The 569,475-nt window shown below is 49.1% G+C and overlaps 9 protein-coding genes and 3 long non-coding RNA genes across 23 annotated transcripts; 5 read left to right on the plus strand and 7 right to left on the minus strand.

The window, feature by feature from the left end:
• Positions 1-11,371: 11,371 nt before the first annotated feature.
• Elf3 (E74 like ETS transcription factor 3) lies at positions 11,372-16,342 on the minus strand. Its single transcript, XM_006982447.4, has 9 exons — positions 16,180-16,342; positions 15,509-15,679; positions 14,867-15,088; positions 14,609-14,704; positions 14,299-14,418; positions 14,068-14,157; positions 13,802-13,918; positions 12,687-12,882; positions 11,372-12,157 (listed from the first exon to the last, which is right to left on the minus strand). The coding sequence occupies exons 2-9, from the start codon at positions 15,669-15,671 to the stop codon at positions 12,043-12,045; spliced, it is 1,119 nt and encodes a 372-aa protein (XP_006982509.1). The 5' UTR covers positions 15,672-15,679; positions 16,180-16,342; the 3' UTR covers positions 11,372-12,042.
• Positions 16,343-21,297: 4,955 nt separating this feature from the next.
• On the minus strand, positions 21,298-46,216 carry Rnpep (arginyl aminopeptidase). The gene is made up of 11 exons (XM_006982445.4): positions 45,666-46,216; positions 41,731-41,871; positions 38,657-38,805; positions 33,655-33,771; positions 32,845-33,080; positions 26,963-27,076; positions 26,038-26,150; positions 25,757-25,865; positions 24,123-24,347; positions 22,759-22,901; positions 21,298-21,755 (listed from the first exon to the last, which is right to left on the minus strand). Exons 1-11 carry the CDS (start codon positions 46,113-46,115, stop codon positions 21,597-21,599), a joined length of 1,956 nt encoding a protein of 651 aa, XP_006982507.1. The 5' UTR covers positions 46,116-46,216; the 3' UTR covers positions 21,298-21,596.
• Positions 46,217-61,187: 14,971 nt separating this feature from the next.
• Positions 61,188-75,609, minus strand: Timm17a (translocase of inner mitochondrial membrane 17A). 2 transcript variants are annotated; one of them, XM_006982443.4, is made up of 6 exons: positions 75,497-75,609; positions 72,497-72,596; positions 71,855-71,918; positions 68,730-68,858; positions 66,292-66,402; positions 61,188-61,637 (listed from the first exon to the last, which is right to left on the minus strand). In XM_006982443.4, the coding sequence occupies exons 1-6, from the start codon at positions 75,520-75,522 to the stop codon at positions 61,552-61,554; spliced, it is 516 nt and encodes a 171-aa protein (XP_006982505.1). In that variant the 5' UTR covers positions 75,523-75,609; the 3' UTR covers positions 61,188-61,551. The 2 variants fall into 2 exon arrangements, with proteins under 2 accessions (XP_006982505.1, XP_076403611.1); XM_076547496.1 differs by lacking the exon at positions 75,497-75,609 and adding an exon at positions 74,291-75,434.
• A 7,591-nt stretch (positions 75,610-83,200) lies between these two features.
• Lmod1 (leiomodin 1) lies at positions 83,201-125,126 on the plus strand. Its single transcript, XM_006982442.4, has 3 exons — positions 83,201-83,671; positions 121,846-123,354; positions 124,358-125,126. The coding sequence occupies exons 1-3, from the start codon at positions 83,402-83,404 to the stop codon at positions 124,382-124,384; spliced, it is 1,806 nt and encodes a 601-aa protein (XP_006982504.1). The 5' UTR covers positions 83,201-83,401; the 3' UTR covers positions 124,385-125,126.
• A 5,093-nt stretch (positions 125,127-130,219) lies between these two features.
• Positions 130,220-134,122, minus strand: Shisa4 (shisa family member 4). 2 transcript variants are annotated; one of them, XM_006982440.4, is made up of 5 exons: positions 133,554-134,122; positions 133,014-133,185; positions 131,898-132,031; positions 130,954-131,121; positions 130,220-130,738 (listed from the first exon to the last, which is right to left on the minus strand). In XM_006982440.4, the coding sequence occupies exons 1-5, from the start codon at positions 133,624-133,626 to the stop codon at positions 130,692-130,694; spliced, it is 594 nt and encodes a 197-aa protein (XP_006982502.1). In that variant the 5' UTR covers positions 133,627-134,122; the 3' UTR covers positions 130,220-130,691. The 2 variants fall into 2 exon arrangements, with proteins under 2 accessions (XP_006982502.1, XP_076403619.1); XM_076547504.1 differs by lacking the exon at positions 133,014-133,185 and having other exon boundaries at positions 133,554-133,882.
• A 7,472-nt stretch (positions 134,123-141,594) lies between these two features.
• On the minus strand, positions 141,595-186,152 carry Ipo9 (importin 9). Of its 6 annotated transcripts, none has more exons than XM_076547500.1 (25): positions 185,761-186,125; positions 181,904-182,014; positions 175,626-175,687; positions 175,137-175,223; positions 174,029-174,230; positions 169,174-169,262; positions 167,880-167,966; positions 166,929-167,048; positions 166,735-166,835; positions 166,508-166,566; positions 165,798-165,949; positions 163,640-163,738; positions 162,665-162,771; positions 161,734-161,873; positions 159,248-159,407; positions 152,719-152,945; positions 150,268-150,416; positions 149,374-149,502; positions 148,483-148,758; positions 147,590-147,756; positions 146,890-147,023; positions 146,343-146,465; positions 145,850-145,954; positions 145,555-145,631; positions 141,595-145,092 (listed from the first exon to the last, which is right to left on the minus strand). In XM_076547500.1, the coding sequence occupies exons 5-25, from the start codon at positions 174,087-174,089 to the stop codon at positions 144,982-144,984; spliced, it is 2,673 nt and encodes an 890-aa protein (XP_076403615.1). In that variant the 5' UTR covers positions 174,090-174,230; positions 175,137-175,223; positions 175,626-175,687; positions 181,904-182,014; positions 185,761-186,125; the 3' UTR covers positions 141,595-144,981. The 6 variants fall into 6 exon arrangements, with proteins under 6 accessions (XP_076403615.1, XP_076403618.1, XP_006982503.1 ...); XM_076547503.1 differs by having other exon boundaries at positions 169,104-169,262; positions 185,761-185,952; XM_006982441.4 differs by lacking the exon at positions 181,904-182,014 and having other exon boundaries at positions 185,761-186,152.
• An 8,104-nt stretch (positions 186,153-194,256) lies between these two features.
• Positions 194,257-453,127, minus strand: Nav1 (neuron navigator 1). 4 transcript variants are annotated; one of them, XM_016000991.3, is made up of 32 exons: positions 452,998-453,127; positions 369,325-370,052; positions 364,637-364,740; positions 346,896-347,699; positions 296,952-297,054; positions 292,493-292,858; positions 229,554-229,692; positions 228,941-229,238; positions 227,104-227,797; positions 226,235-226,678; positions 225,661-225,702; positions 224,876-225,024; positions 222,921-223,091; positions 221,771-221,823; positions 220,983-221,006; positions 220,789-220,866; positions 217,495-217,578; positions 217,164-217,275; positions 211,364-211,488; positions 206,704-206,900; positions 206,261-206,453; positions 206,001-206,169; positions 205,620-205,717; positions 204,938-205,033; positions 204,519-204,678; positions 203,890-204,125; positions 202,445-202,599; positions 202,190-202,261; positions 201,524-201,720; positions 200,606-200,724; positions 197,586-197,783; positions 194,827-195,177 (listed from the first exon to the last, which is right to left on the minus strand). In XM_016000991.3, the coding sequence occupies exons 2-32, from the start codon at positions 370,017-370,019 to the stop codon at positions 195,082-195,084; spliced, it is 6,471 nt and encodes a 2,156-aa protein (XP_015856477.1). In that variant the 5' UTR covers positions 370,020-370,052; positions 452,998-453,127; the 3' UTR covers positions 194,827-195,081. The 4 variants fall into 4 exon arrangements, with proteins under 4 accessions (XP_042114136.1, XP_076403613.1, XP_015856477.1 ...); XM_042258202.2 differs by lacking the exon at positions 220,983-221,006 and having other exon boundaries at positions 194,257-195,177; XM_076547497.1 differs by lacking the exon at positions 346,896-347,699.
• LOC121821268 (uncharacterized) lies at positions 354,412-359,173 on the plus strand. Its single transcript, XR_013043289.1, has 5 exons — positions 354,412-357,105; positions 357,629-357,787; positions 357,929-358,037; positions 358,250-358,444; positions 358,870-359,173. It is a non-coding gene; the product is annotated as an uncharacterized LOC121821268 (long non-coding RNA).
• A 39,356-nt stretch (positions 453,128-492,483) lies between the features above and the next one.
• Positions 492,484-514,065, plus strand: Csrp1 (cysteine and glycine rich protein 1). Of its 2 annotated transcripts, none has more exons than XM_006982437.4 (6): positions 492,484-492,638; positions 502,686-502,798; positions 507,529-507,697; positions 509,025-509,154; positions 512,283-512,376; positions 512,837-514,065. In XM_006982437.4, exons 2-6 carry the CDS (start codon positions 502,687-502,689, stop codon positions 512,911-512,913), a joined length of 582 nt encoding a protein of 193 aa, XP_006982499.1. In that variant the 5' UTR covers positions 492,484-492,638; position 502,686; the 3' UTR covers positions 512,914-514,065. The 2 variants fall into 2 exon arrangements, with proteins under 2 accessions (XP_006982499.1, XP_042114141.2); XM_042258207.2 differs by lacking the exon at positions 492,484-492,638 and adding an exon at positions 493,486-493,587.
• Positions 493,552-499,906, minus strand: LOC143267787 (uncharacterized). Its single transcript, XR_013043279.1, has 3 exons — positions 498,798-499,906; positions 497,987-498,123; positions 493,552-497,196 (listed from the first exon to the last, which is right to left on the minus strand). It is a non-coding gene; the product is annotated as an uncharacterized LOC143267787 (long non-coding RNA).
• Positions 514,066-529,046: 14,981 nt separating the features above from the next.
• Positions 529,047-532,251, plus strand: Phlda3 (pleckstrin homology like domain family A member 3). The gene is made up of 2 exons (XM_006982435.3): positions 529,047-529,864; positions 531,584-532,251. Exon 1 carries the CDS (start codon positions 529,415-529,417, stop codon positions 529,793-529,795), a length of 381 nt encoding a protein of 126 aa, XP_006982497.1. The 5' UTR covers positions 529,047-529,414; the 3' UTR covers positions 529,796-529,864; positions 531,584-532,251.
• Positions 532,252-565,175: 32,924 nt separating this feature from the next.
• LOC143267788 (uncharacterized) lies at positions 565,176-568,487 on the plus strand. Its single transcript, XR_013043280.1, has 3 exons — positions 565,176-565,306; positions 565,827-565,874; positions 568,398-568,487. It is a non-coding gene; the product is annotated as an uncharacterized LOC143267788 (long non-coding RNA).
• The last annotated feature ends 988 nt before the right edge of the window (positions 568,488-569,475 follow it).

A 569,475-nucleotide genomic window follows, 5' to 3' on the forward strand; every position in this document is an offset into this window, starting at 1 on the left:
ATCTAGACGAGCCTTAACTCCTACTCTTCCCAGCTCTGCCGCCCAGCACTGGGATGATGAGCGTGAGCCCGCACAGCCAATGACCCAGTCTGTGTTGTTAGCAAGTGGATGGAACGAGGCAGGATAAGGTGAGAGAATCTGAACGGGAGAGAAGGTGAGTATGGCTCAGTGACCCAGAGGGGAGAGAGAGAGAACCTTCCATCTCTCCTCTGATCCACAGACCCCTTAGGACCCGAGGAAACATCTCCTGATCTGCGGACCATTCATGCATCTCCCTCTTGGTATCTGCCGTTCTTTCTGCCTGGGCGCCCTGCACCTCTGTGCCCTGGCAAGCGTCTGCCTGTTTTCCCAGCACCTGCCCACACGTGGCTCCAGAATCTGGCCCTCTTCTGTAGTATCAATATCACTTCTTAGGGTTTCTGTTGCTTGTTACAACAACTGGGTTTTGGTTTTATTTATTATTTATTTATTTATTTTTAAGACTTTCTGAGACACGAATTTGGTATACAGCCCAGGCTGGATTCAAACTTTCAGTCCTCCTGAGTAGCTGGGATCACGGGCAGGTATCAATATACCCAAGTAGACACTTACAGCATACTAGCAACCCCAGGATCTGTTTACTAGTGTGGCTTTGTGAGGGGAGAGATCTTGGCTTCCTTTGTATTATCAATTCCTGGTACAAATAGATTTTTCAATGAATCAGTGTTTGAATTATTTTAGTTTTCAGGGTTTTTGTTTGTTTGGTCTTTTGAGACAGGGTTTCTCTGTGTAGTCCTGGCTGTCCTGGAACTCACTCTGTAGACGACACTGGCCTTGAACTCACAAAGATTGGTCTGCCTCTGCCTTCTGAGATCCGGGATTAAAGGCATGGGCCACCACTGCCCAGCAGTTTTCAGGTTTGGTTTTTTTGTATGTTTTTTTGGTTGCTGATGTTTTTGTTTTTGGCTTTTCAAGACAGGGTTTCCCTGTGTAACAACAGCTCTGGCTGTCCTGGAACTCACTCTGTAGAGCAGGCTAGCCTCAAAATCACACAGATCCACCTGACTCTGCCTCCTGAGTGCTGGGATCAAAGGCGTGCGCCACCACTGATGGGCTTTCTTTTTTTTTTTTTTTTTTTATGATTTACTTACTTTAATTTTATGTGCATTAGTGCTGTACCTACACACATGTCTGTTCCAGGGCGTCAGATCCCCTGGAACTGTTAAAGACAGTTGTGAGCAACCATGTGGGTGCTGGAAATTGAACCCGGATCTTCTGGAGGAGCAGCCGGTGCTCTTAACCACTGAGCCATCTCTCCAGCCTCTCATTCTCTCCTTTCACCATGTGGATCTCTGTGATCTCTGTGAGTTTAAGGTCAGCCTATAGACTGTGAGAGCAGTTATATCAGCTGGATTGGTCCACATCAGCTTTCAGCAAGTCCAGGGCTCACAGTCATTTGGAGCAGGTTGTAGTCAGCAGCTGATGCTTGGATGTGTGAATTTAAAGGAAAATATGTTATATTTGGAACTTTCAGGCCCATAGTCCTAGTAACTGGGAAGGAGAGGGATTCCAAGACCAGGAGAGAGAGGAATATCACCCTCAGGAAGAGACAGGTGGGGAAACTTAGGCTGTATTTATTTATCTGGAGTCCTTTTGACCTGTGAGAAGTGGATCTAAGTTTTATGACTCTCTCAATTTTCTGAAGCTTATATGAATTTTTAGTTTATAAAAAAATATAAAAATTTTGGATATATTGGCATTATCAATCTGTATTGAAATCCATATTGTAGAAAAAGCAGATAACAGGTGTCTATAAAACAGCTGGAGTAGACTCATCTCTATAGAAGTTAAAAAGTATGAACATGTCCAGAGATCTTTAAAACCTATAAATTTTCATATCCTCAGCTCTTCATATATCTTTAAACATTCTTAGACCCTCAAAACTTAACTTTATCCCCTTTTCTTTTCTTCTAATCATTCACAGGAGACTTAAGTAGTTATGAGAACAATCATTTCAAATCATGTTTCTTTAGTGGAAAGTTCCATCTGAAACCTGTCTATTTTTTAATATGAAGCCTGTTAGCAATGCAAACCTGTCTATCTTTTCTCTACAGGAGACCTAGTAGCTTTAGAAAAAGCAAGGCTCGATTTTTACATATGAAATAAGCTAACAAGGTGGCTTATGATACTGAGGGACAAAGTGATACAGCTCTATTTCCAGGCTGGCTGAAAGTGGTATGCAACTTTGGCTTTATTTTTTTATTTTTTTTTTTGTTTGTTTGTTTTTTATATAAGGCCTTAGACAGGTCAGGCTGGCCTTGAACTCACTGTGTAGTGAAGGGTGATCTTGGGCTCCTGATCTGCCCTCCTCTACCATGACCAGCTTGCTTTGTTTTTTGAAAGGGGATTTTATTCACGTAGTTCAGGCTAGCCTCAGACTTTAACTTGCGATATTCCTGCCTCTGCCTCCAGAGTTCTGGATAACAAGTATTCACTACCATATGGAGTTCAACTACTTTCATATTGAGACAGTCTTACTCTGTAGCTGAGGCTGGCCTGAAACTGTCTTACCCAGGGTGGCTATGAACTCCCAGGAGTCCTTCTGCCTTTGCTACCGTGTACTAGCATTACAAGGTTGTTTGGTTTTTTTGTATTTATTTATTTATTTATTTATTTATTTATTTATTTATTTATTTATTTATTTATTTTGGTTTTCCGAGACAGGGTTTCTCTGTGTAATAGTCTTGGCTGTCCTGGAACTCACTCTGTAACCCAGGCTGGGCTCGAACTCACTGAGATCCACCAGCCTCTGCCTCCCAAGTGTTGGGATTAAAAGGCGTGCACCACCACTGCCCGGCTACAAGATTGGTTTTGTTTGTTTGTTTCAAGACAGGGTCTCACTATGTAACTGTGGCTGTCCTGGAATTCACTATATGGACCAGGCTGGTCTTGAACTCACAGAGATCTGTCGGAAATCTCCAGCTCAGGGCCTCATTCCAAACCCCGCCCAAAGAAAGCCCACCTCCCCTGTAGCTGCTCAAAGTCCAAGTCTACAGGGTATTTAAGGCCCCCCCTCCTTGGGAGCAGCCTCATGGACTCTCCTCTTCCCCATGAGATCACCTGGGGATGCTTTACTCATTAAATCTGGACTTTTAATTTGGTTTGTTTTCAAAATACTTATCAAGATCCACATGCCTTTGCCTCCGAGTGCCGGGATCAAAGACGTGCACCACCACCCATGGTTCTACAAGACTGTAAACCATGATAATCCTGCTAATTTTTATTTCCTTACAATTTCATCAGAGCAGTGATAGGAAACACATCTCCTGGAGAAGTATGGAGAATTCTGTGGGTCGAGTGCTTGCTTCAGAGGCATAGGTAGAGAGCCCTGGAGTCAATGCCTGGCACCACAGAAAAACTGAACATGGTAGTGTATACCTATAGTCAAGACCACCCTTTGGGAGGCAGAGGCCGGAGGACTGGTTTAGGCCAGCTTGGGTTACCTGGTGAGAACTAGGCCAGTCAGGACAACCGTAGCAACCTTGTCTCAAAACAAGAGTGAACCCAGGCTGTGTTTCTCCTCAGAACGCAGAAAGCTGAAAAGAGCATTGCTCATAACAAAGAAGATAAACTGCAAAATTACAGCTCTTCTTGAACCGGTCAGCGAGGTCAGAGCTGGGGTCAGAGTGCAGCAGGGTAACCTAGAACTCAAGGCGAGACAGGCGCCTGCAAGGAGAGACAGGGCGAACAGGCTCTCCAAGCGGAGCAAGGGGAGAACTCAGCCTCGGGCAGGAGGAATTTTGCTAGTATCTTTGACAAAGCGCTAAAGGCTTGAGCCGGGGCCATTGTGCCAGAAGACAGTCTCTGGAACTCCCAGCCTCTTCCCCACAGGCCTCTCTTGGGGCTCAAGAGGAAGACAGGAGGCTGTAGGGAGCCTTCCTGGATGAGTCAGTCCTGAGGAGAAGTGGATGCTAAGGAAGGCTGGAAGCCCCACCTGGACCCTCTCCCTGGAGAAGAGGAAGAGAATGGGGGAGAAGAGGGAAGGGAGGGAAGGAGGAGTTGGGTGTCATAGGGAGAGGCAGTGACTCTGAGCTGCTGGGAGAAGGGCGGTTGTCTTTCCGTGAGACAATGAAAAACAGAATCTTCGGCCTCTGAGAGGGTCAGCAAGTCCCCGTATTCTTCGGGGATCCTGTTGAGACCAGTGGTTCTAGGAGCAGTCTCTTGCCCACAGGATGCTATTTGACAATGGCTGGAGACATTTTGTTTGATGTATCTGGGCTGGGGGTTGCTACGTAGAGGACCTCTGACCATAGAGGCCTGGGAGGTTGCTGTCCGTACTCCATGCCCAGGACAGCACACGCCCCCTTCCTTTATAGATAAAGACTCTTCTAGTCAGAAATGTCAATAGCTCCCTGGTTGATCGAAAAGGCCTGCCTTCTAGGACTCCAGTGCTGGGGGAGAGGCAGAAAACTGAGCCCATGACATGAGAAATTGCCACTTTGCCTAGTCTAGGCAAATCACCAAGCTCCTACTTCAGTGAGAAACACTGTTTCAGAAGATGAGGTGGGTTGCACAGTGTGGTAGTGCCAGCTTCTAATCATATCACACCGGAGGCAGAGGCAGGTGGATCTCTGTGAGTTTGAGGCCAGTCTGGTCTACGTAGTGAATTCTAGGACAGCCAATAGTAAATAAAGAGACTTTGTCTCAAAAAGCAAAAATAAATAAGTAAACAAAGTGAAGCTCCATAGAGGAAGACATCCAAAGTCTGTATCTACACATAGACACAGACACGGGCATGCACCTGAACACACACACACACACACACACACACACACACACACACACACACACCACAGGAACAAGTATACGTGCATATAACAAATGTGCATAAAATAAAATACCAAGTGTTACCGGGCGGTGGTGGCGGTGGCGGTGGCGGTGGCAGTGCCTTTATGCCAGCACTTGAGAGGCAGAGGCAGGAGGATTTTTGTGAGGTGGAGGCCAGCCTGGTCTCTAGAATGAGTTTCAGGACAAACAGGACTGCTACATAGAAAAACCCTGTTTCTTCTTCTTCCTCCACCCCCCCCAAAAAAAAACAACCAACCAAACAATAACAACAAAACCCACAAAGTGCTGAGAAATATAAATAATAACCTCAGGAGGTCTTACAAAACCTATAGATATCTATTCTTCTCTCCCTCCTTCCCTCCTCCCTTCTCTCCTCCTCCTCTTCTCCCTCTCCCCTCCCTCTCTCTCCCCATCCCCAAGGTCTAGCTGAATAACCCTGGCCGGTCTAGAACTCTATGTAGATCTGGCAGCTAATTTACAATTTGAAGTGATTCTCTTGCCTCTATTCCAAGTGTAGTATTATTATTGGTGTGTGCTATCATACCTATTTTTTTTTTTTTTAAGTTTCTAAGCCCACGTTGGCCTGAAACTTGTTAGGTATCCAAAGACGACCCTGAGCAGAATGCTGGGATTACAAGTATGTGTCACCATACCCGGCAGCATTTTGTCTTGTTTGTTTTTTCATTTGTTTGTTTTTTATTTTTTGAGACTGGGTCTCACTAGGTAGCTCTGGATGGCTTGCCATGTAGACCAGGCTGGCCTTGAATTTATTGCTACCTCCTGAGTGCTGTAATTACAGATGTGAGCCACCACACCCACTTCAACATTCTTTTTATTCTTTGCCAATTTGATATATGAAAAGTAATATGACTGGGTGTGGTAACTCACACCTGTAATCCTAGAACTTGGAAAGTGGAGGCAGAAGTATCAGGAGGTGTTCAGGTCATTCAGGGCAACATACTGAGTTCAAGGCCGGCCTCAGCTACATGAGATTGTGAGGTGTTGCTGCCTGGAGGCACCCTTTGAGAGGAGGTTGATTTTCTGGAGTCTTTATCCACTGCCATGTTTCCCCTATTAAAGGGGAGACATTAGATGGCGGTCTGCAGTCTCCATGGTAATGGTAGTTTTCCACTCTACCCGCCACTCCCCATTGGCCCTTCCTTGCAGGGGCTCTTGGAACCTGGCTTGAGATGCAAGGACTCTAAATCCCAGCATGCCTTGCACGTTCAGACTTTCCCGTCAGCCCTGTAGAGTGGGTCACAGAGGCCGGCAGGTGTGGAGATGGGCAGGTGAGACTGAGTCACGCGGGACACTGGGCGTGGCTTCTTGGATCAGCTCCATAGTTCATGCGCTGGTTCCAGTAACGGGCAGCTCTGAGCTGCCCTACCTGCTGCTGCTGCTGCTGCCCCAGCCTAGCTCTGCACGTAGCAGCCGCAGCAGCAGCAGCAGCAGCAGCGGGGCTGTAGGGTGAAGCAGCATTCCCCAGGAGCGGCCGCCTTGGGGAGCTCCCTTCATATCCTTCCCATGGGACCTTGGGTCCTTCTATAGTAGCCTTGATTGACCCTTCTGTGTTCTTGGTCTCCATCTCAAACACGCAGAATAGAAAGAGCTGAACCTAACTCCCTCTGGCCCTCAGCACCATCATCCATGTATTTACTGACAGCCTCAACAAGCCCATCACTTTGTCAGGTAGAGGGGCATCAAAAACAATCCCAGAATGCAGAACTAAGTGGAAAGCAGACATGCTCCCAGGCAATGGAAGTGCTGTGTACAAGGGATGCTGACAACTTGGGGGACCAGCATGATTGTGTGTGTGTGTGTGTGTGTGTGTGTGTGTGTGTGTGTGTGTGTGAAGGCCTCTCTGCTCTATTGCCCCACCTAGGCCTGAAGATCACTTGAGTGATCTTTCTATCCTCTGGTCCTCCAGCTTCTGCCTGGCCCACCATGATTCACTCTACTTGGTCAGACTGAGGCCAGCGGCTGTAGAGGCTCAGCTTGCTGGATCTTCTGAGCTTTGAAAGGGAAGGCATGGATTCATTTGGTTCCTGTAGTTCTGATCTCCCCCTCCCCCAATTAAAAACAGTTCACAACTTGCTCAATGTTCGCTGACTGTTGAAAACTTACCTGCAGCAGAAGGCATGATGGGTGGTATAGCAGTCAACAGGCCATGGGCAGGGAGACCTGTGCAGGATGGTAGCATGTCTGAGGTCACGCTCTCAATGTTGCCTTTTAGAATTTTTAAAAATAACGTGTTGTTTGTTTTGAGCCTGGAACTCAACAGCAGTCCATCTGCCTTACCCTCCCATGAGTTGGGAATACAGGCTGGAGACACTTTGCCCAGCTTTAGAGAGTTTCTAAAAAATGGCCTACGTTTTCACTTTGCTCTGGGCTCTGGAAATTCAAAATTCCATTTTGGGGCCAGGCAGTGGTGGTGCACAGTTTTGATCCCAGCACGTGGGAAGCAGAGGCAAGAGGATCTCTGTGAGTTCAAGGCCAGCCTGGTCTACACAGCGAGTTCCAGGAAAGGTGCAAAGCTACACAGAGAAACCCTGTCTCGAAAAACCAAAAAACAAACAAACAAAAACTAAAACAAAAACAAAAACAAAAAAATCCCATTGTCAATGGAGGAAAGGGTAATCCACTTAGAGGGAGAGCAGAAAATGCTCCAAAGAAGGGAGCCCTTGACCCAGGGAAGGGAGGAACTGTGTAGACAAACCGCTGAAGTAGACCGTCTGGGAGGCTGATGTCCCAGCAGGGGTCTGAGTCTGATTGTGAGTGCATGTGGCTGTGTAAGTGAGGTGTGAGGTGTGAGTGTGTGTATGTGTTCCTCAATATATGGTCTTGGTGAGTGTGACTATGTAGTGCCTGCAGTGTACAAAAGTGCATGTGATGAAAGATTGTTTTGAGTGTGCGACTGTGTGTAAGTGGTATACGTAATTATGTGATGTGTGTGCGGTGAGTGTGTGCTGGTGGTGTAAGTGGTGGATGGGATTATGTGATGTGTGTGTGTGTGTGTGTGTGCACAGTGACTGTATGCTGGTGTAAGTGGTGTATAGAATTATGTGATGTGTGTGTGTGGTGAGTGTGTGCTTGTGTAAGGAGTTATGTGATGTGTGTGTGTGTATGTGTGTTCGCGGTGAGTGTGTTGTGTTTGTGGCATGAGTCCCGTGTGTTTGTGCACCTGTACACAGGGAACTACCAGGGCAGGGGCCCTTGAAAGGCAGTTTGGCGGTTACTTAGGAAGCACCTCTCTGCGCTAGGAGCTGACATTGTAAGCTTCTTTAGCGGAGCTGGGACCGAAGACAGACGGAATAAAAACAAAAACAAAAACCATTCAGAAAAGTTCCTACTTTGAGAGAACTGAGATGCACAAGGTGTTGACTAACTCCAAAAGGCCCAGCACACCAGTCAACAAATTCATCTTTTCCCAGTGGTGAAGACTCAGTGAAATAGCCATCCTATCATTAATTAATGTCACAACAACAACACCCCCAAATCCTCTCACTTCACCTCCCTCCAGGAGTAGCTGCAAAGCCAGAATGGGAGGGTGGGGCTGTGGGATTCTGGGAACCATTCAGAGTAGGTATGGCAGCCTGCCCAGCCCTCCCCCCCCCAGGCCTGGGCCCACTGGGCACACCCAAGCCCTGGAGTGTTGACCTCTCCGTGACCCACCCAGTAACACACATGATCCCACAGAAAGTTGATAAGAGGTGACCAGCTCAGGGCAGAATATAAACAGCCCCACCCAAGACACACCTAGAGGACCCAGGGCAGGTGGCAAAGGACAGGATGGCCCCTGGACTGGTGAGACTTGGGATAAGTGTTCTGGCTTCCACAGAGAGCTGAGAAATGCCAGCCTCGGGGTTTGCAGGACACCACATGTCCTGTTGGGTAGAGGGAAGAGAGAAATCCTGAGGGAAGAGATTCGGGTAAGAGGTACTTCCCAGAGGCTGGGCATGGCAACCTTTAGAGGCTGGAGCAAGAGGATCAAACAGTTTGCGGCCAGCCTGAGCTTCGTAATGAACTCTGGGTTGTTAGATTGTGGGTCTACAGAGTGAGAGCCTATCTCAAAAACAAAACAAAACAAAACAAAACCCTGGAAGAACCCCACCACTTGGGAAGCTGAGGCAGGAGGATCAATGCTTGTTCAAGGCAGGCCTGGCTACAACATGGAATTCTGGACAGGGTTGGTGATAGAGTGAAACTCTATCATAAAAGGCTGTCTGTCCCTGAGGACTCTGCCCCAGGCCCAGGCCGGAATGCCGGGTCCTGACACTCTCACCTGACCAGTGACAGTGAGCCAGCCTTTGCTCCCATCAGTGAAATGGGACACCTGGTCTTCTTGGGGGGCTGTGGGGTAGACCCCTTGTGATAGTGAGATGAGGGCAGCACCTTCCAAACTGAGGAGAGCAGGACAAAGGACAGGTCCGGCCTCGGCCTCCGGAGCAGCTGCCTCAGCAGGGGTAGAGGTTCGGCAAGCTTCTCCACCCTCATGGCCCACACAGACCTAACAGGTGAGGTCTCCTCTTTGGAGCTGAGAAGACTGATGCCCTAGAGAAACATGGCAAGGACAGCCTCCCCCCACCCCCCCAACCACTCTGCTGTTCATTAGGGGAGCTTCGTCAACAAGAGATTGTGTTGTCTCTTTAAGGGAGGAAGGACTCCACAGATAGCTCCGAGGAGACCAGCAGTGTGCCTGCCGCACATACAAATGAGGTCATTGTTTGCCCAAGTGGAGCCCAAGCTTCCCCAGCTAGGTGGCCGCCACAGCGTGAAGCCTACCTCTCTGCTCTTGCCAAAATGGAAGGACGTGTCCCAAAATGGCTCCAGAAGGTTCTAGAGGCTTTCACCAGTCCACTAGAGTCTTCATCCCACCTCCCCCACTGCTTCCCTAGAGCAAGCCCCATTCCCAGACATAACACAAGCCAGCAGACGCTCCTCTTTTCAAGATTCCTTCTTTATCTGCCCTCCTCGGGGAGTAGAATAGTCTGGTATTTCCAAGGCAACTAGGCATTAATTAGCTCTCTTACGGAATGGCTTGGTGGGTTTTTATGTGTGGGCGTGTGTTGGGGGAGGGGCACAGGAGTATTAAGAATCTCTCTGCATAACCCTGGCTGGCCTGGAACTTTGGGGTCACCAGGCTGACACCAGTGGCAGGGCAGTGGTGGCGCACACCTTTGACCCCAGCACTCAGGCAGTTGGATCTCTATGAGTTCGAGGCCAGCCTGTTTTACGAAGTTCCAGGACAGCCAGGACTGTTAGACAGAGAAACTCTGTCTCAAAAAACAAAAACAAAACAACAACAACAAAAAAACAAAAACAAAAAACCAAACCAAACAAACAAAAACAACCTCACAGCAATTCTCCTGCGTTGTTCCCCAAGTGAACTGCCATGCCCAACTCTGCAGCGTTTCACGTTGTCTGTGTGGCGGTAGTTTAGTAGGAGGGTTATTAATGCCCTGGACAGACAGACAACAGCATGCCAGGGTTCTGAGGACAGTTCAGACGCAAGCACCAGAGAAGAGCAGCATGGCAGAGGCTCTGAACAAATAGGGCCTCACATCATTTCTTTTTTTTTTTTTTGAGAGGGAGCTGTCCTGGGACTCCCTCTGTAGACCAGACTGGCCTCAAATTCAGAGATCCACCTGCCTCTGCCTCCTCAGTACTGGGATTAAAGGCCTGTTTTAGATCTAGGTGGTACAGTGCATGCCTTTCATCCTAGCACTGGGGTGGAGGGTTGGGTTAGGGGGCCAGACTGCAGACAGATCTCTCAGTTGGAGGCCAGTCTGGTCTGTACCATGAAATCCTGTCTTCTTGTCTCTAAAGAACAAAACAACCAAAAACCAAATTAGAGATGCTCCCAAACCCAAGATAAAGGGTGGAGCCTAGAAACACCTATGGAATCCAACTCTCTGCGTCTACTCTGGGATAATCTCTTTCTGAGAGAGACTGAAATGAGACTAAGTAGAGGGGGGCGGTGGCCTTAGCCCAGAGTCTGGCTAAAGGCTTGGCCGTCAGCAATGATCAGCTCCCATTCTTTCTCATCAAGCACGCGTCTCCATTTTGTTTTGCTTTTCCACGTTTACAAGATCCTATCTGTGATTTCATGTCAGTCACAAAAGCTAGGATTCAGATTACAGATCTTTAACGGGCCGCCAATTTGGCTTAGAACGCAAAGGCATCTGCTCACAAGGCTGGACTTGCAATTCTAGACTTCTTGGAGGACATCAGATCCAAACTCTCGTTGTACAAGAGGAAGCAGCCCCGAAGAAGGCAGATTTGGCCAAGGTCACCAAGCACGTGGTGGTGACAGCAGGGTCTCTAAACCCATGTCCTTGCTAGTGTGAAGCCTTGGGTGCTCTCTCAGCAGTGAGAAGCCTCACCCATTTTCTTTGCTCGCTCAGCCTCCAACCAACCCTCCAGCTACAGAAGTCCATGCCCGGCCTCCAAGTCCATCTTTCTGCATGCTGACCTCTTCTTCCTCCCATCTCCATGCCGTAGCCAATCCACAGCCCCAAATTTCAATACACAGTTCAGACCAAGGTTAGAAAAAGCCTAGAAGGCACTTTATTGGAGGCCTAAGCCTCCATTCACAGGAAAAGGGATCCAGGAACCCCATCTTGAGGGGTCTGGCGTCACCCCACTTCTCGCTGGTCCAGTTATAGGAGCCCTAGAACAATCGACCTGGCCACCAGCATTCCGTGGGAGAAGAGCAGGGAGGGGATGCTTTAGAAAAAATAGCTCTCTATGTACACCTGAAATATTTATAGCACATAAATTAGGGACACTCCAGCCCCCGCCTGTGGAGCCCGAGTGCTGAGAGGTGGAAGTCGGTCCAGGAAGAAGTGCCGGAGAACACAGCCCTGTCCCTTCCGTTGTTCTCCCTCCCACAGTAGTCTCCCCAGCCTCCTGGGCCGAGTCCGGGCATCCGCAGGTGGTTCTCTCCTGCAGTCGGCGCCGGGACTGGAGGGAGGTGGCCTCACAGCTGTAGAGTCAGCGACCAAGTCGCTTCAAACCCTGGGGCTTGTCATTCCAAAAGGAGGATGAGGAGAGGCCACAGGCTGCACTTCAGGATCCAACACCCCCGGCGGGCTCCTCCTCTCCACAGGGAGCACATCCACATTGAGGGGCCTTCCAGCCTTGCCTGTCCCTCCAGGCAAGTGTCAGTTCTGAGTTCGTGTCCGAGTCAGGTCCTGGGTCCAGTCCTGACCCCCCTTAATTCCGACTCTCTGTCACCTCTTCCTCTTTCCAGCCACTGGAGTTCTTGCCGAACTTGTAGACGAGGCGGCGGCCATCCACCCGTTCCAGGATCTCCCGTTTGTAGTAGTACCTGAGTGGGAGGCAAGTGGTCAGAGAGGGCAGGCGAGGGACGTGCCACGCACCGAGGTCTCCCCGGGCTTCGCCGCCCTGAGCCTTCCTTCCTGTGTCCCACCTGCTGTGGCCACACTGCTCTGTAATTACGGCCCAGCACCTGTTTCTGCATTAACGTCTCTGAGCCTTCTAGCTATGTCCTGGGGCTTTTCATGAAGGCCCATGAACACAGGGATGGGGGGGACGTTGGTGATGCTGAACTAGTCCACCCTCTCTCTGGCAGGCAGGGCAAGGGAGCCTAGGTGCAAATACACTGCCCTTTCTATCACACTCCAAGTGTGTCCTTCTTAGAACAAATCTGCAGAGGACACGGGAATGTTAGCTGAAGCCAAGGGGCTCCGATGTCCGACTAACGCTTTCTTCATGCTTCAACTGACCAAAAAGCCAACAAGGCCAACCCTGCCCTGTGGGCCTCACACCTGTCACGGGTAACCTAGAAGACGACAGTGGGGTCCAACTAGAGGTCCTGGCGTCTCTCCCCAGCTCACCTCATGGCCCGGCTCAGCTTCTCATAGGTCATGTTGCTGTTCTTTTTCTTCTGACCCCACAGCTGGGCCACCGCCTCTGAGCGGAGGAACTTGAACACACCCTCATGCCGGTTCTCCCACTTCATGAGGCCTTCGTTGAGCTCAGGGTGGATGAGGATGTCCCGAATGAACTCCCACAGATGAGTGCCCCTGGGGGCTACAAGGGAAAGGGTTCCTCAGTTATTAGTCTGGGGTGCGCCCCCCTCCTCCAGGCCCTCTGGCCTCATCCATCTCAACCACGCTAAGAGCCAAAGCTATGACAGCCCCTTTGAGAAGCCCTGGGCAATGTCTGCGTAGTGATTGCTATAGTGACTACTTCCTTCTCTGCCCCAAAATGCAGTGCACTAGGCAGACTGCACAAAGCACACACACGATGCTCTCCCCAGATAAGACTCAAACATCTGGTTGAGATGGACAGAGAGACACTACTTTCTGAGGGGCTCATGGATCAACGGGACCAACGTTGGTGAGGACTTGGCGCACATGGGGACAGAGAGTTAGTTGGCTAGAGCCTGGAGGACCAAGGAACAGCTTCCTGGGGGAAAAAACAAAACCAAAAAACCAAAAAACCAACCAGATCCCCTCAGGACAAGAATGAAAGCAGGCCATGGGTGCATACGTGCAGGCCTGGATGTATGAAAGAGGAGGCAAGCAAGACCTTTGGGGTGACCTCCAGGTGGTTCAGTGCAGCTGGAACACACAAAGCCTGAGGCGAGGCCCCTTCAGCAGGCTGTGGCAGCCAGCCCGGCCCACTGGACTCTGAGCACCCACCAGCTGCCTCCCCACCACCAGTAAGTTCCATCAGGCAAGACGGGGGCCAAGGACAAAAAGTTAGAGAGGGTGTGTGCAGGAAGCCCGGGCTCTCTCTTTGAGCACCCCCCCAGCCTCAGTTTCCCCTCTTCTCTGAGTCCAAGCAGGCCTCTGTAATGGGGTGATTGCTAGTGCCATGGAGGCTCCCCCAACGGTTCACAGAGGTAAGAAAGGGAACCAAGGAAGCTCCAGAGGCCCCGAGAGGCCTGAAGGGGCAGAAGGAACGGTGGCCTCCGCCCACAGGCCCGCCAGCCCTGAGAACTCACCATGCTTGCTCTTCTTGCCCTCTAGGCAGTCCCAGTACTCCTTGCTCAGCTTTCGGGGACGCCCCCGTTTCCTCTTCCCATGCTTGGGTTCCCCCTTCTTACAGTCAGGAAAGCCATCTATAGGAAGGGGTCGGAAGGTCAGCAGAAGGTGAGGGCAGGGCGTCCCTGGGAAGCCTTGCTGTGGGAACCACAGCAGAGCAGAGGAGGATGGAAGGGAGGGCTTGGGCGCTGTGGAACAGGACCCCCAAGACCAGCCCTCAACTCACCTCTAGGGAAGACCTTGCTGTCAGTGAGATCCAGGTCCAGGTCGCTTCCACCGGAGTCAGAGGAGTGAGAGCTCTGAGGTGTAGCGGTCCCTGGGGGTGGAGAAGTCAGCTTGAGTACTGGGGCCAGCCTAACCAGGTACGGTCTGCAGATTCGGGTACTCGGTTCCCGGGTACCTGATGCATTCTGGGGCGTTTGGAGAAGGGAGACTAAGGCAAGAACAGGACTCTTACCTGCAGTAGAGACATCAGAGCTACCAGGGGAGGGCGCTCCAGGGCCATAGCTACCGCCATAGTAGGGACTGGCCTGGCGGCCATCCTCCAACACCTCCTGGGCAAAAGGGCTTCCTTGATCTGGGAAAAAGAAGTTGGAGCTTAGAGAGGCCCAGGGGACCAGCAAGGGACAGGTGAGACCACCCAGGGGCCCGGAGAACTGGCTATGGAGTGTTTTCCTTTCTAGTTGGGAGAGTGTCTTTGGAAGGGTCGCAGACGGGATAGAGAAGCTGGAGACAGAGGGGGAAAAGAAAAAAAAATGGATCCTCACCAAAGGGGCCCGAGTCTCCTACGCCCTCCTGGAAGGCCATGCCATCTTTCTCCAGCAGCTCGATGATCCAGCTGAGTTCATCAGAAGAGCTGGAGGCTGGCGGAGGCAGGGAGGGGGGTCACTCAGCACCTCCGGCCAGCGGCGGTGGCGGCGGGGCTCGCTGACTGTGCCCTCTAGCCAGGAGCTCCAAGTCCTTCCCAAGGCCCATCCTCCCTGGTCACTCTCTGGGTTCCCGTGGCTCCCCTGGCCTGGACTTACTGAGGTCCCGAAGCTGGGCGTGGAGCTGGTCTCCCAGAGGCCCAAAGACCAGCCGTAGCTCCTCAAGGGCACAGTTGCAGAGGGTGGCCCCGTCCATGTCGCATCGCGAGAAGTCGATGGAACTGGCGTCGTATTTGTTCTTCTCCACCTGGTAGCTGATCCAGTCCAAAACCTGCGTCTTCGACCAGAACTGGGGCTGCTCCCCTGACCAGCTCGCCTTCTCTGAAAGGCGGAGTACAGCCAGAGGGTCAACATGGGACCCGGTTCTGATGTCCCTTTGGGATCTTGTCTGAGGTCCTACCCCACCCCTGGGGTGTGTGTGTGTGTGGAGGGGGGTAATAGTCAACAATCACGATACCCATGGTTTCAGAGTGTTCCTCGGTCTATCACAGTCCCTTACCCTCTGTTCCCCACCACCCCAGCCGCTACAGGCTTCTCAGGGGCTGGGAGCACAGTCTGGCGTGCATAGGCTTTTGCTTGGTTGGATTCTTTGCCCAGCACTGCTCAAATAAGTAAATGAATAAATTCTCCGCGGCCCCTAGTCCTGGGGGGTTCCCTTGGAGACCTCCCTCCCTCTCCATTTATCAAAGAACCTCTCAGACAAGCGTTCTGTCTCTCAGATACCCACGGCCCGGCACTCACCTGGGCTGTCCAGCGACATCTGGGGGTTGTTGAGGGTGAACACTAAGTCATCAGTGCCAAAGGTAGTCGATGGAGGAGCGGGAGCCAGGGTGGGGTCTTCTGAACTGTACATGGCGTTGAAGTAGTTACTAAAGACGTTGCTGATCTCGCAGGTGGCAGCCATGAGGCCCCCTGGGAAGAGGACACAGGTTGGTGAGGGTGCAGGTCAAGGAGCATTTCCATTACTCTGTTCTGGCCAGGCCTGGGCAGCAACAGCCGAGAGGCAGGAAGGAGGTCGGCGTTGCTGTAGACATATTCTCCCTTCAAAAAGCCCCCCCTGAAGAACCAGCTATTTGGGAAGCTGAGGCCGGATGATCTCTTGAGCCTAGAAGCGCCAGGGCCAGCCGGCGCCAAACTGGGAAATTCCGCTCCAAAAAAACTAAAAAATAATCTCAAGCAGGGTGGAACCCACGAGACAAACTCTGCTCGGGCTCCCTCCACAAATCACCTGGGCCCTTGAACCAAACAAGCCACCCTGTCCCTCCAAGACACCGATCTGGTCTCCGACCGGTCCCGGAACACCTCCCCGCAGTCCTAACACTCCCGGCTAGGGAGCTCCAAGCTAAAGTAACTTCAGAATTGTAAATCCACTGGGCGGTTCCCGGGGCCGGAGCTAGGGAAGGTGACCCTACCGAGTGTCAGGGTTCGATGTGGCGGGCGGATAAGCAGGCTTCTGGGGCCGCAGGAAGGGAAGAAATCTAGGTAGCTGAAGGCTCCAGCCAGGTATCAGTGATGAGTGTGGCTCGAGCGCTCCCCCACCCGCACCTAAATAGAGCAGTGCGCGAGCTCCTCCCCGCCAGGTCTTAGTGTGCGTCCCCAGTTGTAACCTGAGCTGGTGGCTCATTGGATGCAGGGGATTTCCTTCAGACCAGGCTCCCGGTCCCAGGTGATTTGCATATTCCATGCCACTTGGCCCAGATCCTAGCAGGCGGTGCTGGGAAATCAGGCCTGGCTTGTTTAATGATTGTCAGAGTGTCATTCCGCACCCTCTGGGGTTGGGCCCTGGGTACTGGACTGGGCAGGTGGCGGGAACATTGCTGGGGTGGGCACATGTGCTTTAGGCGGCTCTCTGGCCCGGGAAATTCTTCCTGGGGGGGCCAGGCCAGGGCTGGATTAGGGAGAGGAGAGCAAGGTGAGGAATCTGAACCGGTGTCTGCATCTGTCTAGGTCTGGGGACAAAAAGGCCTATAGAAGTTACAGAGGGTAAGGGATTTTTCTCCACAACATCCAGAAACTGGGGAGCTGGAAGCCTCTAGGCAAACTGGGGAGCTGGAAGCCTCTAGGCGTTACACTGGGCCATAGTCACGGTCCAGGGGTGGTTTGAATCTGCCAGTCTAGCCAGCCACAGGGCGTTCGGTGGCACTTTGCCTGTCGGGAGCCCACCCAAGCACCAATGATTGTTCCGCAGCGGGAAAGATCAGGCGCTACTTCAAAGGTCTAACCTGTTGCCTGTGGCGCTCTAGCTACCTAGGGTCGGCGGGAGGTGCTGGAGATCACATGGGAAAGGTTTGACCTCCTTCGTCTAGTCTCCAGTGATTACCCTTTTCTCGACCCAGTCCATCAGTATCTGCCTGCTGCCCTCTAGTGGTCAAAAGCCCAACACGGGTCATTACAGACAAAAAAAAAAAAAAAAAAAAAAAGGAACTGTGTATGCTAATAGACTGTTTGTTTACCAGGTACTTAAAAAACAAAAACCCGGAAAGCGGTGGTACAAGCCTCTAATCTCAGCATTCCGGAGGCAGAGGCTGTCAGAGTTTGAGGTCAGCCTGGGCTACAGAGCAAGTTCCAGAGCAGCAAGGGCGACATAGAGAAACCCTGTCTCAAAAACAAACAAACAGAAAAGAGGTGTTGGAAGTTGAGTCCGGAGCATCCTAGGCAAGCACTCTACAAATGGGCTCTGTATCCAGAACAGTTTGCTTTTTGAGACAGTGTCTCACTATGTATATTTAGGAGGCTGGCCTCAAACTCGAGAGATAGGCTGGAATGAAAGGTGTAAGCTGCCCTAACCGGCACAGAACATTTTAAACACAACAACCCTCATATAAAAGACATTCAACAAGCAATGTAGGGCTGGAGAGACGGCTCAGTGGGTAAGGGTGCTTGCTGCCAAGCCTGATGACCTGTGTCCCATCCATGATAAAGGGAGAGAACTGATTCCTGCAATGTGGCCCTCTGACCTTCATGGGCACATGTGCAAGTGTACACACACACATTGACACACACACAATATATATATATATATATATATATATATATTTGGAGACAAGGTCTCACTACATATTCCTGGCTATCTGGAACTATGTAGACCAGGCTAGCTCCCAACTCACAGAGATCCACCTGCCTCTGCCTCCTCAGTGCTGGGACTAAAAGGCATGTGCCACTACACCTGGCTATAAATATAATTTTTAAAATGCTGAAAAGCAGTGTTGGACATGTGTGATGGTGGTGCATGCCTTTAATCCCAGCCCTCCCAGGGTAGGTGAATCTCGTGAGTTCGAGGTCAAGCCTGGTCTACATTAAAAAAGAAAAAGAAAAAGAAAAGAAAGAGAAAATAAAAGGAAAAGGAAAAAATGATGTGTAGTTGTCTTCATAAGTGGTTTGTTCAGGCTACAAAATTAGGAAAATGACGAGATGTTGCTAGGGCCTTTTCCCTACATGCGGCACCTCTGGCCGCAAACATCCCACTCAATGAATCCCATGTTATCAATGGCTCTTGGTTTCCTCCACCCAAATACAAGGGACCAGCTTCGCAGATCCCTCTAACAATCCCTGAGCAGATGCACCAGGTCGGCAAGGAGGCGGTAGGAGGTTCATACTTCGGCGTCCGCATTCGGATGGTCAAAGGCAGTGGTTTCTGCACGTCAGTAAGAAGGAGGCGCCCCAGTCAGACGCATGTGCCTAGCTAGAATCCTAGCTACTGAGGATGCTGAGGCAGGCACACTGAGTTTGAGGGTAGCCTGGGCAACTTAGTAAGACTAAAGAAACACTGTCTCAAAAACAAAGAGCTGGCAAGATGGTTCACTGGATGAAAGTATTTGCAGCACAAACCTGGCGGCCTAAATTCAATCTCTAGAATCCATGGAAAGACAGGGAAGAAAGGATTCCACAAAGTTATTCTGACCTCCACCTGCGTGGCTGGTAGAGTGCTTGGCTAGCGTGGTGCACAAAGCCCTGGGTTTAATCTCCAGTACCACATGAAGACATGCGTGGTGGCCTCTGAAGTTCCTGGGCTGAGGGTCAGCCTCAGCTACACATAGAGTGTGAGGCTATCTTAGGCTACAGTAGACTCTGTCTCCAAAGCAAACACAAACTAGCAGAGAATGAGGGGGTGCGACTCTGTAGTCCCTTAGACCTCTTCCAGGCCCAGCTGTCACTTGGTTTTTGTTGCTTGAGGAGCCAGCCTAGGACACTGGATGAATTCAGCAAGTTCTCCACATTAAATCATCACATTTTTTCTGCATCTAAGGTACAGGATCTGGCTGGGCGGTGGCGGTGGCGGCGGCAGCAGCAGCAGCAGCAGCAGCAGCAGCAGCAGCAGCAGCTGCTCACACCTTTAATCCCAGCACGTGGGAGGCAGAGGCAGGCAGATCTCTGAGTTCGAGGCCAGCCTGGTCTACAGAGTGAGTTCCAGGATAGCCAATGCTACACAGAAGGACCCTGTCTGGAAACACACACACACACACACACACACACACACACACACACACACACACACACACACACACACACACGCTATAGGATCTGTGTCTTCTCCCCTCTCTACCCCATTTATGGACACACAAGCCCAGATGGTCTTCAGACGAAAACAGAAGGTGATTCCTTTTGCTTCTAGGTATCCCGCTGTTGGAGGACCACAATCCACCCTCAGCCCCACAGGATCCACTCCCTGTCTTCAAAACTACAGGCTCCTTTCCACTAGGTCAGGGCTGCTGGAAAGCCAGGGGCTCTGGGTAGGATTTTCACTGGCCCTTCAGGGGACCTCCCCCAAGCAGCCTGAGGCAGACACACCCTCTACCCAGTCACTCACCCTGGAATGTGGGAGAACCAGCTCTTAGCCTCGGGGCTGCTCATGGGCTCCTTTCCCCTAAGAACACCTGGTTGGGTCTCCAGAGCAAAATGAGGAGGAAGATGCCGAGAATGAGGCCATCAGCTAGCAGCACCCTTGCCTTCACGGAGCTCCTTCCCAGAGAAACAGAGCTAGGGAAATCTTAGAGCTGGCCCATCCCTCTGGGTGTTCATTCCTTCACCAGCCAAACGGAGAAGTGAGAAAGAATTGAATTTGAGGTCAGTGCTTCGGAAGGTTCCAAGACTAGAGTGAGAGCAGCCGCAGGGCAGGGGAGGCAAGGGGTTTTGCAATAGCCTGCCTATATGCTGAACAGGGCAGGAGAGCCTGACGCCTTTCCCCAGAGATCCCCAATAGCCTAGCTTCATCTCCAGGATGGGAGGGTAACAAGAACATTGTCTCCCAGTCCCGTAAGAGCACAAGCAGACCCAAGAGGACTCCACAGAGCCCAGACGGTGAGTGAGACAGGACACACAGCTCCTGATGCCCATGCTGTGAAATGTGAGTGGACACTGGGCAGTGGTGGCCCACATGCTTAGCCCCAGCACTTGGGAGGCAGAGGCAGGCGGATCTCAGTGAGTTCGAGGCCAGCCTGGTCTTCAAGTGAGTTTCAGGACAGCCAGGGCTACATAGAGAAACCCTGTCTCGAAAACAGACAAAACAAACAAACAAGATACTGGTAGGTCTCAGGATGGACAGCATAGATGTAAAGGTGGGGGGTCGGGGAGGCAACGGGACAGTCCTGAGAGAGATCAGCAGCAGCTTACTAGGGATTGCCAGTACCCCCTCATTCGATCTCCTGGGTCCTCAAATCCCTGTCCTGGAGCTCACAGTTGCCTCTGTTGGGGAGGCTGGTCACACTGTGAGTCAGGAGCACTGTCCTGGTTTTTTTGGTTGTTTTTGTTTTTGTGTTTTTGAGACAGGGTCTCTCTGTGTAGCCCTGGCTGTTCTGGAACTCACTCAGTAGACCAGGCTGGCCTCGAACTCACATAGATCCTCCTGCTTCTGCCTCCCAAGGGCTGGGATTAAGGGCGTGTGCCACCACCGCCCAGCACATGGTCCCGTTTACCGCCACTGGGCTTTGCGAAAGATAGAGCCTCAGCTATTTTCTCCACCTTTGTGTAGGGAGGGCAAAGACAAAGGCGCGGAGCCATGGATGGAGACCGGGTCACGGGTCCCTGTACTTAGGGAAGACAACTTCAATTCATCTTAGCATTCGCTCAGACCCTCTCGTCGGTCATCACGCTACTCTCGAGCTCTGACGCTAACTGCATCAGTCTCCATGTTGAAGCCAGGAAATCAGCAGACTCCGCCCATCGCAACCATTAAAATAGTGACTGAAGCTGGGGTAGAGGAGGCCTGCAACGCCCCAGGGACTTGATGGAGGACACAGAAAGCACGAGGACACCCTTGTGCGTGTGGGCAACCGAGCACACACGACACAGAGGGGACCCCAGCAGGAGAAGTTTAACAGTGACTTTGCCTCCTGCCTATAATCCCAGTACTCTGTAGGCAGGAGGATCTCCGCAAGTTTGAGCCTGGTGTATACAGTGAAATCCAGGCCAGAAAGGGCTACATAGTGATTATCTCAAACACACACACACACACACACACACACACACACACACACACACACACACACCATACAACAGAAATAAAAACAAATGATCCAGTCTATAACTGCCACTTATCTACTTCTTGCTTAAAAACATTTATTTGAAAAGACAAAGAATGAAATTTTACTCTCTGCAGCCCGGGCTGTAGGGAGCATGGGGAGGCCTTCTAGCCTCAGGACTCCCCGGACCAGAAAGAAGTTCCCCACCGGGGCAGAGACCCAAGTGTCGTAACACCTAAGCCCAGAGAACAGCCAGGTGATCCAAGAGAACAGAAACTGCAGGACACTGACTTGAGAACTCAAGTTTGGTTAGGAACAACTCTTCAGAAAGCCTGTGAGGCCCACGAGGCAGAGACCACCCACGTGAGCCTCTAACTGCCCTTGGGCGTCAGGATCTGCTTGATGTAGTTGACCACGTTGCTGTGGAGCTGGGAAGCGGTGGCCTCAAAGGTGTCCTTGGCGAGGGTCCGGGCCGTCTCGCTGCCGCCCATCATGGCGTGGTACAGTGGGAGCGTGTACTTCTGCTTCCCCTGTAAGAAGCACAGACGCCTCTCCTCAGCAGCTTGCTTAGTGGTCTGCCCAGCCCTCCTCCCCCGACAGCAGCCATGGTCTGAGGACAATGGGGATGTGGGGGTCAGAGCGGGAATGAAGTGCCTCTCTGTCAGATTTTGGAAGGACGGGTTCTGGCATCTTCTAGGGGATGGAGAATGATCAGCATGAACCCCAAATCATGGCAACAAGGGACCATTTACAAGTACCAAACGAATGAGCTGGGTGGACACAACGGGACTGCAAACTTTTGGAAAGCTGGAGGCAGTTAGTCATCGAGGTAATGACGGCCAAAAACCAGGGTCATGTAAGGCCCAGCTACAATGAAGCCAGATCCCCGCGAGTCAAATTCACATAACTGTACGGCAGCTGAGTGGCAAGCTCCCGAGCCCCAGAGGCTTGGCAAGCGGTCAGAGGGCTCAGAGAACCTCCCACAGACTTCTGGCTCGCCCTTCACACAGACTGCACGACAGAGGAAGTCACCTGGGCATTGCTTTGGATCCGATCGGTCCCTCACTGCTCTGGAGTCGGAGGATGTTCAGTTTATCACGAGAGCCTTGTGCCCTAAAGGGCGCTCTCATGGGGATCCACTGGTGTCTGAACTGCTACCAAGTCCCAGAACTCCTCCGGAGAGCAGGGACCTAGCGCCTCACTCACCTAATTTGTCCTTTTGTATGACCAGCCCTCACATTACCCAGTTCCCTTTTCCCAGTTTCGGGTTAGCTCTAACTGCCTTCATCCCCTTCGGCTTCACCAGCTCATCTCCAAAGAGGCTCCTCAAGCCTGGAAACTTCTCTTCCCCCAGGACACAGCCTCGGGGAATCACACCAACACTGGTGTGATCAGGAGGTCCTTCAGAGGCCAGGCCCCACTTCCTCTGAAGGGCAGACCCACAGGCCTCTCGCAGGCCTGCAGGAAGACCTCAGGTATGATAACGGAGGTCCACAGCCTGTCCACGAGGGGACCAGAGATGAAATTACCCACCTGGCTCTGCAAGAACTCCTTCACTTTCCAGAACTCTTCTTGGTGGTCATTCTTAAGGATGATCTGGCCCCATCGGAGCCGTAACTCAGCATTCCGGGCATTGGAGATCTTTGGGTATGTCTCTCCAAGCGTCTTCACATTCCCTAGAAAAGAGAAAGCAATGGGTTCTTACCGGCCAACTGAGGAGCCCAGAAGGCTCATTGTCAGCGCCACTGAGTGTCTGTCCTCCTGCTCTCCGGAAGCACTGGAGGAAACAGTGAGGTTCCCTTACCAGCGACCTTTACCATCCATCCTGCCCCTGTATCTGGCTCGGGGATACTCTAGTACCACATGCACCTCAATTTCTAAGGCTCTCCTCTAAGACACCCCTTAATTTCACTCTGAACTTCCTGCTCTTTCCCTCACGTTCTCTCCTACCATTGTGCTAATACATTTGGATCCAACTTTGAAATCTGAGTATGTTCAGTAAATTTTTTTTTTTTTGGTTTTTCGAGACAGGGTTTCTCTGCATAGCTTTGCGCCTTTCCTGGAGCTCACTTGGTAGCCCAGGCTGGCCTTGAACTCACAGAGATCCGCCTGGCTCTGCCTCCCGAGTGCTGGGATTAAAGGTGTGCGCCACCAACACCCGGCCAGTTAATTTTTCTGAGGATGAAAACCCCTATGTACTAAAAGGCGCCAATCACGGGGATTTGATGACTATTATTTCTGACCAAACAACAACAAAGCATCCAGTGGAGGAGGTGAGGGGCTGGAGAGACGGCTCAGAGGTTAAGAGTGCTTGCTGCTCTTCCAGAGGAGCTGCGTTCAGTACCAACCTTCACACCAGATGGCTCACAACCACCTGTAACCACAGCTCGAGGGGATCCAACACCTTTTCTGGCCTCTGCAGGTACCCACAGACATGGGACAGATAGACACACATACTCTTAAGTAAAAATACATCTTTAATTTTTAAGTGAAAAAGGGTTTGGATGACTAGGCTCCAATCCTAGGCCAATCATTTACTGTTGTGCGGGTTATTGGTGCCTTTCTGATGTCATCTCTATCACCTGGGTTTAAGATCACAGCATCCCAATCACAGAGTAATCCTGAGATTAAATGGTCCAATAGAGACAGTTTATGCAGTACCCTGCAGGACCTGGAGCCTGATGAATGCCAGGCTTTGTTAATCTGTTCCCGGTGGCACTGGTATGTTGTCCTGTGCTGTTCTGATGAGGTATTCTTGTGAGGTATCAGCCTCCCTTCTACACTGGAGCCACTTCGAGGCACTATCCCTTCTGACTCTCGCTCTGGCCTCTGACATGAAGCTCTGCACCCAAGAAGCCTGGCTTCAGCATGGTAAGGAGGTAAGCCACTGTCCTTACCGGGTGGGAGAGGGGACTTCTGCAGGATCTTGTCTAGGAAGTAGACAAGCTGGTAGGTCTTCCAGGTAGAGATGGATACAGCTTCAATGGCTTGCATGTCCAGCTCTGAGGTCACCCACAGCTCAGCCAGCTCTTCAGCTGGCTTCATGAGTGAGTCCCCAGGGGAGAGGTCAGGGAGGTAGGGGGGCCAGCCAGGGGTGTTCAGCCATCGATCAAACTCAAAGCCTCGTGGGTAAAAGAAAAGAAGACACTGTCACAACTCTCCTACCAGTCAACACGCCCAAAGCAGTTCCCTGGGCTTGCAAGCCCATCTCCCATCCTAAATCACCCCATACTTGGTGTCACTTGCCCCAGCCGGATGGACAGCATCTGGAGGCTGCCACAGTAAGACTAGACCATGCCTGCTTCTACTGTGAAATGCTGCTTGCTTGAAAAGCAACGTTCTGTCACCAGGTGATAGACGAGCTCCTGATTGTAGTCCAGGTCCCGCTTTCCTCCCCATCACAGTGGCGCAGTGCATTCGCACCAGGGCCCCAAGCCTGAGCTGCCTGGCTTCCCATCCCAGCGCTGCTTTAACTATCTGGCGCCTCAGTTGTTTGTAAAATGGGGGGTGCTCGGCCCTACCTTAGTTGACAGTCGTAGATTAAATGAGCAAATACACATTAAAAGCTTAGTGCACGGCCTGGCGCATAGTAAGCACTCAGTAATTATTAACTATTGTTCGTCAGAGTCTCATGACCTTGAAATTTGGGCCTCCAACCAACAACCCAGTGCTACCGAGACAGAAACCGATTTACCAAACCAACCAGAGTGATTCAGAGTTCACATCCCGACAAGGGGTGTGTCTCACGGCCTGTCTGGGTCACAGCGAGGCCATCCTCTCTGTTCATGGAGGAAGCAGTCAGTGCCTTCCTGGCTGACATCAGAGAGGCTGCCAGGATTCCCCTTGCTCACAGGGCCTAAGGAGCCCTCACCGAGAGCTCAGGGCAGAGGTGACGGCCCCTGGTGCTCTCCTGCTTCTGATTTGGGCAGCAGAGGTCACAACAGCCCTCTGGCAAGAACCAAGAAGTCAGCCTGTCTCTGTTTCTCTTTCTTCCTGAGACAGGGTCTCACGTAGCCCATACTGGCTGTGGACTCACTGTAGCCAAGGGTGGCTTCTCAATCCTGGTCCTCTTGTCCCTACCTCCCAAGTGATGGGGTCACACCCACGCCCCAATTTTTTTGACTTTCTGTTTTGACTTAACTCATCATGTAACCCAAACTGCCCTTAAAGTTATGGCCGTCGGCTGCCTCAGGCTCTGAAGTGCTTAACTTCAGCTTAAAAACATTTGCTTTTGTGTTTCAGTGCTGGGGGTCAAACCCAGGTCCTCATACATGACCTGCAAGTGCCCTACCAACTGAGCTACATTGCCAACTCCCTCTTTCTGGGGGTTGAGCCCAGGGCCTGTCTGTGCACGACCCTGGAACTCTACGCCAGCCCCACCGCGAGTCATTCTGTGGACCGGAGCCTGGGGTCCCGGGCTGGCTCTCCAAATGCTGCTTGAACGTGGAACCCATGACTTGATGGTTTCCCACCTCACCTTGCTCATTCTCTGCTGCGTCTTGGAAGTCAGCAGTCCAGTTCCCCTGCTTACCTGGAATGGAATCTACTCCCTTCTCCTTCAGCTCAGGGAAATACTCGAGGTAGAATTCCAGAAAATCTTCAGCCATGATACTTTGGAATTTAAACTCATCTACATAGGCCTGTGAGGAGGAAGGTGGTTTAGCCTCTGTGGCCACCCTGGGGAGCAGACCCCCCCCATCTCTCAGGCCCTCTCTGACCCTTACCTCTGGTGCCCCTGCCTCCACCCCTGCACTCTGTCCCAGCGCTTTATCTGCTCCTTGTCTCTCTCCCCTCGTGGAGAGTTGACTGTACCTTGAGAAACTTGTCAAACCGATCCTGATCGCCCACCAGGTGGGCCAGGTACGAGACAAAGCAGTACCCTTTCTCGTAGGGGGTCTCATTGTAGGTGTCATCGGGGTCAACACCTGGCAGAGGAGAGAGGAGACAGGGCTGAGTGTTCGTAAGCACCTCTTGTATAAGCACCTCCGGCCTCCGATTACAGGCTAACTGTTGGAATTGCTCAGACTACACCTCTCCCAGGTACAGCCAAGGTTTCCAGGTCGCCAAGGGTCTCCCACAGCACTTCAAAGGTAAAAGCAGAGGGCCAGTAACTATGGATCTAAGAAAAGGCCAGGGAGACCCGTGGTTCAAAGGGGCTGGCGCATTTCCTTGGACAGGGCCTTCAACTAACTCTTAGGGCTGAACAGGCTCAGGCTTTTCAAGTCCTGTTGGTCACCATCTACACAGCCAACCTCTCGGGCGTAGTTTTAACAACTGTCCTAGACGAGAGCTAATTACCAGGGTACAAGAAGTTTGTTTTACAGTCAGGTGGCACCAAAGAACACAAGCTTCAGTTGCACAAAAGGATTTTAGGTTAGTCATACATGAAACTGAAGAAAAAAATGGTAGAAAGCAGGAAGTTCTGAGCTGACAGGTGCATGACCTTGGGCAAATCACTGGACTTGCCTGCTTCTGGGCCTGTCATCTGTAAAATGAGGCTAACGCTCTTCAGAAGCCTCACTTAGGAGAGAACAATAAAAAGGAACGGGAGAGCAACGGGCTTGTCATGCAGAACTCAGTGGCTGAAATGTTGGGCCCAGCCAGCCTGCGGATCGGGGATGGCCAGAGCACCCCAGTGGCCCACTCCTCCAAGAAAGCATTCCAGCAGGTGGCTCGGACTAACTTGGGGCTCCGAGCGTAATTTATTGGAGGGGGGAGACAGAGGAGCCTTCTGGACCTGGTTCAATCTTCACCCGCAGCTTGTTGAGCGGGTTTTCCTCTCCGGAGACGTCCATGTGCTGCCGAAGCAGAGCTCGTCCTGTTGCGGCCTCCAAGCAGGTGTAAGCAGCTCCTGGCCAAAGACAAACCACAGACCCCACGTTCACCAGGCCCACGTTCTCCTGACGGAGGCGCTGTGCTGTCTGTCTCCTCGGGGTCTGAGGCTCAAAGGCATTACCTCCCAGGGTGTCACGGAACAAGGAGACTCAGCCTCTAGCTCTTGGGCGTTCTGAGCTACAGAGGTTTGGTTAACCTGACCTGTGGGTCTTTCCCACAAACACTAGGGGAGCTTTTCTTTGTCTACAGGAATTTTTTTGTTTGTTTGTTTGTTTGGTTTTGGTTTTTCGAGACAGGGTTTCTCTGTGTAGCTTTGGTGCCTGTTCTGGAGCTCGCTCTGTAGACCAGGCTGGTCTTGAACTCACAGAGATCTGCCTGGCTCTGCTTCCTAAGTGTTGGGATTAAAGGCGTGCGCCACCACCGCCCGGCAGGAATGTATTTTTATTTTCAGGTAACAATTTGGTTTCTGTGAAACTTAAAATATTTTTCCTCTGATGATCCTGTCGCAGAAAAGAAACTGTCACCTTCAAAAACCTTAAGCGTCTAGGCTGGGTGGGTATGGTGGCACAGGCCTTTTCTCATCCTGCTCCAGGGAGACAGAGGCAGGTAGCTCTCTGTGAGTTTGAGGCCAGCCTGGTCTACATAGTAGTAAGTTCCAGGCCATCCAGGGTTATATAGTGAGACCCTGTCCAAAAAAAGAAAAGAAGCTGGGCGGTGGTGGCGCACACCTTTAATCCCAGCACTTGAAAGGTAGAGCCAGGTGGATCTCTGTGAATTCGAGGCCAGCCTGGTCTACAGAGTGAGTTCCAAGACAGCCAGGGCTACACAGAGAAACCCTGTCTCAGAGGGGTTGGGGGAGGGGATAGGAAAGCAAAGAAAAAGAATTAAGCATCTTTTAAGTTTTCTCCTGGCTTTAAAGACAGTAACTCGAGCTGGGCGGTGGTGGTGGTGGTGGTGGTGGTGGTGGTGGTGGTGGTGGTGGTGGTGCACGCCTTTAATCCTAGCACTTGAGAGGTAGAGCCAGGCGGATCTCTGTGAGTTCGAGGCCAGCCTGGGCTACCAAGTGAGTTCCAGGAAAAGGCGCAAAGCTACACAGAGAAACCCTGTCTCAAAAAAAAAAAAAAAAAAAAAAAAAAAAAAAAAAAAAAAAAAAAACCAGAAACAAACAAACAAAAAAGGACAGTAACTCGGGAGCCAGGGGCGTGGTTCAAGGGGTAAGGGTGCCTGTCACCAAACCCTATCACCTGCAATCGGTCACCAAGATTCATGACAGAGAGAACTAACTCCAGAAAGCTGTCCTTTGGCTTCCACACAAACACTGGGCACGTGCACATGAGTGCACACACACTTCAACTCTGCCACTTACCACAGGTTCTGACTCTGAGCCTCAGTTTTTTCTTCTGCATAATGGGAAAATCAAAGTTGTACCATTGGATTCTAGTACTTTAGCTCTGGTGAGCTAAACTCACTGTGTGACCCATGCTGGCCTTGAAGTCAGAGGTCTGACACCCTGTCCAGATTGTTCTTTCTTTCTCTCTCTCTCTCTCTCTCTCTCTCTCTCTCTCTCTCTCTCTCTCTCTCTCTCTCTCTCCTTTAAGTATATATGGATACTTCATTTGCATGTACCTCTGCACACCAGAAGAGGGCATCAGACAGTTGTGAGCCGCCATGTGGGTCCTGAGAATTGAACTCAGGACCTCTGGAAGAGCAGTCAGTGCTCTTAACCACTGAGGTATCTCTCCAACCCCCTCCCCCCACTTTAAAGACAGGGTCTTGCTAGACAACCCAGGCTGGCCTCAAACTTGTGACCTTCCTGCTTTAATTCCCAGTGCTGAGGGTGCAAAAGTGTGAGTCACCATGTCTGGTTTGCCACAGGATTCTTAGTGGCTGACGAAGACATTCACAAACAAAATCTTGCTCTGTATACTTTGAATAAGAATACAACTCTGTTCAAACATTTTGGCAAGTAAAAGATAAAGCACACTAAAAGTCTTTATGCCTTTAGTCCCAGCACTCAGGAGGCAGAGTTAGGTGAATCTCTGTGAGTTCAAGGCCAGCCTGGACTACAGAATGAGATCCAGGACAGGCACCGAAACTACACGGAGAACCCCTGTCTCAAAAAACAAAAAATAAAACAATAACAATAACAGCAAAATACTTCTTTATTCTCTTCTTTTTGAAACAGGGTCTTGTGTAGCCCAGGCTGGCCTCACTCACTAACCTTAGCCTTCTGCCCTACCTTTTGAGTGTGGAGATTGCAGGCATGCACCATAGTGCCTAGTTTTATACCTGGGACAGAACCCAGAGACATGTACATATTAGGCAAGGACTCAGCCACTGAGCTACTGAACTCTATTACCTGCCCCTGCGTGGTTCCCCCCCCCCCACACACACACACTGAGTGCTGAGGATCAAACCCAAGGCCTTGTGCATGTTAGGCAATCACTCCACCAAATTTATTATTAGCCCAAACTCAATTAAATTTAATGAATGTATTAAATTCTTTTTTTCTTTAATGCTTTTATTTAATTTTTGTGAATAAAAAGAATTTTTTTTTCTTCCAAGACAGGGTTTCTCCGTATAACAGCTCGGGCTGTCCTAGAACTTGCTTTGTAGACTGGGCTGGCCTCAGACTCAGAGATCTGCCTGCCTCTGCCTCCCAAGTGCTGAGATTAAAGGCGTGCTCCACTACACCTGGTGCAAATTAAAATTTTTAAAAACATTATTATGGGAGCTGGAGAGATGGCTCGATGGTTAAGATCCCTGGCTGCTCTTCCAGGGGTCCTGAGTTCAATTCCCAGCAACCACATGGTGGCTCACAACCATCTGTAATGAGATCGGGCGCCCTCTTCTGGCCTGCAGGGACACATGCAGGCAGAACACTGCATACATAATAAATAATAAATCTTAAAAAAAAATCTTCCTATATAAAAAATATATTATTATGGTTTAAAACCATAGATGTGACTCAGGAATGATACAGCATATGTCTTTAATTCCAGCCCTCAGGAGGCAGAGGCAGGTAAATCGCTGGTCTATATAGTGAGTTCCCAGGCCAGCAAAGGATGCAGAGTGAGACACTGTCCTAAAATAATAACAAACCAACAAAACCCATAGACGTTTGATCTTTCATATTTATATATAGGAAGTGAGCTGGGCACAATGGCACACATCTCTTATCCCAGCATTTAGGGGGTAGAGGCAGGAGGATTGCTGTGATCTGACCTGTTCTACATAGTGAGTTCCAGACCAGAAGAGCCTCACACAGCAAGATCTTGCCTGATCCCAACCCCCATCACCACAGTTCTGGAGGCTGAACACAGGGCTTTGTGCATGCCAGGCAAGCACTTCCCCAACCGAACTAATGAACCATGTCCTCAGCCCAAGACCTGGCTCAAAAAAGCCCCAAAGTGCTGGGCATCATGGTTCACACCTTACAGGCTGAGCAAGCCAGTAAGCAGCAGCCCTCCATGACCTCTGCAGCAGCCTCCAGGTTCCTGCCCTGCTTGAGTTCCTGTCCTGACCTCCTTCAGTGATGGACTATGATATGGAAGTGCATTAAATTTCCTCATATTATGTGAAAACAAATAAACAAATAAATAAATAGAAGAGAAAAAAAGAAAGTAGACTAGTAGTTGCTAGGGGCTTGAGGGAGTGGCAAATGAGAATTGACAGCTCATGGACATCAAAGTTGTCTGGGGATGACTGACGTATTCTGGAATTAGGGTCAGCAAGATGGCTGAGCAGGTAGGGGAGGCTTAACACTACACTTGACAACCTGAGTTTGAGCCCAGGGCCCTCCATGGTGGAAAGAGAGAACCCACTCTGTAGCTGGAAGTTTTCCCGTGTCCTGGCTGGCCACACCACTCCCACAAGTTGTCACCTGACTCACCCTGGTGCGTGAACACACGTACACGCAAACGCAGAGAGAGGCAGAGCAAGACAGATCGAGAGGAATTACGTTTTTTAAACCAAGGGACCAGAAAGATGGCTAGTGCATAAAGTACATGAGCCTGATGGCCTAAGTTCAATCCCTGTGACCCACAAAAAGGTGGAAGGAGAGAAGCGACTCCTCAAAACTGTCCTCTAACGCCCCCCCCACACACACCATGGCATGTATGCGCCCCCACATACACACCATACGAACAATAATTAAATAACTAAAATCAAACTATCCTAGATTTAGGTAACACTGAGTTTAAGGCCAGCCTATGTTATAAGAGATACTAACATAAAAAATTAAAAAAAAAAAAAAGCCCCAAAGTGCTGGGTATCATGGTTCACAGATGCCTTTCATCTTTCATCCCAGAACTCAGGAGGCAAAGGCAGGCAGATAGGTGGTCTATGTGAACTCAAGACCAGCCCCCTGTGAGGTCTGTCTCAAATAACAACAACAACCAATAAAAACAAAACAAAAATGAAAAGGGGCGGAGAGACGGCTCAGCAGTACTTTCTGGTCTTCTAGAGGACTCGGGTTTGGTTCCCAGCACCCACCTCAGGCAGCTCACAGCTGACTAACTCCAGATGCCTCTGATCCCCAAGGGCACTTGTTCTTGAGTGCAGGGACCCACAGGCAGACACACATCCCTACATACAATTTTTAAAGCATACGTGAAGAAAAAAGAAAAAGAAAATAGAGAAAAGGAAATAGAATCCTCTTTGATGGTCCTGAACACTGAAATTACAGATGGAATTTCTTTTCCTTCCTGTGCTTGTCCACACACGCCACACAGATCTTGTTTAAACATAATAATAAATGTTCTACCACTTGGAGCATATGATAGACAGAAGCCTCTTACCAATTCACTAATGAGACAGCAGAAAAGCTTTGGTCTCTTTTCTTTCAGCACATGTATGGCCGGGCACATGACTCAGCAGAGGCTCAGGAAGCCTTGGGTTCGAGGCTTGTCTATGACTACAGAGGGAGTTTGAGGTCAGCCTGGAATATGTGAGACCCTGTCACTAAGACAAAGAGAGGGAGCCCGGGTCACACGTAGCATGGCAACCAGTGATGATCACGACTTTATGTTTCACTCATCAATCAACCAGCCATCTGGGGTAAATGACGCTGGGTACTCTCACCTAGGAGCTGTGTCTCCTGGGGACACTTTGGCATCCAGTGTGACCCCAGTGTAGAGAGTATTTTCATTGCCAACTCACCCATTAATCCAGTCAGTCAGTTTAAACCACAATGCTTGCAGTGGGACACAAAGTGGAACAGGAATTTCTAATTTAAAAACAGTTTCCAGGCTGGAGAGATGGCTCAGCGGTTAAGAGCACTGGCTGCCCTTCCAGAGGTGCTGAGTTCAATTTCCAGCAACCACAGGGTGGCTCACAACCATCTATAGTGGGATCTGATGCCCTCTTCTGGCGTAAAGGTGTACATGCAGATAGAGCACTCATAAAATAAAAGATAAATAAAAATAAAAAGTCTCCAAGTAGGTTTAACCCTTGATGGTCTATCCCCTGAGATTTGTGCCTAAGTCCCTCCTCCTTCAATGCCCACCTACACGGTGAAACCACACGAGCAGATGGCACTAAGAAGGGGGCCCGGATGGGGCTGGAGAGATGGCTCAGCAGTTAAGAGCACTGGTTGTTCTTTCAGAAGACCTGGGTTCAATTCCCAGCACCCACATGGCAGCTCACCACTGTCTGTAACTACACTTCCAGGGGATCTGACACCCTTACACAGACATTCATGCAGGCAAAACACCAGTGCACATCAAATTAAAAGAAAAAAGAATAAAAGAATGGGGCCAGGTACTTGGAAGGATGGCGCCTTACCAAACAGGATGGTGGAGATCCTCCTCTGGGCATACATGGTGAAGCCTTCGTTGAGCCAGAACTCCCCCCAGTTGGCATTGGTGACCAGGTTCCCAAACCAACTGTGAGAGATCTCATGGATGATGACATCCGCTAAGGAGCGGTCCCCTGCCAGCAGGCAGGGGGTGACAAAGGTCAGACAAGGGTTCTCCATTCCTCCAAACGGAAAGGACGGTGGCATGAAGAGCAAGTCATACCTGCCAAGAAACTGGAGGTCACAGGAGGCCCTGACTCCAGAGCAGACCTCACCTCCCCGGCCTCAGAGATCCAGGGCTGCGGCCACTAAAGCGACAGAATCAACCTCAGGCCCAGCACTGAAAACGAAGCCTGGGCCTCGGGGTCCTTCCCGGGAAGCTTCCCTGCCTCGGTGTCCGCCTCCATGAGCATGCTGCCTTTAAAAGTGTGAGCATGCGCTCAGCTCCCTCATACTCACCTCACTGGAGGGGTCACAAAGCCCGGCCTGTATCTTCAAGCCCGCAGCTTGAAGATGTTAAAGTAACCTCCCGCACAGGGGAAGGGCATGGTCACAGAGGCCCTGGCCTTCTCCACTCTCCCACCTCTCTCCCACTTCAAAGACCATCCCTCCCAGGTCCTTTCTAACAAAGCCCCCACTTGGAGCCTGGCTCGTCCCTCCCTCTTGGCTTCCTCCCGCCCAGTGTTTCTGGGGTTGGAAAGCCTTGCTCTGGGAGACGGAAGGAAGGGAAGCAGCCCCAGAAATGTGGGAAACAGCTACTCAGTTTCACAAAACCCATCTGTTCACCGATACCACACCTTCCCCAAACATAGGGTCCGAAAAGCTTCTCTCCCGTTGCCAGAAATTCTTCTATCACCCCATTGTACTCCTTCTTGGCATCTTCAAGGAGGCAGGGCTCTGCCCACACCCGGCTCCTAAGCACAGAGAGGCAGAAGAATGCTTAGAGAACGCCGTGGCAGCCACATGAACCACCTGTAGGACACCGTCCTGGCTCCCATATCTGAGCCAATGCAATGTGGCCACGTGGCCGGCCACGCAGACAGGAGAGGCCAGATCACCCTTTGCTTAACCCCAAAAGCCTGCTCATCATGCCTGGGTATGAGACTCGAAGATCGCCTTGGGGAGGTGCCAGTCAGCCCCGCTAGGCAACAGGACATGAAGTCCATGGCTTCCACACCGAATGCAATGCTGCAAAAGTGAAGACGAAATAACAGAATATATATGAATCGGGTCCATAATTTCAGCACTGAAGAAGCTGAAGCAGGAGGATTGCTGAGAGTTCCAAGGCAGCTAGGGCTATAGAGTGAGAACCTATTCCAAACAAAACAAAACAAAACAATAGCAGCTAAAAAGGGTGGAATATATACGAGGCCTTTATAACATGATGCAATTACTTTCCTTCTTCTTACAGGATAGATGAAAGAATTCTGATAATAGTTGGGGGTGGGGGTGGTACACCCTTTCAATTCCAGCACTTGGGAGGCAGAGGAAGGTACACCTCTGTGAGTTCCAGGCCAGCCTGGGCTACATGGAGAGTTCCAGGGAAGCCAGACAGGGCTACACAATGAGACCCCCCCCCCTTCTCTCTCTCACACACAAACCTGATAACAGAATCTCTGGAATTAAAATTTGTCTTCTGAGGGGCTGGAGAGATGACTCAGTGGTTAAGAGCACTGGCTGCTCTTCCAGAGGACCCAGGTTCAGTTCTCAGCACCCACATGGCAGCTCACCACTGTCTGTAACTCCAGTTTGAGGGTATCCAACACCCTCACACAGAGTATATACACACAAAACACCAGTGCACATTAAATAAATAAATAGATCTTTAAAAAAAAAAACAGTCTTCTGAGAGAAACCTATCAATATTAATGGGAAAGTTGCCAGTTCTTTTAGGTGCCAAATGGTTTTGTGATTTTACTTCATAGCTAGAATGGGCTTTATTCCTCAGAGGGCACTATGATGTCCTCACCTTTAAAAGGTTTAGAACAGGGCCAGAGAGATGGCTCACACATGCACACATAAACATACACAAATAAATGTAAATGTAGCAGGGCAGTGGTAGTGCATGTCTTTAATTCCAGCACTCAGGAGGCAGAGCCAGGCGGATCTCTGTGAGTTCGAGGCCAGCCTGGTTTACAGAGCGAGATCCAGGACAGGCACCAAAAAAACTACATGGAGAAACCCAGTCTCAAAAAACAAACAAACAAAAACCAAAACCAAAACAACAAAAGTAAATGTAATTATGTAATTTTAAAAATTAAAAATGACCCAGGATAAACAAAAACAAGCCCATGTATAAATAAAATTAGTATGACAAAACAGGTGTGTTTACAATGTTCAACATATGGTCCCTTCAAGTTTTTATAATTTGAATTTTTCATAAAAAATGAGAAACAGTGAGAAAGGTGGTATACATTTATAATACTAGCATTTACATTTTTATTATGTTTATTTATGTGAATGTATGATATGTATGTGCCATGCACACATGTGCTCTGCACAATGTGCGTGGGGGAGTCCTCAAGTTCTACCGTGGAGGTCCCAAGGATTGAGCTCAGATTATCAGGCTTGGTGCCAAGCACCATTACCCAATGAGCTATCTTGCTGGCCCTTTAATCCCAGCATTGGGGAGGCTGAGGCAGGAGGATTGAGAGCTGGAGAACAGGCTGGGGTACACAGGAAGATCCTGTCTCAATCAACCAACCAAAGTGTAAAGACAGGAAAACAGGTGAGGAGGGAGAAGCACCATCACCATCAAGAAGACACAGTCGAGCAAAAAGTCAGGGCTGAGAGAGCCAGTTACGGCTCCAAGGATGGGCTGACACCAGGATTCAGGACCCCTGAAGCCAAGGCCTGCGCCTCAACCTTGCGTAAGTCTGTAGTCATAGCCTCAGTTTGACTATCCTCACATGGATACAAATATTATCAACCTCGCTGAGTCTGGGAAAAGATTAGGAGGGAGCATCCACAAAAGGGCCATTGGGATCCACCCTCCACTTTCTACCCAGTATCCTCTTGTGGTGCCTGGGCCCACCTGGGATAGGAGGGATCCTGTGACAAAAGACCCTATATAATATATATATAATATATTATCTATATAGAGCACGAGATCCCTGGGATGTGAACAATGGCTGTCCACCAGACAGGGGAAGGAGATGTCACCAACATTAGCTTACTTCTTTTTGTTTTGTTTTCTGAGACAGGGTTTCATGGAGCCCAGGCTGTTCTCCAAATCACTATGTGGCTGAGGAGGACCTTGAACTTTGGATTCTCCTGCCTCCATTTTGAAAGTGCTGGGATTACAGGACTGTGCCACCATACCTGGTTTATGCAGGGTTGGGGATCAAACCCAGGGCTTCATGCATGCAAGGCAAGCATTTTATTAGCTGAGCTACATTCCCAAACCATCATCATCACCAGTGAAATGGATCGTACTACCTTGTTTGACATGCTTTTGAGTCAGTTATATGATTAGAACCTGTCATATTCCCATTATGATTCGTTCATATACCTGAGTCTCATTGTGTAGCACTGGATGGCCTCAAACTCACAGAGATCCTATTGCCTCTGCCTACTTCATACTTCGGTAAACAGAACATTTGTTAGGGCAAACACATCTTCAAACCACATAGCTTTTTTTTTTTTTCTTTTTCTTTTTTTTTTTTTTGGTTTTTCGAGACAGGGTTTCTCTGTGTAGCTTTGTGCCTTTCCTGGAACTCACTTGGTAGCCCAGGCTGGCCTCGAACTCACAGAAATCCGCCTGGCTCTGCCTCCCGAGTGCTGGGATTAAAGGCGTGCGTCACCACCGCCTGGCCACATAGCTTTTCTTATCTTTTTCCCATCATTCAAAGATGACCTCCCTGTCTATTAGGAAGAGGGTAACGCCTTCTCTTTCAAGATTGGCATTGTAGTGCTGGGGTTAGCTCAGGGTTAGAGTGCTGGTCTATCTAGCACGCTCAAGGTCCTGGGTTTGACCCTCAGCACATCAAAACAACTATGAGGAATAGCACTTTTCTGAATGTGTGTGTTGTCAGCAGGGACCAACAGAATCCTGCTTATTATCCTACCTGACACCTAGGAACTAATGTAATTCATGATACCACTAGCCATGCAGAGCTTTGCTGTAAAAAAACTTGAGGCTTGGGCTGGAGAGATGGCTCAGAGGTTAAGAGCACTGGCTGTTCTTCCAGAGGTCCTGAGTTCAATCCCCAGCAACCACATGGTGGCTCACAACCATCTGTAATGAGATCTGGCGCCCTCTTCTGGCATGTAGATAGAACACTATATGTGTAATAAATAAATAAATCTTAAAAAAAAAAAAAACAAAAAACCTTGAGGCTTGTAATGAATCTTATAGAAGACACCACTGCCTTCAGAGCTAAGGAACAGGAGAGCCGAGAAAGGGGCCTGTGCTTTGCAATCCAACCTTTGACCCCTTTCACAGCAGGACTAAGCTGCAGAGGTAGATGATAGATGATATGAAAATCGAGAAAACTTATTCTCTTTGTTTTAGACAGGCTGCATTATTCTATATGGCCCAGGCTGGCTTTGAACTTGAGACTTTCTGTCTCAGCATCACTAGTAGCTAGGATCACAGGTGTGTGTGCTACTATGCCCAGCTCATGGCCAAAGCTTTTAATCTCAAGAAACAGTATAAAAGCTGGGTGGTGGCGGCGGCGGCGGCGGCAGCGGCGGCGGCGGCGGCGGCACAAGCTTTTAATCCCAGCACTCAGGAAGCAGAGGCAGGCGGATCTCTGTGAGTTCGAGGCCAGCCTGGTCTACAGAGCCAGTTCCAGGACAGCCAGGACTACACAGAGAAACCCTGTCTCAAAAAAGAAAGAAACTGTACAAAATACTTTCTTGTCTCCATTAAATCTACCTAGTATCAGGACAACAAAACATACATCTAGACTGAGGCCTCAGCAGCAGGCAGAAAGGACAGTCCTTTCTTTCTTTAAAAGAATGCAAGGAGGGAGCTGGAGAGATGGCTCAGCAGATAAGAGCACTGATTGCTCTTCCAGAAGACCTGGGTTCAGTTCCCAGCACTCACATGGCCCCACATGGCTGCTCCCAACTGTCTTGTAACTCCGGTTCCAGGGGACCTGAAACCCATGGCAAAACACCAATGCACATAAAATAAAAATAAAATTTTTTTAAAAAGATACAGTACAAAAAAAAAAAAAGAAAGAAAGAAAAGAAAAGAAAGAAAGATGCAATGAGGCTGGGCGGTGTTGGTGCACGCCTTTAATCCCAGCACTCGGGAGGCAGAGGCAGGCGGATCTCTGAGAGTTGGAGTCTAGCCTGGTCTACGGAGCAAGTTCCAGGACAGCCAGGGCTACACAGAGAAACTCTGTGTCGAAAAACAAAACAAAAAGGCAAGGAAATCAAAGCTGGAGAAAAATGAGCTTCGGCACAGGGATATAATACCGTGGCTAGAAGGGCACTCAATACTAAAAGCTGCTAGTCGAGATCAGTCTTCTGGAACTACAGCGAGCAGCTGCGTTTACCCATGAGCCTCTGCTCCAGCTCCAGCAGCTGCCGCTACGCCAGCAGGGCAGGTGGTCTCCTTGCAGACAACAGGTTTGCACATGGAGGGAGGGGAAACGGAGGGGCGGAGAGGAAGGAGAGAAAAACAAGACCATCCGCCAGCCTCCTCAGGACCCCAGCCTCCTCAGGACCCGAAGGCAGCAGACACAGGATTCACACTGTCCCAAGAGCCACTTCAGCAGGACCACTGGGCCTGAGTCACCCCTGCCTCTGGGGTCAAACCCCACCTTGCCCGCTGGCTGTGTTTCTTACCTGGGTCCAACCTCAGCGGAAGCCAGATCTCCAATGGCCAAAGCTATCAGATAGGATGGGATGGGCTGGTCCATCTGGAAGAAGAACTTATTTGGACCTCTCTTCTCCCAAGTGCTCGCGCTCATCACAGCTGTGAAGCCATCTGGGACCTGGCAACAGAGAAAGCGTAGGAGGCCTCACCTTTGGAAAGTCTCCTCTGTTCGTTTGTCTATTGCCTTGTTCTTTATGAGGCCAAATTTTGCTACACAGCCCTGGCTAGCCTGGAACTTGCTGTGCATACCAGGCTGACCTGGAACTCCTGACGGTTCTGTGTAGCTGACACCACCCACCCACCCCCACCACCCACCATCCCTACCGTCTGCGTTCTGAGTGCTTGATATGTACTATCATGCCTGGCAAAAAGTCCTTTCGACGGACTTGAAGAATAGTAGGATCAGAAACCTGCACAGTGATGGTAACAACTCTGAGTTCATCCCGGAGAACAGGAAGGCTTCAAAAACCTTACACTGGTGGAGCTTGAACTGTGTAGAATTTCTGTCCATGGGCCAGGCATGGCAGCACCTGTCTTTAATACCAGCACTCAGGAGCCAGGGGTTCTCTAAGAGTCTGAGCCAGCCTGGTCTACACAGTGAGCTCCAGGCCAGCCAGGGCTACGTGGTGAGATGCTGTCTCAAACAACAAAATCTGCAGATGGAAAGCTTTACAAGGGAAGAATTTTTCAGATTCTGGATTTCGGATACACTGGATCAATGTAATAATTTATCAACCAAAACAGGACCTGATGGGCCTGAAATTATATTCTCTGTCTCTATATTTCTCTGAGACAGGGTCTGACTGGGTAGCCTAGGCTGGCATTGAACTCATGATTTTTTTTTTTTTTTTTTTTTTTTGAGACAGGTTTCTCTGTTTAGTCCTGGCTGTCCTGGAACTCACTCTGTATACCGGGATGGCCTTGAACTCAGAGATTCACCTGCCTCTGCCCCCTGAATGCTGGGATCAAAGGAATGCGCCACCACCACCTGGCATGAACTCATGATTCTTTTTTTGTTTGTTTTTTTATAAGCTGTTTATTTGTTATCTGTCACAGTAACAAAAAGATAATACAAAAGACTATCTTAGAAAATAAATGTTGCTTCTTTTAATTTCCAGTGCCTTAGCCAGGTGGTGGCACACACCTTTAAATCCCAGCACATGGGAGGCAGAGGGAGGTGCATCTCTGAGTTTGAGGCCAGCCTGGTCTACAGAGTGAGTTCCAGGACACAGCCAGGGTTACTCCAGAAACTCCACTCCCTCAAATTCCAGTGCCTTAAAAAGCAAACTGAGCACCACTACTAAGAGAATTCAGCCATATCAGAAACAGACCAGAGTAATTTAATATTGTTCAATCCCAACATTAACCTTTTACTTCCAGACAATTGAGCACTAGATTCCTTTTATTGAGTTCTTAAGTATTTCTTTTTAACAGAACCACTTTATAAGTCTTCTTTTCCTTAAAAAAAAAATTTATTCTATTGTTGTTGTCATTTTTTTGAGACAGGGTTTCTCTGTGTAGTTTTGGTGCCTGTCCTGGAACTCACTCTGTAGCTCAGGCTGGCCTCGAATTCACAGTGATCCGCCTGCCTCTGCCTCCCAAGTGCTGGGATTAAAGGCATGCGCCACCACCGCCCGGCTTATTCTATTTTTTTTAAAGCTACTTTTATTTTAAAAAAAAAAACATTGCTGGGCCAGCCATATGACTCGGCCTGTAAAAACAGTTCCTAGCGAGGCTGAAAACCTTTCAGTCTCTGGGAATCACACGGTGGAAAGAAAAGAATCAACTCCTGCAAGTTCTTGATTGCCACGTATATCATACCCTTCCCATAATGAATAAATACAAAGAAATCAACAAAAATAGAAAGAAAAAATTCATTGTTCAAAGAATCATAGATTAAGTGTCATGCGTCCTTTAGTATCGTAATTTGTAGGTCTGCACACTACTTAAGACCAGAAATCCCTTAGGATACTCACCACCCACTTCCCACGTCTGCAGCTAGTTAGACCCAAATGATATTTGTACTATGCATCGCCTACAGAGTACTTACTTACAAAAACTTTTGTGTGTATTATAGAATTCCCACAATAGGAATGAATCTTTGAGTGATTACAGATCTAAACAATGGACTTGCTCTTTAGAAATATGAATACATATACACTTTCTGTCTAGGACTCTTGAGGGGTGTCCTTTTTAAACAGATGTGAGCTCTATCTGTAAGCTTACTATACATTTGTTGTTTTTTTTTTTTAAATGCCGAATGCTGTTTATTGAAGGAGGGAAGAGGTCTTAAATACAGGCTTACAGCACAGTGGGAGAAACCTGGAGGGCAGAAGTTCACTACCGACGTTTTACAATCTTGCATCTAAGCTGTTAACGCCCAATATGCAGGATACACAGAACTCATGATTCTTATGCCTTTGCCTCACAAGGCTAGGATTACAGGCATGCACTTCCATGCCTGGCTTCTTCTTTTTTTTTTTTTTTAACATTAAAAAGCAAAACAAAACATTTATTTTATTATGTTGTTTGGGTTTTTTTTTTTTAAGATTTTTTTTTAATGTGTATGGGTATTTTACCTACATGGGAATTGAACCTGGGTCCTCTGAAGGGGCACCCAGTGCTCCTAACCACTGAACCATTTCTCTAGCTCCTATTTTATTATGTTTTAATTATATGTAGGTGCGTGTGTGTGTGTGTGTGTGTGTGTGTGTGTGTGTGTGTGTATACGTGTGTGTATGTGTGTGTGTGTACACGTGTGTGTGTGTGTGTGTGTGTGTGTGTGTGTGTGTGTGTGTGTACGTGTGTGTACGTGTGTGTATGTGTGTATGTGTGTGTGTGTGTGTAGATACGTGCATATAAATGAAGGTGCCAGTGGAGGCAGAGGTGCTGGGTCCCCTGGAAACAGTCATCGACAGCTGTAAGCCACCAGATATGGGTGCTAAGAACCAAACTCGAGTCCTCTGGAGGAGCAGAAGGTGCTCTTGACTGCTGAGCCCCCCTCGTTCATGACCCCAAGAGCAAGCACACTAAGTCACCTTACCTCAACAAGAGCCGAGTACGCGCACTTCACTGCAGGCGTGTCGAAGCAAGGGAAAAAGGCGCGGTTTAACACCGCCTGGCCCTGGGTGTAGACAAAGGGTCTCTTCTTTCCCGCGGTCTGCTCAGGAGCCAGCCAGCAAACCTAAGAGAACAGAGGGGCGCTTCAGGACAGACAGCTCACGAACAGAGACAGGAGTGGGCTGACTTGGGACATTTTCAGGTAATCCTTAAGACCTTCCTGCCAGCCAGTCTGTCCCTGGCCAGAATGTCCTCTCCTATTGTGTGTTTAATCTGCCCTGGTCTCATGCCCACATTACAGGGCAGACACTGCATTTCCCTGCCATACCCATGGCATCTCAGGAATCCCGTCCTCCTCACTGTTTCCAATCTAACCAGGATTTTGCGCTGCTGACAGAAGAGCAGAACCAGCTAAGAGTTGTCCGTTTGTTTTTGTTTTTTACAGTCTTCATGTCGCACATGCAAGCCCACTATTCTTTTTATGAATACTTAGGAGGCAGTCAGTTCATCCGTGGAGTAAGGTAACTCCTATTCTCTCCCATATCTGGGTAGACTGGCTTTCCCCTTTAAGGTATCTTTTCCAGTGGTCCTTTAGAAAAGCCCAGAAGGGGCCTTAGTACAGGTGTGGTGAGGCATCCTGGTTGGTACCTTAGTGTCTGGTCCAGCAGAACAACCCATCGGCAGTGTAAGCATATTCAATCACAAATTGGCATTCTGACCATCAGGAGATACAGTTTCCAAGGCACAACTGTAGTTTTCTTGGTTACTCCAGATCTCCTTTTTGAGTACCCAAGGTTATGATTGCTGTGGCTATCTCTTAGTTAAGAAAGCTAAGGCTTTACCATGAAAAGAGACAAACCTTACATTCGCCCTTAGCAAAAGGAAATCATATACAACATAGGTAAAACTGTGTGTGTGTGTGTGTGTGTGTGTGTGTGTGTGTGTGTGTCCATTTAAGATTGAAGAATGGATTACACTGTTCCAGGAAGGTATCACAGGTGAAGTATAATTGTCTGCTTAGGCCTTTAAGGACAAGCAAGAGTCAGATGTCGGAAGGGAAGAGAGAAGCCTCTCTCCAGCAGGTGAGTGGGGAAAGGCAGGCCTGGATGTAGGCTCTGGGAACTGCGTAGGCTCCGAATAGGCTGGTAGGAGGGAGGCCTGAGCAGGAGGGAGGCCTGAGCAGGAGGGAGGCCTGAGCAGGGGGGAGGCCTGAGAAGGAGGGAGGCCTGAGCAGGAGGGAGGCCTGAGCAGGAGGGAGGCCTGAGCAGGCAGAAGGAAGGGCTTCGAAAACAAGGATCTGAGACGTTTTAAAGATGCAGAGGAAAGCCACATTGGATGTTGGGTTTTTCTCTGCTTGCTTTTGTCCAAGTGCAATAAATTTAACCAATCTTCCTGTAAATACGATGCAGTGTGGAAGGCAGGAGGAGACATGGCAGAAAAAGCTGATGTAGGTAACAGAGGCCAACACAGTCAGTCCGGTGGCACATTAATGCAGACCCAATACAATGTGATCAAAGTGGCACTTTGCCTCTGAATTTCCCCTCTACAGTGCACAATTCCTGCCTAGCCACAGGGAAAACGTCTGAAAAATTCCAGTAGAAGGGCATTCTATGACTTATCTGAACAGCACTTCCAAATCGTTAACGTCATAGAAAAACAAGGGAAAGTCTGAGAAACCGTCACAGTGCTAAGACAAACCCAAAGATGCACAGCTAGCCCAGCACAGTGGCGCACGCCTGTAATCCCAGCACTGGGGAGGCAGAGACAGGTGGATCTGAGTTTGAGGCCAGCCTGGTCTACAGAGCGAGTTCCAGGATTCCAGCGAGTTCAAGGCTACACAGAATATACAGAAACACTGTCTCAAAACAGGTCAAACCCTACCCCTGCCCCCCAACAACAACAAGAACAAAGACGCACAGCTAGCTACAATGTGCTACTTTGGCCGAGATCAGGAAGCAGAAAAGAAGTAACTGAGAAAAAGAAGTAACAAAAAACAAGAAACTGAGATGCGGGTCAAGCCGGTGGAGCCTGCCTGGTTAGTACTGTCAGCTAGTGTCTATCAGTACTGACTGAACTGAGCTAACGGGAACGGAAACTGTGGAGGGCATGCCTAAGAGCTGGGTACTATCTGCTCAGTTACGCTCTTAATCTGCCTTTTATTATTTTGAACTCGCAGTCCTCCTGCCTCAGCTTCCCGAGTACTGGGCCTCCTGGCATGTGCCATCATGCCTGGCTGGTGTCAGGCACTTACATGAAGAAAATTGACCCAGTTTTGTTGAGAAGTGCCACTTTGATCACAAGTGCCTAGCACATCTTTATTATACATATTATAAGCAAAGGTGGTGGAGGGATAATGTATGTGTGTGTGTGTGTAGATATAGATATCTTAACACACACATACATGAATGTGTGTGTGTATATATATAAACATATGTATATACATATACATATATATATGTATTGCTTTGTTTGTTCTTAAATGATGAAAAGAAAACAATGATGTAATGAAGAAACCTGACGGTGTACGCACTACAGACCAGGTGAATTCTGGAGAAGATGCTGCAGTGCTTGGTGACAACTCTCATCAGAATGGCTGCAAAGGACAGGAATGCCTGCTAACGCCTTAGGTGAAGACCCTCACAGTGCGAAGGACAATCCTTTGTAGAGAGCAGCCTCAGCTGTGATGTCTGTTTAACCTTGGATGCCACCTTTAGAATGGGCAGATTTAGGGAGGGTTTAACTTTCCCATCCTGTGTAATTTCTAGCTCCCCGTGAAAATTAGGAATCAAGATGTAGCAGAGGAACTGAGGATGTGCCCTCCAGGCACCGAAGGAGACTTTCCTTTGCCTTTGGGGCTAGGTTGCACCAAGTGATTTTGACTTTCGGTTTCCCTAACAAGTTCTAGCATGAGGCTCTTTTATTCCTCCAGCCTTAGAAGGAGGAAGTGGAACTTCTCCTTGAGTCAGTTCTAAGAGGAAGGGGGAAATTGCTAGTTGGATAAGCAAGTTCCAATAGTCTGCAGAAAGCTTTGGTGAACTTTGTAACCCAGTCAGAGGCTGTCACTCTTACAAATGTACGCTGGGTACTCTTAACCTTACCTTCCAATATCTGTCTTACTCGAAAACCTTAAGACTTAAGAACCACGCTGGGCGGTGGTGGCACACGCCTTTAATCCCAGCACTTGGGAGGCAGAGGCAGGAGGATCTTTGTGAGTTCGAGGCCAGCCTGCTCTACAGAGCAAGATCCAGGAAAGGCTCAAAGCTACACAGAGAAACCCTGTCTTGAAAAAAAAAAAAAAGACTTAAGAACCGATCAACAGAGAAGATTAAATTATAATAAAGCCTAGACTACTCTAATTACACATTCTCATTCTTGCTCAGATTCTTTGAAGTCCAACTCAGGATTTCAAAGGAGGAAGCAAAAATAATTCTCTACGCTTCAGGGCAGTTTGAAAGTTTGAACTTGTGCAACCAGAACGGCAGGACAATAAAGGACGGTGTCAGCATCTAGCTAGCTAACCAACATCGCCCAGACTCCATCAAGGATAATTATATATAAAAAACAAACAAAGTTTGTGTGTGAAGTTTCTCATCCGGGAAAGACACACAGGATAGCGGATGAGTTGGTTTAACTCGTGTATGACAGAGGCAAATCCACAGACAGAGGCCAGGAAGGCAGAAAGCGCGGCAGGAGGAACACAGCACCGGCTGGAGAGGTCCGAGCCCAGGGTGGGGACCCGGGGGCCATGATCCAGAGCCGGCCACCGGGGGAGGAGAGTCGGCGCCTGGGGATCTCCTGCGGAAGCTGCAGAACAGGGCCAGGTTTCCTGCTGTGGGACTCTGGGAGACTCAAGAGGGCCACAGGCTGGCCAGGAGGGCTGGGAAAGGCCTGTGGCCCCCGCGCACCGCGCGCACTCACCCCGGGTCCCTCCCCGACGCGGTAGGTGAGCTCCAGCTGGAAGCGCTCGGCGGCGCGGCAGGGCTGCGGGAAGGCCACGCACAGGGCCTGGCCATAGTGCGAGAAGGGCTGCGTGTGGAATGGCACGGGCTCCGCGATCGGCTGTTGGTCTCCGGGCTGCCCCCGCCGCAGCGTCGCCGCCGTCACCTCCAGGCAGCTGTGTGAGTCGAGCCGTAGTTCCGAGGCGCCCTCGGGCAGCAAGCAGCGCAGCTCCAGCACCACCGTGCCGCTCAACCCGCGGCTGCCCGGGCCCGGGCCCGGAGGCCCGAACTCGGCCCGCAGGTCCAGGTGCAGGTGCAGGATCTCGAAGGCGCGGAAGCTGGAGGCCGAGGCCACGTCCACCGCCTGTGCCGAGTGCAGCGGCCGCCGCACCGCGCCGCCGCCGCGGCTGCCGGGTCCGCAGCTCTCCATGGCTCCGGAGCGGTTGCTCACCCGCCGGGAAGACAAGCAGCTCCGCGGGCCCCCGCAGGCTCCGCCTCGAGGCGACGCGCCACCGTGGGCCCCGCCCCCCCGGACTGCGGGCGGCCACCGCCCCTAGCAAATCTGAGCCACACCGACTGTCCCCTCCCTTGCAGCGCACAAGCCCTCTTTCACATGAGTTCCTAAGCCGCCTGGCCGAGGACGGTGGCGTGGTGGGTCGTCCTTTGCCCAGGACCCCCTTGCGGATCCCCCCCATCCTCTGAGTAATCAGTAGGATGCGGGGGACGGAACCTGGATTGGAAGGGTCTGTGTTTGAAATCTCACTCACTCTCTCCACTGGGCCAGTTATTAGGACGATGTGTGACATCTTGGACAAATTGCCTGTAAAACAAGAGTTGCAATGCTATTTCCCTGTCGGCTCGTAAACAATCATCTGTGACCCGAGGCATGATGATCTTTACAATTTTGTGCCAGCACACACACACAAAAACTGTTCTATTTTACAGATAGACAGATATATCTATATCTATTATATCTATCTATACCTACTTTACATTGTACTTCTTTCTTTTTTTAAAGATTTATTACGTATAGTGTTCTGCTTGCATGTATGCCTTCCTACCAGAAGAGGGCGCCAGATCTCATTATAGATGGTTGTGAGTCACCATGTGGTTGCTGGGAATGGAACTCAGGACCCCTGGAAGAGCAGTCAGTGCTCTGAACTTCTGAGTCATCTCTCCAGTCCCTCTTTTTTTAAGTTTGTATGTGTATCGGTGTTTTGCCAGTGTGTATGTGTGTGCCTAGTACCCACAGAGGCCAGAAGAGGGAGTTGGGTCCCCTGGAACTGGAGTTATAGGCCTTGTAAACTACCATTTGGGTGCTGGGAACCAAACCAGGTCCTCGCCAAGTGCTCTTAGCGGCCTTATTTTATGTGCACTGGCATCAGAGCCCCTGGAACTGGAGTTACAGACAGTTGTGAGCTGCCATGTGGGTGCTGGGAATTGAACCCGGGTCCTCTGGAAGAGCAGCCAGTGCTCTTAACCACTGAGCTCATAAAAGTTTATATTTTTAAATGAGTTCATTAAGGCGGGGCTAGTTAGTCCTCACTAGCTATTGAAATAATATGTAACTTTTTTTAAAAAAAATTATGTTACTATGCAGCCCAGGGTGGTTTCAAACTGGCAATCCTGACTCAGGCTGAGGAGTTCTGAGATTACACCACTCTTTGATAACATTTGTTTATCCATGTTAGATCAAATCTTATGTATCCTAGGCTGCCATCGACCTATACCCTCATCCCTGCACTGAAAGCTTAGGGCTCATTACACGTCACTTGTATTCTCCTTGTGTGTCTCAGTTTATTGACCTAGCCGCATCGCCATATTTTCTCTTCTGTGCCGGTGCCCTGTGGTAGCCACATATGAAGAAATGATGCACAGCCATTTCCTAGAGATGGAAACCTTCCGTCACAGAGGAAGAGAAAAGGTCATACATTTAGGTAGCTCAGAAAGTGACAAGGTTCACAATGTTATAAAAACAGGAGTCCAGTGGTGGCGCACACCTTTAATCCCAGCACTCGTGAGGCAGAGCCAGGCAGATCTCTGTGAGTTCCAGGTCAGTCTGCTCTACAAATTGAGTTCCAAGACAGTTAGAGAAGTTACACAGAAAAACCCTGTCTTGAAAAACCAAAAAGAAGGGGGCTGGGGATTTAGTTCAGCGGTAGAGCAAGCACAAGTCCTGGGTTCGTCCTCAGCTCGGGGAGGGGTGAGGTGGGCGGGGGTGGGGTGGGTGTTTGGCCTGGTGGTGGTGGTGGTGGTGGTGGTGGTGGTGGTGGTGGTGGTGGTGCACGCCTGTAATCCCAGCACTTGGGTACGAGGCCAGCTTGGTCTACAGAGCGAGTTCCAGGACAGGCACCAAAACTACACAGAGAAACCCTGTCTTGAAAAACCAATAAATAAATAAATAAATAAATAAATAAATAAATAAATAAATAAATAAATAAATAAATAAATAAATAAATAAAAAAGAAAGAAAGAAATATTCCATGTTAGGGAGAGGATACTCTGTCTTGTGGAGCTATGGGTAAGTTTCTTTGGCCAGGCCACAGTGTACTAGCCATACTGAAAAGATTCTTGCTTATGTCTCTCCAGGAAAACGAAAACAATGGTTAGGAAGTTGTCTATCTCCATTATCTACCTAAAGATAAAACTCCCCCCAGTACTTGGGATGAAGTCTAGAGCTCACACACGCTGGGCAAATGATTTACACTGAACGATACTCCCACGCCCCCTCCCTTCTCCTTTGAGACAAGGCCTCATTAATGCAGCCCTGGCTGACCTAGACCTCTCCATGTAGACCAGCAGGCCTCGATCTCAGAGTCCACCTGCCTCTTGATTGCTGTGACTCGGGTCTTACATGCTTGGATCTTTTTTCCTAACTTAAGGCAGTGAAAGGTCTGAGTAGCAGTGACACCCCAGTTACAACAGAGCACCTGTGTAGTATTATAGTGGTAAAGTGTTATGCGCTGGTTAAGCTTACCGAGAAGTTGGCTCAAGAAACTTGGCCCCTCCACTTCAAATCCAAATGTGTTAAAATGTCCTCCAGTCTTCCCGTCTCCCGCCCCACCCCATCCCCAACTCCATAAAGGGGAGAAGGAAAAACATCAACGGCCAAGAGTACTAGACATCTAGTCCTTTACTATTGTTTATCCCATCTGATAAGAATTCCTGTGATAGAGCAGGGAAACCTACCCAGGAAAAGCAGCCAGATCAGGACTTCCAGCTGACTCCTGACCTCCCCAGCCACTTCTGGCCGGGTGTAAGTCTTCATTTGAGGTCATCATTGCTTTCTGACCCCACCACGGTCTGGTCACCACGGTGATCTGCTGTCTATCCATTACTTGCTGTTGGTTCTTTTATTTTGCTGTCGACATGCCTAATCAGCTCACTCACCCGAAACACAGCATGGCCATCATGATTCTCCAGACTGTACAGAACAACCTGTCACCTAGACTTTGCATTCTCTATTTAGTCTCCAATAAAAGGCACTAGTGCTTTTCAAAGTAGAGACAGATTTCAGGGTTTGGGTCAGGGAATATACAAAATGATCCTAGAGCAGTGCTTCTCAACCTGTGGGTCGGGACTCCTCTAGGGGTTGAATGACCTTTTCATAGGGGTCATCTAAGAGCATCGGGAAAACACAGATGTTTACATTATGATTCATAACAGTGAATAATTTTATGGTTGGGGGTCACCACAACATGAGGAACTGTATTAAAGGGCCATAGCATTAGTATGGTCCAGAACCACGGTTCTAGAGCATCCTATGGTCAAGAAAGTAAGAAAGCTAAAAACCAGAATAATAGTAGGAAAAATTGAGGGTTGTGTGGTGGTTTGAATAAAAATGGCTCATATATTCGGATGCTTAGTCATCAGGGAATAGAACTCTTTGAAAGGATTAGAAGGATTAGGAGGTGTATTGTAGAGTCTTTCTCTGTCCCGCCAGCCAGCTCTCAAATAATGACACAGAGACTTATTAATTTTGAAAGCTTGGCTATAGCTTAGGCTTGTCCCACTAGCTCTTATAACTTAAATTAACCCATTTATTTTAATGTACATTCTGTCACATAGCTTGTTACCTCATCTCTCCATGTTGCTTCCCGAGTCTGATTGGCATCTCTGCCTTCTTCTTCCCAGAGTTCTCTCTCTCTGCCCAGGAGTCCCGCCCATCCCTCTTGCCTAGCTATTGGCCATGTAGCTTTTTATTTCACCAATCACAGCACTTATTTTCACACAGTGTACAAATATCCCACAAGTGTGTCCCGTGTCACTGGGGTGTGCTTTGAGTTATCAACATCTCATGCCAGGCTCAGTGTCTCTCTTCCTGCTGCCTGTGGATCAGGATGTAGAACTCTCAGCTCCTTCTCCATGACTGCCATCTGTGCCACCATGGCCCCACCATGATGATAACGGAAGCCCTGAAACCACGAGCAAGTCTCCAGTTACATGTTTTTTCTTCAAAGAATTGCCTCCTGGTGTCATGGTGTCTCTTCACAGAAGTAGACCAGTGAATGAGACAGCTGGGAATACAGCTAAGTGGTAAAGTGCTTATTTAGTTATGTGTCAAGTCCTAAATTCAAGTCCCATCAATAAAAAAGAAAAAGATTATGTTAAGTTAGGCATGGTGGGGCATTGTCTTTAACCCCAGCACTCAGGATGCAGAGACAGGTAGATCCTTGAGTTTGAAATCAGCCTGGTCTATAGAGTGAGTCTCGGGACAGCTAGGGCTACACAGAGATATTTGCAGGATATTTGATCACATTGTGAACCCCGAGATTGCATTATTTACCAGGAAAACCTGTTTCTAGCTGTGGTGTGGCTCAGCCCTGGCACACACCTTTAATCTAAGAGCTTTCTGCTGGAATACTGCAAGCAACCAGTTGACAGGAAGTGAACAAAGGATTATTAAGAAAACATCCACAGAGAGTAAGAGGGAGTCAGGAGGATGGATAGAGAGACACAGAGGAAGTGGGAGGGAGGGACACTGAGTTTGAAGAAGACAACTGGTTTGGGACAGGAGAGGATGCAGGGACAATGGTGACAGGAGTGGAGGAAGGTCAGCTGGGTGCTCTCTCTGCCTTTCTCAGCTAGCAGGCTTTCTTCCCAGCATCTGGCTCCCAAGCCTTTATTGGTAAAACCAAATGACTGAGATTTTCTTTTTCTTTTTTCTTTTTTTGTTTTTAGAGACAGGGTTTCTCTGTGTAGTTTTGGTGCCTCTCCTGGATCTCGTTCTGTAGACCAGGCTGGCCTCGAACTCACAGAGATCCGCCTGGCTCTGCCTCCCGAGTGCTGGGTTTAAAAGCGTGCGCTGCCGCCACCACCACCTGGCTGAGATTTTCTTAAAAACACACTCTCACTCTCTCTCTCTCTCTCTCTCTCTCTCTCTCTCTCTCTCTCTCTCTCTCTCTGCTAAAAAACACTTTCTCAAAAAACAAAACAAACAAACAGAAAGTCATGTTGAGAGGGTGTAAGAGCCAACCAGGGAGCCGGGCAGTGGTGGCACAAGCCTTTAATCCCAGCACTTGGGAGGCAGAGCCAGGTGGATCTCTGTGAGTTCAAGGCCAGCCTGGACTACAGAGTGAGTTTCAGGAAAGGCGCAAAGCTACACAGAGAAACCCTGTCTTGGAAAAAAAAAAAAAAAGAGCCAACCAGGGGCAGGTATCCCAGGGGCAGGTATCGCTGCCAAGCTGCACAACCTGACTTTGGTCCCAGGAACCTGCCTGGAAACAGAAGAGAACTGACTCCCAGGTTATTCTCTGACCTCCACGCTCACCTCCCCATGCCCATAACCCACACAGAAATAATCTAATCATGTTTTTAAAAGAGTCAACCAGAAGGAGTTCCTAACAGCCAAAGTCAGAACAACCTGCACAAATAAGTGATGGTATTGGATCACAGCCCCCAGTGAAATAAATGTCTATTAGCTTATACAGGTAAAAATGGGCAAGTAAATGGGAACCAATGCTTCCTTAAGAGAGAATTCCAATTAGTACATCAGAAGAAATGAAATAAACGGAACACTGTATTTATAATAGCACATATCAAAATTAATAGACAAAAGTTAAAAACAATATATTCACACCTCAAATAAGCTCCCTCTCATTAGTTACTAGGGAAAACCAGTTTTTGTTTGTTTGTTTGTTTGTTTTTTCAAGACAGGGTTTCTCTGTGTAGCTTTGCGCCTTTCCTGGGACTCACTTGGTAGCCCAGGCTGGCCTCGAACTCACAGAGATACACGTGGCTCTGCCTCCCGAGTGCTGGGATTAAAGGCGTGCGCCACCACCGCCCGGCTGGAAAGCCAGTTCTTATGCCACTATAGGGGCTGGAAGAGGCCTGTATAAGCAAACAACTTCCACAGGTACCACTGCCCCCAGTGTGCCCCGAGAAAAGGGGTGTCATTTCTACACCGTCCTTCCCAGTGACCTGAGAACACACCATCCAAGCAGAGTTGCCTTCTAACGACCGTTCTTCAAAAGCATAAAGGTCAGGCCTGGAGAGATGGCTCAGTGGTTAAGAGTACTTGCTGTACCTGCGGAGGATGTGGTGCGGTTCCCGGCACAGATATGGTGACTTCACAACCATCTGCCACTACAGTTTCGAGGGATCTAATGCCTGCTTCTTACCCCTGATTGGCACTAGACAGTAGTGCACACACATGCACCTAGGCAAAACACTCATACACATAAAATAAATCTAAGAAAAAGAAACATTTCAAACATAAAGCAGCTGGGCATGGTGCCACATGCCTTTAGCCCCAGCACTTGGGAGGCAGAGGCGGGAGTTCCTGGTCTATATCGTGAGTTCTAGAAGAGCCAGGGTTACATAGATCCTGTCCCAAACAAGCAAACAAATAAATCAAAATAAATAAATCAAGCATAAGGGCTGGAGAGATGGCTCAGAGGTAAAGAACACTGGCTGTTCTTCCAGAGGTCCTGAGTTCAATTCCCAGTACCCACATGGTGGCTCACAACCATCTGTAATGAGATCTAGCTCCCTCTTCTGGCCTGCAGGGATACATGCAGACAGAACACTGTATACATAATAAATAAATCTTTACAATAAACAAATAAATAAATAAATCAAGCATAAAGGTCAGTGTAGTTTTCTTACTCTTTGGCTCTGCTCTTTTGGGGGCCTGCCACTCAGCTCCCCAATAAATACTCACGGAGGCCTATTCTTTCTTATATATATGGCTGGCCTTAGCTCGGCTAATTTCTAGCCAGCTTCTCTTAACTTATCCCGTCTACCCTTTGTCTCTTGGCTTCTATCTTTCTCTATTTCTGTCTATTATTTCTTTCCTTCTTATTCCGTGTCTGGCTGTGTAGCTGGGTGGCTGGCCCCTTCTTGTCTCCCTCCTTGATCTTTCTCTCCCCAGATTTCTCTTCATATATATTCTCTCTGCCTGCCACCCCTGCCTATCCTTTCTCCTGCCTTACTATTGGCCTTTCAGCTCTTTATTAGACCAATCAGGTGTTTTAGACAGGCACAGTAACATAGCTTCACAGAGTTAAACAAACGCAACATAAAAGAATGCAACACATCTTTGCATCATTGAAGAAATGTTCCACAGCATAAACAAATGTAACACTTCTTAAATTAATATCCCACAACAGGCCAGGGATGGAGAAATGTTTCATTGGCTAAGAGCACTTGCTCTTCTTACAGAGGATCTAGGTTTGGTTACCAGCACCCATATGGTGAATCATAACTGTTGCTATTTCCAGTTCCAGGGGATCCAATGTCCTTTTCTGGCCTCTGCAGACATCAGGCACACACATGGTACATATACATACATGCAAACAAATACACACATACATTATTCAAAAATTTTTAAAGCATTGGAGCTGGAGAGATGACTCAGAGGACTGGGGTTCAGTTTCCAGGACCCACAGGGCAGCTCACCACCATCTCTAACCCCAGTTCTAAGGGGTCACAAATGGCGCCCTCTTCTGGCCTCCTAGGACACTAGGTGCGCACATGGTGCACAGACATGTGCAGGGCAAACACTCACACATGTGAAATAAAACAAGTAAGTCTTTAAAAACATTTTTTCCAAGGCATCAAGGTCACAAAAGACAAAGGAAGACTAAGAAGCAGACTCCAGACTAAGGAACCATGACATGAATTAATTGCATTTGAGGTCCTGTATTCGATCTTGATACAGGAAAAGACATTACAGAAAAAAAAAAATCCAAAAAAGTCCATAGTTGAATAACTATAATGTGAATTTTGTTTTTGATCATTGCTTTATGGTTACATAAGATATTAACATAACTGAATCTGAATGAAAGATATACCAGAAGCTTTTAGCTTTACAACCTTTTAAGTTTATAATTATCTAAAGTAAAACTATTTTCTTAGTTACTGACCTCTTGTCAACTTGACACACAAATTTATCACTCTTCAATTAGAATCTTTCTTGTGTCTGAGATGGCACATTTATTTTAATATCACAATATAAGACATAAGTAACTTTAAAAGTCCCACAGTCCTCACAAATTCAAACACTCTAAAACTTCCGCCTCTTTAAAATATCCAATCTCCCCCCCAAAAAAAATCCAAAATCTCTTTTAAAAGTTCAGTCTTTCAGCTGTGGGCTCCTACAAAAATCAAAATTAGGGCCTGGTGGTGGTGGCGCATGTCTTTAATCCCAGCACTCGGGAGGCAGAGCCAGGCGGATCTCCATGAGTTTGAAGCCAGCCTGGTCTACAAGCAAGATCCAGGACAGGCACCAAAACTACACAGAGAAATGCTGTCTCGGAAAAAAAAAAAAAACTGAAAAAGAAACAAACAAACAAATCAAAATTAGATTAAATACCTTCTCATTCAAGAGGGAAGAACCAAGGCACAATCACAATCTGAACAAAGCAAAACCAATTCCAAATGTACAAATAACTCAGCATTCACTTAGGATCTTCTGGGCTCCTCCAAAGTGCATGGGTCAATCCTTCAGCTCTGCCCTCTGCAGCACACACAGCTTTTCTTCCAAACTCCAGCAGGCTCCATCCACACATGCGGCTGTTCTTGGTGGTCATCCCATGGTACTAATGTCTCCAAAATGCCGGGGTCTTCCGCTCCAACTGGGCTGCACTTTCACCAATAGCCTCTCCTAGGCTCTCTTCATGGTGCCAAGCCTCAGTTCTCTGCATGACCCCTTCAGTCCTGGGCCTTCAACTGCCCCTGAGGCGGCCTCTCCTGGCCTCACAGTGCCAAGCCTCAGCCACGTTCCATGACCCTTCCATGCCTTCAAAACCAGTACCGCCTGGGTGACTCTTACACTACCAAGTTCAGTTGTCACCATGAGGTACAACCTTAGCCACCTCTGGAACACAGCTTCTGTGTTCTTTTAGGAAACACTTCCTCTGTACACCAGGCTGGGCTCAAACTGAGAGGTCTACCTGCCTTTGCCTCCCAAGTGCTGCATTAAAGGTGTATGCTGTTGTGGAATAATGTTTTTGTACACTGTGAAGATATGTCTTTGCCAAGGCACCTTCTGATTGGATTAATAAAGAGCTGAATGGTCAATAGCTGGGAGAGGGGGAGAAAGAGAGAGAGAGAGAGACAGAGAGAGAGAGAGAGAGAGAGAGAGAGAGAGACAGAGACAGAGACAGAGACAGAGAAAGGAGGAGGAGGAGGAGATGAATCTAGGCGCGGAAGGGATGCCAGAGGCCACGGAGAGGAAACAGGAGGTACAAGATGGAAGAGAGGTTAAAAAGCCATGAAGCAAAACAAAACATAGATTAATATAAGTGGGTTAATTTGTTATAAGAGCTAGTGGGCGGGCGGTGGTGGCACGCGTTTAATCCCAGCACTCGGGAGGCAGAGCCAGGCGGATCTCTGTGAGTTCGAGGCCAGCCTGGGCTACAGAGCGAGATCCAGGAAAGGTGCAAAGCTACACAGAGAAACCCTGTCTCAAAAAACGGAAGAAAAAAAAAAAGAGCTAGTGGGGGCTGGAGAGATGTCTCAGCAGTCAAGAGCACCAACTGCTCTCCCAGAGGTCCTGAGTTCAATTCCTAGCCTTCCACATGGTGGCTCACAACCATCTGTAATGGGATCAGAATCCTTCTGGTGTGCACAAAGACAGAGCAGTCATATACATGAAATCTATGAATAAATAATTCTTAAAAAAACCCAAAATCTAGTGGGACAAGTCTAAGCTATTGGTCAAGCTTTCATAATTAATAAGTCTCTATTTTGTCTTTTGTGAGCTGGTGGCCCAGAAGAAAAATCCGTCCAGTGTGCCAGCACACCCAAATTGCTGGTCTCTTCTTACTCAGCACTAACTTCTCAGCTCCAGCCAACCAGCATTGAGTATCCCAGCAAAGCAAAGGTTTCACTTTAGTAGTCTGGTATCTTGTTGATCACAGCTGATTCTCCAGCTCCAGCTACCCAGAACCACAGAAGCTTTTTTTTTTTTTTTTTTTTTTTTTTTGTGGAGACAGGGTTTCTGTGTAGCCCTGGCTGTCCTGGTACTCACTCTGTAGACCAAGTTGGCCTCAAACTCACAGAGATCTGCCTGCCTCCCAAGTCTAGGATTAAGGTATGCCCCTTCCGCCCCTACCCTGGAACCACAGAATTCTAATTCAAATTAACAAATGGCCCTGATAAGAATCTTTGAACTTCCCTCTGAAACTTCACACACCAGGCCTCTATTGTCTGCATTGCCCTCAACATCCTTATCTCCCAAGCTCCCACAGAACAGCTCACCAAGCATTGAATACTTACTGTCTTTTCTTGCACAAAGTTCCAAAGTCCTTCCACAATCCTCCCCAAAACAACATGGTCAAGTCTGTCACAGCAATACCTCACAATCCTGGTACCAACTTGTCTTAGTTAGGGTTACATTGCTGTGATGAAACACCATGACCATGACCAAAGCAACTTGGGGAGGAAAGGGTTTGTTTGGCTTACACTTCCATTACTGCTGTTCATCACTGAAGGAAGTCAGGACAGGAACTCTAGCAGGGCAGGGACCTGGAGGCAGGGGCTGATGCAAAGGCCAGGTGGGTGTTGCTTACTGGCTTGTTCTCATGGCTTGCTCAGCCTGCCCCGCCCCCACACAGGGTTTCTCTGTGTCACAGCTCTGGCTGTCCTAGAACTTGCTTTGTAGACCAGGCTGGCCTCGAACTCACAGAGATCCGACTGCCTCTGCACAGAGATCCGACTGCCTCTGGCTCAGTCTGCTTTTTTATAGAACATAGGACCACCAGCCTAGGATGGCACCACACACAGTGGGCTGGGCCTTCCTCCATCAATCACTAATTAAAGTGTCCTCTAGGCCTGCCAAAACCCAAATCTTATAGTAGAGGCATTCTCTCAGTTGAGGCTTCCTCCTATCTGATGACTCTTGCTCATGTCAAGTTAACAAAAAACCAGCCAGTTACAACTATTAACAGAAGTACATGTGAATGATAAACATCAAATTCAGAATAGTTAACCCTTAAGGAAAGATAAACTCAAAAGTTCAAGAAGCCACAGATAAGAAATTCAACTGTATGATGGACTTACATTTTTTTGTTTTTAAATTCATTTGTTGTGTGTGTGTGGAAGACAAAAGACAACCCACAGGAGTTGGTTCTTTTACCACGTGTGTTCCAGGAGTCAAACACTGGTCAAGCTTGGAGGCAGAGTGCTCTCACTTGCTGAGCCGTCTTGCCAGTCCAGAATATTTAATTTTTTATGTTTATATGGATATTTATTATTACATTGTTGACCCAAATATATTATCTTCTAAAACCTTCAGACTTTTTCATTCTGTAGTGACCTATCTACCTGTATTTTGTTTACTTAATATTTATCAAATATCAATATTTAGGCAGGGTGGTGGTGGTGCACACCTTTAATCCCAGCACTTGGGAGGCAGAGGCAGAGGCAGGCGGATCTCTGAGTTTGAGGCCAGCCTGATCTACAGAGCGAGTTCCAGGACAGGCTACACAGAGTAACCCTGTCTCAAAAAAGTCAAAAAAAAAGAAAAAAAGAAAGAAACTTATTTAGTGCAGGTTTACACATGTATGAGTATGGGTACAAGTATCAAGGCCCAAGGCGACTTTGGGGAGTTGGTTCTGCCTTCCACCTTGTTGAGGCACAGGCACTTTGTCTATTATACTGCACATTTCAGGCAAGCTGGTCTGAGGGCGTCTGGATGATTCTCTCGTTATATCTGTCCTAGGAGTGCTGAGGTTACAGATGTGCACACCTGGCTTTTTATGTGTCCCGGAGAGCAGACTACGACTGTTAAATCTGTATGGCCAGCACTTTGCCCTGCTGAGGTTCCTTTTTTTTTTTTTGAGGCAGGATCTCTCACCAGCTGACTAGACTGGCTGGCGGAGCTCTGGGCATCCTGTCTCTGTCCTACCAGGAGCATGTCACCATAATGGAGGTCTGAACGCCGGCCTCACACCTCCTTGGCACACTTGACCAATTAAGCCATCTCTCCAGCCCTTCAATGAGTTAATTACAACCACCACACTTGCAGGCTCCATTTGCAATAGCAGGGGCAGCTGTACTTACAGCTTCCAAACTGACTCACAATCCAGTTAAAGGCAATTCTAGTCAAGACAGGTAGTAGGAAATGGGAAAACAGATGGGCATTTTGACTATGAATCTAATTCCACGACTCCAGCGAAGACCTAGAGAGACTTCCTGATCATGTGTTTATTTCTCTGATTTATTAAAATGATTTTATGTCTTAGCTTTTATCTTGGGCTCTACCAACTTCAGCTTTAGAATAGCTACCAAAAATGTCCTAGTAGTATTTTGTTTTTGAAAAAGGGCCTCATGTATTCTAGGCTGGACTTGAACTCACTATGTAGTAAAGACCCTCCTGCTTCTTACAGATGTTGGGACTGCAGGCATATGCCCCCATGCCTAGCTTTATGCAGTGCTCAGAAGGAAACTTGAACTTAGCACGCTAGGCAAGTATGCTGCCAGTCTTTATAAAGGTTGGTGGTAAATCTGTTACCTGTTCCCCTGTCCATGGGGCACTGGGATGGAAAGCCTCTGCTGACTACAGGATGGGAGAAGGAGGCCATTTTCTAAGCAGAGACAGGAAGCCTTGGAAACACCACTGGTTTCACTCAGTTTTCCATCTCATGCTCAGCATGTGGTAGAAAGAAATATAATTTCAAAGAAACCAAAACAAACCGGTTATCTTTCTTTTACCTCTCAAATACCCATAATTATTTCCAGAAAATTTATTGTAGTCAAGAATTGTCTCAGGGGCTATGGATGGCTCAGTGACAGAGTGCTGGCTCAGGATGAGCAAGGCCCTAGCTAGGCTGGCTCTCCAGTACCAAAGAAAAGAAAAACATGGCTTAGTGGGCTAGGCCTCCAATCTCAGGACTCAGAAAGTTGAGGCAGAAGGCTCACAAGTTTGAGGATAGCCCAGATTACATAGCAAAACTATTTCAAAACACACAAAAAGAATCAAGTATGCTAGATTGAAGAGCCCAGAGTTACCCGATAAAATGGCAAAACCGTATCAGCATTACATATGAATCGACATCAAAGAGCTGGAATTCACATGAAAGGAACTTCCTGACATGTCATTTAAAGATGTGCTACCTGAATGCTCTGATACACATTTCCTCATCTTAAGATGGAAAGCTTGAAGGCTGTACATCTAACAGTTTGCCCCAAATCCATTTCATTACATTTTTAGGGAAATGCAAATCAAAGCCACAGTGAACTAGACTCTCAAAAAACCAACCAAACAAAAAGCAAACCTAACTTCAAATACAATGGCATACTGCTTCACATGTGATGGGGGACTAGAAAGTCCCTTTAAAGGGAGAGGGGCGGGGGGTACGGCTCAGTGGCTGGACACATGCTTGGCAGCCAAGAGGGCCTGGGTTTAACCCTAGCACGGGGTGGGGAGGGTAACAGCACTGTTTGGCAAGGAAGCGGAGACAGAGAATCCTCTTGCATTGCTCCTGGGAATAGTAAAATGGTGCAGTCCTGTGGAAAACTGTTTGGCAGCTCCTCAGAGTTAAAGATAGAACGATCACATGACCAGCAAGCTTAGCCTTAGGTAAACAGCCAAGAGAACTTCAAGTAGGGACTCAAACAGATGCTTGCACTCCAGGGTATAATTCACCATAGCTGGGGTTGGAACCAGCCTGTTACCATCAAGAGCTGAATGAGTAAAATCAGTTGGCATATGCACACAAGGAAATATTCAGACACAAAATTAAAGAATTAGAATTCCCAGGATGAATGGACCTGCAAACATTACGCTAAGTGAATTAAGACAGGTACAAAATGAATCTGTATGATTCCATGCATATGAGGTACCAGATAGGCAAATTCAGACAGTGGATTACCAGGGGTCAGGGGTAGGGGTGAAGGGAAGGAGTTACTGTTTAATAGTACAGAGTTTCTACCAGTGAGGCTGGCTTTCACTGTTTTGAGACAGGCTGGCATTGCACTCACCATCCTCCTGCCTCTGCCTTCCAAGTGCTGAGATTATAACCACCAGGCCGGTAACACTTTGAGCACAGAGAATGCTAGCGGTTAAACACTGTGCTTGTGTTCCCAAGCCACTGAAACACACGTACAAATGTCTACAATGATAAATACTATTTTATACACACACACACACACACACACACACACACACACACACACACACACACACACACACACACACAAAAGAACCCCCCCCCCCCCAAAAAAAACCCCAAAATAATCAAAGTACAAGGAGTAGTTCAGCACTCACTATGTGTATACCCTACCCTTGAGCTGGAAGGCAGATGTGCTGGTTCACAACATGCCTGCTGAAGGCCACGGCACCCCTAACGCAAGCAGGAAACTGCCCTGCTTTGTAAGGCTGAGTGAGTTCTAGCCCCACCAGACCCCAGAGCATGGCTTGAAAATCAGCTGCAGGGGACTTGAAACAATCCAAACAAGCATTTTCTTCTTGCTCTTTGATTTTTTGAGACTGCTGTCAAGTTTGGCCTTAAATTTGGATCCTCCTGTCTCAGCCTCAGCCTCTCAAGTGATGGGATTATATAGGTGTGAGCCATCATATCTGTCCTCTTTATTTTCAAGCACACACTATACCCTATCCCGCCCTTCTAAGAGCTATTCTCATACAGAGTTGGGTATATTGGAAGCAAGTTGTTCTGATGACTAGGAATCCCGAGATGGCAGTCCTAGAAGAGTTTTATATCTAGTATCTTCTTTTCTTGAGACAGGGTCTCTCCATGTAGCCCAGGGTGGCCTGGAACTCTCAGAGATCCACTTGCCTCTGCCTCTGGGATTAAAGGTGTGCACTATGCCCAGCTACCCAGCATCTGCTACACCAAGACATCATTTTGTTTTCAAAGCAAAGGATGAACACGTAGGCATATCTTTCAATTCTTTCCCTGTGAAATGATTCTTGCTGATTACAAAATCCTTCTCATATATAATTCATTTCAAGTAAGATGAGGAGTTGGCATAAACATGCATTATCTGAAGTATGCTCAGTATGAAAGGCAGACCTCTATAACTTTAAAAGGAAATGTTAAGTCTCAGGAACCTTTTATTGTCTGAATAACTGCACACAAAACACCAGGCAGAGAAGTCCTGAAGGAAACGATGGTCGACTTTCACTGTTATTTGCCCTTTGGTCCTCCATCTTCTAAGCATATGTATGCTCTTTAAATGGTATTAGACATTTGTTGTGATCACAAATGCAATCCGAGTGTGAATAAATAAACTCAGTATCTCTCTCCCCTCTGAGTCTCTTTTAAATAGAAAAATGTGCTAAATGTCTCTTCAGGGCCCGCTGGGCCACCGCTGCCCCACCCACGGCTTTAAAGACTGTAACTTCATCTTCTGAAGCCCCACTGAACTACAGTCCACCAGTGACAGGAGAGGGAAATGGCCTACTGATACTGTCGGTAGTCTCCGAAGGGTGAGGGTGGCAACTGGCTTGAAGGCAGCTGTGAGTGGTCTTCAGCAAACTGGGGGCCTGCAATGAAGACAGAAACGAGTTTAAAAGAACGGCATCCGATTAGAGAGCATGCCTCTGTAGAAAAGAAACGAATCAGCTTCCAAGTTACTGCCACACTGCAACTGTAGTTGGAATTTCTTTATAAGGATCTTGTGAGTTTCCACCAGAGGTCTGGAGACCCTTCAGATTTATCACAGACAGACTGGCTTCCCAGGTGTTCCAGAATGGATAGCCAGGAAATTCAGATGGATTTATAACAGAAAAATGAGTGTTTTGTTTTGTTTGAGATGTGGTCTCCCTCAGATTAGGCTGGCCATGAACTTGCTATATAGAGATGAGCTGGATCTCCTGATCCTCCTGCCTCCACTCCCAAGTGCCAGGATCACAAGTGTGCGTATCACCCTAGTTTATGTGTTGCTGAAGAGTGAACCCAGGGCTTTGTGTATGCTACTCAAACACTCTACCAACTGAGTTATATCCTCAGCCCCAGAGGCAGCAGTGTTTAAAGCAACTGCTATGTAAGTTTCCCTGGATCAAGACAGGAAGAAAACGACAACAAAACAAAACTCTGCTGTTTCTTAGTACAGTTACAAATATGTGTGCACATGTATGTGTGCGCACCAGTGTGCAGAAGCCTACAAAAGTCAGAAAGACTGGCGTTCCAGACAGCTATGAGCCACCATGTGTGTACTGAGAACTGAACCTTGATTCTCTGCAAAAGCAGTAATGGGCTCTTAACGACTGAGCGTCTCTCCAGCCCCTCTGGATATATTTCTAAAAAGCTTAAAAATGTTCAGTGTATCGGTACGTGTGTCAATGTGTGTGCATGCGAGTACCGTGGAGGCCAGAAGAGGGTGCTGGATCCCCTGGAGCTGGAATTAGAGAAGTTGTGAGCTCCCCAATGTGAAGGCTAGAAACTGAACTCGGGTCCTCTGGAACAGCAGCAAGTACTCTTAGCCACTGAGCCGTCTCTCCAGCCCCTCTTGACACATATTTTAGTATCCATTTAATATTTTTTTTGTTTGTTTGTTTTTTTTTTGTTTTTTTTTTTTTTTTGAGACAGGGTTTCTCTATGTAGCTTTGCGCCTTTCCTGGAGCTCACTTGGTAGCCCAGGCTGGCCTCGAACTCACAGAGATCCGCCTGGCTCTGCCTCCCGAGTGCTGGGATTAAAGGCGTGCGCCACCACCACCCGGCTTCCATTTAATATTATGTTGACAGAACTTAAATGACCTTAGGAATGTTTTTGTTCTTTGGCAGTAACAGGGTTAAATCCAGGGCCTCTGCGAAGCTATGAAAGCCTAAGTTTACCACTAAATTACAACCCCTTAGTTATATTTAAAAGAACTCACTAATCCAACTTAAATAACAACTGTGTGAGGACCATCCTGAAAACCAAACAAAGAAGTTTAAAAAAGACAAAGAACAAAACCAATAAAACAAAATCTGAAATGGGAAGCTGCCCCATAGCTTGTTATACAATAAAATTTACAGTTTTATTTCCAAAAGAGAGCCCAGGAACAACAATAACAACAAAAAACTTTTTTTTTTTTTTTTTTTTTTTGTGTGTGTGTGTGTGTGACTCTCACATAGCCCTGGCTAGCCTCAAAATTTGCTGTGTAGCTGTCCTGGCTGGTTTTATGTCCACTTGACACAAGCTAGAGTCATCTGAAAGGAAGTGTTCTGGTTGGGGGTTCTATTGTTATGAAACATCATGACCAAAAGTTACTTGGAGGAGGCAAGGGTTTATGTGACTTATACTTCCACATCACTGTCATCATCTAAAGATCATTTTCTCAACAGGTCGCTCCAGCTTTGCTTATGGTGTTCCATCACAGCAATGTAATCTTAACTAAGACAGCAGCCAAAGAAAGATGACCTTTAAAAAAAAAGATGACCTTGAACTTTAAATTATTTACTTATTTATTATTATGAGTGTTTTGCCTGTATGTATGTCTGTGTATTATATATATGCCTCACACCCTCCAAGGCTAGAAGAGGGCACTGGATCCCCTGGAACAGGAATTACAGATAGTTGTGCGCTGCCATGTGGTGCTGGGAATCGAACTCCGATCCTCTGGAAGAGCAGCCAATGCTCTTAAGAGCTAAACCAAGTCTCCAATGCCCCTTGTTCAATTCTTAAAAGCACACCTACCCCACATCTCTCTTAAAGTCTCATGTAGGCCTAGCTGATTTTGAATTTGTTATGTAGCAGAGGCTAGCCTTGAGCCTTTATCCCTCTACCTCCACCTAAGTGTGAGATTACTAGCTTGTGTCATGCCTGGCCAAAAGTCCATCTCTTGTCTAAAAATAACATGCATCACGTTTAGGGGACATCTTTATAAATGGTGAGATTTGATTATTAGAAAGGTGACTCTCAGTGGAATAAAACTAAGTTTTTGTTACATATAGTTATGAATGTCTAAAACTATGAAACTCTGTTTTATACTAAATCAAAAACTGAACAGCAAAATTAGAATGTGACCACCGTAAGAGTGCAAACTCAGAACAAAGTACTAAAAAACAGGATGTAAAATGAGTAGGGCATCTGGATCAACCACTAACATCTACTGAGTAGTGTGCTCAGAAATCGTGCCAAGATCATAGCTCTCCCTTGGTGCCTCAGGGAAATCAAATCGAGAACGGTCTGTTTGTAACTCTATGCTGAGTCTTACCAAGCTCCAAATAATTTTCAACATGTCTTATTCCTCCCATTCTCTTCCTCAAATGCCAGGTCAAGTTTTTTTTTTTTGTGTGTGTGTATGTGAATGTGTGTGTATGCATGTGTGACATTGCACACATGTAGAAACTACGGGGAAACCTCACCTGTGGCTTCTCAGGAGCCCTCTACTTCGTTTTATTTTAAGACTTGTTTTATTACTATCTATCTATCTATCTATCTATCTATCTATCTATCTATCTATCTATCTATCTATCTATCTATCTATCTATCTATCTGAGATGGGTCCTATTGTGTGGTCTTGTCTGTCCTGGAACTCACTAGATAGAGCAGGCTGACCTGGAACTCAAATTATCTGTTCACCTTCCAAGTGCTGATATTAAAGGCCATCATGCCCAGCTTTAAGATTTATTTTTAAGTGTGTGAGTGAGTGTGTGTGTGTGTGTGTGTGTGTGTGTGTGTGTGTGTGTGTGTGTGTGTGTGTGTAGGTGCTCTCAGAGTCCAGAAGAGGCTGCTGGAGCCCCTGGAGCTGGAGTTACAGGTAGTTGTGAGATGCCTGGTAGGAATGCTGGAAACGGAGTCAGGTCATCTACAAGAACAGGAGGAACTCCTAACAACTGAGTTGATCTCTTCAGCCCCTAACTTGTTTTTTGAGACAGGGTCTCTCAATGTCCTGGAACTTTTAACCTACCATGAGATCCAGAGTGCTGGGATTATAAGCATGTGTTACCATGCCTGACTTTTTTTTTTAAAACACGTATTATGGGGATTAAGTTCATGTGAATGGGAGTTAATAGCTAATATCCAAGGGATATTTCCATTTATACACTAAACACTTAGATAAGAAACTCTGAAAGTAATGAGCAGATAGCCACCCACACCCATCAAATGATTAGCGAGTCCACAAGTTAACTCTCACCTTTCCGGTAACTCTAATGTGATCTCCCACCCTAACTCCAGTCACTTTCCATCAGTCTATTTTATACTCTTTGCTTTTAATTTGGTGTTTCAGGACAGGGCTTCTCTGTGTAGCCCTGGAACCTAAGACATCTGCCTGCTTCTGCCTCCTGAGTGCTGGGATTTAAGGCCTTCACCACCATGCCCAGCCTATTTTATATTCTTGAAAGCAAGTAAAACTATTTGTGTAGGATAATCTCATGACTCTGCTGTCGGTCTTAGCTCCCTAGAATGTAAGTCCCTAAGGTCAGGAATGTCTTCCTCACTCCTCTCCTGTCAGGAACTGTAACAGTCCTGCTACACACATACACAGCAAGAAGTGGTCAACTACCATCATTATTACATATCTGAGCATCTTTCAATGACCAGAAACTTCTCAAAGTAAGTAAATGAACACTGATAAATCTTGACGTCTACAAAGAAAGATGAAGACCAAATTATGTCACCAAACAATCAAGTAGCCAAAACATTTGTCACCTATTGATTATAAACATGATTACAGGCCTATTACTTTAAAATTTAGTTTTTGTTTATTTATGTGCATTGTCTGTTTGTATGTGTCCCACACACGTGCAGTGCCTGTGGAGGCCAGGAGAGGTCAACAGATCTGCTTGGAACTAGAGAGGCATTACAGGTAGTTGTGAATGAAGGAAGTGGGCACAGGGCACAGAACCTGGACCCTCTGCAAATGCAGCAGGAGCTGGTAACTGCCGAGCCAGCTCTCTAGCCACACCTATTATTTTTTAAACTAGCATTTGAGCTTATCATAGGTTCAAATAATATGCATAACATGAAAGTAAAAATCACAAACCAATTCTTTCACGCCTTTAATCCCAACACTCTGGGAGGCAGAGCCAGACGGTTCTCTGTGAGTTCGAGGCCAGCCTGGTCTACAGAGCGAGATCCAGGACAGGCACCAAAACTATACAGAGAAACCCTGTCTCGAAAAAACAAACAAAAACACCTTCTTTTTCTTAATGTCAGGAAACCATTCCCATGTGTATGCACTTAGAGCATTAAGGAGAAAAAGGACTTACCATTGGGAAACTGTGCAGAGGCAAACCTTGTCAACAAGATGCCAGCTCCTTCAATCAAAGCTAGGAGAATGCCTCCCATCGCAGCTGACCCAACCATGGCTACCGGCCCATCTGAAGACATTAATAACAAAGATTACTTTAAAGGAAAGGGCTATCCATATAAATCTTATGTTTCTCTCATTCTCAAACTCTTCCACTGACCAATACCCACAGTCAGCAAACAATGGCTGAGAGGTCAACTCCAGCCCACAGCCTGCTTTTTTAAACAAAGCTGTGGTGGTTTGAACAAGATGGCCCCCCTTAGGCTCATGTGTTTAAATACTCGGTCCCCAGGTAGTAGAACCCCTTGGAAAGGATTAGGTGGTGTGGTCTTGTTGGAGGTGTGTCACTGAGGGTGGGCTTGTCCCCAGGTAGTAGAACCCCTTGGAGAGGATTAGGTGGTGTGGTCTTGTTGGAGGTGTGTCGCTGAGGGTGGGCTTGTTCCCAGGTAGTGGAACCCCTTGGAAAGGATTAGGTGGTGTGGTCTTGTTGGAGGTGTGTCACTGAAGGTGGGCTTGTCCCCAGGTAGTAGAACCCCTTGGAAAGGATTAGGTGGTGTGGTCTTGTTGGAGGTGTGTTGCTGAGGGTGGGCTTGTCCCCAGGTAGTGGAACCCCTTGGAAAGGACTAGATGGTGTGGTCTTGTCAGAGGTGTCTGTTTACTGAGGGTGAGCTTTGAGATTTCAGAAGACTTGTGCCATCCTCTGCCTCCTGCTTGTGGATGGAGATGTAAGTTCTTGGATGCTGCTCCAGCCACCTGCCACCTGTTACCCCTGCACCACCATCAAGTATTCTAACCCTCTGAAACTGGGAACCCTAAATAAACTTTCTTCTTTGTATTGCCTTGGTTATGGTGTCTTATCACAGCAATAGAAAAGTAATCAATATAAAAGCTATATTAGGCCGGGCGGTGGTGGCACATGCCTTTAATCCCAGCACTCGGGAGGCAGAGCCAGGCAGATCTCTGTGAGTTTGAGGCCAGCCTGGTCTAACAGAGCGAGATCCAGGACAGGCACCAAAGCTACACAGAGAAACCCTGTGCACTGGTGGGGTGGTTCACACCTTTGATTCCAGCCCTCAGAAGCAGAGGCAGGCTAGCCTACTAAGTTCCAGACAAGCCAAGGTTAAACAGTAAGACCCCGTCTCAAAACCAACAACAAACAAACAAACAAACAAAACAAAAAGCCAACCAAAACAACAATAAAAACCAAATCAAACAAAACAAAACAACAACAACAAAAAACAACCAACAAACCAGATCACATAGTCCATAAGTATAAAATATTTATTTCTGGCACAGCCAAATGGCTCATTAGGTAAAGGTGCTTGCTGCCAAGCCTAATGACCTGAGTTCAATACTGGGACCCACAAGACAGAAGAAGAACCAGTCCACAAGTTGTCTTCTGACTTCCACATGCAGCATGTGCAAACTCTCCCCCCCCACACACACACACGAAATTAAATTAATATAATAGAGGAAACTACTTTACTATTAATGCCTGACTTTTACAAGAAAAAATTTAAAACTTCTAGCCTAAGCCCAAAGGAATTCTGGTTTGTGCTCTGTCCTGAAGGTCCAGAGGACGATCTTTATGCCATCCTAACAGTTGGATGTGGCAGTACTGTTAATTCAAGAGATCTTATGAAACTACAGCATAGGGATTTTGGCATTCTACCAGTCACACCAGCAATAAATGGCCAGTGTTCTTAACCACTGTAATACACCAGCAAGAACTTATGCCCTCCAAGGGCCACACACCTGTAATCCCTGAACTGGAGGAGCACGGGCAAAAAGAGAAGGTATCCAAGGTCATTCTGAGCTATGGAGGAAGTTCAAGGCCATTCTGGATTACATGAGACCCTGTCACCAGACAAACAAGCAGTGGGCTGGTGAGATGGAATCAGTAGGTAGAGGCACTGAATTCAGTTCCTGGAAGCCAAGGTAGGAGAAGCAGCTCCTGCCATTGTCCTCATCTGGCACATGTGCCCCCACCCACAAATAAACAATGCACTACTAATAAATTTAACAACCCGTCCTTTCCTGCTTTACTCTTACTTTCGGATCACCATAAATTTTCACTGTGGACCAAACCAGGCAAGTCTCAGTTTCATACATTACAGATTTCATTAATTTTGGTTTGGTTTTTTGAGACAGGTTTCTCTGTGTAGTCTTGGCCATCCTGGAACTCCCTCTGTAGACCACCCCTGCCTCTGCCTCCGAGTGCTGGGATTAAAGACAGGTTTTACTAACTGAAGGCAGACGAGGTGGCTCTAAACCCTGACTCCCACTAGCACGTCCAGTGATGGTTTCCTTAGCGGCCTGAGGCTACAGGTCAGTGTAGACCCACCCACGTCCAATCCCAGTGCTGCCGAGACAAACGGCGCAGCAGCGCTCACTCACTTCTCGCGGCCAGGATGGCTCCTGTCAAGGCACCACTAGTGATGGAGTTCCAGGGATCTTCTTTGCCTCTTATCTGAACCATGCTGCAGTCGATCATGGAAAACAGCCCTCCCCAAACTGCAAAGCTACCTGTTTTATAAAACAAAACAAAACAAACAAAAGCAACTCGCTTAAATTTCTCTTTTGTCTTCTCTTATATTATTATTAATATCATAGTCAAGTAGGTGTGCTTTGAAGCCAGCCCTGGTTATCCAATGAGTACATCTAGGAGAGAGAAGAGAAGGCATTTGCCTCTTAGAGTCGACACCCAGGCTTAGTGTACCTCTTTCCACTAACTTGTGCTCCCAGCTAATAGTAAAGAGTCTCGGGGCTGGAGACAGGACTGACTCAGCGGTGGACAGCGCGCGCCGCTCCTGCACAAGACTTGGGCTCGGGTCCCAGCACCCATGTCAGATAGCTCACAATCACTGTAACCCCAGCTCCAGGGATCTGATACCCCCTTCTGGCCTCCATGGGACCTACATACATGGGGCAGACACACAGAAACGCACAAATACAACATAAACAAAAATAAATCTTAAGAAAAATTGTAATAAGATCTCCAACTCTTCTGAAAGGGGGTGGGGGCAAGGAGAGAAAAAACAAAATCCCGGGCCTGGATTAGGTCAGTGGTGGAGCTCTTGACCAGCATATACAGAGGCCTGGCTTCAATCCCTAGCACCATAAAACAAGCAAGAATGAACAGATAAGCCTAGCTTACATAAAGCTGCAAATGTCTAAAAACTTGTAAATCACTCTTTTAGAATACACCTTTGTTTAAACAAAAATACTCCAAACCAAAGGCTCCTGTTTCCTTCTGTTCATAATTTAGTTTTTCATCTTTCCTTTCTTTGTCAAGTGTCACGGAGCACCTGCTCTGACAATCACCAACAGGAACACAGAGGAAGCACGCTATTCTGGACCACATTACAGCACATGCTGAAGAGGCAAATGAGCAAGCTAGCTGGAGCCAGGGAATGCCAAGGAGTCAAGACACAGGAGGCCTAATCACGTTTTATTTACCCTCTAAATCAGTGGGTTCTCAACTGGTGGTCGAGACCCCTTTGGTGGTTATGTATCAGATATTTACAACACAATTCATATCAGCAGCAACATTACAGTTCTGAAGTAGCGAGGAAAATAGTTTTATGGCTGGGGGTCAGCACACCACGAGGAACTAACTGTATTCAAGGGTTGAAGCGTTAGAAGGTCGAGAAGCACTGCTTTAAAATCTCAGTATGGTGGGAAACAGGATGATGCTAAAGAACAAACTGGGCTTCAACAAACACCTGAACCACATCACCCAGGGGCTTTCTCCAGTTCTCACAGGTTCAGGACCAGCTGAGCACAGAACAAGTCCCTCATTTCTGGTCCAGCTTAGGGGTTGAGAGCACTGGCTGCTTTTCCAGGACTCAGGGTCTATTTCCAGCACCCGCACGGCAGCTCACAGCCATTTATATCTAGTTCTAGGGGATCTAGACCTGCTTCTGGCCTCTGTGGGCACCAGGCACACAGTTGGTGTATGTACACATGCCAGCAAACCAAACCACAACATCTGTTCCTGAGAAACAGGGCCAGGGAGATGGCTCAGGGGCTCAGAACACCAAGCAAGTAAAATGCCTGGTGCCAGAGGCCAGAAGCAGGCCTAGATCCCCTAGAGCTGGAAATAGAGCTGGTGTACAGACACCATGTGGATGTGGGAATCAAACTCGAGTCCTCTGAAAGAGTAGCCAATGCTCTTAATCCCTAAGCCATCTCTCTAGCCCAAGTGCTGAGTCTTTACCATGACTTATGAAAAATAGTCAGCTCTTGATCTGATGTTGTACCTTTGTATGTGAACATAATTTCCACACTTAGAAAAAGTGTGAAATTAAAAAAAGTCATCTCTTTTCTTCCAGCTGCTGAGTAACAAAGTTTTGTAAGTGCTGTGTTTTTATAGTCTTCTGATATTTTGCTCTGGTTTCTGCACAATTCTTTTTTTTTTCCCGGAGCTGAGGACCGAACCCAGAGCCTTGTACTTGCTAGGCAAGCGCTCTACCACTGAGCTAAATCCCCAACCCCTTCTGTACAATTCTTAATGTCAACCTTGGAGAACCCAGTTTAACTGGTCTCTCTGATCCTTTACATCACATTTCTCTTCAGCATTATGCTATCCTAGAAACTACCATTTCTGCTTCTCCAAGTCCGAGCTTTGAACACAGTCCTTCTGGAAAAGGGGGTTTATGCTGCCTAGTTTTATGTCAACTCGACACAAGCTAGTTATCTGAAAGGAGGGAATCTCAATTGACAAAAAGGCCTCCAGAAGACTCAGACATAATGTGTTTTCTTAATTAGTGATTGGTGGGGGAGAGCCCAGCCCACTAAGAAAACAGGATGAAAAAGCTATGGGAAGCAAGCCAGTAAGCAGCACCCTTCCATGGCCTTGGCATCAGCTCCTGCCTCCAGATTCCTGCCCTGATTGAGTTCTTGTCCTGACTTCCTTTGATGATGAATAGTGATATGGAAGTGTAAGCCAAATAAACTTGCTTTCTGGTCATGGTGTTTTGTTGCAGCAACAGAAATCCTAACAGCTGGGCGGTAGTGGTACACACCTTGAGTCCCAGCATTCAGGGGCCAGAGGCAGGTGGATCTCTGTGAGTTCGAGATCAGCCTGATCTACAGAGCCAGTTCCAGGATAGCCAGGGCTACACAGAGAAACCCTGTCTCCAAAAAAAAGAAAAGAAAAGAAACCCTAACTAAGACAAGTTAAAACAAAACAAACATTGAATACCTGAATGACAGAAACAAGATTTTTAAAATATAATAATCCAACTTAACTTTCCAAACAAAGCATCTATCAAAAAGAACTTACAGGGATACTAGACAAGCAGAGTAAATGAAAATCACTAATATAAAAAGAAAAAAGATAAAGAATTCGCTGGTTGAACTCCTGTAATCTTAGCACACAGGACGCTGGGGCAGGAAGTTTGAGTTCTGTATGGGGATGAATGAGGAGAGGCGAAGAGAGGGAAGGAGGGCAGACAGGCACAGGCAGCCTCGAGTTCAGGTAAGCAGGAAGTCTGTATCCACGGAAACATTCTCCTTACCTCCCAACTGCGGAGCCCTGGTTTTAATAGCTGTCAAACTCCCCCGGAGTCTGTGGTTTACTCCCTATAACAAAAACAAAAGGAAGTGGTTCTAACTGTAACAGATTGGGGGCTGCAGAGACGGCTCAGTGGCTGGGAGCACTTGCTGCTCTTCCAGGGGACCCAGGTTTGATTCCCAGCATCTACATGGTAATTCACTACAGTCTGTAACTCCAGTCCCAGAAGATCCCATGCCTTCTTCTGGCCTCTGTGGGCACCAGGCATGCATATGGTATGCAGACAGACATGCAGGTAAAACATCCACATACATAAAACAAATATGGCTGGAGAGATGGTTTAGTGGTTAAGAGCACTGACTGCTCTTCCAGAGGACCCGGGTTCAATTCCCAGCATCCACATGGCAGCTCACAACTCTGTGTAACTCCAGGTCCAGGGGATCGGATCCACAGGCACCAGGCACCAAGCAGTGCATAGACATACATGCAGACAAAACTCCCATATACACAAAAAATAATAATAAGATAAAAATATATGTAATAGATTATAAGTGTAATATATTTCTAACCCACTGATGGGACCATGGATATCATCAACCAGCCCTGGCTTCCAGTGAAGATAAAATAAAACCAATCACCCACTCACCACTGGAGAATTTCGAAAACCTTTGAAGGCTTGAAAGATACCGCCACCTATGGTACCCATGGTAAAGGCACCACCACAGTCGTCCACAATTCGCCAGGGGCTAAAAACAGGGGAAAGAGGGAGAAAGATGACCTTATTTCTCATAAACCATATAAACCAGAAAACTTTCTTTGCTTAATAAATGAAGGGATGCAACAGATTCCAGTGTGGGGTCCACTACAGCCAATAAACTTTTAGATTGTAAAATAGGGGCAAAGATACTAAACACATCCATAGTTATCCAGTCTCAAGTCCTTGAAGGCACAAGGATTTAACATCACATCTTCTTTTAAAGAATGGTAGTATGGTGTGGTCTATGCCTTGCTAAATTGCCTCAAGCTGGTACTTCATCCTCCTGAGTGTCGGTATTACAGGTCCGTAACATCACACTCAGGGTTTTACTCACTCACAATAATTTGTCAGAAGTCTGTTCCAAGCTAGGCACTATAAGTTTATAGAAATTAGGGTACTCGGCTGGGCAGTGGTGGCGCATGCCTTTAATCCCAGCACTCGAGAGGCAGAGCCAGGCGGAACTCTGTGAGTTCATGGCCAGCCTGGGCTACAGAGTGAGTTCCAGGAAAGGTGCAAAGCTACACAAAGAAACCCTGTCTCGAAAAAAAAACAAAAACAAAAAAACAAACAAAAAAGAAATTAGGGTATGCTCCCATTGGCATTAAGTTTTTTGTTGTTGTTGTTGTTGTTTTTTCAAGACAGGGTTTCTCTGTGTAACAGCCCTGCTGTCCTGGATCTCACTTTGTAGACCAGGCTGGCTTCGAACTTAGAGATCCGCCTGCCTCTGCCTCCCCAGTGCTGGGATTAAAGGCATTCAGCACCATGGTCCAGCATTAAGTTTTAAAGCATGAACCCAATGAAGATTCAGTAGCTGCAGACACATTTTTAAGTCTGAAGTCTTTTCAGGATAACTAAGTTCAAGACAGCATTTTAAACTTTAGTTTGCATCTAGTTAACACTAGAATAATATCTTCTAATTATAAGTTAAATTTGTAAACCCAACATCCAAATGTGGCACCCTAACTTATACAACACTGAAATCTGAGTAATTTGATCAACAGATCAGAACGACTACTCTAGGGACCTGGCTAGTCAAAGTCTGTCTCGAACCCAGGACCTGACATATAACATCTCCAGCCTTATTAACTATATTACTGTAAAGATTTATGTAAGTTTCTCTTTTGTGTATCATACAAAGCCTATTTGCACGCATGCACGCACGCACGCACGCACGCACGCACGCACGCGGCACAGGGTGAATTCTGTTTCAGCCGACTCTCAGTGGAGTTACCACTCTTCCTTCACCACCTCTTCCAGATAAAAAGTAGTTCACTGCTGGCCCACATCATCCACCATGCTTCCAATCTAAATGAATTCTGTGAGACAAACACCGAGACTACTGTCTCTACAGTGTTCGTATGCTATTTGGGCAGGCACAGAGAGGCTTACTCGGGCTTAGAAACAATTTCACAACGAAATCTAAAGGTAGCAAAGTAACAGAAATTTCTCAATCTATCAGACAGTCTCAAGAGATAAGCAGAGAGCTGGGAGTGGTGGCGCACACTAGTAATCCCAGCACTTGGAAGGAAGAGGCAGGCGGATCAAGAGTCAGAGGCTAGCCTGGGCTACATGGTAAACCCTGTCTTAACTCCCAACCTATGGTCCCTCCCTACAAAAAAGATAAGCATTATAGTGAGCAGCCCACGGACATCAGTATAAGAACAAGTATGCTTTTAAACTTACCATTATTGCCCACAAGAATCTGAATAATTTTCCTTTAGCGCTCATAATCTTTTAACCTGACAAAAAGATTATGACTATCTCCTCTGAAATGAACAGAGGCTCAGACAGAAATTAAGCAGCCTGCCCCAAACCGAATAAGGAACTAGTAGAGCCAACTAAAAGCACAAATTTTGGTACTCCAAACTCTTTCCACTGTATTTATATAGTATCAAGAATTCAGAGAGAACAAACGGTAAAGGAAGTATTAAGACGATGATCAAACCCACATACTGTTTTAGATAGTACTGGTAACCCTCTCCGAAGGAGGAGAGTGTGGAGACAGAAGACTGAAACATATCTTTGGGGGTGGGAGCACAGAGACTGCCACCAAATAATAAAGTCCCAGGAAGGCACACAATCTGAGGATACCGATTCTTTCTCATTATGAACAGAAACAAAACCAGATTAATCTAAATACCAAAGTTTAATTACTTGCTTGTGACCCCTGAGGCTTTACTCTGACAACTTGAGATCCAATAGCTATTACGACGCTCATTTATAGCTAGTTTGCCATGCCTGATTTACTCGTGTTTGCTCCTTGAGCCAAGCACGGAGCCCTCACTTAATAAACGCTTACTGAACGAATGTATTTCAGCTCATGGCTCTTCTGAGAACACATGCAGCCCATCTCTTCCTATTTCCCACATATGCATTTACGTCTCTTTTTCTCCAGGAACTGCACTCCGCAGGAAATGCCGCTCCACATCCAGACCCCTTGGACTTTGGGTGAAACCTATGATCTTCTGAAATGCTTCTTCGTGGGGGCCCTTGGTACCATACACATAAGGCCTCAAGCATGGCACTCAGAGATCTACACTCCCTTCGGTGACGGAGGACCTGAGCAAAGCGAGGCCTAGGGCCGTGTCCAAGGTCACCTCAGCGGGCAACATTACCCCCGCACCAGATCGACAGCAGCTGCCACAGGGAGGAGCTCCCAGGGCTCCACGAAGCCCAGCCCTGGACCTCCGCGCTGGGCACAAGGTCACGCACGGGGTGCTGGGTCCCGGCACACAGCGCCGAAAAGCCACCCGGCCACCCTCGTCCGCACCACCCAGAGCTGCCCACTCTCGGTGCCGAGCCGCGCAGAGCTCTGCCTGCACCTCGGACCCCGACCACGGCGGGCGGAGCGGGAAAGGGACAGGAAGGGCGGCGGCGGCGGCAGCTCACCACGGCTCTCGGGCGTACTCCTCCATCTTGGCTCCAGCCCGCGCGAGAGTGCCGGGCACGCTGGACTTCCGGAAACTGATCCCCGGGGCGGAAGTGATCCCAGGAGAGGGCGGGTTACTGGGCGGGGATTGGCTCGTCGTTTCCCGCCGCAGCCAATAGCAATCGAAGCTCCGTGTAGTCAACGAGCGCGCAGTTCCTGCTGCCCCACCAAGTCATGGGAGGTGGCGAGGATTGGGGTACTGAGCGGCAGAGTTCAGGTTGCCTAAGCTTCTTAAATGCTTTACTTTCTATCTATCTATCTATCTATCTATCTATCTATCTATCTATCTATCTATCTATCTATCTATCTATCTATCTAATCTATCATCCGTCTATTCTCTCCTCTCTCTCTCTCTCTCTCTCTCTCTCTCTCGTCTATCTCTCTGTCTATCTATCTATTTAAGACAATGTTTCTCTTTTTTTTCTTTTTTTTTCTTTTTTTTTTTTTTTTTTTGGATTTTCGAGACAGGGTTTCTCTGCGTAGCTTTGCGCCTTTCCTGGAGCTCACTTGGTAGCCCAGGCTGGCCTCGAACTCACAGAGATCCGCCTGGCTCTGCCTCCCGAGTGCTGGGATTAAAGGCGTGTGCTACCACCGCCCGGCCCCGACAATGTTTCTCAATGTAGCCCTGGATGTTCAGGAACCAACTATGTAGACCAGGCTGGCCTTGAACTCACAGAGAGCCGCTTGCCTCTGCCTCCTGAGTGTGATTAAAGGCGTGCGCTACCACTGCCCCGCGGCGTGGGTTTTTTTTGTTTTGTTTTGTTTTGTTGTTTTTTTAAAGTACTTTTGCTGTTAACTATTATTGATAGTACTACTTAATTTGCCGTGGAACGGTGAATTTTTAACAAATATATGTAGCTCTTGTAGGACAGAGCTTTATGGTCATAGTGCCTGGAATGTAATAGATAAGTGTTTCTTTTTTTAAATAAAAATTACTTTTATTACATTTACTTATATATTTGTGTATGGGAGCTAGTGGAAGCATGGAGGTCTGAGGACAAACTGCAGAAGTCATTTTCCACCCTGTGGGTCCTAAGGATCAAGCTGAAGTTGTCAGACTTGACTGCAAGCGCTTTAACTACTGAGCCATCGAGACAGCCCGAAATCAGTGTTCATGTAATTGAGCTACGTGGGGCCATACCAATTTGAGACCATTGATTTTGGGGGTCATTGATATACGATCCTCTTCTGGGCCTCCCTCACAAAGGAAACCAGAAATCATGAGATGTATTTAGCCCAGAGAAAAGAGACTAAAAACAAGACTAGACGGTAAAAGTTTTGCCTAGCATGCACAAAACCCTAAGTCAGATCCCCAGCATCACATAAACTGGTATGGTGGCAAATAGTGAAGAGAGCTGTTTACTGTTCCATCCTCAGCCAGTTTTATTTTATTTTATTTTATTTTAGAGACAGGGTTTCTCTGTGTAGTCTAGACCAGGCTGGCCTGGAACTCATAAAGATCCACCTGCCTCTGCCTCCTGAGTGCTGGGAGTAAAGGCGTGCGCCACCACTGCCCGGCCCACATCAGGCATTTTATCACTGACTGTAACTTCAGTTCCAAGAGGTCCAATGACTTCTGGCATCCTTAGGCACCCTCGTGCACATGATACGTGTAAACTCATGCAAGCACAAACATACACATAAACAAAAAAATAAATAAATAAATGAAATTTTAGAAAATCAAACAAACCAAAATAGGGTCAGCAAAGATGGTTTGGCAGACTGTCTGCCAAGTCTGACAACCTGAGTTTGACCCCCAGAACCCACATGGTGGAAGGAGAGGACTGAGTTCAAGTTCTGACCTCCACACATGTGTGAGCACCTGTGCACAGAACTCATACATACAAACAAAAGGAATGCATGTTTTTTAAACTAATAACGATGAAGATGATGGTGAAGAAGAAAGGGGGCTGGAGAAACATCTCAGTGGGGAAGCCCTTCCTACCATACACAAAGCCCTGAATTCAGTTGTTCTCAGTACCACACGAACAAAAAGGGAAATATAATTAACTCCATAACTGTCAGGTAGATCCTCGTTTTTCCCCTAAAGGAGAAAGGTACATACTTTGGCACCCACACTTTCCATTTCCAAAGGCTCAGAGAGGTTAAACAAGCCACACACGGTTACACGTCTCAGATTTGAGTCCAGTGTCACTTGACTCCAGAGCCTGCGGCTTTATCTGCCATACTATACTGCCACTCTGTACTCATGAGAAGGTGACTTTCTTGGGGTCATCCACCCTCTTCAAGGGCCACTTAAGGGCCGGTGTGGTAGTGTACATCTTTTATATCAGCACTAAAGAGGCAGAGGCAGGTGGATTTCTGAGTTTTTGCTTTTTTTAATGATTTGTTTATTTTTATTTCATGTGCATTGAAGTTTTGCCTGGGTAGGGGTGTTAGACCCCATGAAACTGGAGTTACAGACAATTTGTGAGCTGCCATGTGGGTACTGGGAATTTAACCTGGGTCCTCTGGAAGAGCAGCCAGTGTTGTTAACCACTGAGCCATCTCTACACCACCACCTCATTCTCTCTCTCTCTCTCTCTCTCTCTCTCTCTCTCTCTCTCTCTCTCTCTCTCTCTCTTTCTTCCCTTTTCAGGGTTTCTCTGTGTAGCCCTGGCTGTCCTGGAACTCACTATGTAGACTAGGCTGGCCTCGAATTGAGAGATCTGCCTGCCTCTGCTTCCTGAGTGTTGGCATTGAAGGTATGCCACTATACCCAGCTTCAGAAGATACTGTTTTAGAGTGTGAAGACTGACGAGAATGACCTGAGGGGATGTCAGGGAGAGCAGAGACTTAGAGGGAGGGCTGGGCACAGTGGCACACATCTTTAATCCCAGCACTTGGGAGGCAGGTAGATCTCTAGGAGTTCCAGGCTAGCAAGTTCCAGGCCAGCCAAGGATGTATAGTGAGACCTGGTCGCAAATAGGAAAAAAAAAAAAAAAAAAAAAAAAAAAGGAGGGAAGGAGGAAGAGAGGAGGAGCTTGGTAGGAGCAAGGAATAGCATGTTTACCAACATGTTTAGCTCATCTGAGTCTTTGTGTACCCTGGAATATACCCAGTGACTCCTTCCCACACACTTAATGTGTCTTCTGTTGACTCCAAATAATTCCTCTTGCCTCTTTTTATTTTTCCTATAGTAGAATTTTTGTTTTGTTTTTTCAAGACAGGGTTTCTCTGTGTACAAGTCCTTGGCTGTCCTGGAACTTGCTTTGTAGACCAGGTTGGCCTCAAACTCAGAGATTCACCTGCCTCTGCCTCCTGAGTGCTGGGATTAAAGGCATGCGGCACCACCACCCAGCTACACCAGAATTTTAAAAACATCATTAAATGATACATTTTCAAGAGAAGGATAATGTTATAATTATCTTTGTATCTCTCTTTACACAATACCCAACAAAGTACTCTATATGTATATGGTGGTACCTAGATAAATTATTGAATGAATGAATGAGAATCAGGCAAGAGGGAATATGTGTGTATTTACTGAAGGTCGTTATTGCTGAAGGAAAGAGAACTAAGGGAAAAAGTGGTAGGCTAGAGAGAGAAGAACCCAGAACAAGGATGAGTATAAGTAACACAGGCCTGGTGTGGTTTTCTTGAAGTTCCAACTTCTCAAGAGGCTAAGGCAGAAGGATCACAAACTCTAGGCCTGCCTGGGCCATGGAGTGAGTCGAGGCCAATCTGGGAAACTTAGTGAGATCAATTTTAAAATAAAAAGTCAAAAGAGGGCATGAGCGGTGACTCAGTGGTAAAGAGCTTGTGTGACTCTTGCCGAGGACCTGAGTTCTGTTCCCAGCACTGATGTTGGATGCCTCACAACTGCCTGTAACTTCAGATCCATTGGATCCAACACCTCGGACCACTATGGGCACTGCATTCATGTGTACATACACATGCACAGATGTATACACATAGTAAAAAATAAATCACTTAGAAAGAAAAACGTTTTAAAAACGTAGTTGGTTAGGGTAGCACTCTTTAATCCCAGCAGAGGCAGAGAGGCAGGAGGATCTCTGTGAGTTCAAGGCCAGATAGGTTTACATAGTTACTAGCAAGTAGAGCTTCATAGTGAGACCCTCTTATAAGAAGAAAAAAATAATAAATAATGTGCATCAAATGTGATAGTGCATGACCATAATCCTAGCACTCAGAAAGTAGAGACAGGTGGATCTCTGATTTTTGAGGCCAGCCTGGTCTACACAGTGAGTTCCAAGCCTGCCAAGGCTACATAGTGAGACCTTGTCTCAAAAACAAACAAGCAAACAAGAAACCCCAAGCACAAAAAAATTTGTTACAAATGAGCTGGGAGTATATCTCAGTGATAGAAAACTTACCTAGTAGATGCAAAGTCCTGGGCCGGGTCAGGTTCTAGTCCCACCATTACAAAAGAAAGAGTGCAAATTATAGAGCTGGAAAGATGCTTCAGAGGTTCAAAGCACTGGCTGTTCTTTGGAGGACCCTGGGTCAGCTCCTAGCACCCATACGGTGGTACACAACTCTGCAACTCCAGTTCCAGGGCAGCAGGCACAAGTGTGGTGCACATACATAATACAGGCAAAACACTCATACACATAAAATAAAAATAAATCTTTTTTAAAAAGAAGGCAATGCCAGGTATTGGTGGCGCATGCCTTTAATCCCAGCATTCGGGAGGCAGAGGCAGGCGGATCTTTGTGAGTTCGAGGCCAGCCTGGTCTACAGAGCAAGATCCAGGAAAGGCACAAAGCTACACAGAGAAACCCTGTCTCGAAAAACAAAACAAAACAAAACAAAACAAGAAAGAAAGAAAGAAAGAAAGAAAGAAAGAAAGAAAGAAAGAAAGAAAGAAAGAAAGAAAGAAAGAAAGAAAGAAAAAGAAGGCAAATCACTGCTAATGAATATTGTGTTTACCATGTTTCAGGTTACTATTTTCTCGTATCTTACAATTTCATGTTCACCTTACTTTGCCTTGTAATAGAATTTTTTTAAAACTCCATTAAATGATACAACATCTCAAACTTTCAAAATTGCATTTATTTATTCTGGTGGCGGCACACCCACCCACCACAGAGAGTGAGAGGGGAGGTCAGAGCAGAGCCTGCCACCGCCATGAACTCTACTGTACTTCCCCACCCTGCTGGGTTAAGACCCTCTGAAACTGAGTCAAAGCAAACCTCTTCTCCAACAGCTGTTCCTGTCAGGTATTTTTGCCACCGCGATGGGAGAGTAACTAATACAGGGCAGATGCTGCAACTGTTGCTCTTATTTTTACAGGTAGAAAAGCTTCTCTCAAGGAGATGGACATTTACTCAGTCCTGTGGTCAGGAGGTGACATTACAGGACCGAATGCAGGACTGTCAGCCTAAAGAGCATAGTTCCTGTCTAACTGTGTTGTTCAGGACCTCTTCCCACTCCTGCCCCACTTTTCAAGGCAGGGTTTCCCTGGCTGTCCTGGAACTCACCATATAGACCAGGCTGGCCTTGAACTCAGAGATCTGCCTGCCTCTGCCTCCTGCATGCTGGGACTAAAGGTGTGCGCCACCACGCCCTGCTTCTACACTTACATTTTGAGGCATTTTGCAAACTCTTAATTATGTGATGGTTTATTTGACGTCATTTGTTGACTAACAGCCATGTTATTCAGCTTGTACATCCACTGACAAAGGACCGGCATAAAGACTGCAAGGGAGGAGGCATTGATCTTGGCTCACAGTTTCAGTCCACAGTCTTGGCTTCTTGGCTTTGGAGCTTGTGGTGAGGCAGAAAATGGTGGCAGTGAGAGCGTGTGACAGTGAGAGGGTGACAGTGAGAGGGTGTGACAGTGAGGGTGTGACAGTGAGGGTGTGACAGTGAGGGTGTGGTAGGAGCTGTCACTTGATGCCCACCAGGAAGCAGAGAGAGAGATCAAGGAACCTGGAAGAGCCCGGGCACGACTTTTAAAAGCTTCACCTTGGTGATTCATTTCCTCCAGCTAGGTCTCACTTCCTAAAGTTTCCGGAACATTCCAAATAGAGCTGGAACCAGCATGAAATCCGTGTGGCTGTGAGGGAGTTCAGACTCAGACCACGGCAGTCATTGCTATGACTGTGGGCTCCACAGCGGCAGATTCCCACTGGTTGGTACCTTCAGTTACATCACCCGCTCTCTTTCACAGCAGAGCCTGACAAGTCCTAGTAACTGGTGCCCACGTGACTGAAGCACACAGCCAGGGTTCACCCAGCTCCTCTTCCACTCCCCTCTGTGGTTCGCCTGCCTCACCTCTACCAGCCCCAGCAGCCTGAAGCTGACGCTGAACGAGCAGGCATGAAAGGCCAAGTTCTAGATGATTCCTGGACTCAGCAAACGCTGATCAAGTGACTGCCTCTCTCTGGCTCAGGATGGAGAGGTGCCAGGAAAGATCGAAGCGTCTCCTCTGATGGGTTACACCAGGGCTGCTCGAAGGGATTCTGTGGCAGGAAGGAGGGGGGCAGGGGATTGAATGTCTCTGCGGCTTGCACAGGGCAGCGTGATGGATGAGCAGTGGAAAGCCTTTCTGTGGAACAAGCCAGACCTGTCGCAATAGTATCTCCCCGTGGCCCAGAACTGCATTTCCCTTAAGACATGCTAACTTATGCTCTGGATTTACATGTGGGTGGTGCCTGCCGGCTCCTCCTCAGTGTGCCCGGAGGTTGCCTACAGATGCCCCTGAAGAAGAGGGCATGAGGCAGGTTAGAGCCCTCTTCCCAAGAGTCTTGGGGCCTCGAAACGGATAGCCCTCTAAAAGTCCCCTTGTTCCTGCAGATCCCACCTCTTTCTCAAACAGCGTTCACGTTTTCAGTTTGGAGCAGGCTTGGTGGCGCACGCCTTTAATCCCAGCACTTGGGAGGCAGAGGCAGGCGGATCTCTGTGAGTTCGAGGCCAGCCTGGTCAACAGAGGGAGTTCCAGGTCAGCCAGGGATACACAGAGAAACCCTGTCTCCAAAAACCAAAAAAACCACCACCAGAACATCTTCAGTTTGTATGCACAGTGAGGATATCACCCCCCAACACACACACACACACACACACACACACACACACACACACACACACACACACACACTCCCCCATCCTCTACCATGTCTCCCATTCTCTTGTTCTCTTGAGAAGTGGGAAAAGGGTGTCAGGTGCTCAGCTTTCAGGTCCTTGGCCAAAAAAAAAAAAAAAAAAAAAAAAAAAAAGGTAGAGGTGGGTTGGTTATGAGAACTGCCCCTCATCTTGAATTAGTGTCTTTTCTGGGATCGTAAACGCCCGGGAGTTCCCCCCCAAACATTACCAAATACAGTAGAAAGGTAGCTGTGGCCACCCAGCGATAGAAAAGTAAAAGCGATTCTCGAACGGGGCTTGCTTCAGGCTGGTCAGTTAATGAACCTCGCGGCCCGGTCCCTGCTTTCCTGGCTTCCAGTGGCTTGGTGTGCTTCTGCCAGGCTTTGCATTTTTCTATCTTTTTCTCATTGCGTGGCCCCCTTGTCTTTAAAAGGCTAAACTGCTCTGTACTAAATTTGGTCACGCAGCGCTCCAAGATTCCCTGGAATGTCCTCAAGTTTCAAACAGCTCTGACAGTGAGGCAGGCCCGCCCCCTGGCTTGGGGATTGGCTTCTCCTCCCCGCCTGGGCAGCTGTCAGGTCTTATTGGTTGCTGGTTAGACCAAGCAGGGTCCACTAGCCTTGGGCTGCAGGGAGACTGCGTGTCCCCTGAGCACCTGTGGCACAGTGAGGGGCCCCCACGAGCTGCAATCCTCACCTAGCAGGGGCTTCACACCCAAGCCCACTCAGCTCGACCCAGGCCAGCGCCCCCTCCCCCTTCCCTGCATACCCACCAGCACGCCCACAGACTTGGAAAGAGCCGTTGCCCACTTTGCCAAGATGTCCAAGTCCAAGGTAGCCAAGTATCGGCGGCAGGTGAGTGAAGACCCTGACATCGATAGCCTGCTGTCCACCCTCTCCCCTGAGGAGATGGAAGAGCTGGAGAAGGAGCTGGATGTGGTGGACCCAGATGGGAGCATTCCTGTGGGGCTGCGGCAGAAGAACCAGACGGACAGACAGCCCTCGGGCGGCACATTCAACCGGGAAGCCATGCTCAACTTCTGTGAAAAGGAGACCAAGAAACTCATCCAGAGGGAGATGTCTATAGATGTGAGTGATACACCCTGGAGGAAAATAGGGTGGGGAGGGAGGGCTGGGGCCCCCCACTCCATGAGTAGAACCCTTCTTTTCTTAGAAGAATAAGTCTTACTGGCAGGGGACTAGAATGAGCTTCAGAATAGGTTATTATGCATCATTATGTCAGTGTGAACCTCTGCCCTTAATTTGCTTCGTAAGCAGAAGTTGGATTTGTTGGAGAGACACAACATCTCCAAAATCACATAGGGAAAGGGAGCTGAGAGGTGTCCTTGAAGAGTGCATTGCTGAGCTGATGCCATCCGGGTCTCTCGGCTTGTTTCCTCCATCACCTCCATCCTGTGCTGGTGAGGAGGGAGAAAGAATAGAGTGGTGTTTGGAGCCTCCGGCCACTCAAGACGAGAAAGCCGAGCTGCTCAAATGTCCTGGAGGACAGAGCCCACCCCTGAGAGCAGGGATGGGAAGGTAGGGGGACGCAGTGAAGAGCTGGAACATCGTCCCCACGCCTGCCATCCCCTGGGCCCGTGTTCAAGATGTAACCGGAAAGTGAGGAGTGTGTGGGAAGCCAGGGGACTCAGGAATTCTTGCCCTGTGGGGAAGGTGTTTATTTCTTTACAGCTTTGATCATAATGAATAAATATCAAAACAGATATGGGGGAAATGATAGGCTCTCCTTTGAGAGGCTGGTAATCCAGGGCAGGAAACAGAGAAAAGAAACTCAGTTAAGGCCTTGACACTTTTGTGGCCCCTCCAACTCCCCATTCCCTGGACCCTAAGACTCACTCTGGAGCTGGGCTCTGTTCTTCTCTTCCATCCCCTGGCCTCTGAGCCCAATGGCTGCCTTGCCGACAGTGGCTTCTGGAGATGAGCTCAAACAAACCCAGGGCCTCTCACATGCCTTGTAAGTGTGCTGTTCCCTTTGCACTATCCACCAACCCCGAAAACTAAAGCCCTAATTTAATTATAAAGCAAGAGGTTTAGGTCAAAGAACAGCCGAGGAACTCTGGTACTCATGGGACTTTGATTCTCCAACATTTCTGCTCTTAGCAAATACTGTGCTCCAGCTCTCTCTTCTGTCCCCCAGTTCCCTGGCCCCGTCCAGGGATGTACTTATTTCTTCAAATGAAGCCAAGTCAAGGAATAGAGGGCGAGACAGTATGCATCCTCGGAGGAGATGGTGCCCTTAGGACCACTTTTCCTTATGGAAATAGTCTGTTACAGTCCACTGCTCCTCATGCAGGTAAAGGGCATGTGTTAGCATAATGGCCCGCTGGAGTTTGAAATGGACACTGAGTAGTGTGGTCAGGAGTCTCTGCAAACTGGGGGGATGTGAATGAGCCCTAACATGTAGCCTCTTTAGCATTACCACCAGATTGAGTGTGAAGTCAAGGCCTAACATTTAAGTACCAGAAAAACTCTGTGTGAGTACCAGCAACTCTTACTGTCCTGTCTGTAAAACTCCCAAGACACTCCAGGTCACCTAGATCTTGAGAACAGTACCCGCTCCAGGGGCTGTTGAGGTGACTAAGTGGGGGGGGGGGGAGTGCTTGGCACAGAACCTGGCACATAAGCACTCGATAAACAGCAGCAGGGGATCACTGAGTGATCACCCCAACCATCTTCTTTTTTTCTTTTTTTAATTTTAGTTTGTGCTTTTTTGAGACAGGGTTTCTCTGTGTAGCCCTGGCTGTCTTTGAACTCACTCTGTAGACTAACTAGGCTGGCCTTGAACTCAGAGATCCGCCTGCCTCTCCCTCCCCAGTGCTGGGATTAAAGGCATACGCTAGCACTGCCCAGCTCCAACCTTCTCTTTCAAAACCTTACCAGTCTTAGGAGATGGTATTTTTATCCCCAGCATAAGAAAAAGTCTCAATGAGGTTAAATACCTGTCCCAAAGCGACACTGCTAATAAGTCAGGCAGCTGCCTTTGAAGTTTGTACTTCCTTCCTCTTTCCGATTACATTAGGGTATCAGAGTATGAAGGGGAGACAATGCAAACCCTTCTGTATTTTTTTGTCTTTTTTTTTTTTTTTCAGAGCTGAGGACCGAACCCAGGGCCTTGCACTTGCTAGGCAAGCGCTCTACCACTGAGCTAAGTCCCCGGCCCCAACCTCCCCCCTTCTTTATTTTTGAGACAGGTAGCTCAGGCTTGCATCAAACTCACAGCTAGTGAGGGTGACTCTGAACTCCCGACCCTGCTTCTCCCTCGGAAGCAGTGGGATCACAGACACATGCCACCATGCCCAGTTTACACAACTGAACTCGGAGTCCTTGGTGCCAGCTGCGTTCCATTGGGGCCATCCAGCAGCTGCTTATGAGAGCCCTCGAGAGATGCTCGAGGTCCGTGTGCTTGTGTGTTCTGCGAGGAGCAGTGGCCGTGACGGTCTGCCGGAAGGCTGGTCTCCCATTTTCTGAGGGGTACCTTTAACTATTAAACCAACTATCGATGAGGGAGAGATGCTGGGCGACATCAAGGAACTCTCCTTAAATCCTGTCAATAGGACGATGGCATTATGAACATTCTTTTAAAAGAATGTTTGTGTTTTAGACATATGTAATAAACTATTCTTAGGAAGATCGATCGATCGAATTGGGGGATTTGCTTTAAAATGACAGGGATGGGAGTGTGGACAGGACAGTGCTGGTCTGGAGTTGGCCTGTGGAAGCTGGATGTCGGGTCCACATGAGTGTTTATTGCATTGTTCTCCACTTCCATTTGAAACTTACCATACTGAGGAAAAGTTCAATAGGAGAGTGGTAAGTAGGGCCATTCAGCTTTTCCTGCGAGGGGAACCCTAAGACTCATACTGTGGCTGGAGTGCCAGGGTCTAGACCATGAAACAGACTGGGACTACATCTTCCTCACTGGGCTGGAACGTTCCAGGGATCCTTTGGACTGGTTAGCATGGTTTCCACAAATATTCCTCCCAGACCTCTTCCAGGTCACCACCTCTAAGTAGTCATCCCAGATTCTTAGGCAAAGCTGGGCACCTTGATCGAGCATCCTGGTATTATAAGGTTCAGGACATTTATCATTAGAGAAGGGGGTGCCCGTGTGTGTCGTGGTGTGCATGTGTAAATCACAGGACAGTTTTCGGGAGTCAGTTCTCGGCTTCCCCTGGAGCTTCCAAAGGATGTAACTCATGTTGTCAGGTCTGCACAGCAAGCGCTTTTCCTCTTGCTGACTCATTTTTTTCTCATGGTGATGGAGACCAAATCCAGGGGCTGGAGCATAGCAAGTGTCCGCCCTGCTGTGGAGGTGCGGACCCCTGCCCTTCTTTTTCATTTCATTTTATCTATCTATCTATCTATCTATCTATCTATCTATCTATCTATCTATCTATCTATCTATTTATTTATAATTTTCTGCTTTCTTGGCTGTTTCCCTCACCACCACATATGATTCAGGAGGCAAATACTTACATAAGGCCTCCACACCGAAGATCCCCAGCCGCTTATGAAATGAAGTTCAGTTAGCAGGGGATTCAGGGAAGGCTGGAGGCCCTTGTCCTGCCTGTAAATGGGGAGGCTCTGGCACCAATCTTCTCTCTGGTCCTCTGGGAGTTCTCCCTCAGCCCAGGTGGAAGACAGAGCCCGAAGCCAGTGCGTTAGCCAGCAGTGGAGTGAAATTGTCCTTGTCTCGTGTTTCAGGGACCAGATCCCAACAGGCCAATTCTTCTTCTCTCCCCTCCCCAAGTGTGTGTGGGGGGAGACCCTCAGCCTACCTCCCTTGTCCTTCTCTTTAGGGTGACAGGGACCCAGGATTAGCACCTGCATGAAACCGGGGTCAGGGGCCAGGGCAGCTGGGCTAAGGGGCGGAGGAAGCTCTTTTAGGTTTTCCCCAGAGGTTAACTCGAGACTCTGAGCAACCCACTGCTGGCCCTGAGCTTCTGACTGCGACTCCTCCTCCACAGACCCTTCCTCCAGCCTCGGTTCAACTCCATGCCCCTGGGCTCCCTGCATGAATGGGAAGGCCGGAGGCCGTGGCACCAACCCCCAGAATGCCCTTTGCAGATGGCTGGGCTCTTGGGAACACACCAGAAAGCACGGCTCAACGATTAAGGAGATTAACCCTCACTGGTACACACTCAAAATAGCCCTGGAGGCCTGAGGAGAGGGGGAGGAAGAGGTGAAGGGAGCCTGGAAACCCAGGTAGGCACAAGCACACACCTAGAAAAGGCTCGACAAGTTTAAAAACCACCGCCAGCTGTAGTTTGGAAAAGCGGCTGACTGTCTTCAGCTAGGAGGTGGGGACCTGCGGGTGTTTGTCTCAATGTGTTGTTTTTAAATCTTTCGTTCAGTTGCTGTGTATGTAATATTTAGAGAATTTTTTTTGCAAGCGAGGCAGGTACAAGAACTGGATCCCACCTGCAGCACGGCCTCTGATGCTTGTCCCTTCTTGGGACAGCAGGTCTGAGACCTTGAGACCTTGGCTAGATGGGAAACGGGGGAGGGGGAGCCAGCCGGATGAGCAGGAGTGAGGAGGACTTGCAGGTACGGAATGGCCCACCAGTGGGAGGGAGGTGGGGATGGCTTCACAGTCTGCTGGAGTGCTGCTGCCCAAGGGAGCCCCAGCAACACGGACAGTCGGAAGCATCAGGGTTTCAAGGACTTCGTGGTCCCCAGGGCTTTCATCTAGCCTATCTACCCTCCCCCGACTCTCTCCCTCCTCCAAGAGACTATGGAGTTAGGGTGTCAGCTCGTGCCAGCATGTCCACAGCTAGCCCAGAGTAGGCAAGCCTGGAGTGATAGGGGCTAAGAGAGATTTGCAGCCTCTCTCTCTCTCTCTCTCTCTCTCTCTCTCTCTCTCTCTCTCTCTCTCTCTCTCTCTGTGTGTGTGTGTGTGTGTGTGTACCCTCAAAGCAAAAATGGCCACAGCATAGGGGTGGAAGGAGGAAGAAGCTGAAATTCACGTGCCTGCCAAGTTGGATAAGCAGGAATATCCTGATCCACAGAGGCATTCACGCTAGGCATCACAAGAGAAAAAGGTGGCTGACGTCCAGGGCGTAAATCCTTGCTCAGGGCTTCTCAGCAGCAGGTCCAGGCATGGGATGGAAAAGCGTAGGTGCCTGGACTCAGCTAGACCCAGACTTGGGCTCTGCTTCTGCCCCTTCCAGCCCCAGTGAAGAAAGGGAGAACAGTAATTTATTTAGCGTGTTCTGGTGCCAAGGGCATTACCAATACCATCTCATTGGCTTAGCTTCTTCAGCTCCATTACTTGTCAGGTAGAAACGATAAGATCAGCCTCAAAGGGCTATTGGAGGATTAAACAGGATAAGGTATTGAGAGTTTAGTTCCTCAGGAAAGACACTTTCTCCAGTCTCAATTCATCAGGCTTTGTATCTGTGCAGATGCCAAAACGACATTACAAAAATTCTCACGAGGTTAAAAAAAAAGTCTGTCCTTAGGAGTGAGGTGGTGGCAAGCAGGGGTGAAGGGGGAGGAGAAGAGCAAGGAACTAGTTAAGGAGGGAGGCAAGCGTTCTTTGTTGCTTACCGCCTGGCTCCCGTCACCTCATTTCTCGGAGCCAACTTTATTTCGCTCTGCCACCCCCACCCCAGGCTTAGGGACCCATACTGATTCACTGGTTTTGACAAATGGCAGAGGAGAGAGAGCTGAGGGACCTTTCAGACAGGGAGAGCTCTCCTTGTCAGCCATGTTCCATCCCAGCACGATCTCGGAAAAGCCAGGGCTGCTTTGGGAGTTTGGGCCTCAGCTCTCTCTGGGGTCCACTACAGAGGCCAGGTCCAGGTCGTCAGGACACTGTTTACAAACAGCTAGGAATAGAAAGGCCTCCTGCTCCTCAGCTCCACCCTCTCCTCCCCTCACTTCTTCCCTGTTGGGGATCCCCAGGCTCCACAGCAGCCCTGACTCCCAGGTCAGGTGGCAGGACCAGCAGACCGCCTGCCTCCTGTGCCAAGAGGTGCTGTGTCCTCCGATCAGGGCTTCAGGCGGCACCGCGGGTGCTGACTGTGTGGAGTCCGGTGGCTGGAATCGTCCTCTTCAGAGGCCAAGCAGATCTGGATTCCCATCCTGCTCTGCTGAGTGCATGATCTGGACAAGTTACTGTACCTGCCGGAGCATCTGTCACGTGGGAGTGAGATGCCTGGTCCTGGGGTAATCTGCAAAGGGCCCCAAGAAATGTGCTGGGCTGGACATCTGGAACTGAAGGCCCATGAACATTTGTTTCTTCCCTGCCCTTCACTCCAACTCAGCCCGCTCACTCCCCTCCCCACACTTATGCCTCCTTCTCCCTCATCCCCTTCTCTTCTAGTGAAGGATGGATGGTACCCAGAGCCTCACACATTTGAAGCCTAGGCGCTGACCTACACCCCAGCCTCTTCATCCCTTTACACACAGTATTCATGAATCATGCGTTATGCTTATAAGGACAAGGAGGACTCTACTAAATCATTAATTCCTCAACTGTTCATTGAGCTTCAACTATATTGGGCATTTTTGAATTGCTAGGACAGAGTGGGTAATATAGGGACTGTCCTTGTTGCCACAAAGATTATATTTATTCTTTTTTAATTTTTCTTTTCTGTACACTAGTGTTTTGCCTACATGTATTTCTAGTTACAGACAGTTGTGAGCTACCATGTGGGTGCTGGGAATTGAACCCAGGTCCTCTGGAAGAGCAGCCAGTGCTCTTAACCGCTGAGCCATCTCTCCAGCCCCTTATACTTATGCCTATGGTCAAAATAGATATCATACTTTGCTTTGTGTTGCTATGATAAAGACCACGACCAAAAGCAGGTTGGGGAGGAGAGGGCTTATTTGGTTTGTGTGTCCGGATCACAGTCCATCATTGAGGGTCGCCAAGGTGAGAACTCAAACAGGACAGGAACCAGGAGGCAGGAACTAACGCCGAGCCTGTGGAGGAGTGCTGCTTACTGGCTTGCTCTCTGTGGCCTGCTCAGCCTGCTTATTTATTCAACCTGCCCAGGAGTGGCACTACCTACAGTGTGCTGGGCCCTTCCATATCAACCATTGATCAGGAAAATGACCCCATAGACTTGCCTACAGACCAATCTGATGAAGATGTTTTTTCAATTGAGGTTCCCCTTTCCAGATAACCCCAGCTTGTATGTCAAGCTGACAAAACAAACAAACAAACAAAAAACCCTAATCAGCACAATAGACACTATATCTGTGTGTACATATGCGTGTATATATGTCACATACAACATACACATATGTAACATGTATCTTGTATATGATTTTTAAAAAGTGTAAATCTGTTTAAGGAAAGAGTATATGATCAACTAAAGGAGGGGCCCATTTCCAACAGGGTCATCGGAGGCTTCAGCACCATAAAGATGGCAGTCGTTCAGTCTGGGGCAAAATCGGCCCTGGGAAGGCCTGGAGAGGCGGCTTCCAAGGGGAGAGCATACGAAGGCCTGGAGTGGGAGCAGCTGACTGTGTCAGAGGAAACTGGCTAGGGACACTGGAGCAGAGCTGGGGGAGATGAGGAAGGCCCGGAGGAGACAGGGTTCAGTTAGTGCAAGGCCTTTTAGGGACACAGAGGAGATTGGTTTGTCTCAGTTTATTTTTGTGGTGATGAGGATCAGACCCAGAGTTCTGCATGCGCGCTAACTAAGTTCTCTACCACTAACGTACACCACAGCCAGAAATTTTCATTTTTTTTTGTTTTGAGACAGGGTTTCTCTGTGTAACAGCTCTGGCTGTTCTGGAACTCACTCTGTAGACCAGGCAGGCCTTGAACTCACAGAGATCTGCCTCTGCCTTCCAAGTGCTGGGATTAAAGGCCTGTGCCAGCCAGCCAGACGAAATTTATTTATTTATTTATTTATTTATTTATTTATTTATTTATTTATTTTATTTTTATTATTATTATTTTTTTTTTTGAGATGAGGTCTCATGTGGCCCAGGCTACTCTGAAACTTGCTATATAATTAAGTGTGATCTTGAACTTCTGATCCTCCTGCATCCATCTCCCAAGTGCTGAGATTAAAAACATGTACTCCTCCACCCGCTTTTATGAGGTTCTGAGCATCCAACCCCGAGGCGTCCGCACACGTTAGGCAGACACTCTCAGAGCTGAGCCCCACCCCCCGCTGCTGAAGTTTGGATTTCCGGTCCACTTGCAGAGTCTGACCGGTGATCAGAGCTGCACCTGGAGAGGCTCGCCTGGCAGCTTTCAGATGAGCAGAGTGGAGGCGAGCAGGACAGGAAAGGGGAGAGCGGCAGAGCGCGAAGCAGTCACCTGGGGAAGGCTGCGGAAGGCCGAGGCAGAGTCCAGAATCCCCTCTCAAGGTAGCGCAGGACCGGCTGATGTGCGGAGGGAAAGAGGAGCTGTGGACTCAGATGATGTTTGTGTGTTTTGAGACAGGGTCTCAGTCTGTAACCCGGCTGTCTCGAAAGTCACTGTCCTCTGTCTCCCTAGTGCTGGGATTTGAGTGTGCACCACCACAGCTGGCCCGCTGGATTAATCTGATGACACTTACGGAGATGGCAAACGGCAGAGGAGTGGTTTGGGAAGTGCCAGAATTCCAATTTGAGCCCATTAGATAAGTTCACTTGCTAATAAGATCCCCAAGTGGAAATGCCTGGTTGCCAGGGGGTATGCAAGTCTTAGGCTGGAGGAGCCATTAGCATGTGAATGATAGTTAACTTATTAAAACAGTTTTTCTGATTTATGTATTTTATGTTTGTGAATGTTTTGCTTTTATGTATGTGTGTGCACCACCTGTGTGCCTGGTACCCTCAGAGGCCCCAAGAAGGCGCTGGATTCCCTGAAACAGAGGTCATAGGTGGTTGTGAGCTGGGCGGTGGGAACCACTTTCTGCAAGACAGCAAGTGCTCGTAACCACTGATACATCTGTCCACCCCTATGAATAATATTTAAAACCCTGAGCCTGGAAGGTGTCGCTTGGGAGTGGGTGTGGGTGGAGAAGAACAGAGGGCTAAGGGCAGAGTCCTTCATTATATCAACATTTAGACATCGGAAGAGGAGAGAGAGCTGATGGAAGGACTGAGAGGTAGGAGGGGAACCTGTCCTCTCATAGACTCCATGGGGAAAGAGGATTCAAGGAAGAGCTCGCCACTCCCCACATTGTCCTTGTTGCCTTGTTGCTGAGAGGTTTAACAAGATGAAGACAGAGGATCAGCCACAGTGCCTGCAAGATGGCAGCCACTGGGGGCTGGAGAGATGGCTCAGAGGTTAAGAGCACCGACTGTTCTTTCAGAGGTCCTGAGTTCAATTCCCAGCAACCACATGGTGGCTCACTACCATCTGCAATGCAATCTGGCGCCCTCTTCTGTATACATAATAAATAAATAAATTAGCAGCCACTGGAACCTAATGGAATTATTGCACTGAGGCAATCTCTCTCTCTCTCTCTCTCCCCCGCCCTTTGTTCTAATATAATCAAAAGAGCCAAAGTAAATGTGGCATCAGGGAGGACTTATGAGCCAGGGAACCTTGTTGCCCATCTGTATGCTGTTGGAAATGATTCAGCAGAAAGGAAAACTTTGATGATGAGGAAGGGGTGGAGCTCATGGCAGCTGGCAGCCAGGCAGTCTTTCTTCTGCACGGTGTGGGGCAGGGGCAGGGGCGGGGGGGGGGGGGGGGGGGGGGGGAGCTAGCGGTGATGCGTCCAGATTGACAGGTGTGCGGAGTGAGTGGTGAGGCTGATCTCTGATGCGTTGACATGTGCACAGCGTGATCTGGGAAGATGGCACTGGCAGCCATATATAGGCTGGACTGAAGCAGGGAGAATTTTAGGAGGCTGTGCAATAGTCAGAGGTCAAGGCCTAGGTCACCAGAAGAATGCTCAGCGCTTCCTGGGAGAGGGGGAGAAAACAGGGAAACACTTCTGGTCAAGAAACCTGGCATGCAAGCTGTCACCCGACAACAGCCAGCCCCAGAGATGCTTAAAGGCCCAGTAGCCTCTCTACCTTCATGTGCATCTGTCTGTCTTCAAGGCCACCCACGCCCAGGCCAGGGGAGCACACAGGTCCTATCCCGGTACCCAATTGACAGCCGAGTGGGGGGATTTGGCTAATTCCCTGCTGCCTGCTGACCAACTGTGTGGCCTCAGACAAGCGTTTAACATTTATAAGCCTTACCTTCTTTTGTTTTTATTCTTTAATGCCTTTTTAGTAGTGCATTTGCTCTTCACTGAGTGGGTTTTCCCCCCAATACATGTTTTCCTGCAACATAAAACACATGCAGGAGTGTGCATGAATTGTAAGTGTAGACAGAGTTGAGTGACCGGCCAGAGTGATCGAGAAATTGAACATCAGCAGGGCAGTACCACAGTACCCACCCAAACTCCCTCTCCAAGGGTAACTCCTCTCTTGACTTCCGACCATATAGGTTAGTTTTGTCTGTTTTTAGGGACTCATACAGGAAGAGTTCTCTGTCTGGAGTCTTTCACTTCCACGGTCTGTTGGTAAAGTTCAGTTGTGGTGGTGTCCACAGCATTTTTAAACCTCCATCCTGTTCAGTAGTCTACAACATGAATCTATCACAACTTAATTACTCCATCTCCCTGGTAATGGGAATGTGGGTTGTTTCCAGGCTTGGGTTATTCATTATAACTGATGATGCTAACGGAAGAACATGTTTCTTGCACTCAAGACTTCCTTTCTGTTTGGTATGTATTTAGGTGTAGAATTTATGGTTCATAGGAAACACATAGGACACTTGACTTACTTCAAGGGATGGTGTTACTGATTTGAAGAGTCTTTGTGGAGATGAGCTGCAGAAAGATTGAGATGTTAACACCATGCTTTGCAAATAGCAGGTGCTTGCTGGATAGCCACTGTGGTCCTTTCCAGTTGAACCCGTCTCTGAGAGCGGCTAGTGTGCAGGCACGTTCTTTGGACATACTTGGCCTCCATCTTCCTAACCCAACCTGCTAAGAGTCAGACACTCCCCTAAAGCTCAGGTTAGGTTCTTTTACTCCGAACTCTCTAGTTTTTTTTCCAGAAGGTGGTGACTCAGATGGTACCTTCTGACTGGGCATGGAGGCAGAAGCAGGTGGATCTCTCTGAGTTAGAGACCAGCCTGGATTATATAGCGAATTCTAGCACAGCCAGAGCTATGTGGCAGAGAAACCCTGTCTTGAAAACCCATAAGTAAACAAAAGAAAAATAAAAAGAAAGGCGTTTTCCACTTCATGCCTCCTCCGGAGCTCCTTGGTGTTGCTCGCTCCAGTGTGGTCTGCCGTCTCTTCAGCTAAGTTTTCAGGCCCTTCTTAGTTTACTTAGTTTCCTCCTTAGTTTATGTCTGAGTTTTGGGTCATTCTAAACATTGTTCTCAGTTCTCAGATTTAATCTTCTCCCGCCTGTCATCACCCAGTGTGGATAAGATTGTTTGTATTTCTACTCCACATCCAAACCTCCAGTCATACCTGGAGAAGATGTGATGTGATAGCCGTGTTCATCGGCACCTCTGAATTAAAACCCCAGAACCTCAGCTGAGCCCTCGAGGCTGCCCAGGGCGTCTTGCCGTGTGCCTCTCACTCCCCAAAGAGGTTATTTCAAAGGCCAGCCGTTCTCTACGAACACTGTTATGGAATAACAGTGGAACCATCTCTCTTTTCATTCTTAAACAGATGACCCAGCCCGTATTTCACAGAGAAACACGAGGCCAACAGGGGAGGTGCTTGAAAACCTACCAGCATTCCCAAATGCGAGCACTCTCTCATCCTATCTGGATGGCATCTGTTCTCCTGTCCCCATCCCTTTTGGGTTCCACTCACTCCTGCCCCCACAAAGACCTCTGCACGCCCCCTTCCATCTTCAGCATCCCTGACTACTGTCTCCAGGCCTCCTTTGCTTCCTAGCCAGGCCATAGAAGAGGCATCACCACTGAGCATCCCCTGTCAGCGTCTGCCTCACCACCACGATGCTACCAGCTTTGATGGGGCAGCCTGGGACCTCCCTGGTGCTGGGTCCATGGAATACGCTTTGGTCTTGATCCTACTTAATTTACTATGGCATTCAATCATTCTCTTGTTCTTAAAACGCCGACTTCTGTGACGACACCAAGACACCACATTCACCTGGTTCCCCCCTTTTCCTCCCTAACTACTCCTTCCTGGTTCCTGAAATGGCTGCGTATCACCGTGTCCTCTGCAGGCTTCCTCAGGAGCCTTCCAGCCCCACAGATGCTGCTACCACCCTGTGCTCAGTCTCTATCTATGGCCTAGATCTATAGTTTGGGTTCTAGATCACCCAGTTGCCTCTTGGATACCTCAGGTGTCTCAAATTCAACCAGTCTAAAAATAAATTAGTCATTGACACCCCACCTTACCCCAAAACCTGCCTTTCCTCGACTTTCTGCACTTTGGCAACTACAAGCACCATCTAACCTGGAACCAAGGTCATACCCCTGGAGGTTAGGCAGCCCTCGTCTCTCTCCCAGTTTCCAGACCTCACTAGTGATAGAATCCTGCCTGTCCTATCCCTGGGGTCTCTTCGCTCCTCCTCTCTACTCTACCAGCAACCGGCCATCGCCTCAGCCATATCACATATCAAAAAGATGCATGCCATGGCCCCTAACTGCCCTCCCTGCCTCTCTTCTCTTGACATTACCCTGCCCTCTTCTCCGCTGCCAGAGTCTCAGGAGAAGATGAAATCATGATCTTAACCACTCCCTGCAGAAAAGCCTTCAGTTGCTCAACAGAGCTTCCGTGATCAAATTTACCCTCCTGAGCGTGGCTTAAGAGGTCCTTGGTGAGCCAGCAACCCTGCCGAGCCTCTGAGGCTCTTCTCCTTCACCTCCACCCTTTGCTGGCTGCAGTGGGAGACCATTCACTGGCTCTTCCTAGCTGCCAAGCCTTGCATTGCTCCCTCGGTGCCTTTAAAGGTTCCATCGTCTAAGTGGGATGGATGCTAGGTCTCTGTAGCCTTACTCCACACTCACCTCCTTTAGAAAGATTTCCTGGCTGAGCAGTGGTGGCACACGCCTTTAATCCCAGCACTTGAGAAGCAGAGGCAGGCGGATCTCTGTGAGTTCGAGGCCAGACTAGTCTACAGAGTTGAGTTCCAGGACAGCAAAGACTACACAGAAAAATCCTGTCTGGGGGGGGGGGGGATAACAACAACAAAAATAAACAAAAAACAAAAACCACCACCAGCAGCAACAAACAACTCCAACCAACCAACCAAAACCCAAAGATTTCCTGAATTCCAGTCTGGAATTGCATTCCTATGTTCAGAAGTGCCCACTGCAGTGTCTGGCCCTACACACCCCAGGGTACACGCGGCTCTGGCCCTGCACACCCAGGTACATGTGGCTCTGGCACTACACACTCTAGGTACACACGGCTCTGGCACTGCACACCCAGGTACCCACGGCACATCATTTCAATGTTGTCTGTCTCCTTCTGTTCTTTCCCAAACTCCTCTTCCTCCTCCTTCCTCCTCTTTCTTCTCCTCTTCTTCCTCTTCCCCCATTACTACTTCTCCCTCTTTAATTTTTAGAACTTTATTATTGTGTGTGTATGACTCTGCATGTGTATGTTTGTGCACACGAGTGTGGGCTTGCATGTGTCACACAGCTGTGTGGAGGTCAGGGGACAGTTCTGAGGGGTCTCTTCTCTTCTTCCACCACAGATTCTGAGGGGTGACTGAGGTCACCAGGCTCCCGGGTCAAAATGATGACTGTTCAAGTCCAATGACTTGTGGGACAAGAGAAGTTTGTAAATGCTGTTTTTATTTTATTTTACTTATCTAGGGTGGGGTTCACATGCCACGGTACACTTGGGGAGGTCAGAGGACAGCTTGCAGAAGTTGGTTCTCTCCTTCCAGCCTCAGATCATCAGGCTTGGTAGCAGGCCCTCTCACCCACGGATCCGTCCTGACCACCCCAAATGCTAGTCTTATAGAAAGTCTTGTAAAACCCGATTGAATCTACAGAAGTTGTGAATTGAGCTACACTCCTCTGAGACTTTTTGAAAAGACCATTTTGAGCCCAAATTCTCAAACGAAGAGGCCTTTAGCAGTGACCCTCCACCCTACCCCAGTTTCTGTAAGCAGTCAACAAAATCAGTTCAGAATTCACACTCGGGGGTAGTTGGTTGTCGGGGAAGGTCTGTCATTCACTCCGATCTCTTCCTTCTCATGGTCCTCTCTTTCCCAGCTCTGTAGGGATGTGGAATCACAGACTGACATTTTCAGCCAAGCACAGTTGAGTCCATCCAGGATCCCCGTATCACTTAGAGCAGCTGAGGAGTTAGGAAGCTGAGGCCTCAGCTCCCGCCATCTGGGTTCCTCCTTAATTGTCCGGGTGTTTGGTCTGCAGAGCTAGAAAAAAGCAGGATTGCTTCCCTGGAGACCTTGTTAAGGAGCAGGGTGCATCCCTCTGGACCTCCCATCCCCCCACAAAGAATCAGAGAGGGAGCTGCTTTCCCCACAGCACTCACAGAACCTCCTCTCTGGAAGCCCAAGGCAGATGTGTAGAGGTGGTATCTGGAAAGGTCTGGGTAGGACCATTTCTGTAACTATGGAAACACGTGTATCAGAGTAGCAAAGGAGGGCAGAGCTAAGACTGGGTCCTCATAGGATCTGCAATGTATATACTATAGACAATTCTCTCTCTCTCTCTCTCTCTCTCTCTCTCTCTCTCTCCTTCCTTCCTTCCTTCCTTCCTTCCTTCCTTCCTTCCTTCCTTCTATATTTGTTGCCAAGCCTGACAACTTGATAATTTTTATTTTATGTGCCTTGATGTTTTGCCTGCACATGTGTCTGTGTGTGGGTGTCAGATCCCCTGGAACAGGAGTTCCAGACAGTTGTGAGCTGCCATGTGGGTGCTGGGAATTGACCCCAGGTCCTCTGGAAGAGCACCCAGCATGCACTCTTAACCACTGAGCCATCTCTCCAGTCCCTGGCGATCCTCTTTTCTATCCAGACTTCTACAAGAGAATTAAACCCACAAAAAAAAAAAAGAAACAGAATGACTATCCCTTCAGTTCCCTTGTGTTACTACAACAGGATACCAGACTGGAAGTTATTGCTTATCTTCCTTTTTTGAGACAGGGTTTCATGTAGGCTGGCTTTAAACTTGTTATTCGGTGAAGGATGACCTTGGGTACCACATTCTCCTGCCTTCTCCTAAGTGATGCGATCAGAAGCATGTTACCCGCATGTCTGGCTGGCTGTGCGATATTTAACGATCAGAAATATATTTGGTTCATAGTTCTGAAGGTGGTGAGATCTGTGATGGGAGAATTTCATGAAGGAGGGCCTTTTTGCCGTGGTCGTAGCATGGCAGAAAGAGGGAGGGGAGGCAGGAATGGAGAGAGGCAGTCAGCAGGCATGCAAGAGGGTACCAAAGGCACTGTCAAAGAGGGGGCAGCAGCATTAATCCACTCAGTGCCCCCAAGACCCGGGACCTCCCATGTGACCCCACCTTCCAACACCAGCAGACTGAGAAAGAAGTCCCTAACAAATGAATTTAGGAAGCCTGTTTCAACTATAGCTTTCACAAAGATGCAAAACAGCCAGCTCCATCCTCAATCCATAAGGAAGAAACTGATTCATTACATATAATGGATGCCTTGAGGAACTAATGGTTGGAATTTCCTGCTCAAATTCCACCTACCAAAGGCTGGCCTTAGGCCATTTTGCTTATACCAACTTTTCCAAAAAATGGGTCATCTCACCTATCCCAGTGGAAACGTCTCTTCCACTGAGTGATACCATACCTGCCCCGTGTCTTCTGCACTCAGCCTTAACCTAACCTCAGAATCACCAGGAGAGTGTTGGTAAGGACCACTGAGTACCAAAGATGCAACTGTCTCATTGCTCAAGGGACCTTTGGGTGAGAGTCTTCAGATCTGCTTCCAGGTCCAATAGCCCAGGCTTTAAAGAGCAGTGTGAGCCAGGCATGGTGGCACAAGTCTTGTTTGTTTGTTTGTTTGTTCACAACAGGGTTTCTGTGTGTAGCCCTGGCTGTCCTGGAACTTGCTCTGTAGACCAGGCTGGCCTTGAACTCAGAGATCCACTTGCCTCTGCCTCCTGGGAGCTGGGACTAAAGTTGTGCACCACCATGCCTGGCTTGCATCTTAAATCCCAGCAGAGGCAAGCTAATCTCTGTAAATTCAAGGCCGATTTGGTCTACATATATCCAAGCTAGCCAAGGCAGCAGAGTTGACACTGTCTCACCAAAATAAAAAACCACAAAAAAGCAGTGTGCTACTTCTGGCTTGGCTTTCTCTAAAATATAATTTATGGCAAGCGGTGGTGGCACATCCCTTTAATCCCAGCCCTCGGGAGGCAAAGACAGGCTGATCTCTGAATCTGGGGCCAGCCTGGGCTACAGAGTGAGTTCTAGGACAACCACAACTACACGGGTAAACTGTGTCCCCCCAAAAAAAACAATAAATAAATAAAATAAAATAAATACATAATTTACAATGTATTTAGAAAGTGCGAACCTCCCTCCATCTGTCTTCAAGTTAGCACACAATAAATACAATGTGTTTCCTTATGTCATTTTTTTGGACCTACTCATCCTTTCTCTTTGTTCTTATTCTTCTCCCCCGTACCCCCACCCCCACTTCCCTCAGTGCAGAGGAGGACCCTCCTCCCCACAAATAGTCCTCCTGCTCTCGTGCATGTCACATGCATCCCGTGCTCTCCACCCCCCACTCTACACCCCCCCCACCTCCTCTTAAGATCTCCCGCTCCTGTGATCACATGTTTCATTTTGTGCCTGAGATCATTCTATGCTCGTATACATTCCATAAGTTTTCTCTCCGGCCTTTTTTTTGGGGTGGGGTGGGGTGGGGGGAGCTTAGCATATTAGTCATTTTCTCATTTCATTAAAAATTCTTCCCGAACATCATTTCCAGTGGATGTCATCACAGTCCATTGTATGGCTGTATGAAACCATTTGCCTATATTTGGACATTCACTTGGTTCCCAATAAATACGCTTTCCGAGGCCCCAGACAGATCCCCAGAGGCTCAACACAAGCTCCTTCCCTTGGCCTCTGGCACCCATCCCCAGAGATGGAGCCGGCCAAACCAGATGATAAATAGAACCATTAACACACAGTTCTCCCAGCTGAGTCTCGAATGAAACAGAACTCCCGGAGGGGAGCGAAGACTCCCTGGGTGCTGGAGACGCTGGGCAGCTTGCAGGGCGGGCACTCCGTAGCCTGGGGAAACATGAGGCCATGAATGTTATTTTTCAGAGGATCAAGTTCCTGATGCTGGGTCATCTGCCAAGCAGAGCACTCTCCTCTTTCTTCAGGCCCCTGGCATGTGCCAGAGTGTGTGTGCCATGGATAGAGCGGGTGCACTGAGTTTCCCTCTGTCTTGGAAGGAAGACTTGTTACTACTTCAAAACAACCAGGGACTGGGGATGTGGTGCAGTTGCTATAATGCTTCCCTCTGGTACATGAAGCCCTGAGTTTGATCCCAAGGACTGCAAAACAAAACAAAACAAAACCCTACCGACAACAACACAAACACACAAAACCAAAAGGCAATCAAGGCTCTATCCTTGAAAAATTTCAAGTCTAGGGAGGATGTGAGGAAGGGGTAGTGACTAGTTCATCTTTCTGCTCCATAGGAGGCCCTGCCCTAAACACACACTGAAGCACTATACCAAATACACACAACACCAAGGAAAGCAAACTAATTTCTCTTCACACACCCACAAGCACATGTGGAGTGCCTGGTTGCTATCCTAGGAATTGTATTCATGGCCAAGTTCAATCAGCCACAGTGACAATGAGTCTCACACCTCCTGTCTGTGTCAAGCTTTGTGGGATCCACACATGTCATTCGTGTGAGTCTCCAGTGTGCCTGGTAAGGCAGATGACCTTTAATCTGCCTGACCGATAAGGAAACTGAGCCTTCCTCAGGTCACACAGCCAGCACCCAAGAAAGGTCTGAATTCTTTCTTTTGTTCTCAACTTGAAACAAATCATGTATAACTTAAAACCAAAAGCCTCACACTACTTTGTTATTTGCTTATATCTATGTGCTAATGATGTGTGTGCATATGATGTATGTGCATATGATGTGTGTGAATATGTGTGTGCATATGATGTGTGTGCTTATGATGTGTGTGCTTATGATGTGTGTGCATATGATGTGTGTGCATATGATGTGTGTGCATATGATGTGTGTGCATATGATGTGTGTGCACACGTGCTGAAGTCAGAAGACAATTTTGTGGAGTCATTCTTCTCCTTTCGCCTTTACGTGGGTTCCAATGGTCTAACCCAGGTCGTTAGGCTTGTACGAGGGGCGCCTTTGCCCACCGAGCCCCATTGCTGGCTCAGATTGTGTAGAACTCAACGGAAAGGCAGGAGCAATCAACTGGCCCTCCACTAGAATGCAGGCTGCGTTTGCTCTCTTGCATCTGTTAAGCACATACAGCATATCCCAGGCTAGGTGCTGCTCAGTCCTGGTGGCTGCCTCAGTTTCCTAGCCCTGTCCACACCCTGAAAACCCAGTGCACTCTGAGATGGCCCTGGCCTGGCCTGGCCTGCAGCCCTCTGACAGGTTGGGAAGGTGGCGGCTGAGAGGCACTCCTGGCCATTCTGTGGTGATTCTTTCTTCTGCTGCCCCGGGAGAGCCCGGTGTCCTGACTCCCTTTCCCACACTTCTCCCTCACCATAGACTTCAGACTTGTGAAACTTCTGTCCTTTCTTCAAGGCAGCTGCCTTGTCTCTCTTGAGGCTTTTCTCCGCAAACTTTGCTTTGGAGGATCTCCCCGGCTTCCATCTTGCTAAGGACATTGGAGTAGCCACACAAGCCTAGGGTTTTTATGATTAATCACAAACAGAAATAAACACAGAGGGGAAAACATAGGTCCCCATGGGAAGTGACAGCCATCCCTAGGCTCAGACTGTCCCATACAGCCACCATTGGCCACATGCTTTAGTCAGTAAGGATTGCTGTACAAGCATGGAAACTTGAGTTCAGTCCCCAGGACCCACATAAAAAAGCCAGGCATAGGGGTGTGTGCTTGTAATCCTAGGGTGGAGGAGGCAGAGCCAGATGTATTCCTGGAGCTTGTTTGTGGCCAGCCAGATGTTGGCTTATAGTTCCAGAGAGACAGGAGTCCATCATGGGGGGAAGAGGGGGAATAGCAGTAAGTGGCAGAAGCAGGAAGCTGAGAGATCACATCTTGAATGAAATCAGGAAGCAGAGAAATTGAACCAGAAGTGGGGTAAGGGTTTAAACTCTCCAAGCCAGCTCCCAGTGATGTGCTTCCTCTTGCATGGCTAACTGCTTCAAATAGTGAAACCAACAGAGGACTAAGTATTCAGACGCCTGGGCCTATAGGGGACATTCCTCATTCAAACCATCCCCCCACGTACAAAAAAATAATGTTATTATATAGCTACATACTTATTATACAATACATTGTTATTGTATAAGTTGTTATATAATTATATTACATATTAAAATGGTAATTTTGAGTGGATTCAAAGCATGTATTGTTAAAGTTAATTTTATCTTTTATGTTTTATTTTATTTATTTATTTATTTTTTTTGTGATGTGGATACCAGAACATTTCAAGTCACAGGTGTAACTCACATATTTCCTTTGGCCAGTACAATATAGGTGTTTTTGTTTTTTTTAAAATTGCTTTACAAGTTAATGATAATTAGAAACATGGAGTGTCTGTATTCTCAAATGGAATTAGAAATCAGAATTCATTCCTTTGCTTCAATTGGATTTGTTAAGGTAAAATTTCAAGCTAGGAGGAGTGATACACGCCTTTAGTCCCAGCACTCGGGAGGCAGAGGCAGGTAGAGCTCTGTGAGTTCGAGGCCAGCCTGGTATACAGAGTGAGTTCTAGGACAGCAAGGACTACAAAGAGAAACCCTGTTTTAGCAGAGGCGATGGTCTCTGGTGCCTGGGAGACCGAGCATTGCCTGAGCCAATCAATGTTCATAACCATCTTTGTTTTATTGCTTGGTTGGTTGGTTGGGCTTTATATTTGTCTTTTCAGTTCTTTATTTAGTCTTTAACCTTTAGAAGTTTATGCATTTATGAGAAATGAGTCAGTAGTTAAAAACGCTTGCTCTGCAGTCATGAAGACTGGGACCCGTGTAACAAGTTGAGTGACCCCGCAAAAGCCTGTAACCCCAGCTCCAAGTGGGACAGAGGCAGGATGGTGGCTGGAGCTAGCTGGCTTCCAGCCTAGCCAGGGAAATGTGAGCCCCAGGCTCAGGGAGAGATCCTGCCTCGAGGGAATGAATGGAGAGTGATAGGAAAGGACGCTTGATCCCCTCTTCTGGCCTCCGTGAATGCGCACAGGCGTACACACATGCACATACGCTCGTACTGGCAAGTACATGTATGCAAGTACATTCCTAAAAAAGTGAATGTGAGTAAATACGGTCATTTACACCAATGTAAGATAAGAAATGAGCCAAGTGTGCTGGAAGCCGAGGCAGGAATAGCATCAACAGTGCTAGGCCAGCCTGGCTCAAAAAACTAAATCAAAAGAAGCAAAGGGAAGATGAGAGAAGGGAGAAGAGAGGAAGAAAGGAAAGGAGAGAAGGAAGAGGAACAAGAAAGGCTTTGCTTTTGTTTGCTATTTTTCTATGATTTGTGTATATTTAAAGCCAAGATTGCTCTCAATTGAGATATAATTCATATACGCTAAGATTCACCCTTCTGAAGTGTGCAGTTCAGGGCTGTAGCTCAGTGGCACAGCACTTGCCTCGCCTGTCTGAAGTCCTAGGTTCGATCCCCAGTGCTGCCCCCAAGAGAGGGTTCACTGCTGTCAAGGTCTCCTTGCTTATTCTCCTGGTTTTCATTTCTACTTTCTCACCAGGGACTCCCAACTTTATAATTTAGGCCCACATCCCTCTCCTGAGCCTCAGATCCGATTTAATGCTGATGTGCAGGGCATTTAAACTCTTACGACCCAAACAGTTCCTCATCCCTGTTGCCATTGGAGTCATGTTCCACTCCTCATTGTCCCCCCACTTTACTGCATCTTATCAGCTGTACCTCAGAAGTGCCTGTGGGATGCATCTTCTCTCTAGGTACCCACTGCTCATCCTTGGTCCAGGATCGCCCTATCACATCTCCCTGGTCACAGTGAGGATACTGTGACTATTGCAGTAGCCTGCTAGTGGCCTGCTTCTTAGTTTTTCTTAGCTCAACTCCATTCTCTAAGCAGCTGCTATAGCTTAAAAACAACAACAACAACAACAACAACTAACCCATATATATGATTGTTGCTTCTTTGTTAGGAGAGTGCATGTCGGGTGGGCATGGTAGCCCATGACCATAAATCTAAGCACTTCTCTTGACTCTAATTCTAAATGGCTTCCCCTAAGGAGGCTACCTCCAACTCTTTTTTTTTTTTTTTTTTTTTTAGATTTATTTATTATGTATACAGTGTTCTGTGTGCATTCATGTCTGCAGGCCAGAAGAGGGCACCAGATCTCATTACAGATGGTTGTGAGCCACAATATGGGTGCTGGGAATTGAACTCATGACCTCTGGATGAACAGCCAGTGCTCTTAACCATCTCTCCAGCCTTACCTCTAACTCTTTACTCTGGTTCCCCCTCCCCCGAGCATTCATATTGTGCTGAGGCCACTTAGCATCCTTGATTATAATGCCCCTTGGCCTGCTTGATGCCCCCCTCCCTCACTCTTGACTTCATAGCTGGGGCACCTCTGCCAGGCTGGGGATAGAAGCCTATTTGGTTAAGGTTAGATAGAATAGCGAAGGGAATTACTATTATTAATTGTTTAGGTATGATAATGATTCCACACTTTTTTTTTTTTTAAGTTTCTGTCTTATGTTGTAGGTAAGATGGTACTTGTCTGTTATGGTGGTGCTCTGGAGGCAGAGGCAGGAGGATCACTACTAATTCAAGTACAGCCTGGTCTACATAATGAGTTCCCGGCTAGTCAGATCTTTGCTGTGAGGTCCTGTCTTCAAAAACAAACAAACAAACAAACAAACAACAAACAAACAAAAGACCCAAACCAAACTCAAAGAGACGGTAAGGCTGAAGAACTCCCAATGCTCTTGTTCTTCACTTTGACCCGAGTGAGTGCAGGGAGGTCGCAGGCCAGGCCACAAGGGCCCTGTGTGCCAGCAGGAAGTCTGGACTTCATCCTAAGCACATGGGTGCTGTGAAGCAGACTCGGCTTTGCAGCCATTGCTCTGGCTACTGTGTTTGGATGGCTCCCCAGGAGGCAGGGAGGCCAGATGGGAGGTGAGAAACACAATAGTCCTCCGTGGCCACGGGGACAGTGATGGGGTGAATGGGGTGTATAGGAAGGGGATATGGTGAGAAGGGAGAGTCGAGACTGCTTCCCGTGCTTGCCTGGGTCTGGGCACGCCATTCCCTAAAATGGCCACGATAGGAGGGTGGTGCTCTCTCTCCACATCCAGTCTTCTCGTTGTAATTCTTCCTCCCCTCTCCCTCTCTCAGGCCTAAGGCTGGTTACAGTATTTGCAGGACCCAATGATGCACATGAGACTTGTTCAGAATTAGGACTTTCAGGCGGAGGCAGGACAATCTCAAGTTTGAAGTTGGCTCGGGCTACGTAATGAGGCGCATGCGTGCCTTTAATCCCAGCACTCAGGAGGCAGAGGCAGGCGGACCTCTGAGTTTGAGGCTAGCCTGGTCTACAGAGCGAGTTCCAGGACAAGCCAGGGCTACCCAAAGAAACCCTGTCTCGAAAAATAACAACAACAAGAACAAAAAGACTTTCAAGCTAGTAAAAGGACTGTCTTAGAACAAGCGCAGTTCCTTCTGTGCCTTGCAGTGCTGCGGAGGCCGAATGTCTGCGGAGCTGGTCCCAATTAGGCCATTGTAGCGTCTTTGTTTAGAAAAGGCAGGAGGGGTGGCTGGGTGTGAGCCAGGGCTCTGCTCACAGCTCCAGGCAGCAAGAGGACAGCATGTTCCTCCCGCCACCCCTCCACCCCACCCCCAGGACTCAAGAGGGACCCAGCGCTCTGGGACAAATAGCTTACTTTTAAGTAAATCTTTACAATATTTTCCAAGCTTGCTCCCGTTTCCATCTTAGCTGGAGCAAAATGGAGGGGCACAAAGTAGCTGGCAAGCTTTCTGAGAGTAGAGCGCTAAAGTGGTTTGTTTGTCTCTCCGAAGAGATTTCCTGGTTTCTCCAAAAAACCGGGGCTCGCTACAAGCTTCCCAGCGTGAGTCACCAAACCAGTTGGCAAAACAATGGAGCTGCCCCTTCCAAGGGCATAGAAAACCTGCCACGCAGACTTCGGGGCCCAGGATGAATCCCAAAGGGAACCCAGAATGGCTGGCTTGAGAGGTGGCCAGTCCAGCCATAGGCAATGCTTCCCCTTGAACCCTCATTAGCCCTTTAGAATGCAGAGGATCTGTGGAAGGAGAAAGGCCGAGGAGAGCAATCTTCTGGTGCCTTTGGCAGAACTGTTCTTCCAAGCCAGATCACCTCCCCTCCTCAATACTCCCTGACAGGAAACCCCGGCTCTTCAAGACTCAAGCAGGCAAGGGTCCCCAGTCTCCTTGACAGAATGTGCCAACAGATCACGTGTTCTAAGAGCCTGGCCACCCAAGCTGGTACCGAGTCTCTCCTAAGCTGCCTCTACTCCCGTCACTCACAAAGGTAGAGTAGGCACATCTGCCTACATCTGGTCTCTCGTCCATGTGGCCAGTGAAGACCATTTTCTCCCCCAGGATCCCATAGCAACATGTACCAGGAGATTATCTGGGAGGTAAAAGCAAGCCAACTTTATGTTTTCACTAACTCTAATATTTGTTTTTTGAGACAGGGTCACCCTATGTAGTCCAGGCTAGCCTCAGAATTGTGATCCTCCTGCCTCTCAAGCATTAAGAACAAAGGCATGTGCTATCATACCTAGTAGGCTTTAGTTTTTAGATTTATGTTTGTTTATTTATTTTTGGATTTTTCATGACAGGGTTTCTCTGTGTAGCCTTGGATGTCCTGGAACTCGCTCTGTACACCAGGCTGGCTTTGAAATCAGAGATCCGCCTGCCTCTGCCTCCCAAGTGCTGGGATTAATGGCGTGCGCCACCGCTGCCACCACCACCACCACCACCTGGCTGCTTATTATTTTTAGTGTGTGTGTGTGTGTGTGTGTGTGTGTGTGCAAACTCATCTTGTGAGTTCAGATGCCTTTAAATGTAGATACCCTGGACCTGGAGTCACAGGCAGTTGTGAACTGGCTGCCTAATGTGAGTACTGGAATCTGAACTCTTTTTTTTTTTTTTTTTTTAAAGATTTATTTATTTATTATGCATACAGCGTTCTGCCTGCATGTATACCTGCAGGCCAGAAGAGGGCACCAGATCTCATTACAGATGGTTGTGAGCCACCATGTGGGTGCTGGCTCAGTGCTCTTAACCTCTGAGCCATCTCTCCAGCCCGGAATCTGAACTCTTAACTACTAAGCCATCTCTCCAACCTTGGAATTTTTTTTTTTCTATGAATTAAGTTATTCAAGCCACGTGGTGGTGGCGCACACCTTTAATCCCAGCACTCGGGAGGTAGAGGAAGGAGGATCTCTGTGAGTTGGAGGCCAGCCTGGTCAACGGAGCGAGATCCAGGACAGGCACCAAAACTACAGAAAGAAACCCTGCTTCGGAAAAAAAAAAAAAAAAAAAGTTATTCAATGATAATTTTCTGTTCTAGCAAATAACCCAACTTTTTGTTGTCTGTCCGGGATCACAAAAGTACTTCAGATACTAAACATCTGTTGGAAAAGCAGCAGTGAAGTTGTTACCTTGTATCATATGCCAGTGTACCCCCTTGAATGACAGCCTAAACGAAAACCCTCTCCTTGCCAGCCAGAGCTCACCAGGCAGAACAGGGAAGAAGTTCCGAAAGGGAGGGAACAGCCCCACCAAGATGGGGGGCCCACTACCTCCATGCAAGGGCAGAGCAGAGCTGGGGAATTGTAGGTTCAGGGGGGAAGGACCAGCAGGCGCCAGGGGAAGAGAAGCCTGGGCATCTCATCTGATCCTGAGGGCTCTGAGGAGCTCCTGACATGTTTAGGCAAAGAGGTGACCTCAGAGGGGTGTACCCCAGAAAGGCCTAGTGTCTGCAGTACCCTGAAAGAAGTTGTTTTTTGTATGTTTGTTTGTTTTGGTTTTTCAAGATAGGGTTTCTTTGTGTAGCTTTGGAGCCTGTCCTGGATCTCGCTCTGTAGACCAGGCTGGCCTCAAACTCACAGAGATCCTCCTTCCTCTACCTCCCGAGTGCTGGGACTAAAGGTATGCGCCACCACTGCCCAGCTTGAGGAGAGTTGTTAAAACCGGGGACAAGGTTGTCACCCTAACCCTTTGAGAGGAGGTATGGCCTGGACCAAGAGAGGTGTTAAGGGAACATATCATGGTGGGGGTTGGTGGTGGTGGTAAAGGGTTCTGGCGTGAAGTCGGATGACCACGGAACACTGATTAGTCTGTCCAGTGGAGGAAGAGGCACCTTGAGGGAGGCTGAAAGTGACCTGCTCATGCAGAAGAAAAGCACGTCGGAGACAAAGGGAAGCATGCCCCAGGGAGGGCCTGTCCCTGGCCGCATGCTCCCTAAGCAATTAAGCAAGACGAGGGATAACAGACAGAAATGTTGGGGCCAGTAAGATGGCGCCACAGGCCAAGGTGCTTGTCACATGACCCCAGCAGCTGAATTTCATCCCTGGAGCCCACGTAAAGGCGGAAGGAGAAAACTCACCCCTGAAAGCTGGGTCTCACCTCTACATGTGTGCCACGGCACATGCGCCCACACACATCATTCCAGTGTGTGCACACTGATAATAATATTTAAATCAATAAAATAAAATTTACAAAATGGGAACCTGCTTTGGCAGCCAGAGAGGGCGAACAATCTGGATAAAATGAACTCCTGTGGTGTGCTGAGGGTGAGGCAGGATTGTGTTGGTTGAGGAACGGTCTGAGGGGAAAACACGGGACTTTTTGGAGAAGCTAGAGGCCTCAGACCATGGTCTGAGCGGATCTTGGATAGTAACATGGGTTGGAAATAGAAATCTGACTTACAGGGGGAATGTGAGCATGTACAGAGAGCGAGTGAGCTTGCCAGGAAAGGAAGAATCCAGGGCTAAGGAGAGGTGAGGAGCTGAGCCTAGGCCCCAGGAGAGGGAGGAAGGGAAGGAGAGGGGCAAGGAGGGGAGTTCATAGGTGTGACACGGGACATTAGAAAATCCTAGCCAGGTGGTGATGGCGCAGGGCTGTAACCCCAGAGCTCTAGAGGCAGAGGCAGGCGGATCTTTGAGTTCCAGGACAGCCAGGACTGCACAGAGAAACCCTGTCTTGAAAAACAGAAAAAACTACTTTAAAAAGTCCTCTCCCCCTACCATTGGCTTTTTGATCCTTTCTAGAAAGTAGAGGAGATTCTCCACAGAGGGTGGAGGGGGCAGGACTGAAGAGACGGGGAGGGAGAGGATTCCCACACCTGGGGAGGGGGGGCTGCAGGAGACCCCAGATGGAAACTGGACCAGAAGTGGCGCCTGAGTGGCCCCTATAGGTGCCTCACTGAAGCCTTAGTGAATGAACTGGTCGACAAAACAGGTCAGGTATGTCCAATCGGATATTATTTTGTCTTGAAAGGGAAAGGAAATGGTGAGTCGACGGTTATGGGATGTCCCCGTTTCCTGGGTGGTGTCCTTTTCGTTTGGTTCTTAGAGACAGGGTCTTCCTGTGGAGCCCTGGCTGACTCGGAACTTGCTGTGTAGACCAAGCTGGCCTTGAACTTACGTTGACCCCCCTGCCCCCCCAGTGTTGGGGTTACAGCTGTGTGCCTGGCCTTTAAGTGTCACTCTAGTCCATGTATCTTCCTCAGCAGCTAGAGTGCTGGTGATGCTCTGGATGAGAATTGAGATTGAGAAAAATAAGCCTTCTTTGGAAAGATGAAGTTTATATAGTAGTGGCCCAGAGAAAGGCCACTAGAGAAAGCCACGAACGGAGGACAGAGCTGGGTCCAAGAGCTTAACCTGAAGCTGGAAAGACTCTGGTTTGGGAAACAAACTCGGTCTCTTTCCAGCTGCTCAGTCCTTGGGGATAAAGTAGTGGAAATGGAGAATAAAATGGCCGCCACTTCCTCCATTCTCCCACTTCCGGCCCCGTGGGACAGGCTTCCTTGTTTATTGCATTCCTTTAAGGAAGATCAGCAGTGGGCAGTCTCCGGGGACTGGCCTGCCTGGCCTGGCTGCCTCTTGGCTTCCACATCTTTCCCCTGCTTGAGATGTCTTCAAGGTTGCAGGAGATGGAAAAAAGAGAAGCCACAGGTCCAAGAGGGTTTCTCCCTGAGGACTCCAGAAAGCCTCACACATGGATGTGTTATACACTCCCTCCTGGCCTTGGGCTGGCCTGATCTGAACCGAGATCCAGTGGTCTAGAGCAGAGGGTACAGAATGATCAAGGCCTTTAGACCCTGGGCCCTGAAGGTCCCTCTCTTGGGCCTGGGCTTCTCTGGAGAGAGTGTGACTAGGTGGGCAGAGCCCTGAGTGTCTCTCTAAGGCGGAGTGGGGTTCCACGCATCCATTTCCCCCTGACCCCTGGGCCAGATGTCCTCCAGTCTTACCCCTGGCTCAGATCGCCCTGGGCAGATATCTGCCCTACCAGCAGGTCACCTCTACTGGGCCTAACCAGTACCAGAGAGGCATGGAGACTGTGGCTCTGAGCCAGGACTGGCAATGCACACTGTGTTCCCAGCGTTTGGAAGGCTAAAGAAGGAGGACTTTGCATTTGAGGTTAGTCGGGGCTACATTTCAAGGCTCTGGACCAAACTGAGAGAGCTAATGAGCACGTTTCTCACATCTGCAGCCTCTCTAGGCAGAGTCCAGCAGCATTCCATAGCTTTTGATATTCATTGACTCGAATTCAGGTTCTGGGTTTTAAAAACATTTACTTCTGTTTGTTTATTTATTTGTATTAGTTCTTTAAGAATCCCATTCAGTGAGTTTTAACCATATCCACTCCTTCCCTAACTCCTGTCCACTCCCCTTCCTTCCCAACTCTGCCCTCTTTTTTTTTTTTAACCCACCCTTCAAGTAGAGAAAATTTGTGCTGAAGATTTTGCTTGTTTTAGTTTATGTGTATGTATGTGTGCCACATGCAGGCCTGGTGTCCAAGGAGGCCAGAGAGGGTGTTGGATCCCTGGAACTGGGGTTACAGGTGGTTGTGAGCCTCCACGTGGGTGCTGGGAACTGAACCCCGGGTCCTTTGCAAAAGCAATCACTTAAGCACTTAACTGCTTAGCCATCTCTCCAGCCCCCAAACCTTTAAAAACTCTATGACTACATTTTGTGTCTTCTGTGTGAACAAGTGTGCTACACATGGTACACATGCGGAGACCCAGGGACAACTTGTAGGAGTTGGCTCTCTCTACCATGCGGGTCATGAAAATCAAACTCAGGTCACCAGGGGTGATGGTGGGTACCTTTACTTACTGAGCTGTCTTGCTGGCCTCAGTTTTTGTTTGCTTGCTTGCTTTCCAGACAGGATTTCTCCGTGGGCCACTGTCTGGCCTACGGGCTCTGTTGGCCTTCCTCATCCTACACTAATATTTGACTGCAGTTAGTGGACATCATTCTCCCAACAACCCATTCTCTTCACCGCTATTAGGCATCGCCTCTGTGCTGGGATAGATGCTCTGTGCTCCACGCTGTGTGCTAGGCAGCCAGTGACAAAAATACTTGGTGCCCCTGCTCCACTGGGGGAGACAGAGAGACTGTGAAAGCCGCTAAGACAAAGGAGAGGAGGAAGGGGTCTGTGGGGCAGCGGCCCAGGGTTAGCGTTTGGCTGGGGTGACTTGGTCAGGGCTCATACTGACTCTGGGTAGTGGAGAGACTGAGACTCAGCAAAGGCGAGCTGGGAAATGCCCGTGCCCAGGCACAAAGCTGCAGGAAGAGCTGGGAAGGAGCAAAGAGGTGAGGCCCACAGTGGGATGTGCCCTGGATCCATTGGCCAGGCTCCTTTCTCCTTCAGGAGTCAGCCTCCCATCCCTGCCAGCCCGGAGCCTCCCCAGTCATGTTCATCCCTTCTACAGCTCGGCTCTATGCATGTCACCACCTTGAACTAGGCCTGTCTCAGGCTTAGTTCTACCAGGCCATGCTGTCCCACCAGCCTCCTCTTCAGCTTACTGCTGAGCCATCCACATTTCCTTTGGGTCTCCTCTGGCAAGTCTGTTTTTCTCATTTGCATTCCATTTTTAGCACTAACATGAAGGATAGGCCTTTTAAATCTAAGTATCTCATGGAGAAACGGCAGGAAACAAACACTGTGTGTGACAAACCAAGGCAGCCTACGGTGTGGTCCTTGGGCTGTGGTTTCCTTCCTGATGGTGGGGAATTTGTAAGACATGTACCTCCGACCTTGGTCTCCATCTCTGATGATGTCTGCTCCCTCACCCTTTCCTCCTGCAGGCCCCTCCTCTCATCTTGAGATGAAATCCAAAGGAAGGCTGGGTATCTGTCCTAGGGTTTCTATTGCTGCGACGAAAACACCATGACCAGAAAGCAAGTTAGGGAGGAAAGGGTTGATTTGGCTCACACTTCAGCATTGCTGTTTATCACTGAAGGAAGTCAGGACAGGATCTCAAACAGGGCAGGATCCTGGAGGCAGGAGCTGATGCAGAGGCCATGGAGGGCTGCTGCTTACTAGCTTGTGTCCCATGGCTTGCTCAGCCTTCCATCTTATAGAACCCAGGACCAGCAGCCCTGGGATGGCAGCACCCACCATGGGCTGGGCCCTCCCCGATGGATCACTAAATGAGAAAATGCCTTACAGCTGGATCTCAAGGTGTTTCCTCAGCTGAGGCTCCTTCCTCTCTGATGACTCTATCTTGTGTCAAGTTGACACACAAAACCATCCAATACAGTGTCCCCGCTCCCCCCAGAGCATCTGAGGGTCACGTTCCTGCAGCATCCCAATGCTCCACAGAGATTTGTGCCTCATTTACCTCCATCCACAGAGCCGAGACCCTGTTGCTCAGGTGGGCTGACCACAGCCGTACACTGGGATTCCAGAAGGGTCACAGCTGTTCTTAGCTGTGATTGCCCTGGGCAGGTGGTGGTGTGATCTGGACTGGGGTAGTAACTCAGTGATAAAGCTTTTACCTTTTAAACCCCTGGGTTCCATTCCCAGAACCTTAAAAAAGATGGATAATACAGTCTCCTGACCACTCACTCATTCCATATATACCATGCCTGCCTGGCCTCTTAGCTCAAAGCTTACCATGTAGGCAGGCTTCCCTGGGTCCAACATGATCCTTCTGAAGCCCTGAGCATTTGAAAAGCTATGTTCAAAGGACTGATGCCTTTGGGGATGAGGGAGCCGACCTTCCCAGTGTTGGTGTCTCCCAACCAGGTGCCCAGGGTGGGAACAGGGCTGGCAAGGGTACCAGCTAATCTCTGGTGTGGAAGGGTCACGTGCGGAGGGTCTTTCTGAGCCTGACACCTCCATTTCTGACGGTCTCCTGAGGACCCTCTGAGGATGGTGCACTGGGTTGTCACCACCAAGAAGTACTCAAGGAGCTTTTAGGCTGTGCAAGGGCCTTGCTGGGTATCTCATACCCCTTCCTGTCTTGGCCAGGGGCTGAGAGCTCCAGAGGCACAGAGTCCTCTGTATGTTCAGAATGTACTGGAGGGGCTGGGGCTGTAGTTCAGTTGATAGAGTGCTTGCCCCGTATGCGCAAGACCCTGGATTTGATCCACACCACACCCTGAGCCAGATGCGGTAAAGCACTCCAGCAGTTCTAGCATTCCGGAGATAGAGGTGGGGGGGGAGATCAGAAGTTCAAGGTTATCCTCAGCTACACTGTGAGAAAAAGCCTGTGAGAAGAAAAAGACACTATGAGAAAATCCCACAGCAGAGGAAGACAAAGCCTTCAGGTCCATGTGAGGAATTCTGTTTTAGGCCCTAATTCTCACAGGGCTCGCTGTACAGTTGGGGGGCCAACTTCTCCTCCAGGTAGGCTCTGGTCATCTGAGATATAGTCGTTTCTTTTTCCATGGGAAAGTTCAAATTGTAATTCCCTGTCCATTGAGGAAGTGCTCAACTTTACCTACTCTGTACATCCTAAAACACTAAGTAAAGGGGACAAAAGGTCTCAAGTAGGACAAGGAACAGGACCTTAATGACACCATCATTCTTTCTTTTTTCTTCTTAATTTGAGACAGGGTTTCTTGACACTCACTCTGTAGACCAGGCTGACCTTAAACTCACAGAGACCCACCTGCCTCTGTCTCCTAAGTGCTGGGATTAAAGGCTGCACCACCACACTTGACTCCAGTAAGCACTTTTCCTAAGGGTCCCAGAGCTCACATTGTGTCTCCTATTCCAGCCCTTCTTAGCAGGGGAGCTTGGTCTGAGTCCTGGCCCCAGCAAACAGCTAGGTGAGGAACCCCAAGGGGTCAGCTCTGCTGTGCATGGGGCAGGGGGTCCAGAGGGCACACAAGTCTGTAGAAGCAGGGCTGGGGTTTGCACACAGGCCACCTGTGTGCAGAACCAATGGGCTTCCACACCTCTAAAGACAGAACATTTCTAGAACAATCTGGAGTTTTCCTGACAGTGCCGAAGGGAGCCAGAGGCTTTCTAGACAGTAGCAATACTTGACAGATCTGTGTCATGAGCTGCCTCAGAGCAGGGCCATTCCCCACAGACCACCAAGGCACAGAGGCGCTGCTATGTGCCCGGAATACTACAGTCCCTAGATGGCAGTCTCTCTTCAGGAGAATCTGGAATCTTTATTGTCACTCCAGGCAGAATGAGGCAGGAACCCGGAGGGAGTTCATTCCCTTCATCCCCACCAGCCCTGGCTGGGCTGTCTGTTCTGCCCCTCACCACAGCTGGACAAGGAGCTGTCCTCCCAAGGGACTGGTGGCCGGTTCCTCTCTGCCCTCCCTTCTGCAAACAGATGACACTGGCAGCTTTGAGGGCTTCTACTGGGAGGTCATGGGGCATCTCGGGGGAGTAGGGCAGGGTGGCTTCCTAGGAAAAGCAAGGGACCGAGATTTTGAGTTCTGAGAATTCAGCATGGATAGGTGGGGTTTGCAATCTGGAAGCAGGACCAGGAGACACCTGCTTCTCTTGCTTTCCTGGTAAAAACCAGCCTTGATCCTGGAGGAAGCCTGCCCAGCTCTAGATCCCCACACACTGAGGCTGCCTGGGCCGTGTATGAACTCCACAGACCACCAAGGTCAACACCAACATTGTGAAGGCCGGGAAAGAATCCAACAAAGACAAAATGGGGCACCCAGAGTCACCTCCCCAGTCTGGAGCTCAGGCTGAGGCAATCTGGTTGCCTCCAGTTGGAAAGACTTCCGGGGCCTTCCAGATTCTAGAAATGCAGTAAGAGTGGCATTGCACCTATGAAACAGGGTCACCTCAGACTTACTTTGGGGAAGAAACAAATGCACCTGACTTGGGGGCAGTGGGATCACAGCTGAGGAGGACCGTCATTACAGGCGTCCCATAAGCAAAGACAATTCATTCCCTTCCAGTCTTCCTATGGGCAGCTCTCCAGGGGCCGTCTACAAACTAGCTCTTCACTCCTCATAGCTGTCTGGGGCCCAGGAGACTCCAGGGGAGACTGCTCATCATCAGGTGAAGAAAGAGACGGTTAGGACAGGCTTAGCCTGACTAACGGGTCCACAGCACACAGAGCCCTTAGCTCTTGCCTTCAGTGAGCTCTTATGTCTATGGGACTTTGAACTAGACAAACCTCTTCTCCTCTCCCCTCTGTTCTCATTTGTTGGCACTGGAAATGAGTTGGAAGCAGTGGGATCACAGCTAAGGATCTCTCTTCCTCTCCCTCTCCCCTCCCGTCCCACCCTCTTCCCTTTTCTCTTTTCTCCTCTGTTGGCACAGGAACTGTTCACATGGCAGCTTCTTTGGGATCAGATATGACCCCACAGGAAGTAGCTTCAAGAGGGTCTGGTCTGGTGATGGAGACAATGCTGTGTTTTGGTCACTGAAGTCCCTAGGGCTTTTAGCAAGTAGGACACCATCACATGACCATAGGCCTGGGGGAAACAGGTGAGGAGTTGCTTCTCACCTCTAACCCCGGGAGGGGTCCTGTCATGTGTCACAGGCCACCGGAGGTTTCTCCACAGGTCACCCTTCCCATAGCCTAGTCTCTGTGCCTGACTCTAGACTCCAGACCCACCCCGCTGGGCTTCCTGTAACCTTTAAGCTTTTCCCAGAGGGAACAATCATATTAGCTAGATCCTCATCTGAAGGCTGATGGACCTTCGTCCTCTAGTTCTTTGTTACATTTAACCTAAACTCCTTTCGCTATAAATGATGAAAGGTCAGGTAAGGTCTAGAGACAGCCAGGGCTGGCAAAAATAACCCGGGGAGGCCATTAGGATACACACCACTAATCCTAAAAACAAAAGCAAGCAGGCAATCCAGACTCCCTCTAGATAAGCGTAGAGGAGGAGGCTTGGCTATGTGCAAGGAGCTGGATTCTACAAAATCCCAGGCCTGGGAGCAGTCTGTGCTCTGTCGCCTTTTAAGGCAAGGTCTGAGCTCCCAGGGCTGAGCTTGCTCCAACTCGCCACAGCCCCATTCATTCCTGGCTATTTGGAGGAAAGCAGTGATTAATCAACGTTGCCCCACCCCCACTCAGCCTCTTTTACATTTGGTTCTTTTTAAAGTGTTGGCACACCTCTAGGTAGATCTTAGTCAACCTAGACCCTCAGGGGGTATAACTGGAGGAGTGACAGCTGGTGCCTGAGGAGGTCAAAGGGGAGAGGTTGGAATGTGAGGTCTGGGAAGAGAGAAGGTTAAAATGTAGAGATCAATTTTTCGATTGGGGTTTCGGAGTAGGAGGAGCCTGGGTCTGTAGGGGTGGGAGGTGGGGGTGATGTGTGTGAGGGGCTCTGTGGGTGGTGTGGCACTCAGGCGAGGAGAGTATGGATGGAGCCGGCAGGGCAGGAAGCCTTGATCGCTAATGGGAAAGGCCAGATACTGTTGCAGGGACTTGATGGCTGCTGATGAGACCGTTGGGCCTGAGCCGGTTTTGCCTAAGCCTGCCCAGCCCAGTTGGTCTGTGGACCTCAGCCTCCTTTGAGCCAAGCCTGTGAGCCAAGCCATTTGGGCATTCTGGAGAGGTGGATGAGCAGTGCGCAATGGATGGGCACATCTGGGTACTAGAGGAAGAAAGGAAGGTAACCGGCCTGTCCCGGGCCTGACCTCCAGAGCTTTGCTCAAGACGAGGTCTCAGCCAGTGCTCTCTACCATGTTCCCACACTGAGAGGGAGGCATTGTGGGCCTGGTGAGACAGGGTGGGGGAAGTGATCCCCAGGCTGCTCTAAAGAGGTGTTTATCAAGGAAAGCTGTTCCAGGTAAACCGATGGAGCAAACCCAGCTTCCTAGGAACCGGGGGCTCTCTGCCTCAGTTCCAGCAACAGCTCCCGTGACACTCGGTACAGTGTACCCTCTGGGCTTAAGGTTGAAAGGGGCGCAGTCCAAGGCCTTGTCTTCCAGGCCTCAAGCCCTGGCCTGCCTATTGTGATTGTGGCAGAGAGAGAAGCCAAGGAACCCAGGGCTGGTCCCTAGTGTGGTGTCTGTAATGTAGGCACGAACTGTTTCTGTAGGATCAACTTCTTCTCTTTCCCCTCTGGGGAGGGTGGGGGTAAGGAAGGCCTGCATGCTAAAGGGTGCCATGGAGTGTTGCTCTTCCAAACCCTGCCCTCCCTTCTTCCTATACCCAGGTGGACTCACCTGAAAGAAAGCAGCTCTTCCTGGTCTCTTCATATTAAAAATGAAAAGAAAAACTGCAGGAGGCCGGGGGGTGGGGTGGGGGGGTGGGGGGGTGGCGCACGCCTTTAATCCCAGCACTCGGGAGGCAGAGGCAGGCGGATCTCTGTGAGTTCAAAGCCAGCCTGGGCTACAGAGTGAGTTCCAGGAAAGGTGCAAAGCTACATAGAGAAACCCCGTCTTGAAAAACAAAAACAAAACAAACAAACAAACAAACAAAACAAACTGCAGGAAAGGACCTTACAAGCATCCCTTAGCAGCCCAGGTGCTCCGGGCTCTCCACTCTAGGTGTTAGCCAAACGGCCTGTCTCCTCGGAGGCAAGCTGCTGCTTCTTCTCTTACTCCAGTAGGAGTGAAAAACAAGGACTGTGCAAATAGGAACAGACTTGCAGCTCTGCAGAGCAGCGGTTCTCAACCTGTGGGTCTTGAGCTCTGGGGGTCAAACATCCCTGTCACAAGGGTCAACAAAGATCATCAGAAAATGCAGATGTTTACATACAGTTCATAACAGTAGCAAAATTATAGTTATGAAGTAGCAGTGAAACTAACTTTAGGGTTGGGGGTCACACAACATGGGGAACTGTCTTAAAGGGTCGCAGCATCAGGAAGGGTGAGAATTACTGCTTTAGAGGGAGAAAGAAGGGCTCTGTAGAGGTGCTGGGTGGCCTGTGCTGCCTGGAACACTCAAGCCTCTACCATCTTCAGCTGATTCCATCTGGGGGCCTCTCCAAGCGACATCACAGCATCTGTAGTCACAGTGGAGTCACGAAATCCTAGAGTCCACTGCGGCAGGCTGCCCACAGTGGGCTGTCCCTGGCAAAGTTTTTTTTTTTTTTTTTTTTTTTTTTGTTTGTTTGTTTGTTTTAAATACAGGGTCTCACTATGTAGCCCTGGATAGCCTGGAATTCACTATGTAGACCAGGCTGGCCTCAAACTCAGATTTGCCTGCCTCTGCCTCCCTATTACTGAAACTAGAGGCATGTGCCACCACCATGCTTGGCCCTATCAAAGTTCTTACTAAACAATAAAGACAACAGAACTGTGAATTGTTAAAAAAGACACACATTTGATGGAAAGGTACAGCTATTATGTCTAATAAATTAGTTCCTCTTTATTTCAAGGATATATATATATATATATATATATATATGTATGTATATGTATACACACATACATATGTGCATATACATTCATTCAATGGTAGAGAGAATAAAATTTAGAAATATCCTTTGTTGGTAAAATAAAATGTTAGCGACACTATGTTGATCATTCCAACATTTCCCCCCTTTTGCAAATGTATTGGCTTTGGCTGAGGGTGTAGCTTGGTGGTAAGAGTACTTACCTAGCATGTGGAAGGCCCTAGGTTTGATCTTTAGCAACACACATACACACTCGTGCACACACTTACAAGATTCACTATCCAAAGCCCTTGACTCCCCTAGGGAGCAGGACTGGGTTTAGAATGAAGGACATGAAGCACTCATCATAAATGCAGAATAAATACAAGGCCTGCCAAACACTCGAGGAGTCAGATAACTGTAGTCGGACGGTTTCTCCGGTTTTGCCCGGCCCTGCGGTTCTGCAGCCACTTATGAAATAATCACTCAAAGGCTTAACATTACTTACCAATTATGTGGCCTATGGCAGGCTTCTCACTAGCCAGCTCTTATAACTTAACCCATTTCTATTAATCTTTGTTTTGCCACATGTTCCATGGCTTACCGGTCTGCTGGCATGTTATTCCTTGGGTGTTAGGCTGGCGTCTCTCCAGACTCTGCCTTTCTCTGTCCTTGGATTTTTTTTTTTTTTTTTTTTTTTTTTGCAGGACCAGAGAAACCTTCCATCTACAGATAATTGATATTTAAATGTATTTAATTTAATACTATTATTATTATTATTATTATTGTGTGTGTGTGTGTGCACATGGTCAGAGAACAACTTTTGGGAACTGGTTTTCTTCACCATGGGATCTGGGGATTAAAAGATTATCAGGGGGGCTGGAGAGATGGCTCAGAGGTTAAGAGCACTGACTGTTATTCCAGAGGTCCTGAGTTCAATTCCCAGCACCTACATGGTGGCTCACAACCATCTGTAATGAGATCTGGCTCCCTCTTCTGTGTACATAATAAATAAATAAATCTTAAAAAAAAGATTATCAGGCTTGCATGGCAAGTCCCTTTGCCTGCTGAGCCATCTTGCTGGCCTCCTTAATGTATATTATAAAATAAAATTGGGGCCAGGTGGTGGTGGCGCATGCCTTTAATCCCAGGACTCGGGAGGCAGAGCCAGGTGGATCATTGTGAGTTCGAGGCCAACCTGGACTACCGAGTGAGTTCCAGGAAAGGTGCAAAGCTACACAGAGAAACCCTGTCTCGATAAAAACAAACAAACAAACAAAAAAAAAAAAATTGGGACTGGAGAAATGGCTCAGTAGTTAAGGGCACTTGGTGTTCTTGGCCAGGCATAGTGGTGCATATTTTTACTCCTAGCACTTGGGAAGTAGTAGCAGATGGATCTCTATGAGTTCAAGGCCAGTCTGATCTACATAGCAAGTTACAGGCCAGCTAGAGCTACATTGTCAGACTCTGTCTCAAAATCCAACCACTGCTCCTGTCCAAAAAAAAAAAAAAGGGGGGGGGCACTTGCTGTTCTTGCAAAGGAGCAAGGTGGGGGCCCCAACACCCACATGTATACTCACAATCATCTTTGACTCCAGTTCCATGGGATCCCATGCCCTCTTCTGGCCGCTGTGAAAACTGCAGGCATGTGGTGTACATACAAACGTTCAGGCAAACACACATAGAAACTATAAAAATAAATCTCTGTCAAAAATATTTCATTGTAATTTATGTGATAGGCATTTTGCCTGCATGTATGTCTGGGTGCCACTCACATGCCTGGTACCCAAGGAAACCAGAGAAGAGCATCTGAAGTTATGGTTGTTAGCCTCCATGTGGGTGCTGAGAATTCAACCTAGGTCTTCTAGAAGAACAATCAGTGTTTTAAACCCCCAAGCCATCTCTCCAGCCCAACAAATAAGTCTTAAAAAAAAAAAAAAAAAGGAAACAAATCTATACTGATAAGCATTCAACACTGTAAAGAAAACAGTCCTAGAATGTGCTGTTCTTCTCCTTTGCCTCAGTTTACCATGTGTGTAGCAGGAAGCTCTGAATTATTCACCCATGACAGAAAAGGTCTAAGAATGTTCTGTGGAGGAGCTGGACTCTCTCTGCAGGTGTTCATTCACACACGGAGGCCAGGAGTCTGACATCAGTCCACTCTCTGAGGCCAGAACCCAGTCTTGCCACTGCAGAACTTAACAGAGGCAGGCTGTGGATCTCCCCGGGATCAAATGTCCTTCAGAGACTCAAGGGCACTTACACAAGCCCTCCTGGCTGGTCCCCACGGCCCCTCCCCTCCCCTCCCTCCGTAACCAGCTCGGCATGTTTATTTTTCTTTTCTGAATTCTTAGGACAGCAAGCAAGTAGAGAGGAGGGCAGATGCCAAGAACGGAGAGGAAAGGGGCAGCGATGCCAGCCGAAAGGCCCCAGGCCCCAGACAGGACTCAGACCTGGGCAAGGAGCCCAAGAAGGGTGTTTTGAAGAAAAGCCTCTCCAGGGACCGAGAGGAGGCTGATGGCAGAGCGGGTGAGAAGCCCAAAGAGGAGAAGATCATCAGGGGCATTGACAAGGGCCGGGTCAGGGCTGCGGTGGACAGGAAGGAGGCCGGGAAGGACGGCAGAGAAGAGAGGACCCCAGCGCCGAGGAAGGAAGAGGAGAAGAGCGGGAGTGTCAGGAACGCAGCCCTGAGCAGAGACAAAGACAAGAAGAGAGAGGAGGTGGAGGAGCCCAGTAAGAAAGAGGAGGAGAAGCTGACGACGGGGAGCAGGAGCCCAGGCTCCCGAAAGGAGGACGAGAGGCCGAAGAGGCCGAGCGAGAGCACAGACCAGAAACCAGAGGATGAGGGGGTGCAGAAAGGAAGTGGGGACAGAGACTCGAGAAAGGAAGATGAAAAGGTTAAGAAGGAAGAGAACCGACCTGGTAAGGAAGTCAGGGAAGAGAGCAAGGCCAAAGCCCCAGAGAAGCAGGCCCCTAGTGGCCCCAGCAAGCCCTCTGAAGGGCCAGCCCGGGCGGAGGAGGAAGCGACTCCCAGCATATTTGATGAACCTCTGGAGCGAGTGAAGAACAACGACCCAGAGATGACCGAGGTGAATGTCAACAACTCAGACTGCATCACCAATGAAATCCTGGTCCGCTTCACCGAGGCCTTGGAGTTCAACACTGTGGTCAAGGTGTTCGCCTTGGCCAATACGCGGGCCGACGACCACGTGGCCTTCGCCATTGCCATCATGCTCAAGGCCAATAAGACCATCACCAGCCTCAACCTGGACTCCAATCACATCACCGGCAAAGGCATCCTGGCCATCTTCCGGGCCCTCCTCCAGAACAACACGCTGACAGAGCTGCGTTTTCACAACCAGAGGCACATCTGCGGAGGGAAGACTGAGATGGAGATCGCCAAGCTGCTCAAGGAGAACACGACCCTGCTCAAGCTGGGCTACCATTTTGAGCTGGCCGGGCCCCGGATGACGGTCACCAATCTGCTTAGCCGCAACATGGACAAGCAGCGGCAGAAACGGCTGCAGGAGCAAAAACAGGCCCAGGGAGCCAGCGGAGAGAAGAAAGACCGGCTCGAGGTACCCAAGGTTGGGGCTCTGGCCAAGGGCTCCCCCAAACCTTCACCCCAGCCATCTCCAAAGCCGGCTCCAAAGAACTCGCCTAAGAAAGGGGGTGCTCCAGCAGCCCCGCCTCCCCCGCCCCCTCCCTTGGCCCCACCCCTTATCATGGAGAACCTAAAGAACTCACTCTCGCCAGCTACCCAGAGGAAGATGGGAGACAAAGGAATCCCCGCCCAGGAGAAGAACTCACGTGACCAGCTCCTGGCTGCCATCCGTTCCAGCAACCTTAAGCAGCTGAAGAAGGCGAGTGATGGTGGGCACGGTTGTGGGGCCAGGACAGTCCTAGGCTTGTGGGAGATGGGAGGGTACGGAGGGCACGGAGGGCGCCAAGGAGTCCATGTCCGGCTGCCGGGCCACTTCACCTCTCTTAGAGGCAAGGCCCTTGCTTCCTTTGAGATTCTTCCTCTGGCCTCCCACTTCACACTCCTGCCTCTTCCACCTGTGATCAAACCTGCAATCCCCTAGGAATAGAGGAGATGTGACCCCCATTTTTTTTTCTTCCCAATTTTGGTTCTATTCACTCTCAGGATCAACCCAAGTCCACAGGCTAGTCTATCCTAGAGATCACCCTTGGGAGAGTCTACTTTAAATGACCAGTGTCTTAGACACATGACTGCCTCTGGATCTCTCTCTCTCTCTCTCTCTCTCTCTCTCTCTCTCTCTCTCTCTCTCTCTCTCTCTCTCTCTCTCTCTCTCTCAGACTTACTTACTTATTATTTATACAGTGTTCTGTCTGCAGGCCAGAAGAGGGCACCAGATCTCATTATAGATGGTTGTGAGCCACCATGTGGTTGCTGGGAATTGAACTCAGGATCTTTGGAAGAATAGCCAGGGCTCTTAATCGCTGAGCCATCTCTTCGGTCCCCAGCCTCTGGATCTCTTGATTCTCACATCCCTGTCTCTTTGGAAGTCCCCCTTGAGTGACAGAGTCCAGAGTCATTTGTCTTCCTGACTGGATACCCTAATCAGGATACCCTGACTGAATATCCTAATCAGGATACCCTGATACCCCCATTATCATGTGTGACTAAAGGCTAAACATAAAAAGAACCCAGCTGTAATCCAGAGGCTACGTGCTGACACCTGGTTTTCACAGAAAGGGAAAACGTTCCCTCGCTGTCCCTGGCTCATACATTCACACCGAGAGGTTTGGGATGCACCCCTTTTGCAAGAAAGGAAAGCGAGTTAAACTCTAGGGAGCCCTGTTGGACTCTCCGAGCTAACTCATCTCTGCCTTGCCTTACAGGTGGAGGTGCCCAAGCTGCTTCAATAGGACCAGGCAGCCAGGCACTGGTGCCAACGCCATGTCCGCCCGGACTCTCGTACCAGGGCTACACCGACCCCCACCACCCCACCCTGGCTGAGCTGTTACAGTTGCCTCTGTCCACCATGGGAGAGCTCGAGACCTGGGCCGCGCTCGAGGGAAGACAGACACCTCGGTCTCTTCTCGCTTTCCTTTTCTCGTCTCTGGGGCTCTCCAAAAATTGCTTTTGAAACCCGGAGCTGAAGTTTCTGGACAAGAGGAGTCCTTTAAGGCACCGTCCCAGAGAAGGCGGGGCCGGCAGAGCCCCTGTAGCCGGCATGCCGCCAAAGGCTTATGATGCAGAAAAGATGTCTCCCAGGGACCGACCACACAGCCACCCCAGCCTTACCGCCTCCAGGGCCAGGATTCAGACCTCTGAGGAGCCCTTGGGGGAACGCTGCCGGGCCAGTGGCAGTGGAGCTCTCTGGGACAGTGGTCGAAGGATGGAGGGCATGGGGGTCCGAGGGCAGAGCAGGAGAGCTGAGGATGCCACAACCCCTTCACCTGCTGTGCCTAGGCAGTAGGCATGGTTGGAGGTGCCTGAGAGAGTAGGTTCCAGATGGGAGTGGAGGGTCAGACACCAGCTGGGCATGAAGGGTTGATGCCAAAGCAGACGTTTTCTTCACACCACCTGCTGCTGTATAAATAGCTCTATATCTGTTTTTTTTTTTTCCATAAGATTTTGATAATATATTCAAACCTTTAGCTGCGAGTGGCTAGGCCTCGCCTTTTTTTCATGTGTTAATGCTTCTGCTGTTTGCTCCAGGTTCCCCGGCCCTCCAAAAGCTCAGGGTCTCTGCCAAAGCGTTCAAGGTATTCCGTGGACATCAGCCTGGAGTCTGTGTACCTCTGCAGAAAGGGCAGTATGGGGGGGATGCCTGAACTCCTCAGGAGACAACCTCCTGACCTGGTGTCCCAGGTCTGTTCCTCCGCCAGTCTCTCTGCCTCGTATCTATGCCCAGAGCTGTTCTCGGGGGAGACGGGGCTGAGAGGCGCACAGGGCCCTGGGATGTCTATATTAGGCACGTTCAAGGATGATGATTCTGTGACTCTTCGTGGGCTCAGGGCCAGCTCTTCCCAGCAGTTATAGGCCAAGGAAGGCACAGTCAGAGAATCTGAGTGACTCAGTGAGGGGCAGCAGCACCAGCACCAGTGTGGCTGAGGGCCAGAGGTGCCTGTTCGTCGCCAGTGTGCTCCAGCTGGAGGCAGAGCCCCACAGCCACCGCTGTTCCAGTTGGGGTGAAGCTCAGTTGTTAGATGGGGCGTCGGGTTCTGTCCCCAACACTGCCCTCACAACAAAAGCTTCTTTCTGACCTTTACCTGCCTGAAGATAACTGGCACCAGGAAACTGCCACCTTGGTTCTTGGTCTCAGACAGCTTCTCTGCCTCCATTTTTTTTTTTTTTTTTTTTTTGTTGTTGTTGTTGTTTGTGTTTGGCCTCAGTAGTGGAGAGCAAAGTAGTTGGAATGAGTGGGATCCTACCTCCCCGTGGAAGCAGGACAGCTGTTCTAGGTCTGGCTTAAATGAAAGAGAGACAGCTCATATCCCAGGGTCCACTCGGACCCCGTTCTTCCCCAACCCATCTGCTGCTTAAGTAATAGGTTGTTCCAGGGGCGGAGAGAAATCAGCGCTGGCTTTCGGCTCCCAAAGGGTGTGATTTGGAGCCAAGCCCACGAGCTTGCACCTGATGGGTACAGGGCACTAGCTAGGTGCTTATGGGTGCCTTCTGCTGGCCTTTGAGCTGTGCTGTGGATGCCAATAGCCTCACTGTTTTGCACGCAGAATTAGTTATGGGAGCATGCGCACATGGCTAATAAGAGGCAGGACTGAGGTCTCCGCTCCTCTCTGCCGCTGAAAAATGGACTGGTGATAGTGTTTCACAATGGCACTGGAGGCCAAACAGAACCAGCTAACCTAGCTTTTGTGTGTGTGTGTGTGTGTGTGTGTGTGTGTGTGTGTGTGTATACATATATGTATATAACCTAGCATATATATATCCAGCCTTAAAGTGTCCTTCAGAACCTTTCACCTTTGCACCGTTATTTATTTTTTTTTTCACCTAAATGAAAACACGATTAAGCTGGCGGGTGGGAGTGTGTGTGGGGTGTAGCCGCTCCCTACCTCCTCCCAGAGCCCTCTCGGCCTGGGATGATGTAATCATTTCGGTGTGCGTTTACAGCCGATGGTGGGAGCGCAGCGCCACCTCGAGGCAAACTGCGTCCCAGGCTCTCCTGCTCTTCAGAGCAGCCTAAAGTTTGGACCTGGAGCTGGCGGCAGGGGAGGTCAGGGGAGAAGGCCAGAGGGTGAGAAGGGACGATGGCCCCACCCTACGCGACTTTCGGTGCGGCGCCCGGGCGTTGAGCGAGGTGCGGGGCGGAAGCTTGCGCTCAGGACCTGCGGGATGCGCAGAAGCGTTTCTGCCCGCTCCACGCGTCCCGCCGTCCGCCCGCCGCAGCCCAACCGCAGTCACGCGTCTGGCGGGTTTTTCCTTCCTAAAACCGAGGAGGGCCAGAACTAGTAACCAGCATCTACATTTTACAGGGGGGAAAAAGGTTCAAAGGAAGCAAATGATTCATTCAAGTTAGTGGATCCGGACTCAACTCCAGGTCTCCCTTGAGAGTAGGGAGGAGACACTTGACCTCCGCCTCTCCCAGCAGCCTCCTGGGCATCATCTCCCGTGTTCTTCCCGTGTTCTTTCCGGAGTTCTATTCCATGTCTGTTGTTCCCAAACCGAGAAATTCCTTCTCCTGCTCTCACTTCGCTCCACTTTCCCTTGCCAGGAGCCACCAAAGCTAGGACAAAGGTCTGTCTGGCGCTGGCCATGTGTAGGTCCTGGAGGAGGTTGCCAAGGTTCTCATCCCACTTGCTGTCACAGGAGACAACATGTGATGAGCTATGGCAATCAGAAGGCTCCAGGTCTCCAGGGTGGAGCAGGGCATCTCCACGCTCACTTGGTCACTGTTGAGAACTAAGATCTGGACACGGGCCACTCACTCGAGACCACGCTTTTCTGGAAAACTAAGTTCTCCTGTCACTACCTGGAGTACCGAGCACAGTCGCCACCCCTGCCATGCCATCAGATGCTATCCAGCTGAAATTAGCCTGGAAGTCAGGATTAGGACCCGTGTGTGCATGTGTGCGCGCGCGCGGCGTATCTTGCCCAAAAGCTTTCTCCGCTTCTGGAACTCCCTTCTCCAGGCCTCCATCCCTTCTCCCCTTTCTTCATTTCCCCTCCGGAAGTGTCTGCTTGCCTAGGTACCTCCCTTCTACCCAACTACCGCCCTTCCTCTTTCTTCCGTAGCCTTTCCATTGGCTCCACTGTATACCCATGTTATCTTTACCCTAGCCACCCAAACGCCTACGAATCCCGTGGAGCTCTGCCACCCTCACCCCAGATGAACATCCACACCTGAACAGGTCCATGTTTGTCTGGGTTTGCATGGGTTTCAGCTGAGGACCAAGCCCGGGGCCTCACCTATGCAGTTATAGGCCGGTGTTTTTGTATAAAAACTCCTCCTCTCCAACTAGATGTCCTAGACCAGCCCTCAGGCTGTTCCGTGTTTCCTCCTAGCCTGGCAAGACCCCACTTACATCACTGGGGTCCCTAGTTCTTTTTTTTTTTTTTTTCTTAATGCAGCGTTTCTCTGTGTAGCCCTGGCTGTCCTGGAACTCACTCTGTATACCAGGCTGGTCTTGAACTCACAGACCCACCTGCCTTTTTCTCTCCAGTGCTGGGATTAAAGGTGTGCATCACCATGCCCGGCAAGTCCCCTAGTTCTTAGGGGCCACTGTCACCTCCTCCAACAGCTCTCGTCTTACAGAGCTGTCTGTTGGTTTTTAAGGGTGCTAAGTGATGGAGAGGGGCAGGTACGGCCCTTCTCTAGGCTCCCTTGGGTCTTGCTGGGCTGTTTTTTTCTCCAACAACACACATACAGCAGACTGGAAATTAGTATTGGGGGGTGGGGGTGGGGTGGAATGCTATCCTCATTGAAAGAACTCCAGTATGTGATGGAACTCTGCTGACTCCTCCGTCTCCCTACACTGGAAGATTTTCTTTCTTTTTTTTTTTTTCTTTTCTTTTCTTTTTTTTTTTTTTTGAGACAGGGTTTCTCTGTGTAGTTTTGCACCTTTCCTGGAACTCACTCTGTAACCCAGGCTAGCCTGGAACTCACAGAGATCTGCCTGCCTCTGCCTCCCGAGTGCTGGGATTAAATCGTGCGCCACCACTGCCCGGCTCTTCTCAGAATTCTTAGGGCCAGTGCTTTGCTGTGTTAACTGGAGATAGCCTTTCTCCACCTGCAGCTCCGACTGCTGCAAACCCACCTCCCACCCTGTACTACAGAGCAACTTGTCGGTGGTCCCAGATTGTTGACGCAAGGACCATGAATTCTGTTAGGGCTCTACATACATTAACATCATTTCTCCCCAAATCTCGGACACCTTCTCCTTTACCTCTCACCTTCTCAGCTTCTGGGCAGAGATAGTCTTCTAAGTGTAATGGAGGAACCGCTGTGCCTACCAGCTCCACCTCTTTCCCTACCCTCAAAGAGAAAGTGAAGTTGTCGCTGTGGGCCTAGGATTGTCCCCAGTGGTGTCAGCTACCCCTCTGTGACAAGGTTCGTGTTCAGGGGGCAAATTCCTGTGCCCCTTGATTTCACTGAGAAGAGGGAAGCTGTGAATTCACTCAGAAGCAGACCTCTGCCCAGGGGAGTCTATGACCCAGGCCCCACAGCTCCCGCCTTCTAGGTTATGTAGGAGAGGTAATGCCCCCCTGGGCATGTGGCTGGAGGGCCCCGGGGACATGATGAGCACAGTGTCCCTACCTAGAACCTAGAGGGCTGCTGGAAGCCAGAAGCCAGAGGCTGCACTGGGCTAGCGTTCTTGAGGGTGGTTAAAAATAGGGCTGAACTTAGGGAACTGGGAGAAGGGGACAGTCTCCCTACTTGAGTCAAAACTATTAAAACTGTTTTGGGGGTGTATCTTAGGAGCAGAATGCTTAACTGTCCTGCCTGAGGCCCCACGTCCCATCCCCAGTATTGGCAAACTTCAAAACGATGGGATTTCCTTTCCTGCATCTGCCAGCAGATGTCTTGAGAGCAGAGCACGAAGACTATATCTTCATTATCAGAACAAGGGGAGATGGGCAGACAGCTCTGTACACCCACCGCCACTCCCAGGTCCCCTCTTCTAGGCAGCCTTCACAATCCTTATGCCTAGCTTCCCTGGGGCCCTGATATGGGCCCGAAGGACCTGACACCTTAGCAGCCATGAAGATCAAGCAGTTGACAGGAGCACTTCACACCAGTCTGTTGGGTGGCCACATCTCTCCCCTTGGCTCCTGGCCCTGGGCCTCCGATCAGGAAGGAAGAACAGATTCATAGTTTGGATTCCACTGTATATCATCTTTCTGACCGATGTCTCTCCCATTCTACGGACGGAGGCACTGGGCTTTGGAGACAGTCAGAGGCAATGCTCAAGGTAGGACAGTGGTGAGAGCCAAATTTGAATCTAAGTGTACTTGGATGGACGGGTGCCTTTGTATAGCTAGCTGGTAGTGCCTCAGCTGTCCCAGAGGCCTGGCCTGAAACGCTGATGAGTACCCTCTGTCTGGCTACCTCACTTGCTTTGGAAAACACCCCAAGCATCCTCGGGGGTTCTGCCGAGGATGGGGCTGAGGGTGGAACTCTGTTCCCTCTGGTGCTGCCCTCCCCTGCTGTGGAATGGGGAGCAGGCAACGGTCTGGGTTCAGTAGAAGGCAGGGTTAAGACAAGGGGTAAACGGGGCCAATGATTCCACTGACAGGAGTTACACCGTTACAGCTTTAATCCAGCTGGCCTGAGTTCTGGCCAGTGGGGCAGCCAGAGGGAAGGGCTGTGGCCAGCTGTTGATAGAGCCCCCCACTGTCTCCACCTCAGCCCAAAGAGGGCAAATAGGAGGGGCCCAACCTTTCTGATTGGGATCCTGGGAGCAGAGGAACCACTGACAACAGAGGCCGTGACCCGGGCTCTCCCCTTACTCCCTGTCTCCCAGTAAAATAGCTCACGAATCCCAAGCCATCCCTTCCCACCCATCCATCGTTGACGGCCTGGTTCCAGCTCAGCTCACGCTCCACTTCTCTGGGGCTCTGTCCCCAGGAGGGCCCAAGACTTGGCTTGATCTGGGGCCTGGTGACTAGAAGACCCATGCCCACCCCCAGGGCTGGATGCAGGTACAGAATGGGGACTCTCCCAAAAAAAAACGGCATCATGGAAGGGATAGCAGAGTCACAGCTGTTTCTTCAGGCTCCTGGATAAGAGGGCTGTGGTGGCATGTAGGGAGGAGGAGCTGAAAACCAAGGAGACAGGATGAGGGTCAGTGGGGCACAGGGGCACCCTCCCCCCTTCATGGTATGCAGGTTCCATGGGAAGAGATGCCTAGAAGTTTCCAAGGAGAAATGGAAGGTGCCTGGGAAAAGGAATCTACCAGCGAGAGAGGTAAGGGAGGCCCTGGAGCAAGGGGTGGGGACAAGCAGGAACAAGGATTCCAGGCTGTGCACTCACCTGCAGGGTTGTAGATTGGGGGCCCAGCTGGGTAGAGAGGATACTGAGGAGCAGGACCACTAGGTGGGTACATGAAACCAGGCTGTGGAGGTGCAGGACCAGCTTTGGGGTCCGGGGCATATTGGTATACTGGCTGCATTGGGATGCCTGTCATTGGAATCTCCTGGCCTAGAAGAGAGACAAGGATTAGCATTCTAAACACCCAGCTCCCATGGAAACCTCCTCCTGTCCAGGAAACCAAGGTAAGCACCCTGGCAACTGCCTGGCAGGCTCCTGGGTAGCCACTTGTGGCCTTTGCCTCCCAGAGCTTGCTTGCCCAGAGTTGAACAGAGAGCTATGTATGTGCCTATGTGGGTCGGTCTGTGTCGACCAAGCTTGTTCCCCTCAGCAGGTTTCAGAGCCCTCAGAAGGCAGAGTCTAGCCTGGGGAATATCCCACTTGGGTAAAAAATGGGCAGCTACAGAGGCTGGTATCTTGAAATCCAGCACAGCTGCCACTAAGAGGGTCCTCCTCCAGTCTCTCCCTCCCACACTGATCTCCCATATGGTGTCAGCGTTTCCATGTTTATCAGGCTTGGACAGTTAAACGCAACACTCAAATACACATCCAAAGTACTGGAACACATCCAGTGAATGTTCACTACTACAGACCTCACCCCACATACTCAGCCACAGGCATGCTCATACCTACGGCCCACTTACCATCAACAGACACACTCCCATGTACGACTGAGTGCTCATACAAGGGCACAATCACATGTTCCCATACAAGCCTGGACACAGTCCATTACTCAAGGGTTCACTTGCACACATTCCCGGGTGGTATGTGCAGGCACACAGAAACACTCTCTACTAGAGAATTCACCAGTCCTCAAGCCCTGTGGTACCCATCCCAGGAATGGGCCCAGCCCGTCTCAGGCTCATCTTGCCTGATACTGTGCATACCTTCAAATGGGCTCTGGAGCTGCTGGCGCCTTCGGTACAGGTAGCAACAGGAACAGAGGAAGCAGCAGATGGTCGTGGCAACCACAGCAACAAAGAGGATTACGGCAGAGGCGATGCCTGCGATGGTCTTGGGACTTTAGACAGAAAACAGGTCCTCTCACCTTCCAACCCTCAGAGGAAGTCCTCACTGTGCTGGTTCCAACTCCTGGCCAGCAGGGAGCCACAGCACACTAAGACTTGGGGTTCCTCGTGAGATTAATTCTGCCCATACTGTTTAGTAAGAGTTTAGAGACCTCTACTTCCCAGGAGGCTATGCTCTCTGGCTAGCTGGTATGAAGCATGCTGGGATTTGTAGTGCGCCCACCTACCCCTGCTTTTACATCTACAATTTAATTGGTTAGGTTTAAAATGTGTTAGCCCCAAAGGGGCTTTTGAAATAATGTAGGGCCAAATCTCACTTGACATTTCCCCTTATATCTGTTTTATGTGTTTGCAGCTCCCTTAAAAAAAAGTTTGAAACCCACTCATTTGGGGGCTAGGAGTGTAGCTTAATAGAAGCAGGTGTTGGGATGTATGAGGACCTAAATCCAACCTCAGCACCAGGCTGGGGTGGGGGAGGGTGGGGAGGAGTAACAAAACCTTTAATTTGGGCAACTGTTTCACTTTGTAGCCCAGACTGGTCTGGAACTCATGGTGATCCCCAGCCTCCTGAGTGCTGGGATTACAGGTGCAAACCACCAGGCCTGGCTAGCAACTTCCATATTCTTTAAAAAGGTAACGGTGATCCACAGAGCACAAGTGTCTCAGGAAGATCACATTGCTTGCAAGAAGCTGGCCGGGGAACCAAATCCCAGTCTTCGCACCCTCTTACCAGAGCTTCTACAAAGCCACTTTGCAGCTTGAGTGTTAACCGGGTGTGACCCCCTCCCAGGACCTGCCAGGATCCAGAAAGCCTCTGCAAACAACCCAGGCAAAGCCCATGGTAACTAACACCAACCAGTCAGCTCTGTCACCATTTGGAGTCCTGGTGACTCCTTCAGCTAAGAATGTGGAGGTGGGCACCGGAGGCAGCGGGACGCCTCTGGAGAGGGGGCGGAGTGGGAGTCCACAGCCCACCTGAAGGCCAGACAGTGTTTCTGCTGTCTCTCGGTGATGAGTAAGGTCAGATCCCTGCAGCAGTACCGCTGGTAGCAGGTCCCGCAGCAGAAGGTGAAGAACTCGCAGTCAAATCCCGGATGCCAGGAGCCATTCCGGTCCAGATACCACAAGCAGTCTTCGCTCGCTAGCGCTGCAGCGGGCAGGGGTTTGGGTGCCCGGTGGACACCGGTCCAGTTCAGTTCTGGCCAACCTCAGACCCACTGCCTTGAGAAGCTGAAAGCTCACTTTTGTTTCCACCCTGACGGGCTCGGCCTCGAAGCTCTAGAAATCCCCCTGTCCCTGAAGCTGAACCCCCACGCCTGGGGTCAGGTTCTCACTGCCTGACCTCCCAGCGCCCTTTCTTGCTGCTCCAGGAGCACCCGTGAAGTGTCTCGGGAGGGAGCATGGACAGCCAGAGGATAGCCCAAGGATAGTCTCCAGGGACACGGCCCCGGTCCCTTTAACCCCTCCCCGATCCCGCCCCACCCCACCCATCCCGTGTAGCTCCCCATCCCTTACCCAGAGGAGTCCCCAGCACCAGCAGGACCACAGCAGCCAGCGGCGCGGCCCCGCGGGGCCCCGCGGGCGGCATGACAGGAGGGGGCTGGGCGCGGCCAGGACCGCCTGGAAAAGGGGCCGCAGGACAAAGCTGGACGAAGCCGGCCGGCGGGAGCTGCAGCACCGCCCAGCCCGAGGCCAGGCTCTGGCTTCTCTCCCGCCTCCTCGGGGCGGGGCGGGACCATCGCCCCGCCCGCAGTAACCCTGCCCAGGCCCCGCCCAGGGGTCTGCCCACCAGCGACGCCCACCCAGCCTCAGCACCAGTTGGGAGGGCGCCCCTCACCCCAGGGAACAACCCTGCTCTCCCTGTCACCGACAGTGAGTGCAGTGACTCCTCCAGTCTGAGCCCTTAAGGGAACAGCCAACAGCTGGGCACTGCGGTCAGGGAGGCCCTGCTGTGTGCCCTACGCCCGCCCCTCTCCTGAGACCAATCATTATCCCAGCCCCCAGAAACTGAGCCTGGTGCCACCTCCTAATGTCCAGCTCATGGGCCAACCCTGGAGGGGCATGGGCTGCACCTTCCCTTGTGTGGGCCTTCCTCTGCTCTAGTGTCCAGTCTTGGACGTCCTGCAGGGGGAGGAGAGGGGCAGGGCCACCCTGCCCCCATTCCTAGAAACAGGCACCCATTGAGAGGAGGTTCAGAGCAGCTTTTGTCCCTGTCGGTGCCCACAGGCCTGGGCCCTGGCAGCTGCACCTTCCCCTTCTGAATGGACAGCTCTCCAACTATAGCCTCACTCCTCACCCGTCGGGGTGGCCCCGGCCACTTGGGACCCATCCTGTTAAACACTTAGCAGTGGAAAGCTTTTTCTTCATGGGGCAAGCCTGCAGAAATAGGGCATTAGCTGTCAGAGTCAACACAGGTTAATTACAGGTGGACAGTCTCGAGGTAGGGAAAGTCACTCTACCTTTTCAAACTCACGGAGAGTTGTGACAGTACTCAGAGGTCATGGCCTATGCTCCAACAAGCCAGGTTTAGCTGCACATGCTCAATAAGCCAATTAAAGAACCAAATTGATAATGAAAAACAAGGAGACTTATTCAATATGGTCACACTGGAAGAGGGACAAGGAGATCCAGTGGTACCTCTCCACACCCTTGTCCAGTGGTCCTCAACCTTCTTAATGCTGAGGCCCTTTAATATGTTCCTTATGTTGTGGTGACCCTTAGCCATGAAATTATTTTCGTTGCTACTTCCTAACTGTAATTTTACTGTTATTAGCCATAATGTAAATATCTGTGTTTTCTGATGGTCTTAAGTGACCCTTATGAAAGGATTGTCTTAACCCTAAAGGGGCCATGACCCACAGGATGAGAACCATTTCCCTAGTTCATCTTCAGGGTCCTCAAGTGAGGGTAAAGTTTAAATAGAGGGCAAGATATTTGCCTAACTAAGCAGTCCAGGGAAGGTGTGATCCCCCTGCCCATCTGGCTCAGCTCCCAGTTTCTCCTGCGAGGTAATCTGACAAACTGTAAACCTTTCACCAGGAGACCGGTCCTCTTCTGGATGCCCCCAGGTCCTCACTAGTTCCTCATCTAGTTGGAGATTCCTGGGGAAATTCTAATTTCTTGGGGCCCATTCTTTCAATAGTCTGGCAGCCAAAGAGGGGGCACAAGTATCTAAACATACGTCCATTGCTGCCAGACAAGTCATTACCGATGATAACACTCTGCTCTGCACGAGATACCTCGGCCACCAATCAAGTGAGGCAGGATAATGGCTCTCTTCGTCTCCTGCCGTGTGCACTTGAAGCATTTTCTTTTCATGTGCGCGAGTGTTTGCCTGCATGTGCGTATGTGCACCACGTGCATGCCTGGTGTCCTTAGAGGCCAGATGAGAGCATCTGATACCCTGGGGGCGGAGTTACAGACAGTTGTGAACCATCACGGGGGTGCTGGGAACCAAAGCCGGGTCCTCAGCAAGAACATCAAGTGCTCTCAAACCACTGGGTCACCTCTGCGGCCCATGTCACAGGGCACCCCGACACTGGGACATCTACCTCATCAGAATCCTTGTACAACTCCACTAGCTAAGCCAGGTTGGTGAACATTTTTATCAACATCATTTGACCAACAGAGACTCAAGCATGTTCAAGGCTTGTTTAAGGTAACGTAGTAAATGAAGAGACAGCAGTAGGACCCAGGATCTCTAGATAGGTGGATCTTGACTCAGCTGAAGGTGCTGACAGCAAACGTTTCTGGTGTTCTGGGTGAGGGAACTGGAGGGCATGGACAGCAAAGCGGAGTGTAAATGAGTTAGGAAAAGGAAATCCCAGAGGGAGGGGAGCCCTAAACTGCGCCTTTGTAGGTGGCAGCTCATCCTTCCAGGAGAGAGGGAGCAGGAGGAGCATGCTCCTGCTACAGGATGCCCCGTCAGCCACTGATAGGCTGGCCAGAATGTGCACTAAAATTGGACCAAAAGTCATCAATAGCACTGCCAAGGACATTTCTTGACTCACTGCCACTTATGTCTGCACATTGCTGTCCTTCTTCTTCCTATATCACGAGCTCCATGAAAGCCAGGGCCACTATCCCCACGCTCTGGCAGTAAGTGCTCAGCAAAGAGCTGTCCCTCCTGTGTGAAGTTGATTCTCTCGCTCTCTTCTGGATGTGTGTGCTTGTGATCCCATATTACCTGTCTGCATTATTTGATATCTTTAGTTTCTTTCTTTTGTAAAAAAACCAAAAAACCAAAAACAAACAAAAAACCCCATTACTTTTATTTATTAGTGTGTGGGGACAGACATGAGGTCAGAGGACAAATGATAAGAATTTGGTTCTCTCTTTCCAGGAATTGAACTCAGGTCTTCAGACTTGGCAACCAGAGACAGGGTCTCCTATGTAGCCCTGGCTGGCCTGGAGCTTGCTATGTAGACCAGGCTGGCCTCGAACTCACAGAGATGCAGCTGCTTCTGCCTCCCGAGTGCTGGAATTAAAGTCGTGTGCCAGCATGCCCAGCTACATCAATGGTTTTCTGTTTGCAAAATTCTAGGATGGAGGAATACGATGCAGGGGCTAGGGTGCCCATGCAGGTCAGAACACACATGCATAGACAGACAGACAGACAGACAGACAGACCCAGGCTGGTCTTGACTCAGACTTGCCTAGGTCTTGCCTAATCCTCGTGCCTCAGGCTTCCGAGTGCTGGAGTAAGCCCAATCCCCACCACTTCCCAACTGACACTTCTTAGCAGGAGATGCTGACACACAGAGACAAATAGGATGAGCTATATTACCACAATGGACCCGAGTCCTGAGAGGGCATGGAGCAAGAACTGCAGAATGGGTGTGAAGACTGGGGGCCCTGGAAGGGGCTGTCCAAATCCCGAGCCTTCCCTAATCTTCAAGTGAGGGGATGCAGGAACATCATCCTCTCACCAAGTCAGTCTCTTGGGCTCCTTCTGTGACTAGATGAGACAAAAATAAGGCTTTATCAGTTGGAGGCTCAAAGGGTAACTGTGATCAAGACATTAGGCACTAATACTGCAAATGAGCTCATTCCATTGTAGCTAAACTGAGCTGGAGGAAGCTAATTCTCTCAGCTCACACTGCTGAGATTTGAAGTTGGTCTTTTGTGACTTTGAAGTCACATACCCTTGAGATCCATCACCTGTTCCTCCTTAAATGTTTAAGACTGTGCCTGGCATAAGAACTGAATGCTGAGGGAAACATGGATGTCCAGCCTCATCTGTAGCAGCCACGTGCATGAAGTGAAAAGGTGGTCAGGCTATCAGGAGTGGAGAAAGTGGGGGACTAGACCATGCCTGTGATATGACCTCAATACTCTCCAGAGTCACTGTACTCTAGGCTGCATGACCAGTCCAGGCTTCTCCAAACCCTTCCATGCTCTGGTCATATCAGAGCCCAAGACCCAGCCTGGGCATTTCTGAGGCACTCCTTACCCTCTCACGCCCTGGCCCCAGGCTAAGCCTAATATCTCTCCATTAAACTCCTGTCTGGTTACATACTAGTTTGAGCTGAGACACTTGGAGATAAGAAATTCTTTTCCTAGCCTGGTGGTGGTGGCACATGCTGTAATCCCAGCACCTGAGAGGCAGAGCCAGGTGGATCTCTGTGAGTTTGATGCCAGCCTGGTCTACAGAGCAAGATCCAGGACAGGCATCAAATAAACACAAAGAAACCCTGTCTCAAAGAAAAAAAAAAATCTTTTCCTAATTCCTACTTCTGTTGGTACCCTTTTTAGAATACTTCCAGCTACCCACACATGTACCCAGCTGGCCTCTGGCAACCCAAACCATACAGACAGGTAATTACATAGTCCTTCCCTCTACAGGACCCTGTGCCCTTAACTGTGACTTAATGTCATAGCCTCTTAAGAGAGAATTGGATATAGTCTCCTTGAAGTTCATAGTGAGGAAGGGAAAGGCTCAGAAAAGCACCAGGAACATGGTCAAGGTCATGGCTGACCTGAAGGAACTCAGGTCCCTCCCAATGTCCATTACCCCAGTATAAGCAAGCATATTAATTATGTTTCTTGTTGTAAGATAGTGTCCTCTATATTTGTTCTTGTGATAATAGGCATCTCTGGGGTTGGGGGAGGTCTGGGAAGTCAAAGGTAGGTGGCCAGTGTAGGGTGTCACCTTGTCACCTAGCCACAGCTAGAAAGGGGGTACTCTTCCTCCTTCCAGAGGCTTTGTCTTTTAGGAGTGCCTCTTAGAATGCCACGCTCCTGCCTGTCTGCAGTGTGCTCAGCAACCAGAGCAGAGCCTAGGCAGTTTGGACTCCAGGCTGAAGACCGAAGGCGGTGGATGCACACACAGGCTTGGGCGGTATGAGCAGCCAGCCACCTTCTCACAGCCTCAGTCTGGTCTTCAGAGCTGGCCCTGGCAGTGGGGTGCATGGAGGGTGCCAGGTTATCTTTAAATGGCACTTTACTCAGCCGGCAGCTCTGCCAGCTGGGCAGGGTGGGAGCAGACAAGTGTTATTTTGAGATCAGCGAGTGAGTGGCGAAGGCTGTTTACAGCTTTCCTGTCTGTCCCTTCCCGGGAAGCAAGCAAGCGCTTGGGGCCACAGTCCTCAGCACTCCAGCTGGGGTTTGTTTTCAGCCGTCCCAGCACAGCGGGAACTGGTGAATTTGGATGCACACGGCCTTTCTTGACAGGTTTAGGTGATGATAATTCCATTAGATTCAAGATCACACTAACAAGCTAAATCTAATACTGTAAGCCTCACTTCAGAACGTTTTGTATTGTACTGACTTTATTTACTTCTTACAATCACTCTGTAGAACAGATACCAATATCTGTTCTGTGGATTTGAAAGCGCAGACAGAAAAATTAAGTAAAGCTTGCCCAAAATTACCGAAGCTGGTAAGTGACCCTGCTAGGACCCAAAAATCTAGCCTGGCTCCAGAGCCCATACTGTGAACCACAAACTATGTATAAGACTTGACCTGCGACTTCTGGACTACCAACTCGAAGCCACCTGAGGCCCCTGGACTTGGGTCCCTCATGTGGAAAGATGAGGTTCAGTCAGACCCACTAGAACCCCAAAGCCAGAGCTGAGCAGAGGCACCAGTGCACCCTGTCTTTCTCTGGTCTGGAGAGCTTAGGGTCACGGGAAGGGGTGCCCTCCTGGCCTGGCTTCTCTACAGTTGCTACTTAACCTTCCTGCAAACACAAGGAGCGAGCGGAGCTGCTGAGGGAAATGAGATCCAAGAGTCTGCAACAGCAAAGTCAGGTGTGAAAATGATTTGTCGGGGTCGGGGATTTAGCTCAGTGGGAGAGCGCTTGCCTAGCAAGTGCAAGGCCCTGGGTTTGGTCCTCAGCTCCGGAAAAAAGATTTGTTATTTTCGAGACAGGGTTTCTCTGTGTACCCCTGGCTGTCCTCGAACTCTGAAATCCATCTGCCTCTGCCTCTCAAGTTCTGGGATTACAGGCATGCCCACCACTGCTCAGCTGAAAATGATTTTTTTTTTTAATTGAAATGGATCAGACTGAGTCTATCCTACCATCTAGCGGGGGAATTGAGTATGCTATGGTTTACTTCCCTTCCAGGCTCATGAGAGGCCGTGGAACTCATATAGTACAAAACTCTGGGGTCGGCAGCACCCCAGGCCTATTTACACTGGTTTTAACATCTGCTCATACGTGCAGTCCCTAGGTTCTGGCCTGTGTAGACATCCTAGGTAGAGCGCTTCTCAGGTATCCCATGCAGCCTTCTCCCAGTGTTCTTCCACCCCCAGGCACTCAGCCAGGATCAGCAGGGTTCTGACCACTCAGGCTCCAGGGACTTCCTACTGTGGGAGTCTAGGCCCCTCCCTCCTCTTACACCTCCTCACTCCGGGACCCTGGCCTGACCTCAGCCAAACTTTCCGCTGTGGATTTGGAAGTGTGGCTGTCCTCAAGCAGGTGGTCTTCCACCCTGCAAAACCCCGTACGGTAATGCATTCCAAAGAACTCAAGTAAGTTATGAGAAGGAGAGGTGGGGAAAATATAGTGAAAGTAAACCAACACACCAACGATCTGTCACACAGATAACCACAGGACAACTGCACAGGGGTGACTGACGGGTGGGAGCTGGGGCCACCACCTATTTCCGTCCTGTTCCCCAGGAAAGTCTCCAGAGCTTCCTCCCAAAGGCTCACCAAGCCTTGATTTAGCAGCAGCAGTGAAGCCGAACTGAGTCATAGTCAGATCCAACCAGGCAAGATGAGCCAAATACAGCTAGCTCCTGCTCTGCGTGGAGGGGCGAGGGAGGGGCTCTTCTCACATTCGGGCAGGCTGGGCATCAGTTCCCCATTTTACACCAGGGAAACCCAGGTTCACAGGATAGCCTTCTGTCCCACGCCCTTTCCAACTCTATTGTTAGGCCCAGCCTCGAAGGGCTTCCGGGGCCTTCTCCTCAGGCCAGTGGCTCACTCACTGTTTTCCTGCTCATTGCACATTTGCCACACAGGCCTGAGAGACCTTTTGTAACCATCTAAAAACAAAACAAAAAACGAGACCATTAGCCAGCTGGTGTTGACCTGCTTCACCTTCACAGCAAGGCAAGTCACTCACCAATTTTGGAATTTTATTAACAACTACTTTGGCTGCTTGCTACTGGAACGCTACCACTCAGTGCTTTGTGAAGCACTGAGACCTAGTGTCAGTTTGTGTGAGAACGGGGCTTTGGCCATATGAGTACTAATACTAGCCAAACGCGTGGCCTCTTTGACGCAGAGGAGCTCTACTGTTGAGAAACTGCATTCGACAGTGGTCACTTTTGGGAATCTCTCCCTTAGCAGTCCTTCAGCCTTACTGAGTATCACCACTATTTCAGTGGTCCATCTCTTCCACCCTCGTTATAACTCAGCACACACGCAGCTCTTCCACGTAGATCTGCTGCTGCGTGGCATCCCTACCTTCTGGTCCCTCCTGCAGTCCCTCTTAGGTGGTCAGTCTTTCTCTAGAGGAAGCAGGCCTTATTGGAGCCTTCACCATTTGGCTTATTTTTAAAGCTTTATTTCTGGCCAAGACTGCACAGTACCTTAATTTTTCTTAGCTTGGTGCTGATGTGGGGAGTAGAAACCCGGTAGAGCACTTAATGCTAATCAAGTGTTCTACCAGTGAGCTGTACCCCAGGCTTCTTCTTCTTTTTTTTTTAAAGATGGGCTCACTCTGTAGCCCTGCTTGGCCTCCAAAGCACCAGTATTACAGGTGTGTTCTATCATGCCCAGCTCACTCTAACATTTTTTTACTGTGCTTATAAAAGCTCTTAAAATGCAGTTGTTTCATGACAATCTTATCTCGGTCACCCCTCCCCACCCCTCTGGAATATCCTACCCTACCTTTGTCTGACTGGCAAATGCACAGGAGAGGTGAGAGAAACTTTAACTAAACACAGGCTTCTTGGACGTAATCTCACGCTGGCAGGCAACATTCAGTATCTCGGCTTTACTCAGTCTGTAGAAGGGGTAAGGAAGAGGACCCACTTTGTGAGGTTGTTCACACAGACACATCCAGCAGGTCTAGCATTCAGTGCACATTTTAGCAAGAACTGCCGACCTTTCCAAGTGCTTTATTGAAACCTTCTCCATGCCACTTGACTCACTTCTGCTCCATCACCACTAGCCCAGTCTTTCTGGGGGTGACAATGCACACAGCACCTACTTTTCCCATAGCACTTGTCTTATTTGTGACTGGTTTCCGGTTTCCCTATCAGCTTCCCCGGCCCCACTCTAAAAGGAGGCCTCATTTTCGAAGCCTTTGCTACATAATGGAACTTGCTATGTAGGCCAGGCTGACCTTGAACTCAGAAAGTCACCTGTCTCTGCCCGATTGCTGGGATTAAAGGCAGACACCACCATGCCGAGCCCTAGCCTAGCTTCTTAAGAAAAGCCTAAGGCATTGATCTGCTGTGTCTAACAAGCTTGTCCCCGACACCGACAGGCAACAGAGGAGACAGAAAGCCGTCTTTTATTTACTCGGGCACAGCGGGTCTGCCTGGTGGGCTGAGACAGCGTAGCATTTCTCAACGGACCACCCTTAACGTGCTGAGCACTGCTGAGTTCAGCCTTCCCTCAACAGTTCAGTCCTTGGTTGTCCTTTTACAGAGGGCTGTCGTCAGTCAGGACCACTGAGGGACAGAGGCGGGAAATCTGCAGCACCCTCAACAATAACCTAGGCCCGCACTGGAGTCTTCTGGACTCTTAACACCCAGTACTTTTAGTGGGAGACACAGCACTCTAATAAAAGCACTGTTGCCAATGTCCTTTTCTTTCGACTTCATCTACTTGTATTCTAATATCACCTGCCCTGAAGCTTCCTGCCCCCTAAGATTTCATCGGCATTCTTTCCTTGTCTTGGTCAGTTTCTTTTGCAAATGCTTCAGCTTCTTGGAAAGAATAAGGCATAAATAAGCTGCCCATCGCTGTAGCAAAGACGACCCGTCTCACCCTTCTGAGGGCTGACATGAGGTCTGCTTAGCCGCTGGTGCCCTGACCTTGTCGGGCTACTTAGTATGGCTAAGGAAACCCAAGGTAGCTTTCATTAGTTGGGCACACGGGCACTCTAGCTCACGGTGAACACCCCAGCGATGTCTCATGAATTTGTTTTGAACCCTAGGGTCCAAATTCAAGCTTCCTAGCCAATGACTTGAGGTAACAGCTCCCTTTCTTGGAATTTCATCCACTTTTCAGCCTTCTAGTGTTTTACCCCTATCCTGGAAAGCGTTCACCTTCGGGGGCCCACGCTTCTCTTGTTAGCTCACCCGTCTTGTCTTAGTCTTTAAACAGTCAGCCCCGCCCTTTGTCCAGATGTAGTTGGCTCTCATAGGAGACAAAAGTTCAACTATGTCACACCAATAGTCACCAACAGAACCTTCCCCTGCTCTTAGGAACAGTCAACAGGATGAGAAAATTCACTGTGTGCCCGTTGCAGAAGTTAAATGCTCTAAAAACACATGCAAGTATCTGTCCATCAAGGGGCAGAAGACCCTCCATGTCCAACTAGTTGTACGTTGGCAAGGATGGCTTCCTAAGCGAACTAGGGCCTTTCCCAGTTTTCCTAAGGCAGGAGCTTGGCCCTCCCACCAAAAGTGAAGCCTGAGAACAGACGAGCCCTTTGGACTCATTTTGGCACTAGACACAGAGGAACTGTTCTAATTAGCAGGCTCAGAAGGGACCCAAGTCACTGCCAGCATATGCACTGGGGGTCTCCAAGCTTTCTCAAACTCAGCAGGTCAATGCTGCTAACCTGGCACCATTCTAACATGCCAAAACCATTGGACAACTTAATTGTGAGGAATGGTCTACTGTTTTAGCACCAAATCCAATCGGCTTTGAGGTCAACTATGGAGCAAGTTTCCCAAATTCCTACTGTGGCTTTCTGGGTACCACTTGGACAGATATGCTCTCATTTCTCTTTATCAGGGACTCCAACTTCAGGAGGAAAAACAGCAGGGGCAGAGGCAATACTGGTCTTCACACTGCCAGCCAGAAGACAACTATACACATCTTCTCAGGCTCTTAAAAAGAAGGTGGAAACTTTAGTGAAATGCCTCTGAACACAAGGTTCAGCACCCAGGACATCTGGTGGTATAGTCATTAATAAGCTGCCATATCCTTAGGGTCCCATGAAAGGCCTTTTAGATTAAATGTTACACTGTTATCCTTCTGCTTAAGGATGGAGCTCAAAAGCCACTTCTATATTCCCATTTCTTTTTGTTAGAGCATCACTCAGAGAAACTCTCTGGCTATTAAGAACAGAGGCCCAGATGTGGGTCCTATGAAACAAAGGGAACACTGGGCTACTCTCTGCTCTTCTGATCTCACTCTCTCAATCCCGACTCAAGGAAAACCCATTGAGGGCTGTCCCTTATTTCTGCTGCATACATTTGAATGAAATACCCGGTCTGTCTCTAAGATGTTTGAGCTCTTTGCCCAATCACAGCAGGACGCCAGAACAGGCTCCACTAAGGCTTTCTCTTGCCTTCCCTTTCCTTCTATAGGGAGTAAACAGAGGGTGAGGTGCTGAGACACCTTATCGTATGCAGACTAAATTCATTTGTAAAGATTGCTTTACTGTCCTAGAAAAATACATGTTGTAAATTCGAGGGCTACAACTCAACCACTTTAGAGGATTCCTGAGGGATAGGGATAACCTTTGAATTTCAGGCTCTGTGGTTATGCGTATAAGAGGCATATTAAATATAGATGGGTCAGGCAGATTTAGAAATAAAAATCTTTTTCCTGATTTTTTTTTTTTCCTAAAAAAGAAAGACAAGTTACCATCTGTCTGGCTTATTTCGTGTGTGCATGTATCTATAGGAACAGCCTGGGGGAGGGGCTGTGTCATGCAATGAGCAGAGATGGGAAGATGGCTCCTTTGACAGGGGAGCCTTAGTGTTGCATGAGGAAAGCAAGGAGGGGAGGTCACTGGAAAGGGCTTAGCATGGAGCTGTTCCAACTTGTTCCTACCAAGAACCTAGAGCATCAGGGGCAGAGGGTAGAAAGCATAATGATCTCTCAAGGGGACTCCTATCTGAACACATCAGATGTCCTATGGAAATGAACAGGTATGTTTCTGAATATAAATGGTAGTGACTTCCTGTGCTCCTGAGGTGGGGCAAATAATCAGGAACCCATAATCCTTCTGGGTATCAATGTTTCTGGCCAACAAAAGATGCTAGGAATCTGGAGGTAGGGGTAGAGCTGGGGAGAAAAACAGTTCCAGATTTGGGGTATCTTCACAGGACTTTGAGAAATGTCCTTTGTTTTAGCATTTTTAAATGGCAGCCTTGGTGAGCAAGGACTGAGCTGTCAGTGTCACTGTCGAGGCCATGGGCCAGAAAGCCACTCCAGGCTGAGGAAAGTGCATCTCAAGACCAGCGAGGGCTGTGGAACGCTCTGTGGCTGGGCCGGAGAGGAGACACAGGTCGAAGACCCCCCTTTAGATGCCGATGGCCTGTAGAACCCGCTTCTCATTGTCGTTGAGGTGGCACGAAAACATTATGTAACAGGGCTGCTGAGCAAACTGGCAAAGGAAGTCGGTGAGATAAGCCTGGAGGAGGAAGAACGAGAGTAGCATCACTAGAGGCTCCCAGGGCCATCAGTGTGCAGCAGGGTGGAGGACCACGGCAAGTGGTCAGGAATGCCGGCTTTCAGACAAGGGCCAGCTTCCTAAGGAGCAGGTCTTCACATTCTTGCATCTAATGTACATAGAACCCAATGACAGAATGCCATAGGGAACCAAAAATACTTCCCGGGCTCTATCTCCTATTTCACCCAGAGAATGTTCCCAAAGTAGCCTTAGAAGATGGGTCACAGCTGGTGCAGAATCCTGGATGAAAACCCCAGCACCCCTCTCCGCCCATGGCCTTGAACACTCAGACAGACAGCAACTCCACCCCTACTTTCTTGTAGTTCTCATGAAGAACTATGGATGGATTTGAACCCATAATCTTGCTTCCATGGCTTGAAATAGATATTGTCACTGTAAGACATCTTCTACAGACACCCTCACCTGTAGATCAATCTGATAGAGAGGATCCTTCAGGGCATCAGGGTCATCTTCCTCATCATCTTCATAGTAATCCTCCTCTGTTAGACATAGCCAACACAGGGCGAGTCAGGACAGAGGCCCAGAATCAGGCCTCTGGTGGTATTTACCACCCCATGGCTGAGGCAGAAGGGGCAAAAGCCCAAGGAATACCCCTTGTAAGCCCACATCTCCTCTTGCTTGGGTACCCCATTCTTGGCACCAGTGTGCACAGAAAAGGTGTTTACCATATTGTTCTGTCTTTTCTCAAATGGCTTACCATATTTACTTGTGGCAAGGATGTCAGATAAAAGCTGGCCAGCTAAACCATCCTCCTCCTCCTCTTCCTCTTCCTCCTGGTCCTCCCACATATCATTGGAATCATCTACTTGAAGATGAAAAGTAGATGAAACACTCATGCATTTTCCCTCTCAAATCTTACCAGGATAAAACAGAAGGTCCAAGGGTCTCTGCAGTGTGGACTACCGTCCTCTCAAATGGGAAAGAACCAAGGACGGCCAAACCTTCCCAATGAGTGAATGGAAGAACTAAAGCTTCTAAGAAGGGGCAGGGTAGGCAGCTTGCTTCCTAGCTGCCCCCACCGTCAACCTCTGTGAGAACTGACATAGATCTGACAGGACCAGACACAGAGCAGCTTTTCAATAACACTTCTGCCACACCCTTACATCTGTGCCTAATAAACCTAATCAATCATATGACAACATGTAACTTGATCCTCCAGGTTAAAGTCTGGGAGTAAGGGCCTGGTGCACCTTGACTCCACTCGGCAGTAGTGGCCTGGCGAGCCGCATTGGCCTCCATGACGTTGGAGAGTTCATTGATAATCAACTTTAGGATCTTGACCAACAAAGGAATGTTTGTCCAGCGCTCCGGGTCTAGGAAGGAAGTAAAAGAACCTCAAGTCAGATTGTCACTGGGTAGCAACTCCATCCTCCCGACAGTTCTACTCATATTTTCTCAGGTGCTTCCACCATGTCTGACTATACCCAACCAGAAAGAGTACTTTAAATTTAATTCTGCCTGGTGTAAATATAATAGCTAAGAAATAAGGAGAAGTAAGACAGTTCCGGGATTAGAGATCAGTTGGTACCAGTAACAAAGCTGAGCCCCAGAATGGAAGCTGGGAAGAATTGTGCCCGAGATTATTTGCCTCAATTTTCAACAAGAAGGATCCATACATTCTGATTCATTTTGCTTAGTTTTCTGCTGCTTCTTTAGGAAACCCACCAATAAAAATGGAGAACACAGTAGAGCCCTTTCCCTGTCCCCGACAGCTAGAGAAACGGAGGCATCGCTCACTTTTGGCTGACTTGGAGCGGGTCCGAATGCCTTCATCCATGCCATAGATCTCCTCTCCCTTCACACGAATGTCCTGCAACCGCTTGTCATCTGCATTGATGCCATGTTGGAGCAGCTTGCACAGTGCCACAGAGCTGGGGAGAGCCAGAGACTGTCAGTCAGCTCCTATCCAGAGCTTAGTCCAAGTAGATTAGCTCACTCTCAGAAGACGAAGACTCTCTCTGATGGTGAAACTTCTTTTCACAACTAATTAGGAGAGGTAGCAGAGTCCAGCTGAGAATGGGATTTGATGCCCAGGAGGTGGTCCACTGCTTTCTGCTCAGAAATACACATTCTACTCTGCTGATTGTTTTACTGGGAATTTCAACATGGAGGTATTCAAATAGAAGGGTTATTAAGAAAGCTAGAGCGGGGCGGTGGTGGCGCACGCCTTTAATCCCAGCACTCGGGAGGCAGAGCCAGGCGGATCTCTGTGAGTTCGAGGCCAGCCTGGGCTATCAAGTGAGCTCCAGGAAAGGCGCAAAGCTACGCAGAGAAACCCTGTCTCGAAAAACCAAAAAAAAAAAAAAAGAAAGCTAGAACAGAGAGAATACAGGGAACAGCTTGGTACGTCAAACAAAAATCAACAGTGCAAGTCAGGGAAGAAAGATTTAAATGTGAGTACAACTAGAAAGCTCAGAGCAAAAGGACAGAGCCCCACCTAACTTTGCCTTCATACTGTCCGTAAAACAGATGCTGCCGGCTCGTCCACTCAGCCATCACAAACTCCAGGGCGGGTTTGCCAGTCGGTCCCGGGAGGCTACACAGGAACTCCAACAGAGGTTCCAGCTGAGTGTGCACCAGATGAGCAAACACCATGATCAGAGACTAGAAGAGAACAAGAGGGTACCTGTTTCAGGAAAACAGATTTCATAGACACGGGAGAGGTGAGAGAATAGCCCAGTCAGTTAAGAAACAGAGTCTGGGCCTGGCATGGTGGGCAGGCCTCAGGACTCATGAAGCAGGGACAGGCAGATCACGGAGTTCAAGAGGCCAGCCTGGTCTACATAGAGAATTCCAGGCTAGCCAGAGCTACACAATGAGACCATTAAAACAGACAGACAGACAGACAAACAAACAGAAACAGAGTTTGGGCTGGAAAAATGGCTCAGCTGGGTTCTAGTATCCACAACCATTTATAACTCTAGTTCCAAGAGCTTGGACTCCATGTAAATGGTACACACACACACACAGACACAGACACACAGACACACAGACACACACACACACGCGCACACACACGCGCACACACAGACACACACACACACACATGTATATATATCTACACACACACACACACACACACACACACACACACACACACACACACACAAGGAAAACATTCACACATGTAAAATAAGTCTTTATACACAGCAGGTCCACTCATAGGACAAAACATAAGATTTCCTTGCTCATGTTTCTTGGGCCAGAGCAGATCCCACTTTACTTTCCTGCTCTCCAAGGATGGTGAGAGTAAAACAACTCAGGGCCCACATACTCATGTGATTCCCCATCACCCGTGCAGCAAAAAGCCTACTACCCCACTGTTCTCACCTGCATGACACTGAGTGTCTCTGCTTGCTGCATCTTACTGAGGATGGCACGAAGAATCTGGTCCAGATTCTCCCCAAGCTCCCGCCCTGCCTTGGAGATGAGCGTGGAGACCAGGCGGCCCACAAAGGCTGCAGTGAACTCGGAAGTTCGTGGGTCCAGGAGCTGGCTCACCACCTGCATCACGTACCATAGTCCATTGTGGCCTTGCTCATCATGCCACTGGGCTACCTGTTCCAGTGTCACTGACACATAGGCCCGCAAGCACTCTCCACCATTCTGTGGAGACGGAAGTGACAAGATTAGCCCTGAGAGGAAAAGATGCAAGGAGGCCTCAGACTGTTACTGACAGTCTACACCTCATGGGAGCAGTAAGCCCATAGGGTTCACGTGGCTCATAACACTAGATGTGGGATTTCTTGTTGCAGATAAGCACAGGCACTAACACAGTCCTTCCTTTACCCAATCGGCTGTCTCACACAAACCACTGTTTGCCTAGGGATTTCCAATCTGACCAGTATCTACTATCATTTTCCTATATCCTTTATAAACAACCACAATAAAGAACCGAAAAATAACCAGCACATCCTTCACCAGGTCTATCACTTGTTGACTCTATCAAAAGGATCTTCAGAGAAGTCCCAAGGCCCCAAGTCTGACACCTAAGCTCCTCTATAACATCAATAACCAAACACAGCCAGATATGTGGTATTCACACTTTTTAAGGCTGTAACAGACCTCAGAGCACAATCAAACCAGGCTTCTCTGGGGAAACTTGGAGTCGACAGACTTACATTTCAAAAGCATAATCACGTCACTGTTTTCCCCCAGCCTACCATTTGGCTATGGCTGGGAAATTGTTTTCTCTCTAGTTTCCAAGTATAAGATACCTACCTGCATGGTGGCGTTATCATCCGTGTGAAGGGTGCATTGTGCCACAGCAGGGAAAGCTTGACAGATGAGGAGCTGGGAAAGGGGAGGCTTTGTATTTCGAACTACCGTGGTCAGGATATCAATAGCTGTCTGGAAGAAGAAAGAAAAGTCAAATTACTTCTGGGGCGGGAAGTATCCAGCAGCCACGACGCCTGTTAGGTAGTCGGAGCTCTCAGTTTCATTATAGTGCTTATGATTTGATTAGCCATGGAGGTGGGTGGTATTTGACAGTGGCTAGGGAGATTTTCAGCTGGTCAAGCATTTCCCTTGTCGCATGAAGAACTGACCTCTACTCCCAGGACCCATGTAAAAAAGGCAGGTGTGGTGGCATGTGTGCTTATAATCCTAGTGTTAGGGAGGCAGAGAAAGGAGGTTCCCGGGGCTTCAGGCTAGTCAGCATACCTTACTTGGCAAGACTAAGCCACTGAGAGATCTTGATCCAAAGGAGGTAATTGTGTTCCTTATGATACCAGAGGTTGTCCTCTTGCCTCCACAAGCATACATAGACACACATGCACTGGGAGAAAATGCCACCAGGCATGGTGGTGCACGCCTGTAATCCCACCAATGGGGAGACAGAGGCAGGCAGATCTCTGTGAGTTCAAGGTCAGCGTGGTCTATAGAGCTGGTCTACAGTTAGACCATGCCTCTGAACACACCCATATTCTCTTTCTCTCTCTCTTTTGGTTTTTTGAGACAGGGTTTACCACTGTCCCCATGGACAGAGTAGCTCAGTATAAAATAACATCCCAAATCTCCAGTGTATCACTGTCTTTCTGTCTGTGGGTCGGATCTGTGGGTAACACTTGCAGAGTTCTTTCTCCCCTCTCACTCATGGATCTTGTAGTCACTTACCGCACAGAGCCCTGCAGGGATCTTGTCTGCTGGGGCCTGCATTATGCTGACCAGAGTGGGAATCAGCCTCATCTGCATGGGGCCTTGACAGGCTTCAATCTGTGACAGCTCCTTGAAGATATCCTGAGCCAGCGAGGCGACAACAGGATCTGAAGTACATAAGGCAACATGGAAGCCTGTCTACTACTGGTTTAATGATGTGTGTTTCTTGCTCTACATCTAACATAAGTTAACAACTGCACAGATTACACCTCACACTTGGGAAGTGGAGCAGCCAGCTATATGGGTCACCTAAAGACCAAGGAGATGCTAAGTCTTCAAAAGATACAATAGATAATTTCATCAGGGAATGGACTTTTTTATAGCTACTTCTAAAGTTAGAGTAGGCTTTTCTTCTGGGCCATCTGGAATGATAATGAAACCAAATGATAAAAGCCTCCAAACCAAAAGCCAAACAAAACCCCCACTGATATTTTACTAAGAAGAAAGCTGGGTGTGGTGGTACACAACTTTGGTCCTAGCACTTGGGAGGCAGAGGCTTGGGGATCTCTGTGAGTTTCAGGCCAGCCTGGTCTACAGAGTGAGTTTCAGGACAGCCAAGGCTACATAAAGAGACTGTCTTGGAATTAAAAAAAAAAAAAAAAAAAATCAAACACTGTTGCCTCCAGGCTCTCACACATTTTATTTTTTTTAAAAAATATTTACTGGATTTATTTATTTATACTTATTGTACAGGTGTTTTACCTGCATACATGTTTATGTCCCACTATTCGGACAGCACCCAACGAGACCAGAAGAGGATGTCTCCCTTAGAACTAGAGTTCCAGAAGGCAACGGGCCACCATGTGGGTGATGGAACTGGGGGTACCCTGGAAGAGCAGCCAGTGCTCTTAACTCCTGAGCCACCTCTCCTGCTCCTCTTACACCTTTTCAAGAAGTCACACATATTTCTTAAGGAGTAGCCATGACAGAAAGGAAGAACTCCTAGGGCCCTACCTGTAGCACAAGGTACAGCTCTCAAAAGGCAGAGCTGCATAAAGAAATGGAGCTTCTTTTTGGTGTCTATTTGAGAAGGGGTCTCATTATACACCCTTTAATCTGTAATCCTCCAGCCTCAGTCCCAAGGGCTAGGATCACAGGTATGCATTATCTGACTAAGAAACGGAACTTCATAGCAATCTGCTTTGCTTATGTAATAAAAGTGCCTTTTTCATGTAGCACATATGCAGTACGCATGCAGGTCTATGTTAAAAGTAACTACAGCATTGCTTGTAATAGAAACAAACAAACAAAAAAGACCTAGCTCTCCATTAACAGGATGGGTAAATGAAAGATACAGAAAACTAATGAAGCCTGAAAAGAATGAGAGATCCACAAGTGTGGATACATTTTTCAAGTAAAAAACCAAAACCAAACAAACTAAATAACATGTTTGGTAGAATATCATATTAATAACTACCATTCCTGTATGTTTTAGCTTCAATTTTGAAAACAAATATCCTTAATATTTTTTTTTGGTACTTTATTTTTCTGGTAACTATATTAGCTGGGCGGTGGTAACACATGCCTTTAATCCCAGCACTTGGGAGGCAGAGACAGATGGATCTCTGTGAGTTCAAGGCCAACCTGGCCTACAGAGAGAGATCTAGAACAGGCTCCAAAGCTACAGAGAAATCCTGTCTCGAAAAACCAAAAAATAAAATAAAATAAAATAAAATGTTGAAAAGTATTAAAGGAAAGAAAAGCCTGTAATCCCACCACCTAGAGATAAGCTTCTGATACATTTTCTCCTGGCATTTTTTTCCCCAGCTACACACATATCCTCTTTGAAAAGAAAAACTAAAACTTCAGATAATATTTTATGCATGTTCTGGGGGAAATCTCTTTTCGCTTCACTTTTACTATTATAAAAATATCCGTCCTGGGTGTGGAAGCCCGTGTGCATGAACAGCACTTGGGAAGAGGAGCAGGAGGACGCAGGATGGCAGGGTCAAGGCCAAACTCACAGGGTGGGCTGTGGCTTGGCAGCCCAGCACTTGCTTCACGTGTGCAAGGTTTCTTTGCATGTTTCTTTAGTCTTTTCTTTCTTCAGTGTCAGGGATCAAACCCAAGGTCTCGTAATCGCTAGGCAAGGGCTCTATCACGGAACCACACCCCCAGCCCCAGGATCTTTCCCAGACTGCTCAGGAAGTTGTTCTCTTTCCTCCTCCATCCATCATCAGGGTTTTGAGTTACGTCTTTTGTGTTAGTCTTTTACTCACTGTATTTCCTAGCCCTCAGGAGAAGACAATGACAGAATCAGTACTCTCCTTGGTAATGCTGCTGTACCTATGCGAACTATTTCTTTGCTTAGGCTAGTGAGATCACCAGATCCTAGAGATAGTTTCCTAAATCCACCAGCCACCACTACTTCTGGCACTTCTCCACGACACAGCTTTCCTGATAGCATACCATTACTGTACTTTAGGAAAATGGCGATGGTGAAGGGACAGATTTTGCTTTCCACGCTTGCTGTGAATTCTGGGTCAACAGTACAAACGATGCACAGGGTCTCCATCACCAGGTTGAGGACCTCTGAGCTGAACTGCGCTGCTAGGTGAATCAGGCCATCAAGGACACTGGGGAGGAAGGGCTGAAGCACATGTGTACTCTCTGAGATTTTCAGTTGATCACAATAACTAGAGAGAGAAAGCGAGATACATAATTAAAGAGTTACTCATAAGCACCCTTCAGTTCTTAGGCTTTCCAGTCTTATATGACCTATGCATATATAGCTTTATAAAGTCACTCCTAGAGTAGCTATGTCTTCACGTCTTTCTGTAGCATATTATATAAATATCAGTATCTCTAATTCTACTTTCTTCAAAATTTCTGCTTTGCTGGGTATTGAACCCAGAGTCTCTCACACATGCTTAAGCAGGCACTCTAAGCTACACTGCTAGTCTATTTGCTATTTTCTTTAAAAGTTCATCCCTCTCCTGTGATGAGGCAAATCTAGCCATATCGTTACACCCAAATTAAGCTACTAGGTTAAATGTAGTATGAGTCTTTAGACTACAGTGTAAAATCAGTGTTAGATCACCAATATTTCGACATATAAAGCTTGCAAGATGGCTAAGCCTGTAAGGATACTTGCCCCCAAGCCTGATGACCTGAGCTGGATCCCTAGAGACGACACGGTGGAAGGAGAGAATCATCTCTTGGAAGTTATTTTCTGACTTCCACCTGCATGCTTACTATGTAGCTCATGACCAGCCTGGTCTACTGAGCAAGTTCAGGCTGCCAGGGCTACATAGTAAGACCCTGTCTCAAAAACAAAACAACTCACAAAAAGAAAAAGCAAAAAATAAATATATTCTTAAAACAACTTTTCATTATAATTGCTTAATAGGAGACTTTTTCAATTTCCATGTTACAAATTTTGTGCTTTGAGTTTTTTGAGTGTCAAAATGAGTTTAATTTATATAAACAGTCTTATGTGTACTTACAAAATTAGTACTTGACCTTTGGGATCTAAACTTCTCTATGTAGTTCTATTTATCTCTTAATCAATAAGTATTTCCTGAATGTTGCTTACTGTCTCTCACAGATACAAATGCTACAAACACACCGTTTAAACCTTGCTTTCTTCTTCTTCTGATGGGGATGGAGTCCAGGGCTTTGCACACACTGGGCAAATGCTCTACCACTGACCCTCCAGTCCCAGGCCTCTGCCTTCGGATGGGCACAGGTGCTGAGATGGTGCTGAGACGGCTCAGTGGGTAGAGGTGCTTTGCTGACAAACCTGCTGACCTGAGCTGGATCCCCAGGACCCACACAGTGGAAAGAGAACCAACGGCCACAAGTTGTTGTTGGTGTGCATGGCATGCACATGCCCACATACCCAACCACCACATATATATCAACGTGATTAATTAAAAATTATTGTGAGTTGGCCGGGCAGTGGCGGCGCACGCCTTTAATCCCAGCACTGGGGAGGCAGGCGGATCTCTGTGAGTTCGAGGCCAGCCTGGTCTACAGAGTGAGATCCAGGAAAGGCGCAAAGCTACATAGAGAAACCCTGTCTCGAAAAACCAAAAAAAAAAAAAAAAAAAAAACCCCCAAAAATAAAAAACAATAGAATAGCAGTAGTAAATAGAACTAAAAACACTTCCTCTATATTGCACTGTTAGTAGGTAGTCAATAAGTTTTTTTTTAAAGACAGGGTTTCACTTTGTAGCCTGACTGGACTGGAACTTGATATGCAGACAAGGCTGGTCTTGAACTCACAGAGATCCACCTGCTTCTGCCTCCAGAGTGCTGGGATTAAAGATGTGTGTCACCACATCCCATCCTTGTTTTTTTGTTTTTTTTTGTTTTGTTTTTTTTTTTTGGTTTTTCGAGACAGGGTTTCTCTGTGTAGCTTTGCGCCTTCTCCTGGAACTCACTTGGTAGCCCAGGCTGGCCTTGAACTCACAGAGATCCGCCTGCCTCTGCCTCCCGAGTGCTGGGATTAAAGGCGTGCGCCACCACCGCCCGGCCCTTGTTTGTTTTATAGTCATATAAAGCTCTACAATGACCAGTGAAGACACAGCTTCATGGACTTGAATTTGCCATAGACTTGCTTTTTGCTCAGACCTTACTTCTTTCTTTTCATGTTTTAGTTGTTTTGGGATTTATTTAATTTTTTATGTGTGTGTTTTGCCTGCACATATGCGTGTAAACCACTCATGTGCCTTGTGCTCAAGGAGGCCAGAAGAGGGCGCTGTATCCTGGAACTGGAGTTAGGGATAGTGGTAAGCCACTATACAGTCACTGCTTATTGGCTCTACCAGAGTATTTCTTACAAATAACTGAAAAAATCAAAACACTGACTACTAGCTTATTGACACGTCTACACTACTTCTCTACTCTTTGCTTTAGTAACGGTATACACTTTGTACCCTAGTTTCAGAGCTTGGTTCCACCTTCTCACTGCTTCCTCCCCATCCTCTACCGGCTACTACACTGGACTGCAGCAGAGACTTCTGTCTGGACTACTACAGCAGCTTCCTAGTTGATGTTTCGACTTTTCGCTGTACGTTGCTATAATTATTTGAGTCAAGAAATGTCTCTTTTTAGAACAGAAAATCAGTATCATTGCCCTTGTAATTAAAACAAGGTAACAAAACAAGAAAAAAAGAGTTCAGAGCTGACTGAAGCTAGGTGCCACTTCAGCCTTCAGAAGTTAGGCCTGGGGTGGTGGTGGTGAGGGCTGGAGAGATGGCTCAAGGGTTTAGAGCAATTTTTCTTACAGAGGACTCAGGTTCGATTCCCAGCACCCACAACATGGAAGCTCACAGTTTCGGGGATCTGATGTTCTCTGCTGGATTCCCAGGTGCACAGACATACATGCAGGAAAAACACATAAAATAAATACGTACATAATTAATAAAACATAACTCAGTCCACAGCACTTGGAGGCAAAGGCAGGAGGATCGTGTGAGTTCAAAGCCAGCATGGTCTATAAAAGTGAGTTCCAGGACAGCCAGAGCTGTTACACAGAGAAACCCTGTCTGGAAAAAAACAATAACAACAAAACAACCCAAAACAAACAAACAAACAAAAAACCCAACCAAACGAAAAACCTAAAAAAAAAAAAAAAATGACTAGAGAAATCTGACACAAGTATAATTATGCATCAAAAATATCTTGTTTCAGAAATCATTTAAGGCAATTTACATGGATATATAAGCAACTGCATGGAGGGATAAATTAAAGCAGGCACAAAAGAAAAAGCAAGGATGCTATGATGAACTAAAATGTTACAGTATTAGAAATTCCAGGGGCTAGAGATGGCTCAGTGGTTCAGAGCACAGACTGCTCTTCCAGAGGACCTGTATTTGTTTCCTAGCACCCATACTGAGCAGCTCACAACAGCCTCCAGACACATCTGCACTCAAATGCACATGTCCACATACACAGTGTTAAAAATAAAATGAAACTTGAAAACAAAAATCCCCACAGTAAGTCGGGCAGTGGTGTGCATGCCTTTAATCCCAGCACTCAGGAGGCAGAGACAGGCAGATCTCTGAGTTTGAAGCCAACCTGTTCTACAGAGTGAGTTCCAGGACAGCCAGGGCTACACAGAGAAACCCTGTCTCAAAAAACCAGGAAAACAAACAAACAAACAAACCAAAAACCACCCCACAAAAACTAACAAACAAAGAAGTAGTGAGTACTCTTAGCCACTGAGCCATCTCTCCAACCCAAAGACTTATTTTTATTATTACTTTTATAATTTTGAGTGTGGGGGGTTTGTGTAAGAATACAGGAGCGTATGGAGACCAGAGGTTGTGGGATCCGCTAGAGCTGAACCTACAGGAGGTGGTTATGAGCTGCCCCATCTGGGTGCTGGGGACCCCAACTCAGGCCTTCTGCAAGAGAAGGAGGCACTCTTAATTCTGCTATCTCTCCAGCCCCAACAGGCTAGCTAGCTCTTGGAACTTAGAGACAGGATCCAGTGTCTGACATCATTTGTATAAAGGTGTGAGTGTCCATTTCTCTCTGGCATTCATATTTATAGTTTGTCATTTTTTAGTCTGCTATGATTCACTGTTTAGGGAAATCAGTAGGTTACTGCCTAAGTAGTCAATGAGAACTATACATTAGGTGTTTAGGTTTTCTTACATTACAGAGATTATTTCTGTTTCTTTGTGTGTATGTGTATGGCTGTATGTACATATATATAATATGTGTGTATACACAGGTGCAGTGTCTGTGTACACGCAGAGGCCAGAAGAAAGCACTGGCTGTCCTCTTCTTACTCTCAGCTGTTCTTGTTTGGGGCAGGCTCCCTCCCTGAACTTGGCCTTGTTTTCTTAGGTAGGGTGGAAGACTGCAAGCCCCAGTGATCCTCCTGTCTGTCTCTCCCTGACTCCCTTAGAGCTGGGATCACCGAAGTGTGCAGGACGGCCAGATGGTACACAGGTGCTAGGGTGGCTCTTTTTTTTTTTTTTTCTGAGACAGGGTTTCTCTGTGTAGCCCTGGCTGTCCTGGAACTCACTCTGTAGACCAGGCTGGCCTCGAACTCACAGAGATCTGCCTGCCTCTGTCTCTGCCTCCCGAGTGCTGGGATTAAAGGCGTGTGCCACCACCACCTGGCAGGTCTAGGATCTTAACTCTAGTACTCAGGAGTATATACCAAGCGCTCTTAACTGCTGAGCCATCTCTCCAGCCTCTCAATATTTTTTTTCTGACTATAAAATTTAAATTTAAACTTATAATCAAACATTTACATATATAACAATAAATAAAAAGTGTTTTTTTAAAAATTCTAATCTCTCCTGTGAGAATCAATGTAAATAAGTTATGCTTGACAGGTACTGCTGTCTGTAAAACACTCCAGGAAACAAGGGATATTTACCCTAAGTACTTACACACATCAAACTCCTCAGTTTGCAACTCTGAACATTTCTGTGAAATCACAACACAAAGTAGACACGTTTCTTTTATCGATTCATAGTCTGCTTTTAAATTTATTATCCTGGTTTTACTCCCGGCTCGTTTTTAAAGTTTTAAGTAAGATATACATAGGTTTTAATGGTTTTGTTCTTATTTAGTTGGTAAAGGCTTTTAATTTTTTTCTTAAAAATACTATTATTTACTTATGTGTATGAGGTCTGGGGTGTTTCAGATCTGGAGCTGGAGTTATAGGTAGTTGTGAACTGTCTGACGTGGGTACTGGGAATCAAACTTGGGTCCTCTCCAAGAACAGTCTCTGCTCTTAACTGCTGAGCTAGCTCTCTAGCACCTGCTTCTAAGCTTATCCTGACAACTGTCACAGGGGATGTCTAATGCTTCAGGGAATATTAATGCATGGAGATGAAATCAAGTCTTACAAATGTCAGAAGCAATATAGGCAGTGGCTAATCAGGTTAGGTCTCCCTCCTCAGTCACTTAAGAATGGCTCCAGAGCTTTCTGAAAAGCTACATGTGGTTTTTTCTTAGCACCAAACATTTTAAATTTATTTAGAGCCAAAGATAGGCTTTACCAAGACTGCACAGGGAAAGATGGGCTTTTGTTCATGGTTGTACCACTTACTGTTCAACACAGACAGACAGAACAGGTGACTCCTCAATGTTCCCTAACGATAGCCCTCCCTCTTTCTCTCAATGTATAGCTTCTCAGTCACCATTTCAAAAGTTAAGAAGATAGGATAGGAAGATAAACTTTGTAATTCTCATGCATAGAATTCAACTGAGATGCTTAAATTTGGACCTTAAAATATCCTTTAAAAACAATGTTCAGGCCTGGAGAGAAGGCTCAGCAGTTAAGAGCACTTGTCCCTGTGGAGAGCCTAGGCTCAATTTCCAGCACTCACAACTGTCTATAACTCCAGTTCCAGGGGATCCAATGCCCTCTTCTGACCTCTGTGGGCACCAAACATGCACCCGGTACACAGACATATGTGCAAGCAGAACACTCATACACATAAACTATAAATACAAAAGAAAAACATTTTAAAATAACAATGTTCCCTCTGGCCTGGGTAGGAACATAAGTAAATGACTATAAAACCTCAGTCTTTCCCTATGGAAAAGGGGATGAGACTGGAAGAAATGAGCCGTGTTTCTAGGCCATATTCTTCCAAATTTGGTTTCTAATACAGGGACTATCAACACAAGGATGTGATTGACAGTCAGACTCATGTCCCTCCTCAATTCTGCAACTCTGATGCAAATTCCTTATCACTCAGAACCTTGGGTCATGCACCTCCACTGAAGGAAGGAAGCGGCCGAGATGACTCACAGCTGGAGTGGATCTAACGAGAATACGGAGCAGAAGGGAACAGGACACCTTCTCAAGTCCCCTGCACTGTTTCTTCCCTCTTTCCAATACTCATTGTGAGGAGACCTTGAGGAGAAACTTCCAAACAGTGTAATGCACGGGGCAGCGTGATGACTGTCCGAGCCATTTTCTCTTTAAGCCATCCTTACCTCTCTAGAGCAGCACACTTACCCCCAGATGGCTCTCACAGCAGAAATCCGTACTGATGGGGGTTGTGTTTCATGAAGACCACTGACTGTCGCCTGTAGGAACTGCTGGATCAGCTCAGGGGACATGGCAACAGTAAAGCGACTGGCCGCCCAAAGGGCCCGTCCCAGGAGGAAGGGAGACGCTACGAGAAAGAGAGCAGTCGTAGGTCGGAGGATGAAAAGTTCCTCTCGCCCCTCCTCCCTCCCGACTCCATTTCTCAAATGTTAACTAACTGGATGCTACATAACGTATACGACTATTTGAAAGAAAAAGCACAGTTTCATATGGCAAAAGAATACGTGCCATGGATGGCACAGAATCAATCTGTCAAGTCTACCTCCGACTCCCGACTATTCTGAGCCTGCACGACCAGTTCGTCTAACTCCTTCCCCACTTCCTTCCTATTACCATCCCAACACTAGAACATAAAATCACAGCTTTGATCATGTCAGCCCTCTATTAATAACCTGCCAAATCACTTTAGAGTCCACCAAATATGCACGACACTAGTGATGGCATCAAGGCTCCCGTTATGGGCACTGCCCTCAGGCACATGCCAGTCCTGGAGACTCACACCTTGCTTTGTCCGTTCTGGGCTTGGTTTAATCACACGTCAACACACTCCTCTTTTCTATCACCTCAGTGATCTCTTAGGCTGAGGTGATCGTCACCTCTGAGGCGCCGCTGTCACTCTATACGCTCAGCTTTCTCATCATCTACCAGATTGTGTTTGACGGTCTAACCGCTAGTGTAAGAATTACTAGCCCTGCTTGAGGAGACAATCTTTTCAGCCTGTCAAAGAGCTCAGCTTAGTTATTTACACTACAATATGTAATTGACAGGAGCTATTGAATAGCTCCTAACAAACCAGTAGATCACTAACAATTGAAGTCTACAGAGGCAGTAACTGTCAACGTATGGTCTAGGCACTTCTGAACGTCCTTATAGCTAAAGTTATCACTTTTTAATTTAAACATTTCATAATCTCATGGGTATGGGTGTATGTCTGTGTACTACATGAGTGCCTGGTGCCCAGAAGAGGAAGTGGCATTTCCCTGGAACTGGAGTAACAGACAGTTGTGAGCCACCATGTGGGTGCTGGGAATCAAATGCAGGTTTTCTGGAAGAGCAGCCAGTGTTCTTAACTGCTGAGCCATCTCTCCAGCCCCCCAAAACTTTTTTGTGTATGTGGGGTGGGTTTCAAGACAGGGTAACTGTAGCCCTGGTTGTCCTGGAATTTACTCTGTAGACCAGGGTGGCCTCAAACTCAGAGATCTGCCTGCCTCTTCCTCCCAAGTGCTGGTATTAAAGGTGTGCACCACCACTGCCCAGTTCCCTAAAATCATTTTTTAAGGAATACTAAGCCATTAACTTTTTTGTTCTCATTATTTCAGAAGTGAATAACGCCACTTTCCAGAGGTTACAGGATACATATATGACAACATGGCTTTGATAACTAATGGAATGGATACAAGCCACAATTGTTGTGGGGTTTTTTTGTTGAAAGATTTTAATCTCAGCCAGGCGGTGGTGGCGCATGCCTTTAATCCCAGCGCTAGGGAGGCAGAGGCAGGCGGATCTCTGTGAGTTCGAGGCCAGCCTGGGCTACCAAGTGAGTTCCAGGAAAGGCGCAAAGCTACACAGAGAAACCCTGTCTCGAAAAACCAAAAAAAAAAAAAAAAAAAAAAAAAGATTTTAATCTCAATTATGTGTAAGGATGTGTACACATGAGTGCAATGCCAGTAGTTGCCAGAAGAGGGCATCAGATCCCTTGGAGCTTGAGTTACAAGTAGTGGTGAGCCCTTGGGGTGTTAAGAATTGAACTCAGGCCGGGCGGTGGTGGCGCACGCCTTTAATCCCAGCACTCGGGAGGCAGAGGCAGGCGGATCTTTGTGAGTTCGAGGCCAGCCTGGGCTACCAAGTGAGTTCCAGGAAAGGCGCAAAGCTACACAGAGAAACCCTGTCTCGAAAAACCAAAAAAAAAAAAAAAAAAAAAAAAAGAATTGAACTCAGATGACTGAACTCAGATCAATATACACAAACATATACACAAAACTAAGAAAGGGATGGAGAGTAAGAAGAAAGGGGGCTAAAGACATGGCCCAGGAGTTAAGAATGTTTGCTCTGTAATCATGAGACTGAGAGTTTCCATCAGCATCCATGCAACAAGCCATGAGGCCCAGCAAATGTCTGTAACTCCAGCTCTGACAGGGTAGGTAGGGCAGGAGGACTGGTGGGGCTTGCTGGATTTCAGTCTAGCCGAGATGTGAGCTTCAGGTTCAAGGAGAGACTTTCTCTCAAAGGAATAGGCAGAGAGTGATATAGGATACTTGACAACCTCTTCTGGCCTATGGTGTGCATACTGACGTATGTACTTACACAGACACACAAATATTTAAAAAAGTATGTAAGTGAGTTAACAGCAGATCCCAAGATCTTCTAGAATGCTGGCATATATTAAAACATACCTGACAGGTTGAGGTCTGCAAGGATGACGTTGGTCAGGAACCCATGCATGTCAAAATGGATCCTGCCATTTTTCACACTGTCAGTGATGATGGACTTTACTGAGCCTAGAGCAAGCATGCAGGCCTCATGGATTTTCCACCTGCAAAAAGGATACTGCAGCTGCTAAAACAAAGTACACTTCCAAAATAAAGGGATTCAAGGCAAGGCCATTTAGAAAAGGGTATTCCAGAACGATCTCATCCCAAAGTCATTGTCTGTATTTCTAATTCATTTATTTAAAACAATCTTACACCTACCTACCTACCGTGTGGGAGCATTTAGTAGCAATGGCATGCATACAGAGGTCAGTCCATTACTTCTACCCTGTGGGTTCTAGGGACTGAACTCAGTTTGTCAGGGTTGACAGTAAGTGTCCTTACCTGCTGAGCCATCTCATCAGCCCTCACTATATTATTATTAGTATTATTATTTTGATTTTTTGAGACCATGTTTTCCTGTGTAGTCCTGGAACTTGCTCTGTAGATCAGGCTGGCCTAGAACTCAGAAATTCATCTTCCTGTTTCCTGAGTGCTAGGACTAAAGGCAGGTACAAACCCCCCCCCCCCCCAGCAGCCCTTTTTTTTGAGACAGGGTCTTACATAGGCCAGGCATGCTTCAAATTCACTATGTACCACGATGGCCTTCGACTTACAAATCTCTTGCTCTAGCTCCCAAGTGCTAAGATACAAGTCATGTACCACATCCAGTCTCATCCTTCCGATTCAACACTATTTATTAAATTCCACTGAAACCAATGAAATATAGTCTTCTAATTAAAAACAAAAGTCTTCTCTTTCGAAGCTGTTTAAAAAGGGATTCAGTGAACGTATTCTCCCTCGGATCTGACGCTCCAAACACGTCTCTAAGCAGAGCGCTTCTGCACGTCCTTACCAGTGCTCAGTGCCACTGCTTTTGGTTTGCTCAGCTTCTTGTAAATGCCGAGTGGCTGCTGCAGCCAGGGCTACTGCACTCTCGTTCTGGAAATCTGTGGCCACAGCCTAGGGAGAGAGAAGATTTAAAAATAAATGTCTGTGTGTGGATGGTTCACACTCTTTGACACACCCATACTAAAGCCTGATCAGGTATATTAAAAGTGACCCCATTAGCTCAGGGTCTCTGATGAAATGAAGAACAACACATGAAAATCTGCAGTCTTTATGAATTGTTAGACTAAATAGTTCTAAACAGTTGATGTCTTTGGCTCTATTAAATGAAGCGGAAGAAAAAAATGATAGTTTGGATGACAACGTACCAGAAATTTGTTTTCTTGGAAGCTGACAGATCATGAAAATATAAGGCCACTCTAATCGTGCATAATTTTTTTTCCTGTTCTACTTCTTTTTGGTTCCAGCAATTCAGCGATGGTCCCTTTGCGCATGCTGGACAAGGGCTCTACCACTGAGCTATATTCCCTGCTCTCATGTAGCCTGTCACAGGTACCTTAGAAGAACTAAATAGTATGGAGACATGTTTACCAACAAACCCCAGAGGAAATGGCAGGTTCTTCACAGCATTCTGGCCCAGAGGCAACCCTATGCTCTAGCTGGAGGAGCCAAAGAAATCATGAGCTGATGTTCCATGCTCATCCCCCAACAATCTTTTTAAGTTTGCCAGCTTCTGGTTTGTGCCATGGAGGCTTGCTGAACTCAGAAGCAAACGGAAAGTGTTCCTGACTCAATGAACCAGTTTCGACAACTTTGGAATTTCTAAATCTCAAATTTCATGAGCAACTTTCTTTCTTATATCCTTAAAAAGGCCTGAGGTGAAGCTGCCCAATAGTGCTACTTACCTTGGGTTAGCTGTCTAGGAAGAAGAACTTCTAACTACTGGAGGGTGATTTGGTGGAAGCAGCAACATAACTCTTACCAGCAACAAGTCTTGAGCTGCGATTCTGACCGTGTAGGAGAAAGTGTCGTCATCCTCATCCTCTACAAACTGCTGTGGGTTGGCTGTCCACACTTTAATCTGCCAGGAGGAGGAAGTCAGGTCATTGGGAAGCTGCCATTCTGGGCTCCATGTTCCTTCTTTTTATCAGCAGACACAGGAAGATCTTAGTCTTTCCTCCCAATCACGCTCTACTCTAAAGTCTTTTTCTTTTTGTGACAGGGTTTCAGTAGATAGCCCTGGCTTGCCCTGAACTAAGAGATCTATCTACCTGCCTCCTCGTGCTTTACAGTCTTTTTGTTGTTGTTGTTGAGAAACAAGTCATTTATCCAAATCTGTAGGGATGGCTATTTTTCTGTAGCAGAATCTTTAGAATTTGACAGATTTGTCAGAGGCGGTGATGGCGCACGCTGTTAATCCCAGCACTCAGGAGGCAGAGGCAGGTGGATCTTTCTGAGTTCAAGGCAAGCCTGGTCTACAGAGTGAGTTTCAGGACAGCCAACACTACACAGAGAAACCCTGCCTTGAACTGGCCCCTGAAAAAGAATTTGACAAATTACTTAGTTACTGCCATCAGCTTGTTACTCTGATAAACAGATTTCTCAATGTACTGGGATATTTACTATAAAATTACACCAATTTTTGTGTTGATTTGTATGAAAGATATTGATACTTATATTCTTAAATTTTGTGTAAAAAATTACATTTATGCTCATGAGGAGTTGGTTCTCTCCCACCACATGGGTCCCAGGATGAACTCAGGTCATTAGGCTTGGTGGCGAACGTCTTTACCTGCTGAGCCATCGCAATACGACGCTGATGTATGCTTTTTTTGTATTGTAAAAATACAGTATTTTTATTAATTCTTTGAGAACTTCATACAATGTGTTTTGAGCATATTCACCACTTTACTCTTCCCTGCAACTCACCCCAGATCTGAGGAGATTAGTTTATTTAATTAATTATTAATTAATTAATTAATTCATTCATTTATTTATTTTTTTATCCAAGATAAGTTTTCTCTGTGTAGCCCTGACTGTGTCCTGGAACTCCCTCTGTAGACCAGGCTGGCCTCAAATTCAGATATCCACCTGCCTCTGACTCCTGAGTGCTGGGATTGAAGGCGTGCGCCTCCATGCCTGGCTGGAGAAATGAGTTGTAAAGACCTGGATGTTGTTACTTTTTTGTTCCTCCTCTAAATGCAGATCAGAAAAGCCATGAGACTTCCAAGTGGCTAAAGAACACATGTTGATCCAACAACACAGCAAGTGTGGTGGCAGGAACAGGAGCGGCTGAACAGCCTAGCAGTACATATAGCCCTGCACTCCAGGCTAAGCTAAGAGAATGTTACTCAAATTCAAACAGCTCTCAATTTGGATGGTATGGCTTAGTTAACATGGTGCATTATAGACATGGCTAGACCATGGGGACTCCTAGGGTCCCCATTAAGATCTCACCGATCACTAGTCTCAGCTGCTGCACTCTTCAATGTCCTTTTCTGGTTCCTAATGACCCATCAACCAGGCTGACAGATGATGATGAGTAATTTCACTATTTAAAGAAGTGTTGAATAGGTTCTCATACATACTGTCATCTTTGCTCAGTGGTTTCACAGAGATTTTTCTTTTCTTTTCTTTCTCTTTTTCTTTCTTTCTTTCTTTCTTTCTTTCTTTCTTTCTTTCTTTCTTTCTTTCTTTCTTTCTTTCTTTCTTTCTTTCTTTCTTTCTTTTTCTTTCTTTCTTTTTTTTTTTTTTTGACAGGGTTTCTCTGTGTTGTTTTGGTGCCTGTCCTAGAACTCACTCTGTAGACCAGGCTGGCCTCAAACTCACAGAGATCCGCCTGGCTCTGCCTCCCAAGTGCTGGGATTAAAGGCGTGCACCAACACCGCCCGGCTCAGAGAGATTTTCTAATGGAAAAAGTGTTCTGAAAGTCTGACACCAGAGTTCATAAACCTCTCAATACTCAAGGATCTGGTGATAAAATGATACCAAAACTTCTCTAGGATTTCACATAAGGTTAGTCTCTCAGTGTCTGTTTTTTTTTTTTTTTTTTTTAGAAATGAGATGTCTACTTGACCAAGGTGTCACACTCTCCAAGTTTCCAATGCAAGTTAGTAATTTGTCTCCCAAGTACCATTTACCTGCTCCTCGGTGATCTGCATGTAGAGGATAATGTAGTAAATAAGGTCTGGCAAAGCCTTTTTAACGGTGCTTTTGAATTTGCTGTTTTCTAGTAGGGCATGGACAAATTCAAAAATGCTAAAGACGAGGTTTTCAAAGCCTAGGACTTCTCCTATAGGGAATATACAAGAGTAGAAATTAATGATATGAAAACGAAAAGAAAGCCTTCATTCTGGAAATAAACTACACTATCTTTGTAAATTAATAGAATATGTAAAGTACTTGCTAATTATTCCTGAAGGATTGGTACAGGAGGCTTTAGCTTCCTTCTTTAGAGTCAAAGAAAGGAACTTTGAGGATAGTAAATACTTTGAGGAGTAAAAGAATCACAAATATTGAACATATTTTCCAGCATGTCTGTTTTTGATCTGAAATACTTAAAGAGTGACACAGAAATGGAGAGTATCATCATCTGAGACTTCAAAGTTAAACGAGGCCCATACCCCAGGTAGCTGGATTAGACATCCAGCTGTCACAGCTCCAATGCTGTGCTTTTCAGTGGACTTTGACTGTCCCTAAGGATGAGATGGAAGATGATGAATTCTCAATGCCCCACATAATACACTGAAAAGACGACGCTTTTACTGCCTTTTTGTTTCCTGACTTGTCTTTGTCCAGACTCCTTTCCCTAAGAACCGGTGTTTCTGTTAGGATCAGATAAATTACCTACCGTCAGAGTCCACAGGATCTTCCACTTCCTCTGTGTAATTCACTTCCGTCCTTACATAAGTATGACGCAGAGTAAAGGCAGAGAACCTGGAGTCTGCTGTCTATCTAGTCTACAAGGGAGCGCTACATACCCCAACACTAAGAACACATCTAACTACAGGACCGTGAGACCCAAGCCTTGACCCCCAACTCTAGGCAGTGGGTCTTTTGGGTTCCAGGAAAGGATATAAAGCAGCACTTTCAGTCAGAGTGTTCCAAACGATGGGCAGGATCTGCTGCATGGAGGACACCATGTGCTTCGGGAAGTTTTTCACCAAGGCTGTCACTGCCTGCGAAGAGAAGGCAAACAAAACCACTGAGTAACAAGAAGCAATCAATGATCTCCCTCTCAACTCCAAACCTCACTCACAGCATATCTTTACCTTCAGAACCTCCATCTTGAAACCGCTGTCAGATGTGGGGCCGTCTGGCATCTGGAGGGCCTGAACAAAGGCCTCTGTGAACTGCTGCACCATGGGGAAGATCAGGATTTTGGCTGCACCCTGACAACAGAAACCAAAGTCAGTGCTCAACAAATCCCCAATCCAGAGCTTCAGCACACACTCAAGTCTTAGTTTCGAAGCATCTGAAGCTCTTTCAGGGTCAAGGCCTAATCAAAGGGCACAGCTACAGTCACTGCAGGAATCTCTCAAGACTTCAGACCTCAGCTCCCACCTTCAACTCCTCACTACCATCCTCTTCACAACCTGCCCTACCTGAGCACTGTCAGAAATGCACCTGGATCCCAGACATCAGCATTTCCAGCTATCGGCCTTTCACACAAGAGAGCCATAAGATAGCAGAAAGGCACTGGGCGGTGGTGGTGCACGCCTTTAATCCCAGCACTCCAGAGGTAGAGGCAGGTGGATCTCTGTGAGTTCGAGGCCAGCCTGGTCTACAGGACAGCCAGGACTGTTACACAGAGAAACCTTTATCAGAAAACCACAAAAAAATAGATGATGGTAGAAAGACTCGAGCTATCTAATATGAAAGGGCACAGGAAGAACTGAAGTATAGCTCAGTGGCAGAGTGCTTGCTTAGAATGTGTGAGGGCCTAGGTTTAATTCCCAGCATGGAAAAACCAAACCAAAAAAACAAAAACAAAAACTGAAATAAATAAGTAAATAAAAAGAAAAGGATATAAGGGAAGGTATTTGAAGAAATATAACTAAAACTAAGACATATATGTTAAAAATTGAAACCGTTAAATCTATCTATATAAGACTGGCTAGTCTGTTTTCTGGTAGTTATGAAGTGAGTCATTGGCAATGGAAAGCATTAATAAAGACGTTGAAGTACCAATTTTGTTATTCACCAACCAAAGGCACACTTACCTTTTCCAGCTCCTCCATGTTACAGATCATATGGGCACAAGTAGTAAAAATCTCTACTGCTCGGGAACGAGTTCGAATACCATACACCTGGGGAAAAGATCACGGCACAGTCATGAGATTGGAGTGTAATGTGTCTACATGTGACGAGAAGTAAAACTAGGACTAGTCCATCAACCCTCACAGTTAAAATTAATTCTCTAAAGAGATACAGATTCAGTCCACTTATGTAAAACATGGGTTTCTGTAATTAAGAGAGCATAATGCAATAGAATGTTAGAACTTACTAGAATCAGCCATATATATATATATAGCCCCCCTCCCCTTTTTTTTTGAGAAAGGTTCTCTCTGTAGTCCCCGCTGGCCTACAACTCACTGTGTAGACCAGGCTAGAACTCAGCCTGCCTCTGCTCCCAAGTGCTGGGATTAAAGACACGCTCCACCATGCCAGGCTTGGCTAATGTATGTTTCCTCCCTTTTTTGGAGACAGGGTTGTTTCTCTGACCTCAGCATCCTGAGCATTGTTGGGCTTATGGCATGTGTAGCTGCTGCTGTTTCTTTTTTTTTGTGATGACAGAAGATAAACCAAGACCTTACAAAGATGAATCACATGCTCTGTATGGAGCTGTATCCCCCCTCTCAATGTACCTCTTTTAAAATGTGGAATAGCCAGGTGGTGGTGATGCACGCCTTTAATCCCAGTACTCCAGAGGCAGAGGCAGGCAGATCTCTGTGAGTTTGAGGCCCACCTGGGCTACAGAGTGAGTTCCAGGAAAGGTACAAAGCTACACAGAGAAACCCTGTCTCAAAAACACTAAAAATAAAAAAATTAAAAAAAAAAAATAAATAAAATGTGGAATATTCATTGGGGGCAAGAGATCATGGAGGTTGAATACCTATAAGTGTTCATATATTATTGTGTACAGATCACTATTTATGTACATACTAACACATATATACCTAATACATTAAGAATCTATTCACACAATGAAGTAACAGACTATTTCTAAATCCTTAGCTGAGTAGGCAAGATCAGGAGTGGCACTATGAACTCAAAGAGGATAGGGTGCCATAAACTATGAGTATAGATACAGTTTGGTTACTTTATCAAGTGCTTTATCAAAGGCTTTCCCTTCTAGTCATGAGTTCAAAGACTCTGGTCCACTCAATTTCTGATCTAGATCACTGACAATTCTAGTTTTTGGTACGGGCATCTGTGATAAATACCATGAGAGGTGGATGCTGACCAAAGGCAAACAGGTCTTTTTGCTGTAACCACTGGGCTGAGATTTCATACCTCAGCCATGGTGAATATCTTATACATCTCTGGGAGAATGACAGGAGCAACAAGTGGCATCTGTGTGTCTGTCACTTCTCGAGTAAACTCTGCGAAGACAAAAAGTGAAAAGTGCTTCATAGAGACGAAGTGTGAAAATTCCCAAGCCATCTAGGTGGAGTTCCCAGTCAGCACGTAAGGATGGCTGTCATTCACTCCATGTCTGAGGACTCAATTACAGAAAGATACAAATGTCCCCACCATTTCTTTCTCCTGGCTGACGGAAATGACTTCACTGTACAGTGATTTCCTTAGTCAAGTAGAAACAAGACCCTTATGCATTCCAATCAGGGTAACTGTGCAGCAGCCTTTCTCTCCAGGCTTGTTAAAAAGAAGTCCAACTTTTTTTTTACAGGAAGATTAGGAATAGCTTTCCTTTGGTGGATATCCTGGCACCGTGACTACAAAAATAAAGGATGTTAAAAGTTCAATTCCACAGTGAGGACTGAGCGTGGCCCTCAGTCATAAAGGCTCAGCGAGGGCAGTGAAAGGCTCAGTGAGGAACGTTTTGGCCTTTTTGGTAAGTTTGCTGTTTCTGAGCTAAAAGCTAAGCACTGTCGTGGCCACCAATGGGAACATGGCAGGTAGTCTAAAAGGGTATCTGGGCACAGGAAGAGGAAGCTTGGAAACAAATGAAGCACTTGTCTTTGACACAGAACTGATCATCTACTAGTAACACTGAAAGGACAGTAAAATGTGGCATAGACGTCAAGTCAACTGAGTGTCAAAGTACAGACAGACCGACAAGTGCTGCTGCTCACACACCAGAGGGCAGGAACAGGACAGGCCACGTAGTGTGCACCATCGACCCACTTTTTCTAGTTTACTTTCTGATGCTGTGAGTAAACACTGACCCAAAACAATCTGGGCAGGAAACTGCTTATTTTGGCTTACAGGTTATAGTCTATTATCAAGGGAAGCCAGAGCAGGAACTGAAGAAGAGGCCACAGAGGAGTGCTGCTTATGGGCTTGCTTCCCTTGTTTGCTCAGCTACCTTAGTTAGACAGCCCAGGCCCACTTGCCTAGGGATGGCACCACCCACAGTGGGCCGGGCCCGCCTACATCAATTAGCAATTAAGAAAATGCCTAAAGACATTGGCCCATAAGCCAATCTCAAAGACGAAATTCCTCAGTTGAGGGGTTCTCTTCCCTGGTATGTTAAGTTGATACTAAAGCTAACTATGACAACACTAAATACCCAGAACAAAGAAAGCATAGTGAAAGAGGCAGGAGAAACACAAAGTCCCATGACAGGCAGGCCCACCTCAATAACACATCATTCACCTGAAACTTTAGAAGCCAGCAGGGCTTGGGGGAATGTATTTCAAGTTCTGAAGGAGAACTACTAGCAATCCAGAACACTATAAAGCAAAGCTACTTGTCTTAACTGAAGGGAAGAGAAAAGCTTTCCATGATAAAAATAGATTAAAGGAATCCTTCACAATGAAGAGAAAAAGAAATCCACGAATGAGCCACAGAAAATAAACCATGCTAGAAAAATACTAGGCAAGAGAGGAAGGGGGGGGGGATCACATGATCTTTCTCATATGTGGATGCTAGCTTTGAAATCTTAGATTTGTGTGCTTAATTTGGAGTATCTGTAGTGCTCAGAATAGAAGAGGTCTTAAGGAGTGAGGGGCCAGAAGCCATCTGATATGAACGTAGAGGAATGCTGGGAATTAAAGGTGAGAGACGGGAGAGGAGAGAGTGAAGGCAGCCAACACTAAGGATACAGGAAAACCCCTTATGTTAAGCCACTACTTTGTAAGCTAAGAATATAGTTGCTTGGGGGCTAGAAGGATAGCTCAGCAGTGAAGAGCACTTACTGCTTGCTGTGGAATAATCCTTCTGTACACTGTGTGAATATATGTTGCTATGACTGGTTTAATGAACAAGCTGACTGGCCAATAGCTGAACAGGAGAAAGTTAGGCGGGAAAGCCAAACTGAGACTAAGGGATGAGGAAGGGCAGAATCAAAGAAGACGCCAACCAGCCACTGAGGAAGCAGGACATGTAGAAAATGAGGTAACAAGCCATGACCCATGTGGCAAAGCATAGATAAGAAATATGGGTTAATTTAAATGTAAGAGTTAGCTAGTAACAAGCCTGAGCTATTGGCTGAGCATTTATAATTCATATTAAGCCTCTGAGTGATTATTTGAGAGCAGTTACAGGACAAGAAACTCCATCTACAATTGTTCTTGAGGAGGACCTGGATTCAGCTCCCAGATTTTAGGTCTGCTCATAGGAGGGAATTCATGCCTGCTGGTCCTGTAAATCTGGTCAAATGACCATGGTTTGGGAGGTCCTAGGTCTTGGAGGAAACTCATTACTTTTGTTAAGTAGCATGTTCTCAAACTTCCTTCTAAAATATTTATGCTTAAACTCACGGATTAGTGTTGCACACAATCTCGGCTAGTGTTTCTCTCTGCAGGTCAGCAGAAACTCATAACTGGTCAAAGTGCTGAGAATAAGTGACTATTTATTGAGTGCTTAGCTCTAAAGGGACATTTCTGCAAGCCCTCCACCCCACCCCAAGGCTCAGGGAAAATCACAGAAGATGGCTCAGAAGGAATGTAAGAACTGTTGGATGGAGAGGAGTGCTATGAAAGCTGTCTTTGGGATATAACATGGTCAATGTACTCATGAACTCACAGCAGCTATTGTTACCTGCACAAGGTCACACCAACGTCAGTTAATATTCCAACAGCAAGAATGACTAGACTCAGTGGTTAACATGAAAAGGTGGGTGGTATAAAGGGAGAATAGGGACATGTTGGGGATACTAAGGAGAGTGGAGTGGGAGTCAAGGGTGGATATGACTAAGATACATTTTTTTTACATGTTTGAAACTGTCAAAAAATACATTTAAGATATTCCATTTAAAAAGAGAAAAGCCAGGCAGTGGTGGCAGGGAGATCTCTGAGTTTAAGGCCAGCCTGGTCTATACAGTGAGTTTTAGGACAGTCAGGACTACAGAGAAACCCTTTCTCAAAAAAAAAAAAAAAAAAAAAAAAAAAAAAAAACAACAACAACAACAAAAAAAAAACACAGAGGAAGAGAGAGAGAGAGAGAGAGAGAGAGAGAGAGAGAGAGAGAGAGAGAGAGAGAGAGAGAACACGAGAACATTTCATATAAACTGTGTAAATTGGCAGGTCTCAGAGAAACAGGTAAGCTACTGGTGTGATTTCCATAAACCTATAGGAACAGAGGGTAAAGATGATTTTGAAAAGATCAGCACAAGCTGGCTGGTGCACACCTTTAATCACAGCATTTTGGAGGCAGACAGATCTCTGTGAGTTTGAGGCCAGCCTGGTCTATGAAGTAAATTCTAGGACAGCCAGGGCTGTTCACAGAGAAACCTTGTCTTGAAATATAAAACAAAATGTTGGTTGGGGCTGGAGAGATGGCTCAGCAGTTAAGAGCACCGACTGCTCTTCCAGAGGTCCTGAGTTCAATTCCCAGCAACCACATGGTGGCTCACAACCATCTGTAATGAGATCTGGTGCCCTCTTCTGTATACATAATAAATAAATAAATCTTTAAAAAAAAAAAAATGTTGGGAGGCCCTGCTGGTCAGAGGTTACCGTCTACCATGGCCTGGCAGCTCTCTCCTGAGTTTGGAAACAAGGAGGACACCCCCGCCCCCGTCCGCCACTGCTGGGTATAAAGGTGTGTACAGCCATGCTCAGCTGAACCCTGGCTACTCTCAATTTTTCCTTGGTGCAACTTAGCAGTGGAGTACAAAGTCCTTGAGTTTTAATTACTGTACACATCATCTCATGTGTTTATATATTATCATTTAAAGATGGAACTCTCAATTGAGACTTTTTCAAGATTTATAGAACCAGCTATATAGAAAAGAATACTTAAGAATTATGGTAGTACTAAAACTACACAGAGAAACCCTGTCTCGAAAAACAAAAGCAAACAAAAAATTATGGTAAACCTAATGACTAAAGTCTACTCAGAGTCTACTTCATTGTCAGTTAGTTATTATGCTCAATGCTTTACATAGATTAGCACATGTCGGCTGCCAAAACTTCCTTTGAGGTTAGCATCTGTAGTGGTTTGAATGAGAATGGCCCCATAGGCTCCTATATTTGGATGCTTAGTCACCAGGAAGTGGAATTGTTTGAGAAGGATTAGGTGTGGCCTTGTTGGAGGAAGTGTGACATGACACTGGGTGGGTTCTGAGGTTCCAAAAAGCCTCTCAGGTCCAGTGCCTGCCTCTCTGCTGTCAGATCACAAGGAAAAACTCTCAGCTGCTGCTCTAGCACCACGCCTGCCTGCCCCCACCAAGACAATCATGGACGAACCTCTAAAACTGTAAGCAAGCCCCAATTTTGTACGAGCTGTGTTGGTCATGGTATTTCTTCACAGCAGCAGAACAGTAACTAAGATAGCATCTTAGAAACTAAGGCTCAAAGAGGCTAAGTGAAGTGTGAAGGTGCAGTCAGAATATAAACCCAAATCTAAGCATTGGTTTGCCATGCACTCCTGTATCTTTGTATGTGTGGTATTCCGGCTGGAACCCGGTGCCCTGTGCATGCTTTGTCACTGAACCATACCCTCGGCCTTCAGTCTTCCTAAGTCAAGATTTGGAGTATAACTGTACTAACTCAATTCCCTGGAAAGAACCAGTGGAACTTCTGGTGGCTATGGAGATAAAAACTAGAAGAGCGATATTTACAAAAACCTAGAAGAGAGGAGCAACATGTAATAGATCTTTGGTCTGGGTCACATTATTACATAGCTCTCAATTGTTCCTCTCAAGGAAGGTCAAATACCAACACCAGGGAAATGCTTCAGGTACCTGTCAACACACGCATGGCTCCATGGACGGCATTTAAGTCTCCGCTCACCAACATCTCCATGAGCAGATTGAAGAGTTGGGGCCAGGCTTCAGGCCAATCCCAATGGGCAATGGCTGACACAGCATAGGCCACACTGGAGCGCACTTTGCTTATTGATTCTCTCAACCCATTGGGTAATAGCTCCCGGATAACAATTTTTGCCTATAAAGGAGAAAAGGCCACTTGTCATTAATCAGGTGGTAAGCTGTATGTAGGCAGAGCCCCATCTGCTTTGGGACTATGTTAGCTGCTCAGTTACAGTAGCCACATTTCTTACTTACTTCTAATTGTTTTGTTTTTTTAGGACAAGGTTTCTTTTTTTTTTTTTTTTTGGTTTTTCAAGACAGGGTTTCTCTGTGTAGTTTTGCGCCTTTCCTGGAACTCGCTTTGGAGACCAGGCTGGCCTCGAACTCACAGAGATCCGCCTGCCTCTGCCTCCCGAGTGCTGGGATTAAAGGCGTGCGCCACCACCGCCCGGCAGGACAAGGTTTCTTTATGTAGCCCTGGCTGTGATAGAACTCACTCTGTAGACCAGGCTGGCCTTGAGTAGATCCGCCTGCCTCGGCCTCCCAAGTGCTGGGACTGGAGGCGTGTGTTACAATGCCTGGCCCAGTAGCCCCATTTTAAGAGTTCACCAGCCACAGTGATGCTCATATTGGACATCACACATAATCATAGAAGGTTCCAACCCACAGTACTAGACCTTGTGTCTCATCTTTTCTTGGGTACTCAGTACAATTGCTAAGCAACCACCTCAAGAAGAAGTATTATTTCATTTAATTATCAAGCCCTTTGAAATTGGTAATTTTAATTCTAATTTAGGAAACTGAGTATTCACAGCTAAATATGTTTCAAATGCTCTCATGGTCTGCAAAAGGGCAGAACTGGAATTTGAACACAGTCCATCATGATACTCTTATTAGTAGCACAGTACTTATAATGCCACCCACCAATCTATTTTCTTCCTCCTCTTGTTTTCTGTTATCAAAAAATGTTACACTAATGCTGAATATATTAAGACTACCTCTCACATCTTTGCAGGGAGACTAGCCACGGAACTGCCTTTACCCTTTCTGTAGTTTCAGGAGGTCTGAATTTCTCCGATTGGGAACACCAGTGAGTTTCCACATACTGCTTCAAGATGACCGACGCCAGCTGGGGAGAGAGTAAGTCATCAGGTGCAACACCAAACAGGACTTCTTCTTTTTTTTTTTTTCCTTTTCTTTTTGGTTTTTTGAGACAGGGTTTCTCCGTGTAGTTTTGGTGCCTGTCCTGGATCTTGCTCTGTAGACCAGGCTGGTATTGAACTCACAGCGATTCACCTGGCTCTGCCTTCCGAGTGCTGGGATTAAAGGTGTGCGCCGCCGCCGCCGCCACCACCCCGGCCAAGGACTTATTTTCACACATAAAAATCATACACTTGGGTTGATCAATTTGAATCATATCTAAATCTGGTATAAAATTCTGTTTTACACATTGCCCTTATTCTTTCTCTTTCCCCTAAAACAGTTTACTTACTAAGTAAAGGGAATTTTCCTTGGGTCAGTCTGGACTCACCTGACGGATGGCCAGTGCCCCCTGAGGATCTACAGTCAGCTCTGCGAGGTGAACACCAAATTCTGAAACAGGAAATTTTTACTGTGAGTCTAAAGATATTCATCAAAGTCATAGCAATTCACCTTGATGCCACAAGGGAAGATTTTAGAAAGTGCAGCATTTATGACATTAGATTTGAGAAAACCTGGCTCAACAGGCTTAACCCTAAAAAACAAAACAAATTAAGGGCCGCAAACAACAGTTTTCAACGTGCAATACAAACTTTAGAAAAAGATAGGATTTTGCCATGTAGCTTAGTCTTGAACAAGAGCCTCCTGCCTCAGCTCTCAAGCGCTGGGTCACAGGTGTGAGTCACATGCTTGATTAACAAGTCTTGGACTGCATATTGGGAGTATGTTATACACTCTCACTACCAAATAAAAATAGATCTGTTCACATTCACCAAGTAGTCAATGCTGTATCAAGAATGTAAAATCAAAGGTACATCATAATTTTATATCTCATAATCTAGGATTATGCAAGCCAATATAGTTGCCACTAGTCACAAAGACTGAGATGGTTGTAAATGTAAACACCCTACATTTCAAATTCAGCATGAAAAGTAAGTATCTTAATAATGTTTTTCTTTGCAACAGACTGTCACTATATAACCCTGGCTGGCCTCAAACTCATATAGACCCCCCAGCCTGACTTTTGAGTGCTAAGACTAAAGACATGCACAACCCTACCATCCTCAAAACACCAAACCAAAACCTGATTATATGTGGAAATACACCAGGTTAAATGAGTACAGTATTTAATTCATTAGCTAATTAACAAGGTCTCACCATGTAGCTGTGACTAGCCTAGAACTTATTATGTACATTAGGCTGACCTCTGCCTCTAGAGTGCTGGGGTTAAAGGTGTGTGTCAGTACAACCAGCCAGTATTAAAATTATTATTTATAGTTTTATTTCTATGTGTATTCATGAATCAATGTATGCCACATGTATGCAACTTGAGCCTTCCAACATAGGTGCTGGGAACTAAACTTAGGTTTGGTTTTGGAAGAGCATTAAAAGCAGCTCTTAATCACTGAGCTATCTCTCTAGCTTTACGTATTGTTTTTTTTTTAACCTCTTTAATATGGCTAGTAGGAAATTTAAAATTTTATGTGACCCAAACCACACACGCACACACGCACACGCACACACACACACCTCTCACCCCCTGACAAACAAACAAAACAACCTAGCAAGGGCTCTGGATTTAGTCAAGTTTAAGCTCAAGCCTTGAAGCTACCACACTGTCCTTAGGTAAGTTATTTATCCTTTAAACCCATTTCTAAATTCACAAAGAAAGACTAATGGTATCAATAAAACAACCCTCTAAAGACTGAGTGATTTAACGCATGTGCTTAGCATGGACCTGTCACAGAGTAAGAAGTATGACAAAAATTATTTCCCTATTTATTATTTTTATTGCCCATCATTATGTAAGGTTAAAGGAACTCACCATGTGTTTTCTAGTAATTCTAGGGTTTTATTTTCTTACATTTAGGGTGTTAACTCATTGGGGCTTGTTTTTCTATATGGTACAAATGCAGATCTAATTTCAAATGGTTATGCAATTGTCCCAAACCCATTTAAAAAGTTCCATCTATTCAGGTATGGTGGTGCACACCTTTAATCTCAGCACGCGGGAGGCAGAGGCAGGCAGATCTCTCAGCCTGGTATATAGAGTGAGATCCAGGAGAGCCAGGGCTACACAGAGAAATCCTGTCTCAAAAAACAAACAAACAAACAAACAAACAAAAAACCCAAAAAACAAAGAACAAAAAGGGAAAAATTTCCATCTCTATTTCCTCTCCTTTTCATATCCTGCCTTTAGTGAGACAGGGTCTTACTGCAACCCAGGCTGGCCTCAAATTGGCAACAATTCTATTGCCTTGACCTCCTAAGAGATGGGATCACAAAGGTTAGCTACCACGTCCAGATGGTTTGTTTCTTTTTCTTTTGGACAGTATCTCACTATGTCGTCCATGATGGCCTTGAACTCAAAATTCTCTTGCCTTAGTCTTCTTACAGCTACAATTACAAGTGTGCACCACCCAGCTAGCACTTTTGCATTTTGACTCTGACCTATCACGTAAGGCAGATACAAAATTTTCTACTCATGTTGGTATACAAAAATTGTTTCCAGATTTTGGGGTATTATCAAATTTTCAGAGCAGAGATGCTCTTGTTTTACTCAATCTATGGGCACTTGTGTATGTTTTTTTAGACTTTATATTCTGTAACTACCTTTCTATTTACATGCCACTGTCACAGTGCTAATTATAGAAACTTTATATATACTATTTAAATGTCTGTAGAATTTGTCCCTTCTGGTAGTTTTGCTTTTCAATGTTTTTATAGTTACTCTTCAATCTCTATTTTTCTATATGCCCTTTAGAATCAACTTGTCTAGTTCATCTAATAATGTCCTATTGTCTGAGCTAGTAACAGGGTGTCTTTCCAATTTGTCCACATTTAATGCAGGGCTGGGGAGACAGCTCAGTAGTTAAAAGTACTTGTGCTTCCAGAGGACCCAGGTTTGATTCCCAGGACCCACATGGTGGCTCACAACTGTGTCTAGTTGTCCCCTCTAGTCTTAGGGGATCCAATGCCCTTTTCTGGCTTCTGAGGGCACTGTAAGCAAACAGTGCATAGACATACATGCAGGCAAAACATCCACACACAGAAAATAATACAATTAAAAAAAACTCTGCCCACTGGGGGGGGGGGCACAATATCAACTACAGGAACAATGACTCTCCCGCATTAAAAAGAAGTATCCTGTAACTGATTCTTATAGTTCCTGTTTGTGTTATTCCAAATTATTGAATCTTTTTTGATTGAAATTATAAGTGGTTTTAAGTTTCAAAACAAGTTAGAGCCTTTGTGTATAAGAAAGTAAGCCATTGGTTTTTACGTTTTGTCCTTCAATTTTACCAGATCCTCAAGCTCATTCTTTTTAATGTCTTTATTTTAAATTAATTTATTTCTTGCAACAGGAGGGATCAGAGCTGGGACTTTTTGCCAGCTAAGTGTTCTGCTGCTGAGTCCTACCCAGCCCCTCTCGAAGCTACAGTGTTTGATACTTTTCTATTGCATCCATCATGGCCCTCAGGAAAGAATGAGACTATCTGTAAACCAGGACAAAATAGGTTTTTTAAAAAAAATTTTATTAAATGCTAAACCACAAACACTTAAAACCTCCAGAATTACCTCTATGGAAATTCACTCTGATTCCTAAGATTGTTTCGGCTAGTTCAGATTCTGAGTAAATATCAAAAGCCCATTTATTACAATAAAGATACAGGTGTCTAAAACCCAATGTTATATGATTCAACTTTTAGAATGGACTTGAAAACACAGAGGAGTCATTTATAATTTAAAAAGACCTTTGTTTTGCTTTGTTTCTTTGAGATAGGGTCTCACTATTTCTCATTATGTAGACCAGGCTGGCCTCCAAATCAGAGATCCACCTGCCTCTGCCTCCTGAGTGCTGGGATTGAAGGTGTGTGCCACCATGCCCAGCTGTCTTATGAAGACCTCTTAAATACCAATGTTTAGATTTAAAAAGTATATCAAATCTATAGTTAAATCTATTTCATCTTTTTCACATAAAAGAATGTGTATGGTGTTTTGCCTGCATTTATGTCTGTGCATGACATGTGTGTAGAGCCCAAGGAGGCCAGAAGGTGGATCCCTTGGGCTCAAGTTACAGACAGCTCAGGTGTTGAGAATTAAACCCTGGTTCTCTGGAAGTATAGCCAGTATTCTTAACCATTGAACCATCTCTCCAGAATTAGTTTTAAAAGGACAGAGAGCCCAGCAAGATAGTTGAGCAGGCTAAGGCACTAGCTATGAAGTGTAATGACCTGAATTTGATCCCTGGAACCCACATGATGGAAGGAGAGAACCAACCCCAACAAGTTGTCTTCTGATCTCCACATACATGCCACGGCACAAACCCCATCTCCATAAATAAATAAATGCAATAAAAAGGATAAAGAAGACTACTAGTAAAGGCACCCATACTTGCAATTCAGATACTTAGTGTGATAATGGACATTAACCTCATACTTCAAGTCGATCTTGTCTTGGTCTTTCTGGACACAGTGAATCAATTCTAGTGTGCCTCATTCGACTTCCTTCAGAATGACCTACAAATATATTCATAAACTGCCTGGAACACACAGAACTTTCTTTTAAGGCACTATTTAAATAACACTTACGTGGGTTTTAAAAGTTCCCAGCAAGAGCTTAATTTTTGGACATTCCTATACGGACAAACTAAAATGAGGCAAAAATAAGCAAAATATTCAATTATACAGCAAAAAAAGATACTGAGGAATAAGACTTTTTGAGGTTTTGAAATGTGAGTTGAAACTATAAAGCGTAAATAGATTTGAATGATTATCTTTCAATGAGAACACTGATACTCGTAGTTCTAGGGTGATGGAGCATAGAGAAGAGAAGAGAACCCACATAGTTCTCAGCCGTCCACACAGGCACCCACAGAAGAGCACTGGAGCACCCAGGAGAACTGCACACGGCTCCTACGTCACCAACCAGAACTCCAAGTCTACTTGTCAGAGAAAAGCTTCCATGAAAAGTTTTTTTGGTTCTTTTTGGTGTCTGTGTCTAGAGAAGGTAGCACTCTGGTGATGGTCACAAAGCTGGGAGCTTCTCTCTGCCCCAGTCCTGAGGTAGCTGTATTTGGTAACCTATCAAAGACACACCTCACACTCCATTCAACGGCTAGGCTAGAGGATGATGAGTCTAGAATAACCCAAGATTAAGAGCTACATGGGGAACTGAAGTGTAAGTCCACCAGGAGTCCCCACCTACAAGTACTTTAAGATGCATTTGCTGTAAAAGTCTATTTCCTTCACCTAAGAGGGAAGGTTGAAAGTTCAGCTGACATGAATGCCTGTTTAAAAGGGAAAAGACAAGCTCAAGACTAACCTGGTTTACTAAGACAAGACCGAAAATAGAATGACTAGGATATATTCTCTTCTCTACAAGTTCCTAGAGTTTCAAAACTATTAACTTTCAAATTTTAAAGACAAAAACTAATTTGCATTAGGCTATAGTGGGATATAAGAAAGGAAATTTCTGCCTAAATTGTACAGCCCTGCGTCATACTAAAAACTAATTTACATGGAAGTCAATACTTGAAGAATACACCATTGGCAATGGTGGTGTGGTACTGATAATCAACTCTGCTATAAAGCTAATGCAAAGAAAAAGAGACAACTGTTTTTTGAAGTATCTCCACAAAACAAATTCTCCACAAGGCAAATTCTTGAGAGTGTAACTAAAAGAACAAACACCTGTTGAAGTTCACAGCCTAGGCTTACATACATCAACACAGTTGCTTTACACTGCTGATTTCTGTCACAGGGCAGAAAACCCCATCGAACGTGAATTTGAACACTTTTACTGACAGAATCTATACGATACCATTTGAAAAAAAATCCAACTAAATATAGCTGTTAAAAAACAAACAACACTTCTTTTTATGTGTGGACACAAGTCCTTTGGAGATTCCCTGTTTTATGGATATGTGCTAAATAACTTACTTGGGAATAATGAAAGCAGAGAAAATACAAGAGACACACACACTGGACTTGGAAGGGACTAATTCAGATTAAAGTAAGATTCAATCTAAGACACTGAACCAAAGAAGAACGCTCCTATGAGCGATATAGGAAGTCAGCTTCCCAGAGCCATTCTGTCAGGAAACCCAATTCCCTTAGCTCCCCTTTCCAAGGTTAAATAGGGACAGCCTTATTTGGTCAATCTAGATTTTTTCCACCTGACTTTCCTGGGTGCCTCCACTCCAAACTGACAAGCCCTGACCGTTCTAAGAAAGTCTTTGCCTTCTCTCACCTCTTGGGCTCATGTCCCACACTAAATTCACTTGCTAGTCTTTCGGGTGTCTGTTCGTCTTCTCCGACCCTATCTGGCAACAAATACCCGTTTAAACTTTGGCTTAGATGGGAAAATGCAGAAGAGGGCAGGGAGGATAAAGGACAGGAAAAGAAATGCATTGTTGCTATTCTTAAGGGTCTACCAGAGAAACATAAGATTTGCCAGTGCTTTGACAGCCAACGTTAAGGGACTGTGAACAGACTATCTGTAGTAAAGAGTTTTAGGCAGCACTCGGGAGAAGCCCCCTATCTGTCACAAAGTGGGAAAGCACCACAAAACCATAGCTTAAAGGGAAAAGAAAACTCTACCACTGGCCTTTTTCCGAGCGTGGCCGCCTTCCGCTCGGTTCAGTGCCCGCCACATGCCCAGGAGCGCTTCTGGATCCTTGCGGGGCGCCCTCCGCAGGTGGACAGTGCTTATGCTACACTGTAAGAAAGCCAGAAAAGTGCCCATGAGAACCAGAAAGCATTGCCAGCCAGCAGGATCACCTCTCTAGGCCTCTAAGATGGGAAAACCATCATATACAACTGAGCAGCATCTGAATGCCAGGAAAACTGAGGGAGAGAATTATCCATACCCTCTGGTCAACGCCATGGTGGGAGATGGAAAGAAACTATGTATTCACTTGGGAGCAAGGCAGAAGACTGGGCTGGGAATGTAGCTCAGTGGTAGAATGCTTGCCTAGCCAGCATGCACTGGCCCTAAGCACAGAAAAAAAGACAAAATACCAAGTCAAGGGCAAATGTTGGGGGGGGGCATATATTCATTTCTCATAGATAAAAATAAATAACAAGAGAAAAGAAAAAAGACTAGGTCTAAACCTAGTTATTTTACAAAAAATCTCAGCTCTGCAGGCTAAAGACCTTAAGGCTGTATTCCAACACTTAGGATGCTCTTCTTAAAGAAAAGTGGGAAAGTAAAGGAAAAAGGAAGAATTCTATTTTGAGATATAAGAAGTAAAGCATTAATATGCCAGAAACAAAGAGGTGACATTCTAAAAGTGGTCTTACCATAAATTGAATTAAAAAAAAGAAGAAGTTGACAGAACATGAAGATTCTGAAGGAAGAGACCTTTGGTAATCTGCTTCCCTTATCTAATGCTCATGGTACTGAAGGCTTGATATGTCCCTATGTACTAATGAAACAGAATTGTAAGAATATGCTAAAAAATAAAAAAACCTTTTTCCTTTTATCCTATGTGGGTAGGGCTAAGATTTGACAAACCACGCTGAAGAAAACCCAAAGGGGACAGTTATCTGCTGAGTACCATACTGCATGGGAATTCCAGACTTCCGACAATGCCCGATGAAGTGGTAACTGTCTCCTCCTCTGTGTGCGGCAATGGGGCTTTAAGTAGGTAAAGTTTTCAGGGTTCCCCTAGATCCAAGCAATTAGGGAAAAGGGCAAATGCAGGAGTTCAAGAAAATCTTTCTAGGACATCAGGCTAATAAAAAAGGAATCAAGAGGATCTCTGACATACAGTTTTTTAGCTTCTAAGAGTATTCGGTCATTCTGGATAATGTGGTAATTGATTGTGTTATTTCTCAGAAAATACAAGCTGGAAGACATAAAGAATAATCTGGATATAACTTTTGCCTTAGAAACCCCATTTCTTTCTTTTTTCTTTTGTTTTTGTTTTCAAGGCAGGGTTTCTCTGTGTAACAGCCCTGGCTGTCCTGGAACTCTCTCTGTAGACCAGGCTGGCCTCGAACTCACAGGGACCCACCTGCCTCTGCCTCCCGAGTGCTGGGATTAAAGTTGTGCGCCAGCACCGCCCGGCAGAAACCTCATTTCTTAAGAGAAGTGCTTGTTTGAATCCCATCTATAGGTCCGAAGGCTGCAGCTAAGTAGCAGGATACTTGCCTAGCACACACAAAGGCTCTAAGTTTTACCCCTAACACTGGAGGGGAAAATCCTATTTATGATAAAATTTGGCATTCCCTTTAAGAGGCAGCCATTGATATGTTCCTTTCCCCCAAGTTAGAGATCCTTATACTTAATATTCAAGAGTAGAGCTCATCAGCTGGCAGCCAAGACAGACACATACCACTTGTGAATTCCTCCTGGGGGACCAGGTGCTAGCATTTAATGTAGAGAAGGGCCATGGCTGGAGAAGAAGCTGTCAGCTACCTTTAGAAAGTATCCCAGAGTCAGCCAGTCAAAGGCTGGAGAATCTGGACCCAGTGGGAAGATTACTGTTAAAGACCACTCACAGAAAAGACACTTAAGGAATGAACCACCATGCTCCTAACTAAAAATAGGCACAGAAGGGGACAAGACTATTTTAAAGCCACTGAAGAGTCCAAGGAAGCATATTCAACTCCAGGCTTGATCCAACTCTGTAACCACATTGGACTTGAGTCATATGCCTTCCTCCCAGGCCACTGTTCCTGCTACTGTATCAAAGCTCTCCCCTGCCTCTGGCATCAGGCCCCACAGCACATTATCAGTGGGTTATAGGGAAAGGAGGGAGAGTGGAGGCAGAGTTCGTTCATCTATTTCATCATCAGTGCACTAGATCAAAATTCTGTCCTGTTGATTTCAAGACTACACAAGGTGACGAAGGGAGGAGATGAGAACTTCAGAAACAACCTCGAGAAGTTCATAACTGATTTTGCCTAGATGAGGCCATGGCATCTGGCTCGAGATGAAGAAGTCAGAGCAAGAACAGTGCTAGTGTACGGTTTATAAGCCCGCCTTTCATAGAAGGTGTCCTACCCACATTTGGGGGCAGCCCCAACACTGGGTATCATTCATGGAAGGTTTAACTTAAGGATCAGTTTGCATCAGATCAGCAACTAAATGCAAATGGCAATTTAACTTTAGTAAGGTTTCTGTCTATCAGCTTTCTTTCTTTATACTCAAGGGAGGAAGGGGCATTAAATGTAAAGTCAAGGAATCTTACTTAGGAAGTTAGAGACTCCTTCAGGTCAAGTTATGCATTGCTTTCCAGCAGCTTTCTCCCACCCACGGTTCCTTCTCTTATAGAGAGTTTGGTATGTTATAAAACTACAACTGGTCTTTCCAAATAGTCTTTAATCTATTAGATCTCCCAATAGTTCCAACAGAAGGAAACTTTCCTTCAATAGTTGTTCATACTCCAAGAGAATATAAAACTGAATTTCAGGGAGATCCTCCCCCCACCATCGATTTCTTTTCAATAAAAATAAGTCCTGTAGGAGCATTAACTCAAGGCTTTAAGGGTGGTTGGTCAAATATGGGAATAATCTCCCATATTTCTGAAGAGGCCTAAGTTTAAGGAGCAGTGAAAATACTCTCTTGAGCTAGGGGATCCCAGGGATCTGGAGTCCCACTGAAATTCTGATAAGATATATTTCTTACATAAAGACCTTTTTCTGTTCTTTGTAAAAATGGTCCTGATGAAAGCCCACTAAGCAGGAAATTAAAAGAAAACGTCAAACTAACAGTTTCTCCTCTATCACTTTAAAGAACATAACGGGAGGATGAGAACAAAGAATCTAAAACAAAGGAAGATCGGTTCCTGTACACAGAAACGCATCGTCCTTAATAATTGCCAATGAGTCTTTAAAAAACAAAAAGCAAAAAAAACGCCAAAAAAAAAAAAAAAAAAAACCCCGAGAAGCCTGGCCCGGAAAGTGAAGTAGTGTATGCATCTAATTGAGTTAATTTCTAGGAAAGCGTGAGGCGTCTGCACACCGAGCCGGATTGGAAACTCTGATGCAGACAGAAACTTGCGTTCCCGAGGAGGGCCTTCCCGCTCACACTCCTCTAGCTAGCTCCCTCTCTCCCCCGATCCCACTAGCACCGCGCTGCAGAAGGGAACTGCAAAGGACCTCGTCTTGGGCTGGGAGAGCATCCCGACAGCGCGACACCGACAGCCCCGCGCCGAAGCCCATTCCTGTCCTCTGCAGCGCCCAGGCACCGTCGGGCGAGCTTTCCGAGTCTTCACCCACCCCATCCCCGCCAAGGCTCCACCTCCCCCGACCCTCTCCTTTCAGACGCGCCTCCCTCCTCCTCCTCCTCCTCCTTCTTCTTCTAGGACTTTGGGAGCCCCCCCGCCCCCGCGTCTCCCAATCCACCCCTCGAGCCCACCTCTCCCCTGGCCCAGGCGCCCCCAGGTCCCTGCGGTCAGCGGAGTGGGCGGCCGGCCCTGGTCCGAGCCATCCTCGTGACGGTCCCGCCTCACTCACCCTCTGTCACCTCCAGCACCTTAATCTGCTCCTCTGCAGCCGCCCGCACCTCCTGCACGGGGGACAGGATCCCGGTGAGGGTATCCACCAACGCCTCCTTCAATCCCTGGGCCACGGGACCCGGCAGCCCCGAAGCCGCACCAGCTGCCGCCGCGGCCGCCATCTTTCCTCCCCTCAGCCCGCCAGCCCCGCGGCCGGGACCCGCCACCGAATGACGGCTCCCGCGTACGGCCAATCCGCGAAGCCGCGCCTGCGCATCTAAGTACGCGGGAGCGGGCGGGCGGGCGGGGCCGGGGAGGGGGGGCGGGGAGAGAGTGCAGCCTCCGGAGACAGCGCCTTCTGCCGCCGGAACCGAACCGCGCTTCTGGCGGCCAGGAACGCTGTTGTTGGATGTGTGTGCACAAGGAATCCCATAACGGTTTGGAGCCCCGAACGTCACACGCGCTGCTTCGAAAGTGCGCTCGGAATAAAGGCCGTGATACGTGATTTCTAGGCTCGCATTCAAGACATGTTAGGAAGAGGTATTAGGGTGCAAATGGCTATCGAGGGCTTTAAGGAAAGAGCTTTAGAGACCCAAAGGTGCCTGGGAGGCATGGGGAGAAACTGAAGTGAATTTGGCAGTGGGGAGTAGTCACTTTAGAAAGGTCCAGTTCCCTAGTTTTTCAGCTTCCATGAGCCCAATCTCAAATGAAGAAGTGGCCGTCCAGGGGAGAGTACCTACATGTGAAGGAGCATTTCTCCAGATTTATTTATTTATTTATTTATTTATTTATTTATTTATTTATTTATTTATTTATTTATTTATTTATTTATTTTGGTTTTCCGAGACAGGGTTTCTCTGTGTAGCTTTGCGCCTTTCCTGGGACTCACTTGGTAGCCCAGGCTGGCCTAGAACTCACAGAGATCCGCCTGGCTCTGCCTCCTGAGTGCTGGGATTAAAGGCGTGCGCCACCACCGCCCAGCTTATTTATTTTTTAAATATTCTTATTTATCCATTTGTTGTTAATTTGTTTTGAGACAGGGTCACTTGTGGCCCAGACTGGCCTCAAACTTTCTATGTAGCTGGTGCTGGCCTTGAACTCCCTGATCCCGGTCTTACTGCTTCTACCTTGCCCCAGCGCTATTCCAAGTATGTGCCATCATCACCCAGTGGCTCCAGACTGATTCCTTGTGTGTGAGTGTGCCATGCTCGAATACACGGGCATATGCCGTGGGACACCTGGAGAGGTCAGAGGACAATTTAATGTGGGGTCTGTCACCAGCCACCCTTATGTATGAGCAGACTCAGGTTATCAGGTGTTGTGGCAAGTACTTTACCCCTGAGCCATCTAGCTAGCCCAGCCTGCTCCCCGAGACCCACGGGGATTATGCCTGGGGGGGGGTAGGGGAACAAGAGTAGTTTCATATGGCTAACAAGGACTAATCACAGGAAACGACAGCATTTCAATAGAGCAAGTGGAGGGGATTAGAGCAAGGGGTTAAAAAAAAATGCAGGACAGAGTGGCAAGCGCCTAGTGGCAAAAGAGATGGAATGGGGTATGCCATTCTAGCACAGAGCGGGTATTTCTGAGAAAGTGAGTGTCTTGTGACTCTGCAATGTCATAGCAGAGAATAGGTTTCCGTTCTGTCTTAACAGTGGCCTGAGAACCACAACTCCATTAGAACAGCTGTCCTTTTAGGTAAGTCCACGTTTGCTTCCCAAAGAAAAATTAGGTAGTGTCTAGAACAGTGGTTCTCAACATTCCTAATGCTGCGATCCTTTATTAGTTCCTCATGTATGGTGACCCCAACCATAAAACGATTTGTGTTGCTACTTCGTAACTGTCCTTTTGCTGCTGTTATAAATCGTAATGTAAATCTCTGATATGCAACCCCCGGGGAAGGGTCATTTGGCCCCGTAGACATCACAGCCCACAGGCTGAGAACTTCTGGTCTAGAGGATGGTACATTTTCAAACTTAGCAGTTGATGGAGACTTCCTGCCTGGCAAACCGGAAGCCTTGACTTCTGGTGAGGGAAACTGTCATAGTTAGCTTCAGCTGTTAGCTTGACACAAAGCTCGAGTCACTTGGAAAGGGAGAGCCTCAATTGAAGAATTAGCTGAATCAGACTGGCCTGTGACCAAGCCTGTGAACCATTTCCTAATTGCTAATTGACACAGTTGGACCCAACCCACTGTGGTTATTGCAATCACCAGGCAGGTGGGCCGAGGCTATTCAAGACCAAGGGGAGCAATCCAGTAAGCAGCATTGTAGGGGGTTTCTGCTTCAAGCTTCTTCCTTGAGTTCCTACTTTGACTTCCTTTGATAATGGATAAACCCTTCGCTCCCCAGGTTGATTTTGGTCATGGTGTTTATTCTAGCAACTGAAAGCAAAGTAGGAGAGAGACAGTGTCCTCAATGTACAAGTTGGGGTTCTCCCCTGCCCACAAAACAGAAGGAGAAAGACCCCTGCCCAGCATTTGGGGTCAGACTTTTACAGGCAGGTGGTTTTTGCTTCTGAGTTAGGCAAAGGACCACAAGTCGTCTCACATTCCAGATCAAGCAATAAGATAAATGGACACAGAAACCAGGCAGAGAGTGAGCTAGAAAACCAGTGGGCAGTACAGGAAATAACTTTATTGAAATGCAAATGGCAGAGAACAGATGAATTTTGCTGGATGGAGACATGCCTGATAGACAGAGGACCCAAGTGAGGGTAGCCTCTGTGGCGATGGAGGAAGGCCATTTCAGCTGGCCGAGGCATGGATTTAACTTTCAACCAATTTATTATTTAAAATGAATTACTGAGGGGACAGCCCAGCCTCTCTTCATGATTGTTACCGCAACTATATACATCAATTTGCTTTCCAGATTCACTTTTGCCTTTTCTACATTAGGTATAAAAGGGGACAGGCTGGAATAGGTGAGGGTCAAATGAGAAGAAAATCACACACACACACACACACACACACACACACACACACACACACACATCCTGGTTTGGGATTTTGGACTCAGTAAGTTTTAAAAAGTGAACGTTCTTGCCCACCCGCCACCTGAGGAATGCCATGCATTTGAGAAAGACTCTTCCATGAGCAGTGCTGTGGAAAACAGGATAGGGAGGGGGAGGGAAGGAAGCTAGCAAAACCTAGAATTCACTCGAATTATGTTTTGTCAAAAGCAATAAACAAAAGAACATGAGGAAGTGGGGGGGAGAGGGAGTAGGAGGAGGGAGTGGGGGGGAGGGAGTCGGGGGAGGGAGTGGGGGGGGAGGGAGTTGGGGGAGGGAACACAGCAGGATCAGAGGTGGGCTGCAGTGTGGGGGTTTGCTCCTTGGATTCGCCTTCTCAGAGCAGGGGCAGGGAAGCAGGATGATCCGCCAGGGGCTGGCTGGATGGTAAGGGGTGACTAGTGCAATTGTTTACACTTGGTTTCCTTGGGCTTTCCTCCTCCCTTCCAAGTCAGTCCCTGAGCTCAGGAGACCTGGTACCGGTGATTTTTTAATGCTCTACACAAAAGTGCTCTCATGGGGGTGGGGTTGGGGGACTGACAAATTTAAAACAAAACCGCTTCTAAACAGCCTCAACTCTTCCATGGCCATATCAGCTAGTTTATGGATTTGGAAATATATGAAGCTCTTTCTGGAAATTTTTTTTTTTTTAAATTAAGAGCAGATTTATTTTGTTCCCTTTGCTGAGTAGTTCTGTATTTAGGTCCTGATGTGGGAAAAGGCAAAGGTTAAACCTAAGGACTTAACTTTATTTTTACTGTGTAGAACTCTCCTGTGGGCTGAGTAGAGACATGGGCCTTTCTAGCATACTGGAGCACTACTACAGCTGTTGGCTGCCTTGGGGAAAGGGGGGTGGGGGGCCCTGGCCAGGCTCTCTGACTCACAGTACTCTTTACTATTTAAAGAAGGGAGAGGGATGTTGCTGGGAGAACATTTTATCACAGAAATGCAAATTGGATTTTTATTTTACTTTTCTTATACTACTATCAGAAAAAGAATCCATCAGAACAGCCATCTGAATGAGACCTCCAACATGATTCCTCCACTGGAGTCCCACAGTGTGCCAGGTAGAAACGTCAGAGGCAAGGGGTTTCCCACTAGAGGTTGCCAAGATGCAGACCTTCCCTAGCTTTCCACCCCAAAGCACATGTTTTCACCGCCGACTCCCAGAAACCAAAGGATGAGAAAAGTGACTTTGAAATGTTAACATCTGCATTAGACTGTAGACGCTTTTTATTTGGGGTCTTTAAACATCAGCCACCTCAGAGTGAGGGCTCTCGTGCATTGGCTCCACCAGAGGAACTGTTAAAACATGGCTGGGCACTGCCACTGCAGAGCCGACTTGGTAAGTCTGGGTGAGAGCCTGGGAATTTTATTCCTAAACACATTCCCACATGCTGCTGTTCCTGGTCTGTAGGCATCCTCCGAGTGATACCGCTTTAAGGAACGAAAGGTTGAATCAAGGATCCAGGGATTCATATCATATGTCAGAGAATGTTCCCTGGGACATAATCATTAAGGAAAATAGCCAAAACATCAGACTGGAATGAACTGGTATAAATAAGTGTAGTTCTTAACTGTCTTTTTTTTTCCTGTGGTTTCCAAAATTCACCTGCTTTCTTTCCTTCCAGACTCTGCGGTGTCCAGTTTATTGTATCTTCTCTATAACAGCATGTGCTTCCAGAGCTCGGGTGTATACCAGGTGGCCCTCTTATCCCTGAGCAGGTTAACTGAGGGTTGGTGACTAGGTAAGGCTGATTCAGTTATGAAGAGCAGTGTCTTCAGGCTTTGGCCATTTGGAACACATTTTTATTATTTACAGCCTCCTTGTTGGGTATTCTCATGCATGGTTCCTACAGAGTGTATTATAGCTGGGCTTAGTGATGCAGGCTGAAATCCCAGTTACTTGAGAGGCTAATGTGTGTGTGTGTGTGTGTGTGTGTGTGTGTGTGTGTGTGTGTGTGTGTGTATGATCAAATTCAAAGCTTGCCCGGATTATGGGCAACTTAGTGAAACTGTCTTTAAAAAAATAATGAGGGCTGGAGCTATAGGTCAGTGATGGAGTACTTGCTGAGGATATGAGAAACCTTAGGTTCGATACCCAATACTGGAAGAAAAAAAAGTGTACCAATAACTGTTGGTATATCCATCTTATCCATCTCTATTACCTGCTGTAACTGACATTTTTCTTCTTACCATGGGGGTTGGCTCATGGAGTCCATTCACTAGCTTCAATTTAGCTAATGCCCAGGACTATGGAAAGAAAGGGTAAAGTATGATAAGGAGCTGTAGTTGACAATCTGAGTTACTTCAGCACTGGAACCCTGTATTAGATTTGTGATTAGCACAACTTCCCAAACCCTTTTATCATTAAAAAAAGTCATTAATGTCTTTTGGATCCTAGTTTATAAGACTGAATCTCATTTGATCAGGCAAGTGTGATCCGTGCACATGCTGGGTGCTGTGAATGGGTTCCATCTGGGGTGATGATAGGAGGCGTTGTGAAAACCTACCACTTCTTTCCCTACTTTTCTGGAATACGACAGGAAACAGAGTTCATCTTCAGAGTACGCGAAGGGGGCGGTATCCCTTTGAATAATGTGGCTCATCTTTGAGAGCTACAAGTAAGGAGATGGGTAGGTTAAGTCCACTTAAACTCTTGCAAACTAGAAAAGCCAGAAAAGGGGGAGAAAGAAAATCATTATTTTGTCTTATGCCTGTCAGTATGGACAGACTAGTTAGAAGAATGGTAATTCAAGACCCAAACATTTACCAACCGATAAAGGCTTTCTTGTAGGGTCTCTCTATGGTTGTTTTTTTTTTTTTTTTTTCTACCTCATTCTCCTTTCCTGCCAGCCTCTACCTTCCAAGTGATTAGACTACACAAAAGACATTGGAGTAAGGATTTACAGAGACAGAAATAAGCACCAAAGAGTTACCAGAAAGCAGATATCAAAAATAATAATGTTCCACAAAGCCCAAGATAGAACAGAGAGATACACAGACATCAGGTCCCATAGCAGCCTCCAATACCTAGTGTTTTATTCTAGTGCCTAGGCAGGGACTGAGAAACGAACACATCGAATACAACTTATTGGTCTTCATCCCAGAATCTGAGGGATTCTATTTAGCCTCTCCTAGAGCTGAGGCTCTCCAAAGGTTGATGTTCTTCACTAGCCAACTTTGGTGAGGGATGGGATTGGGACTGAGAGGGGAAGGGAATAGCACAGATTCCAGAACTGGATAGGTTGGAGTCTTCTGAAGGTGCCTGGAGATTGAGAATTTAGCTGTGGGACCCAGTTTTTCCTTTCTGAGGAGTCCCAGTAGTCTCAACCAAGAAGCAAGTGTGTAGGTTGGAAAGAATGCTGTGGACTTGCTCTTTGCCATGAATTCTTGGGCAGTGAGGGGGTGCTCAGGCTTTTTGCTTCTTAGAAGTCTGGATGAGCATCCTAAGGGGTTATTAGCACCGTGAGGAGGCTCAGCCTTCCGCAATTGCCACAGAACCGTGATCCCTTTTTGAGATGGTTGAGCTGACTGTGAGGGGCCCAGATGTGCAACTGTAAACAGGGTCCCGGGCTCCAGAAGGAAAGCAGAGGCTTCAAGAGCACTTCACTGGATGGGAACAGTCTTCCTGGGGGACGGCTATTTGAGGCCTGAACTAAATGCAGCAGTCAACTGAGAGAAGGTGGTGGTGGTGGTGGTGGATCCCAGAAATAGAAAGAAAGTTATAGTAGGAGAGGCCTCCAGAGTCAACTTGCTGCAGACCCGAAGAAAATTCACGATGGTATCCATGGTTACCACAGAGACAATCCCTCTGCAGTCTGAGGCAGTTGGAATGGAAGAAGGCATCGCCGATTTTTCTTCTTCTTAAGTAGCCAGTAACATCCATTTCAGAAGGCACTGGCTGGGCAGCACCAGAAGACAGAGTGAAGGGCTCGAGCATTAGGATGTCAGCCAAAGTCTGAGCCTTGCCATGGCACTGGAGCTCTGGATAGGGTTCAGAAGAGACCTATGTCCAAAGTAGGCCTATCCAGTCTCCCCTTCCTTCTAAGTTGGAACACCCAGCTCTGGGGCCTTCTCCTTCTGCACAGCAGAGACCTTAAGGCAGTGATTGCAGCACCATCCTTGGACAGGCAGCCTCTTCCCACTACAGAATTGCATATTTTGCAGCTGAGTTGGTTGGGGGTCTTCACAGCTCATGGAATTAGCAGCAATGGCAATAATAGTCTCCAGAATAGAGGACCCTGTCATCCCTGGGGCTACCAGGTGAATATAGAAGCTTTTGCGGGGGAGGGAGGGGAAAGGGGACAAGCTAGACCATCTTGAGGACCTAAATGGAAATATACTGTTGAGAGTCATGTGACTTCTCGGTTGGGTGGAACAATGGCCCATTTTAGTTTGCCTGTAGAATCTTGGTATAGATTCTGGTAAGTCTTGTGCTACTTAGGACTCTGAAGAGCAAACTCTTAGGTCCAGGCTCATCGTATATATATCCCTGAACTGCAGAGTGCTGACATATTAGCCCATAAGGCAGCTCAGCCTGGAATCTGGTTCCATCCGGTTTCCAGAAACGATAGATGTAGATTTCCCACTCTAGACAAGCAAGCTTCCATAGTTCTTCAGGCTCCATCTTAACTGATTCCCGATCTTCTGCCCACAACAAACTGGACATCTAATTAAGGGCTTCTTTTAAGTAACTCCTTGGGGTTCACCTCTGTTTCTCAGATGATTTTCAAGGTCCAGATAAGGGGAGGTTGTACTTAACATTCCCCTCTAGACTATGAACTTAAGGACCAAGTCTTGTCTTTTTTTAAGCATAGTGACTGGTATACAGTTAAGTACTCATACGTGCTTGTCAAATGAAGGAACGTGGGCTGTAGAAATACAAAGAGTGCAACTTCTGCAAGAAAGAGGTGGATCTCTTTGGAAGGCAAATATTGGCCACTGAGTCCAACTCCTTGAGCCTTCTATTCTGATCTGAAGCAGTTCACATGGTTGCTCAGTTTCTTATAAGTGACTATTCACCTGTCAAGAACTAGCTGAGGACTAGCTAGGGAATTTTGATTCAGTCAGGCAAAGTGGCTACCATCTTAATAGTGCAGTGAGGGGCCAGACAGGCCCTAAGACAGGTGGGTGTTTCCAGTGTTTTGGTTTTCCTCCAGTCCGCGATGTCAAGCCAGAGGATGGCAGGTGAGCTTCCAGCTCGAACGCCTGCTTTCTCGGAAGGGAAGTCAAAGAAACGGGCTACTTTTTCTCCTGCCGTTCTGAGCCAATGTTTCTTGTTGCCTGTAAGCCCCAAGGATGCCAGAGATAGCGGCATGGCAGGTGTCTAACTTATACCAGCAGCCTGGAATTCAATTCTCCAAAGAAAACCCACTTGGAAAGCAAAACTATCTCCTGGAAGGAAACTCAAGTATCTCATTGACATGTGAGAAAACTGGGGAAGGGGGCAATAAATAGGCAAACGGAAGGAAAAAAAAAAAAAGAAAGAAATGGAATTTAAAAATTAAAAATTAAAAAAGTAGGGTTTATTGACTTTCATGCATGTTCAATTCGAGGGCAGAAAGGTAGCTCAGTCTCTCTGAAGGCTGTGATGTTCCTTTTGTGGTTGGGTGGCATCTTAGATTGGAAGCCATCTTGTCAGTGTCCCCTATTGTCATCCAGAGGGTGAGATCTGGCAGCTCTCTTTCCTTCTTGGCAACTGGGTCCCCTCTTTCCAGTGTCATCTTTTCTGTTGCCTTTTGACCGCTTACAGGTTGACTCACACATTTTTTTTTTCTTATTTTCTTTTTTTTTTTTTTCTGTTTAACAACATGCTTTTTTTTTCTGGGCTCTGGCCAGATCTCTGGGGGAAGATTGTTGGCAGTGGTGATAGAATTGGGAAAGGTTTGCAAGAAAATCTGTGGAGTTTCCTGCCTCCCTTAGATTTCCCCAGATGGTGACTGTCTCAGAGGTGTTCACGAGAACCGGCTAGGAACTGCTGCACAGTTTTTTTGTGATGTCCTCCGAATCCCTCCCCACAGAAGCCCAGGAGTTTTGTAGGTGAAACAAAAATTGAAGAAAAGACCCAGAATCATCTTTTCTCCAAAGTCACGAGAGGAGGCCAGCAAATGTATTTAGGGGGTACGAGTTCCCAATCTCCACCCCTCCAGTCCCTACCAGGAAGTTTTCAAAGGTTCAGCACCAAGAACCCATCCCTCCTCCAGCCCTCTTCTTCCCTCCTGTCCTGGTGAGGCTGGTAAGCCAGAGCTCTGAAAGAAGAGGGGAGAGGAGAGCTAATGAAGCCGAAGCCAGCCTTCCACTGTCCAGGGTGACAGTGACTGCTGGACCCTCAGAGTGTTGCCTGGAGGTTGGGGTCCAGGATAGTCTCTCGATCTGGTGACTCAATATAGTTGGCAGCTTCTTGAAGCTTCAGCAGCATGGCCATCTAAACAGAGGCAAAGAGATGGGTGAATGCCAGAGGGAATGCTGGGTACCGCCCACCAGGAAGCCCAAACCAAACCAACCGACCAGCCAACCAAACAAACCCACCCTAGAGAACCTGGATCATGGGTCTGATGCTTGGTGTGACTAAGATCGTGAAGTTTTCATGAAGATGTGACAATGATTTTAGCCCTGATGTAAACCCATGTATATGAACAATCCCCTGGAACACCTTTGCTATACAATGTGCCATGGGTCACGGGTGTGGAGGACACTAAAGAACAAGACTTCCCCTGACTCCAGATGCACTCCAGTGAATGACAGAGGTCTAGACATACCAGCTTATTCTGGGAGTAACGGGGGAAGAAGCGCTGTAGTCAGCCCTGGCCTCGTGGAATTCCCTTGCAGGAGATCACACCCCAGCAGCTAGACTCTGTGCTCTCCTGGGTTAAGTCTACTACCTCAGTGTACTCCTTTTCCATGTAACAGCTCAAACTTTAGCTGAGTAAGCCTGCTTGGTTCAAATGGCTGCCAATCTTTTTCTTCTATCTATATTATTAATTAGTAGTCTTGATATAGAGAACAGCTATTTTCAATGAAGTCAAAATTTAAATAAAAATATATTATGACTCAAGTGGAATTATTCCCTACTGGAAAGGTGCCAAGGCAAGGTCAGAGGTTTTATGTGTGTTAAATTTCATTCCATTCAGCTGAGCGACCTTCTAACATGGTTTTAGTAATGAATCCCTTCTGCTCCCAGAGCCCCTGTACTTCAGGTGCTCTGCCTATTGCCAATGTAAGAGTAGTTCCTTGGTTTAATTTGCATTTCTTCATTATTAGATAGGTTGAAGATCTTATTTTTTTTTAAAGATTTATTTATTTATTATATGTATGGTGTTCTGTTTGCATGTATGCCTGCCAGCCAGCCACAAAAAAAAAACAAATGGTTTTGAGCCACCATGTGGTTGCTGGGAATTGAACCCAGGACCTCTGGAAGAGCAACCAGTGCTCTTAACTGCTGAGCCATCTCTCCAGCCCCCAATCTTATGTCACTTATATTTCCTCTAGTCAAATGCCTCTTCATATCTTTTGCTCATTCTTTTGTTTAGAAGCTTACATTTTTTTTGCATAATTTATTTTTATTTATTTCTTATTTACTGGTCTCTCTCTCTCTCTCTCTCTCTCTCTCTCTCTCTCTCTCTCTCTCTGTGTGTGTGTGTGTGTGTGTGTGTGTGTGTGTGTGTAAGAGAGAGAGAGAGAGAGAGAGAGAGAGAGAGAGAGAGAGAGAGAAATATGCAGGTGAATGCAGTTCTGCATATGCCATGGCATGCATGTGGAGGTCAGTGGACAACTTCTGGGAGTCAGTTCTCTCCTGAAACTGGTTGTCAGCTTTGTGTGACAAATTCTTTTACCTGCTGAGCCATTTGGCCAGTCCTGGAAGCTCCTTTTTTTTTTTTTTTTTTGGTTTTTCGAGACAGGGTTTCTCTGTGTAGCTTTGTGCCCTTCCTGGAACTCGCTTTGGAGACCAGGCTGGCCTCGAACTCACAAAGATCCGCCTGCCTCTGCCTCCCGAGTGCTGGGATTAAAGGCGTGCGCCACCACCGCCCAGCCTGGAAGCTCCTTTTAACTTTATTTAAGATACTAATTTTTGGCTGTATCTATTGCAAATATTTTCCCCTAGTTTACACTTTACAGAATATACTTAGTGAGGAAGTCTCCGAATAACATTAGAGGAGAGGCAGAAGTAAAAGTGCCAACAACCCCACTGCACTATCTTTGGTTGATGATAGTTTTTCTATTTTAAATTTTTATTATTATTATTTTATTTATTTATTTTGGTTTCTTGAGACAGGGTTTCTCTGTGTGTAACCCTGGCTGTCCTGGAACTCGCTCTGTAGAGTAGGCTGCCCTCGAACTCACAGAGATCCGCCTGCCTCTGCCTCCCAAGTGCTGGGTTAATTTTTATTATTTTTAATTCTGTGTGTGTCTATCTGCATGTAGGTGTGTCCACATGAGTGCAGAGCCTGCCTAAGTCAGCTGTGTTAGATCCTCTTGGAGTTAGAGTTCTAAGCTTAGATGTGGGTGCTGAAAACCAAATTTGGGTCCTCTGGAAGAATAGCAAGTGCTTGTAACTGTTGAGCCACCTCCCCAGCCCCTCTTTGGTCTATGTTCTTACTTAGACTGCCTGAAACTTGGGTCTTTGCTAGAGGACATTTGCCTTTAGCTTCAGCTAGGATGCAGGCCTGAGATCACTGAAACCCAAGATCCTGATGCTCAGAGTTCCTCACTGGTCTCCTTTTGGTCCTGGCTTTGCTGAAACTCTTCAATGCCTAAGGCCCATCAGGAGAGTGTAAGAATTCAGTGCTATAATACTCTGTGGCTTTTTTTTTTTTTTAAACGACTTTTACTCACCAGAGGGTCTGAGTCCAGGGAGCTTGGGGTGCTGTCTTTGACTGTCCTGTCCTCTGGAGGCGAGGCAATGCTGTGAGGACCCACAGAGGGTGGGGGCAAGTGGTAGAGCTTTGATTGGTCCTGCTGGGCTGATGGCCAGGGAAGAGTGTCCCGGACCCACTCCACTGGATCTTCCCAAGCAGCTTTCTGTCCATGAACCTGGAAAAGAAAAGTGTGACCAGTAAGTGGGACCACAACAGATTAGAAGCTTACTTATGTTAGCTATTCTGTTTTACAAAAAAATATAGTCCCCGGAAATACATACTTCCCCAAACATAAAGACTTGAAGTTTTGATTTATGTAGCTTAGCTTCTCAAGAAAGAAAACAAGTTGGTATAAATTGCTAGAATAATTGAGGATAATTTAGTATATTGTCTTAAAAGGTTGTTTAGAGACAAGGTCTCACTATATAGCAATTGCTAGCCTGGAACTCTTTATATAGACATACTGGCCTTGAACTCACAGAGATCATCCATCTCTGCCTCCAAACTGCAAGTTCTGGGATTAAAGGTATGTGTCACCATAGTGCTTAGCTAATTTTCTTTTAAAACAGTCCCACTGTTTGGATCTGGCTGTCCTGGCGCTTACTATGTAGCCCAGGCTGGCCCCAAACTCACAGCATCCCTTCCACAGCTTCCTGAGATTACAGTCCTGGGCCACGTGCCCAGTTAAACCTTAACGTTTGTTTATAATTAATTAAAAATGTTAACTATGTAGTACCGACGGGCCTCAAATTTCTGACACTCCCACCTTATCCACATATCCAAGTGCTAGAGTTGTAAGACATGTGACACACTGTGGCCTAGACTGACTATTTATTATTTATTGTGGATCTGAGAACTGAGACTGGGGATTCAAGCATAGTAGGCAAGTGATCTACCACTGAGCTATATTTCCAGTTCTATATTTGTTTATTTTGAATTTAAAAATAAAAATTGCATTAAAGATAGGCGATGAGGAAGGCTATAATGCAGGCAAAGGACACATGAGTCATGAGAGAAGATAGAAAGCTATGGTTCTTTTCTAGTTTCAACTCTGCCATAGCTGTGGCTGCTTTTTGCACCTGTGGCAGAGAAGTGAATAAAAAGTAATCAATAGTAAAATGTAACAGCCTGGGTGAGGCTCCACGGCTTCAGCATAACCGTTCTGACTGTATAGCCGTCCACTGAGATGGACAGACTTTGAGACAGGGCAGGTGTTTCAGTGGTTCCTTAATCTAGCTCTGTGACGTCTTCATTTTAAAATAACAAAAACTTGTCTACATTTATAAAGTACAGTATATTTAAAACATGTATCAGTGGTGGAATGGTTAAATCAAGCTGATGATCTAGACATATGAAGTCGTATCTTTTTTGTGGTGAGAACGCTTCAGCCTGCTTTCTTTAAAATACACTGTTATTGACCATAGTTACCATGTTATACACTATATCTCCTCAACCATCCCCTCTGTCTGAATGAAACTTTGTATCCTCTGGCTGCTATCTACTCAGCCACCATGGCTTCAGCCCTTGGTGACCCCCCTTCTCTGCGTCTGTGTGTTCCACTTCTGTGAACTCCACTTGGAAGTGAGAACATGCATTATTATTATTCTCTTTATCCTTGGCTACTTCACTTAATGTAATGTTCTATAGGTTCATCTACGCTGTTTCAAATGACCTATATCCATATCCATATTGCCTTGTGTGTATATGCATATCACATTTTCATTATCTACTTATCCATGAAGGGTACACTAAAACCATGTACAAATTTTATGACCCTACAATTATACTTTCCAGGGAGGAATTCTTCAATTTTAGTCATATATAATATCCTTTAATATTTAAAAAATTTTTGAGAAGCTGGGCGGTGGTGGCGCACACCTTTAATCCCAGCACTCAGGAGGCAAAGTAAGGTGGATCTCTGAGTTCAAGGCCAGCTTGGGCTACAGAGTGAGTTCTAGGAAAGGCACCAAAGCTACACAGAGAAACCCTGTTTTGAAAAAACAACAACAAAAATTTATCTTTTAAATTTAATTTAAATCTATTAATAATACTGCAAAATTTTCCTCAAAAATACAAATTTATAAATGAAATAATGATTTATGGTATTGGTTTGATAGACAACACCTTTAGAGATTTAATAGATCACCATTAATATTTATCTCAACAAAATTACTTTTATGGGTGATATATTACTGATAAAGACTGGATATTGAATCATGGTATTTTAGTGCTGGAATGGACTTCAGTAATCATTATGCTTTAATTTACAGGTGATAAAATTTATCTCATTTTATAATAGGTTCTAAATAGCTACTTCTTGAGAGAATACATACAAGGAGCCAAAAGGTCATTTCAATGTTCTCAGTATCATTAATCTCTAGGGAAATGCCAATCAAAATCACAGTTAGTTAAGAGCTTACCCCAATAAGAGTGGTGATTTCCCTAAAAGGCTACATATAACAAATGTGGAGGAAATAGAACCCTATACACTATTTGTGGGAATGTAAATTAATACGCCCCTGATGGAAATCAGGATGAAGATTCCTCCAACAATCTAAATCTGCTATAGGACCCACCAATCTTTCTACTAGGTAGATAGTCAGAAGAAATGAGGCCACTATTTTGAAGGGGCATCTTTTCTCCCATGTACGTCCAGCACCAACGTAGCCAAGTGTCTATCGACTGATGATGGATAAAGGAACTCTGGCCTACATACACAGTGGAATATGATTTGGCCATGAAAGATCTGAAATCTTGTCATTTGCAACAGCCTGGTTGCAAGTGTGGAAATACGCCGCACAGAGAAAGGTAAGTATCATCTGGTCACAGTCCTAGGGAGCGTATAAAAATCGATCTCACAGATATTTAAGGAGCACGGTGGTGGTCAGCGGCTGGGGAGACCAGGAAGGGGAAACCGGGGCAAGGTTGATCAATGGGTAGCAAGTTCTAGTTGGATAGCAATAAGAAGCCTGAGTAGAGTCGGAGGGTGAGGCTCACCTTGATGCCATCCTTGGCTCCTTCCTGTAGATAGGGAATGATGGAATTGTTCCACAGGTCAATGAACCAGGTCCGGAAGTCCTCGACGCCAATGGGACAGGACAGAAAGAAGCAAGGGCCTGGGGACAACAGCGCAGCCATGAAAAAGCCTGAGCACTCTGGTCTGCCCCACTCTGCTTCTTTTACTTCCTAGTCCAGGGCACAGGGGTGTGACATCCAAAGCTTTAGAGGAGATCTGGAGTTGTTCCAGAGCCAGGGTGCCAACTGTCTGGCAAACCATAACGTTTACAAGGTGGGAGTGAGACAAGGAGGAAAGCAAGCCTCTCACATCTCAATTCCCTCCTGCACGGCTTCTCTCCCTTTACCAACTAATTGTGAGGAGAGAACGAGGGGAAGGGTAGCTTTACTTTTTAACCTGGTGCCTTGCACATGTTAAGTAAGCGCTCTACCACCGAACTATGCCCTTAGCACATTTATTTTATTTAAATTATTTCATTTTATTTTATGTGCATTGGTATGAAGGTGTCAGATCCCCTGGAACTGGAGTTAGAGACAGTTGTGAGCTGCCACGTGGGTGCTGGGAATTGAACCTGGGTCCTCTGGAGGAGCAGACAGTGCTCTTAACCAATGAACCATCTTTCCAGCCCCAGCATATTTATTTAATTAACCTGTCTATTTATTTTTAACAATGGGGAGGTTTCAGTATGTTGCTCAGGCTGGCCTTGAACTTGTAGTTGGTTCAAGCAATTCTCCTGTTATCTCAAGTGATTTATCCAATTCATAGCGCTACTGCATTGGAAAGGCTTATTAAATACTTAAGGGGTTCAACTCCAGCAAGCAAAGAGAGCCTCCCTCCAGGGGGTAAGAGACAAGAAGGGAAACAGTTTCCAGTCCCCGGGGGAAGCTGGAGCCCAGTACCGATGAGGAAGTCCGAGGTGCTGTGCTTCTCAAGGAAGGTGTGGAGGTGATACCACAGCTTGGGCACCCAGTCCAGCACCCGGAGCAGCTCTTCCTTGTTAGCATTGATGTCACTGTCCGACTCGACCAACTTCCTCCGCAGGTACCGGACCAGAAAGCCATTGGCCGGCTCCACATTGTTAGAGAAGGTCAGCATCCTGCCACCAGGGATAGGAAGAGCAGGGTCGGAGCGTCAGAGGGGACACTGCCTGGCTTTGTCCCTTGCCAGTCCGGGCCCTCTTCCTGCCTGTCTCCCGTTAATGCCCACTGGACTACTTCTCACATGACAGGAGGTAATGATGGCAGTGTGGATGGGCACAGCTGATGACCAACTCTGACCTCCTCAATGACTGGCTGGCCTCACAGAGTGACCAGGAAGAAAGTCCTTAGGACGGCAGCCAGCCAGGGTCTCTCCTCGGCTTTGTTCCTTCCCTGTCCTCAAAGCCCTCCTCTCCCACCCTGTAACGGACATGCAGAAACAGCGACTTCCCCCTCCAAGCCTACAGGGCTCTGCCTCGTCTCTCCTGCTACTGACTGCTCCTCCGCCCACAAGTTCAGGATCTAATTATTATTTTTTACAGGCACCTGGGTAAGGCCAGAAGGTTCACGAAGGGACATAGTTCTTACCTGAAACTCAAGTGCAAGCCGTGGTTGGGTGTCATTTTTACAGGCTGATTGGTGGTGCCTATGATATAGGGACTGTGGGAAGAAAGGGGGAAGGATTCATTTAGATCCGTCGCAACAAGTACTGTCTCCACGCGCACACAATGGGAAGCCCATAGGTTGGCACTGTCTCCGTGTGCACACAATGGGAAGCTCATAGGTTGGCTGGGGCTGCATTCTTCCCCCTCTTCCCGCTGTTGTAAATGGTCCTGAGCTCACCATTTGTGGTACTTGCAGGTAAGGGCCCCATTCACCAGCTCACTGATGGAGCCTGCTTCACTCAGGTCATCCAACAGGATCACCAAGGGCACATCCCCAATTCCCGTTTCCCGGTCTATCTGGTTGGCCAGGTTGGAGAGGTACAGTTGCAGATCCTGGAATAAAAGAAGACAGTGGGTCTCAGCACTCACGAATCCGCACCCAAGGGACCTTGGCAAGAAGACTTTCAGAGAAGCTTAGTTAATTCCCTATTTCCCTGGGTCCCTTGGTCCCTGTTAGATGTACTTAAACATTGGATTACAGAACCAGACTATCACAGAATGACAGTAGTCCCAGAGGCTCTCAAACATCCATCCATCCATCCATCCATCCATCCATCCATCCATCCATCCATCCACCTACCTATTTATTGAAGTGCTGGGGACTGAACCCAGGGTCTTACATATGCTAGGCAAGCACTCTGTCTCTGAGTTAATCCCCAGTCCCTTTCAAGCAAACCCTTTTGAGCAGCAATCTTAAATCCCATCCCCCCAAAGGAAGGAGAATCTATTCTGAAACGGTGTTGTTTTGAGGTGACGCCACCACCTCCTCAGCTTGGGATAGCTAAGGCTTGTGCCACTCCAAAGTTTTAGGGTACACTCGAGGTCCACCACTGGGGAGACGACATGTAATATTTAACCCTGAACACGTGCCCCCTGTCACCCGTGGTCTGATGGTAATAATGAAAGGCAAGGTAGCGGGAAGAAGATAAAAGAGAATGGATATGACAGACAGCACCGAGTGCAGAGAAAAAGAGGCTGTGTTTCCCTGTCGGTCAATAGGGAAAGAGGAACCGAGGGAGAGGTGAGAGAAAGTATGACGGAGGAACTTATGTGTAAGAGAAGCTAAGAGCAGGCTGTGGCTGGTGGAACAGCCTGCTATCCTAGTTACTTGGGAGACTGAGGCAGGAGGATTGCAAGTTCAGGACAGCCTGGGAAACTGAGGGAGACCCCTGTCTCAAAGGAAAAAGGAAAAAGAGAGCTTGAGGATGTAGCTCGGTTGTAGAGAGCTTGCCTAGCATGCACGAAGGCTTATGCTTAATACTCACCACCGCCACACACACACACACACACACACACACACACACACACACACACACACACACACACACACACATACGGGCAGGGGAGAGGATGGTAGGTGGACCATCTCAAGGCCAGCCTGGGCTACTACATAGCAAGACCCTGCCTGGAGAGAAAGAAAGGAGAGGAGAGGTGGGGAGAGGTGGAGATGACGAGAAAGGGGATATCAGGAAGAAGGAAGGGGTGGGAAGAACCCTGAAGAAGGGGAAAGATTAAGGCAGAGCTGTGGAAAGGGAAAAGGATGAGGGGCAGGAAGGGGGCAGGAAAAGGCTTGGGGGAGGCCGCGCCCGCACAGATTGGTAGGGGGTCTCAGGAGGCAGCCACCTTGCAAGATTGCTGGTGCATGTTGAAAGTGCTGACGATGCCATCAGTGACCTCCCGGCCCGAGCGCTCCACCAGATACTCAGCCAGCCGGTTGGTCAGGTAGGTCTTGCCCGTGCCACTGGGGCCCGAGAGCACGAGGCGCCGGTGCTTCAGCAGGAGGCTTATGTAGTGCTGCATCATGGGCTTGGGGATGAGCGTCTCGAACACCAGGCTGTCGACACACTTCTCCTTCAGCCCTGCACCCCACCCCGGAAAGAAGCACTGAGTCTTAGCCAGCTCGGAGAATGGCAAGATACCTAAAGAGCCTTTCCTTCATCATCTAGGGGGCCACTGAAGAAAGTCAGAACCACCTGTCTTAAGAGTTCCAGAGGAGTCCCCTCACCCCCAGCTTTGAAAAACCTGGATCTCAATTTTAGGGATACACTTTCACTTAGAATGCGTAGAGATGAAGCCTGAGTTCAGCAAAAACATCAGACTGGGTCTTATCTTTTTTTATTTCCTCTATCACTTAAGCACCTTCACGTTAGGGTTTCTCAATAATCTCTTGTTATATGAATGTATGACGCAGGATTTAATGACCCTCTCCCTGCCTCCATGCCACACTACCTCCCGAAGAGCCAAAGACTGACCTTTGAGGGAGACGGATATGTTATTCACACCCCGGCGGCACGGCGGCATCTCAGGAGGCTCGGCATCCAACACTCGCTTCACATGGCTGAGGCTATAGCCATGGATAGACTCAGTGCTTAGCCCCAGGGTGGAGGCTGGGTCCATTTTAGAAATGTAGTCCTGGTGGAAGAGGCGGGAGACCAAGAAGATCGTGAGCATGCAGCCAAGATGGAACTACAGACGGAAAAGCCACAGGAGACGACAGACAAACACTACAGGCTATGGAAGGAGGTATAACAGGAATAGGGTTTGTGCATTTTCCTATCTTGCCCGCCCCTCCCCAGTAAAGCGTCAGAGGTTCCCAGGATCCTGGTGCCTGGATGACTGACCGCCCCTTGAGAAGATGAGCAACCCGTGTTGAGGGTGAGAATCACTTTACCTTGAACACTTGGAAAACAGCTTCATCCAGCATCTTCCAGTCCACCTTGCCACTGACCTTGCTACATCCCAAGAGGAACTCCTGCTGCTTTAAGTCCTGTAGGGTTAAGGTCGAGGCACGGGACCTCAGTGAAGATGTCACTAGAAAGGGAGACCCCAGAAAGCCTCGGGAGCTGGGTTCTCTAGTTTTGGGAATATTCAGAGCTCTATTTTTTTTTTTTTTGCATAAGTTTGACAGTACATCTCCTGTTTTATGTGACAGCCCCATAAGACCCCCAAAAAGAGGGGTGTGAAGGCAGGAGAATCGGAATTTTAGGTCATCTTCTGATACACAGCAAGTTCAAGGTCAGTTCAAGCTGAATGAGACCCTCCCCCCCCCCCCCCCCCGATAAAACCATTATGAATTCAAATATTGTGAGTCCAAAGTGCATTCAGTACACACTTAAGCCACGGGAGGACTTGCTGTTTACTCTTATGGTCGTGGGGCAGGCTGGGAGCTGTGGCTCACCGGCACCGTCCAGGGTCTTGAGAGTGTTTCACACTGCCTATTGCTAGCCCAGGGACAGATCAAAACTCAGTGGAGTGCAGTGTCTACTAACCACACATTGCTTTTGGACCAGTGCAAATCTGGGGCCATCTCTATCATGCCGATTCCCACACTGGCCCTTCCTAAAGTCCCTTACCCCTTTGATGATGTGCTGGGGTGGCATCCGTACCACCACCCGAAGGGTCACTTCTTCCTTTGGACCACAGGTGCTGATGCCATCCATGGGTGATAGGTCTGTGAAGGTGGGAAAGGCCTAATTGGTTTTAAGGACTCAGCCTTACATCAAGCTTTGTAGTTACTTTCCTTTCCAATAATGGTACCTTATTTACGACGAAGGAGAGATGGGAGCCCCCAGTCTGAAAAGGCATAGAGCTAAGAACCGCGGTGCTTACTAACGGTGCGATCTTCTTGATTTCAACACCATGGCCTCCTGGCCCAAGGACGCCATGGCGCAGGTGGAGGGACAGAAAAGAGCCCCTTCTCTTTCTACCCAAACAAGCTCTTCTCAAGCAGGTACCTGTATCTGCCAGACTGGGACTGAAGGGATGGCTGAGTGCAAGGCCCAGGGAACGGCGAGGGGACGACAGAGCGGACGATCCAGGGACCTGCCCCGGAGTGGAGCCTGAGGAGGGGCCAGGAGCAACCTTCAGCCGGTCATTCTCTGCTTTCAGCAGGTCCACCTCCAGCTGTGGGCAGAAGAAGAGACAGGGCAGGTGGCAGGGTGGTGTGGATGTCGGACCCCGCTCCCCGCTCCTGCAGCTCTGCCCCGACACTGACCTGCATGTTGTGCATGGTCTCCCGAAGCTGGTCTAGCTGGTGGGCAGAGTTTAGGGCCTCCAACCGGATGTCTGTGAGCTTCATTTCTTTCTCCCATAGTTCAGAGCGGAGCTCCGAGACCTCCTTCTTCTCTGGCTCCTCCTCCTCATTGGCTTGGAACAGTCTAGTGTGGGGGACTGAATGAGCAGGAGCCCTGTAAGGAAGCAAGAGTCAGCCTGGATCCCAGAGAAGTACTGGGTGGCAGGGGATATTAACATGCCTGGCCTATAGTCCTGTTTCCATCTGATGATAGGCACCCAACTGGTATGTCAGGAAGGGTCCCTCTGTGGGTCTCACATGCCCAGGCAAAGTCCAGTAGTATGGTGGCATTTGTCAGGGTCTGTGGCCTTACTGCCAACTGCAGCCAGCAGTTTGCCAGGGTGGCTGGTGGATAGAGTACTTACTCGGTGACCTCAGTGCCCACAGAGGACGAGTTGGAGGACTTGATGGAGGGGGATGCCGTCTCCGTGGAGCCATGCTGTAGTTTGGGGGAGGACGGGGCTGAGGAGTCGGGGGTGGCAATCTCCTCAATATCAGAGTACGAGGAGGCCGACTTGGGACCCTTTTTAATGCTGAAGGCTTTGTTGAAGGAACTCCGAAGCTGGAAGAGAGCAGATTCCGGGGGGAGAGAGACGTCAAGGCTCCACACTGGAGAGGGAGGACGGCTTTAGGGCCAGGTCAGGGACGTGGAGGCAGAGGATTTACTTGTCGTTACACCCACTCTGTGAGCTGTCCCTTGACTGGTGGTACATGGACAGAGGACTTATCTAGAAGTCAGTACTGATCGAAAGAGGAGGATCATTTGGTTTGCTGCCATTACAGGCCAGGGGGACTTAATGAATCCAAGGAGGGATTCATTAATGAATCCACGTGTCCCTTGAGACAGAAAAGACTCCCCAGGTGTCACATGGTACACTTCTCAGCAACCCAGGTTTCCTCCCTTTTTCGTTATTCTAGAGCTTCTCTCTCTGTGGGTCTTAGGATGCCACTTCTGACTTAGGCTCATTCTAAGAGAATCTATTCATCTCTGCACAAATTAATCAGAAACTGACAATGTAGTCCCGTGAAGATCACGAGAAGGAAATGATAGGAAGTTTCATTTTGTATTTCTTGTTCTCAGCACATGGCAGAGCGGTTCAAACAACCAAATGTAAGATCTCTTTCCTCCTTTTTAAAGGACAGGGTCTCATGTAGGCCAGGCTAGCCTTGAGCTCAGTAGGTAGCAGTGGGTGATCTTGAACTCTGGATCCTCTTGCCTCTACCTCCCAAGTGATGGGATCATAGGTATTCACCCCTGTGCCCACCCTTCACCACTGGCTACTATACCAAGTGTCCTAGAGTAAGAGCTCTTTTCTAGCCATTCTTTGGCTACTTGGGGCTCATAATCTGACCATAGCTTGTTTGATTCTGGTGGCGATGAGCTTTGGGGTTAGGGATGTGAGCTAGATATGCAAGCCAAGGACCTGACCCACACCCATTCACATGCCTCCATACAGCATGCACACACGTGCGCGCGCACACACACAGGGGCACAGACATGGGATGGCAGCAAAAGACAGAGAGTAAAGGAGGGGTCAAAGGCTGTAGGGGACAAAGGCAAGCCAGATATTTGGAACAGTAAGTGATGTGGTGGGGGTGGGGCGGCACTGAGTATCTCCTTTCAAGCTGTCTTTCTTAGAACATGTCTGAAGACTGCCGGGAGCTTACAGAGCTAGCCCATGGTGTGTGTGGAACTTCTAGGTAAGACTTGAGGACCAAGCTGACTGGGGGAGATAGGTGAGAGTTTGTGTGCAGGTGGTTAGGATGTATTAACACGGAGCAACCAGGGCTTGAAAGTGCCATAAAGATGTAACAGGAATTTCTAAAGGTCTTGTAATAAAAAACCCGGAGCCAGATATCGGGGTGAAAGCTGAAAGATCAAAGAAGCAGAGTAAGCCACAGCCACCACTTCTTACCTCACCAACTCATCAGCCTGAAAAGGCTTTCTAGCTGAAAGGGGTTCCTCAGCCGAAAAGCCTTTAGTTCCTGTCTCCTCACGCCTTATCTACCTTTCTCTGTCCAGTCACCGCTTCCTGGGATATAAGGCATGTGTGCTTCCCAGTACTGGGATTAAAGGTGTGTGCTACCACTGCCTGGCCTCTATGTTTAATCTAGTGACTTGTTCTGTCCTCTAATCTTCAGGTAAATTTTATTAGTGTACACAATATATCACCACATTTCCCCTTTTGTCTAAAACAATAAACTTCTATTTTTATATAAATAAAATTTAATATCGATTAAATGAATATATAAAAATAAAATTTAATATAGAGTAAGTTAATATATATATACAATTTAATATAGACTAAAATAAAAATTTTATATAGATTAAACATAGAAGCCAGGCAGTGGTAGCACACACCTTTAATCCTAGCACTTGGGAGGCAGAGATCCCTCTGGATCTCTCAGTTCAAAGCCACACTGGACTACATGAGATTGACTCAGTCTAGGAGAGAAAACAGAGCCAGGCAGTGGTGGCACACACACCTTTAATCCCAGGAAGTGATGGCTGGGCAGAGAAAGGTATATAAGGTGTGAGGAGACAGGAACTAAAGCTTTTCAGCAGAAGCGTTCCTTTCAGCTAGAGGCTTTTTTAGCTGGAGCCTTTCAGATGAGGACTCAGAGGATTTCAGTCAGGATTCGTGGAATTGGTGAGGTGAGACGTGGCAGTGGCTTGTTCCTTTGTCACTCTGATCTCTCAGCATCTACCCCAATATCTAGCACTGGGTTTTTTATTTAAAGACCATTTAACATTGGAGTTACATCAAGTTACTTCCTCTGTGGAGAGTTGTTAAGAGTTGAGAGTGGAAAGGTCAGAGCTGACTGATTTGACACTGTGTATCTTAAGGAAGACATCCAGGCTTCCTGAGTTTCAATCCTGTGGCGTTTTCTCGACACTACTCTCTCCCAGGGGTCAGTCTGTCTCTTGTCTGTGTCTCCTTCCCTCTCTAGGGGGAAATCCTGTGAGCACGGTCTTCCTGCAGCAGGAGCCCTCTGCAGTTGGTACACTTCCGTGACAGCAGCGCTCGCTCTCCGTCACCTTCAGTATCCCGACAGTCAGGGCTGCAGGGAGACGGTTCCTACGGTTCCTACAGAGCAGCACTGGCTGCACGGTTCGACCAAACGTATTCAGCAAAGGATTCTCTGCCAGAGATGGGCCGTCTTAGAACTTTCCCAACGCACATACGCTAAGTAGGAAATGCAGCGCCCCTCAGAGGTTTCTGACGACATTATCAGTTTTTAAGGGCCATCCCAGTGGCCTGGTGATCTGTACAACACTCTTTGGGAAAGGCTACTCTGAAGATCCAGATTTAGATGACCAACTGGCCTCTCCATCTGCGTGTACCTGCCCACCGTGTGTGTGTGTGTGTGTGTGTGTGTGTGTGTGTGTGTGTGTGTGTAGGTCAGAGGACAGCTGTGCAGAGTCAGTTCTCCCCTCCACCTTGGTGTGGGTTCCAGGGTCCAACTCAGGCCTGGAATTCACTGTGTAGGCCGGGCTGCCATTGATTTCATGGCGTTCCTCCTGTCTCAGTCTCCCTAGTGTTGGGGTTTAGGCATACACCATCAGGCTGGAGGCTTCTAACTGACGGGGCAGTGAGCTCAGCTCTCCCCATCCTCCCCATCCTGGTACAATGCTGGGAGACAGAGTTGGGGGGCACGTGACTGCTTTGGACTAGAAACTCTAGGCCACATGTCTGTTTGCCTCTAGTCCCCAAGATGTCCTTGGAAGCTCCATGGCCTTTGGGGTGACAAGTATTCCCTACCCTAGATGAAATAAATCCCTCACCTGTCTCTGGTTCACACTATTCTAAAGCTAATTTTTCAGATAAGCCCGAAGTGGACAGGCCTCTAGAAACTGTGATCCAGATAACCTTTATTGACTCTCTTCCCTTTTAGGATTCTATGGTGAGTGGGACAGAAAAGAAAAGAAAAACAAAAAACCAAAAGCTCATTTTCTGGAGAGCAGGGGCTCCGTGGGTCTACTTTTTATAACAGGCCAATCTTGGAACAGGGGAAGCCGGTGGGCAACAGATTTGGATTGTTAGGATTTCCCGTTTGACCCTTAAGCAGACCACTCCTCTGTCCTCATGAGGGGCAGCGTGGATGGACCATGCAGTGGGGTGAGTTAGGAACCAGGGGCAGTGGGGGTTATGAGTGACTTTTTTTTTTTTAAGAGAAGGTACTTGCTCTGGAAATAGGGAGAGTGTGCAAAGGGAGAGAGAAAGTACAGGGAGAGGAACTGAGTCTCTTACCTCATAAACCTGGAAAAAAATAGGGATTGGAAGTCAGCATTTTGAAGGAAATAAAAGGAAAAAAAATGAAAAGAAAGCAGCAGCAGCAGCAACACTAATCATGCATTTCACACAGCTGTTTTTTCACACAGCTGTTTCTTCACACAGCGGGGGTGGGGTGGGGATGGGGGTGGGGGTGGGGTGCCTGTCTGCCCTAGGTATGGCCAGCCTTCCTCAGCAGGGGACAGGGACAAACCGGCTCACTCTCCCTTTCAGTCAGTCAGACAGTACCCTGCACCTGCCTGAAGGCTTTAGCAAGCTCATCCAGGGTCAGTTCAGAGCTGGGGGGCGGGGGCGGGGGGCGCAACACACACAACAAACCCACCTCAGGTCCAGCCAGAGGCACCTCTCCCAAACCTAAGGCCATGGCCCCCAGGAGCGTCTAGAGTGAGCCACTTGGCTTGTAAATTCTCTCCACAGTGAGAGTGGAGAGCGACAGATAATGTCATTTTCCCCCCTCTGTATATTTTCTCAGCTCCTTCGGTGGCCAAATACATTTGACCTCCTCAGTAGGCCGAGCCCCAGGAAGGCAGACACGGATAAAGACTGCAGAGTGCTGGTGGGTGGGGTAGACAGTGGATGGAGGAATGGGGACCTGGCAGACTTGTTCCCAGCAGAGGTCACACTGACACCTCACTAGAAGGGACTAGCTCTTGGTGGTCCTGAAAGGATCAGTTCCCTGCACTGGGGTAAATGTAACCCGCCGCAGGTCGGCTCTCAAATCTTCACCTACCCAGCTCTTCTTCTTCTTCTTCTTGGCGTCAGCGTCCTTACTGCTGCTGCCGATGCTGGAATGGCTGGTGATGCTGTTGAGGCTGGAGATGCTATCTGAAGAATTCTGTCTCTTGATCCGGAGTTCTATTGGCCAGTACAAGTGGGAAGAACACAGGTAGATTTAGAGGAGACTCGAGGCTTAAGGAGTCTGGCAAGAGGGAGGGGGGACCCACCAGCTTCTAGGTACGGACTACTGATCTGGTGGGTTACTCATCAACGAACACATGCCGAGTTACAGCCAGGCTTCAGCGTAGAAGAAAATGCGAAAGTGAAAAGAGAAACAGTTCCGAGTCTCAGGAAGCTCCCAGCCTAAGTTGGGCATGGAGGGGCCCAGCATTTGGGAGGCTAGAGGACTGTGAGTTCTGTGCTAGCCTGGGTTACACAGCAAGACCCTGTCCAAAACCAAAATAGAACAACAGCAAAGCCGCAACAAGAAAGAATGCCCAGTTTAATATCAGAAGGGTTTAGTACTGAACTCAGATAGACTACACGTGAAAAGGACTTGAAGCTGGCCCTGACACTTTCATGCAGATACAACCTGTGTGTGTGTGTGTGTGTCCCCGTCTCTGTGTCTGTGTGTGTCTGTGCTTTAGCAAAGTCTCACTCTGTATTCCAGGTTGGTCTTGAACTCGTGACAGTCCTCCTGCTTTGCCCCCCAAGTGCTGGGATTACATGTATGAGCCACCACACCTGTTTTTGTTGTTTGTTTTGCTTTATTTTTTTTTGAGACAGGGTCTCATTCTGCAGCACAGGTTGACCTATAACTGACTCTGTAGCCCAGGCTGGCTCTAAACTTATGGCGGTCCTCTTGCCCCGTGCCCTATTATATTTTTATGATCCTCCAGTAACACTTGGCTGCCTTTTGGCTCAAGGTCAAGTATAAGCAGCCTTGTGCCTTGCATTTAACCTGAATGAGCTCCATTTTGTCATCTGGTAGGCAGAAGATTTCAATTCTCTGAGGTCTACAACAGCAAGAAAAAAACAAACCACTCTTCCTTAAAAAGTGGGAAAGGGATAAAAGTCAACAGAGGAGACGTTTACGTACTGAAAGAGCAGAGATATTTCAGATAGGAACACTGAGAAAAGCATTGGGAGCTGAAGAAAGGTAGATGCAGATGCCCTGGGTTCAAGCCCCCTCCTATTAAAAATGAAAAAAAAAAAAAAAAAAAAAGGAGCAAGCATCTGACTAGCATAGGGAGCTTTCAATAGCTGCAAGTCCAATCTATTAAATTAAAAATTACGTCCAAGATACTTTCAATAACAAGAAGGGCTTGGTGGTAGAGTGCGCTCCAACCCCCAGGACTGGGAAGGGGGAGAGGGCTAAAGACATGTCTGTAGCGTCATCCATCTGCAGCAGTCAGGAAATAGTTCACGCATCTTGAGTTTTGTGCCGGGAACACGTGTTGGCTAGTTATAAATAAAACACACCTGGGCACTGCTGGTTAAGCACTCTTTCTAGTGAAGCTACAGGAAGTGCTCCTTAGGAAGTGGCTTCTTGGTCAACATGAACTAAGGTTATGTGAACATTCACAGCAGGAAGCCATCATGCATTCATTTAGCAAACATCTATCTCAAGGGCAAAGCTTACTTGGGAAGTCGGAAATAGTCGAATATCCCAGATATATCACCCGTGATAACGGATCAAATTATTTTCTGTCTTATTCTCCTCATTATAAAATGTATGTGCTTTGAGCCGGGCGGTGGTGGCACACGCCTTTAATCCCAGCACTCGGGAGGCAGAGCCAGGTGGATCTCTGTGAGTTCGAGGCCAGCCTGGGCTACCAAGTGAGTTCCAGGAAAGGCGCAAAGCTACACAGAGAAACCCTGTCTCGAAAAACCAAAAAAAAAAAAAAAAAAAAAAAAAAAAAAAAAAAAGTGCTTCGTTAGGTTGTCATCTGGAATAAGTGAATACAGGTAAAAAGCTTAGAAAGGTGTCCACCGTCTGGCAGAACGATTTAGAGGCGGAATCTCAGACACAGGAGGAAATGACGGGAGATGGGACTAACAAGAAAGGCACATTAGAGCAGGAGAGGGCGGGTGCACAGCTCGGCTGTTCTTTTTAAATGTGCATTGTTAGTTTGCCATGGGTGTCCGGTCCCCTGGAACTGGAGCTACAGACAGTTGTGAGCTGCCATGTGAGTGCTGGGAATTGAACCCGGGTCCTCTAGAAGAGCAGTCAGTGCTCTTAACCGCTGAGCCATCTCTCCAGCCCCTCTAAAGGACTGGGGACACATTTTTCCTCTTTTAACCTGCTTTTCTGAAATGTTTCAAACATGAGGGAAAACTTACAGCATAGTAAAATAACACTCAGACGCCCTCTGTCTAATTCAGCCATTGTTAACTTTATTGCATCTGCTCCCTCCCCACTTTCTCACCCAATTTGAAAATAAGTTGCAGATGACATTTTACAGTTAAATGCCTGAAGATATATCTCCTGTGAATATGGATGTTTGCTCACAATAGCATTATCAGACCAAAGAATATTAATCATAATTCCTTTTATCTAATAACCAGCTCATATTTAAACTGGAATGCTTTCTGATCTGAACTGACAATGCAGTTACTCTGGGGGTGGTGGAGCACTCAGAGCCAGCTAGGGAATTACTGCAGTCACCCAGGAGAAGAACAGTGGAGTGCCTGGGCCAGGACAGGTACAGAGAGGGAGTATAATTTGGGATTGCATAGGCACCAGAATGAACTCCCTCCAAGGGCCGAACAGTGAGGAGGAAAACAGGAGTGTTAGATTAACCGCCTGGCGCCTAGGCTGATAATACCTGAGCCGGGAGAAACTGCAGATGGGAAAGGGGTGGGTTGTGTATTTATACAAGGGTGGCGCAGAGGGGTTGCTGCAAGTTTGAAGCTAGTTTGGTCTACATACGGAGTTTGAGGCCAACTAGCTACACAGCAGGGCCTTGTTAAAGAAACAAACAAACACAGAGATACTTGCATGTTCATGCTTACTGCTGCACTATTCACAACAGCCAGGCAATGGAACCAGTCTAGCTGTCCATCAACAGATGAATGAATAAAAGAAATGTGGTACATATATACACAATGGAATTTTATGCAGACAGACATAAGGAAAAAATGAAAGTTTGACATTTACAGAAAAATCGATGCAACCAGAAATAATGTTAAGCAGACTCAGAAAGACAACTATATTTACTTTCATACATAGAATCTAGATTTAATTTTGTGTGTGTGTGTGTGTGTGTGTGTGTGTGTGTGTGTGTGTGTGTGTGTGTGTGTTTAGGTCACAAAACTAGAAATGGACCATAACCAAAATAATCTTGACGAGGACCAAAGTTGGAGGGATCACCCTGTCATATTTTCAAACTAACTGCACAAAGAAGTAATTAAGGAGGTATGGTGCTGGCTAAGAATAGATACAGAACACGGTATTAGGACAGAATCCAGAGATAAAGCCATACATTTACTTATTTATTTTTGTCAATCGACAAAGACAAATTCTAATGTAATTCAGTGGAGAAAATAATCTTCATTAAATGGTACTGGAACAACTGGCTATCCATATGTTAAGAATAAAATTGGGCCTCTATCTCGAAGCATATATATATATATATATATATATATATATATATATATATATATATATATATATATATATATATATATATATGCTTCTACTATATATAATCTTGTAAAAATGAAGCTGACTATGGAACACTTGCCTGTAATCCCAGCAGCTGGGAGGTGGAGGCAGGAGGATCAGGAGTTCAAGGTCATCCTTGGTTACATAGTGGATATGTGAGGCCAGTTTAGGCTGTAGGAAACCCTGTCTCTAAAAAAACCAACAAACAAAAAAAGCAAAAATCTATTAAAAATGAACAGAGACCCGATGTAACTAACATTTGAACTCGAGGCTGGAGAGAGAGCTCAGTGGTTAAGAGCATTGTTCTTGCAGAGGACTGAGATCAATTCCCAGCATCCACATGGGGTGACTCACAACCATAACTCCAATTCCAGAGGATCTGATGCTTCTTCTGACCTCCTCAGTTACTAGGCACACACACTCAGCGCCAGATGTACATGCCATGTGAGTAAAACCTTACACATATAAATAAATGAATCTAAAAATAAAACTTTACAAAAGATCTAAAACTATTTCAGAAGGAAACATGAAAATAACTATAATCTCGGATTAAGGAATGTGTGTGTGTGTGTGTGTGTGTGTGTGTGTGTGTGTGTGTGTGTGTGTTGGGGACGGAACTCAGGGCTTTGGAGATGTTGGTTAAGTGCTCTATTACCAAGCTGCACCCCTGCCCCTCATAGGCACCCACCTTCACTGTCTGCAGCAAAGCATGGCTGACAGCCGAATACCAAGGCTAACCTGCCACAGAGCCCCGGTGGACCTCCACAGCTTCTGACTGTGCCATTTGAACTGTAGGTTGAATCCTCCTTGGAGTGACGAAGTGATGACCAGGTTACATCATGTACATGTGTGTAAACCAACCACACATTTGTGCGATTTTGAAACTGCCTTAAGATTTATTATTTTTTTGCCAACCTTGGAAAAAAAGTAGCACACTTTCTCCTATTTGTGCCTGGATTGTATATGGATGCACAGAAGCGCATACGTACATATGTGACATCACAGAAGCACATACGTAGGTATGTGACATCACAGGAGCACATATGGAGGTATGTGACATCACAGAAGCGCATATGTTGTATGTGACATCACAGAAGCGCATATGTAGGTATGTGACATCACAGAAGCACATATGTACGTATGTGACATCACAGAAGCACATATGTAGGTATGTGACATCACAGAAGCGCATATGTAGGTATGTGACATCACAGAAGCACATATGTACATATGTGACATCACAAGCACATATGTAGGTATGTGACATCACAGAAGCACATATGGAGGTATGTGACATCACAGAAGCACATATGTAGGTATGTGACATCACAGAAGTGCATATGTTGTATGTGACATCACAGAAGCGCCTATGTAGGTATGTGACATCACAGAAGCGCCTATGTAGGTATGTGACATCACAGAAGCACATACGTAGGTATGTGACATCACAGAAGCACATACGTAGGTATGTGACATCACAGAAGCACATATGGAGGTATGTGACATCACAGAAGCACATATGTAGGTATGTGACATCACAGAAGCGCATATGTTGTATGTGACATCACAGAAGCGCATATGTAGGTATGTGACATCACAGAAGCGCCTATGTAGGTATGTGACATGATGGTAGAACCTAGACTGTCTAGGGGACCAAGAGGAGAAGCAGGAAGGGTGAGGGTTGAAAAGGAGTGGATAGAGGGGAAATATATTCAACATATGATATGTACTTGCGCAAAATAAAAAATAAGTAGAAATTTAAAAACAAACAAAAAGGAGTGATTTCTAGCTGGACCCGCCGGCACACACCTATAATCCCAGCACTTGGGAGCCGGGGGCAGCAAAGGCTCCATGATGAGGCCCCGTTGAGACTCCTCTGACTGCTGGTCAGCTCTGGTCTAAAGGCCGAGGAGAGGGTAGTAGGCCTGTGGAGATCACAGGTCTCCTCTACTTGCCCTGCTCCTCAGGGGCTATGAGGTCACGCGTCTGGCCCTGATCACTGGACAATCCAGATATCACACTGCAGAGTACCTAACGGCCCTCAGCGTCTGGAAACTGGATATGAAAGTTGGCGTGTTATGGGCCCGTCGTGATCTTTCTTTCCTGTTCTTTTTCAGTTCTGTTCACTCTGTGGCTAATATCCTACCTTTGGGTGTGGCTTCTGAGGCATTCAGTGCTCCCTGGATGACGGCCTGGGCCTCAGAATTCTTTTTCTTCAGGAAGTCTATAGTTTCTCGCAAATCCAGCAGCTCGGTGTCCTAGGAGACATGATAGTTGTACTGTTGTTTGCACAGCAGGATACTTACAGTGAACCGGGCATGGGATGCTACTGCCCTGGGTAGAGAGGGCCAGGGATCTGGGAGTGGTGGACACGGGATCCTGTATCGACAAGCAGGCTGAGAAAATGGCGCCGATGGGGGAGTGGATGAGGTGGCCCTGGCTAGCAGGTTTAGAACTCACCGCCCGGGGCCGCTCACCTTCTCCTCGGCTGTCTCGGCCAGGTGTCGCAAGCGGGACGTCATATTCACCAGGCTCTGCTCGAAAGCAGCCACCAGGTTAGCCTGACACAAACACACAAAGAAGAACTTAGGGGCCATGCGGCTGCGGGGGAGGAAATGGCTGATGGGGAGTACTTTAACAGACGTCCTGTGTCTCAGAGCTGACCAACGCAAACAAAACTCTTGGCGGTTTTAAGTTATCTATTTCCCTGGGCAGACAAGGGTGGAATCAAATAGGTTTGTTTTTTTTTTTTTGAGAGAACTGGCTTCTCCAATAACAGTGTGGAGGGTAGGGCAGGAGCTTCTCGGGAACCTGAGATCTGGTTTCTACCACCTGCCAGAGGTGTCTTATGTGGTAGGAAGGTTTGATGGGAGAGCAGCAGCCTCTGGAATCAGTCTTTAACTGTTTTTGGTTTAACTCCACCATGGAGGGCCAGATCTCCTGGTACCAAATGACCTTCCAGTAGAATCCGTTTGGTTTAGCTCTTCTGCCTCTGCACCTGGCCGACTCTCTATTCTTGTCTCCTCCTGGCTCTGGAGATCGCCTTATTCCCGGCAGGGCTGGAGGGAACCCAGAAGCTGTGCCAACCACTTCAGGGGCATTTCACACTTTGGCCACTAGGTGTCAGGTCTACATTGGCTATTGTAGGAACTTGGGCTCCTCTCGAAGTGCACAGATCCGGTTCTCTGGTGGGGAGGCTGGGGAAAGGTACCCAGCGGTTTGATCTCCGGCTAGCCAACTGGCAGTGAGGGACATAGGAAAAGTGAAGGGACTGAGGTACAGGAGCAGAAAAGGGGCCACTCAAGGATGGACAGTCTCCAGTGAGAACACCAGGGTGACGGTGAGTCTAGCAAGAGGCAGAAGGCTTTGGGCAGGTCCCTGTGACGTCTGCAACACACTCACTGCCTCCTATTATTCCATAATGTGATTTGTCCTCTCTGACCACCAAGCCAAATTTCACCAGTGCCCTTGGAGCCGACAAGGCTGGAGGCAGCAGTATCTTCCATATTTCCCGTAAATCTGTTGAGGCCTGGGCTCCCTAGTAGACATATATCATGATCTAAGCATCTTTCTTTCATAGTCTTTTTTTTTTTTTTTTTTTTTGAGAGAAGATTTCACTAAGTTACTCAGGCTGGCCTTGAATTCACTCATTCAAACGGGCCTTGAACTTACGACCCTCTTGCTGTAGCCTCTCAAGCATTTGGGATTTCTAGCTGGCCTTGTCAGGCCCAACTCTCACCTTCAACTATTTTTAAAAATTTTTTTAAATGTTATTTGTATGTAGGTGTTTTGCCTTCATGTATATCTGGCACCATGCAGGCCAGAAGAGGGTGCTGGGAATCGAACCCAGGTCCTCTGGAAGAGCAGCCAGTGCTCTTAATCCACTGAGCCACCACCACCCTAGCCCCTATCTTCTGTCTTCTTAATCTCAGCTCCTCTTGTGTACTTCTAACTACACCATCATATGCTGTCACCATATCTCATGGTCCCTGAGAATCTTCTCAAGAGCCTGGAGAGCCCCTGCCTCCTCATACACTTCTGCATGGACTCTCCTCATCCGGGGAACTGGGTTTTCCTCCTTCTTCTCTTCTACCTTTCTTTCCCTACACTGAACCTTACTCTAATCTCAACTTCAGATGAGGGTGCCTGTGAGACACTAGGCCAAGTGGTCCTTCTGCAAAGGTTAGCATCGGAGGTAATACAGTGACCTGCGGTGTCTCTTCCCGGCCGGGATGTGTCATCTTCAACAGCTTGGAGGTCCCATTCGACCTAGCGTAAGTTTGATTCAACATCAGGCATCCTGAGGAGAGCTCTGGAACCTGGCATCACCTCTCCGGCTTGAGGGAAGGGCTCTGACCCTTGGCAAAAATCTACCTCTAGATTCAGAACTCACCAGATCTGGGTGTTTAGTTTGTTCTCTGGTAGCCAAATGGAACTTCCTGTTCTAAGAAAATGCACCCTCTAAATTCACTTTCTGGAACTAGCCCAGCCTTGACAGCACACTATGGCTGACAGGCTGCAGAGTAAATAAATCAGGCATAATGATGTTCTCCGCCTCCCTGGCGCCTCTCCCCTTCAGCATCTCCCAGACATGAGTTTCCTAGGGTGTGCAGGCCATGACCTAGGCCACTGGCCCTGACGGGTGTGGTATAGGATGGTTCTTGTTTCTCTTAGAATTCTTTTGGTCCCAGAGAGTTTGAAGCTTGATCTGAGCTTCAAACAAATCAGTCAGGACAGGACTTATGAACTGAGGATTTGGGGAAAAGAATAAAGACAATAACCAACGTGGTAAGGGAGCTGTTTCTAAAATGTGCTGGAAACATGAAAAATCTTGGTGGATATTCTACCTGATTCCAAGGGCTAGGACCTGGCAGAGGTCCCCAGAGAGGAAGGGAAGACAGGCGGGCAGAAAGTGCTGTGGAAATTGCAGACATGGTTTGTGTGTGTGTGTGTGTGTGTGTGTGTGTGTGTGTGTGTGTGTGTAAACACACTTGGAAAGCTCCTGGAGACCCAGCTCAGCTGTTGTTTACAATTTTGGGAGAAAACGGCTCTTATGATCTCTGCTTGCAGTTTGGTCACAGGGGAGGAACTAGCCACAGTGGAGGTAGATGAGGCAGCCCGATTTCTCCCCATCTCTCAGAACAGAAAAACTAAGGTCAGGTCTGGAGGAAGGTAGTCATTCTAAATGGATATATGGAGGGTGGGTTAAATGCAGAAACGAAGCCTGTTGGGTCCAAAGCTAAAGCTCAGATCGATTCTGCCAGCTGCCTGAGGCAGAGCCAACTGGGAACCACATCGGCAGCTGGAATGGGAGTTCGGCTTTGAACTGGTCTCAGAGTCATCAGACAGAATTCTACTAACCAGGTCTGTTCCTGCTCAGTTATGTGGCATGGATGAAGAGATAAACACACCCGGGGCAGTGGAAAAGGACCCAAGGGCTCATAATTAAAATGCATTGCTATTTTTGTCCATGTCCAATGGCAAGGTTGCTTCTGCCCCTCTGCAGAACCACTGGTCTCCGCTTTCTTTAGGAAGGTCAAAGGTTACCAGATACCAACCAACTCATCCATCCCGACTAATGAAGGTGGGGAAAATGGTTCTTAATGAAGGCTCAGAAAAAGCGAAGGAGGGAGTCCCCAAATCTTCTGTGGTAGAGCTGTGAACAGAACCTGCTCCCTAGAGGTCTAAAGACGGGGCAGTCTTCGTCAGCTCACCTTCCCACATCGCCTGTGTTAACTAGAGCTAGGCCTTACCCTGCTTCAGGTACTCACATTGGCAGAAAGCTGCGATGTCAGGGTGGCCACTTTTTCCTGGGAGGATTCCAGCTCCCTCCGAAGCTTCCGAATTTGCTGTGGAAGGAAGAGAAAGGCAAGCTGTTGATGGTGGAAGAAGTGGAGAGGCTGGAAGGAAAATGGAGCGTGCGGTGGTGGTGTTAACAAGCGGAGACAAAGGCTTTGTACCCTACCTCAGATTGCATCCTCTCCTCAGCCTGAAGAAGCGGGCACAGAGGGAGAGAAAGAGAGAAAAAGCAGCTGGTTACTATGGAGGTGCAGAGGCCAGGCCCAAGTGTCAGGGCGGAAAGAGGAAGAAGCGTGATGGAGAGATGCAGAGAGAGGCGTCCCCTGTCTCTTGGCCCTGGCTCCTCACAGGACTGGCTCGGAGCTACACTCAGGTTTAAATGATAGGCTTCTCTCTGGTGCTTCTCTTTAGCCAAGCTTGTTATTGCCAAAGAGGCTAGAGGATGAGCCCAGGTGGTCTGAAAACAAACTTTGATTTTTAGCAACTTGAGGGAGTAAAGAATTGGGGTCAAAAGAAACCTAAGAGTCAAAGGATATCTAAGAGCCAAGCACTCTGTGTGGTTCCCCACAGAACACATTAATTCTGCACATTACTGGATCTCTCATCTTGGGAACCTACTCATCTTGGGTGCTAAAAACACTCCCCACTTCCCATGGCGGGAAAGAGTGCGGTCACAAGGGGATCCTCACTTTTCAAAGGAGGGGGAAAAAGGAATACCAGAGTTGCTTGGGAATTGGCGGCAAGGCCAGAAAGAACTGAGGGGACCCAAGGCGACTCTCATCTGAGTGCTCCAAGCGCTAGGTGCCTCCCCCGACACCCACTCCCAGGCCCACAAGGTAGAATGCAGAGACAGTCGTTCCCCATCCCCATCCAGTTACCCAACCGAAGGAGGTCTGAGGGGATGTGGGATGGCAGGGGAGGGGGCAGGAGGGGAAGGGACATTAATGGTCTTACTGAGGAGTAGGTGGAAGAGGCACTGGAGGCCAGAGACAGCACCGAGCCATGAACTGAAAGAGAAGGAGGGCACAGAAGGTTAGCGGGAGGCTCCAGGGCCCCGAAGTTCCTGGGAGGAGCCCTAAGGTGAGTTTGGACTGATGCTGGAGGGCATCTGGAGCAAACGGAGAGAACCACACAGGGCACCCCGTTCATATCCCAACAGCCCACAGCAGGCACGTATCCAAGGGCATGGTCCTGAATAGAGACAGCCTCCCCTTTCTTTCATCAATAGTCTCTGGCAGCCTGGGCCTGGTGGTCCCTTGCTCAGCCTGACTGAGGAGCATGGGGGTCCAGAGAGAGGGAAAGGAGATTTTCATGGGTGGTCAGCATCTGCTCGGCTCAGCCAAGAAAGCACTTTAAGTTGCGGAAAGAGGGGAGTTTCTTGTCAGAGCTGCTCAGGACCAATACTCCGATTCTATCTGTGCCTTCTCTTCTTACCCTTGCAGCGCTAGCCTATGAGCCTGGGGACCACGCAGGTGGAAAAAAAAAATGAAGTGGGGAATACTCTGTGATCATTCAACAGAACCCACTGCAAGAACTAACAGAGCTAACACACCATCTATGAGGGATGCATCCTGGGAATAACAAGGGAGGTCTTATGAACCCCACGGCCTGGTCTTCCATTAACACCCAGATTACCGTCAACCATCAGATGGCCAGCCTGGGAGCTAGTCTTTGGAGCACTCTAGAAAGAGGACTGAGATGCCTAGTTGTTTGTATGGATTACAGAGCTACCATTTTGTCCCCGTATCTCTTCTGAGAGACCGTGGGGAAGAAAGACTACGCGTAGAACGAGGAGGACAGAGGCACTAAGGAGTCCCACTTAACCCTTCCAAATCTCAGTTTCCCTTCCCTGGGCCCCAATGGTAGATGCTCCATCCCTAAATCCCAGTGCTAGGTGGTGCCACCCAAGGTTTCTGGGCCCCCAGACCCTTCAGAGTTATGGGACGACAACTGAAATGGCCCAAGTTGATGTCCTGTGAATTATATATGTGTGTGTGTGGCGGAGGTGGTGGCGGCCGTGGCGGCAGTGGAGGTGGATTGGTGGTGGGTGAGGGAACCCAGCAGAGCTGGAATGAGTGTGAACCGCGTTAACATGAAGTCTCACCATCATCCGTGGGGTCTCGGAAGGATCCTGACCGAATCATTCCCTTGGGTCTCTCGGCCAGGGACAGGGTGCTCCCCATTTGGGACCCGCTGTACAGCTCGAAGGCCGCCTCGTGGGTGGGGATGCTGTTGGAGCGGGTGATTCTTGGCGTGGTGGCCGCAGTGGGACTCACTGGAAGGACAGAGGGAAGGGGGAAGGGAGAGGGAAGGGGGAGGCAGGAGAAGAGGCAGGGTCATCAGCTCTCTGAGTCCCATGTGGGGGACAGAGCGGGAGTCATTGAGAGGCAATGGGAGGGAGGGAGGAGAGGAAGGAGCGGTAGGTGGGGCGTGGGGGTGTGCAAGCAGCTGGAGGTCAGGAGTAACCCCTCCTGGGAAGAAGGTTGGGCCCTGACGGAGAAGGACCCCATGGTCTGTAGTCAGGAGCTCCCCTTAATGCTGCCTGCCTTGGAGCTGCTGCTTGGAAGGTTAGGCTGGGGGCCTGGCGGCTTTCCCGAAACCTTCACATCACGAGGATGTGCAGATGGAAATGGGATGCTGTGGTTCGTGAAGACACAACCGGAAGCTGTCTCAGCGGGCACTGAGAACTCAGACCGAGACTCAGATCCAGATGATGAAACGGAACCAGCTACAGAGAAGGGGGACCAGGCTGTGGGATCCAGCGGGCTCCGCTGGCGTGGAAGGGAGTGAGGGCCCCAGTAAGAGCAGTATCACTCTGGGTCTCTTTCACTCAGCTCTCAAACTAGACTATGGCCTCTCTGCCCAGCATCCGCTGAAAGGAAGGTCGGACAGACAGAGCGGATGAAAGTGTCAGCGAGGCTATGGAATCCACAGCTGTGGGATCTGTTGACCACAGAGGCCACCCCCACTTTCCCCTTGTTAAATTGCTGCCTCTGGTGGTTCATATCCATGCGGAGCTTGCCTCTCTGACCTCTGGCCTCCATACAGACCTATGGATGTTTCTCCCTGCCTATAAAGACCTGGGAAGAAGAACTCACACCTCTGTCTTTCCCCTTTGGGACCCCCAAGACGATCATTGTTTGGCTCAGTCCCTCATTCTACAGCACAAATGGCCGTTCTTCTCCTTTGGCCCTCAGTGGAGATAGGCCGGTCCCACCCTGCATCTGATAAGTCCACAGAAGCCAGATGACCCTTCCTTAGGCACAAGTGACTTCCAGTCTTAGTTTCCCTCAAACAGTCACCACGCAGGCCTGTTACAAGTCCTTATTTACAAAAGAACTGCTCTCTTCCACTCCGCTGAAAGGAGAGACGGATTCAGAGATAGAGCAAGCAAACGACAGGTCTGTTCCGGCCTCGTCCTAAAGAGATTCCTATTAAACCAGTCTTGGCATGGTGCTTCCCGGAACCGGGGCTGGTGTGTGTCTGGGCTGGAGCCAGGGCCCCCTCCTGAAGCCTGGATTTCTCCTTCCCGTCTCTGAGTCACACAGCCACTTCCCTCACTCCCAGCTCTCCCTTCTCCACAGGCTTTCAAGAGGGTGTGGTGTGTCTAGGATGGGTCTTAGTCAGCCTGCCTTTAGGGCGAGGATGGCCCCGGCTCAGCCAGAGCAGTTGGTGAATCTGGACTTTCTTTCTTGGAGACAGACCTCATGCTCTGAAATCAACAGCCCTGCTCTGCCTGGAGCTCACCATGCCCACAGGTTGGCATCGCCCTGTAGGCAGCTGCCCCTGGTAGTACTGTGTATAGAGGCCCTGTTTATAGATTTCCCATGTTGTCATTCAGACTCTTTGATACCATCCGGACCCTCAAGCTTGTGCCCAGCGGGCAACTTTTTCAGTTTAGGACCTTGGAACACTTCACCTTTAGTTTGGGTTGGTAAACTGAGGCACCACGAAGCAACCCACTACAACTCGAGCCAAACATGCCTAGCTGCTTTGCCTCACTCTGCAGAGTGACCCCTGCTTCGTCTCTTGCCACCGCGAGTGACCACGGACACTGACCTATGTTGGTAAGCTGGCCCTTTGCACTCAAGGACATGGAGAGCGCGGGAGGAGACGGCAGCTCTGCCTGGTCGTCGGATTCGGGGAGTCCACCGATAGTGTGGGAGTGCCGCCTCTCCTTGGTCTCCTCCTGGGACTGAAGCTGGTACCTGAGGAAGCAGCAGAGGAACTCATTCTGAGCTGCTACAAAGTGACACGAGAGGCTCCACTGTGTGTGGGATGCCTTGTCCCTTGAGAGCTCCGGACGGGCACAGAAGGGATGGATGAGGCCTTAGGACTTCCTCTCCACTCAGGGCTCTATGGCTCCATGTGCAGGCTTTCAGGGGACAGGCCCCCCCATCTAGCTGAGCAACGTAGTGCTAGCCTAACAGTGGGGGATCCACACTCCCTGTTCCTTGCCTACATGAGTGACCTCAGAAGTCCACTAGGAGGCGCTGCAATGAATCGAGGAGGGCCATAGGACAACATCGGTAAGTACACGGTTCCCGTATGCAAACTCATTTCTCCCTTGACAGCAAAGAACTCGCTATGAAAGCTAACACACTTGATGGCAGGTTTGCAGAGGGCTATGGGTGGCATTTTTACAGGACCACGTACAAACGATTGGCTACAAGGGCCACTAAATTCATGCGTGGGGCCTGGGTTAGCTTGGGCTGGCATTTTATTTTATTTATTTTGTCTCCTAAGTGCTGGGATTAAAGGTATGTACCACCCAGCTGATATTTCTTTTAACAGGCCAGGCGTCTTGAGTATATGGTAGAAAAAAAAACATATTTAAGGGTTACCTGAGTCCTTTCTTGGGGAGGGTGTTCCGATCCCGCTGATTGCTGTGGAGAGAGAGAGGGAGGGGCATGTGAGCCTGTCTTGGAAACTAGAGTGTGGGACCATAAGTTTGAGGGGTGTAGCCTCCAGAGACAGGACAGCAAGCTGTGAAAGTCTATCTCTATAAACAAATAATAAGATGGTCACAATCAAATTCTTGACTCAGAACTTGGGAAGTACTTGAAATGCTAAACGTTTCCCTCTTGTTCGGAGTTAAGGTGTAGTTAGCCGTTTAAAAGGCCGTACTACGGAAGGTGAGAACCAGGATGTGATGTGACAGAACTGATTTTGCACTTGGAAGCCAAAGCCAGATGAAATGAAACTAATACGAGATTTCTGAGATGTCATTAACTTTTTGTAAAGTTTTCCTTGTGCACAAGATGAGAACAAAACGAAAACACCCTATAGACCTCTGGGAGTTACAAAGGAATTAAGTTAACACATGGGAGAAAAAATACATCAAAAGTCACAACATGGTCATGGATGGACCCACTCATGGCCAGATGAGTCAGGCTCAGCTCTGTCTCCACCACATACCCGTCCAACTGTCCAGCTCTGGGGCTTCCACTCCAGGGCAGCTCTTCGGTCTCTTCCTCTGGTTGGGCAGCAGGAGCGGCAGGTGGGGTGGGGACGGGGGAACTGCTGGGGAAGGCACTGGGCAGGCTCATCGGCATCTGGAGGGACTCCATGCTCCTGTGCAGGCCTGAGAGTTTGGGGTACATGCGGGTCTCCTTCAGGACGCTGAAGCCACTCATGAGCTCCAGGCCCTGGGAGAAGCTGGCTGAGTTAATATTGAGGATGGGTGCCGGACTGGGGGTGAAGCAAGAGGGCAGAGCGCCCCCAGTGGACGAGCTTGGAGCATGCAGATCGGGGACCTTGGAAGCGTGGGTGTCGCTGGAAGATGGTAGATCCAGACTGTTGGAGTTGACCTTGTCTAGATTGGCTAGCGAGGGTGGCTTGACAAAGCTTTTAGCTGTGGCCCTGAGAGGAGTGAAGATAAAATAAAGTATTCAGAATAACAAATTATAGGACCACAGGCCATTCTTTCCCAGTTCCCCCTTTTTCCTGGCTGCCTGCTCAGCGAAAGGCTTACTCTGATGCTGCTGACAAACCAATTGGAAGAAGAGTCCACACCTGACTTATGACACCTTCAGTCATAAGGGAGACAACACATGCAATATGGGAAATGTGCAAATAAACCCAGCAAAACCATTCGCACAGGTGCTAAAGACAGTGTTGATGTGGAACAGCCGAAACAGAGTGAGTTACCAAAACCAGAGATGAAATAGCACCGAGGAGGGAGGAAGATCCCCACAAAGGCCCAGAGACAGCAACGGATAGGGCCATGCCACCTCTAGCCTAAGGCTGGAGAAGGAGAAAAGGAAAACATTGCCCAGTGTGGGTACCTGAGAGGGGTGGGTGGCAACTCTGCCAACTTGGTGGCTGGAGGGTGGCTTGCTTGGTTCTTAGGAGTGCTTTCTGGGGAGCCAATGCTCTTCAAGGAGATGTTGTCTGAGTCCAAGGCCACAGCCTTGGCTTTGGCCTTCTCCTTTTCCCGATCTGTCTGATTGACGGGAGCTGGCGTGGTCCTGCCACTGGCGACCTTGGAAGGTTCCTTCAGTCTGGAAGGTGTAAGGCCTCCCTGCTTGGTGCTGAGGAGGCTGGGGTCAATGCTGCTGCTAACGGGGCGAGGTCCGCCCCGCCCACCAGTCACACTCATCGAACTGGATTTGGCCGGCCTGGGCAGGCTGCGATACTGGATGTTGGACCGTGCTCCTGGAGCCAGGAACCCGGGCTCTGCACTGTTGGACACATCTAAACTCGTCTTGCGCCCGTTTACTGGCTTGACGGGGATGCCTGAGGATTTCTGGATCTTGCTGAGAGTGGCCGAGCCACCTGTCTGCATGACCGTAGCTGTGCCGGTGGCAGGGGGAGGCTTCTTATAGCCAAAGGATCCTGACGTCGAGGGGCGCGCGATGCCGGACGGGGGCTTCTTAGCATCACTCAGGCGGTCCCGGCCAGCGTCGGAAGAGGAGCGCTGCAACCCAGTGTTCTTCACTGTGAGCTTGCCTTTGTCTGTGGCTTTGCCTTCAGGCTTGCCTGAAAGGGGGCAGGAGACAGAGGAAGAGTTGCTATCATGATATCCTTATTTGTTTTTCAAGACAGGGTTTCTCTGTGTAGCCCTGGCTGTCCAGGACTCACTTTGTGTACCAGGCTGGCCTCGAAGTCATAGAAATGCTTGGATCAAAGGCATGTACACACACCACCCCTCCGGCCTATTATAATGTCTTAAAAACACCTTTCTTTCTCTCTAGGGGAAAAGGAACCACTGTCTATATATTATAAAAATTTAGAGGCCTAAATATGGGCAGACGATACTGGATAAGCGGATACAGTTTCTTGCCAGAGGGACTTTGGGAGGAAGTAGGATTTCATTTAGTTTGTTTTTATTGTTTTCTGTGGGATGGTTTATTTTGGTTAAAGTGGCAGAGGCCACCACAAAAATGATCAAGAAGGAAGTGTGTCTAATAACTGGGTAAGGAAGGACAAGAAGGAGGATGCAATGAGTTAGGTAAGAAAATGTCTAGACACTGGAGGGAAATGTTGATTAATCTCAAAGTGACCCAAGGAAGGGGTAAACCTTGGGAACAACACACTTCTCTTTCTTTTGTTTTTGTGGGTTTGTTTGTTTGTTTGTTTGGTTTTTGGAGAAAGGATTTCTCTGTGTAGCTCTGGCTGTCCTGGAACTCACTCTGTAGACCAACCAGGCTGGCCTCAAACTCAGAGATCCACCTGCCCCTGCCTCCTGAGTGCTGGGATGAAAGGCCTGTGCCACCACCGCCCGGCTCTGCTTCTTTTTCACAGCCATTTAACGTATTAGTCCAGTAGGACCTCCATTAGATGCTAAGAAGAATGCCTTGGGGGAGGAAACAAGGAACCAGTGGGGACCACGTGAAGGGAGGAACCTGCCTGTGAGTACACTCGCTCCCTCCTGTTCAGCCCGCCAGCTCTATGACTGTAGCTCAGGCACCTGACCCCTTTGAGTTAGTTTCCACCCTGGTAAAACTGAGACAGTAACACCCTTCTTTCCCAACTCACAGGACCGTCCTGAGGATCAGAAGAGATATCGCACGTTCAAGTGTTTCTGCAAATCTTTGCTATCATTCTATAGGTTCGTGACCCTTAAGGAAAAACCACTGAAGAAAGGTCTTCACCCTTGTCCTTTCCTTTATCCCAACTCACCTGCCACTTTGAGGGCACTCTGGGCTGTATGAGTGATCGGAGAGGTGACAGCCACTGGTGGGGTCTTGCCCTTCTTCAGGGACCCTGGATGTCCCAGGCTGATGGGCTTTTTCAGTTCTCCACCCTTGGATGCGTCCTCACAGCTTTCGGGTCGCTCTCTCCGCCACTTCGAAGTCCCCGGCTCCATCTTCAGGCTGCCGCTGTCGTACTCCAGTTTTTTGGGGGCCTTCTCCTCTGATTCGCTAAACCAGTTCAGCCCGCTTTCTGCCAGAGAGCGCTTCTCTGAGTCTGTGCGTAGCTAACGAGAAAAGGAAAGGGCCGCTTACACAGGGGTGGGAGAATGGTGGGGTGAAGGGCCTTGATTATCCCATGGTGGTAAGTCAACCAAGGATTCTCTCCATCGCTAGTATTCCAGAGAGAAGAGACTTTATCTATCTCTAGGGTACTTTTTCTTCTCCAATTGGAAAAACTCTCCTATGTATCAACTCTAAATAGGTACGAGTACAAAATGCAGTCACAACGACACCATTTTACGACATCTACACAGATCTCGCCCGGTTTGTTTTGTGGTTCACCCTGACCTGGTGGCCCACGTGTTTGCAAAATCACATACCACGATTGTAGAGCTCCTGCGGGAAGCCGTGGGAGTCGTGGGGAGGGAGTTGAGTGAGGAGCTGGCGTTGAACTCTTCCGAGCTGAGGTTGTCCGAGGCATCACTGAGGCCACTGCTGATGGAGCTGCTCTCGTCCCAGCTGCAGGACAGGAGGGGGACGGGTGAGGAGGGGGACGGATGAGGAGGGGGACGGGTGAGGAGGGGGACGGGTGAGCAGTTCAAACCAAAGCCAGTGCTAGAAACAGCACTTTATAGAGATGACCAACGGTTTTATACTCTTCTCCCGAAAGAAGACAGTTTGGGGTTAGTCCTGGGTTCACCAATAATTCAAAGTGTGACTTAAACATTCTTGTAATTTGGTGATATTTCTTTTATAAACAGAAGAATCAGTTGGTATTTAGCAAGAGCCCATGGTATATTTCCTTAGCAGGAAGCCAGGTCATGAAGACAAGGAGGGTCTGCTGAGATGGCTCATAGGTAAACTACTCGCTAGGCAGGCACACTTGCGTTCAATCACAAAGGTGGAAGGAGAGAACCGACCCCATAAAGTTGTCTTCTGACCTCCACACGTGCAGTGTGGCGGGAACACACCCCTACACATACCATTCACACACACAACAGCAATAAATAACACTAAAAAAGGGACAAGGCATTTTTAGATCCATCTAACTATGCAAAGCAACTCTGATGTAAACAGCTTCGGTCTTATAGTCTTGTAATTAGCTCATTTTTAGATGTGTTTTCCAGGCATCCCTGCACTTTCTAAAACTTTCCATACCTGGTAACAGAGGCCAGACAAAGGCCTCTCTGTCCTTTTTGCTGTGCTGGCGACTGAGCCCAGGTAAACTTCTCATTCCCCAGTTCTCGCTCCAACCCAGACTTCTCTTCTCTAGAACTTTCAGACCTGCCCCTTCTCATTGCTCCCCTGGAGTCAGGCTCTGCTCCTGAGTAGGACATCTGCTCTTCTGGTAGACCGCGAACCCTAGGGTGCTATGGCCAGAGAGAGGTGCCAGATTCCTGCTGAAAAACCATTCAGTTCATAGCTAATTTACCTATCAGATATAAGGTACTGAGGAGGGATGTGTCCAACATCTGTACTTAAAACATGTGTATTTGGAGACCCAGGCCTATATTCAAAATGAACTTACTACACCTTGATATCTTCATAGCTTAGCCATTACATCCTTCCCTCGGTTCATTGTTGTTGTTGTTGTTATTATTGTTTTGGTTCTGGTTTTTCAAGACAGGGTTTCCCTGTGTGGTGCTAACTGACCTGTATCTGACTCTGAACACCAGGCTGGTCTCGAACTCAGAGATCCGCCTGCCTCTGCCTACTGAGTGTGATTAAAGATGTGCGCTCCCGCTGCCTGGCCCTCTGTTCAGTTTTTAGGATTAACAAGTTGTAGTCAGGAACTTTATATTTTTATAGTAAATTATCTAAATGTCTAAACCAAACAGCAAGGTTTGTGTCCACCACCTTCTTGATCTATCATTATTCTGTTGGACCATATTCACTAGTGTGTGTATGCGTGTGTTACCAGGGACAGAAGTCAGAGACTCACACATACTAGGCATATGCCCTGCCACTGGACTCTATCCCCAACTAAGTAACTCTTCCTTCATTTCTCTTTCTCTTTTTCAAAATTTTGAGACACGATCTCACTAAGTTGCCCAAGTTAGCACTGAACTCACCATATAGCCCAGATATCCATCCTCCTGCCTCAGCCTCTTGAGTAGTTGGGATTATAGGCCTATGCTACCAGGCTCGTCAATGATCACTGTTTTCTAAGCTCAAAATCTGCCTCTTAGGACACTTCTTCAAAGGTTTTCTGTTCCAGGCCCTTCCTAAAATGACCTTTAGCCTTTATTTTGGCTCGTGATTCTCGAATTGAACACAAAGGTTCCATAAACTTGCTACATAGGACTGTCTGTTTGTGCCTTGGGAATTAACCTCTAAGTCATATCTGTTCAGAATGGGTTTATCAGCTTCGCATGTGTACTGAAAAGGCTGGAGACTTTCTGTGCGTGTGAATTTGTCGGTATTTGGAAAATGTTTCTTTTTTTTATTTATTTTGAGTTTCAGATCATGGAACAAAAATCAGACATAAAAGTCATTTATGAGTTGGCCTGGATTTCAGCTGGCTTCCCTCTAATTCATGTGCTGGGAATAAGAAAGTGGGTGGTTTGGCCATTTGGCTTGGCTGCTCTGTAACGATTTAGCCAAATACATTGAGAAACAGCAGAGAAAACATGGGGATTAGGACACATTGCAGAGTTATTTAGATTTTACTACTATTAAATAGAGCCGTTACTGAACGACCCCTGCGCCATATATTAAGTCTCCCTTTTTATCCAGGCTTGAGATACCACGCACCCCTTTTTGCAGAAAAAGGATACTGAGAAAAGATCAATGCTGATTTAATGATCCTATCAACTCTTATGGGCCCAGATAAGATCTCTGGCAGGCGAACAAACAAACTATTCACAGCATGTTCTCTTAGGTCAGAGAGAGAGGAAGCCTGGAGTACTGAATCTTTCATCTGAGATTAATTATTGGTAATCAAGGGCCTGCAGCAGGGACAGCCCTCTGTGGAAAGGGCTCTGCAAAAATGGGAGAGCTTGCTTCAGTCCAGGGATCCAGAATAAACCTTCGTTTACTGGCTATGGCAAGATCAATGCCAATAGGCAGCAAGGAGTTTCTTTCTTTAAAAACTCCTTTATTTTCTTGTTTATTTTATGTGTATGGGTGTTTTGTCTGCATGCATGTCTGCACAGTACATGCATGCATGGTGCTCACAGAATCCAGAAGAGGGTGTCAGATCTCTTGAGACTAGAGTTACCGACAGTTGTGAGCCGCCATGCAGGTGCTGGGGATTGACTCCAGGTTCTCTGGGAGAGCAGCCAGTGCTCTTAACCTCTGAGCCATCTCTCCAGCCCCGAATGTTTATTTTCTAGGAGAGAGTTCTGGCCCCGTTTTCCCAAAGCCATTCCTGCTGAGCTCTTTCCTACAATGAAACATAAAAACCTAAACTTTTTATACCAGAGAAGGCTAGCTAGGAGTTAAAAATTTCCCCAGCAAATTTGCAAGGTTGTGCAAAGGGAAATTCTGCTGTCATTCTCGAAGGCTTAAACATCTCTACTGGGGGTGCTCCACTGGAGGGAGCGTATTTCTTTAAAAAAAAAAAAAAATAGAAAAGTACTATGCAGAGTCAAATCCTGCATAAACAGAAGTGAAGAAGGAAAACTACTCTGTTCTCACTTTCAGGGTTACTTCTGTTAACTGTTTTGTGTGATTACTTCTATCTTGTGGCCATCTCTATCCTCTGCCAGTTAGCGGCACTGCGAGACCACACCTCTATACCCACTGACTTGATGCTTAACTTAAGCCGGGCTTCTCACCCACCTTGTTTGTTTGTTTGTTTGTTTGTTTGTTTGGTTTTGATTTTTCTTTACTGAGCTGTCTTGATGAAGCACCTCTTCCGCGAGGCTCCTAGGAGGGTCACATGTAGGGGTCAGTTCTCTCCTACCATGCTGCTTCTGCTGCCCGGCATTCTGCAGGCTGGCTGCTCCCTGGAGGGAGAGCCTTACAAGGGCTGGGTTTACAGAGGCGAGCTACGACCACGCCTGTCTTCTTGTCAGTTCTGGGGCCCAACTCAAGTCTTCACGCCACTGCGGCAGTGTTTTTACCCACAAGCCACCTCGCCAGCTCTTTTCTACTTTCTTCTCTTCTTGAGACAGTCTCACGTTGTCTAAGCTGGCCTTTACCTCACTGTGGAGCTGAGGATGACCATAAACTTCTCATCCTCCTGCCTCTGCCTCCCAAGTTTTGCTCTTGATTTTTATTTTTCAGTTCTCTTCTAAAAATGTCTTTTATACAAAGAATGGATTTTTAGGGAGATACTCTTGAGTTTCTTAAGTTTTTCTTAGTGCTACTTTGTCTGAAAAAAAAAAACCCCATAAATTTATCCTCTCTCAGACTTTTAATTTCTGTTATAATATTTTTAATTTCTAAAGGTTCTTTTTAAAACAACACGTCTTCTTTCTTTTATCTCTTCTCTTCCCTCAGCTCTCACAAACATTCTGAGAGCTCATTCACTCATCTGAAAGGGAGGTTTACAATCTTCTTTCACAGATTCTTACTTGGTTCTCTCTGCACTGGTCATCCCAAGTCAGCTTGGGCTACACAGTGAGCCTGACTTGGGCTTGGGTGGGGTGGGGTGGGGGGGCAGAAGGACTAGGACCAGAGAGAGCAGGGATAAGATACAACTGATGGGATTCTTCTAGACTTTCTCACGTGTCTAATGATGTGTGAGGTAGGACTTGCCATCTACGGCACGTATGGCCGTAAGGACGTAAGGATGTAAGGATGGTAGGTGTGGCTGGACTGATCACTTGAACTCTTTTCTCTTGGGTTGGCCAGGTTTTCTGGAGGTGACTCTTCCAAACCCCAGCGTGAGGGTCAGTTCCGTGGTCTGAACACTGAGTTGCAGAAGCAGTGTGGAGGTTTCAACATTCCCTATGCAAAGTCTCATTCATTCTGTCATGGCTTTGGTGCAGACTCTGTGCTGACCTGTGTTAGGAGTCCATACTCCAGAGACCCCGCTTTCCTCTATCCAGAGAAGATGTCTGCGGATGGAGGAGGGGACAGGAGAGTCCCTGCGGTTTCTGCACTTTTAACCAGTCTTGCTGCTGTTTCAGTCCTACTGCTAACTCCCCAAAGGTGACTACCGCTGTCACTTGCGGATGTCTGAGCGTTCTGGACTGCAAACGGCCGCGGCCAGCCCTCACTGCTGACTTAGGAGCCAGCTTCCAGGCTCACAGATCAGGTCCTACTTGTCGTTCTCTTTTTCAGGCCGCACACTCCCTTCACTGTTAGCTCCTCTTCTCTTTTTTACGGAGGGTCTTTTCCCATGTTTATGTGTGTGTGTGTGTGTGTGTGTGTGTGTGTGTGTGTGTGTGCGCTGGGAGAGGGACGTGTCGAATGCCACAGCTCATGTGTAGAGTTCAGAGGTCATCTTGTGGAGCTGCTTTTTTTCTCCTACCGTGTGGGTTCCGGGGATGGAACTCAGGTTGTCAGGCTTGGCAGCAAGCTCCGTTTCCTGCTGAGCCGTTTGGCCAGCCCTAGACAGGGTCTCGATGTGTAGTCCACACTGGCCTCTGACTTGTGATGTTCTCCCTTAGCTTCCAGAGTGTTGGTGTTATGATACGCATGCGCCTCCTCTCTTATTCTTTGTATTCATGATTTTATGACTTAAGGAAAGAGTTTTTATTGTCATTTTACTCTTGTGGTAGTTGTGAAATATGTCAAATGATCAGCAGCAAAATGCTCCAGATGACATTTAACACAGCTTGTTTTGGGGGTGGGGATTGAATATACCCTGGTGCACAGCTTTTGAGTCACTGAGGAGATGACAGATTTAAGTTTCATAATCCAATCAGACAGGGACAGAAAGAACCATCTAGAAGATTTTTTGTTTGTTTGTTTCAACTAAGAGCTACAGGCTGGATGAACACTGTCCTTCCTGAAACATAAGACTGCTTAAGGTGGAAGAACAGAAAATCTTCAGAAGAGTGTTTGCAGTTTATCAGCTAATGACTCAGAGTACCACACAATAAACAGCAAGCATTCGAGAGAGCAGGGAGGAAGAAGGGCCACGAACATTTGGTCCCCAAAGGATACAGAGGAGCACAGAACTCAGACGATGGAGAGTTACTGCATCTGTTGTTTGGCATGCAGAATCCCCGGGCTCACTCAAGGCTCCGCTTTGCTGTCTCCCTCCCATTTCTCTCTCTCTATTTTTTCAGCCAAAAGAGAAACTCTCTGCCCTTTCTCATGGCCACTACGGAATGCTCTTTGGCTCTCCTACTTGTCCGTTCTTTTGTTTCTCAACAGATCTTAGGTGGAGACAAGAGATCTGTGCAGCAACAAGCTAGACCTAAAGCCACCAGGACATGAAAACAGCAGAGACTTTAATATTATTTTATAATCTAGTCTTCTCATAAATCCAAGCAACCACCACCTCCAGGCAACTGATGCAGAGGAGAAATGGTGTAAGATTTTCATTCTGGGAGAGCTGCTGAGAGATCATGACACTTGATCACTTTTGTCTACTCTCAGAATAGAAGAGGAAATGACTGAATAACCGAATGAGGGATTAGGTCTGATGCAAACAGGACAATGAGAAATGAAGAGCTTGTCTGCGAGTGGAAATTTCTAGAGTGCTGGAACAAGCTATGAGAGGTAAACTAAAGAGTTTTCTCTATAGGATACTTATTTTCCCATTTGCTGTTACCACATCTCCCAACTCTTCTTCCAAAATGAACATTCCTCACCCTCCCTTCCACTAAAACCATCCTTCCCTCCTCTTCCCATTGCTCTAGCAATACTTAAGTATTTGCCTTCAATGTTTCTTGCTTTACTCTTCTCATTAAAAACAAACAAACAAACAAACAAACAGCCTTAGTCTGTTTACCTCCTGCCCTCACGTCTGTCTCTCCTTGACATTTCCCCTGCTTCTGATTTGGTTCAAGGCTTTATCCTCTTACTTGAACCAGTGAAAGCCTTCTCATTGGTCCCGCTCTTCCCATCCTCCCACTCACAAATGCCACATTTCACCAGAAGCCTAATCACCCTGACATGTAGCACGTAGCAAAACCTTCATTAGCTCCTCCCCACTAATACGGTAAAGTCAAAACTCCAAGCTCATTGATCAGTATATCCCTGAGCCATTATGAATGCAGTATGGTGATTAAAAGGACAGGAATCAGAATCAGACTGACCAGTAAGTTTTAAGACCTATTGACTTTTTGTTGTGTTAAATTCTACTTTAAACGGGGAAGCATTCATTGAGTGCCTATTATTTACAGACACAGGAACAGCTGCTATAGGCATTCAGAAATTAGTGGCTGTCCAGAATGAGCTTCTAACCCCAAGGCAGAGAATAGCATGTAAGCGAAATAAACACCATGGTGTGTGAGCCACTTTTCCTGGGTAAGTCTAGTTACCCTCCCTCATTAAAGAAGCCCCCCTTTACAGCATGAAGGCCATCACAGAACCACAACCAAAGACAAGGCAGAGATCAACAGATCATGGAGAGCCCAGTCCCAACAAATACATCTACATCACAGCTCTTGCATCTATGGCTCAAGAACAATCTAAAAGAGGGAACAGAAAGATCATAAGGGCCAGAATTCCAGTGAGTCTGCTGTGAAACAGTCTTTCCTAGAAATGGCTGTATTGACAAGACAATGGCAATATCAATAGATGCATCCAGTGGAAGGGGGAATATTTCACGGGGTCCCACTCCTAGACAACTACAGGCAACTAATGACCGCTGGAAGAAGGTGAATTAGCCTCTCCCGGAGATGAGTTTCTTTAGTGGTTGTCCAGTGCAGAGTGGTCAGCCCTGAAACCATATACATGCAAATAACAAAAAAGGACTCAGCAAGTTGTGTGTGTGTGTGTGTGTGTGTGTGTGTGTGTGTGTGTGTGTGTGTGTGTGTATTTGTGCACACACATACATATTTATGCAACGGTAATAATCAAAGACAAGGCTATCAACTTGAGAGTGTGGAGGACATGGGTGGGGTTGGAGGAAGGAAGGTGAGGAGGGGAAGGTACATAATTTTATCTCAATTAGAAACATATTGAAATCATAATTAAGCCTGGTTGTTGTGGGATATTTGCACACTGTGTGAAGATGTGTTATTGCGGTTGGTTTAATAAAAAGCTGAACAGCCAATAGCTAGGCAGGACCTCAAGGTTAGGTGGGACTTCTGGGCAGAGAGAAACTCAGAGTTTGAATCAGGAGTGCAAGAGACACCAGCAAGACACTGACTGGGGAAGTCAGATACACAGTACAGAGGAGAGGTAACCAAGCCACATGGTAGAACATAGATTAATAAAAAAAAAATTTGTAATTTAAGTTATGTAATGTAATTTAAGTTATAAGAGCTAATTGGAGAAAAGCCTAAGCTAAGGCCAAGCTTTCGTAATTAATAATAAGTCTCTGTGTCATTATTTGGGGGCTGGTAACCCAGAGATAGTCCGAAAAGAAAGTCTGCTGTACCTAGTGGTGCACACCTTAATCCTAGCACTCAGGGGCAGAGGCAGGTGGATCTCTGAGTTTGAAGCCAGCCTGGTCTACAGAGTGAAGTTCCAGGACAGCCAGGGTCACATAGAGACCCTGTCTCAAAAAAAACCATACACACAAAAAGCTAATTATTATTTAAAAGACAATTTAAAGAAACAAATGCCACTACAGATCTAAGGGTAACGCACACGGGGCAACAGAGAAGACAAGAGAGATTCATTTGTTTTCTACCACAAAACCTGGAACTGTGATTTTGCCAAGTTAGACAGACAGAATGTTCACCTCCACCCCCGATCTTCCTTCCCCTAAGACTCCCCGTAGATGACTGGCTATCTCACTCACTCTCTGGGGACATAAGCTTGGAGGGGAATCGGGTTCTGTTTTCACTGTGCAATGACGTGGGTGCCAACGAAGGTTCTGGAGTCAGGGCACTGTCCCAGGGTTTTCACACCAGCGGACACACGCCCTGTCTATCTCACACGGACATCTGGCCGTTCTTCAAGGCTAAGACCCAAATGCCACATCTTCCACAGGCTCCCCATGGTCCTCCTTGCCAGGAGACATCTCACCTTCTTTCTCCTGATTTACCTCTTCTTCTATGAGAGCACTGTGCCTGGAGGTAAGTCTGTATCTTTCTTCGCTGAAATAAATTTCTCTGAGGGGTGGGACTGAGTCTCATCTACCTTTGTGTACATGGTATCTAGAAATAGCAGGCACTTAGCTCACTCTAAGGAAGGGGTGATGACTTGGGGACGGCTATGAACATGACTAGTAATTTGTTTCCAAATAATCCTTGCACTGCGTGTGGGGGAGGGGCACACAGGTTATAAACCTCGTCTTAGAATTTCCAGTGAACTGTTAAAATTCATTATCTTTTCAAGAACATAATTAACCTTTACTAGGACCTTAAGCATATTTATAAAGAATATGTTATACCTCTCATTGGCTAAGTCTGATATATTATCATCTGCAGGTCTGCTTCTACCGACTATTTTCTTCCTTCGTCATACCTTTCTGCTTCTTTTTGAGTCTTGTGGTTTTGTTTTGTTTTTTAATGGTAATATAAACATCTGAAAACAGACCACGGTTGAATGGTTTAGAACAAGGTCCATCTATTCCGTAGAACAGCTGAGGCTGTGCTCTGTTGTAGATTTGGCCAGTCAGTTCCCCAATGGAGGAGCAAGCTAGTCCTTTCAGCAGGACTTTGCTCTGAGCACGGTGAGACTCCAGAGTGCTCTCTGTGCCATACAGGCCAGCCAGTAGCCACTAGTCACCAGCTTTCTGTCCTGTGGTGGTGTTTTGTCCCTGGTGGGCCCTTTCAATACACTCAGCGAAGGGTCCTGGTGCTCTGGAGCGTCTCTTTACCCTCCTGTCCTTTTCTCAGATTTCACTGTACTACATTCTGCTGTGTTCTCCACGAAGGTCCTGTGTATGCCGGGTGTGTGTTGGGTGTTTCTCAGCTTTCTGTCCTGCCTTCAGGATTCAGTTCACTGCTATAGTGTACTTAGGGAAGACCTCCCAAGAAACAATTAGAAGTGGGTACCCATGTTCTGTGATTAGTACTCCTCCCTTTTGGTTTTATTGGGACAGGGTTTCTCTGTGTAGTTTTGGTGCCTGTCCTGGATCTCGATCTATAGACCAGGCTGGCCTCGAACTCACGGAGATCCGCCTGGCTCTGCCTCCCGAGTGCTGGGATTAAAGATGTGCCACCACCGCCCAGCTGATTAGCGCTTCTATAGCCAGCGCATAGGTAGCTTTTATTCTGTATGGAATTCAGCTGTGTTCTTTTTATCCTCATCCATAGTGGATCTGTGTTTCCTGCTATCCCACTAGGGTAAACCAGCCATGCATTCCTCTCTCCCAGGAACGGCTCACTCCCTTCTGGAACTTAGTTCAATTAGAATACTCGGCCAGGAAAATGGCTCAGAGGGTAAAAGCGCTGGCTACATAAACCTGGAGACCCGAGTTCAATCCCCCAAACCCACATACAACGTGGATGTGGTGGCATCGGTCTGTAATCCCAGCGCACCTAAGGCAAGATGGAGGTAAAGACAGGAGAATCAAAGGAAGGATGCAGACCAGCTAGCCTGGGGTAGTTCTCATAGCAGAAGTGGATGAGAGACCCTGCCTCAACAAGGCAGAAGGTAAGAACTAACTCCTCCAAAGTTGTCCTCTGACCTCTCCTCCACCCACGTGACGCAGTATGCTCCGGCTCCCACCTCACCTCCCTGTCTCTCATATACACACTCCCACAAAATAAATAGGTTAAAAAGTGTTTCTCTGTCACAATGTTTACTGCTCATCTGTTGCATTCCTGCTGGGTAAGAATGCCACGTACTGTGACACTCTATCATCCCTTTTACTAAGGGATGCCCTCCCCGAGGGCCCTTAGAATAAATAAAGCCCTTCATCTAGGCTGTAATAATGGAAACTTACGACCCTTCTTGGGTTGTGTTTTTGCCCACTTCCTAGCACTGACAGCACAGTCTAAGGAACACTCTGGTGCACCCCATTTCTGCTGTAGGAAGAAAGGAAGGACTGTGAGGAGGCCAGCTCCACGGAACACTGCTCTGTCTGTGTCTCTGCAGACACGTGGTGATACGTGGGGCAGGGATCTCTCCTCCCTCTGGGAAAAACACCAACATTCACAAAGCTCTTGGCTAGGACTGGTCACCCTTCCCAGACTTCTCTCACACTGTCTGCTCCCCACACTTCGGTCCCGACTAAACCATGAAACTAGAATGGCCAAGGAGGCCTGCAGGCAGCCGGAGGGCCAAGGGTGTGGCCTCACGAACTGAAGGGTGGACTAGCTTGTGACCGCATAGGAAAAGAATGATTGCTTCTGTGCCACAGTGAGGCTCTCAGAAGCCACACTTGAACACTGAACTGGTCCTTCTATCCAGAATACATATGCCTGGAGGATCACTGACCAAGTTTCTCAAACTATTACTTAGTGGATAAGAGCTGTGCGTATGGAACCTTACTTTCTTCTCTGATGGTAAAGCAATAGCTATAGTACAGTAAATTGGCTTAAACATACGCGCCCCACCCCTTTGTTTTCTTCTTTGGAATTATCCTCAGGAAGAGTTTATGGACTTGAAAGTCTACCATGATACATCCAGGAGATACTTAGAACTTCCTGCTTTCCCATCCAGGACAGAGAAAAACTGCCATTGCCAGTTTTCAGGCTCAAGATGCCTTGAAGATGTTTAACCTCATAAGGTGCCCAACTTCAGGGAAGCCATCCACCTAACCAGTCATGAACAGCCAGAACAGAAGACTCTGGAGTCTCCACCACCTAACCAGTCATGAACAGCCAGAACAGAAGACTCTGGAGTCTCCACCACGTTACCAACAGCACTGTATTCTATCAAACGTACACACGTCAGAGGGGCAGAAGGGGGAAGAGCACACGGAGCCACAAACCTCCACAGTGCCACACTTGCTGGGTGGATGGACGGCCGCCTGGGTTACAGTTCAACAGGCAGCAATTACAAAGGGAATTAGAGCTGGAGATTAAGAGCTTCCTCTAGTCAGATGAGCAGATGGTAAATGGAGAACCCGGCTCTAGAGTCCTCCAAGGGCTAAAATGTCCATGGACCCCCAAAGAAGCAGAATTTTCTTTCTTTCTTATTTTTTTTTAAATTTTTTCCTTTTTTGAGACAAGGTTTCTCTGTGTAGCTTTGGCACCTTTCCTGGATCTCACTCTATAGCCCAAGCTGGCCTCAAACTCAGAGATCCGCCTGTTTCTACCTCCCATGTGCTGGAATTAAAGGCGTGCGCCGCCACAGCCCAGCCTGAAGCAGCACTTTCTTTCTTTTTTGTTTTGTTTTTGTTTTGTTTTGTTTGTTTGTTTTGGTTTTTTGGAGACAGGGTTTCTCTGTGTAGCTTTTCGCCTTTTCCTGGAACTCACTTGGCAGCCCAGGCTGGCCTCGAACTCACAGAGATCCGCCTGGCTCTGCCTCCTGAGTGCTGGGATTAAAGGCGTGTGCCACCACCGCCCAGCCTGAAGCAGCGCTTTCTTAATGCATGTTTTGTATATGGCTGTCTTGGATGGTTGTACAGTGGGGGGCTTATCTCATGACATCTGCCCCTAGAATTATTCTTAATTCTTTAGAAATAGAAGGAGTTTATAAAGTTCTACGTGGTCTGGGGTAAAATTAAACACTTAGACTAAAAATTGACTTGTCCTCCCACGGATGCTAACCTTACTGGCTAGAAATGGGAATGACCTCTGTGAATATGTCCATGGGTCAGAATGTACTTGGTGCTTCCTCTAGTCTGGAATTTTCTATAGCTTTCTTAGAACTACATCAGATTAGAGTTAAGGTACAGATTTCTTTTTGCTACTTCAGGAATGTTCTTGCTGATGGGCTGGGGGTAAAAGGAGGGCACAGCTCAGCTGGTAAAGGGCTTACCTTACAAGAACAAGGTCCCGAGTTCAGTCCCCAGAACCTATGAAAAATGCCAGGCACGGTGGCATTCTTACAATCCCGGAAATGGGGAGGCGGAGAGAGGAGGATCCCTGGAATTTGCCAGCCAGCAAGTCTAGCCTAACTGGTAAGTTCCAGGCCACTAAAAGACTTTGTCCCAAAAGAGGTAGATGCACTTTGAATCCCTACCCTGCTTGTAGCAGGGGTTTCTGTCACAGCAATAAGACAAGTAACTCGCACATGATCCTAGCACGCAGGACACAAAGACAGGAGGACTGCGGGGAGTTCTAGTCCAGCCTGGGCTGCAAAGTGAGACCCTGTCTCAAAAAAATCAGGAGAATGGGGCTTGAGACATGGCTCCGTGGTTATGAGCACTGGATGGTCTTCTGAGGACCCAGGTTCGATTCCCAGCACCCACATGGCAGCTCAGAACCACCTGTAAATCCAGTTCTAGGGGGACTGATGCCTTCTTCTGGCCTCTGTGTGCACTGCATACATGCAGGCCTAACACCCATACACGTAAAATAAAAATAAACATAAACAAAATTAAATCATTAAAAAAGTAGAAGAATGAAAAAGACACTTGCCATAAATAGACGGGTAAAATAGATCAAATCATCTAAAACTGATAGGCTTGTAAGGAGAAATAATTCAGCATTAAATGTTTATTTTCATGTCTGGTCCTCATGTTGCCTTACAAGTCTGGCAGTATGTTACGGACGCCTGTTAGCAAGAGGCGAAGTTATGCAATCTCAAACAAATGACAGAAGTAACTATTTGTCTCAGGTTAAGCCGAAGTTGACGCATTTCAATCAGGGAATGTACTTGGGACTCTTCATTCAACCCATCTAAGATTACAAAGCTAATCTCACTGTTCATCTGTCTTCTGGGAGGTGAGAGCCGATGCTTGCCCACGGGTGACTCAGAGTCACGGGGCCAAGGGCCGCTACAGCAAACAGACTCCCTTGTTCAGTCTCGTTCAGTCTCCCACCCGCTCTGGTTTGGTTTGGCTCCAGGTTTAAAAGTATACAATCTAGCCGGGCGGTGGTGGCGCACGCCTTTAATCCCAGCACTCGGGAGGCAGAGCCAGGCGGATCTCTGTGAGTTCGAGGCCAGCCTGGGCTACCAAGTGAGCTCCAGGAAAGGCGCAAAGCTACACAGAGAAACCCTGTCTCGAAAAACCAAAAAAAAAAAAAAAAAAAAAAAAAGTATACAATCTATCATGGTGACTGGGTCCTGTCCATGGTGATGGGAGTTGGCTGCACAGCTTGTTGAATTGTTTGAAATATTCTTTTTAAAGCAGATCGGTGATCTAGATCTGGGCTGACACTGTAGTCACGGAGTACCTGGAATGTGTCAAGTCCAAGTTGAGAAAGCAGCAGGATTTCAAAGACTTAGTAGGTAGAAAAGAATGGGGAAAAAACTTTATTGGTAGTTTTATATAAATTCTATTTTAAAACAATATTTTAGATGTATTGGGTTAAACAAGATATAATTAATTTCTCCTGCTTTACTTTTAAAAACCTGTTTCTACTAGAAAGTTTAAAATTACACAGAGGGCTTGCATTTCATTTGTATTGGAAAGCTCTGTCCTAAATAGGAAGCTGTTGGTCAATGCAATCGATGTCAGTTTTGAGAAGCTGGAGTTCATTAAACTGCTGTAGCAGTCACCATGGCATGAAAAGGCTACAGTATGTGGCTGAACTTCACCTATTCTTCTCAGGGCACCAAACACAGCAGAACTGTTAGTGCACACACTGCGTTATCAACCACAGGCCTCAGAGAGCATTCAAGAGGTTAAGAGTGGTTTTTAAAAAGACAACAGGGCACTGGGGAGCCAGAGGCAGGCAGATCTCTGAGTTCGAGGCCAGCCTGGTCTACAGAGCTAGTTCCAGAACATTAAAACAGAGAAACTCTGTCTTGAAAAACCAAAAAAAAAACAAAACAGGACAATGGGCTGTAAGTGAGAGCACATGCCCGTCATCCCAGCACCCTGGAGGCTGAGGCAGGGGGACAGCAAGATCTGGGGCCAGCCTGTGTTACTTGGGCTCTGTCTAAAGAAGAAGAAAGGAGGGTTGTGGTGGATGAATTAGAATGCAATCGGGCAACTTTGTGGTGCTCAGCTTTGGAAATGTACCAGGACCATTCAGAGCAATTCTTGAAGTCCTCCGTTATCTCCCTTGGTTTTCCACCCCCATGAGCACTCCGAGGTCTCCAGGAGCAGGGGGAGGAGACTGCCTGCTCTGTTACATGTCTGTGGTTTGGCAGGGACTACAGCCAGCCAGGCTGACTTGGCCACCAAAGCCAGACAACGGGAGGAAAGGATGGGTTGCGCCGTGAGGGGAAGAGGGAGCCTGGGCGGAACAGAAGGACGCCGATACCAAGCTGTTTTGAGCTGAGAGTTATGTCAAGTTCTAAGCAAAGGTGAAGATCACCGCACAGACACGCTGAAGGGCAATGGGCATGAACGGAGAGGATGACACAATTGGGAGAATTCGCCTGGCCTTCGTGATACCTCAGCAGGAAGTGCACACTACTCCCATCTTTGGAGAATACTAATGGTTTCAGTAACTAAAGACATCTCCTGTCTTAATGACTTTCTCACTGCTATGACAAAATGCCCTGTCAAAAGCTTAGGGGAGAAGGGTTCATTTTGCTTTAGAGTTCCTGGGAGGTACGGTCCGTTCTGAATGGACGACCTGGCAGGAGGTGCAGGAAGCAGAGAGAGAACAGAAGGAGAGCCAGGCCAGGCTGTGAGGTCTCACCAGGCAACTGCAGTGATCCACTTCCTCCACTGAGGCTCCCTTCTAAAGGTTCCACAACCTTCCCAAAGAGCACCACCACCCGAGGACACCTCACATTCAAACCTCAAGACTTCCTTTAGTCCAGTTTGAATAAGAAAACGGTGTGATTAATTATCTCAGCTCTCAAGGTGCTGAGCTTAGTTCACAACAGACGATGGTTTAGGAATCCCTGAAGTCCGAATTAAATCCTACTGATAGGTTACAAGACATTAAATACAGAAGCAGAGAAAGCAAGTCACCCACAGCCAGGAAGGCCAACACTTGAGGGTACCTGTTGCCACATTTAGAAACAAATTCTGACCTAGACCCAACTGGGAAAAATAAAAGATTCATTCCACAGGATTTGGAAATATTTCTGAGACCAAACTCGGCTGCAGGGAAAGTCAAGACAAACATTGCCCCCTCCCTTCCCCGCCTCACGTCCTATTCTCTCCCCCCCCCCCACACTCTGCCTTGGTCACTCTGTTCAATTCTGAAATCACAGGTTCCCATTGTTCCCTTTTCCTTTTAAGTTAGTTACTCAGCCACAATCTCTCAGTGGCTGCCAAGGCTCCCCGAGGCATTTAGAAAGGGAGTTGGTGTAAATAAACACAGAGCTAGCACACCACCGAGAGTGTAAGGAGCCACTCTAACGCACACCAGGGCACTTCTGCTGATCTGTCTGATGACGTAACAAAAGAGAGCGAGAAAACATCTGTCTGCCTGGTCCCAACTTGCGCTCGCGTCAATTCTTCCTGGCTGCTGTTGTGACAAGCTCTTTCCTACAAGGTCTAAGTTTGTTTTTCTGTTTAAGTGGTGGCATTAGGATCACGAGAGGTCCTGTCCTAAGCAGAAGTGCGCTTGGACAAAATAAAGCCACAGTGTCCATTGTGTGTTCTGGACAGGTGCCATCACACCAGTGGCTTTACGGTCAGTCTATCAGGACAGGGCACCTATGGTCTGGAGAGTCAGGCATCCTTACAGCCATCTACGGAATTCTGTGCCTAAGTTCAATTTCTGATATCTGATCACGCTTTCAAGATTCTAAACTTGTCTATGACCCAGGAAATTTTCTCTAAAATTCTCACCTTGCCTCCATAACACCCTACCTCATTCACTGCATTTTTAAATTTTTGGCTGGGAGGTGTTGGCGCACGCCTTTAATCCCAGCACACGGGAGGCAGAGGCAGGTGGATCTCTGTGAGTTCAAGGCCAGCATGGGCTACAGAGTGAGTTCCAGGACAGGCTCCAAAGCTACACAGAGAAACCCTGTCTTGAAAAACCAAATAAGTAAGTAAGTAAGTAAACAAATAAATAAATTTTTGTTTGTTTGTTTGAGACAGGGTATCACTGTGTAGTCTTGGCTGGCCTCAGACTCAGAGATCTGCTTATATCTCTGCTTCCAGAGTGCTAGGATTAAAGGTGTCTGCCACCATGCCTTCTTAATACCGACTAGTTTTTCCTCAAGGAAAAATCCTAAATTTAGACCATTTTGCTTTGGTGCTGGGGCTTGAACCCAGAGACTTGAGAACCCAGAGCCCTGAGCCTGCTGAGCATGTGCACTAGCAGTGAGGTCTGTCTCTAGACCAGCACTGTTTCCGAGTGAATTATGCTCCCCCTATTCATATATTTACTAGGCCATATTTAGAGACAGGGATGAGGTCAAAGGGTGGGGCTCTAATCCCATAGGATGGGTATCCTACAGCGGAGGAGAAGCCCTGAGTCTTCTTTCAGTGTGCACAGCGTGAGGAGACAGTGGAGAGGCAGCTGTCTACAAGCCAGGAAGAGCAGCTTCGCCAGAAACCAACCTCCAAGGCACCCTGACCTGGAACTTCCAGAACTTCAAGAAAATAAATGTTTGTGGTTTAAGGCTCCTGGTCTATATTGTCTTATCATGTCAGCCTAAACAGACTACCACAACCATTAGTGATGAAATTAAACATACTCTTGTACACATTATTACCCAATGTGTTACAGCAGACAAGGACTACTTTCCTGATTCAAGATAGCTTTCAATCCAGAGCTTTTTCTACACCAGGCATTTACTTATTTATTGAGATAAGATCTTAGTTCAGGCTTGCCTGGAATTCACTATGTAGATAAGCCTGATCTGGAACTGATAATAATCCTCCTGCATCAGACTCTCAAATGCTGTGCCACCGTGCTTAGCTAATTTTAAGGCTTTTTTTTTTCTATTAAGAAAGATTTTTCTTATTCATTTTACATACCAATCAAAGATCCCCCTCTTCCCTCCTCCTGCCCCTTCAACCTCCCCTTCCCAACCACCCCCCATTCTCACCTACAAGAAGGTAAGGCCTCCCATCGGGAGGTACATTTAGTAGAGGCAGGTCCAATCCCCTCCCCCCACCTCAAGGCTGTGTGAGGTATCCCATCATAGGTAGTGGGCTCCAAAAAGCCTGATCATGCACCAGGGATGGATTCTGATCCTACTGCCAGGGGGCCCCTTAAGCAGATCAAGCTACAGAACTGTCTCGCTATGCAGAGGGCCTAGCCCAATCCCATGCAGGCTCCACAGCTGTTGATCCAACTTTCATGAGTTCCCACTAGTTTGCATAATAGGTTTACATTTACTTCTTTATTCTTATGTGTGCGTGTACGCACACACCATGCTGCATGTGTGAAGGTCAGAGGACAACACTCCAGGCCAGGGTTCTCTCCTTCTACCATCTATGTCCCCGGGATGGAACGAAAGTCCTCAGGCTTGCTGGCAAGTGCCCTCCTCACCTGCTGTCCAGGGCCTGACACTAGATCTTTAATCATGTCTCTACAGCTGGAAACCAAAAACAAAGACAAAACATCCAAAAGCAGTCCGGTCAGGGAGGTATGGGAAGAAGCTGTAGACCAGAAGTGTCAAGGGGTCAAGTTGAAGTGGAAGGAATTATTGTTGCTGCTTTGACTGCACACCAAATAATTCCAGGGGAATTCCATCTCTGTGACAAAAATCAGGTTCTGTGAGTGCTCCCCAAGTGACTCCATGCCCTTATTCATCCCGGCAAACAGCACAGATGGAACTTTGTGGAGCGAAATGGGTGTAATTGGATTAGAGGTATCAATACATTTTATTGGGATTTTCATGTGGCCGAGGGTAATTGTAGGGTAGCAGGGGACCGACAGAGAAGTGAGAATGTGAGGGGAAGACATGAGAGACTGTTTCCGAGACGGAGGTTAAAGCTTTGCCATGTCAGCTGGCAGAACCAGAGCACACAATGCAAAGCAGAAAGCTGAGCCGTTCAACGGGAGTCTCCTTAATTGGGACCAACTGTGGGTGAGGAATGCTGATTCTGCTGGCCACAATTTGCTTGAGTTTTCTCTAGTTTCAGAGATTTCCCTTTTTGTCCGCCTCAAGCCTTTCCTGGTCGACTTCTTTTACTTCTTTCAAAGGGGCAGGGGTGAAAAAAAAAATGAAGGCATTTTCCTGTCCTGTTCAAGATGTTTCCAAGTCAGGAAATTGAAAGCCTTCAAAAGGCTGTAACATAACTGGAAATCCATTTCAAAAAACTGGGGAAAATTCTCAGGGATGCCGTCAAGTTCACCTTCAAAGCATTAAAGGAGCAGGCTAAGGAGCAGGCTGTGGAACACGGAAAATGTGTGCCTGTCTCCTCTGGGTCCTTTATTACTAAAGTTAAGTTAGTGATTGTCTGACGGTCAGTTTTCCCCAGTACAAACACGTAATTTAACTCCTACAAACCAAAATGCTTAGAAAGCTGAACATCAGGAAAAATGTGGGATTGGGGGCGGGGAAGGTCAAGATCTCACTCTGTAGCCCTGACTGGCCTGGAACTCACAGAGATTTGCCTGTCTCTCCCTCTTGAGTGCTAGGATTAAATGTATATGCCAACAGGCCCTGCCATGAAGAATGATTTTTGACTCTTGGTGCAGAAAACATCTTCATTCTAGAAGCTCGAAGCTGGCATGCCCCCTTCTTTCTGATGAAGAAGATGCTCCACACCACAGACATCTTGGGGAGATGAACATGTGTGACTTGGGCTCAGGAGGTACTTTCTGCTCCACCCCATCACCCCACAGAAGGCCTTCCTCAGCACAGGGTGGCAAAATTCCCAGGTCTCTGGTAGGGTGAAAGGGATGATGTGATGTTCCTATTTCCACACCTCTCACAAACCATTAAGAAGTAAGAAGCAACCAACAATAATTTGAAATGTATGAAAAGTTCAGGGAAGGGCCTAGTTTCCTGTGAGGACCAGAAAGGAACTATTTTGGTCTTTGCAGGACACAGGGTCTCTGTCACACTATCCAGAAGTAGCATGAAGGCCGTCAAGGAGAACCCAGTGACAAATACATGCTGCTGTGTCCCTATATAACTTTACTTATGGACACTGAAATTGAATTTCATATTTCCATGCCACGAAATGGTCTTCTTTCGATTTTTTGAACCATATACAAATATAAAAACTATTCTTAGCTACCTAAAACCAGGCAGTAGGGCAGAGTTGGCCCAGTAACTAAAGTTTGTCATCCTTGAAACAGATCCAAAGAAGGACCTTCAGTGGGGCAGAGTGACACACACCTGTAACCCCAGGGCTTGGGAGGCAGATCAGGAAGACTGCCTCAAGTTGCAGGCCAGCTGGGGATTCCTGGCAAAACCTTGTCTTAAAAAACAAACCAAGAGGGCTGGAGAGATGGCTCAGTGGTTAAGAGCACTGACTGTTCTTCCAGAGGTCCTGAGTTCAATTCCCAGCAACCACATGGTGGCTCACAACCATCTGTAATGAAATCTGGTGCTGTCTTCTGGCCTGCAAGAACACATGTAGGCAGAACACTGTATACATAATAAATAAATCTAAAAAAAAAATTTAAATGTTAAAAAAAAAAAAACAACAACAACAAGAAACAAACCAAAAGCTCTGTAAACCAGAAGATAATGATTCCCCAACAGACAAACCCTGGCGGAAAAGTGATGACCTCTGAGCTTTCTACTTTTTACCCTTCTGGTGCCTTTCTGATCTAAGCTGTCCACAGATCCCAACAAGACTGCCAGGACCATTACTGGCTCCATTTGACTCAGGGACCATAGGGGTGGGGGAGGTGACAGGGCAAGAAGAGGAGGAAGAGGCCTCAGGGTTGCCTGCACCTCACTGCCAATGCCCCGATCTAGAAGCCAGCAACAGCTCAGCCAGGATGGAACTCAAGCCTATTTGTAGCTCACAGAATGAATCGTGTAGGGTTGACAGGGTCAAAAGTCCTTTTTAGTCAGAAACACAAATCCTGCGACACAGACAGGTTGGAATTAGTCACGTAGAGTGCACATGTCCTGCACATGGTCCTGTTCCACCTACGGCAACAAATGAAAGTCCTCGATATTAAAAAGCTGTCGTTCATCTTCATGGCTCCCATCGGTTAGCTCAGGGTGAGCAGCAGGAGGAGTAGGCGGGGAGGATTGGGCCCTCCATTCATACTTCTGGCTCCAGAACCCACGCTAAGCATCCACTTTAAGCAGTTCTGGCAGCTCCAAGAACTCCAGGCCAGGCTGCTGGTGTGAAATGCTGATCTGGCAATAAACACCTCGAGCCTGGGAGCCACTCTCTGAGGAATGAGGCTGCCTACCACAAACCAAATCAACTGCCAGGCACTCCCTTTGAACACACCACTCCCCACCCCACCCCACCCCACCCTTTTTTTTTTTTGGACATCTTTCTGTCCTATCCAGTCTTCTCACATACATTAGAACCTCGGGATTTCCATTATCACCTTCTGTCCCATTTCTGTTAAGAGGTCTGTTTCCCACCCTCTATCCCAGCGCTTCCACATGCATGGAAGAACTCATCTTTTTTCTATTCACCAAGCTTCCTTGTTCAACCAAAAATTTTTGTATCTCGATTCCAAATAGAGAGCTTGTGAATCACCCAAATGTTTCTGCTAATAATCACTCTAATGCTGTCCACATTTAATCTACCAGAGAAAAACAAAATAAGGAACATTTAAAAAAAAAAAAAAAAGCTAGCAAAACAGAAACAAATTCCAAATTCAAAAACCTGCACCCAAAAATCAGGCATGCTGACACCTCAAGCTTGTCTGTGTGTCCGCCACCACATGAATGGGGAGAGCAACTCCATCAGATGGAAGCTTGGAAAGGTCGGATGTCTGTTCAAGACAACGGTAAGCAATGTGAAAGTGTGATGCTGGGTAGCAATACCTACAGGGAAGGCTGTCCAAACCCCGGGACTCGCCAGAACCACAGAGTTATTGAAGTATTTACTGCAAGTTAAACTACTTGTTTTCCATGTCCAAAAGCAACAGGGAGAAACCAACCCACTACAAAATGCAGCCCCCTCTCTCAGGAATTCACTCTCTTGAGATGTCTCAGGAGAAATTCGGAGGACAACCATGGATGAAGAACGTCACTGTAATTATTATAAGGCAGATACGGGTCACACAAAAATACATGTTGCCCTTTCTCTAAACATAGACGAAAATAAATACCCCAGACTGGCAGAGGACTCCTAAGTGAAATAGAGGATGAGGACATTTTCCAGATTACACAAACGTTCCGAGAGAGCCGTGTAAACCCCGCTAGGGTGGTTTTGAAGTTCTGACCCCAGGGACCTTGGCTAGAGTTCTTCATTACCAAAACCTCTACAATTTCATTTAGGTTCCAGGCTTTATACATCAGTCATATATGTCAGAGGTGACCATAGAAAGAGGAGTCCAGGATAACAATCATTTTCTTTTTTTTTTTTTGTCCTCTCACAAGGAATTATATCCTTGGGCCACCAAGGAGCCTCAGTGGGATGCCAGGAAGTTTATAGCACTTGGTTATGGGCTAAATTTACTGAACCCTTAGCTGGTACCTCGATAGCATTATCTCAAGAGAAATGATGGAGGAGGAGGTAGGAGAATTTAAGGACATACATCTTTGTTATTGAACTTGTTTTTTATCTATGTGGATTCAACTGTCAAGATTTCCATTGTAGCAGAGCAATCCACGTAAAAGTCTGAGATTGCTTTGTGGGAAGCTGCTGTCCACTTAATCCTCAGGCAGGCTGGATTCTGACTCAACATTAGCTCGTACTTATACCCACCCTGTCAGGCCTAACCAACAGCACCTCTGAGTTGCTGGAGAAAGATGAAGCAAGTCTGCAGTTTTGCTAAAAAAGAACCACGGCTTTGTGGAAAACCACCTTAAATAATGCAGAACCCAGGAAGAGGACCAGGGGCACTAATGAGTCCTCCAAAGATCTATGTGGCACACTGCTCAGCATCAAGCATGTTGAAGACCAGGTGACGGCTCCTCTACGTCCTGTGGGGTCCCTGCAGCTGTCTAATTCCCCACTTGTTTATCTTTCTATCAGCCTGCACCAAATCAGCTTTCTCCTTCTCTGCTCATTAATGTGCTTAGGAAACCCAGTGATTATGAAGTACTCACTGTGAAGACTCTCCTTAATGTGCTGCCTTTTATAATGATCTATGGCACTTATTTATGTTAAAAGAGCATGCATTTTACATTATATTTTCAGAGGAATTGCAAGATATATGCTAATTAATGCAAATATTATATTTTTGTGGCTATCACTAGATATCATTATTAAATAATAATTACCATATGCTTGGCATTTATATGTGTATGTCAAGCACTCTGCTGGGTACTTATACATATGTGCATATAGACAGACATGCAGGACATATACAGCTTTATTTAATTTTCATATAGATCTTAATCATAAACATTTTACCTGTAAGAGGACTGAAATGTAAGATTTCATGCTTAAGGTCACATGACTAGCAAGAAAAAAAAACCACAACCTTAATAAAAAAATTTGTCTGGTTCTTAAGCACCACAGATCTTCTAAATATTCCCATCACCAGACAGATAACTTAGGTTAGGGGTGGGTGGTCATGGAATAGCAAAACTAAATTAGGCATTTACTCGGGTCCCTGGGAGACATGAGGAATCACTTCTGAAGTCCATTGATAGGCAGCTTTCCACTGCCATCCCACTGGAGAGCAAAGACCACTTATGCATCTCCAGGGGCTCTTTGCACAGAAAGGTGGTCTCCAGGTCAAATTTAATTTCTGTCTTCTCTGCCACTTCTGCATGGAACATCTACACTGAACCTCAGCAGTCAGTAGCATTTGGGATCTGAATTGTGGAAAAGCAGTGAGGTCAGTTCCCAGACTTCAAAAAGCCTGCAAACCAAAGCACAACTTGCTTGAAGCAGTGACGTGCTCCTAGTAGCAACAGCAGGGCCTTCACAAAAGGAGGCTGGAGGATGAACCTGACAGAACCCTTCCACAGTTTCCAAGGACAGATCCGTGCATGTTCGCAGACATCATATAAGAGCCACACGCCTGCAGTAGAACGGGGAGAAAGACCACGGGGGCTTGGGTGTCAGCTGAGTATGGCCACTGCTCCTTTAACAGATGGCATTTGGTAGGCAGGTCACTGTTTCTGTACCACTCTAGCCCAGCATCTTCCTCTGAGGAAACCTGAGAGAGGAACTACCAGTCCCAGAATTCTAAGGACAACCTTCTGGAAAGGAAAGCTCTGCACAGGACTCCCAACACCACTCTCCTGTGGTCAGGGGAGGAGGAAATGCTGGATGAGTCTCCACAAGTGGGACCACACAATCTGGAGAGATCTGGTTGAGGTCAGAGTGCTCTCCGGTGAACCAACAGGGGTCACTCCTCCACACATGGATGCAACCAAGACCTTCATGACCATCAAGAACTGACTGGGTCATCTGCATCTCCGTCCGTCAAGATTAGGCCAGTAAGACACCCAAACGGTGCTTCTGCCTGTCAAAGCCTTCTGTTTTAGGAGCTCCGAACAGAACTAATCGAAGCTGTCAATGAGTTAACAACTGCCCCCCCCCCCCAGTTTAGGCTTTGGGTTCAACTTGGCAACCACTGCTTCCCTGCCACAGGAAGTCCAGCCCACTAGCTTCCTCTCACCTTGTCTAGTAATATCCCCTGGCAATTGCTCACTGGTCTTCTTGATTCCAAGACAATGCTTACTTTATAGGGATGCAAACTTAGGCATTAGATCCAGATTCTCGGAGATGGTTCTGTATCAAAAAGTAGAGATCCATGGAGTGCGGTGTGGGATGGTTAGATCTACCTCCTACCCTAAGAGGGAGGTCTTGAATCTCCTTCCCCAGTGCAGAAGAAATCCTGCCAAGAGTTCAAGAGGAAATTCTTGTGCCTCACCGAATGAAAATTAGCCCAAAGTATTTTCTCAGGTTAGTGGCAGATGTACCTGGTCAGCTGATTTTGGAGAACATCATTTGATGACTCCATTGAAGATGTAGTTTAAGAGATGAACGACGAAGCTGGATGTGGTGGCACACGTCTTTAATCCCAGCACTCAGGAGGCAAAGGCAGACAAATCTGAGTTCGAGGACAGCCAGAGCTACATAGTGAGACCTGTCTCAAAACAACAACAGAAAACAGAACCAAATAAACAAACAAAAGAGCCGAACTGCAATGTGGGTCAACTACGGATATCAAGACAACCTCCAGTGTGGAACTTGAAAGAAGTCAAGATCTTGGTGCAGGAGCAAAGCAGGTTGCTGAAACAGAGAGGGATTACAGGGATCGCTTCCTCCTCAGAACACCGACAAGGCGTGCGGCTCAGAACCGGAAGCGGAGTGCTGATGTCGGCGTGGAGAGCGTGTCTGAACACACGGCTCTGCCTCACCTGTTCCGATGACTGCAACCACAGAAGCTGACCTCGGGGCAGGACAGAAGCCTGTTCTGGTCAATGCCAAAGACAGACAGAGGTGTTGGGGTGGGGTGGGGGCGGAGCAGGAGTGCTTAGTGTTTTGTTCCATTTCCACACCCCTGGAGAAGTCTTAAAGACTGGTCTGGAGGAGGAATTTTTTCTTCAGGGTGAAAATGCAAAGAATTTCTACATAAGAAGTCGAACGAAGGCAAACTCTGACTTAAAAGCAAACAGCAAGGAAGTGGGGATTTGGAGGGATTATGGAGGAGACTGATCCCCGCTTGGCCGCGACCCAGGATATCATCAGCCAGGGTGTGCAGAAAGGTCAAAGATTTAGTTATCAGAGGTGGAAGCCATGAAACGCTTCTTGGGCCCGGCAGAGCCACGGGGTAGAGAGATGTATAATAATACTTGGTAGAGACAGATATAAGAGGGGTAAAGGAGCTTTGAGAATTAGTAAGGCAATATGAAGGATTCAGGGAGCCATGCTTTTCGTGAGTCTGAAATATGATTGTAACATTGAAGACTAGGTAAATTCAAGGAAAAAAAAATCACACGAGGACCATATTTTCATGTAAGTCTGCACTGTGTTCTCATTTGTCTGTTTTTCCCTCTGTCTTCAGTTTCTTCGAATACCTCCTCTTAGCAGTTTAAATAGTTATGAGGCAAGTTTTTCATGTAAAGCTGCTCTGCTTACTCCCTACCAATTAAAAAAAAATTCCCACCTTGTTTTCCATAATCAGGTAGAAAAAAATTAATTCTCTTAAAAATGTTGCATTATGGGTCTTTTCCCACATGTTAGAACTAACATGGGGAGTACATGAATTCTCAAAACTCACAAGACACACACCTTGCTTCTTGCATTATAGTCTCTAGATGAGAAACAGATTAGGGCTGGAGAGACGGCTCAGCAGTTAAGAGCACTGGCTGCTTTCTCAGAGGGCCTGGAGTTCAATTCCCAGCACCAGCATGGCAGCTCCCAACTGCCTGTAACCAGTGGTAGGGGACCTGATACTTTCACATAGACATACATACAGGCAGAACATGAATGCACATGAAATAAAAATAAGTAAATTGGAAAAAAAAATCAAATTAAGGTTGACACTGAGCCCGTGCTTGTAATGATGGCCCTCTGGAGCTGACCCGGAGGGATGGCAAGTGTGCGGCAGCCAGACCCTGTCTCAAAACACAAACAGAGGCAAGGTGTGAGAAGACTGGCTAATATCACAGGACAAAATCAAGTTGCTCCACATGGTGGAAATGACACAAGCTGTAGCATTCTGACACAGACCACAGGCTTAGAGAAGTCAGAGCAGGCAAAACAAACAAACAAACAAACAAACAAAAGCCATAGCGGTATTTTGTTGGATCCTGAAGTTTTACGGCACATGAGCTACAGGGAGAGAAGTTTGCGGCTGCATTTGTTTTTACTCTTTTTTAAAATTTTTATTTCATGTGCACTGGTGTTTTGCCGGTATGTCTATATGAGGACGTCAGATCCCCTGGAACTGGAGTTACAGGCAGCTGTGAGCTGCCATGTGAGTGCTGGGAACTGAACCCAGGACCTCTGGAGGAGCAGCCAGTGTCCTTCACCACTGGGCCATCTCTCCAGCTGCATTTGTAAGCCGCCCTCGGATCCTTCAGCTCTTTACCTACTGCTTCCCTCACACGGCCTCCTCCACACACTGGAACTTGGCTTCCATTTCCACCGCTCCACCGGACTCTATCAAAAGGGCTAGTACAGACCTGCTTGCTAATCTATGCTGATCTAAATGCTGATCAGTTAGGACACTCTACACCTTTCTGACTTCTGGGCTGCACTGGACACTCTCAGTCACCCCTTGAAATTCTTCCTTCCATTTGCCCGGGCGGCAGCACTCTTTTCCTGTTCCTCCTTAACCCCAATTCCTTCCTCTTTCTTTGCTTATGCACTAAACTTCGGTGGATCCTTATGTGTCGCTCGTGACTTTGTTTATTTAGCACGGCTGGGCACTAAACCCAGGCAAGTGTACTACCACCTTGCTACATCCACCCCTACTTTTGAGATAGGAACTTGCCGTACAGCTCAGAGTGACCCTTTATCACTATGTATGTAGTCCAGGCTGGCCTAGAACTTGAACTCTGAATCTTCCTGCCTCAGTTTCCCAAGTCTGAGGACTACACCTATGTACTACCACACCCAGTTTGACTTTCTTCCATCTATTCTCCTAAGAATCTTTCCCACTCCGCTGGCAACCATGAGAATATCTTATCCAGAGCACGAGCCTGGGTAGAAGGGTTTGGCTCGGTAGATATCTGCTGTTGACTCTGAATCACAGTGTCCATGTGAAAACATTTTCTCCCAAGCTGACGTGGTTATAGGTGACAACAGTGTACATGTCAGGAAAGAAGACAGCTCCGAAAAACCACACTTGCTAAGGGTTGTCTTCATTGTATTAGAACTTCCAGCTTTCCTTCACATTGTTCTTTGGGTGTTCACCTGGCGGCAAACTACCTATCTAATTCTGCCTAATGTTTTAACTCAGTGGCTTCTGCATGTGGGAAGGCCAGACCAAGCATCTCCTTAGCTCCTTCTTTAGTTTAACAAGAATAACCCCCACACACATTTACTTGCTAAATGGAAGCCTTACAGATACCTACCCTGACGAAGCTCCAGTGTATTTCTGGAAAGTCTTCCCACACGGGGGCTCAGAACAGGTTAAAGATGGCGCAGAGGAAGCAGGCACTGCTCTAACTCTGAGTAAAATTGACTTGACCTAAGAGCCTCTTCAGACCCCAAGCCTTGCCACGTCTGGGGGAAACATTTCTGCTGCCCAAAGAATACAGTGCCCTAAGCTGAGCACTGTCATTTTGAAGGGCTCACCGCAGAAGCAGTGTTGAGGTAACACATCACCCGAGCCTGTCCTCTAATAGGGACGTCTTTCTGAAAGACACACTAACCACTCTTCACTCCAGACAGCAGTCAAGCATAAGGTCACTAAATTCTCCTGTCATACACTGGATGGTGGGATTTAATTAAATAGAGGCTTCTCTAGTTACTCAATTATGGGCTGAAATTCAATATAGCACAACTGCTTCTGCTTTTTACATTTATAAAATATGCAATGAAGCCCTTACATGGGGGCAGTATTCATGCCACAGTGGCTCTGAAACAGACTCCTTAAACAGCACTGCATGATCATCTTTTTTTCATGAAATAGGTACAAAGGAATGCCTTAGATACATGGCACCCCTCCTCTGGGAAGAAAATCAAGAGGGACCAGCACACTTTTCTTTAGTTAGGGGAAGCAAACGATGTCTAATCCATTCTCACATCCTAGACAGATCTGAGATGCTATACAAGGTAACTTTTAATTTGAGCCTCCCTTCACCCAAGGCACAGCCCATACATTCTTTCCTAATGTAAAGATTTCCAATAACAGCATCAAACTAGCAGTTAATAATAGGTCCCAGCATGCAAATTACAGTGGTCTCCAAAAATAAAGCTTCATGGGGGAAAAATTTGCAAGTTACCACTGTGAGGTAGACACAGTAAAAGAACAGTGTCCTCACACCACGGAAATCTGGATGTCTCTGCGAAACTGGCAGACACAAACACCCAGAACACAGTCCTCAGAAATGATTTTTTTTTTTTTTAAAGTGTGTGTAACCCAAACTATGCCTCTTCCCTACCTCGCCTCTCTGTCTCCGTGTCCTCACGCAACCTTCCAGTTAGGCGCCCAAAGCTTGTTCAAAAGCCTCCATTTCTCTTACATTTCCGGAGAGCAGTAAGAGAAACAAAGACGAAGCCGTAGGTCATTGCCTGCCCAGCACCTTACCTAAGTGACCCTCAGCATTTGTTTCTTTGTGCCACATGCCCACCGCGCTCACATCTTTGAGACACCGAGAATAAGACTCCACGGTAAGGGTTTCAAAGTAGTGCTCCCCAAGATGCCCTTTAGAATAAGCATTCTCAACAGCTCCCTTCCCCCCACAAAGACACCCCCCCCCCCCCCGTTCCTTTATCAGTCCCACCAAAGAACACTGGGCAGGTTTGTCCAAAGGAATCCATTAAGAAATTCCATGGAGGAGAAAGTTCACTTGTCTCTGCATCCCAGGTCTTAAGGCAGCCGAGTCTTCAGTTCCGCTATGGGGGGGGGAGGGGAAGATCGGCGATCCGGCCCTGGAGGGCATTGTAATTTTTATAGACCCCCCTCGCCTTCATCTTTATTTCAAAACCAACCGCCTTCTTATCTTAAGTCATTTAGTTCATGCACTGCTTACTCTTGGTGAAATATCTTTGTTGAGGGCTCTGAAGGTTTTCACTTGAGAGAACAGGACAGCTGAATGCCACATTGTGCAGAGGGGTCAAAGGTCGGTGTTGGAGCAAAAGCCCCACTAATGCATTGTGAAAGACCTTCATTTCCACCAGTGAGTTTTCTGTGCCTGTGAAAGTAAGCACATCCCTCACCTACGACAAAGCTTTCAATAAGAGGCATGAAAACATAAAGGGGTCTTAATTCCTAAGCAATAGGCGAATGATGTAAAGAACTCATAAAGAAACCAGGTGTTCCGGGGAGGGAAAAGGCATGTCCCTGCCTCAGGCATAGCACGCTGTACGCCGAGAGATAAAGAGTGAATGGGGACGAGAATAATAGGAAATTGAAAAAACTTAAACTCCTCAAATTCTCACCTACACACCCCAGATTCACCACACAATTCTGAAAAGCAGATGACACACCCCAGATTCACCACACAATTCTGAAAAGCAGATGTCCCACACAGGTTTAGACAATCACTGCTGAAATCCCGGAGGTGCCCTACATATACGACTACCCAATCATTTTTTGAAGTGGTGCTGGCTTCCAATACTCCACGATATCAAATTGTATATTTGTGAAAAATCCTCACTGGTATATTTCCTAGTCACACAAAATGCTTTATCTCCAAACTGTCTCATTCACCCCCGTGATGAAACTCTCACCTCCCGGCAGGGACGCCTTCGCCCAGGGAAAGACTCAGGGCTGGAAGCTTTGACCTGGTTCATGGACTCAGTCAGTGCCAGTATGAGCTGGATGTTAAGACAGTGGCTGGGGACATGCTCATTGAGACACGAGCTCCTTCCCTGCTTCGCTGAGAGGTCAGAGGTCTGTATGATACTTTCTTTCAAAGTTCCTCCGGAAAGCCAGAGATAATGCACATGCCTGTAATCTCAGCACTCTGGAGACGGAGGCAGGAGGATCACAAATTCAAGGTCACCTGGGTTATATGAGTGAGATTCCCATCTCACAAACAAATAAATAAAAAATGACTCCTACATCACCTCCTCCGGCCAAGAGCAAGATACATATCTTGGGGGCGGGGGAGGAATAACAAGTTTGAGAACACAGGAAATGAACAGCTAGGAAATGACTTTGATATTAACAAGCTTTTCTTGGGCAACTATGAGTGAAATCTGTTCTGAGGCTTTGGGATCAGTCTGAGCTCTTGGCATAATCCTTAAAGAAGTCAGAGGAAGGAAGATTGAAATTAAAAGAAGAAAGGTAATCAAAATCAAACTGGTTTTGCTTCTGGAGAGGATTCCTTCCTGCCATTGGCGGGAACAAAAGCATCCTGCTCATCCATCTATGATCTTCTGGTGCAGGACAGATACCAGTCTCTGCTCAGTCATTTCCACCGCACCCTCAGGCACCCCAGCCACCTCTGCTTTCCTGAGATCTGGGAGAGCAAAGTCCTAACAGGGTACCCCTTGGAGATGCGCCCTGGACACCCACCAAATGTCAGAGTTGTGTAAATATGAAATTCCACAATTAATACTTCAAAGAAGTTGAAAACAAATGCACTAAAAATAAGTCCTCTGGTCCCACCTGGGGAGATGAAGAGAAATATGCTGGGACAAAGGCCTAACCTTGTAGTTTCCAATCTCATGTTAAAGAAGAGGAACTCTTTTTCTTTGAAAGCTAGCAGGAATCCTCAGTGTGTAGAATCCTGCTTTGGTTGGCAGGATCCATATGCCAATCCTTCCTTCTCCCCTCCCTCCAGGAACATTCTGATTTGGACCATTTTCCTCCAATACCAAAGCACCACAAGTCATCTGGTACAGACAGACTCTTTTCCACACTGACTGAAGAAAGGTCCTTCCCAGGGAAGAGCCTTAGGCACTCATTATGTGTAAAATCCTCACAGCCACAAGTCCTTGTACAGCAAATTACACAGAGAGGCGCCCGCGAACCTCAGGGCCTGCAGCTCAGAATCCTAGAACCCACAGGGGTTTCTTCTGCTTTTCCAACTCAGCTTTAATACCCATCTCCACCGTCAGCTTTAACATGGGACACGATTTTAATGATGTGAGGCAATGTGAAAGCAACAGCTTTCTAGAACTTTTCAAATGGCCTCTAAACTTTAAGATTTCCTTCTCACTCTCCCCTCCCCGCCCCAATTTCCCCCTTTGGGTCAAGTTTTCTTAGCAATTTGCCTTTTTCAGTGTTTCTGTGGATCCCAAGGTAGTTCTGATAAAAGTAACTTTCTTTGTATTTAATAATTAAATTATACAAGCGGGTATACACAGGCTTGGAAATGTACCCAAATCTTGGAAAGAGTCATTGTGAAGGGTGGCACAGAGATACAGGCACACCAGAGATCGGCCTCACAGCAGCTCCTGCTTCCTGGGCGGAAACTCAGCTAGAGGAGTCAGAGGAACCAGCGGGTACACGCAGAGGGCGCTGCTGGATCCAACGCTCAAGTCATTTCTTCTCTTACTCTTTTTCTTCATTAAAAATTTTTTTTAACTTTTTGTTTTGAGATGGTCTTACATAGTTTAGGATGGGCTTGAACTCCTGATCCTTCTGCCCCAACACCCCATGTGCAGGATTACAGGGTTATGTCACCTGCCTGGGCATGCAGAAAACCATTTAGGGAGACAAGAGTGACATCCACAGCTCCAATTCCGACCTCTGTTGCTTTCAATATATTCCCCCTGCTTCACCTCTGAATTCCCCCGCTAAATGTAAAGGTCAGAAGTGGGGGGTGGTGTATGAGGCCGACAAATAAATATTCATATTATTCTTGAATTTTTGGGCTGAATTCACAGGAGCAACATTATTTTATTGGGATGTATTATTTTACTAGCAGAATTGTTCCGAGTTAGAATTAGGTAGCTTGAATTTATAAAACAAAGACAGAGTAAAGCCAACGCTTGCCAGAGCAGACTGATATCTGAAATCCAGGACTTCTTTGGGGCATTCCTATGGCATATGCTTCTCTGGCATAGCAACCCTTTCCCCAGAGGTTGGACACTCTGGGGATCAAAGCTACTTCTACGACGATGAGCTCTGTGCAGATTCCCAGAATGCGTTTCCCAGAGCAGGAAAGCTCCCATAGCAGGTTGTGCATGAATAAGCAATGCTAGCTTCCCTCCTGCAGGGGCTCAGGGGAGGTTTCTCAAACAGAAAACCTCCTCTCTTTCATGCCCTGGGGTTTTGGGGACAGGGGTGGAGTCTGATCGAAGTTTCTAGGTTCTCTGGTATGGTGACGGAAGGCAGTAGCCCAGAATCTATCCCCTTCTCTAAGCCGTGGTACATGCCACATGCCCATGCTCCCTCCAGACCACAGTTCTGCCTGGATTTTCTACAATAGGAAACCCTCAGAATAGAAAACCACCTGGGAGATAAAGGCAAATACAGGGATCACATAAAGACAGAAAGCAATTTCCACACACACACACAAATGTGTAAAACAGGCGCTATCACTGCTCCTCCTCCATATTTAATTTCTGAGAGTGGAGGAGAAGAAGGAGGATTCTTAACGAGATGAGGAGAATTAATGAATTAATGGCCTGCTCCTTCTAGCTCAGAGGCAATCATTCTAAAATGTACCTCGAGTGCTGAGAACCGGGCCTTTGTGAGCTCTGTTCACTCCCTGGAAACGGTAGCTCACTGTTTTCTCTGAGGTCAGCTCAATGTGACCTAGGAGGCACCTGCAGAGCATTGAGCCCAAATACTGGAGGACCCACTCATGGGGGCTGGGACAATGAAGGGAGCTCTACGTCCTGGAAGGAGCCGAGGATTAACAGTCACCACAAGCACGTGAATGGGTTGACAGCCCAGGGCTGGAACTGTAAAGATGATAACCTAGAATATGTGAGATACATTTGAACATAATATGAGACAAGGGACTCAAGACGGAACTTTTCCAACCAGGAGCAAAGGGTGAAGGAGCAAGGTCTAGAATGTGTACCCGGGCACACTGTCCCCATCTAGGCCACTGAGCCTGGCAAGAGAGTCCAGAAACCCAGGACATCCGGAGTAAATCCCAAGTATGTTTTACCTTAAGGGCCTACTGGTAAAATACTCTTGTCTGAGTGTCAGAGATTGAACCCAGGGCCTTTCATGTTAGGTAAGTGCTGACCACCGAACAATGACTCTAATCCTTTGTTTTTAAAGCTGTTAAAAGCCAACTTTTAAAATCATACAGTTGACAGATCACCAGGCTCAAAACCTGACCATCGAGCAGAGTCTTATAAAAGATTTTAAAATAACGTGGGGAAATGTTTCACACCCGAAAAATCACTTTCTCATGCAGAAAGCCTGTGTGTTCATAGGAACATATGCAAGGGTCCTGGGCCACTGCCACAGAGCCTCAAGAATGGGGGTCTAGGACACTGAGAATCCCATAGTGGGAAGGATTTTATGACACATTTCTTTACACATTGCCTATTGATCCCAGTGTCCTGTAAACCTTCTCTAAGGGGTCCTGGGATCCAGGACTCTTCCTCCCTCTTTTACACTGGAAACCTCCCTTCTTCCAGAAGACCTCTCTACCGATTTCTCTGCAGTCTTCCTTTGAACACTCATTGCTCCCTTAATGTTACTGCTCCTTAGCCTGGGCATAAGTGTTCCTTCCTATTTCTGACTTGCTTGCCCCAGCTACTGCTTTTCCTGACGTCAGAACCTAGCTCTTAACTCCACTACAGGTTAATCTCATCCTGCCGAGGGGCTGCTGAAACAGGCGGACTTTCATTTCCTCTGTAGCGACGAACACAGTTCTTGACATAGGGTGGGTCATGAATAACTGCTTGTTGGTGGGTTTTCTTCTACCCCGTGTACCTGCCGTATTGCAGCAGACAGGATTCGGCCCGATCTGAACAGATCTGTGGCGGTTTGAACGAGGCATGTCTCTGACTGTCTTGTGCATGTGAACGCTTGGTTCCCACTTGGTGCTGCTGTTTGGGGAGGTGGTGTAGACGGCGCGCAGGCACATCCCCGTGGTGAGGGGCTTTGAGATTAAAAGCCTCGTGCTGCGTCCATTTTGTTCTCCGCCTATGCTTGTTTTGAAGACGTGAGCGCCCAGTCTCCTGTTCCACCGCGCCTGCTGCTGGCTGCCACGCTCCTGTCCTGACAGACTCTCATCCCTCTGGTAGCGGAAGCACAAATCAATTCTTTCTTTTCTAAGTTGCTAATGGTGTTTTTATCACCGCAACAGAATGTGATACAATAGAGGATAAACAGACATCCAAAGCTGCCATGTTACATGACCTCTTAAAAAGTATTCCACCAGTGTTTTTTAGTTATCATCACAAGTTCATTATTAAATGACACACCTTTGTCACCTGAATAAAAGTCCTTGGGCCTTACGAACTATGATTGGACAAAACTCCCACCATATCATGAGCGAATATGGAAAAAAAGACATAAATAGACTTGTTGGAAAGCAACTTCTCAGGAGGTTGGGAAATCTCATTAGCAGCTTTTTTTTTTTTTTTTTTAAATAGAAAGTGGTCATCCCCAAAGGGATCTTACTTATTCTCTAGTTTGTAGAGAGCAACAAGTCCTTCTATGTTACATATTGTAGAGAGGAATGCCTGTGGGACTGGTTAGAGTTGGGTTTCAATTGCTGCTCCACTTCTTACTGGCTGTGACAGGAGGCAAATGCCTTCCCTCCCTGAACGCTCACTTGCCGAACAAACGAACGGTCAAATCACTATCACCCTCTGCAGTAGATACTCGGAGTAAACAAGATAACACTCACACTGCACCTGGCTCAGTCCCCAGCAAATTGCAGGTGGGTAGATAATTCCCTTCTGTTCTCTTTATTTCAACCACCAGCCTACCGCTACGCAAACAGCACCCGCTGTTTGGAGTTTATAAGGGCCTTTACACTTATGCGGTCTGTCGGTCCACAGGTTGCACAAAGCATTTCTTGATTGAGCTCAACATTTAAGGACCAGGAACCAGGCTGTGTGTATTTGTGTGCCTATGCACCAAAGGAGGGAAGCGGCGACAAGCAATTGTGATGTCCCTTCCTTTTCCATATTTCTTCCCCAGTTGGGTAGGGTGGCACATGGCAGCGATCCCAGCACTGGGTGCTCTGACTCAGGAAGATCGTGAGTTTGAGGCCAGCCTGGGCTATGAAGTGATAATGTATCTCAAATTCTCCTTTTCCTTTCTCAGAGATAACAGAGTCTTCAGAAGCCGTCTAAGATTTAGAGCATCATCCACAAGTTGAGCATTTCCAGGAAGCCCTGAAGTTAGTTACTTCATCGTGCTTTAATGTTAGGGGCAAGGACAGTTTATTATTTCCTGAACTTAACTAAAGATGACACTGGTCTCTAGGCCCCAAAAGAACACGCCAGTGGCATTATGTAAGACTTCCAGATGTCTTGTGTCACATCACGCTCAGAGCTATTCAGATTGGGTAGGGGAAAAAAAAAATCAGTCATCGTCTCCAAGGGTTCTGCCCCAGAGGCTGAGTCTGCATGACCGAAGAAGCTCCAGTGACGGAGGACCCAGGCAGACAAAGTGGAGGATGACACCTCTCTTCATCTTCCCCTCTTCCAAAATAAAATCATGTCCCTTTAGAAAAGTCTTATTTTTCTTTCTAGGCGCAGTTAAAATGCCACCTCCCCCATGAAGCCATTCATAGCCATGTCAAGGATGGTGCCTCCAAAGAGGGCCCCTTTCTGTGTGTTCCACACTTCCCCATCATCCTGCACCCTCCTGCCGTCATTCACGCTTGTGTTTCCCACAGTCTGAAATGTGTGACTGTATTAACTCTTAACTTGTCATTTACGGATACTGTGCGCGCGCGCGTGTGTGATGTGTGAGAATGCAGGTACGTTCATGCCAGGAGAAGGCATATAACTGTGCAAGTGGAGGTCAGAGGACAACTTTTGTAACGCTGACTCTTCCCTTCCACCTCGGGATCCAGGATTCGAACTCAGCTGGTCAGGCTTGCATGGCAAGTGACTTTCCCCACCGGGCCATCTCCCCGGCCTGTGCTCATTCATTTCTGTCTGTTCTCATTGAAGGACTATAAGCTTCTGAGATGTGGGGCCTACGCCGGCCTTGCTGCCCAGTATTACAGTTCTAGTGCCAGGTGTCATGCTTGGCATCCGAAGTGCTCACTGGGGCCCGCAGAGTAAGCAAATGGCTCGATACCTGAATCTAAGGTCTCTGGGATGCAGCTGTTTCTCTGGCACCAGCCGAGAGCAGTGGCTGGTACAGAGTTATTACACACAGTGAATGCCGAAGGAATATTTCTGCTTGAAAAACAGATCAAGTTCTAAGACTAGATTATATTTATGTAAGTTGCCATTAAAATATCAGTACACTATCAACAACACAGAATTTAGACTATTAAAAACCTAAAGGTAGGCAATTAAGAACTTTAGTGAAAATCAAAAATTCTAAGGCAGGGAGCTGTTTGGATTATTATACTGATGGGCTCCGTCCTTAGAACCCCAGCAAGCTGGAAGGGAAGGATGAAAAGTGAGACCCACAAGCCAGGCATAACGGTGCAGGCCTTTAATCCCAGCACTCGGAGGGCAGAGGAAGGTGGATCTTAGAGTTTGAGGCTAGCCTGGGCTACAGAGCAAGTTCCAGAACAACCAGGGCTACACAGAGAAACCCTCTCTTCCAAAAAAGAAAGAAAGAAAGAAAGAAAATAAACAAAACACAATCTAAAGAGTTGGGGAGATTTGGGCGGGTGGGAGGGACCTTACTTGCTCTCGTATAAGCTTGTGTTTAAAGGCCTCCGCTCTCCACATCATCTCACCATCCTGACTGTGCCCCAGTGAGGTAAGTAAGAGTTATGCCCATTTCACAGAAAAAGAAACTGAAGCGGAGCCTAAGCAACCTCTGCCCCACCACAAAGCCCGTCAGCAGCGGAGTGACTTACAAATCAGGTCAGCTGACTCCAAGTGTACAAATACTCCCTAGGACATTCCTGCCAGAGTCTCAGGCTAACCCAAGCTTTCGAAAGCCTTCGCTGAGGCCTCCAATTAGCTTCGACTTCCGAACCTTACTCAGCATCTCCAGGGGCCTGGATTGGTGCTGGTGAGAACAGTCTCCTGGTACCACAGAGCTCAGAGGTGCTTCTTTTGTCAGACAGACCTAGGTGTGACGACTAGTCCCTCCACTGTGAAATTAGATCTGTCTACGTACCCTCCATCTCTTCCTTCACTTGGGAGACGGGATGATAACAATAAACACGCCACACGGCCAAGATTAAACAGGTGTCCATGATGCTCTTAGCCTAGGCAGTGCTTTGCAGCCCTGGGGCATAGGACAGTGAGGAATGGTGGCAGGCTCAGAAGCTGGGCCAGGCTGCCCCTGCGCTCAGTCCTTCCGGTTAAGCTGCTCCCGGCTCAGCCCATCCCTCTCTTCTCCTCCTGCTTCTGAGCCTGGGCAGAGGCCTTGCAGGAAGAGGTTAAGCCTGCAAATGAGGTTTGCCTGTGGTGTGCTTGTCTAGCCTCATAAAACCCCTTAACGAGAAGCAGCTCGTTGGCTTGCTTGTCCCTAGGCATTTGTCCTCTCACAGAGACTGAGTTTGTGCCAAGCCAAAACCCTGTCCCAGGGAGTTGCTGTGCGGCTCTGTGGGTTGTGTGAGGCACACGCAGTACAGGTATTATCCCTGCGCTAGACCTAGGGGCCATTTCCAGAAAGGAGTAGGAGGGCTGGAGTGGGCACATGCTGGGACTTCAGATTTCCTGTCTGAAAGACACAGGAGGAGAGAACAGGTCTCTCCAGCAGACCCCACTGCTTGGGATGTGCAAGACCCTGCTTGTGGACGCGCCATTCCACGGCGGAGGCAGAAATCCTGGGCATCTACTCTAGGGCAAGGAGGCAGGGGGCTGAGAGTACAACTAACGCTGGTCACAAAGCACTGGAGGGCCAATAAAGTCATTCATCTTGTATGCTCACATCCCCCAGTGCTATCTCCTGAGCTTAAGGAGAGCTGGAGCATGCAGGGAAAGCATCTCTTTGATCCCCGACTGGCTTGAGCTCAACTTCAGAAACTTTCCAGGAAGTTTCTAGTTCTCCCCAGAGCAAAGGCATGGATGGGTTAAGCTTCCCCCTCTGTGGACTAGAGCCAGGCTAGTTAAGCTTTATAACTGAAGTGCAGCAATTCGAAGACTGACCTACACTTTACAACATCCCCTCTCTCCCTGCCTACCATCAGGGCTGCAAATCTTGGGCTTGGATGGGGAGGAAACCACAGGCTCGGCTGCACCCCTGGGGAGCTGTAATGAGACCTCCTTTCTCTGGGTTTTGGCAGACAGGGCCCCGCCCAGCACACCTGCCCAGAAACCGAGCCAGGTGTGTACTCAACAGCTGGGGCCTCAGGGTAGGGCACTGAGCTCAGGCTATAACGGCCAAGTTCCCTGGGGGACAGGGAGACTCTTCTGGAGCGGCATGGGGCCAAAGAAGGAGACAGGAAAAAAATATCAACTGCAAAGAAACCTTGTATCTAGAGAGGGCGGCTGTGTAGGAAGAAGCGGTGGTGGATGCTGGGAATCCCTTGGAGCATCTTCTGGGGTTGAGGGGAAGCGATGGACAAATCTCAGCGAGGAGGCGATGCTACAGTTTCCCCAGGGCACAGCCCGTGTGGACCGCACATGTTAGAGTGGCGGAGCTGTTGGAGCTCGGAGATTACGAACCACACCTTTCTTGCGCCTTCTCCAGGAGTCACTGAACTGGACACAACCCAGCCCAAGGTCTCACCCCCCCCCCAAAAAAAAATCCCTGGAGGCCCCTAAATGGATCACCCGTCGTGGGAACATCCTTACCACCTGCTACATTTCCGGGGCTCTGCAAGGCTGCAGTCCGTGTACTGTGGCTGGGGACAAGAAGTTTGGGGGCCTGTGTCCAGTTTTACAGAAGGAAACAGGCCTCCCTTCCCAAGCACGGGCCAATTCTTTGCTCTCACCCTACCTTCTGTGTGAGACAGAGTTACAACTTGGGGCTCCCTCCAAGGAATCACCAGGAAGCAGGAGCAAGTCTCCAGGGGGCAAGTCTGGGCTCCCCGAGAGAGCACCCGGCAAAGCACAAGAAGGCGTGGCCACCGCACCTAGCACACGGTTCTTTGAGTCAACCTCCGGATCTCCAACTCCCCCCAAGTCTCCCGGGTCTGAGAGGACTCAGTGTGGGTCTCGGGATGATAGCCTAAGACGGGAAGTTCTCAGAAAACCCAGAAAGTCCCAGCACAGGCCGCAGTGAAGGTCCACTTCTCCCAGTCTGGTGCACTTTCCAAGCCGGCTCGACGGACTTAGGGTAGTGGTGCTGTGGTCACACTCACTTCCCCCTTTCGCGTCCTCACCTTACAGCAAGGGCTGTACCTCACAGTGGGTCTCCTCAAATCACAGGACTCGCACATTCTTACCCCTCCCCAGAGCACAGTCCCACTCCAAGGGATCCAGGCAGCTGTAGGGTCATAAATTCAATGCCCCCTCCCTTCCCTCAGGTCTTATCCTTAGGTCCCCCACCATCTCCTTCCTGGATGGAGAGCCCAGAGTTAGGGGTACCCTTGGCTGAGTAGGCCAGGGCTGCAGGCCCCTCTCCAGACACCCGCCCTGGTCCCCGGGGACCCCAACCCGGCTCAGCAGCCTCCGCAGCCGCAAACCGCAGACCTCTGAGTTCAATCAACTTGTGCTTATTGTCTGAATTCGTCCAGGTCGCCCCGACTCCAAGCTCTCCCTCCAGAATCCCCTTTCCAAACATCTTCCGGACCCCCAGCCCCAAACAGCAGCAAGCCAAACGGTGGGGAGCCACAGTCTCTGGGACTCTGGCACGCCTCGCTCAGGCAGAGGAGCTCGGCCGAGACCTTCCTCCTTGAGGACCCCTCACCACCGCCCCGAGGCTGCAGATGCGGAGGAGCTAGGAGCCTTGCGGGTGGGGATGCCCTAAACCGACTCCAGGCTTACCTGCGGGGGAAATTCGCTGCCCTTCCCGACCTGGGCAGGGGCAGATGAAGCATCTTCCCCGGCTCAGGAGACTGTTCAGTGGGTGAGCACCCAGAAGACCCGGGACAGCCTTTGACTGGCACGCGGCGGGCACCCCAAATCGTAAGAGCCGCCGACCACGCGGAGGGGCGGACGCCGAACCGGTCGGTCGTCGGCTCTCGGCTCCTTTTCTCTGCACAGCCGGCCTAGTACTTAGGGCTCCAGCTGTACTTAAAGCGACAGAGCCCAATTTCTCTGTCGCTGACTTCTGTCCCGAGCCGCAGAAAAGCAGGCTGCCAGCGGGCTCTTTAACGCCCAGAGCAGGTAGACAAAGAGCTACCGCAGCCTCTACCGTGTCGGTGGCCTCTGCGGCCTCAGAATCCGGAAGGTGCAGAGGTGGTGGGGGTTGAGGGCCTCGACCTCTACCTGGGCTGCTCCTGAGTTAACCCCTTGAATGCCAGCAGCGGTCTGGTGAGCGCTCTAGGGGTTGCAGGGGGCGTGAGCAGCTGGGCATTTCCAAGTCTCTCGGGTAGGGAGCCGAGGTGGTGCACGGGTGGGTAGGGCTGAAGAGGGGTCCTTCCTAGCCTCCTCCTCGCCACTTACTCGGCTTTTACCAATTACTCAAAATTGGCGTACTGAGTTCCTACACTCACCCTTGAAACAAGATGAAGGTCAGATGGGGCTCCATATTGCTAGAGGTTGGCTCTCTGGACCGTTACACTAAGGTGGGATGAGATAATGTGGCCTCTCTCTAGTCCAGAAGGGGCGGGACGAAAACGGATTTCTGGTATTCCGGGGACTACAGCAGAGGCGAGAGGTGTGCTCGCATTTGAAGGGGCTGCTCATGCTGCTCGGGGCGGCTTGGGGGTGGCGTTCAGTTCACAGTCCCCAAGGTGGAGGCAGTGCCTTCATCCAAGAGGCATTTTCAGGTGACAGAGTAGGGAAGAAAAGGATCCCAAGACGCCCGGTCTTTAACGGAAGGTATGAAAATTAGTGGGATGGATAGCAGGGCTCAAACCTTGGGATTCTTCTGCACTCAGGCAGGGCCCAGCTGTGATACCCCACTTTCTCGGTCAAAAAGAAAGGAGGTCTGTGTAGAGCTGCTGTTCTCAACCTGTGGGGCTCGACCAACCTTTTCACAGGGGTTTTCATTAGAAAACACAGATATTTACATTACAATTCATAACAGTAGCAAAATTACAGCTATGAAGTAGTAACACAAATTATGTTATGGTGTGTGTGTGTGGGGGGGTCCCCACCACATGAGGAACTGTATTAAAGGCTGGCAGCATTAGGAAGGTGGAGAACAGCCTAGCAGATACAGTTTCCCTGCGCCCTCCAGTCCTCAAGTCTTAAAGGAAGAGGCTCCATGGTTGAGTCTCCAGCCAGATGTCAACTAGGCAAGCTAGACATTGCATTTGAGAGATGGATGGTTATCTGCAGTTCTTCCTTGAAAAGCGCCACCATGAGGCCAGCAAGATGGCTCAAGGGGTACATGCATGGCTTTAGCCTCCTGCCAGGCTTCGACTGGAGTTAATTCCCTGAACAGCCATGGTGGAAGGAGAGAACAGACTGCTGCAAATCCTTCTCTGACAGCCACACAGAAGCCACGGCACACACAACCACACACACACACACACACACACACACACACACACACACACACACACACATACACAAAATCAATAAAACTTTTACAAGTGTAAAAAGCCCCACACGTACTGAAGTAGGGTGACTGTGAACCACAGGGCAGCGGTCTCTGGAGTCTGAGCAGAGCTGTGGGACTGAGCTCCACTGTCCTGTTAGACGGCATGGCATCTGCTTTAGCGTTAGCTTTCACAAAGGTTGCGAAGGAGCAGAATGACATTCTGAAAGCCTGCCTCCTCTTCTTTGCCTTGATAGAGGGTCTGATGGGACTTTGAGTTCTTTCCCTTGAAGCCTGTCTTTTCCCAGACCTGTGACTGCCCGGGGGGCACTGACCTGGGGCTGCAGCTCCAAGGAATGAATCATGTTCTAGGGACCTTTGCCCTTGAATCGGCTGGGCTGGGGGAGGGGGTTTATATCCGAAGGTGCACACCATTGTTAAGTTCTACAAACACACCTAGAGATCCAAGGACGGGAACCCTGGGGTGAGCCTCACCTACCCTCCCCTTAGCATGGTGGGACAAGGAGACTTTCTGACATATTCCAAGGAGTTTCGGTGGTGAGACTTGGGAAAGATGCACTTCCCAAGCACAGCAGCTTTGCAGGAAGTAAGGGCAAGGCAAAGGATCTCTCTAGTAATTCTTCCTTCTCAGTCCGGTTCCTGGACCTATCTATCCCCTTTCCTGCCTCCCTGTCCTAGTACTGCCCTGGGCTTCTCACCCTCACAGCTGTCTAGAGAGAGTGAACACAGTCCCTTCTCCCGGGAGGGTCTGTCCCCACTGCTGTGTTGGAGCTGGCCTGGGTCATCTGGGGAACAGCTTATAGCACCATGAGGGATTCTCTTTAGCGCCAGCCAACATGAATCCTGAATAAAATGGCTGTGTCAGCCAGAAGAATGTCATCAGCAGGAAAGGGGTTGTGTCCTCCAAATCTAGCAGTAGGTTTTCCATAAGGTTTTTTTTTTTTTTTTTTCTTTGTGGCTTTCTGGTCAGAGCTGGAGAGAGAGTCTGAGGAAGGGTAAGGGGTGGGAGTTTCCTTGGAGGAATGGTGTGTGTGTGTGTGTGTGTGTGTGTGTGTGTGTGTGTGTGCACATGCTTGCACATACAAGGAATTGAGCTGTCCCTGAGCATTCCTTCACAGCCACCCAGAGACCACAGGGCCGTATTCTTCCTTATACCTGGCAGCTTGTTTACCAAACAGCCTCCTCTGACTCTATCTTCTTCTTGCCCCCAAAGGGACTAGGGGACCATAATGGGAATAAGTCTTGGCTAGCCGCTTAGCCACAAGGAGGGGCTCTCAGCTTTCTGGTCCTCGCTGAGAGGGTTCCAGGCCTGAGGATCTCTATAGCCCTCCTCCCCCAAGATGGATTTCTGAGCTGCCAAACTTCAGCATACCAGAGACTCCCTCTTTGTGTCCCTCTTTCCTCCTCAAGGGGAAGCTGCACCTTGTGGAGTACCTATTTTTCTGTGTAGGCTAGCGTGGGCTTTTACAGGGGAAAGAGGCAAGACTCCAGAGGCTCCACTACTTAAATAAATAGCATGCAAATTAGCACCTGCTCTTTTCAGCCCCCAGGTCAGGGCACTTTGGTAATTGGACTGCGGCATTGAAGAGGAATGCTGTCTGGGGCTTTTGTGAAGTCAGAAAAACCAGCCTTCCCTGTCAAGGGACCTACTCCTGTGTTTGAAGAGGCCCTGGCCTTGCCCATCACGGAGGTGTGGCAGAGCGGGGGTGATGTGGTGGCCCTGGCTATGGGGGAGAGGCGTGTAGGGGTGACTCTGAGTGCTTCTTTCTGAGAGTAGGAAAACACCTGCTGAAAGGGAGCTGGGTACCAGGCACTTTTCCAGAAAGAATTGCCAGCCAACACGGGTGAGAGGAAAAAGGCCTGTGTGTGCCAGATAGACGCCCTCTGTGCTCCCTTGGCACCGCTCTCCACAGATTCCCCCGGGGGCTATGACCTCATTTATCTCCCATGCCAGCACCATCGGAGTGCCTCTTTACAGAGGGGAAACTGAGGTTTGGAAAGACTGAAAAATGTCCATAACAGAGCGGAGGTCCCAGACCCATGTGCATGAGTCCTCAGCAGGTTCCTGAGGATGATCTCTGCTCCCTGCCCCCACCTCCCCGATCCTGAGGATCCCTGACAGGAGTCTGGGCCCAGGCCTGAGCTCCTCTTGGACAATGTCCCCCTTTCAGCAGAGACACCGCAAAGAGTTTCTGAGTGGTCACGGTGGTGTCCCTGACAGTAACTTCAGAGACTGGCATGCTTGGTTAGAATGGGGTAAGCAAAAGACACTGGCCAGGTAGTCTGGTATGCTGTGCATTCTAAGGTCACTTGTCTAAGCATTTCTGGGGCCAATGTCACCTATCTGGGGCCTGACCACATACCCGATTTCCTGGTGAGACCCTTGAACAGACTGAGTCCCAGGGTAGACACTTGCACTTTGTCCAGTGGCCTGCCTGATTGCTTCTTTCTCACCAACTCTGAGGTTATGGAACTTCTCGAATGGAAAAATCCCTCCCCCTCCATAGGTCCTAGCCTGTCAGAGAACCTCCCTCCAAGCCTGTGGGTGGCTGGGCACGGAGACTACTCCATACACTTGAGCTAATGTCGTGTTTGTTTGAGACCGAGTGTCACTGTGCACGGAGCTCAGATTGGCCCCAAACTCACTATATAGCATAAGCTGGCCTTGAACTTGTGGGTCACCTGCCTCAGCCTCCTAAGTTCTGGGATTGCAAATGTGTGTGCTAACATGTACAGCCACTGCAGTGTCTTGACAGTGACAGGCATAGAGTGGGGTGATAAAAAAGAGAATCGAATGAATTCTTTGCTGCTTGGATAGGGAAAGGAGAGAGAAAGGATTTGGAAAAGGGACAGAGCAAGTGAGCCCTCTTCCCACACCGTGGTAGAATTATTAGGAAATTTTCTGGCTACATCCCTAGTCCCACTTCAAAGACCTACCCAAGATCTCCCAAAGACTCCCAAATCTTGATGGATTCATCTGTTTTGTTTGACCTTGAGAGAAATATCTAGAGAGACGATTTCCAGCTTCTTTTCTTACACAGCCTAGTGATCTCAGGCCAGACAGCTACTGCTACCCTTTCTTTAGCTCACTCATGGCTAGGAGGGTTCAGAGAGTGGCCTAAGGCAATCTGCCCACAGGTGTGGGCATGATGATGTCAGTCCTAGCTCAGGAATCACCAGGGAATTTCTTGACCTCTTGGCTATGTCTGAGATCTTTCATAGCTCTCAGTGTGAGTTTTCCTTCTCACTTCATGGCCCAGCCAGCCTCCAGGCCCTTCCTGGAGGAGGTACCAGGGAGCCTGGACCAGATTCAACTCAGAAATCAGAACTGAAACGACTCAAAAGGTCACCGTGCCCAGCCACAGGCCCTCCTACCGATGAGGCCCACATAAAGGATAAGTGATGTGCGTGGCATTCCTATGCAAACACAAGTTTCGTGGTTCCTAGAGGAGGGTTTCTCCAGACAGTGGTGTGTATCACTTCTTGCCAGATCCCTCCATAGGGCCAGCATAGGGCATATAATGAAGGGTATGGAAGGTCGGTCTGTGGGACCGTTTGAATGGGGGTATTGAGAGTCAGCAGATGCGTAGCGGAGAGTTCCAGAGCCCATCCCTCGTCCCAGCTGAGCTTTCTCTAGGGTGGCAAACGCGCCAGCTGAAGGAAGGGGCCCTGCTCCCAGCTGTGTTATTGCTCAGCAAATATTTATATAACCTTTGCCAAGACTCGCCTTTCCCACCACCCCTGCAGTTGGGAAATGCAGAGAAGGGAGCCTCAACAATCTTCCGTTGGTGAGCTAGCATCTTCCTGGACCTCCCTTACCATCCCTGAGAGAGGGAGGATGCTGGGGAGGGAGAGGAAAGGGCAGCGGGAGAGGTCGCTGCTCTAGCAAGTGCCTGATGAACTGGGGGTGTGGGGTGGGGAGATGTGTGGGAGGGTGTCACCGAGTACATTCCAGCGTGTCTATGAGCACGTCTGAGCGTGTTTATATGTACTGTACCTATATCATCTCATTTAACCCCCCAGACCCTCACCCTTCTGCCCCTACACCCGGTGTGATGACCATCTCTGCTCTTGCCTGTTATTACTGCAGAGGTCTCCGGTCACGCTTCCTGGTTCCCCTAGTGCCGCAGTGATCTCACAGTGATCTCCATCACCCCTTCCCCGAAGTCCTCCAGAGGATTTCCCTCTCACGGGACTCATGGTGGCACACCTGGCCCCTCGCTAACTCCTGACCTCATTCCTGACCACTCTCTTCTCTGTTCACTTTGCTTCAGCCACGCCGACCTCCTTCTGACTCCCTGAACATAGATCTGCTCTTGCCTCAGGGCCTTCGCACACGCTCTTCTGTTTGCTGGAGCAAAGAAAGCGTTCCCGTCCACCCTATCCCAAATGGCCGGTGCCCACTGCTCTCTACTCAACCTTGTTTCTTCCTCATAGTGCAGCATCGTGTAAGGGTATATTTTAATTTTTATGTATTTGTGTGCCATTTCATTTCATATGACTTTAAGAACAACGCCCATGTTTTCTCCTCCTGTATCTGCAGGGCCTGCCATCCAGCAGGTATTCTATAAAGTATATACTGAATGTATAGATAAAAACCATGATGTGGGCATCAGCACCATCCTTTTCAGAGCGAAGCAAAAACAGACTGGTTAACATCCCAGGCCAGTAGGAAATCGAACCATGGTCAACCAGGCTCTAGAATGTTCCACAGAATGTCACTCCACTTCCCAAGAAAGGGAAACTAACCACAGGTGCTCGCGGAGGCATAAGAGACTGTACAGCTGCTGCCTCCCAGACTGCAACGGGGTCTGGGAGTGGGAGGCGCACATGGAAGTGCTTTGCCCAGGCCAGCTCCAGAAAACAGGGGACATCTGGGAAAAGTTCACTTCGGCCTGGGCTGGAACCACTGGCTATCCCCAGGGCCCTTCTTCCAAAGCTCATTATGGGCTGGAAAGGAAAATGACAACCAGCTAAAACCTGGCCCTCGCCTAACAACGTCCAGTGGCACATGAGTGGCCCCGGGAACCCCTGCTGCCAGCAGCCCTGTGGCCACGCGTGGGTAGAGAGTGTCAATCCTCACCTGCCCCTTGTCATCCGACCTCCAGTGTCTGAGAACGAAGTCAGACGGGGCGGTGGAGGAAGCCTGCGGCACGGAGTGGGTGAGCAACGAGAAGAGGGTCTGAAAGAGTGTGAACCGCAAGGATGAGTGGGAGCCAGGTCTCTGTCTCCGGGCTGGAGATGCCACACAAGGGGGAGGACTCCAGGAGAACCCCTTGAATACAAACTGGACGAGGGAGAAGTGACAGCTGGGAGATGCCACTTATTCTCCCTGAGCTCTGTCAAATGCAAGGTCACCCACTTCCTTCTGGAAGTCGCTCCTCCTCTCCGGTGGCTGCTCGGTATAGACTTGTGCCTGGGTGGCTGTGCATCCTTCACACACCCTGCCTCTACATCTAGCCACCTCTCACCCATGATCCGATGGGTCTCCCACAGTGTCCACCTCTCCTTCCAACTCCTGGGTATGCACAGAGCTCTGCTCTATCTGTGGCACATGCCCACATGGCACCCTCTCCCACCTGCTCTCTCCACGAGCCTGCCCTGCATATTCCGAGAGCGTCTATCCATGTCTGGCGTAGCTACATGCTTCGGACCTCTCTTTTCTAGTTTGCTTTTCAAATCCAGACGTTCATGCATCCGCTGGTCCTGCTTCATTGTGTCCGGGACAGCGAAGCAAGACTAATTCTGTCTTCAGACCTCTTGGGGGAATCCTCCTGCAGAGAGCTTGGTGGGGAAGCCTCCTGCTTGGTCCGCTGGCCTCTCTTCAGCTGCAGTGAATGGTCCTTTGCTTGCCTGACCAGAGACATCTGATAGCCCAGAGGCCTGAACCGGCCCCTCAGGAACAGCCTAGGACAGCTCTGTCTTTGAGCTGGAGTCAAACAAGGACGAGCATTCAGAGGCTTGGGTCGCTCATTTGCTGTTGGCCCTGAGTTCCCAGCTGTGGCCACTTTGTGGCTCCCCAGAGTGAGGACGATGGAGAGGTTGCTTAGGGCCATTCCAGCAGGGGTCTCCAGCAATGGTTTGCTGGGCATTCAGCAACATGTGAGAACCCAAAGCTGTTGACAGCAAGAGACGGGGTGTCTGTGTTTGGAGAGCTGCTATTCCAGTGGAAGGCATGTGATTCCCTCCTCCGCCATGCTCCCAGGTTTTAGGGAAACAAGATACGCATGGCAGAGCAGTGGTAGACTGGAAGGGAGTCAGGCCTGGGCTTTGCTAGGGTTCTGCCACTTTGAAGTTAGTTAGGCTGAGTTCCATGTCCTGGCCTATGTTGTAAATCAACGTAAAGAACATCTCATTCGTGTTGTTGAAATTAAATGAGATAATTCCATGTTAGTGTTATATAAGCTGCTCCTTTACAATTGTCTAGAAATCATAAAAGTGCAAATTAGTATAGTGCAAATTATGCACGTGAGGCTCGGAACAAGCCAGAGGCAGATAGCAATCATACTGTAATGGGGTAAATTAGGGAAAACTCCCTGGTGAGAGGGTATTTGGAAAAGCATCACCACTTAGGCAGGAAAATTCTATCTCAAAGATGGCGTCTATAGATTTGGACTTCTAGAAAGTCAAACAAGAGAAGGGAAGACATAAACATTTATTGAGCACCTACTACATCGAGAGTACCTTACATATACTGGGCACCTACTGCATACCACATGCCATATGTGTGTGTGTGTGTGTGTGTGTGTATTGTGTTCTGTTGCCTTCCAACAACAATCCTAGTTCCATATTGTTATTTATACTTAGCATAAACAGATTTCCCGAAGCTTCGGAGATGGTGTCTGACCCAGCCTATCATACTTCCAAATTTGTGATCTTGTGGTGATGTCAGCTTGCATGAAACTTCCGGGCACAGACAAGCTCGGCTGGCGTATCACAAAACATACAGGTTGTGGAGCGGAGGAGGGGCTGACAGTGAAAGAGGAGAGACAAACGGACAGGGAGGCAGGTGGGCAGGGCTGGCAGAGAGGAGGAGCCATACCCATCTCAACAGCTTCCCTTCACGCCTCTCCTCCGTGATTGTCAGCCAAACTGCACGCCATCCCAGGAAGTGAAAACTCCAGCAGCTCAATTGTAGGTTACTAGGACACCCAAAGGAGGGGCCACTCCTCAGTCGGCATCAGTCGCCATGGTAACCAGCACGCACCCGGCAGCCCCTCTGGAATACCTGGCTTACTCCAGGTTTTAAGAGGCACAGCACAAGATACACACTAACTCTGCAGACAGAGAATGAATGGTCTGCTACTGTGTTTTGAGAATGAATGGAGTTTTGAGAACCAAGGACGCTCTTCCATTACAGCAGCTCCCAGAATCTGATTCTGCACACACCTTTCCTTCCTTGCTTCTTATTTTCTTTTTGTGGTGCATGTGTCTTACCACGCTCCTCTCCTCACTGATCCCATACAGACACCTATGTCTGTGACCCAGCCAGATCAGGCTGGAAGTGTCACTCAGTGCTGCTAGAAGTTGCTGCGTTCAGTAATGAGTGGGAGCTGAAAAATAAATAAGCAAGCTTCTCTGGCTCTCGTGGGGTCACCAACCTCCTAGAAATCTCCAAGCCTCGGGTGCTATGGCAATAACCTGTGCATGCCCCACCTCTTCCTTCTCATGCCCAGGCCATCCCTGCTTCAGATCGGCTCACTCTGCAGGTGCCCACCTGTACACTTTAATGTGTCATCTAAGATGGGGGATGTGTGCTGGGAAATCTTCAGTGATGGTGCTAAGATGTAGGACTTCTAAGGTGTAACTCGATCGTGACAGCATAGATTCGTGGTGAGTTATGGTGGGGGCAGCTTCCCGATAAAGGCCCCTCTCTCATGTATGTTCTCCTGACCCTCCACTTTCCCCCACAGAAGGTCCTGAGCAGACTGGCCCCTCAGTCTCAGACACCCATCTCCCAGAAGTGTAAGAAATACATTTCTGTTCTTCATAAATGACCTCTTTGTGGTATTGTGTTATGGCGACATCCAGGGAGCTAAGACACCAGCCCAGACCACCTGAGTTTGGGACAGCAAGCGCAGCAAGCCAGGTCATGATGGGGGAAAAGGTCAGTCACTGGGAGCCTGTGCACAATTAGCTTAGTTCTTAGTTCATTTTGTGAATTTATTGTGTGTGTGTGTGTGTGTGTGTGTGTGTGTGTGTGTGTGTGTTCATGTATACGTGTGGTGCAAGTACCCCCTGAGGCCAGAAGAAGATGTCAGACCCTGCAGCTGGAGTCATAGGTGGTTGTGAGCCGCCCTGATGTCAATGCTAGGAACCGAACTCGGGTCCTCTGAAAGAGTGGCAGGTACCCAGCCACTGAGCCATCTCTCCATCCCTACAATTAACTGAGCTCTAGGCACAGCTACATGCTGTACTCATGACTCAGACCCCAAGCCACATGTGGGCATCATTTGGCGAAGGAGAACATTGCACGCACAAGTGAAATGGGTCAGAATAAGTCCATATTGCTTAGCAAATAAATTCCTCTCCTCCCAGTGAGGATTAGACACGTCATTTTCAGCATGAAGGCAAACACACACTTGCAAATAGTGTCACCATTATCTAGGACGTGCGTGTGACAGCTCAGGTCTGCCAGCGTGTTGATGTCTGTCCCCAGATGACTAACGATGGCTAGCATGCATGGAGTCCTTACGCTGTCTAAAGTAGACATAGCAACAAAGTTAATTCTCACATCGTATGAGACAGAGGCACTGGGGTCCACAGTTTTCAGCTGTGGTACCAAAAGAGGAAGCAGAGCACTCATCTAACCTCACCTGGCTAGGCAGAGGAAGAGGCAGGATGCTACACACACAGCAGCCTGGCTGTGTGCCTTTAGCCACTCTCCTGCTCCGGCAGCTGTGATATCGCTGTGTTGATAAGCCTGCTCTCAAAAGCCTGTCTAATTAACTGCATGCTGGGAGGAGCAAAGGGACAGCAAGACAGCGTGGAAAAGCAATGAGACCGCCCCAAAAGAGAAGTCAAGGCCAAAACTCAGTGTATCATCTACCAAGTTTAAGTCACTCTATTTCGGCTTGGGTTTTGTGGGATGTTCCTGTAACCTCAGAACTTGGAGATGGAAGGCAGAATGATTAAGAGTTTAGGGATACATGGCTTGTTTGGCAAAGTTTCTACTGCATGAGTATAAGGACCTGGACTTGGATCCCCAGCATCTATATAAAAGCCAGGCATGGCAGTATGCATCCTTAAAGCCAGCACCGGGGCTCACTGACGCCAGTCCAGCTCAGTCAGGGAGCTCCAGTTTCGGGGAGAGACCTTGTCTCAAAAAAAAAAAAAAAAAAAAAAAAAGGTGGCGTGCATACACACACTCACATAAACACACATTTACTGTATACATACAGAGTTCAAAGGCAGACTAGACTACACAGTGGAGCCAGCAAAGGCAACATAATGAGACTCTGTCCAAAAGGGTAGAGGAGACTGAAGAGATGGATCAGAAGTCTAGAGCACCTGTTGCTCTTGCAGAGAACCCAGCACCCGCCTGGTGGTTCACAACCCTGGTGGTTTGGATGAGAACGCCCTTCCACAGGCTCATGTATCAGAATGCTTGGCTGCCAGATGGTAGAACTGTTTGGAAAGGACCAGGGGGTGTGGTGTGGTTGAAAGAGGCGTGTCACTGGGGGTGGACTTTGAGGTTTCAAAAGTCCATGCCATTCCCAGTTAGCTCTCTCTGCTTGTGCTTGTGGTCTAAGACATGAGCTCTCAGCTACTGCTCCAGGACCACGCCTGTCTGCCTACGGCTGTGCCCCCTGCCATGACTGTCATAGACTCTAACCTCTGGAACCATGAGCCCCAAACTAAACGCTTTCTTTTATAAGTTGTCACAGTCATAGTATTTATCACAGCAGTGGAAGGATAACTCATACAACAACCATCTGTGCCTCCAGTTCCAGGGGATCCAACACCCTCTTCTGACCTCTGTGGGCATCAGGCATGCTCAAGGTACATATATATACATATGTACATAAATATATACATACATGCATACATACAGGCAAAATACTTGTACATAGAAAATGAAATAAATCTTGAATTTTTTTCAAAAATAGAAAGAAAGGGGAAAGAAGAGAAGGAGGGAGAAAGAAAAAAAGAACTTTATTTTGATATTGTAACAACCTCTAACTAAGACAAAAACCATTAGCTAAGTGAATAGAACACTAAGTCGAGATCGGGATAAATACTTTAAGCCAACATCCCTATATACTTTTCAAAGTGCCCTTACACACTCTTTTCTACTTGGGCCTCACCAGGCAAAAATAATTTCATTTTTATTCTTTCTTGTTTGCTTTGTTTGTGTTTTTTTAAGACCAGGGTTTCTCTGTGTAGCCCTGGCTACCCTGGAACTTTCTTTGTAGACTAGGCTGGCCTCAAACTCAAAAGTCTGCCAGCAGATGCAGAGATCCATAGCCAAGTACCAGTCTGAGCTCCAGGAGTCCAGTCGAAGAGAGGGAAGAGGGAATTATATGAGCAAGGGGGGGTGTGTGTGTCAAGATCATGATGGGGGAGATCTACAGAGACAGCTGAACCAAGCTTGTGGGAGCTCACGGACTCTAGACCGACTACTGTGTAGCCTACATGGAACCGAACAAGACCCTCTGCAAGTGAGAGGCAGTTGTGCAGCTTGGTCTGTCTGAGGGGCCCCTGGCAGTGGGATCAGGATCTATCCTGGGTGCATGAGCTGGCTTTTTGGAGCTCACTCCCAATGGTGGGAAGCCTTGCTCAGCCTTGACGCAGGGGGGGAGGGCTTAGTCCTGCCTCAGCTGAATGTACCAGGCTCTGCTGACTCCCTATGGCAGGCCTTACCTTTTTGGAGGACAGGATGGGGGGAGGGGCTGGATGGAGGGGGAACAGAAGGAGGGAGAACTTTTTAAATAAATAAAAAAAGCGGGTGTGTGTGTGGGGGGGCCTGCCTGCCTCTGCCTCCCGAGTGTTGGGATTAAAGGTGTGCACCACTATACCCAGCTTTAATTTCCTTTTTATAAATGAACAAAGTACGACTCAGAGAGGTTAGATGATTTGCTTAGTACCACACATCAAACCAGAGATGCTTAGGGTTGAACTCCAGATTCTAAAGTTAACCCACTGCTCCATCCCATGCAGAGATCCACCAGCCAAGGCCGCGTAAACGGATCTGCCGACCAGCACTGCAGCTGTTTGGTGCTATCCCCCCGGGGGGCAACAACCATCATCGACTTCAACTGCACATCCTGTCATTTCTTATAGACCCAGAAAGTCTCCAACCTAACACTTATTTAGTTAGTTAGTTCTAGGGTATTATGATTTCAAGGCGAAATGTTCCCCATAGGCTCGCGCGTCTGAACACTTGGAAGGTTGTGGAGCCTTTAGGAGGCGGAGCCTTGTTGGAGGAAGTGTGTCCCAGGGGGTGGGGCTTGACATTTTATAGTTCGGCCCACTTCCTGTCTGCTGTCTGCTTCCTGACAGTGGATGTAGTTTGGTGAACCGCCTCCCTGTGGTGATAGACTGTGAGCCAAGGTAAACCTTCTTCCTTCAAGTTGCTTCTCAGGTATTTGACCAGTGAGGAGAAGAGTACGTGGAGATAGAACCCAGGGCCTCCCATCTACGAGGCAAGGGCCCTACCCTGAGCTACATCCCTAGCCCCTTACCTACCATTTAGATCTGAAGTCCCTTCAGGGGAGAAACTGACGTCTCTTCCTGTCCTGGAGCATGGGTTCCTCCCCATGTGTCCGTCCCCGCACCCGGCAAGTTCATGGGCCAATGACAGACCTGGTCTAGCTGCCCACCAGTGGAATGACTAGAGACTAGCCAGGAAACAGACAGCAAAGGCAGAGGGAGATTCAGGGCATCTCTTCCCTGTCCTACCACACTCAGCAGGCTCTCTGTGGGAAAACCCGCGCACACCCAGTACCCACGCAGAATTCTTGTCCCTGGTAGAGTTGGATGGGCATCTTAGGGCCTGGCCGTCGGGTGTGGGCTAAGCTGGAGGCAGAGGTCGGAGGCTCTGTTATGAGACTGGAGGTGTCTCTTTAAGACTTGAGTTCAGTGCCTCTGGGATAGAGAGCCAGTCTGGGAGAAGGCAGGGGCCCACAGTTTATTTGATTTGACATTTTTCAACGCCAGGATACTTTAAAGCCAAAGAGGAAACGAATCCCATCTGTTGCTGAGCCCCCAAGCACAGTTCAAGAGGACAGGCTAGGGAGGAAAAGGAGGGGATGGGGGGGGGGGAGGGAGCAAGAAGCTGGAACATCTAGCCACACACAGAGCTCGGACACCACCTGGAAGAGACAGGGTGTGGCAGCCAGTCACCACAATCTCTCTGTGTTTACCCGCAGCTCCCTCAAGATGGAGCCCGCTGATGCTGTCTGCTGCTCTGTGACCCCTGGTATAGGCTGCGCCGTGGCAGTCCAGCCAACGCTGCAGATGGCACACCTCTGTGCACCATGAACAGCACCCCCTGGGGTTGTGGGGTTTGGCAGGCCTATGACTGGTTTGGCCCGCCACTTCCCATCAGTTACTGCCTCAGAGTTCCAGCACAGCCCACCCAGACCAGCCCCGACACAGACAGACATGGAGACACACGTCAGAACTACATCCGGGATGGGATCGGGGTAGAGTCGGGTGAGGGGACTCTTTGAGTTCCTGTCTCGTCTCGGCCCCAGCACCTGAGTCTGGTTCTGGCCTCAACTCCTTCCCGCTTGTCTCTGGAGGCTTGGGATGGGGAGGACAGATGGCTGGGAGCCTTATCTCCTTACTCAGATTAAATTCCAGACCCCACTATTTTTAGAAAAACAAATTCCTTTTGTCTTTTCAAGGGGTAAGAATGTCCCAAGCTGTCATGTGTGACAGTCTGAAGTGCTTTGGGAGTGAATGTCGCCCTCCAGGACTGCCTCTGGTGTCACGCGGGCGATCGGTATAGGTGCCAATCTTTAAGTGGCTCGCTGACAGCTTGAGAACTTCCATGGGAGGCGCACCAGGGCGTGAGGGGGTCTGGAAAACTGCTTCATTTTAGAAAGTACTGACATTGGGTGGGGGCATTGTTTTTCTTTTTTGTCTAGCGAACAGCTGAGCAATCATTAGCTCCGTGCTGACATACTCAGATGAGCAGTCCACATTTCTTTCAGTTTTCCTAGATGATAATATTCGAATTAATCAGCAGGAGTGATGATGAAGCAGAGTCCAGCTGCGTATTAAGAACTTTGTCAAAGAACTTGATACTGTGTAAAAGGGAACGAGGTCCCAGCCACTGTGCCTGTGCAAGCAGGGGCTGAAAGAGGCTGTCAGGATACTCTAGAAATTTTTGTACAAGATGAGAAGATCTTCAAACTATTGGGAGAACTCAGGGCAGCAGTGATGCTCTGGGTAGGCCTAGGAGGCTTAGATTTTTTTTTTTTTAATTAGCTATAAAACTCTTAGAAGAAAACACAGGAGAAAAGCTATATGCCATTGCATTTATCAGTGCCTTCTTGGATGTGGTACCCAAAGCCCAGGCAACAAAGAGAAAAAAATCAAATAAACTGGACTTTTTCATAGAGAAAAACTTTAGCAGATGGTGTATGCTTGGAGCCCAGCTACTAAGGATGCTAAGGGAAGAGGATTGCTTGAGGTCAGGACTTCAAAACCAGACTAGAAAACGTAGTGAGGACCTCCCAACACACACACACACACACACACACACACACACACACACACACACACACACACACACACACACACACACACACACACACTGAACCAGGCATGGCTGAGGCATGAGGATCTTGACTTTGAGGCCAGTCTGGGTTATTGATTAAGACCTTGCCACAAACCAAAATCCAAACAATTTTTGTGTCTGTGCATCAAAGGATGTTATCAATAAAAAAGGTCAGCCCACAGAATGGTAGAAAATATTAACAAATCATGTATGTAATAAAGGATTACTACCCAAAATATATAGACTCCTAATAGCAAAGTCGAAATAATCTAATTTTTAAAAGGGCAAAGAGTTTGAGTAGACATTTCTGCAAAGAAGAACTCCAAATGGTCAACAGCACTGGTCCTTAGGGAAGTGCAAACCCAAACCATAGTGGAACATTGCCTCCCCTTTATAGAAAGGCTATTATTTAAAAAAGAGGAAAACAAAAAATACTGGCTGAGGTTGTGAAGAGAGAGAGAGAGAGAGACTCTTCCATGATGGTGATGGGACTGAAAACTAGGGCAGGCATCACGGAGAACAGCATGTTGATTCCTCAAACAATTAGAAATAGTATAGACCTGCCCTGTGGTCCAGCGATCCCATGACTGGGTGTATTGAAAATATGACTGAGTTCACATGTTTATGGTAGAGCAATTAATAATAGCCAGGCACAGAATCAACCTGTGTGTCCACTGATGATAAATAGTAAAGAAAATGTGGTATACATCCATGAAGGAATGTTATTTGACAATAAAAAGAATGAAATTCTGACACTTGCAGTCACATGGATGGAAATGGAGAACTGTGGGGTAACTGCAGCCAGCCAGGCACAGAAGGTTCCTTGTTCATGTTCCCAGTTCATGTACCACTCATATGGGGAAGCTGAGAAGTGGGTCTCACTAAGAAGGAGAGAGCCTAGGGGTGGCTATGGGAGCCAGAGAGAGTATGAGGTAGGAGGGTGAGGGATGATGGTTAACCAGCACAGAAGTACAGTTGAAGAGTAACTTTTGAAAATGATTTATTTTATTCTTAATTGTGTGTGTGTGTGTGTGTGTGTGTGTGTGTGTGTGTGTGTGTGTGTGTTGCAGATGCACCTGAGTGCAGGTGCCTAAGGAGGTCAGAGGCATGGAATCCCTCTGAAGCTGGAGTTACAGATGGCTGTGAGACACCTAACGTGGGTGCTGGAAGCCAAACTCAGGTCCTCTGCAAGAGCAGCATATAGTTTTAACGACTGAGCCATCTTTCCAAACCCAAGAGTAACTTTTAATATTCTTTTTTTTTTTTTTTTTTTCCATTTTCTTTTTTTTTTTTTTTTTTTTTTTTGTGATATATATTTTTTATTTTACAATACCATTCAGTTCTACATATCAGCCATGAACTTTTAATATTCTATGGCATTACTAAAGTATGAGAAGTATCCCCTGATGTTCTATGGTTGGCAGCAACTAATTGTATGTTTCAAAATAGCTGATAGAGAGGATTTTTCATGTTCCCAACACAAAGAAATGATGTCTTAGTTGATGGATATGTCAATTACTTGATCTGCCCATATTGTACACCTATAGTGAAATATGTACAATTATTTTCACCAAAGCGAAAAGCAAAACAAAATTCAGGTGTGATAGTGCATGCCTATCATCTAGTACTTGGGAGGGAATTCATTCAAAGTCATTTTCAGCTACATAGTGAGTTCAAGGCCAGCCTGTGCAGAATGAGACCTTGCTTCAAAAACCAGAACCAAACAACAAAAGAACACCAACCCCCAACCAAAACGAAACTAAAACAATATATATTTGAAAAAACACAATGAAACTGTATTTACCATCCATTAGATCTTAAGTGTCCCATAGAGGTTATGTGTTGGAAACTTTGGGGTGGGGCAGTAGACCCTTGAGGAGGCAGAAGCTAGTGTAATGTGTTTGGTTATTGGGAGTGTGCCATTAAGGGCTATGAGACATTGTTCTCACCCACGGGGCAGCTGGCTTCACCATGCCCTCCCTCCACGGTGTGCTGCATTGTTAAGGGCTTCAAAGCAACAGGGACAACCAGCCATGGACTGAAATCCTCAAACTCAGATCCAAACAAAACTTTCCTCTTTTAAACGAAGCATCTCGGGTATGTTGCTACAGTAACTGGTTGCTACATGTTGCTACAGTAACAGGTGTGTTGCTACAGTAACGAAGAGCTGACTGACACGGTTAGGATGGTTATTTTTTCTTAAACCAGAAACTAATGAACAGTGAGGCTTTCAAGACTGTAAAACTGGTGGCGATGTACAATGGTCCAGTACAGGGCTCCTCAAAAGAGTACACGTAGAATCACTGTATGACCAGCAGTTCCTTTCTCTGTGTACACCCCAAGAACAGACACTTAGACAACAAACAAGTATTTATACAACTTGGAATCACGGTGATTCCCAGTTCCTAAAAGATGGCCAAAAAGACGAAAGGACAAACAGAATATAGCACACACAACCAGTGAATGCCATTCAACCATAAAAAAAGGAAATTCTGACATAATATGGATGAGTTTCAGTGATGCTATGCTAGGCAACATATACCACAAAAAGACACAGTATGAGTCCATTTGCATGAGTTACCTAGAATAGTCCAATCCACAGAGATAGATGCTAGTTGCCATGGCAATAGGGAGGGAGGAAGAAGCCACTGTTGAATGAGCACAGAATTTCAGCTTAGTCACTTGAAATGTACTGGAAGTGGACGGTGGCAACCAGGGACAACAATGTAAATGTACTTAGTGCCCCTCAACTGCATTTAAAAATGGTTCTTCTGAGGCCCTCCCCACCCCCTCACTCCTTGCCACCTGTGGCAGGTGAGAGAGCTGGTCACGAGAGTGGGAGAGCTAGCCCTGACCCTCCCTGGGTGCAGCGCACAAGAGAGTGGGCATTGCACCCCGTGTGGGCAGCACTAGAGCTGACCCTATTGTTGGGGGCTGGGATGTTGACTCTGAGGGCGTGAGAAGAGCAGAGCTGACCCTGTCCCACCCTCATTTGCCATGCAGTGCCATGGGCAAGGGAAAGATGCCCTTCCTCCTCCCCTCCTTGTTATCTATGGCAGGTGAGAGAGCTCCCCCCCCCCCCCCCCCCCGTCATGGTCACAAGAGTGAGAGAATGAGCCCTGCCCCTTACCAGCTGCAGCACACAAGAGTGCCCTGCACCCCACCTGGACAGCACACTAGAGCCGACCCTGTTGTTGGGGTACAGGTGGGCCAGCTCTGAGGGCATTCGAGCAGAAGAGCTGACACACATACCCCATACCTCCCTACAGCAATGGGCAGAGAGGGTCCTGCACCTCACCTGGGCAAAACAGCCGAGCTGGTCCTGCTGGTGTGAGTGTGAGTGAGCCAGACCCCAGGGCCTGGGAGCAGACCTGGCCCCCCACCCTTGCTGCGGGCTGCATTGGGTGACCTAGCTCAGGCAGTGCAGGAGAGTTTGCCAGGGTAGTGATGACGAGGGAAAGCTGGTGGGCTGACCAACCCAGCTACCAGTCAGGCCCAGAACCAGGGCTATGAGATAGCCCACACCAACATCCACCTCATCTATGAACTGCTGGAGCATGTGAAGGGGACGAACCTACAGATCCAAAACAGCGGGATCTCCATGACACAGGAAAACAACAGGACATCCAAGAGGAGCCCTGGTGAGAGCCCATTATCCCTGGTGTAGCAGAAACCAGAGGCCTCGAGCCAGACCACTGACTCGTGGCAATGAACCCTTGCAAGTAAAGATGAACGGACGAAAGGGTAAACTGTGTGACTCAACGGGCCACACTACAGCTTCCACGGCAAGATTCTTCTCTCTCTCTTGTCTCATTTTTGGTTTTTCTTTTGTTTTGCTTTGTGGGGGAGGCTGCAAGGGCAGGAGGCAGATGCTATGGACCGGGAGGTGAGTAGGATTGGAATCCATGATGTGAAATCCACAAAGATCAATAAAAGTTAAAAGAATTAAAAAAATAATAATTCTAGCTAGGCAGTGGTGGTGGTGGTGCATTCCCAGCACCTTGGAAGACAGAGTCAGGCAGATCTCTGAGTTCCAGGCCAGCCTGGTCTACAGAGTGAGTTTCAGGACAGCCAGGGCTACACAGAGAAAAAAACCCTGTCTTGAAAAACAACACAAACTGCCGGGTGGTGGTGGCGCACGCCTTTAATCCTAGCACTTGGGAGGCAGGGCCAGGTGGATCTCTGTGAGTTCAAGGCCAGCCTGGTCTACAGAGCGAGATCCAGGACAGGCACCAAAACTACACAGAGAAACCCTGTCTCAAAAAAACAAAAACAACAAACAAACAAACAAACAACATGTTCTTTTAAAATGGTGACTCTCCTGTACACTTCACTGATTATCAAACTGAATTTTAAGCACGTGACTCCTTGGACCACAGCATTAGAGCCTTTCCCGGTCTACTCTCCCCACTTCTTAGAAAAATGAACATCTTCAGTTTGCCAAGTGATAAACCGGGGAGCTACTTGCTGCTAGATAGGGCCAGGAGAGCTGACTCGAAGCTCACACAGCCTGAGAGGAACCAGCCAGAGGACAGTCCCCATGGGATAACTGAGAAAGGGTGAGAACCACTGCCATCCACGTGGCTCACGTGGACAGCCTGTGACCAACAGTGTCACCCAAGGGGAAGGCAGAAAGAAGCTCCGCAATCAGCTGCACTGCTCAGCTGGCCCAGCCCTGGAGGTCCCTGAGAAGTAGTTTAAATGGCTGATGGGTGGATGGGAAGGGCCCAATTCATCTTATAAACTGGAAAAACAATTTTCTTAGGAAAATGACTTTTTTTTTTTTTTTTTTAGCTTGTATGGGTGTTTTGCCTGCATGTATTTCTGCACATCACATCTGCACATCTGGTGCTGGAGGCAAGAAGACAGCATCAGATCCCCTGGGACTGGAGTTACAGGTGGGAGCGAGTAGCCATGTAGGTGCTGGGAATTGAACCCAGGTCCTCTGGAAGAGCAGCCAGTGTTCTTAACCACTGAGCCATCTCTCCAGTTCATTTTACAAATGACAGAGTCTGGCTGAGAACCACAGTGGGGATGCGAACTAACGGAGGCTGAGGGAGGGTCACCCAAGGATTCTGGAGTCTAGCATATCCTGCTTTAACGCAGAAGCACAGTGTGTAGTCGGAGGTCGCTTGACGGGGGAGCAACGGTGAGCTTTAAACTCACTGGGCTTTATGAGCTGACTCCTTCAATGCTGACGTCCTAAGCAGATTTAGGATGACCTTCCCTTTATGGTCTAGGACAGGTACTCGGGGGCAGAAAACACTTAAAACTAGGGAAAGGTTACCACTACTTGAAAAGGGACCATAAAAGACGCATATGAAGTGACATTGCAAGCTAGTATTGAGATTTATACTCTCATCTACTTTGTGAATATTGCCATGCCAGCCACTTATCATATAGTCTCCAAGAGGACTCCAGGCTTCCCTGGCCTCCCAGCTGTGGGGTGAGCAGAGAGGCCGAGGTCTCATTCTTCTCACTCTCTGTTTTGACTTAACTCAATCAAGGGCACACACACTACCCAGAGGAAAGAGGATAAAAGGAGGGAGCTAAATGCTGTCCATCAGTCTGGGACTCTAACAACAGTCCTGACAGGTAACCCAGTGCGCAATTAACCGAGCTAGGAATTATACAAAGCCTTTTACATATATTAACCCTTTTTATCTTCATAGTGGGCCATAGGCTGTCCTACAGTTATCTGCATTCAGTAAATGGACAGATTAAAATACAGAGATTAGCTTAGTAACTCAAGCTCAAACAGCTAGTCAATTCTAGAAGTCCTACTACTTTGTCAGAGTGGGTCTCTCCGTGCAGGGGTCCTGTGCCTTCCTGTACTTTGGGGGACATTAGAGGGGTTTTAATAATGCTGCTAGGTCTGGGGGCTCCCTGAGGGTGAGGATCCCGCCAGTCTTGGAATTCCCTAGCACAGGGGCCCCAGTCCTGAGCCCTCAGCCCCAGAGGCTCCTCTATGCCCCATAGGCTGGGGCATCAGGGGACAGGGACCTGACATTTCTGCACAGGCACTTCCCAGGGCACATGGCCTGTTTGGAGCAGCTTCTCTGCCACGGGCTCTTTTCCCTCCCTATCACAGGCTCCTGACCACAGCAGCAGCTGGGGCCTGAACACAGAATGACTCCTCTCTATCCCTGCTCCAGGCTGGCGGATCTGAGCATGAGGTTGGGCCGCCCCTGGGATCTGCCAGGCAGTAAACAAGCCATTCATGCGTCAGTTGTTTTCCTCCAGAGCAGCCTCATCAGCTGGACAGACCATGACCAGACCTGCCAAGTTTATCCCCATGGGTGGGCTGCGGGCTGGGAGTGGTGGACGGCCTGGAACTCAGCTCAGTCTTTTCCAAGAGGCCACTTTCCATGCCCTTGAAGCTGCCGTTTTGTTAGGAGTGGCAATCTCTGGCAGGATGATTTGAGGCACCTGAAGGGAAGGGAAGGGCTGCTGCTGCTTTATGGGGTGTCTTAGGAGTGGAGATCCCAGAAAACCATGAAGGAAGAACGGAAGTGGCAGTCTGCTGAGAGACCCCCCAGAGAAGTTTCCAGAACCATGCAGCTCTCTGGTCTCTGGGCTTGCAAAAGTTGGTCAGAATGTCCCGAACCCCATCAGTTCAAATTCTTTCTGTCCTCTTTTTACTTCCAAGACTGCCATGTCTGTCCAGATTGTCTCCCCAAGTCTACACTGTCTATTATGGCAGAAAAGATAAGCTGGGGGTCTCTGGGGGTCCAAGGGCAGGGAAGAAGGTTTAATCGACTGGGGTAGGGAACAGGATGCGGCATTATGGGTAGAAGGATTGCAGAAGCAGAAACCCAAGGATATAAACCAAGGGCGGAGGTAAGGAGGCCTGGAACCCCAGGCAGAGGAAGTAAAGACACCACCCCCACTCTGTGGGACCCACACTTTCATTCAAACGGTGTTTTCTCTTAGCGGGTACAAGGAGGTGACATTCTTAGCCTCATTTTGCAGATGTTCGGAAGCAAACTGAGTCATCCGCGGTCTACCCAGTCTGCAGAAGAGCTGGGCCTCAAAAAGGTTTCCAGGGCTCTTTGGGCCACACTTTTGGGAGGACAGGTCAGGGAAGAGAATAAGGGCATCTGTTTATGGACCAATCAGCTCCTCTGTTGTCAGCCCCACCCACCACACCCCTCTAGAACAAGCCACATCTGATTGCAAAGGCAGTCACTTCGCGCACACTAGCCCTCCGCACACCCCTTTCGTCACGGCACAGCAAACACATGCTGAGCTCCACTCTCCTTTCAAGGCATCCCATCCCATCATTCCGTCTGCTCTCCTCCCACGCCTTCTGCACCAGCTGTCCGAGGGCCCCTGGGCTTACCCTGTCGTGATGTCATCATCCTCTGTCATGGTCTTGCCCATGAGGTCGCTGTCACTCATGTAGCCGGACTTGAGGTCCACCTCATCAGAGTCCAGGGACTCCACCAACTCCAGGCGGGAGATGTGGCTGAGCTTGCTAGGGCTCCGCATAGGCATTGTGTGGGAGTAGTGTGCCCGTTCCCCGTGCATGTACCAGGCTGGTGGCCCCTCGGAGCGGCAGCTCCCCCCAACAGAGGGTGCATCGCCAGCCTGCAGCCGGGGACTGGACTGGCCGTAGCGCCAAGAGAGGGGCGAGGAACGGTTGGAGAGGCTGGATACACTTCGCGGGTTGGCGTCATCGCTGTCGTAACAAGTCATCTCCAGGGAGCTGTGGAGAGAGTGGATGGCACAGGTTTAGTCCTCAGCCCAACCGCTCTGTGCCCTGTCCCCTCACTGGGACGCCCTCTGTAGGGGCTCCTAAGTGTAAGTTCCTTTGTTACAGGCTATCTCAGACTGTCAAGGGACAGTGATCCTAAGTAGCCAAGACAGCAATCCCATACACTCCGAAGAGCCTATGCTGTGAGTGTGGCTAGGGTTTAATATATTTTTTAAAAATCATTTTCTGGTAAATAGCCCCAAGAAATAAATTAATCTTGCTGGTCTACTGCTTCCTTATCGGTGAGATGGGACAGTGCCTACCCTACGTAATGTTTGTAGAGTTGGGAGGGCTACAGCCATACAGATCTGACTGGGCCCCTCGTGTAGAAGATGCTCATCCAACCAGAAAGAGCCAGTGAGGCCTGGTGGGTTGGGAAAAGTGGAGGCTACTGATCACCAGAGCTCAGAAGACCTTAACTGTTCACTTCGTTCAGCATGTGGCCATCATCTCTGTCTAGAGCTGATTCTCAGGTACCATATCTACAAAAACCTAAAATCGGATGTTGAAGGTACAAGACAAGGTATGAGACATAAAGCAGGCCCCAGGAAGACTGGTTCTAGCCATAGGCCTGGGCATCAGAGGAGGAAGCAGAGCCTCCTCAGGAAACAGACATGGCCTTCACTGGGTAGAGGAGAGGACCCAGGAAAGGAGACGAGAGGTACAATAAGATCCAGGAGCCCCAAGCATCCAGGCCACCAAGTCAGGTCAAGAAAGCTACAGGCAGGCAGATACCAGAGGGCCTGAGGCTAGAGACACACTGAGGCCTTCTCTCACAGGGCCAGAGAGGAAATATGGCTGAGATCTGGCAGGAATGGTGATCAGGGATTTGGTTCAGGCTGTGATTGATAAGTTCACCAAGCCTAGCAATGGTCCCACTCCAAGTTACTTTTGACCCTTCTCTATCACTAAAGTGAGACAAGGTTGAATTAATGACATGAGGTATGTGGGCCACCAAAGCTGGGACATCTGAGGCAACCTGTGGCTAGACATGAGGTACACAAAGCAGAAGAATCTTTGATCTGTGACCACATCCCTTTCATAGCCACTCTCAGGGATGGGAGGCAGACATTGATTTTTATTATTATTGTTGTTGTTGTTGTTTTTATAAAGTTGCTTGGAAAAAGAAAAACCCTCCAAAATGGTCTCTATTGAGCCTGAGAAAATGTTCTTCCTATTCCTTAGCAAAATTGGAGGGGGAGGAAGGGTCAGTGGTCCTGAAAAACAGCACGATGGGGTCCTTGCAGCTGACCTGTGGGCCATCAGTGACCTCTTGAGTACTCCCAGCTGACCTACGCCCATCTTTCTCTCTGGGCCCAGCAGTCCCAGCATCCTTTGCAGTTCTGCATCCGTTTCTAGTTACTGTGGACCTTGACACCATCTCTTGTGGGAGAATGGAAATCCTCTGATGGCAGGGGAGCCAGGGTCATGGTGTAACTCAATCCCGATGCTCACTCTGTATTCTAGCACTTCACAAGGGAACCAACAAGGAGCAGACCCAGGACGGCTGTGCTGAATGCAGCAGGGACTGTCTCACCACAGAGGAAGGCCAGGGCCTCATGCAGGACGTGCTTAACAGAAATAAGCTGCCCATGAAATGGTTATTGATGATGATGGAGAAGGAGAAGAGAGGATAAACAGCAGCAGCAGACCATGGTGAGAGCATGGAGGGATCCAGGGGCGCTGGTGTGGGTAGTTCCTCACTCAGTTCTGTCTCTGGCCTGCCTACCCTCTGTGTTCCTCTCTGAACATAAAATGCCTCTTCCCCTATTCTGAGGCTCTGTGTGTTTTTTTTTTTAAAGCACCAATATCCATCTCTAGATCTCAGTGGAAAGGGTTTCTAGCTCAGAGCTGATCTCCTGACCTCCAGCGGGTGCCCAGCCCCAGGATGGCCCCTCTGGGGAGGTCAGTTTTGCTTCCTCTCCAGCCACAGTCCCTACCTCAGACTCTCTCTAAGGAGGGGAACACACCTACAGAAATAGAGGAAGCAAGTTTCCAAAAAGAAACTGAGTCTGAGTTACCCTGTGAACTCCAGGGTGACGGCAACATCAGGGGGGCAGATGCACCCCTTGAACCCTGAGGCCCACGGGGATACGGCTGTGTTTGCTCTGAAGGCTGGTGCCCCACACTGTATGGATGCACAGCTGCCCGCAGCAGCCTGTGGGTCCAACAGGTGCCTCTTCTCCAAGGTCCTCTTGCTAGCCTAGGGAATATTATTATTCCAAGGTGCAGGAAGGATGGATGGATAGCACTTTAAAAAGCAAAAGAGCCATAAAAGTCAGCACAAAACGGGTCTTTAGACTATGCGAGTGTGGAGCAGAACTAATATAAACCAAAGGCTAAGAGGAGACGTGGCCCCTAGTCCATGGTAAACAGAAGACAGGCTCTTGCTGGTACTTTCTTTTCCATGAAGGGCGCTTGTCTCAACCAGTCAGCACTAAGGGAAGGCTTTAGGCTTCTCTTCCCCATCCAAGCAGGGTCTTCCCTATTTCCCAGGGGCCTCAGGGCAGGCGTCGGGGCACCAGGCGCCTAGAGCAGCTGCCTCTGCCCTGTTTCTGTGGGTGAGTCATTTGGGGTGTGACTCTTAGAGCAATTCAGCAACTCTTGGCTTCTTTGGCACGATCCTGGCGGGTGACTTGGCATTGAGAGATGTTCCAGAAACTTCCTTGGACAGGGGATGGGGGTGAGGATTTCATCTATGGGTGGCTAAACTGCGGGGTGATTCAGCTAAGTGGGAGCTCCACTCTACTTGGATTGCTGCTTAGGGCTTGTGGGATGGAACAGAGACTGTTTGGGGGCTCCTGAAACCACACTGACCACCTCTCCTCAGACTCCCTTGATGACCTCCGCTTTGGTCGTAAGGTAGATGCTTAGATGTCTGGGAAATAAGAGCCTGGCTTTTCAAGGCAGGGATGTGAGTGGGGATGTGGGAGGCAGTGGAAAGTAAGAGGAGACAAGTCTCAACAGGAAGACCCAGGGCCAGTGGATGGATGCTCCTAAGGCACGGGACAGCAGCAGTCATGACACCCCGACATAGATGGAGATGCCTCAAAAGTGATGGGTTCCTGACATGGAGGATATGCAAGTGTGTCTTGGCTACTCCTCTGACAGACCATGCTCCGAGCTGATAAAAGTCCTTTTCCCATTAACCCTATGTCCCGGCTTTGCGGTCAGTTTTCTAGCACCAGGCGACAGAGAGGAACCTATCTCCAGTTGAACTGAGGAGGCGTCGGTTCCTAATGCACAGGCTTCGAGCCTCCACGTCCATGCCCCATGATTTCCCAACCTTGGCTGCCTGCTCACCTCCCTCCTCAGAACTTAGTTGCGTCCTCCGTCCCCCTCAGGGCGGACAGTATGAGCTCATCTGAGCAGCCCAGGGAAGTCCAGAGGAAATTCTGACTCACAGGGGCTGGGGCCAGAATGCTGCTCTAGGGAAAAAGGGCCCTGGGAGAGGTGTGCACCCTGTAGTTGGAGGCTTGGGGGTTTCTCTAAGGGTTGGGGGACAAGCGGGATGCCATGGGGCTGGTTTTGTGGGTGATGGTACATAGACCCTCCCAGGTACTCAGCCCTCCATTGGGAGTGACAGAAGTAGCCAGAGGACACAGGCTGGCAGAGGGCTGAAGAGCCCAGGTGTTGGGAGGATCGGGTCCTAGCATCCCAGAGGATAGGACCTGAAGAGTAGTGGTGTTTAGTAACAAAGCCCTCCTGACAGGTGAGGAGACTAGGCCCCAAGGAGAGAGCACGTATGACAGACCACACACCTGGGCTTCCCACCCTTCCCCAGCGGTTTTCACAGGGATTCCGGATAAGTGAAAGCCCATGCTCAAGCATAAACAGAGACAAGACTTCACGGTGCCCCTGCTGAGATCCTGGGCTCCCTTTCTTTGCAGCACTGGCAGTGTGGGGATCCAGATACCTGTGTCCACAGAGGCCAAGGCCACAGACCGCTCGACGTGGGATGCTTATGTGGAGATGTGGAAAGACCCCGAAGCCTTGCCCTCCAGACCCAGGGAGAGGACGTCACCAAGGGCAGCTCAGGCTTTACCTGTGAGTCACCTGGGAGCCTCGAAGGCTGGACATGGTCTCTTCCAGGTTCTGTCGAAGGTCCAACACATTCTGGACTGTCCTCTTTCTCTGTGACTCTGGATCTGGCAAGGAGAGCAGAAGGAGCTGGTGAATGAAAAGACTTCCTGAGGAAACTGGGGGCCAGGGCAGGGGAGACAGACCATATCTTCCTGAAACCTGGCCCTGGGGCCAGTCACCTGCGTCTTCTGTTTCCTCAGAGATGACCAACAGAGCAGGTACCGCTAATGACCTCCACATTTGTCCCGGGCCGGCTGAAGCTCCAACCCTGACAAGGGCCACAGACAGGGCCACTGCACTCCCCACAGACCCTCTCCCTGAGTGACCCATACTGCCTCTGGCTTTGGTTTGGGGAGGTTCTTCTCACAGCAGAGGCAGCAGTCACAGGCAAGGCTTCCTGGGGTGGAATGAAATGGACACTCCCCTGGAATCTCCTTTGTGGCAAGCACTCTGCTGGTGTGTGCTTAGGGCCTTTGAAAGAGGGGACACTCTGATGGGCAGTATTTGCCCGGTTCCATGGTATAAATATTCCTACATGGCCAGTTTCAATCCACCAGCCTGTCACTGGCCAGTGTTCTGAAGGCTTGGGAACACGTGGAGTTATTCTGTGGGGTCTAGGAAGGAGGCAGTCCTGGCAAAGCCTCCTGAAGGTGAGGTGGCTGATGGGAGCTAGAGATGAGCGGTCATTTTCTGGGGCAGTTCAGAGCCTATTCAAGAGTTGGAGATCCTGACTGAGGAAGAAGTATGGGTGTGGCCAGAATCTGGACTGGTCAGGACCACTTTGCTCAGCCTTGGTTTCTTGGCAGGATGACGTTAGCCTGGACCATTGAGAGCCTCTACCCATAAACAAAGCTTCATCCTTTCTCCCATCTAGGATGGAAACAGCCTCCAAATGATGCAACTCAAAGAACCCTCCTCTCCCTTCTATTGACCTAGCCAACAAATCTTTATCAAATAACCACTTGGGGCTGGGTGTGGCGGCGCACAACTTTGATCCTGGCACTCAGGAGGCAGAAGCTGGTGGATCTCTTGGAGTCTGAGGCCAGCCTGGTCTACATAGCAATTTCTAGGCCAGCTAAGGCTACATAGCAAGGCCCTATTTCAAAAAGGAAAGAAATAAAGACAACAAAAATCCCCAAGCAACCCCCCCCCCCCCCCCGCCAATGAATACAAATGAAACAACAAAGATACCACCAGAACTTGGTACTGAGGACACGTGATGAAGGCCCTGCCCCACAGTTCACCGTTTATGTTGGGATCTGAAGTCACTGTCACTGAACAGGACCCAGCTTCCCCAATCTTCCTCAAAAGGCAGTTTTCAGCAGTCAGTGACAGCAAGATGACCATGGGACAAGCCCTCTCCTCCCGCCCCCCAACCCTTCCAGCCTCCTGGGCAAGCCAACCTTACCCCCACCCCCAGTCCCAGCCTCTCTCCACCCACAGACTCAGCAGGAGAGCAAGCTCCTTTTGGCTGCCAAAGAGAACATTTCCGAATCCCATAAGAGGTATTTTTTTTCTCAGGACTGAGCTCAGGCTGGCTGGCTGTCACTGGATGGCTGGCCAAGAGAGGCTGGGTGGGGTGGCAGGGCCATGCTGTATGGCTCTCCCCAGAGCCTCTGGGGCACTTTCTCTTAGGACCAGCTCTAGACCTGCGCCTGGCCATCTCTCTGTTTCGCTCCCTTGGGGTCTTGTCCCGACCCTGCAGCTTCTCATGGCCAGTCCCATGTACCCAGCACTCCATGATGGGGTCAGTGAACAAGGATGAACGGCAGGCCTCCATGCCAGTGGTCTGTGCTCTGCCCACAGCCTTGGCATCATCTTTCTGGCTGCCAATGCCTGTTTATCCTGGCAAGTGCCACCTCGTGAACTGATCCATGGCTTTAACTGATGGCTTGGCATGGGACGCAGGGTCAGAAAGTGTACACCTATATACTTTAAGGTTTAATTCTCAAGTGCCTATGTGGGAACCTAGAAGAAGGTACAGGTTTCGCAGGACGGTGATGCTTTCTATGGTTTTGACGGAAATGATCCAATGTACACCCATCTCCGAAGTGTGTTTCCAAAGAGGAAAGTGACTGAGAGTTATTCAGAAACTTAGGGTGTGCCCAGTTCTTTGCACACATCATCCAGTTGAATCCTCACAACATTTCTGGGAGATCTGTGCTATTGTTCCATTTTACAGATGAGAACACTGACACTCGGAGAGATCACATAAATGGGTTGAGGTTGCACAACTATCGTGTAGCACAGGATAGAGAGTCTGAAAGAAACTCATCTCTTTTGATGTAAGACAGGGCACCTCTGTATCAGCAGTGTCATGCCCAGTGACGGTATACAGTAGCACTTGAAGATATCCCAAGGTTTAATGAGTGCAATCATATTTTTAAAATTGTGTGTGTGTGTGTGTGTGTGTGTGTGTGTGTGTGTGTGTAGTGGCTGGATACTGTGACATTTAAAAAAAAGTCCGCCTCTCTTTAAGGAAATAAAAATGTTTAATCCACACAGTCAATCAGCTTCATTCCTAATTCCCTAGGCCTTGGGGCACAGCAGGGTATGATGGGAACTGGAACCCCAAATCTTGGTAGTGACAGAGAACTCTGTTACATATATATCAGCTCTTGATCTATCAGTCACGGTGCCCTCTTGCCCCAGTCTCCTCAAAGACCTCCACCCAACCCCTACATTTTCCCGTGTCAACAGAGTAGAGTAGGGCAGCCCCCAGCATAGACTACTCAAAAATCAGACACCGAGGTCCTTGAAACGGCTCAGCTCAGCCCTGCGTGTCCCAGAGAAGGTAAGGGGCTAAGGTGCAGGAGCGCAACCAGCAGGAGATGGTGGAGGCCAAGAATTATCTGCAGCCCCCAGGGTGGGATAGGGGAGGCAAGGAGGTGACCGGATCTGTTGAGAGCCCTGGCTGGGGCAGTCCTGAAGAGGCTACACCCTAGAGCTCCTGGGTGCCTCAGCAGTGCCGCCTGGTGGCCATCTAGGGTATGCCACCCCCTTCTCTGTCTCTGTCTCTCCTCTCTCTCTCTCTCTCTCTCTCTCTCTCTCTCTCTCTCTCTCTCTCTCTCTCTCTCTCTCTCTCTCTCTCTCTCTCCCTCCCCTCTTGGGAAGAAAAGATACAGGAAACTGAAACCCCAGGACTTACATGCGTATAAGAACTGGCCACTGAGACCCAAGAAGATACTTAACCTAGTTGTATGTGTGTGTGGAATGTGTGAGTGTGTGTGTGCTCAGGGAAGGGGGGGGTAATATTCACATCTGTGATTTCCCAAGGCATTTTTCGACTTTTTAGCTTAAAAATACATTAAGTTGTATTTGCAGCCCACCCACCTCTTCCCCACAAGCATTTCTTCGTTCTCACTGTGTCCAGTGAGAGTGAAGATCTGGGAGGGGTGGAGGGATGTGAGGTACTAGTCACGGTGCGATGACATTAACATAACCCGAAGGTGCTCTACTTTACTCTCTTGGTTAAGTCCCCATGTCTTGGAGGCTGCCTCCCTCTATCTTGGTCAACTCTGTGGCCTCAGCATGAGTGGACCTGGGGCCAAAACAGAGCTAAGATGGAGGCGCCTTCTCCCTACTGTTGCTCAGGACATTCCCAACCTATGTGGCACCTTCGTGCACATAACAGCTAAGATTTTGCAGAACAGATTATAGCGCCAAGAATGAAGTGTGTGTGTGCGTGCATGTGCGTGTGCACGCACTCACACATGCACGCACGCACACACCTACAGAGAGTGTCCTGTCCATGGAATCTAATGGCTAAAGATCAACAATCAAATATATTAGACACACAGGTACACGCACACAGAATTGCCAGTAATGCCAGCGACTACGCGTTTGCCACACACGAGGCACGATGCCGGGCGTATGACTCCACGGTATTCAATTGGATTCATTATATCTGTTTGGATTCCAAAACCCCTATTCATTTTTCCATTATGATGCTGTGCCTCAGAATATGCACATCTCACCAAGGTGTGCCGGTTCTGCAGACACAAACACGCCTCCCACTACGTGACAGGAAGGTGACTAAGAAATTTTCGCGGAAGAGAGGCAATTTTTGCAGGAGAAGGGAGGGCCCAGGGGACACTGGGAGGGTGATGGGAGCCGATTTCTTCTACCTGCCTGACATCAGACAGGGGACAAGCCTCCCAAGGATGATCAGGATGAGCAGCTGCTAGCCTAAAGACTCAATTTGGTGTCAAGAACGTAATTCTTAGGTCCGTCACTGTGGAGCACGACTTTAATCTTAGCACTGAGAGGCAGAGGCAGGTGGATTTCTGTGAGTTCCAGGACATCCTGGTCTACAGAGTGAGCTCCAGGACAGCCAGGGCTGCACAGAGAGACCCTGTCTCAAAAACAAACAAACAAATAAACAAAAACCCTAGAAAAGCATAGTTCATAGTGTAAAGAAGAAACCCCAGCATTCAGGTGCTCCCCGGCCCTTCCCAGCTGGGTTGATCTTAAACAGGTCATCTCATCTTACTGCAGTTTTCCTTTCTGCTAAGTGGGGAGAGGAATGGCCTCACCTAGTCCAGCTGTGTCGAGGCTTAAGGACCAGCGCACTGAGCCTCGTGCCCGGCACACAGCAAGCTTCCTGGAAATGTAGCTCGGATCCGGCAGAAGGCAGAGGTGGGTGGGCACTGGGGCCCGAGCTTCCCACTCTCAGCCATTCACAGACAAGGGCGACTGGAGGCTCTCATACCTGGATCTAGGGCCAAATGAGATGCTCACCAAACCTGGCTTCTGCATCATCAAGCCTGACAGCTGCTTCTCTCACGGCCAGACTCGCCTGTGGGGCACACTTGGCTACAGGGACTTGCTTGGGCGGGAAGGCTAAAATGTGGTACAGCAATGGACAGCGAGCCTCCAGCTCAGGGGAAAAGCTCCAACAGAGACCCGCAAGTTCCAGGAGGAGCAGGAGGCTCAGGGGGACCCGTCACCCAGTACTCAGATTTCCCCACATTCTGTGAGGTTTTAATTATTAGCCAGCAATTAAGTAAACGGCAATGACTGACTGTCAAAGCCTTAATTACTCCCAATGTTCCAGAACCCACACGAGCCATGGAGCCCAGGGTAGGGCAGCTGAGAACTGGGTCTATACCTCCTCTCTAGACTGGCTTTTGCTGTGAGCATCTGGGTGAAGTGCAAGCCCCCCAGGATGGGTAGGAGCAGACGCAGAGGGGGCTGGAGGGCATCTGCCATCTTCTCACATCAAGGACGGAAATGACCCCCCTGTAAGTCCGCAGAGGGGACTCGGGGCTGCCTCGACTCCTGGCCTTGGCTCATTTTTCACTGTCTGGTGCTGTGGGCTGTGATGGAGGCTGAGATGTATCTGCAGAAGGGATAACTCACAGCCAGAATGAACCACGAGGGACAGCCTGGGCCTAGATCCATGGCGAAATCCAGGCCAGCCTAAATGACCTGGAAACAGGAAGGACCGAGCCTCTCTGCATCTGTTTCTCACCGCCCCCCCCCCAACAACTCTTCAGAGGGAGAAAATTCCCCGACCCCATTTGATCCCAGCCCAGGGTTCAGATCTTTAAATCCCGGAAATCTGCCATGATTTCAGCTTCTAAAAAGATCCCAGCCCTAGCCCATGGGCCCCTTTCTCCCAGTACTTACGCCAACAATGGAAAAAGACACCGGGGAGATCCACACATGGCTGCCAGTATTTATTGAGCAATACTTTGTGTTTCAGTGGGTCAAATGTCTCTGGAAACCTGAATCTTTTCGCCCCTCTTCTCCGCTCCAGGATACAAGTCTACCAACTCCAGCAAGGCAGGAGGCCACCCCAGTGCACTCCTGGTCTGAGGGCACACGCCAGGGTACACCCAGAGGCTTGAGTTTAAACTAGGCAGTTCTGTGGGGTCTGCATCACTCATCTTGTACTGGATTAATTCCCATCCCCTGCAAAGGCTGAGTCCTCCACTGTGGCAGGGAAAGTGTTAAAAGCTGACAAGTGAGGCGGACTACAGATCTCCTCTGCCCTAGGGTAGTGCACAGCAGCTTGTCTGAAGGGCAACTCCATCCCCTCCCTACACCCCCTTCTCAAATCATCTGTTGACCCCAGACGTCCTAGAAGGATGCTGGGTGGGCGGGCCTCCAGGCCAGAGACACCCCACTGTCATGGAGCGTGCAGGCGGGGGACTATTTATTCTGTTACTAATCCTATCATTCCACTCATCCCCCCACTTAAGTTACAATATTGTCGGAGGCAGCTGTCACTGAACCCCGCGGTGCGGCAAATGCTAGGCTTGTATCTGCTCAGCACTTCTGCTCCCCAGAGGAGCTCCCAGAGAGATTCTCTTTACCCTGGAGAACCCACTCAGGCAGTGAGTGGACTGGCTGGAATCTTCCTGCTGGCTGCTGCATGAGGCACCAGAAAACCAGGACTCAGAAAACAATGTTTGGCCATGTGGGGGCGTTATACAAAAACCAGGAACTACAAACAAATCTGGGCTGTGGTGATATCTTGTTTGTCCTCTTAGCAAATAAAGTTTACCTGAAGATCAGAGGACAGAGCCAGCCACAGCCTTAGCCATAGGGGTCAGGCAGTGGTGGCACACACCTTTTATTCCAGCACTTGGGATCACACACCTTTAATCTCAGCACTAGGAAGGTTGAGACAGGAAGTGATATGGCTGGGCAGAGAAAGGAATATAAGGTGGGAAGAGACAAGAACTCGCTCTCTTTCAGGCTGAGGAGTGGGTGAGGTAAGAGGTGGTGGCTGTGGCTTGCTCTGCTTCTCTGATCTTTCAGCTTTCACCCCGACATCTGGCTCCAGGTTTTTATTGTAAGACAATTTAGGATTCGTGCAACAAGGGGGCTAAACAGAGAAGTGTACACAGGCACTACAGCCTGGGGGTGCCAGGCAGGGGTCTCCCCAGTTTATGGGCAGTTTTGATTTTCACTGAGGGAAAAATCCCAAGGGAACATACCAACCAGCTGTGGAACTTGGGTAAGTGAGTTCTCCTTGGGCCTTAGCCTCCTGGTCTGTAAGCAAGGGAGCTGGATAGAGGACACTTAAGCTCTGGCCATCTAGCACTATGCTCTCACATAGGTAGAGGACCCCTCCCCCGCACCTTGGGTTGTCTTGATCTCGGTGCCTGGCTGAGGTCTGTAAAAACTCCTACTTTTAAGCATAGATGCCAGGGTGTCGCCCCCCAGTTTCTGGTTCAGCGGGCTGGAGGTGGCACCCAGGAATCTGCTGCACTGCCAGATCCTAAATCAAGTGACCTGATTGGAGGGTCTTATTTTGGGAAATCCTTGCATTTGGTTGCACACTTCGAGAACAGACTACCTCTCAAAAAAACTAGGGCTCAATATCCCCACACAAGGTTGTGGGGAAATACCTCTGGTACAAGTCGGCTCTCTGTTCTCTGCTACATCTTTAGGCTTCTGGTAAGACATCCACCAAAACCTTGCTCCTCGGTAGTGTAGCCAGGGGATGCCATCCTCATTCATCGTCAGGTCTCTGGGGCTTGTTGAAGAGATGAACCACACGGGGGCGCTATGGGCCCTCGGCCGTCTGCAGCCTTACTGATGCCGCAATGCTGCAAGATGGGCAGCCGCCGTCTGGCTCTCTGGCTTGGGAGAAAGTTGCCCAAAGGCCTCTTTCCCTTTGCATTCTGCTTAGGATTGCTTCCTTGCAGGCTCTGCACTCCTGGGACAGACATGCTTCTCTGTACCGCCAGCACCCCGGCCCTGGCTAGGTTAGCACACTTGGAAGAGAGCCTAGTGTTTGCAGCATCAACTCGGCTGAGCCATCTATCTACCCAGGCAGTGCCTGCCCTGCTCCTGGGGACAGTTCAAGACCAGGGCCTGGTTTGCAGGGATTATTCAAACCAGCCCAAGGTAGAAACAGGCTCTGGAGACCTTGGCAAGCTCATGTTCAGAGCCTAAGTTTGAAAGGGAATCCAGCTTGCCTTTCGGCCCTGGACAAGCGGGTGGGGTTCAAGTCTGTGGTCTGGAGGTCTCACTTCCGCTCTTTTGCAGTGTGCTTGAGGCAGGTGGCTTTCTGGGGGGAGTGGGAGGACAGGCTCCTTCCACTGGCCCCACCAAGGTCCTTTTGGGAAGAAAGGAGATCTCTGCAGTGAGTTGAAGGCAGAAGGGGAACATGGTTGGCTGCAATGGGAGTACAGCTCAGCGTCACACAGCCTTGTGTACCAATGCAGCCTTGGCAGAGAACTTGGGGAGTAAGCTTACAGGCCCAGGGGACAGCTACTCCTCGGTGACTAGCACTTATATCCCCTTGGGGAAGGCCTTACTAGGTCAAGGACAGTCAGTACTGTGGGCCAAGGGACCAGAAGAGGGCTCTGGCCTTTAGTCCTGTTTGGAATGAGTGTTAGTTGTAATCTCTCCTCTCCTCTCCTCTCCTCTCCTCTCCTCTCCTCTCCTCTCCTCTCCTCTCCTCTCCTCTTTTCTTTCCTTCCTTCCTTCCTTCCTTCCTTCCTTCCTTCCTTCCTTCCTTCCTTCCTTCCTTCCTTCCTTCCTTCCTTTTTCTTTCTTTCTTTTTGTTTTTGAGACAGGGTTTCTCTGTGCAGCCCTGGCTGTCCTGAAGCTCACCCTGAACTGACCTCCAACTCAGAGATCTGCCAGCCTCTCCTCCTGAGTGCTGGGGTTAAAGGTGTGTGCCATCACCTCCTGGTTATTACCCCGTTTTTTTTTTTTTAATTAAATAATCTATCTTTTTTTTTTTTTTTGGTTTTTCGAGACAGGGTTTCTCTGTGTAGTTTTGTGTCTTTCCTGGAACTCGCTTTGTAGACCAGGCTGGCCTCGAACTCAAAGAGATCTGCCTGCCTCTGCCTCCCAAGTGCTGGGATTAAAGGCGTGTGCCGCCACCGCCCGGCTTACCCCGGTTTTATAGCTAAGAAAACTGGAGTTCAGGGCAGCCAAGTCTGCTCTCTGGGATGATACAGTAGCCCACGGCAAAGCCAGAATCAGAAGGCAGATGTTCTAGCCTTGTCTAATACCGGAGCCACTAGCCAGAGATGGTAAAACATACAGATGAGGGATGATCACGTGCTATACAATCCACCTTTTAAAACACAGAATTCTGTGGCTTTCAGCACATTTGTACATCACCATTCATGTCATTTCAAAATAAGCCCCATACACCTAAGCACTCACTTGTCTTCCTCTCCTTGCTCTAATCCCTGGCAACAAGCGGTCTGCTCTTTGGCTCTGCCGACCCACCTGCTCAGGACAGTTCATCGAACAGAACCACACTGTCACCTTTGTGGTTTCGGTCACTCGGCACTGCCTTTTCAAAGTTGCTCCATTTTGTGGCACGTATCAGCCATTCGTCCCTTGTCGTGGCTGAATAACACTCTACTGTGTGGACAACACGTGCTTACCTATCCATCGTGTGACAGACGCTTGCGTCGTCTCTACTTTTTGCCCAGCATGAATAATGCTGCCGTGAAAAGTCATACATGTGCGGACATCTGCTCTGACTTCTCGAGGTATGCCTAGGACTGAATGTTGGGTCATATGGTAACGTGTGTTTAACATGTTAGGGAATGGCTACACTGTCATCCCAAAGGGTCTGCACTATGTCTCATTCCCATCCCCAGCATGTGCGGGTTCTGGCTTCTACCCAGCCTCAGCGACACGTGCTATTGTCTGTCATACTGTGGCCAGCCCAGTGTGCCAGGCTATCTCACCATAGATCTAATATGTGTCTTTCTAATTATTTAAGAATGCTGATAGCCAGGTGGTGGTGGTGGTGGTGGCGGCGGCGGCGGCGGCGGCGGCGGCGGCGGCGGCGGCGGCGCATGCCTTTAACCCCAGCATTCGGGAGGCAGAGCCAGGCAGATCTCTGTGAGTTCAGGGCCAGCCTGGTCTACAATGCAAGTTCCAAGAAAGGCATAAAGCTACACAGAGAAACCCTGTCTCAAAAAAAAAAAAAAAAAAAAAAGAATGTTGAGCACCTTTTCTATTTGAATTGGTTGAAATATTTAATTCCCTCAATTGCATTAGCCACATTTTAGGCACTCAACAGTGACCTTGCCACACTAGTTACTTAACTACTGCAGATCAGCTACAAAGTACCCCTAATTTTCTAGGCACGGTGTAGCAACTCAGAGTCCACTGGTGTGGGACTGCATAATGTCACCAGAAGTTTGGCACACTCCCCACCCCGAGAGTGCTTTCAATCCTCTAGCATCAGCCTCCTAATTGCTGGGGTTACACTGTGTGTTGACACACCCAGCTTTTACATACACTCTAGTCCAGTTTGCAAGTGGACCCATCTTCAGGTCCCCAGGGGCCTGACACTGGGACCCAAAGTAGGTCAATCAGAAACTTGCCAAGAGCATGACTGGACCTGGTGACAGACAGGGACAGAAGGGAAGAGTTGGCAGTGCTCATGGCTGCCTCGCACACAGCCCCACCCCCACAGTGCAGTCTCACCCCCAGGGCGGAGTGTCCCTTAGACCTGCCCCTGAAGGATGCCACCTTTCCCTCCAGAACCCATCAGCGGCAGCGGTTCCGTCAAGATGATGCAGCCTGTGACCTCCGGCCAGGTCTGACAACGGAGGATGAAGAGCTGGTTTGAAAGATTCTGAGGGAGAAAGCTGGGGCCAAGGCTTGGGCCATGCAGGGCTGCCCCAGAAAAAGGGGTCTCTACAGATAAGGAAGCTCTGCACGCCAGCTCCCTGAACCCAGGGCCAGGCACACAGCATCTGATACATATGACAGCAGCCTTGAGGCTGACGGACTTTAGTGGTGGGCTGCCTCCCAGAGGGCTCGAGTTTCTGGCAACGCCTTCTGTGCCACCGATCCTCGGCTGCCGTCACCGGGGACCTCTGGGTTCAGCCATCTGCCACTATCTCCAGGGTGACCCCCATTGCTTTAGACAAAGGCTTGGGAGCCCCCACCTACCTCTCCCCACCCCTCACCCCACCCCCGCTCAGGGCTTAGGCACAAGCCAGGGTAGCGAGCTGTTAGCTTTGGAAAGGCAAAGAATCCCAGGGTGAGGCAGAATAAGGTCCGCTAAAGTGACAGCGTCTCGGAGACAGGCAGGGATGAAAAGAAAGGAGACTATGTCCTGAGTGTGTTCTATGTGCTGCACTTGGCCCGAAACACGGACAGACATTCTGTCCTTGGAAGACAGCAATCCTGAGGGGATCATAATCATGATCCCCATTTACAGGTGTTTGCTTCCAGAGGCCAGCTAACTTCCCAAGGTCGCACGGTTTATGTAAACGGCATAGTAGGGACCTGAAGCTCGACCCGTCTTTGAAATCCTCGCTTCTTCCTAAATAAGGTACCAATGCCAATAAAGACAACCTGGCTGGACACTGGGAGGCCCTTTCCTGACTGGCGTGCTGGAATCATACTCCTCACAGACCACAGGACGAGGCCAGTCCTCTGCTCCAGGATGAATGAGATAAAACATTGCCAGGAGACAGGGGAGTCACGGGCCCCCGGCCAGGCCAAGAATTCTCTACCTCCGCGATGCGGGGCCGCCAGCCAGTCTTGTAGGCCTTCCTGGCAGCCTCTGCTCCTGTCCGACACTTACTTCCTCGAGGGAGCCCTTTCTCCCCAACTGGGCTTTGTCCCAGATCTGCAACCTGCAAAGCTTCTGGCTTTGGAAGAAGCTTCCTCGAACGCCTGGCAGGCAGGCTGGAAGGCCGGCCTGCTTGCCAAGCCAAGGCCAGTCCGGGCCTGCACACGCTGTCCGATTCCCCGCAGCAGCCTGGGAACCTGGGCCTCAGAAGCGTAGCAGCAGCAATGTCTATAGCATCTCCTTCCTGGGGAACAGCTTGGGGAGGGGTTGGAGTCACGGGGGGGGGGGTGTCACTGCTCAGTCCTGCCCCCACTAGCTGGGCTCTACTCCGAGGAACCTAGGAGGGAGAGCACCTCCAGCTTGGGCATCATCGGACTGGGCGCTGAAGCTCTGTGTCTTAAGTCACAGGGTCTTCCGGAACCCATGAGCAAGTTAGTCTCTCCAGGCCTCGGTTTCTCCTGGGGGAAAAAGCATCAAGGCCGTTCCTACTCTGTTGAGAGTGGGGGAGCGGGGAGCACTAGAAGGACAGGTGAACCGGGCATTTGCAGAACCAGAGGGCAGTGAGTGGCCGCCTGCCTCCGAGGGCAGGTGGGGCTGCATGGGGAACCCCATCCAGAGTGGGGCCTGGGAAAGATCAGGAAGAAGTCATGGGGGAATATCCAGGCCTCCCCGCAGCCCATGCCCGGCCCTCCAGAGCCTGCATTCAGCTCAGTAGCCATGTTCCTACTCCAGTGGCTGAGCCTTAGTTAGGGTGGGTCACCATTTGAACAGAGGCAAATTCCCAGGAAAACAGAGTCTTCCTTGGCCTGTCCAGGTCTACAAAGCTGTGCTTGAGTTAAAAGGTAATACACCTGCTATGGATGTAGCTTTCCTCACACCCCACCTTTGCCTGGCTGTCTGGATACATCGGGCTTGAGGAAGAGTCCGAACTGGGTGCTCCTGCTGCAGCCCTCTCAGAAGGCACGAGCAGGAAGGTCACCCTTTGTGGGCAGAATACCCCTTGGACCAGCCAGGCACCCACACAGGGCAGACAGAGCACAGGGACAGCCCTATGCCCCGGGCTCTGGAGAGGTAGAGCCAGGAGAGCCTGTCTCCAGCACAGGCAGAGGGAGACCCTGCCTTAGAGGGACAAATGGAAGCCACCAGATGTCATCTGTTGTGGATCTTCATCCCTGGAACTCACCCAGGTTGTAGCAAGAGGCCCGAGTGTGGCTGGCCGACCCTGGAGAGTAGGTTAGAGTTCAGAATAAGCAACACTTAAAGAAAGTAATCAGGAGGAAAACATGTTCGTGTGTGTGTGTGTGTGTGTGTGTGTGTGTGTGTGTGTGTGTGTGTGTGTGTGTGCATATGTGCGCACACAAGCGCATGGACGTCTGTTTCTGTGTGTGTACCTCTCTCTGTGCAGGACCCAGGAAATACAGCAGCACTTTGGCGGAACTATGCCACCTGTCCCTCTCCTCTGGGAGGCACCTAGCACCTATTAAATGCCTACTGTGTATCAAGCATTTCACACACTTCAGGCCTTTAATGCTCCCCCCAATAATCCTGGGAAGCATGTTCTGTGAGAGTCCATCCTGCCACGAAGAGACCGATAAGCATTTTGCATTTGCTTTCAGCTGTGAGGTTCAGGGCTGGGATTTGAAGCCAATTTTACCAACTCCAATATCAATGCTCACCATACCCGGTCAGACTGAAGACCGTACCTCATCCATCTCTTGTTTTTAATGAGTAAGAAACAAAACAGAGAGCCGGGCGGTGGTGGCGCACACCTTTAATCCCAGCACTCAGGAGGCAGAGGCAGACGGATCTCTGTGAGTTCGATGCCAGCCTGGGTGGGCTACAGAGGGAGATCCAGGACAGGCATCAAAACTATACACAGAGAAACCCCGTCTCAAAAAACAAACAAATAAACAAAGAAAAAAACAAAAAAGAAAAAAGGAGAGAAAGGAAGGAAGGAAGGAAGGAAGGAAGGAAGCAAGGAAGGAAGGAAGGAAGGAAGGAAGGAAGGAAAGTCCAGACTATTTACCGCTCTCCTGACTCACTTCTAATCTTTGTCAACAGCACACACCTCTTCTCGGGGACATGCTGCTGACGGTACTACACCAACTTTCCAGCCCACTCCCCCTCTGCCTCTGCAGCCAGGGCAGGTAGTCCTGGCCATATTCTCCCTGTAAATGATCTTCGGCCCCAGCAGCTGGTGACCTCCGCACCCACCCCCCAGGGTCATCTATCTTTCATGAGCAGGCTCAGGAGGGCCATGAGAAGAGATGGGGAATCAGCTGCCTGGGCCCAGCTGAATTTCCCTCCTCCAAAGAACAAGGAAAGTCCCTGGTCCTGAAGGTCTTCTGGCCTTTGTTCTTATTTCCCCTACACTCCGACCTGGGCAGCTCACAGTGACGACTGGGGAACTGCCCATCTCTTCCAGTTCCTTCTGCACAGTACTCCCGCACACGAGGCACCACCAATAGGCGGTTGCCATGGGAACAGGGGGGCTAAGGTTTCGCTCCTGGGGACCACTAAACCTAGTCTCTGTGTGTGTCCCCTCCCTCACAGAGAAGACAAGCTGGAGGGCACACTTGGGAGTGAGATATTCATGCCGAAGCACCAAGCCCAGGCTTGAGGCTGGGGTATGACTTGGATGGCTTCAGACACTTCTTTCCTCTAGACCTCAGCCACTACCTAAGGAGTCTCAGAACAAGGCCCATCCATTGGACCTGAGGCCTTTGTAACTTGAGACTTCAGCATCCCAGGCGACACTATGGTCCTTGGCCTAGAGTTCAAGGCCTTCTGCTATAATTTGTTGGCCTGGTATCTCCCCTCCCCCCACTCCATGTATCCTATCCCTCCACCCATTCGGCCAGCTCTCACTGCCTCCTCTCATTTCATCATTGTCCGTCTGTCCTTGCCACTGCTTTCTTTGAAGGGTCTTCCCTGCTTAAGCGAACGCCTGGTTCAGGTCACAGCTCCTCCCAGAGCCTTTTCAGGCCCACATCGGATATCACTTCTTCGGGCTCGAGGACATGTTGCATCAGACATGGTGGCGCACGCCCTCAGTCCCAGAACTTGGGACACAGGCGGGCAGATCTCTGTGAAGTTGAGGCCAGCTTGGTCTACATACTAAGTTCCAGGAAGCCAGAGCTACATAGTGAGACCCTGACTCAAAAACCAACCAACCAACCAAACAAACAAACACAAAACCAAACAAGGAGTGTGTGTTACCTCTGTGTGACATTTCCTAGTGCCCACTGCTTTTACCTCCCATGACATCACCCTGCTAACAACGCTCCCCAACGCCAACAGCACTGGCCATAAAGCAGCAGATACCCAGGGAATGCACTGAATGGCAGGCCCCTGGAGAATGCATAGTGTCCTTCATCTGGCCCTCCCTCGTGGTAGATACATTTCTTCCACAGAGTCCCCGTAACCACTCTGCCACACCCTGCACATCCTTTCTAACCCATGCCTCTTTACACAGCTGCCTGCTTTGAGGGCAGAGGCCATATGCTATCCATCCATCTTTGAATGCCCACACCTGACATGGTACGTAGGTTAGAGTCGGTCTTCAGTGCAGACCTGCTAAGCAAACCCATCTAAGACCCTTTCTTACCTTCCCGACTCACAGCAGAAAGACGGAGGAACTAAGAGGGCATGGGAAGGGAAAGGAACCCCTCACCTTGGGTCTGCTTGAAGCATCTTGCCGGTTAACAATTAACAAAATCTGCTGTGAAGATTGCCTACCTAGAGATAATACACCTTTTGCACAGAGCTATTCCAAATGAGCTGTGGGCAAGGCCTGAGCTTGCATAACCTTCAGCCAAGGCCTTCCTCCTTCTCCAGCTGCAAACTTGGGACATTCCACAAACAAGGCCACTAAAGTTCTTTACAGTCAAAAACAAAATGCATCTGTCCTCCCTCGTGACCTATGACTTTGCCTTAGTTAACTGAACTTCTAACCAGTGCACCTCAGAACCACCTTTTGGTCTATTTACCAAAAGAAACTCAACATTCCTTAAAAAAATCCCTTAGAAAAACCAACGTCGGAAGCCACCCAAATTGCGTGTGCGATGATTGTTAAGACACTGGCGTAACTCGGTGTGGAGGAGCTCACATCCACGCCGGTGTGCACTCTCCCACATTCACTATGAACTCCTCTGTCAGCATCCATGCCTGAATCCATGCGAAATCTCCTCAGACACTCCAACTCCACTCTCCACCAGCTCGTCCTGAAATCCTTTTCTCCTGAGAGCAAGCGTCGGCTGAGTGGAGGCCTCTGCAGAGAACTCTTGAGGCTGCACGGGGTACAGCGTGGAGCTGTGTCCCGGACCCCTGCTCCGACTGATGCTCCCACCCCTTCCCTGGCAGGCTCCTCCTGCTCCAGGGGCTCACTGATTAACCAGGGACCAAGGCCAACCTCCCGCCTCCCTGCCTGCCTGTCACCTATGTATGGCCTTCACTCTCCTGCACCGCCACCATTGCACCCCATCTCTCCAGCTCCCTTCCTTCTCGAGCCCTGTCCCAGGCCACCTGCCTGACCTCTGGTCTCAGCCCTTGCTCTCTGCCTTCCAAACACCAGCCGTCTGCCTCGGTCAGCTTATTTGACTGTGACAGGTTTTGTTCCCCACAGGTGGAGACCGCCTTGCTCTTGATTCTCCTTCTGCAGGGGCCCAACCCAGGCCTCAGCCTCTGGACCTTCCTGCAGGTAGACTCAGTGGCTCTGCCCCATGTTTCCAGTAAACACCTGACTTGTATAGTCACACACACACACACACACACACACACACACACACACACACACGCACGCACAGCATACACACACAGCACACACACCAGACACACACATACACCAGACACACACCAGACACACATATACACCACAACACACACACACACACACACATACACACTATACACACACACACACACACACACACACACACACACACACACACACACACACACGCCTTTGTCTTCCTCTCTGACATCCCAGCCTCCGTGCTCTCTCATCAGGTACAAATCAGTGGGAAATGCCTCCCCAGACACCATAAATGCTTTTAATGGAGACCAGGAACTCACTTTAAAGATTTTCCTCCATTTTCTAGGCCATTACAAATTCCTGTTACCTGGGAGTCGCAGCAATTGTCCCCAGGCAGGCTGACACATATATTTTACTGGACACACAGCTCTTAAACACACACAGAAAAGAAAAGAAAAACCTACAATAAAACTCACTATCCAGACTTTTAAACTGAGCTATCTGTCACTCACCCCAATTCCCAGCTTTCAGTGGACCTTTCCCTTAAAAAGCTTCTAACAGGCCTCACCCCGCCAGCTGTCGGGCAATGCTCCGGCTCCCGCCACATCCTCCATTTCCCATAACTCAGGGCTCACCATGTGGTAATGTCTCTCTTGCCTGTGCCTTCAAGACCACATTACAAGCCACTCTGTAGCGAGATCTTCAGTGAAACAACACAGGATCATTAAATGTTTACAAATGAATCAATGTGTCCAGGCGGTGGTGGCGCATGCCTTTAATCCCAGCACCTGGGGTGCAGAGGCCAGTGAGTTCAAGGCCAGTCTGGTCTACAGAGTGAGTTCCAGAACAGCCAGGGCTACACAGAGAAACCCTGTCTCAAACAAAACAAAACGACCAAACAAAAAAACCTCAAATGAAGGAATGTATGTATAAATGAATGAATGAGTGCATGCACGAATGAACGAGACAGCTAGGAGAAGAGATTCCAGGAAAAGATCAGCTCCACATCCAAGAAGGAATGGGGTAGGGATGAGGGAGAGGCCATACAGTCCCGGAAAAGCCACAGCACATAAACTGTGATCAATGACCAAGAAAGACTCCTGCTTCCTGTCGGAGTCTGCTTAAGCAGAACATCCTCCACTGCTGGCATGGGCCCCTGGACCACAGCTGAGGAGGCTACGTGTCTGCCCCGCATGCAGGGGCTGGGCAAGAACTTTATGCTGGGCTCTTCTGAGAATTCCAAGGCCACATCCAGCTCCACTGAGGCAGAGTGCTGTGACCAATGAATGGGAGAGTCGGAAAGCCACTCCCCCCCTTCCTTATTTCCTGTCCACCCACCTGGTCCCACCGCTCTGTTCCTCATCCACGGACCAGACACTGGGTGGCTGGTCTGCATTCCCTGGAGACACCAGCACCAACACCACCTCGGTGCCTCTGCCTCTGCTGTGCTTTCAAGCTGGCCGGCCTTGCTTCCCTCCCTCACCCATCTACCTGTCAGAGAGCATGCTCCCAGCACCCGCACTGTGCCAGACTCTAGGGATATGACAAATGAACAAAGTAAACAAAAAGGCCGCTTTCTCACACGTCTCCCTGAGAGCCTCCTCCAGCCGCCCACCTAGAATTAATCACTCTCCTGGGCCACGGCGCGGATCATTCCGTTGTGGCTCTGTTATAGCGGGTCTCCGCAGAGAACAGAAATACTTCTGGAGCTGCTTCTGATTGGATGCATTACTGACTGGCATCAAGTATGCAGTGGCCGTGGACGTCACCGAACATCTTCCAGTGTGGAGGGGCAGCACTCTCAACAAAGGACTCTTTGGCCCCAGGGTCAATAATGCCGAGGTTGACTCTGTGACCACACCAGCTCCCTCCTACTTCCACTCTGCAGAGTTCAAGTCCCTTGAGGGGAGGATCCACGGACTGAAACACGAACGAGCTGCAGAGAGTCTAGAAATTCCGAAATTAAATGCAAATGTTAAACCTGAATATAAGGTTCGTTTTTCTGGGGGGGAAGAACTGGAGAATGGGCTAGTTGAGAGCCGCTAAGCTGGAGGCAAGCACTGGGCCTTGGACAGCCCAATCAGGAAGCCGTACAGTAAACAGCACACAGACACTTAGCAGGCAAAACCCACAGCCCAGATGCTCTGAGATCCTTAGCTGAGCATCCACCAACACTCCCATGGGCGCTCACACCTCTCTCAGAACGTGGGCAAGCTGAGCTCCACAGACAAAGCGCCTTCCTTGGAGTCTACTCATGGCTTTCCCATCAGTAGTTTCCTACAAAAGACTCCCTACAAAGAGGAAGACAAAGGGGTTCCTAGAGATGGCCAGGGTTCTAGGTAGGTATGTTGGGGTTATCTGCCTCTGGGAGCTGGTTAATCCCTAATTGATCATAGATCTTGTCCTCCCCCGTTCCCTTCATGACTCCCTGGATAAACTGAGGCCTTAAACTCAGGGTTATAAGTGTCTGGAGAGCCAGAAACATAACCTCATACACAGGTCCCGCCTCTGCTGCTCCCTTTCTCAGCCTCCTTCTTAATGGAGATAGAATTTATCAATGTGAGAGGCAATTTCATTCTATCGTGTCAGGGGCAGGGAGAAGAGATAAAAGGACATTTGACTCCCTGCTGTCAGCCAGGGATGTTAATGAATCCTTTGCTTCCGAAGACGATTATCGGACGGAATAATTCATCACTAGAGATTAATTGGACTAATTATGTTGGCTCTCAGAATCCCCTGTATAATTATTTTGTATTGGGCCGATGTCAGTGATAATCGTGTGATATGGAGTCCCCTTCCCCTATGGGAACATCCCACAGAACAGGATGCCTGGGTTTGAACAGTGGGCAGGTGTATACGACACAGACGACAGTCTTTCAGTTCTGATGCAGTCATGTAATGCCTGTGCTTTGTTCACTATTCCTTTATTAAGGGAACTATGATCATCTGTTAAACCCCAGATCACCGTCTACACTCCTTCACTCTGCACATTCGTCAAGACCTTCTAGTCCCTGTGGGTTGACATCGCTCCTAGGAAGAGTTTGGCCTGCTCCGGAAACACCTAATATGCTTTGTCTCCGTAACACTGACCTTCTCCACCCACCCTCCTCACCCCACCAAGGAGCTGAGAGCCCAAGGCCTAGCAGCAAGGCCAGCCCTGCTCTGCTCTGTTTAGCCACACTTCTACACTATCTCCTTATTTAAGTGGTCAATCTACCAGCAAGCTCTACGACCACCAAGTTTGAACAAAGGTCACCACCCGAGTAACTCTGACCCGTCATAACTGTACCGCCACTCCACGTTCTCTGGCAATCAGATCCAACACGGCCAGGCGGCCTCATCTCCATGGTGCACTGGTGAACTGGAAATGTTTGGAATCATGCTACCGGAGACGGGTAGGGGTACCCCGGAACCCCTGGTTTCCCTTCTACCCACATTTGAGGGCGGGATTTGGAGAAATGGACTTTTTGACTTTTCTTCCACGAATGAAGCTGAGCTTCAAGAAAGAATGAACTGATTGATTGTCTTTGAACTTTGAACCAAGATCCAGGGCTGGGTAGACCAGTACAGCTTTAGAATGGATGGATCTAAGCTACATTCCTGACTGCAGAACGACTGAGTGTAAGCTTAGGCAAGGATCTTTATGTTCAAAAGTCTCGTTTTCTTTCATGGTAAATGGAGTAATTACATTTACTTTTCAGGAAGATTCAATTAGCTAGCACATGTTAAGTGCTGGTACAGGGCCTGCGCTCTGGTGGGGACTCAGATGCTGTCATCGATGTTACTGTAATTATCCCACGCAGGGAAGCAATACCTGGTTCCCTTCAGTTACAACCCGGTTGTCCCCCAAGGGTCCTTCTTAGTCCTCCAAGGAGCTGGAGAAAGAAACACAGCAGATGCAAACTAGGCCAAGAACTTCCCCCTAGTTCTCCCGCTTATGGAGAACTAAAACCCCTTCAAGATGGCGGCCGAGATTCAGTCAGCAGAATCCATTTGTATCCGGCGGTAAAGTCCTTAGATGGAAGAGCACTGGTCATTCCTTCCACATAACGATCCGTGTAATTGTAGCTATCCTGGTGAAGGAAACCTTTCTGAATATGCTCACACAGACTTCCCAGGAAAGAGAGGATGAGCATTAACAAGTTTGCAATGAGCTGAAAGGTTTCTGTTAGTGGGTAACTGTGCATAATCGAAAAACACCTTTTGAGCCAGGAAGGCGCTGAGAAACTGAGTGGCACTGCTGCTGTCGCTGGAGCGCTGTGCTGGGGCGGCAAGTGAGCCTCCTCCCGGCATCCGCCATGCCTGCTGTGGACAGGGGCACCAGAGTGCAATCCGAGGCGGGCAAGCGAGGGAGGCTGCAGGGCTCGGGCACTTCTCCAGGAAGAACGATGTCTGCTGCCCGGAAGGCAACTTAAGAGCTCTTTAGGAAGCGAAGGCAGCCAGAGAAGTAGCAAGAAGAAAGCCTGCCCGCAGAGGCTCTGACAACGGGCAGCTGGTGTAGGGTGGCAACATCAGGCAGAGGGAAATAAACGCAACCTTGTAACAAAGTCAGCAGGTTTTGAGTACAAGGAAATCAAGTTAGAAAATGCTGGCCATGATAAGGACAAAGTATTGGGGGCTGCTGGGGAGATGGTTCAACAGTTAAGGGCATGTATTGTTCTTGCCGAGTTTGGTTCCCAACACCCGGATCCAGAGGCTCACAATGCCAGCTCCAGGGATCGGTCTTCCTCTTTTAGCCTCCAGAGGCACCTGCACACATATGCATCCCCCCCAGCATAATTAAAAACCACAAATCTTTTCTAAAAAGAAAGTATCTAGGAGCCAGTCGGCATTGGCACACACTTTTAATCCTAGCACTCGGGAGGCAGAGGCAGGTGGATCTCTGAGTTCCAGGCTAGCCTGGTCTACATAGTGAGTTCCAGGGCAGCCAGGGCTACACAGAGAAACCCTGTTTCAAAAAAGGAGAGAAAGAGAAAGTACCCAGTGAAGCTCACAGTGGGGTACTGCAATGCCAGGAACTGGAGACTTGCTCCCCGGATATTCAAAATGGGGTGAAACAGCTATTTGGGAATAACATGAGTTTCAGGCCAGCCTGGGCTACACAGTGAGTTCAAGGCAAGCCTTCAGAACTTAGTAAGACTGTTTCTGAGAAAAAAAAAAGTAAAGGGCCCAGAGATGCAGCTGAGCAGTGAAACACTATCCTGTGTTCAACTCTCTGTACCATTAAACAAAACACCCCAAAACCTGACAGAACCTTTGAATTTCCTAACGTTCAATCACATTGCTTACCAAACACCTTAACTAAATGAACTGGTGTGTTGGTGAGGACACAGGGGAGATGCGAGAGGGAATTCTGGAACGTGGTGCACTTTGGGGAAAGAGCAAGGATCTCTGCAAAGGAGTATCTGAAGAGGGGCTGATGCTGGGGAAGGGGTGACAGTCTCACTTTTACCTAGGGCCAACATTCTCCAACACCCTTCCAGCCTCGAGGAAGGACTGGCTCTACTGATCTGCAGGAAAGTCTCAGGCACCATTCTACAGAAATCAACTCAGCCTTTGTTCAGGGGCATTTTGGTTCACAGCAACCTTCAAGACACAAGGTTAAGGGTTTCCTCCTGTGTGGGAACCACATCCGTACAATTCCAGTCCAGGGCATTCAGAAGGATGGGCTGAGGACACCGTGGATTCTGGGTGCACAAGGGCCTGGTGGCCTCCACTTGTCTGTCAAAACCAGGCTGGGTTTCCTGGACCTGTTCCTCACTCTTAAGATGACTGGTAACTCATTTCAAACTTTGCGGATTTTACTAGGAGACCTATACATGCCTTGATTATCACCTCATGGAAATGAAGTGCTGGCTGCTGGGCCAAAGGGATGGGCAGGGATTCTATCCACTTCAGGCTATGGTAATGGATCCTAGACTTCATCCCAGGAAGTATCAGGTGTTCAGGGAGCCAGAGAGGGGTAGAAATTAACAGATACACCCAAACATGGGCTAATAGACACCTTGGCAGAACTACAAGCTGTTTCCTTCCAGAATCACCTGGGGGGAAGTGAGAGCTAATTTGCCTCACAGCCTCGGGGCTTGGAGACACAGACACTGGTCTGGAAATCTTGACCATACAGGAAGGGGAAGATATGGGACAGTACAGTTCAATTCAACGAACAATGGAATGCAAGATAAATGTTTTCAGCCTTTAGAACAGTCTCTAGCCAAATCTTCCAACAATGTGATTCCAAACAAATGGTGTTTAAACATTTCATTTTGTATACTGATAAATATTAATATTTAAAAACCTGTTTTGTTTGTTTGTTTGTTTATTTGGGTTTTTTGAGACAGTGTTTCTCTGTGTAGCCCTGGCTGTCCTGGAACTCACTCTGTAGACCAGGCTGGCCTCCAACTCACAGAGATCCACTTGCCTCTGTCTCCTGAGTGCTGGGATTAAAGGTGTGCAACACCACCACCCAGCAAAAATTTGGTGTCTTAAAAAGCTGCATAAAGGAATAATTATAAGGAACCATGTGATACTAGATTAGGGTTGGAAAAGTTTATATTAACTAACGTTTATTTATACAGTAAGCTAATGCCTATTCATATATTACTATATATCATATATCATAGAGACATGGTCATACACAGGTTCACACTTCTAGTTTCGCCAACTGGAAGGACCTAGAAGCAGCAAAATTTTAGTAGCAATGAACACACCCAGAACACAGGTTTCTAATGTGTCCTCCAATCAAAGCAACAAGGATTCCATAGAAAAATGGCTGATTCTTGGAGCACTGAGGCAAAGAGAATGCCCAATGAGTGCGGAGAATGTTCTAGGGCCAGACAATAAAGAAATGTAAGACTTCAGAGGCAGAAGCAGCACAGCAGACATGGCTCAGATTTGGTGAGTGATTGAACAAACGCAGGAGACGGAGGGACGAAGAAGAAATGGTAAGAGCTGGGATGCATCACAGCTGCGGGACACGCCAGCCTGGCCAGTCTGGAATGGAGTCCTCTGTCATTTTCCTTGTTTATCGCTAAGTATCAAGACTGTTGCAGAATTCTCCAAACCCCCACCCAGCAAAAGGACCAGCACAACAAACTCAATCTCATCTACAAAATGAAAAATATACAGTGCTGGGCTATATCTCAGAGGGTAAGAGCAATACCCACAAGCCCATTCTGATACATATCAATCACTGAGTAAATGCATCGGGAACACAAACTCCCCTACAGAAGAATCACAATGGTTTATGCATCTGATCTATATAATGATGTGAACCAGTACCCAGTGTCCTGTCTCCCGCTCTGCCCCACAACCAAGCACAGCCTCCCTGGGAGGCACAGAATGTAGCAGCAGTCAGAGGCCAAACTCTCTTCCCATCACTTTCTAGCTCAATGACTTCCAGCAAATTACTCAACCTACTTCTCTGTCTCAGTTTCCTCATGGGCAGGAGGAGAACAAAAATAATTCCAACCTTGTAGGCTTCCCACCTGGAGCCCATAAATGTAAAGTGCTCAGAATAGTGCAGGTACGTAGTAAGTACTGTGTGTGCAATAACTTAATTCGGTGATTGATTTAGTCTGGCTTGGAGGGGAGAAGATGCAGGTACCATGAATGAAAGGGTCAGTGGAACCCCCCCACCCCAAGAAGGTAAAATGCAGGTAACACTCAGGCTGGGCGTGTAACTCAGTGGTAGAACATTTGCATGGTGTGTGCAAAACCCCAGGGTTCCAACTCTAGCAGAGAGGGGGTGAACGGGGAAGAGAGGCGGATCAAGAGAAATCAACACAGCGCTTGGTACAGGAGGCCCTCGGGGATGGCAGCGAGAGAGGATGGAGGCGCTGTCTCTCCGTGCCCCTCGCAGGTGGAAGGAGCCTCGGGCCGCCACATGCATCCATCCAGTCGCTTCACTTTCCCAGATGCACACTGCTAATTGGAAGCCCCCAGGTTCTTGTTCTCCAAACACCTCCACCCGCCCTGGGAGACAAGTCGTGAATGAGACCACTTCCCAGCTTGGCGAAGGAAAAGGTGTGGAGAAGACCAGCTGGCTGCCCTCTGCCGCAGTGCTGGAGGGCAGCGAAGGAGGGGCTTCATTGGGTGACTGCTGAGGCCAGCAGAGGTAAGGTACTCCACAGTCTCCCCCCCTTCCCCCCCCCCCCCCGTGACTAACCCCCCGCCAGCAGCCCTGGGCTAGCTAACACCACCTCTCTCCCCCTTCTCAGTCTCCCGTAGAACATCCTCCTCCCCTGCATCCTGGCTGGAAGGCAGATGGAGGGGAGGGGCTGCCAAACCCTGCCCCACACCCCTGGGCCTCTCTCCACCTCTGGCAGGCCCCTCCTGGAGGCTTTTCAGTTTGAGATAAGGGTGCAAAGCTTCAGCCGGGGAGGAGAGCCGGAGGGAGGAGCCGCCTTGAGCCTGAACAAGTGGTGTGATTGCAAGTGGGTGGTAGGAAGCTTTGCATTTGCAGGGATGAATGGAGCGCACCGCTGTGGGAAGGAGCCCCTTCTCCTGGAGGCTGGATGAAGTCAGAAAGCTAAACAAAATCGTGGATTGAGTTACTCCTTCCATACACTGTCATTCCTTCCTCCTTAAAGGCACTGAAGCCTCGACCATTCTTGCCAGGGAGTTAAGAATGAGGTATTTTTTGGGTGGGTGCTTCTTTGGGGGGCAAAGAGCTTGCTGCACGAGCGTGACAACCTCAGTTCCATCCCCCAGACTCCACATTTTTAAAATGTGGAGGCTGGTGCAAGCATCTGTAGCCCTAGCACCAGGGAGGCGAATAAAGGTGGATCCTTAGGGGCTGGCTATCCACCCAGCCTAGGCCATTGGGCGAGCTCCGTGCCAGGGAGAGACCCTGTCTCAGAAAACCAGGGGAACAACACCTAAGGAATGGCACCTGAGACCGACATCTGGCCTCTATGTGCATAGACACACTGATGAATGTGCACACACATCACGCACACACTCATACCCCGAACAAAATCAAGAATGCACAGTTCAAATGTGACGGCGCTGGTTACCATCCCCTGACCTCTAGCAGAGACATGTGGCTTTCTCTGTGTCCCAACATCAGTGCCGGTTAGCTTTGGTCACACTAACGCGAACTAGAGCCACCTGGGGAAGAGAGAGCCTCAATTGAGGAATGCCTCCATCAGCTTGGCCTGTGGGATAATTTCTCGATTGATGTGGGAGGGCCCAGCCCGCTGTGGGCGGTGCCGCCTCTGGGTAGTCCTGAGTTACAGGAGAAAGCCGGCTGAGCAAACCAGGGAGAGCAAGCCAGGAAGCAGCATTCCTCCATGGCCTCTGCTTCAGTTCCTGCCTCCAGGTTTTTACCTCAGACTTTCCTCAGGGATGGCTATAAACTGTAAGGTGAAATTAACCCTTTCTTATCCAGTGTTTTTGAGAAGCTAAGTAGGGCGATGTCCTCCAACCTCGTTTATAAAATGGAGGCAGAAGCACCTATCTCAGAATTATACTGAACCAGCTACTGCCGGGGTTGGGACAGTGACTTAACACACAGAAGGAGCTGCATCATCAGCCATGGCTGGTTCTTTCAGAGGCTTTCATGGACTGTTCAGGGCCATTCAGAAGGCCTGCTTGCAGTAGGGGCTTTAGCTGAGAGGGGGGAAGGCCTGGGTTTGAGTCCCAGGAAGGGTCATGAACTCAGTGGTTTAAGTTCAGAATGCAGCTCCCTTGTCTGTGTGCTGGAGGCAATACTCCTGTTGCCTACTTTAGAGGGAACATATGAGACAATGAGACCACACATGGCAGGGGACATTGGGGTCTCTGTGTATTTCATTCCCCCAACCCCTGCTGGAGCAGGCCATCAGGTTCCAGAACCTGTCTTCAAGGACACTGGAGGAGTAGGAGCAGGAAGCTGTGTATCTGGTGAAAGTTTGAGGCTATTAAGGAGATCTGGGGGCTGAGAAGAGACTACCCATGAGAGAGGATGTGAGAGAGCGAGATTCTCTTGGTTCTGGAAGGAATGGAGGCCCAGGACTGAGCAGTAGTCCCATGACATCGTCACACTGAGGAAGTGGTGTGAAGAGGACAGACAGACAACGGGCACAGGCTTGGCAAAGGAGGCCATAGCACTCCAGAAACAGAGAACCCAACAGCCCTAACCATACCCCTACCTACTAGAGTGCTACTCTGGGTCTGCCGGCTGAGGAAGGTTGCAGAGGTAACACATGCTCTCCAAGCCCCACCTAAACTCTCCCGGCCCGGATGGTGCAAGCCTCAGGTTGGGGGAAAGGACCACAGAAATCCTGGAATGAAACATCTTGGCGTTCAGGTAGGTAAGGGCTCAGAAAAAGAATTATGTGGACTTGGCAACTAATAGGGTATCTGTTGAGTGTTCAAGTTTGTGGGCTGATAGTCACATGTATTACACACAGAGTCCAAAGTTTTAAAAAGCGTAGAGTGCCAGAAACAAGGTCTATGACACGATCATTAATTACCTAATTATTTTGGCATAAAACTGCTTGACAGGAGAGAAATGGGGAAGTCAGAAGAGCCGGGAAGAATTTGGACTGGAGCCCTTCAGAAACTGTGTCTCCCTTTGGCAGGGTTGGCTGAACACTGGGGGGGGAGGGGGGGGGAGGGGTGCGGGGAGCACGGAGTGGGGGGGGGGGACGACTCAGAACAACAAAAGCGCCCAGGCCCTGGCCTTGCTCAGTCAGGGCAAAACAGCTCAGGGCAGGTCTCCCCAGAGCTTCCTCCAGCACAGCCAGCTTTGTCCCCAAGTCTTGCTGGCTCTTCAGCGCTGGGGGTTCCAGAAAACACAGGGCACTCGGGAGATACAGCCGGGCCTGTATCCTAAAAGCCTAATATGTGGCCTCCTCAGCATTCCTGCAGCTTCATTCTAGTCTTGGGGGTGGGGGTGGGAATAGGAATCCCTGAGTCCTGAAACCTGAGCCCAGCCTGGCTTAAGTAAGTGCAGCTTTCAGGAGAGAGTCAGAGTTTTCTCAGGCTAGGGCTTCCTCTGAGTGCAGGAAGGAATACCTCAGAGAGGCCAGGGTCTCCAGGGTAGGGCTCTCTGCATGCCCCGCTGACCTCTCTACCCGGTGTTCTCACAGGTCTGGAGGAGGCTTCCAGGTCTGCTTCCAGGGTTCATTAACAGCCCCATCTCTGAAAAGGGGCCTGGGGTCATCTCTTTGGTGAGGGAGAAACTGAGGCCTAGGATGGTAACGAATGCGTTCTTCTAATTATGAATGACAACTGCTGGGCCAGACCACGGGGACAATGACATGTTCCTTTCTTTCCTCTTGAGGTTCCTCTCCTACCCTTTAACTTCAGAAAATAGTCCCAGTGGTCTCCCTCCCCCTCCATGGCCCATGGCCCATTCCATGGTTTGTTCAAGTACCATCCTACTGTTGGTAGAGCCGGGGGAAAGAAGACAAGAGGTGCGATTTATCGTGCACTTTCCTCGTGCCTCAGTGAAATCCAGACACCACGTGTCTCAGCTGGTGTTTACCGTGAGGCAGTATCGAAGAGCAGGCTTGTCTGTAGTGTTTATGTGCACGCCCAGTGCCTGTGTGGCTCTCCCGACGCTCACGACAAAGGGACCCTCAAGTCTCGATGCTGAGCTTATGACAGGCTGGCCTCTGACAAGCAGGTCCTGTCAGAGAAGAGACTGACTGTGAGAGACGGCTGGGCCAGCCAGGAGTCTCAGGCCGGAGCCAGGCTACAGTGGCACATGAATTTTGTAGATTTCGTGGTGTTGCCGAGGAGCAGACCCAGCACTGAAAGATATGGTTAGGCAAAGCACTCACCAGGGAAATGGAGAGCGTGTTTTGCTGAGGATGCCCTCTGGGAGTGTTCCTGGTAGTATCAGTACTATTTCTCAGAAGTCCTGGGCTGGGCTCCGGCTCTCTCACCATTTCAGGAAGGAACTCAAGAGGCGTAGGACAGAACCTCGGAAGTGTGCCACTGCTACAAACGGTCCCCACCACCCTTCTTCTCAGCTGCAACCAGTCCCCCGAAATACTTTTTGATTTTCTGCACGTCTCCATGGCAACCCAAGTCCCCATCAGCCAGAGAGTTACCATGGTGACTTCTCTTGGCTCTGTCCACAGCTAAGGCGGGCTCTTTTCCTTAGCTGGCAAGCTAGGCTCACAGGGAGGGAGTGAGGTGAAGCGAGATGTGGGGCTGGGACTAACCATGGGCGCTGGGGGGGGGGGGGTCTGCTAACACCTGCTCAGACCCAGCAGGGAGGTCAGAGCAGTAACTGACCTGGTTTCCAACACGCTTGAGAAACACTGGTGCAGGCCATCTCAGGTCCTCAGTCCTCCCTCCCAGTCACCGAGGGCACTCTAGCCCCAGGTGGCACACACCTCTGCCCCCAGGCGGCACACCCCTCTGCCCCCAGGCGGCACACCCCTGTAGCTGTTCCTTCCAGCTGATGCTTTCCTTGTTTCGAACTTCTCTAAGAATCCATCTCTAACTCCATCTGTAATTCCACAGCTCCAGTCCTCAGCACCCTCCTGGCATTTCCAGATCCAGTTACCAGAGTCCAGACAGACAGCTCTTGGGCAATAGTCCATGTCCACGCCCTGAGCAGAGTTGGTATTCAATGGCCGTGTCTCTTCCTGTGGGCCACAGCTGCATCCGCCACCCTGTGACTGTGCCTCTCCCTCCCTGGGAAGCTGAGTGCCTGGGCCCTCTCGTCCCCATCAGGTCTGGGGCTCTCTGTGGGCAGGCCCTCTTTCTTGGCTTTGCATTTCTGCACTGAGCTTGGCTGGGGAGTCAGTGTTGGGAACTGAGAGTGGACCGGACTGGGGGTGGCTGATAGCAATGGGCCCTAACACTTCCACTTCTGAAGGGGACAGAAAGATGTGGTTGAGTCTCACCTCAGGAGAGGCTACGGATGACTAAGAACTCGGCTTCAGGGGCTGGGAAGATGGCTTGGCAATGTGGAACACTTGTTGCTCTTGTAGAAGAGCTATGTTCGATTCCCAACACCTACGTGGTGGCTCACAACCAGACTTAGGTCCTGTTCTGGGGGATCCAACCTCCTTTTCTGGCTTCCTCAGACACCAGCTACATACACGGTATACATACATACATGCATGCAAAACACTTATACCTACAAAATAAAATAAATCTTTAAAAAGAAAAAAAAAAAAAAGAATCCAGCTCCAGCCATTTCATCGTCTCCCTGTCTTCCCTGCGCCCTCCTTCTTCCCTCCAGCATTTGATCATCTCTAGCTGTTACGCCAAGAGAAGGAGCAGAAATGAAATGTGGAAGTGTGTGCCTCCCACGACCAGCCCTTACAAATGCACTCCTGCTTTACTCCTATATGCCACGGCCCATCTGTGGGCCTCGTCTGCCCACATGCAGGAAGCCTTGGACTCCACTCTTAAGAGCAACCTATAAAATATGGGGACACAATCTGAAATTTTTTTTTAACTTTTATTGCATTCTCACAGAGCCTAAAACAATGCATTCATTAAAAAACAGCGAGAGAGTATATGATTAAGCTCACTTTTTTTTTTTAGCCCGTGAAAAGTGTTATTTTTAAAATTAACAGCAGAACTTCTTAAAAGCCAAGAATCAGGCTTGTAATTGACCCTAATGTCTATTGGCCAGAAGAGCTTTGGAAGCCCACTACCAGTTCCATCCGGGTACAGAATCCACAGGGCAGAGGTACCTAGGCATCTCTGCGGCTCTGAGCTCACACAGCACAGCCTATTTTGTAGGTACTTTGTAGTATGCAGACCAGGTCTGCCTTCCAGGATGCTGGATCCAGCTCTCACTATAGAGACATAGGTTACCACATTCTTAAGGTGCCACCACTGTCCCATTAGCAGACCCACTCTGTTTCTGTGGCCTCTTGGCAGCCAGGAGCCTGTGTTAAGGCTACAGGTGTCTGGGGTCCTACCACTCCTGGTGGCAGATTCAGACAAGTGACCTAAGCCCCAGACAGCTACAGGTGTCAGGGGTCCTACCACTCCTGGTGGCAGATTCAGACAAGTGACCCCTATGCGCCCCCACTTCCTGCCCTTCGACTGTGAATGCTGAGGACAGGACAGTAAGCCATGTGCTGTAGTATTGTGAGGATTCGTGGACCTACTATGCAAAGGTATCCCAGACAATGCCTAGCACAATGAGAATGTTCTAACATCTAAAGTCCAGGTAAACTGGCTTCACAGCCAGTTCCCAGGCAACTCGGTGTTATGTCCTGAGGAGAGGAGAGATAACATGCTATGGCGGCTGAAGAGGAGAGGGGCCACTGCTCAGGGTGGGGGTGAAAAAGGATGTGGAGGTCAGGATGGCAAAGCTAGTCTTACGTCACCCACTTTTCTGACCTAAACTGGGCTGAACCCTTATGCAGATCCGAGAGACTTCTAACAGTTCTACCTCACGCCTACATGACTCACCAGAGATAAAGGCCAGTGTGGGCACCGTGACTAGTGCATGGCTCCCCTCGGGAACTCCTAGACAAGGGCTCCTTTGTGGCCAAGTCTGCTGACCAGACAGCTGGTAGACTCTATGAGGAATGCACAGTGCCCACAGAGGTCCCCCTCCCCGCAGTGTCCACACAACTGTGTCTTCTGTGGATGACAAGTGCCCTCATCCCAGCAGCAGCTGGGAAGGATGGAGCAAATGACCTCTACCTGGAAAAGATGTGTAAACGGAGGACCCAGGAGGAGTTGTTCAAGGTCACAGAGAAACGCTGTTGATCAAGTGCACAGTCCTTGCGATTGGCAAGGCTCCATTTACTGCCTCGCCTGTGTCATGCCCGCAGAGGTGGGTCGGGAGGCAGGTACAGGGGTTGCCAGATGTGTAGAAGGGTGCTTTAACATGTGGGAGCTCTCAGGTGAGCTCATGAAAAACTGTGAGTGGAGTCAATGTCAACAAAGCAACATGGAACACCAAAATGTAACATGAGTCACATGGGGGGCAATAGTATCCTCCTCGAAGTCCAGGGCCAATTACTATTATTTTTCAATCGTGTGTATGTATGATGTGTGTGTTTGGGTACAGGTGGGTGTGAGCCATAGTACATGTATGGTGGTCAGAGGACACCCTCTGGTGTTGGGCCTTACCTTCCACCTTGACACAGTGCCTCCATTGGTGACCACTACGTATGCCAATCTGACTGGTCCACTAGCTTCCAGTGATTTTCCTGTCACTATCTCAAATCCTCTTAGAGGGCCAGGGATCAGAGATCTACACTGCTGTGCCTGACTTGTACGTGGGTTCTAGAGATCCACATACAGGTCATTAAGTTTGTTCTCCAAGCACTTTACCTAAGGAACCATCTCCCCAGCCCCTCAGGGACCAATGCTACACTTCTGTGATCTCTATCACGGTCTTGGCTCAGTCAAACTTGTTGTCTATGTAAGTGAATTAAGGCTCTTTGGGGGCTACCTTTAACTTGTCTATTTGGGCACATGTGGGGTGGCCATGATGCACATCACAACTACTCTTCACTCTGAGAGCGCCACACTAGCCTTCCCCGAGACTGTGGACGGCATGAAGCTGTAGCCCTCACCGCCAGCACCACCACCAAATGCCACTGCAATCACCATCACCAAAACCATCTTGCCCTCCCTCCACCCCTCCTTAACTTCCTACTACCATCTCATCACTGGTCCCATCAGCACCCAAACCCCGTCATCATCATCATCATCATCACATCATCATCATCATCATCACATCATCATCATCATCATCACCGTCTCTAACGCCATCACCATCACTGCTACGCTCACTGATGTTGCCATTGCCACGGCCTTCTCCACACCTTCCCACTTCAGACAGTGTGACTGACCTTCCTTCTTCCCTGAGTCAAGTTTGTGTGAATCTTATGGACCCCAAGTTCAGCTTAAATTAGTTGGCTTTTTGACAAATGGTATTACGACTAGAAAAACTGAGAATTTTGTAGTTTTTAATCAAACGTACATGTTTTACACATAAGAAACTTTTATGTATAGGCAAAATAAAGTCTGCCAGTTTTATTTTTTAAGTGAAAATAAAAAAATACATATATATGAAAGCTTTAATGAACCAGAGCAGGCATGATCACATCTTGTCCCTGAAGACCTTGCTGTGGGGTCAGTGGACAAGCTCCCCAGGACCACAGGCCCTGTCCTTCCCCAGAATGGCCCTGGCTGGCTGTTCAGTTTCCCTGGAGCCTGTCCGTGGCCCTCCAGCTCTCACATCTGCACTGTCTGCCCCTTCTCTGGAGGACCATGCTGTCACTGGATGGTTCTGATAATCTTGGGGTCTTCCAGGTAGGAATCTATCGCTCTTGCTTCCCCTACTTATGCTCTTCAATAACAGCCTGCGTGGCTTTCACAAAACACAAACCTGATGTTACTCCTCCTCTTAAAACCTTTCCTGGATGGAGCCAGGTGTGGTGGCACACGCCTTTGATCCCAGCACTCAGGAGGCAGAGGCAGGTGGATTTCAGAGTTCAAGATCAGTCTGGTCTACAAAATGAGTTCCAAGACAGCCAGGGCTACACAGAGAAACCCTGTCTCGAAAAACCAATAAAAACAAACAAACGGAAAAGCAAAACCAAAAAACCAAACAAACATTTCCTGTCTTTCCACTGGGCTTAGGGGAAACTTCAGAATCTTGATCCTAACCTATAAGGCCTCGCTTATCCCAGACCCTGCCCCTATCCACCCGCTTTCAGATTGCACCTCTTCTGCCTTGGTGACCTGCTGCTTTCCATAGATACTTGAACTCACTGCCACTTGTTGCTTTCCCTGGCTAATTTCTGGCCAGCCACAGGGCCCCGGCTGACCCATTTCCTGCTCCGAGAAGCCCTGACTAGCCGCTGTAACCCGAATCAGTGTACTGTCTGCCTCTCCTCCAGGTTTGTGCTCTGTGAACCAGTATGGAGGGATTATGATTAGCTGTAGAGGGCTGGGTATAGACAAGGAGAGAGCTGAGGGATTGCCAGGCTGGGCAGTGAGTAAGGACCGAGCAGCCAGGAAAGCCAAAGGGTCGCTGGCCTAAAGGTTCTGAGATGCCTGTTAGCGAACACCACATTTCATCCTTAAAAACGCCTGGCCCATGTGCACCTGAGCACAGAACCTGCAAAGATCATGAGGAGAGCAAAGCAGGGTGTTGGCAGCTGTGGTGGGGGAGGCTAAGGGACTGTGAGCCAGGCTGAAAACACAGAATTTCCCCTGCCTACTCTGAGACAGGGGCTTGGACATCTGCAGATGTCACTACCCTTGCTTTCCTGCAGAGGGAAACTGAGGCAGTTTTCTAGTCCCCAGGAAACCTCAGTAGAGGGAGGATGTGAAACTCAATTTCTTGGACTTGAGGCCATAGTCTGTAACAGGACTCACACCGGCCCATCCAAGGTTGTTGCGGTCTCTGTCCTGCTCCAGGGTGACATCATTTTCCTACACTTGGGACTGTTGCTGGCAGAGGTTCCTTCATCAACATCCCAGGTCCTGGTGAGCATTACATGAACCTCAGTGGGTAGGAGAAACTGTAGGGTGATTTTTAAGTGCATTTATGAGGTTCAAGAGCCACAGGGAGGGAGAGTGTGCTTATCACCCAGTCTCCAAACCTCAACAGATATGTTTTTAAAATGTGCACATCAGGCCAGCAGCAGCCATTTATTGAGGTGACAGGCAGCATGTCCTCCCTTGCCCAGAGTGACAGGGACAGAAGTCAGAGAGCTGGATCTGGAGCTTTGCACCTGCCACTCATGGGTTGGGTGACTTAAGGCTAACTGTACTTTTGGGCACCTCGGTTCCCTTTCCTACTGAACAAGGGATTGGTGGTGATCACTGAGGTCTCACCCTACTCTGACAGTCTTGGGTCATCTGCCAGGGGGACATCCCACACCTCCATCTAAAGGACCTGCTGTGTGTGCCAAGGTAGAACATTCTAGCTATACAACCAGGGTAAGAAAGGGGGCAAGCAGATTGAACCGGATAGGGGAAGATGGGGATCGTTGGATCAGGAGTCAAGGGAACTCAGGTGAGCCCAAGCAAGCCATGGCCTCAGTTTCTTCATCTGCAAAATGAAGGGTTTGCACACCACCCCTCAGATCCTTCTGCCTGTAACATGGTGACGCTGTGGCTTGCCTCCAAGTTGAAGTAAAAGTCCACAACCTCAGGAGGTCAAGGTGTCTTGACCTCACCAGGGAGTAACCCAGGGTGCCCTCACGTCTTTGTTCATGGCTTTCATATTTGAGTTCCATTCAGAGAAATCCTGACTTGGAACACTGCAAAGGGAGGCAGCCTGCTGACTGGGTGGTGGGGCTCAGGGAGAGTTCCATGATGCACAGCCTCCCAGAGGCACACATCCTTCACTCCGAAGGTCCTTTAGGTCTCGGGCTAAGAAGGGAAGAGAGTAAGGAAGCCAGCAGCAGCCTTGCCTCGCTTGCCCTTTCCCCGACAGGTGGGTGTCGTCCTCCAGGTCAACAGGGTGTGCAGGATGTCAGGTACCCTTGATGTGCATGGAGCAGATGTCCTTGGGCTCCACCCACACCACTCCCAGGTGTCAGTCATCAGACAGGCGAGCCTTCCAAGCCTCCCCTCCATTCTTTCTGCCACTACCCTCTTCCCCTGAGACCCCTCCCTCCACAGGGGGATAGAGGGGACAGTTGCTCTGCCACCTCATCAACCATCCCCCACTCCATCTGCTTTTTTCTTCCAGACATATTTCTCCTACATACAGAGCTGCCTGAGATAATGCAGCTTTTATTTTTTTTTTTCTTTAAAGAGGAGGCAAGGCAGGGAGGGTAGAGAGAGATTCCCTTTCCAGTGATGTCTGGCTCAAGCTGATGCTAGTGTCGGTTTGCATTCCCTGAACATATGAGAACCAGGGAACAAGAGGAGGTAAGAGATTGACAAAGAGGGGTGCTAGTCTCCCCAGCCCCAACCACAGCCGATCACAGCACCCAGCACAGCTGAGAACGGGTACCTCTGAAAGGTGTTCTACCTCAATGTTTGGGAGCGTGGCTCCCTCGGCCCTGGCAACCTGCTCCTCTGGCCTCGAACCCCATCCAAATGATCTCATTCCCCCACTCACCCCGAGTTTCTGCCTCCTCACTTCCTCTGCACGTGAATTCAAGGAAATCAAAACAGGCACTCAGTGTGGTCAAAGAGTTGGGCAATGGTGGTGCATGCCTTTAACCCCAGAATTTGGGAGGCAGAGGGATCTCGGCTTGAGACTAGCCTGGTTGACATGACGAGTTCCAGCCAGCCAGAGGTGCTTGGTGAAACTCTGTCTCAAAAACAAACAAACAAACAAACAAAAACAAAAACAAAACAAACAAAAGTATCTGAAAACCAGGAAAGGAAAGCTGAATCCTAAGTATCAAGAAGGGTAGTTCAAGACAGAGGGAAGGGATTTTTTTTAAAAAAGCAACAACTTTTATATTAGCCCAGATAATGGAGAAATGAGTATATTTGTGACTCTAAGTAGTGGTAGGTCTGGGGTCGGCCTGGGGCGGGCAAGAGGCAGAGGCAATACTGAACTCTTAATGGAGAGTCTCTGACCGGGCTATGGAAGCCAGGAATCCTGAGCACCCTGGGCTCTCCTCACCTCTGTCTCTCGGCCAAGGGAAGAGCAGTGGTGACCAGATGCCTTCAGGAGAGGTTCCGACCAGCCCACCCGTGTTCTTGCCTTTGGCCCTGCAGGAGGAGAAAGGATGCTTCTCTGAGACTGCTCTGCACCTGGTGGCTTCCCGTAGATGCCGGTGCCTGTGGTGCTTAGGACAGAGACAACGGACTGGCCCTAGCCCGCGTTGGAGAGCCTCTAGCACAGGACATCCCTCTTCTTCAGATTTGGGGGTGCAGCTTTCCTGATTTCCAGTCACCTTTGATTGCAAGGATATGCTTTGATTCCTTGAACTCATGAGCACAGGAAGTGCAGGAGCGGGGAACTCTGGGTGAGTGGCTGGGCGAGGCTCATTTAGATGGAGACCGAGGCCAGATACACAGTTGGCCAGAGGTAAGGAAGCAAACTCCATCATGTCCTAGCAAGTAGCTGGACAAGCTAGGACATGCCAGGAGTGGCAGGAACTGACAAGGCTGGACCTTCATGGACAGTGGACTCAGAGAGTGGAGGCCACCAAGAGAAGCCAGTGCCGGTTTCTCTGAGCACAGCAAAGGGAGAGGGCCAGAGAGGATGAGGGGTCACTTTGGTAAGGAGAGGAGAAAGCTGAGAAGGAAGAACTACCAGATGGGTAGATACTGGTGCTGTTCAGTCAGGTGCGTATCTAAGGCAGGTGGCACTGGCCTGTCTCACTTACGTATGTCTGGCCGTCTGGGTGGCGGCTGGAAGGGAGCTAGCATCCTGCCCATGCAGAACCTGGGGAACAAATCACCCAGTGGACATGGGACATGGGAGATAACACACAGGGACAAAGGCATTCGGGAGAGGGCAGCCTGGATACAAGAGAGAAAGGAGGACTGGAGTGTACCAGCGGTAGGCTCGAAGAAGCTAGAGCCGAGAGGTTAACCCGCCTGGGGACTCAACACGATCAGCTCTAGTTAATGTAGGAAAAGGGTTTAAACTCAGATCTGTCTGACCCCAGTGCCTACGGGTTTGGTCACTACAGTCTATGTCCTTTCTCCGATGACCCCAAGGGAGTAAAGCCATGACTTGGGCTATTGTTGAGTTGAGAGGCTGAAAACATTATCATTGCGGGCCACAGATGCAGGGAAAAGCCAATCCTTGCAGAGTGTGAGAAAATGGTGGGAATCCACCCCCTGTCCTGGCTCGGGCTAGGCTCCCCCAGCTCAGAAGCAGGGCTGGCTCCTCTGGGGAAATTTTCTTCCTGTTAGCCATTGGACACCCCGTCCCCTAAGGCGAAGCTAGTTCCACTCATACTAGCCCCAACACCTTGGCTCCAGCCCCAGGCTTACGGAACATCCGAGGTCAGTCTCCGCTCCATCCACCTGTTCCCACGAGAAAAGGGAAGGAGCCAAGATGTCCTGGCTCCACTCCTCCACAGATGTCTTCCCAGCTGTGTGATAACAAATCAAGGGCAGAGCTCATGGCTCAGCCCCAGGAGGAGCCCACAAAGACCACCGGAGAGATTATTGGCTAATAGAAGGGCAGACCAGGCCAGGGTAAACCAGCAGATCAAGCCTGAGTCCCCAACCTGCCCAGAAATGAAGACATTGCCGATTCTCACCCTGATCTAGATTGGAGCTAGACCCTGGGCTAAGGGCTACAGTGGGTGCTGACCTTGAACCAAGAAGGCCGTCCTCTGGCACGCCTCCTCCACACCCTACAGCCTATGTTTTTTTTCATACTGGTTTTGAGATGTTTGTTTTCATAATAGTTTAGACAACCACCAGGCTGACCTATGACCTTGAAAACTTTAAAAAGCTAACTTCCTCTCCTTGCGATAGGTCAGTCAGAGCCTCCTCCTCCTCCCCTGGGTAAACCAGCTGCTCTCTTGGACAGAGTGTGGACCTCCACATGCTGCCACGTGGACCGGGAACAGAAGAAGCCAGTCAGCGGTAGGAAAGGAAATGAATCCGATGTGTAGAGCAGATCAGGAGAGAGCCAATCTGCTGAGCAGGCCAAGATGCTTGGCGCCATCCGCTCCATGTCTCCTGGGAACCTGGCTGATTCTTGGTGTCCTCCCTGTCCTGGAGATGCTGTGTCCTACAACAAACTCCCTGTTTTGTTCAAGCTGGCTCCAGAGAGCTTCCTAGTACACATCTCCAGCCTGAGCTGACCTGAAAAAGGTCCAATGACTGAGCCACTAAGAATGGTGTCTCTTGGGGTGACGGGTCACCACTGGAGTCTGAAGAGCTACAGTGATCAGAACTGCAAGCCTGGAGGGGAGGTGGGGACAGAATTACTTAATGATTGCTTATGGGATGGGTGCCAGGTACGCTGTGCATTTCCTTCAATTTAATCCTCACAACGGCCCCCACTAATAATGCTGGATATTAGTCTCAGCCTGCAGATGGAGAGTGGGTTCAAAGAAGATCATGGGCAGGAGAGAGTAAGGAAGCATTTTGAGTTGATCTGAAACCTCCTATGTAGGCCTTCAAAGCTGGTGTCATTTCTCATACCCCAGGCAGCCAGGGTCCCAGAGACACAAAGGGCTCCAGGTCAAGGGTAGATCCAGAGTCTTAGCACAAACCTGTCAATCCTATAGTAAGCACGGTGGCCCTTCTAGACCACCAGAATCCAGGGTGGAGAAGCATATGTGGATGGTGTGAACATATACCAGCAACAGACCTCACCAGCTGTCCCAATTCTGGTGACGGGCACCCAGGTAAGTATAGGGGACCAGCCAGGCTCCCAGACCGAAATCTTATAGGCTCTAGGCAGTTCTATCATGCCTGTGGGACACTAAAAGGCCAGCTTTCTCCATGGGTGAGGCCATGTGGCATGGTGACTTTGGAGGCGAGTGCTTGAGGCACACCTGACAGGTCCTCATTGAGAAAAATAGGAGCAAAACTAGTACCTAATTCTGCTGTCCTGGTAGCTGAATTAATGAATGTCAGAACAGTACCTAGAACAGTGCCTTGTGCATAATGCTATTATTATGCTAATTACAGCTATTATCATGAGTCTCAGACCTTTCCTGGCGCTAACATCTCCCACGCCCACTCTCATGAGGCAACATTATGGGGGAATCTAATCTAGAAATCAGGGGCTACTTCCAGAGGGAGGGAGTGGGCACCCTAAGTCGCAGATGGGGCTGACGTAGGCAGCCCCAGCCACAGGAGCCTCTGTACCAGCCCTTTCCCATACAGTTCCCTCCCCAAGTCCTCTCGATCTGGAAGCTGAGGAGTCGGATCTCCGTCTTACCAACAAGGAGGCGGAGACTCTGTTAGATAAGTGGGTTATCTAAGGATGCACTTAGAGGCAGATCAAGGGTCCGCAGGCTGAAAGGCAAGAACAGCTTTCTGGCCATCTAAGCCCTCTTGGCCCTTTCCCTCTGGTCTGCCTGGGAAGCTCTCTCTTGGCATCCCTCCTGTAGGGCCTGGGCTCCGCTCCACCCGGCTCCAGCTATGACGCTGTCGGAATCCCCCTCCCCAGGTCCGCTTCCGACACTGGACAGTGGTGACCTGGGGAGGCAAGACGCTTCGCAAATAGCTGGCACCGAAGGATGTTTGTAGAGGGCCAGAGAGAATTCATCTTTATAGACCTGGACTAAAAAAAACATAGCAAGACTGAGCCCATGAGTTCTAGAATATACCAAGGGCAAGGAGCAGACTTGCTGCTTGTCATGCAAGTGGCATTAGAGCCTGGTAGCTCAATGTGGGAGCCTGAAGCAAGTGTGCTTTGAAGTTCAGCTTCACCGCGAATGGGCCACATGCCTTTGGGCAAGTTGCTCGGCATTCATTAGTCATTTGCTGAGTTCTGGCACATCTAAGTCTTCTGTGATCATGGGGTTACCAGCCAATAGAAGTGCAGCAGTAGGGGCATCCTGGTTATCAAGTACTACAGAGCCCTCCTTCATCTTCGGCAAGCAGCGCTAGCCTGTGGCCCCTGTCACTTGACCTCCACAGTCCAGCAACCATAGAGGGCAAAGCAAGGAGGCCCTTGGGCTCCTCCAGCTCGACAGTCTAACCACATTGTTAAAGATCGTGGACATAATCCTTGAATCACATCTCATTCCGGTGATGAGATGGGTTTATCTGGACAAAGTATGCCTCACAGCTGGCAAACAGTGAGTGATCAGTAAGTGCTGGCTACCACTGTTGCTGACATCTCCAATGTCTCAGACACTCCTGTGTGTTAGGTGGCCCTTCAAAGGGCTTTGGAGGAAGGTGTCTGACCTCTGTACACTATATAACCTCTGTTACAGTCTTGAGGTTGGGTACTCTCTTCCAAAGACCCAAAACTCTACAGCTAGGCTTGGAGTGGCCCTGAAACTACAGGGACTAGAAAGGCCTATGGTGCCAAGCGGGCCTCCTTACCTGGAGACTTGACCCTGATGCCCTTAAAAGCTCAGCGTGTCCTTTTGACAGTGGCAGCAGGGGCACAGCAGCTTCTCCACACTGCCTGCTGAGAAGCAAGCAAACCCCACTGTCTAGGAAGTATCAAGAATCACGGGTCCAGCCTTCATAGCTGAAGAAGGACATCTCTCACGTCTGTAGTCATCCACCAGACAGAGGGAGCAGCACCCTAGTACGGCTACCTGATCCTCCAGCCCCAAGGGGCATAGATGCTGTCTTTGCTGTGGCTGCTCCCTTCCCAGAGTGCTGAAGCAGGGGCATGTTGCCAGGAAAGCCAGGCATTGAGTCCTGTAGCAACTCCTGGGTGCTCTGTCATCATCAAGGCCCCGTGGAAGCATAAAGACCGGAGGGCAGTGCCTACTCTCCTGTGGCAAACCCTGAACTCTTGGACAGATGGAGACATCATGGGGACAGCTAGATTCCATGGCAAAACAAAATGCTCCATGACAAAACGCCCTGGCTCCTATAACAACTGAGAGAAGAAAAAAAAAAAAAAAAAAAAAAGATGATGAAGTCTTGAGCCCCCAGGGTAGCCTGTTTCCTTGCCTCCCTGGAGGACCATCTTCTCAGAGAGCTCCCAGTCCTGTCCTACGCTCATTCAAACAAAGCCGTATGAATAGGGTGTCTTCTACCCTTTGCCAAGGGTATGATTATTCCACTGTGTGTGTGGGTGGGGGTGCTGGAGACCAGCCCAGGTTTGGGGCATGCTAGGCAAGTCTTCTACCCCTGTGCCCTCATCTAAGTTGCCAAGTGTCCTGGGTAATTCTATGTCAACTTGACACGAGCTAAAGCCATGAGAGAGGAGCGAACCTCAGTTGAGAAAATGCCTCCATAAGATCAGGCTGTAGGCAACCCTGTGGGACATTTTCTTAATGAGTGATTGATGGAGGGTCAAGCCTATTGTGGGTGGTGCCACCCCCAGGCTGGTGGTCCTGGGTTCTATAAGAAAGCAGGCTGAAAAAAACATGTGGAGCAAGCCAGTAAGCAGCACCCCTCCACGGCCTCTGCATCAGCTCCTGCCTCCAGCTTCCTGCCCTGCTTGAGCTCCTGTCCTGACTTCCTTCAGTGATGAACAAGTGATGTGGAAGTATAAGCCAAATAAACCCTTTCGTTCCCAAGTTACTTTGGTCATGGTGTTTCATCACAGCAGCAGCAACCCTAACTAAGACACCAAGGCTAGCTTTAAACTTGCAAGCCCTCTGCCTAAATTTCCTGAGCATCTGGGATTACAGAATATACACCACCATGCCCAGCTCTGATGCCTTTGAATAGTTTTCTAACTCCTTTGATATGGTTTCTTGAATCAAATAAATAATGTGGAGGCCGAAATGTGGCCTCCACTCTGTGTATACCTGCTTCAAAGTTAGACGTAATTGAAAATTTTCATGGATGTAGTGGGTGCATACTTGTAAGCCTAGACAGAACAAGATCAGTTCAATGTTCACCCTCAGCTACTTATGGCGAGTCTGAGCTACATGAGACCAAGGTCTTGAAAAATGAGAGCAGGAGGGAGGGAGAGAAGAGAGGAGAGGAGAGGAGAGGAGAGGAGAGGAGAGGAGAGGAGAGGAGAGGAGAGGAGAGGAGAGGAGAGGAGAGGAGAGGAGAGGAGAAACTCTAGTGTGTAGTTCTGAACTGCCTTAATGTCTGGGGCTGTGCTGTGGGTAGTCTGGTTCATGCTTTGGGGGCTGTGGGTCTGTCTTTTAGCAGGGCACACATGCCCCATGGCTAGGACTGAGGAAGGCCAATCCCTGCTAAGGGCAGAACACTGCACCTTAGGCCTCATCAGAACTGCAGATCATGAGAGAGGCAACATCTGGACACAGGCATCCTTAGGTGCCTCCTGTTCGGTAAGGCCACAGAGATCCATGGCCTGCCAGTCAGGAGATTCAGAACCTGGAGGCCCTGGAGAGCTAATCTCGCTGGCAACCTCACCTAGGAGGGAGGATACACAGGACTTTGGGGAGGGGTCCTTTGGGGACAACCCCTGCTCTCATTCATTCCAATGCTCCCCAGAGCCTACAGTCCCGGGATAATCACTGCCATCAGCCGCAATCCCACAGCCTGTTTCTTCTCCTCCTTTATCACCTCCCCTCTGGCTACCACATCTCAAGCTAGGAAGCCTGCCCAAAGCCTCAACCTCAGGTGCGTGCTGGTTTGCCCTTACAAGCTGCTTGACAAGATTCTTCTGAATTAAGCAGAGTTTTTTTTGTTGTTGTTGTTTGTTTGTTTAATGGGGAAAGGACTGAGGATCCAAGAAGCAGTACATCCTAGAAGTTAAGTTCAAACTCTGACTCTGGTACTTACTTGCTTTCCTGGCTTTGGGTGGCTTACTTTTTATTTTTATTTATTTATTTATCTTTTTTTTAGGTAGGTCTCCATTTCTTTATTTGCAGAGACTGAGAAATAATGATATATATGGCATAAAAAACGATGCCTCTTAGACACTAAACAATTAGTAAATATTGTGATTAGGTATAGCATTCTTGAGTTTCCCTTTTCCTTCTGCCTGGGAAGAATTGGGTACCAGGTTCCTAGGAAGTAGCTCCCCAGTGTAGGGATCTTGCAGTTCTAGGCCCCATGATACCTTGGGGACTCTGTAGAGAGGAGGCAGGGCCTCCTGTCTGGATGGCTGCCAGCTCTCCCCAAAGGGAAGGGCCTATTTAGTGGGTCACCAAGGGCAAAGAAAGCCTGTGTCTTTAGAGTTTGAAGGGTAAACCAGCACTTAAAATGCTTGTCTGGGAAAGGAGCCAGGCATCTGAGCCCTGAAGCCTCTGCCTGGGGGTCTGTTTGGGGGAAGTCGTTCCTCTGTGGTCCTATTTCACTAAACTGGCCCGGCTCTTGTGTATGGACATGTACACACACGTCAATGCACCTTCAGTGCGTGCTTCTGTGCTGGAAACTGGAGAGCGCGCTGGTGCAGATGTGCACTGATCCGTGGGAACACACATGGCACCCTGCACACTCCAAGTTTGTATCAGGACCCTCAACCTCACCCAAGTCCTAGGTGTTGTGCTGTGTGCCACACAACTCACTGTGCCTGTATTTGCAATGTGCTATGCATTTGATGTCTTTACCAGTCAGCCTGAGGTCACAGTGTATAATGCTGGCTCCCCACGGAAACATCTGGAGCTCTTGACTCAGGCCTCCCGCACCAAGCCATACCCAACAGCAGGACCCCAGTGGATAAGCCTCAGGCAACCGTGCAGTTCCACAGGGAGTCGCTGATCATAGTCACAAAGACGCGAGTTCTTGGGGCCCGCATCCCGAGTCACAGGAGTAGCAGCACCATGAGACACACAGAGCGAGACTGCCAGCCAGAAATTAGAAGGCTCTGCGGAGAAACCGCCCACTCCCATGGCCCCGAAATGTATCATTGAGATGTCTAAAATAGATTTCAGGGTGGCCCAGGCCAAGCCATGGCCTCAGCCGAGCTCTGCTCGCCTTGCTGAGGTTTGGCTAGAATGGAGCCGAAGGACTGTATATCAACACAAGATGTACAGCGGCATTGAGAGCAAGAGCCGGAAGCCTGCAGGACATCCACGGTCCCCGCCTCCCCTACCCACTGTAGCACCAGGCTAGGCAGAGGGGTGGGGGCACCCAGCAGGTCCTGGTAACTCTCCCCCAGTGGGGTCTTCCCACCTCTTCAATCTGCATCTCACAATCCAGAGGTCTAAAATCTGGCATGGGCCCAGCTCTATTCCGGCCTCCACCTCTGTCGGGAAGATGTAGAGTTCCTGGGACGTCCTCCCAGTCTGTACCTTGATATTTGCTGGTCAGAAGGAAGCAGAGGCTTGACTTCATGGGACAAAGTGGAACTGAACCGTGGAGGTTGGGGAGTCCTGCCTACCCGGCTTGCAGAATCAGCAGTATCTGGGAAAGATATCTGCCTTGGTGGCAGGAATTCGGTGGGCTCCTGTTGGAGGCCACCTTCCCAATCAGGACAGTCAGTTGAGTCTGGTGCCCTGGCCCTTTCTGGGCAGGAGAGGGAAGGCTGCAGGCTCCCCCTGGACATCAAATACATCTGGGTAATCCAACAGGGGGTGGGGGGAGGTCAGCCAGAGCAAATGAGAAACAGGTGGCGTCCATTTCCCCTCTGCTGGCTGGCTAGCACAGGGACTCTGTGAAGGGAAGAGAGGCTGGGTCGGGAGCAGCGTCTCTGGGACCAGAGATCTGTAGCCAGGTGCGGTGGGTCCGGCGGATCCTCAGCAGGGAGTCATTTTAAGATGTGACCGTTATGAGGAGGCAGGGATGTGATCAGGTGGGAGATGAGCTTTATCAGGCCTGGGAACCAGGCGGATCTAGGTCAGACGCCTTCCCCCACAATGTCTTATTTAAAAGAAAAAAAGACACATGCGAGAAAGATGAAAAGGCAGGGCAAAGGGAAAATAACGAGACGCAGCTCAAACAGGCGTCTAACCTCGGTGGAAGGCAGGCTACCTTCAGTTGTAAGAATCCAAAGAGCAAATGTGGACCGCGGTAGAAATTCTCAGAAGACGGACTCTCGGTTTAATAGAAAGATAGAAATTTAAAAAAAAAAAAATCCTTCCAACAATGAATGCTTTCCAGGAAAATAAGGTAGTGAGCCCTCTGTTACCAGGAGCATGTAAACAGAACACCCACCTGCCTCTGGTGCCACAAAGGGATTAATTTCAGCGTTCAGTGGGTGGCTCATCTAGACAATTACCACTCTTTGGTTCTCTGAAATCCCAGGGAAGGCTGAGCACTGTGCAGAGAGGAGGAGATTTTGCTCCTGCCTGTCTGTGGGGACACTGCAATCGGGGTGCGGAACTGCAGCTGTGCACCCTGGGGACTCCCTCTGCTGTTCCATCCCTCAAGTCCCAGGAAGCCCCCTGCATCATCAACCCCTGGGTCAGAGCATTGCAGGGGAGGGAAAGACTGGAGGACAGCCGGGAGGAGGAGCTGCTGGGCAGCTCGGAACAGAGGGCAGGTAGAGGCTGCCGACAACCCCAAAGTAGCTTGGGCACAGGACAGACCGGTAAAACAAGAAGAAAGTATCAGAAAATATCTGCCAGCGTCCTAGACGGCGTAGTCCTGCTTCATTTAAGACTAGAGATGCTTGGAGTCTGGGCTTGGAGTCAGTCATGCGAAAGAATATCATCCTGGACATGATTTGGGGGAACCAGAGCAGCTCTGGGCACTTCTGCCCCCCTTGAACCTCCTCCCCAAGGTAGAGAGCCTACCCCTAAGTCCTTCTCATCCAGATCTTCCTCTCTGAGACACAGAGCCCAGGATGTCTTATGAGGAGACCAGCTTCAGTCTCAGCGATCAGGACAAGGTAATGGCCAGAGCAGAGGAACAGGACCTCCCGTCCATCCTTTGGTGGAGACCCAAGCCTAGATTTGGATGAAAACATCCCAAATGTGACAGAGAACGAAATGGTCTTCTCAGTGGAAGGCAGAAGGCCCTGAGGCTCAAGGTCCGGTGTCAACTCCTATTCCACGTGAGCATGAGCATGTTCACTGGCTGGCCCTGCATGCTGCCACAAGCCCTGGACCTGCAATTCCCAAAATCCCCTCTAGCCCAAATGCCACCTTTTAGGGAATGGCAGAAGGAAGGGTTGTCTACACTCTTCCCAGGCCTCATAGAGCTCCTGGAATCACCACATGCCTTTGAGTACTGGGTGAGCTTGAGCACAAGCACGCGTGCACACGCGCGCACGCGTGCGCGTGGCGCGCGCGCGCGCGCGCGCGCACACACACACACACACACACATGCCTGCTGGGCGAGCTTACATGCACACACACACACATACCTGCCTGCTGGGTAAGCTTGCACACACACACCTGCCTACTGGGTGAGCTTGCATACACAGGTAACACACACACACACACACACACACACACACACACACACACGCCTGCTGGGTGAGCTTACACATACACACCTGCCTGCTGGGTAAATTTGCACACCCCACACACCCCTGCCTACTGGGTGAGCTTGCACACACACACACACACACACACCTGCCTGCTGGGTGATCTTGCACACACATGTAACACACACACACACACACACACACACACACACGCCTGCTGGGTGAGCTTACACGCACACACACCTGTCTGCTCTGGGCAGTGATTATGGAGTCACATCTCCACTCCCCACCAGGGTACCAAAGAAAGAAGTACGTGTGAAAACAGGTCATCCCACAGCACTCAAAACAAATCCATGAAGCAACCCTTTCCCAGCCCTCCTCCCCAAAGCCCAGGGGCCTTAGAAATGGATAGCTTCCTGTCTTTCTTCCTCAATTCTATTTGGTCTGTGCTTCTGAGGGCAGAGAACTGTTGTCATGGAAACCCCTCCTTGGATGCCAGACACCTTCTGTGAAAAAACAGGAGTAGGAACTCAAGATCCTGGGTTCTTTCAGACCCTGACCTCGGACCATCTTAATTGTTTTACTCTGTCCATTCTTCCCTGGAGAGCTGAATGGCGGGGGGCAGTTGAATGTTTGGGGAGTCAATAGACTGACTTTGCTTGAATCTTTAGACAGAGGGCTGATGAGCTGAAGTATGGTTTGGGATATAACTGCCATTTTAACTTCTCTATGTTAATATAAGTGCTCTCTAATCCACCTGGGATGTTTACAGGGTCTAATCACTGTCCCACCCTGATAGGATGAGCCATGGGAGGGGCCTCTCCACTCATATTTGGGGAAACTGAGCCCCAGGGGAGGAACCAGAACTTAGGACTCTTGGACAAGGATTTGGGAATATTAGTTTCTGCTTCGCCCCAGAGCTGGCCTGGTGGACTTGCTCCAGAGCCAAAGCTATCTCATACGGACGATCAAGTTCGGGCACTGGAACTGGCCTATTTCCCCTGGGGCTCCCCCTCAGCCTTCTAAGTTTCCAGGGCTCTCCAGGGGGACCCTGGTTACTTGGCAGCTTTCAGGTTAGGGAAGGGACAGGGAGGCTGTTTAGATCATCTGGGCCCCAGCTGAGTTTTGGGGAAAGGATGATCAGATTTCAGTTCTTCCCCTTTATTCTAGAAAGGTTCTTATTTGGGGCTGCCTGCCCCACCTCCCTGCCATTTGCTTGGGAATTTGGGACTGAAATGGTGCTAGGGAATGATTATAAGCTGGTACTGGACCTCATGGGCCGGAGCAAAAACTCCATGACTTTAGCCGTGGGGAGACATCACAGCAGGATTCTCTCCAGAGGCCACTCTGCCCCACACCACGTTCCTCCGACACAGGGCACACGTGTACAGGCCCTGGGATGCCAGTCAGTTCTGCTATCCCCCTTACTCCTGGACAGTGTCCCCTCTACCTCATGTTCACACAGGGAAAAGGCTTTGCCTAGTCTCCAAATGCCTCCCCATCATCTGATGCCAGAGGGTATCCTGGGGCCTGATGCCACCCTGTCTTGACCTTCTCAGCTGGAGGCAGTACAGCAACCTCTGCAGACTTCCCACCTCTTCCCTCCACCTGAGAGTGAAGCGCCTTAGCCTCCACGAGGCCTGCTCCAAAAACTGCTCTCCGGGCCCAGGACCTTCCTCAGAGCCCTCCACACCGGTGGGCCCCTCCTCCTCCTCCTGGGTCCCCCATGGAAGAGCTGTAACTGAGGATGCAGGAGGAAATGCATTCCTCAGCTCAGGAGACAGGCCCTCCTCGCACTGTGGCCCAGCATCTGCCCAGCTAGAAAGGGGGGAGCACCCTTGTCACCCTATAATTGTTGCGTGGTCTTGTGGAAGTGCGCTCGGGGAAATGACAGCTGAGCCGGAAGGACTGAGGCCCCCTAGCTCGGCTCCTTTGCCCCTCCTGCCCCGAGCCAGCTCTAGGACCAGCTGCCAAAGTGCGTGTGGTGCCCCATCTTGAGAAGCAACTAAGAGGCCTTTGATGGGCAGTGTGGGGAATGCCTTGATTACGGAGGGCTTAGCTAACCCACCCCAAACAGAGGAAGCTCTGACCTTGAAAATGGGGCTGTGCCCTCTACCTGTCCGGGCCACACTCATCTTCCCCTGCCCAAAGCACATGAAGGCCCTTTCTCCCTCAGTCCTCTCATTCTCTCAGGCTGTGTTCAATACAAGATAGCCTCGTGTCTCAGTCACAGTCCCATGACCACCTTCTTCAGAGAGGCCTCCCTCCTCAGTCCCTCTCTAGAACAGCGCCCCCCACCCAGTGCCTAGCGTTTTGTTTTCCTTATCATCTGTCTAAGCCCACTGAATGGCAAGCTCCTTGAGGGGAGGACCTCTGATAGCAGGCAACAGGGTGGCACTTCCGCCTGGCACTTCTGCACACTCCATCCCATCCCCCCCTTTTCACTGTCCATCGAATTGGGGGGGGGCAGCTTTCTAAACGGACAAGGCTGCTTCCCTCCCTGTGCCCAGTTCCCTGACTGCCTCTGCAAAAGCCATCCGTGTCAGAGGCGGAATCCTCGTTCACCAGACTCTGTCTGTCAGAGGCGGAATCCTCGTTCACCAGACCCTCGCCACACCACAGGCAGGGATGTCTCAGGAAGACTGCAGCAGTCTGAACAGGTTTCCTTCAGCATTCTCCAGGGGCCTTGGGCGAGCACCCGCTCCTACCTCCATCCATCCATCCATCCATCCGGTCACTTGGACCGCTACCCTCCTCTCGGCCCCGCCCCTTCACACGCTCACGACACGCCCCTTCCCAGCCCCCAGCAGAGCTGGTCCGGGCCTGCAAGGTACCCAAGAAGATGGGGTCCCTGGGCTCCGGCGCCTGAGGATCCACATCCCATCCACTGCAACAAGTCCGTGCACCCGAGGTGGCTCGCGGCCGACCTCCCGCAGCCCCTGTATTGCCGGTGTAAGCTTCCGAGGCACTGAAGCCTCCTCGTCAGGCACATCCTCCATGCATCCCTGTTTGAGGACAGGCTCTACAGAAAGAAAGCACGGTTCCCGGGCTGGCTCCGGGTTTTTTGCTCGGACTGTTCAGGCTTGGAGAACAATGGAGCAGCTAGCTCTCCAGCTTCCTCCATCGAGGAAGCTTTGTTCCTCCCTTCCCGCCAGCTTGGCTTTCATTAGCCAAAGGGCAAAGGCTTCTCGGGAGTCTCTGCGCAAAAGCCCAGACCTTTCCTAAAACACTTAGGGGGATGGGGGGGGGGTTGCTTGGGGTTGAGGAAAAGGACGCCTCCAGATGCGCGCAGCTGGCTGCCCGCCCGCCTCCCTGGCCCCAGACACTTCTTGTTGCCAGGTCCCCCACACCCGGGAAATCCGATTCAAGCTCCCACCCGGGGTCCACAGAGGAAGTGGAGCCTCAGCTCTGCTCCAAAGACCAACTGGCCCTCACATCTGCTCTCCCTACATCTGTGCTCTAGATCTGGGCTCTTACCAATGCTCTCCTGGCAATTTTGGATGCTGTGTTATCCGCCGCAGACCACTCCTCAGCTAGTGTCTCTACCAACCTCACCGTGGTTTGCCATATTAGGACTCTGGACTTCAAAATTCAGGGGAGCTAATGGTTTCTGAGGACCTCAGTCCCCGCGCCCCCATTGTCCACCCTCACCTCCGACAGGCCACAGCAGAGCCCAGGCTACCACCAGCGACATCTTTAAGACATGCATTAGCCAGACACAGCTGGAGGTAGGCCAGCTCTGCACATCTGGGCAGCAATGCCCCTCCTAACCTGGCCGGTGATCATATAAGGGGAAAGGGAGGAAGCTTCGCTTTCCCCACCTCTCCCTGCAGCGGGCCAGGAGAAAACCAGGGGCGGGGTGGGGCGGGGCGGCAAGACTTACCCAGCATCTGGCTGAAGAGCAGCTGCTCCAGGTCGCCCAGCACGGTTACCACGAGCTCGGGGTCCACCTTGAGGAAGGCCCGCTCCTCCTGGCCCTTGGCTGAGGGCACAGTCCCTGAGCCCTTCTGCGCCTTAGCCTTGCTGGAAAGCAGCTCGTCATCCGATTTGCCATCGTCGCTCACCGCTGCCTCAGGCGCCTTACTGAGAGGCTTGACCTCCGCATAGGGTCCGCGAGGAATCCGACTGGGTTTGCCTAGGCTGGGCGCTAGCGGAGCCAGTGGGGTCTTGGCGCCGCCGCTCGCGGGGGCTCCTTTGGGCTGAAAGAGCGAGTGCTCTGATTTGGACAGTGTCTTGGACATTAGAGGAGCCTCGCGGCCCTTGGGCCCCAATTTGCCCAAACCTTTGGGTGCCTTGGCCATATCATCGCTCCACTCAGGCTCATACAGCTGCAGCTTTTTCTCGGAGTCCGTGAGAAACGAGAGGTTGGTGAGTGACTTCTGTTTGCGCAGGTTGGAGGCCGGCGGCCCACCGGGGACACGGCTGTCCACGCTGCCGGACTTGAAGACCTTCAGCTCCGCTGCGCTGGCCTTGGCCATACTGCCACCGCCGACCGCCGCCTTGGCGCGCTTGGGCAGCATGCCTCTGCCGTCCGCCGCGGCCGCCTTTCTGCTGGCTCCCCGAGGCTCGTCCGCGCCCTCGTCGCCGCCGCTGCCGCTGCCGCCGCTCAGCTCCACCTCGGGCTGCACGCTCTTGACGCTGCTGCCCAGCATTCTGCCTGCCAGGAGCGCATGGACGATCCGCGCGTCTGCAGGCACGGGGCGGGGGAAGGAGGCGGGAGCGCCGGGAGAGGAGGGGGCGGAGTGGGGAGGGGGGAGACGGAAGAAACCGCGGAGGAAGGGGAGAGGAAGGGGAGGGAGCAAGGGGGCGAGCAGAGGGCGAAAGGGAAAGAGATGCAGGGAAGGAAGCCCGGGAAGAGGAAAAGGCAAGGAAACAGCGGGAGATGGGGCGGGGTCGAAGAAAAAGGGGCGGGGCGGGGAGAATATAAATTAAAAAATTTAAATCAGTCAAAGGAAGGATGGAAGCCCGGAAGCTCCATCGACGCGGGGACGTGCTGCGATGCTGGGATCTCGTCTAAGTCCCCGGCGGCCGATCTGTGCTGAGGGCCGCACACTCCCGGGCAGCGCCCTCACCACACTCCTCCTTCCAGCTCGCGGAGAGGCTGCGGGCTGCAGCTCCCAGGGAAGAAGGGGAGGGGGAAGGCGGGGAGCAAACAGGAGGAGGGGTGGAGTGAGCGCAAGGGGAGGGAGGGAGGGGAGAGAGTGTGTCTATTTCTGGCTCGGGAGGGGGAGGTGTCTGTGAGCTGAGCCCTGGGGGCACAGAAAGGATCCCACCCGTTTTTCTCCTTGCTTGCTGCAGAGAGGTGGGGTATATGGTTTCCTGCTGCATCCGGGAAAATGTATCCGTGGAGGAGATTTAGGGGCTCAGGTAAAGGTATTGAGAATGGGTATCTGTGGACATAGGAGAGAGAGTTGCCCGGTGGGGTCCTGGGTAGAAACCGGCAGAGCCCGCCCAAGGGAAGTTCCCACAAACCACCTTCGGTTTCCCCCTAGGAAAACTCTCTTGGTACCTTCAGTCCCTCTAGGGCACAGTTTGCCCTCATAAGCCCAGAAGGTAAGGGGCACAGTACAGGGCAGGGTGGTTTAGACAGGGCTCAGGGTTGACAGGGAAGGGGGGGGGGCTGGGATGTAAGAGGAAGGGGCTAACCCTTGGGAGCAGAAGTCTGAGTCCCCATTCTACTTGATCACATGACCTTGTCAAAGTCATTGCAGCTTTCTTGCTGTCTGTCACTCCTACAGTGGTTATAATACAGCTTCATAGGCAAAGGGGCTTTGAAACCTAAGGACTCCAAAGAGACGTGGCATCGGTCCCTCTGCCGAGCTGCAGAACCCATGAAAAAGATCCTGGATATGTCGGTCCCATCAGCATAGGCGCTCTCCAAGTGCCCCACTAGCCCAGGGCAGGTGTTGATGGTTAAAGGTCTCTGAGGTCTAAATGCTGGACACCAGGTGCTGACCAGAGCCCAGGATGCTCTAACTTCCTCGGTCCCAGTTGAGAGTCTATAAACCTTTCTAGGACAGGGACTAGAGCAGAGAGGCCGTGTCGAGCGCAGCTCTGAGAATGGGAGTTATTGGGCAGAGAGCTCTTTGGCAAGAGCTGTGGACTTTCAGCTGGCCTCAGAGATCCAAAGAGAGATGGAGAGTCTGGCCTCAAGGGACTCAATGTCTGGCAGGGAATACAAGGCAGACAACCCAAGACTTGGGGAAATAACTTTGTGCCTGTGAAAATGAAGTGTCGAGCACATTTATCTCAGGGAGGCAGGCATGGGTATGTGTTCTCCTCACAGGAATGACAAGAGGTCCTTGGGAAGAGATTGGCCAGGAAGACAGTGCTCAGAGGCCCTGAGTCCAGATCTTAGGAAACACAGAGGTGGAGCCAAGACTGTGAGTCCATGGAGGAAACAAGCAATTTGAAGCTGGTCAAAGGAATACTGAGTAGTATCCTGCTAGAACATGACCAGGCATAGAGAGGCTGGCCATAGGACACACACATCCTCATGCCTGAAATAAGCTCCTAGTTCAAGCAAGAGTAAGAGCATCTCTGATCCCACAGACTACTTGTAACAGTGTCACAAACAACTAGAGCTTGAGATCCTCCTGCCTCAGCCCCCCTGAGTGCTGGGGTTACAGACAAACCATCGTTGTTAAAGTCCTCATTCTTATCCACCTGTCATCTTGTAATTTAGTCGAGATTTCCCTGATTCAATCCGGTGGAAATGTTGCTTTCTCTAAAATTACAATTTAGAAACCAAAGGATACCTGTGGGCTGATTTACCAAGTTCTTGGTTGTTGTTGATAGTTTTCCCCCTGCATGTAAACTCATCTCTGCCTTAGCTAACGAAATTGGCTAATTACCATCCTGACTGAACAACCCTAGGTCCATCCACCCACGTCTACTGCTGCAGCCAAAACGCCTGGCTTAACCTGAGCCCTCGTCCCTGGTGTCCATATCTGTAGTAAAACCTTCAGCAGTTTATGAAACCCTAGTCCATGATCTGTCTGTCCACCTGCATTTCCTTTGCTCCGGATGCCTACTGCCCCTGGGACCTGACCTTCCTTCCGCCATGGTTGTCTCACTCCCTTATTCGATTCCACGTGTTAGCTTAGTTCTTCCTCTTCTCTGTATCCTCTTTGTTCCTCTGCAGCTTCTCTCATGGGATATCATATTCCCCAAATCTCAAGTCCCTTTTCTCCCTCCAATAAACAGCCCCTGAAATTCTGCTTCTCGTTAGAAGAAGACAGAGCAGATAAAGGAAAGATCACTCCTCAGACTTTTGGCTGAAATCAAGTTGGTATCTGTTCGTATCAGAAGAGAGGCACCGCGCCTTCCTGCCGTCTAAGTCTGGATCCCTCTCCCTCCCACTCACCTCCCAGCACATCACCTGTCAGTTCCTGAGATGTAAAATACTATCTATGCACAATGTCATGAATTAACTCACTGCCAGTCCTCCTCCTGTCTTGAAAGGGTCTTGCCATGGCCGGGTGGTGGTCCCTTTAAACACTATCTTGGCATCTTGGAATACTCCAAGGCTCTCTAATACCACCTCTACCTCCATCTCGCCCTTTTTATTCTTTTCACATCCCCTGAATTTCCCAACCATTCTCTCCTGGAGTGCAAATGCTCTGCTGCCGTGGCAACAGCCATTCTGGCATCCGTCGATAAAGCCGATATGTACAGAGCCTTTCCTACAGCGATTCCTCAAAAGAGGGGGTTCTGCCATGTCATACTATCCCCAGGATCAACCCTGAGCCCCTCCTATTCAGTCATTTCCCCCCTTTGCTACCCTGCAAAAAACGCCAGGGCTCAAGTGTTCATTGCATTGGGACCAACGATCATTAATGGGCTGGGCAGATGGAGGAGGGTGCTGTGATGTCAGTAACCTTATGTGAGGACTGGTTCCCCGTCAGTTCCTGGGGAGGTGGGAAAAGAGGCTGGTTTGGAAGCATCTGTATCTTCTTCAGTCCCTCGGTCTCCTAAAACAAGCTCGATACTCCATTTCTGCCAGTTTCTGTAGTGGAAATGGGCTGTGTAATTTGACCATATCTGTTGACTATTATCTTGAAGCAATTTGAGGAATGAAGATGTAGGCCTAGGGCCAGGGACAGGCATGCTGTGGGACTTGACATTCTCACACCCCTGTGACTAGAAATGCTGTAACCCAGGGTGAGGGGGCGATGGTCTGGGGCTCTGCCAGTTGGGCTAATGTTAGTGGAGCTGGAGGGAAGAGAGAAGAAGGTAGACACGTGAGCTAGACTGGTCCTGCCCTGATGACCTTGAAAGGTGACCTTGGACGAAGGGAGTGTGAGGGAGACAGGAGTGGGCAAAGGAGCCCACACTTTGCTCCCCACCCAGCACAGGACAGAGTTCGGGGACAGGTGGTACTTGTTTCTGTGCCCACAGTTAGGATCTGGAGATCAAGGACTGGAAACGCAACCACGTGACTGCAAGCCTAGCCTATCCATCCTGGGCTAGGGCTGGGGGTGCTGTCAACCCCAAAGAGTGACAAGCTCTTTCTTTAAGGCTTTCTGGGCTCATCCTCCTGTGAAGTGCCTGCTTGTCACTTCCCAGGAAGATTCCGACAACCCGTCTCTGTAAAATCTATTGCTCCTAACTTCCTTCTACCAGGTCATTTTTCTATGTCACTCAGTCCCTCATTGGGGATGACAGAATGTGGGCAAGGCCAGGCTAGAGACTGTGGAAATAGCTGATGTTTAAACAACAAGTCTCTAGAAAGCCCATCCCCAATGCTCATGCTGGTTCGGGTCAGCTGGGCTAGCTGCTGGGGGATTTTCGGATCACAAAACTAAAAACTCTTGTCCTTGTGGAGTTTATGTTCATATGGGCAAGACAGAAAATTAGCCAGAGATACCAGCCACTTAAAAGCACTAAGGAGGGGCCAGCAAGATAGTTCAGTGGGTAAGCGCACCTGGCCCTAAGCCTGACGACCGGGGTTCCATTCCCAGCATTCACGTGACAGAACTGACTCCTGAAAGTTATCCTCTGGGCTCCTACAGACACACACACAAAATCAATATAAAAAATGCTAAGGAGAAAGAAAAATGGAAATAAGAAATTCCTGATGTGTTGCAAAGACAGCAAGGGAGATAAGAGCTCGGCCAGGAAAGGAAGGAATGCTGCAGAAAGAGAGTGAGAGGTATGGTGGGAGGCGGGGCATGGGGGCCTCCGAGGTCTTCATATAAGGACTTGTCATGCAGAATAGCACTGTAGGCCAGGGAGAGACCTGGCTTCCCCTTGGAAAAGATCACTTTGAGTCTTATGTGGAGGCAAATTGTTGGGGTCATTGGCTGAAGTGGTGAATCCAGCTGAAAGATGATGGTGCTGGGGATGGCGGTCATGAGAAGTGGTCAGCCATGGTACACTTTGGAGCCATTAGAAATTTGCTCTTTGGCTAAATGTGGGTGTGTAGGAGAGAGAGTGATCAAGGATATTTCCCCAAGGTTTTTGGCCAGTACAACTCTTGGATAGGAATCTGTCTCTCTGTCTCTCTCTGTTTATTTTTTTTTGTCCTGGAACTTGATTTGTAGACCAGGCTGGCCTCAAACTCAGAGATCCTCCTGTCTCTCTCTGCGGTCCCCGCCCCTCAATGTGCTGGGATTGTTAAGACAGGCTCTCACCAGGCTAGCCTTGAACTTACTGTCCTCATGCCTTAGTCTTTTCTGAACGCTGAAATTACCCACGTGCCATCAAACCTGGCTCTCCTCAACCCCTGGTGAAGGAGAATGCTTCTCCTTTATGGATGGCACCCCGACTCTCCCCACAGTTCACTGCAGCCTCTGTAAGGATTTCCTCACATCTGTAGCCATCATTCATCACGCGTTTATTTGTGTTTCTCAAGAATCCATTTTTCTGGTTGGACTTGTCCTCAAAGGCCATCAAAGTCCTGTGCGCACAGTGGGCTCTCAGGGATAGTTGGTGAATGACGACTAACGAAATGAATGAATGCGTGACTCAGAACAGATGTGTGGGGCCTGTAAACAGGGGTGACCTCTCAGTACCCTGTGGTGAGAGACAGCACAGCTGGAGTGTGGAGTGGAAGCCAGGCCTCTGGGATGGCGGCCCAGCCACATCTTTTCTCGCTTCTCTGTAGCCTTAGGACAGGAGGCTCTGTCCTTGTCCCCTTCGCAGGAAAAGCCATATCTTCGGGGGATGACCTTGGGACATCTCGCTGAAAGACTACCTCATGCCCCCAAACTGCTGCTGCGTTCAGAGGTATGGGGGAGATTTCCTGCCCTTCTGAGAGAAAGGGGCAAGCGTGTCCGAGATATTCTCACAGCCCAGCCTGTCTGGCACACGCATTAGTACTAAACAAGGACTAGAGTTCACCATTTACTCCGGTGTGGACAAGAAAATTCAATAATGGACACAGTGATGTCACACAACGCCCCAGCATGCTTATACCTCCAGGAAGTCCTCCTAGATTGGTCTGCTGCCTGCCTACTAGACAAAAATGAGGCTTGGCAAGCTGAAAGCTGGTAATAGAACCAGGGTTCTAGACCTCAGTCAACCCCCACTCTGCCCCTGCCCCAGTCCCAAGAGGACAGAAATGTGGATCAACCCTAAGCTGCAGCACGCATTCCTTAGAACTCCTGGCATGGCCTTCCCCTCCTCTGAGCTCTGACAGGGCAGGGATGGTACAGAAAGGAGCGGGGAGGCCTGGAGAAGAAGACCAAGTCATTTCCGGTCACACGAGGAGACAGGATCTGAAGCCAGCTAGACATCTCCTTGAGTCTAGGGAGGCACTGACCCTCTTCCAGGGGTCTGTAGAACCTGAGGTAACAGGAGTTAAGGGCTGTTCAAGAGAGCCTGCTCCAGATCTGGTGTGTAAGGGCAGAGGACAGGCCCCTCCTCCAGCCACAGGCTCCTCAGGATCCCCAAGGCTAGAATGTCTGGGGCCAGCAGAGTCTAGCTCAGGGCTGGGCTGCTGTTCCTTGTTCTTGCCGGGTGTTCTGGACCCCACGCCTGAGCATGGGACCTTTCTTCCTGGCGGCTCGTTCTCAGAGGGCTGTCCTGGAGGTGGGAGGCGTGGGCTCAGGATCTGCAGGCATTAGCTACAGCTCTGTGATCTGCAGGAAGAGGATCCCTAACGTGGTGGTCTGGGTGGCCTTGCAGGTAAGGAGCCCCCCACCCTCTGGGGCCTGGCTGCCACACAGGCCTGTGCTGACCAGGACACAAGCCCTTCACAGCTCTGGCATCACCTCCTGGCCCTTCGCTTTCCTCCTTGCCTCTGTCCAGGTCTAAGCCACCCCTGCACCTCCGCTTTGCCTGGCCTTTCTCTATATGTGTTCAGGTCCAATACCTCTTGCAAGGCCTCCTTGCTCAGCCTTCTTTGACCGCCCCACCCAACTTTGTGCCTTTCCTGCCCGCTGACTGTAGTCAAGGGCTACGGAGTCATAGTCTGCTTACTTGCATCCCGGGGCGGGACCCTCTGCCACCACTGAATTGAAAGCCTCCTACGTAAGGCAGACAGTGATGACGTACTGAGGCTTGCTGAACTGAGGACAGGTGATCCCACAGGAACCGGGTACCAGGGGCCCTCTTACACACATTATCTACCTTATTTCATAAACTCTATGAGTCAGGGAGTACCACTGTCTTCATTTAGTGGAGAAAGAAACTTGCCCAAGACCATACTGGGGGTACCCAAGATAATGAGACTTTGAGTGCCACTCGGTTAGGGTCCTACAACCTTCCACAACATCCTTCAGCCACTGTAGCTGAAGCTGGAGAGCTGCTTCATGCTGCATACTGTTCCAAGAAGCATGGAGCCTCCTTAACATGAAATCCCACGGTCCTGTTGATGAGATCCTGTAACCCTACACTTGCTGCCCCAGAGGTTAAAGTGGATTTAGGCTCATGGTCACGGTTAAGACTGGCCCACTGCATCCAGGGAGAGAAGAGTGTGGGTGGGTGGGCGGGGGCAGGGGTTGGGGGGGGAACCATCCCGTGGACAGAGGAAGTGACGCACAGTACAGCTAGCCTCTTTCTTGCCTCAGCTTTATGAATTCTGTCCTTCTCAATTCCAGTGACCCTAACAGCCTCCACAAGCTTGAGATTGGGGTTTACCCTAATCTCACATCTTGGAGGTCCTGGGTTCTCTTCTGGACTTGCTACATGGCATTAGATGCCTGTTTTCTCTGCACCTCCACTGGTCCTGTAAATTAGGTAGGTGAGAGGGTATGGAATCTCCTCTTCCCCTGCTCTTAGGACTTCCAGCAGGGAAAAGCAGGAAGAAATACCTAATCTAGGGCACTCTTTCTGAAATTGTACCAGTGAAAACCACATCCCCTTGCTTCTCTGGTCAACACGAAGTCCAGATGTTTCCACGTGTATATTATGTGCCCTATATATTACTATGGCAACTGTCCCATACACACAGATACAATGGTTCTTGCACACTGAGCCTCAGATGAGCTCTGTATCGCCCAGATTACACGGTCCATAGACTAAGACCAGCCTAGATTGGTTGTCGTGGAAACTATGGGCATGAGACAGGAAACTTCAGGCAAGCAAAGGGAGAGGAGAGGAGAGGAGAGGAGAGGAGAGGAGAGGAGAGGAGAGGAGAGGAGAGAGAGAGAGAGAGAGAGAGAGAGAGAGAGAGAGAGAGAGAGAGAGAGAGAGAACATATTCACTACGAACCAGCAAACTACTTGCATGACCATGTATCCTTTTTTTTATGGTCTAACCCAGAGTCAAAGCAGACACATGCCGTGTCTCACACTGCTGAATCACAAGGTTACATGGGACCTCTGAGATAGTCTTATACAACATTTTCCCTCAGGAAATAACTGACCTATTTGTAATAAGCCCTATTGCTTCACCGAGGGCCAAGTAAACCCCCACACAGAGTGAAAACACAAGGCCCACAGCCGAGGCTGTCTTGCCAACCCAACTGATGACATCCTACCACAGAAATAACTTTGTGATCTGTATCCACAGACCAGATTTAGGAGGTCAGTAGACCGAGTCACCAAATATCGGCCACATGCCCAGATGTTGGCCATTTGTCTCTGAGACATAACGTCCATCAGTTTCATAAGGAAGTTCCGGAGCTTCAACAGTTAAAGATAACTGTATGAATAAAAAAACCGCAACCCACCTTAACAAGACGTGGCCCAGAGACACCTGAGCAAGCACCGTCCCAAGAGAAGACACTCTCACTCTGTGGCTGCTCTCACTGGCCCACTGACACCTCTGAGCTTTATCAGAGTTTTTGTTAGGTTTCTCAATAAGACACAGCATTCAACAGAGGGATTCATATTTCAATTATTTTTAACCGGTATCACTGGCAATTACTTGGCACAGGAAAATAGCTCTGCAAATCCTAGAAATAGTTCTCGGTGCAGTGGGCGGGGCTTTCAGAGCCGAGATGAGAACTTCACCTTCTCGGAGTCCTGTTTTATCCCCGGGTAGCCTGCTGCTTCCTCCTGCCTCCACACGAACCCAGCCTCTACAGCAGGAAGGATGCAGTGAGCTCACAGCATCCTGCTCCTGGCTGGACCTGTTTAGTGTGGTGTCTCAGGCTCCACACTCCCTGCTCCAGCTCCACGGAGGCTGAATTCTTCTTGGAAGTTCCCTTAGCTCTTTGACCCCCCATTTACACTGCAGAACACCCTCTTTTTGTATCAGTGAAATCCTTAGAATAAAGTACAGCCTGGTGTGGTGGCTTGTGTCTTTTAATTCCAACACTTGGGAGTCAGAGGCAGGCAGGTCTCTTGTGAGTTCCAGGACAGCCTCCTGGTCTATCTACATAGCAAGTTCCAGGCTAGCCAGTGCTACGTATTGAGACCCTGTCTCAAAACAAAAACAAACAAACAAAAAACCAAAACAAACAAAAAACCAAAAAAATAAAACAGAAGGTATAGTCAGCTATTTCTTGACGTTTTCCTGTTCCCAGGGCTTTGCCTGCTCTGCGATGAGAGACATGGAACTCACTGGTCCTACCTTAGTTTCCTCTGAAGTCTGGGACTCCTGCCCCTCAGGGTGACACACAGGATGGAAAACAGTGCCTACTGTCCGTGACTCCTGTGTCTGTTGCCTCACTCTTCAAGTGCTCGTCCTGGAGCGCCTTCTGTGTAAGTCTACTAAGTAGCCCTGAGGGGCAGAGCAATGAGCTCTAATCCTCTTGCCAAAGGGGCCATGTGGGATGTGGGAGGATCTGTTGCAGCTTCTGTGAGGTACTGAGACAAACACAGCTTTGACTCCTTGGGACAAAGCACCTGCAGGTCTTTACCTACGTTGGGATTTCCAGAAAGATCACAGTAGAGAATACTAAGGAGGCTGCGCAGACTTTGCTGGGCAAGACAGAGGCCTGTCTGGGGAGATTCCTAAGAATCAGGCCATCTCTTATGCTCAGACCTTCCCCATGGTTCACTGGCCCATAATAGTTAAACAAGGGACTGGGGTTTCTAGAAAAGAAAGCTGAAGCAGTTGTCTACAGTTAGAGAGCGAATCTCCCTACAGCCATCAGGATGAAGCCAAGTCCAAGGGAGGCAGGATCCGGGGATGAGGACAGGGGTGTGCAGTGGGTAGCCATTCCAACCTTGATCTGGAAGTTCCAACCCTCATTGAGGCTTCGGTAACTGTCACGCCTACAAGGCGGGGCCAAGAGAGGGCCCTGAAGACTCAAGAGATCCAGATGTGCCAGCTCTCTTGGTTCCCTGACCCTGGGCACTAGAGGTAGACCGAGCAGAGTTCTCCAGAGAACACCACCAGACTGCCACGCCTTTCCAGACTCTGTAAACTATCCATTCACTTGTAAGTTACCCCACAAAATAAATCTCCCTTTTAACTATGTGGAGTGGCCTTAATAATTTCACCAATCGGGTGTCACTCCCAGGGAAAGCACAGAGGTGGGGGGCTATCACTAGCTCATCTATTTGCTACTCATCTTCCCAGCATCAAGGACTCCAGACAGAGGGGCATGGCCCTAGACTGCTTGAGGTGTCGTCAACTTGACCAAAAGTTAGATTCACCTGGGAGACGGGCCTCTGGACACACCCACGGGGTAAGAGCAGACCCATCTTCATTGTGGGCGGGACTGATTCTTGGGCAGGAGATCCTGGACTGTATAGGTAGCTAGAAGGGAGGGCCGAGCACAAGTGTGTATGCATTCACTGCTCTCCGGGAACGGCTCCCCGCTCCGCCATGGCTCAACTTCTCCGCCATGATGGGCTGTAACCTGGAACTGTGTGGCACTACTGTTGCTTGTCATTTCAGGGAAGTCATGAGGCTGGAGCTCTGCCTCTCATCTCTGGGACAGGACACACACAAGCCAGAGCTGAAGCATCTCCAGGATGCTCTGTGGACCCTGTACTGCTGAGTGCTGAACAGCCCCCAACTGCATCGTGAACCCCACAGGGACGGAAGCTTTTGCCTATTTTGGTCAAACTTCTAAAATGCACCTGGCACATAGTAAGTGTTTAATGAAAAGGTTGATGTTGACTATGACGTCCTTCTGGGGTTGGGCAGGCAGAGGCCTTGGTTTTCTTAGTGCGGAGAAGACAGGGAAACTAGGCATTCTCAACGCTACGTGTTGTATTTGGAAAACTCAAAGTGGCAAACACTGTGTAGGGCCCCTCACACACCTCTAGCAGGGGGGATGTGGGGAGGGCCTGGCCCAGGGCAACAATGGGAAAGGGGACTTCAGGCTGCCCCGCCTCTGCAGTTCTTGATTATTTGCTAAAATTGTTCCTACTGGGTTCAATTTACTCTGGAGATAAATCTCATTGCCAGCCAAATGCTGTCAGGAGGAGTCACTCAGTCTTCTCGCTCCCCGCTCCCCCTCCAAGGCAGCGGAATCCAGATCTTTCTCTTTCTATTTCAATCCCCTCTGGCAGGATACCTCGGATGACCTCCCTTCTCTAGCCTCTTCATGTTGGCCATCTCACTGCTTCTCCCTCAGGCACTGCCCCCTCTCTGGACTCCACATGTCTTCTTCTTCTTCCCCAAGGTCATAGCATATATGGCTAAGGGTATGCCCACCCAAGACTGCCTGAGTTCAAATCCTGAATGGACCAAGTTGGGCGAATCATTTAACTGCTCTGTACTACAGTTTTCCCATCTGTAAGGAGGGGTGATGAGGACAGCCTTTTGCTTGATAACAAACAATACTGGGCATGTATTAAATAATTAGTATGCGTCAGGCTCTCTCCTATGTATTTTTCCTATATTGAAGCACTTAATTCCCACAAACCTCTAGGGGAAGGTTTATTTATTTGTTCATTCATTTATTTAATACTATTTTAAAAAAATATGGTCTCACATAGCCCCTGCTGGTCTTGAACTCATGCTGGAGGCAAGGATGACCTTGAACTCCCGATCTTCCTGCGTGGACCACCAAAGCCCTGAAATTACAAGTGTGAAGCCACTATGCCCAGCTGCAACCAAGTCATTTATTACCCCCAGTTACAACCAAGGTAACAGAGGCTCAGAGAGATTGTCTTCGCCGAGCAACCAGAGAGCGGGGACCCGAGGGGCCAGCTGTGGAGCCAGGCTCCAGCTCTCATGCAGTTGTTGGAAGGATTAAATATGCTTACAGCAATGCCTGGTTTACAGAAAGCCACAATAAGTGGCAGCTGCTGCTACAAGTGTTATGCCCTCCCACCCCAACTCCTGGGAAGCCTATTGGTCCCAGATGGCCGTGGGGTTTATGTGAAAAGGGTCTTCTGAGCTCTGCCCACACTGCAGCCTCCTCTGCCCCATTAGGGACACAGCCCCGGAGCACACTGACTATCATCCACTCTGTACTTGCTCTATTTTCTGGTCAATTGTCTGCATGTCTCTTTCCACGGATGGCTGGGACATCAGGCTTATCCTGGCCTGGAAGTCCCCAGAGGACAGGGAACACAGCGGTGTGAACTCAGCATGAAATGACATGGGTCTGGAGTGACAGCAGTGCCATGTGACATCCCGGGGCCTGCTAGGATGGAGGGAGATGGCGACAAGGTGCTGGGGCTCATGATCCCATTTTCTTCCCTGTCACTTGGGGGGGGGGTGTCTACGGCAACTGGGCTGAGCTTGGACGGTGTGCAGTCACCACAGTGAGTCCTGGCGGCAGACAGAAAGGCCAGGGGATGAGAGAAGGGCGTGTGACCTACAGACAAGCAGGGTCCGAATCCTGGCACGGCCTGGAGCTGCGGGTCTTGAGACAGGTGTCAGAGCCTCCTCTCAGGGCCTCGGGTGTTTCCTTTCTAACAAGGGTGAGACCATGGTTGACGAGCCACGCTGTGTTCACAACGGACTTTGTGTAAGAAGCACCTAGTGTGTGCTTACACATAGTAGGCTTTAATAAATGGTGGCCATCTTTATCGTTTTGGATTTGGGGAATTGGGAGGCACTGGTGCTGGTTTCAGTCCATCTGCTGACTCGCCATCAATCGTGAGCATTAGGGTGATCCCTCCTCAGGGAAAATGAGGCCAGGGTCGAGGAACCAAAGGTCTGTTGGAGCTTTCACTCACTGTGTTCTTGGGTCTTTGCTCTTGCCTCTGTGCTGCAGCAATGAGCTCAGAACACTCTCGTCACGCTCTCCCAGAGGGCACAGCGCTCCTACCTCACTCTTGCCCCAGACTAAGTCACATCAGATAGACCACTCTTCTTAGAATGAGCACCCTATACCCCAATCCACAGTGGACTTGTGGCTTTAAGACAGAGTCTGCTCACCAAGGGAAAAGACACTGACTGACAAGTAAAACCTCCCAGCAGGAGGCCAACTGCATAGCCCCCTCCTGGTCTATGTTTTTATCAACCCTCATATGAGAAGGAGGCAGAGCGGAGTCTCTAGCTGGTTCCCCAGTGACACGTGTTTCTACGAGAGAGAAGCTCCCTTCAGTGTGTGTCCACTTAGCACTCATTCAAACACGCCACAAAGTGGAAGTAATTGAGGAATCCATGTAAACCTCAAGGCAACCCTTTCTGATCCCGGAAATGTGGGCATGTGGCAGAGTCAAGCCCTGCTTTCCTTGCCTGTTCAAATTAAGATCTGATGACGGCCTTGCAGAGAGAGCCAGTGTTGAGTATGAGCCCAAAGCCAAGTTGTCCCTGGAAGAGCCAGGTGGACCCTGGGATAGTCAGGGAAGGCAAACAAGCACCTGTGGACTGGAGGCTTACACGTTTGCCCCCAGGGCAAAAGCAGAAGGAACAGCTGGCTGTGGACAGTCTTTGGCACATATGAAGGCCATCCCCAACACCCCAGCATGGTGGCAAGACATTATGGGAAAATTTCTTCCTGCTATATAAAGATTATCAAGAGTGCTCGCTTGGACTCTATTCCAGGCAGAGTGGTTAGAAGGCAGAGAGAACTCTTTGGCATTCTCCTTCTCTACCCCTCCTAGGACCCTGCACCTCCCCCATGCTTATGAGAAGAGCAGGGAAAGACTGGTGGCTTCTGCTCAGCTGGGAAGGGAAACCCTGGCTCACAGGGGAGGCAGGAGCAACAGACTGCTCACTCCGGATTCCTTTCTCATCAAACACAGTGAATCTACCAACAGGCAGGGGCAATATCTGAGCTTAAAGAAAAGTCCCCCATCTCCCACATATTGGTATTAAAATAATATGATCAATAACCAGGAAATAGCTTGGAGGTGGTGATGCATGTCTTTAATCCCAGCGTTCGGGAGACAGAGGTAGGAGGAACTCTGTGAGTTTGAGGCCAGCCTGGTCTACAGAGTGAGATCCAGGATAGTCAGGACTACACAGAGAAACCCTGTCTCAATAAACCCCCCCTCACAAGAAAAAGAAAAGAAGGAAGGAAGGAAGGAAGGAAGGAAGGAAGGAAGGAAGGAAGGAAGGGGGAGGAGGAAGACGAAGAAGAAGAAGAAGGAGAAGGAGAAGGAGAAGGAGGAGAAGAAGAAGAAGAAGAAGAAGAAGAAGAAGAAGAAGAAGAACAACAACAACAACAACAACAACTGGAAGAGGAAGTGGCAATGAGCTCATGTCCCACATGTCCCTGCTGCAGCATGTTTTGCGCATGATGCATGCCTGATACAGCCAGTCAACTGCTTTGTCAACAGGTATGGGCAGGACACTGGGGGGCGGGGACTTCAGGGACACCACCAGATGCTCTGAAAGAGTTTGCAGAGTGAACCCCTCCACTGTGTGCTCCTTGACAGCAGATCCAAGTCCCCCTCCTCCCGGGCAGCGCTAGCAGTGTTTGTGTGGCATGGAGCAAACGCTCCTTGGGGACTTGCTGACTGAGTGGAGCACACACAGGGAGTGACTCACGACATGTCCAGAGTGAGTTCAGAAGTAGAAGGGCAAAGCCGAGCGGAAACTTTGTGGTCTCCTCCCTTTGTCTCTACTCCATCTTCTCCAAGCTCAGTAAAGCACTGGGTCCCCCACAGAGAAGGCATATCCTAAATCTCTCCTCATCTAACCCATCAAAGAGCACAGTGGATCCTCAGCAAAGATGTGTCTGTCACCATGACAACCAGCGAAGACCACAACACAGGCAGCATCGTGAACCTTGATCCCCCTTCCCTAGGTATCTTGGGGGAGGCTGGTGCTGCCCATTGTTCTGTGTGAAGCCCACCTTTAGAGTTCAAGGCCTTTTGCCTACCTACCCACACACTGATCCCCTAGCCTGGGATCTAGAGGACATGTTCAGATCTGACTGGTGAGGGAGGTCTTCAAGCTATCAAATCAAAGGGCTTCCTAGGGTCAGCCTGCAGCAGGCATGAAAAGCAAAAGTCCTCTTCCCAGCTCAGGGGGTCACAATTAGTAAGGAGCGCTTGGCTAGGTGGATGGAGATCATTAGCCTAACAATGTGGCGCACACATAAGGAAGCCATTACGCTAACAAAAACTGCAAATGTAAAAATAGAGCTGCACATAGTTTCCTGGTTACCACATTCTATTCTGATGCTTTGTCAGTGCCTGTGAAATTCAGTTTACTTCTGTCCTCTGCCCTGCTCCGCTTCCACTGCATGCGTATTTGTTGTGGGAGGAGATGGTTATCCTTTAAATGCCCAGGCCCTGCCCCAGGACCATTCTATGCAAGGCCCTGCTGTAGGAAGTGAGTGTGGCGGTTCTGCGATCTCTCTAAGATCACGCTGCTGTGGAGCTCTCTAGAGACGGCTCCAAAGGGCCAGTTCACCTTCCCACCTGCCCAGCAGGGAACAGAGAGGACACAGTGGCACGCTATCACTGCCCAATGAAGTCAAGGCCTGGCTGGGAGCTAATCTCACATTTTTGCCCAGTGGAGCAGAGCACAGAGATGAAGCTCTAAGACGACCTTCTGGACAGGCTTGAGTCTTCTAAAAGCAAGTTCGTGATGGACCGGCAATGTCAGTGGTATAGCATTGGTCCGGCATGCACAGGTCCCTAGGTTTAATCCTCAGTACCACAAACAAAATCAGGTTTATTGTTTTGCTGGAGCCAGTTTCCTCTGGCCCAGGAAACTGACAGAGAGAGCTTGTCTCCTGCGATGTGCTGTCATATGCAGTTTGGCACACACGTTGCTGAATCCTGCGGTTTATTTTTATTTTTTAATATTGCCAGGAAATCAATCAACACAGAAACCTACATGCTACGGGGGATTTTAGAATCTGACTCTCGGGGGTCCTAGCCAGTGGGTCACAAGGCACCTAGTTATTCGTTCATCATGCACTCATCCAGGGACACTGAACACCCGAGGGTGCACTTAAAAGAGGCATATTACTGAATTTGAATTCAAGGGTCTTCTCGGTCAGTCTCGGGGCTTTGTGTTTATTAGCAGTGTATGTGCTCTGGGTGACACCGTGATTACAGGGTGACACAGGGAAGGACACATGCGTGGGAGTGAAGCAGGTATCAGGCAGCCTGGCAGGTGGCTATGGACCACCCACCACCCGGGCTCCCAGAACCTTCATGTTGGACCTGGGCTTTACCACAACCTGGCTGTCACTCTCCCAGCCTGTCACCTTTCTATTGTGGCCTCCCTGTGACATACATAGAGATGCTCACAATCTGAGGCCTGGACCAACGTGACGTTGACCCCTCCCTCACGGCCACCTTCCTAGCCTGACCCTGAAGCACTCCTGGACTTGACAGCTTTTACCCTGAGTGGAGTCAAGCATGGAGGAAACTGTCAGGGCAGTTCACAGGTTAGCATCTCACTGTCAAGAGACAGACTGCAGGGCCAGGGAGACGGCTCAGCAGGTGAAGGCACTTTGTTATCAGGGCTGATGACCTGAGATCAATCCCAGAACCCATATGATGGAAGGAGAGAGCTGGTTCTCACAAGTTGTCCTCTGACCTCCACCTGTGCCCTGACACCTGCACGCACACACACACACACACACACACACCTAATTTTTGAAAAATTTAGGGCTGGCTTGGTGTCTAACCTGGTCTACATAGTCCAGCCAGGGCTACAGAGTAGGACCATGCCTCAAAAAATAACCTTTTTTTAAAAAAGAGATAGACCCAAGATGGATGTGGTGGCACCGTCTATAATCCCATCACTGGAGAATATAACAGGTTTGAGGCCGGCTTGGACTCTTTAGTGAGGCCCTGCCACAAAACAACAGAAAAAAATGGGGTCCCTAGGCCCAGGCCACATCCATCCCTCGGAGATAAGGAGAGTCCGGATGGTGGCTCCCGTGTAGAAAGTCTTCCCCAGAGTACTTACCCATGCAGGAGAAGCTTTCCTCAGTCCTGCTAGCGGGGCTGGTGTATCCATCAAGGGTCCAGCTTTCCTGAGGAATGGGGCCAGGCTCCTGGTCTGTCTGCAGCCTGTGGGGCCAAGAAGGAAAGGTAACTCATGGCTTCAAAGCCCCTCTATGGGTTAAGCAAACCCGTTTTGAGCTTGGGCCCTCTTTTCTACAATGCCCTGAGCTCCCTGGGCCAGCCTCTCTCCTGGGGACATGTGCACATGCAGACACTCCAGGAAGCAGCAGAGCTGGACCAGGAAGGAGGCCCCAGGGGCACCAGAATGTTCAACATCTGTTGCCCTTTGCTGCCCAGCAGCATACCTCATTCACAGAGCAGAAAGATACCCCCAGAATCTCAGGCATGAGTTCCTCTGGCCTGCTGTGATTCTTGTCCTTAGGATGTTCATGTTGGCTCAGCAGAGCGCATACCCGCAGGGAAGGGCCTGTCTCTGACGTTGAAGCCACTGGACTCCTGGCACTCAGAGGGCATTTGGCCTCTCTAGAATCGCTCACCTCAAGCACACTAGGTCAGAAGAGGAGAGAGAGGCTCCGCCTGAGCCCCAGTGACTCCTGATAGATCCATGGTGCCAACAGGAAGGGTGAGGTCTCTGGGCACGGGCTACCCAGCGCCCAGACCTCAGAACACAGCCCCAACCATACAATTGCTCCAGGAACAAAGGCTGTAGGAGCTCTCCTTACATGCAATTACCCTGGGCTCAGAGCGGTCCCGCCTACCCCCATATCCCCGCCCAATGTCGCCAGCTAAATGGACCCTTTGGCAGCTTGGCAGGAGGGGGAAGGGAGGGCTGTGCAGACAAGAGGGGAAATTGACAGCCTGGGCCAGGGGACCCTGGGAGTCTCCAGTGCCGCTGCAGTTTGTCTTCTTAGGTTTTCACTTTTTCCAATACCTCTGCGTCTGGGACTCTGAATCCAGCTCTGCCATGAGCTCACTGTGTAACCCAAGCAAAACATCTTCCCCTCTCTGGGCCTGGTTTTCATCAGGCCCGGGAGGGATGACCTCTGAAGGGCCAGGCTGAAGTGGCACACTGGGTCTGCCGCAGGGGGGGTCGTGGCTATCGCTGCCTCTCTCCAAGCCATCTGGGCAGCGCTGAGGTATTGTGCGCCTGCCAGGCCTCCGATGGGTGCTGGTCACAAGGCAGGGTGGAGGAAACTGAGAGAGCAGGAGATCTTGTGCTGCTGGCCTCTGGGAGGTGCTTGATGTAACGGGGGACACTCATCTTAGTCAAGTGTACAACAGTCAAGGGGACAGGGGGAAATGAGACAGTTGTTTTCTTGGAAAAGAAATTAGCGTGGACATGCAACATAGTGTTGTGAAAATAGTAGAACATTCTACTGAGGTGAGGGAATTCTATATAATGTATTAGAGGTCTTGTTGGATAGCATCATCTGTAGAGAGCTGAGCAGTGTCTGTCTTGGATAGGTGCTAGCCAGCTTTGCAACGACGACGGTGTGCCGTCACAAGTCTACGGCATCACTGCGTTACAAGGGCAGGTAAGAACGAATCGTCTGTATGTAGCAGGAACCCCAAACCCAGGAGCATGAAGGAAGGTGGCCTCTGCCTCTCTGCTCTTAGTTGGCTCTGCACACGTGTCTATACCTGCCTCCACTTCCCTATACATGCCAGGGCTTTTCAGCCTGAAAGGACAGGACAACGTAGGCCAGAAATCAGTGGGAGGCTGAACCAGAGAAGAAGAAAACCGAAACGGTGACCTCAATGACCCTACACACCTGACACCTTTATCCAACCATCCTGCCTCCCAAGTGCTGGGATTAAAGGCATGCGCCACCCCTGCCCACCACCCCCGCCGCCACCGACTATTCCTTCCTAACTAAAGTCTTGCCTGCAGATTGAAGGTGTGCACTATGAGGGAAGGACAGTGCTTGGTAGGTGGGGAGAGGTGTGATTATGATGCAGATGCTGCGGCCCTTTTACAGAAACGTACTGGGAGTCAGGAGGAAGCTGTGACGGAATTGGATGTGTGAGACCAGAAACTGGAAGACAGCCAGAGGGACAGTCTGCCTTCTGGGGCCCAAGAAGGAAGGGCATCAAGAGGAGGTGAGAGGCGGCAGGCAGATGAGTGTCGTGGGATGACCGCACCCAGATTTTGAAAAGATATGGCTTGGAGGCTGGGGCAAAGTGAAAGACGGGTCATGGATTTGTTTCCCAGACCCGACTGGAGACGAGGAGGAGGAAACCCATTAACCTGCTTCTGCGTTCACCTGAGGTTTTACAGAAGCCCAAGGTATTGGGAGTGGAGAACAGATTTCCACGAAAACAGGATGTCTATGGATTCTAGGGAACAGATGGCACCTCCTTGGCTATAGCGCTTAGCTGAGTGGCCTAGCCAAGCTCTTGGCAGAGCTGGTCATGGCAGCAGCTCCCGGCCCGTGCAGGGTGTGTGGAGATCCAGCCCATCTGCCTACAGCATGCCGGGGTATCCTCCATCCAAATCTTACTCCTGCTGTGACCCATCCTCCAACCACAACTGAGGGCCTGGGGAGCGCAAGGTCTAAGGATGGGTGGTAAGGACACCGCTTCCCGGAGAGGTGTAACCATTCCATTTCTGTTTAAAATGCAAACAAGCAGGCAGTGTTTGCTGAGTGCTGGAAACAGCGCTCTATTTAAGTTGCGTTAAAATGTTCAGAGGGAAATAGGCTGACCTCTTTAAAAAATGCCAGACTGTAAATATACCGGGGGACTTGTAGGGTGGATAATATAAAATCTGAGAGTCTTTAATACCTTGACACTTTTTCCCAAAGAATGAATTCAAAATGAAGGGAGTCGGGTCGGAAAAGAAAGTCACAGCCCCCAGGGAGGTGTTGAGCTGTTAGGGAAAAGGCCATTCAGAAGAAGGCTGGGGCCGGAGTGTGGCTCAGTAGCAGAGCCCTTGCCTAGCATGCGAGTGGCTGCGGGTTCGACCCCCAGCAAACGAGAAACAAAAAAAAAGCAATAGCTTCCCTGTGTCTACGCTTCTCGGTTCAGTTTTAGCTTCAGAATCTCAGAGGAGAAAGAAAAGGGACAGATGTGACCTGCCCCTGAAAGAGGGACATCTGTGCATTGAGTCGGTAGGTATAGTCAGCAAAAGAACTCGCCTGGGGAAGAATTCCTGGGCTGTGAATCTGCTGGGATCCCGCGGTAAATAAAACTCCCTGCCTTACAGTCAGTTTGTCAGCCTTTCTCGCTGTTGGAAAGTTCTTCCCAGCCAGCCTCGGATCTGTCTCGAGCTAACTCCTAGCCACCATGACACTGAGTCAGCTTTTTGGAGCTGCTCCAAGCAAACTAATTCATCTTACAGCACGACAGCCTTTCCCATATTTGAGAACAGCTCACAGACCTTCTACACCTTCTCCTTCCAAAGCAAGCTAACTCCTTCATTTCCTCCCCTCATTCTTCAGACACCTTTGCGGGACTCCTCGGTAAGGTGTCAGTCCTTTTCTAAAGGAGTTTTGGTGTGCCAATGTCCTTTTTTTAAAAACGTGGTGCTTATCACTGAATGCGGCACTGCCAATGAGGCCTGACCACAGGCAGAATAGAGTGGATATTAATTTCCTTGTCCCAGGTCCCAACACCTGGTACTGTGATATAAGGTCGCACACAATTGTTTAGAGATCTATATACTTGTGAGTGGACTGCTAGTGAAGGATGATATGCCTGGGGCCCGGGCTTTCAGCTGCTCTGAAGTCTCAGAGGTTCCCCTAGCACCCAGGGACTGATGCATAATAAGCTTTTATATACCCCAAGATGCAAATTGACAGCGACTTCCTATCTTAGCATGGGAGTAGGGGGAATCCAGGAAGTGAGTACAGTCAAGAAGGGGTTTAACTTACATTTGGGCATTTCTAACCTACATAACGATTAGAAATTGAAATTTAGTTTACTTAATATGGTCATGTTAGTAAAGAGTTATTTTTTTACTTAAAAAGCCTAGTTGGCTCGATGTTACTCCATGCACTTAACTTGCCGTGTCTGAAAGCTGGAGAGGCCGGCATGTTGACCACACTGCCAACGACAACAGCGTCTACCTAGCCACTTAAGAAGTATTACCGACTGCCTACACACCATCACGTCAACAGGCATAAGGCCGTGCGACAAGCGATGTGAACAAGGAGGTGAGAGGGAGAGAAGGATGGACAGACAGACACAGAAATGTGATAAGAACAGCACAGAGACGCAGTTAAGGCTTTGCTCAAGCTACTGAGGACTCCGGGGCTCAAGACAGCACAGTCTGTCTAGCACACCGTGGTGGCAAACGGCCCACACAGATTTGGCAAGTCTAAAGCACCCCTGACCCTGCTGCCTGTGTATCGGGTGCCCAAGCATCTTTCATACCCTCATACAGTTTCATCATTTCCAATAGAGTGTGGAATGGGCCACTTTAGGGACACCCTCATGAGTCTCTCTTGTCAAGGCCCCAGGGTTGAGACACACACACACACACACACACACACACACACACACACACACACACACACACAGAATTTAAGATTATAGTCCTGCCTTACACGCCCAAGGTTCTAGCCATCCCCTTTCCTAGGGCTTTTGACCCTGTAGTCTCACGAAAGCCTCTCTTTCCAGTGAGATTGCCCCTTGGTCCCAGGACCATTGGCCCTCTTTCTCTGTCTGCCCGCCCACTTCCCAACTCACCTGTACTGAAAGGGGGCCACCGTGGCTGTGATTGGCTGGCTCTGCTGATGGGCGGAGGAAAAGCTAATGGTCCCCGGAGTATGAGAGGGCTTCAGACTCTGCACGGGGCTGCAGACTGGAGAGGGAGTCCCTGGAGCCGCCCCTTCATCAAGCTCCAGAGACCTAGGGGGTTTGTAGTTTTTGTCTCTTTGATCTTTTCCCTGGGAGCTAGGAAGCATCCGACCTTCAGGAGGCCCTGGAATTTGAGTTTCTCCATGACAGCTTGTCGGGGGTGGGCTCCTTCCCCTGGTCTGGCGAACTGAGATTCCGTCCTGGGTCTTCTTGCGCTGGGTGCCTTGTGTCTCCCCAGCTCTTCTGGGTCCCGCCTGACTGGAGAAGGCTGTTTTGGGGGTTATCCTGGGGCTGCTCCAGGGGGAGCTGGGAAGGCTTTCTCCACTCTCTGCTGGCCCTGCAGCCCTTGGAGTACCTCTTCCTCTGTAGGCCTTCGGGGAAGAGTTTCTAGACGAGACTGCAGCCTTGCGCCGACTTGGGGAGGCAGCTCGCTGGGGGCTCAGGGCCAAGTCAGCCTGACGAGGCCGAAGCTGAGGAGAAGCGCCCGGAGTGTGAATCCTGGTCTGTGAGGAAGCTCGAGGCACCGGGATGGAGGAGGCATAGTGCGGGCGGCTGGCGGAATTCACGTTGGCCATCCCATTCATGGTCAGCGGCCGGGGTAGGGCCACACTAGGATCCTACAGAGACGGGAGAAAAGGAGAATGTCAGGTAAAGTCTCAAGTGTCTGTCCCCTGGTGCATAGGGATGATGCTGGCATTGATAGACAGCCAGGGACTTCCTGCCTGACTCCGGGCAAATATGTAAGTCGGGGTGTGAAAAGGCGTTGAGAACATGCTCTACACATGAGCTGTTTAACTTTCCTTGACTCTGCTCCTCTCCAGCGATGGAGACGGACTCGCCTCACAGTTGCTACTGGATCAGACCTTTCATGGTACCACAGGTCTTTTAGATACCTCCCGAGGGAAATGCAATATTCTACATGCCGTTGGACCCAATGACATGTAGACCACAGTTCTTCCAATCCAGAAACTTGTAATTACTGGGCCGGTCTCCATGAGGCCCAGGCTCCTCCCACTCTCTTACCCTCTTAGTTGATGACCTTGCTTTTCCCAACCCCACAACCATGGGGGATGTGAGCACCGGGCCCCCAGAGTCCTCTCTGCTCATTCCCCACCTGCATCCTGCCTTTGTAAAACTGGTCTCTGCCACTTCCTCCCCTCTCATGTAGCCTCAGAAACTGAGTGTCTCACCTGAAGGTCAAAGCAGGTGCCCCAAGTACCTTCAGTCAACAGCATCATCCCTTCTCTTCCATCTTGATACATTAATTATCCCACCTCTCTTCCAGATCTCCCTCTCTCTGTCTCTCTGTCCCCCCCACCCAGCTCTGCCATGTTAATGAGTGAAGTAATTATTCTCGATTCAAAGAGAATTTGTAGCTGTTTGCAAAGACACATGTAATCAAATTCGGATAAATTTAAGAGTCAAGTCTTTAAAAATCAAAATATAAGAATGTACAGAATACAGACATGAACACGTCCATGATTTTGTTATGGGAAAAAACTTTCTAAGAACCACATCTCAGGCAGAAATAATAAAGGAGCCTGGAGGCAGTAGTGCACACCTTTAATCCCAGCACTTGGGAAACTGAGGCAGGCAGATCTGTGAGTTCCAGGCCAGCCTGGTCTACAAAGTGAGTTCCAGGACAACCAAGACTGTTACACAGAGAAACCCTGTCTTGAAAAAACAAAAACAAACAAAATAGGCAAACAGACAAACAAACAAAACAAGAAATAATAGAGGAAATGCCGATAGAATTTGAATACATAAAAGTTAAAGTCTCTACATGGATTTTAAAAAAACAATCCTTTACAGACATTCAAAAAACCAAAGAAATACCTACTACAAGTATGAAAAGCAAGGAGTTGCCTCTGAAGACAGGGCCTCCACCGTGTCAATACTAGACAGCAAATACTCCACAGAATAAAGGGCAATTAAAAAGAAAAAAACAAAAAACAACAACAATGAAAAAAAAGAAAAAAAAAAAAACCCTCACAAAATCATCATGCAGTCATCCAAAACAAAGACAAAACATTCCATTTGCAACTTTGTAGCCCTGCCTGGCCCGGAACCCAGTAAGCAGAGACTACCGGCTTCTATCTCACAGGGATCCCTGTACCTCAGACTCCCGAGTGTTTGGGACTGAAGATGTGAGCTACCATGCTGGGCTTCTATTCAAAAATTTAAAAATGCAAAATAAATAGGCTCTCACTTGCTGGTATCCAGTTAACTCTTATTGAAAACTGTAACACGGACTGTTGGTAAGAACACCAGGCCGTTTATCCCACTGTAGGAACAATAGCACGTCTAGAAAACTGTCCTAGGAAAATGATTCAAGATAGGAGCCCAGATTTATACACAATGAAAATACTCAAGTTGCCGTTTGCAGGATAAATTGCCGCCGCTGTGTGGCAATGGAGACAGGGGCATTGTGGACAGTGAACCAAACTCCCAACGCTTGGCCAGTCCACCTGAAATCACCAGGGCAGCCGCTTTTGTGCCGAAAGAAGCCAGCAGCAGCAGGGTCGGCGGTGATGTTTATGCGGTGGGCAACCTCTCCCTGACCTTTGACCTGCTGCCTGGGACCAGCTGTGGGCTAGTCTGTGAGAAGTCAAGGTAGATGTGCCAGTGGAGGTGGCTCTGTAGCAGCAGCCTGAAGGCTGTCGGAGCACACAGACTCGACATTCCGACAGAGGACAAGAAAGAGAAGCCGTATGCTCTCTCTCCACTTTTTCATACTTCAGTGGTTGATGGCATTACTGGATGACCTAAGCGCCCCTCCACCTGCTCCATTAGAGGTGGCTAGCTAGGAAAGCTATATGCACTCAGGGACCACAATGAGCTCTCCTTTGCCCTTCCAGCATCGTTACCTGGAGGACCACACCCAAGGCCCAGCCGACTCCCACTTCCCCTGCTGTGTGCTCCTTGCCCACCTACCTGGTCAGACTGAGGGAGGGAGTCGCCCTTTGCCTGCCTAGTCTCCCAAGCAGAGCATCCTTGCTCTATTTCAGTGCCGGCATGAGAGGACCAAGAAGTTCTCTCACAGAGATTTCTAAGAGGAACTCCAGCAAGTACTGCCTGCACCTGCTAGCAGTTGGGAAACTACGGAACCTCTCCACGCCTGAAGAATGACGGCAGGATAAACTGAGGTACAGAGCGTGAGTCCTTCAGCAGGAAGAGAGCACCCTGCTTTGTAGCCTACGGCCTCTGTGGGGTCGAGAGTGGCTTTAGCCTGCCATCCTTCCACCCTGCCACCCACCCTTTAGTAGTCAGCGATGTGCATCAGTTATAGGGTACTGAGCACTGGCTACGAGGTTTATGTGGCCTCAAGGGGCTGACCTTGGCCTAGAACACTGAGCTGAGCTGGGCTCCGAGCAGTTGAGCTGACCAGCAGGCCCCTTTGCAGCAAAGGGGACAACCGATCTGTCCCACCCATGCTCAAGATTTTACCACTGGTAAGATGCTACATGGCCTAGGTTTGCTCCTATCCTTAATCCCAATCCAAATCCAACATGGGGACCAAATTCAGTTATGCCCCTCAGCTCACCTCCCTGGAATTTACATCTTTAAGAGCATCTGGAAATTGCATCTTGGTTCAGTCTGGCTGATCCAGTGTCTCCAGGGTGTTGCACCCTGACTCAAAGACCCATAGGTATCCACCTACCTTATCTGCCAGGGACCTCCAGCTCCTAGCTCTGCAGGGCCTAGAATGGACTTCCTTGCCTCAGATGTCCCCACGCCCTCTGGCTAGGGCTGGCTGGCTTTCCAGTTCTCACCGTCTGAAGGCCAAGGCTGCTTCTAGCTCCCTTGCTAATGGAGTACACCCACAACGGTGCTGCTTTCACCAGATCATCATTTTTTAAAAAGCATAATGGGAAGGACTTTTAAAACTGCGTTGGTAGGTCGCTGGGGCCCCGCCCCACCTGCCTCTCCATTGCAACTGGGACCTTGCTTGCCCTTTCTCCTCAGATGGTAGCCCTCTAGGAGATTGGAAACAGGATGCTGCTTAGGAGGTGACAGCCATTGTCCTGGAGGAGCCTGGGAGAACCACACCAGCCTTAGGGTAAAGGAGGATCACTCCCCAGACAGCAAATTATTCTAGCCTGTGGCAGAGGGGTCATGTAGGGGCGTCGCTAGTTTTTTGTTTTTTTTTTCATAAGTGAGCATCTCTAGGTACCTAGCATTTGGGAGAGGAACTCAAAGGATGCCCAGCGCACACACTTGCCCATACCAAGCTGTTCCCGGTGTACCTGGGAAACAGTCCCTTTGAGTGAGACATTATTTCCAACCCTCACAACAACCCGAGAAGGCAAGTTTTACTATCTGCCTTTCACCAGACACCAGGAGAGTGATGCTGTAGTTGAGTGAGCTGTGCCAAGACGCACTGGGCGTGGAGTGAGCTCTGTGGGTCTGCAGACCACATTCATCAGCAGCGGTACCCAGCCTCCGCCCCAACACCCCTTATGCTATAGTGGACTCTCTCCTTGCTGTGATTGTCTTCTGAGTCTCTCAGAGATGGAGCTGGGGAGGCAGATTTAGTCCACAGGTTGGAAACCAAAGCTGGAGAAAATCGGTGATGGGCGGCACCGGGTGGGGAGCTCTTCTCCCAGCATTCCTCATGCCTTATTCGTTCTCTGCTCCCCTCACTCTGTCTGCCTCGGGCGGTTGGGGTAAGGATGAGACAGGGGCACCAAGAGGGGGAGAGATGGCAGATGTAATCCAGCCCTGCCAGAGATCTAATATGCCCGGTTGGTGGCTGGTGATACACATGGGCTAGGGTAGAAGCTTATGTGATAGCTAATCTTGGTTGTCAGTTTGACTACATCTGGAATCAACTTAAACCCAAGAAGCTAGGCATCACTGTCAGGGATTTTATTGATTGGATCATTTAAGATGGGAAGAGCCACCCTAAATCTGGACACATAAAAGGACATGGAAGAAGGAGGCTGTTGCCTTTTGCCTGCTTGCCTTTACTCTTGCCAGCAAGTTCATCTACCCTGCTGCTGGGGCATACCTTTGCTGCTGTTAGAACCTACTTCTTTGGGATTCCAATATAGACTGAAGCCCAGCAGCTCTCTAGGAATCCTCTAGGACTCCAACATTAGGTTGGGTCTGTAGAAACATCCAGTCTCATGAACTGAAAAACTATAGGATTTCTGTCAGGAGAGAGCCATCGTTGGACTATCTGGACCACAGCCTGTAAGCCACTCTAATAAACCCCATACATATATATACACATATATACATATTGAATGAATAATATGAATATATTAATGAGTGAATATATGTATATATTCATTCTATCAGTTCTTTAGCAAATACTGAAACAGCTTAGGAGAAAGGTTGTAGAAAGGGTAGGGGGTGGGGAAAGACACATGGGTGGGGGCCTCTGAGCTAAGACATGGACAATGGTGCTTCCTGAGGTCATAAATAGACCTCTGTCCAGGCGTTTTCTCCTGGGCCATAGTCAGAGGCTGCTGGCTGTGGCACCTACGGCATTCTTAGTGAGCCAAATGATTTCAAGACTCCATCCTTGTTCTGGGGCTCATTTTGCTCCTGCTCTGCCCTCACTCCTCATTGTTCTGAGTCCTGAACATGCAGAATAAGGTAATACTGGGGAGACATTTGACTCTGTTCAAGCCAAAGAACTTGGCTACCAGTACCATCAGCCTTCATGACACCTTCACAGTGCATCTGAGGAGGGTCAAGGGCAGAAGAAGCCTAAGGATGGAGCTGGAAGGGGAAGCAAGAGAGAGAGAGAGAGAGAGAGAGAGAGAGAGAGAGAGAGAGAGAGAGAGAGAGAGAGAGAGAACCAAATCATTAAGCACTCTGACCTGATACTTCATTTGGCCTCAGTGAAGAAGAAGGTCCCAGGAGTTCCTTAGTTCCCTCATTCTGGGAATCCCAGTGCTCGCTAAGTAACATTAGGGAGTTGGTACTCCCTGTTACAAATAGCATCCCACTTTCAAAAGTACTCTTGGCATCCTCTCTGTTCAACAACCACACACCCTAGCTGGGCACCTTCCATCTGCTACATGCTTTGCCAGGTGCTATGGAAATCAAGATGGCAGAGACCCAGGTTCTGATCTCAAGGACTGAGAAACACACCAAGCAGCCTGTACAGTGAGCACTAGAAGAGACAAGAAGCACCCTGGAGACATCATGGTCTGTTGAGGATGTGATATCTAGTGAGGCCTCAAGGAAGAGGCAGCAGCAGGGCTGGCAGTTCAGTCTTGGAAATGGTGATGTGATGCAGGGTTTCTCACACCCATGGGTCGGTCCACCCATCAGCTCCACCATTCAGACGGTATTCTTCAAAGAGATCGAGCGCTAGACCTGAAGCCTAGCTCTGCATTTGCTTATGGTGTGACCCCTTGCAAGTTCTGGAATTTGAGTTTTCCATTCTAGAAAATGAGACCAAGACCAGCACCTACCTACTAGCACAGTTTCGATAAATAAGTTAGTTAAATACAAAATGCTCAGAGCCATGCCTTGTCTAGCCCTCAACAAATAATGGTTAGGACCTCAAAGGCAACTCTCTCTCTCTCTCTCTCTCTCTCTCTCTCTCTCTCTCTCTCTCTCTCTCTCTCTCTCTTTATTGTCATCAACAGTATTTGCTCATCTCTTTGAAACAGGGTTTCATGCATCCGAGGCTGACTTGGAACTCACTGTGTAGCCAAGGATGACCTCGAACTTCTGACTTTCCTGCCTCCACTTCCCAAGCACTGGCATTACAGGCATCAGCCTCCATGTCTGATTTATGCTAGAGATCCCAGGAATGGAGGCTGAGGCTCTCCTGTTAGAAATCTGCAGCAGAACAAACACTGCCCACCTGTTGTAGGATATTGGTACACTGTGTGAAGTTGCGTTGCTGTGATTGATTTAACAAAGAGCTGAATGGCCAATAGCTAGGCAGGAGGTATAGGTGGGACTTCCAGGCAAAGAGAGAAATAGGAGGAGATAATCAAGGTGTGGAGAAGATCCCAATGAGACGTGGAGGGAGTCGGACATACAGAATGAAAGAAAGGTAGAAAGTTACATAACAAAATGTAGATTAATAAAAGCAGGTTAATTTAAGTCATAAAAGCTAGTGGGACAAGCCTAAGCTAAGGCTGAGCTTTCATAATTAATAAGTTTTCACGTCATTATCTGGGAGCTAGCTGGCAGGTCAGAAAAAGACTCGTTACAGCCACACTGGATATGATTTCACCCGACGGTCCACCAGAGGAAGTGGGAGGAGACTGAATGGTTGGAAAAATGTGTCGTGTCATGGTAAGCGGGAGGCCAGTCTGGAAGGCCCCCGACTTCTTACTATGTGGCTTTAGACACATCAAGTTTTCTAAGCCTGGAGCTCTCTCTCACCTCCAAAATCTGGCCATGGGCTTTCAGAAAGATTAAACGAAGGAATAAAATAAGACAATCAGCCTGGTGACAGGCACATAGCATGGCAGAAATCGTTAGAGGGAACATCCATCCCTCCTCTGAGGAGGAAAGGAACCGAATTCAGATGACAAATGGGACTGCTTGATGTTTTGCAGGTGAGTCAAGAGGTTGATGGCTTCACGTGGAGCGGCCCCAGGACCCCAGCACGGTGGACAGCACCCTCATCAGAAAAACTGCAGCTTGATCAACCCACCCTACCCCCTTTTGGTCTATACTCCGACTGCCTGCTCTCACTCACCCCAGTGCCACAAACACAAACACATTTATTTAATTTTAAAAGGGGTGTGTGTGTGTGTGTGTGTGTGTGTGTGTGTGAGAGAGAGAGAGAGAGAGAGAGAGAGAGAGAGAGAGAGAGAGAGAGAGTAAGCGCAGGTGCCTACAGAGGACAGAGGATCCACTGGAGCTGGAGTTACAAGCAGTTGTGAGCCGCCTGGCATGAGTCCTTTACAAGATCAGGAAGTGCTTTTAACTCGTGAGCCGGCTCTCTAGCCCCTTCTGTTTTATTTTTAAACCAAACTCCTTTTAGTCGCCTTTTTCTGGGCCCCATGCCTGACACCATTCTAACCAATTCTGCCTGCAATAACTCGCAATTGTCCTTGCAATTGGTGTCATCGTCATCCCTACTCAGAGGCACAGACTACAAAAGCCAGGGAGGTGAAGGATCTTGCTCAGGCTCGCACAGCTTACAGATGGCAGAGCCTAGGTGACACTTAGGTTTGCAGCTAGCCCCCTGAAACTTCCCGACCTGTAGCTGGAACCAGCCTTTCCCGCCCCCACCCCATCTCTTCAGACTCTATTCACTCAGGCCCCAGGCCCTGTCAGGACAAATGCCAACTAACTGGCTTAATGCTCTGCAAATCCCAGAGCCAAGAAGTATTTTGGGTCTATAAATATTTTACTCTAGCTGAGAAGGCGGTGAGAGCCTGAGCGCCGGCCCCCTGCATTCTGCAGAGCCTGGGCCGGGTGTTTGGGGAGGAAGGTGGTCCATTATGAGGCTGGAGAACTCTGCAGATTGCGAGTTCTGGACCGGCTCTCCTCTGCCCCAGCTGCCCTTGAGCAGAAGCCCGCAGTCCCTGCAGGGTGGGCGGGGTCTGGTCGTGGTGCTGATAGGACAGCTCCTCCCGCAGCGGCCTGTTAAAGGGGCCGCCGCCGCAGCTCTTCGGGGAAGCAGTGAAGATGCCCGTTCCACAAGGTCGGACACCCTAACTGCAGTATGAAGAGGATGGACGTATTATGTTGAAATAAAAAAAAAAAAAAAGAGAGAAGGTGGAGGAGAATAAAGGAAGGAAGAAGAGAGGGAAGAGAAAAATAGAGATGGAGGAACATTACACACCCATTGTTGGCCTGGAGCCTTCCACATAGTACAGAGTGGCAGCTAAAGGCAGATCTAGAGCCAGGAGCACCCGAACTTGCCACATCCTCATCTTCCTCTTTCCCACACACTGCGATGCACATATGGGCACTGATGCTTCCTGCCTGAGGTCTAGAGGCAGTCCAGAGCAGGGTACTTACTGGGCACTAACAATGAGCACTAGGCTTATAGCACTAGATATACAGACAGGAGAGTTATGAGAGGAAGTTACAACAGTGCCTCGCCTGCCCTTCCACTGTGTGGCTGCTTGTTAGTGAGGCACGTCCCCAGCGCAGCGTTGATCTCCTCTCTGCCGTTAGCATCCAAGTCAGCCACCGCAGTCAAAGCAGGATTTGCCTTGCAGTATATGAAACAACGTTTCGTTTCTAACCTAAATTTCATTTCCACTTATCATTGGGTCAACTGATTTATGTAGGACTGGAGTGCAGTGGATACCCAAAGCCAGACAGCAAGCTCAGTTTTCATATGTTTAAAACCACGGCATGGGCCAGGCGGTGGTGGCACACGCCTTTAATCCCAGCACTAGGGAGGCAGAGGCAGGCGGATCTCTGTGAGTTCGAGGCCAGCCTGGTCTCCAAAGCGAGTTCCAGGAAAAGGTGCAAAGCTACACAGAGAAACCCTGTCTCAAAAAACCAAAAACAAATAACAAACACAGCACGGGGTTGACAAGAAGACTCAGCAGTTAAAAGCATACTGCTTGGGTAGGAGAGATGGGTCAGTGGTTAAAAGCATGCACATGTTCTTGAAGACAGCCTGAGTTTGATTCCCAGCATCCACATCAGGCAGCTGACAACAACCTGTAACTCTAATTCCAGGGGATCTGACATCCCTCTAACCTCCTCAGACACTTACACACAACTAACAATCATTAAAAAGAAAACATACTGTTCTTTCAGAGGAGACAACATCTACACCAGTTCCCAATTGCCTGGAGCTCCAGCTCTGGAGGATCTGGTGCCATCTTCTGGACTCAGTGGGCATGTACATTCAAGTGCACATACCCCCCATATAGACATACACATTTTCACGTCATTTAAAAATAATAAAGTCAATGTTCTCCAAAGTGGGCTGGAGAGATGCATGCCTCTCGAAAGTAGACTGGCATTTAATAGAGGGTGTGGAGAAGAAGGGGATGCTGAGATGAAGCCATATATACACAGCCAAGAAGAATGGACAGCTGAATTCAAAAACTGTCAACAATTTCCAGAATTTAAAATCCTGAATCATGACAGGACACTAGTGGAATTCAGGTGTTTCTGGTACGTGGACTGCTCTCACCCAATGTGAGGTTGAACTGTTGACCTTGTGTACATCCTACATCACAAATGAGTCTGTCAGATACACTAAGCCTATAGGCTGAAGATGATGCCCCAACACTGTGGAGAAACCTCAGGTGGCTGCCCAGGCAGCTGGATGTTTCTGTCAACTCACAAATTTTTTGGAAGTTGCTTGCATGCACTTCCTGTTTTTATTTTTGTTAGCTAATATTATTCCCTTCTTGGGTCTCTGAGGGAGTTGAAGATTAGTTAGTTATGGTTGAAGATTAGTTAGTTATAGTTGAAAATTAATTAGGATAGAAAGTACATTAGATACATCTTGGATTTACCAAAATAGGATAGATAATGGAATTATTTTCTCTGATTTGTCAAATACCTGTTTAGGTATTTATTATTTGTATATATTGTATATAGTTATTGTACTTTTGTATATAGTTTTTCTTTTGTTAGTTATAACCTTTTGCTTTCTTTTTCTTTTTATTAAAATAGAAAAGGGGAAATGTGGTATTCTAATTGTACTGAAATGTGATTTTGATTGTATGTTAATAAATAAAGTTGCCCGGGGGTCAGAGCTATTAGAGCCATAGACAGAGTGTGGCGGTGGTGGCACACGCCTTTAATCCCATAGATCTCTGTGTGTTCAGGGATACAGCCAGCATTGGAGACATATGCCTTTAAGACCTAGGGGGCTGTACATTCAGACAGTGACGAGGCAGTCACGTGTTTGGGTTTACAACCAATGAGAAGGCAGAACAATAATACTATAAAAAAGACGTACAGGCAGGATATAGCTCTCTTTCGGGAAGCTGGGACACCGCAGGCGAAAGGGTGAGATTTTAGCTCTGAGCTCTGACCTCTCAGTTTTCTCTTTTACATTGTTTCTGTGTTTCTTATTTAATAAGACGGTTGGTTACATCAACATCTGGCGCCCAATGCTCAGTGGTTGAAAGCACCGGCTGTTCTTCCAGAGGATGTGGGTTCTATTCCCAGCACCCATTATTCCCAGCATTCCCATGGTGGTTCACAAATGTCTGTAACTCCAGTTCCAGGGGATCTGAAGCACCCATCTGGCCTCTGAGGGCATCAGCTATGCATGGGGTACACAAACTTACATACAAGCAAAACACTCATACATAGAAAATAAAAATACATTTTAAAAAACATGGCATGTGTTAAAAGAGGGCACGGTATTGTGGGAATACTCCTGAAGGTGAGATCCTCACTATAGGAAGATAGCCTAGGGGCAACATCTGGGACAGGAGGGTGGGCTGGATGAGCTGCAAGAAGCCAGGTGCCACACAGAGGGAGGTCTCGGGCTGTGTGGGCTTCTTTGCAAGCCATCTTACTCCATCTGCCACAGGGTCTCTTTTCCCTTTGTAATCCTGAGTAGCACTTCCCATAGCCAAGCCCCAGTCTGGTTCCCGGGGGCTGAACTTTCACATAGAGCAGACAGCTGTTGACCTCCGGGTGCCACAGCAAAGACGTGACGTGTGCTGCTTCAGCTTTGGACAAACACTGTGCACACTTACACATACTTCCGTGGTCTGGATGGTTCTGTGTGGACAAACACCACACACACAGACACACACTTCTGTGGCCTGAATGGTTCTGTTTCCCCCCAATTCACACACTGAGATGACTCTCCAAGGTATAGCATTCAAAGGCCAGGCCCTTGGGAGGTGACTAAGTCAAGGCAGAGCCCTTATAGATGGAATTAGTGCCCTCTTCAAAGTGGCTTCAAGGATGTTGTCCTGCCATGCAAAGACTCAGAAGACCCTGTGAGGAGAGGCAGGCCCTTACCAGACAGTGAATCTGCTAATACTTTGATCTCAGATGTCTCGTGATCAGCATATTTCTGATGTTCCATAGAGTAAGGCACATGTGCCTGTACCTAAACACACAAAGATATGCACCCTTATCCCCTAGATAAACACACTCATACTCCGACCAGATACACACAGGCAACCCACATCCACACACATGAATACACACAGTCACATTCTCTCTCTCTCTCTCTCTCTCTCTCTCTCTCTCTCTCTCTCTCTCTCTCTCACACACACACACACACACACACACACACACACACACATACATGTTCACCCTTACATATTCTTAAACACATACATCATTTTTTAAATTTTTTTTTTTTTTTGGTTTTTCGAGACAGGGTTTCTCTGTGTAGCTTTGTGCCTTTCCTGGAACTCTCTTTGGAGACCAGGCTGGCCTTGAACTCACAGAGATCCGCCTGCCTCTGCCTCCCTAGTGCTGGGATTAAAGGCGTGCGCCACCACCGCCCGGCAAAATTTATTTTTTAACTTGTTTACAAATGATCCAGTTTAACCTTGTTTGTTTTTTGAGACAAGGTCTCTCCTTAGGACCCAGTGCTTGACAATTCAGCTAGGCTGACAAGTCAGCAAGCTCCAAGGACCCTCCTATCTCTACCTCTCCAGTGACGGATTTATAAGCACATGCCACCATGTCCCTAGCTTTTTACATAAATATACTGGGAACTGAACTCAGGTCATTCTGTTCCCGCGACAAGCGTTTTTACCGCATCTCCCAGCGCCCTCACCACTGCACTGGCCCTTGCTGCCCTTCCACATCCTGCAAGCATGCACCAGGCTCATGTGTGGTACCTGGGGCAGGATATACAGGCCAAGACGGGCATCCCCGGCCTGCAAGGAAGGAGCTTGTCCTGAGTCACACTGTGAAGTGACTGCAGAGCCTGGGGTGACCCCTCAGGCTCCTGTCCATGTTAGACCTCCATCTTTCTCAGATCTGGAATTGTGAAGAGGCCCTCAGGGTTGAAGACAGAGCCTCAAGAGACATTTGCCTCTAACCTCTGCCAGTCTCTGAGAACAGAGATGTTGGGGGCATCCCCCACCCATTCAGCTGCCAAGTCCTTGGCAGAAAAGGGGCTCACCCTGGGCAGTGTGGAGAGAAGACAAGGGTGGGCAGCTAGTGGGTATCATTGAGCGGGCAGAGGATTGGCAGGAAGCAGAGGGAATGGCTACAATCTGGCAAGGGAGCAGTGTGGGCTCCGTACCCCAGCGCCCGCCTGGCTGGCTCCTGGCTCAGAATGGGGATTAGGATTGTTCAAAGGCAGTGGGACCCACCATTTCCTTCCCATGTCCCCTCGGAGTCCCAGGCTTCTGCCAGCTCTTAGGAATTCCCTAATCCTTCAGACTGGCATGGCCTCCTTTCTGGACAGATGATGACATGTGCTTACAGAGGAAAGATGGGTCTCCCGAGGTAACCTCAGGTGCTCCCAACACGACTCTGAGTAAATCACCAGGCTATAGCCCAGCCCTGCTGATCCCCGACAGAGGCTTCTGAATGCAGCAAAGCCCAGATTTGGCATGCCCGCCACCTACTACCCCAAGCAGCATTCCCTAACTGTTCCCTGACCATGAGCTGGTCCATCGACACCCAGGCTGCCAAAGACAGGGCACCCTGAGACCTCAAACACCACACAGAAGAAACAGTCACTACTTTCCTCCTAGATCTCAGAACCGGTCACCCCATTCCCCTAGGCTAGAAGTTCTTCTATGTGCCTAACCTCTACCCCTCTAGTTAAAAAACGGAATGCACTTTCTAGTTCCTCATTCTGAGAGCATGCTTCTTCCAGTTCCTGGCCTCAGAAACAGAGCTGGAGTTTGAGCTTCGGGGAGGGGCCTCAGAACTTCCGGGCTACAGACTTCTGCTGTCAGCGTATCTGGCACAGCTTGCTGATTTGCTCCATCCAATGGCTCCACTCAAAGCTGCATCTTTGGTTGCTTTTCAATTAGCCAAGAGGAATGATTTAGTGCTAATGAAAATCAATGATTTAAAACTGTCCCACAAATCACAGGGGGCTGGAGGTCTGTTATAAATGCCTCTTGGGGAAGCTGGGCTGGGCCTGGGAAGTATGAAGCCCGCCGCCCACAGCTTCCTACAACTACACAGTGGGGCGGGGAACCCCCTCCTCCCCCTCCTCCCCCTGCTCCCCCTCTTCTCCTCCCCTCTTCCCAGGCACTTTTCCTGGAATCCAGAATGTTCCTGCTTCACATCCTCCAACACCAAACATCCTACCACTGTGTTTGGCTCTGGTAATGAATATTATAAAGTTTAGAGTTCGAAGCCACCGGACACAGACGTCTAGGTCCTGAGAACCAGTTGCTGGAGGTCTGGGTCCTTAAGTGACAGCTTAGGTACCGGTGTCCTGACCCAGGCTGGGCTGCTGGGCTGGGGAGGAGCAGCTGTGTGGAGCCTTGGGGGTGGGGAGCGCCATGAAAACAGAGAGAGCAGAGACCTAGGCAGCCAGCCAGATGACAGGTCCCTTTAGGACTTGTCGATTCAGTCTTTCTCACATTCACTTTACCAGGATTTTTCTCCCCCAACACAAGGCTTTCAGCATTTCTCCATAGATGAGTTTTCCAGCTGGGCAGATGGAGGTGTATCATTCAGCAAAGGTTAAGGCACAGGGCTGGGCCAGGGGAGGGGAAGGTTCCTTGATGGCAGGGCAGGAGCGAGCTCTCCAGGATTTTGGAATACTCTAAAGGCTTCCAGCCCAAACATCCAAGCTGCTTTCCTATGGCAGGGATGGGGGGTGGGGGTGGGGGGGGTCGGGCGGGGCTGTTTGTTGTTGATGTTATTGTTTTGTTTTTTGCCTGTAATACCCTGGGCCTCAGTACTCTGGAAGTGTGGGCACAAGTTTTTGGAACAGCATGCTCTCCACTTGGGAGGGCTGATAGAGTGTTTGAGCAGGCTACCTGACCATCAGAGCAGTGTCTCCATCACTGGCATTTCCAAGCTTGGACCAGGCACAAGTCAGGCAGATGGCCACCCCCCTACCCTCACCCCACACTGAAAGACAGTGTTAACGTCTCATATCTTTTTTTTCTTAAGGGTGTGTGAAGAATCTGACTCTATCTAAAGGTGTGTGGCGTTTTTAAAAAGTTGCTTAGCCTCTCTTAAGCTTTGCTTGCTTCTGGAAAAGAAGGATAACGAATATCACTGAACTGTAAAGATGAAACAGACCAAGCACAGGAACACGTGGGAAGAACTTTAAAATGATTATTATTAGAGCAGGAGAGATGGCTCGCTGGTTAAGAACAAGAGGACTTGCTGCTCTTCCAGCAAGAACTCTAATCTGTTCCCAAGCACCCAGGTTAGCACCTCACAACATCTGTTCCAGGGGATCCAATGCCCTCTTGTGGCCTCTGCAGGTACCAGCACACACCACACACACACACACACACACACACACACACACACACACACACACACACTAAATCTTTAAAAAAACCCAAAAGGGTAGTTATTACTCTTAAAAATCATAGCATATATTAGAAAAAAAATAATCCCAAAATACACATACACTATAAAACTGTGGCTGTGCTATGGTTATAAGTGTACGTCTCTTTATTGTGTACTAAGTACCTTTACCTTTTACTTTGAGTCTCCAAAAGTCATTCAAAACGCATTTATCGAGTCATGAATTGTTATGGGAATGTATTGCCTGAACCCTGGTTAACCTCACTACCGTTGCTGCCCATGTATGATGTTTCCAGTTTTCCACTATCGTGGTGTTTTTCTTTTTATCCCCCCCTCCCCCGATTTTTGACACAGGATTTCTCTGTTTAGTTCTGGCTGTCCTGGAACTCACTCTGTAGACTAGGCTGGGTTCAGACTTAGAGATCTGCCTGCCTCTGCCTCCCGAGCACTGAGATTAAAGGCGTGTGCCGCCGCCGCCGCCGCCGCCGCCATCACCCCTGGCAGTTTCCCACTGTTGTGTACAAGAGTGTGATAAGTCCATATATTCTGCTTGTGCTTCAGATCATTGCCTCAGGCTTCATTCTTAGAAGGAGGATCCCTGGGTCCAAGAGGAGAGAGTCCTGAAAAGCCTGTCGCTTACAAATGGCAGATTGCTGTTCCCAAAAGATCAGCCAGCTCCTTCCACAACAGTGTCTGGAGTATCTGACTCACTCTGAGCAGTGAGCATCTTGCATCTAAGCTGCCTTGTTCAGCAGGGGGGGTCATCACCCACTGGGAGCCTGGCCACATATACAGGAGCATGAACAGGCCAAGTAGGCAAGAGAGCACAGCTGGAGAAGATGAGTGGATGCCCCTCCACCCCCACTAGACAAAAGACCCTGTCTGTTCTCCTTCCCACTAAACTAAGAACCTGGACTGGGCCAGTGTGGTGGCTTACGCCTTTAATTCTAGCACTTGAGAGGCACAAGCAGACAGAGCTCTATGAGTTCAAGGCCAGCCTGATCTACAAAGTGAGTGCCAGGGCAGCCAGGGCCGCTCAGTGAGACCCTGTCTCAAAAATAATCAAACAAACAAACCAACAAAAACAATCTGAAACACTCTAATTTGGAGCTGGGAACTTTCTAAGCATAAAGAGCATTAAATAACAGGACTGTATCTTTTCTCATTGTCTCCTCGGAGTTTAAAGAGACAGAGATGTTCCTCTATCTGGAATGCCCAGGGCCAGGGGTGTGATAACCTGTGGCTAACCTGTGGTCTTGGGAAAGCTTTGCAGTTCATATGGGGCAGAAACACTGAGGAAAATGCCAGCGAAATGGGGTTGTTGGGTGAAATCCCAGCATCCTTGGGAGTGCTGGGTACTGGGAGGGACAGCTGTCCACACAATCTATCTCGAATAGTAAGTACAGCTAGAGCAGCCTGTTTTGTCCATGGGAGAGGAGGTTTTATAATATGAGGTCGCTTGCTTTCCAGAGCGTCCTGGCTGGTCACTATCCCCACAGGGCTGGGTGGGGGGGCAGGTGGTCTGATCAGTTCAGGCTCCCCCAGTTCCCCTTTCTGTACTTCTCCTTCATAAGATAGCATCAGCTTCCACTTCCTGGCTGGGTACCTGAAGGACATCTGTCAGGACCTCAGAGTCTGTGGACAAGAGAGCTGAAGTCCCCACTGCATTCCAGCATTAGGTGCTGGGAATTCTTGCTACCCCAATCTCTTCCCCACCTCTTCTTCCTCCTTTTTCCAGCAGGATTCTCCGGGATCTCTGAAGGAAGGGAAGCAGAGGCTGGGGGGAGGTCACACACTTCCTGAGGACAGACCAGGTACAGGGCTCCTACATGCCCCAAATCCCTGGGTGGGAGCCTGTGTGGCCAGAATCTCATGCGATCCCTCATCCTTTACTTTTCCCCCTTTCCTCAATGCTATGTGCTGGACAAGACCATGTTCAGAGGTAACCCTCTCTGTGCCCTGTGGAGAAACTCTCCATTGGCTGTCTCACAAATCTTATTGAGAAGCCCTGCCTTGTCTAGGTCGTCAGAATTATCTCACAGAGAGGTGGTCACATGGCCCTGTCCCATCTGTCCAGGCAAAAAGTGCTGCACCTCGCATGAACATCCCTAAGCTAAAGTCTATCTCCCCCGGCTCACACTATGTCTTTTGACAGGCCATCTAGAAGGGGTAGGTTTAAGCAAACTGTAGCATCCTCTGGGGACCCTCACAGGGAGCATTTTACTGCTGGCAAAACGGCAGGGATGTCCTGAAATACAGGGTCCTCTTGCAGCCCATGTAACTCTCCCCTCCCTTCCTTTTTGGCAATATTTGTTGCCATGGAGATTCTAACACAATGGGGCAGGTAGAAAGCCTGTTGCTTGGCAACGAGATGCTAAAGGTACAGGATTGGCTGCCTAGGTCTAGAGGAGCAGAAAAAGATGATGAGGGAAGGTGGGGAAATAGAGAAACACCCCGGGGAACACAAAGGCACAGGAGAGAAGCAGAAGACAGGACCAGAACGGAGAGAATGTAAATACAGAAGCAGGAAGAGAGAGCCCGTGACCTCCCTAGGGCTGGGTCACCTTTTGTGTATTTGCTAAAATGCCCTCCTAGAAACAACGGCAAAACAAACAAGCACGAGTGTATTTTCATAGCTGTGTTTATGTTGCAGCAGGATGATAGAAGAAAAGAAAAAAAAAACCACAAAAATTTTAAAAGTCCTTACATAGAAGGGCTGAGAAGTCCTATGAGAGGGCATCATACCGTGGTGGAAAGAGCGAGAATGGCAAAATGGTACTGGGTTTGAATCTACCCTGTACCTCTTCCTCGATGTGCCACCCAATCAAGAGGTGTAACCTCTTTGATATACCTCACTTCTCTCATCTGTAAAATGAGAACAGCAGATCTCAGCACTCGTGATCGAAGCAGGGCAATCGTAAGTTCAAGGCCAGCTTGGGCTATACAGTGTGACCATGTCAAAAGATAAAAGCAAAGGGAAAGGGGGAAATACAATGTGCATCTCATAGGGCTGTTGCAGAATGAGGAAAAGTGATGGACTCTGGCACATGGGCTCTCGGGTTATTGTTGGCCTTCTGCAATTACAACCGATCCCAAAGACTCCTCAGATGCCCAAAGACCTGACTTCCATCCAGATTAATGAACCCACGGTCTATGAAGCCCATGCAAACTATAAACTGGAGCCAGTAGCTCATCTGTTGAGAGGATGACACTCTCTCCCTCACAACAGTGAAGAGGAGCTTATTCAAGAACGTTGATGGGATGGAGTATTACTCAGTGGTAAAAAAAAAAAAAAAACAATGATATCATGAAATTTGCAGGCGAATGGATGGAACTAGAAAACAATTATCCTGAGTGAGGTAACCCAGACCCAGAAAGACAAACATGGTTTGTACTCACTCATAAGTGGGTAGTAGATGTAAAGCAAAGGATAACCAGGCTGCAATCCACAGTCCTAGAGAAACTAGGTAACAAAGGAGGGCCCTAAGAGAGATGCATGGATCGACCTGGGAAGGGGAAATAGATAAGATCTCCTGGGTAAACTGGGGGTGAGGGGAGAGGGGAGAGGATAGGAGATGGGAACATGAGGGATCGGGATGGTCGATTTTGGGGGAGGGACAGAGAGGGAGAGCAATGAAAGAGATATCTTGATAGAGGGGGCCAGTATGGGGTTAGGGAGAAACCTGGTGCCAGGGAAACTCCCAGGAATCCACAAGGATGACTCTAGCTAAGACTCCTAGCAATAGTGGAGAGGGTGTCTGAACTGGCCCTCTCCTGTAATCAGATTGATGACTACCCTAATTGTCATCATAGAGCCTTCATCCAGCAACTGGTGGAAGCAGATGCCGAGATCCACAGCCAAGCACTGGGCAGAGCTCCAGGAGTCCAGTTGAAGAGAGGGAGGAGGGATTATATAAGCAAAGGGGGGGTCAAGATCATGACGGGGAAACCCACAGAGACAGCTGACCCCGGCTCGGGGGAGCTCACAGACTCTAGACCGACAGCTAAGGAGTCTGCATGGGACCGACCTAGGCCCTCTGCCTACGGGTGAAAGTTGTGTAGCTTGGTCTGTTTGTGGGGCCCCTTGCAGTGGGACCAGGATCTACCCCCAGCTCAGGAACTGGCCTTTTGGAACCTACTCCCTAGGGTGGGATGCCTCACTCAGCTTGGATGCAGTGAGGAGGTGCTTGGTCCTGCCTCAACTTGATACGCCATGCTTTGTTGACTGACTCTCATGGGAGGCCTGCCCCTTTCTGAGAAGTGGGTGGGGGAGGGGGGAGGAAGGACGTGGGGGAAGGGAACAGGAGGAGGGAGGGAAAACTGTGGTTGGTATGTAAAATAAATTTTAAAAATGTAATAATAATAATGAAAAAAAAAAAAACATTGATGTGAATCTATCTGTCCCAGTGCCTGCCAGGTACCATGGAGAGACTGTTGCAGGCCCGTGATGTGTAACCGACTCCCATTTGCCCCTCTGCGTGGCCGGCCTTCGGGGTCAACTTCCAGCTCTAGATGGGGACTTTTTCAACCTTCCTGGATTCTCTGTGACCATGGGGAAAGCCATGCGAGCTGGAACCCAGGCACATGGTTGGCACAGACAGAACCTCCACTGTAGTGTTTGAGAAAACACTCATTTTGTCAAACCAACGAAGTTTGTCACCAGAAGCAAAAAAGGGCAGTGACAGAGGGCAGCTGTGGTGGCTTCCGAATACACAATGCCATGCGAGAACTATACGAGGTCGGTCATGAGTGGAGGACCACAAGTCTCGGGAGAAGCTGCTTAAGAAAGGTGGACTTGTCCTGAGTTATTTGAAGAGGGATCAGCTGTGGCCAACTACTGGGTGCCATCTCAGCAAACTGGTACCTCGGGGCCCATAAAGTTCAGGGAATCCTTTCTAACAGGTTCCGAGCCTTTCTTGCAGTAATTTTCAGCTAAGTGCTCCAGTTTTGCTCCGGGGAGAGACTTAGTGGGCTGAGGTGTCTCACTAGCTCAAGGTTCATGCAAGGACTGTGGAGGCAGGCAGGCGAGCAATGACTCACACACACAGATGCTGTTTAATTCAGCTGCCACACTGTCTCCACGGCTTCCTGAGCTCTCTCCCTGGTACTTGAAACACCTCTGTGGTAACAAAGCCAACTTTCCCAATAATGCCAACAAGACGCCAGTGGGGTGCTGCTGCCATTTCTGCTTGGCCAGCACCCAGCTTGCCAGGAGTGGGATGGCTGGGAGTGGAGACTGGTGGGACCAGGGAAGCCAAGATGATTGTGAGCAAGAGCTGGTAGGCTGCGGGTTCCAAGCCTGGCCCACCGCAGCATTCCCAGGCTCCAGCAGCTCTCTGGGGGCTCACCAGGCCTAGCCTCACAGCAAGGCCAAAGGACTAGGACCAATTTCATGGTCAACAAGACAGAACAAAATTTAGAGAAGGGTCTTGTCAGTCTTAGGAACACAGAGTTGCTCTAGGCAGACTGGTACCTAATTCTTTCTCTTTTGTCCCAGGAAAAGAGAGGAAGAAAAGCTCTTGGAATTGTAGCAACAAGAGAGACTTAGGATGACTATGGAAGGCAGCCTTGATGGTGAATGTGTGAATGTTCCTTGGGACCACCTGGCTTGGTCCTCATTTTGGACACCTAGATGGTGGGTTTTTCCACAGCCATTCATGAGCAAGCTATCTTGAGGGCACCAGAAAGGAAGGAGTGGATAACTTGAGCTGGGCAGGGCTAGGATGTTCACTGAGTGTGGGAATGGGTGCTGAAGATTCCTCTGTTTTAACTACCTTCACATTTAAGCGTTTTATTTTATTTTTAGTGGGTATATCTGTATATGTGTGTGTGCATGTGTGTATATGTGTATGTATGTATATGTGTATGTGTGAATATGTGTGTATGAATGCGTGTGTGTATGTGTGTGTGTGTGTGTGTGTGTGTGTGCTCATACATGAGCGCCATGCCATGGTGCATATCTAGAGACCAGAAGATCACTTTCCGAGGTCAGTGATCTCTTTCCACTGTGGGTTCTAGGGGTGGCCAGGCATGCACGGCGTGTTCCTTTTCCCGGCTAAGTCATCTTGCCAGCCCCTACTTCAGGTTCATCTGTCCTAAATATTGGCTCTTCATCTAATCCATTCTGGCTGTTGTAAGAAAATTCTGTAGACTGAGTAGTTTGTGAATGCCATGTACAGATCTTTCATATTCTGGAAGGCTGGAAGCTCAAGATTCAGGCATTAGAAGATTTACTGTCTGGTAAGGGGACACTTCCTGGATCAGAGGACCCCACCATCACCACCACCACTGTGTCCTCGCATACGGGAAATTGGAGGGTCTCTCTGAGGCCTCTGTTGTAAAAAGAGGGCTCTGCCCTCATGACCCAATCACTCTTCCTGCGGCCTCACCTCTTAATATCATCATGCTGGGGTACGGTTTCAACGTGTGAAGGCTGGGATACACACTCCGACGCTCCACGTTAGATTTCACTGCAACGCTATCTCCCCCCTGGGGAGCTCGGGAAGGGAAAGAGAAGAGCGGGTTTAAGGACCAGCCTTTGCACAGTCCCTGGGAGAGATGAATGTCCTGGGAGTGAGACCTCAGATCGGAAAGCTGCCAAGTGCTGGAGGGTGGTTGCCCGGGGTGAGCTTGGTCTAAGCACTGCAGCTTAGGAGAACGCTTTGCACTCCTAGATAGGGGGTCAGACACCTAAGCAGGCGAGCCTTCCTGTGACTCCCGAGTTATCCGACTTCTCTTGGTCGGTTCCTCCCCCCCCCCACCTTTGCTTTGCAAATTTTTGTCGTTGTTTTGCTCTTTTGTTTCAGCTTGGTTTTTTTGAGACAGGGTTTCTCTGTGTAGCCCTGGCTGTCCCGGAACTTGCTTTGTAGATCGGGCTGGCCTGGAACTCACAGAGATCTGTCTGTCTCCTGAATACATTCATTATATGTATTTCGGGTTCCATGAGGACAGTTTGGTACGTAAGTATATAATGTGCTCTGGCCATGTCCTCCCACACATCCCTTCCCCCTTCCTCCTCCCCCTGTTAGTCCCTCTGCTTCTCCCAGACAGTTCACTTCCATTTCCAGCGCTTTCTGTCTCTCTGCCTCTCTGTCTCTCTGTCTCTCTCTGTCTCTCTGTCTCTCTCTGTCTCTCTCTCTCTCTCTCTCTCTCTCTCTCTCTCTCACACACACACACACACACACACACACACACAATCCTATAGATCTACAGATACAATCTTAGACCTACAAATGTGATGTTGGTCTTTTTGAGTCTGGTTTAATTTACTTAATGTGACAATCTCCAGTTGCATCCATTTTCCTGAAAAATGACAAAATGTGTTCTTTGAATAAAATTCCATTGTGAATATAAACCCTCTTTTTCTTGTTCTTTAAAAAAATGATTTATTAGCTGGGCGTTGGTGGCGCACGCCTTTAATCCCAGCACTCGGGAGGCAGAGCCAGGTGGATCTCTGTGAGTTCGAGGCCAGCCTGGGCTACCAAGTGAGCTCCAGGAAAGGCGCAAAGCTACACAGAGAAACCCTGTCTCGAAAAACCAAAAAAAAAAAAAAAAAAAAACAAAACCGATTTATTTTTATTTCATATGCATTGACATTTTGCCTGCATGTATGTCTGTGTGAGGGCATCTGGTTCCCTGAAACTGGCTTTACAGACAGTTGTGAGCTGCCCTGTGGGTGCTGGGATTTGAACCTGGGTCCTTTGGAAGAGCAGTCAGTTCTCTTAACCACTGAGCCATCTCTCCAGCACCTTTTTCTTATCCATTCCTCTGTTGAGGGACACCTGGATGGGTTCCATAACTTAGCTATTGTGAATACTCATACACAGTAAACACTGATGTGCAGGAGCTCTGGTGTGTTGATTTGGAGTGGTAGAGCTGGATCATGCGGTACGATTTCTGGTTGCTGCTGCTTTGTTTTGAGGAACCTCAATACTGGTTTCGGTTCTGATTGCTCTGGCTTAACATCCCCCCCCCCCCCCCCCCGCAGTGTAGAAGTGTTCCATTTTTCTCTGACTCTTCTCCAGCACTTGCTCTTATTTATTTTCTTAATGAAAAGTTGCAGCACTCCCATCCACCCTCCACCCACTTTCCCTGAACGTTCAAGCTTCACACAACCATGGGGCACTGTCAAAACCAGGAGACTAACATTGGCGTGTTACTACTGGCATGTTACACTGCGAGCTTTCTTTGGAGGTCACCAGTTTTTCCTTCAATGCCCTTGTCTTCTTCCAGGAACCCCCATTGTATTTGGCTGGCTTCTGCCTTCTAAAATTCACAATTCCTTTTGAAAACTGGATCCTGAACCAATGAGATGGCCCAGTGGGTTGTTATGGAATATTTGTTTACACCGTGCGAAGATGTGTCGCTGTGACTGGAGTAATAAAGAACTGAACGGTCAGAGGCTAGGCAGGAGAGAATAAGCAGGACTTCCAGGCACAGAGAAGATTCTGGGAAGAAGGCAGAGTTACCAGCCAGACTCGGAATAAGCAGGGTGGGCAGTATGGAGATGAGGTAACAATTGAAAAATATGGGTTAATTTAAATCCTAAGAACTAGTTAGAAACAAGCCTAAGCTAAGGCCGAGCTTTTATAATTAATAATAACTTTCTCTGTCCTTCTTTGTGAGCTGGAAGCCCAAAGAAAAATCCGACTACAGTGGGTAAAGGCACTTGTCACCCATTTGAGTTGGATCCCCAGAATTCACATAGTGGAAGGGGAGAACAGGTTCCTGCAAGCTGTGGTCTGACCTCTACATGCAAAATAAAATTTAAAATAAAATAAAATAAAATAAAATAAAACCACAGACTGCTTCACCATGCTTCAGGGTAAAGGCAGAAGACATTTGTCTTATTGTCCACTCTAGGTTTGGAACTGAAGACAGGAAGAAGTAGAAAACATGTCTCAGAGGTGGAGCCAGCAAGGAGACGCACCGGCTGCCTCCACCTGGATACTGTCTCTGTGGGAACCTTCCTCTGCCCCAGCCTGGGTGCCTTCCTGGTCAGGGGTCATTCCAAGTACAAAGGCTTTGAGAAAGGACTGTCCCAGAGAGCCCTAATGAATGAGGGGAACACAGAAGAGCCAACAGCTTAGGACCCTTCCCCCGAGGGCAGATCATCTGGCCTGAGCTGCTTCTTTGGATCCAGGCCCAGAACTTGGCCTGTAACTTTAAAATTCAGTCCCTATTTTGAGCGCGCAGCAAGCACCTCATAACAAACAGCTGGAAAGAGAAGTTGAGACACTCTGCGTCTCAGCAGAATTGTTTCCAAATAAAGTGCTGTTTCTTTCCTCCCCAGACTGTCCCCAGTGATGCATCAGTGCTTAACCACTGAGTATCTTTCCTTGCTTATGACACAGACACTCTCCCCCCTCCCCGCCACCCCCATCCTCCGCATGGCCTCTTTTATAGCAAGGACGAGAATAGTGCTAACAGGGGTCTGAGTGTGCTCAAGAAGCCTGCCTGCGGCTCCCCTCATAAAAAAGATGGACTCCTGGCAAAGGCTTATCTTTCTAGAGAGGTGAGATTCATGGAAAGATGCTTCCAGGACATCAGCATGGGCCGGGGATGGGGGCAGTCCTGTGTCCGAGAGTGGCCTGCCAGTCACCATGACACAGAGGCTTCCCAAGACTCCATACCCATGTACTGGGGGTCAGGACCTCATGAAACTCTCAACACATTAGTTTTGTGCTCTGTAGTTTATGAGGGTCACAGAGAACCAAATTGTACCCGGAGGAGGGGATGGTGGGAGGGCCAGCCGGGGAGAGGTTAATGGACTGGGGTGTCGTATCCCGGCCTGAGAATCAAGGGGAAGCTGGCTAATGGGCTCTGCAGATATAAAACCTTTGTTTTCCATCTTCACTAAGACAGGGTCTTAAAGTCCCTTTCCAGTCATAAAGACTGGGACTAGACAAGGGAATGACCAGAGCAGGAGCTGGGAGACCTTGAGTCACGTGACACAGCTTCCCAGGGAGCCCTCTGATAGGATTTCTGTTTCCTAGGGATCCCATTCTGGCCAGTGGAGCCTAGGAGGCTGGGAAAGTCAGTGGGCCCCCAACACAGAGATATCTGGTTTGCCTCCTCCTTATATGTTAAGTGGGACCGATCCAATCCTGGCCCTAGGAAAAGCTCTGGAAATGTTTCTATTGGTTTTTTGTTTTTGTTTTTTTGGTTTTTTGTTTGTTTGTTTGTTTGTTTGTTTGTTTGTTTCTTGAAACAGACTCTCAATATGTAGTCCAGTCTGGCCTTTAACTTGGGATCTCCTGGGCTTACCGGCGTGTACCACCCACCACACAGGGCTAGGAATCCCTCCTAATCCTAATGCCTCCCTTATGATAGCCACCTGTCCAAAGCAGGGGAAAGGATGCAATGACCTTGGTAGGACTCATCCAACTCTAGGACTAGCCACAGAATGAAGAGCGGCCTCCTCTCCCCATGCCCCATCCCTGAACTGAAGACTGACTGCTGGTGGATAGGATCCTATCAGGATGCTGCTCTATAGACTTGTAGAACACACAATAATTAACCCAGTATCTCCTTGCCCACTACCTTATTTCCGAGAGAAGGTATCTGATAGATGATGACCTTGAAGATTGAAGAACATAAGAGATGGTCCAAGGTCACAGGGCTGCCTGGAACTCAGGTTCTGGATTCCAGACCAAACATTTACAGGCAACCTTGAGGTCTTGACAGGTTTTCTCAATTCTTTCTTTCTTTCTTTCTGGTGTTATTACCCTTGTTTAGGTCCTTCTTGCTCTCCTCCTCCCACACTAGCTGGTCCACTCATGATTTCTGCACTGAGTCCAGATTAGCCTTATCACATGATGAGACCATGACTCACCAGTTGGGGACAATCAAGCTTCTTGGGGCCCCTAAGATCCCACACCCTTACTTCTCCCTATCTTGGAGCTTTACGGACCATTATCACTTGCTCACACAATACAAGGTTTCATGTCTGTCTTTCACTAGTTCTATCTTCCAGGTTCCACGAGGATGTCCCACCTGGGGAGGCCTCCCTGACCGTCTCTGAGGAGCTGAGAGGCCCTGAGCTCCTCCATGCCATGCACACAGCCATGTTCCTCACTCCTGATCTACCCTGGACTACTCTCCAATGCTGCCTGCTTTCTCGAGGAACAGTTAATCTGCTGCCTAATACTGTGCCTGACTCACACTGGGCAGCTTCTTGATGCTAGGTCCCTGCAGCTGGGCTCTCCTCCTCTGTCCCTTGCATCGGCAGGGAGGTTGACCTCCTCTAACTGTGCTCTCTGTAGGCCCCAGAATGAAGGTAGGCAGGAGATGGCTCAGCTTAGAGACGGATTGGCCTCACGTCATCTCACGGAGCCACTAGGTCACCGATCTGAATGGAGAACATGAACAGCTGTTAAGGAAGCTGATCTGGACATCTTCCCTGCTAAACAGGAAGTAGGGTGGAGTGCAGGGGCCGGGCTTCCTGAGGAGTAGGAGGGAGGAAATCTGGCTCATCATACACTTGCTGTGTTTTCAGGTTATCCTGGCTTGGCACTCAGCCAAGCAGGGTAGGGGCTGCAGCCTGCAGGGAGGTGTTTGCAGATCCTGTCTTCAGGCACTAGCCAGAAGCCCTCCGGGGGCATGTTAAGAGGTTATACGATCACCTGTGGTTTGCACAATGACTCTGCTCCGGAAGCTCAATGCCCATCAGCACAGAGCCCCCAGAAAAATGCTAAGGTTGGAAGTGGGAGATGCATGGTGAACTCAGGTGTGTGCAAACCCCAAGAAAGGCTGGGTCCTTCGAGAGATGGAGGCTGGGAAGTAAGGTGAGGCTGCAGAAAACCCAGAACACTTTCTAACCTGCCCTCCTAGTTCTTGGCCTCCGAATGCAGGATTACTTCCTCAGTAGTCACATCTCTAAGCCCTAGGCTAAACCAGTGTCCCTACTATGTGTCACTTGTTAAAGCCCATGTGTTCCATCTCCTCTCACTAGGCTGGAAGTACAGTGTGGACATTCTGTTCGCCACCACCTTCCACAGCCCTGATGTGTGGTAGACGTTCAATAAATGTGGTTGAATAGATAACCACGTGAAGTAATTTGAGAATGACTAAAAAAGGGAAACCTGCACCAAACTCAGAGCCAAAGAATGACAGTGTCAGTCCCTGACTAATCTGGAAAACAAAACTGAGAAATTATTTGACAGTCCAACCCATGAGGTGCCTCTGTCTCTCCCACATGGGCCCAGGCAGTAACGGGATGAGATTGCTCATGCTCCCCCAGTGTGCCCAAAGCCCTGGCTAATGTAGGCTAACTTCAGTATCAGTGTTGGATTACCCCAGAGGAGGGAATAATACCCACCATCAGGAAGCTTCGAGGTTGACAGAAAATAGGTGAAGGTGCTCTGAGGCTGTCCATCCTCACGGAGAGATGAGACCCACAAGGTGGGCACAGGCTTGAGAGAAATGCAGTACCAAGAGCTAAATGTATGGGCTGTTCACTACGTACCGGCCACTGTTCCAGCCTTTCATATGTGTTGGCTGATTTCCATTTTCAGAGAAACCTTATGATGTAGAAAATGTTATTGTTTCCATTTTACAGGTAAGAAAGACGATGCCAAATCCAGTCAAGGCACTTGTCTTAATCATGATAAGAAACAGGTTAGATTGGCCAATATTTAAGCCCAAGCTTCAGGCTGCAGAGCCGTTCTAGCTTCCCACGACATCCCTGGTACAAGTGATGTGCACAACTGCTTGGGAGCTAGAGGGGCATGCTGGGAAGGCGTGAAGCTGGAGGTAAAGGGTCTCCTGGCTGCAGGAGATGCAAGGGTGATAGCAGAAACAGCACAAGAGTGCAGCTTTCAACTCATCCCAAAGCGGTGGGGTGGAATTTCCTCTGCCTTCTCTGGGCTATAAGACAGTGGTCACAATGGAGGGCCAGCCTCTGACCCTGACCATAACCCCTAGCTCCAGCCTTTCACTGTGCAGAACTGCTCTGGCCTGTCCTTCCCCAGTTCAAAGTCGGCTTCTGGATTAATCAAACGTTTGGCATGTCTGGGAAAAAGGGATCTGTAAGTAGAGTAAGTGATGCCTTGGCATCTGCGGTAGTTTGAATACAATTGACCCGCATAATCTCATAGGGAGTGGCCCTATTCGGAGGTGTGGCTTTGTTGGAGTGGGTGTGGCCTTGTTGGAGGAAGTGTGTCACTGTGGGGGTGGGCTTTGGGGTTTCCTATGCTCAGGAACCGCCCAGTATCTCAGTCGACTTCCTGTTGCCTGCAAAATGTAGGACTCTCAGCTCCAGCACCACATCTGCCTGCATGCCTCCATGTTCCCCATCATGATGATAATTAGTTGGAACCTCTGAACTGTAAGCCATCCCAATGAAGTGTTTTCCTTATAAGAGTTACTGTGGTCATGGTACCTCTTCACAGTAATAAAAACCCTAACTAAGACAGTATCTGAGGCAGGGAGGGGGCTTCAGGACAGCACTTGAGGAAAAGGTGGCAGTTGAGGCAGGGAATGGAAGCCCGCTGAGGACAGCATTTTTGAGAAAGCTTCAGTCAAAATGGGAAAGACTCACTGATTGGAGGAAGAGAAGTGAAACTGTGTTCGAGTCTAACAGCTACTTGGAAATCAGCATAAGGTGCCTTTGTGACAGCACAGGAGCTCAGGGAAGCACCTGATAAAATAGAGCTCCAATGAGCGAGCTTTGAAGCAGAGGCAGACACCCAAGCTGGGCCTGAGACTCCTTTGGTTGTCACCGTTGAGACTAGGGCTCTCCTAATGTGAGTTCCCGCGGACCAGATCACACTGGCAGGTATGCTTGGACACACCAGTACTCAGACACACAGAGGGTCCAATAGCACCCAGGGACCACTCACCTGTTTACCCTGTTAGCACTAGAGGCATGAACAGTCCTCCACGCTGCCATGTCCTGCCTTTGGGGATGTGGTAGCTTTGTCTGGCGCAAGTGCACTGTACCTTGACTTTGACTAGGGCTCAGCTTTGAGCATTGTTACTTTTCTTCCTCTTCCCCCATGGAGAAGATTCAGGTATTCTCCACTCAGTGTCTCCTTTCCCAGAACTGACCATCTAGGCTGGTCCTTCCAACACACCTCCCCGACACACAGAGGAGGCTGCAAACGCAGCCCTGCGAGAGACAGGCTTCTTCTACCCACTTCAGACTGCAGGGCCTTCCTCGTTTCAGCACGTTCCCATGCTGGACAGCTCCCACATCTGCAGTTCCAGCGTGGAGGCCTGAGGCAGCCTTCCTTTCTCCTCCCTTCTTACCCTTTCCTGCTGCTCTGCCCTTTCCCTTGCGAGATTGGGGAGACAGATAAATAAATAAAAAGGCCAGTTGCCCCCCTACGGATCTTCACTCTTCTCGCGTTCCCCACTGCCTGCATGTCAGAGGATCTACTTTTGATACACGCTCAGGAGATAACCCCTATCTCTCAATCTGCTTTTCCCCTCTCTTCCTTTCCATTAAGAGTCACGCAACCTAGTTAGGCAGCTCTGTGCCTTACCGATAATGGGCTCGAAGGCATGCATCATGGTAAGGCATGCATCATGGTAAGACATGCATCATGATAAGACATGCATCATGGTTAGGCATGCATCACGATAGCTACACAGTCGGCCTTGCCACAGAACCACCCGAATTATTCTGGCTTTGCCTGTAGCCGTGCATTGGTCTCAGGGTGCCCTAAAAATTCCTCTCAGCACACACCTCCTTATGGGTGGCTTCAAGGTACCCTTCCTGCCGCTTCCTGCAGGCCCCAAGCTCTCTTGCATTTCACTCCAGCATTCATCTCCTCCTCTCCCTTTCTCTACCCCCAGCCTGCCTTGGACAGGAACCTTTGATGTGGTCGAGGCTGGCAGAAGTGAGCCTTGGCGTGCGTGAGGCACCACCGTGGTGTGGGGCTGAGCAAAATGACCCCTTGAGCCACACCTGTGTCGGGGGACACAGCAGTTCCTCCCCACCGTCAGACGTCTTGGCTCTAAGCTCTCATCAGGTGTTGTTCTCAGCACAGCAGAGCACAAAAGGTCTCTCCCCTCCTCCCACCTGCACTGGTGGGGTCCCGCTACCCAGCCCCACCCCACCCCCGGACCTGAAATCAGACTCTCAACACCTGCTCTTAATTCATCGCCATCCTGGGGAGCCTCCCGTGGCCCTGGACTCATCATCTCTGCAGCTGCAGCTGGAGCAGAGGCAGCAGGGATGGTTCCGGAAGGGGGTGTATCTTGGGGTTGAGGAGGAGCCTGCACCAAGACCACTGGGGAGCCTCCATTTGGGGTGGGGACAAAATGTGGACTCAAACACATGCTAAAAGCCCCCTCCCTCCCTACCGTACCAGTAGAGTTACTGGTAAGGAAACGCATCGATGACCGTGGATTTGGTACAGGTCCAGGGAGCGGAAGCCCAGAGAATTGAGAAAGGGAAGAATGGGAAGAGAGCGGAGCCAGCAGGGAGAGGCCGCCGACATGACATTCGGATAAACTCTGGGTTCTGGATTTGGTGCCTCTGACTCATCTGTCGTCTAGCCGCTGCCCCAGGGCCTAACTAATTGGAAGAAAGTTAAATAGGACCAAAGAAAACAAGGGAGATATTACAGAGCCCCAGGTTCCTGGGACTTAGGCGGGCAGAGCAGATGTCTTAATTTATGAGCCTGCATTAGTCTACCCCAGGGGAGAGGAAGTCTGGGGCCTGCGGTGGATTGAAGTCTGAGGACTAAAGTGTCCCTTTCTCACTGAGAGGCTGTGAAGTTGATGAATGTATGGACCTACAGCTGGAGTCGGGTCGGGGCTGGGGGAGGCATTCATCATGGCAGGCCTCTCTAGCAAAGGGCAGGAAGCTGTGACCATATACTGCTTCTCCCTCCACAATATCTTAGTCACAGCCCCCATTCAGACCCAGATGCAAATTTCCAAGGTCTGGGGACATTTATGGCAAGGCTTGAAGATGTCTTTGATGATGAGGACGACATCCCCAGAGGTTCCTAGGAATCAGGAAGAGGGGATGAGAAGATGTAACTGGGAGGGGGCATGACCCCAAACTAAGAATGACAGTTTCTGTGTGATAGGAGAGGGCCACCAAATGTGTTTCAGACATCCCTGGGCCGCTCTGGGTCTGACAGTGGAGTCTGCACTGGGGAGGCAAGGCCTGGACCCTCATCCAGCTGGCCCTTCCTCAAGGGGTCTCCACTTTGCTGTCTGAGCCACAGGACCTGTGCTTTCCTTATCTTCCCCGCTGGCTACAACTGGTTATCTCCCCCTGCTCACTCTTCGTTCTTTTCTAGTCGCATTAGGCATCCACCCCTGAGCCCAGGCCGGACTCCAGCCTCCTAGGTCTCTCATTCACTGATGCTCTGACCACTCCCCTCCTGACGGCTCCTCTAAGAAGCAGGAGCCATGCTGGTGTTGGCTGTGGGACTCTAGGAAAATTACTCACACACTCCGGGTCTGTTTCACTACCAAGAGGATCAAGAAAGCCAAGTGCTGTCCAGACTATAGTTCAGGTCTCTTTCATCCCGCCCCTTGCCAGTGGTTCCTGAGCTTTTTCAGAATGGGACCCACAGACTTTTCCCTCAGACTAGATTGAGGCTGACATCTGCTGTGGCTGTCCTGTAGATCTGTCGATAAAAGGCATGGGAAGGGAGCAAGTAGCTCATTAGAGCACGGAGGGGGGGCCATGCCACAGGAGAGCTAGTGCCACCCATCAGGTACCTCAGGAGCCCCCTGCTTTGCGAGAGAACAGTGGGAGCCAAGAGGAGAGGTAGAGAGGGGCCCATTCACAACCTCTTGCCACCACAAGGCCCCACGAAGGAAGCTCCCGTTTAGATTGTTCTGGGTGCTGAGCAGTCACGCCCCATCTAAAAGGCGGCGATGCTGACATCTGGGGCTAAATGGAGACTTGCCACCAGGAAATGAGGTAGCTCTCCTACCACTTTCCTGTCATTCTCAGCTTGAAACGATGTCTCTCCCCTTCCCTTCCCCACCTGGTGACTCAGCGTCCTTATCTTCCCTGGACCCCACAAGGAGAAGAAGATGCTCCTGGGAGGGAGAAGCAGGAAGAAGGGATTAATGGACCAAAAAGAGATGTTGAACTTAGGGTGGGGCCCAGGCTCCTACCCAGAGAGCCCCTGGGCTCGCGGCAAAGCTGCAGAGATTTGCATACATCTGCATACATTTGCATGTGCTTATTTTCTCTCCTAGTGTCTCCTAGCTTGCTAGTCCCTCTTCCTCTTCACCAGGTCTGCTCAGCCAGCCAGGACCAGTACCTCGCCAGGAGTCCCCAGGAGGCCCATCCACTGCAAATGAGCTCAGGTGGGCCTGATGCTGATGTCTATGCATACAGTCCCCTTCCTTCTGGGCCCTGGACTAAGAGGCCCTTGCTGGATCACCCTTCACTTAAGGCTAAGGGATCACAACCACTGCAACCTCCCCTCTCTGTCCTTCTTCTCCAGGTGCCCACATCGTCTAAGAAGGAGAAGCAAATCAGAACACAAGGCTGGAGAAAAGCCTTAGAGGTTTTTGACTCTTCCATGCTCGTTGTACAGAGCAGGAGAAGCACAGGGCTGGACCAGTCTTTATCCAGCCAGGAGGATTGGCTTTGGGACAGATGCCATTGTTGGGGCCAGGAATTCTGCAACGGACAAGGCCTTCTCATAAAACTAAGGGCAGCCAGAAGGCAGAGAGTCATGAAGGGGAAAGACAGGTAGCTGGGTAGGTGGTTCCATGGAGCCAGGGAAATAAAGGCAGAGAAGGACAGAGGGAGAACCAGGGAGGAGGGGAGATGAGGAAGACAAGCCCTTGTGATCACCGGTGATCCAGGCATCGCATCTGAGCTGCAGCAGGCCCTCCTGGTCCTGCACCACCCAACTCCAGTTTACTCTTCTGGTGCTAGACAAGGAGGCCCAGCTGCCTCGCTGTAAGGATGTGGCTGGCCCAGCGCAATGGCCTGTGACCAGATAGTCTGATCCTTGGTGTCGTCTAAGCAGGAGCTTCACCCGACCAAACAACAGTTTCTCCTTCCTCAGCTGTGCAAAGGTGGAGCCTTTCACATAGTCACTAACACCCGTGGGGAAAAAAACCAACCAACCAACCAACCAAACAAACAAACAAAATCAAGATGGAGGTGCCAGGGACCAGGAAGAGGGAGACTGGCTGGCTGGAACTTTCAGGGAGATGGAAATGTTCTGTATCATGATTAAAATTAAACAACTGTATACTTTCGTCAAAAGCACATTGCATTTCATTATACCTCAAGAAAGCTGCCAAAATTTTAAGAAATAAAATAAAAAGGAAGGCAGGAGCTGCCTCGTAGGCGGAAGTGGGGTGGAGAGGATGGAAGTCGGCCATCCGAGGAGCCTGGATACTCTTTCCTGTCTCATACTGGCCCTCTGGACAGCACAGTGCCCCATGCTTCCTGACCCCACCTCCTCCACCTCACTTTCTGATCCTGTGAAGTGGAAATAACATTGTTTTTTCTGCAGGGTGCTTGGGAGATCAAGCCGCATGACCCACATTTGGGGTCCACTCCGGAATACTTGCTCAGATAACAGCAATGACCGACTGTTTTGCTCATCTGTTGCTAGGCAGGCATTGTGAGCACTATACTATGACAAAGACTGAGGTAACACCACCCTACAGAGTACTAGGTACCGTGATCCTCAGTTCATAGATGAGAAAATGGAGACACGGATGTCAAGTTTCCTTCTCCTTTTTCTCTGGATAAAATGGAAAATTCCAACCTTTTTCTGTTTTGCTCTGTTCCCACTGGATGTAAATGGGCCGTTACTATCATTCCCCGAGCTACAAAGGATCCACATTCAGATAAACTAAAGAAATGCTGGGGCTAAAAAGGTCTCTCTCACTCTCTCTAAACTGAATGCAATACACTTTCTTTTCTTTCTTTCATTTATTTATTTATTTTTGGTTTTTTGAGACGGGTTTTCTCTGTGTCGTTTTGGTGCCTGTCCTGGATCTTGCTCTGTAGACCAGGCTGGCCTCGAACTCACAGAGATCTCCTTGGCTCTGCTTCCCAAGTGCTGGGATTAAAGGTGTACACCACTGCCACCTGGAACACACTTTATCCTTTTAAATACACAATTTGTTAGTTTCTAGGGGGCTCCCCAAATTGGGCAATCATTACTGCAGCCTAATTCCAAAACATCCACACATTCCCCCAAAGCAGCCCACACCTAGCCGGAGTCATTCTCTCTCGTTTATTTTCTATCTCAATGGATCGGTCCATTCTGAAAATAAGCAGACGCACAGCACATGACCTTTTGTGTCTGGTTTACGCTGTGAGCAAATGTACATCCTTGTAGCATGTGTTGGCGATATGTTTATTTTTATGAATGAAGAATTCGCCATTGTATTGTACGCCAGTTGCTTTTTGCATCACTGTGGCCGCAGTGCAGGACCGAAGCAGCCTAAGGGGAGAAAGGATTTCTTGTGGTTCACAGTTTTGAAGCATCTCACTCTATCATGATGGGGGAGGCGTGGCAGGTTGCGTGGTGATAGGAGTGGACGGGAAGTCGAGATAGGAGACAGAACCACGGATGCTTAGAACCCATAAAGCTTCACCATTCATAACCCACTTCTACCTGCGAGGCCTTGCTTCCTATAGGTCCCACAGTCTTCGAAATAGCGCCAGAAGGTGGGGGACCAAACACCTGAAACACGAGGCTTTGGGGGAGCATACCAGATTCAGATCATAACATGTGGACATCACTATACTTTATCCATTTGTCAGTCATTAGATAATTTCTACATTTTGAATCATTGTGAAAATTGGTGCTATAAACGCCTGTGAGGTTTTTGTAGAGACATGGCTCTTCAATTTTCTTGGATAGGTATCAGAAATAAAATGCTGAGTCGGGGGCTGGAGAGATGGCTCAGCAGTTAAGAGTGCTTGCTGCTCTTGTGACAAACCCAAGTTCGGTTCCCAGGACCCTCATCGGGCAGCTCACAACCGCCCGTAACTCCAGCTTCAGGGCACCTTACGCTGTCCTTTTGTCTCTGTGGACACCCTCACACTCGGCATACATTGACACAGACAAATATACATATACATAAATAAGAACAAATTATTATTTTTTTAATGGTTTTTCAAGACAGGGTTTCTCTGTGTAGCTTTGCGCCTTTCCTGGAACTCACTCTGTAGTCCAGGCTGGCCTCGAACTCACAGAGATCTGCCTGCCTCTGCCTCCTGAGTGCTGGGATTTAAGGCGTGCACCACCAACGCTCGACCTCAAATTATTTTTTTAAATGCCAAGTCAATTGGCATTTTTGTTTTAAAACGTGACAAAATACTTCCCAAAGCTACTCTTGCCCCGTGGTCCTATCAGCAGTTCATTTTTGCCAGCTGTTCTTTTAGGAAATAGTCATTTTTAATTTTGTGTACTTTTATGTGTATCTGTGCGTGTGAGTGTAGGTGCCCTCAGAGGTCAAAGGCTTCAGATCTCCCCGGACTCCCTGGAGCTGGAATCTCCCAACGTGGCGGCAAGGAAGCGAACTCCAATCCCCTGTAAGAGGACTCTTTTTTTTTAAATTTATTTATGTGTTGTGTATACAGTATTCTATCTGCATGCATGTCTACACACCAGAAGAAGGCATCGGATCTCATTATAGATGGTTCTAAGCCATCATGTGGTTGCTGGGAATTGAACTCAGGACCTCTGACAGAACAGGCAGTTCTTTTAACCTCCCAGCCATCTCTCCAGCCCTAGGACACACTCTTAGCCGCTGAACCATGTCTCTAGGTCCCTGCCAACAGTGCTGATTGTCTACGCCTGTGATACTCGCCATCACCGTGGGTGACAAGTTTTTCTGCCATGTTTTGATTTACATCCCCCCAATGACTACCGTGTTTAGCATCTTCTCTATGCTTCCCGGCCATCTGTGTCTCGTCTTTTGAGAAAGACCTAATCAAATATTTTGCTCATTTTATTTTTTAAATTCTTTCTGGGGTAGCAGAGATGGAACCCAGAGCCTCATGGATACCCAGCAAGTGCTTTAGCAGTGAGCACATCCCAAGCCCTCGCTCATTTTTTAATGCAAGCCAGGCAGAAAGACCTCACCCTGGCGTCATGTTCTTGGACACCCAGACTCCAGAACCATGAAAATTTTTTTTTTTTTTGGCACCTTGTTGTGGCAGCTTAAGCAGACTGACATAAACATCACATACATCGTACTGTGTGCAGCCATTATTACCATCTGTCTTCAGAATTCTTTCAACTTGCAAAACAAACTGCATGCATTCAAAGACAACTCTTGGGGCTGCAGAGTCTGGTCTTTTAGAAGACCTGGGTTATTCCCAGCACCCACATGGCAGATTATAAACATTTGTAACTCCAGACTCATGGGATCTGTCGGCTCTTCTGTCTCCCTGGGGACCAGGCACACACACACACACACACACACACACACACACACACACACACACACACACACACACGTTGCACAGACATACATGCAGCCAAAATACTCATTCACATAAAACAAACAAAAACCCAACTCTCCATTTCTCCTCCCCCAAACCCCTGCAAACCATCTTTTGTCCTTTCTTTTTGAAGCATGACAATCTAATTTACACAGAAATGATTCTTTGAGCACACAAGGTATCAAATTGAAGCAGTGGTTTAACGGGAAAATAAATCTGCACAAATAATTACTCAATGTGAACACACACAATTCAGTGGTAATATTTAAGACCCCCATTTCAACGATGTTCTTTACACAAAGACTGAGAAAATATTGTAAAATTTACAGCATTGTTCAGTCAATCCTAATTCATTCCTATAATACTTTCTTCTCCAGGATGAGTAGGACTCCATTATCCTGTCAATCAGTGATGGTGACTAGGAGACTGTGAAAGGCAGGAAGCTCCTGAGAACGCCAACAAGCATAATGGGCTGGTTTCACGAGACACAAATTTTCAACATTTATTTCATTCATCACTTTTTATAAGATTAATAAGGGTTTGGGGGGGAGATAGATGAACCCCAAAACAGTCGAGTGGTGAGAAGAAAGGAAACGGAAACAACAGACACCATTCTGAAATGGTGAGTCCGGTGAACCCAGACATCCCGATTGGCTCTGGGAGCTTCATCTTTGCCGAGGGGACCACGTTGACCAGTAGCATCCCGCTGAAGCCCCTTAACTTCCAGAGGGCTACCACTCCTACACAAGAGTGCTTGTTTTCTTTCTTTAGGGTAGACTCACACCACCTTGGTTCATGTTTCTGTGTCAGAGTTCTCCCTTTGTGTGTGTGTTTGGGTGGGGGCGGGCAGAGTTGGAGACAGACTCTCACACTGTAGCTCAGGCTAGCCTGAACTTCCCTGAACTTCCATCAACCCTCCTACCTCTGCCTCCCAAGTACTGGTATCTACAGGCATATATCACTAGGCCTGGCACCCCTTTTTTAAGTGTGTGTGTGTGTGTGTGTGTGTGTGTGTGTGTGTGTCTTGGAAACACAAATTTTTAAATCTTGGCAAACCCCAATTTATTTACTTTTTTCTTTGGAATTTGTGAATAAGGAACTACGAGGGCTACGAATGTAGCCCAGTGCCTACCATGCCTGAAGTACTGGACCCAGCCCCAGTACCAAAACAACAAAAACCTCTCAGAGCCAGGATTCTGAAAGACAGATGGGTTGTGCGGCATTTCCAAAACTTAGCTGTCAATCACCTCTCTCTGTCTCCCGTCACCAGCTTATTCCTCCTCCTCACAGAATCCCTGGTGAGAAGCCACAGAACACGGTGAAACTGTCTGCTCTGGGGATTTTTCAGGACTCCATAAAAAGCCCTCCAGAGAAAATGAGACATCACAAATAGGAGACTCTAAGACCTGATGTCGGGGTCGAGGTACAAAGGAGAAGATTCCCAGGGCAACTATTCAAACAGGGAGCCCCAGCCAAGAAGCCTTCACTTTACCAATTGTGCTTGGGGTGTGGGGGGCAGAGGCTGAGTAAGGATCTTAGCCTTTTGCTTGCTCTTGAGGCCTTGGTTGAAGAATGTTGGCCACTTCTCCTGTCTTGTAGATTGCCAGGGTCTGGGCTCCCTGCCCGCTTGTCAAGATTTCCCCTGACTCCCTCTATCCCTGTCTGCTTCAGACTGTGCCCAGACCTTGTGTCTGGATGGCTCAGGAGCAGATTAGAGGACAAGGATGCAGGTCCAGAACCCGGCCTGTGCAGAGGCGACTGGAGTGTTCCCTCCTGCCAGCTGCACAGACAAGCTAAGCCCTAGGCAGTTGCTTAGAGAAGGTTCTAGAAACAGGCTTAGGAGGGCTCTTGTCAAGTCAGTCATGTCTGCTGTATACAAGCACATTCCAGGCTGAGCCAGCTGCTGAATTAGTACTAGATCTATCTCCAGGCCTCAGTTTACCCAGATGGTTACAAGAGTTCAATGCCTAAAGAGTGCACAAACTTCTTTAAGAGTCTGCATGCATATCTTAGGCAATCTTTCAGAGTCACGCAGCAAGACCAAAGGAAATAAGATTATTTCTCATTCCTTCTTTCCCAGCCGCATTATTAAAACTCCAGAGAAATGAAAGGGTCAGTATTCAACGCTTCTTTTATTTTATTTATTTTATTTTTTTTTGGTTTTTTCGTTTGAGACAGGGTTTCTCTATGTAGCTTTGAGCCTGGATCTCACTCTGTAGACCAGGCTGGCCTCGAACTCACAAAGATCCACCTGCCTCTGCCTCCCGAGTGCTGGGATTAAAGGTGTGCGCCACCACTGCCTGGCCTTAATGCTTTATTTTTAACTGGGTTACTTTTCTCTCTCCATGTCGTTCTATCTTGTAAGGAAGCGTAAGCCTCTTAAACATGATGTCAAAAAGAGCAGCGGTTTTACAGCCTCCCAGACACGGATCTGAGTGAGTCCTCCAGGGACTGGGTGACCTTGGCCAACTTGTTTAACCTCTCTGAAACATATTTTTTCCTCCCTTAAACGGAGGTGATGGTACCTATGAAAGAGCTGGCCCGAGGAGTCCAGGAAGTGCTGGTTTCCTTCTCACGTTGTACGGTGAGATTTCTCAGCTGGAAAGCATTTGGGGGAATATCAAGTTGGATTCTCTAGAGGTGTGGGTGAGGAGTCCAGAGCACAGAGAGGCAAAGTGCTTGCTAAAGGACACACTGTCAAGGGGGGTTGCTAAATCCTGACGGATCGCAGTCCTTTGGGCAGTTCAAGGCCTGGCGACTCCTCTCCCCCAGGTCACTCACATGCTTTATCGTGAGGCATGAATTGTGAGCCCTGGAAATATTATTCGCCGTCATATCAGAAGACTGGGGATGTCTACAGTAACTCAAAAGAGCCGGCAACTTGGACAACAATCTTTCTCGTCCCCACCAGCTTTCATGGGCAGAAGGAAAGACAGGGAGGGCTCTGGAAGGGTGGACTATTTGCCCAAGGTCACCCAGCTGGCTGAAGGTCATGCCAAGACCTCAGTGGCTGGCCTCTCTACCAGAACCTTCCTACCAGCCCCAGCTGCTCATTCACCCACTTTCTTGGGCTCCCAGGCTCCTCACTCCAGCAGGGAAGGGGTTAATGCCAACCTCGGTGGCCTCCGCAGGTGCTGCTCTTGAGGGAAAGCTTCGTGGCAGAGTCTGCAGATAATGCAAGCCAGCCGCAGAGATAACGAGCTTTCTGTTTTAATTGCAGAGGGGAAACAGGGTGGGCCTGTTGGAGGGCTGGGGCAATTAACACAGCTGGGGCACGGGGCTGATGAGCCCTGGATGGGGCCCTGCCCCCGCTGCCTCCTCTCTGACAAGCACAGGGCTATTATACCCACATGGCGGGCCTGGCTCAGCAAGAGCCCGGGCCAAGGCACACAAAGAAATCAGCCAGGCAGAGAGGAGGCTGAGAGCCACCCAATGGGCTGAGCCCCGGGAGTGCGGAGCCACTGGGTTTGGCCTCATCCAGACAGCTGGACTGCCAGTGGATGGCTGAAACCCACTGTAGCAGGCCTCAGGCCTAGCACTCAGGGCTGAGGCAGGGGATGCTGAGGGATGTTGCACACCATCCAGCCTGAGAAGAGCCTAAGACTAGACTGTGTTTATGAGTCCAGACCTTAGGTGCTTGGCGTGGTGGCACACTCCCATGGTCCCAGCAACTGGGAATTGGAGGCAGGAGGATCACAGAAGGGAAAAAAAATCAGAAAGAGAGCAGTGGAGACTGGCTGGTCGAAGGATGTCAAGGCTAGTAGCTCTACAATTAAAAAGCCAGAGCTGTTGCCCAGCCTGGGACCAAAACTTAGCACTTCCCTGAGCAAAAATCGCTCATGCTCTCCTAAAGTCCCAATCCTGGGGACCATTCTTCTCAGGTTAGCCAACCTTGCTGGGCTAAGGGGTACTGTACCCCATGATCTCTCTGGAGGTCCTACCACTTGCCCCCACATCCACTTCCTCACTACACCCTGGATTATTTCCTAAGGAGGAGGCTGTCTGGTTCCTGACTATGTCCGCTCCGAGTCAGCAGACTTCTGCTGGCCGGAGGTGCTCTGGAAACACAGGAAGAGGGCACGGTCCTCGCCTCTCTGCTCAGAAAGCATCTCCAGCAAGCTCCAAGACACCTTGCTTGCCCAGTGCCTCCAAGGCGGGCCTCTGTGGTTCCAGATGTCACAGGGCTGAGCTCCAGTCTGTCTAGGTACACTGGCTGTTTCCTCCTCAGCTCTCCTATACCTCAGGTAACCGGATACCTGTACCAAACCCCTCTTGTAAACAAGTAGTTTCCGATAAGACTGATAGAAACACATGGCAGGCTTGGCCTCACCTTCCTCGGACTCTCTTGTCATCCTCTGTGGTTCTTCCTCTGCTGCTCGTGGGTGGCAGCTTGGCCCTTGCTCTTTTTACAGTTCTCACAGCCCTCTCAACACATTTCATAGGTGTGCATGTGTGTGTGCAGGTGTGCTTGCCCATGAGTGTGCACATGGGGGCAACAGGTTGACATTGAGTATCTTTTTATCACTCTCCACCTTATGTTTTTATTATTATTTAAATTTTTTTGAAGACAGGGTCTTACCATGTATTTCACTGGTCTGAAACTCATTATGTGGACCAGGCTGGGCTGGAACTCACAGATATCCACCTGCCTCTGAAGTGTCCCCCTTATTTTTTCGAGATAGGGTCTCTCCCCGAACCTGACTCTCACTGTTTGGCTAGACTGGCTGCCCTCAAGATCCATCGGTTTCTGTCCCTCATCCCTGTCCTGGAGTTATAGATGCAGGTTCTTTCTCCTGGCCTTTTCTTTTCTTCTTTTCTTTTCAGACAGGACCTCACCACACAGCCTTGGCTGGACTGGAGTTTGGTATGTAGACTAGGCTGCCCTCGAACTCACAGAGATCTGCCTGCCTTTGCCTCCCGGGTGCTGGGATTAAAGGCGTGCGCCACCACATCCCAAAGGATGGCTTTGCCTTTAACCTCTATGTTTAGATATTTGTTCATCTGACACCCGCACTCAAAACCTCTAGAGCTGAATTTGTTTTCTTTATTCCTTTCTCCAAATCTGACATTCCCTTTTTTAAGTTGGAATACACGGCAGGAGCCAAGTTCTTCCCTTCTCCCTCAGCCATTGCATCCTGTGACCCTTGTCTCCTAAGTAACCAGATGCATCCCCACGATCTATTTCCACCTCACTGTTCATGCTGGACCAGCCCTTGGACGAGAATCAAAGCCCTCTAGCTGATTCGTTACTTCTTGCATTGACCTCTCCCGGAGACCACTGAGAAAGGGAAATCTGACCAATCATTTTGTATTAAAAGCCTTTAAAGGAAGATAGACAGTGGTGGCGCACGCCTTTAATCCCAGCACTCGGGAGGCAGAGGCAGGCAGATCTCTGTGAGTTCCAGGCCAGCCTGGTCTACAGCGCTAGTTCCAGGACAGCCAGGGCTACACAAAGAAACCCTGACTTGAAAAATGAACACATAAAAGAGTTTGATGGTTGGCAAAGTAAACACTGCTTCTGCCCCCTCTCCCTACCTCCTCCAGCTTCTCTGGTTGGTTTCACCACACAGCCGCTTTCCCAGGTCCTATCCAACACAGCCAGTGGGGAACTGTCGGAGATGTTTGATGCCGCTAAGCCTTTTTACGAGCCGTTTTCTCTGGTAGAATGCTCTTTGTCAGCGAGTCTACCCAGAAATCTGTTTATCTGGCTCAAACATAACCTACTTCCTCCAAGAAGCCATTCTTGACCCTACTCTATCCACCGCAGGTGGGGTGGTAACACCACCACTTTACACCCCGGTTTCAACTCCTCTTCCCCAACTGAAGTACTTATTAATTGAACATAGTAGTCGATCTATTTCATGTTCCTTTTATCTGCCAGACTTTGAGCTCTTTGAACACAAACTAAATAAATGAATTAATAATAATAATAATGATAATAATAAATACTTTAATTTGTCTTTACGTGCTGCCAGAATGAGTGTTTAAGGAATCATTTGAGGAGGATGAATCAGTGTGATGGTTAACTTGACTGGATAAGGAACAGCTGATAAGACACCATTTCTCTAGAAGAAATCAGTATTGGGATAAATGAATAAAAAAAGAGCTATCTTTACCAGGTTGAGAGACAGACAGACAGAAAGAGGAGAGAGACAGAGACAGAGAGACAGACAGAGACAAAGACAGAGAGAACCATTCAGTTAACTGAGAGTCTAAGTAAACAAAAGGGCAGAGAGAAAAATGAATGTGTTCTCTCTCTCCACCTCCCTCTTCTCCCTGCCTTCACTTAACCCTCCCAAAGTGGGGGGAACACCCCTCTGATCCAGCCCCTTACCATCAGGACTCCAGGTCCCCTGACCTTTGGGCTCTGAGGCGTGCATCAGTATCTTCCTGGTGTCCTAAGACCTTTGCCCTTGGACTGGCGATTATACCCCCACGTCCTCTTGTTCTGAGGCCTGTAGACTCGGGCTGAGCCACACCCCCAGTGTCCCAGCTCTCCAGCTTGCAGACAGCCTATTGTGGGACCCCTCAGTCTCTGTGATTGTGCTGGCCAAGCCTCCTAGTAAATGCCTCTTGGATATCCATTTTTACCCGTGTCTATTTATGTCTCCGGTTGGTTCTGACTCTTTGAAGAACTGTAACTAAAACAAGCGCTTCTCCTTACTCCTTCCACTAAGTGAGACTGAACACTCTGGACTTGATATCTAAAGCAAACATGAGAAGCTCTGAAAGGTAGAGAGAAGGCAGGTGGAGTGAGGACCTTGGAACTGGGGGGACGGCATGGTGGTGAGATCCCTGGTTTGACGATTTTGGGGGGGAGGTTTTGTTGTTTGCTTCATACACCCCAGACCTATAACAAAAGTGACCAGCTGCTTAGAAACCAAAGGGCATCAACAAATAAATAGCCTCAACAAGAGTCTGCTCCCTCTAACCAAAGACCAGGAAGATAGTATTTCTCTTAGAAAGAAAACTGGTGGAAACTGTTTACTCTTTTCAAACCCTGTGGGGGAAATCATGGCCCCACCTTCATCGTGCCAGAAAAGGCCAAGTTGAGAGATAGACCCCACTCTTGCTGAACTGTGGTGTGGTCCCCGGCAACCCTCATGGGGTGGACAGAACCCAGCTGCCACGCCTTCCTGCTTATTGGAGACCTGCTCCTCAGGCTTGGTTGGAGGCCACAGGCAGCCAGACTTCCAACCCCAGCCAGCAGAAAGGTGGTCCCTCCTCCTCCTCCCCACCAGGTGCAATCAGAAGAGCATGAGTAGGGGTTGGAACTCCCTCTCAGAGCCTCAGTGACGGAGAAGAAAAAAGGGACTCTATAAAGGAGACCCAAATGGGACAGTTTAAAACCGAAGCACCTGAAAAATAGCGGTGCCTAGATGAGATCGAGAAAAGAATGGAGGAGACAGAGCAAAGCACAGTGATCTGGGAGGCAGCCCAATAAAAACTACACCGTCTGAACAGCAGAGAGGAAACATTCTGAAAAGGCCTTCAGGGCCTGTGGGGCTACAGTAAAAGACCTGGATTTCACGCCATTGGAGTCTCGGAGAGGAGAATAGGGATGATTCCGAGGAGGAATGACTGTTCACTTAGCAAGAAACCTAAATCTGCAGATTCCAGGGAACAGAGATACCAACAGGAGAAGCACAAATAGATGTACAATAAGAGGAGTCACAATGAAATATTTAGAAACTAAACGATGAAGAAAAAAACCTTGAAGGTTGGATGTGTATAATACCAGCTCTCAGGACGCTGAGGCAGAGGGATGGCAAATGGGCTACATCAAAACCCAAAAGGATGCTAGTGAGATGGTTGGGTGGGTAAAGGCACCTTGTCACTGAGTATAATCCCAGGACCCACATGGTGGAGGGGGGACCAACTGCAGCAAGGTGTCCACTGACCTTTATTTTACCAATGCGCCACAGATGGTGCATTCCTATGCACTCAGGTGCAGTGTGTGTGTGTGTGTGTGTGTGTGTGTGTGTCACACACATCAAATAAATAAGTAAAAATAAATTGGGAGTTTTTGTTTGTTCGTTTGTTTGGTAAGTCTTGAAAGTCCTAAAAACTACGTGGCTCCTCTGATCTCCCAGGGACCATGACTCCTTGTTGAGAACCTTGAAGGCCAGAAGGAAGTGGTGCCATGTCTTTCAAGGTCTGGAAGAAAAGAATGATTAGCTTAGGATCCAATAGCCAGTAAAATGCCCTTTGGGAATAAAAAGAGCATCAAGAAATTCTTTAAAAAAGGGCAATGAAGCCGGGCGGTGGTGGCGCACGCCTTTAATCCCAGCACTCGGGAGGCAGAGCCAGGCGGATCTCTGTGAGTTCGAGGCCAGCCTGGGCTACCAAGTGAGTTCCAGGAAAGGCGCAAAGCTACACAAGAGAAACCCTGTCTCGAAAAACCAAAAAAAAAAAAAAAAAAAAAAAAGGGCAATGAAGCTAATTTGTCAGCAGAAAATAAACCAGAAAAAAAAAATGACTAAAGGAAATTCTCTGAGCAAGAAGGAACAAAACCAACATCCAGAAACAGACCCACACAAACACGCCCAACTGACTTTTATTATTCAGTGAATTCACTAAAGCAACACTGAGGCTCACACCCGAAGCTCAAGCATGCCAGGCAAACAGCTCTACCACAGAGACACCCTCCAAGCCCACCCGATTTTTTTTTTTGACAAAGTTGTCCAAGTAATTCAGTGGAGCAAAGATCTTTTCCAATAAGTCGTGCTGAAGCAACTGAATCTCTACAGATTGAAAACAAAACAAAACAAAACAAAACCTCAGCCCTATATGATAACAGCTCAGAACAGATAGATCATGCATTTAAATGTCACCGATGAAGTTATACACTTTTAAGGAAAGGTATAGGAAGACATTTTTGAGGTCTGGACCTAGGCAAAGAGTTCTACAGTTTAAAAAAAAAAACTTCATAAAAGTTTGAAAAACAAATGATGAATTAGACTTTACCAGAATTAAAGAAGTTTGGCTCTGTGTGGTAGTGCACACGAATTCCAGCACTCCAAAGGCTGAGGCAGGAAGATTGGAAGATTGGGCTCAAGGCCAGTCTGGGTTTCATAGAGGAAGACCTTGTGTTTAAAAAAAAAGAAAGAGGGGCTGGAGAGATGGCTCAGCGGTTAAGAGCACTGACTGCTCTTCCAGTGGTCCTGAGTTCAATTCCCAGCAACCACATGGTGGCTCACAACCATCTGTAATGAGATCTGGCGCCCTCTTCTGGCCTGCAGTCACATATGCTGTATACATAATAAATAAATAAATCTTAAAAAAAAAAAAAAAAACTCCAACTTTAAAAGAAGGAAAGAAGGAAAGAAAGAAAGAAAGAAAGGAAGGAAGGAAGGAAGGAAGGAAGAAAGGAAGAAAGGAAGAAAGGAAGAAAGGAAGAAAGGAAGAAAAGCAAAGCCTTGGTTCTACACTGGGTCTTGTTATGGGGTCTGGGGTTGGAGCCGGGAAGGCTACAGAGTAGGAAAAAATACTTGCCAACCACAAAGCCAACAAGGAGCTAGCAGATAAAAGTCACAAAGAACTCTCAAAACTCATCAGTCAATTACCAAACAATTTAATTAGAAAACGAACAAACGGGGATTTGTTTCATGAAAGGGTACATACAGATGGCTAAATAAACATGCGAAAAGAAATTCAAAATCATTAGCCATTGGAGAAATGCAAATTAAAACCATAGTGAGATATGCCTTCACACATGTCGGAATGGCCCAGATTTTTCAACAGTGGCGATGCCAGAAGCTGGTGAGGACAGAGACACTGGGTCATCCATACAGCTCTTGTGGATGTGTTAAAAGGACTACTTGCTTTGGAAAGTGACTTAGCAATTTCTTTAAAAAAAAAACTAAACACATGACCCAACAACTGTGCATCCTGGAGAAATAAAGAACTGTATTTAGAAAACCTCTATGCAAATGAATATTATTATTTTTTATTAACAATGACACAAAACTGGAGGCAACTCCTATGTCCTTCAATGATAAACAGATAATGATACGTCCATACACACTACAGGATCCTAATCAGTAAGTTCTAGGAAGGAGCAACCTATTGCTACACGTAACACCCTGGGTGACAGGGCCGAAGAGATCTCATTGAGCTCTTCCAGAGAACCCATGTCTGGCAGCTCACACCTGCCTGTCACTCCAGCTCCAGAAGGCCCTGATGCCCTCTGCTGGCCTCCTCGGGCACTGCACACATGTGGTGTGTTCACCTGCATACCACATAGATGCACATAAAATAAAAATAAATATTTTTAAAATTAAAAAAAAAAAACCCACCATGGATGAATCCACAAGGGGGATTCCAGGGATCCTGAGGTGATGCAAGATGAAATGCCCGGTCTGGGGTAGAGAACCAAGATGCAAATAGATGCTTTCTAGCCTAGGGCTCTTGTCCTTCCCTATCTGTCTCTGCCCTTCTATCCTTTGCAATAAACAAACAAACAAACAAACAAACAAACAAAAACACCACTTTCTCAAACAAATAGTCCCAGCTCAAGTTCAGATTGGGATCTGTCACCATTCTGCGCCTCCCCAGCCATTCAAGGTCACTCCTGACATTAGGCATCTGTCTGCCATTGTTTGGGTCTGGATTCTCTTTCGGGGGGGAGTTCTCCCATTACTTCCCCATCAGACTAGGGGCAGTTCAAGGGCAGACACCTTCATCACCCCAGCCAACATCCTTCACAAACCCCCACCCCGACCCCACTCTTACCTCCTGTGACACAGAATTCAATACAAGATCTGCCAACCCCAGCGGATTTTTATGTTTTCAAAGGTGGCTGTCGATAAACACCGGCCGAGTTGACTTAGATATCTACAAATTCCTTAATGGTGGGGATAGATGGTGTAGCTGAGCAGTTCATGGGCAAATGGCCAAGAGACAATGAGTCTGGGAGGCAGCCGGGAGTGTGGAAGGACACAGGACACGGACTCAGGAGTCCTCCGGGGATGCTGGGGGACCTCCCCGCCAACAAGCACCTCTCTGTCTGTCTGTCTGTCTGTGTCTCTCTGTCTGTATGTCTCTGTCTCTCTGTCTCTGTCCCGGTCTGTCCATGTCTGTCTGTTTGTCTCTCTCTCTGTGTGTCTGTTTCTCTGTCTGTATGTCTCTGTCCCTGTCTATCTGTCTCTCTGTCCCTGTCTGTCTGTCTGTCTCTCTCTCTGTATGTCTCTGTCCCTGTCTATCTGTCTCTCTCTGTCCCTGTCTGTCTGTCTGACTCTCTCTCTCTCTGTATCTCTGTCCCTGTCTATCTGTCTCTCTCTGTGTCTGTCTGTCTGTCTGTCTGTCTGTCTCTCTCTCTCTCTCTCTCAGTTCTTTCCCCCCATTTGATCCTCAGATTCTAGGAAAAGGGAATCCCAGGGTTATGGCAACCCCAGGGTTTAGAGACATATTCCAGAGACGTAAAGGGACGCCCAGCCATTCGTCTTATTTTTAAATAGGACGTCAAAGGAAAACACCCCATGCAGGATGATGTCGGGTGGTCTTTGGGAGAGCCTGAGTGTCCCCAGTAGGAGTGAGATACAGGCCTGGACACAGCAGGGCTCTGTCCTTTCCTTGGGGGATGGTGTGGCTCCATCTCCCCAGCTCTCTGTGCTCCCTGCCAGGTGCCCTGGTCTGCAGAAACAGCACAGTGCGGGGCTGCCGACAAGACCCTCGTCTCCTGCTCCTTCCTTCTGTCTACAGCACTGATGGCTCAGGGGTAAACAGAACCTACACCTTAAGGGTGAGCGCTTGGAAGTGCTGGGACCAGTGGTGGCTCCCGGCTCTGGCAGCAGTAGTGCATTTGATCGGCAAGGCTCTTCGTGCCTTGCTGTGGGCAGAAGCTCAGCTTTCGTGGGCCCGGTTGTCAACCTCCTACCGGCTCTAGAAGTTATGGGATCTCCGGCATGCCCATTTGCTCTCAAGTGAAGCTGGGCAGGCTCCTTTGCTTACAAAGGAATCTTGAGGGTCCTGGCCATGGCTAGACCCTGAGAAGCCTCGGAGGCCATTCTACCAAGAGTGCTGGACCCTTGTTTGGACAAAACAATGGAGCCAACTCTGTCGGCAGAGGTATGGCTGAGCCAGCCCTGAAGTTGGGAGAACTGCCACCACTACTCATCTGTCTTGTGGTGGCATGGGTGAGGAGAGCTGCCTCCCCAACTCCCCCTGAGCCTATCAATGTCTGCGACAGGTGGAGGAGCCGGCCCTGGGGTCATAAGAGCAGGAAGACTGTCCCCACCCCTCCCCAGCTACAGCACTCCGGAGAGTGCCCCTGTACCTCGCCTGGGCAACACAATAAAGCTGGCCTTAATGGTCTAGCTGTGAGAGAGCCGACCCTGAGAACATAAAAGCAGAAGAACTGGACCCGCCCCTCGCTCATTGCTACAAGAGGTAAATTAGCTGGGACAATGCTGGAGAGCTCACCCTGGTGGTGAGGACAGGAGAGAACTGGCCGACAGACTGACCCTGTTAGCTACCCGGGCCCAGACCCAGGGTTACGGCTTGGCCCGCCCCATCATCCACCCTATCTATGATCTGCTGGAGCATGTGAAGGGACCCGATCCACAGACTCAAAGATGCAGGCTCTCCACAACACAGGGCAACAACGGGATCTCCAGGAGGAGCCCTAGTGAGGGCCCAGCATCAATAGTGTAGCAGACACCAGAGGCCTCGAACCAGACCCATGACTCTTTGCAATGAACATTTGCAAGTAAAGCTATGTGGGCAGAGGGGTTTGCTGCATGACTCAGTGTGTCACACTGCAGCTTCCACGATGAGAGTTTTCAGTGTTTGCCTTTTCTCTCTTCAATTTTGTTTTATGTGGGGGGAGGGTGCAGGGGCAGAGGGTGGATGCAGAGGGATGGGGAAATGAATGGGGTCAAGATACGTGATATAAAAGACACATAGAATAATTAAAAAAAAAAAAAACCACGAGTTCTGGGCTTAGGGTGTCCTTGCTACCTTCTACCAAGGATCACCAAGCCCAAACCCAGCCCCCAGCAAGTCCAGCTCTCAAGGCGCATCCTCCGTGGAGCCGGGTGGGATCTCTAGCCCTTCGAAGCCCTCCAGCACTTCACTGGACTTCCTCTTGGAACACCTTCCTGTCTTAGAGTTCAGAGTGTAAATGTCTCTGTCAGGGGGGCTAGCCCCTGAAACTAAGGGTCTCACCTCTTGCTTCCTCCCCTGTGCCCAGCCCGGTCCTCTGCACTGCAGAGTGCTCAATAAATACTCAAAAACAGAACACTACAGTTTGTCCAGATTGGGCAGCTTAGCCCCGCCACCCTGTTGGACACAAGATCCACAGCTTTTATCAGATTCCCAAAAGGTGCCAGTGCCCCCAAACCAAAATGATGACGATAATATCCGCTGAGTGCTTACTGTATATCTGGTTCTTTTAATCAGCATAAGAACCTCTCTCTCTCTCTCTCTCTCTCTCTCTCTCTCTCTCTCTCTCTCTCTCTCTCTCTCTTTCTCTCCCTTCCTCCCTCCCTCCTGCCCTTTCCCCCTCTCCAAGGTTTCTCTGTGTAGCCCTGGCTGTTCCCAGCCTCTGCTGGCTGGGATTAAAGGCATGTGCCACCACTATCCGGCAGGACCACCCTTCTAAAGGAAGCTGCTATCACCACCCTCATTTTTTTTTTTTTTTTTTTTTTGGTTTTTCGAGACAGGGTTTCTCTTGTGTGTAGCTTTGGTGCCTTTCCTGGAACTCACTTGGTAGCCCAGGCTGGCCTCGAACTCACTGAGATCCTCCTGGCTCTGCCTCCCGAGTGCTGGGATTAAAGGCATGCGCCACCACCACCCGGCTCACCACCCTCATTTTAAAGTGGCTCAGAGAGATAATCTAACTTGCCCCAAGTTCCACAGCTACCAAGTGGAAACACCGGCCTTTGAACCTGGCCAATCCAACCAGAGTCCAGACACTCGGAACCACAGTACTATCATTAGAGCCTTGCGGACAAGCACTACTCTGCACAGGGGTGGGCTGGGTTGTCAAGAGACTGGGTAGTCCCTGGGTGGAGTCTGACAAGTTCTCCCTCACCTGGTGGGCAGCGTGGCAGTGAGTTTGACATAGCCCCTCACCAGCGAGCGGCCTTCTGGGAAATGTCAGCGCTCAGAGTCAATGGCGGCTACAAAAAGTCCCCCGGGACGCCAAGACAGCAGCCCACAGCCCACTGCTGAGCCCAGAGAGCTGGGCTTGTTTGTGTCCATGCCCAGGGCATCCACCTCGGCAGCAAACCACAAGCACAGGGCAGGCTGGGCTGGTACGGAAGATGTTAGGCCCCCCTCAGTCACTACGGAAGGTCCTGACCTGACGACAGGGGGTCAGGGGTGGTGGGGCAGAAACTGAGGGAGAAACAGAAGCTCCCTGACAGGGAGTGCAAGGAGGAGGAGACACAAAGTCAGGACAAGGGCACAGTGTGGCCTCACCTGAGACTACACAGTCCCGCTCAAAGATTTGTTTTCATTTCTCTCCCCTCCCTCCCCCCCCCCTCTCTCTCTCTCTCACACACACACACACACACACCAACCAACCAACCAAAAGACATAAAACTTCTTTGGGGTTACAGTCATGTTCTGGGACAGCAGTACTCAGTACTCCAGGGCCAGCTCCCCGTGGCCTGCCTTGAGTTGATGTTAAGTGTGCATCCTTTACCTGGGAGCTGAAGTTTTGTGTGTGTCCTTTACATGGGAGGGTCTGGTCTAAATGGAAAATTCCACAGAGATGGGCCTCCCCGCCCCCCTCCCCACAATTCGGTCTGAGCCAAACTAACAACAGGAATAAACACTGCATGGGGCCACATGACTGTTGGCTTCCAAGGGGTGAGCTCTCCCACAGACTCTTCCCAACAACGACATCAGTTGCAGATGGACTTGGGACTCCAGGGCTGACAGCACACAGCTCCGTCTTCCAGCTAAGTCAGAGGCAGGGATAGGGTGGGGAAGTCTGATCGCGTGGGACAGCGAGAAAAGTAGCTCCCAAGCATCAGTGGACACTGTCGCTCCCCCCTACATACTCCAGAGCCAAAGAAACCAAGACAAAGCCGAGTGTTTGCCCCTGCACAGTTCAGAGCGGACTACCGGGTGCTTCAGCGGAGTCTCGCAGTGGGTGACGACCGGTCAAGTAGAACTGTGTCCCTTTCTCTGATGGCAGCACAGGCCGGATGAACTCAGAATCCAGGCCAGCTAAGTCCAAATCTTGCTGGACACATCGCTGTTCTCAGGGAGCTACAGAAGCCGGCTTGGCCCAGTGGTTCGGCAGGCTAGAGATGGTCTACCCACTGCGGAAGCCCACCATGTAAGCATGTCCCATACCTCAGGCCAAATGTCCCAGCTCCCCCAGTTCCTCCCGCTCCCATCATGAATCCTGCACTTTCCTCTCCTAATCACACTCTTACTCACGACCAACTTAAAGGAAACATGAGTGTGCCTGGAAGACGCTCTGGGAATGCTCCCTGCATGGCTGATTAGATGAATAATGGCTGAGTGAATGAATGAAGGAACTGTTAACATGACCCTGTGGATTCCCTAAGCACCTTAAATGGGCCTCTTTCCAGGAGGCGGCCAACCAGGAGATCACCAGCACGTCTGGTGTCGTGACCGGCCCTAATGTTTGCGTCCTGTGACGTGCAACTCTGCAGAGCACATTCTTGTCCTATCTGTCTGTATACACTGGTGACCATTTCCTTGGAATAAATTCCTGAACAATCCCACTTTAAAAGTGGAATAAACAAAACCAAATTAGGAAGGGAAATTTACTGCAGAAGGAGGTAAAACACACACACACACACACACACACACACACACACACACACACACACACACACACACAAAACTTATAACAAGTAATTCTAGGCGAAACAGAAAGCCTAGTTAGGCTCTGAGCTCTTGATGGTGGATAACTGAGCGTGCCCTGCAGTTATGCTCCCGGGCTTCCGTAGCTAGAGACTGGAGGACAGGGCTACGGAGCTCACTCTGGGATCTGCTCTGTCTGTGATCTCATCATAGCGCAATGCCTGGAGTCCGGGCCGTGTTACAGACTCCCTGCCAGCCGGGTCAGCTTCCTCCAGTGCCTGGAGCCTGGCAGGACCTAGAACTTGGGCAATGCTTAGCGGAAGCCTGTAGTTGGCCCCGAGGCATATTAAGTCACGGAAATGAAGGGGAAGAGCCAGACTGTCGTTTATCTGTTGGGTACCTATTGTGCATCAGGATCAGGCACTGTAGTGGGAATCCTGCCTGTGTTATCACATCCATTATCTCATTTAAATCTCTTGGCGGCTCCTCCGACAGCCTCTGCTTTCCTGGTGAAAAGGAGGCTCAGGGAAACGAATCTGATTTCCTCTTAATCACACAGCAACTGCTCAGTCTTGCTGGCTTCTCTGGAGATCCAGGAATCATCATCATCATCCCTGGATGCAAGTAGCCAGCTCATGGTGTGTCCTGGTCCCTCTGCTCTTTTGAAACCAGTGGCTGCCAGTCCTGGCAGGACTGACAGAGCCCTTGGCAGACAGGGTCACAATCACAAGGTACCTCTGGGTGGATGTGGACACAGCGGAAATGGGTGCCGAGAGTCTGCAGAGCACAGGAAATGAGAGGGCTTTGTTGCCTTGGCAACGGGCAGCCGGGGTCAGCGGCAGAGCAAGGCAATCACAGGGCTAACGGAAGAAAACAGGCCATATTGTCAGGTCTGAGGTTCTAGGGATGGAGGAGGCACAGAGGCAACACCGTTCCTATACCTCGGCTCTGGCGAGCACGTGCTTCGGAGGACAGACCCCAAGTGAGGGGGACTGTAGCGGTTAAATGCCTCTTCTAAGGGGCGGAGGAGGGGTGGCAGCTGCCTGCTGGGTTTCACCCACAGCCTAGCCCTATCCGGAGCCACAGCCTCCAGCCAGCCAGCTGGGGACCTTCCCCGCTAAGACCAGGCTGTAGGCAGGGAGAGGGAGCTGGGCACCACGTTAACATCCCCATAACCTCTCCTGTGCTTCTACCACATCTGGCCTAAAGACTTCTCTGCCTGAGAGGACTCACCTTACCTGCTAGCTGGCTGGAGAAGCCTCCCCGTTCTGCAGACCTCTCCTCACAGGCTGCAGAGAGGAAAGGCGTGATTGGGGCTTATGAACAATAACCCTGAAGCGAGAGAGGAACAGAATTCAGGGCTATCTTGCCAAGCACCCTCCACCCCCCATCCCCACCCCACCCCCATTGCCAACGCAGGAAGGGGCCTGACCCAGGCAGGTGCTCGATCTTGGATCAGAAGGAGGGGTGTCTGTGGGCACAGGCTGGGTGGGGGCCATGCTCCTCCCAGGAAAGGAGAGAACCTACTTCTCTCCACCTGCTCTGATTTTCCCGGCGGAGCTTTTCAGGTCAGTTTATTGAGGGCACACGGGAGGGCCGGGTAACCTTTCCCTGGGACGGCTCTGGCATGTTTTCTTTTTGGCGATGCTGGCGATAAAACCTAGGACTACGCACATGCTGCTACAGAGCTACAGCCCACACCTTTTCTTAATCGTGCCAATAAGAGGAACGCAGTGTTGTTTTACAGCTAGAGCATCTCCCGATGTTGTCTCCTTTATGCTCAGGGTGACCCCACGAGCAAGGCAGGGACAGTGGTAGCTTTCTCTCTCTCTCTCTCTCTCTCTCTCTCTCTCTCTCTCTCTCTCTCTCTCTCTCTCTCTCTCTCTCTCTCTCTCTCTTTGTGCACAGATTAAACAGCAACCTAGAAGTAAATAAGTGTCCAAGATCGTACTATGGGTTGGGAGTCAGGGCCCAGCTCTCCGCTTCCAGCACCCTCCTCTCTGTACATCTGTCTTAGTCAGGGTTTCTGTTGTTGTGATAAAATACTGCAACCAAAGGCAACTTAAGGAGGAAAGGGTTTATTTCCACTTACAGCCGCATCACAGTCCATCACTGAAGGAAGTCAGGGCAGGAACCGGGAGGCAGGCACTGAAGCAGAAGCCATGGAGGGATGCTACTTACTGGCTTGCTCAGAGGTCAGTCTGGTGGGGACGTTGTCTCAATTCAGGTTCCCTCTTCTCAAATGACTCTATTTTGTGTCAAGTTCACAAAAAAATCTAACCATGACAGTGACCATGGTCTTATGGGCCCGGCATGCTGAGAGAGAATGGGAGCGGGAGAGACAGCAAGGACTCCCTAACTCAGAGGTGACTGATTGTCTTCATCCCCAGGGGACCCCTTATTCCCACTCTCAGTGCTGCCCCAGAAAGGTAGTGTGGAAACACAGCCAGTGGCTAGCATCAATGCACCTGCACTAGACTGTATTTAACACATACACACACACACATACACACATACACACACACACACACACACACACACACACACACACACACACACACACACACACCAATCTAGAGTATCTTATACGGTGTCAACGTCAACTTGAACAATGGCAGAAGGACATCTTTGGGGACAGGGAACGTAGCTCCAAGAGGGCTTGCCTAGCATGCATGAGGGCCTACATTCAATTCTCAGTACAAAAACAAAACAAAACAACCAAAAACCCATGTTTGGTTCCCTCTCGTGTGAAGTTTGAGTTATTAGCTCCAGGGGCTACGGCACCTCTGTGTCTCCATGGAATGCAGAAATCATCATGCTTGTAGATCCTGGGAGTCATTTTGCTTCAAGAACTGAAGGTACATCTTGGGGTAGTCATGCACACCCATAATCTCAGCACTTGGAAACAGAGGCAGGAGGATCACTGCAAGTTCAAGACAGTGAGTCCCAAGCTAGTCAGGCTACACTGTTAAGACTCTGTTTCAAACAAGCAAAACATAAACAAACACACGCACACAAAAAAAACTAAATAAGAAAATAAACAAAAATACAACAACCACCACAAAACTGAAAGGGAATCTAAATCCTTCATAAATCAACTTGCTCCACGAAAGTTCTGGTATCATAGGAGGTCTGCGGCAGCTCCTAGCTGCCTCATACCTGGCAGTAGCCAGGCTGAATCTCCCTGGAAGGGAGCCGAGTGGGAACTGGTTACAAACCTGAGCACTTCTGGCCAGGTCTGACTGCCTCTACCCGAGCAAGCCTGTAGTGTCCTGGAAGACTTGGGGCTGTTGATGGCAATGGACCAATGTGATGATATATTGTGCACCCCAATAAAACTTGCATGAGGATCAGAGGCCAGAACCAGCCACTAGATTAGACATAGAAGCCAGAGAGTGGTGGCACACACCCTTAATCCTATCACTCTGGAAGCAGAGATCTGTCTGGATCTCTGTGAGTTCAAGCCCATACTGGAAACAGAGCCAGGCAGTGGTGGCACACATCTTTAATCCCAGTACTGGGAAGCACACACACCTTTAATCCCAGGAAGTGACGGCAGGGTGGAGAAAGGTATATAAGGCATGAGGAAACAGGAACTAAAGCCGTTCGGCTGAGACCCGTTAAGGGTGAGGACTCAGAGGATTTCAGTCCGAGGATTCGTGGAGTGGGTGAGGTAAGAGGCGGTAGCTGTGGCTTGCTCTGCTTCTCTGATCTTTCAGCTTTCACCCCGATATCTGGCTCTGGGTTTTTTATTGTAAGACCATTTAACATTCGAACAACAGACCAAGGTTCTGGGGATTGGAGAAGCTGCCCGGGTTGGCTCTGAGCAGGGAGGAAACATGTTTTTCCCCACGCGATCTGCTAACAGGAAGCAGCTGGAAAGAGTTGGGGAGCCAAGGAGGTCTTACCCTGCGCAGCCATCCTGATCTTTTAGTTTGATCTTCTTCCCTAGGAGCTGTCATTCAAGCTCTCTGGCCTAAGGGGACCACCAGAAACTTCTATGTGTGCACGTGGGGACTTTCAGACCAGATAGACACCCTGGAGAAAAGGGGGGGGGCATGGGCGGCCTGGGGACCCAGACCATGACAAGGAAGCCCCCTTTCCTGAACACACACACTACTGGGGCTGGCAGTGTGCAAACAAACATGACTCATGTTAGCTCAGTGAATTACTTGGTAAAGTGTTTATGGCTGACATCCCCATTTCCTAGATGAGGAAACTGAGGGCAGAGACGGACAACAAAATCCCTAATTGCCACCTCCATTGAGCTGACTGTGTATCTAGGGTGTTGGGGGTCATGTGTGGATGCAGTCACAGAGACCTTGCCGGAAAAGAACCTGGGCCCCTGGTTACCAGCCGTGCCGCCGTCCACACTCAGAAGGCACAGCCAGCCCAGCCCAGGGGCTTCAGGGCTTAGAATGCAGCCTTTGGAGGAGGAGGCGGTGGGTGCTGGTACGGTGCTGACAACCGGTCTTTGGGCATGAGAAAAAGACGCGTCGGGGTTCCAGGGCTCTTGCATTGGCAGCCCAGGTCTTCCCGCAGGAGACTGCCAGCGAGGGCCAAGAAGAACTCACCCAAGACTACAGCTGATGGGATAGAGGCCTTGCTCTGGGCCAGTGCCAGCCCGGCAACCAGCTGCAAGCGCAGTGGGAAGGGGCTCTGTGGCAGACAACCACAGCCTCCTCACCAGACCACCCCATCTCCTTGGTCTCCGGGTTAGGTGAGGTACCCACACCAGCGACTCCTCCAGCGAATGGTCTGGGCTGCCTGTGGTGTGTGACTTCTAGTCGCTCAGTTGGACCATAGGGTATTTTGCTGTGGGGGTTGTTTTGAGTCAGGGTCTTCCTGTGTAGGCCTGGATAGCCTAGAACACACAAAAGCGCCGGGACACGGACTGTTGCAGAGCCTGGATTTGAACCCAGGTTCCAGGAGCCACGAGTCCCATCCTCTCAGACTTCTGACAGCCTTAGGCTCAGTAACGTCTGTACACACAGGATATCCGCCTTCCTGGTTCAGGGACACTGTGTGGAGATGGGTGTCCCTTAGCGATACAACCAGGGTCATTAACAGAGTGCCAGTGCTGGTTCCCTGAGCCTCAGCTCTCTACCCGAGTAGTAGCAGATGCCATCCAGCTGCGGCGCTCACCCTTCACCTGGTGACTCATCTCCTGCGTAGACTCCAACCCCGTTAGTCTCTAGGCCATGGGCCCTCTGGACAGCCTAGGCCTTTTAGCCTGTGGGCAGTTCTGTCTAAGGGAAAAACAAACAAAACAAAACAAAACCCCAGCAAAGATAACCTCTGAACCGGCAGAAGCCAGCTCCCCAGGAACAGGGTGGGGATGTTTGGGGATGCCCCGCCGAAGCTGATGATTTTCCCAACTGGTCAGGCCGGAAGCGACCGGGTGTGGGGAGGGTGTGATACTAGTTTCCAGTGCCACCCAGTTCCAGATCCTAATCGAGAGTCCCCGTGAGAAACAGCTGATAATAGTTTGGTCTTCCGGTGGCTGGGGGCTGGGGCGGGAGAGGGCAGACTATCCCAAAACACTAATGAAGCTGTCACACTGTCTTCCGGAGATTATTCACAAAGAGAGATCATAGATAGATGAGCAAATTATGGCACATACACAAGAAACAACGTGAAAGGATGTGCACGGAGCTCTGGGTAATATGGGAAACCACCTGACATAACATAAAAATATGAAATTATATGCAGGCCATGATCCCGACAGTGTAGAGCCAACTTTAAAAGTAGAGATGAGAACTGACGTCTGCTTCCTGAGTGGGGCATTCTGGCTGCTTCGAGATTTTCTGTTTTTCTTTGATCTTGACTAATAAGGAAAAAAAAAATATTCTACATGCTACACAAAACCTGGGTTGGGGAAGGGGGCAGGAACGGTCGCTGGGGGAGGGCTTGTGCCTTCGGCTCACCGAGGGACAAAGGGGTCTGTGTGTGTTTGTGGGTGGGCAGAGGAAGAAAGCTGTCTATGAGGCCTGGTGTGGCCTTGAGACTGGATTGGGGGGGGGAGATGGCGTAGAGCTGGGGGAGGGCATTTGGAGAGCTTGCTAAGGGGACTCTCTCCCTGGAAGGGAGAGACCCAAGAAGAATGGACTAGCCTGGGGAGAAAAGATGCCATCAAGCATGTGTGAACGGAGGTTGTGCCCTCATCACGGTCCCAGTGCTGGTGGAGTCAGGAGGAGTCAGGAGGAGGTAGATGACAGGGGTGGGCTTAGAGAGGAACATTCCAGAAGGCCTTAGAGTGAAGTGGGGGGTGGGGGTGGGTGAGGGTATAGCTGTGCATCACGGAGCCAGAGGAAGACTTCTTACAGAACAGTGGGCCACAGGACTGCCTGGGAGAGGTGGTCTACCCTCGGCTATCAGGAGCCAGCCAGCTTCCCAACTTAGCAGCAGAGCACCAGGTTAGCCTGGAGGGCTGGAGGCAGAGACAGCGTAAGGGAGGCTCTGGAGCTGACAGGAAGGAGAGTGGATGGGGTCAACAGAGAGCCCAGGGCTTCAGGAGACGGAGGAGCAGCCAGAATCAGAAAGAAAAAGCCAGCCAGAGACTGGGCACACAAGAGGGTGGCTGCATTTCAAATGATCTTCTAAAGAAAAGTCTGAAAGTGGTGCCTAGAGGCCTTTGGGTATTAATTTTTGGTTCAGTTCAGTGATTGAGGGTTGGGGAAAGGGTATGCCTGGCACCCCCCCGGGGGTAAAATGCTGATCTGAAGCCACAAGACTCCCGGAGGGCAAACCCAGCTCCTCATGCGGCCTACAGTCCTGCCTCCCACTCTCTGAGCCTCAGTTTCCCCCCAGAGAGGTAGGGCCAGGGTGGCAGCCCTTCTATTATCAGGAGCTCTGCTAATAAAAATGATTGTAAAACTCTTTTCAAATAGTACTGCCGCCTCACAAGGGAGGCAATTCTTTCCCACAGAGAGGGTTCAGTCCCTGCAGGGATCTGCTTGGAACCTCGCTGCCCTTCAAAAGAGGGGCCCTTCTGTTCCCTTGTGATCTGGGTGAATGCTGGGTCTCTGGGGTAGCAGTGGCCCGGGCCCCGTGCCCGCCGCTGGCAGCCGCCTGCACACAGCACAAGGGAAACTTTGTGTGCCTCCCAAGCCTGGTGTGTGAACTGCCAAGTGCCGGGGAGGGGGGGGTTTGGGTGGGAGTGGGGGACTTCTCCTTTGACAGTGGAGGAAACTGAGGCACAGGGTGGGGGGGAAAGCCAATAGAAACTAAGACTTATCTCGAAAAGTGGTACTGAGAACTAGCTTGTAAAAAGAACTGCATGGCTTATGTAGTAATAATGATAGCGTGGTGGTGTGATTTGAAAGGTCCTCACTCTGGGCATATGACCCACGTTCCCACTGCCACAGGCATAAGCCATTCCCAGAAATGTGTCTTCCCCACCATGATGGTTTCTAGGCCCTCAGACTGTGAGACAAAGTAACAAGAACAAGAACTCTCCTATAAGCTACTTTTTATCAGGGGTTTGGTCCAAGCAACAAGAAAAAATAACCCACCAGGCAGTGATGGCACACGCCTTTAATCCCAGCACTCGGGAGGCAGAGCGGGGTGGATCTCTGTGAGTTCGAGGCCAGCCTGGTCTATAGAGCGAGATCCAGGGCAGGCACCAAAACAACACAGAGAAACCCCGTCTCCAAAAACCAACAAAACAAAACAAATAAACAACAACAAAAACAGAAAAAATAACCCACACAGAGGGCAAGGCCCAGGTACTTATCGAGCACTCACTAAGGCAGTCACTTCACATTGTGTCACGTTTTTTGACATCTGTTTATTCCCGACAAAAATACGTTAGGATGGGACTCATCAATGTCCCCCCTTTCGGCAGAATGGTAAATCCCGAAGACGTTCATTCTTTATTGTTCAAACTGTGGGTGTCACCAAAGACAGGAAAAGGGCCTTTGCCGATGTGAGAGGTCTTGGCGGGGAGTGAATCCTAGACCGTCCAGGTGGACCCGATCTTATCACACAAGTCCTGACAATCCAGAGCCTCTCCCTGCCGCACTGGGAGGGACGGCCGCCTAGGGGCTTGTCTGGTTCTTGCTGATTTTGGAGGAGCAGGAAGAGCCTCGGGCCAAAAACGCAGATGGTCTTTAGAAGCCATCAGGGACATGAACAGATTCTCCAGCAGCATCCAGAAGGACACCCTCTACAGATACCTTGATTTTTATCTTATTTCTTTCTTTTTAGTGCTGGGGATGGAACTCAAGCCTCTATGCATGCTAGGCAAATGCTGTACCATTGACCTGTCTGTATCTGACTGTATTCAGCCATACCCTTTGGGCTTCTGATGCGCGGGGCTGTAAGAGAACACATTTGTGTTGGTTAAGCCATTCAGGTGGTGGTCCATTTTACAGAAGCAGAGGAAAGCATCCCACTCCCTCTTATAGGTGAGGGTGAGAAAGGTGAGCGAGGTCCCGGCAGACTTGCTGGAGGTGGAGGGGCTCACCTTGAACCCGCGCCCTCTCACAACGGGGACTGACTCCCACAGAACGGCGGGCCCTGTGCCGTGTATGGCGCTGAAAACAACCAGATCCCCCTTGAGACTTGTCCGCCGGCACAACCTCTGTTGTCACAGCTCCTGCTCACCACAGTCACAGCATCTGCCTTCCTCAGCTCTTCAGACACCACTTTGCTCCACCCTTACGGCAGTCCACTGACATGGGAACTGACACTCTCACTTGTAGAGAGGGATCTGAGGCTCCGAGAAGCAAGTGTTGGATACAGGGTCCCCAGCTCGCTATATCAGATGACCCCAGACCTCCTGCATCCGACTCTAGACTCTGGGTTCTTCCTTACCTCAGGTGTGGAGGGGTCCTGCAATACTTGGAGCAGAGATTTAGAGTACCACTACCCCATCAATGTGGGGGTTAGGAGTCTCAGATCCTCTGACCCATTTTCAACAGACTTCTCCCAGGCTGAGCTACACCACAGAAAAGCACGTTGGGTCAGTGACAGCTGATGAACTGACACACTCTTTGTCATCCAATCTGGCTTCTCATGTCCGGAGGCTCTCTGAGGGGCTGTGTTCTGAGGGGAAGCCTTTCCTGCTACTGAGGGCACACAGGGAGACTGTCACAAGGGCTCACACTGTAGACCTGCACCCTCAGACTCTCCTGTCACCTCTTAGTCTGCCGCTCTCCACCCTATTGTCCCATTATCCTCCCTGAGGGCTTGGCTACAAGACCAAGACAGCTTAATCAGGGCCCAGGCCACCCCTAAATCTCACAACCGTCTATCCTGGCAAGACTTGTTTGCCAAGCATGCTCCCCCACAGGACCTCGCTGCCCCAGCCCTCACCCTGAGCTGCTGTTATACTCACTTTTCAAAAGAGGAAAGGGATACTCAGATTGTGAGCTGCTTTCACCATCCTCCAGGACTTGGACCAAGGTCCTGACCTCCGAATGCATCTCCCTTTCCACTGCTTTGACCACAACACCTGTTGACCAACACTAGAGACAGAACCTGCCCCACCTGCCCCACCATGCCTCTGCTCACCTCCATTGTTCCCAGGCCAGGAAACACCAAGAACAACCTGAGAATCCCATCCCAGCTGAAACAGGAGAAAGCCACCTCCTGCTTCCACACATTCCCAAAACGACCTGTGTAAGAACATGCTCTCAGATACACTCGGCCAGTCTGGGCACTCTGAGAATGTGATGCATAGAGTACTCCATCGGTTCTCCAGGCCTAGCCAGCTGAGAGTCAGCTGCGTCCCAGACCAGGGACCACTGCCCAGCCACACCTGGCTGGCTAACTCCATATATCCCGGGCCTCAGGCCTTAGGCAGCCCAGCTGCCTAGGAGTGGCTGTGATGGGAGTGTGAGTCATGGGGCCTGGAATCCCAATTCTTCCAGGATTTCATTTCTCCCAGCCAGCTCTCCATCTGCCCTCCAGATGTCTGTACTTCAGAAACACCCTCTGTCCACAAGGACCCAAGTTCTAGGGTACACATATCCTTAGGGAAACACCTTGAGAGCTACCAGGTGCCTTCATAAGCAGCGGGCCACTCAATGATTCTCAAGTTTCACTGGTCATACTTGGTGGGAACCCGGGCTTCCCACAGAACAGTGCTCACTGACTAAAGCATACGAGGCTGCTGGAGGAAACACAGCCCTACCTGCAGAGATCTCCCAATCTGGTGATCAAGACACGGAGACTCTGAGACAAGTGGGGAATGCCACCCTAGAACTCAAGTCAACCCAGCTGTGGAAGAGCCAGGGCTTCGCCTGAGGTAGGTAGGTAGGTAGGACGGACCATCTCCGTCCCTGGAGAGCTTTCAACGTCTAGAAATAAAGGACTCAGAAGAAAAGCCTAGGAGCAAGGATGGAAGAAAGAGAAATAAGTGGATTCTCATGTAATGCCTACTGTATGAGGTAATGCCAGTTCCACATACGGTCAGTCTTCGATAGTGCTCACAGTCCCCTCATTCAGTCACAGCTAATAAGTAGCAGACCCCGGGTACAAAGTCAGGTGGGACCCCACCCTGCCTCTGGGTGGCCCTGTGTGTGACTGCTCATTCATCTCTTCCCGTGTTATCATCTAGACTAGGAGTCGGCTCCTCTTCCCATCCGTATCCTCTAATATTAAATATCGCTCCGTCTAGGACAGCCGCCCTGACCATATTCCACTGCAACCAGACGGTCTGCTAACTCTGTCCACGTAAAGGCAAGAGAAGGATCCCAGAAGAGCTCTCATCTCTCTGCTAGAGGAGCCCTCACGGTGTAAGGGCATGCTGTGGTCCAGACAGGGCTGTTTGGGGGTCCCTGGGACAGAAGACTCAAGATGACGGAAAGGCCCCAGTCCAGTTTCTAGGTAAAGCTGTGGCTTAGGGTCTCTAGAAAAAGTAATGGTTGGAGGCACACAATAGGAAAGCCTGCAGTGGGGGGGGGGGGGGGTATGAGGGGGTGCTGCAGAAATGCCAAATGCATGCTCCCTGAGCCCGCTGCCTGCTCTGTAGCATCCAGAATAGAAAGCAGCTTGGCCTGTCCATCACTGCATCAGAGCCCCGGGAGACCCAGCTTACGGCACAGAACCACAGACCCCAAAGTGCTTTGCGGCTCCTCCATTCCCAAGAAGAGGTCTGCAGAGAGGGAGAGAAAAACACAGGCACGTGGTCACAGAGACGGGTTTGTAGAGAGAGCAGTTTCCCTGTACGCGAGCAGCAGTTGGGACCTGAAGGGACAGGAGACAGGATTTCATGAAACGGTTGCTTCTCCAGGCACGCTATGGCCAAGGGCTCTCTCAGTGAACCAGGGTCCTGTGCTTATCCCTGCTCTTCCCGTACTTCCTCCAAACTGCCCCAGACGCAGGAGCCCTGTTGGTCATTAGCCAAGGAAGTCCAAAGCTAAACCAATGATGATTTGGGGTGGGTTTTGTCTATCTACAACAGGCAAGTTATCGTGGCGGAGGGGTGGGGGGTGGGGGGTGGGAAGGAGAGCTGACTGTGACTTCTGGTCCCAATAACTGCAAGAAAAGAAGATTCCAGAAACAGCCAGGCTGGAAAACACCGACGTTTTGCTTATGTCGACCAACACCATCTTATCCTGTTCAAAATCACCGAGCATACCTAATGGACTCTGCATCCTGAAGCCCCAGGAGAAGGAAGCAAGAAGCTTCGTTTGTTTTGTGGGGACAAGGGCAGTTTGTAGCAGATAGGACCTAAGCCAAGAATCAGAGTCCTAAACATCACCAAGGAGAACAGATCAGCTCTGCTCTCCAGGCCATTAAAATCCTAGGCTCGCTCACCCTACCTAGTTTTTCCATGTAGCGCAGGGCTGCCCCACCCAAGGCTCCCACCCTCAGTCTTTCAGCTCGCATAGAGTTGAGCGGCTAAGCCTGGCTGCTTTTCCCAGCCCAAATGACGCAGGGCCGGGCAGCTGGCTGCTGCAGAGGAGGGCGTGGGAATCCTGTGGGTTGCGCTGGGCAACTGTGCCCTCTTGTGGTAGCCACAGAATGATGCAGGGACATGCAGACAAAGGGTGGGCCAGATTTCCTGTCTCCCTTTCCCAGAATCTCATCCAGGCCTTTAGATGCAAGCTGGTGTCAGCTGGCTTAGTCCTCCCGCTCTAAAGGAAGTGCAGGAGGGACACTGCACTCACTCTTCTTGCAAGCTGCTACACCAACCCCACCTAGGAGAGAGAAGGCCAGTGCTGCCACATTCCAGGAACACCCTCTGGGAAAGCCCTCATCTGGCTACAGCATCCGCTCATCTCTGTCAAAACTCTTCCCTCTCCTGCCTGAGAAACTAACTCTGCTAGAGGAAAGGCCTAAGCCTCCCTCCCCATACTGAGGCTCAAAAGCCACAGTATAGGCTTCTTTGAGGATGAGGTCCTGCTTCCAGTCGCTCCAAATGGGGACTGCAAACGCTCCCTAAGGCAGGGAGCATCCACTGACTGAGAACCCATTTCATGCCAAGTTTGCAGCCACGGTCTCTCAGCAGGACCAAAGAGACCATAACCAAAGCCCCATTTAAAGAGAGGAGGGTCGGGCCTCGGAAGGTCAAGTGTCTTGATCATAACCTACCATTTGTCAATAACCTCCAGTTGCCACAGGCTTGGTGCTAAGTGTGTTATACAGACAACCTCATTCTGTGCCCGTGGGCTAGGCTGCCCAGGCAGCAGGTTAGAGTTAGCCCCATGTTACAGATGAAGGTTCAGAGACACGTGGTATATACAAAGTCACAAAACACAAAAGTCAGATACACACCTAGAAAGTGTCAGAAGCATAGGAACACACTTCTATTCCATCCTTATTCTGACACTGGCTTTATGGTCTTTATCGCATCTTATTTTTATGTATGTGTACAGTATATGTGTGAGTATTTGTGTGTGAGTGTATGTCACATGCATGGCAGTGCCTGCGGAGGCCAGAAGAGGGCGCTGGATCCCCTAGAGCTGGAGTTACAGGCTGCAATGAGGCATCTAATGTGGGTGCTGGGCGCTAAACAAGGATCCTTTGTGGGAGAATCAGGAACTCCTAACCACTGAGCTACCTCTCCAAGCCCCTTCTACTGTGTTAGCTGAGCTTTGTTTTTCATTTGCTTGTTTTTGGAGGCCCATGTTGCCTCCTTCCTGCCCCTTCAAGTACCTCACATAAGACTCCATTCCCCTCTCGGGTACCACACAGCACAGCACAAAGACACCATCTCGGGTATCACACAGCACAGCACAGAGTCAGCATCTCAGGTACCACACAGCACAGAGACAATATCTCTGGTACCACACAGCACAGCACAGAGACAACATCTCAGGTACCACACAGCACAGCACAGAGACAGAATTTATTCTGTAGCTTCTGAGGTATCCCTTTGTCTTTCTGCAGAAGCCGTAGAAATGACCTAAGTGCCTCTTTCCTTCTTCTCTTCATCTCTTCTTAGTCATGCCCGCCCTTTCTCAACATAATTACAGTAAAAAAGGACTGGAATCCAGCCAGCGATTTCCTGGGCAATGGCCTGTTCTTCCCAGTGTAAGTGGTGTGAGCAAGCTTGCCTCAGTGAACTCATGTGCAAGCAGGGAAGATAAAGTGATATCTGCTGGCAGGTGATTACCAGCAGAGGAAGGTGTTCAGGGAGAAGGTGGAGTTGGTGGCTAGGTGATTTCTGGCCTAATTTTCCCTGAAGTGGACCCCAGGGGCCTCCGTGGCCACAGCATGACTCCATAAGTGGTCATCCCATGGAGGGTAGACAACCTGAAAGCAAGCCTTAATGGTCTCCTGAAGTTGCCTCTGGGTTTGGGCACAAGGCCACTGGGATGTAGGTTAGGGGACACTGGATAAGCACATATGCCAAGCTTTTGTTTTTCTTCCAGAACCACTATGCACTGTTTTATAAAACAGGAAACAGGGCTGAAATTTGCCCAGGCTCCTCAGAGGCCCCAGGATCCTGCCTGGACTCTAATCACAAACCACCCTGGTTTGAAGGATGGGGGTGGAAATATTGCATTTCAACATCACTGTTGGTACCGTGGGAATGCAGAGGAATCTGAACTTGATACCAGGGCTGACTCCTCCAGGGTTTCCTTACAGAAACAGCATCTCATCTGCATCTCAGCCACTAAGGGAGCCTGCGGTCTGGCAGTGTCACAGAGGGCTGGAGAGCCAGGAGTCGGGGTTGCAGGGTCACTGGATGACTCAAATGCCCTCTGCACTAGAAATGAGCCTGCAGGCCTGAGCTTTTCCTGTGATGATTGCCCCCACGGAACCCTGCGTCAGGCCTCTGACTCTTCTCCATGATAGGTGCTTCTCTTGGGCTTCCTGATGAGCTGGCCTTTGAGTGCGGTCACCCCATCCCCATGTTTTCTATACAGGCAATGGAGGATGTCCTCACTTCCATCCAGGAAGGGGCAAAGGGCCCCGAGGTCCACCCAGGGTCCATGGAGGGATAAGAATGTTCTGTGGTCTCCCAGTTACAGTTCAAGGCGGCACAAGAGAAGGCCAAGAGAAAAAACAGTGTCTAGGGACTGCTAGATGACATCACCTCCTCACCTCCACACCCACCTCCTCCCACCCCCTCACCTCCACACCCACCTCCCCCACCCCCTCACCTCCACACCCACCTCCTCCCACCCCCTCACCTCCACACCCACCTCCCCCCACCCACTCATCTCCACACCTACCTCCCCACCCCCTCATCTCCACACCTGCCTCCCCCCACCCCCTCACCTCCACACCTGCTTCCCCCCACCCCCTCACCTCCACACCTGCCTTCCCACCACCTGCTCATCTCCACACCTGCTTCCCCACCACCCTCTCATCTCTACACCTGCCTCCCCACCACCTGCTCATCTCCACACCTGCCTCCCCACCACCTGCTCATCTCCACACCTGCCTCCCCACCACCTGCTCATCTCCACACCTGCCTCCCCTCACCTGCTCATCTCCACACCTACCTCCCCCCACCTGCTCATCTCCACACCTACCTCCCCCCACCTGCTCATCTCCACACCTACCTCCCCCCACCTGCTCATCTCCACACCTACCTCCCCCCACCTGCTCATCTCCACACCTGCCTCCCCACCACCTGCTCATCTCCACACCTACCTCCCCCCACCTGCTCATCTCCACACCTACCTCCCCACCACCCTCTCATCTCCACACCTGCCTCCCTACCACCCTCTCATCTTCACACCTACCTCCCCCCACCTGCTCATCTCCACACCTACCTCCCACCACCCTCTCATCTCCACACCTGCCTCCTCCTAGAAGCCTCCAGCTTCCTTCCCTGGTATTGATTGGATTCCTACAAGCCCAGGAGGAGACCCCATCTCCCAGGAGCTTTCCTGCCTCTCCAGTTGTTACTGTTTCTGGTCCTCCAGGACCCTGGGCTGCCTCTGCTGTACTTACTACACCTGGGGTGTGATCATTGGCTTCTTACCAACCACTCTTATGAAAAGTATCTCACATTGCTTGTTACGAACACCTACCTAGTCCTAAAATGACAAACGGCAAATGTTCAGTGAATGCAGCACGTATGTATCTCTCTTGGCCCTGCACTCCCAAGTCCCCAGCCTGACTCATCCTCAGGGTTTGACTGTCCTCATGAGGTTCTTGAATGGCAGGCCCCAGGCAGGGTCGCATCACAGCACCAGAAGCTCCTCCAAACCCCTCCATAGGTCTGCTGAGCTGGTCATCACACCTCCCCTCCAGCACCCGGGAACTCAGCTGGGCCCGCCCCCGCTTGGCTTCTCTTTCCTGTCCTCTCTTCCGGAAACACCTTTTTCCTCCCCATTAGTCCGCTGTGTTTCCTGCACAGGAAGAGGACTTGTGGATGTGGGGTGCTATTTATAGCATGGATCCCTCCTTGTAGACTTCACCGAGAAAGGGGCCACGGCACAGATTTGGGGTGGAGGACACTGGGGCTTTCCATGGCCTGGCCCCAAGGAGGGGAAGCCTGAGATTACAAATGAGTATTGGAGCCTAGAAGCTTCAAAGCATCTCTTAAATTCCAAATGGGGTTTCCTTGCTAATGTCTACATCTTCAGGGGTCCCACAACTTTCCCAATGCCTTAGACCCCAAACCTCAGAGGCAGAATCACAGGTTCTATACGTGGGGAGGACCTAAGGTCCGTTTTGTAAGAAAGACATCCAGAGATATTTATTTGAATTCAGTCCCATAGGACGGTTCAGTCATGCCCCAGGCTAAAATTCCTTGACACTTGCTTAACACCTCACAACTACAAAGGATTACCCCAGTGGGGGTATCTTTTGGGTGGGCTGACTGTGTCACCAATAAAGACAGTTGAACTCCAAGTTTCTCAGAATGTGGTTTTATTTGGAGTAGGGTCATGGCAGATATAGTGGTTAAAACGAGGACAAGCCGAAGTGGGGGAGGGGCCCTCACACAGTATGACCTGTGTACTAACAAGAGGGAGATTTGGACATAGACTCACACAGTAACAAGATGATATGGGGACCTCATGGCCACATAGTAATGGGATAAAGGCTGGAATGATGGGTCTACAGACCAAGGCAGGCCTCCCGGCAAACACTGTAAGCTAGAAGAGGCAAGAAGGGCTTCTTTACTATGGATGTCATGGAATGTGACCCTACTAATGTCTCTGAAGGATTTATTTATTTTTATTTTATGTGTAAAGGTGTTGTGTCTGCATGTATGTCTGTGTATCATGTTGGTGCCCGGCACCCACAAAGGCAAGAAGATGATGTGGAATCTTCTGGAACAGAAGTTACATACAGGTCTGAGACACCATGTAGGTTCTGGAAACGAAACATGGGTTCTCTGGAAGAACAGTCAGGGCTCTTAACCCTGAGCTAGCTCTCTAGCCCTGCCCTGCTGGCATCTTTATTTTGGACTTTCAGTCGCTAAAATTTAAACAAAGAATTCCTGGGATTTAGGGGTCTTGTTGTTTGTTTATTTTTTCAAGGAACTTTTAAAAATAGCTTTTTTTTTTTTGTTTATGTGTTTGTTTTTGAGACAGTATCTACCATGTAACCCTGGCTGATTTGGAACTCTATGTAGACCAGACTGGCCTTGAACTCACAGAGATCTGCCTGTCTCTGTCTCACAAGTGCTGGGATTAAAGGATGTACCACCATGACAAGCTTTTTTTTTTTTTTTTTTTTTTTTTTTTTTAGATTTACTTTTTGGGGCTGGAGTGACCTACATACGACTAAAGCTTTTTAAAAATCAAGAATATTTAGTTGCTATTTTACATGTATGAGTGTTTTGCCTGCATGTTTGTATGTGCACCACCTGGCCCGGAGGCCAGAAGAAGGCATTGGACCCCTGGGACTGGAGTTACACATGGTTGTGAGCCACCATGTAGGAGCTGGGAACCAAACTCAGGTCCTTAGCAAGAAGAGCAAGAGCTCTTAACTGCTGAGGCATCCATCTTTCCAGCCCCAGGAAACACGGTCCAGTGGTCCTCTAGAAATACTGCTCCTGCTCCAGCTCTTGACTTTCCAACCATTGCGTCCTCTCACACTCCACAATCACTCCACCCTGCCGGGTTTCCCTTTGTGAAACCTCACCCACCCCTCCTCTCCCAGCAGGGCTACCCAAGCTCAGACCTTCCAGAACAGGAGTGTGACAGTGGGTTTGTTGGCCCAGCTCCCCTCTTCCAGACCATCAGTCCATCAGCACATCTTTATCAAATGCCCTCCACGTATCAGATTCCACACTGAGTGCGGAGTTCCCTACCAAGCACGGTCAATGTAACCACTGCGGGGAACAATATCCCTGTTCACCCGCCCTGGTCTGGGTCTCCATCCCTCCCCATCACCCACATGATCACATCCTGTTCATGCCCCTTTGTTCTTCACAGGCAGGGACAGATGCTCCTGCCTGGTGACATGGGCCAGCTCAGTACAGGCCAGTGAGCAGCACTCTTGTCTGATGGAGAAAACAGGGCCCCTCCACCAAGGATGTGCACATTCATGGGTGAAGATGGCTGCAATCCAGGAATAAAAGAAAGGTCACCATAGGAATGGAAGGTGGCCTAGAAACAAAGTTGATATGAAAACTTCTAGGATTCCTCTAAGGACCAGCATAGCTTTTCTTTTTCTTCCTTTTCCCCCCCTATGGGTCAGGGTCTCATTAGATTGCCCAGGTTGGCCTCAAACTGACAATGGAGCCCAGGCTTGCCTACAACTTGTGATTCCCCTGACTTCAACCTCTCAAGTATGAAGACTATACCCGTCTCCCTAGGTTAAGTGTATCTTAACTCTCAAAACCTTGGTGGATACCACAGTTGCCTGGTGATATAATTAAAGAATTCCCTGTAAATAAACTGTGGCACTTTCTGATAAGTATTTTTGGATCCCTGATATCAGGTTTCTCCACTGCAATAAGTCAGATCGAGCTGAATTAAAAGTCCAGGTTTAATGAGCAAATGGCCCCTCCCGCCCCCCCTCCCGTGATTCTCAAGCCCCCCAGAAGTGAGGCAGGGGAGGGAGGAGAAGAAATCACATGGCAGGTCTAGGGACCGGAACTTACATACCCTGTCGGTGTGGTTGGTCTTGAACAGCTCCAGGGGAGGAGCTGCCATTTAGTGGGCTTTCTGAGAGGGGGCAGGGTCTGGAGAGGGAGGAGGGGGGCTGAGGCGGAGCTTCCAAAGGAACACTTTCATATCAAAAATGGAAAGAAGCAACGTTGCTAAGTGTGGTGGCTCATGTCTGCAATCCCAGACTGTAGGAAGCGGAAGCAGGAGGATTGCTGTGAGTCTGAGGAAGCCTGGAGTACACCATGAGACTCTGTCTCAGAAACAACACAAACCACACCCTACACAGCTCAACACCGATGAGTCTACACTACTTGGCTGAGCTAAGAAATATCCTTTACCTGTAAGAAAATTATGTTGTGCTAAGAAGTGAGACTCAAGCTAGAACACACCACACTACTCATTCCTATGAAATGCATTGACAGACAACGCCAATTTATGGGGGTACAAACCATCAGTGACACAGCTGGGGGGTGGGGTGTCTGCGATGAAAGGGGCAGGAGAGAAAATAGGCTCTTGGAACTGCTCTGTGTCTAATGAGGGTGTGGGGTAAATGTCTATATAACATGTATCCAAAATACATCCGACCCGACACTTAAGATCTGTGCACACCACTGTTGGTAAATTATATCTTGATTAAAATTAAAATCAATACAACAAAGAAAAGGAAGGGTCCTTCTTTCTTATTCCTGCAGAAGTCTAACTGGGAGCACTGGATTTGGGGAGGCTGCCAGGAGCTGGGGGCTCCCATTCCCCCTATGAATCTTGCAAGGCTTGTTCAGGTCTCTGGCCAGGCTTACCACAGAGGCAGGTGGAAGCAAAGAGAGCAGGAACCTTGGCCCCTGGACCACTGAGCCTGGCTCTTTCTAGCTTTGCAAGGCAGACCTCTGTCTCAGAGGCATCCAGACTGAGAGCTCCGGGATGTCCTATTGTTATGGAGATGGACCCCATCTGTCTTTTGGTTCACCAGCCTGGAGTTCACCATTTCAAATCTCCTTCCTTCTTCCCACATTCTTTGCCTCAGCCACATCTGCGACTCCTCCTTCTGAAGGCAGTGCTATTTGTAATACTCTGAAACACAGACTGGACCAGATAATGGGCCAGCCTTACTAAACAAAACCCCAGGCCACACTCAGCACACACACACACACACACACACACACACACACACACACACACACACACACACACTCGGTCTGCAGTGCAGTGCGGAGCCCAGTGAGCCCAGAGGGACCACATCTCTCAGAGCTGGCACTGGATGCTCTCCTACTCTATCCCTCTGATCCCATGACAGGGTGACATTGTCCTGAGCCCTGTCTGATGCATAAACACATATTGGGAAGAAATCCTCCCAGAAGGCTAGTCTGCAGGGCTGGGGCTGAATGCTGGATGCAACACCGAGTTTGTTCAGTCACTTTCCTGTCCAATACAGATCTTCAGCAGGACCAACTGTTAGTGAAGGAACATGGAGTCCTGAACTGCAGATTAAGGCCAATGGGCATGACCAACATTCACTTTGTACTAGAAGACCAGGTCCTACCTCCAGAACCTACAACATCTTCATTCTGTCGAGCAAGTAATGCCATCCCTGTCCTTTAGATGAGGAAATTGAAGGTCAGGGAAGTTACAGGAATCCAAGAGAGGCATGTATATTTTGGGGGGAGGGGATGGGGGGGGTGAGACAGGGTTTCTCTGTCTAACAGTTCTGGCTGTCCTGGAGCTCGTTTTGTAGACCAGGCTAGCTTCAAACTCACTGAAATTCTCCTGCTTCTGCCTCTGGAGTTCTGGGATCAAAGGGGTGCACCACCATACCCATTTTTTTTTTTTTAAAAAATCACACTTCAGAGGCCCAACATCAAAGAGAGCCTGAGGAAGCAAGGAGGTGGCCTCCAAGACTGCCAGGGGAAGTCAGGATCCAGGGTACTCCTGTGGACTGAGAAAGGGGAAGGACAGTCTTTCCTGCCTGACCCTCACCTCAGTAGAGTTTATAGGTATCTTTGATCCTCAAGTAACCAATCTGTAGATGTTTCCTGAGCCCCTACTGTGTGCTGGCATTGGCTACGTCCATGTCCACAGCCCTGCTCTGGCCTCAGCAGCCTCTCACAGCCCCAACCCATCACCCCAAACACAGAGGCCTTTGTCTAGGCTTGCATGTGGGTGCAGAGAGGTCACAGTCTCTGCAGGCAGCTCGGTGGCAGCCCTTGTCATCCACTTCCCACAGGCACCCCAACCATGTGATCATTTTCTAGATCTCTCTACCCTACGGCCTCTGCTTTCTCTACTGGCAAGAGGAAGCGGGAAATGACTCAGAGGGACGATGGGTATGTTTGTGGTGGCATTCTGGTAATGAGTGACAGCAAGGCTGGACTGCATAGCTGTGTAAAATGGGGGTGGCCCACTTATTAGCTCCAGACTAGTTAAATATTTTAGCAAAGAGATTTTAATGAGTTGTCAATCTGACATAAGCCTAACTTTATATATAACAGTTATTCTCAATTCTGATGAGAAAACAAGAAACAGAACCCAAAATACAACCATTTATCTATCTATCTATTTATTTTTACTATCTGAGTAACAAATGAGCAGAAAAAACAAAATTAGCAATATAATTGTGTGTGTGAGTGTGTGAATGTGTGTGTGTGTGTGTGTGTGTGTGTGTGTGTGTGTGTGTGTGTGTGTGTGTGTTGAGACAGGGTTTGGTACTCTCTATGTAGTCCAGGTTGGTCTCAGACTTGAGGCAATCCTTGTCTCTGCTTCCCGAGTGTTGAGATCACAGAGTTGTACCATTATATTCAGCTTCAGACAATTTTGGGGCTGGAAGTTTTGGAATTTTGGGTCATTGATAGAGCATATGATCAACACACCTGAGGCACTGGGTTCAATCTCTAACCCTGATAAAAATAGTAACAAAAAAAAAATAAGTCTTCAGATCTTCAAAATGAATGCTACAGCAAAATTACTACTAAAAACTCATTGTGCGATCTGCATGTGTTCATTAACAGATGTAAGGTTTGTGGTTCCATGGGCCATGGAGGACACTCTTCACTCCATAGCGCACAGCCCCATCTGTGAGTCCTGTTTTCACCAGCTTAGAAAGGGGGTGCTTGTCCTGCCCGGTTCATAGGGCTGCCACGAAGGAGTGAATGAGCTCTGGGGTAGGAGGTCATCTGCCTTGGGTCATATGTTAGAGAGAATCGTGAAGTCCCGAGGAAAGGCAGTGTTGGTAACAGTGAAGGTCCAGGAACGTGCCGTGCCGGAAGGATGACATCCACGCAGCTGAGCTCCACCCATCCTAGGGACTGGACCCAGAGTGGTGTGATTCTCAACAGTCACCCAGAGACACCTTCAGGGCCCACACCAGTAACTCTCCCTCACCGGCTCCCAGGACAGAAACCCAGAGCCAAGGAGCTTTGCAGATGTCAAAAGAAGAAAATGTTACGTGTTCTAGATTACAAACGTAAGTTGTAAAATCGGCATTAATCAAGATTTCATTAAACATCTGTAAAATGTCACATGTGTCAACTGCATCCATGTCTAAATTTAGTTTTCACACAAAAATTATATTTTAAAATAACCTTTAAGCAAAAAATTTCTTACTTCTCAATAATTTTTGCTAATGTTCAGGGTTACTAAAAACAAAACAAAACAAAACCCTGCAGTTTAAACAACTAATAAATGAAATGTTGGTATTCAAATATTTTTAAAAACGAAAATCATTCCAGTATTTTACATCAAAACCATTACGTTAGGTGGGCTGGGGCGTTGAGAGTGTCCTGTTGGGTATGCTGTCTGGGCTATTTCTGAATATTTGCCCAGGGGCACCCAGAGCTTCAGAGTACCGGCCCAGGTCAGTGTTGCAGGAAAGCGTCTCTAGCCCAGGCCTGTGTGCCCCTCTCTTTTCTGGGCTTTGAAATGAGAAATGAATCCACAGTGTGCTGTTGTCCCAACTACAATCGGAACACGCTTTTCAACAGCAAGCAATCGTTTCCTGTCCCACCTCCTCCCAACCCTGCCCTACTTCCTAGAATCTTTTCTGTCCTTAGCTCTTTGGCTATTTATTTGCCTGAACTTTCAATGCTATACAAATCATTCACTGTTAGACAACGTCTATCACTCCCGGTCAGACAGAGTAAGGACAGGTGTTTACACTAAAGGCCACCCAGTGTGACCAAGTCCCATCAGACCTCGAGGAGAGGCTAGTGAACGCCACCTGGCCTTTTACAAGCCCACTGCCACCCTCTTCTGTACTTACTGCCTGGCATTCAGCATGAGTGGTCATAATGGCTCATACTCTTGGGACAGCTTAGGGGACTCTGCATTGGGACTTCCTTACTAGTCAAATGGAGTGAATACTAGCAACTATCTTTCTTAGTGATTGGAAAGATTGAATTGAGTGATACAAATTAAAACATGTCTCAGCTCACCATGACTATAGTCTCGGCTACTCGAGAGGCTTAAGTGGGAGGCTCACTTGAGCCCATGAGTTCAAGGCCATCCTAGGGCTATATAGCAAAACAGACAAACAAAAAAACAAAAGCAAAAAAAAAAAACCCAAAAAACAAAAACAAAAACAAAAATCTCAATATAAATAAATAAATAGTGTGCTCTTAATCCAGGATATCATGATCCCAGTTGAAAAGACTCTGACCCTTCTTCTAGGAGATAAAACTTCAATTTCAGGCCTCAACACAGCAGCCAGCTGATTAAGAAAAAAAATGCCCAGCCCTCTATGCATTTGGAGAACAGCCTAGGAATTTGTGTATGGCCCATATATCGACAAATTCTGTTAGATCCGGTTTTACTGGGTAAGGGTCAGGTGCAGTGGGTATGTAAGAGAATGTCACTCTTCTTAGGAAACAGCTAACTATTTTAGGGGTTGAGTATGATGATGTCAACAATGATTTTCAAAAGCCTCTGTATATATATTAAATGTCTAAAATTACTGCTGACATTGTGTTACATTACTCTCTACATATGTGTATTTATATTAGGCTGTATTTTCTATATATAATTGTCTCCCTCCATATATAGTCTCTATGTAGTCCCTAAGAGCTTCCTCCTTCTTCCTTATATATAAAAGAGCCAGAAGGTACAGGTAGGAAATGTTAGGATGGCAATGGGATGCTCTCTGTGCCATCCTGGTTTGACAGCTTTCTAAACAAACCTTGTTGGGGAAACTAATATGGAAGAGCATACTGATTGTTTTCTAGTTCCCTTCCCTGGCACCCTGAGGACACAGCCTCCGCTCTGAACAGGAGTGAGCTTCATGGCTGCCCTCTTAAAGCTCACAGTGCCTGGGAGGTTATGCAGGCTCGGTGGTCTGGGAGCCAATGGGCAGCCCATGGGAGCATCCAGGTCTCCCACTCAGTCAAGGCCCTCCACAGCTTTGGGGAAGGAAAACCAGGTGACTTCCCAGAACCACCCAAGCAGACTGGGGAGGCAGCTGCCCAGCTATGGTCCTGGCCGGGCCTCCTCCATGTGTGTCTCATCAGCTGTCTCTCCTTTGTTCGGGGCAGGCAAGAAGAGAACAGTTGGCGTCTTGGCACTACCAGGAGCCCTGGTACTCCTTTCCAGTCAACTTAATTATCTGCACCAATGAGCTGAGAAAACAGGCATGGGGCATTGACTCTAGCAATAATTTATTGAAGACCTGGTCTGGGCTATGCTGAAAGTGTATTCCCCCAAATTAGATAACACCAAAATAAAATGAGCAAAAGATCCAGTCAGACTTTTGCTGCTTTGTGCCCTCTTTTATCCCTTCTTAGGCAATTCACTTCTCCGGTTTTCAATCTACATTGGAGGAGGGGGTAAAGCCCTGCTTTGCCAGGTAGGATCTACTGGGTGAAGCGCCTTCAGATCACCTGCACAGGAAGCTCATAAATGGATTGCCGCTTTTCTGAACACATGCAGACATGAACTGTAGCTTGTTCCAAGGGTGCTGAGTAGAATAAGGAAGAGAGAGGAGGAAGACTTTGGTATTTGTTGAACACACACCGTTAACATCCCAGGGACTGGGTCAAGTCTTTCAGGGACCCAATTCACGCAATCACTAGCTCTTTTCCACACACTTTGGGAGCATCTCTGTGTGGCGTGTGCATCCATATGCAGGGTAGGGGTGGAGGGTGAGCGAGATCAGGAGAGCTGGGAATGTCCCGTGAGCTGGATATTTTCATTCCTCTTTTTATGGAGAAGAAGCAGTCTCCAGCAGGTCCTGTGGCCTGCCTAAGATGATCCAGAGATAATGATGCAAATGTGGAGGCTGTAATTTCAGTTGTCAATATCTGCTGGATACTCGCAACGGCTAGACTTTACACACCAAGTCAAGGTGTGAACTGTGACTCCGAGGCTGGCTCAGAATCTTCCGAGTATACCGTATGTCTGCTCTGAACATCCCTGCTCATAAAGTGATGGTCTGAAGGGCCAGTGAGACCAAGAGGTAGGGAGGAGGACAGAGACACAGGAGCTATTTTCAAATAGTGAAAAAGTGGCATTTTTGCAGGTAATTACATTCATCTTGCATGGCTTAACTTGAATATCCCGCACCTAATCTGGGGGTGCATTTTGATGATACTAACATTTTGGTGTTTTCCACCAAGGGGTATAGGTCACAGCCATGATAGATTAATTCAAGGAGGAACTTTGAAAGAGGAACCTTAAAATAGGAAATAAGTCGATGATAGTGATGTTGTTACATGTTCCCCAGTAACAGAGATGTCGCTGGATCAGCACTAGAAGGGGGGCTTTATAGGGGAGAAGGGGTGCAGTCACATGATTAATGCTCTTTTCAGTTTGGAAAGTTTTCATTCTGTGGAAGATGCCATTAATCTGTTTGTACACAGATTTTAAAATTAGTGGAGGGATGTCAAGTGGGTCAGTACTGTTGACCAGATGGGAGGAGGGGACTATCACTGGAAGCTGTGACCAGTCAAAGGTTCCAGCCAGTCAATCAGCTCAGCCAGTTGTACAGCTGACCCTCAGACAGCATAGGAATTACCGGGGGAGGTTTTTTTTTTTTTTTTTTTTTTAAAAAATGACAGGTACTGAAGCCATATTCCTTTCTAATTGAAGCTGAGTCTCTGGGGATGGGTCCAGAAGGCAGTAACGTTTAAAAGGTCCCCAGCTGAAGGGAAAAGAAAAGCAAGAGGAAGAATCACAGCCAGAGGAAGAGAAGGTCTTGTGGGGCTTTGGAATGGTCGGTCACACATCATCAGTGCGTGTCTAATCTGAGGCAGTCATGTCCGGACACGAGGGACACTCTGGAAGACTGAAAGATCAGAAGAGAAGATACCTCAACCCTGTGATTCTTAAAGCAGTTACTTTCCTGGTCATTAAAAAGTGTTCACTAGCCAGACTGTGGTGGCGCACACCTTTAATCCCAGCACTCGGGAGGCAGAGGCAGGTGGATCTCTGTAAGTCCGACGCTAGCCTGTTCTACAGAGAAAGTTCCAGGACAGCCAAGGCTACACAGAGAAACCCTGTCTTGAAAAACCAAACCAAACCAAAACAAACAAAACAAAACAAAAAAAAAGAGTGTCACAATTTGGTTGCCAGAAGATGGGAGGAGGGGGTAAAAGGAGATTTTATTCATTATTTAGTTTTATTTAGCTATTTATTTGTGGAATTTTTGAGACAAGGGCTTGCTCTGTAGCCCCAACAGTACCCAAACTCCATTTCTTCCTGCATCAACCTTCTAAGTGCTGGGGTTTAAAGCCTGCGCCACCGTGTGCAGCTGGGAGTTAATCTTTAGTAGGTAGCTTTCAGTTTAGGAGGATTAAAAGGCTTTAGAGACAGCTAGTGGTGGTGATCACAAACCAATGTGAAGCATCTAATTCCACCAAACTGTGCTGTGATGAGTGGTTAAATAGGCTGGGTATGGTTGCACACACTTGTAATCTCCAGCACTGGGGAGGTTGAGGCAGGAGGATTCAGATCTTGAGGCCAGTCTGTATTATACAGCAAATACTCTGTCTTTTAAAAAGTTGTTCAGCCAGTCTGGGTGGTGCCATCTTTAGACCTAGCACTCAGGAGGCAGAGACAGGCAGATCTCTGTGAGTTTGAAGCCAGCCTAGGCTACAACCCAGGATAGCCAAGGTTATAGAGAAAGACTCTGCCTCAAAAGAAAAAAAAAAAGCATTGAATGGATACATTTTATGTTATATATATTTTCCCATAATAAAAAAAGTTTTTTAATGTTTCGAGCACAATGATAAATAAATATAAATAGTACCCCTTCCATCCAACTCGAGGTACAGTCTTTTACCATTGACTTGGTGACAGAAAATTACAGATTATTGAAAAAAGAAAAAGGGAGCTGAAAAGATGGCTCAGCAGTTAAGAGCATTGGCTGTTCTTCCAGAGGTCCTGAGTTCAGTTCCCAGCACCCACATTGCAGCTCACAACTGTCTGAAACTTCAGTTCCAGGGGACCTAACACCCTCACACAGACATGCATGCAGGCAAAACACCAGTGCACATAAAATAAAAATGAATAAATAATTTTTCAAAAGTTGCTAGTAGTGTACAACCCCCTCCCCAGAAGAAACCACTAATAAAGCATTCCTTGGAGGAGCTGGAGAGATGGTCCAGGGTGCACGAGGACTTGAATTCAGATCCCCAAAATTCACACAAGAAGCCAAGCAAGCCAGTGCACACTCATAATCCCAGCACTGGTAGACAGAGACAGAACCATCCCTGTGGTGCACTGACCTGTTAGTCTAGCTCGATCACTAAGCCCCAGAGTCCTTGTCTAAGAAGAAGAAGGAGGAGGGGGAGGAGGAGGAGGAGGAAGAGGAGGAGGAGGAGGAGAAGAAGAAGAAGGAAAGAAAAAGAAAACTTGCAGAGCGATTTATCCCAGGAATGCAAAGGTGGTTTACTAATTTATGCAGAAAAGAACATTTGATACAATCCAATATCCTTTCACAATTAAAAAAAAAAGTTAGAAAATTATAAATAGAAGTGAATTCTTAGCAGACGATAAAGGGCGAATATGGTTGGCCCCCAGCTCACATCATAGTTGATGGTAGAAGACACAGAGCCTTTTCCCTAAGATGGAGAACTGGAGGGGAGGCACCTGCCCTCACTGCGGCTATCGGACAATGTCCTGAAAGCTACAGCCCCACAAACTGGGCCAGGAAGAAAAACACCTACCTAAATCAGAATGGAAGACGTAAAACGGTCTCTAGTCACAGGGGATGTGGTCCTACATACAGAAAATTCCCAATTCATACATGAAAACAATCCTAGGCAAATTCAGCCACGTATGAGATCAGCATACAAATACACTAGCAAGGAATAATCCAAACGGGGAATTAAGAAACAAATCCATTTAGAAAAGCGTTTGGAGCATCAGAGGACTGGACACCAGAATAGTCTTGTAGTCCTTTGAAGTGGAAACATCTTGTTATTAACAGTGCTCGGTGAGGCACACGCATCGGTGCTTCTGATTTTCCATGCATATTAGTGCATCGCATATTAAAATTAAGTAGAGCAAATAGATTTGATGAGGGTAGTGGACTTCACGGGACATGTATTAGAAGCTGAGTCAGATCCATGAACCATTCAGAGTGGTCTGGGCCGCAGCCATCCTGCCTCCCTTCATTTCTCGGGAGTCACAGGAAGCTGGGAAGCAAAATCCCAGACCCCTTAGAGGAAACTAAGCCTGAGTCAGCCTTCCTAGGAGATTAGGCCCAGGGAACTGCTCGCTGAGGAGGCTGTTTCCACTTAAAAAGTTGGTAATGTTTTTTTTTTGTGTGTGTGTTTTCTCTTAATCAAAAAAGGAACTAAAAAAAAAAAAAAAAGAAAAAGAAGAAAAGGGAACTAAAAATGTTTTAACTTATTTGTGTGTGTGTGTGTGTGTGTGTGTGTGTGTGTGTAAGAGACTAGGGGCCAGCAAGATGAAGTGTCTGCCAAGTATTGCCACACTTCTTAGACCTCAGTGTGCCACAGAATAAGGGCTGGAAGGTTGGTTCCATCCCAGAGACAGCTCTTCTCACCCCTCCCCTCCCCCACTGCTAACAGCTCAGGAGTGTGCTGAGATCGGTGGATGAAAATACTCCAGATAGAGAGGTCGGCCTGCAGGGAGCTGGTTTTACTAACGAGAAGGAGCTCTGGAAGGAGAGCTGGGGGCTGGTGCTCTGGATGGCGCTGAGGCACCACAGCAGTGTGGCCAGAAGCCCAGGCCTTCCTTCAGGAGGCCTGCGTTCTGGTCTGGAGGGAGAGGAGCAGGGCTTGGGCTGAGAGACAGCGCTTCTTTTAACTTTAAAGGTCAGCCTATTATAGACCCTGTAAAGGATTCAGAAGTGCTTTAAAAGAGGGGGAAATGACATCAAGGGCCAAAGAGGAACACATTTGAAAAGATGCACCGGACACTTGTGTACTGTCTGAAACTCTCCTACTCGGCCAAAGCTGACTGAAGGCTGGGATGGAGCAGAGTTGTGTGCACTTTGCTTAGCATGCTTGAGGCCTGGGCGTGGGGAGGTCATTCATAAGAAGTTGGGGTAGGAGACAGATCAGGCCAGGGAAGGACAAATGGCACTCCTACTTTCTCTTCCCTCAGCCAAGACTCACCAGGGACACCAGATTCCAAACCCCAGACGAAGATGAGGAATGGTTTTGGGAGTGGAGCAAATCCAATGACTCCTGAAGAACAGACAGCCTGCCATTTGAGTGAAATGGAGGGCGGGCTCTGGGTGCCATTAAGATTTTTCCCTTCAATGTAATGAAACTGGAAATATTTATAAAGTGCCTACTGTGTGCTGGGTGTTGTAAGTGGTCAGACTGAGTGGCAGGGGCACAGACTGGGAAGGGAGCCCTACGAGAAGATTTTCACGGGTCTAAAATCCAGGGCAAAATCCAAGCCCTGCTGCCCCAGGCGAGTCCAGACAAAGCCGCTGAAGGAGGAGGAGCTCAGATTAGCAACGCCCCCTCACCTGGCAACCTCAGGTAACGGCCCCTGGAGGCCGACACAGGTCTGCAAACACGTGTCCATTCCTCCTGCAGTCTCTCTCATCCAGGACCGACTTTATAAGCGTGAGTACCAGAGCAAGGGAGGTGAAGAACTGTTCTCCCATCCAAAGTCCACAGCTCAGCCAGACAGAGAAACTCCAGGCTGACTGGGAACTTCACCCAGAAACCCTCGCCGTCCGTGTAACAGCCCGTCTCAGAAGAGATGCACATCGCTTCCAATCTCTCCGCAAGGTAAAAAAAGATGCACCAACCAAAACGCAAAGCAGTGTGAGAGCAATTCTCCAGCCAGATGGGGGAACTCGTATCTTTGGCCTGAAGGGAGCCAAAGTCTCTGGAAAGACCGTCTGTATTGAAGTCCTCCTACCTCAACACAAGTGAGTTACGGGGGCACCCCTAAGTCCAGGGAATTAGAGATAGCTCGCAACGCAAAAGTCTGTACAAATCCACAGCCTTTACTCGGTGAACTGGCCACCGGCTTCTCAGCATTGAATTTGAACCAGCCAATGGTATCCCAATGGCTGAAACAGGAAGCCAGATAAACAGCGTGTTATCAAGGGGGGATCCAGCACTTCCCTTAAGCCGGCGCCAGCTGCGCTCTCGGACGGTCCTAACAAAGTCCCATTGACTCACCAGCTGATTTTCCTGCGTTCAGCCCTGGGGGACAAGGAACCCTCTTTGCTGAGCCACTCACCACTCAGGTCCGCCCCAGTTCCTTCCTCTCCTTTATGCCATCTGCAGACTTGGCCGGCTCTCTAACCTATGGCCAGTTTGGCTAGACTCTGAAGATTAAAAGGGACCACAAAAATCCAGGCACCGCACGCACCCGCACCCTCAGGTGAGCGTCTCCCTCACATTTTCCCAGCTTCTCTTTCCTCCTCCCTCCTTTCTCTCCCGGGATGCTCTCGAGGCTCCCAGACGTCCTGGGCAGGCGCCAGAAGAAACAGCCTTGAAGACGGCGCTTCTCAGCGTATCCTGGTGCAGGGGGATGGTAGGAGTGGAGGGGCAGTGCATTTTCTGGAACAGCCCAGCCGGGTCACCTGCCCCAACTCTTCCTTTAGTGCCTCCTGGGATGTTTGAGGAGTTAACTAGCTGCTTGGGGTGGGGGTGGGGGTGTCGTCTGACTATGTGTGCCAGTCTCTCTCTCTCTCTCTCTCTCTCTCTCTCTCTCTCTCTCTCTCTCTCTCTCTCTCTCTCTCTCTCTCTCTCTCTTTCTCTCTCTCTCTCTCCCCCTCCCTCCCCCCCGTGTGTGTGTGTGTGTGTGTGATAATACAACGTTTAGTGTCTTTGATTGCAGGAACTCAGCGCACTTTAAATGACAGGTATTTCTTAGGAAGAGAAGCCAAGGCTCAGAGGGTTGGGGTTAGGTCATCGCATCGTCAACCCCAGGACAGACGCAAGGTCCAGCAGGGGCGTCTAGACACTCCCGCGAAGCCGCTAGCATCCCGGTTGTTATCCCGCGCTTCTCCTGCGCCAGCCCGCAGCCTCTCTCCGGCACCAGACTCCCCTCCCTCGGGCTGACTGCAGCCGGGCTAAGAGCAGAGCTCAGCCCCTCCACCGCGCCCGCCCGGTACGGGCCACTCACCGGAGCGCCTCTGGTCCCCGGTTCTGGGTCCGCGCCGCCGCCGCCGCCGCCGCGCCGAGTCGCGCATCGCCCGAGCAGCGCAGTGCCGGGCGTCCTCTGCTCGCGATCAGAAAGTTTCCCGGGGCTTCCCGGGGCCCGGGCGGCTCCTCGCGCGAGTCTCAGCCGGCGCTGCGCGCTCCGGCCTCCAGCCTCTCACTAGGGCGGCCGCGGGCTCCCGCTCCACGACGAGAAGGAGGCGGCATCCTGAACAAAGTGCCGTCCCCCGGGCCCGGCGGCCGGGGGCGGAGCCTAGTGACCCGCTGCCCTAGGCACACGCCGGCTGCCTCCGCGGAGGGCCGAGCTGGGAGTGCCCGCGGCTGGAGGTGGGCGGGAGGGGAGGCCCGGCTGCGGATCGCCCTCGCTTTCCTCCCCTGGACTGTGCCAGCTTAACCCGCAGAGGGGCGGAGGCATGGGTCCCTTCCAGACTTTGTCATTGGAAAGCTATTCCCGTAACCCTTTCCTGCGTTAGCCTTCCCGCCCCGCCTCCCCAGCCGGCCGGCCGCAGAAAGGCGGCTGCTGCGTGGCGGGGGCTACGCCGGGAGTTGTCAGGGCAGGAAGCCTTAGCACAATTGAGCCTTTCCTTTACCCAAGGACCCGCCACCACTACTTCCAGGAGGGGGGTCCTACTTCCCAAGTCCTCTAAGCTACCTCAGAGAAGTAGTGCGGATGGATCAGTGAGAGTCCATTTCCTTCCACTTTGGAACCCTGCAAGGGGCATGATATCTGAGCTGCGACCCTTGGGTGAGAGGTGAGGAGATGCCCCGGAACTATCTAGCAAAAAGGAGACGTTTCAGTTAACCGGCTTTCCCCCTCACCTTTCTGATCCTGGAGCGGCTCACCCTTCTTCCAGACAAGTGGGAGGAGGAGGAGGAGGAAGAGGAAAAGGGGAAATGACAAGACTTTACCCACAACCTCGTGCAACTGTCTGCGGGGCTGGGGTGTGACTGAGTTTAAGACGCTTGCCTCCTCCTGAGCTGGGAGCTTCCAGACTCTGCGGCAAGGACACAGGCGGAAATCAGGTGGACCGTGCTCTTGCTCAGGCCCTCAGTCCCGGAGCTGTGTGTGAGAGGGAACACCTGCCATCAGGGACTCTGCATGTGAGGATCTTCACCTTCTCCCAGGTCCAGCCAACAGTCAGGAAGACTGATTTATTTTCAAGGTGCTGGGGTTGGAGATTGGGAGGTTGGAGAGAAAGCAAAACGCTGACTAACTAGGAGGTCTTGGACTAGTCAGGATTAAAACCCCAGATTCCTGCCCGAGCCCACACCCAGAGAGGTAGGGATGAGGAGAAGTAGACAGTGGCCTTCCCAGATGGTCAGGGGAATGAATTTAATATAATTTTTGTCCACGAAAGGAGTGCATTGTCCTTTGGAGGGACGAGAGGGCTGCAGAAGAATGGCGGAGATGAGCCCCTTGCTCTGTGTGTACTGGCTAAAGGCATGGGCTTTGAAGGTGCACATTTAGGGTCTGCTCTCACTGGATCTTTAACAAGTTCTTTCACCTCTGGCTACCTCAGTTTCTTCTTCTGTAAAAAGAGACAACAGTAGTCCCTGTCTTGTACTGTTGCCAAAAAGATTAAAAAGGAGGTCATACAGGTAACATGTTTGTGATAGCACACACTAGTACATGGTAGCTGATAGTTCATCCTCAGTGAAACAGTTTTAAGAGACTTAAATAAACATTTAACTTAACACTCACCAATTGGAATCCCATCTTGCTTCTCAGAGCACTCCCAGCCTGCCTAGGGGTGCCTTGCCTTAAGAAGCACAGTCACTGGGCATGGGTGGCACATGCCTGTAATCCCAGCACTCAGAAGGCTAAGGCAAAGGGGTCACGAGTTTGAAGCCAGTGTGGGCTACATAGGGAGACTCTGTCCTTTCTTGGCGCTCACTGAGTAGGGCTGCCTACGTTTCTTGACCCTGAAGTCCCAAGAACAAAAGACTGGGATGGGCGTGCAAATGGGCATCCGAGACTCAACTGCCCGCTGACCTCAGACTGGACGTGGGCCCATGCAGTCCCACTGGTAATGGCAGCCTGATGCCACTCCTCAGGTGTTTCCCAGAGTGGAAAGGAAGGGCAGTGCTATACTTTATAAGGGTTTAGTCTTGTGCTTAGGTCAATATTTCCCTCCTGTGGCCTATCATACAAGCTCCCTCCCACTCTGCCCTACATGCCCCGGTCGCTTGAGTTTGTAGGTAAACCCAGGAACCTGTGCACAGGTTGTGGAAGGAAAGCCTGGGCCCAGTCTCAGTGGAGTGACAGGCAGAGTGTCTGGAGGCTACCAAGAAGGGTCATAGGTCAGAGCAGCAGAGAGCAGAAGCCAGGAGCAACCAGGAGCCAGTGCGGGCAGAGTCCTGTTTGGAGATGAAGCAGGGTTCCCACCCCTAAGTGGCCTCTGCTAAATGCCAACCTTGGGAGTGGTTTTTGTCTGAACACAGTGACGATTCAGTTGCTCTGAATCAAACAAATGGATTTTCCTGAAATATGAAAATCAGTGAGAGGGAAAGACAAGGGCTGCTGACTGGGTAGGATGGCAGGAACCTGAAGGATGCCTAGAGCAGATTAGTTGGTGAGTGGTAGGAGAGTGAATTAGGCTCACAGTAGGGGACCCTAGGCATGATCACAGTCCCCAGCCTCACAGAGAAGGTGGCTTCAGGACCTGCTGACCCCACTGAGGCAGGTCCCCGCTCTGTCTTTTGCTGCTTAGCACCAATTCTGCTCCGGGGCAAATTGTTGACAAAAGGATTAAAGTCAATGTGACAAATAGGTTTAAAAAAAAAAAATCAGCCCAAGGAGCTTGTGGTCATCTCATTGAACCTCAGACCTGGCCTGAGATGAGAGCATTAGAAGCCCCAGAAAGCATAGCAAATGTTTGTTTGTTTGTTTGATTGATTGATTGATTGATTTTCTGCCACAGCCTGATTGAATTGTGTGGGTTTGGGGTGGGGTGGGGTGATGTGAGGGTGGGGTGGATGTTTTCTTGCTACCTTGAACTCTGTAGACCAATGTTCATTTGTCCCACCACGGGGGTCACCTGATGTGGGACTTTGGAGATCTGAATAGAATCATAGCCCCTGCGTTCCCTGTGACCCATAACGGGACAGTCTTGACTCTCCTTGCTTCTTTCCGGGCTCTGAGAGCAGTTTGTAAGGAACTTGGCAGGGATATGCCGACAGCGCATGGCTTCATTTTCTTCAGTATGTAACAAACACGATTAGCGCTCCTGAGGTGGAGTCCAGGGACCTTCTGACTTCCTCCTCCGAAGCCAGTGGAAAAACACTGGGCTTGGCTGCAGATGACCTGATTCCATCCACGCCCGGCTGATGCCCCTCACTGAAGTACATCACCTCAGTTTGCTCATCACTTAAAAGAGGGTATCGTCACCCAGGGGACATAAATGCATGCTACCAAGGCTGTGGCTTCAGTGAGATCACAGAAGGGGCTTTGGCTTAGACAGCGCCCCTCAAACATAAGCAAAAGTGCAGTGACCACACGGTAAGCACCAGGCCACACCCCTCCCCACAACCCCTCCCCCCACCCCACTGGTGGTGAGCTCGGTGCTGCAAAGTATACTTTTGAGAGATAGAAGCCTGTCCACACATAACCGAGTCCTCTCTAGCTTGGTTCATCAGCCAGCAAGAGGCTTCCTATGAGGCTGCAAGGCTTTGCCCCTGACCCGTCCTTGGCCACCCTGAGCTCACAGTACTGGCCGCGAGTCCAGCTTTCAGTGTTGATTGCTAGAGTGAATGAGGGCTCAGGAGGGAACAATCTGTGGGGAAAAGCTGGCATAGCGGTGAACGTTTTATGAGAGCCAGCGAGTCACTGCCTTATCGGGAAGATGAGCTTCTCCCTCCCTGTTACCAGGAAGTAAGATGTGAGGAGAGCCAGTGTTTTTCCAAAGATGGCCTTTGAAGTGGAGAGTTTCTTTAAGGGCCAGGAAAGCAGGAATGGGGCTGGTGGAGTGAAACTGGGCCCCTTTAAGAAGCATGGCTCTGGCAGGCTTTGCAGTCCTGGAGATAATGACAGTCCACACTTACATGCATTTGCTGGAGGCCTGTAGCTTTTGCTTTGTTTTGTTTCTCAAGACAGGATTTCACTGTGCATCCCTGGTTGTCCTGGAACTCTGTAGCCCAGGCTGGCCTGGAACTCACAGAGATCTGCCTGCCTCTGCCTCCCGACTGCAGGAATTAAAGGCGTGCGCTGCCACCACCACCCTGTGCCTTTAGCTATTCCAAACACTCAACCTATAACAAGCCTATATAATAAACATCAGGCTTTTCTTTTTGCCTTTTATCAAAAGTCTTAAAGTTTCATGGTTTTTTTTTTAATGTGTTTGTGTGTGCATGTTTAATGTGTATGTGTGTTCAGTGTGTAGGAGATACATGTACCAGAGAACAGCCCTAGGTATCATTCTCAGGAATACTGTCCATGTCTTTTGAGGGTCTTTCATTGGGCTGGAGTTGACTATTAGGACGGATTGTCTGGCCAGGGATCCACCTTCCTCCACCTCCCCAGTGCTGGGACTACAAGAGCACGCCCTCACATTTGGTTCAGAGGATTGAACTGGGGTCCCTTTGTTGATGGAATCACCTCCCACACACACCCTAAAGTTTTTTTTTTTTTTTTTTTTTAAAAAAAAGACGATCAGGAGCTGGGGAGGTGGTTCAGCAGTTAAGAGAACTAGCTGCTTTTCCAGAGGGTCCAGATTCGATTCCCAGCACCCACCCATAGGCTCACAAACCAGCAGCTACCCCACAACTCACAATAGTCTGTAACTCAGTTCCAGGGAATCCAACACCCTCTTCCAGCCTCTACCCGCACCAAGTACGGAAGTGGTACACAGATGTATACACAGACAAAACACCCATACAACCTTTAAAAGGGGGGGGGGGAGAGACGGTATTCTCTATATTGCCTAGGCTGGCTTTAAACTCCTTGGCTCAAGTGATCCTCCTGCCTCAGCTCATTGAGTAGTAACAACTATGGATGCATGGCACCAGGCCTGGCCATAAATATCCTTTTTAAAAACATCTTATTATGTATTCATTTATTGTGTATGATCTTGCCCATGGGTGTGCACTCGTGTACAACATGTGCAGAAGCCAGAGGACAACTTGTGGGGATTGATTCTCACCCTCCATCGTGTGGATCCTGGAGACCGAATTCAGGTCTTCAGGTTTGTAGGCAAGTGCCTTTATAGGCAGAGCTATCTTGCAAGCCCCACGAATATCATTTTTATTTCTATTTGTAAGTGAAGAAACTGAGGTGCCGGGCGGTGGTGGCGCACGCCTTTAATCCCAGCACTCGGGAGGCAGAGCCAGGCGGATCTCTGTGAGTTCGAGGCCAGCCTGGGCTACCAAGTGAGCTCCAGGAAAGGCGCAAAGCTACACAGAGAAACCCTGTCTCGAAAAACCAAAAAAAAAAAAAAAGAAACTGAGGTTAAGTGTCTTGCGTGTGTGGGTCTCACAGTTACTAAGTTCTAGGGCCAGGATTTGATTCTGTGCCATCTGACTCCTACAGTCCAGAGAACTGTGCATGTACAGAGGAGCACACTATGGCAGCCTGGGCAGGGGTGAGGGGACCTGCCATGTACTAGCTTCAGTGTACACCTTGTTTATTTTCTTTTGGAAGCTTTATAGAAGCATAAAGTGCTGTAAAACTTAACCAATGTAAGTGTAAAACTGATTTGTAGCAAATCCACAGAGTTGCATGATCATCACCACATTCAACTTTTAGAACACTTCTCAAGTTTTCTCACGGGGCACATGCTTTGGGCTGAGACCCAGTTTCTTCATCTGTAAGGGTAATAACACTGCCAGCCCCATCGGACCCTTAGGAGCATGACGTGGGGCATGTGAGCGGTGTGTGGCTCGTGCCTAAGGAGCATCATCCCCTGTCATCGGCATCACTACAGTCTCTTAGTCATTGGGATACAATCTTTTAGACTGGAAAGTGCCTTAGAGACCATTGAATCCCACCCCCTCCTTTGACTGAAAGAAACTAAGATGCCAAGATATCTGACAGCTCTTCAAGTGAGGACACACAATGTCCGTGGCAGGGCTGGAAATGGAATCCAAGTTTCTTGGTTGTTGACTCGATGTATTCTTTTCTCTGGAGACAGTTTCTTTCTGTGACCCAGAGATGTCAGTATTCAACATCATTACCATCTTTGTGGGTACCTCCAGAGCAATGCTGACAGGAAGCCGTGGACCCTGGAGGCTTTCTGAGCAGTCTGGCCTTGGAGCAGAGAATGCAGCTGGAGCAGGCTGTATGCAGAATCAGGAGACAATATCCAATGTGGAGGCCGAGACAAGAATGTCCATTGTCAGAACAGGGCATGCATTGACTCAAAGAATGGAGGACTCTGACAGTCCGCGTCAGCAGGTCTCTGTAGAGCTCGTGGGCAGGGCCAGCTTTGTGGGCTTGTGACCATGCATAATGGCACAGTGTCCCGTGCTTACAAAGGCCCCTACTTGGCTTAAGGCCTGTAGTTCTGAAATTCTTGATAATTTTAAGCAAAGAATCACACAGTTTTGTTTAGCACTGAAAATTTTAAATTGTATAACCATTTTTGTCCATGAGAGTCTTTTTTTTTTTTTTCCCAGACAGGGTTTCTCTGTGTAGCCTTGGCTGTCCTGGAACTCACTCTGTAGACCAGGCTGGCCTCGAACTTACAGAGATCTGCCTGCTGGGATTAAAGGCGTGCACCATCACCGGCCTGCTGACCATGGACTCTTAATACTCCATCAAGGAATGAAGTCTCCACGTGAATTTATTTACTTTATACTCGGCGTGTGTTCTATACGGTTGCAGTGTCTTAATTCTGACTATTGAGAAGACTAAGGACTGGACATTCTGTTGTGCACCTGCAGTCTAAAGCACACGGTGATCAGTTTGGGGTCAGCCTGGGCAACAGCCAGACTCCATCTTGCAAAAGAAGGAAAGGGGGGGCTGTGGAAGAAGGAGGAGGAGAGGGAGAGCAGGGGAGGGGTGAGAAACAAAGCTGGGTGCAGTGGTATTATATACCTGTTACCTAGCGCTCGGGAGGCTGAGGCAGAAATATTGCCTGCATGCCACCATGCTCCCCACCATGACGATAATGCACTGACCTTCGGAAACTGTAAACAAGCCCCAGTTAAATGCTTTCTTTCCCGAGTGTTGCCTTGGTCACGGTGTCTCTGCACAGACTGGAAGAGTGGCTGAGACCGGGTCATTTCATGTTCAAATCGTAGAAGAGAGAGGGAAGAATATCTCAAGCATGGGTGCTAGAGTGAGAGACAGAGGCGAAGAAAACACTGGGCCCTGCCAGGATTGGGGGGCAGATGTGGTGTTGGGGGAAGAGAACTGAGTGTGGGGACAGGAGCCGCTGGCACGGCAGGAGTGGACGTTATCTCCACGGGGATATAGAAGCTGTCATGCCCACTTTGGGGCAGAGAGAAAGGGGTGTGAACTGTTAGATGAAATGAAGATAAGCCGTCAAGGTGACTGTAAACAGACAAGACAGGGCTAGACGGGACAGCGGGACAGCCGCACGGGAAAGACAAATCAGAGTTTGAGTTTGCCGGAGAAGCTAAGTACAGTGTAGCCCAATGGATAACGCAAGCTTTGAAGCTAAGGCTGCAATCACGTCTGACCACATCCCAAGTATCTGGTGTAAACCTGTTCTTGTCTATTAGGAAGACATGCCCCTGACAATGTCCCCGTGGCAGGCTTCCAAGGAGGATTTAATGAGGTGGTGTTGGTGAAGCCAACTAAGAATCCCCAAGACCCCCAAATGTTAAGCGGTCATTTCACTAGAGAGTCATTCTTTTGTATGCATGAGTGGGAGGGGTGTGTGTGTGTGTGTGTGTGTGTGTGTGTGTGTGTGTGTGTGTGCTCATGTGGTGGAGGTGCATGAGCACGTGTGTGCATGTCCATGTGGAAGCCAGAGGTCAACCTTGAGTGTTCTTCCTCGGGAGGCATCCACTTTTTTTTTTTTTTTTTGAGACGTGGCCTTTCGTTGGGACTTAGGGCTCACCATAAGGCAAGGCTGGCTGGCAGTGAGTTCTAGGGCTCTGTCTACCACTGCCTCCCCAGCACGGGTATGACAAGATCAGGCCACCTGTGTGTGACGTGTACAGTCACACACATGTGGATGGCCGAGGACAGAACTGAGTCTTTCCTCCCCCTGTGGGGTGTGGGGCATTGAACTCAGGTTGTTGGGCTTGGTGGCTAGCGCCTCTCCTCCTCAGGGAGCCGTGTCCCCAGGCTGCACCTGGATGTTTATGGGAGTGTGCTGGGGGTGGAGCCCAAGGCCCCCATACTTCTGCAGCCTGTGCTTTACCCACGGGTCCAATCCCCAGCTCTCAGGATTCCTCCAAACCCTCCACACCCCTGCCTTCCTGGAAGAACCCGGATTCTGAGCTCCACCCTGCAAAGTGCTGGGCTCCACTGGCCAGGAAGAGGAGCTGGCTGCCACCCAAGGGCTGGGGAGCCAAGTAGAGAAGAAGATCCCCTCCCCCATTCCTATGCTAGAGGCCAGTGGGGATGAAAACTGCTGAGGCTGCCACTGTGGGGTGTCCAGGGTAAAAATGCTCTGTGAGTGCTGATCTGGGTTTTCCCAGTCTTCGCTCCCCCTAAATCTGGGGAGTGCATTGCTGACTGATGGGCCAAGCTGTGGCTGCAGCCTGCTTGTTAGTACAGATGTGCTTTGTAGCAGCTGTAACCGAAAGCCACACCTGTTGTCTAGATCAGCTGCTGTAACTCTACCCCTAGGAAAGCAGACTAGCCGGGAGGCCTCTTCCAAGTCCCCCCTTTTCAAAGGCGTGTGGAAAAGCAGGCATCTGCCTGTCACAGCAGCAGGGGAGCCTGGCTGGGAAGGTCGTCGCGGGCCCTGGGAATCTCAGCTATTAACCGGAATCTCCCATTTCAGCCATGTCCTAACTGTACCCGTTCCAGAGTCCCTGTCTCACTCCTCCCGGCACATTGGAGTGGGGGAAACGGAGAAATAAGGAAGATGGCGGGCAAGTCCTGCTGTTTCCAAGGAACCAGATGTTTCTAGACCTCTGATTTCCCTGGAGACCTTCATATTTAGCAAGGTACCCAGAGCTAGGAGGAGGAGGAGGCACTGAGGAGCAAACCGCAAAATGGACAGGGGAAGTGAAAAAAAAAAAAAAAAGACGCAGGGATATGAATCGAGTAGAGCTTGCTTTTCCTGGGCACCAGTCATGGAGACACTGGCTATGGAGACTCTCGTGGCCCTACCACGGGAGAATTCCGTTCCACTGAGCAATGTGGGGCGTGATGGGGCTGGCGTCCGTGAGACCGGCGCACCAGCCGTTCCCAGAGCCTGGAGAGCATGAGTCCCTCGCCGACATCCCGGGTACTAGGTAGGAATTCAGAAATCCCGGGTCAGTGCGGAAAGACAAATCCAAGCCACACACTCTCGGACACCTAGACCCATACAGTAAGTCACATGGGCCAATATTCGTTAAAAAACCTGTTGGCTGTGAAAAGCAGGTGGTGAGCCGGCATTGCTGATGTCCGCGGTGTTCGCTCACATCCTCATCAGCGCTCTTAGTGAGCACATGCCGCTCCACGTCCAGGGGAGGAATCTCGGCCGGCCGGTACGTCAGAGTGGTGCCAAGGCTTCGGCAAGACAGCGCCCTCTCATCCCCCAGCAGCCCTGGCAGCGCCAGGAGAGAGAGATGGCGCATGTGGCAGGCGGCGCCCCGCCAGACGTAGGACACTGCTGACCCCTGCTGGCGAGTGCGCGTCTGCAGCCGCTAAAGAGCGCTCCGGGAAGAAGGCCGGACTGGAAAAACCTCGCAATCTGGCAATCTGTCTGGGAGGGGTAGGAAGAAATACCCCAGCTCAGAATCTCCCCATCTGGAGCTCCTTTGAGAAGACAAAGCGGAAATTAGAATAAAAGCCAGATTGGATTTCTGAAGGGAGTGCAGCTGCAGCGTGTCCCTTCCAGGCTCCGTGGCCTGGAAATCCATGCTCCCAGTCCTCTTGAAACTAAGTTGGGAAATCATTAGCAACATCCATTGCTGAATTCAACCATTAGGGAGACAAAAATAAAAGAGAGGGAGGGAGGGAGGGAGGGAGGGAGGGAGGGAGGGAGGGAGGGAGGGAGGGAGGGAGGGAGGGAGGGAGGGAGGGAGGGAGGGAGGGAAAGAAAGGCAACATTCTCAAGTAGCTCAACAGTTTTCAGCGAGGATCCTTATCTCTCTTCCTCCGTCTTTCTAGAGTAGCTTCCTTATTTCAGCAGAGACATTGTGTTTCAGCTTGATGTCCTGTGCCGTGACATTACCCTTAGGCTTGAGACTGCCTTTAACACCTTTCTTTCCATGAGAGACGCTGCTATCATGGTCTCTGGGTGCCTCTAAGAAGCCTGGCATCTGGAGTCTTTGCATCTGGACTGAATTTTTATTTAAGAACTCATTTTATGCACACGAAGATAAAAGTCCAAGTATTCCAGGATCTCTACTGAAATAATCCCAGGGACCCAAGGAGTACTAGGACTCTGACAATTCCAACAGAAACAATACAGAGGCCCCAAGCAGAAACAAAAGTCGCCCATGGCAAAATCTTCCTCTACCCTGAATCAGGTTGTCAGAACCTGTGTTCACCACTACTGCATTCTAGGTCCCATTGAGGGTGTGTACATAGTCCTCCAGGCTGCCACCGTGTGGCCTGCCCTGCGCATAGCACTGACTCTGCTCCCACCAAGGAACTGTGACTTCTCACAACTGGCTCTAACCTGCGTATTCCACTTCTTGCCCTCCTCCTCCTCCTCGTCCTTACCTTCCCCCTCGTCCTATTCTTCATCCTTTTTTGGTGGGGGGATGCTGGGAATGGAATACAAAGACACAATCTACTATCAAACTACATTACTGGCCTCCAGTTTTCATTTTATTGGACCTCTGTAGCATGTGACATTTGGTATGCATTTACACTCACTTATATGAAATTATTGTGAAACGTTTTAGATATATAAAAGGTATAGAAAATAATGTAGCAAGAAATTGCTATGGTAGTGCCCTTCAGAGACACAGAGACTGGAAGATGTGCATGTGTGTAGATACACAGGTAGACAGACACATTGAGGAGGGGTGGGCACATATGCTAGAAGGTCTCAGGTTCTATAGGACGGGCCAGCAAGCTGGAGAGAAGGGAAAGCCAAGGGTGTGGTTCAAAAGCCTGCAGACCCAAGATCAGGGAAGAGCCAAGGTTTCAGTTCAGGTGCAAAGGCTGGAGAAGCAGGAGTTCCAGTTAGAAGGTGAGGCAGGCAAGGGGAGTTCTCCCTGACCAAGGAGAAAGTTCTCTTAGGGGAGACATCGTGCTTTTTTCATTTAATGTTAATCTCACCCCAAAATATCAACACAGAAACCTCTAAAATAATGTTTGAACAATTATTTGGACACTTCATGGCCCAGACAAGTTGACACTTATAAATTAACCATTACAACTGTATTGTGGAGTTTAGGAAGTAAAACATTGCAGACATAGTTTATGCTCCTCTTCCATTACCTTTCTTTCTCAGCCCACAGAGTAAATGCCATTTTGAATTTGCTGTTAATCTTTGGCATACTCGTTCATCATTTTACCCACTTTACACTGCACATCTTAACTGGTAAATTCTACAGCTTTCCCTCCTGGTTAGACATTATACTGTAAGGTTCATTCATATTGATGCATGCAAATTTAGCTTATTGATTTCTGCTGCCTTTAGTATTCCATTGTTCTATAATTCATACAATTTTATTGTGTACATTTTTTTGTTATTTTAAATGGTTGCTATAGAAATTTATTTTTTGTTTCTGGGGATTGATCTTGAGTTTGAACCTGGAGCCTTGCACATGCCAGGCAAGTGCTCTACCACTGATCTACAGTTCAGTCCTTGCAAATTCTTACAAACTTCTTGTGGTGCACATTTGTCTTCTTTATTAGTCTATCCAGGAGAGAAATTACTAGCCACGGGGTCTGGACACTTGTCACTTGACCACATCTTTGCCGGCACTTGGCATTGTTATCACTCCCCTTTTTTTATGTCCGTGTTGTTATGGGGACCACACAGCATCAGGTTTTTAACTAGAATTTCACTATACTAACAAAGTGGATAACTGCTCATAGGTTCATCCTTCAGCAGGACTGCCTTCTAGTTCTCAGCTCTTAACCTTTGCCCAGTTCTGCTGCTGACCCCTTTCTCTGATTTGAAGAGTTAAATACTGTGACTAGTTATCTTTTTTCAAGCAGTAGATACTTTCTGCTTATTTTTTCCAAATTAGTGCCTTCTGTCTCTTACCGCCATAATGGTTTTTATTGAGGTATAATATATATAATTCACTCATTTTAAGTATATAATTTAATGAATTTTAGAAATCAATTTGGGAGTTGTGTAACTACTGCCACAGTCCAGTTTTAGAACATTTCCAACACCACAAAGCAGTTCCTCCCACCCACTTGCGACCAGCCCCAGTTCCCACCCATAGCCACAGACAACCACTAATTCACTCTCTGTCTCACAATTTTGCTTTACCAGACATTTCATATAAATGAAATCATATAATATGAGGTCTTTTGCATCTGTCTCTTTCAGTTGGAATAATGTTTTTGAAGGTTTGTTCGGACTGAAGTCGTACTAGATATATATTTTTCTGCAGAGTGGTGCTCCCTCACACGAACACAGTACGTTTCCTTTGTTTGCCAGTCCATGAGAATTTGGCTTATGATATGTCTCACAAGGAGCAGATCTCAGATGTGGTAGCACATGCTTGTAATCCCAATGCTCTGGAGGTATACACAGGAGGACTGCTGTAAGTTTGAAGTCTGTTTGGGCTACATAGCAAGACCTTGTCTAAGAAAGAAAGAAAGAAAGAAAGAAAGAAAGAAAGAAAGAAAGAAAGGAAGGAAGGAAGGAAGGAAGGAAGGAAGGAAGGAAGGAAGGAAGGAAGAAAGAAAGAAAGAAGGAAAGAAAGAAAGAAAGAAAGTGTGTGTAAGAGAGAGAGAGATAGGCGGAAGGCTACAAATAATCACATTAGAAGTTAGTGGTATAAACATTTTATTAAAAAATAATTATTTTATTATCACCAAAAGTTCATTCAACCTCCAGCAGGATAAATACAAAGAAAATCACACAGCATACCATAGCACAATTTCTAGAACCAAAGACAAAGAATAGTCTTACAAAGAGCCATTAGAAAAAATAAAAGCACATTACACACAGGAAGCCAAATGGGAAATGAATGTGAGATCTTGCTTTCTCCCTTTGAAGCAGGGTCTCACTATGGAGCCCAGGCTGGTCTCAGCCATAATTCTCTTGTCTCGGCCTCCTAAGAGATGGGCTTACAGCATATGTTCCAATTCCCGGAATTGCCACAAAAACCTTCCTTTGGATTAGTGCTAGCATAATCTGTCCTTTCCCATCTTTTTCCTGTTCTTAGATATAAAGTTCATTTATTATAGGTAACAGCAAATAATTGAGTAGTACTTAAAATAAAACTCCAGCCAGGCAGGCACACACCTGTAATCCTAGTCCCCAGGAGGCTAAAGGAGAGGATTGCAAGTTGATGCCAGGCTTAAAAAAAAAAGGCAATCTGCATTAAACTGTCTTTAAAATGAAATGTTTAGGGGGTTGAAGAGATAGCTTAGTGGTTAAGAGCACGTGCTGTTCTTGCAAAGGACCTGGGTTCGGGTCCCAGCACCCACACAGCAGCTCAAAACTGCCTGTTAACTCCAGTTCCAGAGGATCTGAGGCTCTTCTCTAGTCACCGTGGGCACCAGGCGTGCGTGTAGTGCACATACACACAGAATAAAAATGTAGTGCTTAAAAAAATAAAACGAATCTTTTAAAATGAAATATCTTTACTGTTTACATTTAATATAATTGTTAATAGGCTTGGGTTTGAGTCAATCTCCTTGTTATTTGTCTTCTGCTTGTCTCCTCTGTTCTATTTTAGCCTCCTTTTTGCCTGTTTTTGTGCCAAATGTTTCTATGATTCCTTCACTGATCTGTTAGTTGAAATTTCTTGGGTTTTTGTTGTTGTTTGGATTTTTTTGTTTCTTTTGTTTTTGGGTTTGTTTGTTTGTTTGTTTTGCTTCTTGAGACAGGGTTTCTCTGTGTAGCCCTGGCTGTCTTGGAAATCGCTCTGTAGACCAGGCTGGCCTTCAACTCATAGATCTGTCTCGGCCTCCCGAGTGCTGGGATTAAAGGTGGGCACTACTGCCACCCAGCAATTTTGTTTTTTAGTCTTGGTGACTGCTTTAGAATTTACATGCCTTTGGCTTGCTCACATCATCTTTCAAGTGATGTAGTATCATTTCCTGCACAGTTTTAAGGAGTGTTACAAGCCCAGCATGGTGGCACACACCGGGGTGATGGCACACGCCTTTTGAGGCCAACATGGTCAACAGAGTGAGTTTCAGGACAGCTAGGACTGTTACGCAGAGAAACCCTATCTCAAAAAAACACAAAACACAAAACAAAACAAAACAGTGTTACAACTATACCTGTCTACTTCCCTCTGCTTGGCCTTTATACTATTATCAACATGCATTTACTTTTACAAAAGTCGTAAACCCTAAAATGCATTGCTATCGTTCGCATTTAAATGATGATCTTTTTGAAAGTTGTAAATAACTTTAAAAACTTGTGTCTTCATCTATGTAGTTAACATTTCTGATGTTCTCAACTTCTTTCTAAGTTTGTGCTTATTTCCGTGTGTGTGTGTGTGTGTGTGTGTGTGTGTGTGTGTGTGTGTGTGTGATGGGGTATGTGTGTGTGTGTATGTGTCATGGTGTGTGTGTGTGTGTCATGGTGTGTGTGTATGTGTCATGGTGTGTGTGTGTATGTGTCATGGTGTGTGTGTGTATGTGTCATGGTGTGTGTGTGTGTGTGTGTGTGTGTGTGTGTGTGTGTGTGTGTGAAGGTCAGAAGACAACTTTCAGAAGTCTCCTACTGTGGGTTCTGGGACCTGAACTCAGGTTGTCAGGTTTGTGCTGCAAGTGTTTTTACCTCTGAAAGATACTTTTCTGGAGCCAGATACCTGTAACCTCAGCACCTGAGAGGTGGAGGCAGGGAGATCAGAAGTTTAAGGCTAGCTCCACCTAAATAGGGAGTTTGAGGCCTGTGTGGGCTACATAAGACCCTGTCTTAAAAATAAACCAAAAGAGAGAGGGTGGGTGGGAATTCTCTTTAATTTATCTATTTTGTGGGTGAGTGGATGGGTGAACACTCCATGACATATGCATGGAGTTCGGAAGACACCTGCAGGAGTGGGTTCTCTCCTTCCACCATGTGGGCCTCAGGGATTAAACACAGGTCATCAGGCTTGGTGGCAGGTCCCTTTAACCCCTGAGCCATCTTGCTGGACCTAGACCCAGAACTTTGTTGTGACAATTTTAGTGCCTATAAAGTCTCGCTCCCCTCTCTTCTGCTCATATTTTCATTGAGAAATAGAACTTTGGCCGGGTGGTGGTGGTGCACACTTTTAATCCCAGCACTCAGGAGACCAAGGCAGGCAGATCTCTGTGAGTTTGAGGCCAGCCTGGTCTACAGAGTGAGTTCTAGGACAGCCAAGACTACACAAAGAAAAACTGTTTTGAAAAAACAAAAAACAACAACAATAAAAAGAAAAGAAATAGGATCTCATCGTGTCTCTGTTCCTTCTCTTCTGCCCTGGGACTTCCTGTAACAGCTGTTTATTGTGAACTATTTTACCTTTCATGTCTGCTAATGTCTTTATATCACTTTATAATTTAATCAACTTTATTGAGATGCCACTTACATACCACACAATTTACTCACAAAAAGGAAAAGGTACCACTCAATGTTCCAAAAGTCACTTTGTTGAGATAGGATTGACAAAATGCAGTATGTTTGTGAGGTACACAACTTGATGAAGTTCAGTGGTTTTTAAGTATATTCAGAGTTTTGCAGCCATTACCAAAATCTAACTTTAGAACATTTTATTTTATTTTTTAAATTGAAAAGTTGCATTTGTGTGTGTGCATGCATACATGCCGTGGCATGTGTAGACGTCAGAAGACAACAGGCAGGAGGCTGTTCTCTCCTTCCAGTATATGGAGCCCACAGATCAGGGTTATCAGACTTGGTAGTAAGTGCCTTTACCCACAGAGTCATCTTCTTAACCCAATTTTATAACATTTTTTTATCACCTTCCACCCCCTGCTACCCATTACAGTTCACTTTCATTCCTTTGCGCCAAGCCTGACTCCATTATAACTGTTTTTTATTTTTGTTTTTTTTTAACTCTTTGATCTTTGGAGGCCCGCCACCCAGCTCCCAAATAAATACAAGGGGACTTATTCTTACTTATGAATGTCAGGCCTTAGCTTGGCTTGTTTTTAGCCAGCTTTTCTTAACTTACATCATCCTATCTATCTTTTGCTTCTGGGCTTTAACTTTTGTCTATTCTATATACCTTTCTTTGCTTCTTACTCTGTGGTTGGCTGTGTGGCTGGGTGGCTGGCCCCTGGCAATCTCCTCTCCTCCTTTTCTCCTTCCTTCCTCTTCTCTTCTCTCTCCTATTTATTCTCTCTGCCTGCCAGCCCTGCCTGTCCCTCTCTCCTGCCTTGCTATTGGCCATTCAGCTCTTTATTAGACCAATCAGGTGTTTTGATGGGCAAAGTAACACAGCTTCACAGAGTTAAACAAATGTGACATAAAAGAATGTAATACATCTTTGCATCATTAAACAAATATTCCACAGCATAAAAGAATATAGCACTTCTTACTAATATTTCACAATATCCATCACAGCTAATTTTCTCCTTATCTTTGTAGATTTGACTGTTTGAAGGATTTTGTGTGTTTAGGTAGGCATTTCTTTTTCTTTTCTTTTTTTTTTTTAAAGATTATTTATTTATTATGTATACAGAAGAGGATGCCAGATCTCATTACAGATGGTTGTGAGCCTCCATGTGGGTGCTGGGAATTGAACTCAGGACCTCTAGAAGAGCAGTCAGTGCTCTTAACCTCTGAGTTAGGTAGGCATTTCACAATGCATAGTTTTGTGTCTGGCTACTCTGCTATGAATGCCTTCAGTGTTCATCCTTTTTCTAGTATATAAACAGTATTTGTTCCCCTTTTTAATGCTAAATCACACTGCCTTGGCTTTTTGTGATACTGTGGCTTGAATCAGGGCCTATTGCACATGTTGGCCAAGTGCTCTACAACTAAGCTGTATTTTCATCCCTTTTTAATTCAAAAATTAATTGCATTTGTTTATTTGCTCGCTCTCTCTCTCTCTCTCTCTCTCTCTCTCTCTCTCTCTCTCTCTCTCTCTCTGTGTGTGTGTGTGTGTGTATCATAACACATCTGTGGAGGTCAGAAGACACCTTGTGGGAGTCAGTTCTCTCCTTCCACCACGTGGGTCCTGGAGATCGAACTGGTTGTCAGGCTTAGTGATCGGAGCCCTTCCCTGGTGAGCCATCTTGCTGGTAGCACTTTTTAATGTTGAGAAAGGGTCTCTCATTTAGTTACTCAAGCTGGTCTTGAACTAACTAAGGCAGGCCTTGAACTTGTGATACTCCTCCTTCTGAGTATCTAGAATTACTGGCCTGTGCTACCAGCTCCAGTAATTGCCTTTCTTTTTTTTTTTTAATTAATATGTATTTGTTTATTTTATGTACATGTGTGTGCCTGCATGAGTTTATGTGTACCATGTGTGTGCAGGGGCCAGAGGATGTCAGGTCCCCTGGAGCTGGAGTTGCAGGTGGTCGTGAGCTGCCTGCTCTGGGTTCTAGGAACTAGACCCAGGTCCTGTGCAAGAGCAGTGTGTACTCTTAACCACTGAGCTATCTCTCCACAACTACTTTTGGTTTATTTTTGAGACAACGTCTCACTGGGTAGCCAAGCTGGCTTCTGAAACTTGCTATGGAGCCCAAGCTGGCCTCCAATGTGTCTTCCTCCTGCCTCCGACTCCTGAGCAGTGGGAGTATGTTTATGCCGCTATGCTCACACGCTTTGCCTTGATTTTCAAAGCGTGGTTGTGGGTGGTGTCGACGTCTGTGTGGACAGCTGCAGCTTGTGCACTCGGCCTTGCCTGTGTTGTTTTCAGGGAGACATCTGCTGCCCTCGTCCTGCCTCTCCTCTGGGTTTGCCCCTTTCTTCTCCTTGCTTTAAAGCTTTGAACAGTTGACTTGTGATGGGTTTGAAGCTTTTCCTTCATGTTCACCCTCCCCGGGCTTTATGGAGCTTCTTGCATGTGTGTGTATAAATAGTTTTCATTAAATATGGAAAATCTCAGGCATCGTTTCTTCACATACTGCGCCGTTTTTCTTTCCTTTCTTTTCAGAAAATTAGATGTGTGTTGGGTAGAAGTTGTCGCCCAGTCACAGCTGGTTTGTTCCATCTGTAAGGCTATCCTGGGCTCTGAGCCTCAGGGGGTCAGAATTTGCTGTACAGTCTTGAAGACCTGAGTTTGGACCACCAGGACCGACATAAGAGCTCGGCATGGTTACATGTGCCTGTCACCTGAGCACTGGGGAAGAACAGAGCCTGAGAGCCCGGGCCAGTCCACTTAGCCGACACCGCAGTTTAAGTTCAGTAAGAGACCCTGTCTCCAGTGAGCAAGGCAGAGGGTGATGGAGGAAGGCACTCATGTCCTCTGCCTTCCACATGCAGGCACATGGGAGCACACACAGATGAACACATGCACACACATACACACATGCAGAAACAATATCTCCATCCTCTGTGTTCCATTCCGGATGGTTTTTATGGCTATGTCTTTGAGTACACACATTGTTTTCTTCTGCAATGTCATGATAATCTTCATCTTTAAAAGTTAATTTTTTTTTCATTTCTCATATTTCAGCAGAGCTTTCTGAGCACACAGAATATGGGCCTGACAGCGGCTTCTGCTTCCCCATCAGGTAGTTCTAACATCTGTGTCAACTCTCAGTGGGTCTCAGCTAACTGGCTTCTAAGCCCTCTTGTTGTGGGTCATGTCTTCCCATTTCTTTGCATGTCTGGTGATTTTTTGTGGATGCCAGACATTGTGTGTTTTACCTTATTGGGTGACTGCTATTTTGGTATTCCTATATAAGTGCTTGAACTTTGTGCTGGGATGTGGCTGGGTTTAGGGAATTGCTGTTAAGAACTGAAGGTGGGTTCGCTCAGTCTGGGGTAGATGAGAAGGCTCCCACTCTGCTCACTGGTGACTCCCCGCTTTCCACTTCTGCTGGCGAATGCAGACACTGGCCCTGCTCTGGCTCCGCTTCATAGCATCCTTCCCGGACTTTCTCCCCCGGCCTCAGAGATGCTTCCTCCTGGGAGTGTGCAGACTCACACACTGAACTTCAGAAGCAGAGCCTCTGGAGAGCTGCGTGAACTCCAGGCAGCATCTCATTCCTGTGCCCTGTGAGTTCTGTCTCCCTAGACTCTTGGCTCTTTTGCGACTCAGGGAATGTTCTTCTCTGCTGCGCTGTGGCCTGGGAGCCCTTGACAGGCAAACCAGGGCAAACCAGGGCAAACCAGGGCTCCCTCAATTGTTTCTCCTTCCTCAAAAGTCATTCAGCCTTGGTGCCACATGTGTAGTGTATTAAAGTTTTTAATATGGCTTATTTTGCTCTGTGTGTGTGTGTGTGTGTGTGTGTGTGTGTGTGTGTGTGTGTGTTTGATACACGTGTATGCATATGTCTGTGCGGGTGTAGATGACCATGTGTGCCTGTGTAGAGGCCAGAAGTCGTTCTTAGGTGTCTTTCTTCACTGCTCAGGCAAGCGCTTTGCCCACTGAGCCATCTCCTCAACAAACCCCGCCCCCTTTTGGTTTTTGCTGTTGTTTTAAATAGGAAAACCCATGTTTGTTGTGGAATATCACTTTAACTATGTCAAGATGTGTTACAGTTATTTATGCCATGGAATATTACTTTAACTGTGTAAAGTTGTGTTATAACTGTTTCTGTTGCCTTTGTTAATGATGTGAAGTTGTGTGACATTTGTTTCTGCTGCCTTTGTTAATGATGTAAAGATGTGTTACATTTGTTTCACCTTGCCTGCCTAAGGCACCTGATTGGTCTATCAAAAAGCTGAATGGTCAGTAGCTAGACAGGAAGGGATAGGCGGGGCTGGCAGGCAGGGAGAATAAGTAGAAGAGAAATCGAGGCTCAAGAGAAGAGAACAAGAGAACGAGGGAGAAAAGGACGTACACACTCAGGTCCAGAAGCCAGGTAGCCACCAGCCACCATGGAGACAGCAGGAGAATAAGATATACAGAAAGCAAGAAAGGAAGGAAGGAAGGAAGGAAGGAAGGAAGGAAGGAAGGAAGGAAGGAAGGAAGGAAGGAAGGAAGAAAGGAAGAAAGGAAGGAAGGAAGGAGAAAACGAGGCAAAACATAAATTAAAATAAGAGCACTCACAACTAATAAGTCTGTGTCATGATTTGGGAGCTGGTTGGTGGCCCAAAAGAAAAAGCCTGCTATACCTATTTCTGCTTCTGGGCTAGAAGCATGAGTGCATTAAATGAAAACATCTGATTAAACAAGTCATTTAAGAAATATTCTTTGTTGTGGTGAGTGGCATACACTTTTAATCCCAACACTTGGGAGGTAGAAACAGGCAGATCTCTGAGTCTGAGACCAGTCTGGTCTACAGAGTGAGTTCTAGGACATCTGGACTGACACAGAGAAACTTTGTCTCAACCAAACAAACAACCATCCCCTTAAACACACACACATACACACACACACACACACACACACACACACACACACACACACACACACACACACACCTAAAAAGAAAAGAAAAGAAAAAGAAAAAAGAAATATTCTTTGGGCTGGAAAGATGGCTCAGTGGTTAAGTGCACTTACTGTATACAACTTGGGTTTGGTTCCCAGCACTGACATCAGGCCTCACACAACTGCCTAGAACTCTAGTTCCAGGGAATCTGATGCACTCTGCCTTTTTTTGGGTACCTGCACTCATGTGGTGCACATAAACTCAAGAATATACACATTTTAAAATGTTCTTCAGGGCTCGTAGATTATCATGTGTGTAATTCCTGCACTTGGGAGGATGAGGCAGGAGGTTCACAAGTTCAAGACCAGCCTGAGATACAGTTGTTATTCAATAAGAAAAAGGCAAATGATGTAATTTAAAAATAATTAAAGGATCTTACTAACTGCGATGGTGTATTTCTTTAATTCCAGTAATCAAGAGGCAGGTGGAAGCCAACCAGGGCTACATAGTGAGACCTTATCTCAACAAACAAAAACAAACAAACAAATAAATAAATGTAAAGAGTTTGAACATGTTTCTTCAAAGAAGACATAAATGGTAATAAGCACATGAAAGGATGTGCTGTATCATCAGCTACCGTAAAAATACTATCAGAACCTCAATGAGAGACTGCTTCGGACCCTCTAGGATGGCTGTAATGAAGACTGATAATGACAGGTGCTGATGAGGATTGGGGAAACAAAAACCTTTCCACCTTGCTAGTGGGGGTGTGAAATGTTACTGTTGCTTTGGAATGCAGTTTCCAGGTTCCATAAGGGCTAAACTTTAAGAGTTAGCATATGACCTAGCTGGTGAAGTCCTCACTATATACCTAAGAGAAAGAAACAGGGCATGCACAGGCACCCTCTCACCCCCCCCCCAAAAAAAAAGCACCCTTGTGCATGAATATCCATGTTCAAAATATCCATGTTTAGGCTGAAACCCAAAGCCAAACTGGATGTTTAGGACTGATAAGTGGATAAATAAAGTGTTGCCTATCATGCAATGATAAGTTATTTGACAATAGAAAAGAGCAAAGTGGGACTGGGGAGAAGGCTCAGTGGTCTCTTCCAGAGGACCTGGGTTCAATTCCCAGCACTCACATGGCAGCTCACAAGCATCTGTAACTCCTGTCTCTTCTGGTCTCTGTGGGCACTGCACACATGTGATGCACAGATGTTTATATAGAAAAGACACCTATACACATTAAAAGGGGGTGGTGGTGGCGGGGGTGGTGGTGGCTGGAGATACATCTCAGTAGTTAAGAGCACTTGTTGCTCTAGCAGAGGACCTGGGTTTGATTTCCAGCATCTAGATGGTGGTTCGCGACCATAAGTAACTCCAGTTCCAGGAAATCCAACACTTTCTTCTGACTTCCGTGGGTACTAGGCACACACGTGTTGCATATACAGACAGACAGACAAAACACTCTTACACACAAAATAAATAAATCTAAAAAAAAAAACAAACCACAAATTGCTGATGCATTCTACAACGTGGATGAACCTGGAAAACTTGCCGAATGAAAGTCACCAAGGCCACACTGTATAGTATGGGTCATGTTCAAAACACCCAAATTAGTAGAAACACAAAGTAGAGGCTTAAGAGGTTGGGGCCTGAGCCTGGGAGTGATAGCTAGAGGATTCAGGTTCTGATTAGTTTGACAAAATGTTCTAAAATAGATTGTGATTATAAAGCTGTAAATATGTAAGTACCTACTGGAAGCTGTTGTTATCGAGTGTGTACTTTAAATGGGAAAAGCATGTGGCATGTGGGTTATATCTCTGCAATTTTTGGGGGGAGTTGTTGTTGGTGGTGGGTTTTGTTTTGTTTTGTTTTTTTAAGACTACCATACACCATGTGTCTGTGTGGGTAACAGGGTTTCATCAACAATTCTCCTGGAGTGAGCTGATTGGCTCTAATTTGACATATGGCACAAGTATTCATATTGTTCAGCTGGAATCTCCAGCTTGGGCCCCAGTTCCCTCTCTCCAAATCCTGCCCTCTCGGAAAAGCCACCAAGAAGCAGTTCCTCCCCTGAGTCCAGTCCCTACCCAAAGCATTTAATTAGGTACAAACCCATCTTGTGCAGGGCACGTCACCCTCCTGCTCCTACAGGGTATTTAAGGCCCCTCCTTTAGAATGATGGTGTGATTTCTCTCCTGTCCCCTTTCCCTGCCTCATCTCTGGGGGCTGGAAGGTCACCCAGGAGTGCTTTGCCCAGTAAACCTGGTCTTTTACTTTTAATTCGGTTTGATCTGGCTTACTGCGTTGACGGAGAACCCTATTATCAAGGTATGGAAACCTTTCCCATATCATCCGACTCTCTTCCCATCTGTCCTCCATATCCCCCTGCACCCCCCCCCCCAGATACTTCCTATGGGCCACATAATGTTTAGCACTGAGCTTCCTCAAGCTGACTAAGACAGCTCTGTCCTGAAAGCTGCCAAGCTCTTGATTCTCCTTGGCATTTGGTAGCAAAGGGGCTCTTGTTGGGACCACTTGAATATGTCCCAATCCGTGAAGAAGAAACCTAATCTAAAGACACAAGTCTGTGACTTAGGTGAAGGGGCCTCCGAGCTCCTGAACAGCTGAAGAACACCCAGCCAGATGAAGGTGCCTTAGGTCCTGTGTTGACCCATTTCCTGTCTCCAGTAACACAATGATGCGGGGTGGGCAAGTCAGAAAGCAAAGACACTTCACAACGTAATTCTAGAGGTCTGGGTCAGGGGCACATCTGGCAACGGCTTCCTGCTGCGTCCTGACGCAGTCCAGGGCATCATGTGACAGAGGACAGGGAATGGTCTGTTTGTGTTTCTTTCAGATTCTCTCCTTTAACAAAGACACCAGGATTTAATCACGGGTCCCCTATCCTAATGACCTTATCTGGTCCATATCACATCCCAAAGGCCTCAACTCTAAGTACCAAAATTGGATTAAATCTCTACTCTTTTCCCTCTCCACAATGAGGATTAAATTTCAATTTACAGAGCCTGGGGTGGGAGGGTGGGCACACCCAGTCCATATGGAAACCATAGCAAGCCCCCTCCCATCCAGGCTGGGTCCCAGAGTCCTCACAGAGAAGGAAGGTCTTATCTAGCTCCTCTGGGGCCCAGACCTTAAAAGGCAGAAGCTCCCAGCTGAGACACTCCGCAGGGAGTCGGTCAGCAAACACCTCCCTTCACAGGCAGCTAGGCACAAACTCCCAGGATTCCTCACCTGTCAGGGCTTTACCAGACTCCTGCATCCTTCCTTAAAAGGCTGGAGATTGACATACAGCATCCTGCACCGAAACCTCGAGCTGTTGACTGTGGTCTTTGAGCGCACTCCTTAAGCTTTTCAGTACCGTGCTGGGTCTTATCTTTAGGCCAGTTCTTGCTGTTGCTTAGTTCATGACTGACCCCTGGGTCTGTTTTACCCCAAACTGACAGCTCCCACCAGCTATCATGTGCGGTGGTTATTTGTGGACACATCTTATCTCTCTTGAAACACTGTCATTTCTAATTAATGGTGGTCTTCCAGTTCAGCCCTCTCCATGCACCCCTGCTGAGCTCCAAGATACAGCTTGGAAATAGCCTCTGATAGCCAGCTTGGCAGAACTCACAAGATGGCCTCCTGGACGGCGGTTACTCCGCTGTCTCAGCCTACCGGTCTAAGCCATTCATGTCAACCCCTGTCCTCCCAACTCCAGCATGTGTTTTTCACAAGTCTTAGTGACGACGGTTCAACAGTTTCTTCTAAACTCTGTTTTCTCTTGACAGTCCATGAAAACCACATTCTCTCTTAGAACAAGGTCTCTTTATCTTTTGCATTAACGACCCCCTTTTTTTTTGCCTGAGAAAACTTTTTAAACATTTATCTGTGGTGTGTGTGTGTGTGTGTGTGTGTGTGTGTGTGTGTGTGTGTGTGTGCGCCACAGCACTCATGTGGAGGTCAGGGGACAACTTTTGGGAGTTGGTTATCTCCATCTACCATGTGCCAGCCCATTGCTTAAGAAATGTTTAATAGACCTTAGAAATAGAGGTGTATAAATTAGGTATGCAAATGTAACATTTACTTATTGTTTTCATAAAAAATAATTTTAAAGCAATTCTTTGGGATATGTATCATTTTGCCATTTATTAAAGATGAAAGCAAGTGTGCATACGGATGGGATAGGTGTGTTTATCTTCACATGAACAAGTAAATATAGCTGCATATTTGATATAGAACAACATGAATGCTTTTCAGAGCTGGTCAATGTTTAGATTTTCTAGCCATCAATGCAGAGAACTCCACTTTTCCTAAACACACAGTACAGAATGGCAGGAAAATGTGTTTCAAAACTGATTGGAAATTCTGTCCTAATTCCCAGTCAAAATCCACTGAACACCTTTTCACAAAACTCAAGCCAGCAGTTCAACCAGCGATTAAAAAAACAACAAACATTCTAACACAGTACAATCCAAAACTACACTAACTGAAACATACGCACTGAGTATGGATGGTGGGAAAATGTTCAGTCCTCGCTTTCCGATGAAGCGATTACATTTCAGTAATGTGTACAGTAAACACATCGACATTCATAGCGTGGTATGGAATCTGAGCCAACCTGTTTCAGGCAGAGTTCCCTGGTGAGATGGAATGATATGTCAGGGCCCAGGCTGCAGTAAAGTCACAGTTGGGTTGTGGTTGTGCCTTCAGAACTCTTTATTGTTGCCAATCCTTTTCACCACCTCTACGGGCTCACGTACCCAGTTAAGAAGCTGGGTCTCAGAGATGGCATTTCCAGACGCAACAGCCACAAAATAACACCTGAAATGCCCTTCCCACTTGCTGCAAATTGTGTTTTTGCAAAGCATGCTTGCCAGACTTGCATGCCAGAAGCTCTTCCAAGAAGTCACTCTGACTCCTTTCTTTGGAATGCCGGAAGGTTTGTCAAGGTCTCAAAGTCCAAGGGAAGTCCTGTGAAGGTCTTGTGGGTCCCGGGTTCGAAAGGCAAGCCAGCTTCTCTTTCCGCATGCTTGTCCTCATGGGTCAGCTGCCATGCCATGATGACAGAGCCCAGGCTTCAGGGAGTGATGCACGTAGGTGTCCTAGTGCCGTCTCTGCTGCTGTGATAACACGGCCCGACAAAAGCAACCTAAGGAAGAGCAGGGCTCTTTAGCTCACAGCACTAGGTCACAGTGCCTCACGGTGTGAAGTCAAGGCAGCAGGAAGTCAGTACAGCCAGTTAAGTCATAGCCACAGTGAAGAGAGAGGAGCGGCTGGAGCGACGGCTCAGCGGTTAACAGCACTTGCTGCTCTTCCAGAGGACCCAAGTTCTGTTCCCAGCACCCACATCAGGTGACTCACAACCACCTATATCTCCAGTTCCAGGCAATCTGACAACCTCTGACCTCCACAGGCTTCTGTGCACGTGTGGTGCATATAAACTCAAGCAGACAGACGACCAACAGACCAACAGACAGACACACATACACACAATAAGTCTTTTTAAAAATTGCAAAGAGAAGCTGGGCAGTGGTGGCACACTTGGGAGGCAGAGGCAGAGGCAGGCGGATCTCAGTGAGTTCTAAGCCAGCCTGGTCTACAGAGCTAGTTCCAAGACAGCCAGGGCTACACAAAGAAATCCTGTCTTGAAAAACTAAAAGAAAAAAAAAATCAGACAGAAATGAACGCATGCACGCTCACTTGTTTGCTTGCTCAAATTGATTTCTACATTTTCCAACAGAGTCCATTATGTAGCCATGGTTGGCCTGGAACTCACTCTGTAGTCCAGGCTGGCCTCAAATTCTAGAGATCTGCCTGCCTCTGCCTCCCAAGTGCTGGGATCAAAGATATACACCACTATGCCCAGCTTTTCTATTCTCATATAGTTTTGTCTAAGCCCTGTCTAGGGAATAGCGCCTCCTGCAGTGGGTTGGGTCAGCCCACATCGATAACTTATTTCATACAGTCCCCCATGGGCCCACCAAATGTAGAGAATTCCACCACTGAGACTCTTCTAGGTGATTCGAGCTAACAGCACCAGCTAAGGTCCCAGCTGACCACTGGCCCCTGTCACCAGCCATGGGAGCTACGAACTCCTCATGACAGTTTCAGCCCAGCTATCACCTGGCTGCAACCACATGAGAGGTCCTGAGAAAAGGTATGGAGCTGAGCTCAAGACAGCCTCAGGAACTTGAGAGACAGCAATTCAAAGCTCTCTCTCTCTCTCTCTCTCTCTCTCTCCCTCCCTCCCTCCCTCGCTCCCTCGCTCCCTCCGTGTGTGTGTGTGTGTGTGTGTGTGTGTGTGTGTGTGTGTGTGTGTTATTTTATGTTTAAATTATCTCTGTGTATTTGTGTGTGTCATGTGTGTATGTGGTGCCTAAAGAGGCCAGAAGACGGTGTTATTGGATCCCCTGGAACTGGAGTTACATATGGTTATGAGCGACCATATGGATGCTGGGAATTGAATTTGTTACCCTGGAAGAGCATCCAGCACTCTTAACTACTGAGCCATCTCTCCAATCCCAAAGCTGTTGTTTTAAACTGTTAAGCTTTGGATAGATAACCAAAGCATGCCCATCTCCACATGCCACAAGCCTAAGCATATATCCTTTTTGCTCCTCTGTCTTTAGAGATGAAACTCAGGGCTTTGTGTGCCAAGGAAATGTTCTACCATTGAGCTCTCAAACTATCCTTTCTAGACCAGCTCATTACACTATCATATCCCCTGGGAGCCCCTAGACATCCACAGAGGAATTCTGGGTATTCTCACCCTCTTTGGGCTTCCACTGCCTGATTCTGTCAGTCTCCAATATGTACCCACCATGTCGAGTCTGGTGGTGTTCTCTTAGGTCAATGTCTGGTACAAAGTGAATGCTCAGTGTAGACTCCTTGATAGGGGGTTGAGAAAGGGGTCTTGGGAGGAAAGAATTTGCCAATGGAGAGAAGATCTGAGCTACAAATCAGAGCTTCTGTCGCCTTTACAAGCCTTTGCTCTACGGACATTTTGGACTCTTCTGCTGAGGACCGAGGATTTTTTGAGTCAGCACCATAATATCATCAGGGTGTGGTGGTGCATGCCTGTAATCCCAGCATGGATGCAAGAAGTTAGAGAGGTACAGACCTGTCTGGGCTACATAACAAGTTGCAGGGTAGCCTGGGTATTGAGAGAACTTGTCCCAAAATGAAAATAAAAATAAGGGAAAACAATTACCAACAGCAAAGAGTTTAAGCGCCAAGTGTCTCTGGTCAAAAACAGATTGCCTAAATTTTGTTGTTGTTTGTTTGGGTTTTTGTTTTTGTTTTTTCAAGAGAGGATTTCTCTTTGTAGCCCTGGCTGTCCTGGAACTCACTCTGTAGACCAGGCTGGCCTCAAACTCAGAGATCCTCCTGCCTCTGCCTCCAAGTGCTGATCTTAACAGATTGTGCCACTACTGCCTAGCCCAGATTGCTTAAATTTTTAAATCATTTATTTAATGTGTATGTATGTGTGTCCTTGCCAAGGCACATGTGTGTAGGTCAGAGGACAAATGTCTGGAGTTAGTTCTTTCCTTCCACTCTGTAGAACCCAAGGATCAAACTCAGGTCATCAGGCTTGGCAGCAAGTGTCTTTACCTGCTGAACCATTTTGCAAGACTGGAATTTTGCTTTTAAAAATATTTATTTTTGTTTATTTGTGTGTGTGTGTGTGTGTGTGTGTGTGTGTGTGTGTTTTCTGCAGGAATGTGTGTGCAGTTGAGTATACTTAAGAGCCAGATGTGAGTGTCAGATCTCTTGGAACTGGAATTACAGTCATTTGCAGGGTGCCCACCTTGTTGTGTGGGCATCTGAATTTCACTTCTCATGAGCTGGGATCTAAATTCTGGTCACCATGATTGCACATCAATTATGCTTAACCACTGAACCATTTCTCTAGGCAAGAGTTTCTCTTTCTTTCCTTCCTTCCTTCCTTCCTTCCTTCCTTCCTTCCTTCCTTCCTTCCTTCCTTCCTTCCTTCCTTTCTTCCTTCCTTCCTTCCTCCCCCCTCCCTCCCTCCCTTTCTTCCTGACCATTTATCCACTTTACAAAGAGAACGGTATTCAATCGCTATGAACAGTTCCATTATAGACAGATGCAAATGTACCTGCTTTCCTTAGATGCTTTCACAACCCAAACCCTCTGAGGTGCATCTTAGAACAGAACCTCTGCTCTGCCTCAGATGCCAAGTCCCTCAGAGATAATGGTTCTGCTTTACATATTCACAGGTGGGAAAATAAATGCATCTTCCCAGCCATTCTGTAGAGGTGAGCATCCTTCTGTGTGGCCCTAGTGAACACTAAGCGAATATTAGTTCATTCTTTAAAAATAAAAGCAAAATTATTGATAATTTTAAAAAGCTTCTATAGTACATTGAAATGTTTGTTTACACACATTTTTTTGCATAAGATTCATCATTTTATTTTATTTTGTTTTTTGAGACAAGATTTTTCTGTGTATCCCTGGCTATCTTGGAACTCACTCTGTAGACCAGGCTGGCCTCAAATTCACAGATCCGCCTGCCTCTGCCTCCTGAGTGCTGGGATTAAAGGGGTGCACAACCACCGCTCCGCTAGATTTATCATTTTAAAGATAAACAGATGCCCAATATTCAAGTGGGGAATGAAAGGCCAAGCATGGTGCTGCAGGTCTTTGATCCCAGCAGTCCAGGACAGTCAGCGCTATGGAGAGAGATCCTGTCTCTAAAAGGATGATAGATAGATAGATAGATAGATAGATAGATAGATAGATAGACAGACAGACAGACAGACAGACAGACAGACAGACAGACAGACAGACAGACAGACAGACAGATAGATAGATAGATAGATAGATAGATAGATAGATAGATAGATAGATAGATAGATAGATAGATAGATAGATAGTAGTGGGGTGTGAGAAGGAAAACATTGAATGACAGAACTATAAAGAGATTTGAGGGGGAGTTTTGTTTATTTGTTTTAGACAAGATCTCTATACATAGCTCTGACTGTCCTGGAACTCACTATATAGACCAGACTTGCCTCAAACACACAGACATCCATCACCATGCCTGGCAATAAAGATACATATTTGTGACTTCTTAAGGGGTGTGTGGCTGGTTGGGCAGGGAAGGTTGCTGCTAAGGGTCCTTCTTGAATTCACCAGCAGGGGGCGATCTTACTCCAGGTCCTTGCAAATCCTGGCTTTCACTTATGTACAGGTTCATGAAATCCTAAGGAAGCACCTGGGCAGCTGAAGCACCCCAAGAGCCACACAGGAGAGTAAGCTAAATTCCTGCCTCCCAGAAGCTGGCCAACTCCATGCTTCTCGAGCTTGCCTTCCGGTGAGCTGGTTCTCCAAAAGTCATCTGGTTCTTTCTACTCCAGAGCTCAACAAATACCACTCACTCAGTCAACTCCCATGGAACAGAAATCTGGGTCATTTTCAGTCCATTTCACCACTGTAAGCAGATAAGCCGCATGACCATGGAGCAGTGTGGGGAGGGACATCCTAGACCACAGAAAGGAAGAGTCAACATTACAAAGCCAGACGGGGACAAAGGACACGGGCAGTGATTGGGATTGGCCCACCCAGAAGGGACATGGCGGAGGAGAGGACAGTTGGCTAGGTAGCAAGGAGTGGAGTTGGCCGGCTGAGCCTGTGCCCCACCCTGTGGCCACGGGTCTCGATGGACTGAGCTGGTCAGTCTCAACACTAAGTTCACAGACTTTCTGTTCCCCACTGTTGCCCGGGCCTTGGAGGAAGGACCTTTCCCCTGCATCCCAGGCCCTCCCACACTTGCTTTGAGAGCCAAGCCTCAGGGTTGCCTAGTTTGGAAAGGCAGAAGCTGTTTAGGGAGCAATAGATCTTCGCTGTGTGTGGCTGTCAGATCGTTGGGCCCAGGAAAGCAGGGGAGGGACAGAGAGGAAGTGGTCATTTAAAAAGCTATCTAGACTGTTTCACAAAGTCCTTGAGGACCAACCCTGAGCCATTTCTGTATCTCCTCTCAAGATCTCCCAGAACACTCTTTACAGTGTAAACTGCGGCTTCACCATCAGACCTGGTTCCTCCATTTTATTTTTTTCCACCTGGATTTCCCCTTTTCATGCCTCCAACCATCAAGTGTAGCTTTCCGGTGGCCACACGTGGCCTTTTCTGGCCTTTCTGCTAGCTATTGCTGGAAAATCTGTGTGCTTGGGATTTTTAAGAAGTGGAACCTAGGGGGAGTCATCGAGTTATAATTGCCCTCATGAAGGGATCTATGCAGGCCGCAGGGTGAATTAGGTAGCTTAAATTGTTATAAAAGAGCAAACTTCGAGTTTGAAGCCAGCCTGGTCTAAATAGCAAGTTCCAGGATACCTGGAGCTATATAGTGAGACTCTGTCTAAAAAATCAACAAAAGACTAGCTTAGACTCCCCTGCGTCCCTCTCTCCCACCACCTGTGTGTCCCCTCTCTCAGATACAGAAACTCCAGGCACTATGAGGCCCTCATCGGAAGCCACATCGGTGCTGACACAGCATAGGAAGGCTGATAATCTCAGAGATACAGGCGGAGTAGGAGAGAGCCCCTAACCTTGGAGTCTAGGCTGCAGCTCTGACCAGCTGAGACCTGTGTAGTGAACTGCTGTGGATATCGCTCTGTATAAATAAACACTGATTGGCCCGTAGCCAGACAGGAAGTATAGGCGGGACTAACAGGAGAACTGAGGGAACAGGAAGGCAGAGAGGGAGACTGCCTGGAGCCGCCGCCAGGACAAGCAAGATGTAAGGTACCAGTAAGCCACGAGCCATGTGGCAAAGTATAGATTAATAGAAATGGGCTAAATATAAGAGTAAGAGCTAGACAATGATAGGCCTGAGCTAATGGCCAAGCAGTTTAAATAATGTAAGCGTCTGTGTGTTTATTTTATAAGTGGGCTCTGGGACTGGTGGGACTTGGTGGAACCCAGAGAGAAACCAGCTACAGTGAACATTTGCTGTGACTGCTGCTGACCTAGAGATGATAACTGTCTCATACAGCGAATCTTTGTGTTGAAACAGTGGTGAATCATCCTTGAGGTCAGTCAGAGACCATGTGTCCTTTGGGTGCCCATAGCGTTACCCTTTTCCCAGATATTTGCTGGAGCTGTAATAAGACTAAACCTTAGTGTACAGAAAAAGCACCTTTACCTGCCCTGTGACCCTGTGACCCTGTGACCCTGTGACCCTGTGACCTAGTGCATAGGAAGCAACCTATGATCTCATCCTGGTTCCTTAGCAACTTCAGAAGCCATCAAAAACAGTACAGATGGTCACTGTAAAGATGACCGACTGAGAGAGCGTACCTTACTGGGTGTGTCTTACCGTCTTCTTCAGTACCCTTCCTTCTATTAATCTGCTTTTAAACCTGTTAAAAATATTTTTTGACAGACTTCATTTCTGCTGCATACTGGCTCCTCCTTGGATTATTTTCTGTGGCCAAACCAAGGATCCAGATTTGCATGAGTAGAGGTCCCTGAAAGATGAGGGACTTCCTCAGGCTGAGATTGGCAGTTCTGCGTTTTATCTCCTGCCTTGCCACTGACAGCGCTGTGGTCTGGGATGTCCAGAGCTATGAGCTAGAGAAGCCTCTTTTCCTTATAAAGCACCGGGCTCAGGTATTTTGTTATGGCAACAGAACATGGATTAAGAGAGCTAGCAAACTCATTAAACCTAGTAAATCCCACAAGATGCTAGGAGTCTTCCTTGGGAAACTCAAATGCAGAGACTGATGAATACCAGTCGGAAATGCTGGGCCCTATCCCACGTGTCCCCCCTGCCTTGATTTGTCCCATCACAGCTGATATCACACTAGAATAATGCCAGAGCCAAGAAGAAGTAGGGGGGAAGGAAGGGGGCAGGTACATGTGTGAATATGTCCATGTGTGTACCCAGTGCATGTGCCTGTATATGGGCATGCTCATGGAGGCCAGAGGTCAGTGTTAGGTGTTTTCCACCTTATTTTGGGGAAGTAGCCTCTCACGGAACCTGGAGCTCATCCATTCAGCTAGCCTGGCTGCAGTGAGCTCTGAGGAACTTCTGTCTCTCCCTTCCCCTCCCCAGTCCTGGGGGTTACAGATGCACACCACAGTGCTTGACTTCTCATGGGCTCTAGAGATCAAAAGTCAGGTCCCTTGTGCTTTGTGACAAGCACTTACCCCCTGAGCCATGTCCCCAGCCAAGAGGAACCTTAAACATGTGTCAGCTGGTCTACTCGTATTCTTGGGGCCCATAGTGGCTTATCAGGGATGCCCCACAATAAACATCGCAAAATCCCAAGAACATCCACTTCTTTTCATGAGTAATCCCACCATTGGGGTTGGAGGCAGGAAGATCAGGCGTCCAGGAAGAGCCTTAGCTGTGTGTCATAACTCATGTGTGTATGTGTGTGCAGGGGAGGTCAGAGGACACCCTGCAGATATGGGTCCTCTATTTCTACCGTATGGATCCCAGGGTTCAGACTCAGGGCCATGAGGCCTGGTGGCAAGCTTCTCTATCTTGCTGGCTCAAAAACATAATTTTAAAAATTATCTTCTTATTCAAAAAAACATAGTTGTGAGTTGTGTATAAAGGAGGATGGAGAATTCAAACACACTTTTTATTTTTTTTATTTTTTTTTTTTATTTTTTTTTTTTTTTGGTTTTTCGAGACAGGGTTTCTCTGTGTAGCTTTGCACCTTTCCTGGAGCTCACTTGGTAGCCCAGGCCGGCCTCGAACTCACAGAGATCCGCCTGGCTCTGCCTCCTGAGTGCTGGGATTAAAGGCGTGCGCCACCACCGCCCGGCTCAAACACACTTTTTATAATAAAACATAAATCAGTGCTGAAGAGATGGCTCAGAGGTTGAGAGCATTGACTACTCTTCCAGAGGTCCTGAGTTCAATTCCCAGCACCCACATGATGGCTCACAACCATCTGTAATGAGATCTGGTGCCCTCTTCTGGTATGCAAGCATACATGCAGGCAGAACACTATACATAATAAATAAATCTTTAAAAAACAATTCTTTATTAATAAAAAAACAAAAGCATAAAGCTTCAAGGCCATGGGCAAGTGTTGGGCTCCTCTGGGGGGCACAGCCACCCTGTTCTGAGGATGCTGTGGCCGTTCAGTCTCTTATTTGATGTAGCTGGTGGCTGGAGTGTGATCACAACGCCACTGAGACAATTACTCCTCCACACCTGTCTCCCCCATCGTTCACTGGGAGAGTAAAGGAGGCAGGTGTGTAAAGACCGGTCCCCCAGCAAGCGCTTGAGAGTTAGCACTGTGCTTACCAGTGTTCTGAATGACCGATGACAGAGCTGAGGTGCACACCGCCCATTTGAAGGCAGAGGGTTTCCTTTTGGGTTCCAGCTCTTTCTTTCTTTCTTTCTTTCTTTCTTTCTTTCTTTCTTTCTTTCTTTCTTTCTTTCTTTCTTTCTTTCTTTCTTTCTTTCTTTCTTTCTTTCTTTCCTTTCTTTCTTTCTTTCTTTCTTTCTTTCTTTCTTTCTTTCTTTCTTTCTTTCTTCCTTCCTTCCTCCCTCCCTCCCTCCCTCCCTCCCTCCCTCTTTCTTTCTTCCTTCCTTCCTTCCTTCCTTCCTTCCTTCCTTCCTTTCTTTCTTTCTTTCTTTCTTTCTTTCTTTCTTTCTTTCTTTCTTTCTTTCTTTCTTTCTTTTGTTTGTATGTTTGTTGTCATTTTTTGAGAGAGGCTTTCATGTAGCCCAGGCTGGCCTTGCACTCTCTATACAGCCAAGGATAGCCTTGAACTTCCGGTCCTCTGCCTTAGAGCAAACCTTGAACAAACCCTGCCAGACCCTGACTAAGACCTTACGTTGAAACTCCATCCCGTTCACTGTCACTGCCCACTGCCAAACTCAGTCACCCACTATCACCCGCGTCCTAGTAGCCAGAGCAAAGCAGTTTCTAAAGATAAAATGGCCTTGTCTGGACAAACAACCCCGGGAGGGAGAACCTAGGGACTGGTACATAGGTCTCTGAAGCTGTATTAACTTCCCATTCTCCAAACACCCTCTAGAGGCTCCAGGTATTCCCTCCCCTTCTGGCAGACATGCCTTTCCCACTGTGTCTGCCCCTCGCTGTTTGAAATAAACAGTCTGCAGAGTTCAAACTGGTGAGGTCATACTGGTCTCTCTCCTGCCTCCTCCTGTCTCTTTAAGCTGCCTCAGACATACAACACTCGTGCTTCCAACTCCTGAATGCTCAGATCATAGGCATGTGCTAGCATGCTTTGGCTTTATGCAACGCCAGGGACTGAACTCACGGCTTCCTGTGTATTAAGTAAGCACTCTACCAATGGAGCCACATTCCCCAGCCCTAAAATAGGATCTTTAAAAGCACAGTGGTTCTGAGTGTTCCTGGGAGCGTTCCTTTTCTTTGGGGTCCACTGCAGCTCTAAATGACTCTGCTGTCCCTTGAGAAGCACGGAATGTGACGTGTGTCTGGTGGGATGCAATCCACACAGAGCAGTAGGGCTTGGCCTCCAGAACCACCATGTCCCCAGATTTGTGTCTTCAGTACTACAGAATCCTCAAACTGGATGTCACATGTTTGGGGGGGGGGGGTCTCTGGGAATGGTGAAGAAATCCTGAGTGGCTCAGTAGAGATGAATACCCTTGTCTAAGAGGTGTTATACTCTGGTGATCTTACCTTTTGGGGGAACTGGCTGTGTAGACCAGGCTGGCCTCGAACTCACAGAAATCTGCCTGCCCCTGCCTCTTGAGTGCTGGGATTAAAGACACGTGCCACCATGCCAGACCAGACAAGACCTCTGGTCTTGCCACTCATTTTCTTCCCCTGGTGTCTCTATACTTCACAGGTCTCCTTTAACACACCAGGAAGACAAGGAGGACCCCGTGCATGTCACTGATCCCTCCTCCCTGACTCCTCCCCTTGACCTCCATGTCGTGTGTGTTAGCTCTCGGTCTTTGATTATTCCTTTTAGTTTCCTTTGCGGGCTCTCGACCACTTGAATAGCAGTGTCTCTCGGCGTTCTGGGCCTGTCCATCTTCCCAGACTCTCTCTAGACTGAAAACCCCAAATCTCTATCTTCAACTCCAGCCCCCTTTGGCTCTGTGTACAACTGCCCACGAGACATCCCCAGGCACTTCAAGTCCATCGAAGCTGAGTTCCTCGTCTCCCTGGCCCTCACCTGTGTTGGCGAGCCTCTGGAGCACCCAGCTGAGACCGTCTTGACTGTCATCTCTGATCGTGTCATCTGAGGGGTGGGTACTGCTGCCTGGATAGAGCGAGTCTGGGCCCAGTTATATAGGACCAGTATCACCAAGGATCAGTACCTCTGCCCTAAGGAAATTTAGGTATAAGTGCCACCCCAAGTATTGACAATGCTTTCTGGACTGTTTGATTTTTAACACGGAAGCTCACACTTGTACGCAGGGTTTGTAAGCCAACGTTATCTTGAACTCAACTCATTCTCAAGGCATTCTTTATCTACTAGTGGGCTCCCAAAGACCAAGCCCACATGGTCCACAGTACGCAAGGAAGTCAATATAACCAAATGTGTGAGGTTCTGAAGAAAACAGGAGAGAAGGACGGGCCTGTCTGGCTTCCCTTATCTCCATCCAACTCTGCCTGCATTCCTAAATTGTGTATGCTGACATGGCCTTTGCATTGGATACGCAGGGTGCCCGTCCCTGTGTGAGTTTGGAGGACACACGGAACATCATTCTTCGGACACAGTGCTTTAAGATGCTCAGAGAAACACAGGTACTGTGGCGGGTTCTGTTTTCCTTTCCCTGGCTCATTCTAAAGACATTTCACAGATGGTACGCCCCCACAGGGAGATCTATCAACAGAGCCACAGAGGACAAACCCAGACCAAAGAAGGAAATGCAAGCCTTTGCTCTTCTGTAGTCTTGGGCAAAAGTCCAAGGCTCGTCTGTTGGAGATATTGAGTACTGATGCTTTAGGGGAACCCCAGGCGTAGGAGGGATATCTCTGGGCAGCGAGCCATGGTCTCTAATACCGGCCATAGTACTTCAGTTTAATATACCTGTTCAGTATCAGAAAGACCAAAAAGTCCCTCGGTTTCTCCCCTCGGTCTTGACTTTGTCAGATAATTATGGCAATGTTTTCCACAAGGAACACAGACATTCCGGTTTGGGAGAGCGTCCCAGTTTGGGTTTTTATTGTTGTTGTTGCTATGATAAACGCCGTGATCAAAAACAACTTGAGGAGGAAAAGGTTTATTTGGCTTACACTTCCAGGAAACATTCTGTCACTGTGAGAAGTCAGGGCAGGAACTTGAGCAAAAAACCACGGAAAAATGCTGCTTACTGGCTCCACGTTGGGTTCATGCTCAGCTAGCTTTATTATTATTATATTATTTGGATTTCTTCATTCATTTACTTATTTTGGTGTTTCAAGACAGGGTTTACCTGTGTTGCCCTGCCTTTCCTGGAACTCACTCTGTAGACCAGGCTGGCCTCGAACTCACCAAGATCCACCTGGCTCTGCCTCCCGAGTGCTGGGATTAAAGGCGTGTGCCACCACTGTCCGTCTCAACTCTTGTTGAACGCAGCCTGACTTCCCTCCGTGGGCCATGCCTTCCTGTCAGTCAACAGTTAGCAATCAAGAAAACGCTGCACTGACATGTTCACAGGCCAGTGTGACTGAGGTGACTCTTCCTTTGGGGTTCTCACCCCAGGTGACGACTCCAGGTTGTGTTAAATTGACAACAAAAATTGATCAGGAGTGTGAGTCTCTTTCGTAGGATGGGTCTGGCAAAATGGGTAGATGTTTCTTATGGGAGAAAGCAAGAAAAGCCCAGATAAACGTTCGTTTTCTGAATCATGACGCGCTTAATGTTATTCCCAGCTCTTATCCCTGACTTGTCTGTTCACTTATGACGGTGGGGAATGAACCCAGGACCTTTGTATATGTGCTTTGCCACTGAGCTACATCCACAGCCCTCTTTTTGCTTTGAAATTAATTACTACTACTACTGCTATTATTATTATTAGTGTGTGTGTGTGTGTGTGTGTGTGTGTGTGTGTGTGTGTGTGTGTATGGCGTTTGGGGATGGTGAGTAGGTAGGCCTTCATGAGCCATGGTGTGTGAGTGGAGGTCACAGGACGACTTTGGGGAGTTGGTTCTTTCCTTCTACTGTGGGTTTTGGACATCGACCTCGGGCGGCAAGCTTCTTTACTCTCTGAGCCACCTCGGTGGCCCTGCTTTTTACTTTGAGACAAGGTCATAAGAAGTTGCTCAGGCTGGCCTTTCAATAACTCTGTAGCCCAGACAGCTCTTGAGCTTGTCTTCTTGCCTTGGCTTCCTGGAAAGCTAGGATCACAAGTCTAATGCCACAGGGTCAAGCACCAGGGCTTTTAATGAAACCCATGAGGGCGTGAGCCCTCAACACATAAAATGAAAGATTCGGCAAGCTGTACCTAAAGATGCTCTGAGATGGCAGGGGGCAGCTGCCTAGCAAATGTGACTGTCCCCAGTTAACCCAATAGGCACTTCCTCTGAGACTGTTGTAGATGGCAGGAAGAATCAGGAAGGTCTGAACTGGCTTACCTACACAGCATGTGAAGTTTATTTCCCAATACAATCTGCACTTGGTGAGAATAATGGAATTCAACCTGCAATGCCAGGCCGCAAGTCCCCTTGGTCTTAGAAATATAGTGAATAAATTATATAATAATAATAATAACAACAACAATAACAACTGGTCCTTTAATCCTAGCACTTGGGAAGCAGAGGCAGGGAAATCCCCCCTGTGAATTCAAGGCCATCCTGGTCTACATAGTGAATTCCAGGCCAACCAGGGTTACACAGTGAGACTCAGTCTCCAACATAGCAAAACAGAGTTACAAAACACAACAAATAATAATAATTCTCCTACAAGATAGAGCAGAATTTCCCTTGAGGCTCTAATCTCCTGCCTCACCCCCACTTTCTTCTCTGTTACTGGAAACATGGTTTTTCTTGAAGATTCCTCACGTAGTTAGTTCCCAAGGAAAGCGGCATGCTTCTTGCTTGGATCTCTCTGCACCACCAGGGAAAAGGGACCTTCTTTGAAGACTTGGCTCTGCTTCCTGCCACACACTGGGCCCAGGAGCACCAGTCCACCTCCAGCATTGGGTTCCCGGGCAGGTGCTCTGTGAGTGAGAGCAGTTGGACCGGGTAACGCCTATTGGTCACCACCCCGGAGGCAGCTTCTGGTGGCCTGAACCCGTGTCTGTCACACTACTGTAGGTTAGGAGCCCAGAGAAAGGTCCACTTAGGAGCTGATGCTTCTGGGGCTGGTAGAACGATCTCTTGTACGTAGCCGAGAGATGGGGAGAGCTGAGGAGACAAGAGCCCAGAGTTGGAGAGGGTGGAGCCGCAAAAGGACCCCAGGTCCTATAGGATCTCATCCCCCACCACATCCGAGCAGCACACTTTCCTTTTACAGATGAACCTGAAGCCAGCTGTCTGGCAGAAGTCAGTCACTGGAGGAAGCTTGTCTTACTCTGGGTACCATCAGGACACGAACATTTAAGGACCCTCGCTCTCTTCCAAGGGGGCCCGAGTTTATCTCTGGTCTGAACTCTGTCTCCACGTTCCTACGTGGCAGATCAGGGACCCCTAAACCCCGCCTCTCGCCCCCAAGTAAAACCTTTCCCCAGAGACCGCCACCGGGTGCCTAGATGAAGCCACAGCTAGGGCGCGGGCCACGCCCGGGCTCCGGGCTCTGGGGGGAGGGGACAGCTTCCCGGGGCTTTGCGCTGTGACATCAGCCCTGCTGTGGTGCAGTGTGCAAAGCCTACTGGTTGGCGTGGCGCGGGGAAACGCCTTCCGGAGGGGGGGAACAAAACGGCGCGCAGTCGGGCGCAGCCAGCCACCGCTTCCCGGAGTGCTGTCACCCGTGCGCCACCCAGCAGCTGCCAGGTGAGTGCGCCCCCGCGTCGCCCGCCTCGGGTCCCCGCAGCTGCCCGCTATCCGAGTGTCTGGGACGCACCCTGCGCCTATTGGTCTTTCGCGTCCTGTCGCAGCCCTGTCGCTTGCAGGAAAAGTTTGTAGGAAGAGTGACCCCAGGAGGGAGGTGGTGAGATGTGGCCGTAGTGAGCCCGGCGGTGCTTCCCTTTCCTGAAAACGCTGGGTCTCTTCCCATCCCGGGACTTCCAGGGCAGCTGGCTCTCGCGTGGCCCAGACCCAGGGTGACCCGGCTCTCCCCCCACCGCCAGCAGGTCCCGCAGAACAATCGGCGATTCTGTGGGCCACTGACACTCATTGTAAGGCCGAGGGATGAGGACATCCGTGCCGCTCCTCCCCTCTCTCTTTTCCTGGGAGAAAGTGCCCGCGAGTGGGAGGGAGCAAGCAGCATCTGGTTTGTCGGCCAGAGCGCACAGGTGTGGGTTTTCTTTCTCCTGAAAGAACCAGATGGAAGCAGACTCACTGCACGTCCCCGCCAAAGTCTTGGCGCTAGGTGAGGACTGGGTACTGAGATCTCAAAGAACCAACCGTGAATGTTTCTTGAAAGCTGGCGGGCAGAAAGGGCTCCAGAGAGTGAGCACATTTAAACAAGCTGCCAGTGTCACCCTACAAGGGGTTAGCAGGCAGGTGTTTCATCCAGTGGCACAGGCCCGGGTTGAGTCGGCATGTTTCTGGTCCTGTACTGTTGTGATCCTTTAGAGGAGAGGAGAGGTCTAGAGTGTGAGCAATTACATGAAGTCAGAGCCATCCCACCCACTTCCTGCTTCTTGGGGTGAATGAATGGACAGCCCCTCCCCACGCTGAGATGGCACTGCACTGGGACACCATCATCGTGCATGCAGGGCGTCCACTTGCCTTTGGTGGGACATTTATCAGGAGAAATACTCTGGAATCTTGGTGACAGGTATCTGAAAGGCAAGCAAACTGAGTTTTGACGATACAAGTGACGGGCTCAGTTTCCTTCTGGGCTAGTACTTGGAGCATATGTTACACACACGCGCACACACACACACACACACACACACACACACACACACACACACACGAGCTGTGATACCCTGCTTTTCTCTTGCTTCAGGGTTCCTTGCAGAAGCTCGGTTGGTTGGAGCTGCTAGCAGCCTATTACCTCAGAGCTAGGTTGGGGATTCCTGTCAGGACTGGACGCTAAAAGCTTCCTTGCCTCTGATTCTTTCCCCAGCTCTCTGCTTAGGAGCCCCGGCCACTCTCTTGGGGAGAGGCTGGCCTGAGCACCCCCTAACCAATGTTTATCCCTCCATTGGAGGATCCAGCTTGGCACTGCACCGAGACCCTTAGCCTTGGCAAGGATATCCGGGGCGGGACAGCCAGACGGGGGAGGAAGTTTATCCTGCAGAGGGTGTGGTATGGTGTGGTGTGGTGTGCCTGAGGAGGTGGAGGAGACAACTGTCCCCAAGGTTCAGATGCTGAGGGCTTCGTGAGGATGCTGGAGAGAATCTGAAGGGCAGGGCCTCCAGCTCTGTGACTAGCCTGCTACAAAAATGCGGAAAAACTGCCTCTGGTCTGTCCGAGCGCCGGCCATCTTGGCCCAGGTGTTCTATTTTGTAATTCACAGGCTCGAGAGCTCTCAGTCCTTACTGGGTCCGAGTTACAGGTTCAGAGGGCAATGTTTGCATTTGACTGATGGTAAGTCAAGGTTGGGTGATTGAAGCTGGCTGCCATGGCACACCTCTAGCACCTAGATGCATGATGGCAAGAGGATCACAAGTTAGGGACCAGCCTGGGCTACATATTGAGCTCTATCTCAAAAGAAAAAAAAAAAATCAGTCAACCATCAGCCACTAAGTGAATGAATGGAGTATGTGTAGTCATAAATAATTACCAACTAGTTTTTCCTTGACAGTAGTGTTGACAAGTTTTTATTCACTGTGGGTCTCCTGGTGGAGAAAGCAAGTTGGGAATGCTTTCCGGTGGACTCCTAAGGTTTGTTTATGCAAGCAGGGTTCCTTGGGCAAAGTTGGCTTGTTAGAAGCTCAAAGGAGGCATGCATTAAGTCCCCAGAGACACCAATGACAAAAAAGTCCCCCTTCCTACTCAGCTCTTTGGCTTTGCAGGCATGTTGGCAAATACCTAGAGGCACCAAATTGATTGCTGGTGCAGGTCTTTCCTTAAGATTACAGTAAGCAAGTGTCCACGCCTGCTGCTTGCCAGCCGGAGCTAAATCCTTCCCCTGTGTTGTCTTGGATGTTGTTTATGAGGAAGGGGCTGATGCTGGCCATTTCTACAGACGAAGGCTCAGCGGTCATAGGGACTGGCTCAGGATTACAGCTGGTCCCCCAGGGAGCTGCCGTTCAATCATAGGCTGGCTGCTCCAATAACCGGCTGTTTGTCTTTGCCCCGTCACACTTCACCCAGGTCATGCCTGAAGACGTTAGTTTTACAAGATGCTCTGTGGTGACCAGTATTTAGAAGCAGACAGGACTTCAATGGCTTCAGCAGGGAAGGGGTTGTGGTTAGAACTCCAGACCTCTAGGTTTTCACTCTGCCGGGGGGGCTGAGGGTACAGGGAGGCCCACAAGTCACTTCCCAGATGTACTTTCATCCCATGTGCTGTATATCTGTGTTTTGGAGTCATGTTTTCAGTTAAAAAAAAAAAGTCCCTGAAGAGAGGCAGCCAGAGGAAGGACCTCCCCCCACCCTGTGCCCCCTTAAGAGGAATGAGAGGTACCCAATTGAGTCCTGACAGGAGCCTTGCCTACTGTTTCCAGCTGTCAGGATTTTATATGGTAATGACGTGGCTTGGACTACGCAGCTCTCCAGGAATTTGTCTGACATCAGTGTAGAGTAATTCCCATGTATGGTAAAGTGTGTAAATACGAGGCAGCTAGTGATTCCAGACTCTGGTATTTCCAGAGCTTCCCAAAGTCACCCTGGCTGAGTCTGAGGAAGAACTAGAAGGCTCACAGCTGGAATGCAGCCCAGCCGTCAGGAGGTTCCCACCCCAGGGGGTCTGGGTATTCTTCACACAGGGGTGCATAGGATGGATCTTCCTGAGATGTCAGCTGCCAGCAATGTGTTTGTTAAGGCCTGCGTGGTCGTTCGTTTTTCCCTTTTCAAAATTAATCAAAAGCATTCAGACCTTTCTGTTCAACCCAGGGCACGGACCAACTGGCTCCGCTCTCAACATCGTTCCAGACACAAGTAAATTCGATTTGATCATACCATAATTATACGGTTTCCTGTACTCATTTTGAAAGACTTAAGGAAGTCTAGGGCTGGATGTAGCTCAGCCGTAGACTATGCTCCTGGTCATGGGCCCCTGTTTCCATCTGCACACATGGCAGTCAGATTTCTGAACTCCAAGGGTGGAGAGCTGGGGGAGAGCGCATGTGCTCAGTTACAGTCAAGTCCTGAGGGACAAAGGACCTGGGGTAATGGCACCTCAGTGAAGGCTGACTGACTTCTCAGAGGTGAGCCGTACGCAAAAGGCTAATGGAATCACCTTTGGGGGACCTGTAAAGTCCCGACTGAGCTCATTTTGGGGGTGCCCCCTCTACCAAGGACTTTTATCTTCAGGGTAGGTCTGCTCCATGGGATCTGAACTTGCCCAGCCTTCCCTCTGGTTCTGTCCCTGGCTGTTCTCTGGGCTTGGGGGCGTGGGAGAGATAGCCCCAGGATTGGAAAGGGTGACAACACTCTGGTCTACCCAGCAGGTTCCAAAGAGCTCAAAGTACTTCTAGCAGCTCATTTCTACCCAGATAAACACCTAACAGGTCTCTACCAGACCAAGAAGGTGGGGATGCGTGCCCTGAGTGCGTCACAACCCCTCTTTCGCCGGAGGGAACAAGGGATTAGGGAGTGGGAGAGATGGGGTTTTTCCACTGGGGAAAGATGTCAGGAGGTTTGTCAAGTGTTTGATGAGGGAGGCCCTCAGGTCTGGGCATAGTGGCTGGCAGGCTTAGAACACAGGTGACACTTCTGACCTGAAACGTGACCAGCTGAATCCATCACCTCTGTTGATGTACCCCATGCCCACCCCTTTCCTCTACTGCCAAAGGTTCACCCTCTTGCGTCCTTTTACGACTGAGCCTCTGTGTAGCGAGGAATGGGACAATGAGTCAGAACCGAAGACTCGAGTTAGCTGTGTCTAAAGAGGATCATCACGGCTTTCCAGCCTCTAGCTAGCCCTGAGGGTCTCCAGTAAACAGCTGACAGGAGGCGCCCAACAGAAAATTCAGATTTTATTCTCTGTTGAGATTGTCAGGACAGCTAAGTAGGACAAACGGAACAGAGACAACAAGTCCCAAAGGGAACGGGGACTCTCTGAATAAACCCACTGTGGATAATACGATCATAGAAGAGAGTAGTGAGTGGCTGTTGTTTTCAGATAGTGTTGTTGTAAAGCCCTAAGATGTCCTACAGCTTGGTAGCTAGGCCAGGCTGGCCTGGATCTCAATGGTAATCCTCCTGCCTCTGCTTCCCAAGTGCTGATGTTATACTCATATGCTACTTTGCCCAGCAGCAACGATTTATTCACCTAGAGCAACATACCAGAAAGTCTGATGTAAGACACAGGTTCCTACCTTCCCTGCTGGAAATCGCAGGTAGCCCAGGGAACTGAGGAACTAAACTCCAAGGAAATAGCTTGTCACAGACTCATTAGATGGGCTGGCAGACAGGTCAGGAGTTCCTGGTCCCTAGTTGGTGTGTGGCTTCTCAAGTCTTTCTTCTTCTAGATATGGATCAGCAGGGAAGGAAGGAAGGAAGGAAGGAAGGGAGGGAAGGAGGGAGGGAGGGAGGGAGGGAGGGAAGAAAGGGAGGAAAGGAGGGGAGGGGAGGGAAGGAGGGGAGGGGAGGGGAGGGGAGGGAAGGGAAGGGGAGGGGAGGGGAGGGGAGGGGAGGGGAGGGAAGGGAAGTTAGCCGTCTGGCACCACATCTGGGCTAAGCTGTAGGTGGCCACCAGAGGCGTGCCCTCTAGAGTGTGCTATCCTTTTTGCACATTCTTATTTAATCATCACAATATGGGGGTGTTCCATTTTAGGGATAAAGAAATGAAGTTGAGAGCAAGAAGTGTCCACTCAGCTAGGAAGAGGTACTATTTAACCCCAACTCCAATTTCTTAAGCCCTGGGTACAGCCTCCCACAGGTCTTCTGTGCCCTAGAACTGGGAAGGCGATTGAGAATGACCCTCACATCCCTCTAAGCCCGCAGCAGACTGAAAAACAGCCTTCCTTTTAAGGCAATCCAGCTTCCCCACAACGGAATTTGGCTGTTGACAAGAAGGGACTGGGTAGAAAGGAGGAGGGGGAGCCAGCAGCCTGCATCACCTCACGCTGGAAGGAGGTGGCCACAGATCCCTCCAGCTGGGACTCTTCTCCATACTCAGGGTCCCCTGGTCATCTGGGCAGAGAGCACAGAGCATGCTTCCTGGCTGTGGCACCGTTTCTGCTTTCCCTCTTAAAGCCTGGGGGTCCAAGCAGATTCCCAGCTCAAGGAATGCCCCAGCCAAGGGACACCCTGAGCCGACCTCCTGATCTGACAGGTCCTCGGCTTCCACCCATTCCCCCCCCCCCCCCCCCCCCGCGCGCCCATGGTCCCAATTCCCTGGAGCCCTGCTGGATTCAGCCCCTGACACAGGGCCAGGAAGAACAAGGGGACGTCTGTACGGAGCTGTGGGTCTTCCCCAGCGGGAGAAGGGCTTTATGTCTGAACAAAACACTGCTTGGAACGGCTTCCCACCACGTGGCTAAGGGACTGTTCCCCCCCTTAGGGGTGTCCCTAGGGACAGGAGCGTGCCCGTGCCCCCTCCTGCTTTAGGGGTTACACAGGAAGGTCAAAGAGGAGACCCTACCTTGATGAAATGCATGCCCACCCCATGCAGCCACCCTTGAACATGCTCTGCCCACAGCCTGATGGCTGGGATCACAGAGGACAGAAACGTATGGACCTTTGTTAGAACCCTGTTCTGCCTCCGAGAGCTGTGGTGCTATAAGCAGATTGCCCGACCTCTCTGAACTTGGTTTTCCTTTTCTGCAAACTGGACATCTAGACTCCATTTCTCAGAGGATAGCTGCCTGAACAGAACTTGGGTTCCCAGAGCAAGGAAGGAGGGGAGACAGCTGACCTTTAGACACTGACCTGTGCTGTTCTTGCTGCATTAGCCTTCACTTACATGGGTTTGCAGCCTGGTCCTCGTTCAGCAAGTGCAGTTAAGCCTTGGAGTCCTCAGGATAGAAAGGAGTTGAAGGGGTCATGAAAGGTTGGGCTGGGCAGTGGCCCCCAAGATTATCTGAAGGAGCAGAGAGGTCACGGGCAGGTAGAGAAAGATGTGTGAGCCCATGGAGCTGAGGTCAGTCCTGGACCTGGGTGAAGGAAAGTGGGTGTATGCAGCAGGAGATAGTCTCTCCAGATCTTTTCTGGGAGGACAGTGCACCCAGCCTCTGCCCTCAGCCTCACCTCAATCCTCCTGGCTCTTGACAAAGGCCTGGCCTGAGGCTTTCTTCATGTTAGGTTGAGCTGGGCACTCGAAGTGTTGAACAAGGGCTGAAATGGCAGCTTCTGATCTGTGAGGGGAGAGGAACCAGCTTGAGTCAAGCTGAGATCTGCAAGGCCAAGGGCAGAGTTCTGATGTCTGGTGGCAGGGGCTTCCTTGGTTCCTGGTGGGGGTGGGGGGTGCTGCTCTGTGAGAAAGCTGGGGGCTGCTGGGTGGAGACGGGTTAGGAGATGTCAGGATTACTCTGAGCACCAGTTACCTGTCTGTCAAGTAAGTGGCTTAAACAGTGAAGAGAGTTGGTTGTTTGTATAACTAGCCTTCAGAAACACATTGTGCTATAGATTTGGCTTAAGCTGGTTGTGTAATGACATCATCCAAGACTCCGTTTAGTTAATCTCTCAGTCCTTTGGACTCACTGCCCCTTGCTCCTGTCTCTTTGCTTGGGGTGGTATTGGGGGGCACTCACTCCCAAGAAGCTCTCTCAGAAGATGGGTACCTTTTCCTACTAGAGCCCCCAGAAATTCTTATCCCACGGGCCTCACACATAGCTAAACAGTAACTTTGGCTGACGGGGCTAGGCCCTGGTCACATGTCACGGCTTAAAATGGGACTGATGACTGCAGCAGACATATTCTTCCAGGGTGGCCATGGCTGCGGGGTGAAGGCAAGACAACCAGGCAGGTGGAGGGGGTGGGGAGAGGAGCAGGGTGAGGTGCCATAGGGTCAGTGGAACCTAAAGGCGTGGTACATGGTGGCGGTGGCGCTGCAGTGAATAAGGGGAGCAGAGAGGGACACAACTAGGGAAAAGCAAAAAGCTCCATCTTTGTTCATTTACACACACAGAGGGTGGTGATGTCACCACGGCAAAATGGAGAAGTCAGGAAAAACAGTTGATGTGGGCTGTGAGTTCAGATGGCTCACCTGCAAAGGGAGGCGCCTCTTAGAAAGGCTCACCTGAGATTAGCTGGGGCTAGACTAAGAAGAAAGGCAGGGCCACAGATAGGTGGGAGTCTCTGCATGGAGGTGACAACAGACAGGTAAGAATGCGGGGGGGCCTGGGACTAGATGGAACCCCAACTTTCAGGATGAGGGGTGAAAGCGTATCTCTCTCTTCTGCCCCGACAACAGATGCTCCTTTTGACGTGGTGGTGTTCGGTCTCTGTAACCAGGGAGTCAACGTCACCGACACCGTTCGTACTTAGGCTGGCTTCTGCGCCTTCGCACCTTGAATGGGTCCCACTTCTAGGTCCCAGGTGTTTCAGAGATACATCTGAACAGAGGACCTGGACTCATCTGGGGCCTTGAGTTCACTTATTCCTCAACTGCTCATTGGGGACCGTGTGTGCCTGTGTGTGTATGCATGTGTATGCAGGATGTGGGGACACCATGTGTGTGCCTGTGTGTGTATGCATGTGTATGCATGGTATGGGGACACCATGTGTGTGCCTGTGTGTGTATGCATGTGTATGCATGGTATGGGGATACCATGTGTGTGCCTGTGTGTGTATGCATGTGTATGCATAGTGTGGGGACACCATGTGTGTGCCTGTGTGTCAAGTGCTATTCATGGTGTGGGGACACCATGTGTATGCCTGTGTGTGTGTTCATGATGTGGGGACATCATGTGTATGTCTGTGTGTCAGATGCCATGCAGGGTGTGGAGACAACATGATACAGACTTGAGGGGGGGTGCTTTTTCATTAGGCTTCTCTGGCTCTTGAACAATAACCTCCTGCGGCTCCTGCTCTTTTCCTAGCACCCTGTGTCCATTCACTAAGTCCTCAGCTTCCTTCGTACCCACCTATGTCCTTCATCGACCGTGCCGTGAAGAGCACACATTCCTTTCATAGGCTTCTGTCAAAAGAGCTACATGCCTCGTCTGCTCCTTCTGTGGTTTATTTGTTGGGTGACAGGAAAGAAGCCGACCATCAGCTGCAGGACATCGACGTCCTCCGCACCCCTGTGGCATGTTTCTCCTGTGCCACTGGCAAGTTGTATCAGCTGTCCCACAGTCTCTGGTGTCTGTTGTATCAGTTGCTCTACAGTCTCTGGCATCTGTTTTACTAATTATGGAGCACTCACTGTGTGCCGGGTCTTTGACATCCCATTTTTCCTCTAGTCCCCAGAAATAGTCTATGAAGAACTTTTATTTTCAGCTCCATTTCCAAGATGCAGAACTCTTGGAAGTCTAAGAGTTCAGAAAGGTCTTGAAAGTCTAAGTCCCTTGTCCCGGGTCACAGAGTGAGTGGCAGGATCGACACTGGACTGAGAAGTCTAGCATCTGGACCACAGCTCTGAACCAACACCTAGAACATCTCCAAATCGGCCCAACCTACCTGTTGGAATCACCGTCAGAGTCCTAGGCTGGCCAACGCCTTTCCATAATTCCAGCACTCGGCACGCAGGGGCAGCTGGCACTACCAATCTGGCTTGGCAGAGCTGGAGAATGGTGCCCTGTGTGTCCATCTCTTGTGCTGTTTTAAACCTTTTTTTTGTTGAGACACAGACTCATATAGCCCAGACTAGCTTCAAACCCACCCCATATCCGAGGATGACCTTGTATTTGCTGATCTTCCTGCCTCCATCTCTAGAGTGCTGGGGTTAGAGGCTCTTCTATCACATCTATCTTGTCTTTGTCTTTTTGAGACAAGTTCTTTCATTGTGTGGCTCAGGCTGGCCTCAGGTTTGTCTCAGCCTTTGAAGTGTTGACATCACAGGCATGGATCACCGTGCCCAACTTAACCCTTTCCCCATCACCTACCTTATATACGAGAGAATGTATAATGCCTACGTGTGTGGTTCAAAGGAGAACTAGTTAGTGTAAAGGCGGGTCCCGTGGGTCAAGCAGAAGAGCATTGCCACGTGCTGTGGCACTCTCCCGGGCCATCCCGCCTAACCCTGTTCCTTCCCTAACCCTGTTCCTTCCCTAACCCTGTTCCTTCCCTAACCCTGTTCCTTCCCTAACCCTGTTCCTTCCCTAACCCTGTTCCTTTCCCTGTTAGAACTAATGACTCGGAGACAATGGATTGTGATGTTCCTTCCCTGGCTTATCTGGGGTACTTTCCTTCCACCGACGCTTATCTGGGGTACTTTCCTTCCACCAACACGCTCATCCCTTGACAATATGAGTTTTGCCTCCTTGTGAACTTTGCACCACGGGTTTAAGATGCCCGAACCCTGGTTGCTGATCTGCCCCTCTGGAGCCGTTTCCTGTGAGGCACAGTGGTAACACCGGCCACGAGCTGGCTCACTTGCACCCTTCTGCGTGCTCTTTGTAAACCTTGTCTCTTATGATCTTGTCCTGTAGGGCCAACACGCGGCAGCTCCCCAGCAAATAGGATGAAGTAGGAGGAGGGGACCCCCACCCCGACATACTTGCTAGTAGTAGCCGGAGAATGGTCTTAAGAACAAGCTGGAAGTACTCTCCCGGGACTGGTCGATCGGTCATCCCCTGGGAGGCCTCCCTGCCACGGGCAGTCTGTTTTCATCTCCCCATGTATGACCCTCATTCTGATTTTTGTCTTCTTTTTCAGAATGCCAAACTGGGGAGGAGGCAAGAAATGCGGGGTGTGCCAGAAGACCGTCTACTTTGCCGAGGAGGTCCAGTGTGAGGGCAACAGCTTCCATAAATCCTGCTTCCTATGCAGTGAGTACCGCCCAGGCCCGGGGTTGCTGCCAGGGGACCTGGACAGGCCTGCCCCCACAAGCTCGGCCTGTCGACACCCCAGGGAACTGGTCCCCGGGGACGTAAACAGCTTGACATTTGGCTGGAGCGCAGCTGGGGAGGGAAACACTTGAGAGCCTCTTTGTTCCCTTCAGAAGCTGTTTTCTGAGGGGTGAACTGGCCGGTGCTGGTGGGGGGTGGCAAGGGTGTGTGTGGTGGGGTGGGGGTGGGGCGGGGCGGGGCTGAGGGCCAAGCTGGAAAGGCTCACTTAGGAAAACTTTCCACTCTCTTTGTTCCTGCTACTGTCCTATCATTTCTGAGAGAGACAGTTCCAACCCCAAAATCTCACCAGCCTTCAAGTTACCTCTCCTTAGGTAAGAGAGGCCACAACGCCATGGTCAAGTCAGAGAGGGGGAAGTTAACTATCACTTGCTCAGCCTCTCTCAGTAGCATGTCCTCTTGGTTTTTCTCCCGTTCCCACACACCCTCTACAGAGGAAGGGAAGGGCTCCAGGGTCATCGCTGCCTGCTCCTAATGATCCACTGGGAGCTGCTGTAGCAACTCTATGGTATAGAGAACCATGCACTAGACACAGAGCTGCTGAGCAAGGTCAGCTTAACCCAGGAAGCAGGCCTCTCTGATGCTGCCTTGGCTGGGACCTGGGTCAGGTGATGTGTACCGAAGGTGGAGGCTTGGAGAAGCTCCTCCTCAACTCCTGAATGACTGGCTCTTTGTGGTCGAGCAGAAGTGTGTGTTAGAGACAGCAGCAACCCTAGCAGCGATTTCCTGGGAGGCAGGTCCACTGGTAGACGCAGGTTGTCTTGGTTAAGCCTCGGTCTCCAGCGCCATGATGAGGGCCGGAATGGCAATGTCCTTTCTAGTGTTTGTGTGATGAGGGACAAGTTCAATGCTGCGTAGGGTTAACTGTAAGAACTGAAACGAAAGAGCTGGAAAGACAAAAGAAGTTCTGAAGGAAGTATGGTGTTCTGTCAATATACAAACTCACACATGCTCATGGATAAGAGCGCCACAGCAAGCGGGTGGGATGCTCAGGAGAGCTCCCCACGGGAGATGAAGTCCCAGCCCACCTGAGAGATCCAGGAAAAGAGGTCCAACGCATCCTGCTCCTCCGTGAGAGCAGTTGGAATTCTGCACTCACCCCCCCCACCCCCCCACCGCGCCCCCGTGGTTTGATCTGGAGTGGGATCCAGCTGGCACACCTGATAGTCCTCATAGCTCTACCTGTTGCTGGGCAGGCCAGCTTGAACCCACCCAGCACAGGGGCACAGGGTCCTCCCACTGCTCAGCAGGCCTGGCGTGCCAGCCCCAGGGCTCCTATGATACATGAGGAGATGACAAGCTTTTGTGGAGCTCTGTTGGCTTCCAGCCTGCTGAGGAGGCTGCGGACAGCAGCAGCTGGTCCTCAGCAGCTCATCATGCAGGGGCTTTTCAAGCCTTTTTTTTTTTTTTTCCCAGAAGGAAAGAGACAGCTTGGTGCCAGTTGGGAAGGGGGTCTGGACTTCTGGGGCTGGAAGGCCCCTCTCTGCTCTCAAATGTTGCTTAATCACTGACTAAAAGGGCCCAGCTGCAGCTGTGTCCAGAGCTCCTCCTGAGGTCCTGATGTGGAGGACTAGCTTCTGGTCAGGCGTGGATGAAGGTCAGGAATTCAGGGGGTGGTCCAGGAAGGAAGGAGCAGGGCCTGGGGCAGGGTGTGAGGGGGTGTCAAGGATTAGGAGCAGTTGCAGGAGATCAGGCTGGGGAGGGGCTGCTTGCAGCTGTCACACTAGACCCTAGAGTCTAGGGGATGGCGGTGTGTGTCTGGCGTCTCCGGCCCGGGCAGTTCCCAGGTGTCAGCTGCTGCAGCTGCAGCTGACCAGGAGCCCTGTGCTGTCCAGGCATGCTGGGAGGTTATCCCCACTTTCTTGTACCCCTGAACAGCACGGCACATGATAGGATCTGACTAGATCACTGATCTCACTGGTCAGGAGCAGGAGGAGCACCACCACCCCCTCCCCCCAGTCAAATGGTTGACTGGAATTCATGGTATTCATGGTAACCCATAGAATCAAAGGGCTTTTCCTCCTCAGGAGAGGCCAGCAGGTTCTGGGCCTGGGTGGCAGTTGGAGCCATTTTGTTGGTCAGCCTAGGAGAGGTCCTTAAAAGAAGGTCTGCTAACTCCGATCCTTGGCTGTGCATTCAACTTCAGTTTTTCACACTTTTCTGGAGGTTTAGGATAGGTATGAGGAAGCTGGAATGACGCAATAGGAAAGATAAGAGAGACCACATCTTCCTGGGTTTGGCCTGAGGCAGAGAGGCCTGCAGGAAGCCTGCCCTCACCTCCGCTCAGCCCCCTCAATGCAGTAGAGATGACGCCTCTTCCCACTAGGCCTCAAGTGGGTGATAGACAGTTCAGACCCCACAGGAGCCTCCCCTGGGGTGATGTGCCCAACCCTGACTTGTAACCAGCTCCTTCCTGGGGTCAGCTGGCCTGAGCAGCCATTCTGTGGACAAGAAAGTCCCATTTGTCTTAGCTCTGTGCTGGGGGACAAAGATGAAACCTGCTGGCGGGCCCTGAGCTGTCCCCCAGAGTCCGAGGGCAGCGAGGGAAACTTGGAGAAACCTCAGACACTCTCTGACCCCAGGCTGAGTCAGTTTTCACATTCTGCCTCTCTAGAAGAGGCACAGCCTGGCGGAAAACCAGGACTGGAAATCAGAGCTGGGATCTGGCCTGGCCTCTGACCTTGAGGGGTTTTTTTGTTTTGTTTTTTGTTTTTGGTGTGTGTGTGTGTGTGTGTGTGTGTGTGTGTGTGTGTGTGTGTGTGTATTGGTTTTCCTTCCAGAAGCACAGTCACTCTCCATCTTCCGGTGTGGGGAGTGGGTGCCTCTTTTCCATATTCCCAAAGAACATCCATCACAAGGTCCCATGGAGCCAGGTAGCATCTGGAAACAGTTTCTGAACAAATACTAATAGAGGGTTTTTTTTTGTTGTTTTGTTTAATTAACCTGATTTAGTAGACATTTATTTATTCAAGCCTTCCTTGAGTGAAGGATACATTCAAAATTTCCCTTGGCCAGGCTTTTGCGGGGGCGGGGGGCGGGGACCCCACAGGTGAGCTGAGTCCCCTACTGCTCTCACTTGGATGGAGGGGGAGGAGGCTATGGTGGAGTTACTGGGGGCAGGACAGGGACTGTACCGCTGAGAAAACCCAGGTAGTGCAGAAAGGAGCGGGAGATCTCGACCAGCATGCAGGAAACCCACCTCCGGGGTGTGCGCTTGCAGGCCCCGGTGTCTCCAGAGTCGAGTTCCGCCTCCTTTGCTGGAGACAGCAGCCAAAAAAGGCCTTCTCCCCCTGTGGGCTCTTTATCTCTGTTTTCTGCCTTCCCTCCGGTTTTGGAATTCCCAGGTCAAAGTAGGTCTAAGGGAACAGTTCCCGGCGAGGCTGGTTCCCGACTTCCCACCCTAGAAGGGAATGTTGGAACCTTGGCCTGCTGTTCTCTGCCTTAGTGTTCTTCCCAGAGCCAAGCCCCAGGGGAGGAGGTGGGAGGGTCCATATTTGGGTGACTGAGAGTGCTGGAATGAGGTAGGGATCTCAAGTGCTGGACGAGAGGGTCCTTATTTAGTCTGAAGTCCCCAACCTGGGGCCCAAAGAGACCTGGAGGGGGGCTGGACCTTTAAAGTTAAGAGAAGGGCAAGTTGTAAGGAATGGTCACTTCCGTGGTGTCTGTAGACTTCCAGCTTCAAAGGGGGTATTTTAGGTATTTAGGATACAGTCCAGTTGGGCAGACTCAATTCTGTGTTAGGGGATATTAAGTTGAGTCTCCTGGAAGAAGCAGGTAGGAAGCAGGTGCTCTCTCTTACCTATGATGCCACCTGTGTATGGTGCTAGGACCAGTGGCTGGCATTTATTATGAACCTCTGTGCACAGGGCACTGAGTAAGTATGTCTTATCTAAGACCTCACTTGATTGTCCTACCTACCTTTTATGGCAGATGTGATTATCACCCTCATAAATGAGGACACTGAGCCTGGAAAGGCAAAACAATTTGTCCCAGCCACCCAGATGGAATGGAGAGCTGGGATCTGAGTTCAGACTCTCCCCTTGTATGCTGGGTATCTGGCACAGCCCACTGTGAGGGTAACAGGAAAGTGCAGGAGGCTGGGAGGCTTTCTAGCTCCCCACATCCCCGCCTCTCCTCCCCTGGGACTCAGGACATCCTTCCCCTGGGTGCAAGTCCTCTTCCCTCTGCGGTTCAGCAACTTCTAAGTCTAAAAACTAGCAATTGACTTCTGGTTACCAGGACTTGTCTGTGTTCTATTTCCCTTCGGGGTGTATCACTTCGCCTGGTACCTGCTCCTGCTGTGACAACACACCCAGATGTGCTCTTTCAAAGCCACTGCCAGAGGCAGGAAACCTCTGCTCTCCTCCCTGCCCTCCTGTCTCCTCTCCTGTCGGGGACACACGCTCTCTGTATTAGGCAGAATGTAAAACTTCATCTGGTGTTCTGCGGCTTCCCGTCTGCCTAGCCTGTGGCTTCTGAACCTCCGGGTGCAGTGAGACTTGGATGGGTACCAGGGTACAGGGGTCTGAGGGAAACACCCCCAGCTTCCTGGAAGTCAGGCCTTGACCACCTAGAGTCAGATATTCCTGGAAGCCAGCCCGCTGGGAGGCCCGGGAGCTGCATCTCACCATATTCCCCTGTCTCCTCCCCAGTGGTCTGCAAGAAGAATCTGGACAGCACCACTGTGGCTGTGCATGGAGAAGAGATCTATTGCAAGTCATGCTACGGCAAGAAGTACGGGCCAAAAGGCTATGGCTACGGGCAAGGCGCAGGCACACTGAGCACGGACAAGGGAGAGTCTCTGGGCATCAAGCATGAGGAGTGAGTGCCAGACCCTCTCTGTTTGTCCTTGAGTTCTGCCCGCCCCTGGAATGGACACCAGTGCACCGCTTTTGGTTAGGCCGTGGGAAGTCTGGGAAGCCATTGATTGAAAAGGGAGAGCTATGCATGCCCTGTCATCCCTGGAAGATCTTGAGTTCAAGGTCAACCTGAACTCCAGATGGAGACTTGTATCAAAAAAAAAAAAAAAAAAGAAAAGAAAAGAAAAGAAAAAAGAAAAGAAAAATCCAAAAGCCAGGCTGGGGAGAAATGACTCAGTTGGTGAAGTCCTGACCACATAAACATGAGGACCTGAGTTTAACCCCAAGCACCCATGTAAGAGCTGGGCACTGGCAATGTGCCCTGATAGGCCCAGTGTTGAGGAGCTAGAGACAGGAGGATACCTGGGACTGGCTGGTCAGCTGATTGAGCCAAATCACTGAGAGACCTGTTTCAAAAAATAAGGTAGCCTGATTAAAGAGGATACCTAGTGTTGACCTCTGACCTCCATGTGTATGAAACACACATATGCATGATGACCTTACATGCACATACTCACGTGCACACACACACATGCACACACACACACATGCACACACACAGAGAGACCAAAATCAAACCAAAACAAAAGTGAACAAATAATAAAATAAAAATAAACGACAGGAAGTCACACAGTGGTTCTCTTTGTGGGGCTTTGGGGCAGCTGAGGACCGACTAGGAATCCTGCTTGGAACAGTCATCCTAGATTTTCACAAGTGTCAGAGCCTGAAGGGGCCCCAAGAGTTATATAGTTCAGTTTCCTCACTTTATCATTGAAAGCCCAGAGGAGTGTCAGAGCCCCACCACCCCTCACCTCTGCTAAGGGGAAGTAGCTTCCTTTCCTGGGACGTACCCTCAGGGTGTCACGGGGTCTCCCCACACTCACCCTCCTCATCTCTTGCCTCTGACCTGCTGATAAAGGATGATTGGCAGCCGGGCCAGTGTCTCAGTGATGGGGAAGTGGATGGAATAATGAAGGGTTACCAGATTTCAGCCAAGGTCATTGCCCTCGTGGGAATGATCTGTCAGCAGATTTCTCCTGGAAAGAATCTAATAATAGATCAGCTGCAGATGAGGGACTAATGGGGGGATTCTTAGCAAATGATGTGCTAAATGATTCTGGGGCCTTTAACTAGGTGATGAGGAAAATGTGCTGCTTTGATATTACGCTGAGCTTTGGGATTCCAAAGGCCATGGTGGCTTTAGCTTTGGTGACCCTGTCCCTGGCAAGAGGCAAAAGGGTTCTGCCCCTGCAGCGTCAGTGATCTCACGGATATACTTCTGCATGCAGCGCCCCCGGACACAGGCCCACCACCAACCCCAACGCGTCCAAGTTTGCCCAGAAGATCGGTGGCTCTGAGCGCTGTCCCCGATGTGGCCAGGCGGTCTATGCGGCAGAGAAAGTGATCGGTGCCGGGAAGGTAAGACGCTGCTGGGTGTGAGGAAGGTAAACGGGAGGTGCACTTCCGAATCACAGGGCTTTGGGACTGACGACTAGCTTCCGGCGACTAGCTCCGCTTAGGGCATCGGCCTGAGCACTGGACTTGGCTTCCTTCCGGAAGTTGAGTAACCTTGTCCCTGTGGGTTACCTGTCCCAGACCCCAGGGAGCTCACCTAACCCACGAACTGTACCATCCCCAGTGCTGCGGATGGTCTCCAGTCAATCTGTAGGGCGTTGCTAAAATGCCCACATGGGGTTCCGAGATCTGGTACTCTAGAGTTGAGGGTTAGAGGCTAAGGATATACATGGGTGTTGAAGGGCCCACCCCCTAAGATTACATGGTTGGGTTTTCTAAGAGGTTGCCTCTTTCTAGGAAGAAGATTCACAGCTTTCATCGGATTTTAGGAGTTTTGGTTCCAGAAATATTTACAAACCATCTTGAAATACACATTTTGTTTCATGAGATGTGTTCTGCTAGAAACCCATCCATCTAACCCTGAGGACAGAGATTTTCCTGGTTAAGGGCCTGTTAGCCTGCTGGAAGGTTTTTTTTCCCCCATGCTATTTATGATTGCCATGCCTGCCCTGCCCATGGTGTTCTGAAAGTCAGCAGTGTCCAATGAGAATCACCCCAGTCAACCAACTGTCCTGACAGCTCAGTCAGTGGTCACTTCCTTGGTGGGAAAGAGCAGGAGAGCCCTGAAGGTCACAGTCTTAGACCAACAGTCAGCAGATCACAGAACATGTACCTTCAAGCAGTGTGGCCAGAGAGGACTTTTGGATCCTCACCTGAGGCCTGGGTTGGACGAGTGATTGACCATGATCACACAGCAAGCCGATGGATCCATGGTGCCTAGAGCCCATGGCCAGCTCTTTTTAGTTTGGGCCATGGCTTTGAATGCCCTTTGATCTTAAGGAATGGGGTTCAGGAGTGATAGAATGGGGACTCACACTTGGGGCAAATCTAGACCATGGTAGCCCCTTCATTGCTGCTGAGAATATCTCTACCACATAGACCAAGAAAATGAGAGTCAGCAGGAATGAATGATCTGCCCGTATCTTATAGTTAGAAAGCAAGACAGGACCTTAGCCAGGTTTGCCTCATTATGAAGTCCTGGCTCTTACTACTATTGACCTTATTATGGGCCACTTAACCCCTTCGAAAACATTTCTATACTTGCAAAGGCAGGAAGGGTTGTTAATCCCACCATGGCGATGAACTGCCTGGGCCCTAGGTAACCTGCTTGAATCATGGTTTTACCATTGACTCGTGTGCACTGGGACCAGTTCAGCCTTCCTAAGCAACAGTTTTGTATAATGTGGGCCAAGGGAGCGAAGCCGCTGTGAAGTGAAGCCGTGATGGTCCCTGACAAACAAAATGTTTTTAAGATCACATGAGATAATACATATAGAATGGGCAAAGTTGTACTTCAAATGTCATGAAAACAGGAGTCAGTCATGGCCACACATGCCTCTTGTCCTAGACTGAACCTCCAGAAGGAAGGAAAAAAGAGATGTTAACAACCCAAGTCTATCTTTCCCCTTTGCCCATAGGAATAGGAAATTGCTGAAGAAATGCCCATGAATCCTTTTTTTCATGGCATAGCATAAAGTTAAGATTGAAGAGATGGCTCAGTGGTTAAGAGCATTGGAAACTCGTCCAGATGCCATGAGTTCAATTCTCAACAACCTCATAATGGCTCACAGCCATCTATAATGGGATCTGATGCCCTCTTCTGGCATGTAGGTGTATCTGCAGATAGAGCATCATATACATAAAATAAATATTAAAAAGAATTGTACTGAGGAGTAGAATAAGAACATTGTGAGTTCAAAGGAACAGGGAGGAAGAAGCCCCCTTAAGAAGCATTAAGGAGCAAAGAGTGCCTTTTGGTGTTGGATGAATTTTTTTCGGGAGTGGCTGGAACGTATGAATACTCTGGATGGTAGCCTGTGTATAAAGAGTTTGCACAGAGCACTGGAGGAGAATTAAGATCATTTGTCCACCCCATCTCAGCCCCCTGGCACATGAGGGGCTCATGGGTGAGGTCCAGGGGCCTGGAGATCTGCTTCTCTTACCCTCCAGCCTGGGTATTGGTGGTTACGCTGAGGAAATTGCTGTCCTCACATGGCATTGTTTTGCTGTCCCAGCTGAATGCTGCCAGCCTCCTCTCTGTACACATCACCTCAGCTTGTTCAGCTGTTGCTGATGAGAGCTGGTTGTTGAGTTGTATTGTTGATGCTATGTTGCCGTGTGTGTGTGTGTGTGTGTGTGTGTGTGTGTGTGTGTGTGTGTGTGTGTGTACACCAAGCACAAACTTGAGTCCTGCCTCTCTTGGAAAGCTCTTTGCCATGTGGTGCTTTAGGTCACCTCTTGGAGCCACAAAGGGCCTTCTGTGACCTCCTACCGAGTTCAGGACACTATAGACAGACCCATTCTCCTTTCAAAAATCATCCAAATTTGACTCAGGGCTTCCTCTTTGCCTGGCCCCCTATGAGCACCTGATCCTGATAAAGTCATTTAACTCTGGCAGCTGGCTAGCAGAGGCCAGAAGGCCACACCACTCTCTGAAATGAGGCACTGAGTTCTAGAGCTCCAGAGGCCAGGCTGGTCCAGGAAAATCACAATGATAAATGCCTCTTCTGTGGTTGTACACCAGCCATTTCCACATCAAATCCCACGTCCACTCTGTAAGGTAAACAGAGAGGTCTCCTGGGGAGGACATCAGCGTAGCTATTCAAGGGGCGTGTGGCAGTGCCAAGACAAATTCAGAGCCATACCAGTTTTATAGGCAGAATGGTATGGAGAAGGCTTGCCTGGTAGCCTGTGGGGTTGCAGCTACCCATGCGGGATGTAACCCCCTCCCACGGTGCAGCTGGAACTACCAAGCAGTGAACCATCGTAACACTTCATGGTGGCACACCACTAGTGTGTGTGTGGTCCCTCGTCTGTTCTCTCTGTGTCTGGGCCACATTCTCCTAGCACCCCGTCCCCGACACCCCAACCTGACTTGCAAAATATCTGTCCACTATGGCAGGCTATTGGTGGGCTACAGTGGAATACCTTAGCCACTGGCCATGATGTTAACTATTTCCTCTCTTACCTAGTCCTGGCATAAGTCCTGCTTCCGATGTGCCAAATGTGGCAAAGGCCTTGAGTCGACCACCCTGGCGGACAAGGATGGTGAGATCTACTGCAAAGGTGAGTAGTTCCCCTTCTCTCTGAAGACCAAAAGGCTGGAGGAGGCAGGAAACCAAGTAACTATGATGTCACTAACTAAATGAATCAGTTCCTTGCCCTCCGTTCCAAGAGCCAGAGTGTGCCCTCCATGACACAGAGGTGGAAACCAGACCAGAGGGAGAATGGGACTTGGCCAGAGTCAGAAGGAACATAGGGCAGGGACAAGGGTCACAGGACAAAGGTCATAGGACATAGCCCTAGGATCCGAATATCTACCTGTCCAGTGTTTTTCCGCAAATGATTAATTCCCTCATTGCAATGAAGGAGAAATGGATTCTTCTCACTATGGAGGCTAAGAGTGCGAGGAGATGGGGAGGGAGACATTGGTGGACTGTCCTTCTTCAGAGACTGGGCGTGAGAAAGACAGGAGGGGCTGCTATGGGGACAGGAACACATCCTTACCCTTCTCTTCTCTCTGCAGGATGCTATGCTAAAAACTTTGGGCCCAAAGGTTTTGGCTTTGGACAAGGAGCTGGTGCCTTGGTCCACTCAGAGTGAGGCCGCTGCTGCCTGCACACCCTGCCTATTCCTGTGCTTTTTCTCATCAACCCCTTCCCAGAAGCCTTGGACACCTCCAAGGGTCTCTCCCTCCCTCCCTCGGCCCTGGCGCACATCACTAATGTTGGACTTGGGTATCTGGCTTCCTTTGGTTTAGGGGTCTGCCTGAGCTCCTACCCCACTAAAGGCTTCCCCCTGCCTGCCACTTGATACCACTGCCTTTAGGGGACAGCTGTCTAGTCACCCCTGTAGAGAGAACAGGTCCCTCTCCCCACACTTCACCCCCACAGACCGGACATCCACCCTCTACTGGCCAGGACACCTGAGCCCACATCTTTGGGGCTCAGAGGAGCGACCCAGCAGACCTGGGGAAGGGAGGACCAGGATTGGGCCAGGGAAGCCTGCGTGAGGTTTATTGGATCCCAGAGGAGATTCTGGGAGGCTGAGCTTCTTGGTGCCCTTGAGAGTCAACCTGAGGCATCTCAGTCTGGGGGTCCCGATGGGAGTCAGAGGGGTGCAGGCAGGGTTTGGGCCACAGGAAGGAGCTTTCTCTGGAACCTTGCCTTTGAATGTGGAACTGGTATGGTCCAGCATGGGAATGGAGAACAAGCCAGGCCAGAGGACCCCACAGTCTGGAGGTTTCCTGAGGCATCAAGTCCCCTGTTTGATGGGGAAGGGAGGATCCTAATGAAGTACTTTGAACATGCATTCACGTTTATCAGTGGTTGAGATCTTGGAGTGGTCAGTTCTGGTCCTAACCCTGAGTCTGGTGACTGGGATGGACAGTTTCTCTCTGTGTCAGCCTAGTGCAGGGTAGTGCTGTGTTCTAACCACTCCTGACAGTTCCTCTAATGGAGGGAGGCAGAGGCAGCCTGCCCTCTTGTAACACCCTCTGCCTCTGCCTCCAGTTCTCACTCCCCTCCAACTCAGACCCAGACCCTGACTCTTTCACACTACCCTTCTCTTAGGGACCTTCCCTAGCTTCCAGGCCCCAAGGTCAGGCACGGAGGGAGGAAGGGGAAGGGCTGGTCCTCGATGCTCCCAGGGACCGAAAGAATAATGCTGTCTGCGACTGTTCACTGCAAGGGCTGTAGGCATGGGCTGTGTGGACGCTGATTCCTCCTCTGGTCAATAAAGCAGTTTAGAACAGAACTCTGGTCTCCATCTTCTGTCTGAGGGGCCCTCCACACCTTGGATCCAGGACGGGTGTTGGGTGGGAACAACTGCCGCAAGGCTTGGTGGGAAGGAACCGAAGAGGACTCACTCTAGGAGTTTTCTATGGTCTGCTTACTTTGTAGTATCAGCTCTAAGGAAACCAAACAACCAAAGGCCGCTGTCTTGCTGTTTGCACCCCCCCCCCCACCTCAGGACGTGGGAATTTTGTGGACTTGGCTTTTGACAGGCTCAGTTAGGTCCCAACAATGTGCTCAGCATTTCAACTTGGAAAGCCCCTTGTAAAGAGAAACTCGGCCAGAGACACTTTCTGTGTCGACTCCAGAAATCTCACTTCTTCTGGGAAGAGTTGGGGTGGGGTGGGGTGCACAGCTAGCAGCCCTCTTCCCTGTTAGGGGCCCACAACCAGGTACAAGGAAGTCGAGACTTGGGAAGTAGGCTTGTTACTCATTTTAGGTGTACCTGTTATACCCCAGAGCTGTGTTTCTGTGTCGGGCCATGAAGATGTGCCCACACTGACTTTTTAAAAACAATGAATAGAATTTTAAATAGGTTTGTGCTTGCCTGAGCCAGATAGGAGGTCAGCAATGCTCCTCGTGGGACCTACACCCATGGTGCAGAGGACAGGAAAGTGCAAGGGAACTCGGACTCAACAGCTGGAAATCAAACTGACCGCTCCCAGACGGGGAATCAAGACCCATGGGAGGTTCCCAAGGAGGTCTGTGCCCAGAGGACAATGGTTCATTCCATAAACACACATGGATCCTCCTACCCTGGGCGGGGCCCGCAGAAGTACCAGGATGGGCACCTTTGGGGTCCAAAGGTGGAGACAGGCTGCCCTCTGCTGGCTGCGCGGGCGGGTCTCCTCAGCCCAGCGCAGTACCATCAGGCAGGCCCTGGTACTGTCTCGCTCCCACAGCCACGCAGTGCGGAAGGGGCAGCGCGCACGCTGGGATAAAGCCCGGGTACCATCGGAAGGCTGTAATGCATAGGCAGCCAGGCCGGGAAGCACCGCGCGGCAGTGCGGTTCTCTGGAGGTGAGTGAGCAGCTTGCGTGGAACGTGCGGAGCTCAGGGACCCGCCGGCGCCGAGCTTGCCCTGTGCCTGTAGACACCAGGGGGCGCTGTGGGGTCAAGGCAAAAGCCAGCCACTCCTTTTCTCTTTTATTTTTCTTTTATTATATTTTTGTTAGCTAATCCCTTTTTGCTGTGGGTGTTGACGACCCTTTGCTTCTGCGCGGGCATCTAATCTCCAAGGAGAGCATCTTCCTGGTAGGAGTTGTGCTCTAATAGTGAGTGACCCGGCCTGCCAAACCGTGAGAATGACCCAAAGGAGAGGAGTGGGCAGGGCCCTTCGTATCCATTCAAGGGAGACCTAGGCGTGGTCCAGGATGCCCTTGGGGGAAAGAATGGCAAGAAGGACGCCCAGTTGCAGGAGTGCCCTGGGCCTTTAGGGTGTGCTGGGAGAAAGCTGCCTGTTCTAAAGGAAGGCGGGCCCTCAGTCTTCCTCCAAGACCACAGTCAGGCCATCTGAGAGGGTGGCTTCTGAGGGAGCCAGACTACAGAGATGAGGGGAAATGTGTTTGGTGGTTGAGGCAGGAAGAAAGTGAGTTCAAGACCAATCTTTCTACGAAAAACAAGGTGGGGGCTGGAGAGATGGCTCAGCGGTTAAGAGCTCTGGCTGCTCTTCCAGAGGTCCTGAGTTCAATTCCCAGCAACCGCATGGTGGCTCACAACCATTTGTAATGAGATCTGGCGCCCTCTTCTGTATATATAATAAATAAATAAATCTAAAAAAAAAAAAAAACCACAAACAAACAAAAAAACAAGGTGGTCTGTGCCAGTGTATGTGCGTGCGTGCGTGCGTGCGTGCGTGCGTGCGTGCGTGTGTGTGTGTGTGTGTGTGTGTGTGTGTGTGTGTATGGTGTTTGATCTGCTATTAGGTATTTAAGTAGTCCCTAGATCAAGAATATATTCTTTGGGAAGATCAGAAACCCAGTGAAGTCTCTCCTAGACCTTGGTAAGGGGTGATTAGAGGGGTAAATAGAGCAAAGACCCTCGGGAACCAGTCATTGGATGGTTCTAGCTCCCTTCTTCCAGTCTCTGGTCTTGCCTCCAAACACACACTCCTCTTATGAGAACCATTGTGGGGGTGGGAGTGTTTTTTTTAAAATGGATCCCAGATCCACCCTAGAGATTCTGATCGGGTTGGGGTGGGGCCTGGGAATCTGTATTTGAAAAGTGCCTGAGATGATGCTAATGCTCAGTCAGCCGGGCCGGAGGTTGCACAGACCACACCAGCCGACCTCGACCCAGCAGCTCGCTGGCCTGAGGTCATTGGAGCTGCTGGGGCTGCTTCCAACCAGCTGTAACAACTGGGGAGGAGTTACCTGAATTTTCTGTTCTCTAGAAGCGATGAGATCAGGTCTAAACATCTCCCCGTGACAGCCCTGCAAAGATTTGAGAGCAGCTGCCCTCCAGTCCTGACTCCATCCTCTTGAACCCCATCCGTTCAGTGGGGCCCGAGAGAGGGCCTCGAGAGTCCATTTCATCAGTTGGGGAAGAAAGGGAAGTTTTCAGGGCCCGAGAGTACAGCTCAGTGGTAGAGTAGGTACCTAGCATGTATGAGGCCATGGGTTCAAACCTCAGAACAAGAAGAGGGGAAAAACACACACCTAGGCACGTGAGATGCTTGGCTGTATCAAGGCAGAACCATTCTGGGAAAGACTGATAGATCCCTAGGGCCTCCTTCTTTGGGGTAGTTTGGAAACATAAGTTTGTCTTTTCTGGGTTATTCTATACCACAGACTATTCAGAGATTAAAGGCCTTCGATGACCGGACGAGACAAAGCATTGATGAATGATTAAACTAAAGCCAGGAACCAGGGAACAATTTGGGAACTAGTTCAAGGTCAAATGGCTGAAGGGGGGGGTCTGCATAGAATCTGCTGGCCCAGGACTCAGGTCTACACTGCGGTACTCAGCTGGCACTGTGGAGAGAAGCTGCCATGTACTGGGAGGTGAGAGGGTGACCTTAGAGTCTGGGGTGATTACGTGGAAGCCCCATCTCTCTCTCTCCAGACCCCCGCCCCCTCAAAGCCTGCCAAAAGACAACCCCTCCCTGGGGCTCCTCAAGACCACGCGTACAGGTTACTTAAGGCCTGGTAGCCGTATTTGCCATGTGACTTTTCCCCTGCCCTCCCAAGGGTCACCCAATATTGCTATGCTCTGTTCATTAAACCTAGATTCATTAATTCGGCTTGATTGGCTTATTACATCAGCAGGGGATATCCAGCAACCAGGGATTTAAAACTTATCAGTTACAGCCCATGCTCATGAGTCCTCATTTGGACGCTGTCTTATCTGATGCATTCACAAGCACTGAGGGTTGAGTGTGGTACCCTTTATTATAGAAGAGGAAAGTGAGAGTCAGTGCATTTCTAAATGACTTACTCAAAGTCTCTGGCAAGTGGTGGAGCCAGGATTGGAACCAGCTGTGTGAGTTTGGGCCCCGTCTCCTCCCCTCTGGGTGTCAGCGCCTCATTTGTGAAATGAAATTGTTGGCCTAAATTAGTGCCGGGGAAGTCCTTCCCAGGCTCTGATGTGCATACACATCTCCTGGGGAATCTTGTAAAACACAGACTCCGGTTCAGGAGTTTTGGGTGGGGCCTGAGACCGGATGTCTCTCACAAGCTCCCAGGGCAAGGTGGTGCTGATGTTGTGGATCCAGAGACCACACCGGAGCAGCCAGGCTCCAGGCGACCCACCCAACTCTGATGTTCTTAGTTTATGGGCTTAGGAAGACTCGCCCCAAAGGCCTTGAAAATTCAGGAAGTAGATTATCCCGACTGAAGATCTTAGTGGGCACTTTCCATGTGCCTTGTTTGGCAAGTCCTTGTGCCTAGTTTGAAGTGTCTGCCCCTGAGCCTTCCACACTGCCACTCTGTTGACCTTGGGCTGACACCTCAAGAGTGTCCAGCTTAGTGCCCTGCTATTCCCTATAATAGGTATAAAAAGGAGTTCCCATGATCCCACCTTCTGGGGTCACCCACCAGGGCCTTAGTAGCCTCCTTGTCTACTCCTTTAGGATTGTTCACAGATAATCTGCCAATCTTCTGAGTGCATGGTAAGGGTGCATTTTCCTCCTCCCTTTAAGTTAGATGTGGCCATGTGCCTTGCTCTGGCGTTTCAACCGAGATCAAAATGACTCATGCCCTTTCTAGACGGAACTCTTTCGTTGATTGCTTGCTTGCTTGAGACAGAGTTTTGCTATGTTGCCCAATCTTGTCTAGTACTCTCCATCCTCCTGCCTCAGCCTCCAGGGTAGCTGAGATTACAGGTGTGCATCACTATGCCACGCTTGTGCAGAATGGTTGTTGCTTGTCTTTGTGACCCAGCTTTGCTGTGTAGCCGAGGCTATCCTTAAACTCACAATCCTCGTGCCTTAGCTTCCCAAGTGTTGGAATTACAGGATTGCTTTTAACTCTTTAGAGAGTGGGACTGAGAGATAGATCAGTTAGTGAGGTGCTTGCTGCGTGAGCAAGGAGACCTGCGTCCAATCCCCGGTAATCACACAAAGGTACAGGCAGAGTACAGGGGAGTTACTTACAGTATCAGCACTGGGGAGGCAGAGACGGGCAGATACCTGGTGCACCTGGTGTTCACTAGTGAGCCCAACCAGTGAGTCCTAGGTTCAGGGAGAGACCCTGTCTCAAAACCATGGTAGATGGCTCCTGAGGACTGAGCATTGACTTTTGGCCTCCATCCTCACACATAACATGCATGCTTGCATGCACACCTCACACAACCATGCATATACACTTGCACAAGTGTGCACGCACAACTCTTGAAAAGCCACTGTGTGAACCTTTATGTCCCCTTTCTGCCTTGCAAAGAGGATGGGGACAAGTGCAAGAGGGGACTTGTGCTCACTGTGTCACAGTGAGCAGAGCCCTCCCTGGTCCCCTGAGTGGGGTCTGTGGCGGGAACACTGTAGCTTTCGCTCAGGTACACTGTTGGGTCAGAAGGAGTTCATTAGTGTCGCATGAAGAGCCCATCCTGGTGACTACAGGCATACCTTGTCAGCTGTGACGTTAGATAGGCACTGTTCAGTCCGGGGGGTGGGGGTGGGGGACAAAAAACAAAAAACAAAAAAACCTCAGTTTTCTGTGCAGTCAGTACAATCTGCCTGCCAGAAAGCTAACGTCTTCTTCTTCAGGGTGTCTCTCTGAGAGGGGTCTCTCTGCTGGGGTGGAGGGTATGTGTCCCTGAGCCTATGAACTCCACCTCCCTCGTTCTGCCAATCCCATGAAGAGAACTCAGATTCCATTCCCCTAGAGCCTAGCCAGAGCCTGACTCAAGGGACCCTCCATGACCCTGAGTTCCTCTCTTGAGTCTTTCTGGCCCCTCTGCCTCCAGCCAGGTGTTCATCTCTTCTTGACGTTGTTCTCCGGCTGGACACCTCACAGCCGTCTTCTCTACCCAGTCTTGATTCCCTATTACCAAAGTGACCGGAGCATTCAAAATTCTCATCGTGAAACATCTGGAAACCAGAGACAGGAAGAAAGTTGTGCACCAGCCCTCATCTGGAAAGACTGGTTGCTGACACTATCCTCTTCCCTGGCGTTTTTCTCCTTCTACCCACCGACCCCCATTCCTATAGTTTAGGACCCTCCTGTGAAGGTCCACTCTCTATAAAGAGAGGGAGAGCCATCATCAAGCACAGAGAATGTCAAAGCTGGAGGGAAAATCCTCCCATCAATCCCACATCACCAGTGAGGATGCTACCTTATACTATTCTGGGTACAAATGTCCTGAAAGCAATGTACATTTGTCTGCTAGGACCCAGGACCAGCTAAAGCGATTGTCCACTGTAGGCCCGGGGACCAGGAAGGTGATGAAAAAATAAATATCGTCCTGTTTTGAATGCTCTCAATAAAAATGCGTTTAAGTACAGGCACCTGCCACAAGACAAGGTGTCCGTCCATGTTAGACCACAGAGGGGGATGATGGTCTCATTAAGACTATAATAAAGCGGAAACTTTTCTGTCACCTGGTTTTGTTGCTGTCACAAGCTGGTGTCAAGGCTGGTGGAAACAAACCTACTATCCTCACAGGAATACTGCAGATACAATTATGCACAGGACGCGGTCTTGATAATGGCGTGTGTGTTTACTATGCTGCAGCATGCCATACTTTAAACAGGGCACTTTTTTTTTTCTACTTAGACGTATATTTAAAAACAAAAGGTGCTTGTAAAGTAGTGCACTGTTCAGCCAGAAGCAGTCTGCATCTTGGGTTTGCTTCAGTTCTTGATATCCTCCAGGGAGCGTGTTCAGCAGCTGACACAGTACAGCATCCAGGCTTGTGTGTGCGCTCCGTGACGCTCACAGAGGACAAGCTCACCTGACAATGCACTTCAGAAGGAGTGGTGCATGAATGTGTTATGTGGATTTAAAAGATGGCTTCTTCCCCTTTTCCCGATGGAGAACCCTTTACACCTGAGAGATTTTAATACACTCACAGGTATACAGCTGTGTGGAATACGCGTACAAATAAAATATTCACTGATAACAAATCATTCATTGGTTTAAAGCTATCCTTTGGAACACATACCATTTGTTAAATACGAGAGCAAATCTGCGTCTCCTGAGGTTGGTGTTGCTTGTTTATTTTTACACAAAGAATTAAGTCTTGGCTGAATATTTGATACTGCAGGCACAGGGCACAGCCAACATATGTCAGAAGTGGCTGCTATTTTGCTTTTATAATCATCAGGGCAGCTCACACCACTTCACATAAACACATAGGACAAAATGATAGAGGATGTTTAGGGCCATTTTAGAAATTGTTGGAAATTCTGTCCTAATCCCAAGCCAAAATGCATTTAATGATTTATTTAATGACTTTTCAAAAAAAAAAATTAAATTCAAGCCAGCAACTCAAACAGTTTAACTGTAAAGTTCAAACATTCCCGGGTGGTGAGATCCGTGGGTAGAAGCGTTTGCCATGGCCGGGCGATGGTGGCGCACGCCTTTAATCCCAGCACTCGGGAGGCAGAGCCAGGCGGATCTCTGTGAGTTCGAGGCCAGCCTGGGCTACCAAGTGAGCTCCAGGAAAGGCGCAAAGCTACACAGAGAAACCCTGTCTCGAAAAAAAGAAAAAAAAAAAAAAAAAAAAAAAAAAGAAGCGCTTGCCCCGCAAGCCTGCTGACCTGAGTTTGATTCCCAGAATCCACGTAAAGGTAGAACAGGAGAACCACCTCCACCAAGCTGTTCTTCGACCTCTACAAGCATACTGTGGCACATCCCCCCCTCCTCCCCGGCCAATAATTAAATTCAAACATTCTAACACAATATAATCCCATTGATATACCAGGTAAAAACCTGCATGCTCAAGATTGTTGGCAGAAAAAATGCTTAGAAGCCTTTGTTTCCTGTGATTAAGCTACCATCTTTGTATAAGAGCAGAAAACTTTTTATGTGTGGTTAAAAATACTGCAATTCATAGCCTATGATACTCTCAAGTCGGAGCCAAGGCGTTCGCCAGCACGGTGTGGCGCGGCGCATGCGCAGTGAGAAACTCACGGGATCATGGCTGTAGTGAAGGTATGAGATACAACATGGATGGGCGCGTGCTGCCGGATGTGCCTCAGATGCGTATCCTGTTTGATTTTGAGTTAACTTTTTGTCACTGCATGTTCAGAAACCTTTTAATCTTACCAAAAATTTTCACAGCCCCTCTATGTTCAGTACGCTCAGTTATACAACCCCATATAGGGTTGGGATTCCTGGTTTAAGGCACTGCGATTCAAAGCACCTTGTTGTTATTAAAAGAGGAAGCTAAGGAACAGAAAGCGATTGGTATGTCCAGAGTTGCCCAGCTGGCAGGTTGGGAGAGCTTCTTGTTGCTTGGGGCCTCAGTCTGTTCTGGTAATACCTTTGCTCTGTGGTCCAGTGTCCCGGAGGGCCGTTCTGGGGCAACCCTTTGGCTTCTGCAACATGGGCACCCAGATGCCAAGATGGCATGGGAAAGGGGCAAATTCTGCAGGCCCCAACCTGAACCCTGAGCCCACAAATCCAATCTCTGTCAGACCCAAGCTGGGATCAAATGCCTTCAAGTCCAGACTCAGCCCCATCAGAGAGGGCCAGTGGGCGCTCTCAAGACGAAAGGGATCCCTGGTGAATCAGGAAAGTTATTGGGTTGGAGAGTGATTAAAGGGCTGAGCGTGGGAGGGGATTTCCAGCAAGAGAGACAGGCCCAGGAGCATGCCCGGGCTGGTCAGCTACACGGTGGCTGCCCATTTGAGGTCTGTTGCAATAGAGCCCATAAAATTCAAGTCATTAGAGACTTGAAACTTGGGCCAGTTTTCAAAAAAACAGGGATCGGAGGAAACCCCAAAGCCCTGAACAAAGAAGGGCTGTACATCAAAGGGGGGGCAGGAGGATCAGAAGTCTGGGGAAAAGATCTCCTGGGGTAAGAGAGGAGAGCTGGGAGGGACCAGTGAACTGGAGGGTAAATACAGAGAGAGGGGCGGGGTGGGGCAGGATTGAGGGTGGACTCATTCTGCCCCGTGTAAGCGATGAACTAGGAAAGAGGAACCGGCTGAAGAGGAATCAGCAACAGCCCTCTTTTCTTACCTATATGAGGAGTTCTCGAGGCCCTGGGAACCAACCAGGCTTTCCTGGAAATCATTATTAGCGGCACAAAATAGAGCATGATAGCCTTCACTTCACACTTGAGAAATGGAGGTGTGGTGAGAGAGGTGAATGTCCACCGTGCTATTGAACTGGAGCCTCCCAGCCAAGCGCTCCGACCTCTCCGTCAGTGGTTCATACTCCTTTACACACAGTGCTTGCTCAGCCTCAAACCCGGGGCTCCAACTCAGTAGGTCTAGGATGGAGCCTGAACTTTGCTTTTCTGATGCTGCTGGTCCTGGACATTTTGAGAACCATTGCTCTCAACACTGGCTATCTAAAGTATATGGAGTAGTACCAATAATGCATAACACGGAGGCTTCTAGAAATGTATCTTCTCTGGTCCTAAACCAGACCTACTGAATCATCAGCATCTATCCCCAGCAGCTGAAGAAAGCCTTCTAATCCCAGGGTCCAGCTACCCAAGGTGCAGAGGGAAAGCTGCCTCTTTATGTTTCCGGAGGCTGGCAGCAGTGTGTGTGTGTGTGTGTGTGTGTGTGTGTGTGTGTGTGTGTGTCTGTCTGTCTGTCTGTCTGTCTGTCTGTCTGTCTGACTTGATCCTGATATTCTCCCAGCAGGAGACTCTGCTGTGCCCACCCCAGAGAAGCTCACCGATGCCCTGAAGACAGCAACCTCCGTGAATACATTTGAAATCCACCCTGCTCTCAGGCCATTGAGAGGCCTCTGTGTAAGCTGGGTATAGTGCTTGCAGTCTTAACAGGAGGGCAGCCGAGACAGGAGGATCTCAGGAGCTAGGCCAGCTTGGACTACATAGGGAGACTGTGTTTCCAAAAACTAAAAAAGGAAAGCAAATAGCAAGTATCTTCAGGTTAGCCCACCAACATATCAGTCACATATCAGTGTGGATCTTTCCAGACTTAACCTACCCAACAGAAGTGGGCTTCAGTTCATGTGGGGCCACGTTTCACACCATGTCATGCTTCCAATACTGCAATAGTCCCTGCTGTACCATGAATTTTAGTCAGCTCTCTTAGTATTTGTTTTATTTAAAAATATTTAATTTTACGTCCTTGTGTGTGCATAAGTGTATGTCTGTAGCACATGTGTGCAGAGCCTGTGGAGGTCAGAAGAGGGGTTGAGTTCCCTGGAATGGAGTTATAGATGGTTGTGATCCACCATGCGGATGCTGGGAACTGAACCTGGGTCATCAGAAGTTAACCTCTGCTCTTAACTTCTGAGCCATCTCTCCAGTCCCTCAAACTCATTTTTAACGGCATAAATGTGGATGTGTTGGCTATTTAACTAGATTTGTAAAGGAAGCAGTGTGGGCAGAGGATGGAAACCCTAAGTACAATTGAATGATGAACAATTAAAAGAAAAAAAATACTCTTCCCCCATTCTTTCACAGAGGAACTGTTAACTATTGAGTTTTGGCCTTTAGTCTTTACATTTCTGTATTGACTTATTTTGTGAGGGGAATGAGGGAGGTGTGTGGATGCCATGGTAGATGCCATTAGAGGACAACTTGGAGGAGGCAAGTCTCTCCTTCCTTCCACTGTGTGGATTATGGGGATCAGACTCAGGCTGCCAAGTCTGATGGCAAGTGACAGGACCGGATGAGCCACCCTTTGTTTAGACTGAGACACATGGTCACTATGTAGTCCAGGCCAGCCTTGAACCCACTGGATAGCCCAACCTGGTCTGAAGCTCTTCATTCTCCGGCCTCAGCCTCCTGCGTGCTGGGGACTATAGACGTCAGCTGTTAGGTCTAGCTTCGTTACTATTTCAGGTGGTATACGTAGACCTCTTTAATTAGTTCACTAGCTCGCGGTAGCATCACCCTGTTTCACCTTCCAGCTTTTGGGCTTTATTTGGCCTCTCATCAGTAAATGTTCATCAAGGCCGTACTGTGAACCAAGCGACATTCTAGATGCTGGAGCTAGGAAGGTGAAGAAAATATCAAACTCTCGCTGGTATAAAGCCTATGTTCTAATAGAGAACAGACAGTGGGTAAACAGGAAACACAGATCTGAGAGGGCGATGCAGGAATGAAGCAGAGAGGGGGACCTGACGTGTCTTTGGGGAGTAGGTGGAAGTCTGAATCTCACGGAAAAGGCACTGGAACAAAGAATTGAGGGAGGTGAAGAAGGACCAGGTGGTGATGTGGTGAGGGCTCTCTCTTCCATCAGAATGCAAAGAGCAAAGGTTATGGGGAAGGAGGTTGAGGTCAGCAAGCCAGAGCAGGCCTCAGACCACCAGTCCTGGGTAGCCTGGCAGGTGACGTCACTAGTTAATACTACTTTTGCCTTACTCCGTGCGATGACAAGGCTCTCGTGGATCCTGAGCAAAGAAGTTTCGTCGTTTTACATAGTTAATTTTTTTTTTCTTTTTGAGACAGGGTCTTACTATGTAGCCCAACCTAGCCTGGAACTTTCTATGTAGACCAGGCTAGTCTCAAACTTGCAGCAGCCCTCCTGCCTCCAGAGTGCTGGGATTATAGGTGTGTACCATTATGCCTGGGTTAGTTTAAAAAATTTAGTGTATATATAGATTCCTTTTTTTGAAAGATTGTCAACATTTATTTTTTTAGACAGATCTCATATATCTAAATAGGCCTTGAACTAACTATGTAGCTGAGAACAACATTGAATTATTATTATTATTATTATTGATTATTTTGGTTTTTCAAGACGGGGTTTCTCTGTGCAGCCCTGGCTGTCCTGGAACTCACTCTGTAGCTCAGGCTGGCCTCGAACTCAGGGATCTGCCTAACTCTGCTGGTATTAAAGGCGTGCTCAATCTTGAGTTTTTATCCTTTTGCCTTTACCCCCCAAGTGAGTTATTACAGGTCTGCATCACCCTGCCACATTATACATTCTACACTGGTGACAAAATTGCCTTTACTGCTGTTGCTTTGTCTAGCAATGTATTGCTCCCCGACTTAATTTACTCATGCAGATATTGTACGACACATAGCTCTGGGGTTGGAGAGAATGCTCAGCAATTAAGAACACTGCACTCTTTCAGAGGACCTGAGTTTGGTTCCCAGCACCCATGTCAGACGGCTCACGCCTGCCTGGAATTCCAGGAGCTCCAGGGAATGGAACACTCTCTTCTGGCTTCCATGGGCACCCTCACAGATGCCCATGCACACACATGTATATGTACACATAAAATACAAATACAATTATTTTTAAAACCAGCTAAGGGGGTTAGAAAGATGGCTCAGCTGTTAAGAGTCCTGACTGCTCTTCCAGAGGACCTGGGTTCAATGCCCAGCATGCACACAGAGGCTCACAACTGTCTGTAACTCCAGTTCCAGGGGACCTGACACCCTCACACAGACAGACATGCAGGCAAAAACACCAATGCACATAAAATAAAAATAAATAAATCATTAAAAAAATAAAACCGTCTATGTTTCACTTGGTATCTCCTCCCCCAGCTGTGGCCTCCCTCTCCACATGGCCCCCCTCCTTCCCTCACAGTGTGCAAAATGGGGCATTCACTAAGCGCCATTTTCGGCTCACTCCCTGCCCCCTCCTCCCAGGAGGTCTGAGTCAGTCCCAAACAGCTGGACTCAGCTTGCCTGACAGGGCAGATCAGCTTTCTATTTGGTGCGGGCAAAGGGAGGTGTCAGCTCTGGGTTGCTACAGGGGACATTCTGTCCATCTGTCCCATGTGGAGTCAACAAGCCAGTAAGAGTCCTGTCAAAATCTTGGGGCTCAACCTGTCTCCCGGTCAGCGGCCTGAGCAGGCCAAGCAGTGGTTCCTATTCCTGGCGGAGTCTCAGGAACCCTGACTGCGAGGCACACCCGGCACCCTCTGCTCTCCAGAACTTCTTCCCCCGATATTCAACTAATCCAGCCTAGACCTGAGTGCCCCCCAGGTGGGGCTTCCAGGAAAGATGCCAATCCTAGGGCAACTGAATTCTCTTTCCTAACCCCAGGAGGCCACACGATTTGCAGGTCAGGGTATCTGGGTCCAAAGACTGAGAGATTCAGGCTGTTAGGACGATGTGGTACGATGTGGTACGGGGAGCCATGTGTTGGTGGGCAGAGACCCTCCCAGCAGGAGACTGTGCCCACTGAGTCTCCTCCCATGCCCACTCTCTTGCTACCCAGTGTTGCTGACCTTTCCCTCCCTTCCTGCACTGTCTAGAAGCCTCCAGTCCCCCAGCCAGGAAGTAGCAAGTGTGGGTGGCCATGTCACTCGTTAAAAGGGCTCAGTGTTTATGGAGAGGCAGCGTGACGTCATCAGCAGATTCCGGGTCCTGTGGGCCATCGTACATTCACATCCTAGACTGTTTACAAAACTGCAGATCCCATTCAAGTTGCTTGACTTTTCGGTCTCATTTTTTTTTCCTTATGAGAAAAAGTGAGCAAAACAATATTAACTATCTCTCATGAGAACTTAAAATGTGGGAGAGGGCTCTGTAAGTTTTAAGTCTTGAGAATGATCCAGTAGCTGCAGAAAGCGTGACTGAAAGAGGAAGAGGTGTTGAGAGATGGGACAGAATGAAGACACCACCACATCCATCCACACCACCATGTCCATCCACACCACCACATCCATCCCCACCGCCACGTCCATCCACATCACCACGTCCATCCACACCACCTCATCCATCCACACCGCCATGTCCATCCACATCACCACGTCCATCCACACCACCATGTCCATCCCCACCGCCACGTCCATCCCCACCTCCACGTCCATCCCCACCACCACGTCCATCCTCACCACCACCCATTTGCTAAAGGAGAGAAGGTTGGGCCAAGGCAGGATTCTGCCAGGTTGGTGAACTTGGGGGACCCCAAAAGAAGAGTGGGAAAAAGCCACAGCAAGGCATGGCTAGCAGATGGGGTCCTGAAGACACTGTCTGTTCTCTCTCTTGAAGTGGCATTCTGGAGGTTGGGAGCTGAGGGAGAAGGTGAAGAACAGACAGATACTGTGTACATGCACCCCACATGCGGGGCAATGGGTGAGAAGCTGGCAGCTGTTTCCCTCCACACCTGCAGGTTTCTCCCTCCACACCTGCAGGTTTCTCCCTCCACACCTGCAGGTTTCTCCCTCCACACCTGGTTTGGTTCTGCAGGGGACGGTACCCCCTGGCTCACAACAGGACCCTCCCGGTGAGGTTAGTTTCTCACTGAGGATAGAAACACGAGGCATGAGTACAAAGGGGTCCCCTTTCTGTTATCAGAATGCATCATTAGTCCCAGACATTGATTATTAACATGGCCATGAATAGGTGTTTAAGAAACTTTGGCCTGGAGGAGTTGACCAAGAGGGCCAGGTGAGGTCCTAGGAGAGCCATGGAGGAAGATGGCTGAAAGATTCTCAGAGACAAGGTCTCTAACTTACTCTTCACCACGGTCCTCCTAGATCAGGGTCGATTAGTTATCTCATTTGACAGATGAAAACGTCAAAGGTTAGAGCCGTTGTCCAGGCAGGAGAGATTGCAGTCAGGGAAGAGGGGTTTGAAGCCAACTGGGAGAAGCTTGTCTCCCCTCAGTCTAGTCCAGGGAGAAGCCCATTCTCCGGGGTGGAATCTGTAGGGAAGCCACAAGGCTGAGCATGGCTGGTCCTCCAAATGAGTGCTGCGCACCTTCAGGTACTTGGAGAGACCTGTGGGACACCCCAAGCCCACAGCACGTTGTCTCTACTTCCCACTAAAGTCGTGAGGGGTCCGTCAAGATTTCTCTCTCCCCACTTTATACTGGCTGTTTTCTAATGTCTACCCTAGGCTGAAGCAGGTAAACGCGGGAGGATAGATGGTCCAAGCCGTGGCCGGCCTCCTGGGAGCCCAGCAGACAGGCATTTGCTGATGGTGGAGGAACCCAACACTAGCCTTTGGCAGAGGCTGGGGACCAGGACTCCCGCGGTTTGAGAAGCAGCCAGCGGGTATTTGACGCCCACCATGCCATGGTGTCACTGTGCTATTGCCAAGCAGGCCCAGCCCCTGGCTGGCAGTGACATCTCTCCTCTGAGACGCTCCTCGGCTCTCCCCCACGTCTCCTCTTCTGGCCTCCCCCACCCCAACCCCCCTTCTCCTCCTATGTCCCGGGTGAGAGGCCAGGGAAGGGGGGTGGGTGGGTGGAGGAGTGGGAGGTTGTGTTTTAAGAAAGGGCCACAGCAGGCCAGAGGCCTGGCTGTTGAGTAAGCAGCCCCCTCCCGGGGCCGCGCTGGCGGTGGGTGTTCGAGCCCCGCTGTGGCCCCGCCCCTCGGGGCCCTGTCCGGGCGGGTGCGCGGCGCAGAGGGGAGGGCCAGCGGGGCAGGAATGCACGGCGGGCGGGCGGGCGGGCGGCGCAGGAGGCGAGCGGCGGAACATGTAAGGGCACATCCCGCCAGCAGCCTCCCAGCGCGCAGAACGAGCCCAGGGGAGCGGGCGTGCGGGCGGAGAGGCGCGGGGCACCCGGCAGAGGCTCGGGGCGGTCGGGCCGGTGCTCAGGGTCCCGAGCCGGCGGCGGGCGAGCGAGCAGCATCCTCACCGCGCCTCCCGGGCGCCGCTGTCTGCAAGGCGCCCCCCCCCCCCCGGGGCCGCGGGCTCGGCTGGACAGGGAGCGAGGGCAGCCAGCCAGGCCAGGGCACGAGAAGCCGGCGCTGAAAAGCCGGTGACCGCCGCGCCCGCCGCAGCCACCAGCGCTGCGGGAACCTCGGGGGGCGCCCATGACGGCGGCGGCGGCGACCGTGCTGAAGGAGGGCGTGCTGGAGAAGCGCAGCGGCGGGCTGCTGCAGCTGTGGAAGCGGAAGCGCTGCGTGCTCACCGAGCGCGGGCTGCAGCTCTTCGAGGCCAAGGGCACCGGCGGCCGGCCCAAGGAGCTCAGCTTCGCCCGCATCAAAGCCGTGGAGTGCGTGGAGAGCACCGGGCGCCACATCTACTTCACGCTGGTGACCGAGGGCGGGGGTGAGATCGACTTCCGCTGCCCCCTCGAAGACCCCGGCTGGAACGCTCAGATCACCCTGGGCCTGGTCAAGTTCAAGAATCAACAGGCCATCCAGACTGTGCGGGCCCGGCAGAGTCTTGGGACTGGGACCCTCGTGTCCTAAACCACGAGGTATACCATTTTATCGACATGCCCTCCCCCTCCCCAGCTCCATGCCCAGAGGACATGTCAGGTAAGCCCCCAGAGCACTGAACCCTCTCTCTTCTCCTGCCCCCACTCGGTCCTCTATAGAAAACTGGGAGCTTTGTTTCCAGTTTCCCAAAGCTGGACAGCCCTAGCTAGGGAAGGTTGCTGGAGCCAGCAGAGGGTAGGATCCCCAGACAGTGTGTTTGGGAAGCCTGGGCCCCTGGCCAAGTGAACAGAGCTGGCCTTTTCCCTAGGGTGCCAGGCAGGAGGGTCCTTAATGTGGCCCAAATATCTGAGGCGAAGACAGGGGTTCTGGGAGGAAGAGCCCAGTTCAGAGACTGGTTGAACACTGATCGTGGTGGACCTGTGGGCTTAACACTTTCACCCAGCCTAGGGCTCCTGCATTGTATGACTCTCTTCCAGAATGAATGCATGTCAGAGAATTTAAGCGTTGAACTGAGGCGAAGACTCGCCATCTTGTAGTTATCGAAGGAGTTATAAGGGCTTGGGCACAAAATCATGGCGTCCCATGAGGTCCCACGTGGGACCTCAGTGCAGGGCTGGACTGAGCCAACTACTCAACAACTCATTCTTGACTGTGGGTGGCTTCGGGGCTCCAGGGAGGGCTGGGCCATTGGGAGGGCAAGGGGGAGCAAGAGATGTGTGAGGTGGGCTGTAGCCAGGCCATCAGATCCAGGGATGATGGATGGGCCTGTCTATCCATGAGTGTTGGCCAAGGTCGGCTGGGCCAGAGGAGATGCAGCTGGAAGAGGGGCTGGATGGCTGGAAACAGGATGGGGCCATGAATGATTTGTGATGTCTTAATCCTCCCTGAGCAGTAAGACGGAAGGTTGAGGGTTGGTTTGTGGTTAGGATGGCTCAAGGGAGGGACCAGGAATAGAACCTGAAAGCCATGGCACTTGGCCTTCTTGCCCTCTTCCCCAAATACCACTGCCTGCCCATGGGAACCTGAGCTGGGTCAAGGAGGGATTTATATAACTCTGGCCTTAACTTCTCCAGTGGAAGCTTTTGTCCCTCAGGACCCGACTACACCTCGCCTAGAACCTCATCCACCTCCCCTTGCTCGTTTGTACCAGCGAGCAGAGTTCAGGTGAGGCTGGGGGCCCGTCGAATGCTCCAGCCCCTCTGAGATTCCTGTTCACTGTCTCCCCACCACACACTGTAGTGAAGCTGGATATAAAGTAAACCCGCTGGGCTAAGAAGGGGTCCCCCTTGACCCCTTAGGACTCAGAGCGGGGCTGGAGGAAGCAGTGGCCACAGTGTATCGCCAGCCCTCTGTAGCTCCCTTTCCTCCTCTGTGGATTCAGCCGATCCCTGGTCAAAAGTAGTTGGGGGAAAAATGTTATCTGAACATTTACAGACCTTGTTTCTTGATAATATTTCCCAAACAATATAGTATACCAAATATATATCATATATATATATATCATATATATATATATATATATATATATGATATATATATATCATTGTGTTAGGTATTAAAAAATTACAGCAATCATGTCAGGATGGGAAGTGTGCGTAGGTTACATGCAAAAACTACACTCTGATATAGAAAGAAGTTTCCAGATTTTAGCTAGTGTCCGAGGCATATCCTGGAACCTATTTCCCGTGGGTCACAGGAGTGACTACGTTATTTGCATTTGTTCTGGTGTAGAAAAGACTGGGAAGGCCTGGGGTGAGGCACCCAGTTCCTGGTAAATCAGCTATTGCCCCTGTCCTAAACACTGTCCTTTCTCTCCAGCTTCTCCGCCCACTCCGGTTGGTTGGAGCCTGACTACATGTGACGTGGCAGAAGCTATTAGCATGTGGAAGAAGCATATCATCACGGAAGGAGCCCACCGGCCAGGGGCGGGGAGCCGATGAGGGGCTGAGGATGAAGATTCAGTTCCTGGACACTGAGACTGTTATACCCGGCCCAGGCCTTCCAGGCGCAGGCCTGGCCTCGTGTGTCATGATGGAGCATGTGAGGCTTACCTGGCATCGAGGCCCCTCCCACTGATCCTGCCCTTGGTTCTGGGTTCTACAGACTGCTGTTTGGCCCCTGGCCTTGAGATTATGCCCGGAAGAGGGCAGTGCCTCATGGAATGCTAAGCCAGGACCTCGGCAGAACTCAGGAGGCCGGCCTGGGATCCAGAAGATGGCCACCCTACCTGAGGACAACCGCTGGACTTAGCTTGCAGATGGGGATCTGCTGGGCATGAGGCCTGTGCCTGGGGGTCTCTTGCTGCTTTGGTCCTTTTGGGACCCCCCAGCCACCTCTCTCTTTGCACACTTCTTCCCTCACCTCTGTTGCCCTCTCCTCACTGTGGTACTGGGCCTGGAGGTGGTGGGGGTGGGGTAAGGGTCTGGCCATTACCATTTCATGCCTATTCCAGAATGAAGATGCCCATTCTGTGGGCAGTAACCACACTGTCTGCCGAGTGAAATTCTTTTAACTACAGACACCCGGGGCTCGGGGCATCTTTCTGCTTCTTCCCCAACCTATAGGCCCTCTGAAATACATAGCTTGAGGGGTCCATGCACAGTACCCCCAGTAGACACGGCCTCATCGGCCTCAGTGTGACCGAGGAATGTCACAGTCCTGCGGACGCTGTAGAAGGCTACTTAGCCCCTGCTAACCCGGGAAGCGGCTCTGACTGCTGGGTCGGCTTCTCTCCCTGTTATATCCACATGCAAATGCACACATTTATAGAGGAAGCCTTCCTTGGTGGCTAGCATTAGGGACTCATTCCTCCGTGGGAAGATGCAGGGGAATCTCGGCCTGGAGTCAGACAGAGCCTGCTGCTGACCGCTGTGGCCCTTCCCAGTACAACCAGCAAGTCTCCCCCTCCCTGATACAGAGCGACGGCCTGCTTCAGAGTCTCTGGAAGCAACAGTGAGGCCAAGGGAACCCCTCCAATTTGGAATCTCTTTGGTAACCTCTTTGTTCTTCTCATGTTTCACCCCTTCACATTTCTCTTGTTTTCCAATCAAACTTTCCCTTTCTCCTCTCCATGTCCCTCAGGCCTCAGACGTGCCTCCTATGGGGGAGGGAAACAACATTTCCCAGTTGAATATGAGTGTGTGATTTACAAAGGAACACTCCAACAACTGTCCTTTGCATTATCTCTTTAGTCTACACCACCCTGGGATAGCTTAATCCCACCGGGTCAAAAAGTATCACCTTCCATGCCGACCGAGATCAGTGCTATACAGGCTAGGTCTAATCCCAGGTGCTGTGATCAGTTGATGATGTCTTCTGTGGGGGATGGAGTCAGCACTTGGATGCATCAGGAAAGGGGAGAAAGTTGCCACTCCTGCATGATGTAGCTGTTAGTGGGAAAGGGTTAGCTTCCCTATCCTTATGAAACAGCCCGTTTCCAGACTACTCCAATCAAGCCCAGGAACTGCTGGGGGTGGAGATTCAGGCTTAAAGAAGCGAGGCACCAGGCACTCAGAAACGGAGGAAGGGAGGTTTGTGAGGGGATGGGTTTGGGATCAAGGTGCGATCGTTCACCAAATAATGCCTGCTGGACCAGGTACCCTGCTCTCTCTCCAGTGGACATGGAGGGACAAAATAGACGACCCAGTCTCTGCCCTAGGAGGCCAGAGTTTAGTGGGAGACCAACCAGTAGCAGCCGGTGCCAGCAGAGCTGAGCACGGGAAGCCTTGACGCACCAGGCAGTGTTCCCTTGCCGCTCAGCGTTGGCCTCAGCAGAGCTGAGAGGGATCATTGTGTGGCAAAGGGCAGCAGCGGGACATGGGCAGTGCTGAGGGTCAAGGGCAGAGGGCAGGTGCTTGTGCTCTGGTTCCTGAAGCGCCTTGCTTCTTTAGACATGCCAGCTTGGTTCCAAGTGTGCGTGTGTTCTTGCCCAAAGCCAACCCGTGTGTCCTTTTGCTAGGCGAATCTCAAACCCTCTAAGGCACACCCTTGGAGACCCTCTTGTGGACCTGGCACTTAGCAGGCTCCTGGCACATGGGTGTAGATGGAGACTGTTGCAACAGAAAGGATCTTTACCGATATTCGGAGAGCCCTGGGTTCTCAAGATCCCTCCCCGTGGAGAGGTCTGGCGCACTCAGAACAGGACTGATTCAAAAGACAGCGATTCACTATTTCAAGATAATGACTTTTTAGGGGAGTTTTGGTCTCTTTGATGGGGAAGGGGTTGCTCTGCTTCCTGAGTCCCAGGGTGCCCTTTCTGCTCTGGATTTCCAGGAAGGAGCAAAGGCTTGAAATGCCTGTTGGATTGCTGTATGGTAAAAGCCCCTTTGGTGACAGAGGCAGGCCTTCACAGTGCCAGCAGACTCTCTCGGGAGAGAGAAAACTGCTCAGCTGGACCCGAGGACACTGTGAGGCCAGGGAGGGGCCGTTGCCATCAACTCTCCCCCTGCTCTGGCAGCTGGGGCCTCACCCCGCCTGATCCATGAGTCATCAATGGGAAAATGAGACAGGGCAAGTCTCAGCCGAGCAACTGGAGTCCCGATGAGGTGGGGTGGGGAGGTTGAGGGGAGAAGGGATGGGCTCATTCTGGTCTGGGAGAGCTGGGTTGGGAGTTGAGGCTTTGGCAAGAGCAAGGCTGTTCTGGGGGCGGGGGGGTGGGGGAAGAACGGAGAAGGTGGGAAGAGCCGGAGCGAGTCCAGGGCCGGAACTGCGGAAGAGAAAGGAGAGGGGATGGATCTGCGGGGCCTGAGAGGCGGTCAGCTGGAAATCTGCAGCCAACGATAAGGCACCATGGGCAGCTGTCCCACCAGGGCCAGGATCCAAGGACCCTAGCAAGAATGCCAGACTGGATGCCAGGCTGCCCCGAGGCTGTACAGAAAGCTCTGGCTTGTGCTCCTTCAGTCTCCTGTTCCTCATTTGCCCACCACAGTCCACCAGAGCGATCTACATAAGATGCAACTGATTCTTCCACCAGTACCACCAGCTGACTGTCCCCTGCCATGGGCGAGGCCCCCTTCCTCATAGTGCTCTCTCCTTACACGCTTTTGTTTGGTTGTCCAGGTTCCTATAGATAACTGTCCCCATTCCAGGACCAGTGACGGTCACCACGCACTATAAGCCATTTCCTCCAGCTCCTCCCACACATTTTGGTATCATGGCTCTGGGCTTTCATGCTCTGGGATGCCTCCCCATGACTGCCCTGCCTACAGGCTAGCCTGAGTAACCACTCTCCCTGCCGTGTGGCCATACCTTCCTCATTAGTCACACTGCGTGCAATTGCCGGTTTATACGTCGCCCTGCGACACTTGACTGGTTAGTTCTTGGATGTGTCCTTTGTGTATTCCTGGTGTCCCAGATTACCCGGCGCCTGGTAGACTCAATAATGACGATGGCATGCAGTGCATATGTTTACCCTGGAGTGGTCCAAGAGCTGCGGTTATCTATAGTGCTAAGTCTTCTAACATCGTGGAACTCGATGAGAGAGCGGTACCTGTCTTATGTTAAGAAACCAAGACCCAGAGATGCAAAGACTATTCAGACTATTCAGAGTTGCACAGCAGTTAATAAGTGAGGGAGTCAACTTGGTCATGATGGAAGTCAAAGCATGTGCTATTAGCTGATGCCAGATAGATTAACTCTTACCGTGTGAGTAAATGCATACATGGAGGATGTAAGCCGCAGTTTCGCTGACAGCAGGGAGCTCATAGGTGAAGAAACTCTCCTGAGTTAAGCTCTGAGGAGCAAGGATCTTCAAAGGCAGAGAAGAGAACAGCCTGTGAGCTGGTGTGGGGGTAGAGGGGTTTGTGGAGATGATGACTGGAGCCAGGCCCTGAAACAAGGGTAGGCCCAAGCTGGGTAGGTAGTACCTATAGTTCTAGCACTTGGCAGGCTAAGGCATGAAGGTCAAGAGTTTGAGGCCAGACTGTGCCACACAGAGGCCCTGTCTCAAGCTCCTACACTACTCTAAAACAAAACAAAAACAAAAAGAAACCCACACGGATGGGGTCTAACAGCGGGAAAAGACCCAGTTATCTTGGCTATCCATAGGTGCAAGGGCCAGGACAGGAGCGGTCTAAAGAGGGAAGGGACCTTAGAATGGGGGGGGGGCAGCGAGAGCTTTTTGAGACCTAAGGAGACTCCCAGCTCCTCATGTTGTTCCTGTGCTGGTCTAAGATGTTGTTGGTCTTGGGACCCAAACTCAGGATTACCCCAGGCCACCCAGGCCAAGATTCAACAGCTGTGTCTCTTGTGTGACATCAGCCTCAAAACAACATGCACACCTTTCCTGGTTTCCTCCTTGTGTGCCCTGACCAGTCCACATTCTGAGAGATTCCTCAGTCCTGGACAAACTGGGACCGTTGATGGGTGACCCAGTGAGTGAGATAGAACTCTCCACCAGCTGTCCTCTCGGTGTTACCAGACGGCTCCATGGAATCCAAGCCTACAGGCAATAATGCTTTGGCCCAGAGCATCACCTCCTTTGGCTCAGGCTGGCAATATTTCCCACCTTCTCGAAGGAAGGATACCAACCTCTGGTTTCAGGGAGAAGAGCCAGCCAGAGTCTCTCTGGGACTCTCTTGCCAGCTCTCTGCAGGGCCGGCCCCTCTGCTAAGATACTCAGTTCAACTCAGCCTCGGTGGTATGGTAGCACTTAATATTCACAGCACAGGAAGCCACTGGCCTGACCAGACATTGGTCTCCAGGAGGCCCCAAGGGTATTGAAACCAAGAATGCAGTCAGGGAAAAGCAGGCTGGAGCAGGGTCTGTTCAAAGAGGAGTCTTTGCTGCAGGGATAGGATTTTGACCACAGGGAACATTCCCGGTGGAGGAAATTGATTGTGTAAAGATGCTGGGACCAGAAAAGGTGAGGCGAGACCAGAGATACAGACAGGTTTGCACAGATCCTGGGAATGAGAACTGAGTGCAGGCCAGAAGGGACTGGGGTACCTAGAGCACCTCCAGGAACTGTGCTTTTTATAGGTGGTGGAGCCGATGCAAAGCTCTCTCTGTCTCTGTCTCTGTCTCTGTCTCTGTCTCTGTCTCTCTCTCTCTCTCTCACACACACACACACACACACACACACACACACACACACACACACACACACCTTTAGTTTTGTTATAAAAACATGTTTGAGCCAGGCCTAGTGGTGAAGGCCTGCAATCCCAACTACTCCAGGAGGTTGAGACAGGGGGATGACAATTTCGAGGTCAACCTAGGCATCTTGTCTTAAAAGGAAAGAGGGCTGGTGGTATGGTTTAGGGGTAGAGATTTGCTTAGCCTGTGCAAGGCTCTGTGTTCAGTTTTTAGTACTGAAAAACAAAAACAAAACAAGTCTCAGCAAACCAAAGAAAGACGTGTTCACTGAAGGAAAACGTGGAAGGGCAGAAGACGCACAGAAGAAAACTGTCATTACCTTCACACTTCCGTCCTGGGTGTTGTCCATGGACTTCCGTCCACGCTCATTTCTAGGCAGATAGCTAACCTCTAACCGATAACCGTTAAATAATCTGCCCTTGTGTTTTATGCACAGGATTTTGCCATGTGTACGCTATTGCATGCTGGTATGCACCCTCCCTTTCTGTGGTGCTAGGGATCAACCTTTGGGCATTGTACATGGTAGGTGAATAACCTGCCATTGATCTTTAGCCTCTATTTATTTATTTATTTATTTATTTATTCATTTATTTATTTATTTATTTATGTGGGTGTTTTGTCTCCCTGCATGTATGTGCACCACATGCATGCCTAGTGTCCATGGAAGCTAGAAGAGGGTGTTGGATCTCCTGGAACCCGAGTTATAGACCATTGTGTGCCATCATGTGAGTGCTGGAACTTGAACCTGGGTCCCCTGGAAGAGCAGCCAGTGCTCTTAACCACTGAGTTACATCTTTAGAGAAAGCCAGTTCTTCACTTTGTGTCCTTCCTTCCTTCCTTCCTTCCTTCCTTCCTTCCTTCCTTCCTTCCTTCCTTCCTTCCTTCCTTTCTCTCTCTCTCTCTCTCTCTCTCTCTCTCTCTCTCTCCTCTCTCTCTCTCTCTTTCTTTCTTCTCCCCTCTGTGGTGTGGAAGGCTAAGATGTCCATTTCTACTGTGTCCCTGCAGTATACTGTTCAGGCAGACTGGCCAGGTTCCCATTGGAAGGTGAATGGGATTGTGCTAAGCTCTTTGTTTTAGGATGGGGAGGGGAGCTGGGTAGCAGAGGTGAGCTTGAGATGGTTTGTGACCACTCACTCGAGGCAGGCACCTAGGCATTCCTGCCATCTGCGTGGAGGTGGCCCAGCGGCACCGAGAAATGTGGGTTCCCATTACAGGCCTGAGTGTGAGTCTTCACTGTGCTTCACATCAGCCCCCGTGACTTGGGTAGGATTTTTGGCACCCCACTGCAATGGGGGTGTTAATAGCCCTGCTTTCTAGGATCACCTTGAGAAGTAATTGAGAGAATGCCTGTAAAGGAGATAAAGCACACAGATAGCGCACGTTAAGTGTTTGTTTTTATAGCACTGCAGTAATCCTCCCAGGAGCCTTGCTCCACCTAATCCTCGTTTAGAAAACTGCACGTAATTACCACCGTAAATTAGTACCACTTACCAAGCGCTTTTGCCTAATCCCAGGGCCTAGCCTTCACGGAGGGTGCTCTAAGGTTCCCTGACTCAGTGCTGGACTTAACCTTCTTTCAAGGTTAAGTAAGGTCCCTCACTTTAGGGATGACGAAGCTAACACTCAGAGAAGTTAAAGCAGTGTTGAGACTCCCCAGCCACAGACGGTGGCTCAGAATGGACTCCGGTCTAGAGTCCACGCCTTTTGTATTCTTCCGTCCGTGTCTTAGTCAAGGTGACTACTGTTGTTGTGATGGAAGACAACCACCAAAAGGCTTACACTTCCACACCACAGTCCATCACTGAACGAAGTCAGGACAGGAGCTCAAACAGGACGGGAACCTGGAGGCAGGAGCTGATGCCTGATTTCTTATAGAGCCCAGGACCACCAGCCCCGGGATAGCATCACCCACAACGGGCTGGGCCCTCCCCCATCAGTCACCAATTAAGAAAATGCCCTACAGCTGGCTCTTACGGAGGCATTTTCTCAATGGAGGGTCCCTTCTTTCAGATGACTCTAACTTGTGTCAAGTTGACATAAGACTCGTGAGATCGATCCTCCTCCCCAGGCTTTGAATCTCCAGCTTTGAAGAGGCTTAGACGGCATGGCCCTTTCCAGTTTCCACCATCAGCGGACTGCAGTGCAGCGTTATTACCGTCACCAGGGCCGCTCATCAGGCTCCAGTGCAGCTCAGAGCCCTCCACACACATCTCACATCCTCCAGCTCCCCACCACCACCATTGACGAGACCACAAGGAGTATGACTGGTCTGAATCTACAAGTTGCTCTGTACTTATCCCAGTTACAAACCACAGGCTGGCAGCTGGCATTCCCTCCCGCTCTGGTGGTCTCCCACCTGCCCAGGAGGGGGATTTCTCCAGCGGGTCTGTTATAGACCCTCGTTGCAAAGTCTCCAGAAGAAGCCCCACTCCCTCACACTTCAGCCGTTAATCATGTAACCCATGTCGTCGTTTCTGTGTTCTGATCTAAGGCCCCGACTCAAAATGTGAGCCATCAGATGTGACCTATATTCCCACAACAGCCAGCTCTGTCATGTGGTCTTACTGTGTTACCCAACTACCCTGGGTGTTTTTCCAGATTAAGACAATACATCTAAAGGTCAGGGGAGCAGTGTGACTTTCCTGTGTCCGGGAAAGGACCTCCAATCCCATACCTAGTCTGGACTCAGAGACAAGTGTCCCCACTCAGGGCGGTGGTTGCTGCTGCTGGTGGCCTGCGTGCATCAGGGTCAGCTGCAAGTTCAGGGAAAGGACGCCTTCCGGTGTGCCTCCTCCTGGCTTCCGAGCAGCCACTTTGCACGGCCTGCTTCCTTCCATTCTACATTGCCCATGTCCATGCTGGCCTGAGAGACTTTCAGGTTTCCTGCCTACATCATACAAAGAAAGGTCCTTTTGGCTGCAGCAACCACACCCCTGCTCCTGCTTAGCTGCTCCTGGCTTGGACAGAGCCCAGCCACTGGAATGGACTCAAAACTCTCAATTATTCACTACTCTGGGCTAAAAGATACGGGAGGCCAGGACCCCTAACCCCTCGTTATAGTCTCTATTGGATTCCCAGGCCAGTGGCTGTCTGCATCAAAGTGGTACAAGGAAGGAGAGAAAGAGAAGGAGAGAGGAGGGAAAGAGGGATGGAGGGAGGGAGAAAGAGAGAGTTAGGGGCCTTTGACAGGCAGGGCAGGTGCCTGGAGTGTGAGTGGACATGGACTGGACTCCCAGATCCATTGGCATCCTTCAGACACATGAAGCCCGGAGGAAGGCAGGAGGCAGGAGGTACCTTCTGAGTCCTCACTCAAACGGGGCCATTACCCAGGACTGTGACTTTAAGCACATCTCTGTTACTGGCCTGACTTGCCTTTCTTATGAAATTGAAGCTGATCAGTAGTTACCAATCCAGCAAATGAGCAGAAGTGGGTGCTTGATAAAAGCACACAACCTATGGACATGGTAGTACATGCTTGTCATCCCAGCAATCAGGAGGCTGAGGCAGGAGGATTATAAGCTTGAGGTTAACCTGGGCTGCATAGTGGAACTCTGTCTAACAACAACAACACAGCCAGGTGTAGTCCCAAGCATTTGAAAGGCAGAATCCAGGGCTAGCCTGATCTACATAGCCTGGAACCCCAGGACATCTAGGGCTACATAGAGAAACCCTGTCTCAATTAAACACACACACACACACACACACACACACACACACACACACACACACACACACACACAGATAGAGATAGAGATAGAGAGAGAGAGAGAGAGAGAGAGAGAGAGAGAGAGAGAGAGAGAGAGAACAGACATGTAGCTTGATGGTAGAGGACTTACCTAGCACACACAAGGTCCAGGATCCAATTCCCCACACTACAAAACCCAAACCAACCCAAATAAAACAAACAACAGTAACAAAGACAAAACCTCAGTAGTGATCCTGAAGTGGTCAGCTCACAGGGCTGATATTCAGAGATCTCTGATCGTCAGGGGTCACTAACAGCGATGGATGCTGAAAAGTCAAGGATGCAATACTTACTGCTTAATGGGAGTTTAGGGTCCAGGTGATTTGTGGAGATTAACTGAATGAACACACACACACACACACACACACACACACACACACACTTACCCTGTAGGCTTGATACATCCACTTAGCTTTACATGCCAGTGTTCAGTGAGTGCTACCTAGCAAGGCTAAGGAGGGCAATCATTCCCCTATTTTTGGTGTCTTCCACTCACGGTTTTCTCTGTCGGATCCTGCCAGTATCTAATTAGTCCCTGGAGAAGACCGCTCCCTTAGGGAAATGGGCCTCTGGCTTCATTGACTGCTCTGGGCCTCAGTTTCCACAAATGTAGAATAGGAAGCAGGGTCATCTTTCCTTCCACTCATCGGAACAAAAAAGCCTCCATGAACTGCTAATCCCCTTTGTCTTGGGTCCAGCATCTCGTGGTGCCTTGCTAGATAGCGAAAGATGGCCCCGAACTTCTGATCTTGCCTCTGCCTCAGGAGTGCTGTAATGACAGGATCACAGGCGTAGGCCACCATGCTCGGAGACTGAAGCCAGAGCTTCGTGAACGTTAGGCAAGCACCTCACATTCCCATCCCTGTGACTTGCTTCTAGCCAAGAGAGTGGGGCGGGCGTTACCTCTGCTGTAAGGCTCCATGAGACTGTGACTTTCATCCTGTCCATTCCGACTCTCTTTCTCTTGTTGGTTTTGGTGATACAAACGTCCTGCTAGGAAGGACTGCTACCAAGGAAACGAGGAGAGTGGTCTCAGGCCAGCATTATCACACACACACACACACACACACACACACACACACACACACACACACACACACACATCTTTCTATTTAGGTAGGGGCTGCATCACCTTGAACCTCCCATGCCTGGCCCTGCACCTGATACAGTGTGGGTCCAATAAGTGATTGCTGAGGCTTTGAGACTCTGGACTCTCTCTTGCCCCATTCATTACCTCCCAGCTCCCCACAGATATGGCAGTTTGGTTTCTCGGAAACTATGCTGGCCTCTCTGTAATTACTGACTCCTGGAAGACTCCAAAATGCCCCTGGGTAGGTAGAGTGGGAGGCAGACAGGCTAGCCCAGAGCAGACACCCAGGGCTCACCCTAGAGGTCATTTGTATTTCGAGACAGGGTCTCTCTATGTGGGCCCGGCTGGCAGGGGACTCAGGGTTCTCCTGCTTCGGCCCCCTTCGCGTTAGCCTCCCGACTACAGCCCTGTGTGGCCACGCCAAGCGGGCCCAGTAGACTTGGAGGACGCACCAGTCACCAAGAGGCTGAGATCTGATAGTGGAAGAGCCTGGCTCTCCTGTCTCCCACCTAGGGAACACACACTCACCAGCTGGCATGCTAAGCACAGGCATCCTACATTCCTACCTCAGGGGAATGGCCCCAGGCCAAAATGATATTCTTGGCCAGCGCAGTCCCAGGGCAGGGGTGGGGGCGGGGAGGGGGGGGCTCCTTGGAAAGGAAAGCGACAGCCACACAGGGAAAGAATCACTGGACCACAGGATGCTCTGCGGCCTTTATCACGGTTGTTCTCAACCTGTGGGACGTGACCCCCTGAGCATTGCATATCAGATTTCCTGCATATCAGAGATTTACATTATGATTCAGACAGTAGCAAAATTACAGGTATGGAGTAGCAACCAAATGATCCTATGGCTTGGTGTGTGTGTGTGGGAGGGGGATCACCACATCATGAGGAACTGAGTTAAAGGATCGCAGCATTGGGAAGGTTGAGAGCCACCACTCTTTCAGCTAAGGAGGCCGCAGTGGGTTCCTGTGGCTACTGGAAGAAATCATTCTGCCACTTGTGACTTACCCACAGAAGTTCACGCTTCCATGGCTCCGGAGGCCAAAGGCTATAGTCACCTTGTGGGTCAAAATCAAGATACAGGCTGGCTACATCCTGCTGCAAGCCCCGCATGAGAACCTCTCGGCCTCTTTCGCCTCAAGTGACTCTAGGTATGCCATGGTTTGGGCAACATGAGCCATCCCTGCCTCTGTGGTCACAGTGCCTTCTGGTCCGTCTGCCATCTCCTTGTGCCTTCCTCATATGAGGACACTTTTGGTGCACTTACACTCCACAGGGGTCATCAAGGTCTTGAGATACCACCTCAAGATCCTTAATGGGATTACAGCTTTGAAGGACTAGAATATGGACACTTGGGGCTTTATTATTACACTACCCCCAAAGGGTACTTCTAGAGAGGAGAAACTGAGGCACACACACACAGTATAGGCGACACAGAATTAGATTCTGTTTGGAAGCCTGGAGTTGGAATCCCCAGATCCACTTCTGTGCCACTAACTACTGTCCCCACATGACTCATGCATGAGTTGAGGCCCAGGACAGGCAGGGCCAGTTCTGTCTTTACACATCTTGGTGTCCAGAGCCAGGGTCCTTCTGGACCTCCTGACTCCTCTTTCCTGCCCCCACGTTCCCCCTGGCGCCGCGTGGGAGGCCCTGGCTTTGAGACAGAGGGGTCTGACCTCGCAGCAAGAGCGAGAAGCGTCTCTCTCCAGCACGGGCTGCTCAGCCCCACAGTGGGGGAGGCTGGGAGGCTGTAAATCCCTGCCCGCCCACGGAAACAGCTGGGGCCTGGGCACATCCTGTGGACTTAACTCCTTCCAGGCTTGTGGACTCTCCCTTTGGGCTGAGCTTGGAGGAGGCAGAGGTTTCTTCGGGGCCAAGCAGGGTTTCCACCGCTGTCTGCTTATTGAGGGGACTTGAGACTGACCCCCCTGCCCCAAAGTCAGGAAGGGCTGGGCTAGTTAACTCTTGGTGTGGCTGGCAAAGACCGCCGCAGGATGGGTGTGGCCTGGGGCACAGGAGCCATTGCCAGCACCCAGGAGGCCCATTGTGCGGAGCCAGACCATCCGGGGTTCTGGGATAAATCCTGGAGCAGCTGGCCATGCCGGACAGGCGGGCGCGCACACACCTGGCCCCGGGCAGGGCTGCTGACCACAAGCTGCTTACATAGCCGTCGCCTAGCGGGATGCAAGCCGTCCAGGGAGCAGGGGCTGCGTTTGTTTTTCTCTATAAATGGCTCAATGGACGCGGACAGTTTCCTGCTCTCCCAAAGTATTTCTCCTCTCCTTTTCTCCCTTTCTCCTCCTTCCCTTCTTTTCTCATCCTATAACCCAGGCTGGCTTGAGATGCTGAGTTCTCCTGCCTCTGCCTGCCGACTGCTGGGATCGCAGGTGTGCAGTACTAAGACGACTTTAATATGAAGTGGCTTTCCCCACCTAGTGCTGGGGATCAAACGCAGAGCATTGCATGTGCTGGGCACGTACTCTGCTACATTGCTACATGCTCTGCTCTTCGCTCCCTTTTCTGCATCTTCTTTCAAACATTTTTTAAATTAAGTAACTTATTTTTGTTTGTATGCATATGGGCAAAAGCATGCCATGGTGTGTGTGTGTGTGTGTGTGTGTGTGTGTGTGTGTGTGTGTGTGTGAAGACAACCTTCAAGAGGTGGTTCCCTCCTCTGCCATATGGGTTCCTGGGATCATGCTCAGGTCATCAAGCTTGGCACCAAGCTCCTTTACCTGCTGAGCCTTCTTGCCAGCCCTTTTGGCCTCTTCTGACATCATATTTATATGATGCTGTTTTTGGCTGCCTGCCACTCGAAGATGCCCAGTAGAGGGATGGGAAACTCTCAGGTGGTCACCTGGGCCCCATGTTCTGACTTCTGTTCCTGCCCCCTCCTGTTGGCTGTGTATCTTCTAGGGTGCCTTCAACATCTTAAAGCCTTCACCCAGGCTGATTCTCCAGCCCCATAAAGATAACTAATGATAGCATTTAATTGAATGTTACCTGTGGGTTAGAGCTATTGGGGAGCTGGTATGAGTTACTAAGTAGTTAATTAGAAAAGGATAGCAAAGGAAGGGCTGGATTGTGAAGAGAGGAGAGGCGAGGGCCCCTGGGTAACTGCAGACATGTTGGCCAAAGACTGCAGAACAGATCCTGGAGTGTCTGGCCATGGTAAGGTAAGAGGGAGGTACCAAGAGCTGCAGCTTAGGGAAGTATGAGTCGAGGGACTCAGTTACAGCACTTCACAGGTGGACTGGGCATGATGAGCCTGGCGGGCCAGGCCTGGTCCTGGTGGGCTATGATCTGCTTGTCCCTCAAGCCACAGCAGGAACACAATGGCTCTAGAGAGGCCTCTCTGGATCAGACGGCCGGTGCCAGGCTGCCCGGCAGGACAAGGAGCCCTTGTATAGGCTCGAGCATCAGATACTGCACCACCTCCCTGGCCCTGGGGGGTTGGGGGATGGCAGTGGTCGGAAGTTCAGATCCAGAGGAGGAGGCTGCAAGCTCACACTGCAGGGCTTCTGCTGGAACTGGGGTCACCTGAAGGTCTCCAGGGAGCCAGGATGGAGCTGGGAACAAGCTCTGGTTGCTGGAGCCTGGGGTTGGAGTGGATGTGGGTGGGTGTGGGTTTGTGGCCTTCCTTGAACAGAAATGTTAAAGTTTCTAGATAGCTTTTCCTTTGATCCTCATAAAAAAAAAAACCCTTGGAGATGAGTGCACAGGATGATTAATTAGCCACACTCCACAGGTGGGAAAACAGCCAGAGAGGAGAAGCTGTCACTAGGGCTATCTAGAGACAGGAAAAGGATGTGGGTGTGGGGCTGAGAGGTGGGTAGAGAGCAGTTTGCTAGAGGATCTTTATGTTCGGAAGCCCAAGGCCGTCTGGTAGGGGGAGCTGGGGGGGGGGGACCAGGATACTATTGACTGTGAAAGTCAGATCCGCTCATGGGTCCCCTTCTTCCTCAGCCTCCCCATCCACCCATGGCAGTCCCCTGGGAGCCCAGGCCAAGCCTGCAACATTCCAGGGAAAGGAGGTGCTGAAAAGCTGGTCCAGGGAAGCTCAAGGGCCACTGGGACAGCCCAAATCTACTTAGCTTTTCCTTGAAATTCCACACACCCTGGGCGTTTGGCAGGATCCTGGAATGTGCTTGATCGGAACAATTTGTCTTTCATGGTCCAGTTGCATCAATCAGCCCATTGTTTAATGTCTTTGCTGGGACCACTCTGGCTAGCTGAGGCTTGTGGGGGACGGGTTAAAAATCAGAGGGTGCATATGGGCAAGGGCGACCTCTGGTGGCCCAATCTGTAAACACTCAGGTTCCCTGGTTGAACATTTTCCCAACGTGACTCCTGTCGTCCCCCCCCCCCCCCATTCTGTTCCTAGGAGTCCTGGAAATGCGAGAGAAATACTTTGGGAGCTTAGAAGGCATTAATAACCCAGGTAGTTCAGTCACTTGATGAAAGCAGGGCTCTGCTGTGAGAAAAAAAAAAAAAAAGACTGTCTACCTGTCCAAGCCTGCAATCCATGCCAGGATTGCTCCCAGTGGCTGGGCATCCTCTCTGGGCCTATGGATTTACTTATAAAATGAATGAATGAATGTGGGCTGGAGGGCAATATCGAACACTGCCAAAATCCCTTTGATTTTGAATCTAAGTTTGAACCTAGAGTTTGAATTCTGGACCTGCTATTTATCAGCGGAGCGCCAGCTGGTTGCGCGGATGAGTTTCTCCATCTTGTGAAATGAGGATAGTTGCGCCCTTAGTGCTTGTTACGTGTGGATTCTATGTTTGGGAATTAGTCTTCTTTGTTAACATTTCTTTGCAATCAATCAAATCAGTACTTGTGGAGCTCGGGGTCATCGGCCACAGGCAGATGATCGTCCAGGGCACAGATATGTTGAGGCTGCCGCATGAGGTGATTCTCTGGCCTCTAGCCTGTGAGTGTTGCTTTTTTAGAAGATTTACTTATTTACTTTTATGAGTATGAGTCTTTTGCCCGTGTATACACGTGTGCCTAGTGAGTGCCTGGTGCCTGCAGAGGTTAGAAGAAAGTGTCCCCCCACCCCAAACTGGAGTCACTATATGGGTGCTGGGAATCCAACCGAGGTCTTCTGTAAGAGCACCAAGCACTACTAACAGCTGAGCCATCTGTCCAGCCCCAACAAGTGTTCTCTTAAGGTTTATATAGTGCTACTTTTTTTGGGGGGGGGTTATATTAGTGCTTTTTGTTGGAGATCTTACTGTGCTTATCAAGCATAGCACAGCTATCCTCTCTGGGCTTCCTAAGTGCAAGAAGGATGTGATGTATCTCATGGCGAAAGTATGTGAGATAGACCATTTTCACGAAGGGATGCGTTACAGTGCTGTTGCCTATGAATTCAACGTTAATGGGCAGTATGTATGTACTCAACAAGGTGTCTTTAAGCAGAAATACCCCCAAACATGCTATGAATTGACTAGCTGATAATCAGATTGTGTCCAGGGAAGCTGAAAAACCAAACCCCATGTTTCTCCTAGAGCAAGTGGTCTCTATGAGTGGATAGAGTGCTCAAGTGACTTTACAGACCATAATTTCTGCTTGAAACACTTATAGTCATTTCACAGCATGTCAACTATGGATTCACAGGCAGTACGGTTGTCGCTGTCCCACGATGTGTGTGTCACCGGCCTCCTGAAGTCTCTGACTCTCGTGGGGGCCTTAAGATCCCCATGTGCCAAGAAGAGGGATCCTCAAGCGTGTATACCCAGAGACACTTCAGCCCGGCTTCTCTACTCCTGCCTGGAGCCTCCTTCATGAACACTTAGTTCTCTGGGTCCTATTCAAAGGCCAGCACGGCTCCGGGTGACTCACAAAGGCTCTTTTCACTGACATGACCTCATCAGATCCTCTCAACAATAGCAGGGTGGTGGCATCACGGCTCCCTTTCTATGGATGAGCCTGGAGTTCACGGAGGCTAAGTAAGCAGCCCAAGGTCACCCAGTATGTTGGCAGCGGAGTCAAATTCCACTGTCTTTCCACCATGAAGCATAAAGGCTCCGGAGGAGGTAAGAGCCAGATCTTGTTATTGACGCTTCACGGTGAAGGAGTGCATTGAAGTCCCCAAGGAAATTGGCTGGGAGCAGGTGAGTGATAAATATCTTAGCACCCACTCTCCAGCCTCTGCCCCTGCTTGCGGCTCCTCCCTCCTCCCACCTTCCAGGACCTGCAATCCCCAGGGAAGCTCCGTGTTACCTGCTCATCATCCTAGTCACCTTCCTAAAAACCAGTTCGTTCTGATGGCCCGGCATCCTGAGTGCAGACAAGACGCTTTTGCCTACAGGAGGGTCCTGCCCACACTGCACACATTCAGGCAGGGAAATCCACGATCAGAAGAGGGCAGATGCTCTGTCTGAGGAGGGTTGCCCTTTCTGGCTTTCAGAGAGTTGCTTCTTGTTATGTCTACACAGTCAAGAAAAATCCTGGTCTTTCTCAAGTCTGTTTGGCAAGGGTACCAATCCTGTGCATGAGGCCTCCACCCCCCACCCCCACCCCCACCACCCAGGTGACCTGATCACCACCCAAAACTCCATCTCCTATACCACCCAGCAGGGGTTATGATCCCAGTACATGGAAATTTTCCTTTCTTAACAGGCTCTTCGAGCTCCTGAGCCAGAGAAGCCCTGAGACAGGCATGGGCGGAGAACACTTCACTGTGGACACTCTAACTCACTGGCCTCCATTTTCTTCCATTTCATCAACTCCCCTAACGTTTCCTCCTGAGAAAGCTTCAGCCTCTGGGATATGGATGCCCTTCATTTCCGGATACCCTACATGCTCTGACTCCCCTCCTTCCTCACTCAGGGGCTGTATTCTAGTGTGTGTTGTGGGATGTTCTGCATGTCCTGTGGGAGCCCGTTCTTGGGTTCCTCGTGGCTTTACCCAGCAGGTCCGCATGGAGGATGATTAGGACCACGGGCCTGAGTGCAGGTGTCTGAGATGGTCTGCACTTGGGTGTGCTGTGGGATGGTCTGTATGTCAAGTTGCTCTGATTGGTCAATAAATAAAACCTGATTGGCCGTGGCTAGGCAGGAAGTTTAGGCGGGACTAACAGAGAGGAGAAATAGAAGGCAGAAGGAGTCACTGCCTGCTGCCACCTTGACAAGCAGCATGAAAAGATGCCGGTAAGCCACGAGCCGCGTGGCAGGTTATAGATTTGTGGAAATGGATTAATTTAAGCTATAAGAACAGTTAGCAAGAAGCCTGCCACAGCCATACAATTTTAAAGCAATATAAGTCTCTGTGTTTACTTGGTCGGGTCTGAGTGGCTGTGGGACTGGCGGGTGACAAAGATTTGTCCTGACTGTGGGCAAGGCAGGAAAACTCTAGCTACAAGTGTGCTTTTTTCCCCGCAGCTCATTCTTTTAAAAAACTATGACCAAATAAACATAGCTAAATTTACCTCTGATCACGGTGGCCTACACTTATAATCCCGACACTTGGGTAAATAAAGGCAGGAGGATTGTGAGTTCAAGGCCAGCCTTAGTTATCCAGCAGGGCTAACCTGGGCCATAGGAGGCCCTGTCTCAAAACTCAAAATAAATGAATAAGTATTCCCATGTTGATCATATCTAAGTGTCATGTCACTATTCACACTGGGGTGTGCTGGTCATCAGTCTATGTGGATCTTCATCTGGCAAAAGTGTGAAGCAGCAGTGCCCCCCACCCCCTACTCCCCACTCCTTATTCCCCACCCCCACTTCCCCACTCCCCACCCCTACCCCTACTTCCCACCCCCACCCCCTACTCCCCACCCTACCCTCTACCCCATCCCACCCCCTACTCCCCACCCTACCCTCTACCCCATCCCACCCCCTACTCCCCACCCTACCCTCTACCTCCCCCCACCCCCTACTCCCCACCCCCACCCCACCCCGAACTCCCCACCGCTCCTTTAAGCCCTGGGAGCCTCCTTCCGGGTTCTGTCTTCTGAATCTGACTACTCCAGGAGCTCTAGAAGGGGACTGATGTAGCATTTGTCTCTTTGTCCCTGGTTTCTCTTCTTCAGTAATATCAAAGTTCGCCCAGGCTGTAGCCTGGGTCAGAGTTTCCTCCCTTCTGCAGGTGGAACCCGATTCTGTTGTGTGCACACCCCATGTGTCGGTCTGTTCCTCTGTTGTGACCTCCGGCAACTGTGAATGATGCGGCTACGAACAGGAGTGTGCAAATATATCTTCCAGATCCTGCTTTTCAATCTTCGTGTTGAGTTTTTGAGGCAGAGTCTCACCGTGTAGCCCAGCCTGGCCTCAGACACACAATCCTCCTGCCTCTCCCTCCCAGAGTGTTGGGATTACAGGTGTGTAGCACCATGTCTGACTGTACTTTAAAGTCTTTTGGGTATATATCCAGAAGTGGAATTCCTATATCATCTAATAAATTTATTTTTAATTAAATTTTTTTAGATTTATTTATTTTATTTTCTGTGTATGAATGTTTACTTACAGGGATGTATGTGTGTCATGTGTGTGCCTCGCATCTGATGAGGTCAGAAGAAGGCGTCAGATCCCCTGGAACTGGAATTACATCTATAGACCGCCCCCCCCCCCATGCAGATGCTGGGACCTGAACCCGGGTCCTCTGCAAGCAGCCAATGCTTTCAGTGGCCGAGCTGTCCCTTCAGCCCCTGGTAGCTTTACTCTTCAGATCATGAGGCCCTGCCGGACCGCTGTCTGCAGAGCTATCATCCCATTTGGCCTCCCACCAACGATGCATCGGGTTCCAAATCCTCCACCTCCCGCCACACTCATCCCTCCCTTTGGGTTTGCTGGTGGCTGTCCGGATGAGTGGTGTGCAGTTTCTGTTTGCTTATGAGATGGCGTCTCCGTGTGGGCCAGGCTGGACTCTAACTAGCAACCAGTTTCCTGACTCTGTCTCCAGAGCGCTGGGGCCCCAGGTGTGGGTTTCCATACAGGCTGGCATGCAGTTTTGATTTGCATTTCTCTAATGGGTGGTGAAGGTGGACATTTTTTATGGCTTATTGACAATTTTCATAGCTTCTCTGGGGAAATGTGTCTATTTAAATCCTTTAATCTGTGTGGGATGGCCCTCCCAAGTGACTGCCAAGCTATCTGCTCCATTTCACACTTAATGTAGGACCTTCTCCATATCCACCTTTGTTTTTACTTTTATTTATTTTGTGGTGTTAGGGAGCAAATTTAGGGCCTTATGCATTCTAGGCATGGGCTCTGCTACATGAGCTGTATCCCCAGCCTTAATTACCTTTTTAAATATCCTTTTTATTATATTTTAAGATGTTACTATATTGCTCATTCTGTATTATTCATATATAAATGAATATTCATGTATGAATACTAGATATCTATTATATATATGTGTATATATATATATATATATATATATATATATATAATTCTAATTCTCTCACCTTCCAATCCCTTTTTCTTTTTCTTTTTTCTTTTTTTTTCTTTTTTCGAGACAGGGTTTCTCTGTGTAGCTCTGCGCCTTTCCTGGGACTCACTTGGTAGCCCAGGCTGGCCTCGAACTCACAGAGATCCTCCTGCCTCTGCCTCCCGAGTGCTGGGATTAAAGGCGTGCGCCACCACCGCCCAGCCCCAATCCCTTTTTATATCTACATGAATCATAATGTCACCCTGGCTTACAGTCCTTTGATGGGTGCCGTATAAATGCATGAAGGTCGTGCTCCCTAGTACCTGCTATCACTTCTCTGTCCATAATATATATATATATATATATATATATATATATATATATATATATATATATATATATATATATATATATATATATTAGAGAGAGAGAGTGCTCAGGCTGGCCTGGTTCTTGCCATATAGCCCAGGGTGATCTCAAATTTGTAATTTGTAATTCTCCTGCCTTAGCCTCTTGGGATGATAGTCGCATAGCACCATGCCCATTTTAATTTTACAATATTTGATAATGATGGCACATATGGTTGGGGTTTCCTTCCTAACTTATACTGAAATCTAGTTGCCATTGTAATATCATTTGGAGGCAGGCCCTTTAAGAGCAGACTGGGGCACGAAGTCTCTGCCTTTGAGGGTGAATTTTTTTTTTATTTTTTTTTATTTTTGAGACAGGGTTTCTCTGTGTAGCTTTGCGCCTTACCTGGATCTCGCTCTGTAGATCAGGCTGGCCTCGAACTCACAAAGATCGCCCTACCTCTGCCTTTTATGTACTGGGATTAAAGGTGTGTGCCACCATTGCCAGGCGAGGGTGATTTTTTTAAGGCCCTTTAAAAAGGGACTTTCAGCAGTGGTAGCACACACCTGGAATCTAAGCACTTGTGAAGCTGAGGCAGGAGGATAGCCTAGAGTTAGAAACCAGCCTGGGCTACACAAAGTGTTTGAGACCAGCTTGGGCTATGTGGTGTGTTTGAGGCCAGCCTGTGCTATATAACAAGAGCCTCCCCACTTTTTCTAAAGATTTTATAATAAGTAAATAGAGTAACATGTAAGGGATCACTTTCTTGCCTGTTTACTTCTGCTATGTGGGAATGTAGCATGAAGCCTCTTGCCAGATTCCAACACCTGATCTTGGAGTCCCTGGGCTCTAGACAGGGAACGAATGGGTCTCTATAGGTTACAGATTCCCCCATGCTGGCATTCTGTTTCGGCCATCCGTGATGGACTAGGTGATGATGATGGTGATGGTGATGGTGATGATGATGGTGGTGGTGATGATGATGATGGTGGTGATGATGGTGGTGATGGTGATGATGGTGATGATGGTGATGATGGTGATTCCCTCACACTTGGCCTCTAATTCTCTCACCTTCCCATCCCTTTTTATATCTACATGAATCATAATGTCACCCTGGCTTACAATCCTTTGATGGGTGCCGTATAAATGCATGAAGGTCATGCTCCCTAGTACCTGCTATCACTTCTACATCCACTCTCAGCTACACCATCACCTTCTGCTGGTCCACAGACTAGCCCTTCGCATCCTAGCAAGAACAAACTGCTTGGAATCTCCTCGCTCATTTATTCATTCCTTTTCATGTCCCTTTGCTGTTTGCTCTGTTCTTGGGTCTGCAATGCCTTCTCTCTGGTTGCCCGACAAGCTCTTGTATGTCCTATATAACCTCGCTTAGGGACATGCCCTCTCGGAGATAATTTGTCACCTTTTCCCCTTCTGCTCTTGATCAAATCTAGGGCCTTGCACATGCTAGGCCAGTGTGATACACTGAGATATATCTCAAGAAACTTTCCTTGAGATAAAGTCTCACCTTGTAGCCCAGGCTAGCCCAGAACTTAAGATCTCCCGGTCTCCTGAGTTCTGGGATTACAGAGGTGCACACTGTGGCTGGCTACATCTTCCTTCTTCACGGGACAGGAAAGCACGGCTGTTATTATGTGTGTCACAAATGCTTGGGGGCAACTTTCAGGTTCACGTAACAACGAAATAGAAGTTAGTTTCTCTCTAGATTTTGGTATGAATCACAAAGAAGTCACACCTATCAGGCTCAAGGAGGGGATAGGCGATGTGTTTCAGTTCCCAGTCTGAACCCCTGAACAGTTCTGAGGTAGTCATATCAGGAAGTGTGAATGTTGGTGGGAGAGAAATGTCATTTTGACTCAGGATGTGGAACTTTGGGCTCCCTGGACTCCACTAGTCACTTTGAAACCTCTATAATATATTGAAATTAATGTAATCCTGAAACATAATATATTCACATCTTTATTGAAAGATATCCATATTGAAAAAATATATCTTTCAGTAGTGCCAAAACAGCATGAATTTTCTTCAACTGGCTTTGACTCTCCTGAGCAGTTAGAACGAGGTCCACTTTCTCCCAGCTCCACGCTGCCCTCTAGTGTCAACTAGAGGTATAGCAGTCCTTTGGGTTTTCTCAGCAGCGTCTTGGCTATGTCCAGAGAAGAACAAGGCTAGTGTGTGTGTGTGTGTGTGTGTGTGTGTGTGTGTGTGTGTGTGTGTGTGTGTGTGTGTGTGTGTGTGTGTGTGTGTGTGTGTGTGTGTGTTTGGGTTTTCTCAGCAGCGTCTTGGCTATGTCCAGAGAAGAACAAGGCTAGTGTGTGTGTGTGTGTGTGTGTGTGTGTGTGTGTGTGTGTGTGTGTGTGTGTGTTTGGGTTTTCTCAGCAGCGTCTTGGCTATGTCCAGAGAAGAACAAGGCTTGTGTGTGTGTGTGTGTCTGTGTGTCTGTGTGTGTGTCTGTGTGTCTGTGTGTGTCTGTGTGTGTGTGTGTCTGTGTCCAGTACACCACAATCAAAGTCTCTAAGTCCTTAGAGACATCTTCTGCACGCATTACTGGTGTCCTCTTCCCCGTGCATCCTTGACATCTCTGAGCCCTCTGGAACTGGAGTGTGTAAGAGGTTATGGCTCTCAAAAGTGTGGTGCATGACTGGTTATAGGTTTCAGAGGTTCCCAAAGAAAGCTCTATCTTTTCCCTGAAAAGCTGAGAACAGCACACTCGGTTAGCGCTTTGAGGGAACTCCTGGGTGGGCCCCGAGGAAGACCTCAATTTAAGGAAGATGAACACTGTCAGAGCTGCTGGACAGGGGTTACAGATGCTGACAGGTCCATCCTGAGGCTGCCTTTGTTGCTTTCCAAGCCTTCCTTCCCTGGTATTGATCTGGAGGAGCTCACTGGGAACAAGGAATGCACGCAGAACGCTCAGGGAGGGTTAAGAGCAGAGACTGGAAACACATCTGCTTGTTTATCCCCTGGGTGGGGCAGGAGGAGGAGGGATCGGAATGGGAGATGGAACAGTCGTGATGTGGCCAGTTACCGGGAAGTTTCCATAGGGGTTACTCACATATTCTGTGTCTTGGACACACAGAGTCCTTCCGTGTTCCCTCCGGCAGCAAGGAGGACTTCATCTCCTTCTCCAGGAACCTCAGTGTCTAGATACTCGCAGAGGAGAACAGAAATAAAGATAAAACAACAACCACATCCACAACCACAACAACATCACATCTCCACAATCAGACGCTTCATTCGCTACCTTTGGGGTATTTTATTAAAACCGCAAGATCCCCAGAGCTCACTAGCCATGGACAAGCCTATTCAGAATAACTTGGACTGAAAACAATTCCTTGGGGCCAGCAAGATGGCTCAGCAGGCAAAAATGCTAGTGGACAACCCCGGCTACCGGAGTTCAATCTCTGGGACTCACGTGGCAGAGGGAGAGAACCAATGCTTACAATTTTCCTCTGGCCTCCACTCAGAGGCAGGGGTGACGAGTGTGTGTGTGTGTGTGTGTGTGTGTGTGTGTGTGTGTGTGTGTGTAAAATTTAAAAATGTCTTGGTTGATTTTTATTAATGACGGACACTTTTCAGGACTAAAAATTGCACTTTATTTTTCTTGATTATCTTGTATCTGTCTGTCTATCTATCTATCATCTATCTATCTATCTATCTATCTATCTATCTATCTATCTAATCTATCTATCATCTAAGGTATAAGAAACACTTTCCTGATTCATCTAGGACATAGATAAGAAAAACCAGCATCTGGTCAGGCAGTGGTGGCACATGCCTTTAATCCTAGCACTCAGGAGGCAGAGCCAGGCAGATCTCTGAGAGTTCGAGGCCAGTCTGGTCTACAGAGTGAGATCCAAGACAGGAACCAAAACTATACAAGAGAAATCCTGTCTCAGAAAAAAAAGAAAAGAAAAGAAAGAAAGACAGACAGACAGACAGACAGACAGAAAGAAAGAAAGAAAGAAAGAAAGAAAGAAAGAAAGAAAGAAGGAAAGAAGGAAAGAAAAAGAAAGAAAAGAAAAACCAGCTCTCTTCCCAGTGAGTGTTGGTGAGGAAAAGCACCCAATCAATCACAGGGTAGGGGTGACTCCTATCTCACTTTGGTTCCACGGTATTGATTCAAGGTAAGGCACTGGTGGTTTTACCCACGGTTGCCCTGGCACCTTCTGTCAGTAGCAAAGGCCAGCAGTGCAGCCCGGGTCCTAAGAGGCCACACTGTGAGAAACACTGCCGTAGATTTTTCACAGGATGGCCTCGATGAGGAAGAAACTGGCTGTCTCAAAATGGCCAACACCACCTCCATGGTCAGCATCGAGGCTGGGAGAATTAATTATGCCCTCCAGTCTTATTCCTGCCCCTACCGCGACCACTCTGGGTGCCCTTCTGCCTGCAGGACTGCGCCCCCTGCTGGACGGCCCACACACTTGCAAGCAGGCCTTTGCTTTACGAATTCTGCTCCTGAGCCTCAAGGAGAGAAGAGGTGGCGAATCTGCGTTGGGGAGGAGATGAAAGGGAGCGGGGGCGCGGGGGGCGGGGGGTCCTCTTTCTTCTACAGAAGGAAGTGTAGCAGCTGCCCCTGCACGGAAAGAGTGGGGCCCCATGGAAGCCCACCTTCAAAAGGAGTTGGGAAGACGTTATTCTTCCTGGCCGGAGTCTTGAAGGTCTTTATTAGACCCGTTGACCAAAGGAGTATCTCATGTGGTTGAGCAGAGAGGAGAGGCATCGGGTTTGGAGGGGAATGGAGAGTGGGTGCCGGGAGGAGGCCGAGTGGCCGGCAGGCACACAGGCAGGCCCTTTGCTTGTACTGGTGCCCACTCCTCCGCCCCCGCCCCCCGCATGCCTGGTCCTAGCCTCCCTGTGGGACAGAGAGGGTGTGGTCATCGTTTAGGAGCTAAGTCTGATAGCAGCAAAGGCCCAGGTCCCCAGCTGTTGTTTCTTTGTGTGTCTGAGGACACTGTTGGAGGTCATCACCTGTGTCAAGGGCAGAGCAGGGTGGAGGCTGCTCCTCCCCGTGGGAGGAGACAGCTGGTACCAAAAGCCTAGGCAAGGTAGCTCCCCAGCCAGCCTTCTGTCTTAGCTGTGAGCCCCTGACCTTGCTTCAGGATCCCCAGGAAAGGCCCAGATCCCTTCTGGGCTGGGAAGAGTCCCCTCGCACTTTCTCTGCTCAGGAAGTCACCTCTCAGAGCTAGCCACGTAGTGAGCCTTTGTTGAGCACCTACTACGTGTGCCCCTGAGGGGAGAGGCTACAAACAATTGGGGCCTGGGGTCCACACTCTATCAGTATGGGGGTGAAGTGTGGGAAAGAGGGGCACCAGGGACGGCAGGGCCAGGAGGAGTGGCACCCAATACAATCGGGGGTGGCTGGGCCACTGAAGCCTGGAGGAAGACTGGAGGGAAAGGATCCCTTGAAGGGAGTACCACTGCCCGTGACTGAAGCTGGGGGAGCAGGAAGCCATGAGGAGTGTGAACCAATTCCATAGCTGCATCCGTGTCTTTTCAGGAGCTGGAAAGGCTCTGGCAGAAGCCAGGTTAGCGGCGAGGAAGCGGCGGTGGTGAAGCCGGCGATGGCCCAAACAGAACTGGTGACATGGTCTATGCAGATCTGACACCTGGAGGGGGAGCCAGGCAGGCCCTAGGGCTCAGCTGGCTGCGGGGAGCACCTTCCTGTGACCCTGAGCACAGAGGGAACAGGTTAGGAGACATGGTGCTTGGACTGGAGCTCGTGGGTGCTTGCGAATGCCTGAATGAGGGTGATGGTCAGTGAAAGGCCTCAGATGGGGTTCAAGAGGGACACTGAGACAGATTGTTTATTAGAAGAGTTATTAATGTCTTGAATAGATAGACAATAGTGTGGCAGGGGTCTCTAAGGAGTGTTCAACCCCCAGCACCAGGGAGAGACAGCATGGCTGGAACTCTGAAGAGGAAATCAGGGTCCATGCAGTAGAAGTGGGCCTCTCTTTTTATACCTTCCTCAAGATGGGGTGGTGGTACAGGTTTTATACCTTTTTAAAGATGGGGTGGTGGTACAGGTTTCGAAGTACAAGTTTGCAGCCAGCTCTTTGATTCTCAGGCAGGAGGCTGGGAAGGGAGCAGGATGTGTGGCCATCAATACTTTCTTTGATAGAAACTCACTTGCCTGGGTAAGACCTTGGTACCTGGAATCTATTAGGTAGAGATCCACTGATGTCCCAGCAGTGCCTACCTGTCTGTATCTATACAGGAAGGACAGCTGCGGATACCGTGGTCTAAGCAGCAGCTGGATTCTAACCTTCTCTCTCTCTCTCTCTCTCTCTCTCTCTCTCTCTCTCTCTCTCTCTCCTTCCTTCCTTCTTTTTAAAATTGTGTCTATTTGTTTTGTTTTGTTTTTGGAGACAGGGCTTCTCTACGTAGCCCTGGCTGTCCTAGAACCCACTCTGTAGACCAGGCTGGCCTTGAACTCAGAGATACACCTGCCTCTGCCTCGCCAGTTCTGGGATTAAGGACATGCACCACCTCACCCAGCTCTATCATTACATTCTCGTAGTCAGGAGGCTCCCAATGTAAACACTGGTCAGGTGGCATGGCCTGGGAGGGGACATTATCCCCATTACTTTGCTCTTGGCTTCCTAGTCCCAGGACAAAGCTCCTTCTGATGACAAATGGGACAATCATTTTTGTTCCTCTTGGATTGTTGCATGGAGGAGGGAGTGTGGAAGCAGAAGAAAGGCGTCAGAGGTCCTGGGCAGGGACCCTCTGGAGGCCCAGGCGTGACTTTGCTGGGCTGCTCAGTACCTGGTACTTACAGAATCCCGAGAGGGCAGCTGAATGAACAAACCATAGCTGCAAAGTGGGGTGCCTGGGGACCTACATAATTCTCTGGGAACTGGAGGGTAGTGTGGGGAGGATGGGTCAGCAGAGCAGCTACTCTGTCTGTACCCACACCTAGGGCCTGCTTTGGGGCAAGCTCAGGCCACACTTGGACATTTTTGTCCTGTGTTGTGTCTGCCCAGAAGGGGACCTTTGAGTGATTCTCACAGGAGTCTCAGACCAGCGACACCAGTGTGACCTGGCTAAAAACACACATTTCTGCACCTGCATCAGCCCTGCTGAAGCAGAAACTTGAGGTTGGGGACCAGAACTTGGGCTGTAACGAGCCTTCTGGGACATTCTGAGATATCACAGTTTAGGAAACCACTGGCCTAGCATGGGCTAGCATGGGCTAGCATGGGCTAGCATGGGCTCGCTCTGCTACACACCACGTGGAATGCTGCAGGCTCAGTTAAAAAGTAAAGACGCGGTCACCAGCCCCTTGAGACAGCTTTCCCAGAGGAAAGGGAGACTGGGCACACCTGAAAGCTAGGGCACATAATGCCTAGAATCAGGTGAGCTGTGCAGAAGGAGACCTAGGAGAGCTGAGGCAGGCAGGTCTGGGAGGGAGGGGTGCCTCTCCCTAAAGTGTGTGGGGTGCAGGAGGGGTAGAGGGAGAAACAGCCCTGCTCTGGAGGCCTGAGGGTTCTAAGGCACAGAAACTACAGCGGCTGGGTTTCTACAGAGTAGTGTCAAATGGTCAGGGCAGGGTTCAGGACAGGCTGCGAGTTGCCTAGGAGAGGCCTGGCAGCTGGAGTCACCAGGCTGGGGGAGGTGGTATACCGGGCACAGGCCGTGGTCAGGGTGAGGCAGCCTTAGGAGAGCCCGTGCTGGCCTGGTGGCCCAGTTCCCAGCTCCACTGACTGTTCGTGGGCCAGTCTAAAAAGCATTTGTTTATGAAGGGTGGGGCCTACACCTGGTTTGCTAGCTCTCCCCATCCCCAGGCCCCACACCCCTTCCCCGGGCCCCACAGGGGCAGCCCCGAACCCTACCTACTTATTATGGGGATTTCTGGCCAGGCAGCCTGTTCTGCAGGGACCTGCCAAGGCATGGCCCAGCCCTAGGCTCAAAGCAGAAGAAGGGCCCAGATGGCAGCGTGCAGGCAGCCCGGGGTGAAGGTGCCCCTTGTCTGTCTGTCACGGCACATGGCTGGAGGCAGGCAGTCGGCAGAGAGGCAGGGGTAGATTTAGTGGAGAAGGAGCGAGGCTGAGCTCAAGGAGCGGGGAGCTGGACGGAGAAGTGAGACAACAGGTTTGGGCGGCAGCAGCCGGTGTGGGAGGAAGTCCGGGGCGTGGGAGATAGCAGAGAGCCCAGTGCAGTGTGAGAAATGCATCCGAGCCCGTGGTGGCGGCCCCACCCGGCCCCTGCTGGAGCGGGAAGGCCTTCACCCTCCTCCCGCGCGCGCGCGCGCAGTGGGCCTTTTCCTTGGCTTCCTTTTATTCCCTCTCTGCCAGCTTAGGCACCCCTGGGGCACAGAGAAAAGCGTCTCCCTCTTGGAGTCTTAGGGCTGAGGACAGAGGCCGTGGACTACTTCTGAATCTAGAGACACTGACAGACCTCTGATAAAAGGATCCATAATTCAAAGCTGCATTTTGTTTCTTAGGGATCTTTGGGTCCCCAAGACGGATCCGTTCAAATTTACAGTAGAAAAACCTGAAGTTGAGAAGACTGAAGAAATAAACATTAAGTGGTTTGCTGAGCAGTTCACGTATGCCAGGCTGTCACAGAGACCGAGGTATGGTTCCGGACTTGGCCTCATCCTTGCTGTGGGTCGCTGAGTGAGTTGACTTCCTACTGTGAGCTCTGTTTCCTCATCAGTGGGATGAATAATAACGCTGAGACTCCAGTGAGAACACACTGAAGGACCTTGAAGTTGCTCAGCGGCAGAGTGCTTGCCTCGCAGGCTCTGGGTTCAAACCCCCGCACCACCGAAACCAGAGCACACTAAGAACTTCACGTCGGCCAAGCCCTTGCCTCACGCCAGACCTTCGCAAAGGCCTTTGTGCACATTACCTCACCAAAGCCCCACAGCAATCCTCTGAGGTAGACACTATTATTATCTCCATTTTATAGATGAGGAAACGGAATCTCCCAAGGGTCAAACTGCTCAAGTTACACCAGATCAGATTTGCTGGGAGTGAGGCCATCGTCTGTCTCCAAGCTTGAGCGTTGACTCACTCGGCCAGGCTCTGTCTCCGATGACACAGGCCTTCCTGACACAGGCTGATGATCTGCGGCAGCGGCGTAAAAACTGAGGCGTGACAGCCTTTCTTTGTTCTGGCAAACTCTCTCTCCCTCCGTCTTCCGCCCTCCCCACCTTGGGGTCCGCCGTGGACACCTGGTCCCGGAGCGAGGGTAGATAGGCTCGGCGTGGAGCGGAGTGGACCTGGAGAGGGGCTTGGGCTTGGCTGCCACTGAAGCACGGTCCCTGAGCAGTGTGGGAGGGCACGTGAACTGACTTTGTCATTGGCTAATTTGGGTTCTTCTGCTTTCCAAACAATGCCAGGGCGGCTGGGGCTGGCTGACAGGTGTCTGCCCCTGAAATGGCTGACTCTGCTACCCATGGTCTTGTAAGGCTTAACTCTCCTGGCCTGAGACTGCGTTTCCTCCCATAGGCTATGGCCTTTCTAGCCCCGGGAGAGACAATAATGACTTTGGGAACCAGCGTGGCCAAAGGCTGGACACGCATCACCCAGGCCTTCTAATTCACCAGCCCCCATCCAGTCTTTCTCTTAGTCTTGCCCCAACCCCTGTTTCCAGCCTAGAAAGCCCTGGAGACTCCGCGCACTCCTCTTCCCTCCCTCCTTCCAGCCCAAACTGCCCTCAAATTCACAGCAATCCTCCTGCCTCGGTGTCCCCCGTGCTGGGATAACAGACATGCGCCTTCATGACCCACTTCTGTTCTGTTAATTCCTCACTGGGTGGAGGGCCGAGTTCTGATCGTGAGGGTCGTTCTCTCAAGACACAACTTCTATCAGCAATGCCTCAGATTTTTCCCCGGGACTTTTAAAAGAGGCTAAAGGAAGTCCATCAGGCTGTCCCAAGCAGGGGCTCCCCAGGAGGCAAAGAGGAGTCCCTTGGAAGCCAGCCCCTAAGGTCATGACACACCCCTAAGCCAGTTGACCAATGAGAAAGTCAAGGTTTTAAGAGAGCCCTGGGGAGCTGGTTTATTGGGCCTTGAACCTACATTTAGGTTTAGGTTCTGGAAGGTCGGTGTTAAGGTTGGGGATGACGCTGAGGTGGGGGCGGGAATGGGGGTGAGCTAAGCTGCTGATTCAGCAGAAAGTAGGAATTGGGGGGGGAAGCTGGTGAGGCATTAGAATAAGAGCAGTTCTAGCATTTTCCATGTGCAAGTGGTCATCTCAGGAAACAGAGGGCAGTGAGAATGGGGGGTGAGGTTACGTGCGGCTGAGTGCATCCTTCAGCTCCCTCGGTCCCACCCTGGGCTGGAGAAGCCCCAGTGCCTGCAGGGCTTCGTGCATTAGGAGAAGGCTGTCTTCTCATTTGCTCAGTGGACAGCTATGGGCCTCAGCAAAGCCAAGGACAAAGATGGGGTGTGCTTGGATTAGACGGAAGTACGGAAGTGGAGTTAGTTAGTTAGACTAGTGCTGAAATTAGGGAAGCACCTGTGACAGAGGGACCGTGTGGTAGATCAGAACCGCTCGCCACATGGTCTCTCCTGTCCATGGTCTCCTGGACTGTAGTCTTCCTCCACTGACCTCCTGTCATGCCCCCAGCAGGAGAAAAGCACACTTTCAGGAAGGGCAAGCCCAAGAGGGCTCTGTTTTTCTCCAGGAAAGTGTCAGAGTCTGCCTTAAGACTGCCTTGCTTTGGGTACACTCTGCCTACCGTAGTTCTTCTCACTGACCTTGCCGAGCCCGCTGCTTCTCTGGCTGGTCCCAAGGGTACCTGACCATGAAGCTTGGGGCCCTGCAAGTCACTGGAGAGAGCCCGTTAAGTTCTTATTGTTGCTATCATGAGCCACCACAAGCTTAACCATTAAAAAACAACACGCGTTTTCTTATTGTCCTGAAGGGCCAATGTCCAAAAACCAGGCTCCCGAGGCTGGGAAATGGAGTGATTGCAGGCCTGCTTCCTTCTGGAGGCCGAGGGAGGCTTTTCCTTTTTCCTCTTCTCAGTCCCGGAAGCCACCTGTGATCCTTGGCTGGCACTCACTTCCTCTGCCTTGGAGGACAGTGTGCTGCATCTCTCTTCCTTGACCTGTGTTTCATTTACCACATTTCATGCCAACCCTGACTAAGCCTCATGCCTCAGCCTGAAAAAAGGCCCTGTGGTAACTCAGGAAAGCCTCCCATCCTTCACCACATCTGTCATGTCCCTTTGCCATCTAAAGCATCATGTTTACGTTGTCATTAGGAGATGGGCGTGTTTCTGGGACCATTATCCACGTGCCCCAGGAAGTTCTGCTTGGGGACTCAGGAGAGCTATGAGTGCTGCTTCTGGCTCCATGTCTGAGGAGAAGCCAGACACAGCCTGAGGGCTCTGGGATAGCCGCCCCTGTAGAGGCAGAATAGGAAGCGGGGGACTTGTTCCTGGACAGAGGTCAGCAGAAAGGATGGTGACCTTTATTGTAAGCTAGGGGACCGGTCAGGAGAAAAGTAACAGCGGGTACACTTGGTAAGGACAGCGACTGGGGTAGCAGAGCAGCAACACTCAGGGGTAGATAGACCCCTAGCTAGACAGAGAAAGACTCCTGCTGGGTATCACAGGGCCTACCTGTGGGTGGGCTCTGGAGGTCTCTGCACCTACTTTCCTGCTCAGAAAAATTGGAGCATGCGCAAGGACTACAGGGCACACCAGACTTCGTTTTGAAGGCCGCTTCTGAGTTCCATCAGGAGACAGACCCTAGAGAAGTCTGCGGGCTCGAGTGCAAAGCCAGAATTGGGGCAGAGTGCAAAGCCAAAGTTGGAATCATGAGTTGGGATGGACCTGAGGGAGAGAGCTAGATGCTGGGAGCCACATGGTGTGGAGGGAACGCAAACAGAGGTAGAACACTGGGAATCAGCACAAGGGGCTCCAGGCCCTGCTTTTCCCAAGACCCTGCACATGGCTTTGTATTTCCAGAGCAGAGGACGCCCTCCTGGGTGGTCTACATTGACAGTGACATGCCGTGAGCACATAGTCACCTAACTTTCCGGTTGTTTGGGTCCTCGTTTGTGCTTCCATTTTGTACTTTGTCATATCTTTGCTTTCCTTTTCAAAAAGCAAGGTAATTCATGCACACAACTCATTTTCGGTGTGAGGTCTTAGAAGAAATTTATCGTGGGTGCTGGAGAGAGCTTGCTGTGCACTGAGTTTGACCCTTAGCGCGGACATCAGAAGCTGGGCACGTCACCCCAGCACTGGGGAGGAAGACACAGGCTGGTCTCTGGGGTTCTCTGGCCGGGCAGCCTAGATGAATCAATGGACCCCAGGTCCCAGTGAGAGACGTCTCAAAAAAAGTACAGCAGGCGTTTCTCAACGAATAGTACCCTAGGTTGGCTTCTGGCCTCCACATTTACCAGTACACCTCTGTAACACACATGAATGCAAGACACACACACACACACACACACACACACGCACGCACGCACGCACGCACGCACGCACACGCACACGCACACGCACACGCACGCATACACGCACACACGCACACACTCCAAATGTAAAAAAAGAGATTCACAAAAATGCAAGGCAATAAGCCCCAGTGGACCCTTCTCCAAAGCGCCTAGATTCCTCTGCTGCAGCTGTTCTTTATGATTGACACCTGTCTGTTTTCTACTCCAGCCTCTCTACTTGGAATCCTATGCCCACGCCCCACAGCTTCTCAGACCCTGCCCTTTCTCCCGGGCAGCCATCCAGCAAGAGGCTTCCCAAACCTGCCCTGTTAGAACAGGCTTGGAGTCATCTCTGCTGGGCAGAATATTGGCATCCTCAGCGCAGGCTATTTCTTCTTGGTGGGCACTGGGAATGCCCTGCCTTAGCTCATCCTTGCCCACCAACTCCCTCCCTCCCTGAGCCTGCTTCTGACCTCCCACAGGGGTCAATTCTCTGCCTGTCCTGCCTCGCCTGGGATCTTGGCCCACAAGATGACCGACTATAATAGCCACAGGATTAACATAGCAGGCATTGTCTTTCTCTGACTATAGGGTGGGTATTATGTGTTCATCAACAGTCCTAAAAATACTTGGTAAACAGGTGCAGCCCTGTGGTCCCAGCCTCCTGGGGTCAGTTAGCCTCTGATTGACATGAAGATTAAGCAGGGAAAAGACTGTTAGTCTCCTTGGGTTCAAGAAATGGAATGTGGGGTGCTTTTTGGAACCTGGGAAATGGGGACTCCTTAAAGCCCACCTGAAGAAGCCTATAGAATGTCTGCAGATCCTCACGCTTCCAAGAGCATAAAGGTGGCCCTGCTGCCACTGTGGCTCAGCTGGGCCCCAGAAACATGCCACCCAAATCCTGCAGGGAGCCTCCTATCTCTCACTGGCTCCAGAGTCACCAACAATTAGGTCTTGGGCTTTTGGAGGTTTTTGGAGCATGGGCTGGGACTGCATGTTCACAGGTCCTGGCAAGAGAGAAAATGTCAGTCTGCCACTCCCCAGTCCTTCATGGTTCCCCAGGCCTCCCAATGCCCAGATCTCCTTCATCCCTCTTCCTGTTCTCATCTCTGGGCAGCTCCACATCTGCTCTGGCCTTTTGTTCTCTGTCTTCCCCCCAGTGGAGTGCTGAGGCTCTGTGTGTGCTCCCGATGTACACACACTGGTCTCCAAGCCTGTGTGCCCTGTGGTATACACTGCAGCACGTATCCACCCTGCGAGGTGTGTATGGTGGGAGGGGGTGGGAAGGAGGGGCAGCCGGGAGGGACAGTGGCTGTTCTATTTTTACTGGCCAGTTGCCGGAGGCCACAGGTTTCATAGCCTGCCCTCAGCTCTGCCCCCACACTCTGCAGTCTGTGCTGAGGCTCAGGCCAGCCCGGCTCCACGAGGACTAAACTAGGTAAGTGTCTACAGCCCTCCATGACTGTGGGCCTGGGCAAGCCTGGGGAGAGAGCTGGGATTTTGTTTAAAGGGGAAATAAGGTTTGGGAGATGGAGGATGTTTCTTGTTTGGGTAAGCAGGTTTGTCGGTAGAATACTCTCTAATACTCCTAGCCCTTTGTCCTATAAAATGGCACCTCTCCTGTAAGATGCTGTGGGAGGCGAAACCTGGAGGGACAGAAGTGCCCAGCATGCTCCTCAGGAGCCCGAGGCAGAGCCTAATGGACTATGCTCTCACGAGGGACTGCAGCCAGTGGCATGAAGGACCGTGCTCCCCGTGGGAGGGGTGGCGGCGGGGATCAGGGAGTCACGGCAGAGGGTCTGCATTTAGGGGGTGCCTGGGGAAGAGTGATAGTGACCAGCACCTGCAGTGGCAGGACGAGGAGATAGATGGCTGGCATGCAGGACTCTCAGGGGGCAGGTCCAGAGCCCTGTTGGCCAAGGAGACCATATTATTTCTTTGTCCTTTGTCTCTGACAGGCGCTCTTAGCTCTCTTTGCCCATCTCAGCTGCACAGAACACGAGCAGGTAAAGACAGACGGCCGGTTCTCTCCTCTGCTTCTGGCTCTGAGTTGTAGAAGGAGTTGTTGGGGTCCTCTCGTGGGGGAGGCAGGTGCCACACTGTGATGTTGGGAGGAGTGGGGGGGATGTGCTAAAGGCAGCCCCTACCCCAAGTTTGGAGGTCACAGACCCAAAGAAGTTCTAACACTGGACTTCCTGGCCACGAGCTTGGGAATCCAGCTTGTTAACACCCCGCTCAGGAGCGTGGGGATGCCCTTGAACTAAGACCCAAGGTCAGGGGTGGGGAGCAACGGCAGAGCTTGAGTCCAGTTAGGTGGTCGTGTTCCTGTTAGGTGTGTCAAGAGGCCAGTTCCTTTCTCTACGCTGTCTCTCACCCAGGTCTACACACTCACACACACTCAGGCTTGGCATGGAAAGCCGACAGCTTTTCCACACTAGGGGCCTCAGGGCCCGGAAGGTGAGCCTTGAGTCAGGCCCCAGAATCTGTTCCCTTCCCTCCAGTTCTGCCTTTTCTGTTATCTCCTGGTCTTCCACTTGTAGTACAGATGGAATTCAGCCCTCCAAGTCTCCCTGGAGGGGAGGCCCCTGCTTGTCTTCCACAGAGCCTGTCAAGGGGTCCTGTCTGGTGGGTGTCAAAGCACAGGTCAGGGCCTCGTGCTTGATGGGAGACCCCTGGGCCTGGCATTTGTCAGAGAGGCAGTTGGGGACTGGCTGGAGCTTGGCGGGAGGCCCAGGCTGGGCCCCAGCTGTGGGCCCCACCCTGGCGACAACAGGCTTTCTGAGGGATTGAGGAAGGACAGACATGGCTGACTGCCCACCAGGGCGAAGCACATCCTGGGGAGACAGATGTGAGACCTACTCGGCTACGACTTGCATTCCCAGAGGCCCGACGGACGTGGGTGGGGTGGATCTTTGTCAGCCAGTGTTTCTTTTTGGACTTCCCCAGTGTCTTCAGGAGAGCAAAGCCCTTGACCAGCAGCTGTGCATGGGATCTAATTTCAGCTAAGCATGTTGGGAATGCATGGATGGTTCCCACACCTCTTCCCCTGCACCCCACAGGGACAGCTGAGACTCCGGGGTCACCTCCCACCTAGCCTCACTCTCCCCAAGACAGAAGCATAGGTGGAAAGCTCCCTAACAGGCTGGGATTCACGAGAGGGGGGCCAAGCATGGTTACTGGGCTGGGGGGGGGGGCGTTCTTTATGGGCACAAGAAGGGTGGCTATAGAAAAACATTATTGGGGGGCCCTTGCAAGGGTCCTATAGTGCTCCAAACTAGGTTCATGAACCAAATATAAACATGGGCTTTGAATTCCACGCCTGCCCTCCCTCTAAACGCCATTCCGCTCACTCTTCACTGTCTCAGGCCGCCTGACCCACCCTCCACATTTGTCCCCAGCCTGGCGGCTCCCGCTTCCCTGGGCTTCCTCACCGTCATTTCCTCTACTGTCCGCCTGCCTACTCCAGGATGCTCTATGTCAGGGCCCAGACAGGAGGGTGAATCAGGCCGGTAGGTTTTGCAGCCTTCAGAGCCCCAGTGTGGCCTGGGCCCAGAGACGGCCTGTCAACGGCCTCGGACGGCTCCATGGCTGTGCCTTCTCAGAGGATGCCGGACTCCTATGCCATTATGCCTTAGTTACTGAACTTGCTTTGCTTCCTAGTGAGATCTGGTTTGAATAAAAGGTCCAAGGGCTAAATATTAAGAAGCACAACACTTGGCCGGGTGGTGGTGGTGCACGCCTTTAATCCCAGCACTCAGGAGGCAGAGGCAGGCAGATCTCTGTGAGTTCCAGGCCAGCCTGGACTACAGAGTGAGTTCCAGGACAGGCGCAAAGCTACACAGAGAAACCCTGTCTCGAAAAACAAAAAAACAAAAACAAACAAACAAACAAAAAAAAAAAAAAAAGAAAAGAAAAAGAAAAAAGAAAAAAGAAAAAAGAAGCACAACACTTATCTAAGCTCCAGTTCTGCAGAGAGGGTAACCGGCCAAGAAAGAGTGAAGACACACTAGATTTTTTTTTTTTTTTTTTTTTTTTTTTTTTTATCTCCTGCCTTAACCTCTATACAGGGCTTCTTGCCACCTACCCAGGGCTGCTAGGCACCTATTGAACGGCACCTCTGGAGCTGGGCCAAAAGGTACCTAGCTGCCAGCTTCACGTCAGCTTCCGTTCTGCCCTGCTCCTCCTGCACCGCCCCTGAGTCCTAATCCAAGGGTGAAGTCTGAATTCAGCTGCGTGTTCGAGTCTCTCTCGATCAAGTCCCGTTCTTGACTTTCCAACCACGCTGTCTACAGATTCCCTTCTGTCTTGTAGCACAGTCAGTGGTATTTTTCTGGAAAATAGCCGTATGGAAATGTGTTAGGGTTTGCAGGTCATGGGAGGATTTTGTCCATGTCTTCTGTTTCGTCAGATGAGGTGTCCTGTGGAATCTGGCATGTTGACTACTTCCTGCCATCTGACTCCCCACCCCTACTAGGGGTTCACAGCCAAAGGCACATCTTTTCCATTAATGACTCCTCTGTATCCCCTAGGTACCGCCTTGATACCACCATGCCGGAAGTGTAAGTTATCCCCATGCAGGGCTCCCGGGAGGCATGTCTCCCTTCACCACAGACTTCAGCCTGACAGTCGTGGACAGCCTGGTTCACCCACCCCTCCCCAAGCTACTCCCAGCAGCAGCTCCGGAGATAGGGATGGACCTTAGTGCCTGGTCCGCACTCACTGCTTCCCTGAGGTGTCCAGTTCTCTAAGCCCAGCAGAGCTCACTCCCAGGTCACCCTGGAGGACGTGTTTGGCCTGTGCTTCAGAGATGGCTAGTCAGTGCTGATCGATGGAACTGGACACACTAAACTACCACATCATGTGGGCATGGCAGATTGATGCAGGCCCAGGGATAGAAGTTTTTGCTTTAACTGTGGCCTTCTATCAAAGTTTACGTGGCCTCCCACTAGATCCCCTACAACTATGAATGACCAACATCTCCCAGAAAGAAAGTCCAGTAGCCTAGAAGGTTGTTGGGTTTTTATACTCTTATGTTCTGAAACCCTGAAGTGGTTCCCCCTGCCCTATGGCTGATGTCATTCAGACATGTCGTCACCACCTGCACCCTCCTCTCCAAGCAAATCTGCTTGGTTCTGGGGCTGCTCAGGTCATGTGTTTTGTTCCAACTCACTCTATGCTCTGCTCTTCCCTCCGGTCCTGCCTACGATGGATGCCTAAAGTGAGGTGAGTGATCTCGGGGTTTCTTAGTTCTTCAGGCTGATGCAGGTGGGGTGGGCCTGAGAAGTCAGAGATTGGGTCAAAGCCAAGGTAGGGATGGGGGTGTCCGTGGCTGGGAAAACTCTCAGGAGACGACGAGAAACTACGAGTGAAGGGAGTCGATGGTCCAGGGCACAGCGCCCCTCACAGACATTCATGTGACTGGGACCACAGGTCGGGGCGTGACTTCGTACCTTTGCTGAGTGAAAGTGCTTCCCTCGGCCTCTCTCAAAGCTCCTGCATCCTGGGGGGCATCATTCTGCCTATGGAAAAGCTGATGCTGTGTGAAGCCACATCTGAAAGGTGAAGGCTATGACTGAACATTGAGGAAGGAGCGAAGCTGTGGCCTCA

Source organism: Peromyscus maniculatus, chromosome 11 (genome assembly GCF_049852395.1).
Source record: "Peromyscus maniculatus bairdii isolate BWxNUB_F1_BW_parent chromosome 11, HU_Pman_BW_mat_3.1, whole genome shotgun sequence".
Taxonomy (NCBI): domain Eukaryota; kingdom Metazoa; phylum Chordata; class Mammalia; order Rodentia; family Cricetidae; genus Peromyscus; species Peromyscus maniculatus.

What these genes read in the sequence shown, in the direction of transcription:
- Elf3 (XM_006982447.4), bottom strand. Translation starts at nt 15,671, where the DNA reads ATGGCTGCCACCTGCGAGATCAGCAACGTCTTTAGTAACTACTTCAAC. An exon ending in CTCTGATGTCTCTACTGCAG is followed by an intron (nt 14,158 to 14,298) that starts GTAAGAGTCCTG and finishes CTCCACCCCCAG; the next exon opens with GGACCGCTACACCTCAGAGC. An exon ending in GGGCAAGAAGAGCAAGCATG is followed by an intron (nt 12,883 to 13,801) that starts GTGAGTTCTCAG and finishes TTTCCCTTGTAG; the next exon opens with CCCCCAGGGGCACTCATCTG.
- Rnpep (XM_006982445.4), bottom strand. Translation starts at nt 46,115, where the DNA reads ATGGAGAGCTGCGGACCCGGCAGCCGCGGCGGCGGCGCGGTGCGGCGG. An exon ending in TCCGCTGAGGTTGGACCCAG is followed by an intron (nt 33,772 to 38,656) that starts GTAAGAAACACA and finishes CTCTGTGCTTAG; the next exon opens with GAGCCGGGTGTGGGCAGAGC. An exon ending in AGGAGTTCTTGCAGAGCCAG is followed by an intron (nt 21,756 to 22,758) that starts GTGGGTAATTTC and finishes TGCTTCTTACAG; the next exon opens with GGGAAGCAGAAGTACACGCT.
- Timm17a (XM_006982443.4), bottom strand. Translation starts at nt 75,522, where the DNA reads ATGGAGGAGTACGCCCGAGAGCCGTG. An exon ending in GTTTTCGAAATTCTCCAGTG is followed by an intron (nt 71,919 to 72,496) that starts GTGAGTGGGTGA and finishes TTTTTGTTATAG; the next exon opens with GGAGTAAACCACAGACTCCG. An exon ending in CAGGGCTCCGCAGTTGGGAG is followed by an intron (nt 68,859 to 71,854) that starts GTAAGGAGAATG and finishes TTTATAAAACAG; the next exon opens with GTAGCTTTGCAGTTTGGGGA.
- Lmod1 (XM_006982442.4), top strand. Translation starts at nt 83,402, where the DNA reads ATGTCCAAGTCCAAGGTAGCCAAGTATCGGCGGCAGGTGAGTGAAGAC. An exon ending in AGAGGGAGATGTCTATAGAT is followed by an intron (nt 83,672 to 121,845) that starts GTGAGTGATACA and finishes CTGAATTCTTAG; the next exon opens with GACAGCAAGCAAGTAGAGAG. An exon ending in ACCTTAAGCAGCTGAAGAAG is followed by an intron (nt 123,355 to 124,357) that starts GCGAGTGATGGT and finishes CTTGCCTTACAG; the next exon opens with GTGGAGGTGCCCAAGCTGCT.
- Shisa4 (XM_006982440.4), bottom strand. Translation starts at nt 133,626, where the DNA reads ATGCCGCCCGCGGGGCCCCGCGGGGCCGCGCCGCTGGCTGCTGTGGTC. An exon ending in GGTGCTGGGGACTCCTCTGG is followed by an intron (nt 133,186 to 133,553) that starts GTAAGGGATGGG and finishes TGCCCGCTGCAG; the next exon opens with CGCTAGCGAGCGAAGACTGC. An exon ending in AAACACTGTCTGGCCTTCAG is followed by an intron (nt 132,032 to 133,013) that starts GTGGGCTGTGGA and finishes TTCTGTCTAAAG; the next exon opens with TCCCAAGACCATCGCAGGCA.
- Ipo9 (XM_006982441.4), bottom strand. Translation starts at nt 185,923, where the DNA reads ATGGCGGCCGCGGCGGCAGCTGGTGCGGCTTCGGGGCTGCCGGGTCCC. An exon ending in GGGCACTGGCCATCCGTCAG is followed by an intron (nt 175,224 to 175,625) that starts GTGAGTCCAGAC and finishes CTCTCTCCCCAG; the next exon opens with CTGGCGTCGGTCATCTTGAA. An exon ending in TCAAGATGGAGGTTCTGAAG is followed by an intron (nt 166,836 to 166,928) that starts GTAAAGATATGC and finishes TTCTCTTCGCAG; the next exon opens with GCAGTGACAGCCTTGGTGAA.
- Nav1 (XM_016000991.3), bottom strand. Translation starts at nt 370,019, where the DNA reads ATGAATGGGATGGCCAACGTGAATTCCGCCAGCCGCCCGCACTATGCC. An exon ending in TTGCCACCCACCCCTCTCAG is followed by an intron (nt 226,679 to 227,103) that starts GTACCCACACTG and finishes CACTCCTCTCAG; the next exon opens with GGCCACAGCTAAAAGCTTTG. An exon ending in AGAAGAAGAAGAAGAGCTGG is followed by an intron (nt 206,901 to 211,363) that starts GTAGGTGAAGAT and finishes GCTCTCTTCCAG; the next exon opens with CTTCGGAGTTCCTTCAACAA.
- Csrp1 (XM_042258207.2), top strand. Translation starts at nt 493,520, where the DNA reads ATGCAGGGCGTCCACTTGCCTTTGGTGGGACATTTATCAGGAGAAATA. An exon ending in CTCTGGAATCTTGGTGACAG is followed by an intron (nt 493,588 to 502,685) that starts GTATCTGAAAGG and finishes CTTCTTTTTCAG; the next exon opens with AATGCCAAACTGGGGAGGAG. An exon ending in AAGTGATCGGTGCCGGGAAG is followed by an intron (nt 509,155 to 512,282) that starts GTAAGACGCTGC and finishes TCTCTTACCTAG; the next exon opens with TCCTGGCATAAGTCCTGCTT.
- Phlda3 (XM_006982435.3), top strand. Translation starts at nt 529,415, where the DNA reads ATGACGGCGGCGGCGGCGACCGTGCTGAAGGAGGGCGTGCTGGAGAAG.